At 44.3% G+C, this 495667-nt stretch overlaps 3 protein-coding genes, 1 long non-coding RNA gene, 1 other non-coding gene and 1 pseudogene across 12 annotated transcripts; 4 read left to right on the top strand and 2 right to left on the bottom strand.

Moving 5' to 3' along the window:
• The first annotated feature begins 40205 nt into the window (after nt 1-40205).
• DDIT4 (DNA damage inducible transcript 4) lies at nt 40206-42815 on the top strand. Its single transcript, XM_033208462.1, has 3 exons — nt 40206-40854; nt 40946-41213; nt 41487-42815. Exons 2-3 carry the CDS (start codon nt 41006-41008, stop codon nt 41978-41980), a joined length of 702 nt encoding a protein of 233 aa, XP_033064353.1. The 5' UTR covers nt 40206-40854; nt 40946-41005; the 3' UTR covers nt 41981-42815.
• Nucleotides 42816-101837: 59022 nt separating this feature from the next.
• DNAJB12 (DnaJ heat shock protein family (Hsp40) member B12) lies at nt 101838-124638 on the bottom strand. 3 transcript variants are annotated; one of them, XM_033208364.1, is made up of 9 exons: nt 124170-124638; nt 113437-113614; nt 111836-111981; nt 109452-109637; nt 109265-109344; nt 107186-107295; nt 105526-105698; nt 104840-104937; nt 101838-103620 (listed from the first exon to the last, which is right to left on the bottom strand). In XM_033208364.1, the coding sequence occupies exons 1-9, from the start codon at nt 124402-124404 to the stop codon at nt 103591-103593; spliced, it is 1236 nt and encodes a 411-aa protein (XP_033064255.1). In that variant the 5' UTR covers nt 124405-124638; the 3' UTR covers nt 101838-103590. The 3 variants fall into 3 exon arrangements, with proteins under 3 accessions (XP_033064255.1, XP_033064257.1, XP_033064256.1); XM_033208366.1 differs by having other exon boundaries at nt 101839-103620; nt 104792-104937; XM_033208365.1 differs by having other exon boundaries at nt 101843-103620; nt 104786-104937.
• Nucleotides 124639-139698: 15060 nt separating this feature from the next.
• On the bottom strand, nt 139699-405653 carry MICU1 (mitochondrial calcium uptake 1). Of its 5 annotated transcripts, XM_033209902.1 has the most exons (15): nt 405472-405604; nt 366553-366603; nt 345161-345322; nt 341931-342099; nt 331815-331977; nt 302386-302429; nt 293017-293028; nt 278304-278309; nt 277060-277174; nt 242240-242322; nt 240272-240469; nt 198278-198415; nt 182015-182123; nt 150614-150703; nt 139699-140723 (listed from the first exon to the last, which is right to left on the bottom strand). In XM_033209902.1, exons 3-15 carry the CDS (start codon nt 345319-345321, stop codon nt 140563-140565), a joined length of 1449 nt encoding a protein of 482 aa, XP_033065793.1. In that variant the 5' UTR covers nt 345322; nt 366553-366603; nt 405472-405604; the 3' UTR covers nt 139699-140562. The 5 variants fall into 5 exon arrangements, with proteins under 5 accessions (XP_033065793.1, XP_033065792.1, XP_033065796.1 ...); XM_033209901.1 differs by lacking the exon at nt 366553-366603 and having other exon boundaries at nt 405472-405653; XM_033209905.1 differs by lacking the exons at nt 293017-293028; nt 366553-366603 and having other exon boundaries at nt 405472-405653.
• LOC117082963 lies at nt 169221-169326 on the top strand. The gene has a single exon (XR_004436876.1). It is a non-coding gene; the product is annotated as a U6 spliceosomal RNA (small nuclear RNA).
• On the top strand, nt 384870-402737 carry LOC117082845. The gene is made up of 2 exons (XR_004436797.1): nt 384870-384922; nt 402638-402737. It is a non-coding gene; the product is annotated as an uncharacterized LOC117082845 (long non-coding RNA).
• Nucleotides 405654-437672: 32019 nt separating the features above from the next.
• LOC117082333 lies at nt 437673-438607 on the top strand (annotated as a pseudogene). Its single transcript, XR_004436553.1, has one exon. The product of XR_004436553.1 is annotated as a 40S ribosomal protein S2-like (transcript).
• Nucleotides 438608-495667: the final 57060 nt, after the last annotated feature.

Raw genomic sequence — 495667 nt, forward strand, 5'->3', positions numbered from 1 at the left:
AGAGAGGGTCTCAGAATTGTAGAACTGAAAGAGACCTTAGAGGTCATCTAGTTCACCCCTCATTTACATATAGGAAGTAGGGATGTTGTTTGTCTGGTTTACTGCTGCATCCTCAGTACCTAGGATACTACTTGGCACATAGTAGGTATATCATAGGTCTCTGCTGAGTGAATGACATAGGAATTTGTGTGTTACCTTTATTTTAGAAGCTACTAGCTATTTCTAAGCCAGGCGCTATGGCTTACACCTATAATCCCAGCACTTTGGGAGGGCGAGGCTGGAGGATCACCTGAGGTCAGGAGTTCAAGACCAGCCTGGCCAACATGGCAAAACCCCGTCTCTACTAAAAATACAAAAATTAGCCGGGTGTGGTGGTGGGTACCTGTAATCCCAGCCTCATGGGAGCCTGAGGCAGGAGATTGGTTTGAACCTGGGAGGGAGATTGCAGTGAGCCAAGATCACTCCACTGTACTCAAGCCTGGGTGACAGAGTGAGATTCCGTCTCAAAATAAATAAATAAATAAATAAAAGAAACTACTAGCTATTTCTAGGGCAAAATCTATAGTGGAGTAATCCCTGAGGTAATTCAGATAGTTAAAAGACTGTCACCCCGATCTCAGCCCAGAGCTCCTATAACGTCACCCTGACAGGTGAAGGCTGTGGAACAAATGGAAGCTGTTCGAAAGCATTCATATCTCATATGATCCCATCCACGCGATGAGCCAAGGCAGAGGGCACCGGTGGTTCCCTGCCGTCATGGGCTCTGGCCATGGGCCTGGTGGTAGGGTCATATGTCAGCATCTACGGCCTAGTCTCACCTCACAGGCACTCGAATTTCTCCTGTCTGTCAAGTTTCCCAAGGAGGAGTTTTCCCAAATCAGCCTGGTTCTTTTTATAATATAAGCTATTTAGAGGCCAGGCATGGTGGCTCACGCCTGTAATTCCAGCATTTTGGGAGGCCAAGGCGGGCAGATCACCTGAGGTCGGGAGTTCTAGGCCAGCCTGGCTAACATAGTGAAACCCCATCCCTAATAAAAATACAAAAATTAGGTGAGGCCAGGTACGGTGGCTCACACCTGTAATCCCAGCACTTTGGGAGGCTGAGATGGGCAGATGACCTGAGGTCAGGAGTTTGAGACCAGCCTGGTCAATGTGGCGAAATTCTGTTTCTACTAAAAGTACAAAAATTAGCTGGTGTGGTGGTGCACATCTGTAATCCCAACTACTCAGGAGGCTGAGGTGGGAGAATCTCTAGAACCCAGGAGCCAGAGGTTGCAGTGAGCCGAGATCATACCACTGCACTCCAGCCTGTGAGACAGTGAGACACTGTCTCAGAAAAAAAAAAAATAGCCATGTGTGGTGGCACATGCCTGAATCCCACTTACCCAGGAGGCTGAGGCAGGAGAATCTGTAGAACCTGGGAGGTGGAGGTTGCACTGAGCCAAGACCACACCACTACATTCCAGCCTGGGTGACAGTGAGACTCCGTCTCAAAAAAAAAAAACCCTGTTTAGAGCAGGTAATGAAACAACATACAATTTGTTACCTTTAGTCTGTCATTCTTTTCAGCAGACCCTTAGCACTGTGTGTCTAGTGTGTGCTAGATGCCAAGGATATGCTGTAAAACAAGACCCAGTCATCAACCTCAAGAAGTTTACAAATAAATATTAAGAGGGGCAGAAAGGTCATTTAAAGTGTAATAACTGCTCTAATAGGGAAAGCATGAGGTGCTGGACAATACCATAGCAGAGACAACTAATCCAGCTGAGCCAGGCATCAGAGAAGGCTTTAATGAAGGATGAGGTTTAGGCTGAGACCTGAAGAAAAAGTAAGTGGGGTGGGAAGGAAGGACTTTATACGTGGAGGGAATACAATTTTCAGAGGCCCAAGGGTGGGAAAGGGCATCCTACCTTTGTAGGGCTGCAGGTGGTTCATTATGATTGATTCATAGGTGATAAGGGCAAGAATAAGGCAGAGGGTAGGACTCGTGGGCTCTGCTAAGGAATCTGAAATTCAACCAGAGGACAGTGGGGAACCACTGAAGAACTTGAGGCAGGAGCATGACAAGATCTGGTTATACTTCAGATAATTTACTGGGAGGCAATGGTGGAGAATTGGTGGTGGCGAGAGCCAGATTCCTTAGGAAGCCTTTGAGGTCATCCAGGTAAGAGATGACTATAGGCCAAATTAAAGATGAGCGCAGGCCGGGCGCGGTGGCTCAAGCTTGTAATCCCAGCACTTTGGGAGGCCGAGACGGGCGGATCACGAGGTCAGGAGATCGAGACCATCCTGGCTAACACGGTGAAACCCCGTCTCTACTAAAAAAATACAAAAATCTAGCCGGGCGAGGTGGCGGGCGCCTGTAGTCCCAGCTACTTGGGAGGCTGAGGCAGGAGAATGGCGTAAACCCGGGAGGCGGAGCTTGCAGTGAGCTGAGATCTGGCCACTGCACTCCAGCCCAGGCTACAGAGCGAGACTCCGTCTCAAAAAAAAAAAAAAAAGATGAGCGCAGTGGCTCATGCCTGTAATCCCAGCACTTTGGGAGGCTGAGGCAGGCGGATCACTTGAGGTCAGAAATTCGAGACCAGCCTAGCCAACATAGTGAAACTCCATCTCTACAAAAATACAAAAATTAGCCGGGCATGATGATGGGTACCTGTAATTCCAGCTACCCAGGAGGCTGAGGCAGGAGAATCGCTTGAACCCAGGAGGCAGAGGTTGCAGTGAGCCAAGATCATGCCATTGCACTCCAGCCTGGACGACAGAGACTCCTTCTCAAAAAAAAAAGAGACAAAGGATGAATTTGATTTGAGAAGTGGCAGAGGGTAGTGGCTCACACCTGTAATCCCACACTTTGGGAGGCCCAAGTGGGAGGATCGCTTGAGGCCAGGAGTGAAGACCAGCCTGGCCAACGTAGCAAGACCCCCACCTCTACAAAAAAATGTACAAATTAGCCAGGCATGGTGGCACACACCTGTAGTTCTAGTTACTCCAGAGACCGAGGCAGGAGGAGTGCTTGAGCCCAGGAGGTCAAGGCTGGGGTAAGTTATGATGGTGCCATTGCCTGGGTGACAGAGCGAGACCGTGTCTCAAAAACAAAAAAATGCCGGCACAGTGGTTCATGCCTGTAATCCCAGCACTTTGGGAGATGGAGGCAGGCAGATCACATGAGGCCAGGAAGTTCGAGACCAGCCTGGCCAACATGGTGAAACCACATATCTACAAAGAAAAATTAGCCGGGCATGGTGGTGGGCACCTATACTCCCAGCTACTCAGGAGACTGAGGCAGGAAAATTGCTTGAACCTGGGAGTCAGAGGTTGCAGTGAGCCGAGATTGTGCCATTGCACTCCAGCCTGGGCCAGAGCGAGACTCAAAAAAAAAAGACATGTAATATACAGGATTTGGTGACTGTGGAACTTGGATAACTCAGAGGACGCCCAAGTTTTCTTGCGTCAGGAGCTGAGGGGCTAGTGGTACCATTCACTGAGACAGGGGTACAGAGAGGGCAGCAGGCTACAGAGATGTTCAAGAGGCAGGTGACTCCACGGGTCTATAGTCTGGAGAGTGAGCTGAGCTGGAGTTAGATTTGGGACTCACCAGCCTGGAGGTGTTTATTAAGACCATGGTGGAGAGTGGATAGATTGTCCAGGGAGAGAGCCCATGGAGTGAGGAGAGGATCACACCAGGGAGGGATCCTCAGGGCATGCTGACATGTAAGGAACAGGCAAAGCAGGAAGATCCCAGAGATAGGGAACAAGGAATACGGCCTCACAGAAACCCAGGGGAAAGCACATTTTGAGAAGAAGGCTGCAAATAGCAATATATGGTGCAGCCAAGCAATTGAGACAAGGGATTAACAAGGCCCACTGCAACCTCTGCCTCCCGGGTTCAAGCGATTCTCCTGCTTCAGCCTCCCAAATAGCTGAGACTACAGGTGCCTACCACCATGCCCAGCTAATTTTTGTGTTTTTAGTAGAGACACAGTTTCACCATGTTGGCCAGGCTAGTCTCTAACTCCTTACCTCAGGTGATCCACCCACCTCGGCTTCCAAAAGTGCTGGGATTACAGACATGAGCCACGACTCCCTGCCATTGGGATCTTACCACGGAGACTGTTGGTGACTTTTTTTTTTTTTTTGGAGACAGCATCTCACTCTGCCACCCAGGTTGGAGTGCAGTGGTGTGAGATCACAGCTCACTGTAACCTTGCCCTCCCAGGCTGAAGCAATCCTCCCATCTCAGTCTTCTGATTAGCTGAGACTACAGGTGCATGCCACCACGCCTGGCTAATTTTTGTATTTTCAGTAGAGATATGGTTTGCCATGTTACCCAGGCTGGTCTCAGACTCCTGAGCTCAAGCAGTCCTCCCGCCCCGGCCTCCCAAAGTGCTAGGATTGCAGGCCTTAGCCACCGTGCCTAGCTGGTGACCTTGTCTTAAGAGTAGCCATCTCTGCATAGCAGAGACAGAGCCAGAATGCTGTGGGGAAGAGTGGGGTGGGGGGGGAAGTGGGGCTAAATCTGGGCAACACTTTCCAGAAGTTCAACGGGAAGGGGAGGCAAAAATGAGGGACTGAGAGGGGGACAGCTAAAGGAGAATGCATAGTGAAGAGCTCATTTTTTTCTTTTATGATGGGAGAGGTCAAAAAAAAAAGGGGGGATAATTGGCCGAGCACAGTGGCTCACGCCTGTAATCCCAGCACTTTGAGAGGCCAAGGCAGGTGGATTACCTGAGATCAGGAGTTCCAGACCAGCCTGGGCAACATGGCAAAACCCCGTCTCTCTACTAAAAGTACAAAAATTATCCGGGCATGGTGGCAGGCTCCTGTAATCCCAGATACTCGGGAGGCTGAGACAGGAGAATCACTTGAACCCGGGAGGCGGAGGTTGCGGTGAGCCGAGTTGGCGCCATTGCACTCCAGCCTGGGCAACAAGAGTGAAACTCCGTCTCAAAAAAAGAAAAGAAAAGGGATAATTGATGGACGGATCCCTGAGAAAGTGGGAGGAGGTGGGAGCCAAAGCCTGGGTGGCATGAGGCAGGAGAACAGGATGATGCTGATGTGGGTAATTGTGTAGGAGAGGCAGCAGGAAGAGGGGGCATTTCCATCCAATGGCCTCTATTTTCTCAGTAAAGGAGAGGCAAGTTGGCCTACTGCCCGTGTCCTAAGGTCAGAAGGCTTGCCAAGCCCAATCAGGAGCCTGTTGCACTGAGAGGCCTTGCATTTGCAGTAGCACCACTCTTTGGGGAAGTCCACCAGCAGCTCCCAGCAGCCTAGCAGGAGGAATGGAAAAAATGAGCAGTTGGTGGCTAAAGTCTTGCATGGTAGGGGTAAGGGGCTAAGCAAATTTTTGGACTAGGGTGGAGAGGAAAGGATGTGAAAACAAAAAGAGGCCCCCAGAGAGAAACTAACAGGGTCAACCACTTATTGAGGGTCTACTATGGCACAGTCAATGTTTAAAGAAAGAGAAATAAAAAGGTAGGGCAGGCCCGGCACGGTGGCTCATGCCTATAATCCCAGCACTTAGGGAGGTCGAAGCGGGCGGATTACCTGAGGTCAGGAGTTCAAGACAAACCTGGCCAATATGGTGAAACCCCGTCTCTACTAAAAATACAAAAATTAGCCGGGCGTGGAGGCGGGCGCTTGTAGTCCCAGCTACTCAGGAGGCTGAGGCAGAAGAATTGCTTGAACCCGGGAGGCGGAGGTTGTAGTGAGCCAACATTGTGCTGTTGCACTCCAGCCTGGGCGAAACAGCGAGACTCAGTCTCAAAAAAAAAAAAAGGGCAATAGTTTCCAAACCTGGCATGCTTCAGAATTAAGCTGGAAAAAAAAAATGCAGACTCCTGGCTTCATTCCTGGGGCCTAGTAGGTCTAAGGGAAAGGGGGGTTGCACATGACAGTTATGTAGTCAGATCTGGAAGCCTCTTGGACCCATGGAAGAGGCAGAGGAGTAAACAGACGCATGCAGTATATACTATGGGATGAGGCCACAGCCGTGGTCTGTACAGGCTGCCATGGAAGCCAAGAGGACTTGGGAGTGGGAATGCCGAGGAGGTGACAAGGAGCCTTTCCTAGAGAAGGCGAGCCTGCTCTTGAACGTGATGATGAGAGACAGTGCACCACCCACAAAGGGGAAGATGCCAAGGAAGTGTTCCAAGCACAGAGAACAGCGTAATCAAAGTCAGGAACTCCGGGTGCCTTGGAACACGCATGTGGAACTGCAGCTCATTTGGTGTGGCTGGAGCACGGCACATAAACGGGGGTGTGGTGAGAAGTATCAGGAGAAGGAAGCAAGAACCAGATTGTCTGAGATTGTTCACCACGCTCCACTTTCCATCCAAAGCACATTTCTCTGAAAGAGCCAGGGACGCCTAAGAAAGAGGCCAAGAATCCCAACTTGCACAATAAATAACTTAGAAAGCAGGCTTGTCTGGGTCTGGAAGGGTTAGACCCATCGGCTGGTATAATGCAGCAAATGTGATCTTTGTAGACCATTAGGTGGTGAGCAGTATTTTTGATGTGACTGCAGACAGCATTCACAGATTTTTAGTTGTTTATTTACTTTAAGGGAGAGGCATATGTCCTAAACACACAAAGAATTATGGAAGGAGCCTTCTTTCTGGGCTCTGAGCCAAAACCAGGATAAGAGACAGCCCGAAGTGATCACATATAAAGTATATGGACATCACGGAAAGATGTTTTTCCCCGAAATGGCTTCTCCTCCCTTTTGCCCTGGGCCCTAAAAGCCTGAAGTAGACTCCCACACCCTTTCTCTCCCACTCTGTTCTCAGAAATCTCCAGACATATATTTGAAGATAAACCAACAAACACAGACATTTCATTTGTTTAGCAAACCGAAAGGTTACGTTTGGGGGGCTGATCAAGTCACACTCTACCCACTAAACTTTCTGCAGTCTCCAAAATAGAGTCACTCTGTAATATCTTACGAAGTCAGATTGACTTAGCTTTCCAAATAAAAACACAATGATCAGAGGACAACCTAGGACTTTGCCATCCCAGGCCAATGTCATTCCCCAGAAAGGACTCAGGGCTCAGTCTATAATCCTGCTCCAATGCTCAAGGCTGGAGAATGCTTTTTGCCTGCACTCCTGTTAATGAAAAGGAAAATCAGACTCTCAGGAACAGCCCAAGACCACAGCTGGAGTACAAGATACTATAGCCTCCAGAAACCTATAGATTCAGGAGCCAGGAAGAAGGCAGAACATTGTCCCCAAGGCATCTCTCAACACAGAGAGGTATCCATCCTGGGGGCTAGAAAAGATGCTGGAAGAGGAGGATCAAGGATCAAGGAGGAAGACAGCCTTACTGTCTGAAAGCACAGAGCCCTGACACCACAGTTAAGCCTTATCCAGTACCCTGCCAGCCAAGGAGTGTCCTCAGGCAAATAGGAAAACAGAGGCTGAGCCCCAAAGGTCTGCAGCTTCACTTGACCCTGGGGATCAACTCTTCCTCCAACTGCAAAGGGGGATTTCTTGCAGATAAGCAATCTCCCATTCTGAGTTATTGCAGTCTCTTTTTCTACCCTGCTGGCTCTGTGGCCACTGTGCACTTTCCACTTAAGAGTTAGGCCAGTCCATGTGTGTAATCCCAGCACTTTGGGAGGCTGAGGCAGGCAGATCACTTGAGGTCAGAAGTTCAAGACCAGCCTGGTCAACATGGTGAAACCCTGCCTCTGCCGGTGGCTCACACCTGTAATCCCAGCACTTTGGGAGACCGAGGCTGGTAGATCATGAGGTCAGAAGTTCAAGACCAACCTGGCCAAGATGGTGAAACCCCAGCCTGGGTGACAGAGCAAGACTCTGTCTCAAAAAAAGATAAAAAAAAAAAAAGCCTGCTTCTACTAAAAATACAAAAATTAGATGAGCATGGTGGCATGCGCCTATAGTCCCAGCTACTCACGAATCTAAGGCAGGAGAACCGCTTGAACCCAGAAAGCAGATGTTGCAATGAGCCAAGATAGCACCACTGCACTCCAGCCTGGGCAACAGTGAGACTCCGTCTCAAAAAAAAAAAGTTAGGCTCCTACAAGGAGCCTAACTGGAAGTTGCTGAGGGTGATGGAAAGTCTTCAATAACAAAGGTAGGAGTGATCAGGAGGGCCTGGGTTCGGAACTCACACCTCTCATTCTGTACCCTGTGTCTCAGGGTAGGTACAAGTAGCACCCAGGCACTGGGAACCCTGGGAACATTCATCATGGTTAACACATGGTGAGTGAGGGGTTACTATATGTGGGGCATTATGCCAAGCACTCCTCACGCACGATGTCATTTACAGAAAGACCATGTGGGATGGGAGGAAGCCACCAAGTTATGGCAGGGACGGCAGGAGAAAATCCTACAGCCTAAGACTGCAGGGTCCTTGGCTATTATATCCGTTTGCCAGGGCTGCCATAACAAAAAACCACAGACTGAGTGGCTTAAACAACAGAAGCTTATTGTCTTGCAGTTCTGGAAGCTAGAAGTCCAAGATCAAGGTGCCAGCAAGATTGTTTTCTTCTGAGGGCTGTGAGGGAAAAAGTCTGTTCCAGGCTTGTCTCCGTGGCCATCCTGTCCCAGTGTCTCTTTACTTAGTCTTTCCTCTATGCATGTCTCTGTCCAAATGTTCCTTTTTTTTTTTTTTTTTTTAAAGACAGAGTCTCGCCCTGTCACCCAGGCTCGAGTGCAGTGACGCAATCTCGGCTCACTGCAACCTCCGCCTCCCGAGGTCACACCATTCTGCTGCCTCAGCCTCCCGAGTAGGTGGGACTACAGGCGCCCGCCACCACGCCCAGCTAATTTTTTACATTTTTAGTAGAGACAGGATTTCACTGTGTTAGCCAGGATGGTCTTGATCTCCTGACCTCGTGATCCACCTGCCTCAGCCTCCCAAAGTGCTGGGATTACAGGCATGAGCCACCGTGCCTGGCCCAAATGTCCCCTTTTTATAAGGACACCAGTCCCACTGGATTAGGGCCTACCCTACTGATCTCATTTCAACTTGATGACCTCTTTCAAGACCCATCTCCAAATAAGGTCACTTTCTGAGATACTGGGGTTAGGATTTCAACATACAAATTGGGAGTGGGGACAACACAAATTCAACCCGCAACAACAGTCTCTAACCCAGACTTCTCTTTATTTTATTTATTTATTTACTTACTTTTATTTATTTTTTGAGATGGAGTCTCGCTTTTGTTGCCCAGGCTGAGTTCAATGGTGCAATCTTGGCTCACTGCAGCCTCCACCTCCTGGGTTCAAGTGATTCTCCTGCCTCAGCCTCCTGAGTAGCTGGGATTACAGGCATGCCCCACCATGCCCAGCTAATTTTGTATTTTAGTGGAGACGGGGTTTCACCACGTTGGCCAGGCTGGGCTTGAACTCCCAACCTCAGGTGATACTCCTGCCTAGGCCTCCCAAAGTGCTGGGATTACAGGTGTGAGCCACCGAGCCCAGCTATTTATTTTTTTGAGATGGAGTCTCACTGTCGCCCAGGCTGGAGTTCAGGGGCATGACCTCAGCCCTCTGCAACCTCCGCCTCCTGGGTTCAAGTAATTCTCCTGCCTCAGCCTCCCAAGTATCTGGGATCACAGGTGTGTGCCACTACGTCTGGCTAATTTTTGTATTTTTAGTAGAGATGGGGTTTCACCATGCTGGCCAGGCTGGTCTCGAACTCCTGACCTCAATTAATCCCCCTCCTCAACCTACCAAAGTGCTAGGATTACAGGTGTGAGCTGCTGTGCTCCGCCTCCAGTTGTTATTTTTATTGACAAAGTTATGAAAATCTTTGGGAAAGTGATTTGCACAGGCTCCATCAGGTTGACAAAACCAAGACTGGAACACAGGTCTTTTGGGGCCCCCAGCCTTCAGCAGACTTCCCCAGGAATAGCAGTATTGCCTGCTTTTGGAAACCTCTTCCCTAAGAAGGGAATCCCTGAGCTTGGGCCAGTCTGGGAAGCACCCAGTTGAATCTACAGGCCTAGGACACATGAAAACCCTCTTACCAACCAACATCTGGAAAGGGACTCTGCAATGCCAGGGTAGAAGGAGCCTTATTCATGGAGCTTCATAGAGTCACTGAGTCTTATCTTCTTTGAGATGGAGTTTTGCTCTTCTTGCCCAGGCTGGAGTGCAATGGTGTGATCTCGGCTCACCGCAACCTCCACCTCCTGGGTTCAAGAGATTCTCCTGCCTCAGCCTCCTGAGTAGCTGGGATTACAGGCATGCGCCACCATGCCCAGCTAATTTTTGTATTTTTTCAGTAGAGATGGGGTTTCTCTATGTTGGTCAGACTGTTCTCAAACTCCTGACCTCAGGTGCTCCACCTGCCTCGGCCTCCCAAAGTGCTGGGATTACAGATGTGAGCCACCCTGTCGGGCTTGGGTCTTTTCAATGGCCAGGCCTCTTATTAATGTGGCAGGAATGCAGCCTGTGCAGAGCTCTGCCCTTTACCTGCAGCCCCCAACAGTGCAGTTTGCCAGAAGTTGGCTGGGATTGTGCTGAGTTTCTCACAGCTTCCCCTCCTTGTTCACTCTCCTCAGACCCACCTTTGCCTGCAGCTGGCCAGAGGCTGATAGATCTCTATTTTGCTGTTGTGAGAACTCACCAAAAAGGCACTTCTCAAAGCCTCATGCAACTAGCAGGAGAAACATAGGTTTAAGAGCCTTGCTCTTGCAGCTTCAAAAACAAGGAGGCAAAAATTGAGATTGAATATAGCACAGAGTGTGGGTGACATCAAACCACAGACTGAGTTGATAGGCTGCAGGGAAGGAAGTGAAAAGTTCACCTTGTCCTTTCTTCTAACAGAGGACTGCTGGTTTTGCAGAGGTTTGCTTTTTTTTTTTTTTCATTCAATAAAAATAGCTCGGTGGGACAACATATTATAGCATTCGTGGAAATAAAAACTAGGAACCACATCATAGGATGTTCTGCTCCAAACTTGGCGCTGATCCCCCAGGCAGCTCCAAGTTCCCTCTGATTCAGCCAGCAGCGGCGGAGGCCCTCCCCTGTCCCAGGTGGGACCCGGCCTTCAGAGAGGAAGGGAGGTGGTGGTATGAGGCATCAGCTGTTTCCTTTGCCTCTGGGCCAAGACCCTTGCCATGGCAGAAATACAACTTTGTCCCCAGTGTCTGCCTTCTGCACTGTAAAAAGTTTCCATCTCAAAGGGTTGCGATTCAGGAAACCAAGGTTAGAGGCAAACGAGTCTTACTTGAAAATGGTAAAACCTGGCCAGGCCTTGGACTTCCTGCATTGATTGCTCTCCTGGGGCCTGGGACCAGCCCAGCAAGGGTGGGGTGGGGCAGCAATGCAGGTTACAGGATGTGAAAGTGGGGACTGAGGTTAGGAAAAAGAATAAAAGGCTGTGACCAGAACACACCCAGCAGAGGCCATGTGCAGTTCTCTTCTTCAGGGTTTCCTGTGGGTACGCTGAGAACATTGTGTTCTGGCTGAGAACTTATCCGGCAGAGCCTGCTGCCTACGTGGTCCCTGGGTCCTAGTGCTGCCTCTTACCTAGCCTCAGGCCTGGCTCCCCTGCCTGCACCTGTGTGCAGCCCACTGTATGACCCAGGGAGGTTGTCTCCATTGCGTTCTCCTGCTGGGTGAGGCCCCCAGCCACCAGACTCCCAGCACTTAAGATTCTGACCCACCCCGCATTTCCAAAGCATCTTCAGCATGCTGGGTGCCATCACACAGTCGCGTTTCATGTCCCTCATAACAAAACATCCTTCAGATGACAAAACTGAGGTTCAGAGAAACTGGGAGGAACAACTAACATCAGTATTTATTTTTATTTATTTATTTTAGAAAGGGGGGTTTCACTTCCACCCAGGTTGGAATGCAGTAGTGCGATCACAGCCCACTGCAGCTTCCAACTCCTGGGCTCAAGTGAACCTCAGCCTCCTGAGTTCTACTGGGACTACAGGTGTGCACCACCACTCCTGACTCATTTTTGTATATTTTGTAGAGACAGGGTCTCATTATGTTGCCCAGGCTGGTCTTGAACTCCTGACCTCAGGTGATCCACCTGCCTCGGCCTCCCAAAGTGCTGGGATGACAGGTGTGAGCCACCATGCCTGGCCACCACTATTTATTAAAGGTTCTTGGATGCAGGTCTCATGTCACTTCAGGATAACTGATTTTGAGGCATTATTTCAAACTCTTGCAATGAATGTGAGCATTTTCCTTCAAAGTTTCTCTCCAGATGATTTTTAGAATAGGTGCTTTCTCTTTTTTATTTTTTGTTTGTTTGCTTGAGACAGGCCTGGTCTCATTCTGTCGCCCAGGCTGGAGTGCAGTGGCGCGATCTTGGCTTATTGCAGCTTCAACCTCCCTGGATCAAGTGATCCTCCGGCCTCATCCTCCTAAGTAGCTGGGACTACAGGTTTGCGCCACCAAGCCCCACTAATTTTTTTTTTTTTTTTTTTTTTTTGAGATGGAGTCTGGCCGGGCGCGGTGGCTCAAGCCTGTAATCCCAGCACTTTGGGAGGCTGAGACGGGCGGATCGCGAGGTCAGGAGATCGAGACCATCCTGGCTAACACGGTGAAACCCCGTCTCTACTAAAAAATACAAAAAACTAGCCGGCGAGGTGGCGGGCGCCTGTAGTCCCAGCTACTCGGAGGCTGAGGCAGGAGAATGGCATAAACCCGGGAGGCGGAGCTTGCAGTGAGCTGAGAACCGGCCACTGCACTCCAGCCCGGGCGACAGAGCGAGACTCCGTCTCAAAAAAAAAAAAAAAAAAAGAGATGGAGTCTTTCTGTCACCCAGGCTGGAGTGCAGTGGTGCAATCTCGGCTCGCTGCAACCTTTGCCTCCTGGGTTCAAGCAATTCTTCTGCCTCAGCCTCCCGAGTAGGTGAGACTACAGGCATGTGCTACTATGTCTGGCTAATTTTTTTTTTTTTTTTGAGACGGAGTCTTGCTCTGTCGCTCAGGCTGGAGTGCAGTGGCACAATCTCGGCTCACTGCAAGCTCCACCTCCCGGGTTCACGCCATTCTCCTGCCTCAGCCTCCTGAGTAGCTGGGACTACAGGCACCCGCCACCACGCCCGGCTGATTTTTTTGTATTTTTAGTAGAGACGGGGTTTCACCATGTTAGCCAGGATGGTCTTGATCTCCTGACCTCGTGATCCACCCGCCTCGGCCTCCCAAAGTGCTGGGATTACAGGCGTGAGCCACCGTGCCCAGCTGATTTTTGTATTTTTAGTACAGACGGTGTTTCACCGTATTGGCCAGGCTAGTCTCAAACTCCTGACCTTGTGATCTGCCCGCCTCAGCCTCTCAAAGTGTTAGGATTACAGGCATGAGACACCGCATCCAGCCAATTTTATTTTATTTTATTTTTTTGTAGAGACAGGGTCTCACTGTGTTGCCCAGGCTGGTATTGAACTCCTGGGCTCAAGCCTTCCTCCCACCTCAGCCTCCCAAAGTGCTGGAATTACAAAGGTGTGAGTCACCACACCTGGTTGGTATTTTCTTAATGAATTCCCTAAAACAGATAAAAGCTCAGGCAGGTGGGCCCAGAGCTGTCCAGAGGAGCCTGAGCCTGAGTCCCGCCCTGCCCTGCTCAGAGCCAGGCGAGTCTGCCCTCTGCATGAACTCCCTCAACTGCTGATCTGCTGCCATAAGCCTCTATGCAGCAGCCACATCAGCCCCTGGATTCTTCTGTGCTGTGTAAGGTCCTGGAACTCAGAGGCATATGCTGGGTCCTATAGCCAAAGATCAGTGGGCCAGCAGAGAAGGAGAGGGGACTTAGGAGGGGATGGAGGCTCTCTGGTTAGAAGAGATCTTTGCAATTCTTTTTCTTTTTCTTTTTTGTTTGTTTTGTTTTGTTTTTAATAATAGAGACAAGGTCTCATTATGTTGCCCAGGCTAGTCTCAAACTCCTAAGCTCAAGTGATCCTCCCACCTCGGCCTCCCAAAGTGCTAGGATTACAGACGTGAGTCACTGTGCCTGGCTGTCTTTGATTTTTTTTTTTTTTTTTTTTTCAGATGGAGTCACTCTGTCGCCCAGGCTGGAGTGCAGTGGCGCAATCTTGGCTCACCACAACCTCTGCCTTCCAGGTTCAAGCAATTCTCCTGCCTCAGTTTCCCGAGTAGCTGGGATTACAGGTGAACGCCACCACACCCTGCTAATTTTTTTTGTATTTTTAGTGGAGATGGGGTTTTGCCATGTTGGCCAGGCTGATCTCAAACTCCTAACTTCAGGTGATCTGCCTACCTTGGCCTCCCAAAGTGCTGGGATTACAGGCATAAGCCACTGCTCCTGGCCCATCTTTGCAATTTTTGAACTGAGTTCTAGATTATACCCTGTCTACTAGACTGCAAATCTCTTTTTCCAAGTCATCTTTGTATCCTGTCCAGTCACACCCTTTGCCTTGTGTGTGTGGAGTCCTTGATCCACAGTCATTGAATGACAAATTAAAGCCACCTCACTAGAAGGCCTTTCCCCCAGCTACAGCTCATAGTCACTCAATAACTACACAATGAACACCTACTGTATACTAAGCACTGGCTCAGATAATGGGCACACAATTGCCAAAAACGAAAACACAGAGTGTCTGCCCCTCCTAGAGATCACAGTCCAGTGGAAACAAAGACATTTAGTAAGTAGGAGTGGTCCTGAGGGCTCATGATTATCTCAAGGGACCTTGTGATCTATCCGCCTCAGCCTCCCAAAGTGTTGGGATTATAGGTGTGAGCCACCGTGCCCAGACAATTTTCTCATTTTTTTGTAGAGACAGGGTCTCACTGTGTTGCCTAGGCTGGTATTGAACTCCTGGGTTCAAGGTGCCCAGTTTTAACACTTCCTAACACTTCCTAACGATGTGGTCATGGGCAAGGCACCAGCCTCAGTTTCTTGCTTTGTAAAAAAACAAAAAAAGGCCGGGCGCGGTGGCTCAAGCCTGTAATCCCAGCACTTTGGGAGGCTGAGACGGGCGGATCACGAGGTCAGGAGATCGAGACCATCCTGGCGAACACTGTGAAACCCCGTCTCTACTAAAAATACAAAAAACTAGCCGGGCGAGGTGGCGGGCGTCTGTAGTCCCAGCTACTCGGGAGGCTGAGGCAGGAGAATGGCGTGAACCCGGGAGGCGGAGCTTGCAGTGAGCTGAGATCCGGCCACTGCACTCCAGCCCCGGCGACAGAGCAAGACTCCGTCTCAAAAAAAAAAAAACAAAAAAAACGGCCGGGCGCGGTGGCTCAAGCCTGTAATCCCAGCACTTTGGGAGGCCGAGACGGGCGGATCACGAGGTCAGGAGATCGAGACCATCCTGGCTAACACAGTGAAACCCCATCTCTACTAAAAAAAATACAAAAAAAAACTAGCCGGGCGAGGTGGCGGGTGCCTGTAGTCCCAGCTATTTGGGAGGCTGAGGCAGGAGAATGGTGTAAACCCGGGAGGCGGAGCTCGCAGTGAGCTGAGATCCGGCCACTGCACTCCAGCCTGGGCGACAGAGCGAGACTCCGTCTCAAAAAAAAAAAAAAAAAAAAAAAAAAAGAAAACACAAAAAAAACAAAACAAAAAAAAAAACACCTCCTTTAGGCCAGGCATGGAGGCTCATGCCAGGCACCACAGGTGGCCGCAGGGCAGGGGGATCCAAGGCTGAGGGCCCTGGAACATTTCCTTGAAGAAGAGATAGATCTTTAAGCTGAGACCCAGAGGGGAGGGAGAGAAATCTGCCAGATGAAGGAGACTGGGAAAAGCGGTTTGGGCAGAACTAACAGTATTTATGAAGGCCCAGAATTTAGAGAGCACGTGGCTCATTGAAAGAACTGACAGGGCCGGGTGCGGCGGCTCACGCCTGTAATCCCAGCACTTTGGGAAGCCGAGGCGGGCAGATAACCTGAGGTCAGGAGTTTGAGACCAGCCTGACTAAGATGGTGAAATCCAGTATCTACTAAAAATACAAAAATTAGCTGGGCATAGTGGCGGGCGCCTGTAATCCCAGCTACTCAGGAGGCTGAGGCAGGAGACTCGCTTGAACCCAGGAGGCGAAGGTTGCAGTGAGCCAAGATCACGCCATTGCACTCCAGCCTGGGTGACAGACCGAGACTCCATCTCAAAAAAAAAAAAAAAAGAAAAGAAAAGAAAAAAAGAAAGAAAGAACTGACAGAAGTTTCCTAAGCCTTCTGAACTCCAGCCAACAGGAAGATCTTCCAACCCTCACTCCAGGGGAGACCCCAGGCATTGTTGTTACCAGAAAGAAAGGAATCTACTGCTTTTCTGTGGCCTTTCCCCAGGCCCCAAACCCCGGTCCTGGGAAACAGAAGGAATCTTCAAAAATGGCTGGGGCACACTGAGGCAAGAATGCCATGGTTGTGGTTGGGAAGGTAGCTTCTGGTCCAGGTGCTGGAATCCTGGATTAAGACCCTGGACAAATCACTACTCATCTCTCCCTAGATCTCAATGTTCATGATTTATGGATCCTCGGTATGTAGCACAACGTCCAATACTCCAGCTTTTTTGAATTAATGAACGACTGCAGTTCCCATTTGTAAAAAGATTCCCTGCAATGCTAAGATTCTGGATCTGAGTCCCACAGTCATCCCTGCCCAGGACTCTTTGAGCAACAGAAGCACCATGAAAGGAACCAGCACAGTGCCCAGCACACCCACAGCAAATGTTTGTTGAACGAATGAGTGAGTGTTTCCCCTGAAGTCACTATAAGAGCTGTGATTCTTCCTCCCTTTTCTCAACAGCTGCTGTGAGCTCCAGCACTCCTAACCCTGTGCAGTTATTGTCACTCACTCACTCCAAAGGCAGATGTCAGGTTTTGTTGAAGGTAAATCCTGGCTCATGCCTTTAGTGCTCTATCCTAGAGGAAAAAGATCTAAGATGACTCTGTATGGAGTTGAGAGGTAATACAAGAAAGAAAAAGACTGAGTTTCAATCTGAAAATTAACACATATCTCATTTTGTACTTTCTGTCTTATAAACACCAAAACTGCCAGATGTTCTATCCCACTCCTGTAAACAACTAAATGCACCAGGGTCTGCTGGCAGAGCTCTGAAATTCGCAAATGCTCCCTGATCCACCATACTGCCGGCTTGCCCTGAGCCAGGTGGCTATAGGAAGGGCAAGAGTTCCCAGCTGGGCAAACCCTCAACACATTTTCCCTCTCTCGTGGGTTTCCAGGCTAGCCCGTGGAAGCTTGATTCATCCACAACCATACTGAAACATAGAATTAATTCTGGCTATACCCTGGGTGAGCTAGGCCATTATGGCAGCCAAACCACCACTTACAGCATAATTTCTATGGGAAAATGTGTTCTGAGCTCCAAGCAACCAAATTATAAGCGGGAAATAGGCACACCCAGGTTCGAATCCCAGTTGTTTTTTGTTTGTTTGTTTTTTGTGTTTTGCTTTTTGTTTTTTTGAGACAGAGTTTCACTGTTATCACCCAGGTTGGAGTGCAGTGGTGCAAATTCGGCTCGCTGCAACTTCTGTCTCCTGGGTTCAAGCGATTTTCCTGCCTCAGCCTCTCAAGTAGCTGGGATTACAGGCGTGTGCCACCACGCCCAGCTAATTTTTGTATTTTTAGTAGTGACAGGGTTTCACCATGTTGGCCAGGCTGGTCTCGAACTCCTGACCTCAGTTGATTTGCCCGCTTTGGCCTCCCAAAGTGCTGCGATTACAGGTGTGAGCCACTGCACCCAGCTTCAAATCCCAGTATTATCACTTCCTAACAACGTGGTCAGGGGCAAGGCACCAGTCTCAGTTTCTTGCTTTGTTAACAACAACAACAACAACAAAAAACACCTCCTTTAGGCCAGGCATGGAGGCTTATGCCTATAATCCCAGCTCTTTGGGAGACCAAGGCAGGAGGAGTTCAAAACCAGCCTCGCCAACAAAGAGAGACCCCATCTCTACAAAAGAAAAATTTTTTAATTTAGCTAGGCATGATGGCATATGCCTGTAGTAATAGCTACTCAAGAGGCTAAGGCAAAGGATCACTTCAGCCCAGGAGTTTGAGGCTGCAGTGAGCTATGATCATGTCACTGCACTTCAGCCTGGGTGACAGAGCAAGACTGTCTCAAAAAATATATATATATTTCTTCTAGAAGATTCTAGTGTATAATAAATAGACACCGGTGAAAAGGCCTCAGCTGCTCCTGGTACACAGGAGCTTTTGCAGAGGCCCTGAAGACAAGACCCAGGCAGAGTCCCTCTGAGCCACTTATCCAGCTTTGCATAGGGGCAGCATTACCACTGGACTTGGGCTCAGAGCGAGTGTTTATGAGATAAATGAGTTGCCGTCTCAGAAATCACAGAGCACTCCTCTACCTTTGACCTTCTGCAGGCTTTCACTGGCTTCTATGAGCCAAGAACCTTCTCCGCCCCCACCCAGCTCTCTCTCCCCTGCAATCATTCCATGAACAGCATTGTTCTGGCTTCCTCTGCTCTGGGTCCTGGGAAGGGGCTTACCCTCCAGAAGGGGCCAGAAGCCCTGGCCTCTCACCCTGGGCCTGGACGTTAGCCTGGCCTGCTAGCGGGCAGCCCAAAAGAGCGAGCAGAGAACCAGGGCACGCTCCCAGGAACACCAGGGCTGGTAGGAAGCCGACCTCCTCCCACGGGGGCTGGGGTTTGGCCCCTCCTTCATCTGTTTGTTTCCCTGCTGCAGCCAGAACGGTCTGTACCCGAAGGATGGTGCTAATGGCCAAGGAGTCCGTAGGGTCCTAAAGTTCGACCTACTTCCTTTCCTTGCCCTTGTTCCCCAAATTCAGGGTTTCCTGGCCATGGGCTTGTTGTCCTTTGCCTAGGGTCACTGGCACTGTGGAGATCAATCACCTTGAGTGAGGTCCCCTACACAGCACTGTGCTTCCCCTCATTCCACATCCCATGTGCCATAGCTCTGCAGCCTCCTCCCTGGTTCCAGTCCTGTCCATCTGTTAACGGGCCTCCCTCCCTGGCACTGCTCACTGGGCCTCCGTTGTCCAGCCCCCACCCCCCACCTCCTTACCCATCATACCCAATCCTGCCATAGCAAAAAAATAATAATAATAATAAAATTCTTGTGAAAAGAATATAAGTTCATGGTAAAAATCTACCAGTGCAAAAGGTGTAGAAAGAAAAAGTAGGCTGGGCGCGGTGGCTCATACTCGTAATCCTAGCACTTGGGGAGGCTGAGGTGGGCAGATCACCTAAGGTAAGTGGTTTGAGACCAGCCTAGCCAACATGGCGAAACCTCATCTCTACTAAAAATACAAAAATTAGCCGGGTGTGGTGGCACAAGCCCGTAATTCTAGCTACTTGAGAGGCTGAGGCAGGTGAATTACTTGAACCCAGGAAGCGGAGGTTGCAGTAAGCCGAGATTGCAACACTGCACTCCAACCTGGGCAACAAAGTGAGACTCTCTCTGTCTCAAAAAAAAAAGAAAAAGAAAAAGAAAAAAAAGAAAGAAAAAGCCTTTTCATCCCTCTTCAACAGCATCTCCGGCATCCTTCTAGATGTTTTCTCAGCATGTTTAAGTGCGTGTATCTGCAGAGGAGTGTCTTCTTTTGTCTCCCCTCAGCCTGGGATTATAGTGTACAAATTGTTCTGCAACCTGTTCCTGTCACCTCACAGCAGATCTTGGACATCTTTCCAAAATCTACCTCCCTCTTTTTAACACCCACATAATTTCCCATGATTGGGATGTACTGTAATTTATTTAACTGTTTTCCTACCAGAGACACTTAGGTGGTTTTCAGTTTTTGCAATCATGACCTAATTGTTTCCCTGCCTTAGGTCTCCAACCTCCAATCTGCCCTCCACACCACTGCTAGATTCCAATCCCCAATCTGATTTGTCATCCCCAGCATAAACCTCTTCCTGGTGGTAGGGTTATTCACTAGGTGTCTATTGCCCCCATATACCTTAAGCTGCTCAAGACCAGGTGTTGCATTGGAGTTCCTGGCAAGGAACTCTCCAGACCCGTCAACTCAGCACTTTCTGAGCCAGTCTCAGCACTGCCCTGGGGAAATGTACGGAGGTTCTCAGGCCATATGGATACTCATTCTTTTTTTTTTTTTTGAGACACAGTCTCACTCGATCTTGGCTCACTGCAACCTCTGCCTCCTGGGTTCAAGCAATTCTCCTGCCTCAGCCTCCCAAGTAACTGGGATTACAGCCGTGCGCCACCACACCCAGATAATTTTTGTATTTTTTTAGTGGAGACAGGGTTTTGCCATGTTGGCCAGGATGGTCTTGAACTCCTGACCTCAGGTGATTCACCCACCTCTGTCTCCCAAAGTGCTGGGATTACAGGTGTCAGCCACCACACCTGGCCTCATTCTTTTTTTGTTTTGTTTTGTTTTTGTTTTTTCATATATTATTATTGGAAACTCTGTGGGCTGGGCTTTTTGTGCAGGGCACCAGGAGATCCAGGACAAAATAGATACAGACCCTGGCCTCCTAGAGCTTGCAGTTTAGTGGGAAAGTCAGGCATTGGACATCCACACAGGTAGATGAATGAATGATTACAAAGGGAATTAGTGCTTTGAAAGGAAACAGCACGGGAGAAGAAGGGATTGTGGGGAACCGGGGAAGCCCTCTCTGAAGAGGTAACAACCTGTAGTGGAGAGATACCAGCAGACTGTGGGATCTGGCTCCCACACTGGAACCAGATTCTGGACACTTCCCCTTTATTCTTCTCAAATATACAAGAAGGGGAATCCCCCTTTCAGTTTTAACTTTCTATGACAATAAGAAGTGCTGGCCGAGTTCAGAGGGAGCAGAGTTCCCCACTGCCTGGGAGGGGTCAGGGAGATTTCTTGCTGATTCCACATTGACCTTGAGTTACATGTGGGCTCCAGTTCCATTCAATTCTGGGTCAAACACTTGTTGAGCATATACTGTATATATCCCAACACTGGGACAGGGGTGTGTGTGGGTGTGTTGGAGCAATTGTAGTGGTGGTGGTAGAGGGTATTTAAAGATTTATATAAGACAAGACAGCCAGGTGTGGTGGCTCATGACTGTAATCCCAGCACTTTGGGAGGCTGAGGTAGTTGGATCATTAGGGACCAGGAGTTTGAGACCAACCTGGCCAACATGGTGAAACTCCTGTCTCTACTAAAAATACAAAAATTAGCTGGACATGGTGGCATGTGCCTGTAATTCCAGCTACTTGGGATGCTGAGACAGGAGAATCACTTGAACCCAGGAGGTGGAAGTTGCGGTGAGTCAAGATTGTGCCACTGCACTCAAGTCTGGGTGACAGAGTGAGACTCCATCTCAAAAAAAAAAAAAAAAAGATTTATAATACATATATTGGGAGGCCAAGGAAAGAGGATTGCTTAAGACCAGGAGTTCAAGACCAGCCTGGTCAGCATAGTGAGACCCTGTCTGTACCAAACATTTTAAAAATAAAAACAATTTTGTTTTGTTTTGTTTTAAGATTTAAAATATGTGCCAGGCGTGGTGGCTCACGCCTGTAATCCCAGCACTTTGGGAGGCTGAGGTAGGCAAATCACCTGAGGTCAGGAGTTCGAGACCAGCCTGGCCAATATGGTGAAACCCTGTCTCTACTAAAAATACAAAAAAAATTAGCTGGGTGTGGTGGTGCCTGCCTGTAATCCCAGCTACTCGGGAGGCTGAGGGAGAAGAATCGCTTGAACCCAGGAGGTGGAGTTTGCAGTGAGCCGAGATCCAGCGACTATACTTTAACTTTGGCATCAAGAGTGAAAACTCCGTCTAAAAAAAAAAAAAAAAAGATTTAAAATATGTGACCTCGGCCAGGCACAGTGGCTCAAGCCTGTAATCCCAGCACTTTGGGAGGCCAAGATGGGCGGATCACAAGGTCAGGAGATCGAGACCATCCTGGCTAACACGGTGAGACTCCGTCTCTACTAAAAAATACAAAAAAACTAGGCAGGTGAGGTGGCGGGCCTCTGTAGTCCCAGCTACTCAGGAGGCTGAGGCAGGAGAATGCCGTAAACCCAGGAGGCGGAGCTTGCAGTGAGCTGACATCCGGCCACTGCACTCCAGCCTGGGCAACAGAGCAAGACTCCGTCTCAAAAAAAATAAATAAATAAATAAAATAAAATAAAATATGTGACCTCTGAAAGAGTTTACAATCTGATAGAGCATCAGACCCAGGATAGGATCCTTTCAATATTAGCTATTGGGCTAGGCACCGTGGCTCACGCCTGTAATCCCAGCACTTTGGGAAGCCAAGGCAGGCAGATCACCTGAGGTCAGGAGTTCGAAACCAGCCTAGCCAACATGGTGAAACCCCATCTCTACTAAAAATACAAAAATTAGCTGGGCATGGGGGCAGGTGCCTGTAATCCCAGCTACTCAGGAGGTTGAGGCCCAAGAATCGCTTGAACCCAGGAGGCAGATGCTGCAGTAAGTCGAGATCGTACCACTGCACTCCAGCCGGGGCAACATAGCAAGATTCCATCTCAAAAAAAAAAAAAACTATTGAAGGAGAAGGGAGCAACTCATGCACAGCTATGTGACTGAGCATAGGCTTCCAAGGCAAGCAGGCCTGGGCTGGACTCCCTACCCTGAATTCTCCAGCAGGGGAACAAGGGGGTTCCCAAGCCTGTTCAAGAAGGGCTTCTCAAAGGACCTGGAGCTTAACACAAGCTGGGAGTGTGAGCTGCAGCTATAAGGTGAGAAGTGCATTGAAGAAGAGTAATTGGTGTGAAGGTACGAGCAAGCTGGAATGGAAGCCACTTGAGGCCCCACAGGAATGGCATCTTACCAGGCACAGGGAACCTGGGAAAGGTTAATTATGGCTGGGCACTGTGGCTCATGCCTGTAATCCCAGCACTTTGAGAGGCCGAGGCAGGCAGATCACTTGAGGACAGGAGTTTGAGACCAGCCTGGCCAACATGGTGAAACCCCATCTCTACTAAAAATACAAAAATTAGCTGGGCATGGGGGCAGGTGCCTGTAATCCCAGCTACTCAGGAGGTTGAGGCCCAAGAATCGCTTGAACCCAGGAGGCAGATGCTGCAGTAAGTCGAGATCGTACCACTGCACTCCAGCCGGGGCAACATAGCAAGATTCCATCTCAAAAAAAAAAAAAAAACTATTGAAGGAGAAGGGAGCAACTCATGCACAGCTATGTGACTGAGCATAGGCTTCCAAGGCAAGCAGGCCTGGGCTGGACTCCCTACCCTGAATTCTCCAGCAGGGGAACAAGGGGGTTCCCAAGCCTGTTCAAGAAGGGCTTCTCAAAGGACCTGGAGCTTAACACAAGCTGGGAGTGTGAGCTGCAGCTATAAGGTGAGAAGTGCATTGAAGAAGAGTAATTGGTGTGAAGGTACGAGCAAGCTGGAATGGAAGCCACTTGAGGCCCCACAGGAATGGCATCTTACCAGGCACAGGGAACCTGGGAAAGGTTAATTATGGCTGGGCACTGTGGCTCATGCCTGTAATCCCAGCACTTTGAGAGGCCGAGGCAGGCAGATCACTTGAGGACAGGAGTTTGAGACCAGCCTGGCCAACATGGTGAAACCCCATCTCTACTAAAAATACAAAAATTAGCTGGGTGGTTGGCACACATCTGTAATCCCAGCTACTTTGGAGGCTGGGGCAGGAGAATCACTTGAACCCAGGAGGTAGAGGTTGCAGTGAGCTGAGATCACACTACTGCATTCCAGCTTGGGGGACAGAGCAAGATCCTGTCTCAAAAAAATAAGTTAATTAAATTTTTTTTAAAAAAAGAGCATGTTAAGGAGTACAGGCATCCATTTTTCTCAGGGCCAAAGATTTTCTATCCCAGTGGGAGCACCAGATGAGAGAAGAGAAAAATCTGCTGTGACCTCTGCCAGTCTCACTTCCAGGTCTATGTGTCTGTCTTTAGCATGATTAAAATACTGTAAATTATATGCTTATCCTTTGTTGATGTTCTCTTTAGGATCCACCTTACGTGGCTGTATATATTTTGCATATCTACATACATATTACTATGTAAAGTTGTATACACAAAGCCATGCATACTGTACTTTATGGAAAATTTAAGAGCGTTTCAGATATAATTAGAACCATATGTGTTTTTCCCCTTCTGGGCTGTGGGTGGGAGATGAATCTAGAGCCTGCCCCCGAGGCTTGCGAGGCTGAACTAAGCAGCCAGACTGGCTCTAAAGGCAATGGGGAGCTATTAAAAGGTTTGGAAAGGGAGGCCCTAGTGAGGCTGAACAGAAGTTAAACAAACAGAAAGTTCCAGGCTCTCCTTCCTTATACTTAAGAAAAATCAGAGCAGTAAATCCCAAACCAGTTCTGCCCACAATTCATCTGCAGATGAGCATCCCTTGCTCCATCTGTGCAGAAAAGCCATCGTGTGGGGCCGTAGCACAATGGAGTCAGCCTCTGCAAGCAACAAGGCCCAGAGGCTGAGGGGCTTCAGGCCCCAGCAAAACCCAGTGACCCTGTTGTCAAATCTGAATGTCATCATCTGCCTCCAGGGCTGACCAGATCTGGATGGGGGTGTCAGGGTCAGGATCCTGTTCCATGTGGCAATGTGGCAAGAGCTTGAGGAAGCTGCTGCAGGCCTACTGATGACCTTCTTTCCTGGCCCAGACACTCTTAAAACTTCCTGGCGAGGGAGGCGACACACCTTATTGTGCAGCCCTCAACGAACGCATCAGCTGCACTAAGTGCTGAAGAAAAGCTCCCATAATAACCATGTGTGATAATAAAAAGATAAAGAGGCAAATAGGTATGTAGGTCACCTCAAAAATAGCCACCCATCCGCCTGGCCTGGGTAGCCACTTGTGCCAGGTGGGTTCAAAGGTTTTCCTTGCTTCCCTTCGCAAGCTGATGCCCCCTGCACTTTTCAAGATTGCCTTAAATACAACTCCTTCCTGCACTAACAGAGGTAGCCGGGGCAGTAGGGACTGCAGCCCCACAGGGGCAGCCCTGCGCCCTGTGCCCCGCGCCCCCTCCACCAAATCAATCCGGGGGTCAGAGGGCACAAAGGTTTGGCCTCTCTGACGTGAGTTCTCGGGCTAAGTCAGGGTTTAGGGTAGTGACTCACAGACATTCTTTCCCCCTATCCCTTAGGGTTTGCGCACACCCAGGAAGCCTTCCCCTCCCCAACAGAGACCGCTTTGTTAGCACGACCCACCCGGTTGGAGAAGAGTTACAGCCTCAGGGTTGTGAGGGCCTCCTCGGCCTCTCCCTCCCTCCCCCTCTCTCCTCTCTAGGGCTCTCACCAGAAAGGCGCCAACCCTGCGCCCTGCCCCCACCCAGCAGCCGGGGCCCCAAGTGCTGAGCTCAGCATCTCTTTGGCCTGGCCGCCCTCCTCCCGGGCAGTGGGAGGAGCCTCCTTCCTCCCGAGGGTGGGCGGGGCCAGGGCCAGCCCCGCCCTCCTCCCCGTTCCATCTCCCTCCATCACCCTCCCGTTCCTCAGTCGCACGTTCTCCAAGTCACGTCCCGGCTTCCCCCAGTAGGGGGTCGACGGGGATTGGACCCTCCCCCCAGTCAGCTGCTCTGCATCTGTCACCTCGGCGGCAGCGCTCTCTTGAGGTTGCACCTCAGCTGTGGAGGGAGGAGAGGGGGAGCTGAGGGGGGTCTTCCCTTCCCCCATCCCGCTGGCCCCAGACAAGCCACCGCAGACAGCGGAGAAATCAGTTAAGCTCTTGAGTGCACCAGTTCACAGAGCAGAGTCTGAAAGTTTTTGTGTTTCTGTGCGGCTGCTTTTAAGTACAAAAAGATTCAGCAGTGGCTCCTGGGTGCCTATGCCAGAGTCTGGCCCTTTGTGGATTACATACGGGACAACTGGGGTGGGGAAGGGCCCCTCTTCACAGCCACCAGTTCCCAGAGTGGCCTTCCTATGGGACCCCAGAGCTCCCAGGGGGAGGATCCCAGAGAGGGATGTGGTAACAGAATCACTGTCACTTCTGGGACTGAGGGTGTCAGCTAAAGGGAAACCCCTCGGGTGTCAGTCAGCCTTGCCATTTGAGTCAGCACTGCTAGGTGCTGCTGAATTCTGCAGGGGGAGGAAGAACCTGATCAGATAAAACAAGGGCTGACCTAGAGAAAGTCTCTTGGGTCAACATCTTCTTAGTGATAACAGAAGATCACTCCGACTGTTCTACACTCCACCCTACAACATCGACCCCCCGCTTTCCAGCATTAACAGTCACCTTTAGTTTACAACTAAGAGTGTGGGTTGCCTGGGATCAGGAAATGAGCCTAGATGTAGAGTTCTGGCTCCAGCCTTGCTGACGCTATGTGACTGTAGGCACGTCACTGCACCTATCTGAATCTCAGTTTTCTCACCTGTGCAGTGACATTGATGAGGTCTGTCCTGCCTACAAACTCTACACATGTATATTAGTTGTTGTTTTTTAATTTTTAGTAGAGATGGGGGTCTCACAACTTGCCCCAGGCTGGTTTGAACTCCTGGATTCAAGCAATCCTCCCATCTCCACCCACCAAATGCTGGGATTACAGGTGTGGGCCACCGTACCAGGCCATTATTTTTGTTTTGTTGGTTTTCGTTTTTGTTTGAGACAGCGTCTCACTCTGTCACCCAGGCTGGAGTGCAGTGGGACGATCTTGGCTCACTGCAACCTCTGCTTCCCGGGTTCAAGCAATTCTCCTACCTCAGCCTCCCAAGTAGCTGGGATTACAGGTGCACACCACCAAGTCTGGGTAATTTTTTTATTTTTAGTAGAGACAGGGTTCCACTACATTGGCCATGCTGGTCTCGAACTCCTGGCCTCAAGTGATCCACTCGCCTCAGTCTCCCAAATCATGTGCTGGAATTACAGGCGTGAGCCACTGCCCAGCCTAAGTCTTTTTTTTTTTTTTTTGGGACAGAATCTCGCTTTTGTGGCCCAGGCTGGAGTACAGTGGCGCAATCTCAGCTCACTGTAACATCAGCCTCCTGGGCTCAAGTGTTTTTCCCACCTCAGCCTCCTAAGAAGCTGGTACTGGCCGGGCGCGGTGGCTCAAGCCTGTAATCCCAGCACTTTGGGAGGCCGAGACGGGCGGATCACGAGGTCAGGAGATCGAGACCATCCTGGCTAACACAGTGAAACCCCCGTCTCTACTAAAAAATACAAAAAAACTAGCCGGGCGAGGTGGCTGGCGCCTGTTGTCCCAGCTACTTGGGAGGCTGAGGCAGGAGAATGGCGTAAACCCGGGAGGCGGAGCTTGCAGTGAGCTGAGATCTGGCCACTGCACTCCAGCTCGGGCGACAGAGCAAGACTCCGTCTCAAAAAAAAAAAAAAAAGAAGCTGGTACTACAGGTGCACTCCACCATGCCCAGCTAACTTTTTGTCTCTTTAGTAGAGATGGGGTTTCACCATGTTGGCCAGGCTGGTCTTGACCTCCTGGACTCAAGTGATCTGTCTACCTTGGCCTTCCAAAGTGCTGAGATTACAGGCATGAGCCACCATGCCCAGCCTCCAGTTGTTATTTTTATTGACAAAGTTATGAAAATCCTTTAGAACATGTGGAAAAAGACAAATAAAAAGTTATAAGGCCAGGTGTAGTGGCTCATGCCTGTAATCCCAGCACTTTGGGAGGCCGAGGCAGCCAGATCGCCTGAGGTCAGGAGTTCAAGACCAGCCTGGCCAACATGGTGAAACCCTGTCTCTATTAAAAATACAATTGTTAGCCAGGCATGGTGGTGGGCACCTGTAATCCCAGCTACTCAGGAGGCTGAGGCAGGAGAATCGCTTAAATCCAGGAGACAGAGGATGCAGTGAGCCGAGATCGTGTCCAGTCTGGGAAACACAAGACTCCATCTCAAAATTTTAAAAAAAAATTAAAAATTATGAAAGCCCTAAAAAATATGGAAGTATGTTTTTTTGTTTGTTTGGTTTGGTTTTTTGGAGATGGAATTTCGCACTGTCACCCAGGCTGGAGATCTAGGCTCACTGCAACCTCTACCTCCCAGGTTCAAGCGATGAGCCACCGTGCCCGGCCTATGCAATTATTTCTAGAATCCTAAAGAGCTCCATAAGGGTCAATGATCTTTGTGAGGAGGCTGGTGCGGTGGCTCACGCCTGTAGTCCCAGCACTTTGGGAGGCTAAAGGGGGCAGATCGCCTGAGGTCAAGAGTTTGAGACCAGCCTGGGCATCATAGTGAAACCCCATCTCTGCTAAAAATACAAAAGTAAACCGAGCGTGTTGGTGCATTCCTGTAATCTCAGCTACTCGGGGGGCTGAGGCAGGTGAATCCCTTGAAGCCGGGAGGCAGAGGTTGCAGTGAGCTGAGATTGCACCACTGTACTCCAGCCTGGCCAACAGAGTGAGACTCCACCTCAAAAAAAAAAAAAAAAAGATATTTGTGAAGAGATGGCAAATTGCCAGGTGGGCTGGCAGCTCCCATTTCCTGCCAGCCCAGGTGTTCCGGAGAAAGGCTCAACATGCAGACCTGGGCAGCTGCCTTTTGCCTTTTGCATATACCTGAGTTTCCCAAGCCTTTGACTATTAAGGCCACTGGAGATAAAAATGCACTTCCGAGTGAGGTTACAGGTGTGGCAGAAGGGTGAGGAAGGAGACCAAAGCCAGGGAGAAGAAAGTTCCGGAGGACTGAGTAGGGCCTAACTGCCAGGAGAGAGGGAGATCCTGGAACCTCCTAAGGCTCCCTGCCCTGCAGCTCAGTTCCTTGTCCATAAAGTGGGGAGGTTGGGGGCTGGAAGGAGTACTCTCTTAGGACCTGCTTATCTTAACATTAAAAGATTTTAGCTGGGCGTGGTGGCTCACGCCTGTAATCCCAGCACATTGGGAGGGTGAGGCGGGCGGATCACCTGAGGTTGGGAGTTCGAGACCAGCCTGACCAACATGGAGAAACCCCATCTCTACTAAAAATACAAAAAAGCTAGCCAGGTGTAGTGGCGCATGCCTGTAATCCCAGCTACTTGGGAGGCTGAGGCAGGAGAATCGCTTGAACCTGGGAGGCGGAGGTTGCGGTGAGCCGAGATTGCACCATTGCACTACAACCTAGGCAACAAGAGTGAAACTCCATCTCAAAAAAAAGAAAGAAAAGAAAAAAAAGGCCGGGCGCGGTGGCTCAAGCCTGTAATCCCAGCACTTTTGGGAGGCCGAGACGGGCGGATCACGAGGTCAGAAGATCAAGACCATCCTGGCTAACACGGCGAAACCCCGTCTCTACTAAAAAATACAAAAAACTAGCTGGGCAAGGTGGCGGGCGCCTGTAGTCCCAGCTACTCGGGAGGCTGAGGCAGGAGAATGGCGTGAACCTGGGAGGCGGAGCTTGCAGTGAGCTGAGATCCGGCCACTGCAATCCAGCCCGGGCGACAGAGCAAGACTCCGTCTCAGAAAAAAAAAAAGATTTTAAGGTTCATTCTACTGACAGAAGAATCCTGACTGTGAGAGGGCTCACCCTTCTCTCTACTGATCTAACACTACTCACCCCAGCCCTTTGGGAAACCCAGAGGCTAGACAGGTCCTCCTGGTCTCCTTTCTTCTCCGGAAGGAAAAACAACAACAACAAAGTGAGCTCATTTTGCTGTCCAGACAAGTGATGAGCCTGGGTTTGGGCTGTCCCAACTGCGGCAGGTCCTGATCATCTCCGTCATCCCCTGTCATAGATGCCCTAGGTTGGTGGAAAAACCCTCATCCCTGCTTCCCCCTTTGTTATATGGATATCATCAATATTTCCATATTGTAAACCAATTGGAAGCCCTCAAAAGGCAAAAACACTGAAATGGCTGAAATGCCTATTTCTACCTTCTCTGGCAGGCCTCCTGCAGACAGTCCTATGGGCTAGGCCTGGGGTTTGGGGGAAAGCAACTCCATGGAATTGATCATATCTTCCTCCTCTGCTATGATCCTTGTAGAGGCTGAAGAGGTCTTTGAGATTCTCTGGTTCCGTGTTTTCAAAACTGGGGTATGAAGGCCGGACTTGGTTGCTCACGGCCTACAATCCCAGCATTTTGGGAGGCCGAGGCAGGCAGATCACTTGAGGCCAGGAGTTAGAGACCAGCCTGGCCAACATGGCGAAACCCCGTCTCTACTAAAAATAGAAAAATTAGGCAGGGCGCAGTGGCTCAAGCCTGTAATCCCAGCACTTTGGGAGGCCGAGACGGGTGGATCACGAGGTCAGGAGATCGAGACCATCCTGGCTAACACGGTGAAACCCCGTCTCTACTAAAAAATACAAAAAACTAGCCGGGCGAGGTGGCAGGCACCTGTAGTCCCAGCTACTCGGGAGGCTGAGGCAGGAGAATGGCGTAAACCCGGGAGGCGGAGCTTGCAGTGAGCTGAGATCCGGCCACTGCACTCCAGCCCGGGCGACAGAGAGAGACTCTGTCTCAAAAAAAAAAAAAAAAAAGAAAAAAGAAAAATTAGCCACGCGTGGTGGCGCATGCCTGTAATGCCAGCTACTCGTGAGGCTGCGGCAGGAGAATTTCTTGAACCCAGGAGGCAGAGGTTGCAGAAAGAAAAAAACAAGTTTTTTTCTTTTTTTGGAGGGAGAAATTAAGTAATCTAACTAGTAAGAAATCTAAACATTTGCTACTGAAATTAACACAGATAAAATGTACAATAAAATGCAAAATTGCGGGGGTTTGTGTTTTTTTTTTTGAGACAGAGTCTCGCTCTATCACCCAGGCTGGAATGCAGTGGTGCGATCTCGGCTCACTGCAAACTCGGCCTCCTGGGTTCATGCCATTCTCCTGCCTCAGCCTCCTAAGTAGCTGGGACTACAGGCGCCCACCACTGCACCTGGCTAATTTTTTGTATTTTTAGTAGAGATGGGGTTTCCCTGTGTTAGTCGATCTCCCAACCTCATGATCCGCCTGCCTCGGCCTCCCAAAGTGTTGGGATTACAGGCGTGAGCCACCGCGCCCAGCCAAAATTGAGTTATTTGTAATAAAAATTCTGGGCTTCAAAGACATAGTATGCTTCCTGGGGGCCGCTTCTGGGCCACAGCCCAGACTTCGATCCATCCTTAGTGGCCAAACAGCCTGCAACTCAGGTCTGCTGACTCCTGTCCTCTCACCCCACAGGCCCTGGGCTAGCCGTGGCTTCAGAGACTCACTAGAGAGAGGGGGTTGCCTAGCCCTCCCTGTCCTTTATTGCTTTCTCTCCTCACAAGGGTTCAGAACCCAGGAATGGAGAGGAATCTTAGTAATGGCTGCCAGAAACCTGGCCCCTAAGTGGATGGGGTTCCTTCCTGATAGCCAGTGGGGCAGGTGAGGAGAAAAGAGACAGTGCTGGAGTCAGAAGGACGAGGTTCCAGGCCTGACTGGGTCCCCAGGACAACTCATTTGACCGCACGGGCTGGAGATGGGTGGGCCGCATGAAGTCTGGTAGGCCGTCTGTGCCTTTGCTACTGCTGGGATACAGAGGTCTGCCAGAATCCTCAGGCTACTCTCCCAGCTCTCAAAACCCTTATCCCTTGGCATGGGTGGTTTATCAACCTAACCGTTTGTGGGGTTTGCACTGCCCTGCCCTCTCCCCAGAGGAAATGACTTCTTGGGAAACCTAGGACCCCGGGCAGAACCAAGTAGAACTGGTTGTCTGTGAGCTCACCTTTGTCACGTGTGAGCCCTGTCTACACAGCTGCAAGCTCTCACCTGCCCCTAACCCACCCATGCCTATCTTTCTTTCCTAGAGGTCAATAAGCACCCCAACTAAAGATAAGCATCAGAATCGCCTGGAGAATTTTGCTCCTAAGAACCCCACCCAGACCTACCCAATCAGAATGGGGCTTGAGGAGATGAAAATCTTGGTTTTACAAGCTCCTCAGCTGATTCTTTTTTTTTTCTTTCCCCGAGAGAGTCTCACTCTGTTGCCCAGGTTGGAGTGCAATGGTGCGATCTCAGCTCACTGCAACATCCGCCTCCTGGGTTCAAGCGATTCTCCTGCCTCAGCCTCCTGAGTAGGTGGGACTACAGGCGCATGCCACCACACCTGGCTAATTTTTGTATTTTTAGTAGAGATCGGATTTCACTATGTTGGCCAGGCTGGTATTGAACTCCTGACCTCATGATCTGCCCGCCTTAGCCTCCCAAAGTGCTGGGATTATAGGCGTGAGCCACCATACCCAGCCTGATTCTAATTATTAATCAGACCTGAAATGAAAGCCACTGGTTCACGGAGAGATTATGGGACTCTCACTTTGAGCCTCAATGTCCACATCTGTAGAATGGCACTATATTTGTTCCTCAGGGCATACTTGGACGACAGATTTTTTTTTTTTTTGAGACGGAGTCTCCCTCTTGTTGCCCAGGCTGGAGTGCAATGGCATGATCTCGGCTCACTGCAACCTCTGCCTCCCAGGTTCAAGCAATTCTCCTGCCTCAGTCTCACTAGTAGTTGGGATTACAGGCAGGTGCCACCACGCCCGGCTAATTTTGTATTTTTACTACAGACGGGGTTTCTCCATGTTGGTCACACTGGTCTCGAACTCCCGACCTCAGATGATCCTCCCGCCTCGGCCTCCCAAAGTGCTGGGATTACAGGCATGAGCCACCGCGCCTGGTCTGGACAACAGATTTTTAAAAGCTACTTTGAAAGACTGCTCAATACAGGCCAGGCCCGGTGGCTCATGCCTGTAATCCCAGCACTTTGGGAGGCCGAGGTGGGTGGATCACTTGATGTCAGGAGTTCAAGACCAGCCTGGCCAACATGGTGAAACTCCATCTCTACTAAAAATACAAAAATTAGCCAGGCGTGGTGGCACGTGCCTGTAGTCCCAGCTACTTGGGAGGCTGAGGCAGGAGAATCACTTGAACCCAGGAGGTGGAGATTGCAGTGAGCCTGAGATTGTGCCACTGCATTCTAACCTGGGTGACAGAGTGAGACTCTGTCTCAAAAAAGAAAAAAAAAAAAAAAAAAAAGGCTGCACAATACATTGTATTGTTAGTATTTCCATTTCAAAAAGCAGCCTCATTTGCAAAAACACTCCCCACTGAGTTTTTAACTTTCCCTCCAGTGGGGTAGTCAAAATCCTCCTTGAAGCCCTCACTTCAGCTTTTCACAAGCCTCCTAAACCAGGTGCATTTATAATCATGCTATTTTGACCAAGCTGTTTGTTGTTTTTCAAGAAAGCCACAGAATCCTGGGAACACTTCTGCTGACTTCTCATCTCCACCTCCTCCCACCACTCCACCCTCTGCTTACTGCCCCCACCCATGGGCTTCTCCACCAGCCACTTCCACCAGCCAATTCCACCAGCCGCAATGAGAAATGTCCAAAGGGCTACAGAGGCGCCCCAAGCAGAGACATGTGAGCGAGCTGGCTGGCCTCCAGGGGTTTCCATCCTGGATTCTGGGGTTCTTGGAATCACACCCCCACCCCAAGATCTGGTTCAACTTCCTAAACCTGACTGGGGTGACTTGCCAGACTGAAGCCGTAGGAACTGGTACTTGGGACAGAACCGCCTGAATAAGGAAGGGCAGGTGGCCGGGAGTGAGTGCTCATTGACTTTAAATTGCAGGTTGCTGTGAGTCCCATGGGAATAGAGCGCAACCCTGGAAGAGACAGGGTTTCTGCATGGTCACGGCCCTGGCCACAGACACTGGGACATGGAGCCTGATCACCAACTCCAGAGGCCTGAGTCATCTGGGACATGACACCAGCCCATTCTTGCTGAGAGGTTGGGCAGTCTCCCCACCAGGGTTGTCTTGCGGCTGCCATGTTGCACGTTGTGTCTATGTGATGATTGCTCCCTGGAGCACTACTCTCCAGAAGACACATGTTCATGCAGACTCTAATGGTAGCAGCATCCTCTGGAGTTGTGCAAAGAGGCAGCCCTGCTTCTTCTTCTTCTTTTTTTTTAATTAAAAAAAAATAGAGATGGGGGTCTCATTATGTTGGCCAGGTTGGTCTTGAACTCTTGGCCTCAAGCAATCCTCCCACATTGTCCTCCCAAAGTGCTAGGATTATAGGCATGAGCCACCACACCCAGCCCTACTTCTGCCAACAAGGGAACAGTTGAACTTCAAAGCATTCTGAGGGGAATGACTGCTTGATAGGCAAAGGACCTCCATGGGAGTTAGGAAGGTGTTTTGGAACCAGATAGAGGTAGTGGTTGCACAATATTGTGAATGTACTAAATACCACTGAACCGTTCACTTTGAAATGGTTAATTTTCCTTCCTTCCTTTGCCTCCCTCCCTCCTTCCCCTCCCTCCCTCTCTCCTCTCTTTCTTTCTTTCTCTCTTTCTCTCTTTCTTTCTTTCTTTTTTGAGACAGGGACTCACTCTGTCGCCTAGGTTGTAAGGCAGTAGCGTGATCACGGCTCACTGCAGCCTCCACCTCCTGGGTTCAAGTGATCCTCCCGCCTCAGCCTCCTGAGTAGCTAAGACCACAGGTGTGGGCCACCACATCTGGATAATTTTTTTTTTTTTTTTTACTTTTTTGTTTTTTGTAGTGTTAATCCCAGCACTTTGGGAGGCCAAGGTGGGCAGATCACCTGAGGTCAGGAGTTTGAGACCAGCACGACCAACATGGTGAAACCCTGTCTCTACTAAAAATACAAAATGAGCCAAGCGTGGTGGCACACGCCTGTAATCCCAGCTACTCAGGAGGCTGAGACCTGGGCAACAAGAGCGAAAGTCTGTTTCTTTTTTTTTTTGAGACGGAGTCTCGCGCTGTCACCCAGGCTGGAGTGCTGTGGCCGGATCTCAGCTCACTGCAAGCTCCGCCTCCCGGGTTCACGCCATTCTCCTGCCTCAGCCTCCCGAGTAGCTGGGACTACAGGTGCCGCCACCTCGCCCGGCTAGTTTTTTGTAGTTTTTAGTAGAGACGGGGTTTCACCGTGTTAGTCAGGATGGTCTCGATCTCCTGACCTCGTGATCCGCCCGTCTCGGCCTCCCAAAGTGCTAGGATTACAGGCTTGAGCCACCGCGCCCGGCGAAAGTCTGTTTCAAAAAAAAAAAAAAAAGCCGGGTGCAGTGGTTCACGCCTGTAATCCCAATGCTTTGGGAGACCAAGGCAGGCAGATCACTGGAGGTCGGGAGTTCGAGACCAGGTTGACCAACATGGAGAAACCCTGTCTCTACTAAAAACACAAAATTAGCCAGGCATGGTGGTGCATGCCTGTAATCCCAGCTACTCGGGAGGTTGAGGCAGGAGAATCACTTGAACCCAGGAGGCGGAGGTTGCAGTGAGCCGAGATCGTGCCATTGCACTCCAGCCTGGGCAACAAGAGCGAAACAGCGAAACTCTGTCTCAAAAAAAAAAAAAAAAGAAAAAAAGATTCCCTACAACAGATCAGCCCTCTGCAAGGTGTCACCTCTCTCCCCAGTTTCCTGGAGTCAGTCGCTGACTATATTCCAGAGGAAGAACTGGATTGGCTTAGAAGCCCCATTCCCGGACCCCAGCTGAGGAGGAAGGGAAATGGCCAGGGCTATCCAAGGCTCTTGGCGGCACTTGCCGGAAAGAGGATGGAAAGGTCCTCTTGAAGGCACCCCATAGGCCCCACTAGATCCTGGGAATCTAGAGGCTGGTGTCTGCAATTCTGGGGAAAGCCATGTGCTTTTTGTTTTTGTCTCACTATGTCACCCAAGCTGTAGTGCAGTGGTACCATCATAGCACACTGTAACCCTGGCCAGGCTCCAGCGTTTCTCCTACCTCAGCCTCCTGAGTACCTGGGACTAAAGATGTGTGCTACCATGCCCAGTTAATTTTTATTTTTTATTTATTTATTTTTTTGAGGTGGAGTCTCGCTCTGTCACCCAGGTTCGAGTGCAGTGGCGAGATCACGGCTCACTGCAAACTCCACCTTCCAGGTTCAAGTGATTCTCCTGCCTCAGCCTCCCAAGTAGCTGGGACTACAGGCACATGCCACCACGCCCAGGTAATTTTTTTGTATTTTTAGTAGAGATGGAGTTTCACCATGTTGGCCAGGCTGGTCTTGAATTCCTGACCTCAGGTGATCCACCTGCCTTGGCCTCCCAAAGTGCTGAGATTACAGGCATGAGCCACCTCACCCGCCCAAGAATGGTTTTGTTTTGTTTTTTTTGAGGTGGAGTCTCACTCTGTCACCCAGGCTGGAGTTCAGTGGCGCAACATCAGCTCACTGCAACCTCCGCCCCACCCCCCCCACCCCCGCCCCGCACCACCACACTTGGCTAATTTTTGTATTTTTAGTAGAGACAGGGTTTTTCTTTTCCTTTTCTTCTTCAATTTTTTTTTTTTTTAGATGGAGTGTCACTCTGTAGCCGAAGCTTGAGTGCAGTGGTGCAATCTTGGCTCAGTGCAACCTCCCCCTCCTGGGTTCAAGCAATTTTCCTCCCTCAGCCTCCTGAGTAGCTGGGACTACAGGCACCCAACACCACACCCAGCTAATTTTTGTATTTTTAGTAGAAATGGGGTTTTCACCATGTTGGCCAGGATGGTCTCAATCTCTTGACCTTGTGATCTGCCTGCCTCGGTCTCCCAAAATGCTGGGATTACAGATGTGAACCACCGCGCCTGGCCAACTTTTTGTATTTTAGTAGAGACGGGGTTTCACCATGTTGCCCAGGGTGGTCTTAAACTCCTGAGCTCAGGTGATCCGCCCGCCTCAGCCTCCCACTGTGCTGGGGTTACAGGCTTGAGCCACGGTGCCCGGTAAGACAGGGTTTCACCATGTTGGCCAGGCTGGTCTCTAACTACTGACTTTGTGATCCGCCCGCCTTGGCCTCCCAAAGTGCTGGGATTGCAGACATAAGCCACTGCACCTGGCTAATTTTTAAATTTTTTGTAGATATGGGGTCTCACTGTGTTGTCTAGGCTGGTCCTAAACTCCTGGCTTCGAGTAATCCTCTCACCTCCAAAGTGCGTGGGTTAAAGGTGTGAGCCACCACAGCCAGAGAAGCCACATTCTTGCCTCATCTAGCCATTCATTCATCCATTCATTCATGTATTTATCCAAGGAACATTTGCTAAGCCTTTTCTATGTACTGGGCACAGTGCTGGCTACTTGAAGTTAGGATGAGTAGAACGCCATCCTCAAGTAGCTTACTGTCTAGCGGGAAGACCAAAGTGGAAAGAATTATTAATAACAAAGATACACACAGGCTGGAAGGATGCTCTGAGGAAGGCACCTAAGGGATGGAGTGTTGGGATGGGGGTGCTAGGGAAGGCTTCCTGGAGGAAGGGATGCCAGAGTTGGGTGGACAAGACTGCTGGTGGAAGCATGTCTAGCTAAGCCCACCTTGCCCTGAGGGGAGGAGGAGCGGGCGGGTGGACACCAAATGCAGGGTTTCTAGGTTCTGTGAGAGCTCCAATGAGGTCTGAGGCCAGGAGATGGAGCTTCCTCCTGCCCAGAAGGGCTCCATTTGCAGAGTTGTGGGGTGAGGGGGTGTTTGGTATAGGGAGGATGATTACAAAGTCTTTCCAGCTCCAGCCAGATGGAAGGGATTCTACCCTCCACCTCAGGACAGGATGGACCAAAGCCCTGCACTCTGGCTCCCCGGAGAGGCTAGCAGTTAAGAACTCCCCCTTTCCCCCCCATCTTTTAGATCCAAAGATTCTCCTGGCAGACAGGCCTTGTCTCTATCAGGGGTTTTAGCGGGTGTCACAGGGGAAGGGGAAGACAGTGACCACCCCCAACTCCCCCAGGCCTCTGCCAGGCCTCCTTGCCGGAGACTTTAACCTGGAATCCACTCCCTCCTACTTCAGGAAACACTTCCAACAACAGGACTGCCTTCCTTTATTTTATTTTATTTTTTATTTTTTATTTTTTTATTTTGAGACGGAGTCTCGCTCTGTCTCCCGGGCTGGAGTGCAGTGGCCGGATCTCAGCTCACTGCAAGCTCCGCCTCCCGGGTTTACGCCATTCTCCTGCCTCAGCCTCCCAAGTAGCTGGGACTACAGGCGCCGCCACCTCGCCCGGCTAGTTTTTTGTATTTTTTAGTAGAGACGGGGTTTCACCGTGTTAGCCAGGATGGTCTCGATCTCCTGACCTCGTGATCCGCCCGTCTCGGCCTCCCGAGATTACAGGCTTGTACTGGGATTACAGGCTTGAGCCACCGCGCCCGGCCTTTATTTTATTTTTTTAATTGCCTTTTAGAAACACAGTGAGAAAATAACACTAATAGATTTCTTTTTTTTTTTTTTTTTTTTTTTTTTTTTTTTTTTGAGACGGAGTCTCACGCTGTCACCCAGGCTGGAGTGCTGTGGCCAGATCTCAGCTCACTGCAAGCTCCGCCTCCCGGGTTCACGCCATTCTCCTGCCTCAGCCTCCCGAGTAGCTGGGACTACAGGCGCCGCCACCTCGCCCGGCTAGTTTTTTGTAGTTTTTAGTAGAGACGGGGTTTCACCGTGTTAGTCAGGATGGTCTCGATCTCCTGACCTCGTGATCCGCCCGTCTCGGCCTCCCAAAGTGCTAGGATTACAGGCTTGAGCCACCGCGCCCGGCCTAGATTTCTTTTGAAAAGAAACAAAATTATTCAGTGCGCATTAACCAGCCCTTCCCATTTGAGACAAGTTGTTTTATTAACAGAAGGAGACAGTGAATGAAAAAAAGGTGCTTAGAACACTGTTGGGCAGTCTTGATGGTGTTTGTTGAATGAATAAACGATTCCTAATAAACTGACCTTCCCAAACCAAACCCGGATTCTTTTCCTTATGAATATCTACTTAAAAAAAAAAAAAAAAAAAAAAGCCTGTACTTTCTTTAGGTCAGTGTTCCACATTTTCCTGAATTTTTTTTCCTGTCAAAAAAAAAAAAAAAAAAAGGCCAGGTGGCTCACGGCTGTAATCCCAGCACTTTGGGAGGCCAAGGCTGGTAGATCACCTGAGGTCAGAAGTTTGAGACCAGCCTGGCCAACATAGTGAAACGCTATCTCTACTAAAAATACAAAAAATTAGCTGGACATGGTGGTAGGAGCCTGTAGTTCCAGCTACTCGGGAGGCTGAGGCAGAACAATGGTGTGAACCTAGGCGGGGGAGTTTGGAGGCGGAGTTTGCAGTGAGCCAAGATCACGCCACTGCACTTCAGTGAGACCACCATCTCAAAAAGAAGAAGAAGAAGAAGAAACATCCTAACTATCTCCTGAGGGTGTTTAGGTGTCCTGCCCCGTCAGCCTGGAGGAAAGGTGAATGTTCCTGATGGATTAATTCAGATCTTCTCTCTGGCCAGCAGGAAGATGTACCCATGCAGGTCACCTCTGTAAAGAGTGATTTCAAGAGCATGTCATCTACTCCAGCCTTCCAAGAACTTCGTCTAGCCGCCTTGATCCAGTGTCTTTTTATTTATTATTTTTTATTTTTATATCCCCATTGTTAAGCAATCTGGTGTCTTTAAGGCTCCAACAAGTGACACAGCTTGAAGAATGGGAAGAGAAGGCCATGAAAGTCCCAGTGGCTCACAAACTATTCCATTCTGCAGCTGTCTTTAAGATGTCTCCTGGATCCCCTAATTTCTTTTTTTACCCATAAATTGGTCTCCATAAGTGGGTCTCCCACCTGTAAAATGAGAGTAGGGTGCAGGGCTTGGATTCTGGTTCTTTCAGGTTCTAAGTTTTGGCCCAAGTGTCAACTTTTTCTTTTTTCTTTTTAAGTTGGGGTGGGGATGGAGGCTGAGGAGGGCAGTGGCCTGACATCTGCAAGTGTCATTTGTCACGCGAAAGCAAGCCTGACCCGAGGCAAGGCCCGCCTATCTGGTTAGGTTCCTGGCTCGCCCCGGGGGCCCTGGGCGTCTGATGCAAGTTTGGCTCCCTCTTCCATCAGGGTCCCCGTGTCCCAGACTGATAAACCTTTAGAGCAATAAAGGTCGAGTCCGTCCCAACCTCCACCCACCTCGGCAACCACTGTTAGCCTCCGAGCACTGCTGCCAGGCCAGATTTCCTGCGGCCCCGCCTGAATGACGAAACAGGGGATGGCCATTGCACTCCCTGGCATTTCCATAGATCTCGGTCCTCGGTCCTGATGCAACCGTCTGGGTCTTTCACACAAAGCGCTATGCGAGGCTGGGCGCTAGGACCCGGGGGGCGCCCGGGCAGGGAGGCCCGGCCTCGCAGCCTGCAGTCCGCTGGGCGGGAGGATGGGTCTGTGAGTCCCACTGCTGTGGATCCTCGTTTCCATCCCTGCACTGGGCGCTATGAACCCAGGCCCATCCACACTCCTCTAACCACTCTCCTCAAGCCTTCTCCTTGGGAGCAGTTAGAAGGTGGAAGCGGATAGGGTTTGGGAGGCAGGGATCCCCATTAACCTATGTCCTGGGGCTGTAGAGTAACGCTAGGATGGGCAGGTGGGGCCTTAGGGAAGGGGCAGCATGGTGCCCGGAGCTGCCCAGTCTGTGGACCCCACCCCCATATCCCGACCCTTTGCATAGCAGGAATAGAGGGGGTAGGGGCGCGAGGGCAGGCCGGGCTAACGTCTGCTCCCGCGCCGCCGTTCCACGGGCATTCCCCCGGTGTGTTCCCAGTTGTGCCCGAAGCTTTAGAATACAAGACGCTGGGGGCAACCATTTTCCTTGCCCGCCGCCCCCTCACGCTTCCCTGCCTCTCTTCCTAGCCTGGTCACGGGCTGTCCCCTCCCCCAGCAATGCAACCCTATAATAAACAAGTCTTTCCTTGATCCTCCCCTGCCGCGAGCGCCCTCGGGGACCTTGGCAGCTGCAGCCGCCGCCGATCCTTTCCAGAAAGGGGGCGTGGCGGTGGGTCGGGGTTCGGCTGCGAGCGTTCTGGGGCTCAATGGAGGCGGGGCCCGGCCGCTGTCACCGGGCAGGAGAGAACGTTGCTTACGTGCGCCCGGAGTCCATTGGCCAAGGCGGGCCACACTCCCGGGTCTGGATTGGGTCGTGGCGCAGAGAAGGCGTGGCTTTGCCGCGCTAGTCCTTATAGGCTGCTCCGCGCTGGTGCTAGGGAGCAGCAGGCCAAGGGGGAGGTGCGAGTGTGGAGCAGGGACAGGTCTGGGCAGCTCTCGGTGGTTGGCACCAGTTCGCACACCCATTCAAGCGGCAGGACGCACTTGTCTTAGCAGTTCTCGCTGACCGCGCTAGCTGGTGAGTGTCCCTTCTGTGTGTGGGTCCTAGAGCTCGCGGTCTGGTCTGGTCCCCAGACTGACGCCCGGTCGGTGACCCTCTTGTCTTACAGCGGCTTCCACGCTCCGGCACTCTGTGCTCATCAGCAAACGCCCTGGCGTCTGTCCTCACCATGCCTAGCCTTTGGGACCGCTTCTCGTCGTCGTCGTCCACCTCCTCTTCGCCCTCGTCCTTGTCCGGAACTCCCACCCCAGATCGGCCGCCGCGCTCAGCCTGGGGGTCGGCGGCCCGAGAGGAGGGGTTTGACCGCTCTACGAGCCTGGAGAGCTCGGACTGCGAGTCCCTGGACAGCAGCAACAGTGGCTTCGGGCCGGAGGAAGGTGAGCGGTGGGCGGGTGCCGACGCGACTCGAGGGGCCGGGAAGGTGGGGAAGCCCTGGTGCTGGAAGGGGTCAGAACCACCTTGGCTTCCTATCCCATCAGGACCCAGATTGCTTGGGGGCAGGGGGAATTGGAGTATAAGGTGAATGAGGCGGAAACTGAGGCACGGAGTGGGACGGAGCGTTGGTTTCTTAAGGAAACAGCACCTCCCCCGCCTGTGCGTTTCCTTTTGAAGCCGCTCTAATACCCCTTCCTGTGTGCTCTCCTTTCCAGACTCGGCTTACCTAGATGGAGTGTCGTTGCCCGACTTCGAGCTGCTCAGTGACCCTGAGGATGAACACCTGTGTGCCAACCTGATGCAGCTGCTGCAGGAGAGCCTGGCCCAGGCGCGTCTGGGCTCGCGGCGCCCTGCGCGCCTGCTGATGCCTGGCCAGCTGGTGAGCCAGGTGGGCAAAGAACTACTACGCCTGGCCTACAGCGAGCCGTGCGGCCTGCGGGGGGCGCTGCTGGACGTCTGCGTGGAGCAGGGCAAGAGCTGCCACAGCGTGGGCCAGCTGGCACTCGACCCCAGCCTGGTGCCCACTTTCCAGCTGACCCTCGTGCTGCGCCTGGACTCACGACTCTGGCCCAAGATCCAGGGGCTGTTTAGCTCCGCCAACTCTCCCTTCCTCCCTGGCTTCAGCCAGTCCCTGACTCTGAGCACTGGCTTTCGAGTCATCAAGAAGAAGCTGTACAGCTCGGAACAGCTGCTCATTGAGGAGTGTTGAACTTCAACCTGCGGGGGCTGACAGTGCCCCCCAAGGCAGAGACAGCTGAACTTTTGGGGTGGAGACTAGAGGCAGGAGCTCTGAGGGACTGATTCCTGTGGTTGGAAAACTGAGGCAGCCACCTGAGGTGGGGGAACAGTGTTTCCTGGGAAGCTCATTGAGTTGTGTGCAGGTGGCTGTGCATTGGGGACACATACCCCTCAGTACTGTAGCATGAAACAAAGGCTTAGGGGCCAACAAGGCTGCCAGCTGGATGTGTGTGTAGCATGTACCTTATTATTTTTGTTACTGACAGTTAACAGTGGTGTGACAGCCAGAGAGCAGCTGGGCTGCTCAGGCCTCGGCCTGGCCCAGGGTGAAAGGGCACGTGCTCCTCAGAGCAGCCGGAGGGAGGGGGGAGGTCGTGGAGGTGGTTTGTGTATCTTACTGGTCTGAAGGGACCAATTGTGTTGTTTGTTTGTTTTGTATCTTTTGTCTTTCTGATCGGAGCATCACTACTGACCTGTTGTAGGCAGCTATCTTACAGACGCATGAATGTAAGAGTAGGAAGGGGTGGGTGTCAGGGATCACTTGGGATCTTTGACACTTGAAAAAATACACCTGGGAGCTGCGTTCAACCCTTCCCCCACCGTGTGCTGTGGAGTTGAGCTGGGAGGGAGGGGCCGAGAGGGTGGGGGCTGGAACCCCTCCCTGGGAGGAGTGCCATCTGGGTCTTCCATCTAGAACTGTTTACATGAAGATAAGATACTCACTGTTCATGAATACACTTGATGTTCAAGTATTAAGACCTATGCAATATTTTTTACTTTTCTAATAAACATGTTTGTTAAAACGGTTGAGTCTCTCATCAGTGCCATGAAATGAAAAGGAGGGAGATGGGTGCTAGTGAAAGGCAGGTCTCATCAGGCCCTGGGGTTCACCTGTGTGTTTCTCCGTCCCTTTCCGGGACTGCCTGCCAGCCTGGTGACAGAGGTATGTGTACCGTGAGCCATCTGTGCCAAGAACCCTTGGCTCTGTGCTGGCTGAAGCTACTAGGAGAACACTGGAAACTCCTGAAGGTAGGGGGTGAGTCAGACCTCCCACCATGCCAGAGTCTCTAGAGGGAGAACTCACCTGGCTGCCCAAGTTAGAAGGCCCAGACAGGAGGGCCCACTGAGCCCAAGGTCTTGAACAAACAGTGAAAGAACTAGAAAATACCTTTTTTCTTTCTGGGAAAAAAAATCACAGTTGTTCTGCCATCATGAAAATTACAAATCTTATCTCTGGATATGAAAAGGCTAAGAGGGGGAGTTTGAAAAAGGCTACTTAGATCATGCCTCTCACTGGACAAAGAACCAAGAGGGGTGTGAGCTGCCACTGGAAGGAAGTCTGGACCAGGCGGGTGCAGAACTCCCTGCACACACACAGGTGAGGGAAGGAGTGCTAATGGCTTAGAGAGCAAGGAGATAGCAGGCCTATTTTAACGATGCCTTGGGTCACCCAGATGCCCTCTATGCACCTGTTGTCCCAGTCACTTGGGATGCTGAAGCCAGAGGATTGCCTGAGTCCAGGAGTTCAAGGCTGCAGCCTGGGTGACAGCAAGACCCTGTCTCTAAAAACAAAACAAAAGATTCATTGTGCACTCTGGGTCCTAAGTTCCTTATCAGAGAAATTGGCAAATTGGCGTTGGGCCAGATGAAGTCCAAGGCCTTTCCCCCTTCTTCCCTGGGACTACATCCACCCACACCAACTGGCCTTTGGAGAGTTCTTATCTCCCTTGTTTCTCTTCCTGGTCCCAGACAGGCCTTGTTTGCTCAAGACTGTAAAACAGTGGTTCTTCCACTTGAGTGTGTGTAATCAGATCACATGGGCCCTCCTGGAGATTCTCCGTGCATCTGGGCCAGGGACCCAGAAATCTGCATTTACATCAGGGATTCCAATGGAGGATCCTAAACTTTACAATGACTTGGAAGACCCATCTCCCTTTGGTAGAACTGAATGACTTGGTCCCTGAAATGAATAAACTTGGATTGGAAGTGCATTTGGAAATGGATGGTGAGAACAGTGAAGAAGATGCCCAGAGCAGTGTTAGGAAAGCCCTCACATCTATTTTCTTAGCACATACTCCTAATAGCCACCCTGTGAGGGGTGGGTGGGGCGGCAGGGGTTTGTAATGTTTTACAAATTAGTAAATGGAGGCCCAAGCCCTGGAACGGTCACCTTCTTGGCTAAGGGCTGACTTTGTCCACTGCCAGCCTCTTGAGATTCAGGGCTGAGAGTGAAGCAAGCTTGACACCTGGGCTGAGTCTGAAGGGCACTTTCCCAGGAACTGAGATCTGTGCCAATGCTCATGACCCTGCCTCCCCAGTCTCAAAAGAGAAGTAAGGAAACAATTGTCTGTCTTCAGAGTAGACAGACCCTACTCTGAAGTGATGCGTTGGTCAGCATTAGCCCCTTTCCAAGCCAAGGATGCAGCTGAGCCCAGCACCGCACCTTTTCTTAGACAGTCAGACTGAGGCCAAATCAAAGCTTGGGTTCCCAAGCTAGCTCAGCTGAGATACCCTCTCCCAGAGCCAAACTGGTTTTCCTCATTCTCACAGGGCCTGAAAATCCACCTGCAGCAGGACAGAAGGGTCCACAAGTGGGAGCCCTGTAGCTTGAGTCTGGGTGAAAGGGAAGAGGCTTGCTGAGGCCCAAGACAGTTCTGGGTCCTGAGGTCTCCTAAGATGTGGCAGGGAGCTTTGCTCCAGGTACTGGACTCCCTAAGAGAAAATAGGGCAGGCTTATTTGTTGCTAAACCGGAAAGCTAAGAAAGCTTATAAAGACCTACACATAAAATCAACTTTGGCCGGGCGCGGTGGCTCACGCCTGTAATCCCAGCACTTTGGGAGGCCGAGGCGGGTGGATCACGAGGTCAGGAGATCAAGACTATCCAGGCTAACACGGTGAAACCCCATCTCTACAAAAAACACAAAAAATTAGCCGGGCGTGATGGTGGGTGCCAGTAGTCCCAGCTACTTGGGAGGCTAGCGCAAGAGAATGGCGTGAACCCAGGAGGCGGAGCTTGCAGTGGGCCAAAATTGTGCCACTGCACTCCAGCCTGGGCGACAGAGCAAGACTCCATCTCCAAAAAAAAAAAAAAAATCAACTTTGGTAAATGCTTTCAGAGATTGTCCTATTTAGTGAGACCCTATCTGATAAAGAAAGAAAGGAAGGAAAGACAAAAAAAAAAAAAAGAAAGGAAAGGGGAAAGGAAAAAGACTGCCCTATTTGGCCTGGAAAATGTGCACTGATCGTCTCCATTTATACAGGATTCCCTCTCTTATTCCTATTTTCCACCTCATCGGGTCAATGCTCTAGAACCTGCAATGGTTCCCTATTGCCAGATTCCACTGCTGGCCTTTTAGGACATTCGGTGGTTGGGCCCTATACTCCCTACTGAGGCTTACCTCCCACCATTCCCCTTAATTGGGGCAAGTCAGTCTGGACTGCCCTTTTCTCTAGCCCCAGACTCTGCTTATTCTAGTGCTTTCCACCAAGGATATGGTTCCTGTGTTTTGCTGGCAAGCCCTGTCCTTTCTTTAAAGCCTAGAGCAAGTTCCAGCCTTTTTATGGCTCTTTTCTGCCTCCCCTCCCCGCATCTTTCACAATTGCAGTGTGAAAACATGGCATACAATGATCTCATTGTATGCGCTTGTTTTGCATCCCCCTAGCTCTATAAAACACCCCTAGGTTCTCCTCAGGCCTGGCACACAGTGGTTAATTAAGCATTGGCTGTCTGAGCCTTGGGTCATGCCCTCTCTCTAAGCTCAGAGGACATAAGATTCCCTCACCAGCCTCAGACTCTGAGGCTACAAGGAGAGGAGGGCAGGGTTAGAAACAGTTGCTGTTGCTTTTTGTTTTTTGTTTTTTTTTTAATTGGCCTACCACCTAGTTTAGAGGAATATTAAAGGCTAAGGTCATGGAAGGGAGGTAGTGTCGTTAGTGGCTAAAGCCACTTGCATTAGTGAAATCTGGATTCAAATCCCAGTTCAGCCATTTCCTAGCCAATGACCTGGGGCAAGTCACTTTACCTCTCTAAGCTTCAGTTTCCTCATCTGTAAAGTGGGAATGACAGTGAGGAAATGATATATATAACAACATTACTAAGGCCCCTTATGGGTCTTAAGACTGGATAGATAAGACGTCCATGACTGGATAGAGATGGCAGCCTGAGCATGGCAGGGCTGGCTGCACAGCAAGTGCCTTTAATAGGGACCACTCTTTGATTCCTGTTCCCTCTGGTCTTACGTTCCTCTAACAGCTTTTCAAAGTTACCATCTTAACAGCCACAATGGCTGGGTGCTGGTGGCTCATGCCTGTAATCCCAGCACTTTGGAAGGCCAAGGTGGGGGGATCACTTGAGCCCTAGAGTTCAAGACCAGCCTGAGCAACACAGTGAGACCCCTCTAATTAAACAAACAAACAAATAAATAAATAAATCAATTTTTAACAGCCATGTCAACATACAACCTTAACGAATTCAAAAGAAAAACAAGGCTGGGCGTGGTGGTGGGCGCCTGTAATCCTAGCACTTTGGGAGACTGAGGCAGGAGAATCGCGTGAACCCGGGAGGCGGAGGTTGCAGTGAGCCCAGATCTCACTCCAGCCTGGGAGACAGAGTGAGACTCCGTCTCAAAAAAACCAAAAAAAACAAAAACCAAACAAAAAGGCTGGGCGCGGTGGCTCACGCCTGTAATCCCAGCACTTTAGGAGGCCGAGGCGGGTGGATCACTTGAGCTCAGGAATTCGAGACCAGCCTAGCCAACATGGTGAAATCCTGTCTCTACTAAAAATACAACAATTGACTGGGTGTGGTGGCACGTGCATGTGAACCCAGCTATTTGAGGGGCTGAGGCAGGAGAATCGCTTCATCTCAGAGGTGGAGGTTACAGTGAGCTGAGATCGCGCCACTGCACTCCAGCCCAGGAGACACAGCAAGACTCAGTCACAAAAAAAAAAAAGAAAAGAAAAGAAAGAAAAACAAACTCTCCACCGGGGGGGATGTGTTCAGACAGCTATACTTCTTTTTTTTTTTTTTTTGAGACGGAGTCTTGCTCTGCCACCCAGGCTGGAGTGCAGTGGCCGGATCTCAGCTCACTGCAAGCTCCGCCTCCCGGGTTTATGCCATTCTCCTGCCTCAGCCTCCCGAGTAGCTGGGACTACAGGCGCCCGCCTCGTCGCCCGGCTAGTTTTTTGTATTTTTAAGTAGAGACAGGGTTTCACCGTATTAGCCAGGATGGTCTCGATCTCCTGACCTCGTGATCCGCCTGTCTCGGCCTCCCAAAGTGCTGGGATTACAGGCTTGAGCCACCGCGCCCGGCCACCAGACAGCTATACTTCTAAGTTGCATTATTCTAATTCTGGTACATATTAAGCATTACATATAAGATTCCTTTAGGCCAGGCGTGGTGGCTCATGCCTGTAATCCCAGCACTTTGGGAGGCTGAGATAGGTGGATTACCTGAGGTCAGGAGTTTGAGACCAGCCTGACCAACATGGTGAAACCCTGTCTCTACTAAAACCAGAACAATTTGCCAGGCCATGATGGTGTGTGCCTGTAGTCCCAGGTACTCAGGAGGCTGAGGAAGGAGAATCATCTGAACCCAGGAGTCAGAGGTGGCAGTGAGCCAAGATTGCACCACTGGGCAAGAGCGAGACTCCATTAAAAAAAAAAAAAATTCCTTTAATTCCACTTCATGGATCAGGAGGAAATGCCAAGGGGCAGAGGAGCTCAGTGAGGGATCTGCAGGACTAAGATGAGCAGTGTGTGGTCTCCTACTTCTGGGGCCTTCCGTTCAACGCCCACAAGCCCTACCAGTTTCCCAGCTCAGGTGCAGCCTGGGTCAGCCACATCCTACTTCGGCTGCTGGAGGAAGCCAAGTACTGCTGGGGCACCCCAGAGGAAGCTGAGGAAACGTGGGCACAAAAACCAGGCCCAATTAATAGACCATTACAGGATTCTGTAATTATCCCGAAATGGAAGGGCTTTTTATGAAGAAATCACAAGTTAGAGAGAAAACTATTAACCCTATACGTGCCCATGCAGGGGCCCAGCTGAAGAGCCTCCATCTTGATCCCAGCCATGGGCAGCTTTATGGAAACTTCTGGGGCAGCATATACAGCCTGTGGCCACATGGAGCTGGTGGCTCTGAATGTAGAGGTTGGTGGGCTGCATTCACTCAGCCACTCATTTATTCATTCAACCTATATACTGTATAAATAGGTCCATGTGGGCTGCAAGAGAAAGCCAAAGTAAGTAGGAACCCTTAAGAAGCTGTTATCAGGCCGGGCGCGGTGGCTCAAGCCTGTAATCCCAGCACTTTGGGAGGCCGAGACGGGCGGATCACAAGGTCAGGAGATCGAGACCATCCTGGCTAATACAGTGAAACCCCGTCTCTACTAAAGAATACAAAAAACTAGCCGGGCGACGAGGCGGGCGCCTGTAGTCCCAGCTACTCGGGAGGCTGAGGCAGGAGAATGGCGTAAACCTGGGAGGCGGAGCTTGCAGTGAGCCGAGATAGTGCCACCGCACTCCAGTCTGGGCGACAGAGCCAGACTCCGTCTCAAAAAAAAAAAAAAAAAAAAAAAAAAAAAAAGAAGCTGTTATCAAAATGTTCTTTTGGCCGGGCGCGGTGGCTCAAGCCTGTAATCCCAGCACTTTGGGAGGCCGAGACGGGCGGATCACGAGGTCAGGAGATCGAGACCATCCTGGCTAACACTGTGAAACCCCGTCTCTACTAAAAACTACAAAAAACTAGCCGGGCGAGGTGGCGGGCCCCTGTCGTCCCAGCTACTCGGGAGGCTGAGGCAGGAGAATGGCGTGAACCCGGGAGGCGGAGCTTGCAGTGAGCTGAGATCCGGCCACTGCACTCCAGCCTGGGCGACAGAGCGAGACTCCGTCTCAAAAAAAAAAAAAAAAAAAATGTTCTTTTGGCCGGGCACAGAGGCTCACACCTGTGACCCCAGCACTTTGGGAGGCTGAGGCAGGCGGATCGTCTGAGGTCAGGAGTTTGAGACCAGCCTGGCCAACATGGTGAAACCCTGTCTCTATTAAAAATACAAAAAATTATCTGGGTGTGGTCGTGGGTACCTGTAATCCCAGCTACTCGGGAGACTGAGGCACGAGAATCGCTTGAACCCAGGAGGCAGAGGTTGCAGCCAGCCGAGATGGTGCCATTGCACTCTAGCCCAGATGACAAGAGTGAAACTCCATCTCAAAAAAAAAAAGTTATCACACACACACACACACACACACACACACACATAATCACACACACCTACATAATCACACATACTTTTAATAAGTAAAACATGGGGCATAAGGAGAAGAGAAAATGGGCTTACACTCAAATCTCCCTATCCCTAATTTCCCAGGAAAAACATTTTTTTTCCAGACAGAGTCTAGCCCTGTTGCCCAGGCTGGAGTACAGTGGTGCGATCTTGGCTTAGTGCAACCTCACCTCCTGAGTTTAAGCAATTCTCCTGCCTCAGCCTCCCGAGTAGCTGGGATTACAGGCGCCTGCCACCACGCCCAGCTAATTTTTGCATATTTTAGTAAAGACGGAGTTTCACTGTGTTGGCCAGTCTCGTTTCGAACTCCTGACTTCGTGATCCGCCCCCCTCAGCCTCCCAAAGTGCTACAAGCGTGAGCCAGGAAAAACCTTTAAAGTATATAAGATATGTAATTATATAAAATGAAACTAATTGAACTGTATACTTTAAATTGACTAATTTTACTGAATGGGCTAGGTATGGTCGCTCAGCACTTTGGGAGGCTGAGATGGGCAGAGGTGGCCAACATGGTGAAACCCTGTCTCTACAAAAAATACAAATATCAGCTGGGCGTGGTGGTATACACCTATACACACAGCTACTTGGGAGGCTGAGGTGGGAGGATTGCTTGAACCTAGGGAGGTTGAGGTTGTGTCACTGCACTCCAGCCTGAGTGACAGAGACCCTGTCTCAAGAAAAAAATAACTTTTGTGTTTTTTTTTGAGACAGAGTCTCACTCTGTTGCCCAAGCTGGAGTGCAGTGGCGCCATCTCGCCTCACTATAACCTTTGCCTCCCACGTTCAAGTGATTTCTCCTGTCTCAGTCTCTCTAGTAGGTGGGACTACAGGTGCCCCCCACCACACCAGGCTAATTTTTGTACTTTTAGTAGAGAAGAGGTTTCACCATGTTGGCCAGACTGGTCTCGAACTCCTGACCTCAAGTGATCTGCCCGCCTCAGCCTCCCAAAGTGCTGGGATTACAGGTGTAAGCCACTGTGCCCGGCCAAAAATGTATATATATGTTTTTCTTTTGGAGACAGAGTTTCACTCTTGTTGCTCAGGCTGGAGTGCAGTGGCGCAATCTTGGCTCACCACAAACTCTGCCTCCTGGGTTCAGTGATTCTCCTGCCTCAGTCTCCTGCGTAGCTGGGATTACAGTTATATACTGCCATGCCCGGCTAATTTTTGAGATTTCTTTTTCTTTTTTTTTTTTTTTTTTTGAGACAGTCTCATTCTGTCGCCCAGGCTGGGGTGCAGTGGGGCAATCTCGGCTCACTGCAACCTCCGCCTCCCAGGTTCAAGGAGTTCTCCTGCCTCAGTCTCCTGAGTAGCTGGGATTATAGGTGTGTGCCACCACGCTCGGCTAATTTTTGTATTTTTAGTAGAGACAAGGTTTCTCCATGTTGGTCAGGATGGTCTCGAACTCCTGACCTTGTGATTCACCCACCTCAGCCTCCCAACATGCTGGGATTACAGGTGTGAGTCACTGCGCCAGGCCAAAAATAAAATTTTTAAATGTAAATTATGCATCAATAAACCTGATTTTTTATATTTTTAAAATTTATTTATTTTTTTGAGATGGAGTCTTGCTCTGTCGCCCAGGCTGGAGTGCAGTGGCCGCATCTCAGCTCACTGCAAGCTCCGCCTCCCGGGTTTACGCCACTCTCCTGCTTCAGCCTCCCGAGTAGTGGGACTACAGGTGCCCGCCACCTCGCCTGGCTAGTTTTTTGTATTTTTTTTTGTAGAGACGGGGTTTCACCGGGTTAGCCAGGATGGTCTCCATCTCCTGACCTCGTGATCCGCCCGTCTTGGCCTCCCAAAGTGCTGGGATTACAGGCTTGAGCCACTGCGCCCAGCCAACCTGATTTTTTAAAAAGTATATATACATAGCTGGGTATACGGTATGTGCCTGTAGGCCTAGCTACTCAGGAGGCTGAGGCAGGAGGACTGCGTGAGCCCAGAAGTTCAAGGCCAGTCTGGGCAACATAGGGAGACCCAGTCCCTAAAAAATAAAAATAAAATAAAAATTATAACTATACACAAAAATTAACTCAAAGTGGAAAGTGAATCGTAAGTCTAAATGGAAGAGCTAAACTATAAAACTCTTAGAACACACCTAGGAATAAATCTTCATTTATCAGGGAATAATCAGAGGATAGCAGTGTTAGTGACGATGCAGGGAAACTGGAACCCTTATACATTGCTGGATCTCAGATTAGGCAATTATTTTTATTATTATTATTTTAGATGGAGTCTTGCTCTGTCACCAGGCTGGAGTGGAGTGGCACTATCTTGGCTCACTGCAACCTCCACCTTTCGGGTTCAAGCAATTCTCCTGCCTCAGACTCCTGGGTAGCTGGGATTATAGGCATGCACCACCACACCCAGCTAATTTTTATATTTTCAGTAGAAACAGGGTTTCACCATGTTAGCCAGGATGGTCTCAATCTCTTGACCTCATGATCCACCCACCTCGGGCTCCCAAAGTGCTGGGATTACAGGTGTGAGCCACTGCGCTGGCCCGGCAATTGTTTCTTAGATAAGATTCCAAAAGTACAGATGATAAGAAAGAAGACTGACAAATTGAATTTTATAAAAATTAAAAACAATTGGCCGGGCGCGGTGGCTCAAGCCTGTAATCCCAGCACTTTGGGAGGCCAAGACGGGCGGATCACGAGGTCAGGAGATCGAGACCATCCTGGCTAATAGGGTGAAACCCTGTCTCTACTTAAAAATACAAAAAACTAGCCGGGCGACGAGGCGGGCGCCTGTAGTCCCAGCTACTCGGGAGGCTGAGGCAGGAGAATGGCGTAAACCCGGGAGGCGGAGCTTGCAGTGAGCTGAGATCCGGCCACTGCACTCCAGCCTGGGTGGCAGAGCAAGACTCCGTCTCAAAAAAAAAAAAAAAAAAAAAAAAAAAATTAAAAACAATTGTACTTCAAAGGACACCATCAAGAACGTGAAAAGACTGAAATACCAACCACGGGGGGCCAAAAAAAAAAAATGAATGAAATTGAAAAGACAACCCACAGACTGGAAGAAAATATTTGCAAATCATTTGTTTGATAAGTGATTTGCATCTAGAATGCATAAGAAACTCTTACAGTTTAATTAAACAGTGAGCAAAGGATCTGAATATCTGAATAGACATTTTCCAAAGAACATATGGAAGTGCCCAACAACAGCCATTCGTGAAAAGATATTCAACACTACTGGTCATTAGGAAAATGAAGATCAACACTACACTGAGGTACCACAACACACCAGAATGGGAATAATCAGAGGATAGCAAGTGTTAGTGACGATGCAGGGAAACTGGAACCCTTATACATTGCTGGAGGGAATGTAAATTGGTGCAGCCACTTCGAACTTTTTTTTTTTTTTTTTTTTTTTGAGACTGTCTCCCAGGCTGGAGTGCAGTGGCGCAATCTCGGCTCACTGCAACCTCTGCCTCCCGAGTTCAAGCAGTTCTCCTGCCTCAGCCTCCCAAGTGGCTGGGACTACAGGTGTTAGCCACTATGTCTGGCTAATTTTCGTATTTTTAGTAGAGATGGGGTTTCACCGTGTTGGCCAGGTTGGTCTCAAACTCCCGACCTCAGATGATCTGCCCCCCTCGGCCTCCCAAAGTGCTGGGATTACAGGCGTGAGCCACTGCACCGGCCAGGTGCAGCCACTTTGAAAAACAGTTTGGCAGCCAGGCACGGTGGCTCATGCCTGTGATCCCAGCACTTTGGGAGGCCGAGGCAGGTAGATCGCCTGAGGTTGGGAGTTTGAGAACAGTCTGGCCAGCATGGTGCAACCCCATCTCTAATACGAATACAAAAATTAGCCAGGCATGGTGGCAGGCGCCTGTAATCCCAGCTACTTGGGAAGCTGAGGCAGGAGAATCACTTGAACCTGGTAGGTGGAAGTTGCAGGGAGCTGGAGGCTGCAGTTAGCTGGGATCTTGCCATTACACTCCAGCCTAGGTGACAGAGCGAGACTCTGTCTCAAAAAAAAAAAAAGTTTGGCAGTTCCTCAAAATGCTAACCATAGAGTTACCATAGAACCTAGCAATTTCACTTCTAGGTATACATTCAAGATAAATGAAAATGTATGTCTACACAAAAAAACTTGTACACAAATGTTCATAGCAGTATAATTCATAATAGCCAAAAAGTGTCCATCAATAGACAAAACAAAGCGTAGCATAGCCACACGATGGAACATTATTTGGCAGTTCTGATACATGCTACAACATGCATGAGCTTCCAAAACATTAGACTAGATGAAAGATGCATGTCACAAAAGATGACATATTGTATGATTCCATTTATATGAAATGTCCAGAATACGAAAATCCATAGAGACAAAGTAGGTTAGTGGTTGCCTAGGGCTGGGAGTTTGAGGAAAAGAGTGGGTGATGGCTCATGGGTCTCAAGTTACTTTTTGGGGGTGATGAAAATATTCTAAAACTGATTGTGGTGATGGATGCAGAAGTCTGAACATACTAAAATCCATTGAAATTTGTTATATGTAAATTATATCAATAGAGTTTTTTTAAATACACATGTCAAAATTCATGGAATTGTACATCTAAAAAAGGGTGCATTTTGCTACATGCAAATTATACCTCAATTAAAAAAAAATTTAACACTCCCAAAAAAGCATATAAAGTAAGCTCTGGGCCAGGCACAGTGGCTCATGCCTGTAATCCCAGCATTTTGGGAGGCCTAGGTGGGTGGATCACCTGAGTTTAGGAGTTTGAGACCAGCCTGACCAATATGATGAATCCCCACCTCTACCAAAAATACAGAAATTAACCGGGCATGGTGGCATGTGACTGTAATCACAGCTACTCGGGAGGCTGAGACAGGAGAATCGCTTGAATCCAGGAGGCAGGGGTTGCAGTGAGCCGAGATGGGGCCATTGCACTGCAGCCCTGGCAACAAGAGCGAAACTCTGTCTCAAAAAAAAAAAAAAAAGAAAAAAGAAAGCTCTGAAAGTTTAAAAAGTAAATTATGGCTTCATAATTATGGTTTCCTTTAGTGTAAATATGGTAAAATTTCACTAAGAAAAGGAAAGCAAAGAGAAGCTATGATTACTTTGGCTCAAATTTTATTTATTGTCTGTCTTGGCCAATAGAATGTCAGTTTTTGTGTGCCTAGCCTTGTGCCTGGCTTATAGAAAATGCTAAAAGAACACCTGTGGAAGGCAGGAAGGATGAAAAAGACCATGACAGCTCAAGTCCAACATCTCCTGGAGAGGCCCATTTGGACTACTTTCCAAGCACTTTATTGTTGTTGTTGTTATTATTATTATTATTATTATTTTTGAGACAGAGTTTCGCTCTTGTCTCCCAGGCTGGAATGCAGTGGCACGATCTCTACTCACTGCACCCTCTGCCTCCTGGGTTCAAGTGATTCTCCTGCCTCAGCCTCCCAAGTAGCTGGGATTACAGGCACCCACCACCACACCATGCTAGCCACCGTGCCCGACCCAAGCACTTTATTATTATTATTATTATTATTTTTGAGACAGAGTTTCGCTCTTGTCTCCCAGGCTGGAATGCAGTGGCACGATCTCTACTCACTGCACCCTCTGCCTCCTGGGTTCAAGTGATTCTCCTGCCTCAGCCTCCCAAGTAGCTGGGATTACAGGCACCCACCACCACACCATGCTAGCCACCGTGCCCGACCCAAGCACTTTATTATTATTATTATTATTATTATTGTGGTAAAATACACATAATAAAAATGTTGCCATCTGAACCATTTTGAGCATATGATTTAGTAGGTGTTAAGTATATTCACACCATTGTACAACCAATCTCCAGAACATTTTCCCTCTTCTACAATTGAAACTCTATACACATTAAACAACCTATTTCTTCCTCCCGTGGCAACCACCATTCTACTTTCTGTCTCTAGAAATCTGACTCCTCTAGGTACATCATATAAGTGGAACTATGTAGTATTTGTCTTTTTTATTTTATTTTATTTTTCATTTTTTGAGATGGAATTTCGTTCTTGTTGCCCAGGCTGGAATGCAATGGCGCAATCTCACCGCAACCTCTGCCTCCCGGGTTCAAGCAATTCTCCTGCCTCGACTTCCTGAATAGCTGGGATTACAGGCGCATGCCATCACACCCAGCTAATTTTTGTATTTTGTAGTAGAGAAGAGGATTCACCATGTTGGTCAGGCCAGTCTTGAATTCCTAACCTCAGGTGATCCACTAGCCTTGGCCTCCCAAAGTGCTGGGATTACAGGTGTGATCCACCACATCTGGCCATGTCCTTTTTTTTTTTTTTTTTTTTTTTTTGAGACGGTGTCTTGCTCTGTTGCCTAGACTGGAGTGCAGTGGTGTGATCTTGGCTCACCGCAACCTCTGCCTACCGGGTTCAAGCAAATTCTGCCTCAGCCTCCCAAGTAGCTGGGATTACAGGCACATGCCACCATGCCCAGCTAATTTTTGTATTTTTTAGTAGAGGTGGGATTTCACTATGTTGGCCAGGCTGGTCTCGAACTCCTGACCTTGTGATTCACCCACCTTGGCCTCCCAAAGTGCTGGGATTACAGGTGTGAGCCACCGTACCCGACCGCTAGGTAGTATTTGTCATTTTGTGACTGACCTATTTCACTTTGCATAATATCCTTATGGTTCATACATGTTATAGCATGTGACATCATTCTATTCCTTTTTCGGTCTGCATAGTACTCTGTTGTATGCACACACCACATTTTGCTTATCCATTCATCTGTCACAGACACCTGGGTTGCTCCCACCCTTTGGCTATTGTGAAGAGTGCTGCTATGAATGTGGGTATACAGTTATCTCATCAGATCCCTGCTGTCACTTCTTTAAGTGGAGACTCAGAAGTAGAATTGTGGGATCATATGGTAATTTGATTTTTCATCTTTTGAGAAACTGCCATACTATTTTCCATAGTGGTTGCACCATTTTACATTCCCACCACCAGTGCACAATACTTCCAAGCACTTTCATATCCTGCTACACCCCAGTTCCACTCCAAATACCTCAACAGGCAAGTCCTGCTGCACCCACTTCTACAAGGTGGTAAGTGGTGAGGGGCCAGATGAGAGCTCTGGATTTCTAGTATTCAAGGATGTTCTAGGAAGTCGGAGGAGAGGGTTGAGAGCTGCACATTGTACCACAGGGCTGCAAGAAAGTTCAGGCTCAGGACTGGAGAGGATAAATAGCCCATATTTATGGAATATTTCGCATCTTCAACTCACTTAACCTATCACCGACTACAAAATAGCTACTACTATTATTATTCCCATTTTGCAGATGAGGAAATCAAGCAAGAGGGGGCAACAGAGGGAGCTTGGACTGGGAACGGGGAGACTTGTGGTTTTGCCTGATTTTTCCACTGACCTTGTTTCTTCATCTTTGAACTGAGGGGATGGGACTGGATAACACCTAAGAGAGATTCTTTGAGGCAAAGCTCAGCTGCCAGCCGCCACTGCTGCTATTTTCCTCCAGCCCCGCCCAGTCGCCCTCCCTGGGTTCAAGCCTGGGGCGGGGCACAGGGCTCAGGGTGGGAAGAACAGAGCCTTCTTGCAGGTCACTGAGCAAATGCTTGACTGCTTTCTGGGGCATGTCCAAATCTGGAAGGAGAACGTTAAGAAATTTCCACGGCCCTTCCCCCATTGGGGGATTTTCCATTCTGCTGGGCAGACATGCTTCTAGGTTTCCCCAGAGCCGAGCTCTGGCAATCTGTAGGTATTATCGAATGGCTCAACTCAGTGGTAGGAGGAATGTTCTGGTTCTTGCCCTAGGAAAGGGGCAAGTTTGTTGAGGAGCCACAACTGATCTAGAAAGACAAAGTGGGGTTGGAGGCAGGATGGTACTGAATCAAGTATTCAGTCTACAAGAACCCCAGAGAGAGACCAGAGGAAATAGGAACCACCAGGGGCAACTTCCTAGAATAAGGGACCAGAGTTGGAGGGGCAAAGGAGGGTGGAGACTTGCTAGGCAGACAGGAGAGTGCATGACAGATGAGGGGCCGGGCACAGTGGCTCACGTTTGTAATCCCAGCACTTTGGGAGGCCAAGGCGGGTGGATCACCTGAGGTCAGGAGTTCAAGACCAGCCTGGCCAACACGGTGAAACCCTGTCTCTACTAAAAATACAAAAAATTAGCTGGGCGTGGTGGCACATGCCTGTAATCCCGGCTGCTTGGGAGGCTGAGGCAGGAGAATCACTTGAACCTGAGAGGCAGAGGTTGCAGTGAGCCCAGATAGCATCACTGCACTCCAGCCTAGGTAACAGAGCAAGACTCCATCTCAGGAAAAACAAAACAAAACAAAACAGATGAGGAAGAAAATAACGTGGACCAGCTTTAGAAAGGTTGTCATGCACGCAGGGACAGTGCAGTGGCCAGTAGAGAGTTGGATCCAAGAAATGGAAAGTATGGTGAAGCCGATTGTGGAATACAGAAGACAGCCAGCCATTGCAGGGGCTGGTGCTGTGGCCTCTGCACTGGCCGGTCCCACTGCAGGGAACGCTCTTCCCTCAGAGCATCCCCTGGCCAGCTACTAGAGGATCAGATTTAGCTCACTGTCCCCTGCTCCACAAGACAGCATGCCCTCGCCTCCCCTGCAAAAGCAGCCATCCTCTAGCACAGCTGCGCATTTCATTTTCTCCACAGCCCTCATCAGCACCAGAAGTTAGCCTGTGTCTTTGTTCAGTGGCCACCTCCCTTCTATAGGATGGGAGTTCCATGAGAGCAGATGTATTGCTGGGCTTGTTCTCCACCAAATCCCAAGGGCCTGGCACATAGCTAACTCAATCATTTTTGTTTGTTTTTATTTTTTCTTGCTCTGTCACCCAGGCTGTAGTGCAGTGGCACAAACACGGCTCACTGTGGCCTCAACCTCCCAGGCTCAAGTGATCCTCCCACCTCAGCCTCCTGAACAACTGGGACCACAGGCATGCACCACCACGCCTACCTAAATGTTTTATTGTTCTTACTGTTATTCGTAGAGATGGGAATCTCACTTTGTTGCCCAGGCTGGTCTCAAACTCTTGGGTTCAAGCAATCCTCTGATTTATTCCTCTGAGCAACTCTATGGGAGAGGTGCTACCTGTTTTATAGGTCAGGAAACTGAGGCCAAGAGAGGTTTGTGAAGTTGCTCAAGGACACACAGAGACAGAATTTGAACCTCCACATTTTTTTTTTAAGACGAAGTCTCGCCTTCTTGCCTAGGCTGGAGTGCAGTGGCCCGATCTTGGCTCACTGCAACCTCCACATCCCAGGTTCAAGCAATTCTCCTGCCTCAGCCTCCTGAGTAGCTGGGACTATGGGCGCACACCACCACATCCGGCTAATTTTTTTTTTGTATTTTTATTAGAGACGGGGTTTCACCATATTGGCCAGGCTGGTCTTGAACTCCTGACCTAAGGTGATCCGTCCACCTCGGCCTCCCAAAGTGCTAGCATTACAGGCATGAGCCACCACAGCCAGCAAACCTCCACATTTAACCTCTGGGCTAGCAGTGTCCAATAGAAATATAATATGAGGCTGGGTGCGGTGACTCATGCCTGTAATCCCAGCACTTTGGGAGGCCAGGGCGGGCAGATCGCTGAGGTCAGCAGTTCAAGACCAGCCTGGCCAACACGGTGAAACCCTGTCTCTACCAAAAATACAAAAATTAGCTCGGCGTGGTAGCAGGCACCTGTAATCCCAGCTACTCGGGAGGCTGAGGCATGAGAATCACTTGAATCCGGGAGGTGGAGGTTGCAGTGAGCTGAGATCACACCACTGCACTCCAGCATGGGGGATAGAGCGAGACTCTGTCTCAAAAAAAAAAATAAGGAACAATAATAAGAGCTATATAAGTAATTTAAAATTTTCCATTAGCCTTACTAAAATATAGAATCAAGTGAAATTAACTTTAATAACATATTTTATTTAATCTGACATAAAAGGCCAGGCCTGGTGGCTCATGCCTGTCATCCCAGCACTTTGGGAGGCCAAGGCAGCCAGATCATCTGAGGTCCGGAGTTCGAGACCAGCCTGACCAACATGGAGAAATCCCATCTCTACTAAAAATACAAAATTAGCCAGGCGTGGTGTTGCATGCCTGTAATCCCAGCTACTCAGGAAGGCTGAGGCAGGAGAATCGCTTGAACCCGGGAGGCAGAGGTTGCAGTGAGCCAAGATCGCACCATTGCACTCCAGCCAGGGCAACAAGAGCGAAACTCTGTCTCAAAAAAAAAAAAAAAAAGCTGACATAAAAATGGTGTCATTAACACGAATCAATATAAAAATATGAATTTGGTATTTTACATTTTCTTTAACTAAGTCTCCAAAATCTGGTACCTAGTTTATATTTACAGCATTTGCTAAATTTCCATCAGAAAAATGATCTGTATTTTTTTTTTTTTTTTTTTGAGACAGAGTCTCGCTCTGTCGCCCAGGCTGGAGTGCAGTGGCCGGATCTCAGCTCACTGCAAGCTCCGCCTCCCGGGTTTACACCATTCTCCTGCCTCAGCCTCCTGTGTAGCTGGGACTACAGGCGCCCGCCACCTCGCCCGGCTAGTTTTTCTTCGTTTTAGTAGAGACGGGGTTTCACCGCGTTAGCCAGGATGGTTTCGATCTCCTGACCTCGTGATCCGCCCGTCTCGGCCTCCCAAAGTGCTGGGATTACAGGCTTGAGCCACCGCGCCCGGCCTGATCTGTATTTAGATTTCATAAAATTTGCAGTTGATTAGTAGATTCATGTACCCAAGTTGTTCCAAACAAACATACTTAAACATTTTCCAATATCTGAAATGAGCATTACTTTTTTTTTTTTTTGAGATGGAGTCTCGCTCTGTCACCCTGGCTGGAGTGCAATGTGCAATCTTGGCTCACTGCAAACTCCGCCTCCCGAGTTCAAGCAATTCTCCTGCCTCAGCCTCCAGAGTAGCTGGGATTACAGGCACCTGCCACCACGCCCAGCTAATTTTTGTATTTTTAGTAGAGACGGGGTTTCACCATGTTGGCCAGGCTGGTCTTGAACTCCTAACCTCGTGATCTGCCCGCCTTGGCCTCCCAAAGTGCTAGGATTGCAGGCATGAGCCACCTTGTCTGGCTGAGTATCACTTTTTAAACTTAAATGTACATTAATTAAAATTAAACAAAATTTAAAGTGCAGCTCCTCAGTGGCACTAGGCACATGTCAAGGGCTCAACAGTCACACATGGCCAGTGGCCTCCATGTTGGAAGGGACAGCTCCAAGCTGTACAGCCTCATCTGGCATGAAGGTTGGATGGGTGGGAGAGGGAGGTTGGAGTCCAAGAGGCTGGTAGGAGGAATCCGTAGCAGACTAGGGACCAGCTGTGGGAGGAAAGAGTGAGTAAACGGAGACAGGCAGACCTGGGCCCACCTAAAAATGAAGCAGGATCCCCAGCCATGACTCCTACCAAGTTGCACAGGTCTGGCCCACTCGCTCACAAGGGGAGTGCCCGTGGTGAGCTCTTCCCACTAAGGAAGTGATGGCCCTCAGACTCTTGGGTAGAGCTCCTGTCCCCTCCTACACTACTGCAAAGGTACCTGGGAGGGTGCATGAGGCTGGATCTGAGCAGGCTCCAGCTCTGTGGGTGGAGTGATCTTCCTCTTATCTCTCCCATCTGTTGGCAGCTGGGATTGGGGTGATTAAGTACATGGCCCTGGTTAAACAACCGTGAAGTCAGATACACCTGGGTTCCAACCCCAGCTCAGCCAATTCCTTGCTGTGTGACCTTGGACAAGTCAAGTCTCCTCTCTAAGCCTCAGTTTCCTCATCTGGAAAATGAAAACAAATAATGAAATGTGGTAAGACTCTAATGATGTCTAGAGAGTGCCCAGCTCAATCAATCAAATGATCAATTAACAATTGCTGTTCTTCCCAGGTAATGTCCTTTTCCTGTTAAAAACAGGAAAGTAAGCCTGGCGTGATGGCCCACGCCTATAATCCCAGCTATTAAATTTGGGAGGCTGAGGCAGGAGGATCACTTGAGCCTAGGAGTTTGAATCCAGCCTGGACAATATAGCGAGACCCCATCTCTACAAAAACATTAAAAACTTAAAAATTATTTCAAAATAGGAAAGTAGATTGGAGAATGTTGGTGATTATTGGAAAGGAGATGGCAGAGATGAGCTGAAGAGGGAAGGAGTTAATTCCCATGGCTGAGAGTTCCCTTCTAGGGCTCCCCCACATCTGCTGGGGATCCTGCCTCATTTTTAGGTGGGCCCAGGCCTGCCTCTGTTTCCCCACCCTTCGCTCCCATAGACTTGGTTAATCAGCAGGGTTGGGGAGGGGGACCTGCTGCTCCCAGAGGCTGTAGGTGCTGGAGCATGAGGTAAGAATGGCCAAGAGTTGGCTGGGCGCAGTGTCTCACGCCTGTAATCCCAGCACTTTGGGAAGCCGAGGCGGGCAGATCACCCGAGGTTGGGAGTTCGAGACCAGCCTGACCAACATGGAGAAGCCCCATCTCTGCTAAAAATACAAAATTAGCCAGGCATTGTGGCACATGCCTGTAATCCCAGCTACTCGGGAGGCTGAGGCAGGAGAATCGCTTGAACCCGAGTGGTGGAGGTTGCGGTGAGCCAAGATCGTGCCATTGCGCTCCAGCCTGGACAACAAGAGCGAAACTTCGTCTCAAAAGAAAAAAAAAAAAGAATGACCAAGAGCCACCTTCCATAAATGAGAATGACTCAAACTGAATCAGGAGCAGGTGATGTCAACCTGGGTACCTGGAGTTACTCAGAGTAACACTGGTATAAGCCTGGCAGGAGTGATGGATGAGCTAGGCTCCAGGAAAGCAGGTGGGGCTGGAAACCACCCAAGACAAGGAAACTGTTGGGTTTGAAACTCCAGGTAAGCAGAGTATGGCCCGAGAGCAGCAGCAGAGGCTGAAAGCAGGCTTGGTCTAGGTATTTTTGAGCGTGCGGTAGCTCCAACTCTCTCCCTCTGAGTCATCACCCCACTTAAGCCAGAAATACTGAGATCTGTGACCTCAGCCTCCCCCACTGCAACTCCACAGTCCTGAAACCTTTGCTCCACTGGGTCCTCCCAAGTGTGGGAGCTGACACAGCCCTGAGCAGCCCACTGTCCTCTGCCCTGTCAAGTCTTCTAACTCTTGTCACTTTGTCCTACATCGTTTTCTTGTCTGGTATCCCTTCCTAGAGGTGGGAAAAACCTACCCTGCTGACTGCTCTATCTCCTAGGCTTAGCTCAGACTCTGGCATACGTGAGGGCTTAGTAGAAACTTGATGGGGTATTAAAGTTGAAACCCGGGTGGGTTCTCACATTAAATTTCTAACACTTCTTAGGTGGCTTGGGCCCACCCCTCTGAGCCTTGTTTCCACATCTGTAAAGCGGCAAACCATCCCCATGAAGAACAGGGAAGAACCAGGTCAGAAGGCAGAGAGGATGAAGCATCCAGCCGGTTCTAGGAAATTTCCGATGGCTAATCCTTCAGATGCAGCTTGTAAGCAGGTCAAATACAGAATAGGAAACTGAGGCGCAATTAAGTCATGCTTAGAAGACTGTACAGGGTGACCAGTCAAGGCCTCCCAAACACCCTGTAAGCCCTTCTAGAAGCTCTGGTTAAGTCACTCTCATTCAATCCCCCTGGGAGGTGCCATCCACAGGTCCTGAAGTGTGTGGCCTGTCCCTGCTGTGTAAGGTGGACCTCCCCATTCTGCTTCCTCTTTGAGGTGCCCTGGCTCCTGGTGGTAGGCAAGTGCTGGAAGACAGCTGAGATGGCTGCCTCTGGTGTTGGGAGCTGGAGTCAAAGAGCCAGAGGGTGTGTGTGTTCATTATTCATAAGTATCCACTTGGCCCGCTCTATACTCCAAGAGGGAGGCAGTCCAGCCTAGTGGTGAGATGCTCCCACTATGGAGTCAGGCTGGAGTTGGCTTTGGGGCAGTCCTTCCTTTTTTTTTTTTTTTTTTTGAGACGTAGTCTCACTCTGCAGCCCAGGCTGGAGTGCAGTGGCATGATCTCACCTCACTGCAACCTCCGCCTCTTGGGTCCGGTTCAAGCAATTCTCCTGCCTCAGCTTCCCAAGTAGCTTGGACTACAGGCACCCACCACCACGCCTGGCTAATTTTTGTATTTTTAGTAGAGACGGGGTTTCACCATGTTGGCCAGGCTGGTCTCGAACTCCTGACCTCAGGTGATCTGCCCTCCTTGGCCTCCCAAAGCGCTTCCTGAGCCACCGCGCCCGGCCTGGGGCAGTCCTTCCTAAGCCATCTCCTACCTAAAAAGATGGCTGTGAGGGTGTGGCATGCTCAGCACTCAGCACAGAGCCCCCCTCACCATCAACACTCAACAAACAGCAAGTATTGTTAGTTTTTGTTTTGTTTTGAGACAGAGTCTCACTCTGTAGCCCAGGCTAGAGTGCAGTGCTGCAGCCATGGCTCACTGCAGCCTTGACCTCTTGGGCTCAAGTGATCCTCCCACTTCAGCCTCCCAAAGTGCTGGGATTACAGGCATAAGCCACCTTGCCTGGCCAGGTTTTTAGCCTGTCAGCTCTTTGAGGGACACTTGTTATGGTCATTGGGTACCCATAGCTTTGACCCTTACTAGGTGCTCAGGTGGATGAATGAATGAGTAGAGAGAAGGAAGAGAAGGCAGGAGGGAGAAGAGGAAGAATGAAGGAAGGGTTGAGTTTGTCCTGGAAGCTCCCAGCTTCCATCCGAACCGCACTCTCCCTCTGTCCCCAGGACACCAGGGAACTGACTCAAGGCTCTCCTCTTACCAGGTGCTGCATGGGGTCCAGGGAGAAAAGCCCATTTGAAATGGGGCACTGGTCTAAACCCTGGACCTGCTGCTCACCATTGACTGAACTTGGCCACTTAAATAGTCTCCTCTATAAAATGGGAGTGATCGTAGCAACTACCTCACTGAATTGTATGGAGACCCAAAAAATGTATATGAATACATTTGTCAACTAAAGAGTGTTAGGGATTATCTCAATGGAGGGATAGGTAGTGCAGGCTGTGGAACCAGACTTCTTGCGTTCACATCCCTGCTCCACTGCTTGGAGACCTTTGGCAAGGTCCTTAACTCCTCTGGACCTCAGTTTTCTCATCTGTAAAATAGGGATTATACTAGTTCCTACCTCATAGAGTTGTTGTGAAGATTAAATGAGATAATGCGGCCGGGCGCGGTGGCTCAAGCCTGTAATCCCAGCGCTTTGGGAGGCCGAGACGGGCGGATCACGAGGTCAGGAGATCGAGACCATCCTGACTAACATGGTGAAACCCCGTCTCTACTAAAAAATACAAAAAAACTAGCCGGGCGAGGTGGCGGGCGCCTGTAGTCCCAGCTACTCGGGAGGCTGAGGCAGGAGAATGGCGTGAACCCGGGAGGCGGAGCTTACAGTGAGCTGAGATCCAGCTACTGCACTCCAGCCTGGGCGACAGAGCAAGACTCTGTCTCAAAAAAAAAAAAAAAAAAAAGAGATAATGCATGAGAAGCTTTTGAATCAGAGCAGGGCACACATTAGGCATGGTGTCCATGATCAAGTGCCTAATATGTGCCTGCTCTCAGGAAAGATGCTGTGAACTACTTCACACTAAAGTGTGAATGAATGATAAGATCTACTATGCTCCACTCACGCCTGTAATCCTAGCACTTTGGGAGGCCGAGGCAAGTGGATCACTTGAGGTCAGGAGTTCGAGACCAGCCTGGCCAATATGGCAAAACCCCGTCTCTACTAAAAATACAAAAATTAGCCAGGCGGGGTGGCACATGCCTATAATCCCAGCTACTCAGGAGGCTGAGGCAGGAGAATTGCCTGAACCCAGCGGGTGGAGGTTGCAGTGGGCCATGATCACGTTACTCCATTCTGGCCTGGGTGACAGGAGTGAAACTCCCTCTCAAAAAAAAAAAAAAGAAAAAAAAAAAAAGATGATCTACTATACTCTGTCTCAGAGGCATATGAATCTTAACAGGAATTAAAGGAGTGAAATCCCATCTAATTGTGGGATTTTAAAAAGTAAAAGAGGCATACAGGGGGGTAGGAAAGGCCCTTCCTAGTGTCCCTCAAAATCATACCTGCTGCCCACTGCACAAATCCTGCCTGGTCCCAGACAGGGACCATACACAGAAGAAGGGAGAACACAGTGCCAGTCCCCAAGGAAACTCCCCTCTGCTGGAGAAACCAGAGGCAATGGTCCCCCCAACACTGCATCACGCCAGCTAAACATGGAGGGCCTTCCAAGGCATGGCAGGCAGTCGCCCGGGCTACAGCCATCAGAAGGGCTTCAAGGACCCTCCAGGGAGCAACAGGAGCTGGGGGGGGGGGGGGTAGAGAGGGGGATGGGCACTGGATGTGGTGAGGACCAACTTGAGACCACTAACATGGGACCAGTGAGGAAGCGGTGGGCACTCTCCCAGGGCAACAGTCTCACTTCCCAATCTATTTCTCCCTGACTGGCACCTGTAGTAGAAGGTGCAGAGGAGGTCAGGAGGTGGGTTCTGCAGCCCTGGCATTGGGGTGTTAGCAATAGGCATCTATTCAATACCTCTTCAGTTCCTCCTTTGAGGAAACCTTCTTCCCTCCTTCCTTTTCAGCCCATTGGAGCAGGTGAAGCTGCAGGTGTGGGGCCTGTGAACAGACTTGTCACTCAACACAGAGTTATTCTTTCCTTGCCTCTGGTATCTGTATGGTCACATGACCCCAATTGTCCAGTTAGAGTGAAACCTGGGACATGTGTCACAATTCTCAAGGACAGAGCCTCTTTCTACCCAACTAGAACTTGGGATGATGTACTCCTGCAGCTGCAGCAGATGCTCATGGAGCCCAAACACTTCCCAAGACAGCAAAGGCAAAGTAAAAACAAGTGCAAAGACTCTGGGATATGAGTCTTCATGACGTTGTGGCATCACCAGATCAAGTCATGCCTAGAGTTCTCAGTTTCCTGAGCCAGTAGATTCCCTTTTTAGCATAAATCAGTTTGAGTCAGGTTTTCTGGCATTTGCATCATTAAGAGTCTGACATTCATATGGTGAACTTTCTTTTCTTGTTTTTTTGAGATGGAGTTTCGCTCGTTGCCCAGGCTGGAGTGCAATGGCGCAATCGTGGCTCACCGCAACCTCTGCCTCCCGGGTTCAAGTGATTCTCCTGCCGCAGCCTCCTGAGTAGCTGGGATTACAGGCATGCACCACCACGCCCAGCTAACTTTGTATTTTTAGTAGAGGCGGGGTTTCTCCATGTTGGTCAGGCTGGTCTCAAACTCCCGACCTCCGGTGATCCACCCACCTCAGCTTCCCAAAGTGCTGGGATTACAGGTGTGAGCCACTGCAACCCACCAGTGAACTTTTTTTACCTCTCTGAATTTCAGTTTTCTCATCTGCAAAATGGGAATGAGAATTTTTTTTTTTTTTTTTTTTTTTTTTAGGACAAAGGAAGGGTTGTTCTGGGATGATTAAAAGGGTCAGCCAAAGTCCAGCCATGGGGCCCAATGCACGGTAGGGCTCAAAAAACATCAGCTCTTAGGTGCTCCATAAGTGTTTGTTAATGACTAGGCAGGCAGCACTGGCCCTAGGAGGTGAACTGTGAGGGCATCTGGGAAAAAGCCTTTTCCTGACTCTGTGGAAATTCTGTTATGGGAGGGCACCCCTGCAGGGTGGCACCAAGAAAGGTTCTAGTGGTTGTCAGGATTATTTTTCATTACCCTCAGAATTTGATCAAACCCATTTTACAGATGAGGAACGTGAGGCTTAGAGATTAGGTCCAGTCTAATGCCATCTCCAGCCACTGTCCTGGTTCAGGCCCTCCCTTGCAGCACATCAATGCTGTCCCATGGGGATCACGCCTTGCCAGGCCTCAACCCCAACTAGGCTAAGCTAAATGGGGCTGTTCTTCTTCTTCTTCGAGACAGAGTTTCGCTCTTGTTGCCCAGGCTGGAGTGCAATGGTGCGATCTCGGTTCACCACAACCTCCGCCTCCTCCCGGGTTCAAGCGAGTCTTCTGCCTCAACCTCCCGAGTAGCTGGGATTATAGGCGTGTGCCACCATGACTGGCTACTTTTGTATTTTTAGTAGAGACGGGGTTTCTCCATGTTGGTCAGGGTGGTCTCAAACTCCCGACCTCAGGTGATCTGCCCGCCTGGGCCTCCTAAAGTGCTGGGATTACCGGCGTGAGCCACCGCGCCCGGCCATGGGTCTGTTCTTCTTAAATGGGGCTTCCAGAGGGAACCTCAGTCTGTTTTCAAACAACAAGGTTCCAGGCACGGTGGCTTACGCCTATAATCCCAGGACTTTGGGAGGATGAGGCGGGCGAATCACAAGGTCAGTAGAGACTAGCCTGACCAACATGGAGAAAACACATCTCTACTAAAAATACAAAATTAGCTGGGTGTGGTGGCGCATGCCTGTAATCCCGGCTACTCAGGAGGCTGAGGCAGGAGAATCTCTTGAACCCGGGAAGCGGAGGTTGTGGTGAGCCGAGATCGCGCCATTGCACTGCAGCCTGGGCAACAAGAGCGACACTCCGTCTCAAAAAAAAGACAGGACAAGGAGTTAGAAACACTTTCTCCCTTTCCTCCTTCCCCTGAGAGGCAGACTCCATCTTCTTTCTTTATTTTTTCTTTATTTTTAGAGAAGGGGTCTCCCTATCTTGCCCAGGCTGGTCTCAAGCGATCATCCCGCCTCGGTTTCCCACAGTGCTGGATTTAAGACGTGAGCCACCGCGCCCTGCCTCCATGTTCTTTAATCCGCTGACCCTGGCCCTGGGACCTCTGCAGATAAAGCTCGGTTTCCCCTTTCTGACGCTGTTACCAGTTTGCGGCGGTTAACCCCCGAGAGAGAGCCTGACGCAGATTTGCTACAGGAAACCACCCAGTCTCACGGGTTGGCACGAACTCTTCCTTCCGGGCCGGCCAGGATGCCTGCACGTAGGGGTGGGCGCGGCACCTCCTACTTCCCCGCCAGATAACCACCAACCCGGCCACATCATTCTCACGTCTGGGAACTGAGCTCACTCGGGGCTTTTCTCACGTAGCCTCCTTGAACTTGTTTCCTCATCTGTAAAATGGGGATAAGGATAGCATCCACCTATTTCAGGGTCGTTTTGAGGGAATCCTGGAGAGAATGGGTTTTCAGCACAAGGATCAGCACAAAGTAGACGTTCGCAGCTCCCCTCCCTCGTTCCCGCCCCACGGGCAGGAAGTCTCGCGTTCGCGAGGCCACACCGCAGGCAGATGCAGAGCGGGATTCGAACAGGGTTCCACACAACTCTGTGGCCGGAGTTGAGCCCAGCGGTCTTCAGCCAGTGGGGCCCTTCCACCCACTTCCTTAATATTTTCTTCCTCCGCCTCCTGCACGGCCTCCGCCTCCGCCTGACGGTCCTCGGAAACCTCCCAGCCACAGCCCCGCCCTCCCCGGCGGCCCGAGTGGCCTCCTCCCGCGGCGCCCCCCAGCTCCGCGCCTCCTCAACCCCGCCCGAGGCGCGCCCCGCGAGCGCGACCCCGACCCAGGGCCACGGCTGCACCCCACAGGAAGGCAGCGAGGAACGGGATCGCGGGCCCGTGGGACTCCCTGAGCGACTGGGGGAGACGCGTCACCCTCTAATCCCTCAACTCGGTCGCACCCGGCCTGCCTTGGTTGGTCCCTTCTGATGGTGGAGGCGGGACCTCGACTTGGTGGCCAATGAGGAGCTTCGCGGGGTGCTCCCGGCTGCCATGGCAACGGAGGGGCCGCCTGTTTCTCCGCGTGGCGGGGCCGGCTCTCCCAAGACCCGCCACATTGCAGTCACACGCTGTGGCCCCAATCCTAAATCAGCATGGCTTGGGGGTCGGAAGTTGAGGAACAACATGGACCTAAAGCCTTGACAATTGCCAAGAGTGTAGACAAGTCCCAGCATGCCCAAAATTTATATGAGAAGGCTGCCTGGAAGACGGACACGATGAGGAGGGTCTGCTGAAACGAACAAAGAAACGCAGTTTAGTGCAGTGGAGTGGACATGGCACGGGCAGGGCATGGAGTGGGGTCAGTGCTTAGTAAGCAGATTGGGGTTTCCAAGCCAAGACGCACCCAGGGCAGGGTGGGGAGCCAAGGTGAGCAGGTGCGCTGAACTGTGGGTCTCACACGTCCTTCAGTGTCCCGCAGGCAGAGAGAGCTAAGGATCACTAGGGTCATTCCCCTGCCTCAGGCAGCCTGCGCTCCACCTCAGGTACAGTCATGTCCGGTCTTGAGCATTCATTAACCTCGTATTCTTCCCAGGAAGAGGAAGGTGACCAGGTTCATTGTCCCCATTTCATAAATGAGAAAACTGATGCCTGCCTGCTAAAGTAGCTCACCCTTGGGCCCTGCGGCCTGGCATTGGGCCCAAGCAGGGCCCTTCCAGGGAAGCCTCAGGCTGCAGTTCTGACGCTGCCCACCCTTGTTGATGGTGCAAAGATGTCAGGGCCATCTGAGTCCATGTTTAACGAGGCAGGTGAGCTAGGGTCGGAACCCTGCCCCGGCCTCTGATTGCCCTGGGTGGGGATGTATCTAACTCCGTCCTCAGTCACTCTGGGAGGGAGTCCAGTGTTGCCCCATGCTCATGGCCTCCAGAAGCCCACAGTCTAATGGGGACCCTACAGGGTCCACATGATGTGAGAAATGCTGCAGGGGTGATGTGGACAAAGCACAGGGGAGCACAGGAGAAGGGGTGCCTGAGTCGGCCTAGGGAAGTCAGGGAAGGCCTGGCAGAGGAGGCAGCCCCAACACAAGATGCAGAGGCGCTTGCTAGGCAGCCAAGCAAGGGGATGGTCTCCCTCCCAGACAGAGGGAACAAAGGCCTAGAGGCCGCCACATGTCTGCAAAGCCTAGAGGCATGCCTCAGAGTGGTTCCTAGGAACAAGTCTAGGAGTGTGCACTGGAACTTTAGGCAAGGCCCAGGCTGCAAAGTGAATGTGAAAGACAGGGCTGTGTGCTCCACAGTTGGATGCTTTCAGCCCCCTTCTGAATCAGCAGGCACCCACGTACACTTTTCTCTAACTGGCAGATTCACAGAACCCCAAGAACCTTTCTCAGGACTCCACTTTGAGAAGTATTGGATTAGAAGTTAACACTGTCCAGCTGGGCGCGGTGGCTCACATCTGTAATCCCAGCACTTTGGGGGGCTGAGGTGGGCGGATCTCTTGAGGTCAGGAGTTCAAGACCAGCCTGGCCAACATGGTAAAACCCCATCTCTACTAAAAATCCAAAATTTAGCCGGGCATGGTGGTACAAGCCTGTAGTCCCAGCTACTTAGGAGGCCAAGGCATGAGAATCACTTCAACTGTTAGGCAGAGGTTGCAGCGAGCCAAGATCATGCCACTGCACTCCAGCCTGGGTGACAGAGTGAGACTCTGTCTCAAAAAAAAAAAAAAGAAAAAAAAAAGTCTGGGCACAGTGACTCACACCTGTAATCCCAGCACTTTGGGAGGCTGAGGTGGGTGGATCACCTGAGGTCAGGAGTTTGAGACCAGTGTGGCCAACATGACAAAACCCTGCCTCTACTAAAACTACAAAAAAAAAAAAAAAAAATTAGCTGGCCCTTTGGTGGTGTGCGCCTGTAATCCCAGCACTTGGGGAGGCTGAGGCAGGCGGATCACTTGAGATCAGGAGTTTGAGACCAGCCTGGCCAACATGGTGAAACTCCATCTCTACTAAAAATACAAAACTTAGTCGGGCGTGGTGGTGGGCGCCTGTAATCCCAGCTACTTGTGAGGCAGAGGCAGGAGAATCACTTGAACCCAGGAGGCAGAGGTTGCAGTGAGTTGAGATAGTGCCATTGCACTCCAGCCTGGGCAACACAGTGAGACTCTGTCTCCAAAAAAAAAAAAAAAAGTAAGTTAATACTGTCAAGTACACCTACATATAACCACATGGATGAATCCCACAGGTGTAACGTTGAGAGAATGAGGCCTGACACTGAGGGTCATTCCGGCCTAGTTATATGAAATTCAAAACTGGGCAAAACTGATCTATGGTCAGGGGAGTGGTTACCTTTCTGGAATGTGGTGACTGGAAGGTTGCCAGGAGGAGGGACTCCGGGGTGCAATAATGTCTGTTTCTTGAGCTGAGTATTGGTTTCGCAGGTGCATTCTTTTTTTTTTTTTTTTTTTTTTGAGACGGAGTCTCACTCTGTCACCCAGGCTGGAGTGCAGTGGCACAATCTCAGCTCACTGCAACCTCTGCCTCCCAGGTTCAAGCGATTCTCCTGCCTCAGCCTCCTGAGTAGCTGGGATTACAGGCACACACCACCACGCCTGGCTAATTTTTGTATTTTTAGTAGAGACGGGGTTTTACCTTGTTGGTCAGGCTGGTCTCAAACTCCTGACCTCATGTTCTGCCTGCCTCGGCCTCCCAAAGTGCTGGGATTACAGGTGTGAGCCACGGTGCCCGGCCAGCAGGTGCATTCTTTTCATTAAAATTCATCCAGCTGTTGCCGGGCATAGTGGTTCACACCTGTAATCCCAGTACTTTGGGAGGCTGAGGCAGGCAGATCACTTGAGGTCAGAAGTTCGAGACCAGTCTGGCCAACGTGGTGAAACCCCATCTCTACAAATACAAAATTAGCTGGTCGTGGTGGCAGGTGCCTATAATCCCAGCCACTTGGGAGGCTGAGACAGAAGAATCGCTTGAACTCAGGAGGCAGTGGTTGCAGTGAGTTGAGATGGCACCACTGCATTCCAGCCTGAGCAAGAGTGAGACTGAAACTCCATCTCCAAAAAAAAAGAAAATAAAAATAAAATTCATCCAGCTGTAACTTAAGATGCATGTGTTTTTCTGTATGTAGCTTCCACTTCAATTTTTAAAAAACAAGTTAACTATTTCTCATGAACATCTGCGCAAATGTAGACACTAAAATTCTGTGATCACATTATCAGTTATAAGCCAAGAATCCAGATGATGTGGAATACGTTTACATTAATTTTTTTTTTGAGACGGAGTTTTACTCTGTTGCCTAGTCTGGAGTGCAGTGGCATGACCTCAGCTCACTGCAACCTCCTGTCTCCTGGGTTCAAACAATTCTCCTGCCTCAGCCTCCCAAGTAGCTGGGATTACAGGGGTGTGCCACCACACCTGGCTAATTTTGCATTTTTGTAGAGATGGAGTTTCACCACATTGGCCATGCTGACCAATGTCTTGAACTCCTGACCTCAGGTGATCTGCCCGCCTCGGCCTCCCAAAGTGCTAAGATTACAGGCATGAGCCACCGCACCTGGCGTATATTAATTTTTTAAAAGACTATTCCAAAATGAAAACACAAACATTTAAAAATCTCATAGAGAGCTCTCAGACTTCAGAGAAGCCGTCGTCTTAGACCTCAGAGTTTGAGACACCCTGATTCGAGGGAGAACATTACAATGCTCAGTGCTGGGGCTGGGCTCTGGGGGGTAAATGAGGAGCCTGGAGCTTCTTCCTGGGGCACAAACCCCAATGGAAGTGCCTGATCCTGGGAGGCAGAGGTGACCATTTCCCCAGGCCCCGCTAAGTGTTAGACACAGCTCCATCACAGGCAGGGCTGCATGAGGGACTGGCCCGAGTCCCCGTGGGTCTCCCTGGCTCAGCTGTGAGCTGCTTAAGCAGGCACCCTCTTCACTCACCTGTATTCCTGGGGCCCAGCAAGGGTCCTGGCACACAGGGCGTCTCAGAGAACATTTTCTGCCAGGCTTCTTTGCCCAGTCCCTCACTGAGAGTGGAGAAGGGATACTGTTTGGGACGCCGTGAGTTTCCTGTCACTGGGTGAGCTGCTCAGCGTGGGCTGGCAGACGTGGCAGGGGGGATTCCAGGTGGGGTTAAAGTTGTCCAATCACCCCAGCATGGGAGAGCTGATGTAGCAGAGGCACTGAACCCTGGGGGCCGTGAATACGAACAGGAAGCCCAGCACTGCCTGCCCCCCGGCTTCGCTGGAGCTGGAAACAGCCCAGCTGTATGTGACACAGACTGTTCCAGAACCCAGAGAGGGCTGCGTCTGCTCAGCCACTCCACAGGCCTGCTCCACACTGCCCTGCTGTCTCCCCGCTTCCTCTGGGGTCCTTACCTCTCATCCCACCCCTTACTCAGCCTCTCTTGCCCACTCTTGGGAAGCAGCCTCCTGTTTTTTCGCTTTGCCATCCCCACTCTGCCTGTGTTTCTCAAGCCACCTTCATGATTCCTGTCCCAGCCTCAGAGCTACCTGGAGGGCTATGCACTCAATATTTTTTCTTTAAAATAATGTTAGGTTGCTTTTTTTGTGGGGGAGGGGGATGAAGTCTCACTCTGTTGCCCAGGCTGGAGTACAGTGGCGCAATCCAGGCTCACTGCAATTCCGCCTACCCCACCCCCAGGTTCAAGTGATTATCCTGCTTCAGCCTCCTCAGTAGCTGGGATTACAGGCACGTGTCACCACCACCCGCTAATGGTTTTGTTTTCCAGGTTCAAGTGATTATCCTGCTTCAGCCTCCTCAGTAGCTGGGATTACAGGCACGTGTCACCACCACCCGCTAATGGTTTTATTTTGTTTTTTTTTTAGTAGAGACAGTTTTACCATGTTAGGCAGGCTGGTCTCGAACTCCTGACCTCAAGTGATCTGCCCACCTTGGCCTCCCAAAGTGCTGGGATTACAGGCATGAGCCACTGTGCCTGGCCACATTAAATTTTAATTAGAAATATTTGCTCTTGTATCACCTAAAATTATCTTGCATAGCACCACATCAGAAACTGTCTTATGCGATGGTTCAGGGAGAGCGTGGTGCTTATTTATGAATAATAATGATGGCCTCCGGTTAGCAGCGAGCTTTACGCCTCATCCACACGTTCATGGTTTCATTGGATCCTCTCAATTCCCACACTACGAGCATCATTGGCCTCATTTGACAGACAAGGAAACTAAGACTAAAAGGGTAGTCGTGCCTTGCCTAGGATCACACATCAAGTTAAGATTTTAATCAACATTCAGGGCACCGATGGCTCCAGACCTAGGTGAAGGCAAGAAGCACGCAGTACTTTCCTGTCTCCTGCCAGAACCGCAAGAGCCACAGGGTGGCAACTCATAGCATCAGGAGTTTGAATGAGACCTGAAGAAGAACTTCCTGGCAAGAAATGTTTAGACATCAGAATGAGTGTCCGAGGAAGGGCTGGAGAGCCCAGCTTCCGAAGTGCTCAAAACAAGATAAAGACTTGCCCAGCTGGGATGATTCCAGTGCTGCTGGAGGCAAGGGAATGGACTGAATGACCTCCAGAGGTCTGCTCCAGCCCCAAAGATTGGTGCACCCTGCCATCAAGGTGGCCACCCTTGCCATTTCCCCAAAGCATCAATTTTTTTTTTTTTTTTGAGATGGAGTTTCGCTCTTGTTGCCCTGGTTGGAGTGTAGTGGCATGGTCTCGGCTCATCACAACCTCCATCTCCAGATTCAAGAGATTCTCCTGCCTCAGCCCCCCGAGTAGCTGGGATTACAGGCATGTGTCACCACGCCTGGCTAATTTTGTATTTTTAGGAGAGACCGGGTTTCTCCATGTTGGTTAAGCTGGTCTCGAATGCCCGACCTCAGGTGATTCACCTGCCTCGGCCTCCCAAAGTCCTGGGATTACAGGCATGAGCCGCCGCACCTGGCCTCCCCAAAGCATCTATTAAACAAGGAGGCTCCAACTTAAAGGCACTGGGACAAACCTTGTCTTGGCCCCTGGGCCTGAGAGGGAGTGGTTGACCACAGCCGCAGATGCAGGTGGCTGGTAAGGGGGGTGCAGAAGCAGTTTGGAGGGGCTAAAGCATTCCTTCCCCTCTCGTCTGGCAGCTCCGCCCCCAGGTTTCCAAGGCTGGGGTTCCAAGACCTACCTACCCTCACAATCACTTGAGGCTGCTCAGCCATCTGGGCCGAGAAACCTGCATTTCTTCAGTATTCCCCAGGGGACTCTTTTCAAAATGTTCTGAGCTAGGAAGATAGCTAGATGCTGACTTCAGTTGTTGCCTCTCTAGGGGCTGAATTGTTGTGGTTTTGTTTTGTTTTGTTTTGTTTTAAGTTTAAAAGTCAAAGCATTTATTTCTCAAAATAGAAAGGGAATTTTCCTTTCCTTTTTTATTTTTTATTTTTTTGAGACAGGGTCTCGTTCTGTCACCTAGGCTGGAGTGCAGTGACACCATCTCTGCTCACTGCAACCTCTGCCTCCTGGGTTTAAACAATTCTGCCTCAACCTCCTGAGTAGTTGGGATTACAGGTGCCCACCACCACACCCAGCTAATTTTTTTACTTTTAGTAGAGACGGAGTTTCACTATATTAGACAGGCTGGTCTTGAATTCCTGACCTCAAGTGATCCGCCAGCCTCGACCTCCCAAAGTGCTAGGATTACAGGTGCAAGCCACTGCGCCTGGCCTAATTTTTGTAGTTTTAGTAGCGGCAGGGTTTCGCCATGTTGGCCAGGCTGCTCTTGAACTCCTGACCTCAAATGATCCACCTGCCTCGGCCTCCCAAAATGCTGGGATTACAGGCGTGAGCCATCATGCCCGGCCTGGCATTTTCCTTTCTGATTATAACAAATAATATAGTCCCAGTTGTTTTAAAAAATTAAGTAATTTTTTTTTTTTTTTTTTTTGTGATGGAGTCTTGCTCTGTCGCCCAGGCTGGAGTGCAGTGGCCGGATCTCAGCTCACTGCAAGCTCTGCCTCCCGGGTTCACGCCATTCTCCTTCCTCCGCCTCCCGAGTAGCTGGGACTACAGGCGCCCGCCACCTCGCCCAGCTAGTTTTTTGTATTTTTAGTAGAGACGGGGTTTCACCGTGTTTGCCAGGATGGTCTCAATCTCCTGACCTCGTGATCCACCCGTCTCGGCCTCCCAAAGTGCTAGGATTACAGGCTTGAGCCACCGCGCCCGGCCAATATTTTTAAAATATAAAAATGAAAGTCAAATATAAAATACCCCAAATTCTATCATCTGGAAACACAGCATTGTTTCTGGGGCACATCCTTTCAAAAAAAAAAATTTTTTTTTTGAAAAAAAAAAGATCTCACCTTTCTTGCCCAGGCTGGAGTGCAGTGGCATGATCTTGGCTCACTGCAACCTCCACCTCCTGAGTTTATGTGATTCTCCTGCCTCAGCCTCCCAAGTAGCTGAGATTACAGGCGCCCGCCACAATGCCTGGCTAATTTTTGTATTTTTAGTAGAGATGGGATTTCACCATATTAGCCAGGCTGGTCTCGGACTCCCAACCTTGGGTGAGTTACCTGCCTCAGCCTCCCAAGGTGCTGGGATTACAGGTGTGAGCCACTGCATCTGGCCCCCCAAAAATGTTTTTGTGGTTAAAATATACATAGCATAAAATTGATCATTTTAACAATTTTTAAGTGTGTACAAATTCTATTTTTATAAATGCCTCCTGAAGTTAGGGCTACTAGTGCAACTTCAGACGCCTTGACGGACTGGTGGCTAAAATGTTTTGGGGTAAGGGCCTGTCTGATGTTGTTCAAATGAAAACACAGAGGTAGCCAGCCACTGTGTGAGGTAGTAAGGTTGGTCCTGTTAAAATAGAAAGGCTGGCCAGGCACAGTGGCTCAGCTTGTAATCCCAGCATTTTGGGAGGCCAAGGCAGGCAGATCAATTGAGGCCAGGAGTTTGAGACCAGCCTGGACAACATGGCGAAACCTCACCTCTACAAAAAATACAAAAATTAGCCAGGTGTGGTGGCATGTGCCTGTAGTTCCAGCTACTTGGAAGACTGAGGTGGGAGGATTGCTTGAGCCTGGGAGGTTAAGGCTGCAGAGCGTCGTGATCACGCCACTGCACTTCAACCTGGGTGACAGAATGAGACCCTGTCCCAGAAAATAAAAATAAAATATGAAGGCCAGGCTGTGTGTGGTAGCTCACACCTGTAATCCCAGCACTTTGGGAGGCCGAGGCAGGCAGATCACTTTATATATATATGTATGTATGTATATATGTATGTATGTATGAAGGCCAAGGATGAGGGAAGGCCAGTCTGTCTTCTGACAGGACCTCAAGAGGAGAAGCAAGGGGTATGGTTTTGCTAAACTTCTCCAAGAGATCTGTCTCTTAACTAAGGAAGATGAGAGAGAGCCCCCGGCCCTTCCCAGGGGAGGTGTCTGTGATTTTCCTGGCGGGATCCTCAGTCTAAGGTGTTTCTCTCTGGCCTTGGCCTTTGGGTTGAGCAGGAGCTGCAAACTCTGGTGGACAAAAAGGGCCAGGACATGGCAGCGGGCCAGGAGCGGATAACCAGCCTGGGGAGGAGCAGGCCCTTGACAGGAAGGCAGGAGCTGCTGCCAGCAGACAGGAAAGAGCGAGGCCAGCCTCCTCCATCAGCCTGGCTCAGGCAAGCTTTGCTTCCTCCAGCTGCACAGAGGGAAGGGAGGCCAAGGAGAGTCTCCTGGTCCCGAACAAAGATTTCAGAGGGTGGTCAGGAGACTCTGAGTCATGAACCATAGTCATCGGCTTAGCAGATACTGTGTGCTTTCTAGATTCCATATGGGCTTCAGAAGGACCTTGAACTCAAGGAGCTTAAACTAACTGGGTGGGGCATCCTTTCGCTCCTGTGTTAACTGGATCCCTCCTTCCAAACCAGGAGTGATCCCCTTCCTTGCTGACATCCCACCACATTGATGTAGCCCTCACTCATCCCTTAGTACACACTCATTTGTGTTTTTGCCCTCCATGGACCCCAACCAAGACCCCAAGTCTTTGAGAGCAGTTCCTGGGTCTCTAGGGGTCTTCATATCTCCCCGTTGTGTCCAATTCGGTGCACAGAGCAGATGTTTAGGCAACATCCACACAGTGAGGTTTTTGTGAGGGGTCCTGACAGCAAGAGCAGCCAGAGTTCTGAACAACACAGTTTTGAGGCTCTTCCAAGGTGGTCCGGAGGGCTTCCACGGGAGAAGGTGAGAAATAGAGAGAGTCTTGGAGGTAGCATAGAGTTCAGTTAATGGAGAGGAAGCAGCAGGAAGGGGCATTCTGGTGGGAAATTCTGCTGGGGGAATGAAGTTTGGGGACCGAGTCCCAGGAAATCTCACATGGGGTGACTTCCAGGTCCAGATGCCCTTGCAGGCTTGTACTGTGTCTACCAGGAGGCCAGTGCGAGACCCGGGGGCTCTGATTACAGTCTGGACCCGTGATGGGCTCCCAGCTGCCACCTTTTCCAAGAAGCTGACTTTTGAGGAATCCGCCTGGCCATGGGAATCATACCATGTTTGCACTGGCCTCAGCTGTTGATTATGCCCTCATCCACACCGCCAGCATCCAGGAAGAACACTTTCTTCCTCACAGGATGTCCCCTCTTCTGTTTTCATGTTTACGGCATCAGGTGGTTTGCAGGGTGCTCCACACCCAGACGTGTGTGCCCAGTGAGGTCAGCTGAGAAAACAAAGCCTGCCCACCACCCTGCTGCCCCCTCATTCTGGGGGCTCCAGGCTGGGGCCACAGTCACCCCTGGGCACACACCCCCACCCCCACCTTCAACGCCTCCAGTGCCTCCCGCTTCCCTTCTGCTTCCCTTTCATCCCTGCTCCAGCCTCTCTCTTGCCCAAACTGTTGTTTATCAACACAGACCAGAACATTCTGCTGCCAGCAGAAACACACATGGTGATGGCACCGCTACCCACACCCTGCCGTCAACAGACTCCCACGCGCTGTTTGCCGCTGTCAAAGCCCTGCTCACACACACATTCTCACCCTCTCCTGCCAGCACAGCTGTTCCCGGCTGCCAGGAACCAGGCCCTTCATCCCGCACGACACACATGTTCTCTGTGGGTTTTTCTCAATGTACATGTGTGCTCATGGTGGAGGCATACACTTGTGAACCAGGCCAGCGCACACTCTTCCCTCCTACCTGGGCTGGGGATCTACCACTTGCTACTGTGTGACCTTGGGCAATTGACTTCACCTCTCTGGGCATCAGAAGCCTCATTGTAGAATGGGGATAATGATGACCCATCGAAGATAATTATCCATAGCCTCTCTGAGGGCTTTCTAGATTCCGTATGGGCTTTTCCATAGGGTCTGTGGTTAGGACAGAGAGCAGGCACCCAGGAAGTGCTGAATCAGCAGGAGCCTTGCGAGTGGGGTAAGTACTGTTGGAGCCTTTCTGGAATCTGGCTCGTGGTTTTCCTCTCCCAGGCCAGCTGTCAGCCTCACCTCATGGTCACAGCATCCTGGCTGCTGGACCCTGATCCCGGGATGTCACCTGTCTGCTTCTCACGTCTCACCAGTGAAATGCGCAGAACGACGGGTCCCCTCCTGCTCTGCCCCTTGCTCACCCTCCCCCGTCCTCCCCGTGCCATCAGCAGCCCTTCTCTGTCTTGCCTCTTCAACTCAGTCTCTCCTTCTTGGCCAGCCAGCAAACCTGCCCCAGTCTTTTCTATCCTGGGAAACAGAGAGAGGGATGCAGAAGGGAAGGAACACAAATGTGATTTGAGGATTGAGAAAAGTCTAGGCTGAGCGGGAGAGCACCCTGGCTATCCCTGAGGAGCAGGTGCCCGTGTGGAGCGCCAAGTCAGGCCACGCTGGAGACCCAGTGCCTGGGGTGATATCGCCCTAAGCAGCAACACCTTACTTCCTGCTGTTGGTGGAAATCTGTGAGATGGCTGGCGGGCAGATCCTGGCCTGGTCTGTGCTGAGCAGCTGTGGCTTTCCCCTTCTCCTACATGCAGAGACTTTCAAGTTCTGCCCACTGCTGGGAGCCACTGGAGAGCTGCTGGCTCCGGAGCACCATGGTTAATGGGTTGCCCCCAATCGTTGGGATCCCAGGCAAGAGTACAAACAGAGAACCCACACCAAGTGTGTACATATTCAAAATTTGTACACCAAGCTTAATCAGCTGTCATATAAAATCAGTTTTATCTTCTGTCTCCCTTCTGAATTTCAGAAAAACCTGGAAAGCCAGGTTTGAATCTGGAATTCTTGGACTCTTCAGAGTTCCTCTCTGGAACTCTGGGGCAAGGTCCAGAGGGGCCTGGTCGTGCGACGTGTGCAGTGGGGCTTTAAGGCAGTTGGCTCATTGGGTGCAAACACAAACTGTTTCAATCTGATCAACACTTTATGCTTTTTACTTTGTCCTAGGCCCGTGTGGCCAAAAGACCCAGAAGGCAGTTGAGCAGCTTAATTAAGACCTGCAGTCAAGGCCGGGTGCAGTGGCTCACACCTGTAATCCCAGCACTTTGGGAGGCCGAGGCGGGTGGATCACGAGGTCAGGAGATCGAGACCATCCTGGCTAACACGGTGAAACCCTGTCTCTATTAAAAGTACAAAAAATTAGCCGAGTGTGATGGCCGGCGCCTGTAGTCCCAGCTACCCGGGAGGCTGAGCCAGGAGAACAGCGTGAACCCAGGAGGCGGAGCTTGCAGTGAGCCGAGATCGCGCCACTGCACTCCAGCCTGGGTGACAGAGCAAGACTCTGTCTCAAAAAAAAAAAAAAAAAAAAGACCTGCATTCAAATCCCTGCCAAAAGTGAGCAAATCAATTATAACCTCTTTGAGGCTCAATTTCCCCATCTGTAAAATGGGACTAGTAGTACCTCCCAGATAAAGTTACTGTGGTTACTCAAAGAGATAAGCCACGTAAAAGCCCTTAGCATGGTCCTGGAACACAAGAATCATTCGTTAAGTTGAGAGCTATGATTGCTATTACAAGTTCTCCACACATGGGCAGTGACTGCCTCGACGCAGGAAGTCGCCGCCCTGTCTCCTCTTTGCACACGTGAAACAGGTCGCTGGGCTCAGCAGAAGCAGATCTGGAACTAGGGCTTCCAAGCTTCCCAAAGTCCTGGATTTTGCTCCAGTGAAAAAGAAAAAGAAAAAAAAAAAAATGATGGCACAACAATGTGAATGCTACACTTCAAGAATGGTTAACATGTACATTTTATGTATATGTTATTATACCATTGTATTGATTTGATTTGCTAGGGCTGCTGTAACAAATTACTGCAAAGTAGGGGGCTTAACCAGAAGAAATGTATTGTCTTGCAGCTCTGGAGGCCAGAAGTCCAAGATCAAGGTGTCAGGAGGATTGGTTCCTTCTAAAGGCTGGGAGGGAGAAGGTGTTCCACGTCTTTGTTCTGGCTCTGGAGGTTTCCTGGCCATCATTGGCATGACTTGGCTGGTGGAAGCATCACCCAGCCTCTGCCTTTAGCTTCACAAGGCCCTCTCCTTGTGTGTGTGTCTGTCTCTCTGTCTAAAGTTCCTCCTTTTATTTATTATTATTATTATTCTTGAGATGGAGTCTCACTCTGTCACCCAGGATGGAATGCAGTGGCGTGATCTTGGCTCACTGCAACCTCTGCCTCCAGGTTCAAGCAATTCTCCTGTCTCAACCTCTTGAGTAGCTGGGATTGCAGGCATCTGCTACCGCGGTTGGCTAATTTTTGTATTTTTAGTAAAGATGGGGTTTTACCATCTTGGTCAGGCTGGTCTTGAACTCCTGACCTCATGATCCCCCGCCTCGGCCTCCCAAAGTGCTGGGATTATAGGCATGAGCCACCACGGCCAGCCCCCCAGTCCCCCCTCTTTTTTTTCAAGGACACTGGTTACACTGGGTTAGGGTCTACCCTACTGACTTCATTTTTTAACTTAATGACATCTATAATGACACTATCTAAATATTTCCAAATCAGGTCATGTTCTGAGGTACTGGAGATTAGGACTTCAACATAAGAGTTTTGAGGGAACACTATTCAACCTGTAGCAACCACAGTGAAAAAAAAAAAGTGTCTACCTTGTACTTGCTATCAGATTATAGACATGGGGAAAACACATTCTGTGGTTTCAGGGCTTTGCTCATAGTAGCTGTGCTCATAGTAGGTCTTCAGAATGTGTTTCTTAATTTGTGTTTAAATCTGATACCGCCGGGCACGGTGGCTCACGCCTGTAATCCCAGCACTTTGGAAGGCTGAGGCGGGTGGATCACGAGGTCAGGAGATCGAGACCATCCTGGCTGACATGGTGAAAACCCTTCTCTACTAAAAATATAAAAAATTAGCCGGGCGTGGTGGCAGGCGCCTGTAGTCCCAGCTACTCAGGAGGCTGAGGCAGGAGAATGGCGTGAACCTGGGAGGCAGAGCTTGCAGTGAGTGGAGATTGCGCCACTGCACTCCAGCCTGGGGGACGGAGCGAGACTCTGTCTCAAGAAAAAAAAAAAAAAATCTGCTACCAAGCAGTTAAAAGGGTAGAAATCTCCCAATTTCCAAGATGAGTCCTCTCCCGGCCATGAACTAAAGGATTTTTCAATGATCAGCATTATTTCCAGACAAATACTTAACAAACTTTGTAAAAATAGCCACACTCCATGTAATATATATATATATATATATATATATATTTTTTTTTTTTTTTTTTTTTTTTTTTTTTTTGAGATGGAGTTTCAATCTTGTTACCCAGGCTGGAGTGCAATGGCATGATCTCGGCTCACTGCAACCTCTGCCTCCCCATTCAAGCGATTCTTCTGCCTCAGCCTCCCAAGTAGCTGGGATTACAGGCATGCACCACCACATCCGGCTAATTTTGTATTTTTAGTAGAGATGAGGTTTCTCCATGTTGGTCAGGCTGGTCTCAAACTCCCAACCTCAGGTGATCTGCCTGCCTCGGCCTCCCAAAGTGTTGGGATTACAGGCATGAGCCACCGTGCACTGGCCTGGTTAAGTTTTTGCCACATTTGCTTGAGCTGTAAAATTTTCCTGGTGAGCCATTTGAGAAGTCACATACCTGGGCACGAATTTCCTGGGAATAGGCTGCTCTCCATAATCACATTGCCATCCTCACATGGGAGAAAACTAACAATGGTCCATAATATCATCTCATATTCAGTTTATACTGAAATTTGACCAGGCTGATTTTTTAAACATTCTGAATCTAATGAATTCCAAATCTGTAAAGCTTAAGGTTTTTTTTTTTTTTTTCCTGAGACGGAGTCTCACTCTGTTGCCCAGGCTGGAGTGCAGTGGCGCGATCTCGGCCTACTGCAACCTCCCCTTCCTGGGTTCAAGCGATTCTCCTGCCTGGAGCCTTCTGAGTAGCTAGGACTACAGGCGCCGCCACCATACCTGGCTAATTTTTTGTATTTTTGGTAGAGATGGAGTTTAACCATGTCACCAGGATGGTCTCCATCTCCTGACCTCATGATCCACCTGCCTCGGCCTCCCAAATTGCTGGGATTACAGGCCTGAGCCTCAACCTTGCTCAGCCTTAAGGTCTTGACAATATTACCTGTGCTATGGGAATTTTGGAGCTTCAAAAAATGCAATTTAGGGCCAGGCACAGTGGCTCACATCTATAATCCCAGCACTTTGGGAGGCCAAGGCAGGAGAATCACTTGAGCTCAGGAGTTTGAGACCACCCTGGGCAATACAGGGAGACCCCGTCTCTACAAAAGATTTAAAAATTAACTGAGCATGGTGGTGAGTGCCTGTAGTTCCATCTACTTGGGAGGCTGAAGTGGGAGGATCACTTGAGCCCAGGAAGAGGAAGTTGCAGTGAGTGAGACTGTGCCACTGCACTCCAGCCTGGGCAACAGACTAAGACCCTGTCTCAATCAATCAATCAATCAATCAATAAGCTGAGCATGGTGGCACATGCCTGTAGTCCCAGCTACTAGGGAGGCTGAGGCAGGAGGATCACTTAAGCTTGAGATATCAAGGCTGCAGTGAGCTCTGATCGCACCACTGTACTCCAGCCTGGTAACACAGTCAGACTCTGTCTCTAAGAAAAAAGGAAAAAAGAAAATGCCGTTTGACCGGGCGCAGTGGCCCACGCCTGTAATCCCAACATTTTAGGAGGCTGAAGCAGGTGGATCACCTGAGGTCAGGAGTTTGAGACCAGCCTGGCCCAACATGGTGAAACCTCATCTCTACCAAAAATACAAAAATTAGCCAGATGTGGTGGTGGGCACCTGTAATCCCAGCTACTTGGGAGGCTGAGGCAGGAGAATCGTTTGAACTTAGGAGGGGGAGGTTGCAGTGAGCACAGATCATCCCACTGCACTCCAACCTCGGCAACAAGAACGAAATTCCGAGAAAGAAAAGAAGGAAAGGAAAGGAAGGGAAGGGAAGGGAAGGAAGGGAAGGGAAGGGAAGGGAAGGGGAGGGAAGGGAGGGGAGGGGAGGGGAGGGAAGGGAAAGGAAGGAGGGAGGGAAAGAAAATGCAATTTAACATGTAAAAGTCTTTCTGGTCATGCCACATTGTTTCTTTGCCTTTATTTCCTTTCACTCAGGAGCTTGAGTTCTTTGGAATGCTCAAATGTGTGCTTGGGGTGAGGTTTCTCTGGAATTCCTTTTATTCTAAGACAATGGCCTTCCAGGAGTACCTGCACGAAGACCTGTTAAGACTGGCCTGGGACCTCCTAGACTTGCCTGGGACCTCCCTGCAGGAGTTGCCAAATGGAACCCGGAGGGAAGAGAGGTTTGCCCTTGCCCTTGGCCTTCGTTTGGGGTGGAGACACCCAGGCTGAGAACTTCTCCCCCCATAGCTGGCCAAGTTCCAATCTGGCATGGCTGTCCCTGCTGCCATTGTCATGGGCTCTTTCTGGGGAGTTCCGGACAGCACCACTGTGCAAAAGATTGTCCTGGCCTCCAGAAAGCTGGCTCCAAATGACACTGAGGGAAGAAAGGAAATCTCCGCAGTGTACTTCCCTGAGTTTTGGGGGAATGGTTCTCTTTCCCCTCTTTCCATCCCTTCTCTACAAATCCAGGGCTCACAATTAAGGCTAGGTTTGTAAAACCGCTTCATAACTAGGAATGACATTACTTAGTAATACTGTATAAATAAAAAGGGGGCCAACAAGGACGGAAGGCTTGGGGGAAGTATGTGGTTGGCCATCCCAGGCCACCTTCCTACTCCAGCTCCCAGGCTTGCTTCAGCTTTGCTGCAAGTTCCTGCAATGTGTTTCTGCTTGGGACAGGAGTCAAGGGTCAGATAAAGTGCCAATTGTATTTTGCAGCAGGTCTGACACTTTGCCCAGTGCTCTAGGCCTGTGACAGTGCCAGGATAGTATACTGGGAAAGCCAGTCCAGAAGGAGCTGGTTTAAATGTGTTTGAGGTAGCAGGCAGGTGACTAAGCAGACAGTTCAGCAACACAACACTCGGTAACACCATCAGACCAATGTGGCTCCCGGGGACACGGAAGGCCTGTGCTCCATTCCCAGGAAGCCCCCAGCAGCCACCGTGCTCATGCCCCAGCATTTCAGGGACCAAGATCTGTAGCCCCATTTTGTGATCTTTAGTAAGACAAGTAAACACTGAACACTAAGTGTGCTTACGCCAAGCACTTTACGTACATGATCTGATGGAATCCTCAGTACAGCTGATGAGGAAGTTTCGGCTATTTTCCTAGCCATAGTTAGTGGCTGACACTACAGGGAACAGACACACTTACTGTCTATGAGGATCTCTTCTAAACAATTTCCATGCATTAACTAATTTTCTGGGGAAACTGAGGCAGAGCAGGAGCAAAGCCAGTTATCCAGTGTCACACAACTGGTGGGTGTGGACCTGAAACCACTGGAAGCTGGGTGATTCCAGAATGGAGGGTTCACCCCTGCACTACCCCTCAATTTTCCAAGTGGGGTAACAGATTCAGAGACAGTCAGGGGAAGAAAAACCAGGGTGAGATGGGTTCGTTCAGATGAGGTCAAAGTTTGCACTCTCTTCTGCTTCCTGACAAGCATAATGAGAGGTGCCCATGGGAACAGAAGCTTGGACATCCGACCCTGAGCCCTCTGCCACTCTTCCTTCCTCTCCTCTGGCCCAGTTGGTCTCAACCCTGCTGTTCCCGGTCTCACAGGCGCTTCTGTGAGACACAGAATGGGCAAGAGCCCTTTTGTTCACACAAGGTTGTTCCTGGAGGGTCAGGTGCAGTGGCTCACCCCTATAATCCCAGCACTTTGGGAGGCCAAGGCAGGCAGATCACCTGTCAGGAGTTCGAAACCAATCTGGCTAACCTGGTGAAACCCTGTCTCTACTAAAAATAAAAAAATTAGCTGGGCATAGTGATGCGTGCCTGTAATCCCAGCTACTTGGGAGGCCGAGGTGGGAGAATTGCTTGAACCTGGAAGGTGAAGGCTGCAGTGAACCGAAATTGTGCCACTGTACTCTAGCCTGGGTGACAGAATGAGACTCCATCTCAAAAAAAAAAAAAAAAAAAAAAGAAAAGAAAAGAAAAGAAAAAAAGGTTGCCCCTGACCTAGGCACCCCAAGAGCAGTGAAAAGCTGCCTGGTGTGCCTCCCACAGCCTAGGCTCTGTCCTGAACCTGGAAGTGAGCCAGCTGGGCCCAGCCTTGCAGGAGGCTGGTCTTGCAGGAGGCCAGGCTTCCTGTCACATTGAAGCCCTGCTGATAGCCCAAGGCCACCTGCAGCAATGGCACCTGCTGGGTGGAGATGGGCAGCCTGGTGTCAGTCCCGCACTGTCATTGTCGTTACCAGCTCTGCTTTCACCTGCACCAGTGGACAAAGTCAGGCACGTGAGGGGCTGCTGCCATCTGTCCCTCTGCCTGGCCTCAGGCAGGATCATTAGGACTGGACTCAGGAGGGAGCATCAGGCCTGGCTTCAGGGTGCCTGGCAGCATGCTCAGATATAGCCCAGCACACAGGCAGGACCAGAGACCTGATCTTTAAGCAAGACTTGAATATACAATAAACTATCAGAAATCTTCATCTTACTCCTTGGGGGGAATTAGGTTGTAGTATACTGTCTTGACTTTTTCTTATGTTTACAGACATATCTATGTCTTTATTTACATACATGCATGCCCCCCCATCTTTTTAGAAAATGTTTCCATGTTTTTGCTAATCATTCATTCTTTCTTCCTTTCCATAATTTTTTATTATTATTATTATTATTATTTGAGACAGAGTCTTACTCTGTTGCCTGGGCTGGAGCGCAATGATGTGATCTTGGCTCGCAGCAACCTCTGCCTCCTGGGTTCAAGAGATTCTCCTGCCTCAGCCTCCTGAGTAGCTGGGAGGGACTGCAGGCACGCACCACCACACCTGGCTAATTTTTGTGTTTTTAGTAGAGATGGGATTTTTTTTTTTTTTTTTTTTTTTTGAGACGGAGTCTCGCTCTGTCACCCAGGCTGGAGTGCAGTGGCCAGATCTCAGCTCACTGCAAGCTCCGCCTCCCGGGTTCACGCCATTCTCCTGCCTCAGCCTCCCGAGTAGCTGGGACTACAGGCGCCCACCACCTCGCCCGGCTAGTTTTTTGTATTTTTTAGTAGAGATGGGGTTTCCCCATGTTAGCCAGGATGGTCTCGATCTCCTGACCTTGTGATCCGCCAAGATGGGATTTTATCATGTGGCCAGAATGGTCTCAATCTCCTGATCTCGTGATCCGCCCTCCTTGGCCTCCCAAAGTGCTGGGATTACAGGTGTGAGCCACTGTGCCCAGCCTTTATTATTATTTTTTGAGACGGAGTTTTGCTCGTCACCCAGGCTGGAGTGCAATGGCATGATCTCGGCTCGCCGCAACCTCCGCCTCCCGATTCAAGCTATTCTCCTGCCTCAGCCTCCCAAGCAGCTAGGAGTATAGGCACGTGTCACCACGACAGGCTAATTTTTGTATTTTTAGTAGAGACAGGGTTTCACTGTGTTAGCCAGGATGGTCTCCAACTCCTGACCTCAGGTGATCTGCCTGCCTCGACCTCCCTAAGTGCTCGGATTACAGGCCTGAGCCACCACGCCCGGCCCCTTTCCATATATATTTATTGATCTCTTAGTGTGTGCCAGGCACCTTGGTACGTGCTGGGCATGTGAAGATGAGGAAAACAGACATGATCTCTCCCTTATCGACCTTTCAGCCTGGCGGAGAAAGAAACTTCGACTTCTGAACTGCAGTAAGAGCTAAAGAGAGAAAACAGGAAGCTCTGAGAGTTAATAACAGGATCTCTACTCAAGTAACATTTATGTGGGGATCGAGATGAGAAAGAGCCAATCGTTTGAAGAGTGTAGGGGAAAGCATTCCCGGGAGAAGGAGCAGCATGAGTGAGGGCACAGAGAAGTCTGAACATTGTGTGGGGTGTGTGGGGAAGTCTGAGGCTCTTCCTAATTACAGTGTAGGGGTGTAGTTGGGGGTGAAGCCATACAGGCAGAGTAGAATCAACATGAGAAAACCCCAAATGCTAAGCCAAGAAATTCTGTAAGCAACAGGGGACTACTCATGTCACTTAGTTTAAAAACAGCAGTTCTAAGGCTCCAGCCTGGAAAAGCCCAGAATCTTAACGTTCGAGAGGAAATCTCTGCTTCAAATCAAAGGCTCTTTTTCCTGCTTGCTGGAAATGTAAAGCCTGCCCCGTGCCTCTGAGCCTTAGAGCCAGACAGGTTGCCGTATTACTGATTCCCCACAGAAACGCAGCCCAGAGAGGCCAAGAGATTTGCCCAAGTGAAACAGTAAACCAATGCCAAACGCAGAACTTCAAGCCCCAAATGCCAGCCTTCAGCTCCAGCCCTAAACCTGTCCCCTTTCACCTGGAGATTCTTTCTTGCAGGCACTCAAAGCAAGTAAGTGAGAAAATGCCTTTTTATTTTTTTGAGACCAGTCTAGCTATGTCACCCAGGCTGGAATGCAGGGGCAAGATCGTAGCTCACTGCAGCCTTGACCTCTTGGGCTAAAGGGGTCCTCCCGCCTCAGCCTACCGAGTAGCTGGGACTGAAGACTTGAAAATTAAATAAACTGCATTCTTGAAAATGCATGTTAACATGAATTTGTGGAGCACTTACTTACTAGTGCCAACTACGGTACCTGGCCTGGTAGGTGGACCTGCCCCGAGGGCGCTCCCAGTCCTGGAGTCCCCAAACTTCTTGAACTCCAGAAATTCCCCTAGGACTTCCCTCCCCTGCCCCCAACTCCCCAAGTTGCTGAAAATCATGAGTAACAAAGCGGCCAGGAGCTTCCTGTCTTGCTGAGCTGGCTTACTCAATTTCCCTCGTTTGTCCGCTCAGACCAGACGGGGCAAAGGGCAGCCATCAAAGGTGTCTGGGACGAGCCCGGCGGGGTAATGGGCCGCTAGGGACTCAGTCTGGCCCGGGTCTCAGCCGGGGGAGAAGGCAGCCGGGCGGGGCCGCAGGCGGGGGGGCCGGGGTCCCGGGACAAGCAGCTCCGCCCAGGCAGGCGAGCTGTGTGCGCAACGTGCAGGACTGCGAAAGCGGATGCGGCCTGATGGGGCAATCGCTGGCAACGCACAGCGGGCAGTCAGCGGGCGCCGGCGGGCCCTGCCTCCAGCATTAGCCCCGCCCCCAGTTCCCCCGTTGTGGCTGGGTTTTGGGGAGGGCGCCCGGGGTGGGGGCGCCCAGGGCTTGCGCACATGGGTGGGCCGGCGTGTCCAAACCCCATTGCAGCCCAGGCGCCCTGGCTCATTATCCGCCCCCCTGCCCCGGCCACTGGCGTTGGGTTCCGCTCCTGTCGCATCACCCCTGCACTGCTCTGACAGGAGCTGGTGCCAACCGGCAGACACACCTGGGCAGCCCCACGTGGGTACCGTACGCACGCGCAGGGGCACATCTGCCCTGCTGAGTTTGGAGAGCAGTTGCAAGTCAGCCCCTGGACTGTGGTCCCGTGCCAGTTGGAGCAAGAACTGAGTAACCTCTCTGAGCCTCAGATAGCTCATCTGTTAAATGGGGAGGATGATAGCATCACTGGGTTGTTGTCAGGATGAAATAAGATAGAGGCTATAGGGCGGGTGTGGTGGCTCACTCCTGCAATACCAGCACTTTGGGAGGCCGAGGTGGGAGGATCCCTTGAGCCCAGGAAGTCAAGGCTGCAGTGAGCCAAGATCATGCCACTGTATTCTGGCCTGGGCAACAGAGTGAGACCCAATCAAAAAAAAAAAAAAAAAATGGCTACAAAGCGTTATATCAGAGTCACTAGCACTCACCCAGTAAGTGATAGCCATGAAGGTTCTTACAGAGGAGGGAGCCAGCTGGGCTCAGAGGCTGCCACTGGGGCATGTCTGGGTTTCCAACTTTTTTTCCTTCCCTGTATCCTATTTATTTTTTCCTCAATATCATCCCTCATCTTTCACCCAGGGCCTGCAACATTCATTCATTCATTTGACACACATTGGTTGATATTTGTGCCTACTGTGAGGCATTAAAAACTGCTTATCTGGCTGTGTGGCACCCGGGAACGTTCCCCAGGCCACACCAGCTACACCTGTGGCCTCCTCAGCCTGGGTTGCTGCTAGGTCTGGCCCTGAGTCACTGGAGTAAGTCACTTCCTCTCTCAGTCCCTTCATCTGTGCAATAGGGATAAGAGACCTGGCCTCTCTCTAGTCTCCTGGGACTGTCAGGGGATGAGTCAGATAACGGCGGGGAAGGCCCAGAGAGGCAGAAAGCAGCTCTTACTAGAGCGGGGCCTGTCTGGCTGATGCAAGGCTTGCACTTTGCGTATAACCCCAGCTGGTACAAACGGGGATGGCTCCGGGAATCGTGAGGAGCAGGGGGAGCAGAGAAGTCCCCGCCCCACCCGACAGCTGGGGTGTGGGATCCAGACTGGCAGCTTAGGAGTCTGAGCAGCTGGGGCTCCGTCCAGGCTCTGCTTCCCCAGCTCTGCGAGCATGAGAGCAGGTTCCCGACCCCTCTGATCTGGCTGCCTTTTCTGTCACTCGGGGGTCGCGGTACCTCCCTCACGGAGCTGAAGTTGGAAGTGAAGGTGGTTACTTCCAGAGGGAGTGGAGCCCTTCCCTGTTTCTGGGAGGGGTCTGAGGGCTGGCAGGGGGGTCCGCGTGGGGGAGGTGGGACCAGACAGGAGGAAGGCAGTCCCAGCCAAAGGCTCGGCATATTCCATAGTCACCTCAGGCAGGGGATTCTAGGGGCTCCTCCTGAAAAGGTCAGAGACCTCTGCACCCTCAGCCAACCCCAGGCATGACAGACCCCGCCTCATCCCACAATGCACAGGGAGATCACACTCGGATCTGGGCCCCAATCTGGCTTCTGCCCCAGGCCAGCTGCATGACCTTGGGCAGGTGATTGAATGTCTCTTGGCCTCCATTTTTCCACATGTGAAATGGGGACAGCGATGCCTACTTTGTAAAGCTGTTGTGAGGCTGAGGGAAAATGAGAGTGATATCAAGTGTTCACAGTAGTGGCCAGCGCTGTTGTGAGCGGCAGCTCCTCTCCCCCACCTCGCCTCCCCCTTTCCCTATCACAGGTGGGGCCAGGTGGAATGTCACAGTAAGTCCATGGGATAGAAAGGTCTACCAACATCTTCAAAGTACCCCCGCCCCCGAGGTTTCTAGCCTGATACCATAAGCTTTGGTGGCAAGAGCTGTTTGCTTGGGGACTTTATATGCATGATTGTATCTGACATATGACAAGGGCTATACATGGCATCCATTATATAGATAGAAGTGGAGGCAGGAGAGGTCATATAGCTTGTCTGTGGTCACATGGCTAGAAAGGGTGAGTGTCGGAATTTGAAACCAGGTCTTCCGGACTCCAGCGCATCCACCACACACCCCCAGCCTGCCTCTTGCTTTTGACCTGGATATTCTCCTCTTTCCTGAGTGGCCTCTTATGATATGGAGTCCCCGAGGCCAGGGACGGTCATAAGCATGGCTTCCTTGTCTTCCAGGGTGTGGCTCAAGCACACAGTGGGTCCTCAGTCCACGCTGCTGACCAGGGAGATGAGTCCTGGCATGAGGGACATGACTCATGAAGCCGGGCTGGGCGAGGGAGCGTGCCTGTGTCTCTGTGTGCGTGCATCTCTGTGTGTGCACAGGGCGGGGAATGAACAAGTACTGTCTGCTGGAGGCCTCCTTCTCTCCAAGCTCCTATCCTATCCAGCGCTGCTCCTGAATCTCAGCCTTCAAAGGGAGTCTGAGCCTGGGAAGCGGGGGTGGGGGAGGTCTTCGCCATCTCTCTCCCTGGCCTAACGCAGGGCCTGGTGGGGGCCGTGGCCGATGTGGGTTCCATGGAAAGCCGGGTCCTCCCTGGTCCAAGGGGAAGCTCTTGGGGCATCTTCCACCAGTCTAGGCCCTGCTATTTTTAGATGTGCTGCCCCCTCTCCAACCCTCTCCTCCCTATCACATACCAGCTGAGGGAGGAAGTGACTCACCTCAAGCCCAGACAGGTAGAGGCAGCCTCAGTGGGCCCCCAGGCAGGCCTGGTTCCCGTGCTAGGGTTGCCTTCCTGGGATCACCTCAGAATGGCCTGTCCCAGCCTGGGGACAACTCAGGGCTGGGATGGAGCCCGGTGCCTTTCTTGGGTTCCTCCATTCTCCATCTCACAGGGCCTAAACAGGCCTGGGCCTCTGATGGGCTGTGGAGCCTCTGCTCAACTCCTCAGCAGGCCTCAGCAGGCCTCGGACCGCACTATGGGCCTGTGGCCAGCCTCAGTCCAGTCGGAGGGAGCCAGATGGGCGGAGGGGACTCCCTGTGGCCCCACCCTGTCTTTGTGAGAGACCAGGGTTATGGAAAGAAAAAATAGCTGGTTCAGTGGGGACAGGAAACGTGTGATGACCCTTGGGATGTGTGTCCCAGTGGAGTGACCAGTTGTCCCAGTATGCCCAGATCTGGGGGATTTCTGGGGACTCGGGACTTTCAGTGCTCACCAGGAGAGTCCTAGGCAAGTCAGGACGGTTGGCCACCCTGGTGCTGCATTGTAAGGTATATCCTAGTGAGAGGGCAGGTGTAGGGAGCTTGTTTCGGTTTCCTGACAGTCTCACCTAGTCAGGGCCGCAGGACCCAGCCCCTGGCTCGCTTTCTGAGGTCACCTTGTCCACCTCAACTGGAGAGAGACTGGGCGGGGCTGTGTGAGAATCCAGAGCCCCGGGCTGACTGGAAGACCTGGGAGCCACTTCGGCCAGGGAGGGTAGGGGCCTGTCAACATGGGTAGGGTGGACAGGTTAGCAGAGGCTGGGGCTGGGGGAGGAAAGGCACCTACCCATGCAGGGCAGGGCTGGGGACAGCGCCCGGGGACAGCAGGAAATAATGACAGGAGCCCAGGATGGGTCTCAGGTAAGCTTGGCCCCAGGTCTGCAGACTGTCGGGTACTTGCAAGGAGGAATGGGAGAGAGTGTAGCGATGGCTAACTGGCAGCCTGGCGGGGCTTGTTGGCTACTTGGAGAGGCCTCGCCAGGATGACAACCTGCAGAGCTCTCAGCTGCTCAGAGGAGTGGACAGGGGACTCCGCTGCCCTCCTGGATCAGGGTCTGGGGCTGCCTTCAGGGACAGCCTGGCTTCCGGCCCTGAGGCCTGCCCTAGGGGCTTAGGTCAGGGGAGCCATGGCTGAGGCCCAGACCTTGCTGGGGACAAACCCCGCCCCCGGCCCACCTTTCCCCTCCTCATCCGCGGTGTTGGCTATTTTTCCACAGCCCAGGGTTGGGGCAGGGGGATGGTCTGTGTCCCGGGCAGCAACTCCAACACCACTGAGCTGAGCAACCTTGTCCTTAGACCAAGGTACCTTAGACTGTGTAGCCCTTTTACAGTCATTTTACACTTCTCTTTTCCAGACCTTGATTTCCTCAGTGGTAAAATCATGGGGGTAGATTATGTGTCTGGTTTTTAAATATTTATTTTGGCCATGGAATCCCTTCTTCAGTCACAATCCCACCTGCACTAAACAGAAGAGATAACAGTGGGTGACTGAGACAGGTGGGCTAGAGCCCCAGGCGCCCTCCCACTCTCACCCCACACCCCTGGGGGCCCAGGGCTCTGGGGACACAGTTTGAGAACCATCTTCGCAGCCTCTAACACTCTCTGATTTATGCCTTCAGGACAAGGATGTTGTCCTTGTTGCCTTCTCCAGGCAGCCCAGTAATCAGACCCCAAGCCCATCATGTTCTGCTACTGTCCATTCAGTGCTGAGATCTTCAGATTCTTTTCCTTTCTTTCTTTCTCTTTCTTTCTTTCTTTCTTTTTCTTTCTTTCTTTCTTTTTCTTTCTTTCTTTTTTTTCTTCTTCTCCTTCCTTCCTTCTTCTCTCTCTTTTTCTTTCTTTTTTCTTTCCTTTTTCCCTTCCCTTCCCTTATTCTCTTCCCTTCCCTTTCCTTCTTCCCTCCCTCTTTTCTTTTCTTTTCTTTCATTATTTTTTGAGACAGAGTCTTGCTCTGTCACCCAGGCTGGAGTGCAGTGGCACAATCTTGGCTCACTGCAACCTCTGCCTCCTGGGTTCAAGCGATTCTTCTGCCTCAGCCTCCCGAGTAACTGAGATTACAGGCACCCGCCCACACACCTGACCTTTTTTTTTTTTTTTTTTTTGTATTTTTAGTAGAGGTGGGGTTTCGCCATGTTGGCCAGGCTGGTCTTAAACTCCTGACCTCAGGTGACCACCCGCCTCGGCCTCCCAAAGTGCTGGGATTACAGGCATGAGTCACCAAGCCCAGCCAAAATCCTCAAATTCTTAACCGCTGGTTTCTGCTGACAGTGAGGTCTGTTATGCAGAGTTCAGTGGGGCCACAGGTCCCTTGTCCCTTCTTAGGGAAGGGACAGGGCCAAAACCTTCTATGCAACAGCCAACCCCATGGGGCACTTCCAGGCGTGTGTAGGATGTCCACATAGCTTCTCTCAGTCCCCAACAGCATGCGGGAAGATGTGACTCCCAGTGGCCGACAAGGCAGGGGTTCAGGGGTCTTAGGAGGCTGGTTCCTGATACCCCTGTGAATGCAGGGCTGGGTGCCTGGCCAGGAGCCCAGGTCCTTTCCTGGAGCCACATTCTGGGGCCCTGGCCCAGGCCCAGGTTTTCCCTGGTTTACTCAGGGGGTGCTGGCACCTGCAGACACCAGCAACAGAAAGAGGCAGGAGTCGATGAGGGAGGTGGAGAGGAGGGGGACTTTCCTTCTCCTGTTGGGGGTCTGGAGCATCCTTTTCCAGGCTGAGGAGTAGGGCTACCCATTTCCCCATCACCTTCCAGCCAGGGGCAGTGGGAGGAGCAGGAGGCTGAGACTGCACAAACAGGTATGGGAGGAGGCCAGCAGTCAAGCAGCTGGCTGGGGTTGCCCAAAGGCCGTGAGAGTCCCCAGTGCCCGCATGGACATCAGTGGCGCCTGGAGGGACTCAGTCGGTCGTCTAACAGTCTTTTCTAGCTCTCACAACAGGCACTGGGGGGTGGGAGGAGCCAGAGGCCCCTGCTCCCCACTCCATGTGTCCCTCCCAGCTGCTGGGCTGGAAACTCGAGCCAAGTCAACAGTTCCTTGAATTGTGTTACAGCCCAGGCTGCCCCTCCAGAGCTAATAATATGGGCAGCTGTAGGACGTGAAACTCGATCCTCCAGGCTCCAATCCCACCCCACCGTGGCCAGGCTGGCAGGGAGTGGGCGGATGTTGGGCCCAGGGTCCTGAAAGCAGAGGCCTGGACTTGTGATCCTGGGGTGAGGCTGGGTCCGGAAGGGACCCCAGCCCCCATGAGGGACCCCAGCCCCCTGGTAGGGCATTTGTACAAAGTTGATATGGGTCAGGCTAGCAGGGCTGACACCTATAAACTCAGTGGCTGACAGAGGCTGACATCCTTAGTGACTGAACCGGTGACGTCTGTGGGATGATAATTATAATAAATTTTTTTTTTTTGAGATGGAGTCTCGATCTTGTTGCCCAGGCTTGGGTGCAATGGCATGGGCTCACTGCAACCTCCACCTCCCAGGTTCAAGTGATTCTCTTGCTTCAGCCTTCCGAGTAGCTGGGATTATAGGCATGCGCCACCATGCCCAGTAATTTTGTATTTTTAGTAGAGACAGGTTTCATTGTGTTGGTCAGGGTGGTCTTGAACTCTTGACCTTAGGTGATCCACCTGCCTCAGCCTCCCAAAGTGCTGGGATTATAGGCGTGAGCCACCACACCTGGCCTATAATAAGATTTTTTTTTTTTTTTTTGAGACAGCATCTCACTCTGTTGCCAGGCTGGAGTGCAGTGGCACAATCTCGGCTCACTGCAACCTCCGCCTCCTGGGTTCAAGCTATTCTCCTGCCTCAGCCTCCCGAGTAAGCTGGGACTACAGGCACGTGCCACCACACCTAGCTAATTTTTGTATTTTTAGTAGAGACAGGGTTTCACCATGTTGGCCAGGCTGGTCTCGATCTCTCGACCTCTTGATCCACCCGCCTCGGCCTTGCAAAGTGCTGGGACTACAGGCATGAGCCACTGCACCCAGACTGTAATAAGATTTCATATGTAAATAATACAGATGAGGCCGGGCGCGGTGGCTCAAGCCTGTAATCCCAGCACTTTGGGAGGCCGAGACGGGCGGATCACGAGGTCAGGAGATCGAGACCATCTTGGCTAACACGGTGAAACCCCGTCTCTACTAAAAATACAAAAACTAGCCGGGCGAGGTGGCGGGCGCCTGTAGCCCCAGCTACTCGGGAGGCTGAGGCAGGGGAATGGCGTAAACCCGGGAGGCGGAGCTTGCAGTGAGCTGAGATCCGGCCACTGCGCTCCAGTCCGGGCGACAGAGCAAGACTCCGCCTCAAAAACAAAAACAAAAACAAACAAACAAACAAAAAATACAGATGAAAAGTGCCTCCTGGCCTAGCATGTCCATGGCTGAGGCTGGAACTCCAATCTTTGGGCTTTGTGCTCAGTGCTTCCATGCCAAGGTGGGACCAGAGAGAGACTGAGGACTAAAGACATCCACAGAGAAGAAGCTCTGAGCACCTGCGGTGGCCTCACAAGGCCTGTCACTCACAGCCTGAACACCATGGACACACTTGCACCCGTGTGGCACCTGCAGTGGTGGTAGCTGGCTTGTTTGACGTGGCTGGAAGCAAAATTAGGGCCCATGATGCCACCTTCTGCATGCAGGCCATGGTCTGGCACCCAGCAGGTGGCAGAGCCTGCCAGAGATGATTCCAGGGCTTGTGGCGAGGGCAGCACTGGGGCGGCCAGGGACAGAATTGGGTCTGACTCCAGGAGTGACTGGTGCCATCTGGCACAGGCCTGAGTGCTGGAGAGAGCCTCCTCCTCTACCTCTTGGGGTGGTGACCTCTTCGTACAGCAGTCCATGCTCCCCTCGATAACCACTGTTTGTGATTCCCATTTTGGCCTCTGGCACATCTGTCCTCATGCCGGGAGAGGAGACGTGGGGCCTTTTCAGCAGGACTCTGCTTCCCCCAGGAGGTGGGAAAAGGAAAAAGCCCCCACCCAGTGCCCATCCCATGAGACACTGCTTTCTCCACCCGCCGTCCAGCTGGACGCAGACGGTGGCTGACGGCCCTGGGTCTGAGCCCTCTAAGATCTGGGAGAAGTGTCCCCCAGCCAGGGCACGGGTTTATGGCTGCAAAGTAGCCCCCTAGAGTGACCCTGGGCAGAGGAGCAGGCGAGGCTGGGAATGCTGCAGGGGGACTGCCTCAGTGCTGACAGGCCCTTCCTTCCCTCAGCCTCCCATGGAGACCCCAGAGTGTGGTGCCCAGGCCCTGGGGCTGCAGCCCTGAACCTCTTCTCCAGGGAAGTCTTTGCCTAAGAACTACACAAATACCTCCAGAAGAGGATGTGAGAGGCCCTAAAGGGCCAGGCCAGACCTCCCTGAGGAGGTGGCAGGAGGTTGGGCCCTGAGGGGTGAGAAGAGCCTCAGGCAGAAGGGAACCAGGGTAGCAGGGCTCCACAGTGGAGGGAGGGGGCTCCACAGGCTGCAGTCAGGGTGAGAGGGCCCTGCAGGGTACCTGGGGCCAGGAGGAGTGCAGGGGAGGTTTTGGGCTGTCAGTGTGATGTAATGAGGCCGGGCCTGGCCAAGCCCCACTCCCTCCCTCTGGCCCCAACTTCCCCATCTGAAGGAGCCCACTGTATCCTCCTGTGCTGCCAGGTACCTGTCTCTCGGGCCTCCACATCTGAGTCCATCTGAAAAATGAGAATAATCCAGTCTAGGTAGTGGGATTGCCAGCCGGGGACCCTGCGGCCCTGGCCTGATCCCTGCTCTATCACGGGCTCCAGTGGGGAGCTGCACCCTGTCTCCTCAAGGAAAAATCCAACCAGTCTGGGAGCAGCCCTGCCCTCCCTCCTAGGGACTTTGTTGTTTTTTTTTTTTTTTTTTGAGGCAGAGCCTCGCTCTGTCGCCCAGGCTGGAGTGCAGTGACGCAATCTCGGCTCACTGCAAGCTCCGCCTCCCGGGTTCACGCCATTCTCCTGCCTCAGCCTCCTGAGTAGCTGGGACTACAGGCGCCCGCCACCACGCCCGGCTAGTTTTTTGTATTTTTAATAGAGACGGGGTTTCACCGTGGTCTCAATCTCCTGACCTTGTGATTCGCCCGCCTCAGCCTCCCAAAGTGCTGGGATTACAGGCGTGAGCCACCGCGCCCGGCCGGGACTTTGTTTAGACCAAATTGGTAGGAGGGTGGGGAAAGTGGACAAGATGTGGCAGGCCCTGCCCTCCCCCTCCCCAAGCAAGGCCCCAACTCCTGGGCTCTGGGCAGACTGGCCGTGGGGTCCTAGAGAGCGCCTGCCCTCCTGCCCCTTGTCCTGCCTGAGACCTGGACCTTTATTTCATGCCCAAGTGGCTGTGAGAGTGACAGGAGGTCCAGGCCCTGTCCCTGGGGAAACATCTCCTTATAAGGGTCTGGGGCAGGAGTGACAGTCCTGTCTGCCCTGTTACCCCCTCCACTGCATGGCCTTCTCTCAGCTTATAGTTAGTTGCAGCCTCCCTGAGGGCAGGCAGGCCACCAAGAAAGGTGCAGAAGTACTTGCTGAGTGAATTGCTGAGTGGACAGGGTGCAGCGAGGAGTGGAGAAGCTCAGGGTCTCTCATTCATGCCTGGGAAAGTTCTCTGCCCAAGGCCACTCGGTGGGCCTGGCATGATGACAGGTATTGACTGAGGGCCTGGCCTGGGCCTTGCTCCCAAACATGCTCACTTCTGCACTCTGGTCTCCCTGCCTCTGCTCACGCCGGAGCACCCACTGCACCCCCACCCAGTGCTGCCTGCACTCACCTCCTTCACAAACACCAGTTCCTCTATCAAGAGTCCCTGGCTACAGCCCTCACAGCTGCTCTGCTCCCAGGGTTTCTACTCAAGGGCAGTCCTCGTCTCAGTCACCTTAGAGCTTTCACTGCTTGGAAGGGACCTGACACGCAGTCAGTGCTCAGCTAATCTTTGTCCACTAAGGACAAACAAGAAACACCCAAATGACACTCCCCTTGTACCAGGCACTGTTCTAAGTGCTTTACGTGTGGTAACTTGTTTACTCCTCACAACCTCCCTATGAAGTGGGTGTTTGTATCACTCCCATTTTGCAGATGAGACAGGGAGGCAAAGGGCGGTCAAATGACACAGGAGAGCAAAAACTGGCTCCCTCCACCCTTCTAGGGTCTTTGGCTGTGCTAGGAATTACATGGACAGATAAAGTGGTTAACAGGAGAAAAATCACATTTAATTATGTACGTAGGCATGGGAGCCCCAGGAAATACGAGATTCCAAGAAGGATCACATCTTGAGCTATAGAAAAGGAACTGGATGGGGGGGTGGGGTCCAGGATAACCTTTGTACCTTAAAAAAAAAAAAAAAACAGGGGCTGGGAGCTTCTGGTGGGTGATGGCAACGCAAGTTTGGGAGGGTGAGGGGAAGAACTCTATGGTGAGCAAAAGTTGTCTCATTATGCAGATAAAAAGTCAGTCTCAGCCGGGCGCCGTGGCTCATGCCTGCAATCCCAGCACTTTGGGAGGTCGAGGGAAGTGGATCACAAGGTCAGGAGATCAAGACCATCCTGGCTAACACAGTGAAACCCCTTCTCTACTAAAAATACAAAAAAATTAGCTGGGCAAGGTGGCGGGCGCCTGTAGTCCCAGCTACTTGGGAGGCTGAGGCAGGAGAATGGCGTGAACCTGGGAGGCGGAGCTTGCAGTGACTCCAGCCTGGGCGACAGAGCGAGACTCCGTCTCAAAAAAAAAAAAAAAAAAAAAAGCCAGTCTCTCAGTTCGTAACAGTTGTCTGAGCAGCCCCAAGAATAATAGGTAGTTGGTGTGAACGAGTCAATCTTCCCTGGTAGGTAAGATTTCCGGGAGGGGTTCAGGACAACTTAGGCAGATGAGGGAACTTCAGAGAAAGCCCTTCCTATACTTCCTGTTGCTCAGGCACCCCCAGTGTGAAGTCACCAGCACACAAAAATGGCAGATTTTGGGGTGGCATTTCCTGAACTCCTTCAGCGACACCCAAGGTCACCCAGTCAGTAAATGGCAAAGGTCCAGCCCCAGCCCCCGTGGGGACTGCGATGCTGCCTCCTGAGGATGACGTTTCCTGGTGCAGCCAGATGGATGCCTGTGTCACTGCCAGGAGACTCCTACTCGAATGGGCAGCTGCTCCCTAGGCCAAGCCCATCAGATGAAGTGCCACCATCCTCAGTGTGGCCTTTTCATCTTTTCCATCCTCCTGGACTCGGGTCTTCTGCCCATTCTACCTGACACCAGTGGGTTTGATTTCCCTGAGTGCAGCAAATTTGGGCTGAGCAACTGTTTGTAGAATGACCACTTTGCTACAGGGACCTGAGACAGGCACGGTTTCTTCAAGACCCTGGGCACCACTTTCCTCCCCCAAGCCTGTTTCCTGCTCTGGGAAGTGAGCTGACTTGCTCATGTCACGTGGCGTGATGTCTGGTAGGGATGCTGCGCTGCTTCTGAACCATGTCAACAGTCTATTTAACTTGATTCTTGGCACTGCTGTGTGCCTGCTCCAGACGCCAGGTGACTTTGTCTGAGCAATGTGGGGTGGGGATGAGGTTACAGGCAGGTCGGCTGTGTGCTCCTTGTCCCTGGAGCAGTTTTTTTTCTCTGGACCTGGGAGCAGCAAGGGACAAGGCAGGAAGCTGGCGGAGCCGGGGAGCTGGGATGGAGTAGTGGTGTGGCGTTCTGCCACCTGACAGTGGGTGGGGAACACTTGTCAAAGTCTTTTTTGCTGCAGTCAGAGCGTGCATCTCACCTTTTCTGGCCCACCTTGTTGGCTATGCAGGGAGAGCAGGGGGATGAGGTGGGTGAATGGGGGTGCTTGCAACGCCTCTGCCAACCGTAGCTAACAAGTGGCGGCTTGCACACAAGGGCAGGCTGTGGTGACCCCGGGTAGGGGCAGCCAATGAGCTCCGGGGCCGTGGTGGCACCACCAGGCAGCCCGCCTGTCTTTGGCTGGCTTAGCCGCGGGAGGGGCCTGGGTCCGCCAGTCAGGGCTGCCGGGCCCTGTCTCTGGGAGGCCTGGGCAGATCTGCTGCTCCATGCACAAGAGCCTGACCTGACTCGGGCTGCCACATTTTTAACTTTTTCAACCTCCTGGAGAGGAGGGCGGGCTGTGGGGGCGGTTGGGGGGGATGGTGGGAAGGACGATGGAAACAAACTCTTTTCCCAGGCTCTGGCTCGTGAGTGGGATCGAGCTCCAGGCTGGGGCCGGGAATTCTGAATGCTCTGCAGGCACATGGCAAATGAGGGTGTGGGGACGATGTGGGAGAGGGAAAAGCAGAGGGTGATGGTCATGGCCCAGATGCCCACCCAGGACTGGCGTTGGGGACCACAGGGACCCAGCCTGCTCAAGTCCTGCAGCCCCCCAGCCACCTGAGCACCCCTCTGCCTGGATGGAGTTAGTTCGGGAACAGCAGACCTAAGTGGCTGTTAGCCAGGGTCAGGGGTCAGGGGAAATTCAGGCTCATCATCTAGAACTCCTTGTGGCACAGGCTGGACAGTGTCAGCAGCAGCAGGGGCTTGTGCCCCCAGCCCCCTCCCTTAAGCCTCCCTGCTCAATGCAAACCCACCACGGCCAGTCACATAATAAACATATATTTACACATGTACAATTTGAGAATTCTAATTGAAGGAATACAGCTTCCGGGGGATCCTTTAGGATCTATGTTCTTATTGCACATGGCTCAGCCCGTCTACGGACATCTACCAAGACCAGATGGTCGGGGTGTGGGGGCAGAGCACCGGGGCCACTGTGGGGGGGCACTCTGGCCACATCAGTTCTTATAATCTCTCTGGGCTGAGGTGGCCGCTTCATTGTAGGGTGGGACCTTGTTTAAAAACCAGATTTGACATTTCCTTACCAAACTTCCTTTCCCAGCAAGAATCCTATTTGTTGGGGGACTTTTAAAAAAAGAGCCGAGAGAAACTCTGGGAGGGTGGTTATCACCTCCTGGCTGGCAGCTTGGGGAAGTAAGGCTTTGGAAGACGGTGGGCTCAACGACACACTCACCGCCACAGGAAAACACGGTCATTCCAGAAGGCCCAGTAGAAACTGTGGGAATAAAGAAAATCTCCCTCCTCCCCCCGGCAGCAAGTGCTGTTTTGAGCAAAATCCTCATTCGAAGGTGAGGGTAAGAAAACTATTCTGGTTCAGGTGCATCCCTTGTCCAAGGTACAAGAGGAAGCCTGGTGGTCACATCCATAGCGGGTGAAGAGAGGCACCCATGGGCACTGACTTTTCTTCAGGAGTTGGGGAGGCTGCCCTGGGGTCCCAGCACCACTGCCTGACTCGGAGGAAGAACCTTCTGAAATGCTTGGTGCAGGACTTAGGAAAAACCAGTGGCAATGATGGAGCTGTGCCCTGTGGCACCTATAAGGCAAAGCCCACTGAGGGGCTTAGGGATGGGGAAGTGGTTAGGCAGATCCTGGCCCCCTCTGCAGGCCTTCCCTTCTGTGGGCAGGGAGCGGGAGGGCTCCTGGGCACCAGGACAAAGAGCCCACTGGCGCTGCTCAGAGGGAAGGGGTGGTCTCACCCAAGCAGGTCCCTGTGGTGCCTCTACTGTGACTCAATACTGACCTGGCACCTGCTTCCACGGCCTGCTCCTCTTCAGGTTCACCATTATCCTGAGGCCTTCACGGGTTCACGCTATCATGATTACTGCTGCCATCAAAACCAGGCTGGGGTTTCGGGGGGCCGTGAAAAGCTCTGACGTGACTCTCCTTATGCTGTCAGCTATAGCTAATGTCTAGCAAAAACATCACCAGGGTGCCTTCCCCAAACAGGCCTCATTTTCTAAAACATGGAAGAAATCAGCTCAACAACTTAACCAAATCCCTGCAGAGTTTAAAAAGTAGACTATATATATATATCTTCATATATGTCTATTTACATATAAATAGATATATATACATATACGCGCATCTATAAATTACATTCTATGGAGAGTTCTTTCTTCCTCCTCTCTATCCTTGGCCAGCGCCTTTGGCTTCTCCTGAGAGGTGGCTGGTGGTGGCTCCTGTGAGGGAGGAAAGGCAGCTGGATGCCCCTCCCCCAGCCCTTCCCACTGATATCTGCTGGGAGTTTTACATTCTACTTTCGTTGCCATGGTTTCTGTATCCTAGGAGAGAGCCGATGCGGAGCCTCCGCCAGCCCTGGGAGGGAGGGAGGCAGCCCCCTGGCAGGTTTTGTGTGTGTCCTAAGAGCTTTCTGCATTTACTGGGTGAGAGAGGGCAGCTGCGCAGCGTTCGGCCTCCAATTCCATTTTAATTTTGTTTCTTTGTATGTCTTTCCTCAAATATACAGTCCATCACCTTGGCTCAGTGCATGTCACCAAAAATTCTCCAGGGATTTCATAGTCTGGGGAGGAGAGTGGCAACAGTTAGCTCGGCAGTCAGGCGGCACCAGCTCCTCTAGCTTATGCCACACAAGTAGCCCCCCTTGCCAGTGCGCCACTGCACCGTGCTGCCCGCTCGACCCCCACCAACCCCACCTGCGGTCTGCCCTCCTGCGGCGGCACAGAGGCAGACACAAATGGCCTCTAGGCAGAGTCAGCCGTAGATCCAGGCCGGGAGGACACAGGTAAAGGAGGGGGTGGACAGGGCACCCGCACAGAGAAGAACCTTCACTGCTTCTGCCCACACTTCTCTGGGCTTGGCCGAAGTGGCCACCTCTGGCAAACGCTGGGAACAGAGCCCAGCACCCCCATTCGCCAGGCTGCAGGAGGAGGGAGCCTGCTACGAGCAACTCTCATTTCCCCTCCATCCCTCCTGTGCTGAGCGGCTGCGTCTGACCCTGAACTCGTGACCTTCTGTTCCCTTCCTCAGACCGCAGGCGAGATGCCTGGGCAGGGCCGGATGCCTGTGGTTTCCAGGCTGCCAGGTGTGGTGGCATTAGAGAGAGTGCCTCAGATCCCACCAGAGGGGGGTGGTCAGGGCCCGCGGCCTCTCCTGCCGCCAAGCCTGCCAGCTCCCACCCACCTCGCGGCTGCCTGTTCATCTTGCTCCATTTCCTCCTTGCTGGAGGGATGGAGGAAGAGAAGGGCCCTTGGCCCACCTGTTCCCACATGGTTCTTCCTGGTATCAGGCAGGCAGTGTGCGTGTGGGGCTCTCTTGGGCCCCACAATATGTGATGGCCTGAATACCAGGGCACGGACAATAGTCTGCTGTGCTGGAGAAAGGGCCGTGCTGACCGATGGCTGGAGTGGACCAAGAAGCCCCAGGTGGCCCTCAGCAACAGTTTCGAGTTCGCACTCTGCCTGGCTCTGGGGTCCCCCACACCCCCGGAGGCAGGGAGCGAGAGTGCAGGAGTGGGGGTGGAGAGCGTCGCTAGAGGGCGGAAACCGACCCTGGTTTCCTAGCAGGCCCCACAGCTGCCCGGTCTCTGGAGGCTTGAGGTCAGGCTGGGGACAGGAGTCTTTGCCACAATCACCAGGCTTCCTCCCTTTCTCCCCCTCCCTCCTCTGCCTCATGACCAGGGCCAAAGCTGCCAGGAGTTGCAGGGTGGAGGCAGCCCTGGCTCATACTTGGACCTCGGTGGCGTGGCTGGCCCAGGACTATCCATGCAGGGAGGCCTGCACCTCTGACAGTCGGCTGCAGCTGGGGGTGCTCATCTTCTGTGCTTTGTGGTACATATCTGTGTCGCCAAAGTAGCGGGCCCGGTACAGCAAGCCTTCCTCTGCAAAGCAATGGGACAGGGTTAGCGCACACCCAGTACCTCCTGAAGCCTGCGAGGAAGCCTGCAAGGACTGGAGAAGGAGGAAGGCTGACACAGGCCCGGGGCTTGGGCAGGGCTGGCCTCCCATTACGAAGACCCTGGAGGAGCAGAGACTACAGTCCTTATGTGGGAGAGAGTGACAAAGGTGCCTTTCTCTAGAATGCAGTGAGGCCAGCCAAGGTGAGACCCTGTCATCCTGGTCAGGCCTCCCCAGGGTCCCACAGACAGATCCAGGAGCACAGTCAGGGCGGCCAGGGATCTATCCGCTCCAGTCTGTCTCTACACACTCACCTCCGGCAGCCAACACGCCAGGCTGATGGCAGTGATTTACGGGAACCTGAGGAAACCACCAGGTGGCCCCTGGCTTCCAGCCCCAGGGAAACACAGGAGTGGAGACCAGCTCTTGGCTGGGAGGTGGCTTGGTGCAGGGCAGTGCCAGGGGCCGGGCCCTCAGAGCACAGGGTGAGCAGGGCTCTCTCCTTCCCCTGCTTTCCAGCTTCATCCCCAGTCACCTCCCAAATACAGCCCCCAGGTTTCCCCCACACTCACTCTGCTGCTTCTCCTTCCAGCAGTTGTTCCGGAGGTTGGCGATATAATCATCCTCCACATTCCGCTCGACTGTTTTGAGGCTGGAGCCTGTGTACTCCTCGGAGAAAGTGTCTCCCACATAGTAGACGACACCCAGGTGGTCAGTGACTCGCCTGTGGATGTGGCCCACGGACCTGGCCAGAAATACCAGGTTCAAAGTGGGTGCGGGTTCCCATGCCCAGGACACTCTAGGGGTGATGGGCCCCATGACAGGAGGTGCCGCACTGAACACACGAGTAGTTGGTTCCTTCTCAGACCAGAGTAGGGACTCGCACACTCCCTGAAAGGAGGGTCTGAGGAAAAGGCAGAGTCCTCCCACACACGTGGCCCAGACTACAGGACGCCCTGCTTTTAGACTCCTTGCTTACCACACTGCTGACCTGGGGCCTTTGGGAAGAGGCCCACCCTGGGGAACTGGGGACCTGGGAGGGAATCTGGGCTCCACCTCTGTGCCTCCATTTCCCCATTCACCCCCTAAGCCAATTGTTACTGAAGGCTTGCCTGCCTATCTAGGAGTTTCCAGTGTCGAGTTAAGAGGCTTAGGGACAAAATGACAGGAAAAGCTCCAGGGAGCCGTATTCTCCCAGCTCCAATCACAGGCTCTGTCAGCTGTGGGAAGAGCCTTGACACCCAGACAGGACCAGTGCTCTGGGGACAGCAGTCCCTGCCCTAGTCCTCTGCTCCTCGCATGTCTCCAGTTGCAGAGAAAAGGGCTGGCATCTCGCCACAGGGAGCCTGAGCCAGCGGCCAGGGTCCAGTGGACCGACTCTGCCCCCTGCTGGTTGAGAAGGGTCATTCCAGCTCCCAGCCAGAGGTGGCCACCTTTGGGGAGAGGGGGATCCACCCACTGAAGCTGAGCACCCTGTGTAGCTGACCCTGGGCCAGATGCTGGACATCAATGAGGGGAGCTGACACCCTAACGGGTCACAAAACATCCTCAAGCTCACTCCTGGCAGTTGAGACCAAGCATTCATTAAACAAATATTGTTGAGCATTTCTAATGGACCAGACATATTATATGCATTATTCATTAATTTCCACAGCAGGTGGATGTTATAATTCCCATTTTATAGGTGAGGAAACCAAGGTGACGTAACTTGTTTAGAGTCACACAGCTTCTTAGTGGAGAAGCTGGGATTCTAAGCCATGCTTGCTGTGTCTGACTCTAGTGCCCTGTTCTTTCCATAGCCTCAGGAAGCCCAACCAGAACCGAGGAGCAGAGGTTCTTCGTCAGGGTTGGCAGGGGAGATGGGCAGGAAGGAGTCACAAAGCTGCTGAAATTATATGCAAAACTCTGTGTGGATGTGTGTGCGTGCATGTGTGCATGTATTGTGTGTGTATGTGTGCATGTGTATCACGTGTGTGTACATGTGTGTGCGCATGTGTGCATAGTTCTAGGGAAAAGTTCTGTAGCTCTCGCTGCATTTTCTTAGGGGACCATAATCCTAAAAAGCTTAAGAGTCCTAGTTGAATAGAGAAAGTATATTTTATTGATTCGAAGCCAGGTTTCTGCATTATGATCGTGCACTGGCTGGATCAGGATGCGAAAGAAGGCCCCTAACGGGGCTGAGAATCTAAAGCCCCTTGTCTGCCCATGGCCCAGCCTCACCCATGTACTCACGGTCTTGGGCTCAGACTGTAGGGTGGACTGGAGACCATGAGCTGGCTGAGAGCTGACACGAGGATCAGGATGAGGATAGGCATTAGCTGCACAAACACCCCTAGCCCGCCCTGGAGGGAAGAGCCAATGTCACTCTGCTGGACCTGGGTGGGGTGTGGCGTCAGCCATAATCACCACCAGCTCCCCTAGAACAGTGGACCCTGAGGAGACACGACACCACTCTGCCATTCCCTCCACGAGGCTCCAAAATACAGATGCTCCTTCACCTGACAGCTTTCCCAGATAAAAAGGAGGAAGAGGCAGGTGGATCACGAGCTCAGGAGTTCAAGACCAGCCTGGCCAATCTGGTGAAACCCTGTCTACTAAAAATATAAAAATTAGCCGGGCGTGGTGGTGGGTGCCTGTAGTCCCAGCTACTCAGGAGCCTGAGGCAGAAGAATCGCTTGAACCCAGGAGGCAGAGGTTGCAGTGAGCCAAGACTGTGCCACTGCACTCTGGCCTGGGCGACAGAGCGAGACTCTATCTCAAAAAATTAAAAAAAGAAAACTGAATAAATATTGTCAGAGCTAAAGGAAACCCCTTCTGCCTTGCTGGAATTTAAAATGTTCTGCAATTGTCCACAATATTTTAATTTTAGCCAGCTAGCTGTTCTTTGATCTGTGGCATACAAAATGTGTTTGGAGCATTGGCTAGTTATAATTTTTTTTTTTTTTGACGGAGTCTCGCTCTGTCGCCCAGGCTGGAGTGCAGTGGCTGGATCTCAGCTCACTGCAAGCTCTGCCTCCCGGGTTTACGCCATTCTCCTGCCTCAGCCTCCCGAGTAGCTGGAACTACAGGCGCCTGCCACCTCGCCTGGCTAGTTTTTTTTGTATTTTTTTAGTAGAGATGGGGTTTCACCATGTTAGCCAGGATGGTCTCGATCCCCTGACCTCGTGATCCGCCCGCCTCGGCCTCCCAAAGTGCTGGGATTATAGGCTTGAGCCACCGCGCCTGGCCTGGCTAGTCATAATTTTTATTTAAAAAAATTTTTTTTTTTTTTTTTAAGACAAGAGTCTTGCTCTCTTGCCCAGGCTGGAGTGCAGTGGCATGATCTCGGCTCACTGCAACCTCCGCCTCCCGGGTTCAAGCGATTCTCTTGCCTCAGCCTCCTGAGTAGGGATTAAAGGCACCTGCCACTACGTCCGGCTAATTTTTGTATTTTTAGTAGAGACAGGGTTTCACCATGTTGGCCAGGCTGGTCTCAAATTCCTAACCTCAGGTGATCTGCCCACCTCAGCTTCCCAAATTTTTGTAAATATGTTTTTTAAAGTATATGTTGTCATCCTTTAAAATTCTCTCACTGGCCGAGCGCAGTGGCTCACGCCTGTAATCCCAGCACTTTGGGAGGCCGAGGCGGGTGAATCACCAGAGGTCAGGCGTTCAAGACCAGCCTGGCCAACATGGTGAAACCACGTCTCTACTAAAGATACAAAATTAGCTGGGCGTGATGGCGGGCGCCTGTAATCCCAGTTAGTCCGGAGGCTGAGGCAGGAGAATCGCTTGAACCAGGCAGGCGGAGGTTGCAGTGAGCCGAGATCGCGCCGCTGCACTCCAGCCTGGGCAAGACAGCAAGACTTCGTTTCAATTACAAAAAAAAAAATTCTCTCAAAAACTTGAGAGAAAATAGCTGAGACCCACGGAAAAAAAAAAAAAAGAAAAAGAAAATAAAATTCTCTCACAGAGTGTAACTTTCCATTGCTTAGAGGATGTCACTTTGGCCTTACCAGCAAGCGGCCGGCATGGAAGCCTCACATCACCCTCAAGCCTGGCTGCGGGGGCGTTTTCTGCATTCCATTCCCCAGCCAGACCAGCAAAGCCGCGCTCCCGCTGGCAAAATGGAGCACGGCTCCCTCGTGTAGCGCCCTCTGCTGTCACTCAGCAGAATGCAAGGGAGGCCCAGAGGGCTCCTTGGCTGAGAGTTGTGGGGACTCTGCTGGTCCCAGAATGGACAGTGTGGTAGGGAACTCCCTCCTGCAGGCCCCCTCCCTGGGATGGATCTGGTGCCCTCCCCACGCTGTTCCCGGCGCCTTCCTCACTCACGTCACCCTGGTTGTCCCTGCGGTCCTGCCTTTGCTGGTAGGTATAGCGCATGCGGCCGTTGCTGTAGACGTGGACGTTACCTGGGGGTCAGAGGGGCTGAGTCAGGAGCCGGGGCTGTTGGGAAAGGGAGAGGCTGGCATGCCATCCCCACCATCACCCCCGGGATACCTGGCTGTAGGGAACTTACTAGAAGGGAAGCCGCCGCCAAAGAACATGTTGAAGAGGTCTTCAGGGGAGATGTCGGCCTCAAAGCCGCGGTGGAAATCCCCGTGCCCATGGCCGTGCCGGGCCGCCTGGCTCTTGTCATCGCCGAACTGGTCATACTGCTTCCTCTTCTCTGGGTTGCTGAGTACCGCATATGCTGTGCCAATGGCTGGAGGGGAGGAGGAAAGGTCAGGCCTGAGGATCCTGGGGTGCAGGGGAGGTTCCAATGGCAGCCGAGGGCTCACTTTTCTCAGGTACTCAAGCAGTGCTTTAGGAAGCAGACGTCCTTGGGGTGGGCAGGAAGCTTGGCCAGTGTGGGGAGGGGGCATGCAGGAAGACCCCTCAGTGGATCTGGGCAGCCTGGCTGGGTGGAGGGTAATACAGGATCCTTGCTCTCTTCACGACAATGGTCAAGCTTTGTCGATGTGTCACGCCCCCTAGGAGCGTGGCCTCATTTACTTCTTTTTCTGTTTATTTTATTTTTTGAGGCAGGGCCTCACTCTGTCACCCAAGCTGAGTGCAGTGGAGCAATCATGGCTCACTGCAGTCTCATCGTCCTTTGCTCAAGTGATCCTCCCACCTCAGCCTCCTGAGTAGCTGGGACTACAGGCGTGCACCACCACACCCAGCTAATTTTTTGTATTTTTTGTAGAGATGAGATCTTGCCAAGTTGCCCAGGCTGGTCTCAAACTCCTGGGCTCGAGGGATCCTCCCACCCTTGGCCTCCCAAAGTGCTGGGATTACAGACAGAAGCCACCACACCAGGTCAACTCATTTACCGCTAAGAACAACCCTATCTCCATTTCACCAAAGAGAAAACTGAGGCTCAGCGAAGTGACTGCCTAAGCTCACACAGCTTTAACACGTTACAGAGCTGGGAGTCAAACAAAAGCAGGTGTCTCTTGCTGCAAGTTCTCTCTCCGACTTGATGAAAACCACCAAAAACCTCTTTCCTCATTCTCTCTTGAGGTGCCCCACAGGATGGGCGTCCCTTTCTGGAGGTTCTGTAAATCTGAAGTCATAGTCTGACACGCAGGCCAGACACACAATATCCTTATTGCGAACTGAAAGGCAGCAGGAGCTGCGGGGAAGGGCCAAATCTCAGGGCGCTATGGAGACTCCTCCACTCCTGGTGATATGGCCAGGGTGAGTCCCCCACTCTTGGGGGTCCAGGCCCCAACCACTATTTCCTACCTGGGCCTGGAGCCTCTCACCAGGGCCCCCTGGCCAGGACGGCTGTGCCCTGAAGGATCCCAGCTCTGAGCTTCTCAGTCTCCCACTCTCTCTCCTCAAGCTGCCACTGTCTCCGAGGAGTGGTTCCAAGCCACATCTGATTCCCATCCTGAAACCCCTGGGAATAAGGAGGGCAAATCTTCTCCTCTATCAGTTCTGACCAGGCCTCAAGGCCAGAGCTGGCCTCTCAGTACAGTGGGAGCAGGTTGCAGGCAGAGGCTGGGGCTGGAGAAACATTCAACAGGGCTACCTTGCCTCCCTCCACTCCCACTCTCCTTCTCCTCTGGGGCTCCTGGGACACTGCACACCAGGTCTCGGAGTCTGCTCTGCCACAGGCTCTCCAGCTGGCTATGGTTGTGGGTGCAGCACAGCACGCACCCCGCCCAGGCCAGTGGGGGCTAGTCACCATGCTGTTTCCCAAGGAGGTGGATGAAGCGAGAATGAGAGAAGGAAGGAGGACATGGTGGGAATGAGAGAAGGCAGTGATGTTTGGGGCAATGAGAAATTGCAGTGCACAGAGTCAGTACACATGAACGCCTGACAGGTTAAAAGAAAATGTAATGAATAAAGGGCAGCTTACGATTTCAGCCAGAAATGAAGCACCCCTCCCTGAGCCAGTGGGCCCTGAAGCCAGAGACTGCCATGTCCCCACTGCAGGCCCCAGGTGTACAGGTATGGCGGGGGAGCTGGCTGTGGCTGCTGGTATTGAGGCGGCCATCAGGCCTGGGGCCCCTGACCTGGGGCTACCCTGCCCCTCAGCAGGGAAACAGTTACCCCAGTGGGCAGCTATGAGACTCCAAGACAGGGGAGTACACACGGTGAGTCGCTCAGTCACTGAGAATCCTTGGAGAAGCTACTAGAACTTTCTCGCCTCAGTTCTACTACTGTAACCCCAGGAAATGCAGAGGAAGCGGGGGCAGGAATGCTGCTATTTGAGCTCTGACAAACTCTACATAGCTGGAGGTGGCTACTAGAACCTTTTCCCCAGGAAGCAGCTCCCAAGCCTGGGCAACTTGGGCCTAAGGCCACTTCCTCCTGCACCCCACTTCCTGGGAAAGCTATCTTGGTCCCTTACTCCCTGCCACGGACAGGAGATGAACACACCAAAGTGCTAGGAAAGCAGGGCCGGCTTACCTTTGAAAGCTTCAGTGGCACCAGGCGCGTGGTTCTTGTCTGGGTGGAATTTGAGGGCCAGTTTGCGGTAGGCCTTCTTCAGGTCCTCATCCGAGGCCCCTCTGCTCACCCCCAGGATCTCATAGTAATCTTTACATTGCTTGACCCTGGGGAGGGAGGAGAGCGTGGTAGGGGGTGCTCTACATGGGTCTGTGTGAGGGGAGCGAGGAACAGGCCGTGTGGGGCGCACAGCTCTAGGCAGGCTGCGGGGGACCAACAGGGCAAGGCTGACAGCTCCTTGGGTCAGTTGTGTGACATCAGGGACAAGGGAGCCACAGTGAACGCCAAATGTGATGCAGAGCTGGGCAGGACCACGGGAAACAGAAGAACACTGTCTGGACTCTTGGATTTAGGAGGGCAGCTGTGGGGTTCGCCAGGCCAATATCTATCTCCCCCTGTTCTGCTGACAGTTTCCCCATGGGAGGAGCTCAGGAGGACTGTCGGTGTCCATCACCCAGGGTGGTGTCCCAAGCTCAGCCAACCGACTCTCCTTGCAATCTGTGTTTTTTTTTTAATTTTTAAAAGTTTTAAAAATTTTAAATATTTAAAGATAGAGACAGGGTCTTCTAATTGCCCAGGCTGGTCTCAAACTCCTGGGCTCAAGGGATCCTTGTGCCTCGGCCCCCAAAGTGCTAGGATGATAGGCATGAGCCACCATGCCCAGCCCAATCTGAGTCTTGAGTGGGTAACATGAAGGCCAGAGGTGGCAGGTGACTGTTCACCCCAAGCACAGGGCCTAAAGAGACCCTAGTTCTCTTTCACCAATTCTTCCTCTCCACGCCCCTGGAGACCTCCTGGTTCTTGGCCCGTTTCTAGGCCTTCCCAATCCCTCATACATCAGTTTCTATTGCCTACAACGGACCTTGCCGAGTCAGCGAAGTACAGATCTGGCCTACACTTTTATAACAGCAGTCATGCTCTGTCTCACACAGGCGGCCTCGGTCCTGAAGCTTGCCAGGAGCTGTGGGCATGACCCTGGGGGATTCCCAAGGCCAGCTGCTGGGAGACCTGGGGAGAAATGGGAGCTGGGAACGTCTAAGCCTGAGGAGCCTTGGCTGGGTGGTCTCTGACCTGGTAGCCAGCTGCTCTGCACGGGGCCTGCTCACAGTCATCGGGCAGTAACTCTGCCTCTGGTCTCCATTCTACCCCACACAGGCTCTGATCTAAAAGGGTTTTTGTTGGGTGCTGGGCTGTGGGTTGGGGTAGAACCTGGAGGGGGAGACAAGGCTCCATCTCTGTTGACAAACAGAGCTGTGTAAAGACGCCTGGGGCCTGCCTGGCCAGTGGCAGAGGAAGCCGGCAGAGTCAGCTTTTCTAGCCTCTGCTGTGGGTCATCTTGGTGGGAGGGGTGGTGAAGCCCCAGTTCCCACACTGTATTCCTGGGCCTTGAGGGAAAGAAGGAGAGGTCCTGGTGAACCTGGACACTTGGACCTTCTCCATCCACCAAGCCCCTCCCAGGGCCCTGTGCAGCCCACAGGCAGATGGGAGGTGGAGGGCATGCTCCAGGAAGCCTCTAGATGTCCCCAATCTCCCCAGGCTCTGGTCCCTGCCCACCCGTCTACCTTTTCACAGCTGCAACCTGTTCTGCAGTGTAGCCTTTGGTGCTCTCTCCTCCAGCTTCACCGTTGGCCGAGGGGGCACCGGTCCCACCTGCTTTCCTGTGGGTGGCATGGGTTGTGTCTGTGGGTGGGGGCTGGTCACCGGCAGTCTGTGGTTTCTGGTTGAGGGACTCGATCAGGGCTGTGCAAGGCAAGGAAACCATTCAGGGCTCCTGCTCCAGCAGGCTGCGTGCCTTGCCGAGCGGCCTGCTGCTTCCCACTTGCTTCCCCTCCCAGCAAAGCCACCAGCTCCTGCCCTGATTAGGCCTGTGGGTGCTGGGGGAGGCAGTCATCTACTCTCTTGAAAGCCACAGTCCTTAAGAGTAGGCAGGATAGGCTGGACGCAGTGGTTCATGCCTGTAATCCCAGCATTTTGGGAGGCTGAGGCGGGCAGATCACCTGAGGTCAGGAGTTTGAGACCAGCCTGGCCAATTTGGTGAAACCCCATCTGCATTAAAAATACAAAACTTAGGCCAGGCGCGGTGGCTCACGCCTGTAATCCCAGTACTTTGGGAGGCCGAGGCGGGTGGATCACGAGGTCAGGAGATCGAGACCATCCTTGCTAACACAGTGAAACCCTGTCTCTACTAAAAATACAAAAAATTAGCCGGGCGCCTGTAGTCCCAGCTACTTGGGAGGCTGGGGCAGGAGAATGGCGTGAACCCAGGAGGCGGAGCTTGCAGTGAGCGGAGATCACGCCACTGCACTCCAGCCTGGGCGACAGAGGGAGACTCCGTCTCAAAAAAAAAAAAAAAAATACAAAAATTAGCCAGATGTGGTGGTGGGTGCCTGTAATCCCAGCTACTAGGAAGGCAGAGGTTGCAGTGAGCCAAGATGGCGCCACTGCAGTCCAGCCTGGGTGACAGAGTGAGACTCTGTCTCAAAAAAAAAAAAAAAAAAAAAAAGGGCCGGGCGCGGTGGCTCAAGCCTGTAATCCCAGCACTTTGGGAGGCCGAGACGGGCGGATCACGAGGTCAGGAGATCGAGACCATCCTGGCTAACACGGTGAAACCCCGTCTCTACTAAAATATACAAAAAATTAGCCGGGAGAGATGGCGGGCGCCTGTAGTCCCAGCTACTCGGGAGGCTGAGGCGAGAGAATGGCGTAAACCCGGGAGGCCCGGGAGGCGGAGCTTGCAGTGAGCTGAGATCCGGCCACTGGACTCCAGCCTGGGCGACAGAGCGAGACTCCGTCTCAAAAAAAAAAAAAAAAAAAAAAAAAATCGGGGCGCAGTGGTTCACGCCTGTAATCCCAGCACTTTGGGAGGCTGAGGCAGGTGGATCACCTGAGGTCAGGAGACCAGCCTGGCCAACATGGTGAAATTCCATCTCTGCTAAAAATACAAAAAAAAAAAAACCCCCAAAAAACCAAAAAACATTTAGCTGAAGATAGTGGTGGGCGCCTGTAATCCCAGCTACTCAAGAGACTTGAGAGGCTGAGGCATGAGAATTGCTTGAACCTAGGAGGTGGAGGTTGTAGTTAGCAAGATTGTGCCACTGCACTCCAGTCTGGGCGACAGAGCAAGGCTCTGTCTCAAAAAAAAAAAAAGTAGGCAGGATAGAGGTCTTTTTCTTTTTACATGAACAAAATTATGTTAATAAAAATTGACAGAAAATCTACATAATTCATGGATAAATCTGTAGTAATTGCCTTATTTTTCAGATAGTATACTTATACATATATTTCTTTTCTTAATAAATTCAGGCAGAATTCTGATATTCTGATAGTCTTCCAAAAGCACACTTGGTTTTATTAATAAACCCTATAGTACTTTATTTAGAATTATTTTTTGTTTGTTTGCTTGTTTGAGATACAGTCTCACTCTGTTGCCCAGGCTGGAATGCAGTGGTGCAATCTCAGCTCACTGCAACCTCTGCCTCCCAGGTTTAAGCGATTCTCATGCCTCAGCCTCCTGAGTAGCTGGTACTATAGGCACGTGCCACCATGTCTGGCTAATTTTTTTTTTTTTGACACGGAGTCTTGCTTTGTTGCCCAGGCTGGAGTGCAGTGGCATGATCTTAGCTTACTGCAACCTCTGCCTCCTAGGCTCAAGCAATTCTCCTGCCTCGGCCTCCCTAGTAGCTGGGATTACAGGCTCCCAGTACCATGCCCAGCTAATTTTTGTATTTTAGTAGAGATGGGTTATCACCATGTTGGCCAGGCTAGTCTTGAACTCCTCACCTCAAGCAATCCACCCATCTCGGCCTCCCGAAGTGCTGGGATTACAGGCGTGAGCCACCGTACACGGCCTAATTTTTGTATTTTTAGTAGAGATGGGGTTTCACCATGTTGGCCAGGCTGGTCTCCAACTCCTGACCTCAAGTGATCTGCTCCCCCTCGGCTTCCCAAAGTGCTGGGATTACAGGCATGAGCCACCATGCCCTACTAGAGTTCATTTAATACTGCTTTAATTGCCATTTCTTTTAATGTATTTGGTTTTACTCTGCTTTTTGCTTTTATGAATCTAACTTATGAATCCATTTTTTTCTACTGAACTCATTCAAATCTGCAAATATGTTTGCATTGCATCACATTTTGAATAAGTAAAATATTCAGTCCACAGCACTATGCCCTATTTTTACCATTTTTTTTTTTTTTTTTTTTTGAGATGGAGTCTTACTCTGTTGCCCAGGCTTGAATGCAATGGCAAGATCTCGGCTCACTGCAACCTCTGCCTCCTCGGTTCAAGCGATTCTCCTGCCTCAGCCTCCCAAGTAGCTGGAATTACAGGTGCACACCACCACGCTGGCTAATTGCATTTTTAGTAGAGACAAGCTTTCACCATGTTGGCCAGGCTGGTTTCGAACTCCTGACCTCATGTGATCCACCCGCCTCGGCCTCCCAAAGTGCTGGGATTACAGGCGTGAGCCACTGCACCCGGTCAACCCTTCAGATTTTTAAGATCTCAAAGTAGTGAGTTTAACAGACTTGGCATGTTGAGTGCCAAGAAGGGCAAAGTACCCTGCAAAGGGGACCCCGCTTAGCAGGACCATCTGTTTCAGGTGGGATCAGTCAAGAAGGTTTCCTGGAGGCCTTTGCTTAGCTGTAAAGAGGAATGGGGGAAATGAGTTTGCCCAAGGGGGACAGGGATGGTATGAGACCAAAAGAAATATCTGCTGTGCTCACTACTTGCTATTTTTCACATTTTTCAAATGGTTGGGCATGTCAAATGGCCTCTTCAGTGTCTGGAGTCTATACAGGACATTGACTATCACCCTTGGCAGCATCATGGTTATTGAAAACCAAGCCCGGCCAGGTGCGGTGGCTCAGACCTGTAATCCCAGCCCTTTGGGAGGCCGAGGCAGGTGGATCACAAGGTCAGGAGTTCAAGACCAGCCTGGCCAACATGGTGAAACTCCATCTCTACTAAAATACAAAAATTAGCCGAGCATGGTAGTGGGCGCCTGTAATCCCAGCTACTTGGGAGGCTGAGGCAGGATCGCTTGAACCTGGGAGGCGGAGGTTGTAGTAAGCTGAAATCATGCCCTTGTACTCCAGCCTGGGCAACAGAACGAGACTCCATCTCAAAAAATCAAAAATAAAAACGAAAAAAACCAAGTCCACTGGTCGTGGTGGCTCACACCTATAATCCCAGCACTTTGGGAGGCTGAGGCTGGTGGATCACCTGAGGTCAAGAGTTTGAGACCAGCTTGGCCAGCATGGTGAAACCCCGTCTCTACTAAAAATACAAAAATTAGCCAGCGTGGTGGCAGGCGCCTGTAATCCCGGCTACTTGGGAGGCTGAGGCAGGAGAATTGCTTGAACCTGGGAGGCAGAGGTTGCAGTGAGCTGAGATCACGCCACTGCACTCCAGCCTGGGCAACAGAGTGAGACTCTGTCTCAAAAAAACAAAAACAAGCAAAAATAAGCCTGTGGTTCCTGCAGATTAAATAAGGAAGGGCCCAAGTCTCTGGCAGCAGGTCCCTATGTCCATTTATTCCAGGCACAAAACCAGCTCTCAGAAACCCGTCAGGCCTGGGCCCCAGTGCCCTGGGTAGTAAAATCCTAAAGCCTCTGACAAGCTGACCAGCTGGGAAAACAGGCATCTGGATCACTGCAGGGATCCAGCATCCCTCTGTGCTGAGGAGGGACAGCAGCACATCCCAGAACGGTCCTCTGCTTCCTTCAAACACACCAGGTGCCTGCTGGCCTGAAGGCGCCCGCTGGGTGCCACACCCACCAGTGCAATGCACTGAGGTCTGACCCAAGGGGCTGAGAGCCAGTCTCACTGGGAACAGAGCATGGGGCTCCAGTGGAGCACTGCTGCCCTGGGCTGCTGCTGCCACACTGCGAGCTTGTGTGATCTTGCTGAGTCTTCAATTGGGAAATCCAAACACTGGAGCTCACAGCCGGGGCTGCTCTGAATAAGGGTCCTGCAGCAAACCCTGACAGGGTGCTTGGGGAGGAGTAATAGCAACAATTATTTTTCTTACCCAGTGATGTGTGTCAGGTAGGTACCTTCACAGTGATCTGCATGTATTAGTTCATTTAACTGCCACAGCAGCCTCCACTGTAAGAAGAGGGCACTGTGGCAGACTGCTGCCATGACCACACAGCTGGTTAGGAGGCAGAGAGGGCTTTGAACCCCAGGACGTCCAGAGGGGCCTTTGAACCCCAGGATGTCCAGCTCCAGGATCCATGCTCTTAACTATGCTGCTATCCTGGGCCACACATGTCTGATGGGGTAGGGGTGGGGATCGGGGACAGAGATCCAAGCAAAAGCATAGAAGAGACATTAAATTCAGAAAGGCCCAGATTCAAATCTCAGCTCTGCCATTCCTAGCAGTGTGACCCTGGCTGATCTGTGAAATCTCTCTGAACCCGGTTTCCTCACCGTCGTGGTGGAGAATGAAATGAGATAATGTGTATAAGCACCTGGTGCAGACTCTGACAAAGAGTGAAGGTTCAAGGCTGATGAAGTGTCTGGCCACGGAAGTGGGCTGGCCAGGGAGCTGAGGCGACCTGTGGTGGGGGGTGGGGAGGAGGAGGGCTGGGTCGGGGGGGAGTTCTGAGGCTCAGGAAGGCAAAGGCTCAGTGCTCAGCAGGCTCTGGACCCAGAAGTAACCATGAGATTTCAGGCCATCCCAGATACCAGGTCCATGCCAGCTACCAAGGGAATGGCAAGAGAAACCAAAAGATGAAGAGATACTGGTCAGGACGCGGCAGGAGCAGGAGGCAATATGCTGTTTCCTAGAGCTTTTCAAGAAGCTCTTTATTTCAGTTCCTCTGGAAGCTCCAGTGGCCCAGGCTGAGCCTGGCAGATCCTAAGGGCAAAATAACCAGTTATTCAACTGCCAGAGATGAGCAGGAGCACTGGCCAGGAGATAGGACAGGCTCTCTCTCGTACCTCTCAGAGAAGATTCTGGAAGCTTTTCAGGGCAGTTACAGGGAATCAGCCACTCTAATTTCCCTACAGTACAGAGAGAGAGCCCAAAGGAGAATGGGGGTGCCCTGGGTCACATGGAAGTCTTCTGCTTGAGTTGGAAATTCAAGATTTCTGGTTGCTGGCAAGTAGGGTCTCTCTTCTGGCCTGGGGGATGTGACAGCTTCATGCTTACATCCCTCATGGCACAGAGGCTGACAAGCAATGTCACAAAAGGAGACAGAACAGCTTAATGTTACCTTGGTTCTGTCTCTTCTCAGTAAAGCTGGCAGAACTAGAAAAGGAAGGGAATTCGGTAGAAGAGAACAGAGCTGGGGTGGAGAGGCACCTGAGGTGGAGCTGAGAGGATTCCTATAGCCAAAGCCACTGAATCCAGACTAGAGAGTTGACTTGGCTGGGCGGTGGTTCACACCTGTCATCTCAGCACCTTGGGAGGCCAAGGCAGGAGGATGGATTGAGCCCAAGAGTCCAAGACCAGCCTGGGCAACACAGGAAGACCCTGTTTTTATAAAAATAAAACAATTAGCCAGGTGTGGTGGCACATGCCTGTGGTCCCAACTGTTTGGGAGGCTAAGGTGGGAGGATCACTTGGGTCCAGAAGGTTGAGGCTGCAGTGAGCTGTGATTGCATCACTGCATTCCAGCCTGGGCAACAGAGCGAGACCCTGTCTCAAAAAAAAAAAAAAAGTTAGACTCCCCGACAGGTTCAAACCTAGCTCTGCCACTTGCTAGAAGAGTCATCTTGGACAAGGTAACTTAGCTCATCTGTGCAAAACTCCATCTCCGTCATACAGGCTCAAAGAGGAAATGAGTGAATGCCAGCAAAAAACTCAGCCCAATGCCCAGCAAATATACAGTGTTGTCTCTGACTGTGACTTTGTTAGTAGGTGAGTAGCTGAGTTTCTGGGCTCTGTGTACCTATGGCGCTTACAGTGAGTCAGAAACGGGCCTGGGATTGGAGATGGACGGTTCTGGGTCTTTGCTGGCTAGCCACGGGGCCTGGCCAGGTTATCTGGTTCCTCAGTGGAGAGAAGACCCCTACTCTCATGGGAGTGCTCTGAGGGCTAAATAAGATTCTGTGAAATACAGTGAATGGAAGAGGGCTGAGTGCACGGTGGGGCTCATGAAGGTTGACTGACTTGAAGGGAACAACCCCACCCCGGACCTTACCAACACCAGAATCTCTCTCACTCCTGGACTCTGAATGCAGAATCCCTCAGCAGCCCATCTCCTTTTCCTGTGGGCTGGCTTTCCCAGCTTGGCCTTCCTGACTTAGCCCAGAGCCAGCCATTTCACAGAACGTCTGGTAGCCTGAGCTGCAAGGAACCTCAGGATCATTGCAGCCAATCCTCTCTTTGTATGCTGGGGAAACTGAGGCCTACAAATGCTCTCATGAGCTCCCTGGGAAACCTGGCACCTTCCACATTTGTTACAAAGCCTTAGTCAAAGCCAATGGCTACCAGGCTGCCAGCTGCTGGATAAAACTCCCAGAAAGGGACTGACTGACTGGCTCCACCATCTCTAGTCTGTGACCTCCCAGCTTAGGGCTACTGCTCTGCAGTTTAACTCAGTGCCTCCTCGTCCCACCTCCTGCAGCAGGAGTTTCAAGTCCCCTCACATCCTTTTTGTTGCAAAGGCCAACAGTGTGAGGTCTCTCACCCTTTCAAGGTTGCTCTGAGCCTCCCCTTTCTGCCCTTCCACCTCTCCAAGACCATCCTCTGCCCATGTTCTCGATCCTTCCCTTTTCATCTCTCAACTTGTCCTTTTCCCATGTGGTGCCTGCGGCATCACACAGAGCTGCTCGCCACCTGCTGCCACACCTCTCCACGGCTACCTGGCTGCTGCCCTCTCCAGGGACTGCCTCTTCTTGTTGCTCCATCTCACTCTGTGGCTTCCTCTGCCTTTGCCTGTGGGCTTGCCAGTGTGCCTGCAGCAACTTTCTCTCCATGGTCTATACTTTCCCACAGTGACCTCAGCCATGCACAACTCCAGTGAGCTCCAGGGAACAGACGATACCACACTTTCACCTGTAACCTGGAGTGCTCTCCTGAGTTCCAGGCTGGCAGCTCCTTTGGCCTGTCCCGCTGGCACTTCCCACTCTGCTCATCTCTTCCCATCCCAGTTCTTCAGCCTGGTTTCTTCCTGGTCACAGGGGCTTCAATTCTCATCCCCCGGCATCCCATCGGATTCTCTTCTGCAGCCCTCTCTCACACAGGCCTGGTGCCTCTTTTCCAGGGACCTTAGCCTTATCCATACTGCCTTGTCCCAGGCCCTCAGAATAGCCAACCTGCTCAAGGCAATTCTCTCTCATTGGCTTCCTACCTTGAGTCTCTCTTACCTCTCATTAACCCTTCATGCTGTTCTCTTTTAACAACAGCACCCTTACCTTATTCCTGCTATCAGAAACCTCAACGATTTCCCCACTAACTACAGAATAAGGTGAAAATATCTTGGTCTGGTAGAAAAAGATTTTTATGATCTGGTCCCATTTTATTTTCTAAGTTTAATCCTCTCTGTATACAAATTACCACCTCCACTGCCTTTAAATCTTGCTACACTTTGATCTCTTCCCCCGAATCTTACAACTTTCAGCTCCCCTGTCTTCTCCTAGGATGCCTTTCCTCAAGTCTCACACCTTCCTCCAAACCGCAGTTCAAATGCTAACTCCTGTCGTCCCCAAAGCATTCCCTTGCTGTGAGATAACATTATTTTTATGCACTTGCTACAGCATTCACTACACTGCTTATAATTTAATGTTCAGGAGATTATCGTCCACACCTCCTCCCCACCATCAGACTGTGAACCCATGGATGATGGGGGCTGATTTTTTCATGCCCGTCCTTAAGCCCTCAGCATCAAACCCTGGGCTTATTTTTTGTTTAATCACAGTTCTGCCTTGTACCATTTATTTCTGTAAGTTTGTCTCTGTCACTAGATTATAAGTTCTTTTGAGGTGAGGGATCACATTTTACCAATCTTGCCAGCACCAAGCAGAGGACTTTGCAAACAAAACAAAACATAAATGATCTTCAACAAAAGTCTGGTGCATTGAATGAGCATCTGGGATAAGCCTAAACCCAAAGCAATAGACTGCCACCTAATATATCTGTATTACTCCCTCTGGGGAGGCAGGGAGCCCAGTGGGTACCCCTGCCCTCTATTTTTGAAGTAAGATCTTTCCCTGTCCCAGACCTAAACTAATCCCAGGTCCTTGTCAGCTCAGTGGAGGGCTGCAGATGATCAAGTTTACACAGATGCATAAGGCGTCTAGTCTCATAGTCTTTGAAGAAAAGCACAAATATGACAAATATGCAGGCAGGTGATTCTTCTGTCTCAGCAAATTCCAGAGCCCGAGCCCCAGAGAGGACACTCCTTCGAGCTCCTGAACTGGTGCAGGGGGCCTGCTGACAGAAAGATCCCCACAGGCCCTGTGGCCCATTCTTTCTTGGCTGCCAGGTCCTGAGCCCGCAGCAGCATCTGTGTCAGGCAGAATTCTGACAGCTGGAGGGCCCACGCCCCACCACAGAATACGAATTAATTAATTGGAAAGCTCCTTGAGCAGGTTACCTCAGGTGTCCTGGCAAATACAGCCCGAAACCCTTTCCAAGGGTAGGCAAACAGGCCAAAGATCAACCTGCAAGAGTCTGGAGGGAGGAAAGTTCAGCAGTCCAGGCTACCTCTTCCACCAGCCTCCTGCTTTTTCAGTCTCATCAGGGGGCAGGGCCGGTTAGGAGGCTGACTGCTGTTCCTCAATTTCATTTCACTTCTTTCTTTCTTTCTTTGTTTTTGAGACAGAGTCTCGCTCTGTCACCCAGGCTGGAGTGCAGTGGCTGGATCTCAGTGAGCTGCAAGCTCCGCCTCCCAGGTTTACGCCATTCTCTCGCCTCAGCCTCCCGAGTAGCTGGGACTACAGGCGCCCGCCACCACGCCCAGCTAGTTTTTTGGATTTTTTTTTAGTAGAGATGGGGTTTTACCGTGTTAGCCAGGATGGTCTCGATCTCCTGACCTCGTGATCCGCCCGTCTTGGCCTCCCAAAGTGCTGGGATTACAGGCTTAAGCCACCACGCCCGGCCGAATCATTTCTTTTCTTTCATAAACATTTACAGAGTCACAGAACTTCCCACTTTCTAGCTGTGTCATCTTGGGTATCCCTTACCTCAGAGATTTTCCTCACCCATAGAATAAAGATAATGATCTTTGCTCTGCCTCCCTGACTGGCAGGCTCAAGTGAGAAGGCACAGGGGAAGGAGCTTCCTAAACTGCAAAGCCCTGTGGGTATTATTGCCAATCACATTATCTGCGCCAACCCTCTAATCTTCCCGAAGAGGAAACCCAAGCTCAGGAAGGTCACGTGGTAGCCGTCAGGATGAGATTTGGGCCTTCGGAGTACCTGTTATTCCCTGACGGTTTACTAAGTGGCGATCACAAGCACCACCCGGTGTCTTTCTCCCCTCTAGCTTGGATTAAGAAAAACTCCTTGGAAAACTTAGGTTAAAGAAAAAAGAAAGGGTTCCCGGGTGAAGCGAGGTGATGAGTTGTAAAGCCAGCCTCACTCTTCCCTCCCTGGCTCAGGAGCCTCCTGTCCAGGGTCACTCAGCAGCCTCGGCGTCCACATAGCCGGCTGCCGCTGGACTCTTCCGGGCGATGGAGGGCTGGGGGTGGCTGAGGTCAATACCTCCCACCAGGCCACACACTCCGAATTTCATCATCCGGAGGAGTGAGCCGCCCGGCCTCAGGACAGACCGTCGGAGGCGGCGGACTAGGGTGGGTGTAAAGGCCGGCTCGCATTTTGGGAGGGTGGTCCCTGACCCTCAGCCCGAGACGTGAAAGGCAGTGAAGATACGGAAGCGCCTTTCCCTGGCGCCCGAAGGACGGAAGTCTCTCCCTGTCTAGCGCCCATTCTCTCCCTCAAAGGAGTTATGTTTATTTTCCTGAACTATGATATTTCTCAGGCCGGCGACTGGCCTGGGCCACCGAACGGCCCCTTGGGAAAAGTAGTTCGAGTTCACTTCTAGGTAAGTTCCCTTCGTCCCGGCTGCCTGCGCGTTTCATTCTCGGAGACCTCAAATCCCAGCGGATTCCGCGAGCACCCCGAAAGCTGAAGTCCCAGGCGCCCGAGTCTCCAGATGGCTCGCCTCCTGCAGAGGAGCGCGAGGGAAAAACTACGCCTCCCAGCAGCCACCGCGCGCCTCAGTGCGCAGGCGTAGCCGCGCCTCGCCACCCCTCCCCCTCCTCCAACTGCTCCAGTCGGTCCGTTCCCGTGTTCCCCCCATCAGTTCTAATGTCCCCAGTCTCTCCGACACCTCACACTCACCGCGAACTCGCGGCGTCGGGTATAGCCGCTGTGCCTTCTCCAGGAAGCGGAGCGCCCGGTCGGGCTGGTTGCTCTGGATGGCCTTGAGGGCGATGCTGATACAGCGCTCAGCTTCATCCTTGTTGGATTCCATGGCGGAACCAGAGCGCGGAACCAGGGAGGGGGAGGCCGGGCGAGCGAAGGGCTGCGCCACCCGCCGGCGCGTCGCGGACAGGCGGGCGCGGAGTGATGACATTCACCCTCCGCCCCCTCCTTTCCCGAGACTTGAGCGAGGGTGGAAGCGCTACCGTATGTCTTCTAAGAAAGGGACGGCTGGCTTAGGTGTCAATAATGGCCGAGATTCCATGTTCCGGAGGTCTTAGAGTTGAGGATGCACCAAACCCTCTAATCTTCCCGAGGAGGAAACCCAAGCTCAGGAAGGTCACGTGGTAGCCGTCAGGCTGAGACTGGGGCCTTCGGAGTGCCTGTTATTCCCAGACGGTTTACTAAGTGGTGATCTATATACGTAACGTAACTATATAGGTTTCAGACGAAGGTTATTTATTTATTCACTGAACAGATATTGAGTGCCCACTGTTTGTCAGGCATGGTTTTACGGTTTTATGGGATACAGTGGTGAACAAAACAAAGCACCTGCTCTCATGGAGCTTACATTCCACTGTGTGTAGGGTTAGGGTAGCTCTGCAGATATATTCAGAAAGTGATAAAAGCTATGAAGAAAAATTATGGAAAACACAAGGATAGAGAGTGGGAGGTGCTATTTTAAATAGCGCGATTAAAGAAACCTCTCAGAAGCTGTCATTAACAGGTACCAGAATTCAGGAACGGTAACAGGTAGATGTGACTGTCTGGAGGAAGGGCAGTCAGGCCGAAGGAACAGCAAGTGCAAAGGCTCTGAAAAGGGAATTTTCTTGGTGAATTATAACAGGATCAAGAAGGCGAATACACTCTAGGGAGCATAAAGAGTCTACTACAGGCCGGGCGCGGTGGCTCACGCCTGTAATCCACACTTTGGGAGGCTGATGCGGGCGGATCACTTGAGGTCGGGAGTTCGAGACCAGCCTGACCAACATGGAGAAACCCCATCTCTACTAAAAATACAAAATTAGCCGGGCATGGTGGCACATGCCTGTAATCCCAGCTACTCGGGAGGCTGAGGCAGGAGAAACACTTGAACCCGGGAGGAGGAGGTTGTGGTTAGCCAAGATCGCGCCATTGCACTCCAGCCTGGGCAACAAGAGTGAAAGTCCATCTAAAAAAAAAAAAAAAGAAGAAGAAGAAGAAAGAAAACGATTCTACTACAGAATGTAATCCAGTTCTATCATTATCCCGTTCTTTGAGGGCTACCACTCCAGTGAAAGCAATCTTGTGAAGGTTGCCAGTTACTTCCACATTGCCAAATCCCCTAGTCATCTGTCCGCCCTTACATTGCTTGGCCTTTCGGGCAGGATTTGGTAAGAGGCTACTGCAGTAATCCGGATGAGAGTCAGGAAGCTACTATTATAATACAGGTGAAAATTAATGGTAACTTGGATAAGGGTGATGGCAGAGGTGGTGAGTAGTAGTAAAATTCTGGATACATTTTGAAGATAGAATGACGCAATGGATGTGGGCTGTGAGAGAAAGAGGATTCAAGGATGATTCCAATGTTTTTGGCTTGACAACTGGAAGAAGAGAATTTCTATTTACTAAATAAGGAAATGGAAAAGACTATAAAAGGAGCAGTTTGGTGGGGGAATATTAAGTGTTTGATTCAGTTTATGATGCTTTTTAGAATCAAGCAGAGATATAGACTAAGGTATTGTACATTTGTAGGGTTTATGCAAAAAGGAGCTGGAAATAAAATTTTGGGGCCAGGCACAGTGGCTCACTCCTGTAATCCCAACATTTTGGGAGGCCAGGGGTGGGAGGATCACTTGAGGCAAGGAGTTTGAGACCCACCTGGGCAACAGAGTGAGATCCCATCACTACAAAAAAATAAATAATTAGCTGGGTGTGGTAGTACATGCCTGTAGTCCCAGCTACTCAGGAGGCTGAGGTGGGAGGATTGTTTGAGCATGGGAGGTCAAGGCTACAGTGAGCTGTGAGATAGATATAGATATATATATATATATGTGCACCAAGGAAGTGAGTGTAGATGGAGAAGAGCAGAAGTCTGATTACTGAGCCTCACAAAATCCCAACATTTAAAGATCTGGAAGAGGAGGAAAATCCAGGAAAGGAGAATGTGAAGAAGCAGGTTATAAGGAAATGAGTAGGCCAGGTGTGGTGGCTCACGCCTGTAATCCCAGCACTTGGGGAGGCTGAGGTGGGAGGCTCGCTTTAGCCTAGGAGTTCAAGACCAGCCTGGTCAACATAATGAGACCACCGTCTCTACAAAAAGTTTTTTTAGGGAAAGAGGGAGGGAGGGGGGTCAAACTTGTCATTTCCTGTGGAGAGGCCAAGTAATGTGAGGACTGAGAAATGACCAATGGATCTGGCAGTGTGGAGGGCAGTGTTGACTTTGACAAAATTGCTTTTATCTATTTCATTTTATTTTTTGAGACAGGGTCTCACTCTGTTACCCAGACTGGAGTGCAGTGGCACAGTTATGGCTCACTGCAGCCTGGACTTTCTGGGCTGAAGCCATCCTTCCACCTCAGCCTCCTGAATAGCTGGGACTACAGGAGTGCTCCACCACACCTGGCTTTTTTTTTTTTTTAAAGTTTTTTTTTGTAAAGATGGGGTCTCACTATGTTGCCTAGGCTGGTCCCAAACTTCTGGGCTCAAGTGATCCTCTCACCTCAGCCTCCCAAAGTGCTGGGATTACAGGTGTGAGCCACTGTGCCTGGCCATAAAATTGCTTTTAGTGTGTGGTAGGGGTGAAAACCCAACAGGAGTGGATTCAAGAGAGTAAAGGTGACTGGGCGCGGTGGCTCATGCCTGTAATCTCAGCACTTTGGGAGGCTGAGGTGGGTGGTTCACCTGAGGTCAGGAATTCAAGACCAGCCTGGCCAACATGGTGAAACCCTGTCTCTACTGAAAAAATACAAAAATTAGCCAGGTGTGGTGGCGTGCGCCTGCAGTCCCAGCTACCCAGGAGGATTATGAGCCTGGGAGGTCGAGGCTGCAGGGAGCCATGGTTGCCCCACTGCACTCTAGCCTGGGCACAGAATCAGACGCTGTCTCAATAAATAAATACACACATAAGAAAGAAGCAAGGCTGCAGTCTCCTCAGCTATACATGCTCCTTGGAAAATTCTTTCACATCCAACCTTCCTTTCCATTCCCATTTTTCCCTTTCCAATGCAAACCCTTATGACTCCATGCTGGCCTGTTACAGACCCGCCTTGATAAAACAGGCCTACACTTGGAGAAATCGTTCTCTACAAATTGATAGGCCCCTAATGTGTTCATGGATAAATGCTGGGATCCTTTTCAAACAGCCTCTCTGAGGTTTGTTGACCTAGCACGACAATTTCCATCTTCCCGTCTCCTGCTAAGCATCATGAAGTCTCCTCTTCCATTTCCTATCATGAGGCCTGTCTTCTCCTGCTGACTACAAAATACAGTCATGTGTCACTTAATGACGGGGATATGTTCTGAGAAACGTATTGTTAGGTGATTTCATCACTGTGTGGACATCATAGAGTCCTTATACAAATCTAAGATGGCATAGCCTACTACACACCTAAGGTTTAAGGTATGGCCTATTGCTTCTAGGTTACAAACCTGTACAGAAAATTACTGTACCGAATATGACGGGAAGTAGTTGTGTATCTAAACATAGAAAAGGTAATGCATTGTGCTATGACCTTATGCTGGCTATAAATGTCACTAGGCAATAGGAATTTTTCAGCTCCATTATAAACTTATGGGACCGTTGTCATATATGCCATCTGTAGTTGACTAAAATGTTATGATGTGGTGCATGACTGTACTTCACTCTGTGAGGAAGGCACTCAAATGGAAAGGAAAGTCTATCATTTTCTTGTGTTAAGGAACTGGATCGTGATGGCCAACTACTGGCAGGTGAGCCCTCCTCTTTTCCTACAATTCATATAAAATGACAAAGTCCTATTTAAATTGTGGGTCAGTGCTTTGGCTTGATTGGCAGGGTCCAGATCAGTAAGGATGTGGAGAAGTGGGCTGCTTGTGGTAGGGGCCCTTTATGCCTTATTTTATTTTATTTTTTTTTTTGAGGCAGAGTCTCGCTCTGTCGCCCAGGCTGGAGTGCAGTGGCGCAATCTTGGCTCACTGCAAACTCCACCTCCCGGGTTCACGCCATTCTCCTGCCTCAGCCTCCTGAGTAGCTGGGACTACAGGCACCCACCACCATGCCCAGCTAATTTTTTTTTATATTTTTAGTAGAGACAGGGTTTCACCGTGTTAGCCAGGATGGTCTCGATCTCCTAACCTTGTGATCCACCCACCTCGGCCTCCCAAAGTGCTGGGATTACAGGCTTGAGCCACCGCGCCTGGCCTATGCCTTATTTTTGCATTCTTCTCCTTGCCCCCCTCTGCTGCTCAGCTTGGTCCCTAAGCTGTTTTTTTCTTTTTTTGAGACAAAGTCTTGCTCCATCGCCCAGGCTGGAGTGCAGTGGCGCAATCTTGGCTCACTGCAACCTCCGCCTCCCAGGTTCAAGCAATTCTCCTGTCTCAGCCTCCTGAGTAGCTGGGACTACAGGCGCGTGCCAACACGCCCGGCTAATTTTTGTATTTTTAGTAGAGATGGCGTTTCACCTTGTTGGTCAGGCTGGTCTGGAACTCCTGACCTCAGGTGATCCACCTGCCTCAGCCTCCCAAAGTGCTGGGATTACAAGCATAAGCCACCGTGGCCTGCTGTTTCCTTTTTTTTTTAAGATGGAATCTCACTCTGTTGCCCAGGTTGAAGTGCAGTGGCACGATCTCAGCTCACTGCAACCTCTGCCTCCCAGGTTCAAGCGATTCTCATGCCTCAGCCTCCTAAGTAGCTTGGATTACAGGTGTGCATCTCCATGCCTGGCTAATTTTTGTATTTTCACAAAATACAAAAAGTAGAGATAAACAAAATGCAAAAAGTGGGGGTTTCACCATGTTGGCCATGGTGAAACCCCCGAACTCCTAACTTCCAGTGATACGCCCACCTCAGCCTCCCAAAGTCCTGGGATTATAGGCGTGAGCCACCACACAGGGCCTCCCTAAACTGTTTCAGAAGGGATTATGAACTGACCTTGAAGGCTGGTCTAAGGAGCCCATGCCTGCCTTACAAATCTAAGTCATGCTGGGTGTCTTGTTTTTGGTCCTGAGGCTAATTTGACTTTTTGTCGGTCCCTCTCAGTCCAAAGGCCAGGAAAGAGAGACACACCCCCACTCAGTTCATGTCAAACATTATAATCCCTGGTCTTGGAGCTGGTATGCTAGGGATGACTTGAAATTACACTCTTTCCTTGCTGATCTTTGAAATCAAGATGTCATGATTTTGATCTAAGGGAAAAAACTGGAAACATCCATTCTAACTAGCTGGAATCATGGTATCTATGGGTGGATGAAGCTTAAAAGGAGAGACAAAGGCGGGGCGCCATGGCTCATGCCTGTAATCTTTGCACTTTGGGAGGCAAAGGTGGGCAAATCACTTGAGATCAGGAGTTCGAGACCAGCCTGGCCAACATGGTGAAACACTGTCTCTACTAAAAATACAAAAATTAGCTGGGTGTGGTGGCAGGCGCCTGTAATCCCAGCTACTTGGGAGACTGAGGCACGAGAATTACTTGAACCTGGGAGGTGGAGGTTGCTTTGAGCCGAGGTCGCACCACTGCATTCCAGCCTAAGCAACAGAGGGAGGAGACAGTTTCCAAAAAAAAAAAAGAAAAAAGAAAAAAACTCAAAAAATCAAACCAAAACCTTTCATTGCCACCTTCACAGATATCCAGAAATCACTGAAAAAAGGAATCTACCAGTGAATCTCAGCATCTCCTCATTTTGCTCCTAGACCTGAAACCACCTTTGTATTGGGTGATTACCAGCCTCTAGATTTCTCTCTTCTGGGGATACTAAGAATTCACAATCTGCCTTAAACAAGTTTTTATTTCCCATTGTACCTTCCCCATCTTTACTGAGCGAATGTCTCACCTCATTCCTATCTATATGCCTGTTTGCTTTAATTCTTTCCCATCTGTCCAAATCTAATTTATTCTCAGGGCTCAGCTTAAACCCTGTCTCCTCTGTGTGAGAGAGAATTTAATAGTCATATGTCTATACTGAAAGCCAGGTACTGTGCAGAGATTTAGGGATTCAGAGATGCACCATGAATAAGGACAGAACCTGCCATCAGGGAGTCTAGTAAGGGAGTCAGATTGAAAAGTCACAGTCTAGTAAGGGAGACAGATTGAAAAGAATGACAGGGTACTGTGGTAAGGACAGTGGGACTGTGTAAACTCCAGCGGCTCAGAAGACAGAGTTGTCAGTTACGTGTGTAGCACTGGGAAGGTCTCCTGTGGGAGATGGCATCTGAGCCAGGGTCTGAGGCTGAGAAAGGGGCTTCTCCAGGAACTCCCCCTGCTTTGAATTCCCATAGCACTTATTAAGCCCAGACCCTCCATGGACTCCCACTTTTACTGCCTTTGCTTGTGGGTTTATTTACATTCTGTCTCCAGCTAAAGCAAGATGGAGATCTTGCCCCCGTGTTGCCCATGGTCTGAGCACAGGACCTGATACCTAATAGAGGCTCATACATATTTGTTAAATAAATAGAGTAAGTGAATCCCAGAGGCAGGTTTTTCTCTCCTCACATATTTTATCCACAGCTTCCCTGAGCAAGTCAGGGGGCTAGATTCCTTCCTAAGGCTTCAGGAAGAATGGCCAAGTCAGTGGAATATGCCCCATTTCATGGCCTTTGCTCTTTTACTCACTGGCTGCCCAGTGTCTCCTTCTACCTCCAAATGTGACCCCGCAAGGCCTCTTTTTCAAAAAAAAAAACTCCAGGTTCCAAAATCTCTCCCTCAATAAACTACCCTCTTGACTAAGCTGTGGTATATAATGGAATACCATGCAGCTGTGGGGATGGCTGAGAATGAGACCTCAATGTAGACACCTTTTTTTTGAGACAGGTCTCACTCTGTTGTCCAGGCTGGAGTGCAGTAGCACAATCAAGGCTCACTAAAGCCTCAACCTCACCAGGTTCCAGCGATCCTCCCACCTCAGCCTCCCAAGTAGCTGGGATCACAGGCACAGGCTACCACGCCCAGTTATTTTTTCGTATTTTTAGTAGAGATGGGGTTTTTGTCATGTTGCCCAGGGTGGTCTTGAACTCATGAGCTGAAGCGATCCTCCTTCCTTGATCTCCCGAAGTGCTGGGATTGCAGACATGAGCCTCTGCACGCTGTGGATGATTCTGGAATCAAATACCAGTGGATTCCCAGCATTTGATTCTGGAACTATGTGGATGTTTACCTGTTTAAAAACTGTAAACAACCAACCAAGCTGAGCCTCACATTGAAGATGATGAAAAGAATTTATGCAAGACTGTGAATAACTGATAGGTAACTGGATTTTCACTTTGAGCTTCAATAAATTATTTGTTGAACGAACACGTGAATATTCCCCCACAGCACCTCTGGACCCCCACTTTAGCCCCTTGCTCTCTCCTCCTCCCAGGAGAAGAAGACTTCTATACCTAGGGAGAGCCAGAGGCTGGACACTGGAGTGATAAGGGCACAGGCCAACCACAGCCCTCTGTACCGAACCTGGTCTGTCTCCTGGATATCCCCCCAAGTACAGGCTTTTTGGTTAAAGTCCTTGCACTTTGATGATTTCTACTTCCAGTTTCCCTTAGGGGAAGAGATGGAGCTGGTATTAATATTTTCAGTTGGGAAAATGATCTGGAGATTTCATGTATTCATGGTCAGTTGACCTTGAAATTGCAGGAACCCAGGTTTTGGGGTTTCTTTTTGGGATGGAGTCTCGCTGTGTCACCCAGGCTGGAGTGCAGTGGTGCAATGTCAGCTCACTGCAACCTCTGCCTCCCGGGTTCAAGCGATTCTCCTGTCTCAGCCTCCTGAGTAGCTGGGACTACAGGCACCCGAAACCACCCAAGCTAATTTTTGTATTTTTAGTACAGACAGGGTTTCACTATGTTGGTCAGGCTGGCCTCGAACTCCTGATCTCAGGTGGTCCACCTACCTTGGCCTCTCAAAGTGCTGGGATTACAAGTGTGAGCCACCGTGCCCGGCCAAAACCCAGGTTTTATAGGAGATTCCCAAACCATATCTCCCCCCAGACCTCTTTCCTGGGCCCAGACCCTCCTGTCTGCCTACCAGATAATTCCACTGGATGTCTCTTGGCACCACAACAAGCCAAAAATGGCCTCATCATCTTCTACTGAAACTTGGCTCTCCTCCCAATTTCCCAGTCCACTGAAGAGCACCACCATACATGTAGTTACCCAAACAGAAACCCAGGTTTCATCCTAAATTATTCATTCTCCCTTCATCATCCTCCAATTTATTACCCTCATGCCCACCCCTCAGCCCAAATCACTCAGACCTAAACAACTCCTAAATCCTTTCCTCCAGCTCTGCAGGCACTCCCCTAATCAAGGCTTTCAGCATTTTAATATTTTATTTTTGAGATGGAGTCTTTCTCCATTACCCAGGCTGGAGTGCAGTGACACGATCTCAGCTTACTGCAACCTCTGTCTTCCGAGTTCAAGCGATTCTTCTGTCTCAGCCTCCCAAGTAGCTGGGATTACAGGCGCCTGCCACCATGCCTGGCTAAGTTTTGTATTTTTAGTAGAGACGGGGTTTTGCCATGTTGGCAGTCTGGTTTTGAACTCCTGACCTCAGGTGATCCACCTGCCTTGGCCTCCCAAAGTGCTGGGATTACAGACGTGAGCCACCAAACCTAGCCAGTTTCAGCATTTTAAAACTGATCTATAAATCTCCAGCCTGGATCACATTCCAACCTGGATGCAGGCAAAGCCATCATTTTAAAAATCAAAGCTCAGTCTGTAATCCCAGCACTTTGGGAGGCCGAGGTGGGCGGATCACGAGGTCAGGAGATTTAGACCATCCTGGCTAACACGGTGAAACCCTGTCTCTACAAAAAAATACAAAAAAATTAGCCAGGCATGGTGGCGGGCGCCTGTAGTCCCAGCTACCCCTGCTGAGGCAGGAGAATGGCGTGAACCCGGGAAGCGGAGCTTGCAGTGAGCCGAGATGGCGCCTCTACACTCCAGCCTGGGCGACAGAGCAAGACTCCATCCCCACCCCCCAAAAAAAAAAAAAAAAATCAAAGCTCATTATGTCATTTTCCTGCTTAAAGCCCTTCGGTGGCTTCTAATTATCATTAAGATAAAAGTCCAAACTCCTCATTGGGGATTACAGGGCCCTACAGAATCTGATTCAGTTTTTGTTTTTGTTTCCTCCCTCATATAAAGCCACCTGGATTTGGTACTTTTTGTTGTTAAGTAGATTTCTAACTACTGATTCAATTTATTATAGTCTGTTTAGATTTTGTTTCCTTGCGTTTTTCGGGTAAATTTATATATATAGACATATAGACATATATAGAGAGAGAGACATATATATATAGACATATATATAGAGACATATATATAGACACATATATAGAGACATATATATAGACATATAGACATATATAGAGACATATATATATATATATATATATTTTTTTTTCTTTGAGAAGGAGTCTCGCTCTGCTGCCTAGGCTGGAGTGCAGTGGCGCAATCTCGGCTCATTGCAAGCTCCGCCTCCCGGGTTCACGCCATTCTCCCGCCTCAGCCTCCCGAGTAGCTGGGACTACAGGCGCCGGCCACCATGCCTGGCTAATTTTTTGTATTTTTAGTAGAGACGGGGTTTCACCATGTTAGCCAGGACGGTCTTGATCTCCTGACCTCGTGATCCACCCGCCTCGGCCTGCCAAAGTGCTGGGATTACAGGCGTGAGCCACTGGGCCCGGCCTGGTAAATTATATTTTCTAGGAAATAATCCATTTCAAATTTATTGGTATAAAGTTCATAGTATTATTCCTTTTTTTTTTTTTTTTTTTTGAGATGGAGTCTCACTCTATCGCCAGGCTGGAGTGCAGTGGCACAATCTTGGCTCACTGCAACCTCTGCCTCCTGGGTTCAAGCAATTTTCCTGCCTCAGCCTCCTGAGTAGCTGGGACTACAGGCACACACCACCACGTCTGGCTAATTTTTATATTTTTAGTAGAGACAGGGTTTCACCATGTTGGCCAGGATGGTCTCAATCTCTTGACCTTGTGATCTGCCCACCTCAGCCTCCCAAAGTGCTGGGATTACAGGTGTGAGCCACCGCGCCCTGCTGTATTACTTTTTAAACTGATGCAGTATCTGTCACTCAGGCTGGAGTGCAGTGGCGTGATCTTGGCTCACTGCAACCTCCACCTCCTGAGTTCAAGTGATTCTCCTGCCTCAGCCTCCTGAGTAGCTGGGACTACAGGTGCATGAGCCACTACGACTGGCTAATTTTTGTAGTTTTAGTAGAGATGGGGTTTCACTATTTTGGTCAGGCTGGTCTCGAACGCCTGACCTCAGGTGATTTGTTCCATTCTTTTTCCAACTTCTCAAAGTAGATGCTTAGCTTATTGTCAGCTATTTTCTGTAAATAAGTGTGGAAGTTTGTTAAAAAGTTTTTAAGTTTCCCTTAGTTGTGTCCTACAAGTTTTAAAACGTTGTATTTTATCATATTTAGTTCTAAGCTTTTTTTTTTTTTTGAGACAGAGTCTCACTCTGTCGCCCTGGCTTGTGTGCAGTGGTGCGATCATGGCTCACTGCAAATCCCACCTCCTGGGTTCAAGCGATTCTTGTGCCTCAGCTACCTGAGTAGCTGGGATTACAGGTGTACACCACCACACCCAGCTAATTTTTATAATTTTAGTAGAGATGGGGTTTCACCATGTTGGCCTGGCTGGTCTCAAACTCCTGACCTCAGGTGATCTGTTTGCTTCGGCCTCCCAAAGTGCTGAGATTACAGGTGTGAGCCACAGTGCCCAGCCAGTTTTAAGTATTTTTAAAATTTCCATTATTATTTTTTGTTATTTATATATGTGTATGCCCAACTGGATTTTTAATGTGTTTTTGTCGATGACCACCATCTTAATTAATTCTTGGGTCACAAAATCACTTCTCAATGTATACTGAATACTCTCTGTTTCCCAGAATGAAACATGCTTTTCTGGCCTCTGGATCTTTGTACACTGGCCTCTGTCTGGATATTCCCCTGGCCCACTTTGTAACTCCTACGTCTCAGTGCTTTTTTAAATAAACAAACCAAGCCACTTCCTCTGCAAGCCTGCCTTGAACTCCCAAGTCTGCATTAGATGGCCTTTGAGACAGGGTCTTGCTCTGTCACCCTGGCTGGTGTGCAGTGGTATAATCTTGGCTCACTGCAGCCTCAACCTCCTTGGCTCAAGCAATCTTCCTGCCTTAGCCTCCTAAGTAGCTGGGACTACAGGCACCATGCCTGGCTAATTTTTTTTTTTTTTTTTTTTTAGAGACGGGGGTCTCACTGTGTTGCCCAGGCTGGTCTTGAACTTCTGACCTCAGGTGATCTGCCCGCCGTGGCCTTCCAAAGTGCTGGAGTTACAGGTGTGAGCCACTGTACCTGGCTCCTGCTCTTCTAAGTGCTCTTCTAGCAGCCTGTACTTAACTTTATGGCTGCTTTTCTGTTTTTCTCACTAGAATGCAAACTCCTCGAAAATCTTGCTTAGTGCTTGGGTCCGTGGTAGGTGATCAGTAGAGTTGCAGAATGAAGAAGAGAGGGAATTATACCTTCTTAATTCCTAGGAAGAATTCCCATCCTTAGGACACAGAGAACAAACAATACATGGGCATAAATAGCTTTTTTCCTCTGCACAATTACATTCAGATCCCTAGTGTCACTCTTTTTTTTTTAAGATGGAGTCTTGCTCTATCGCCAGGCTGGAGTGCGATGGCGCAATCTTGGTTCACTGCAACTTCCGCCTCCTGGGTTCAAGCGATTCTCCTGCTTCAGCCTCCCGAGTAGTTGGGATTACAGGCACATGCCACCACGCCCAGCAAATTTTTATTGTATTTTTAGTAGAGTTTAGTAGAGCCCGTGCTAGCCAGGACGGTCTCGATCTCCTGACCTTGTGATTCGCCTGCCTCGGCCTCCCAATAGTGTCACTCTTTATGGTTATGATCTGTCTGTGGCTGTTCATTTCACCCTACTCCATGCGACTCAGGTCCCTGGAGAGGCCTATTCTCTGGAGTAGGGCTGGGTCTAGGCTAGATTCGAACAGCCTCGCCTTGCCTGACTCTAGACCAATGAGTCCCTGCACTGAGCCTTCTTGCCAGCAGGTGGCACTTGAAGCCTGAAAGCTAAACCAGACTCTGTCTCCTCCTCCTTCCTGTTGTGTTCCTTGCGAGTGCACATAACCCTGCTTGGGCTGTGCTAAGGCTTGCAGTTGGATGCCCTTGCCAAGGGGCCTGCCTCCTGGCTCCCATGCTGCGGTGCCTGCTTCCTTGCCTGGGTGCAGTCATTGCCTGGACCTCTCCTTTGCCTTAGAGTCCAACAGGGTTAAAGAGCATATGCTCTAGCCGAAACTAAAACTAGGTGGGGCACTTAAAGATCATGTATGCACATTCTGTTTTTGAGACAGGGTCTCACTCTGTTGCCCACGCTGGAGTGCAGTCGTGTGATTTCGGCTCACTGCAACTTCTGCCTCCAGGCTCAAGTGATCCTCCCACTTCAGCTTCCAGATTAGCTGGGATTATAGGTGTGTGCCACCACACCCGGCTAATTTTTGTAATTTTTTGTAGAGGTGGGGTTTTGCTGTGTCGCCTCGAACTCCTGGGCTCAAACTCCTGGGCTCAAGCGATCCTCCCACCTTGGCCTCCTATAGTGCTGGGATTACGGATGTGAGCCACCATGCTGGATTAGCTGAGTCTTGGATGAGGGGAGGCTTATTCTATCTAGAAGAAACAATTTGAGGCCGGGCGCGGTGGCTCAAGCCTGTAATCCCAGCACTTTGGGAGGCCGAGACGGGCGGATCACGAGGTCAGGAGATCGAGACCATCCTGGCTAACACGGTGAAACCCCGTCTCTACTAAAATATACAAAAAACTAGCCGGGCGAGGTGGCAGGTGCCTGTAGTCCCAGCTACTTGGGAGGCTGAGGCAGGAGAATGGCGTAAACCCAGGAAGCGGAGCTTGCAGTGAGCTGAGATCCGGCCACTGCACTCCAGCCTGGGCGACAGAGCGAGACTCCGTCACAAAAAAAAAAAAAAAAAAAAAAAAAAGAAACAATTTGAATAAAAAGCAAAGCAGAAATCAACCCTGTGTGCTCCCATATGTTCCCCAGCTCATCAAAAACTCTGCCTACTAAAATCCTCTCCGGCTGCTCACATGTCACCTTGACTTTTTCCTTGGGGGACCTTGGTCTCTTCTGGGTGACTTAGCTTGTACCTCTCACCTGCACATTTAACCTATTGTGCCAAAGTGCGGCTGTCACGTCTTCTTGAGCACCTGGACCGCCCTCTGCTTCCTCAGGCACTCCTAGGAGCCGGTGGAGTTCATTTGGAATTCCATGTACCTGTGATATGTACCCTTGACCCTCGGTTTCAAGATGTTGCACGTGAGATCCTGACCCTCTCCTGCCATGCTCCTGCTTTCAGCATTAGTGAACCCAGGCCAATCAGTAGATCTCTTGTAGGGAAATGAATGTCCCACAAAGACTGGGAATGAGACTCCTCTTTCAGGCTGAAGAAAGAGGAGGGTCAAAGGAAAGAGTGATTTTAGGATTCTGGGACAACTTTAAGAAAAGCTCACGTTTTGCTTATGCCCTAGGCCTGGTGCAATGCGCAGAGCAAAGCCTTTGCTTTGATACGAGGGACACCCCAAGAGGGGAAAGGTGACAGACAGATGAGGTAGGAGAGTGGCCAGCTCCTTTGAGAGATAATCTAATATCCCAGAAAGGATGTTAAAAGTGAGGTTGTGGCCTGGCGTGGTGGCTCACACCTGCAATCCCAGCACTTTGGGAGTCCAAGGTGGGTGGAACACTTGAGGTCAGAAGTTTGAGACCAGCTTGGCCAACATGGTGAAACCCCATCTCTCCTAAAAATACAAAAGTTAGCTGGGTGTGGTGGCGCACAACTGTAATCCTAGCTACTCAGGAGGCTGTGGCAGGAGAATCACTTGAATTTAGGAGGCAGAGGTTGCAGTGAGTGAGCTGAGATCATGCCACTGCACTCTGGTCTTGATAACAGAGTGAGCAAGACTCTGTCTCAAAAAAGAAAAAAAAAAAAAAAAAAAGGAGGTTCTTAAACTGCTGTGTAAATTCTAGGGTTAGTACCTTCTCAGTGGAGCCACAGGTGCAGAGCCAGGCCTCTGTTCTTCTCTGGCTGACAAGCACTCCCTACTAACACATTCAGAGCAGCCACCTCACAGAAGTGCTGAGTTTTCAGTGTGGTGGTTCTATGATGTTGGCCATGCCAACGAGACATGCCAGGAAGCACTACCTGGAGGTTCTGGGGACTGCAGGCATTCTGGAGGAGAGCTGAAGCAGAGGCTCTGGGACCTAGACGAAACCTTAGGGCTCTTTAGCCCATCCCTAGCTGTCATTTTACAGATGCGGAAACAGGTGGGAAATGGCTTGCTCAAGAGCACACAGAGTTAGTGGCAAAACTGGGTCCACCACACTGGTTGTTACGGTTCTTTTTTTTTTTTTTTTTTTGAGACAGAGTCTTGCTCTGTCACCCAGACTGGAGTGCAACGGCGTGATCTCGGCTCACTGCAACCTCCTGCCTCCCAGGTCCAAGTGATCCTCCTGCCTCCGCCTCCTGAGTAGCTGGGACTACAGGCACCTGCCACCGTGCCCGGCTAATTTTTGTATTTTCAGTAGAGACAGGGTTTCACCATGTTGGTCAGGCTGGTCTCGAACTCCTGACTTCATGATCTGCCAGCCTCAGCCTCCCAAAGTGCTGGGATTACAGGTGTGAGCCACTGCGCCCGGCTGGTTGTTATGGTTCTTAAAACTTAGGTCCTCATGGTGAAAGGCTTAGGGCAACGTGGCGAAATTCTGTCTCTATAAAAAATACAAAAATTAGCCAGTTGTGGTGGCGTGCACCTATACTCCTAGCTACTCAGGAGGCCTAGGTGGGAGGATGGCTTGAGCCTGGGAGGCGGAGGTTATGGTGAGCTGGGATTGTGCCACTGCATTCCAGCTTGGGTTGCAGAACGAGACCCTGTCTCAAAACAAAAGCAAAAACAAAAAACCCCACAAAACTTAGGTCCACCATACTAGATGATTCCTCACATACTCCCCATCTTAGTTCCTTACTGTGGGGCATGAATAAGCAAGTACTGTGCAGCTTGGCCCAGTTAGAATGAAATGCTAACCATTAACCTCCAAAAGCCCTCACTTTTTGTCTGTGCCTAAAGTTGCTCTTCATCAGAAAGAACCAGACTCTGGTAGAAAGAAAACAGGTCTGCTTCCAGCAAAATCTTAAACCCAGTGGAGACATAAAATGAAAAGGGCCTAGAGGACCCTAAAATAAAGGAGACAGGGAACTTTGGGGATGCTTATTGCAAACGGTTATAATTAAAGTGGTATTTTACAAGTGTTTGTTTAAGACAGAGGGCAAACAGGCTCCCAGCCAGGCCTCAGCTTTAGAGGCCCATCCTGGAGGGGAAGCGGCACTTGCAGGGAACATGAGCTCAATCACTATTGCTCACTAAGTGCACAGAGTCACACTGGAGTCATCTTAGGGAGGCTGTGAGGAAGAAAAGGGAGTGCAGAGAGCCATGAAGCAACTACTTTAAATTCTGAATCTTGCTGTGTTCCCACTGAGCATGCTGCCTTCCTAGAGCAGACCTCGGAGCCACCCCAGGGACTAACACAGATCCTTCCTGGGGCGCAGGCTTCTCCTGCTAGCGTAGGGTGCCTAGGTCACCCTCATCCTCATTGATCATCACAGACTTCTTTCTGCCTGCCAGATATCTTCCTTACTTGTGGCTTTAAAATACCAGCAGGAGGGAAAGCAAGGAATGTTCTCGTTAATATAAATCCATAGCAAAAACGATCTGCGAACTGGATGCTTCCCAGGGTTGGCAGGTGTGTGGATGGTTCCCTGCGTTCTTTATCCACCGGGTGCTTGAATGGGTAGTGCTATTTAGGCTGCCAAATGTCTGAGCTTTTCAGACTTGTTCATGTTTTTGAGAACCTATGGGGATAATCATTGGGCAGAATCAGAGCCCAGCAGAACACGGGGACGGGGAAGGGTAAAGAGGGGAGACCGACAGAGTCCTGAGGTCATCCCCGGGAGGAAGGGTCACTACTTCCAGAAGTAGCAGCACAAAGGGCTCTGCCAAGACTCTGCGAAGGGGATCCAGGGTACTGGGGGTGGAGAGGTCCCCTCTTGCAGTGTGGGGTTACTGTTTGGGTAAAGCGAAGTCCCAAGCAGTTTCCTGTGCACATTTCCACATGGCCTGCATGAGGCGAGTGAAACCCATGTCTTTAGGCTTTTCCAGGCCTCTCATCAGCCGTTGCTTCATGATGGAAACAAATTCTTTATTGCTCAGCTCACCATTGCCTAGAGGAAGAGGCAAACACAACAGGGATAAGTGTTGGCCTAGGAACAATGCCACTGAGAAAATTCCATTGTCCACACAAGGTGGATTCCAAAGCCCAGACATTCTCACAAGCCAAACTCAATTCTCTTATCTTATAATTCATTAGTTTATTCCTTCCTTGATATTACCAACTGCAACTCAGCGACAGTTCAGTGTAGTGTGACAAAAGTTGAATGAAAATACAGTATATGCCAGGTCTTGTGCCAACTGTTTAAAATAAGGAGATAAATGAGCTTTGAGCTTTGTCCCTTGAAATACTCCCGGATTGTAGGAGAGACACATTATTACCACAGTGTGGGGTAAACAGAGGATGCTATGGGGGCACAGAGGAAGAATCTCCCACCCTGACTGAGGGTGATGCAAGGACAGACAGTAAAGCCTTCCTGGAAGCGACTCCTGAGTAGAATCTCACAGGATTAGCAGCAATTGGCCAAGTGAAGGGCAGATGGGGGAGGCATTCCAGGGAGAAGTAGCATAAGCAAGGGTACAGGCAGGACGCAGTGTGGTTGCTAGGTAATTACAAGTAGGCAGTTAGGTATTGCTGGACACTAAAGAGGCAGGTGTATGGGAAGTAAACTAAGGAGGAAGCCAGGGAGCCGAGTGTGGTGACTTGTGCTTGTTATCCTAGCTACTTGGGAGGCTGAGGCAGGAGGATCTCTTGAGGTCAAGAGTTTAAGACCAGCCTAGACAACATAGTGTGACCCTGTCTCTAAAAATTTTTTTTCAAATTAACTGGGCATAGTGGTGGACACTTGTAGTCCCAGCTACTTGGGAGGCTAAGGCAGGATGATTGCTTGATTACCACCCAGTGATTGCAGCAATCACCAGGAGCCAAGGCTGCAGTGTGCTATGATGACCGCTGCACTCCAGCCTGGGTGACACAGTGAGACCATGTCTCTAGGGGAAAAAAAAAAAGAGGTGGGCAGGAGACAGGTACCCCAGGGTGTGTATTGCTCCTAAAGGGCTGGCACTTTCTCTTCCAGGCAATGGAACATCAGAAAAAACTGGAAGCAGGGGAGTAAGAAGTAGGCAGATTTCCATTTTGGACAGATTTTTCTGGCTGGCTGTGTGAGGATGAATTGGAAGGCAGCACACCTGGAATATGGGGGTCAGTTAGGAGACTGCTGCAGTAGTATCTCTGCTGTAGTGGAGAGATGGTGAAGGGGTTTCATGGGGAAAACCAAAATCAAACTTTGGCTTTGGATCAAGCCTATTTTCTCATGGTTTCCCAATCCACCCTCTTCAGCGTCAGAATCTCAGGGCTGGAAGAAACTTTGGAGAGCATCTGTTTTGTTTGTTTGTTTGTTTGTTTTGAGATGGAGTCTTGCTCTGTTGCCCAGGCTAGAGTGCAGTGGTGCGATCTCAGCTCACTATAACCTCTGCCTCCCAGGTTCAAGAGATTCTCCTGCCTCAGCCTCCTGAGTAGCTGGGACTAGAGGCACGTGCCACCATACCCGGCTAATTTTTGTAATTTTTTTTCTTTTGAGATGGAGTCTTGCTGTGTCACCTAGACTGGAGTCTCTCTCTGTTGCCCAGGCTGGAGTGCAGTGGCAAGATCTTGGCTCACTGCAACCTCTGCCTCCCGGGTTCAAGAGGTTCTCCTGCCTCAGCCTCCTGAGTAGCTGGGACTACAGGTACATGTCACCACACCCAGCTAATTTTTGTATTTTTAATAGAGATGGGGTTCCACCATGTTGGCCAGGCTGGTCTCTAACTCCTGACCTCATGATCCGCCCATCTTGGCCCCCCAAAGTGCTGGGATTACAGGCATGAGCCACCGCGCCTGGCCCTAATGTTTGCATTTTTAGTAAAGATGGGGTTTCACTATGTTGGCCTGGCTGGTCTCAAACTCCTGACCTTATGATCCACCCACCTCGGCCTCCCAAAGTGCTGGGATTACAGGCATGAGCCACCGTGTCCGCCGTTGGAGAGTATGTGTATTTTTTTTTTTTTTTTTTGAGATAGAGTCTCGCTCTGTCACCCAGGTTGGAGTGCAGTGGCGCGATCTCGGCTCACTGCAAGCTCTGCCTCCCAGGTTCATGCCATTCTCCTGCCTCAGCCTCCTGAGTAGCTGAGACCACAGGTGTCTGCCATCATGACTGGCTAATTTTTTTGTATTTTTAGTAGAGACAGGTTTCATTGTGTTAGCCAGGATGCTATTGATCTCCTGACCTCGTGATCCGCCCGCCTCGGCCTCCCAAAGTGCTGGGATTACAGGCGTGAGCCACAGAGCCTGGCCGAGAGCATCTGTTTTAACTAGAAATCACCCAAGCCACGCGGAACAGTAACCACTGTGATAGCAGAGGTACAGTCACCCTTTGCAAGACACCCAGGAGCCTGTTGATTAAAAGAATGACACCCATTACTGGTGGTGGTAAGACAGCAGGAAACCCACAAACCTACCTCTACTCATGATTGGTCTGGGAAGAGTGTGGAAGGAAGGAATAAATGGTTTACTTCTGTAGAGTACCCAAAACCTAAACTGGTTCATGTTTTCTGGCTGAAGAGAATATGGGCATCCTCAGAGACAGGAAACCCCCACAGCAAGACAAAACCCAAAACCAAACCCAACAAAACAAAACCCAAAAACAAAACAAAAAAACCTTTGGCTTATTTACATAAAGTACAAAGGTAAAACTGTGTTACTAGAAGTCAGAAAAGTGGTGACTCTTGGGGAAGGAAGTGACTGGAGGTACCAAGTGGGGCTCTGTAGTCCTGGTAATGTGATGTTTCTAAATAATGCTGGTTATACAAGCGTGTTCAGCTTTTTAAAAATTCACCAAGCTGTACACTTAAGATATTTGTACTTTAGGCTGGGCACAGTGGGTCATGCTTGTAATCACAGCACTTTGGGAAGCCGAGGCGGGCAGATGGCTTAAGGCCAGGAGTTCAAGACCAGCCTGGTCAACATGGTAAAACCTCGTCTCTACTGAAAATACAAAAAATTAGCTGGGCATGGTGGTGGGTGCCTATAATCCCAGCTACTTGGGAGGTTGAGGCATGAGAATCATTTGAATTTGGGAGGTGGAGGTTGCAGTGAGCGGAGATGGCATCACTGTACTCCAGCCTGGGTGACAGAGTGAGACTCTGTCTCGAAAAAAAAAAAAAAAAAAAAAATTGTACTTTTCCATATGTGTATTATATTGCAATATAATAAAAAGTTAAAATATAGCCTTGCTTGGGCTGGGTGCGATGGCTCATGCCTATAATCCCAGCACTTTGGGAGGCCGAGATGGGTGGATCACGAGGTCAGGAGATCAAGACCATTCTGGCCGACATGGTGAAACCCCGTCTCTACTAAAAATACAAAAAAATTAGCTGGGCGTGGTGGCGGGTGCCTGTAGTCCCAGCTACTCAGGAGGCTGAGGCAGGAGAATGGCGTGAACCTGGGAGGCAGAGCTTGCTGGGAGCTGAGATCATGCCACTGCAGTCCAACCTTTTTTTTTTGACTCTTTGTCAAAAAAAAAAAAAAGCCTTCGGCCGGGCGCGGTGGCTCAAGCCTGTAATCCCAGCACTTTGGGAGGCCGAGACGGGCGGATCACGAGGTCAGGAGATCGAGACCATCCTGGCAAACACGGTGAAACCCCGTCTCTACTAAAAAATACAAAAAAATTAGCTGGGCGTGGTGGCGGGTGCCTGTAGTCCCAGCTACTCAGGAGGCTGAGGCAGGAGAATGGCGTGAACCTGGGAGGCAGAGCTTGCTGGGAGCTGAGATCATGCCACTGCAGTCCAACCTTTTTTTTTTGACTCTTTGTCAAAAAAAAAAAAAAGCCTTCGGCCGGGCGCGGTGGCTCAAGCCTGTAATCCCAGCACTTTGGGAGGCCGAGACGGGCGGATCACGAGGTCAGGAGATTGAGACCATCCTGGCAAACACGGTGAAACCCCGTCTCTACTAAAAAATACAAAAAACTAGCCGGGCGAGGTGGCGGGCGCCTGTAGTCCCAGCTACTCGGGAGGCTGAGGCAGGAGAATGGCGAGAACCCGGGAGGCGGAGCTTGCAGTGAGCTGAGATCCGGCCACTGCACTCCAGCCCGGGCGACAGAGCGAGACTCCGTCTCAAAAAAAAAAAAAAAAAAAAAAAAGCCTTGCTTGGCTGAAAAGTAATGAATAATTTGGCTTATCAAGAATGTAGGCCGAGCCCGGGCGTGGTGGCTCTAGCCTGTAATCCCAGCACTTTGGGAGGCCGAGACGGGCGGATCACGAGGTCAGGAGATCGAGACCATCCTGGCTAACATGGTAAAACCCCGTCTCTACTAAAAAATACAAAAAACTAGCTGGGCAAGGTAGCAGGTGCCTGTAGTCCCAGCTACTTGGCAGGCTGAGGCAGGAGAATGGCGTGAACCCAGGAGGCGGAGCTTGCAGTGAGCTGAGATCCGGCCACTGCACTCCAGCCTGGGCGACAGAGCAAGACTCCATCTCAAAAAAAAAAAAAAAAAAAAAAAAAAAGTAGGCCAAGGCCAGGCGCCGTGCCTCACGCCTGTAATCCCAGCACTTTGGGAGGCTGAGGCGGGTGGAGAACCTGAGGTCAGAAGTTCGAGACCAGCCTGGCCAACGTGGTGAAACCCTGTCTCTACTAAAAATACGAAAAATTAGCCGGGCATGGTGGCGGGCACCTGTAATCCCAGCTACTTGGGAGGCTGAAGCAGGAGAATTGCTTGACCCCAGGAAGCAGAGGTTGCAGTGAACCATGACTGTGCCATTGCACTCTAGCCTGGGCAACAAGAGTGAAACTCCATCTCAAAAAGAAAAAAAAAAAAAAAAATGTAGGCTGAGGCATGGTGGCTCACACCTGTAATCGCAGCACTTTGGGAGGTTGAGGTGGGAGGATCATTTGAGCTCAGGAGTTCAAGACCAGCATGAGCAATATAGTGAGACCTTGTCTCTACAAAAAGTTAAAAAATAAGCTGAGCATGGTGGTGCCTGCCTGTAGTCCCAGCTACTTGGGAGGCTGAAGTGGGAGAATTGCTTGAGTCTGAACGGAGGGGATTGTGGTGAGCCAACACTGTGCCTCCGCACTCCAGCCTGGGCAACAGAGCAAGATGCTGTCTCGAAAAAAAAAAAAAAAGAAAAGAAATGTAGGCCAGGTGTGGTGGCTCATGCCTGTAATCGCAGCAACTCAGGAGGCCAAAGCAAGAGGACAGCTTTAGGCCAGAAGTTTGAGACGAGCTTGGGCAACATAGCAAGACCTCTTCTCTACAAAAAATTAAAAAAAAAAATTAGCTGGCTGTGGTGGCATGTGCCTCCGAAGCTACTCAAGAGGCTGAGGTGAGGGGATCACTTAAACTTAGGAGTTTGAGGTTACAGTGAGGTATGATCTCATCACCACATTCCTGCCTGGTGACAGAGCAGGTGCAGTGGCTCATGCCTATAATCCCACCAATTTGGGAGGCCAAGAAGGGAGGACTACTTGAGTCAGGAGTTTGAGGCCAGCCTAGAAAACACAGTGAGACCTCTCTCTAAAAAAAACAAAAACAAATAAAAAAAATGTAATTAAGAGAACAGAGGCCGGGCGTGGTGGCTCAAGCCTGTAATCCCAGCACTTTGGGAGGCCAAGACGGGCGGATCACAAGGTCAGGAGATCGAGACCATCCTGGCTAACATGGTGAAACCCCGTCTCTACTAAAAAAATACAAAAAACTAGCCGGGCGAGGTGGTGGGCGCCTGTAGTCCCAGCTACTCGGGAGGCTGAGGCAGGAGAATGGCGTAAACCCGGGAGGCGGAGCTTGCAGTGAGCTGAGATCCGGCCACTGCACTCCAGCCCGGGCGACAGAGCAAGACTCCGTCTCAAAAAAAAAAAAAAAAAAAAAAAGAACAGAAAGTTCTCAACAGGATTCTTATACTTTGTATAAAAAGAAGCTTGAGGCTGGGTGTGGTGGCTCACGCCTGGAATCCCAGCACTTTTGGAGGCTGAGGCAGGTGGATCACCTGAGGTCAGGAGTTCAAGACAAGCCTGGCCAACAGGGTGAAACCCTGTCTCTACTAAAAATACAAAAAAAGTTAGCTGGGCATGGTGGTGGGTGCCTGTAATCCCAGCTACTTGGGAGGCCGAGGCAGGAGAATCGCTTGAACCTGGGAGGTGGAGGTTGCAGTGAGCCAAGATCGTGCCATTGCACTCCAGCTGGGCAACAAGAACTTGACCCCAGGAAGCAGAGGTTGCAGTGAACCAAGACTGTGCTGTTGCTGTTGCACTTCAGCCTGGGCAACAAGAGTGAGCCTCAAAAAAAAAAAAAAAAAAAAAAAAAAAAGCAGCAGCAGCTTGAAAATGAAAAAATATGAAGTCACTTCACTGAAACTACTATGGGTTTGCGTTCTGCTTCTGTAAGGACAGAGATGACCACATGACCACCATGAGTGGATTTTGTTACTGTGAACCAGGTCTATAACTGTACGTTACTGGCATGCATACGTGATTTGTGAGTTCAATTCTAAAATCTGTGATGAAGAAGTCTATTTGAAAATCGAATTCTCCATCCCCTGGCACTTTATTTTGTTTATTTATTTTATTTTTTTGAGATGAGGTCTTGCTCTGTTGCCCAAGCTGGAGTGCAGTGCTAGGATCATACCTCACTACAGTCACAAACTCCTGGGCTCAAGTGATCCTCCCACCTCAGCTTTCCAGTAGCTACAACTACAGGCACACACTCCCACACCCTGGCTAAACTTATTTTTTGTAGAGATAGGATCTCGCTATGTTGCCTAAGCTGGTCTTGAACTCCTGGCCTCAAGCGATCCTCCCATCTCAGCCTCCCAGGTTGCTGGGATGACGGTTGTGAGTCATTCTACAGGCTTTCCTTTGGCATTTTGACCTAAGATCTTGCAGTGGTAAAAGTAACAATGGCTTTTAATTAGTATACTTTTTTCTTTCTAGATTAATAAACCTCAGGGATGTTAAATAATTTTCCAAAAGTGATTTAAGTAGATATTGACAGAGCCTCTTTCTAAAAAGCTAGAAAATCAAACATTTCCCAGGACTTCTAGGGAAAAGGGCGGACTTGAGAAGTTAGTTGCATTTATTCTCATATTTACTTCACAGACCAGCTCTTGGATATCGGCTTCAAAAATTATAAAAATAATAAAAATATATTTTATTTGGAAAAATTTTAAACCACCTAGAAGTGATTGGAGTGAAAACAAAAATCTGGAGAAAGTGAATATATGTCTACAGCAGTGCTGTGCATTAGAACTCCCTGTGATGTGGGAAATGTTTTATATTTCAGTACAGTAGCCACTAGCTAGTTTAAATGTAAACATAGCCTTTGTAGGGACATGGATGCAGCTGGAAACCATCATTCTCAGCAAACTATTTCAAGAATAGAAAACCAAATACCGCATGTTCTCACTCATAGGTGGGAATTGAACAATAAGATCACTTGGACACAGGAAGGGGAACATCACACACCGGGTCCTACTGTGGGGAGCGGAGAGCGGGGAGGGGGGAGGATGGCATTGGGAGATATACCTAATGTAAATGACGAGTTAATGGGTGCAGCACACCAACATGGCACATGTATACATATGTAACAAACCTGCATGTTGTGCACACGTATCCTAGAACTTAAGGTATATAAAAAAAAAAAATTTACATGTAGCTGATAGCCACATGTGCCTTGGGAGTATCATACTGTGGGCAGGGCAGCTCTAGAGAATAAACCCACCCCTACGTGAGAGTGAGGCCGTCTCCTTAACCTAGCCCTAGGGCTTTCTTTGAGTTCAACCTTGGTTTTGTGGGTACAGGCTGGATATTTATTTTATTTATTTAATTGTAGTTTTTGAGACAAGGTCTCACTGTGTCACCCAGGCTGGAGTGCAGTGATGCGCTCATGGCTCACTGCGGCCTTGACCTCCCAGCCTCAAGTGATCCTCTCACTTCAACCTCCTGAGTAGCTGGGACTACAGGCACACATGTGCCACCATGCCTGGCTAATTTTTACAATTTTTTGTAGAGACGAGGTCTCACTATATTGCCCAGGCTGGTCTCAAACCCCTGGGCTCAAACAATCTTCCTGCCTTAGCCTCCTAAAGTGCTGAGATTGCAGGTATGAGCCACCATGCCAGGTCAAGGCTAGAGATTTAAATAACTCAAATTCAACTTAATAGCGTAAATAATTCAAGTTAATGAACACCTACTATGTGAGAAGTACTATCCAAGGTCTTATGTTTGGGGGAAGGTGAAAACGACTTGCAACTACCCTTAAAAAGCTCAGGGAACCAAGTCAAGGAATAAAAAAGCCCAGAAGTGATTCATTATGCTGGGACCGAAAGGGAAGCTCCATAGGCCAGAGCTTCTGAGGAGGCTCTTGAATTCCATTAGCCCAGCTTTCTGGAGGATGACGAACAACAAATACTGGCTGTGGAGTAAGAGAGGGTGGTAATACATTAAATAGAACACAGGGGGCAGTAGAGTTTTAGTTTAAATCCTGGTTTTGCCATCTACTATTTATTTTATTTATTTATTTATATTTTTATTTATTTATTTTTTGAGACGGAGTCTCACTCTGTTGCCCAGGCTGGAGTGCAGTGGCCAGATCTCAGCTCACTGCAAGCTCCGCCTCCCGGGTTTACGCCATTCTCCTGCCTCAGCCTCCCGAGTAGCTGGGACTACAGGCACCCACCACCTCGCCCGGCTAGTTTTTTGTATTTTTTAGTAGAGACAGGGTTTCACCGTGTTCGCCAGGGTGGTCTCGATCTCCTGACCTTGTGATCCGCCCGTCTCGGCCTCCCAAAGTGCTGGGATTACAGGCTTGAGCCACCACGCCCAGCCAATTTTTGTATTTTTAATAGAGACAGGGTTTCACCATGTTGGCCAGGCTGGTCTTGAACTTCTGACCTCAGGTGATCTGCCTGCCTCAGTCTCCCAAATACTATCATCTTTGTGACCTTAGGAAACTTACTTAATCTCTCTGAGTCTCAGCTTTCTCATCAGTAAAAAGTGGTCAATAACAATACCTAGGTCAGAAGATTAAATGAGCAGATTAACTTTCTGGCTCGGCCGGGTGCGGTGGCTCAAGCCTGTAATCCCAGCACTTTGGGAGGCCGAGACGGGCGGATCACGAGGTCAGGAGATCGAGACCATCCTGGCTAACAGGGTGAAACCCCGTCTCTACTAAAAATACAAAAAACTAGCCGGGCGAGGTGGCGGGCGCCTGTAATCCCAGCTACTCCGGAGGCTGAGGCAGGAGAATGGCGTAAAAACCCGGGAGGCGGAGCTTGCAGTGAGCTGAGATCCGGCCACTGCACTCCAGCCCGGGTGAAAGAGCAAGACTCCGTCTCAAAAAAAAAAAAAAAAAAAACTTTCTGGCTCATAGTAAGCATTAAAAAAATGTAAGCATCCACTGTTACTGTTGTTAGTAGTATATCACCTACCATACCTAAAAAATAATGCCAAGGTCAAACCAGAACCAGATCTCTTGAATGGGCTAAACGCCAGAGCACAGTGGCCACAGACACAACAGACCACTGTGTGGAGCTGGAATTCTATGGAGATGGAATGCGACTGGCTGGAATGTGCGCTGGGAGGTGGAGAGATCAGTGCTGTCTTCTTTCTAAAGACACTCAGATACTTGAGTGCTCCGTATCTACTAAGCAGAAAGTTGAGTCTGACATTTTTAAGATGCTTATGGTCATAAATTAATTTAGGCCTATAGGCATATTGGAATTATAAGAAGAAGAAATGGAAAACAGAAGCCAGGGCCAGGGGTTTGATTTCTCAAAATCATCGTGCCGCGGGCTGAGCTGTAGCTTGAAGAGGATGGGCTGGTACACTGATGCTGTCTGCAAGGCTCCATTATATACAGGGCCTCTAAGGGCAGCTAGGCTGTTTCCCCTCCCGACTCCAGAGGGCCCCACTCACCATCACAGTCAAAGAGCGCAAACACCACATCACACACGTGGTCTGAGAGCTCCACTTTAGCCACTGTCCTGGCCACCTGCTGCATGGTCACTGAAAAAAGAAAGAGGTGCATTAGCACAGCAGAGGGACTTTCATTTTGCTTTCTCTGATTCAGGGGATAAAACAACTCAGTCATAATACAAGTTTTCAACTGCATTTAAGTCACATTTCAGAAAATGGTAAATTAGGCCGGCCAGAGTGGCTCACGCCTGTAATTCCAGCACTTTGGGAGGCCGAGGAGGGTGGATCGCCTGAAGCCAGGAGCTCAAGACTAGCCTGGCCAAGATGGTGAAATCCTGTCTCTACTAAAAATACAAACAATTAGCCGGGCATGGTAGCAGGCGCCTGTAGTCCCAGCTACTTGGGAGCCTGAGGCAGAGAACTGCTTGAACCCGAGAGGTGGAGGCTACAGTGAGCCGAGATCACGCCACTGCTCTCCAGTCTGGGAGAGCGAGACTCCGTTTCAAAAAAAAAAAAAAAAAGAAAATGATAATTGAATTTTTATTCATAACCTCCATAACCTCCCTCCTTTTCACCTCAGGTTCTGTTCTTTTCTACTGCTGCTACACTTTAGGAGGTATATATAGTTAATTAAGAATGCCTAGGCTGGCCAGGCGCAGTGGCTCACACCTGTAATCCCAGCACTTTGGGAGGCTGAGGCAGGTGGATCACCTGAGATCAGGAGTTCGAGACCAGTCTGACCAACATGGTGAAACCCTGTCTCTACCAAAGATACAAAAAATTAGCTGGGTATGGTGGTGGGCGCCTGTAATCCCAACTACTCAGGAGGCCGAGGCAGGAGAATCACGTGAACACGGGAGGCAGAGGTTGCAGTGAGCTGAGATTGCACTATTGCACTCCAGCCTGGGCAACAAGAGGAAGACTCTGTCTCAAAAAAAAAAAAAAAAAAAAAAAAAAAGAATGCCTACAGCAGGCATTGTGACTCACCCTTATAATCCCAGCACTTTGGGAAGCCGGGGGGAGCAGATTGCTTGAGCTCACGAGTTCGAGACGAGCATGAGCAACATGGTGAAACCCTGTCTCTACAAAAAATGCAAAACATTAGCCCGGCATGGTGGCGCACACCAGCTACTTGGGACGCTGAGGTGAGAGGATAGCTTGAGCCCAAGAGGCAGACGTTTCAGTGACCTGAGATGGCGCCACTGTATTCCAGCCTGTGCAACAGAGTGAGACACTATCTCAAAAAATAAAAAGTGCCTGATATTCAATTTATAGACAGAAAGTAGATTAGAGATTATCATGGGCTGAGGGGAGTGAGGAGTTAGTGCTTTACGTATACAGAATTTCTGTCTGGGGTGATGGAAACATTTTGAAAATAGTGATGATGGTTGTACAACATTGTGAATGTAATTAACGTAATTCCACTGACTTGTATATTTAAAAATGGTTATAATGGCACATTTTATGCCATATATATTTTTATATATTATATATATATTTATAGAAATATATAAATGGGGGTGGGAACAAGGAGGCTTGTCTGTGGTGTGAGTACACTAAGGCTTCACGCCTCAGTGGCTGATTGACAGCTAAGTGCCTGCACAGTGAGTCCTCCTTGCCCAGCTCTGTCCCTCCTCCCTACTGGTTTTGCACCAGACTTCTTCCAACTGAGTCCACTGGGATATGCACTGGCCCTTGTCTTAATAGTTCAGGATGCATATCTTTCTTTTTGTTTTGAGACAGAGTCTTACTCCGTCCACTAGACTGGAGTGCAGTGGCGCGATCTCAGCTCACTGCAACTGCTGCCTTCCGGGTTCAAGCGATTCTCCTGCTTCAGCCTCCTGAGTAGCTGGGACTACTAGTGCCCACCACCATGCCTGGCTAATTTTTATATTTTTAGTAGAGACGGAGTTTCACCATGTTGGCCAAGGTGGTCTCGAACTCCTGACCTCAGGTGATCTGCCCACCTCGGCCTCTTAAAGTGCTGGGATTACAGGTGTGAGCCACCGCGCTCAGCGTGCCTGGCCAATAGTTCAGGATGCCTATCTTACTTTAAAAATATATATATTTTTAGACCTCAGCAAAAAATCACTTTTCTCTTGCCGTTTTCTCTTTCCTGACATTTACTGTCAAACACTAGCAATTATGTTAGAATTGGGTTCTCATGAAAGACAAGACAGGAAGGACCAGGCAATTTCCACTGCCTTCTCTCTCATTTATCCTCAAACCTGGTCTAGCTACACCTATAAATCACGTTATTGCATCTGGACACATTCTTTTTTTTTTTTTTTTTTTTTTTTGAGACGGAGTCTCGCTCTGTCGCCCAGGCTGGAGTGCAGTGGCCGGTTCTCAGCTCACTGCAAGCTCCGCCTCCCGGGTTCACGCCATTCTCCTGCCTCAGCCTCCGAGTAGCTGGGACTACAGGCGCCCGCCACCTCGCCCGGCTAGTTTTTTGTATTTTTTAGTAGAGACGGGGTTTCACCGTGTTAGCCAGGATGGTCTCGATCTCCCGACCTCGTGATCCGCCCGTCTCGGCCTCCCAAAGTGCTGGGATTACAGGCTTGAGCCACCGCGCCCGGCTCGGACACATTCTTAAGTGAGGTAAAATGAGGGAAAGAAAAGGATTAATTTCAATTTATGCTGGTAATGAAGGGCTCTCTATAATCATCCCATTAGATTAATCCAGAAGCCAAGTGAACTTAAACTAGAACCAGAATGCCTTGTTTATTGCATTCCTATAATTTCAGTTCCTGTTATCAGCCCATCTTGTCATTTTTTTTTTCACATTTGATCTTTCACTTTGCCTCTATAACCTCCATATATTCACCCGATACGGTTTAGATTTGTGTCCCCACCCAAATCTCATGTCAAATTGTAATTCCCAGGCCTGGCATGGTGGCTCACACCTGTAATCCCAGCACTTTGGGAGGCCGAGGCAGGTGGATCACCTGAGGTCAGGAGTTTGAGACCAGCCTGGCCAACATGGTGAAACCCTGCCTCCACTAAAATAAATACAAAAATTAGCTGGACGTGGTGGTGTGCCCCTATAGTCCGAGCTACTCAGGAGGCTGAAGCAGGAGAATTGCTTGAACCTGGGAAGCAGAGGTTGCAGCGAGCCAAGATTGTGCCACTGCTCTCCAGTCTCGGTTACAGAGCAAGACTCTGTCTCATAAAAACAAAACAAAAACAAAACAAAAAAACCCCTGAAAAACCAAAAACAAATGGTAATCCCCAGTGTTGGAGGAGGGGCCTGGTGGGAGGTGACTGGATCATGGGGGCAGATTTCCCCCTTGCTGTTCTCACGACAGTGAGCGAGTTCTCATGAGATCTGGTTGTTTAAGTGTGTGGCACCTCCCACCTGTCTCTCTTCCTCCTGCTCTGGCCATGTGAGACGTGCCTCCTTCCTCTTCACCTTCCACCAGGATTATGTTTCCTGAGGCCTCCTCAGCCATGCTTCCTGTACAGCCTGTGGAACTGTGAGCCAATTAAGCCCCTTCTTTATAAATTACCCAGTCTCAGGTAATTCTTTATAGCAATGCAAGAATTAATTAATATATCACCACAGTGCCCCCAACGTCAGCAGATGCAAATACCGGAGCAATGCAGAGGAGCAAGGTGACGCGGTAGAAAACAACGTTTGGAGTAACGGGACCTGGGCTCCAGTTCTGGCTCCACCACCAATGTGCTGTGTGACCCAGATGGAGTCATTTGATCTCTTTAGATTTAATTTTCTCATGTTCAAGTGGAGGGATGCACCAGACAACTGCTGAAGCAGCTTACTAGCACAAAGAAGAGTTTATTGCTGTCATCTAGAATCTGAGGGTGGGGATGGGGTGGAAATATACCATCTTTTCTCTGAGGATCTGAGTTAGGGTGAAGAAGAAACTAACATTCTTTGGTGCTAAAAGACTGAAGTATAAGATACTGTGGTGGATATTCATGAGACATGTGTTGGGAAATCTATAAGACTGTAGAGCTCTAGAGTTTAGAAATTTAGCCTCACAAATCTAGATACTTGATTTGGCTCAGGAAGAACTTATTCCTGCTAACTACACTGTCCACAGAAGGAACAGAAATCAGGCCAATTGCCGGGCGCGGTGGCTCAAGCCTGTAATCCCAGCACTTTGGGAGGCCGAGACGGGCGGATCACGAGGTCAGGAGATCGAGACCATCCTGGCTAACACGGTGAAACCCCGTCTCTACTAAAAAATACAAAAAACTAGCCGGGCGAGGTGGTGGGCGCCTGTAGTCCCAGCTACTCGGGAGGCTGAGGCAGGAGAATGGCGTAAACCTGGGAGGCGGAGCTTGCGGTGAGCTGAGATCCGGCCACTGCACTCCAGCCTGGGTGACAGAGCGAAACTCCGTCTCAAAAAAAAAAAAAAAGAAAAAGAAATCAGGCCAATTTGCAATGAGAATAGTAACTGTTAAGAGAACTACAATGATGACAGCTGGTCATTATACTTCTCAGTAGGAAAGCTACTAAGGAAACTCCATTCACCTCAGAAGATTAACCTCAAAAGATTACTCAGTGAAAACAGAACGAGATCAGAAGGAACTGGAAGCGCTCAAACTGTGATTGCCTACAGCTCTACTCTTCGCCACCACAGTAATGTGTCCTGAGAAGGGGATCAGAACCTGTTCTGTATTAGATAAACATGAACACTTTCTGTTAACCATTCCTTTTTCTGCATTTCATATCAACCTTAAGCTTCTAACTTCCTTTTCTCTTTTCCAGTTCTTCCATTCTCTCAGGGCACAGCCTTCGGCAATTGTCTTGATATTTCAAGTACTCATCTTCTCCCCATGAAGATGGTGCCCTTTCCTGTAAATAAACCATTAGTTAAATAATACTCAAGGATGTCAGTGAGAGCTCTTGACAATTTCTAGTGAGAGGCTCATTAAACTGGTATTAAGTGGTTGTAGAATAGGGACTTCTGGAGGCCTCCAGCAAGAATGCCTCATTACAGATGCCATCTCTTCACAGAAAGTTAGAGATTATGTTCCATCTCACATGGAGAGGGCGCTGGTGTCCTTCCTACGATAGGAAGAAGAACTAGGGCTGCTAAATTATTGTAGCCCAAACCACTGGGATGTTAGCCAGCAAATAGCCTAGCTGGGGTCTCCTTTCATGGTACAAGAGCCTCATTATAGGCCCCTGGGGTATGAATCAGAGTTGTGAAGGAAGCCAACATTTAACTAGCTGGTGAGCTGTCAAACTAGGAGCACCTGGGATGAGTGGGATGACAGCAGATTACAAGCCAAGTGCTTGACAGCTGGTCCTGAGAGTTGGTTCATTCATATTTGCTTCCAATATCTCTGAATCCAAAGCCATAAACCACAGCAAGCAGAACAAGTTTTCCTCCCAGGTCTTGACTTTCCTATGCAGACCTGATACTAGAATTCTGGCCTCCCTATTTGATGATGCTAATTGATTGATGGTTCCTGATCTGAAAGATGGCTACAGGGAGCATGAAGGCACCCCAGTGAAGGCCTAGCTTTCTAAATATTTTTGTACAAATCTGGCTCAGCTGCCTGAACAATGGATTTAAGCATGATTGGATGATTCCTATTAGAATGGGATGGGAGAGAATTTGTAGAAGTGGGCTCAACTGGTACTCAAAAATCTGGCACCATCTGGCTTTTTGCAAAGTTCAGGCAGAATCTGAGTTGTGTCAGGTCCCCAATTTACTCTCCGGCATGATTCATGACTGGCCATTTCAACAGTAAAAAGAAACTCTGAGTTTGTGTGACATAATATCAGAAACTACATACATAAATCTATTCACCACAATAGTTAAACAGAAGAGCTCTGGAGTGACGTGAGCTCAAATGTCCACTTGGAATCAGAGCATCTTAGAACTGGAAGATACCTCAGAGGAAATGTGAAGTGAAATAATTTGCCCAGGGTCACAATGCTAGATGGTAACAGAGCTGGGTCTCAACTTTTGGCTGGTGCTCTTTCCCTATACACACTGGGTCTACATGATCCCTTCCATATACGGACAATATCAATTCCTCCATGAATCTGTCACCCTAAGGAGAAAGGGTTTAGATTAAAGAAAAGTCACATGAGAAATACTCAAGTCCTTTTGGTGAGGGATGAATAATTGAGTAACTAGGAGTTGTGAGGTGCCAGCATTAATTATAGGTTGGCCGTGGATCTGACTACCCCCTACGGTGGAAGACACTGAGTATTGCCTAGGAACTCATACCGACAATTTTATGGACAACTTAAAAAGTGTATTCGACAGCAATCCAATGAAAAGCACATGTAACAAAGGTGGCCTTGGGAGTTTTTCTCCATAGCCGCCTCTGATGCACACATACAGCTTCAGGCAGCACGACCCAGTTAGGAGCTACCCGCCTCTTCCTAATGCAAAGGTATTTGGAAAGGTGGTAAGACAAGTTGGGCTGACAGTCTCTAAGCTGTGTGGCCGTGTACTATTCCTGCCTTACCGGACTGCAGTGGAGAAAATAAAAAACTGGCTGGTGATGGCCAAGGTTAAGTGAGGGGAGATGGTTCTGCTTCAGCCCTGGAAATGCTGACGCAGATGTCTTGTTTTCTTTTTTTTTTTTTTTGAGACGGAGTCTTGCTCTGTTGCCCAGGCTGGAGTACAGTGGCGCAATCTTGGCTCACTGCAAGCTCCGCCTCCCGGGTTCACGCCATTCTCTTGCCTCAGCCTCCCAAGTAGCTGGGACTACAGGCGCCCGCCACCTCGCCCGGCTAGTTTTTTGTATTTTTTAATAGAGACGGGGTTTCACCGTGTTAGCCAGGATGGTCTCAATCTCCTGACCTTGTGATCCGCCTGTCTCGGCCTCCCAAAGTGCTGGGATTACAGGCTTGAGCCACCGCACCCGGCCGTCTTGTTTTCTTAAGTCCATCCCTAGATGGCCTTGGGTGGAACAAGGGGGAGGATATTTCCTTGAAGAGCATGTGTCCTGTCTTTTGTATCTTCTTCCATGAGCTTTTGTTAATGCAAATGTACATTTTAACCTAGTTCTGGGGTGAGGGGAGGGGAAAGGACAACATTTAGGAGAACTAGCAATTTAAGGAGCCAAGAGCAATGCAGTCTACGAGTAACGGAAATTATAACAATTCCTTGTTCTGCACGGTGTTCTTAGGCCCTATCCCCTTTGACCCCCTTCGTACTCAGGCTGCCTGGCTGTCGTGATGCTGCTAGTCCTAGCTCCTAACTTCCAGGACACACCATGGAGAAGATCTGTTTTCTGAGCCTCAGAGTATCCTCCCAGATGATGGCTTCAATGGGCTTACACGCTTAATTTGGTACAAACTGACTTGGCAGTAACATTTATTGCCATTGTCTAGTATTGTGTCTGGGTTTATTAAAAATCCCCATCACATCTTGTCCACAAAGGGCTAGCATTTCTGCAAGCACCATTAGGTAGCCAATGATTTCAGTTAACACACCCATGGGACAATCACAGTTTAGTGGAGGAGACTGTGTATATATCCACCTATATATATATATACACACACACACACACACACATTAAGATGGAGAAACACGTAGAAGAGATATCAGATATACTAATACACACATATGGGACATAATGGAATAGTGTGTATTTAGTAGGAGTTACATTTTGGATCTGAATTTTTTTTTTTTTTTTTTTGAGACGGAGTCTTGCTCTGTCGCCCAGGCTGGAGTGCAGTGGTGCAATCTCAGCTCATTGCAACCTTGCCTCCCGGGTTTAAGTGATTCTCCTGCCTCAGTCTCCCTAGTAGCTGGGATTACAGGGGCCCGCCACCATGCCTGGCTAATTTTTTGTTTTTTTTAGTAGAGAGAGGGTTTCGTCATGTTGGCCAGGCTGGTCTCAAACTCCTGACCTCAGGTGATCTGCCTGCCTTGACCTCCCAAAGTGCTGGGATTACACGCGTGAGCCACTGTGCCCAGCCTGTATCTGAATTCTAAAGGAGAAAAGAGACCAACTGCACATGTATGGTAGTGGGTGATGTGGGGTGGGAGTTTCTGTTTGAATATAGTATTAAAAGCAGGAAAGAGTGCTAAGGCCTCATTAGAGAGTTAGAACAGAAGGTGCAGGGGGCAAGTACATTAGGAGAAATCTTACAGAGGACTAGTGAAGTCTCCTTGCAAGAAAGCCTTTAAAACAGGCCAAGCATGGTGGCTCATGCCTGTAATCCCAGCACTTTGGGAGGTCAAGGCAGGCAGATTACTTGAGCGCAGGAGTTCGAGATCAGACTGGCCAACATGGCGAAACCCCATCTCTACTAAAAATACAAAATTAGCCAGGCCTGGTGGCACACGCCTGTAATACCAGCTACTCAGGAGGCTGAGGCAAGAGAATCACTTGAACCCAGGAGGCAGAGGTTGCAGTGAGCTGAAATTGGCGCCACCACACTCCAGCCTGGGTGACAGAGCAAGACTCTGTCCAATATTAACTTGCTTTTCCCTTTCATACTGTTTAAATATTCATTCTCTTAGCTTTATTTTAAAAAAGTTGTTTTCACTTAGGACAGGTGCGGTGGCTCACGCTTATAATCCTAGTGGTTTGGGAGGCCAAGAATTTGAGACCAGCCTGGGCAATAGAGGAAGACCCCATCTCTACGAAAAATTTTAAAAAACATTAGTTGGGCATGGTGGTGTGCTCCCGCAGTCCTAGCTACTTGGGCAACTGAGGCGGAAGGATTACCTGAGCCCAGGAGTTCAAGTCTGCAGTGAGTTGTGACTGCACCACTGCACTCCAACCTAGGCAACAGATCAAGACCATGTCTCAAAAAACAAACAAACAAACAAAAGATATTTTTGATTAGCTAATATATTAATCTGCTTCAAAATCTGAATGGTACAAAAGGGGTGAAGTCTCTCCCCCAGCCTTATACCCCAGTCACCCAGTCGTTCAGAGACAATCAATATCACGTTTCCCCAGAAATATTCTGTCCATATAAAATCAAATATTTACTCTTCACTTCTTCCCTTTTCCCACAAAATGGTGGTGTACTAAATATTGTTTTGCTTTACTCAACAACATATCTTAGAAATAATTCCAGGTGGACATGAGCAGCTTCCTTCAACAGCTGCATAGTATTCCACTGAAAGGATGGATCATAATTTACTTATTTATTTAACCAGTTCCTTATTTACTCTTATCTCAGTCTTGAGAAGAAGGTACCTTTTCCCCTTCTCTTTAAAAAATTATTTCCTTGGTGGTCTATGAGGGTCAGCTACAACAGAGTCTGAGTCTCTGATGGCTAAACTGAGAGCAACTGATATATTTAAATTCGGTTTGTTAAAATTAAGGACTAAACAGTCACCTTTACCAGTGTCTTTTTTGTTTGTTTTTTTTGAGACAGGGTCTTGGTTCTGTTGCTCAGGCTAGAGTGCTGTGGCAAGATCATGGCTCACTGCAACTTCTGCCTCCTGGGCTCCTGGTCCTCCCACCTCAGCCTACCTGGTAACTGGGACTACAGGTGTGGATTATACCACACCTGGCTAGTTTTTGCATTTTTAAAAAATTTTATTAAAAATGTTTTTCATTTTAATTGAGACAGGGTCTTGGTCTGTTGCTCAGGCTGGGGTGCAGTAGTGAGGGCACGGCTCACTGCAGCCTCAACATCCTGGGCTCAAATGATCCTCTCTCCTCAGCCTCCAAAGTAGCTAGGACTACAGGCTTGCACCACCATGCCTGGCTAATTTTTGTGTTTTTTGTAGAGATGGGGTTTCACCATGTTGCCCAGGCTGGTCTTGAATGCCTGGGCTCAAGCAAACCACCCACCTTGGCCTCCCAAAGTGCTGGGATTACAGGCTATGAGCCAATGGGCCCGGCCACAGTGTCTTATTAAACCTTCCCAGGCTTCTCAAGGTAGTAAACCTCTTAAGGTAGTAAACCCCCAAAGAAGCAATGCTTATAACAAATATTCCTCTCTATACTTTCCCAATAGTAACCATTCTTTTTCTGATCTTTTTCTCAGTGGGATGTAATGTTGGCTGATTTTGTCTTTCCTTATCTATTTATGTGGATGCTTTAACAGTTTATCCTACCCCCATCTCTTCTCTTTGTGATGGTAATCATGAATCCCCAAAGCAGCTCTCCTCCTCCTTAGGGCACTTACCTAATTTTACTAAATCACAATATATTCAAAGTGATCATAAGCCAGAATCAGTCTTTAGAATTGCTAAGTGACGGCCGGGCGCGGTGGCTCAAGCCTGTAATCCCAGCACTTTGGGAGGCCGAGACGGGCGGATCACGAGGTCAGGAGATCGAGACCATCCTGGCTAACACAGTGAAACCCCGTCTCTACTAAAAATACAAAAACTAGCCGGGCGAGGTGGCGGGCGCCTGTAGTCCCAGCTACTCGGGAGGCTGAGGCAGGAGAATGGTGTAAACCCGGGAGGCGGAGCTTGCAATGAGCTGAGATCTGGCCACTGCACTCCAGTCCGGGCGACAGAGCGAGACTCCGCCTCAAAAAAAAAAAAAAAAAAAAAAATAGAATTGCTAAGTGACTTTAAATTTGGGAAAATAAACCAGGTCTCTGCAGAGAAAATGCCTCATAAAGCAAACATTTATTTCAGAATTTGAGCTTCCTTGCCTACATCATGAATAATTTTACTTTAAAAATTGATGACTCTGTCTTAAATGAATGGAATCCTGGCCAACACTCCTCTTCACATATAAATGTTTTTATCAAATGTAATGATGAAATGAAGTGCAAGAGCTTGCCTCCCACAAATTTTAAAAGAATTTATAAAATAGGAGCTTTTTTCCTGTTGTAATCTCTTCCTTACATGTCTTTGTGACACTCCTGCCTTCCTGCCATGTCTTGGCTGTCTGGGGGATGCTCTCCCCTACATTCTTGCTGTGAATTTGCCCAACTTTCTGCCATCACATAAAAGCATTGAGTCACTGATGTAATTCTCTAGGTCTTTCTAGCAGCCGTAGGTGCTAGGGTACTAATGAGAACCCTGGTGTGGAAGTTGCTGAACCTGAACTTTTGGTCTGTGATTTCAGCAAGTCATTTCCCTTCATGAATGTTAAAAACAATGAAGTAGGCTGGGCACGTCTGGGAGGCCAAGCTGGGCAGACCACCCGAAGTCAGGAGTTCAAGACCAGCCTGGCCAACACGGTAAAACCCTGTCTCCATTAAAAATATAAAAACTAGCTGGGCATGGTAGCACATGCCTGTAATCCCAGCTACCTGGGAGGCTGAGACAGGAGAATTGCTAGAACCCAGGAGGCGGAGGTTGTAGTGAGCTGAGATCACGCTACACACTCTAGCCTGGGCGACAGAGCAAGACTCTGTCTCAAAAAAACCAACCAAACAAACAAAAAACCAAAAAATAAAGTAAAGGTTTAAACAAAATGATTTCTAAGTTATCTTCCAGCCCTAAAATTTAAATCAGTTAAAATGTCCCTATCTTCAGAAGCTCTCGAATAAGAAAACCAAAGGTGTAGGTTTCTAAAATGATGGCTGGTGTGCTGAGCAGAATTCTGAGGTGCCCCCCGCCCAGTATTCCCACCTTCTGGTCCACATATCCTGTGTAATCCCCTCTCCTCAAGTGGGCAGAACCTGTGACTACGATAATCCGGTGATGAGGTTACTGTATATGAGAAAGGTGAAGGGCTAGTCAGTCCTATAACTACGTTATGTAAGAATCCATCTTAGCAGACTAAGGCGAGAGATTCTGTTGCTGGCTCTGAAGAAGTGAGTGAGCTGCCATGCTGTGAGGGGACTGGTGGCAAGGAGCTGTAGTCATCTGCTGAGAGTAATGACTGGCCAACAGCCAGCAACGAAAAGGAGTCCTTGGTCCTACAACTGAAAGGACTTGAATTCTGCCAACAGCAGGAAAGAACTTTGAAGAGGACCCTGAACTCCGGATGAAAATGAAGCCCCCACCAACAACACTGTGATTTCATCCTTGTTAAGATCCTAAGCAGAGAACCCAGCTATGCTACGTTCACACTCTGAATCACAGAAACTGGCCAGTGTGGAAGGCATTTATGATTTGGAATGTCTTTTTTTTTTTTTTTTTGGTGGGGGACAGAGTCTTGCTCTGTCGCCCAGGCTGGAGTACAGTGGCGTGATCTTGGCTCACTACAACCTCTGCCTCTGGGTTCAAGCAATTCTCCCACCTCAGCCTTCTGAGTAGCTGGGATTACAGGTGCCTGCCACCACACCAGGCTAATTTTTGTATATTTAGTAGAGACAGGGTTTCCCCATGTTGGCCAGGCTGGTCATGAACTCCTGACTTCAGATGATCTGCCTGCTTCAGCCTCCTAAAGTGCTAGGATTACAGGTGTGAGCCACTGTGCTCGGACAAGGGAATGTCTTTTTGAAGTTCCTCAACTGCTACTTTATATAGAGCTGCACTCATCCCTCATCCCCCACCACCTTTTTTTTTTTTTTTTTTTTTTTTGATACAGCTTCTCATTCTGTCACCCAGGCTGGAGTGCAGTGGCATGATCATAGCTCACTGTAGCCTCAACCTCCTGGACTCAAGTGATCCTCCTGCCTCAGCCTCTTGAGTAGTTGGGACTAGAGGTGTGTGCCACAATGCCTGGCTAATTTTAAAGTATTTTTTGTAGAGACAGATTGGTCTGGAACTCCTCAGCCTCCCAAAGTGCTGGGATTACAGGGTTGTGCCACTGCCTCCAGCCTGCACTCATTCATTTTTTTTCTTCTCTGAGATAGAGTCTCGCTCTGTCACCCAGGCTGGAGTGCAGTGGCACAGTCTCGGCTCACTGCAACCTCTGCCTCCTGGGTTCAAGCAATTCTCCTGTTTCAGCCTCCCAAGTAGCTGGGATTACAGGTGGGTGCCACCATGCCTGGCTAATTTTTGTATTTTTTTTTTTAGTAGAGACAGAGTTTCACCGTGTTGACCAGGCTGTTCTCAAACTCCTGACCTCCTGATCCACCCGCTTTGGCCTCCCAAAGTGCTGGGATTACAGGGTTGTGCCACTGTGCCCAGCCTGCACTCATTTTTTGACACAGTGCATTTTGCAGAACCATCATTCTGTTTTACCTACTATACCAAACTCCATAAATTATATCTTACAGGGAAACTAGCCAAGGTCTAATTAAGTTTTACATTTCCTAACAAGGAAATAAATTAAAACTGCCACACTTCTTTTGGGAATTCAAGTCTTGCTCTTACTTCAAATGTACCTGACAATTATAAGTCAGTTCACTTTCACAAAGATTTCTTTTTTTTTTTTTTTTGAGACGGAGTCTCGCTCTGTCGCCCGGGCTGGAGTGCAGTGGCCGGATCTCAGCTCACTGCAAGCTCCGCCTCCCGGGTTTAGGCCATTCTCCTGCCTCAGCCTCCTGAGTAGCTGGGACTACAGGCGCCCGCCACTTTGCCCGGCTAGTTTTTTGTATTTTTTAGTAGAGACGGGGTTTCACCGTGTTCGCCAGGATGGTCTCGATCTCCTGACCTCGTGATCCGCCCGTCTCGGCCTCCCAAAGTGCTGGGATTACAGGCTTGAGCCACCGCGCCCGGCCCACTTTCACAAAGATTTCACATAGACAAGTTGGGTTAACAGTCTCTGTGAGGCCATAGATTTGAATATAATTTTAGGCTATGACATGTCACTTAAAACATTACTTCATTCAGTAAAAAGCTGATTTAGTTATAATCACACAATTTCAAATCTTTATGAACCCTTAGAGATACTTCGAACTCCAACCTGAGGGTCAGAGAAGTGACCTGCTCAAGGAGTCAAAGGAAATTAATGACACGGGAAGGTGCTACAGTCCTAACACTCTACCCCTCACTCTATGCTCTTACTAGAGTATTTCATCATCCTTTGCAGGACCTGGAAAGGTACAGAATTAATTCATTTACATAACATAAACGAACATCTGTTTATATGAAGAATTGTTCTAGGCTCTGAATAGAACACAAAGATGTAGAAAACATGGTTCAAGTCTTTGGGAGTTTACAGTCTAATGAATTCTCCCTTCAATGCTGAAGATAGCAGACATATCAATAGGGGTTAGATATTCCTAGGAACAGAGAACTCACTTAATAAAGGCTTCTGAAGGCAGAGATACCAATAATTTTTAGATGAATGATGAAACTTAGGAGAAGTTAGAAGCTTCAATCCTCATTAATAAGTATAAACAACTTAGAACTTCTAAGCTAATAAAAATGTCAAAAGTGACTAAAAAAAGCAGTAGATTCCACTTTCTCAGAGAACAAAGAGTAAGCCTTATCTAGTGCTTTTTTTTTTTTTTTTTGGAGACAGAGTCTCGCTCTGTCGCCCAGGCTGGAGTGCAGTGCCTGGATCTCAGCTCACTGCAAGCTCCGCCTCCCGGGTTCACGCCATTCTCCTGCCTCAGCCTCCCGAGTAGCTGGGACTACAGGAGCCCGCCACCTCGCCCGGCTAGTTTTTTGTATTTTTTAGTAGAGATGAGGTTTCACCGTGTTAGCCACGATGGTCTCGATCTCCTGACCTCGTGATCCGCCTGTCTCGGCCTCCCAAAGTGCTGGGATTACAGGCTTCAGTCGCCATGCCCGGCTGGTGCTTTTTTTTTTTTAAGGGTGATTAAAAAAAAAAACAACCTTTTTACGATGTTGCCATGTTGGTATAGGTTGTTTCCAGCCCCGTAATAAGATAAACAGGCAGAAGAAAGCCAGCACCTATGGGCTGAAAACCAGAACAGGCAGTTTGGTATAATTTTAATGTCAACTTAGTATATTAATATAGTATTATCTTTTTATTTTCACGATAACCCTGAAACAAGTATTCTACTATCAGCATTCTACAGATCTGGAAACCAAGGCTTTGAGAACTTAAGGAATTTGTTCAAGGTCACAAAACTAGTGAATAGCAGGGACTCAAACTCAGGTTTGAACTTAAAACCAAAATGTATGTTCAGCACAATTTCTTGCATATAGTTAACTCTCAATAAATGCTAGATGTTAGAAGAGTATCTAAAAGTGCAACAGAGCACTGGTATACCAATGAGTGGAGGTGGTGAGGAACACCTTGGTCATTAGAAGGTGTATCTATATCCTGTATTTTGATGTTGAGAAAAGCGCAGCTTAGCATACCTGCCTTTTTCTGGTCTGTGGTATCCCTTAAAGGGAAATCAACTTTCCTGCTACATGACTTTCTTTAAGTGACTTTAGGCTTTTGTGTATTGGTTTCCTCAGTGAAAAGTAATATGGTTCCAAAGGTAAAGATCATGAATGTGTCTACTAAGGCGTTCCTATGACAACTGTGGGGGAAAAAAAGGTCACATTTCATATTCAAGAGAAGGGCACTATCTCCAGAACATCATAGTTTATCAAAAGGACTTTATTCTCACCCTAAGAATGGTCAACTCTTAGCCAAAAGCAACTGGGAAAAAATAGCCCAGAGGCTGTCTTCCGAGTGCTACTGCGAAGCATGGTTTGAAATGGTAAAGCCACAGTGCCCCCTGGATTGTGCTTCAGCAAAGATTTTCAGACTCTAACAGAATTGTGGAGTATCCTGAGAGGCAACATGATGGTGTGGAAAGAACACAGACATGGAATTAGAGAGATCTGAGGTTGAATCCTGGCTCTCCCACCTCTTAGCTGTAACCAAGATCAAGCGGCTTCATTTGATATTTTCCTCATCCATAAAATGAAGATGAATGAGGATAAGTCTGGTTTTAAAGATTAAAAGCGATAACATGTATAAAGCACTAAGCGTTGTGCCTGGCACAGAGAAATTGCTATGAAATGAGAGTTGCTATTAGTGCTCCAGATGTGTGATGGCCTCACAGTCCTCGATAGGACAGCGCTACCGGACTGTTAGAGTTCAGGAGAGGGTAGCAGCTTGGCTGTCAAAGACAGCTGTTCAGAATATAAGAATTTCTTGTGTGCTAGAAATTGCTGACTCCATCAGTAATTTCTGACTTCCCCAACAATCCAGTCAGAGCCTAAATGACAAAATACTTGAGGCTCTCTTACTCATTCCAATTATTAGACTCAAAGAATTTGAAAGCCACAAAGGTTCTCAGAGGTCATCTCTGCCATCCTTGTCCCTCCAGAGACAAAAGAAACCGAGACCACTTGATGATGTGACTAAAACTTCAGAAAAAATACTTGGGGTTGCAGAAGGCTCCTGTGGGAGTTATGCCATAGATTTTATTATTTATTCTCTTGACTTGTCAGATAATAAGGTAAACTGCACATATAGAATAACTACAAAGAATCAGGGCCAATTATGCCATAAACTATGATTTTCAGTCTAAGTAGAATTGTGCAGGGGCATGAATAGTAAAGAATAGGGACTGTATTTGTGTGATTATTTTCTGTATAGTTCAAAGTACACTGAGGACGTAACTGAACCCACAGGTTTACTGCATCTGTACTATCCTGAGGTGCTTTACAGTAGAGCTTTATTGTACCTAGAAACCTTTTATTCTCCTGGCAGAAATTGGAATATTCTGAGTTATACAGGCCGAAGCTCACTCTAGAGCTCCAGCTCAAATAATTTCTAACTTTTTCATCATAGGAAGCCACTGGGAAAGGAGTCATGTTCAATTTTCCATTACCTTCTTCAGCAGACCACTTAAATCAATCAGCCAGCCACTGAGAGGTCATAGATCTAATTTTATGCCCAGTGTGTGTACGAATGAGCTATAGAATCATTTCTTTTTAAGTGCTAAACAAAGAGAGGCCTGATAGTGGAGACACGCAGTATTTCATGGAGAAAGGTTCTTTCTTCAAACGGTCAGAACTCATTGAAAACACTTCATTATTTTCTGATGGTTGTTATTCTCACACAGGTCATGCAGAACTAAAGAAACAGTCTCAATTAAATTTGATTTTTTTTTCAAATGGTAGGAGGGGCAAACAAAAATGAAAAAAAAAAAGAAAAAAGAAAAAAAAGAAATATGACATTTTTTACTCTGGAGGAACTGGACTACATTCTAATATGGTAAATCTGCAGTGGCCACCTGCCTGGATCTTTCAAATTATTCCAAGGAACATTAACTCTGTAGATTATTAAAAGATAGTATGGGGTAAATCGAATTTGGGAACTATATCCCTCTTCTGGAGATTAATAATACACATTCACATATTAAAAAGTTGGCAGGAGGAGTGCTGCAGGAAGAAATTCTATATAACTCTGGCATTTTCCAAACTTATTTCAACCATGGAATACCTTTTTTTTTTTTTAATCCACAGAACCGTCATCATATTGCAGTATACAGTGTTCTTCACAGTGCTGTTTGGGAAATTCTCTGCTAAATTATGCCTAGAGGCTGGTTTGTAACCTCTAAAATAGCCAAGGAAGAGACAGTGCCAGGGCCTAGAAGGTTCCGATTTCTGAAGGTGTCTAACCTTTTGGGAAAAAATAAAGACAGCTGAGACTCACAGCAGAAGCCCGACAAAAAGTACTGCTGTCTCTACTCTGGCCTCACTCTTTCCCAACCACTGGATGAATTAGGGCCCCCACTTTTAAGCTCCTAGATCCTCTTATTCTAATTAGCACTTATCATACCCAACTGGAACTGCTTCTACACTTATCTTTCTTCCCTATTAGACTCTGAGCTTCTTGAGGGTGGAACTCTGTGCCCAGCACAGTACCTATTGCTTTTGGCTGAATAAATACTTCAGCCACACTAAATTTTGTTTAAATTATCAACTTCATAACAGAAGCAGCTGACATTGACTAATCGTTCACCACATGACAGCCACAAACGTAAGTGTTTTATGTAGATTTAATCTCACAACCCTATGAGGTGGGTCCAGTTGGTCCTTCATATGTGTAGGTTCCATACCCATGGATTCAACCAACTGCAGATCAAAAATATTTAAGAAAATGTTGGGTGCAGTGGCCACACCTGTAATCCCAGCACTTTGGGAGGCCAAGGTGGGTGGACCACCTGAGGTCAGGAGTTCAAGACCAGCCTGGCCAACATGGCAAAACCCTGTCTCTACTAAAAATACAAAAATTAGTTGGGCATGGTGGTGGGCACCTGTAATCTCAGCTACTCGGCAGGCTGAGGCAGGAGGATCGCTTGAGTCTGGGAGGCGGAGGTCGCAGTGAGTGGAGATCACGCCACTGTACTCCAGCCCAGCCTGGTCAACAGAGCGAAACTCCATCTCAAAAAAAAAAAAGAAAAAGAAAAAGAAAATAAAATTTAAGAAAAGAAAACCAGTAGAAAGTAACAATGCAGCAATAAACTATTACAAATTTAAAAATACAGCATAACAACTATTTACATAGCATTTACATAGTAATGGGCATTATACGTAATCTTGAGATAATTTAAAGTACAGTTGACCCTGGGACAACACAGGCTTGAACTGCATAGGTCCACTTACAAGCAGATTTTTTTTTCAATAAATTACATTGGAAAACTTTTTGGAGACTTATGACAATTTGGAAAACCTCATAGATGGACCACACAACATAGAAGTACCAAAAAAAAAAAAAAATTAGGAAAAAGGTATGTAGTGAATACATAAAAAATATATAGATGCTAGTTTATATGTTAACTGACTGTATGGTATCAGTAATGCTTTTGGTCAACAGTGGGCTATTAGTAGTTAAGTTTTTGGGGAGTCCCAAGTTATCCTAGGATTTTCAACTGTGTGGGGTGAAAACAGCTAATCCCGCACTGTTCAAGGGTCACCAGCATCTAGCGCTCATCTGGCTGCACATATACTCAAACTGGAATGATCTGGAGAAGATTAGCATGGCCCTTGTGCAAGGACGACACATAAATTCGTGAAGTGTTCCATATTTTGATGATGATTTAAAAATAAATAAAGTATATGGAAAGATATGTGTAGGTTATATACAAAAATACTATGCCACCATTTCATATATGGGACTTGAGCACCCAAAGATTTTGTAACTGTGTGTGTGTGGGGGGGAGGGGGGCGGTCCTGGAGCCAAACCCCTGAGGATACCAAGGGACAACTATTTTTATCTATATTTAAAAAAACATAGAGGGCCTGGCACGGTGGCTCACACCTGTAATTCCAGCACTTTGGGAAGCCGAGGTGGGTGATCATTTGAGGTCAGGAGTTCAAGACCAGCCTGGCCAACATAGTGAAACTCTGTCTCTATTAAAAATACAAAAATTAGCCAGGTGTGGTGGCATGTGCCTGTAATCCCAGCTACTCGGGAGGCTGAGGCAGGAGAATCTCTTGACCCTGGAAAGTGGAGGTTGCGGTGAGCCAAGATTATACCACTGCACTCCAGTCTGGGTGACAGAGTGAGACCCTGTCTCAAAAAAATAAAAAAAATATATAAAAATAAAATAAACACAGAAATTAAGTTCACAAACTGCTCAAAGCTACCCAGCTAGTAAATGATGGAGACATTCAAATCCAGGCAGTCTGACTTCAGAGCCTCTGCTCTAAACCATTATACATTTCTTCCTCTTTTCCAAGATTCATCTCAGCAGTAAAATTCCTTGGTTCTGTGGAGCAAGGAGGAGAGGCCTGTAATTCATGTAGGACTCAAACCAATGGAAAAAATCACTAGTCCAGGTCAGGAGAAAGCAGGTTTAAAAGCAAAGGCCTGGGTAGAGCCCAAGGAGAGCCTGTAAGAGACAGGGACATCTGGGAGCATGCAAGGACTTGGAAAGGCTAGCTGAGCGCATGCTAGTCTTCTGTGCGCACCTCAACACACGAACAGTTAAAATTACTACTATCATCACCTCTTTAACATGGAAGAAGGTGAAGCATATGTCAAGTCCAAGGATCGGGGTTACAGAACATGAGGCGTTTGTTCCCTGGGTTGCTGGGAAGGGTAGAAGGGTAGAGGTTTATGTCTTGTTCAGATATATCAATATGTTCATTCACTCATTCATTTGTTGATCATATAATTGAGTTCCTCCTCTATCCCAGGTGTTGTTCTAGGCACATGGAATACATCCATGAGCAAGACAAATAAGCGTTCTAGTAAGGTGCAACAGATAATAAGCAAACACATAAACCTGAGAAAATATCAGGGAGTGATAAATGCCATATAAAAAAAAGATAATATGGGCCGGGCGCAGTGGCTCAACCCTGTAATCCCAGCACTTTGGGAGGCTGAAATGGGCGGATCACGAGGTCAGGAGATCGAGACCATCCTGGCTAACATGGTGAAACCCTGTCTCTACTAAAAAATACAAAAAACTAGCCAGGCGAGGTGGCGGGTGCCTGTAGTCCCAGCTACTCAGGAGGCTGAGGCGGGAGAGTGGCGTCAACCCGGGAGGCAGAGCTTGCAGTGAGCTGAGATCCGGCCACTGCACTCCAGCCCGGGCGACAGAGGGAGACTTCGTCTCAAAAAAAAAAAAAAGATAATATGATATAGGATGATGGAACTACTTTAGAAGGAAAAGGTCTTCCGGAGGAAATGATTTGTATCAGACCTGAGTTACAAGGAGCTAAATAAATACATGGAGATCCCAGGCAAGAGCACTTGAGGTAGAAAGAACCACTACAAAGGCCTTAACTAACTCCAATAGCTAAGGCCTTAAGTGAGCTTAGTGTATTTGGAATGTAAAAAGATCAATGGGGAGTGGACTGAACTGGGAAGAAAATGATATTTTATGAACTCAGAGAGTATACAGGGCCCATGGCATAGGCAGCCCTGTGTAAGCCACAGCCAGTAAAGAGGCGAGGGCTGTGGTAGGAGAGAGAGAGGAAAGGATGTGGATGCAGAGTATGTTTTGGAGGTAAAGAAAAAATAAATGTGTGAGTGAGAGTAAGGAATCAAGGAAAGTATCTATTTTTTTGTTGTTTGTTTTGAGATGGAGTCTTGCTCTGTCACCAGGCTGGAGTGCAGCAGCACGATCTCGGCTTCACTGCAATCTCCGACTCCCTGGTTCAAGTGATTCTCCCGCCTCAGCCTCCCGAGTAGCTGGGACTACAGGCACTTGCCACCATGTCCAGATAATTTTTGTATTTTTAGTAGAGGCAGGGTTTCACCATGTTGGCCAGGATGGTCTCGATCTCCTGACTTCAAGATCTGCCCACCTTGGCCTCCCAAAGTGCTGGGATTACAGGTGTGAGCGAAAGTGCCCAGTTGATACTGCCTATTTTTTTGAGCTCCTGAATATCTGAAGAATAATTCAATTAATAAACATCTATTGGCTGGGCACGATGACTCACACCTGTAAACCCAGCACTTTGGGAGGCCAAGGCAGGTGGATCACCTGAGGTCAGAGTTTGAGACCAGCCTGGCTAACATGATGAAACCCCATCTCTACTAAAAATACAAAAATCAGCCAGGTGTGGTGGCGGGCACCTGTAATACCAGCTACTCAGTAGGCTGAGGTGGGAGAATCGCTTAAACCCAGGAAGTGGAGATGGCAGTGAGCTGAGATCACGCCCCTGCACTCCAGCCTGGGTGACACAACGAGACTCTGTCTCAAAAAAAAAAAAAAAAAAAAAATCCCAAAAAACATTCACTGAGGATGTCTCATCTATGTACCAAATGTTGTAGTCAGTAGTCTCTGCCCCATTTGACTAGCCGTATTTGTGGAAATTCAAGCTCATGTCCATTATGTGCAGTTAGGAACTGATCACAATAGTGAAATGCAGAAGGTTTTAGGTTAACTCCTTTTTTTTTTTTTTTAATTGTAAAAGTTGTAGACAGACATATGACTCAAAAAAAAAAAAAAGCTGTAGGCAATATAGTTGTTTATAATTTATACTGAGTAGTCAGGTAAGGCCTCTCTGAGGAAGTAACACTTGAATCTTCCCCTTGAAAGATCAACTGACGTTACTCAGGTAAAGATGATAGTTAGGTTTCTTTCTTTCTTTTTTATTTATTTTTTTTGAGATGCAGTCTTGCTCTGTCGCCCAGGCTAGAGTGCAGTGGCGCAATCTTGGCTCACTCCCGGGTTCACGCCATTCTCCTGCCTCAGCCTCCCAAGTAGCTGGGACTACAAGCACCTGCCACCACGCCCGGCTAATTTTTTGTATTTTTAGTAGACATGGGGTTTCACCAAATTAGCCAGGATGGTCTTGAACTCCTGACCTTGTGATTCGCCCGCCTCAGCCTCCCAAGGTGCTGGTGGACAGACATAAGCCACCACCCCCGGCCAGATTGTTAGGTTTCTAAAAGAAAAAAAATTAGGCTGTTAAACAGATAGATACATTTTCTTTTTCTTTTTTACATTTATTGTTTATTTTAAAAAACAGAGATGGGGTCTCACTGTTGACCACACTGGTCTTGAGCGCCTAGTCTCAGGGGATCCTCCTGCCTTGGCCTCCCAAAGTGCTAGGATTATAGTGGTTGGTACTGTCACAGTTAAATTCACATTTTTTGTTTGCTTTTATTTTTGTAGACTACATATGGGTGATTTTTTTTTTTTTGAGAAAGAGTCTTGCTCTGTCACCTAGACTGGAATGCAGTGGTGTGATCTCAGCTCACTGCAACCTCTGCCTCCTGAGTTCCAGTGATTCTCCTGCCCCAGCCTCCTGAGTAGCTGGGATTACAATATGTGCTATGACACCTGACTAAGTTTTGTATTTTTAGTAAAGACGGGGTTTCACCATGTTGGCCAAGCTGGTTTTGAACTCCTGACCTCAAGTGATCCGCCTGCCTTGGCCTCCTAAAGTGCTGGGATTACAGGGGCCCAGCCTCATATGGGTAATTTTTAATTCTTGGTTGCTGTAGTGGGTTAAGTGGTGGCCCCCAAAAAGATATGTCTACATCTTAGTCCTCAGAACCTATTAATGTGAACTTGTTGGAAACAGGGTCTTTGCAGATATAATTAAGGTCCTTGAGATGAGATCATCCTAGATTATCCAGCTGGGCTCTAAGTCCAATGACAGAAGAAAGAAGGACACAGTGAGAAGGAGGTGAAGGCCACATGAAGACAGAGGCACAGACTGGAGTCATGCAGCCACAAGCCAAGGAACACCTAGAGACACCAGACACTGGCAGAGGCAAGGAAGGCATCTTCTCTAGAGTCTGTGGAGGGTGGTGGCCCTGCCAACATCTTAATTTCTGATTTTGGGCCTTTAGAATTGCGAGAGAATATATTTCTGTTGATTGATTGATTGTTCGAGATGGAGTCTCACTCTGTTGCCCAGGCTGGAGTGCAATGGCGTGATCTCGGCTCACTGCAACCTCTGCCTCCTGGGTTCAAGGGATTCCCCTGCCTAGTCTCCCGAGTAGCTGGGATTACGGGTGTCCGCCACCACACCCAGCTAATTTTTGTATTTTTAATAGAGATGGGGTTTCACCATGTTGCCCAGGCTGGTTTCGAACTCTTGACCTCAGGTGATCCACCCACCTTGGCCTCCCAAAGTGCTGGGATTACAGGCATGAGCCACTCTGCCTGGCCATTTCTGATGTTTTAAATCACCAAGTTTATGGTAATTTGTAATGGCAGCCCTGGGAAACAAACACATGTAGCTTCTCCCTGTTACTTGGCATGATTTTTTTTTTTTTTTTTTGAGATGGAGTCTCAAAAAATTAAAAACAGAACTACCATACACCAGGCTGGAGTGCAGTGGCACAATCTTGGCTCACTGCAAGCTCTTCAATTATTGGTTGATTGATTGAGATGGAGTCTCACTCTGTTGCCCAGGCTGGATTGCACTGGTGCGATCTTGGCTCACTGTAAGCTCTGCCTCCTGGGTTCAAGCAATTCCCCTGCCTCAGCCTCCCGAGTATCTGGGATTATAGGCGCCTGCCACCACGCCTGGCTAATTTTTTGTGTTTTTAGTAGAGACAGGGTCTCACTGTTTTAGCCAGGATGGTCTCAATCTCCTGACCTTGTGATCCATCCGCCTTGGCCTCCCAAAGTGCTGGGATTACAGGCGTGAGCCACCACGCCCAGTTTACTTGGCAGGATTCTAAGCTAACTTCTCCTAGATATCTATTACTATACACTTGGGGAATCCAAAGTTATATAGATAAAAGAAACAAGTCAAGCAGCCGGGCGCAGTGCCTGTAATCCCAGCACTTTGGGAGGCTGAGGCGGGTGGATTGCCTGAGGTCAGGAGTTAGAGACCAGCCTGGCCAACATGGTGAAACCCCATCTCTACTAAAAATACAAAAATCAGCTGGGCATGGTGGTGGGCGCCTGTAATCCCAGCTACTCGGAAGGCTGAGGCAGGAGAATCGCTTGAACCTGGGAGGCGGAGGTTGCAATGAGCCGCGATCTGCCATTGCACTACAGTCTGGGCAACAAGAGCGAAACTCCATCTCAAAAATAAATAAATAAAGACTTCAAATCTTATATCTTTAGATTTGCAGATGCTGTCAAATCTTGTTTTGTGAAACAGCAGTAAAACCAAAGCTATTCTGGAGAAATGATCAGGCAGTGCTACACACACACACACACACACACACACAGACACACACACACACACACACACACACAGAGACACACACACACACACAGACACACACACACAGACACACAGACACAGACACACACACACACACACCCCCTACATGATATCATTAACTTGTTTTTCAAAAGATTCTTCAAAGATCAGTGGAAATGCTATTATTATTATTGTTAGAGATGAGGTCTTGCTAGGTTGCCCAGACTGGCCTTAAACCACTCCTGGGCTCAAGAGATCCTCCTGCCTCAGCCTCCCGAGTAGCTGGGACCACAGGTGTGTGCCACTGAGCCCAGCTTGGAAGTACTAATTTAAACAAACAGATGCTATTTTAAGAAGTTATGTGGATCAATAAAATGAAATAAAAGACATTCAGATGAGAAAGGAAGAAGTAAATCATCTCTATCTGCAGATGGAATGATCTTATATTTTTTCCTGGCTTTACTGAGGTATAATTGACAAATACAAATTGTATATATTTAAAGTATACAATGTGATGTGTTGACATATGTATATATTGTGAAATAATTACCACAATCAAGCTAACTAACACTTTCATCACTTCAGGCCAGGTGCGGTGGCTCACGCCTGTAATCCCAGCACTTTGGAAGGCTGAGTTGGGCAGATCACTTGGGGTCAGGAGTTTGAGACCAGCCTGGCCAACATGGTGAAACCCCATCCTACTAAAAATACAAACATTAGCCAGGTGTGGTGGTGTGCGACTGTAGTCCCAGCTACATGGGAGGCTGGGGCAGGAGAATCGTTTGAACCTGGAAGGTGAAGGTTGCAGTGAGCAGAGATTGCACCACTGCACTCCAGCCTGGGCTACAGAATGAGACCCTGTCTCAAAAAAACAAAAACAAAAACAAAACAATTCCATCACTTCACATAGTTACCTTTTTGTGTATGTATAAGAAACTCTTAAGATCTTAGCAAATTTCAAGTGTACAATAGGATTACTAATTATAGTCACCATAGTGTAAACTAACTCTCTAGAACTATTTCATCCTGCATAACTGAAGCTTTGCACCCTTTGAACAAAATAACTCCCCATTTCCCTGACTCCTGTAGCCCCTGGGGACTAGCATTCTACTTTCTGCTTATATGAGTTCAACTTTATTTAGATTCCATATATAAGTGAGAACCATGATCTTGTATTAGAAAATCTTAAGGAATCTGCTAAAAAAAGTTGAACAAGCAAGATTGTTCTATATCTTCCCCAGCCCCAAGCAGGACAGGACCATCTGGGAATGAGCCTTCCCAGTGCCAGGAATGAAGAATGTCTATCAGTCTCATCTAAGCTGAGATTGATCAATGCTTCCATGGGAAGATTTCTGATAAAAAAAAAAAAAAGTGGAGGAATGGGAAAAGAAACATACTCAGAACAGCCTGAGGTATGTGAGGTGTGCACAATTTATCAAGCCCAGAGACAGGAGTATGAGACTTCAGTCACAACCCTGTCCCCGATTCCATGGCCAGGTACAATTGTTTAAAGGCATTTTGCTCCTGACTAGCTGCCTTACCTGTTCGTTTCATGTTCCTGGAATCTGTGATGCAAAGAACAATGTATACACAATCAATAGCTTATGTTATTTTAATGTAAATTCTTGGTAAACAAATTAGAAACTATCTCTTCCTAAAAAACCCACTTGTAACTGCTGCTAATTGGAGTGTTTATTCAGGGCAACTTAAATCTATGCTACTGGATTGCAGTCTTCAAACTTGACCCAAATAAACTCTAGGTATACTAAAAAAAAAAAAAAGACTATTGATAAAATCTTAGTGCTTTGGAGAGACTGAAAAATCAAACATTGTGGTCATCAACAGTGAAATAAACGCATTTTTAGATAACCCAAAAACTAAAATAATTCATTGCTAGCAGATCTGCACTACAGGAAATGATAAAGGAAGTTCAGCTGGGCGTGGTGGCTCATGCCTGTAATCCTAGCCACTGTGGGAGGCTGACAGGTAGACTGCTTGAGCCCAGGAGTTCGAGACCAACCTGGACAACATGGTGAAACTATCTATAAAAAATTTAAAAAATGTTGCTAGGTGTGGTGGCATGTGCCTGTGGTCCCAGCTAACCAGGAGCTGATGTAGGAGGACTGCTTGAGCCTGGGATATGGAGGCTGCAGTGAGCCAAGATGGTACCATTTTGAGCCGAGGTGCCTGAGAAAGACAGAAAGACAGAAAGAAAGACAGAAAGAAAGAAAGAAAGAAAGAAAAGAAAGAAAGAAAAGATTTTTTTTAGATTGATGGTAAGTGATACTACATAAAAACCTGAGCTGGGGCCGGGAGTGGTGGCTCACACCTGTAATCCCAGCACTTTGGGAGGCCGTGGTGGGTGGATCATGAGGTCAGGAGTTCAAGACCACCCTGGCCAAGATGGTGAAATCTTGTCTCGACTAAAAATAAATTAGCCAGGTGTGATGGTGGGCGCCTGTAATCCCAGCTTTTGGGAGGTTGAGGCAGAGAACTGCTTGAATCCAGGAGGCGGAGGTTGCAGTGAGCCGAGAGCGCACCACTGCACTCTAGCCTGGGCGACAGAGTGAAACTCTATCTCAAAAGCAAACAAAAAGTTAATTTGAATTAATGTTTAATTTTTTTTAGCGACAAGGTCTTGCTATGTTGCCCAGGCTGGCTTTGAACTCCTGGCCTTAAGTGATCCTCCTGCTTTGACCTACCAAAGTGTTGGGATTATAGGTGTGAGCCACCACATGCAGCCAAACCCAAAATATTTGGAAGTTAAAAAACATACTTTTAAATAATCCATGAATTTACCTAATAAATCGAAAATATTTTGAACAGGATGATGTAAAAAATACTATATACCAAAACTGCGAAAAGTAGATAAAGCAGTGTGTGTGTTTTTTATTTTTTGGTTATGTGTTTTTTTTGGTTTTTTGGAGACAGAGCCTTCCTCTGTCTCCCAAGACGGAGTACAGTGGTGAGATTTCAGCTCACCGTCACCTCTGCCTCCTGGGTTCTAGCAATTCTCCTGCCTCAGCCTCCCCAGTAGCTGGGATTACAGGTGCGTGCCACCATGCCTGGCTAGTTTTTGTATTTTTAGTAGAGATGGAGTTTCACCCTGTTGGCCAGGCTGGTCTCGAACTCCTGGCCTCAAGTGATCCACCCACCTTACAAAGTGATGGAATTGCAGGTGTGAGCCACCACGCCCAGACTAAAGCAGTGTTTATAGGAAAATGTATAGCTTCACAAGCTTATCTTAGAAAAGGTAAGTAAGGTTCCGTCTTAAAAAGCTTAGAAAAAGAAAAATAAAATAACATATACTGAAAATAAGTAGAATGAATAAGTAAAAAAGGTATGAGCAGAAATCAACTCAGTAGACAACAAACCACAGAGAAAATTAACAAAGTCGAAAATTGGTTCTTTGAAAAGATTAACAAAATTGCTAAACCCCTAGGTAGACTGAGTAAGAAATAGTTTTTTAAAAAAGAAAGAGAAGTCATAATTTGCCAACAGTAGGAGTAAAAGGGGATTTCAGATTCTGCAGACATCAAAGGGATAATAATGGAATATTATGAAAAACTTCATGTCAATAAAATCAATAACGTAGATGACATGGGCAAATTCTTCAAAAATATAACTTAAAATTCATATAGCTGGGCGTAGTGGCTCACGCCTGTAATCCCAGCACTTTGGGAGGCCGAGGCAGGTAGATCACCTGAGGTCAGGAGTTCAAGACCAGCCTGACCAACATGGAGAAACCCCGTCTCTACTAAAAATACGAAATTAGCCAGGCATGGTGGCGCATGCCTGTAATCCCAGCTACTTGGGAGGCTGAGGCAGAAGAATCGCTTGAACCGGGAGGCAGAGGTTGTGGTGAGCCGAGATCGCACCATTGCACTTCAACCTGGGCCAAAAGAGCGAAACTCTGTCTCAAAAAAACAAACAAACAAAATTCACATAAAACACAAACTTTACACATTTACTTAAAAAATCAAATGATCAAAACCTTTTCAGAAAGAAATTGGCAGGTCCAGATAGTTTCACTGATGAATTCTATCAAATACAACTCAGAAAGAAACAACACTCATCTTACAGAAACTTCTGAAAATAGAGAAGGAAAAAGTCCCTAACTCATTTTATTTATTTACTTATTTAATTATTATTTTTGAGATGGAGTCTTGCTCTGTTGCTCAGTCTGGAGTGCAGTGGCATGATCTAAGCTCTCTGCAATCTCCATCTACCGGGTTCAAGTGATTCTCCTGCCTCAGCCTCCCGAGTAGCTGGGACTACAGGCGTGTGCCACCACGCCCGGCTACTTTTTCTATTTTTAGTTACAGATGGGGTTTCACCATGTTGGCCAGGGTGGTCTTGAACTCCTGACCTCAGGTGAGCTGCCCATCTTGGCCTCCTAAAGTGTTGATATTACAGGCATGAGCCACCATGCCTGGTCTATTTAATTAAATTAATTAATTTATTTAGAGATAGAGTTTCAACCTTGTCGCCCAGAATGGAGTGCAATGGCGCGACTTCAGCTCACTGCAACCTCCACCTCCCAGGTTCAAGTGATTCTCCTGCCTCAGCCTCCTGAGTAGCTGGGATTACAGGCACCTGCCACCATGCCCAGCTAATTTTTTGTATTTTTAGTAGAGACGGGGGTTTCACCATGTTGGCCAGCCTGGTCTTGAACTCCTGACCTCAGGCAATCCACCTGCCTCGGCCTCCCAAAGTGCTGGGATTACAGGCGTGAGCCATTGTGTCCAGTCCCTAACTCATTTTATGAGGATAGAATACTCTGATATAAAACCTGAAAAGACATTACAAAAAATAAAATAAAATTACAGACCAATATCTCTCAATATTTAACAAAATGTTAGCAAATCAAGTCTAGTAATACATTAAAAAACCTAACACATCATTACAAATTGGGTTTATTTCAGGATAAGGAATAGTCAATGTCATCTACCATATGAAAAGAATAAAGCAGAAAAGGCATATGATCATTTCAATATACATAAAGAAAGTATCTGACAAAATACAAGAGCCATTGATGACAAAAACCCTTTTCAAATGAGGAAGAGAATATTATTTTCTTAATCTGACAATGAGCAACTATGAAAAATCTAATCTAACATCCAATTTAATGGTACAATATTGAATACTTTTCTCCAAAGTTCAGAAAGAAGCCAAGGATGTCCACTCTCATCACTTCTATTCAGTATTGTACTGGTGGTGTAAGCAAATGCGATAAAGCAAGAAAAAAAAAGCCATAAATTTTTTTTAAAAAAGGAGATGAAACTATCTCTGTTTGAAGATGAAAGGATTATTTACACAGAAAAACCTGAGGAATCTACAAGACGACTAAGTGAATTTAGCAAAATTACAGAATATAAAATTAATAGATAAAAATCAGTTATATTTTAATATTAGCAGCAAACAATTAGAAAATAAAATAAATTCCATTTATAATGGGATCAAAAACCATAAAATACTTAAGCATAAATTTTGACAATATATGTGCAAGACCTGTATTAATAAAACTTTAAGACCACTGCTGAGAGAAAACGAGACCTTAAAAAATGGGGATATATATTATGCTCATGAATTATAAGATGCATTATTACTAAGGCGTTGATTCTTCCCAAATTGATCTACATACTCAGTGTTACTGTAATCACAATTCCACTTCTTTTTGCATAGAAAGTGACAAGCTGATTCTAAAATTTATATGGAAATACAAACAACCTAGAATATCCAAAGTAACCTTGAAAAAGAAGACCAAGCTGGCAGCATTTACAATAGCTGACATTTCAGGACTTTCATATATGCTCATATATTCCTTATTAAAAAAAAAAAAGAGAGAGAGAGAGACTATGTTGCCCAGGCTGGGCTCCAGCAATCCTGCACAATCTTGGTTCACTGCAACCTCTGCCTCCCAGATTCAAGCAATTCTCCTGCCTCAGCCTCCCGAGCAGCTGGGACTACAGGCGTACACCACCATGCCTGGCTAATTTTTGTATTTTCAGTAGAGATGGAGTTTCGCCATGTTGACCAGGCTGGTCTCGAACTTCTGACCTCAGGTGATCCACCTGCCTCGGTCTCCCAAAGTGCTGGGATTACAGGCATGAACCACCACGCCTGACTATATTCATACAGTGGGTTACTACTCATCATAAAAAAGGATTAAACTACTGACACACGACGGAGATGGATCTCAAAAACATTGAGTGAAACCTTAGAAGGAGTGTACATTTATATAATTCCATTGTATGAAGTGCTAGAAAACGCAAAACTAATCTACAGTGGAAAACTATACAGTACAAAGGTTGCCTCTTGGTGAGTGGGGGCAAAAACTGAAGGGGCCTGAAAGAACTTTAAATGAATCTTGAACTTTAGTTAATATTCATACTGAAGTAATTGGGAGTGAAGTATACTTACGTCTACAACTTACTTTGAACATGTCAAATAAGATCAATGATAACTTAGAGAGATGAAAATATGCACAGTCATCCGATCAAGCAAATATAGCAAAATGTCAATTGAGCTGAATATGTGGATGTTATTTAAATAATTATTTCAACTGTTCTGAATGTTTGAAAATTTTCGTAATGAAATGTTGGGGGAAAAACTGTGCTTTCAATTCCTCTGTGCTCTCACGTTGCCTGTACAAACTGTAACTGAATTTCTATGAAGTAAGCCAAAGGAGTGGGGGTGCTATTCTCAGAGTCATATTATCTTAAAAAAAGTCTTAATATAAGAAAGAAACTAAAGCATTCCTTCTCATCAAAGAAAAGGAATTCCTTCTCTCAAGTGAGAAGCATTCCTTCTCATACTTAAATTGTATAGTGACTTCAGCTTCACACTGTATATATAATGACTCTGGCTCAGATAGGGGAAGTTCTGCAGCTTCATGCCCTGTGCCTTAGCTTAGATGCTTATTTTCAAGGTTAGTCATTTAAAGATGGGCACCTGCCCAGACTACAGCCTTAGCACAAGAACTTGGCATCTCAGGGTGAAATGCAAGGCTCATACAATGTCAACAAATCAAAACACATTTCAAGGATGCCAAGAAAAACTTACCTTTTACTGTTCAGGAGGGGCAGTCACCTAAGAGATTACAGATTAGGTTCACACCTTCCAAAAAACACTTTTTGAGTTTCATTACCTTTATCAAGAGATGCTCCAGCCATATGGTAAAAACTCAGTGCAGTGTCCACATCATTAATGTTCTTTAGGAAAGTAAAGAAGTTCTCCACCTCCTGAAATGTCAGACCCTGAAAGAGGAAAGACAGCAAGGTAAGGCAGGACCTGTAACAAAAAGCAGCACAATATGCACAGGCGTGATTCACGTCTGCAAATCAGAAATTTATGCTCATGTCTGGAACAGAAACTGAATAAATTAGTCAAGAAATGTCAAACTCTTAAATAGCAGGAGAACAAAACTCTTGAATTCTACCCTGAGAAAGGCAAACTGGCTAGATGCTTCCCTCTCACACATAAAATCTGACAAAGCTGCTTACAGTGATGGCTGAGTATCTTAATGAAAATATTTCTTTTTTTCTTTTTTGAGACAGAGTTTTGCTTTGTCGCCCAGGCTGGAGGGCAGTGGCATGATCTCGGCTCACTGCAACCTCTGCCTCCCAGGTTGAAGCAATTCTTCTACCTCAGCCTCCCGAGTAGCTAGGATTACAAGTGCGCACCACCGTGCCCAGCTAATTTTTATATTTTTAGTAGAAACACGGTTTCATCATGTTGGCCAGACTGGCCTTGAACTCCTGACCTCAGGTGATTCACCTGCCTCAGCCTCCCAAAGTGCTGAGATTACAGGTCTGAGCCACTGCACCTGGCCTAATGAAACTATTTCTAACTGTGCTCTCCAATTAGACACACTATCAATTATGACACTTCCTAATTGGGCTATAGCTACTTGACCTGTTAGACATCTTAAGAAGTAAAATCAGAGTCAGGACTTCCAGTTTAATAGTCTGCTCACAGGCCAGCTGAGCTTTTTGAGGCTTAAGCTAATTAAAGAATCACCAAAGTCAGTGATATGCAGGGGAAGGGTGTCAGTATTTAGCAAAACCCAAGTAATGGGGAAGTTGTTCATTATCTCAATTTAAAAGCTACTCACAAAGTAATTTGCCACTTAACTTTAATGAAATTCTGTGAATGAAGACTTTTTTTCAAAAGCTGTTCAAAGACTTGCTGATCTCTAATTCTACTTTCTATGATGGATCGAGAAAAAGTAGTTATAGAAATAGGGGCTACTGGGAATTCCTTTATTGGGAGGAAGATTCATCCTATTTGCCTTTTCCCCGCTTCCCACACATCATGCTGTGATAGAAATAAATGCAGTTTCTAAGTAGGGAAAACACTGGGAAATGTCCTAGATGTCCCAGACACTGATGTTAATGCCTTTTAATGAAGCATCAGGTCCTTAAAGGGCTGCAGATGTAGACTGGCTTCTACTTAGTGCTGCTCCTCTTGCAATTTTCATTTTCCCAAACTGCAGAGCCCAGGAACTCACATCAGGAACTCAGTAATAAGCAAATCTTAATACAATCTACAGTTCTTTCCTGGTACTCTCCAAACTGGGTCAATTGTATGTTTCTCATCTCATCAAACTGAAAGCTAAAAGACTGTATGAGGCTGGGTGCATGATTCATGCCTGTAATTCCAGCACTTTGGGAGGCCAAGGCAGGAGAATGACTTGAGCTCAGTGACTAGCCTGGGCAACATGGTGAAACCTCATCTTTACAAAAAATACAAAAAAAGTTAGTGAGTGTGGTGTCGTGTGCCTGTAGGACCAGCTATTTGGGAGGCTGAGATGGGAGGATCGCTTGAGCCTGGGAGGCAGAGGTTGCAGGGAGCTGAGATCATGCCACAGCACCCCAGCCTGGGTGACAGGGCTAGATGCTGTCTCAAAAACAAAACACAATAAAAAAGACTGTATGATTATGTCACATGATCTTTTATGTTTTTCTTTTTTTTTTCCTTAGAATCATAGAACTTAAAAAACTTTATTGTGGAATATGATGACTATATAGAAAGGCACATAAAACATAAATGTACAACTTATCAAACTGAAGAAAGTGAACACCCATAGAACCTTCATTTAGGTCAAGGAACAGACTATTATCAGCATCTCAGAAGCCTCCTCTTTCCCCACAACATGCCCCTTCCTAATCATAAATTCCAGCCCCTGCCCAACCCCTACTGACAATAACCACTATTCTGACTTTTAGGGAATCCATTTCCTTGCTTTTTTAAAAATAGCATTTTTATAAGTAAACAGCATATTTACAAAAACTGTTGCTTAATTTTATCTATTGTGGAACAGTAGACATGGAATCATGGAGTAGGCATTCTGTTATATATGCTTCTCTCTTTAAGATTTGTTCATGTTTTTGTGTGTATCTGTAGTTCATTAATTTTTATTGCTATAAAGTATTTCATTGTGTGCATATACCATGATTTGTTTATTCATTCTATTTGGGCTGTTTCCAATTTTTGGCAATTATGAACAGTGGTTCATCTGTACTTAGCATTTATTCAAAGATTTATAGAGTACCGGCCGGGTGTGGTGGCTCACACCTGTAATCCCAGCACTTTGGGAGGCCGAGGTGGGCAGATCACCTGAGGTTGGGAGTTCAAGATCAGCCTGACTAACATGGAGAAATCCCATCTCTACTAAAAATACAAAAAAATTAGCTGGATGTGGTGGTACATGCCTGCAATCCCAGCTACTTGGGAGGCTGAGGCAGGAGAGGTGAGCCTGGGAGGTGGAGGCTGCAGTGAGCCAAGACCGCGCCATTGCACTCCACCCTGGGCAACAAGAGTGAAACTCCGTCTCAAAACAAAACAAAACAACGAAAAAACAAAAAACAAACATTTATAGAGTACCTACTATGTACCAAGTGCTGTAACTTTTGGTAGTGGATTAGAAGGCCTATATTATATGCTTTTACCCTAATTTGAGGTCACTCTCTTGGCTTTGCCTTAGAGCGCCCAGAGTTAGGTCTCATTATGGATGCCATAGTATGCTATTTAATGCAGGCACTAGGTAGAATCAAATTTAGAGGACAATTCCATAGGATTGAAGTACAGGTTGTACAATATCATTGCTTGTGGATGGACACATTAATAATCTTCCTTTCCCTTCCATCAAAAGACACATAAAGGTGGAAGCAACCCAACAGTCCACCGATGGATGAATGGATAAACAACGCGGCGCGCACGCACAATGGAATATTGTGTAGCCTTTAAAAGGAAGAAGATTCTGACACAAGCTACAGGATGATGGGCCTTGAAGACATTATGCCAAGGGAAATACACTAGCCACAAAGGACAAATGATAGTACTATATGACTGCACTTATACGAGGTACTGAGAGTAGCCAAAGATGGTGGTTGTAAGGAGCTGGGAGAGGGAGAATGAGGAGCTATCATTTAATTATTCAATGGTAAGGAGTTCTGGTTTGGGAAGATGAATGGGTTCCGGAAATAGATGTGTATTTTACCACACACAACACACATTCATACACAACATGCTAAAGCTCTTTTACTTTTCTTATTAAGGTATAAAATCCTGTAGGAGTTGGAGAGTTACGGGACTGTTATTGAAAGGGTATCTGAGGCTAAAAGGTTAACATAAAATTCCTAAAACAGGGCATGGTAGAAGAAATGTCTCCCACTCTGATGATCAACAACCTCTAATGTTTGTTAGCTTCTCTTTTTTTTGTTTTTTGAGACGGAGTCTCACTCAGCTGCCCAGGGTGGAGTGCAGTGGCATGACCTCCACTCACTGCAAGCTCCACCTCCTGGGTTCACGCCATTCTCCTGCCTCAGTCTCCCGAGTAGCTGGGAGTACAGGCGCCCGCCACCTCGGCCGGCTAGATTTTTGTATTTTTAGTAGAGACGGGGTTTCACCGTGTTAGCCAGGATGGTCTCGATCTCCTGACTTTGTGATCCGCCCGCCTCGGCCTCCCAAACTGCTGGGATTACAGGCGTGAGCCACCGCGCCCGGCCTGTTTGTTAGTTTCTAACAAACACTGTGAAACATCAAATACTACAGCTCAAGACCGGGGTGCTTATGCTGAGAATTATATGAGGACAGAGAGAGAGAGAACAATCTAAACTGAATGGCTATTCATTTAGTGTTTAGAAAAACAGTGGGCTGCAAATCACATTATATAACTATTAAATCTAAATATACAACACTATACTTTTGTCATAAAGATATAATAAAAAATTTTATTGCGCACTTACTAATCACTTAGCATTATGCCAAGAACAGTGAGGGAAATTGCATTGGACACAGGCCTTGATTTTTTGGAGCTTACTATTTAGATAGACCTCCTTAAAGAAAAGATGATGTCAGTCACAAAATTCTTACTTTTTTGGTAACTACTATAGTAAAAATCCAGAGGGCTATTAGAAAAAAACTACAGTAAGACTATAACACGAGCTTTATGGCTGGTAAGATGGAAAGTGAAAGGATATGCTTATTGTAAATTGAGTTGTTTGGACACGAAGGCTACAGCTTATGAAACAATCTATTGGCAGGTGACTAGAACTGCAGACATAATAGTCAAAAGGAACTATCTCTTAGAGGAGTTACTGTGACTAATTGTTCAACAAACTGGTTATCTATTTACCTTTGGAAAGATGGATTTATATAAAACCGGGCTCTAGGTGACTATAAAAAGAAGATAAGATTAATAATAGTTTGTAGACAATAGATATATTTCTTTAGGATGTTTAAAAATTAATTTAACATTAGGAAGTTGTTAAGCAAGTAAATAGAATTGTCTCTCAAAACTAAAAGCAGAGCCGGGTGTGGTGGCTCATGCCTGTACTCCCAACATTTTGGGAGGTCGAGGCAGGTGGATCACCTGAGGTCAGGAGTTCGCGACCAGCCTGGCCAAACAGGGTGAAACCCCATCTCTACTAAAAATACAAAATTATCTGGGCATGGTGGCGCATGCCTGTAATCCCAGCTACTCGGGAGGCTGAGGCAGGGGAACTGTTTGAACCTGGGAGGTGAAGGTAGGAGTGAGCCAAGATCGCGCCATTGTACTCCAGCCTGGGTGACAAGAGCAAAACTCTGTCTCCAAGATCGCGCCATTGTACTCCAGCCTGGGTGCCAAGAGCAAAACTCTGTCTCCAAAAAAAAAAAAAAAGCAGTGGATAAAACTTTTAGAAGAAAACACTGGAGAGGCTGAGCACAGTGGCTCAGCCCAAAGTGCTGGCCTGTAATCCCAGCACTTTGGGAGGCCAAGGTGGGCAGATCACTTGAGTCCAGAAGTTTGAGACCAGCCAGCCAACACGGCAAAACCCTGTCTCTATTAAAAACACAAAAATTAGCCAGCCATGGTGGTACGCGCCTGCAGTCCCAGCTACTCAGGAGGCTGAGGAATGAGAATTGCGTGAACCCAGGAGGTGGAGGTTGTAGCGAGCCAAGATCATGCCACTGCGTTCCAGCCTGGGCAATAGTGAAACTCTGTCTCAAAAACAAAAATAAAAACAAAAACAAAAAAACACATTGGAGAAAATCTTCATGACCCTGACTAAGGCAAGAGTTCTTAGATGACACCCAAAGCACAATCCATAAAGGGAAAAAAGCTGATTGGTTAGACTTCATCAAAATTTAAAAAATCTGGGCTTCAAAATAATGAGAAAATAGAAAAATCACAAGCTAGGAGAAAATACTTGAAAATCATATATTTGATAAAGGAGTTGAATCCAAGTCAGGCACGGTGGCTCACACCTGTAATCCCAGCACTTTGGGACACCAAAGCAGGTGGATCACCCGAGGTAGGGTGTTCGAGACCAGCCTAACCAATACGGTGAAATCCCATCTCTACTAAAAATACAAAAATTAGCCAGGCTGTGGTGGCAGGCGCCTATAATCCCAGTGACTCAGGAGGCTGAGGCAGGAGAACTGCTTGAACCTGGGAGGCAGAGGTTCAAGTGAGCTGAGATTGCGCCACTGCACTCTAGCCCGGGTGACAGAGGGAGACCCTGTCTCAAAAAAATTAAAAAAAAGGACTTGTATCCAGAATTATATAAACAACTATTATAACTCAATATATGGGAAGTCCAACAACCTGATTTAAAAAAGATGTGAATAGATAGTTTACCAAACAAGACAAGTGAATGGCTAATAAGTACATGAAACAATGCTTAGCATCATTAGGAAAATACAAATTAAAATCACAATGATATACCACCACACACCTATTAGAATGACTGTAAGAAAGAAGACAGACAATAACAGGTGTTGATGAGGGTGTGGAGAAACTGGAACTCTTGTACATTCACGTGGAAATGTGAAATGGTTCCGCCACTTTGGAAAATGGTTTAGCAGTTTCTCAAAAAATTAAATTTACCATACAACCCAGCTACTTCACTCCTAGGAATCTTCAACAAAAATGAAAACACAGGTCTGCAGGATGACTTCTATGCAATGTTCACAGCAGCATTATTCCTAATAGCCCAAAACTGGAAACAATCCAAATGTGAATGGATAAATAAAATTTATCCAAGCAATAATATGCCATTTACTCTTCTGCAATATAAAGTAATAAACTACTAATACAAGCATCTACATAAACTTTAAAAATATTGTGCTAAGAAGCCAGATACAAAAGACTATCTTATATTATTGTATTTATATGAAATGTCCAGTAAATGCAAGTCTATAGAGACTGAAAGCCGCTTTATAGGTGCCTGGGGCTAGGGTAGAAATGAGTAATTGCCTGGGGCTAGGTAGAAATGACTGAAAGCTAGCAAGAGGGATCTTTTTGGGGTGATGGAAATGTTCTAAAACTGAATGGCAGTGATAACTGCAAAACTGCAAATTTACTAAAAATCACTGAATTGTACAGTTAAAATGGATAACTTATGGTATATAAATTATACCTCGAAAAAAGTTGTTAAAAAATACAAAGCAGTCAGCATAGATGAGAAAAGGAAAATGTAGCTTCCTTTGGAGTCAGCTGTAAAGCGAGATATCTAGTGCTGACAGGCCATGAAGAGTGCAAACACACTGTAATGGATGATTCCCTCATCCTGCCTTTTAATCAGTCACAGCAAATCCATCTACCAGGAGCCAATCTAATTGCCCAAGTTCTGTCTGTGGCCCACTGAAAAAAACAGTCTCCTTCCTTCCTTATATCCCATGCCTCTCAACAATCTTGTCATGTATCCTCTGCTCAATCTCCTGCTTATTTATTTATTTATTTATTTATTTTTTGAGACAGAGTCTCACTCTGTCATCTAGGATGGAGTGCAATGGAGCAATCTTGGTTCACTGCAACCTTCGCCTCCCAGGTTCAAGCAATTCTCCTGCCTTAGCCTCCCAAGTAGCTGGGAATACAGGCACCTGGCACCATGGCTGGTTAATTTCTTGTATTTTTAGTAGAGATGTGCTTTCACCATGTTGGCCAGGCTGGTCTTGAACTCCTGACCTCAGATGATCCACCTACGTTGGCCTCCCAAAGTGCTGGGATTACAGGTGTGAGCCACTGCGCCCGGCCTCTCCTGCCTAGTTTTAAAACAATTTTAATTAATATTTTTATACCAGGTACAAAGCAATTCTTTCTGAACGCTGTCCTACATGTGGCCCATGTTACCTATTTCTTGGGTACCTTTCAGAGGTATTACTATGCCTGTCTTGCTCTAATAAAGCATCTTCCTATTGCAAACCCCAGACTTCTCTTCAACTGTTGCCTGGGAGCAGGGGAAATTATACCATTTCTGTTACTTATATTTCTACAAGTATCTAACCTTTCTGAAACATCACTTTCTTCATATCTTCATCTCTTCCACTCACAACATGCCCATGATTTCCTACTGTCAACTGGATAAACCCCCAAACTTCTTAGCCTGGGATTTACAGTCCTCCACCATCTGCTTCCATAACTTACCTTTCTAGCTATCTTCCTAGGAATCTTAGGCTGGAATCTGGCAACACTGGTTTTGTTTCCCTAAAAACTTGTGCTTATTTAAACCATGGAGAATAAGGAGTGGCAACAAACAGGATGATTAGTAAGAAGATTACGGACTCTGGAATAAGAATAAAGCTTTGAACCCTGGTGCCACCTTCCTAAGACAGTGTGTGATCTCAGGTTAATAACTAAGGCTCAGAGGACTATTTCTCACCTGAAAAATGATAATTCTATCTAATATCTACCAAGCAGGTAGATAGATAAGGTATGTAAAATGTCTAATACACAGAAAGTACTCTGTAAGTGGTAGATATGAGTGCTTAGTAATTTGGCAGGCTAATTACTACAGAACTAGTGATAATGCATTTATTCTACTAAGCTCTGAAGTAGGCTGTCTTCTCTGGAATGCTAGAATATGTAGGATCTTGAGGGATAGGGAATAGAGGAAAAGTTGATGTAAATGAAATTCATTGTCAGGAAAGTAATAGAGGGAAAACTCATAAACTAAATATCCTACAGTAATTCATAGCTTAGTACTCCTTTGGGGGAAGTGCAGGTTTCAAAGCTAATTAGTAAAAAAAAAAAAAAAAAAAAAAGTAGAGTTCCAGTCTTTTTAGTTTTATGGCCACATCTCACATGCTATACTACATAGTGACTGGCAGGCACCTAATATGTGGAGTTAATGAGTTTTCCAGGGGTATGCTAGCAATTTCTAGAATCTGATATTCTACAGATGACTAACGTGGATCAAATATCTGAGAATAAGTGAAAAAGGTGACCTCACATATATTAGCTATAGATGATATGAAAACTTAATCATCTAATAGTTTTATTAGAACTGTTTGATAAGTACTAACTGCTTAATGGCTAGTAGCAGAATTAATAAGCAATCATATACACAGAAGGCTGTTGGGGATAGGGTTATGACAGGAAACACTTAACAAAAGCAAATGTCTTTATAAGCTTCTGCTTGTCAAAATCCTACTCCACATTTAAGGCCAAGTTCGAATTGTACTTCCTCCAAGAAATCTTACTCGGTCTCTTTAGCTGGTTCTAATCTTCCTCCTTAGTGCTTCAAAAAGATCTCATACCTTTAATAGAGTACTCAACACATTTATCATTGCATTTGACAAGCACTTACCACCATACGGAGGACATGCAAAGATGAGTAAGGCACTGCTTTCAAGAAGCTCAAAGCTAAGTGAGTTGCCTTGCTTTACATTTGTTTAAAATCTGTTTCATTCCAGTAGGAATGCTAAGTTCTCTGAGGCAGACACTGGTGTGCTCACTACTGCATTCCCAGTATTTAGAAGAGTGTTTGGCACATAGTAGGTGCTCAACAAATATTGAATATAAATGTGAATATAGAATTATAGAGTTCTTTGCATACATATTTTTTCTCTTACTAGACTATTACAGACTTAAGAAATAGATATAGTTGTGCCATGTGCAGTGGCTCACACCTGTAATCCCAGCATTTTGGGAGGCCAAGGCGGGCGGATCACAAGGTCAGGAGATTGAGACCATCCTGGCTAACACAGTGAAACCCCGTCTCCACTAAAAATACAAAAAAATTAGCTGGGCGTGGTGGTGGGCACCTGTAGTCCCAGCTACTCGGGAGGTTGAGGCAGAAGAATGGCATGAACCCGGGAGGTGGAGCTTGCAGTGAGCCGAGATCAGGCCACTGCACTCCAGCCTGGGTAACAGAGCGAGACTCCATCTCAAAAAAAAAAAACAAAAAAAAAAAAGAAAAGAAATATACATAGTTGTAAGGATAACGGATGGTCTTTTTCATCACAGCACCTGGCTTAGTGTCTTACACACAGCAATATCTGCCATTGAACTGAGTTATAATTTTCAATTTCATCCTTAAGAAGTTATTAGTAGCTTCTGCACTCATAGAGGATCACCACTGTGAATTATATTTATGAAGTCTCAGAAAACTCTTTGTTAAATAAAAACATAGGAGTTGTTCAGAGCATCAACAGAGTAATTTTCATCAAGCATGGCAGGTTCCCCAGTTCTTCAAACTATTACTTAGGGATAAAACAGCTAGGGACACTGATGGAGCATTGCATCTCTAGGGCAGTGACTCACAAGCCTAGCTGCACACTAGATTTACCTGGGAACCCTTTGTATTAGTCCGTTCTTTGCTGTTCATAAAGACATACCTGAGACTGGGTAATTTATAAAGGAAAGGTTTAATTGACTCACAGTTTTGCAGGGCTAGGGATACCTCAGGAAACTTACAGTCATGGTAGAAGGGGAAGCAAACATATCCTTCTTCACATGGCAGCAGGAAGAAGCATGAGTACCTGGTGAAGCGGGAAGCCTTTTATAAAACCATCAGATCTCATGAGAACTAACTCACTGTCATGAGAACAGGCTGGGGGAAACTGCCCCATGATTCAATTATCTCCACCTGTTCCCTCCCAGGACATATGGGGATGATGGGAACTACAATTCAACATAAGATCTGGGTGGGGACACAGCCAAACCATATCACCCTTTAAGAAACACTTCTGGAATTTCTCATGCAGAGGGTTAAGAAAACCCCAAACCACTGATGCCCGGACTCACCTACTGAGCCTCTGATTTAATTGATTTGAAGAGGGTCCAAACAACCACACTCCTTAAAAATTCCTAAAGTGATCCCATTGTAGAGAAGCACTGCCTTAGAGGAACAGTATGATTAGGAGAAAAGCACTTTCTTACCGAAAAGACAAGATCTGGAATAGGAAGCCTTGTATTTTAGACCAGACTCTGAATGGGTTATTAACTTCTCTTTCTGTCTCTATATTCTCAAAAGCACAGTATCTAACAAGGCTGCTAGAAAGAAAGAGAAAAAAGGCTGTGAAACATTTCACGGTCATTAATTTATATGCAAATTTTTTTTTTTTTTTTTTTTGAGACGGAGTCTCGCTCTGTCACCCAGGCTGGAATGCAGTGGCCGGATCTCAGCTCACTGCAAGCTCCGCCTCCCAGGTTCATGCCATTCTCCTGCCTCAGCCTCCGGAGTGGACTGGGACTACAGGCGTCCGCCACCTTGCCCGGATAGTTTTTGGTATTTTTTAGTGGAGATGGGGTTTCACCATGTTAGCGAGGATGGTCTCGATCTCCTGACCTTGTGATCCACCCATCTCGGCCTCCCAAAGTGCTGGGATTACAGGCTTGAGCCACTGCGCCCGGCTATATGTAAAAATTTAATACCACCACTAGGACCTTCAATCTCTTAGGTCTTGTTTGATATCTTGATACAGAACCTCACACAGAAATTGATTAATGTCAGCCAAATGAAAACTTAGATTTTCATGTTAACAAATCCAAAGTGGAATAAAAGAAGCAATTAGAAAGCAGATGGCGATTCCCCTTTTACAGGAAATGGTCCTAGAGAGATGGACTCGTAACCTTAGGAGCAAAGGCCCTTCATTGACACTCACTTTAGTTAATTGCTATGGTCACAAACTATTTAATCAACATGAGAGGACAATCAATCTTAATCTCATTGCTAACACAGGCTAGAAATTCTGGGCCAAAAGTAATTGAACACTGCAAATTTTCATCATCTGACAAAATTTGTCCTTTCATTTTAGAGCTCTTTTGCAAGGTCTTCAGATACTAAATTAACTCCTGTCAATGCTCAAATACTCTGTTCCTTCAAGGGAGATGTCTCTAATGCCCAATTTATTGCTTTTAAGTATAAATTCATAATGAAATATGAATTCATCTATCATGATAGATAATTAAAGTAAAATCAATATCTGGACCAACCTTTAAAAATAAGCCTGGTCAAAATAAAGGAGCATGTCTGAATGCAAACACTATACTTCCAGCATAGGGGCTAAAAAATCCACCTATACATTCATAATCAGTTTTTTGAAATTACGATTTCCAACAGACATGAGCTAAGTACTGGGTAGTGTAGAAGTGCTCTATGGGAGATAAATGTTTTTTCTCTGTCACTTTCCATTAATGATGAGTTTTCTCCACAGCCAAGAGAACACCTGCTGTGGGAAAAGGCTGGACTGAGTTCACAGAAGCTGACACTTCCTCTCAGAGTCCAGCCTGCCCTCATTTGCAGCCCATAGCCTGGTTCAGAGGTCCTTTCAACTTTTCAACACCCAAGACAAGGAGGAAAAAGTCTGGCTGATAAGAAGGGCTTTCCACCAAGTTGGGGCAATGCTATGCATACAAGATTTCTTGCACAAAGACTAACTAGGAAAACTGGGACAAGCACTAGCAATCCTCTATCTTATTTTCAATTATTGAATCTTTAAAGCTAGAAGGGCCCTTACAGCAAGCATCTAGGATAAGCCTCTCAATTCATGAGGCCAATAAGGTTAAGTGATTTGTCTAATGACTCTGAGGCAGAAGTTGATCTCAAGTTTTCCATCTTCATGCCTACCATGCCATACTACCTTGGTCATATGGTTTGGTTGTGTCCCCACCCAAATCTTGAATTGTAGCTCCCATAATGCCCATGTGTTGTGGAAGGGACCTGGTGGAAGGTAACTGAATCATGAGGGTAGATCTTCCCTGTGCTGTTCTTGCGATAGTGAATAAGTCTCAGAAGATCTGATGGTTTCATAAAAAGGAGTTCCCCTGCACATGCTTTCTTTCTTGCCTGCCACAATGTAAGACGTGTCTTTTCATTTTTTTTCTTTTTTATTTTTTTTGAGACGGAGTTTTGCTCTTACTGCTGAAGCTGGAGTGCAATGGCACGAACTCGGCTCACCACAACCTCCACCTCCTGAGTAATTCTCCACCTCCTGAGTGATTCTCCTGCCTCAGCCTCCTGAGTAGCTGGGATTACAGGCATGCACCACCATGCCGGGCTAATTTTTTGGATTTTTAGTAGAGACGGGTTTCTCCATGTTGTTCAGGCTGGTCTCCAACTCCCGAACTTAGGTGATTCGCCCGCTTTGGCCTCCCAAAGTGCTGGGATTACAGGCGTGAGCCACCGCACCCAGCCATAAGACATGTCTTTTCTTCTCCTTTGCCTTCCACCATGATTGTGAGGCCTCCCCAGCCATGTGGAACTATGAAATCAAACCTCTTTTCTTTATACATTACCCAGTCTCGGCATGTCTTTATTAGCAGCAAGAGAATGGACTAATACACTTGGCAATCTCTCATGGAATATTTTTAGTGCCAGGTTAGATTCTTGGTCATGGTCAGATGGTAGCCATTGTCCAGTGGGAAGAGTACTGGGCTGGGAATGAGAAGATCTGGGTTCTAGCCTTAGCACTGCTTTGTGTGTTTGTGTGTGTGTGTTCTCTTAGAGGTCTCGATTTTTATTTATTTTTTTAAGGCAAGGTCTCATTCTGTCACCCAGGCTGGAGTGCAGTAGCATGATTATAGCTAATTGCAGCTTCAACCTCCCCAAGCTCAGGTGATCCTCCCACCTCAGTCTCCTGAGTAGGTGGGACTACAGGCACATGCCACCATGCCTGGCTAGTTTTTGTACTTTTTGTGGAGACAAGGTTTCGCCACTTTGCCCAAGCTGGTCTTGAACTTCTGGGCAGGAGAATCATTTGAACCCAGGAGGTAGAGGTTGCAATGAGCCGAGATCGCGCCATTGCATTCTAGCCTGGGCAACAACAGTGAAACTCTGTCTCAAAAAAAATAAATAAATGAAAAGAAAAAGGCCGGGCGCGGTGGCTCAAGCCTGTAATCCCAGCACTTTGGGAGGCCGAGACGGGTGGATCACGAGGTCAGGAGATCGAGACCATCCTGGCTAACACGGTGAAACCCCGTCTCTATTAAAAAATACAAAAAACTAGCCGGGCGAGGTGGCGGCGCCTGTAGTCCCAGCTACCCAGGAGGCTGAGGCAGGAGAATGGCGTGAACCTGGGAGGCGGAGCTTGCAGTGAGCTGAGATCCGGCCACAGCACTCCAGCCTGGGTGACAGAGCGAGACTCCATCTCAAAAAAAATAAAAGAAAAGAAAAAGAAAAAGAAAAAGAAAAGACACATCTTACATTGTGGCAAGTCTTGAACTTTGATTCTCCCGCCTTGGCCTCCCAAAGTGCTGGGATTACAGGCATGAGCCACCGTGCCCGATGAGGCCTGACCTTTTAACTGGTCTCTGCTTCTATTTGTTCATCTCACTCTCAGATGCTGACTCAGTCCTATCATCTTTTCTTTTTTTTTTCTTTTTCTTTTTTTTGAGATGGAGTTTCATTCTTTCTCCCACGCTGGAGTGAAGTGGTATGATCTTGGTTCACTGAAACCTCCACCCTTCCTCTGCAACCCCCCTTCCCCGGGTCCAAGCGATTTTCCTGCCTCAACCTCCCAAGTAGCTGGGATTATAGGTGCCCACCACCACGCCTGGCTAATTTTTGTACTTTTAGTAGAGACGGGGTTTTGCCATGTTGGCCAGGGTGGTCTTGAACTCCTGACCTCAGGTGATCTGCGTGTCTTGACCTCCCAAAGTGTTAGGATTACAGGCATGAGCCACTGTGCGCAGCCACCACCTTTTCTTTCCTTGTACCAAGTGCAGCTGGTGTTGAAGGGTACCAGAGAGCAGCATTGCTAGAGTGTTCCACAAACCCATGGTGTCCAACCTCAAGGCTGTTTAACAAACTCTAACTCATCTCCTGAATTCTAATAGCCTTATTATCAGTCTTTCTGTTTCTATGCTTGCTCTTCTCCAAACTATCTTCCATAAAACACCCAGAGTTGTCTCTTTAAACGTAGATATAACCAGGTCATTTCACTAGTCACAACTCTTTAATGGTGTTCCATTGCACTGTGAGTAAACTCCAAACTCCTTCCATTCTTATGAAGTCTTGCATGTTCTGTTCCTCATATCCCTCTCTGAGCTCAGCTCAGGCCATTCACCTTTTTGCTCAGAACCTTCTATACAAACTCGTCCCCTTTCAGTTCTTCACACATGCCAGGTTTGTTTTTCCTGCTTGTTATGGACTGACCCCACCCCTCACCTCATTCATATGTTGAAGCCCTCCCTAACCCCCAGTGTGCCCAATGTGGTTGTATTTGGAGATGGGGCCTTAGAGGAAATAACAAGGCTAAATGAGGTCACAAGGGTGGGGCCCTAATCTGCTAGGATTAGTGTTCTTATAAGAAAAAACACAAAGAGATTTCTCTCTCTCTTCATGCACACATACTGAGGAAAGGCCGTGTGAGGACACATTGAAAAGGCAGCTACCTGCAAGGCAGGAAAAGAGCTCTTATCAGAAACTAAATCAGCTGGCACCTTGATCACAGGCTTCTAGCCTCCAGGAATGTGAGAAAATAACTTTCTCTTGTTAAAGCCACCCAGTCTGTGGTATGCTGTTACAGTAGCCCAAGTAGGCTAATACAGTGCCTTGGAATTTGCCTGTGTGATGTCCCACTTTCCAGAGCCTCCTTTTCCACCTCTCTCCTTTCTCTGCTTCTGTAATTTTCACTGAATATGCCTTCTGACTAGACCACTCTAATGAAACAGCCCTCTCAAAGGTCACCAATTATTGCCATTTCACCAAAACCAATGGATGTTACCACCTTTACCTTACTGGATCCTCACTGTTATATGCGACATGGTAGACCCCTCAGTTCTTGAACCCTCTACTTCCTTGGCTTTGATTTCACTACTCTCTTTAGGTTCTTTAGGTATTCTCTTTTCTTTTTCTTTTTTTTTTGAGATGGAGTCTCACTCTGTTGCCCAGGCTGGAGTGCAATGGCACAATCTTGGCTCACTGCAACCTCTGTCACCCGGTTTCAAGTGATTCTTGCGCCTCAGCTTCCGAGTAGCTGGGATTATATACGCGTGCCACCATGTCCACCTAATTTTTGTATTTTTAGTAGAGATGGGGTTTCACCATGTTGGCCAGGCTGGTCTTGAACTCCTGACCTCAAGTGATCCACCTGCTTTGGCCTCCCACAGTGCTGGGATTACAGGTGTAAGCCACGGCACCCAGCTTCTTTAGGTATTCTCTAACCATTTCTTCTAGATTTGCTTCCTGAGCTGCTTGAATGTTTGTGTCCCATTGGCTTCCGTCCTTGGCCCATAGTTCTTTTCTGTAAAATACCCTCCTTGGGCAATCTCATCTGTTCCTATGGTTGTAATGCTAACATGTGTTGATGATTCCCAAACCTATCTCAGATCTCTAAGGTAACGTGAATATGCAGCCGCCTGCTGACCATCTCTGGTTGGATAGTCCACAGGCATCTTAAATTTAAGATGTCCATGACTGAACTCTTTATTTTCCCATCTAAACCAGTGTCTCTTTTAAAATTCTGAATTTCAGTTGGTGCCACCCTTTCCTAAACAAGAAACCTGGGGTGATTCTGGACGCTGTCCTCTTCCTCACCCACTGCTTATTTCTTTTCTCCCTTTGGACCTTAGGTACCAGAAATGAATTAGGTGTAATCATTGGTTCATGAAATACTCTCATCATTATGTTAGTACCTTCATATTAAATAATAAGCATACATTCCCACAGTTTCTTTTCTTCCTCTAGCCAAAGCTACCTACCTTTCCTTCTTTGAAGTGCTTCTTGAGCTGCCTCTGCATGGCGGTCAGCTTCTTGGACTGCACCCCACTGTAGGCAAGTAGCATGCCACCAAACTGCCTCTCAGTAATTCTCCCATCCACAGGGTCATGGCGTTCGAACTGGGAGGGAAACAGAAAGAGTGTTCCTGGGGTCAGTGGAAAGTATTTTGACATGGAACATGGAATGATCAGCTGTGTTTGATGGCAGAAAATAGCTGATGACTGGGATTATATTTTTGAGCTACAATTCTCAGTAAGATATGCAGAAACTAAGAAACAGAAGCTCTAGGTTCTTATCCCAGATCTGCCACTTACTATTGTCAGAGACAGTCAAACCAGAGCAACAGCATCTTGAGCATCTTGAGTAAGGGCTAGGAAAAATGAGGCTGGGACTTGCTGGGCTGCATTCCCAGGAAGTTAGGTATTCCTAGCCTCGGGATGTCTCTGGTTAATGGAACAGATTGATAACGTTTACTGAACAGACCCAGACTCAGCAATGTCCTGATATCCTGTATCTTGTGAACAGAAGCATTCCTAATTTTGTTTTAAAGATAATAATATTGATTACGCTTCTAAAAAATTCATAAAGGTCTGAGAGTATAATTTTAAAGAAGAGTAATATATTTTCAAGTTTCCCCAAAATACCAATAAAATGTCAGGACATTGATAGAGATAGGACTTACATATGAGACGCAAAATAAGAAAGTTAAGAGTGAATTTCTCTTTCAGCTCTCATTTCTTCAGTTAGCTCAGTAAGTTGATAGATACCTAAATTTGTTTCCTCAGTGGTGAGACTGTGTCAATGAGCAAGACATAGAACTGTATTTTAATACAATTACTTTTGTATAAATCTGTAACAGTGACCATTTCCCCCCCGCCCCCCCTTTTTTTTTAAGATGGAGTTTCACTCATCACCCAGATTGGAGTGCAATGGTGCAATCTTGGCTCACTGCAACCTCCACCTCCCAGGTTCAAGCGATTCTCCTGTCTCAGCCTCCCGAGTAGCTGGGATTTCAGGCATGCACCACCACGCCTGGTGCATGGTGAAAATTTTTTCTCTCCAAAAAATTTTTGTATTTTTAGGAGAGATAGGGTTTCACCACGTTGGCCAGGCTGGTCTTGAACTCCTGATCTCAGGTGATCCACTGGCCTCGGCTTCCCGAGGAAAGTGCTGGGATTACAGGCATGAACCAACACGCCTGGCCTAACAGCAACCATTTACTGAGTATGTACTATGGTCCAGGTATTTCACCCACATGTTCTTTTTTTAATGACTTTAAAAATTTTTTTTGTAAATAGAGATGGGGTTCTCGTTATGTTGCCAGACTAGTCTTGAACTTCTGGGCTCAAGCAGTCTGCCTGCCTTGGCCTCCTAAAGTGCTGGGATATAGGTGTGAGTCACTGTGCCTATAGTCACTATAACAGCCTCTGGAGCACCTATTGTTAGCTCCACTCTGCAGATGAGAAAACTGAGGTAACATGCAGCTACATGTGACAGAGCTAGGATTTGAATTCAGCCCTATTTGGGTCCAAAGACTATCTCTCAACACCACACCATTTCCTACTTCTGAGTACATTCGCTTCCTGTAGAATAGCACTGTGTTGTTTTGGATAAACTTATACAGCCATGGGGCTTAGTCACATTTAAATGAGACACAAAACTATGCCCAAAGAAATCAACATCATCAATTATTAGGTGAAAGCCTCTTTTTCAGCACTGCCACTGAATATTTGATGTTTGTCACACCATCATTCTATAGAGCTGATTAATTTTTGACAATACCAAAAGTTTTCAGGATTCAATTTAAGTGTGACTTACGACTCAGTTTACTATCCTGACACAAAGTGGAGGACTGACACAGTTTTCTAAATGGGCATACTTTCTGCAATGTTTAAATCAGATTTCAGTGAAACCTGGGTAAAAGTTCACCTATGGGCTTCTTCAACGCGTGTGAAACAAGGCTGTGCTCCCTGCTCTCCAGCGCAGACTTTAATGATTTCGAGTGTTCATTCTACCCTTATGTGGAAGGTTTCACAGCTGTGGGGCAATCCCATGTGTTGGAATTAGATGAATTTTCAGCTTTATCTCACCAGATAGACTCATGGTGGAAAAGTGTCTTGTTTGTGACACTGGCAGCAGCTGCAGCGTGCTCGAGGCTTACAAAAGGCCTTTGTTTTCTGTTCTCCACAGGGGCGCAAGGCCTCGTCTCGGTTTTGTTTCGGACAGTAAGGCCAATTTCCAGCAGAGACGCCCAAGCAACAATTCTAATGCTCAGATTACCATTTTTACTAATGTTCTTTGAAAACTCAGACTTGTCTTTTGGTAATGGGCTCTATTATGATTATTTTTAAGTGACTGGAATCTGAAAGGGCTTAAAAACAATCAACTTCCACTTGTCCAAGTCGTATGGCTGCTTCGAAGCTTACTACTTCAGCTCTGCAATTTGATTTTGGGCAGCACCTCTCCTTTTAGGTTTCTAGGCTCTTCTGAGGCAGGACCCCCCTTATTTCTGAGGTCTTAAACATGGCTGGAGGGAGCCATGGAGATCTGTTTTCCTTTACATGCAAAACTGCTAATGGAAACAGACTTGAACTAATGTCCTATTTGTTCAAAATTTATTAACTGAAAAACCTACTGCGCTAAGGCTGGGGAAGTCTGAAGGTAGTATCTCAAGGACCTTCATTAGGGTTAAATTTTCAAGGGCAATAGCTAGATGTCATGTGGCTGCAGGGGTCAAGTGTATGCAGGGTTAAACACTGCTAATCCAAAAACCCCAAATCTGAAATGCTTCAAAATCCAAAACTATTTTTGTTGTTGAGCGACAGAGTCTTGCTCTGCTGCCCAGGCTGGAGTGCAGTGGCATGATCTTGGCTCCCTACAACTTCTGCCTCCTGGGTTCAAGTGATTCTCCTGCCTCAGTTTCCCAAGTAGCTGGGACTACAGGCATGTGCCACCATGCCCAGATAATTTTTGTAGTTTTAGTAGAGACAAGGTTTCAGTATATGTTGGCCAGGCTGGTCTCAGACTCCTGACCTCAGGTGATCCTCCTGCCTTGGCCTCCCAAAGTGCTGAGATTACAGGCGTGAGCCACTGCACCTGGCCCCAAATCCAAAATTTCTTGAGCACCAACACGATGCTCAAAGATCATGCAAAAGAGAAATGTTTATTGGAGCATTCTGGATTTTTTTTTTTTTTTCCCCAGACAGGGTCTTGAACTGTCACCCAGGCTGGAGTGTAGTGGCACAATCATGGCTCACTGCAGCCTCGACCTCCTGGGCTCAAGTGATCTTCCCATCTTAGCCTTCTGAGTAGCTGGGACTATAGGCGTGCACTACTACGCCTGGCTAATTTTTGTATCTTTTGTAGAGATGGGGGTATCCTATGTTGCCTGGGCTGTTCTTGAACCCTTGAGCTCAAGCTATCTGCCCACCTAAGGCCTCCCACAGTGTTGCAATTACAGGCGTGAGCCACAGTACCCAGCCTGAATTTTGGATTTTTGGATTAGTGATGCTCAACCAGTAAGTGTAACGCAAATGTTCCAAAATCTGAAACACCGCTGGTGCCAAGCATTTTGGATAAGGGATACTCAACTGCTATCTTAAGCTGGGACAATCCTGTGGGTGCACTCCTGGAGTGCCATATGCGTGTAATCAATCCCCAAGGTCGTGGGAGGATCTTCTGAGGAAAGACACAGGTTATTACAAAATTATCATAATGTAGAAAAGTTCTAATTGCATATGTGGAAGCAATTCAAATTGCTGGCTTATATTTTACTTCACCCAACCTATTTTCCACTAATGTTGGAACCTCTGATGTTCTACTTCAATGAAAATGAAAAGCCTCCACTGTGTTTGATTCTGAGGCACAGCATGTGTGCACTCCAGCACACCACCCACCATCTGCATTGTTTTTCCGTGTCTAGGAAGAGAGCTTAATCGCCTCACATTTCCCCTTCGGCAGCCATTGCCACTTTCTCAAATGGATACAAGCTGTTGTTTCCCTGTTGTTCCCCAGGGGGCTGCAGGGTAGGCAAAGAGGAGCCAAAAAACTGCAAGGTTTTTCCTGGCTTTCTGTTCACACTGCGCCTCTTGTTCGCACTCCTGTCCCTTGTCGTTTTGGAAGGACAGATGGTCTACACATATCTAGATGAAATTACTTAAGAATAGGAAACCAGGAAAGGAAGAAAACATGTTTATGAACAAAGGCCAAAAGTAAGGTTAGAAGCATAGTAAAAGGAAAAAGAAATCAGTATCTGCAAGTGGGTCTTCATTTATTGAAGACTTTTGAGGTTAATGTATCCAACAAATGTAAACAGCCTTCTTCTCTTTCATACAGTTATCTTTCAAGGGACTCTGTCCATTCCCCAGAGTAAATCCTATCCTCATACAAGTTTTCAGAATGATAAATTTTGGGGACCAGGTATAGTGGCTCATGCCTGTAATCCCAGCACTTTTGGAGGCTGACATGGGTGGATCGCTTCAGCCCAAGAGTTCAAGACCAGCTTCAGCATCATAGACCCAATCTCTAAAAATCTATATACATAAATATATAAATATAAAATATATAAATATAAAATATATAATATATATATTTATATATTAAAAAGAATTATACATTTCTTGATAGGCTTCTGAACTGTGTAGTGCAAGATTGCATAGTGCTCTCAAGCTGCTGAGGTGAACACATCTGTGTTTTTGAATCTGATAGTATGTAGCTTTTGAGGTCCTAACCATGCCACTGCGACTACTATCAGGAGTCTCAGAATAACTGTGTTATGTCCACCTAAAGGAAAATGATTACAGGCAAAGTTCTTGACTGTAAACCTACCCAGTGAGCATGACATACACATTTCATAGTTTGAATGGAAATCTATGTTACTGCAATTGACAATGGACACTCAAGAGCCAAGGTCAGACTGCCAGGAGCCTGAACTTTCTTGATCTTTAAAGAGGCAGCTTTATTGCAAACACTAACAAGGTTGTGTTTTGACTAGCTGGCAAACTGAGGAAGAAGGTTCACAATCTAGAACAGAGGCAACACAGTTTAGTGCCCTCAGCAGGGGCCAAAACAAGTCATTAGAGTCTTGGCCCATAAGATTATAGATTACCAAACTCAACTGCTAGAGCTTTCTACTTCCAATCTAAACATTCCTTCCATTTTATTTTATTTTTGAAATGGAGTTTTGCTCTTGTTGCCCAGGACAGAGTGCAATGGCACGATCTACACTGCAGCCTTCGCCTCCTGGTTCAAGCAATTCCCCTGCCTAAGCCCCCTGAGTGTCTGGGATTACCGGCGCTCGCCACCACGCCTGGCTAATTTTTTGTATTTCTGGTAGAGATGGGGGTTTTACCAAGTTGGCCAGGCTCTTTGATGGAGTTACAGGAAAGCAAACTGACACTCAGGTGACAGAAAATAGCAGTTTGCTTTCCTACTACAATTAGTCCTTGGTTCTTAACTCCTAAAATTGGAGCTGTTATATTTTGTTCTAACAGACGTCTCTCTGTTTCCAAAACTCTTAAAATCTCATATGAAAAGAAGAATGTCCTTGAACTCTGAATAATGTTGGGCCTTCTAAATCTCAGAGAAGTATGTAACACAAGACTAGGGTTTTTTGATGTCATTGAAAGCAGAAATTGGATATAATAAGAACTTCTGCTTGCTGAAGAGTCATTTAAAAGGGAAAATGTCGTGAAATTTTTAGCAATTTCATATAGAAACATTAACTTCATAGATTGGTTAGAATATTAAATAGCAGTTAATTCTGCCAGAGTTTAAGTCTTGTTCATATTGATCAAGGTCTGAAGGAAAGATAACCAACAAGTTTTATGTAATTTAAAATGCTCTCTGAGTTGATGGAAAGCACTTCGTACAGGCTCTGGAACGTAATAAGTGATGTGTAAATGTTTGCCATTATAAATGATAGAATATGGATTGTTCTTTAACCATCTAGAGAATTTTTCTAAGTAAGGAAAATGGCCCGTTTAGGCCTTCTTTGCTTTGGAACTGAATTATTATTTCCCACTTTCTCCATCTCTCCATACCTAATGACATACATTTAAACTGGTTAAAAAAAAAAAGTAAATGGACTGGATTTACTCAAGATTATTCCCTCCACAAGGGGAATGTGGTTCATGCCTATAATCCCAGCACTTTGGGAGGCCAAGATGGGGAAATTTCTTGAACCCAGGAGTTAGAGCCCAGCCCTGGCAACATAGTGAGACCCTCATCTCTACAAAAAAATAAAAATTAGCCAGTCATGGTAGTGTGCACCTGTAGTTCCAGCTACTCTGGAGGCTGAGGTGGGAAGATTGCTTGAGCCTTGGAGGTCAAGGCTGCAGTGAGCCATGGTGGTGCCACTGCACTCCAGCCTGGGCAACAGAGTAAAACCCTGTCTCAAAAAAAAAAAAAACAAAAACAATTCTTTAAATTTTGCACCTTATTTAATTCCTTCCAATATTAGCAGCTTACACTCTTATATTAGTTCTTATTATATTAGTAACCACTAGGACCTCTTCTTCCTTCCTTCAAAACTCTCTTTACCTGCTAGTATATACTTTGATTGCAGCCAGTGGAAAGAGTACGTTACAGCCATTCTACATATTACTGTTAAATCTTTACATGGTTTCTAATTTAAGTTTCACACACTGAATATTTTTAAACCACAACCAGAAACTTAAATGAAAAAATGGAAAACTAACCTAGAAAAATGATTAACGGCCAAGCACAGTGGCTCACGCCTATAATCCCAGCACTTTGGGAGGCCACGGTTGGCAAATCACCTGAGGTCGGGAGTTTGAGACCAGCCTGACCAACATGGAGAAAACCTGTCTCTACTAAAAATACAAAATTAGTCAGGTGTGGTGGTGCATGCCTGTAATCCCAGCTACTCGGGAGGCTGAGACAGGAGAATCACTTTGAACCCGGGAGGCGGAGGTTACAGTGAGCCAAGATCGCACCATTGCACTCTAGCCCAGGCAACAAGAGTGAAACTGTCTCAAAAAAAAAAAAAAAAGAAAGAAAAAAAGAAAAGAAAAATGATTAACACGTATTTATATATTTGATATGGCTAAAGGTATGTTAGAATATCCCAGAGACTGGAATTATTTGTACTGGAGCTCTAGCACCATGTCATATTTGACTTCTAGTAGAACATGACCAAAACCAATAAATGGGGGGAAAGTGTTAAGAATTATATTTGGTAAAGAAGATAGAAATGATTCAAATTTAAGGAGTTTGAGAGAGGACTAAGGAAAAAAAGGACTATTCAAGTGAGGTTTAAGTGAGCTCTAAGCGATAAAAACAAGGTAACTAGCGTCTGGAGTAGACCTCCAGCCAACTCCAAGAGACCTCCTGTCTCAGCCTCCTGAGCAGCTGCGACTACAGGCATGAGCCATCATACTCGTTTAATTTTTGTATTTTTGGTAGAGATGGGGTTTTGTCATGTTGGCCAGGCTGGTCTCAAACTTCTGACCTTAGGTGATATGCCTGCCTCAGCCTCCCAAAGGGCTGGGATTACAGGCATGAGCCACAGCACCTGGCCTGTGAAGGAGAAGGAAGAGAGCTCCAGGGAAGTTCTGGGATCTATTGCTTAGATAAAAATATTAATATAACACATTCCCACACTCCTTTTGTCCTAGCATTGCTGACAGCTTATCAGTATTCATAAGAGAGTTGGAGATTTAGCTTGTTAATATACTCAACACCTAAAGACCCCTATACCAGGTTTGACATGCTGATTTTTCCTAAAGATGTGGCAAATTGTGAAAAGCAGTAATGAATGTGAAAAGCTGTTAGGAAGTAATGATAATAATTAACATATAGGATTTACTTCGGGCTTAGCAATCCATAGTTGATTATCTCCTCATCAATGTGAGTAACTGAATAAATAAAAATAAAAATGAAGAAATAAAGGCCAGGTATGGTGGCTCATGCCTGTGATTCCAGCACTTTTGGAGGGAAGGTGAGGGTACGGCTTGAGGCCAGGAGTTAGAGAACAGCCTGGGCAGCACAATGAGACCCTGACTCTACAAAAATTTAAAATTAGCTGGGCATGGTAGCACGTGCCTGTAGTCCCAGCTACTTGGGAGGCTGAAGTGAGAAGATCACTTGAGTCCAGAAGTTCAAGGCTGCAGTGAGCTATGATCACGCCACTGCACTCCAGCCTGGGCCAGAATGAGACCCTCTCTAAAAAAAAAAAAAAAAAAAAGAGAGAGAGAAAAGGAAAGGAGGGGGGCACGTTCCAAGATGGCTGAATAGGAACAGCTCTAGTCTGCAGCTACCAGCATGATAGATGCAGGAAACGAGTTATTTCTGCATTTCCAATTGAGGTATCTGGTTCTTCTCACTGGGACTGGTTGGACAGTGGGTGCAGCCCAAGGAGGGCAAGCTGAAGCAGGGCAGGGCTTTGCCTCACCTGGGAAGCGCAAGGGGTCAGGGGATTTCCCTTTCCTAGCCAAGGGACGCTGTGACAGAGTACCTGGAAAAATGGGACACTCCCACCCAAATACTGCGCTTTTCCCCAGGTCTCAGCAACTGGCAGACAAGGAGATTCTCTCCTGTGCCTGGCTCAGCGGGTCCTACGCCCACAGAGCCTTGCTCACTGCTGGCGCAGCAATCTGACATCAAACTGCAGGCGGCAGCCTGGTTAGGGGAGGGGCATCTGCCATTGCTGAGGCTTCAGTAGGTAAACAAAGTGGCTGGGAAGCTTGAACTGGGCGAAGCCCACCACAGCTCAACAAGGCCTACTGCCTCTAGATTCCACCTTTGTGGGCAGGGCATAGCTGAACAAAAGGCAGCAGACAACTTCTGCAGACTTAAATGTCCCTGTCTGACAGCTCTGAAGAGAGCAGTGGGTTCTCCAAGCACAGCATTTGAGCTCTGAGAATGGACAGACTGCCTCTTCAAGTGGGTCCCTGACCCCTGTGTACCCTAACTGGGAGACACCTCCCAGTAGGGGCCGACAGACACCTTACATACGTGGCTGCCCCTCTGGGGGCAGATGCTTCCAGAGGAAGGATCAGGCAGCAATATTTGCTGTTCTGCAGCTTCCGCTGGTGATTCCCAGGCAAACAGCGTCTGGAGTAGACCTCCAGCCAACTCCAAGAGACCTCCTGTCTCAGCCTCCTGAGCAGCTGCGACTACAGGCATGAGCTATCATACTCGTTTAATTTTTGTATTTTTGGTAGAGATGGGGTTTTGTCATGTTGGCCAGGCTGGTCTCAAACTTCTGACCTTAGGTGATATGCCTGCCTCAGCCTCCCAAAGGGCTGGGATTACAGGCATGAGCCACAGCACCTGGCCTGTCCTTTATTTTTTGAAAATAGTTTTCTCTTTCTCACCTTATAGACTACTATCTATGTGAGAGTCTTCGCTTTTTTTTTTTTTTTTTTTTTTTTGAGACAGGGTCTTGTTCTGTCCCCCAGGCTGGAGTGCAGTGGTGCAATCTCAGCTCACTGCAACCTCCACCTCCCAGGTTCAAGAGATTCTCCTGTCTCAGCCTCCCTAGTAGCAGGGATTACAGGCGTGGGCCACCACGCCTGGCTAATTTTTGTATTTTTAGTAGAGATGGGGTTTCGCCATGTTGGCCAGGCTGTGCTCCTGTGCTCAGGTGATCCACCTGCCTTGGCCTCCCAAAGTGTTGGGACTACAGGCGTGAGCCACTGTGCCCAGCAGCCTTGCATTGGTTACTGTGTCTGTGTCGCACACAGAGCTGGGCCACACTGCGTGTGCTCAATAAATAATTGTGGTTGACTGGTTAAATCTCTGCCTCGTTTAGAAAGTCACCTACCCATTCTGTATTAATCATCTAACAGGAGCACAAGACACACTTTCCAGTCAACACTCTTAAATACCTACGGAGAGACTGTGATACTTCATTAGAATTGATAATTATTCCCAGAGGAAAAAATCCTAAAGCTGCTCCTGAACTTTCAAGGATATGATAGGCTGTGGGCTCTGTTACAAAACTCCATTTGCTCCTTTGCCTGAGTCTACTTATATATAAATTCTTAATAATATTCAGGTCACATCTAAGAGACTGAAAAAACAAAACAAAACAAAAAAAAGCAGGTAAGTCAGTCAAGAAGCATGCAGGCAGGATAGGCAATGTCAGACTTTGTAGGCCAAAACAATTTGTATACAGGGTCTGAAACTATGCTGGAAGGATAAATGAGGTAAAAATGGCAGGTACATTTATTCATTCAAGTGAAAACCAAAAAATCTTATCAGTAAGGTTCCCCTTCTTCTGTCACTTGATTTTAGAAAACTCTACCGTATCTTAAATTTTCACAAAATTCATATCAGGGAAGACATCTGAAAATCACTCTAGTCACACTTTAGCCCATTATGAAAATGAGAATGTTGATCAAAACACAGAGGGATACACTCATCTAAATTAGAAATCTGAATTGAAGGATCCATACTCAGCTGATGATATTTGTAGGAGTCCTTTCATTTAGTCGTCACTCACTAAAATTCTAGCTTGGTAGCTTCTGGGAAATACTTTTTGCAGCACAATATATTCCCTGTTTTGGCTGTCTGGAAAGATTAGGGGATTCTTCTTGCATCCAGATCAAAGCTGTTCATTATTTGGGGAATATAAATGAAGCTAGTACAGTGGCAAAAATATAAGATTTGCAGTTAGGCAGACTTGGGTTGGTTTTTTTCCTTGGTTATGTACCAACTGTGTACTTCTGGGCAATTTTTAACCTTTCTAAGCATCGGTTCCCTCATCTATAAAATCGGTATAAAAGAAGTACCTCCCTCTTGGGATTACTTTGAGGGTAAAGTTAGATAATAGATGTGAAACCATATAAAAGCCCCAATTTTAGGAGATAAGAACCAAGGACTAATTGTAGTCTTAATTCATCTTTCTTAAGATGTATTTCCTTTTTTTTTTTCTTCCACATTTTAGTATCTCTGAAATCTGTATGCTTCTTAAAATCGCTATTGGCTATGGAGCAGTTGGCACTGCTTTCACTGACTGTACAAGTATGTCAGAGCTTGCAGAATGCGTGTCAGTAGCTTGGAAGAAAATCTCAGCTAAAAATGGATTATTCTTTTCAGAAATGCTGCACCACCAATGCTCTTGAAGGCTCGGAGAACAATATTGTATGGAAAAACATAGACTTTCATGATTCAGAGTCAAAGGAAATTCAGAGGAGTTGGATCCTGAGTATGAAGAAATTTTAGACCAATTTATTTATTTTGTTTATATGTACAAGAATGCCATAAAATAAAAATCTAAGCCTAATGGAGTATTTTTATTTTGTTTTGTTTTTTTGAGATGGAGTGTCACTCACTCTGTCACCCCGCAGGCTGGAGGGCAGTGGCGTGATCTCGGCTCATTGCAACCTCTGCCTCTTGGGTTCCAGTGATTCTCCTGCCTCAGCCCCCTGAGCAGCTGGGATTACAGGTGTCCGCTACCGTGCCTGGCTAATTTTTGTTTTTAGTAGAGACAGGGTTTCACCCTTTGGGCTAGGCTGGTCTTGAAATCCTGACCTCAAGCGATCCACCTGCCTTGACCTCCCAAAGTGGCAAGATTACAGGTGTGAACCACCATGCCCAGCCCTAAGGGAGTACTTTAACAGATATTAACTAAACATTTTTAGTGTAAAGCATTTTTGTCATGGTTTGCTCAACAGCATTTTTTTCTTTCTTAGTGATTAATAAAATAATAGTGTCTCAAACCAATGTTTCTTTAGATTCAATGAAATATGGCAGTAGAATGCCTGGCACTTACCAAGAGCTCAGTAAATGTTGGCTGCTATTAATAATGATAGTAAGAACAATGAACAAAAGTTACAAGTAATAAGTTGTGGTCACACTTGCTTCTGTTAACTTCAGCTCTATTTAAAAGAAATAAACGTTCTGTTTTCTACAAAGACAATAAAAAATAAGATTGAGAAAGGAAAGAAAAACTATAAGTAATTCTCTTAATCCTCTCCTTTCTTTTTTTTTTTTTTTTTTTTTTGAGGCAGAGTCTCGCTCATACACTGGAGTGCAGTGGCCAGATCTCAGCTCACTGCAAGCTCCGCCTCCCAGGTTTACGCCATTCTCCTGCCTCAGCCTCCCGAGTAGCTGGGACTACAGGCGCCCACCACCTTGCCCGGCTCGTTTTTGTATTTTTAGTAGAGATGGGGTTTCACCGTGTTAGCCAGGATGGTCTCGATCTCCTGACCTCGTGATCCGCCCATCTCGGCCTCCCAAAGTGCTGGGATTACAGGCTTGAGCCACCGCGCCCGGCCAATCCTCTCCTTTCTATGCTTCACTGCACATTTTGCATGTTTATAAGAAGAGAAAAGACAAGTGCAAGACTGGAACTATGCTTAGAGCATGGAAAGTTGAATTATAAACTCTTTCTCCCTGTAAAAACCAGATTTCTGCAAAGGTTTACGGAAACAGGAGCAGTAGGGATAAACTATAAGGCCTGAAGTTACTATGTATGGGACACAAATTAATAGGTTGAGGGATAATAATGTACAAACCGCTTCCGATTCACTCTCTTATTTGAGTCTCATAATAACCTTTGAAGTAGACATAATAGCTACTGCCTAGAGGGGCCTGGGATTTAAAGAGATAATAGGACAACACCAAGATCACAACATAGGCTACAGGGTTTTAAAATTACTCTATACAGATGTATATTATTGGCATTATTATAGTCATGACAAAATTGTATCTTACTGTTTCTGTGAATGACTTAACAAGTCCATGATTACAGACTGACTATAAGTATACATATATATTCCTAATAAAAAGAAGAAAAAGAAAACCTAGGTAGGCAATTATATGTTAAACTGCTAGTTTATAACCAGGAGGCAATATTGTTAAAAATAGTTACTACTTGAAGTTTTCTATAGGAACAATTTCACAGATGCAATATATGAAAAAATCATTGGTGTACAGGCAGAAAAGTTTAAAAAAAGATATGAAAAAATCAATTGTGCGTCAGTTAGAAAAATGGCCACGTTCAATGAATCCATCATGAAAAGTCTTGCTATGCTCCACAAAAGCTGGTGAGTTTAACTGAGAGGAACAGAGGTCTATTATATTAGAACGATAAAACAGTTAAGGTTATATCTGCCTTTACCTGGATGAACTGAGCTAAATTATAAAGTTGCATATTCTCAAATTTCTGCCTACACTAAAAACCTACATTTTGAGGACACAATCTGTTAAATTAGTAACACATTATTCTTCAGTCTCCAGAGCTCAAATCCCAGTTGATCTCACTTTTTGTGATGATCCACCCCTTCTTTGATTGGCTTAATCTTATCCATTTTAATTCTCATCATTCAGAAAGCCATGGCATAGGTGATAAGCTCATTCTCATTGGGTACCATGGAAAAAGTTTTTTTTTTTTTTTTTTTTTTTTTTTGAGACGGAGTCTCGCTCTGTCACCCAGGCTGGAGTGCAGTGGCCGGATCTCAGCTCACTGCAAGCTCCGCCTCCCGGGTTCACGCCATTCTCCTGCCTCAGCCTCCGGAGTAGCTGGGACTACAGGCGCCCGCCACCGCGCCCAGCTAGTTTTTTGTATTTTTTTAGTAGAGACGGGGTTTCACCGTATTAGCCAGGATGGTCTCAATCTCCTGACCTTGTGATCCGCCCGTCTCGGCCTCCCAAAGTGCTGGGATTACAGGCTTGAGCCACCGCGCCCGGCCAAAAAAGTTTATATATGTGTGTGTGTGTATATACATATACATATATATATATATTTTTTTTTTTTTTGAGACAAAGGCTTGCTCTGTTGCCCAGGCTCACTGCAACCTCCACCTCCTGGTTCAAGTGATTCTCCTGCCTCAGCCACCTGAGTAGCTAGGATTACAGGCACACACCACCAAGCCCAGCTAATTTCTGTATTTTTAGTAGAGACAGGGTTTCACCATGTTGCTCAGGCTATTCTGGAACTCCTGACTTCAAGTGATCCACCCACCTTGGCCTCCCAAAGTGCTGCAATTACAGGCGTGAGCCACCGCACCTGGCCAAGTTAATATTTTTTAATACACTAAACATTACATTGGAAAGTGCCCATTTTTTAGAAAAGGGAGAGCTAGAGATTGGAACACAATATACAGAAATTAGAATTCAGATTAAGTTGACTGACAAGCATTAGGAAAAATGCAAGAAAGATTGGGGGACTGAGGCTCAAAAACATGTAGCTTAAGGAAGCTTTAATACAAAAGGTGAGAACAGTCCAAACACAGGCAGGTGAGTGGCAAAGGATCTAATGGGCCACACTGTATCACTATCATTCTCCTTTCATAAAGGGAAAAAAAAGAAAATATTTTTCACCCTAACAACAGGAAAACCATGAAGTCCTTTTATGATAATAATTGTAAAAAAAAAGCCAGGAAGAAAATTTACAAGATTTCTTTTACAGTGCTGTAACCTATTGGTTAATTATTATAAGTTTAGCTGTCCCTTGCTAGACAATTAAACTTTGTTCGTTTCGTTTTGGTTGTTTGAGACAGGGTCTCACCCAGGCTGGAGTGCAGTGGTGCTATCATGGCTCACTGTAGCCTCAACCTCCTGGGCTCAGGTGATCTTCCTGCCTCAGCCTCCGGTGTAGCTGGGACTACAGGCCTTTGCCACCATGACCAGCTAATCAAAAAATTTTTTTAGTCTGGGCATGGTGACTCATGCCTGAAATCCCAGCACTTTGGGAGGCTGAGGCCAGCGGATCACATGAGGTCAGGAGTTTGAGACGCTGGTCTCAAACTCCTGACACACACACAAAAATACAAAAATAAATACAAAAAATATATAAAAAAAATAAAAAATACAAAAATACAAAAAAAAAAGAGAGAAAATAACTAACTAATGTTAATATCTTCAGCCAGGCACAGTGGCTCATGTCTGTAGTCCCAGCACTTTGAGAGGCCTAAGCAGGAGAAGCAGAAAAGAACCTGTTTGGCACTGATACCTTCAGTCACCTCTATTCCCACAATCACTGTCAGAAACATCATCTCATCTGAGCACTTCTCTCCGTCTCCACCACCATTCTCGTCTTTTGCTTCGACTACTTCACTTGCCGCCTAACTGCATGATTCATCTCAATCACTCTTAACTAAGAGCCTTTGCACCGCTATTGATTTTCCCTGGAGCTCTCTTCCTTCTCCTTCACCTAGTTACCTTGTTTTTATCCCTTGGAGCTCACTTAAACCTCACTCATATCAAACAAGCTTTTCCCGCTTCACCATCTCTCCACCCCTAATTAGATCACCCCTAATTAGATCACATTTTTGTTACACGTTTCCAAAGGACTCTACTTTTTTTTTTCAAATCACTTAATTACATAGTCATTTTACTGTTTGTTAAATACCTGTCTCTCTGCAAACAGTCCCTGAGAACTTTCACGAGAGAGTGTTGGGCCCGCCATTATTTCCTTAGCGCCTGGCAGAGACAGAGCACAAACCAGATTTTCAGGAAATAGTGTTGAATTAGTAAATATCAGATGTGGACGAAAGCCTGGTAAAGGTACACATATATGTTGATGCCCACTCCCTCTCCACCTCTCTGTGGCACCTTATGGTCTAGTATATTAGGCACATTTTGGGGTATCAACCCCGCTTTCAACAATTCCGTCTTCTCCAGGATTCTGCCCACTCCACTTCCCAAACATATGTGGGAACTCCTAAAAGCCATGTTTGTAAATTTGGGGTTCAATGTAGAGACAAACCAATATACTTAAGCATGAAACATTCCTCATTAGCTGTTTTAAAAATGAAAAAGTATCAGAAAATTGAGAAGTATCATTTATGTCTAAGTTGCTTTTTAAGAAACCTTAATTAACTTGATGATCAGAAAGAAAAAAATAAAAATAATAAAACGCTTTAGTGCTGCAGGATTTAAAACATAACCTGACTTAATGGTCTCTCTGTGGTACGCTAAGAAATGTAGCAGGTGCAGTGGCTCATGCCTTTAATCCCAACACTTTGGGAGGCCAAGGTGGGAGGATTGCTTCAGCCTAGGAGGTCAAGACCAGCCTGGGTGACATAGTGAGACTCTGTCTTTACAAAATTTTTTTTCTTTTTTTTTTTTTTTGAGACAGAGTCTTGCTCTGTCGCCCAGGCTGGAGTGCAGTGGTGCAATCTAGGCTCAGTGCAACCTCTGCCTCCTGGGTTCAAGCAACTGTTGTGCCTCAGCCTCCTGAGTGGCTGAGATTACAGGCACCTGCCACCATGCCTTGCTAATTTTTGTATTTTTAGTAGAGACAGGGTTTCGCCATGTTGGCCAGGCTGGTCTTGAACTCCTGACCTCAGGTGATCTGCCCACTTCGGCCTCCCAAAGTGCTGGGATTACCAGTATGAGCCACTGCGCCAGGCCAGTTACTTATTTTCAATTTCATCCCTTTACTACAATTCGAATTCTCACTTTTCCTCCTCTAGCTGTCAGGAAGCTGGGAGGCAATAACAAGCCTCAAATCATCTAGGGAGGATACATGCTATCTATGGCCTTGCCATACCAGAGAAGACTACCACATAAATATGAGGCCAAGATTATATATCACATTGTTTTCAGTTTGGAGGCAGAGAAGTTAAACAGTATATTAAATCAGAGCCACCTAACTGAATACACTAAAAATGATGCCACCATGGTAACGTAATGAGGAAATGGCACATTCTTCTGTCACATTCCAGCAGAGAGAGGCAGGTATTTCAAACACAGTCATGTGCCACATAACAATGTTTTTTGATCACCGAGACTGCACAGATGATGGTGTATATGTTTAGATACACAATTACCTACTGTTGTGTTGCAAATGCCCTGATGGTATTCAGCACAGTAACATACTTGACAAGTTTGTAGCCTCGGAGCAACAGGCGGTCTAGGTTTGTGTAAGTACACTCTATGATGTTTGCATAATGAAATCGCCTAATAATGCATTTCTCAAAATGTATCCCTATCGCTAGGCAATGCATACTATATTCGAAGCTATCTCATAAATAGGGTTTGACATATACTAATTATAGCCTGGCAGTATTCATTTACTAAAATCATGTAACTGTTACTCCCCTCTCAGGATCTGCCCCGTCGAGTCCTGACAGATGGACCTAGTGACTGTTGAAAATCTGAGTGGGAAGGTGAGTCTTTTTCGGATGACCTCTATACAGCAGATCTGGAGGAGACTGGAAGGGTGTGTGTCCCATTACGCCAGTCTGAAATTAATTATGTTTCACTAGGCAGAGGAGGCTCCTGGGCCCAGTTGACCAAGTGTGTGTAAAATGTGATTAGCTTTAGGGAATAAATGATTACATGTACAATAAATGGGCTTAGTATACTCACCACATCAAGCAACTCCACAATTTATTATTTTTCTTTGGCAGAAATTGAATGTAAAACCACATTAACCTCACATTTGAGGTTATACATATCCACAAGTGAGGAAAACCAAAGACATTGTTCCCCGAGCTATCCTAACCCTGTTGGATGATAGATATATATTAAAAGTGAACTATAAAACTTAATTCAAATCCACAGTTAGCACAAGAATATACCACAATATTCTTTATGACAAGCTGTGGAGCTATTACACTAGCAGAGTTTTAATTAACCTTCCCAGGTGGAGGAAAAAAGACTCACGGGCTCTTTGAAGCCAGTAAAAGACAAGATCAGTAAACCAAGCAGTACAATTTCCAGAGCATTGGAAAAATCCCAACATTACTTTATTTTACTTATTTATTTATTTTTGAGATGAAGTTTTGCTCTTGTTGCCCAGGCTGGAGTGCAATGGCACATTCTTGGCTCACTGCAACCCCCGCCTCCTGGGTTCAAGCGATTCTCCTGCCTCAGCCTCCCAAGTAGCTGGGATTACAGGCTTGCACCACTACGCTGAACTAATTTTTTGTATTTCTAGTAGACAGGGTTTCACCATGTTGGTCAGACTGGTCTCAAACTCACGACCTCAGGTGATCCACCCACCTTGGCCTCCCAAAGTGCTGGGTTTACAGGCATGAGCCACCGCGCCTGGCCTACTTTATTTTTATTCTTTTTTGAGATGGAGTTTCGTTCTTGTCACCCAGGCTGGAGTGCAGTGGCATTATCTCGGCTTACTGCAACCTCCACCTCCTTGGTTCAAGCAATTCTCCTGCCTCAGCCTCCTGAGTTGCTGGGATTGAAGGTGTGTGCTACCACGCCTGACATCAGGTGATCTGTTGCTGCTTCCCAAAATGCTTGGATTACAGGCATGAGCTACTGCACCCAGCCCCAACATTACTTTAGATTCAAATTTAAAAAGTAGTAGTGCTGGCCAGGTGTAGTGGTTCACGCCTGTAATCTCAGCACTTTGGGAGGCTGAGGTGGGTGGATCACCTGAGGTTGGGAGTTCGAGACCAGCCTGACCAACATGGAGAAACCCTGTCTCTACTAAAAATACAAAATTAGCCTGGTGTGGTGGCACATGCCTGTAATTCCAGCTACTCAAGAGGCTGAGGCAGGAGAATCGTTTGAACCAGGGAGGTGGAGGTTGTGGTGAGCTGAGATCGTGCCATTGCACTCCAGCCTGGGCAACAAGCACATTAAAAAAAAAAAAAAAAAGGTTGTCATGGGCTGGGCACAGTGGCTCATGCCTGTAGTCCCAGCACTTTGGGAGGCTGAGGTGGGTGGACCACCTGAGGTCAAGAGTTTGAGACCAGCCTGGCCAACATGGCAAAACCATGTCTCTATAAAAAATACAAAAATTAGCCAGGCGTGGTGGTGCACCCCTGTAGTCCCAGCTATCCAGGAGGGTGAGGCAGAAGAACTGCCTGAACCTGGGAGGCGAAGGTAGCAGTGAGCTGAGATCACACCACTGCACTCCAGCCTGGGTGACAGAGCAAGACTCCATCTCAAAATAAATAAATAATATAAAAAAAAAAAAGCTAATCACAGTCAAATTCAAGCTGACATACATCTACTGAGTGAGAAATGCTAGGAGTTTTGGGGAAAATGTAGTTCAGTATAAGCTGATAAGGGAATACCACCTAATAGATCTCAGAGTTTATTCCAATTACTTTGGTTAGTATCACAGATGAGTAAGATCAGAGTTTGCACCTAAGTGAATACTTGGAAATTACGTAAGAAGATAATGAAACAGTAGCGAGTTTCTGATTAAAAGATCAAAGTTTGGCCAGGCACAGTGACTCACGCCTGTAATCCCAGTACTTTGGGAGGCCGAGTTAGGCGGATCACCTGAGGTCAGGAGTTGGAGAACAGCCTGGCCAACACGGCAAAACTCCGTTTCTACTGAAAGTACAAAAATTAGCAGGAGTGGTGGTGGGCGCCTATAATCCCAGCTACTCAGGAGGCTGAGGCAGGAAAAGCTTGAACCTGGGAGGCAGAGGTTGCAGTGAGCTGAGATCGTGCCACTGCACTCCAGCCTGCGCAATAAAAGCAAGACTCTGTCTCAAAAAAAAAAAAAAAAAGATCAAAGTTCATTAGACCAAAGAAATAAAAAATTCAGACACCAACAGGGCTCTCATTAAGTGACACATTATTCAAGTGTTTTAATATATTATCATGTGTTCTATGTATCATGAAAATACAATCCTTGAATCTGGAGTAAAAAGTTATCTATTAAGTTTTTTAGACACTATCAATGTATCACAGTGGAAATTTCCCAAGTTTATTATAAAGTATCACAGAAAATAAGCTACAAGATACTGCCATGATGGATACTAAATTTCCAAGTGATATTAATAGACATTTGTCTCAAATTGAGGGAACAAATTAAAAGCTGGAAATGAAACATATCTTTCTGGCTGTAAAATGACATTTATTTAAAATGTCCGGCTGGGCGCGGTGGCTCAAGCCTGTAATCCCAGGACTTTGGGAGGCCGAGACGGGCGGATCACGAAGTCAGGAGATCGAGACCATCCTGGCTAACATGGTGAAACCCCGTCTCTACTAAAAATACAAAAAACTAGCCGGGCGATGTGGTGGGCGCCTGTAGTCCCAGCTACTCGGGAGGCTGAGGCAGGAGAATGGCGTGAACCCGGGAGGCGGAGCTTGCAGTGAGCTGAGATCCGGCCACTGCACTCCAGCCTGGGCGGCAGAGCAAGACTCCGTCTCAAAAAAAATAAAAAATAAAAAAATAAAATGTCCAATACTTCTGCTACTAATGGCAACAATAAACCATGGTGCATAGCATAATAGGGACTAAATAAACCTCTATACCCTGAAAAAAAAAAGGTCTGAAATAAAGTCACCACTGGGTAGCAAGATAAACTGCTGGCATGGTCTTTGCAATGAGTCTAACACTATGATGCTGGAACTGGTTTTAAAACAGCCCTCCTGAGGCCAATCCTATAATCTGGGGAAGGTGGTGAGTATGTATGCCACCGTGTTTGGCCAATTTTTTTTTTTTTTTGGTAGTAGAGATGGGTCTCACTATGTTGCCCAGGCTGGTCTCGAACTCCTAGACTCAAGTGATCCTCCCACCCTGGCCTCCTGATGAGCTTTCCTCATCAATTCAAAAGCTGCAGAGGAGGACACATTTCTCTGGAGACAGAAGGGGCTGGGACTGGAATACAGCAAGCATTGGATAGTCTGGATCATAAGGATATGTAGTTGGGTGCTAGTGACACAGGGGAAACTACTGATCTACAGTGCTGGAATACTACTAGGAAGCAATCTTCTGGGAAGGAAGGGCATGAGGCTGCAACTCTCTATTCACTAGACTCAAGGCTAATGAATCATGTGGGGGAGGATTGTGGTGACTTTGAATAGCACGAGAAAGGCAATGAGGTCTGAAATAAAATCACCACTCGGTAGCATGATAAACTGCTGGCATGGTCTTTGCAATGAGTCTAACATTCTGATGCTGGAACTGGTTTTGACACAGCCCTCCTGAGGCCAATCCTATAATCTGAGGAAGGCAGTGAGTATGTATAGGAGGTAACCTGTATATTAATATTCCCAATGTTCCCCTACTCCTTGTGTAATCCCCTTCCACAATGGACCAGAAGTGATCTGTAACCAAAAGGATAAGGCAGAAGTGATGGAATGCCACTTCTGACATTAGATTATACAAGACAGTGTGGCTTCCCTGTTGGCTGTGCTGTGGGAAGCCAGCTGCCAGGTCATGAGAGCCCTATGAAGAGGTTCATTAAGGGAGGAACTGGAGCCTACTGCCTACAGCCACGTGAGTGAGCTGAGAATAGGATCGCCCCGCCTAGTCAAGCTTTTAGAGGACTACAATCTCATGAGAGACAGTCAGAATTACCCAGCTAAGCCACTTCTAGGTTCTTATCCCTTAGAAACTATGTGATACAATAAATGTTAGCTGTTTTAAAATATCTTTTAGGGTAATTTCTTTCTTTTCCTTTTTTATTTTTATTTTATTTTATTTTTTTTTGAGACAGGGTCTTGCTCTGTCACTCAGGCTGGTATGCAGTGGCAAGATCACAACTCACTGCAGTTTCAACCTCCCAGGCTCAAGCAATCCTCCCACCCCAGCTTCCCAAGTAGCTAGCACTACAGGGACGCACCACCATGCCTGGCTCATTTTGTGTGTGTGTGTATTTTGTCTGTTTGTTTTTGGTAGAAATGAGATCTCACTATGTTGCCCAGACTGATCTCAAACTCCTGGGCCCAAGTGATCCTTCTGCCTTAGCCTCCCAAATTGATGGAATTATAGGCATGAGCCACTGAGCCCAGCCTAGGGTAATTTCTTATGCAATAATAGGTTATTAACACAGTTGTAGAGCTCTAATTTTAGAAGGAGTGGGTTAGAAACTGTCTTACTTCCTACTGTTTTTTTTGTTTTGTTTTTTAAGAGACAGGGACTTACTCTGTTACCCAGGATGGTGTGCAGGGTGCAATCGCAGCTCACTGCGGCCTCAACTTCCTGGGCTTAAGCAATCCTCCTGTCTCAGCCTCCAAGTAGATGGGACTACAGTTATGTGCCACTGTGCTTGGCCAATTTTTTTTTTTTTTTGGTAGTAGAGATGGTTCTCGTTATGTTGCCCAGGTTGGTCTTGAACTCCTAGACTCAAGTGATCCTCCCACCCTGGCCTCCCAAAGTGCTGGGAATACAGGCATGAGCCATCACACCAGGGCTTACTTCCACTTTTAAGAACCACTAGTGCCTGAGCAGGAGGAGCAACACCAACACCAAACTGGGGTCACAGAATGAGCCACATTATCTTGAACAAGTGTAACTGTTCAGTTAACCCTATTAGCTTTAATTCATCCCATATAGCATTTTACCAGAGAAAAAGGGGTGAGAGGGAGAGGGAAAGAGAGAAAGAGTGGGGAGAGAGACAGAGAGAGAGAGAGAGAAAGAGAGATAGTCACCACCACCACCACAACAAAAAAACACCAAATGGGTACAGTAATTCCACTACAGCAAATAAGCTGCTTCCAAAATTTCTGAGTTTGCTGTTTGCCCAACCTTAATAGCAAAAGAATTCCATGAAAAGTATTTCTAGGCCGGGCGTGGTGGCTCATGCTTGTAATCCCAGCACTTTGGGAAACCGAGACGGGTGGATCATCTGAGGTCAGGAGTTCAAGACCAACCTGGCCAACATGGTGAAACCCTGTCTCTACTAAAAACAGAAATTATCCAGGCGTTGTGGCATGTGCCTGTAATCCCAGCAACTCAGGAGACTGAGGCAGGAGAATCGCTTGAACCTGGGAGACAGAGGTTGCAGTGAGCCGAGATCATGCCACTGCACTCCAGCCTGGGCAACAAAAGTAAAACTCCATCTCAAAAAAAAAAAAGAAAGAAAAGAAAAGCATTTCTATATTGGAAAGAAAATAATAGATAATGGCCGGGCGCGGTGGTTCAAGCCTGTAATCCCAGCACTTTGGGAGGCCGAGATGGGTGGATCACGAGGTCAGGAGATCGAGACCGTCCTGGCTAACATGGTGAAACCCCGTCTCTACTAAAAAATATGAAAAACTAGCCAGGCGAGGTGGCGGGCGCCTGTAGTCCCAGCTACTCGGGAGGCTGAGGCAGGAGAATGGCGTAAACCCGGGAGGCGGAGCTTGCAGTGAGCCGAGATCACGCCACTGCACTCCAGCCTAGGCGACAGAGCGAGACTCCGTCTCAAAAAAAAAAAAAAAAAGAAAAAAGAAAAAATAGATAATAATATTAGTAACAGCATATTAACACTTAGCAATGATGACTGCAACACTTTGTATTAATGTTATATGATGTCCAATAAAGAGAACATGACCAATATCCTATATTCAAGGAAACTACTTTAGTTTCTTCCTTGATTTCTGACACTGTGCTCCATAATATATCTACATGGAAATTTGGAAAATATTATCAAAACATCTCACTGATCAATATAATCCAGCACAATGAATTTAATATATATACCTCATTTATTTTTTCAATTGGGTATACTGGAAATCAATGCTTTGGGATTAAACCTCTGATCAACATGATGATTGTGAAGTTGGCAATATTCTGGAAGGCTTTCAAACTTTAACGCGTAGAAAGCTGCAAAGAGTATTAAGACTGGACAGAGATGCCTGGAAGTATAGGTCAATGATTCTTCTAATAAGGCTCCCACGGTCACAGAAGAATTCAAATTTGGTTCCTTTTTTTTTTAAAATAAATATAGGATCTCACTCTGTTGCTCAGGCTGGAGTCCAGTGTTGTGATCATGGCTCACTGCAGCCTCAGACCTCTTGGGCTCAATTGATCCAACCACCTCAGCCTCCCAAGTAGCTGGGACCACAGGTGCATGCCACTACACCCAGCTACCATTGTTTTTATTTATTTTTTTAATTTTTTTAAATTTTTTATTTTTTTTGAGACGGAGTCTCGCTCTGTCACCCGGGCTGGAGTACAGTGGCCGGATCTCAGCTCACTGCAAGCTCTGCCTCCCGGGTTCTCGCCATTCTCCTGCCTCAGCCTCCGGAGTAGCTGGGACTACAGGCGCCCGCCACCTCGCCCGGCTAGTTTTTTGTATTTTTTAGTAGAGACGGGGTTTCACCGTGTTAGCCAGGATGGTCTCGATCTCCTGACCTCGTGATCCGCCCGTCTCGGCCTCCCAAAGTGCTGGGATTACAGGCTTGAGCCACTGCACCCGGCCTTGCTACCATTGTTTTGTATTTTTTTTGTAGAGACATTATCTTGCTGTGTTGCCCAGACTGGTCTTGAACTCCTGAGCTCAAGTGATTCGCCTGCCTTGGTCTCCCAAAGTTCTGGGATTACAGGCATGGGCCACTGAACCTAGTCTTCATTAAAAAAGGAACCCAGACTGGGTGTGGTGGCTCATGCCTGTAATCCCAACACTGTGCGAGGCAAAGGTGGGTGGATCTCCTGAGGTAAAGAGTTCGAGACCAGCCTGGCCAACATGGTGAAACCCCATCTCTACTAAAAATACAAAAATTAGCTGGGCGTGATGGCACACATCTATAGTCTTAACTACTTGGGAGGCTGAGGCAGGAGCATTGCTTGAACCCGGGAGGTGAAGGTTGCAGTGAGTGGAGATCACACCACTGCACTCCAGCCTGGGCCACAGAGCAAGACTCCATCTCAAAAACAAAAACAAAAAACCAAAAAACCAAATAACCTTATTGTATATTGATTAATTTATTGACAAATACTTATTGTGCACTTACTCCTGAAAGCATTTTTTACAGCTGTCTCTTTATAACCTTATCTCACCAATACCAGTAATTTCCTGTTTCTTTACCCTTGTGCATCACGTCCTTAGCTGGATATGAGAGTGATCTGGCTGAGACCCATCCTTCTGATCTCTGGCCCATCCTGGCCCATTTACTTTGTTCTGTACAACTTAAATGTAAGGATAGAACTCTGTCCCTCACTTTCTTTTTTGCTTCAAGTAAATTATACATTGTACTTGAGTGAGCTCATTCATTCCCAATATATCAACTGACTCCTATATGCTAATAATACCGTATCTCTAATTGGACCCACATCACTGATTGCCAAATACATATATCCAATTGCCTCTAGAGAAAGCTATTGAGGTGCCTCATGAATACTTCAAACTCAAAATGTCCAAGAGAGAACTCAACATTTCTTTTTTTTTTTTTTTTTTTTTTTTTTTTTGAGGCGGAGTCTCGCTCTGTCGCCCGACTGGAGTGCAGTGGCCAGATCTCAGCTCACTGCAAGCTCCGCCTCCTGGGTTTCCGCCATTCTCCTGCCTCAGCCTCCCAAGTAGCTGGGACTACAGGCGCCCGCCACCTCGCCCGGCTAGTTTTTGTATTTTTAGTAGAGACGGGGTTTCACCGTATTAGCCAGGATGGTCTCGATCTCCTGACCTCGTGATCCGCCCGTCTCGGCCTCCCAAAGTGCTGGGATTACAGGCTTGAGCCACCGCGCCCGGCCAACATTTCTTTAAGCAAAACTACTTCTCCTCCTATGTTCTCTATCTCAGTGAATGGGATTACCGGAATTCTACTCTTTCATGCCAATTGCCAAACTGCTAGTTGCCAAATTGACTCCCTTTTCTCTCTCCCCTTTCCTAAGACTACCTTATGATTTTCTCCTTAAACAACTGCAATAAATATCTATTTTCCCTCTTTGCTAATCCATACTTTACAGTGTTGTTAGAGTGATCTTTCTAAAAATCCAAATCTGTTCATACCACTTCTCACTTTATACCTTTCAATGGTTCCCTATAGCTTTTAGGATAAAGTGTCCAAATACCTACAGTGCACCATTCAAAATACTTCATGGCCTGGCTACTGCATGCTGTTTTTGTTTTCCAAAAGCACCATCTTTTTCCTTCCTTCTTTGCATTGGTGCTCTATTTCCCTAGAATGTACTTTTACTTCTTTAAAAAGATAGTTTGTAACCTAGAATGTACTTTTGTTTTTATTTTGCACAGCTCTTTCTCTCTCTCTCTCCCTCTCTCTCATGCTTAGAAATGACAGAACTAGTTTATATTTCATTAGTCATGTAGCTTTAATAAAAAAACACATTCATGTTAATGTGTAGCGGATTGATACAAAACAGATGAAGAGATTATGGGTGGGGAGGGAGAAAAGGCATCCAATAATAGGAAAAATAATGAGAAATAAAAGAGACTTGACAAATATTCATTTCTGTGCTGTTAAATGAATTCAGAGGATAATAACTTGATGTAATTTATGACCCTTTAAAGTGGTATTTGCTCAAAATATGAATTCAAAAGGCTGCATATGATGCATAATTCATTCACGAATGACTGCAGAGCTGGCTCTGGCTCCTAGGACATTGGCTAGGACTGGCTCCTAGGAGACTTCCTAGACTCCTCCAAGGCTGGGTAGCAAGCCAGAGGACAGATCTATTTTTTTTAAATCTCTTTTTCTTCTAAGAAAGAAAAAAAAAATTACATCTACTAGTTAACTGAGGCTAAGTTAGTTAAAAGAAGAAAAAAAAAGCAAGCTTCTTTCCACTCATTAGCGCAGTCATCATGAGCAATCATTCTTTATTTTAAAATGTCCCTGGCCGGGCGTGGTGGCTCAAGCCTGTAATCCCAGCACTTTGGGAGGCCAAGATGGGCGGATCACGAGGTCAGGAGATCGAGACCATCCTGGCTAACACAGTGAAACCCTGTCTCTACTAAAAAATACAAAAAACTAGCCGGGCGAGGTGGTAGGCGCCTGTAGTCCCAGCTACTCGGGAGGCTGAGGCAGGAGAATGGTGTAAATCCGGGAGGCGGAGCTTGCAGTGAGCTGAGATCCGGCCACTGCGTGCCAGCCTGGGTGACAGAGCGAGACTCTGTCTCAAAAAAAAAAAAAAAAAAGTCCCTAAGTTCCAAAGACCATAACTCTAAAAAGGCACCTGCAGCTAAAGATGGCTATAAGAGGTATAAAAATGAAAAGACCTACTCAGATACCCTGGACATCATTTTGTCCAAGCTGATCTAGAGGCCAAATTTGATCTGCCTATAGGCCCAGAGAGGTCTGGGAGAACCTAGAGAAACTTTCTCTTGTCTTGTCTTGCTCCCTAATTTTAATCTGATTCTTAATGATCTTTGCAGACGTGGCCCTAAGGCACAGAGTCTCTTTACTAGCATGAGAAAACCTAGACGATATATCAATTTAAGCCTGGCTTGGGACAAACTTGATAAGAAAGGTCATTTCTTTCTCACAGTCTCTTGGCTCCAGTCCCAGAGTTTACCGAGAGCTCTAATGCCTCTTCTTGGGTATTCCACAACTGTAACAAAGAGCAAATGAAAATCCACTACCTGATCTTTAGGCAGAATGAATTTCAGAGTTAGAATTGACTCAAATAATGCCACCTCTGAGAAAACTGAGCAGTCCCCTACTCTCTTACTTCACAGACTGATTCACATGTCCCAGTTTATGTTCTCATTGTACCATATACATATCCCTACAACTGTACTTTACCTATGCACTGTGCAAGTATTTCTTTCATTTATCCTACCTTTATAAGCTTCTTGGAAGCAGAACAACGTTTTTCTCATCCTTGTATCTTAAGCATTTAGCACAGTTCCTGGAAAACTAGTGTAAATTATTAGTAGTTAAGAAAAGAATCTGAGCCAGGCACAGTGGCTCACGCCTGTAATCCCAGCACTTTGGGAGGCCACGGCAGGAGGATCACCTGAGGTCAGGAGTTTGAGACCAGCCTGGCCAACATGCTGAAACCACGTCCCTACTAAAAATACACAAAATTAGCCGGGTGTGGTGGTGGGCACCTGTAGTCCAAGTTACTTGGGAGGCTGAGGCAGGAGAATCGCTTGAACCAGGGAGGCAGAGATTGTAGTGAGCTGAGATCTGCCATGCACTCCAGCCTGGGTAACATAAGTGAAATACTTCATCTCAAAAAAAAAAAGACTCTGGAGCCAGACTACCTGGAATCAAATCTTAGCTCCACCTTTATCATGTGTGAGATTTTGAGCAAGTTATTTAGCCTCTTTGTGCCTCAGTGTCCTCATTTGTTAAATAGCATTGTGAAGACCAAATGAAACAATGTACAGACAGCCCCCAACTTACAATGGTCCTACTTAACAATTTTTCAACTTTATGGTGGATTTATTGGGGTATTAAATGTATTTCTTTTCTTCTTTTTTTTTTTTGAGCCAGGGTCTCACTCTGTCACCCAGGCTGGAGTGCAGTGGGGCAATCACAGCTCACTGTAGCCTTGACCTCCTCGGACTCAGGTAATACTTCCACCTTAGCCTCCCAAGCAGCTGGTTAAGTGCATTTCTGACTTATGATGGATTTACTGAAACATCATCATAAGTCAAGGAGCATCTGTACATAAAACACGTAGAATACTGTCTGACTTATGGTAAGCTCTCAGAAAATGCTAGCTAATATTTTTATTATTTTAGTATGTAGTACGTACTGAAACTTTTGTTTGAATATATGCTACACATGTGCTTGAGACTGACAGAGGTCTGTAGCCATGGACTGTTGGGGCTAGAAGTGTATACACAGATGAAACACTGAACTATAAAGTTGTAATCACCTTCTTCTATACTGCTTTTCATTTTACTGTATTACCTTTCTGTGGTACCTTGAATATTCTGTTGTGAGACTAAAAATTTAACTATTCCTGCATTCTGAATTCCAAATAAATGACCTAAGAACTTTTTATACACTGGTAGAGAGCTTATTCATAAGTTGAGAGGCACCTAGGTTCTACTAAAAAGATGTTGCTAAGACTGTATGAAAAACTGATTGAGGAAAAGCTACCACTGGAGAAAAATCAAACCTTCATGACTTATTTATGAGCTCCTTTTATCTTGTGGCCAGTTTAAAATGAACTTAGAATGTAACATTGCAGATATCTGATAACAGGAAAATCCTGTGAATTGACAAATATTACAAAGGCATCCCTAATGTATCATTGACTTTGGAATTGCAAAGCTATCTGCAAATCAAAGGAAAATATCAATCTCTAGGAGTCTTCTGCACTTTTTTTTTTTTTTTTTGAGATGGGGTTTCGCTTTCGTTGCCCAGGCTGGAGTGCAATGGCATGAGCTGGGTTCACCGCAACCTCCGCCTTCTAGGTTCAAGTGACTCTCCTGCCTCAGCCTCCCGAGTAGCTGGGATATCAGGCATGCACCACCACGCCCGGCTAATTTTGTATTTTTAGTAAAGATGGGGTTTCTCCATGTTGGTTAGGCTGGTCTCGAACTCCCAACCTCAGGTGATCTGCCTGTCTCGGCCTCCCAAAGTGCTGGGATTACAGGCGTAAGCCACTGCGCGCAGCCGCACTTTTAATGATCCATCTGAAAGGTCAGATTCAGAAGTGATAATGCCTTTAAAAATTTTTGACCACGTGATATATTTAAGCTACAAAGTGTCATTCTTAAAACTTTTCCTCCATTCTCCAAAAAGCATGAAACAAAAAAGCACTTTCTGGCACACTTTTAAGGAATAATTATCAAGATATTATCAAGGTTGCATTTACAAAGGAGATTCACATAACCATGGAGATTCTACCATATACAGTCATGTGCTGCATAAGGACATTTCAGTCAATGACAGACTGCATATATAATGACGTTCCCATAAGATTGTCATGGAACTGAAAAATTCCTATCACCTACTGATGTTGTGAGGTTGTAATGCAGTTACTTTGTTTTATAAATTTAGTATACTCTTAAGTGTACAGCATATATAAAGTCTGCAGTAAGGTACAGCAATATCTTAGACCTTCATACGCATCATCATTCATTCACTGACCCAACCAAACCAATTTCCAAGTCCTGCAAGCCTCATTCATGGTAAGTGCCTTTACAGATGTACCATTTTTTAAAATGTTTTATACCATATTTTTACTCTGCTTTTCTATGCTTAGCTATGTTTACTTACACAAATACTTACCATTGTTTTACAATTGCCTTGTTTTGTAAAGAATTGTGGGCCGGGCACAGTGGCTCATGCCTGTTATCCCAGCACTTTGGGAGGCCAACGCGGGTGGACCATCTGAGGTCAGGAGTTCAAGACTAGCCTGGCCAACATAGTGAAACCTCGTCTCTACTGAAAATACACAAATTAGCCAGGTGTGGTGGCACATGCCTGTAATCCCAGCTACTCAGGAGGCTGAGGCAGGAGAATCACTTGAACCCAAGAGGCAGAGGTTGCAGTGAGCCGAGATTGCACCACTGCACTCTAGCAGGGGTGACAGAGCGAGACTCTGGCTCAAAAGAAAAAAAAAAAAAGAATTGTTATACACATGTGTGTGAGCACGTACACACACGTATACATACACACATATGTATACACATTAGGTTAAATAATGCTTGCTGTAGCATTTCCTCACCAGATTTTTACAAGGAAAAGGCAGTACATGTTGACTAAATGTTTTATGTTTTTCTACAAATACTGTACTAGCAAAATACAGTAATTATTTCAGTACAGTAACATGCTGTATAGGTTTGTAGCGTAGGAGCAATAGGCTATACCATATAGCCTACCTGTATAGTAGGCTATACCATCCAGCTTTGTGTAAATGCACACTATGATGTTTGCACAATGACGAGATCATCTAACAATGCATTTCTCAGAATTCATCATTAAGTGATACATAACTATATAGCATTTTCAGTTTGACTTTACAGCCAGAAAACCTATAAGCCACAAAAGAGAGCAAACTTGAGATGGAGAGAATAAAGGGAATTGCAAGAAATTAAATGAGAGTTTGGCTTTGGATTTTATACATTTTCTCGTTAAACTAGCTCACCCTGAGAGCTAACCTGGTCTCATCAGGGCAAGATACTGGACCTACCCCATGATGTGTATATATATATATATAGAGAGAGAAAACTGAATTAGTTTCAAAGAATGTTGACATCAGGACATGGGTGACTGACATAAAAACTCCTGAGGGGCCGGGCACGGTGGCTCACGCCTGTAATCTCAGCACTTTGGCAGGCCGAGACGGGCAGATCACGAGGTCAGGAGATCGAGACCATCCTGGCTAACACGGTGAAACCCCATCTCTACTAAAAAAATACAAAAAGCTAGCCTGGCGAGGTGGTGGGCACCTGTAGTCCCAGCTACTCGGGAGGCTGAGGCACAAGAATGGCGTAAACCCGGGAGGCGGAGCTTGCAGTGAGCTGAGATCTGGCCACTGTACTCCAGCCTGGGCGACAGAGTGAGACTCAGTCTCAAAAAAAAAAAAAAAAAACACAAAAAACTCCTGAGGAAAAAAAGTGCTTTTTGAGATGGAGTCTTGCTTTGTTACCCAGGCTGGAGTGCAGTGGTGTGATCTTGGCTCACTGCACCCTCCACCTCCTGGGTTCAAATGATTCTCAGGCCTCAGCCTCCCAAGTAGCTGGGATTACAGGCTTGCACCACTATGCCTGGCTAATTTTTTTGTATTTTTAGTAGAGACAAGGTTTTGCCATGTTGGCCAGGCTTGAACTCCTGGCCTCAAGTGATCCTCCTACCTTGGCCTCCAAAAGTGCTGGGATTATAGGCATGAGCCACCATGCCCAGCCCATAGTTTTTTTTTTTCTTTTTTTTTTTAAAAAAAACCTTTAAACATATACTTGGCTCACTGAAGTTATAAATATCCAAAAGAAACAAGTATGGCAGTCATTCTTTTTTTTTTTTTTTGAGATGGAGTCTTGCTCAGACGCCCAAGCTGGAGTGCAGTGGCGCGATCTGGCTCACTGCAAGCTCTGCCTCCCGGGTTCACGCCATTGTCCTGCCTCAGCCTCCCTAGTAGCTGGGACTACAGGCGCTCGCCACCTCGCCCAGCTAATTTTTTTGTATTTTTAGTAGAGACGGGTTTCACCGTGTTAGCCAGGATGGTCTTGATCTCCTGACCTCGTGATCCGCCCGTCTTGGCCTCCCAAAGTGCTGGGATTACAGGCGTGAGCCACCGTGCCTGGCCATATGGCAGTCATTCTTATCCCTGGGGGATGCACTCTGAGATACTCAGTGGATGCCTGTAACCAAGAATAGTACTGAACCTATTTGCCATCACATGGAACATGTTTCTATTCAGGTCTTTCTTTTTTTTTTGAAATGGAGTCTCACTCTGTCACCTAGGCTGGAGTGCAGTGGCACGATCTTGGATCACTGCAACCTCCGCCTCCTGGGTTCAAGTGATTCTCCTGCTTCAGCCTCCTTAGTAGCTGGGATTACAGGCACCCGCCACCACACCTGGCTAATTTTTGTATTCTTAGTAGAAACAGGGTTTCATCACGTTGGCCAGGCTGGTCTCAAACTCCTGACCCCAGGTGATCCTCCTGCTTCAGCCTCCTAAAGTACTGGGATTACAGACGTGAGCCACCACGCCTGGCCTTTGTTCAGGTCTTTCACTCACACATTTAAAGCCTATTCCATCTTAACTAAGCACTTATCACACACGGTGGCTATAACGAGATACATCAGCAATATTAGCATAATTTTTTTTCCTTCTTCATAATTTCCCAGCTAGGAGATTTGTTCTTACCATAGATCTTGGCAACCACAGCATACAATTTTTTCCTTTCCTTTATATTAAGTTGAGAACTTTCGACCTTTTAGGAAGTACTTTACAGCTTCTCTTTGGCACATCTACATTGCTGGCATCACTACTCTTGTGCTTTGGGGCCATTAGTAAATAAAATAAAGGTTACTTAAACACAAGCACTCCAGCAGTCAATCTGGTAATAGAGATGACTACTAAGTGACTACAGAGTGGGCAGTGCAGACAGCCTCTATATGCTGACAAAGAGATCATTCATATCCCCGTGGAGCAAGTGGGACCTCAGGAGATTTTATCACGCTACTCAGAAAGGCATGCAATCTGAAACTCATGAACTGTTTATTTCTGGAATTTCCCATTTAATATTTTTGAACTACAGTTGACTGCAGGTAACTGAAACCTCAGAAAGAGAAATTGCAGATAAGGGAGGACTACTGTACTCTTTACAAACTCTTCCAATTTTTGGAAAAGTCAAACTGAAAACCTCTAAGAAACTATTCACATTCTGCTGTGTAGAGGCAAAGTGGAAGTACAAAACTAAAGGAAAACATCTCATTTTGTTTCTTGGATTTAATTAAATCAAGAGTCAGGTCTCATCATTTAGTTTACACTTCCCCAGAAAACAAAATAAACAAAACTGGGCTATCAGTGCAAAAAGAAACCTACTTTGCCAACGAGTGGTCTAGTTCCAGCAAGTGTTTGAAAGCCTTCTTGCCTTCTGGTCTCCCTTTCTATAATATTTTGGCCAGGAAAGGAGCTGAGGCATGTCGCTTGATATGGTTCTTTGTTGCATCAGACAGATTTAATTCTACCTCAGCGCTTTAAAAAGATGGGTAGAAAGATGTCAACTTGATGATTTAAAGGGTGGGTGACTCTAGAATCTCTTTAGGTACTTTTAATTATTTAGTTTATTTTTTTTTTAAAACTCCTTGATATTTAACTTAATACCTTCTTTTTTTTTTTTTTGTCTCTAATATTTTTTATTTGTTTTGTTTTTTAGATGAAGTCTCACTCTGTCACCCAGGCTGGAGTGCAACAGTGTGATCGTGGCTCACTCCAACCTCCGCCTTCTGGGTTCAGGTGATTCTTGTGCCTCAGCCTCCCGAGTAGCTGGGATTATAGGTGTATGGCACCATGCCTGACTAATTTTCTGTTTTTTGTTTTGTTTTGCTTTTTGGTTTTTTTTTCAGACAGAGTTGCGCTCTGTTGCCGAGACTGGAGTGCAGTGGTGCGATCTTGGCTCACTGCAACCTCCACCTCCCGGGCTCAAGCAGTTCTCATACCTCAGCCTCCCAAGTAGCTGGGATTACAGGGACATGCCACCACATCTGGCTGATTTCTGTATTTTTAGTAGAGATGGGGTTTCACCATGTTGGCCAGGCTAGTCTTGTACTCCTGACAGCAGGTGATCCACCCACTTGGCCTCCCAAAGTGCTGGGATTACAGGCATGAGCCACCGTGCTCGGCCTAATTTTCTTTTTCTTTTTTTTTTTTTTTTTTGAGGTGGAGTCTCGCTCTGTCGCCCGGACTGGAGTGCAGTGGCCAGATCTCAGCTCACTGCAAGCTCCGCCTCCCGGGTTTACGCCATTCTCCTGCCTCAGCCTCCCGAGTAGCTGGGACTACAGGCGCCCGCCACCTCGCCCGGCTAGTTTTTGTATTTTTTTTTAGGAGAGACGGGGTTTCACCGTGTTAGCCAGGATGGTCTCAGCCTAATTTTCTGTATTTTTAGTAGAGATGGGGTTTCGCCATGTTGACCAGGCTGGTTTCGAACTCCTGACCTCAGATGATCCACCTGCCTCAGCCTCCCAAAGTGCTGAGATTACAGATGTGAGCCACTGCACCTGGCCTTGTCTCTATTCTTACTGACAGATGAGAATAATTATCATAGTTCTTTATATCTCCCTTTTTCTTTCTGATTGAACAAATCTAGTTAACCTCAATATTTTTTTCTTGAAGACTGAAATATAATCAGTGACTGAAATAGAAATCAGTTACTGTTATCCTCTGAATCATACCTAATTTACCTTTAGATAATTGACACTCAGGCTTCTTAAAATGTAACAATTCTTTTTTTTTTTTTTTGAGATGGAGTTTCGCTCTTGTTACCCTGGAGTGTAATAGCATGAGACTGGAGTGCAATGGCATGATCTCAGCTCACTGCAACCTCTGCCTCCTGGGTTCAAGCGATTCTCCTGCCTCAGCCTCCCCAGTAGCTGGAATTACAGGCATGTGCCTCCACGTCCGGCTAATTTTGTATTTTTAGCAGAGACAGGGTTTTGCCATGTTGACCAGGCTGGTCTCGAACTCCTGACCTCAGGTGATCTGCCTGCCTTGGCCTCTCAAAGTGGTGGGACTACAGGCGTGAGCCAGCGTGCCCAGCCAAAATGTAACAATTTTATTGGTTATTTGATAAGCACGTGAATCCCAACTTATAAAGAAGATCATGCTACAGACTGGAATTCTATTAGATGATAACTTTTCAGTGTCCTTGTCTTATATTCTGGAGTTGGCTGCTTCTTTCTTCTACAAATTAGTTTTTGCTTTTTTTGACATGACAGCTCCTTTCCCCCCTTATCCCTCTCAAATTAAAATTAACCATAATCTTTCAAATAATTTTCTAATACCTTTCAGTTTTGACTGACATCCTACCTGCTACAGTCATTAAGAAATCAATGAATATATTAACTGGAATTGGATTTGGCACCTATCTCCAAGGAACTCAATAGTTCTCAGTAGCCTTAGATGAAATTTTTAATAATCTTAAAAGAGAATTTTAAAAACCAACTCTATAATCTTGTCATTCTTTTAAGCCTGTTTTTTGAGTTCCCAAATAAAGAAAAAAGGGTAGAATGAGAAAAAGACCCAAATTAAAAAAGCATGAAAAGAGCTATAAAATCCAGCAGCTAATAATTCTTGTGATTAAATATAATTAAATGGCTAGTTTAGGCAGTATCTTGCAAGTACAAAAGAACAGTGTATTTCTTCACAGTCATAAGATTTGAGTGACAAAGAAACTGGCAAAAGATGATTCTGAAGAAGGTAGACTGTACATATTCCAGAAATGTGGTCTTTTTCTGTCTCTAAAATTCAGAAAATTTTATTTTTCTTTAGAGTCTCAAATAAATCAGGCACAGAAATGCCATTTCAGACTAAAAGTAATAACTTAATCAGACAAAGAACAGAAATAGTAGAAATAGTTCAGTCTGAAAGACAGTGTGAAGTAGCCCTGAGTTGGAATCCTAGTTCTCCCATATAATAGTCCTGTGACTTTTACCTCTTTGTGTTTCAGTTTCTACATCCAGAACATGGGTAAAATATCACTAAACCTGACAGGGTTGTTGAGAATTAAAATAAAGAAGGCATATAAAATGCCTGGCTCATAGTAGGTACTCAATAAATGATCATGAACTTATCCCTTTTCTCTGACCCCTCTGGAAATTAAGTTTGACAGATAAATAGCACTCTCTTCACTTTCAAAGCTACTGTGATGAGAAAAAGACAGAAATAACTAAATGGAACAATAAATCTCCTGGATCTGAAGTTTTAAAGTAGGTAAGTAATGAAATGAAACCAGTGAGAGATGGATAGAAAGAATGGTGGAATTATAAAACCCATACAAAAGTTACTAAGATACTATGACTCATTTCTGTTTTCCTCTTGGCTGTGATGATGAGATTATATTTCATACTCAATGAGTGGAGAAATTACCTAACCTTAGAAAAGTAAAATTAAAAGTGTTTCATAAAAACAAAAATTGCTACCATTTTCCAGATGTTTTATCAGAAAGCAATTTCAAAATGAAAGTAAGGCCTTTCCATCACCCACGTGAGATGACCTATTTAGATGCCCGCCACCGTGCTAGGTGGCGGTGGGTATCAATGGGAAGGTGAATACACTTATTAAAGGCACAGTGCATGCCAGGTGGTGTTAGGTATGAAATATTTTATTAGTTTGCTAAGGCTCCCATAGCAAAATACTACAGACTGGGACTTTTTCTCATAGGTTCTGGAGGCTATACGAGTGTAAGTTCAAGGGGCCAGCAGGGTTGGTTTCCTCTGAGGCTTCTCTCCTTAGCATACAGATGACTGCCCTCTGCCTGCCTCTTCACGTGATTGTCTCTTGGGTCTTTTTGTTGTGCCCAAATTTCTTCTTCTTATAAGGACACCAATCAGGTTGGATTAGGGCCCACTCGTACCCCTCATTTAATGCAATCACCTCTTTAAAGACCTTATCTCCAAGTAAAGTCATATTCTGAGATACTGGGAGTTGGGACATCAACATAGGAATTTTGGAATTTTGAGGGGATACAATTCAGCCCATTACAAACATCATCTCACTTAACCATTGCCCTGTTTTACAAATGAGGAGCCAGGCTCTGAAAGAATAAATAAACCCATCAAACGTCACATAGCCAGTAAGTGGTGGAACCACAATTTTAACCAAGGCCTCACACACTAAAGCCTATACTCTTGCTGCTAGTCACGCTTCCTCAAAGAAGTACAAATGTAGTTGGGAAGACACAGTACTGACTGATGAAATTTTACATAAGGAGGTCATCAATAAGAAGGTACTTATTCTACTGGACGTCTTGGTCCATTTTCTGCTGGTATAAAAGAATACCATAGATTGGATAATTGATAAAGAATAAGTTTATTTGGCTCTTGGTTTTGCAGGCTGAGAAGTCCAAGAGCATGGCACCAATATCTGGCAGGGGTCCTTTCATGGTGGAAGGGCAAGCAAGCATGTAAGACAGAGGGTAAATGGGGGCCAAACTTATCCTTTTACCAGGAGCCCACTACCACAGTAATAGCCACTTTCATGATAATGACATTAATGCATTTATGATAGCACAGCCCTCATGACCTAATCACCTCTTAAAGGCCCTGCCTCTTAACAGTGATATAACAGCAATTAAATTTCCAATACATGAACTTTGGTTGGGGGTGGTGTATAATGAAATCATAGCACTAGACTTATGCCATGATATGGAAAGAATGGATTCATATTACTAGCCACTTACAGAACACTTACTACATGTTAGGCAGCATCCTTTCACAAGAGTCTATTGGTCTCCTCACATGAGGAACTGCTGACTGGCAAACAGGAACAGTCTTGGCACATCTTGGCCCAAAGTCTACAAATAGTCCCACATCAATGTCAAACAAGAGAGAGCCTTCTAGAGTATCTTAGATACGACTGCCTTTTACATCTCTTTTCTTCTGCATTTGGGTGTAGGCCATGTGTAGGAACATATGTATGAAACCCCTAATCTGCTTTATAATATTTTCCCTCATGGACATTCTACGCAATACGGTTTTTTTTTGAGACGGAATCTCGCTCTGTCGTCAGGCTGGAGTGCAGTGGCACAATCTTGGTTTACTGCAACCTCCACCTCGTTGGTTCACGATTCCCCTGCCTCATCCTCCTGAGTAGCTGGGACTACAGGCAGGCGCCACCATGCCCGGCTAGTTTTTTGTATTATTAGTAGAGATGGGGTTTCACCATGTTGGCCAGGATGGTCTCAATCTCCTGACCTAGTGATCCACCCACCTCGGCCTCCCAAAGTGCTGGGATTACAGGCATGAGCCAGTCATGCCCGGCCTTCTACGCAATATGTTAGTGGGCTTTCAACTCTATAGCATCTCAGTATGCAAGACAAAAGTCCTATGCTCTGTTTCTCTAGGCTCTCAATTGTGTTTCTTTTTTTTTTTTTTTGAGATGGAGTCTTGCTCTGTCACCCAGGCTGGAGTGCAGTGGCCGGATCTCAGCTCACTGCAAGCTCCGCCTCCCGGGTTTATACCATTCTCCTGCCTCAGCCACCTCGCCCGGCTAGTTTTTTGTATTTTTTAGTAGAGACGGGGTTTCACCGTGTTAGCCAGGATGGTCTCGATCTCCTGACCTCGTGATCCACCCGTCTCGGCCTCCCAAAGTGCTGGGATTACAGGCTTGAGCCACCGTGCCTGGCCCTCATTTGTGTTTCTAGGAATAAGTGATGGTTTAGATTGTGGTCAGGCTGGCACCTGCTCAGCCCTCTGGTTGACCCTGTAATTGTTTTTGCTAAAAGCTTTTTTGTTTGTTTTTATTTATTTATTTTTTTTCTTTTTTTGTTTTTGTTTTTGCTAAAAGTATTACCCTAGCTTGTGCTTCTTTAACTACATTTTTTGGCCCTACACTCTGTTTAATTGTAATTATGTAATTAATAAGGTAAATCACTTACATTCCCAGATTATGTTACAAATACTCCCAATGAAGACCAGTCTGGGTATATATGCATACTAGGGAGGCAAGGCATATGACTTGAACCCTAGTATATACTAACCCTTATACAAACATTGTTAGATGAGGTCTACTTCTTTCTTCTATACTCTGAGGAGTATATTGGAGTATTCTCATAAGAATGCAAACTTCACAAAGGTAAGCACTATGCCTTTGCATGTGTGTGTGTGTATATATATATAGTAACATATCTAGTATATTTTATATATAAAAATACCCAATATAAATCAGTGAACAAAATAAAATTCACTGCCTCAGAAGTATCTGTTTTCCCTAGGGTAAAAACAGTAATATTACCATTTCCAAATAAAGCTCTGGAAGCATAACACTTAAATGCTATTGGACATACATTTTCTTCATTCTGTGAAGTTATGTTTTGAACTCCATGATCTGCTACAGTTTACTGTGGCAAGGTAGCTGGCAAAAAACAACAGTACTGTGGTTATTCTGAAGATAGAGCCCTCTATGTACAACTAGACAAAAGGAAAACTTCACTAACTAGAATATTTAGAAACTGAGGTATTACGATTAATTTATGACTAATTTTCTGGTTTACTGAGAGCTGACCAGATAATGTCTTTTGCTTCTATTATTGTTGAAATCTTTTCAAGTGATTTTCTAGGCTGATGTGTCACATTCCTCTGCATGCAATGAAGAAAAAACCCTTTGAAGTCTAAGCACTTAACCTTTCTTGATACTTACTTATTCTTGAGCTTTTCACTAGACAGAGAAAGCTATCTATCCAGCTGTGCGAAGGAAGTTAGAATAGGGAAGCTGTGTTTGGTTCATGTAAAGGTACTGAATAAAAGAAAATCCTATACAATATTTACTTAAGAAAAACAAAAAAGAAAAAAAAGAATAGGGAAGCTGCAAAGCTTTTCAACATGGCAAACATTTACTGACCTTTTACTATACTAAAGTCTTCATGAGGTTCTAGGAAACTGAGACTTTAAGTGAAACAATGCATAACAAAATCAATTTTACCACAGGCTAATTGATAAAGATGAGAGTTAATTTCCTATGGCATATTTCTGGTCACAAAAACATCACCACGGCTGGGAGTGGTGGCTCATACCTGTAATCCCAGCACTTTGGGAGGCCGAGGTGGGCAGATCATCTGAGGCTGAGAGTTCAAGACCAGCCTGGCCAACATGGTAAAGCCCCAACTGTACTAAAAATACAAAAATTAGCTGGGCATGGTGGGGCACGCCTGTGATCCCAGCTACTCAGGAGGCTGAGGCAGGAGAATCGCTTGAACCCGGGAGGTGGAGGCTGCAGTATGCAGAGACTGTGCCACTGCACTCCAGCTTGGGAGAGAGAGCAAGACTCCATCTCAAAACAAAAACAAAAGCATCACCAAAATTCTAAATAAAGACCCAAAACACTTCTAGTAGTAAACACTGAAATAAATGTGAGCTATATATAGATCTAAGAAAGATTGATAAAAACAAGTAAGATAGTCATTCACCCAGTTTTTAGTGAATTATTAGATGTCAGTGGTCATAGTGGTGGTGGGTTAAATCAAGAAATAAATGTTTGCAAAGTGAAAATTGTAATAAGTACTTCCTCCTACCATGAAGTTCAAACATAAACAATAACCAATATGGCAGGCTCACTGAGAGCTTTTGAACTGCGTTGTTTATCATCTACTTTATGAGTTTTTATTTCACAATAATTTGCATTCTTTCATTTTCTAACACGCTTATTCCAGTTCAGGATGGAGGATGATCAGAGACTATCCTGGCTGCTCTGAGTGCAAAGCAGGAACCCACCCCAGACAAGATACCGTTCCATCTAAGGGCACACACCCAGTCACTTAGACTGGGACCATTTAGACACGCCAGTGCACTGAACATGTACATCTTTGGGATATGAGAGGAAACTGGAGTACTCAGGGAAACTCAAGCAGACAGGGAACTCCGCACAGACAGAGGCTCTAGGGGGAAATCGATTTGTTCCCACTCATCGATGTTACAACAAAACGACATGGAACGAAACAACACAACTGAGACAAGTGGGTGGAAAAGCTGAAATCATATATAAGAACCTTGGGGAAACATTGGAAAGCAGATACAGAAGTAACATACATAGTTTAAAAGCAACATAGCACCTTTCTCCAATATTTTCACCTGTTTTAGTTACAGTATTTAATGTTTCGAAATTCCAAATAATATTAAGGTAGGGCGTGTGTTAAAAGAAAAAGAGAGGCTGGGTGTGGTGGCTCACACTTGTAATCCCAGCACTATGGGAGGCCAAGGCAGGAGGATCACATGAGGTCAGGAGTTCAAGACCAGTCTGGCCAACATGGTGAAACTGCATCTCTACTAAAAATACAAATTAGCCGGGTGTGGTGGCACATGCCTGTAATTCCAGCTACTTGGGAGGCTGAGGCAGGAGAATTGCTTGAACCTGGGATGTGGAGGTTGCAGTGAGCCAAGATCATATCATGCCACTTCACTCCACCCTGGCTGACAAAGCAAGACTGCCTCAAAAAAAAAAAAAAGAAAAGAAAAAAGAAAAAAGAAAGAAGAAGAAAAAGAGGTTGGGAAACACCAGTGTAAGGGAATTTTTTAAAATGTCAAGAAATTATAGACTAGATTTTTTGTCTCCAGACCAAAAAAATACATATAGAAGGCATTTGATGAATGTTTTGAATGGAATAAATATCCAGAATAGCAAGATGGTCTAAACTTTAAATGGAAAAGTAAACTTGTAAATCCCCAAACACAGTAAGATAGATACCTTTGCAACTCTCAGCAACATTGCCTTAAACAATTAAAGAGACAGGATCTCACTGTGTTGTCCAGGCTGCTCTCAAACTCCCAGGCTCAAGCGATTCTCCTACCTTAGCCTCCTAGGTAGTTGGGACTACAGGTTTGTGCCACTGTGCCTGGTTAAGCACATATATTTTATATTAAGCACACATATTTTTATTCTGACATTTTGTGTTTCCAGCTCTTACTACCTTTGCAATTATCCATCCTTCTTCATCTCCATCTTCTGGTGTCTTCCACGCGATAAACAAAAAAGCAGGAATATATGCTCAGATTGAGAACTGCTGTGACCCGAGTTTCTTTCTCCACAAACTGAGCATACAAAGACAGCTAAGATTTTCAATTTAGAGGTTTTTGGTTTCCGATTGAAAACCAAGTGTTTTGAAGAAACACTTCACTTCATGACATTTTCACAGAACATGTTGTTTCCTATCTGCTGTTGGTTTATAAATCACTGATAAGCTCCAAACCAATCAGTTCTCACAGCTGGAGGGAAATGGAAAGAATGTCTATAGCATAGGCCCTCCTGCCCATCAGCTCCACATGTGACGGATCTGCTAAGTCTAAGGAAGACCTACCTCGAGTTTCAGAACATCATGCTGAAGTTTACGCTGAAATTCGAGGAAGTTTTTGATTGTCAGCTTTCCCTTCAGATCAGCTCCAAAAAAGTAGGTTGTGAGGGCTGAACACAAGCCAGACTTGAGGGTGTTGCCAGTAGTCGGACGATCTCTGTGGCGCATACCCATACTGGTTTGGGAGCGAATGATGCTCTGAACCTAATACAGAATCAAACCCACATCCAGAAAAATATTAGGAAGTGAAAAAACATAAACATAGAAAAGTAAGAATCATACCTATTGTTTACTGTTTGCCTACTCTGTATTATAATTATCTCTTTTAATGCTTACAACAATTTTTTTTTTTTTTTTGAGACAGAGTCTCTGTCACCCAGGCTGGAGTGCAGTGGTATGAAATCAGCTCACTGCAACCTCTACCTCCCAGGTTCAAGCAATTCTCGTGTCTCAGCTTCCTGAGTAGCTGGGACTACAGGTGCACACCATCATGCTTGGCTAATTTTTTGTATTTTAATAGAGACGGGGTTTTATCATGTCGGCCAGGCTGGTCTTGAACTCCTGACCTCAAGTCATCCTCCCACCTTGGCCTCCCAAAGTCCTGGGATTGCAGGTGTGAGCCACTGCACCCAGCCTACAATAATCTTACAGGTCCTATTATTATCCTTGTTTTACAAATGAGATCGAAGCACATGTAATTAAATAACTTGCTCAAGGTCAAGTGGCTGGCAAGTAGCAGAATTAGGGTTCTAACACAGGCAGCCTGACAACTTTACAATTGGGATCCTCTTAGAAAATCTCTGTTCGGGAAAGGATGAACATTTGTTTTTGAGACTCAAAAACTCTCTCACGGCCAGGTGCAATGGCTCATGCCTACAATCCCAGCACTTTGGGAGGCAAAGGTGGGTGGATCACCTGAGGTCAGGAGTTTGAGACCAGCCTGGCCAACATGGTGAAACCCCATCTCTACTAAAACCACAAAAAGTAGCTGGGTGTGGTGGGAGTGCCTATGATCCCAGCTACTCAGGAGGCTGAGGCAGGAGAATCACTTGAACCTGGGAGGTGGAGATTGCAGTGAGCTGAGATTGCGCCACTGCACTCCAGCCTAGGTGACAGAGCAAGACTCCATTTCAAAAAAAAAAAAAAAAAAAAAAGGAGGGTCTTGCTCTGTCATACAGGCTGGGGTGCAATGGCACGATCATAGCTCACTGCAACTTCAAATTCCTGTGCTCAGGTGATCCTCCCACCACAGCCTCCAGAGTAGCTAGGACTACACGCACATACCACCAATCCCAGCTAATTTTTTTTTTCCCCTGTAGAGACAGGGTCTCACTATGTTGCCCAGGTTGGTTTCAAACTAGCCTCAAGTGGTCCCCCCACACCTCCACCTTCCAAAGTGCTGGGATTATAAGCACAAGTGATCATGCCCAGCCCAGTTTCTTACCTTACATAATGTACCTGATACTTCCTCCCACTTCCTGGAATATTTGCCCTTTTCCTCATTTTGAGAATACAAAAAATGCTTTTTCCTATACATACAGTTTTTCTGTTTTGAAATCACATCTGGCAATCATATATCTGGAGAAGTACCATGGCTCCCCAATGGCAGAAGTTCTATGGAAATGTAATCTATTCCTGGGAGTTAGAAGAAATTGTCACCTACTATAGTCAAAGGTATGGTACCATTTTTCCTTCTCTTATAGAAATCCTTTAAGAAAATATGTAGTCCTTGTATTCTGGAACTGCCTAGCACATAGCAGCTTTTTGGTAAATGTTGAATTGCCATAATTTAGCTTCCCAGCTAGAGGCATTATAACCTAATTTATGTTGGGGAATCAGAGAAATGACATTTTAGGTACTTCAAAAATTGGAATAGCCTCTGAGTATATTGACCAGGGCTAAGGTAACTCCAAGGCACATGAACATATATTTTAAGTATTAATATATTTAAAGGAACTCTCCAGGACAACTTGCCTGTTCAAACTCCTCCATATCTACTTCTCCATCTCCATTCAAATCAAACATCTTGAAGGCAATTTCAAAATTTCTCTGAGGAGCTGCAGAGGAGAGAAAAAAGATATTTAGAAGGCATTGACCAAAAATAAATCCCTTTTTAAAGAAAAACAAAAGGCTAAGCACTAAAATGTAGTATCAAAGTCACCGTAAAAGTGACTGAGTCAAAGTCTCAATAAATGGAAAATGACACTGCATTTATTGAGATCACCCTTTTAGGAATACTCCTTGAAACCAAAAAAGAGTAGTACTATGACCAGAAAGATGGCACTTGTCTATCTTTTTGTTTCAACGTTCTTTGTCTTAAATGGTTTAGCTTTGCTTTCAGAGACACCATCTTCTTAGCTGTATAATATTAATGTTGTTCTGTTGTTTGAATACGGTATTACTTACCTGGACAAGAAAGTGTGTCTAGGGTGAGACATATTGCTGCAAAGTAAGAAGTTGAAACACTACCTCTTAGTCTTGTCCTCACAACAAACCAGCTTTCTACTTTGTTCTTTCTGGTCTCTTTATTGTAATTACAGTCAGTAGTTCTGGGCATGTCACCCTGCCAACATGGATAATTTCAAGTTGGCTTCTTTTTATTCATTATCACTACAGCTCTATGGTAAGGCAGAAAAATGTGCCGTAAGGTACTCAGCCCCCTATTTCTTTTTTATTTTTTTGAGACACAGTTTCATTCTCTTGTCCAAGCTGGAGTGCAGTAGTGCCAACTTGGTTCACTGCAACCTCTGCCTCCAGGGTTCAAGTGATTCTCATGCCTCAGCCATGTGAGTAGCTAGGATTATAGGCGTGCACAACCAGGCCTGTCTAATTTTTGTATTTTTTTTTTTTTTTTTTGAGACGGAGTCTCGCTCTGTAGCCCAGGCTGGAGTGCAGTGGCTGGATCTCAGCTCACTGCAAGCTCCGCCTCCCGGTTTACGCCATTCTCCTGCCTCAGCCTCCCAAGTAGCTGGGACTACAGGCGCCCGCCAACTCGCCCGGCTAGTTTTTTGTATTTTTTAGTAGAGACGGGGTTTCGCCGTGTTAGCTAGGTTGGTCTCGATCTCCTGACCTCGCGATCCACCCGTCTCGGCCTCCCCAAAGTGCTGGGATTACAGGCTTGAGCCACCGCGCCCGGCCTAATTTTTGTATTTTTAACAGAGATGGGGTTTCACCATGTTGACCAGGCTGGTCTTGAACTCCTGACCTCAAGTGATCCACTCACCCTGGCCTCCCCAAAGTGCTGGGGTTACAGGTGTGAGCCACCATGTCTGGCCTCAGCCCCCTATTTCAATCATGTCAGCTGCACACACAAATTACTAAGTATACTTAAATGGTAAAATTAAGCTGAAGTTTAAATACCAAAATGAAAAAATGCAAAGCTTGACAAAGCTTTCCCTTAATGATGAAAGCTCTTCAAGGCTTCTTTAGTGTTCCTAGATAAGTCATAATATCTTTAATATACTCTGTGCATTGGAATAAAACATAAATTCAATAGCCCTCTTCCCTTCCCATACTAAATGTTCTGGTAAATAAAACTAAGTTGTTTACTTCTTTCCTTTGGTGCTTCAAATGTATAGAGCTCTCGAGAATAAACCAAAATAAAAATTCTACGTGTCCTTATACTGTTGAATTAAAATTTCAGTTACTATCATTTACATGAAAAAAGTAAAGATTTTATGCAGAGTAAAAAGTAAAATTAACTTTGTATATTATGCATAATTGTTAGAGAGGCCATATTCCCATCCTGCTCATGAATTTGTCAACAGCAACACTTTCTGGGTTCAAATTCCATTTTCAGAGAGCTAGGCAGCTAGGCTGGAAACTCCTGGTTTTTAGTTGCCTGGGTGAATCATGTGTGTGTCAGCTTCCAATTGTGTGCTCCACTTGACATTGACTTCCAATAGGTTTGCTTTCCTTTAGGCCACATACAGACAGGGTTTCACCATGTCAGCTAGGCTGGTCTTGAACTCCTGGCTGCAAGTGATCCTCCCACCTCGGCCTCTCAAAGTCCTGGGATTACAGGCGTGAGCCACCATGCCCAGCCTACAACTGCTGGGAAGGATGCAGCTGGGGGAATTAGTTTTGTATATTTATTATCACTTCTCAAATTTTTGCTACCTGAATGTTAAATTTTACTGAGGAGTTACTATGTGCCAGGCATTGAGCTAGATAATTGGAGATGTTTATTATTTGACTTCATACTCTCTATCTTAAAAATGTTCATTTCTTCATTTTTTAAACAAAGGAGGATATTTGGGCTCAAAGCAGTTAAATGGCTGGCTCAAAAATCACACAGCTCCTTTTTGGCAGAACTGGGAATTGAACCTAAGTCACCACTGACTCCAAAGCCTACAAACTTTATGTTCCACGGCCTCTAATTTGAACATAGAGGTACTTAGAATGAAAAACACAGACTCTTCATGCTGACATGATTTGACCTAAAAGCTAAGCAACAAAACAAGACTCACTGGTTGTGTCAGTCTCTGCAAAAGCTGAACATTCCAAGTTGATCATCTCAAGGAGATAACCAATATCACAGAAACACTGCCTGTGTTATGCTCAGGAGTTTAGGCTTGACTGTAGTAAACGGAAGATCCACAGGCAACACTAAACTCTCAGATAGGTTTGTCATGGGTTTTTGGTTTTTGGGACAGGGTCTTGTTCTGTTACCTAGGCTAGAATGCAGTGGCCCAGTCATAGCTCAATGCAACCTCAAACTTCTGGGCTCAAGCAATCCTGCCTCAGCCTCTGGAATAGCTAGGACTACAGGTGCATGCCACCAAGCCTGGATAATTTTTCTATGTTTTGTGGAGATGTGGTCTCACCATTGCCCAGGCTGGTCTTAAACTCCTGGCCTCAAATGATCCTCCTGTCTCAGCCCCCCAAAGTGCTACTAGGATTATAGGTGTGAGCCACAGCACCCAGCTGGTTTGTCATATGTTTTTTTAAAATTCTGATTATAAATCTCTTCAGCAGAAATGTCCTCTCTTATTCTCCTTATTGTGTCACACTTGACCCACTTCACTCATATATGTTATTTGCCTAATTCCTGTAGATACTTAAGAATGTAACAATGGCAGAAAATATGAAGCCACTGAAGGTTTTAAGCAGGAGAGTGACACAATCAAGCAATTATAAAGGACTTCTCCAGCTACTGTGTGAAGAATGAGTTGGAAAATAAATGCCAGCTTCAGAGAAGATCAGAAGCTCTTGTAAATGCTGAAAATGTGAACTGCGGTGATGGCAGTGGTAATGGAGAGCAGGGAACACATTTGAGATACCTGAAGAAGGCAGAAATTATAGAACTTAATGATTAGTTAGCTGTCATGAGTTGAGAGTGAAAAGGAATGACAGCATGACGGGCTTAGACTACTGTGTAGCTTGCATGGCATGAAGAAAGAGAGCAAATAGATGTAAAAGGTTTGAGAAATAAAATGAGTTTGGGTGGGATCTGCTAAATTCAAGGGGTCTCAGCTTATGCAGATGAAGATGTTCAGGAGATAGTTGGAAATATGGGTCTAAAGCTCAGCAGAGAGAGGTCTAAGCTGGGATTTATGGGCATACAAGTGGCTAGCTGCAAAGAACCTGAAATGAAGTTGCCCATGCAGAACTGAGGAGTGAGGAGAAGGTCAAGAAAAGGGTAGAGTGCAGGTGGAAGCCAATGTTTAAAGTGCAACGAAAAGGAAAGGAGGCAGTGACAGAGGCAGTGGCATCACAATATCAGGAGGAATACAGTCCAAATTAATAGAAATAGGAAAACATTTGGTAAGAGCCAAGTCAGTATGCTCCTATACACGTATTAAAGCAGTATCCCCATTCCCTCTCTCCACAATTACAGAGGTGACACAGACCTGCTTACAACTTCAACTTTATCAGGATCTTGTAGTCTTACTGTCCTGTGAGTTCCATGAAGGCATGTGCCCAGACCATTTAAATGACTGAATGCATTATTCTAGCAAATTATGGTTAATATCACCTCCTACAACTAAGGTGAAATACATTGTACCAAACAAAGTATACCCTGTAATGCTTGAGGTTTCTCTGTCTTTTTATCCTGGTATAGTTACTTTCAGAGTACTGGCTTTTTGTGGAGCGACTGAGAGTGCTTGTTAAAGTACATGCGCTGACACCACAGAGGCCATGCACTTGTGCTCGGGCCAATGCTGAGGCAAGCTGGGCTGCAGCCTTGGACATGCTCACTTTAGGCCTTACCAGACTCTCACGGCCCGTCTTCCTAGAAAGAGCTCTCAGCTTGTTCAATCTTCATCTGCTAATCATGTCAAAGCATACGGGACAAACTAGCCAAAAACAAGCTTGCTTTAAGTGAAACATGCTACACAGAATATGATGTCAAGCGATTCTCTTGTAAACTTATTTGTCTCCTCTCAAATGTAGGCTTCAGGGCAATTTTAAAAACTAGCTGTTCTGGAAAGCTTTATGGCATCCTGCGTTTATTCTAACTCATAACCTGTTTCCATAGAAAGGTTCTGAAAGATGAATTCTGCTTTTTGGGGTTTTTTTTTGAGACTGAGTCTCGTTCTATTGCCCAGGCTGGAGTGCAGTGGCACGATCTTGGCTTATTGCAGCCTTTGCCTCCTGGGTTTAAGTGATTCTCGTGCCTCAGTCTCCCAAGTAGCTGGGATTACAGGAGCACACCACCACCCCCGGCTAATTTTTGTATTTTTAGTAGAGACGGGGTTTCACCATGTTGGCCAGGCTGGTCTAGAACTCCTGACCTCAAGTGATCCACCTGCCTCGGCCTCCCAAAGTGCTGGGATTACAGGCGTGAGCCACTGTACCAGCCTGAAAGAGGAATTCTTTTGAATGCTAGGCTACTTAGAGTGAAGAGTGAGGCTTTGCCCCCTGCTGAAACAGCATAATTTACTTTCTACACAATTTCCAAAATGGTCTCAACAAGTGTTGGACCTGATTAGAACAATAAGACCCTACAGTAAAGTTTACTACTGTACACCTTTCGCTTAGGTTTCCATAACAATCTTTGCTACTAGGATACAGAGCTACATTAGGTCTGTTCTGGTTACAAGTCTGTTTCCATAATATTATTCCACCATTGACAATCATGACAGTAATAATAACAACTCTACACTGTTTCCTGAAGCACATTTTTTCTATTTTGTTTTAGTAAAGAGAAAAAAACATCTTTTTCTATGTGTAATGAGTCACATAATCAGATAAACACTAGCTGTCCTGAGACTTTCACTGGTTGATTTCATGGCTTTTTCTCTCACTGTTCTTTAATAGAAAACGCATAAGGAATGGTACAGGTAGGAATGGTTGAACTAAGGTTCTAATTCCGGCTTTTCCAATAACCTAATGAGTCATTTGCTGCCTTAAATTATTTTTTGGTAACACTGAAGGAATGATGAAAAATGAATAGGTTAGATTCTAAACAAGTTTCTTATTTTCTATTGGTTTGATTCTCCTATCAAAGAACTCCTATCTGTCCCATTCCTGTTTTAGAATGCTAGAGGATAAATGAGGTAACTGATATGCAATACCAGAGAAATCTGAGTTTTGAAAAAAACTTCAGGATATGTTCCTCTATTCAATGATGAACTTTCCACTGAATTTGTAAGGATGATCACACAGCCTCTGATTATTTCTGAGGGGGAGGTCACCACTTCTGAGGTGTAAACATTGTTGACCATATTAAATGAGCTGTTTTTTTTTTTTCCCTCATGCACAGTCCAAATCTACTCTGTGTAGCTCCTAAAAACTGTCCTAGTTTAATCTTCTTGAGAAATAAGAAATATATCTGCTTCCTCATTCATATGATGGCCCTCTGAATACATATCTTTGTAGAGACTTTATCACGTCTCTACAAAGAAAGGCTTCTTAGAACTTACTTCCAAAACTTCAACATCATAATAGCCCTCTTCTGGGGGGTACTTTAAATGGTCAATGACCCCCATAAATGCACTACCCTAAATACAGTTAATTTTGGACATGACATCTTTTCTAGAAATAGGAGGACAGGGCCGGGCGTGGTGGCTCACACCTGTAATTCCAGCACTTTGGGAGGCTGAGGCTGGCAGATCACCTGAGGTCAGGAGTTTGACAAGCCTGACCAACATGGTGAAACCCTGTCTCTACTAAAAATACAAAAATTAGCTGGGTGTGGTGGTGGGCACCTGCAATCCCAGCTACTTAGGAGGCTGAGGCAGCAGAATCGCTTGAACCTGGGAGGCAGAGGTTGCAGTGAGCTGAGATTGCGCCATTGTACTCCAGCCTGGAAAACAAGAGTGAAACTCTGTCTCTCTCTCACACACACACACACACACACACACACACAAAGCCGGGTGTAGTGGCACACGCCTGTAATCCCAGCACTTTGGGAGGCCGAGGTGGGCAGATCACGAGGTCAGGAGTTCGAGATCAGCCTGGCCAACATAGTGAAACCTTATCTCTACTAAAAATACAAAAATTAGCCGGGCATGGTGCCGTGTGCCTGTAGTCTCAGCTACTTGGGAGGCTGAGGCAGGAGAATTGCTTGAACCTGGGAGGTGGAGGTTGCAGTGAGCCGAGATCGAGCCACTGCACTCCATCTTGGGCAACAGAGTGAGACTTCATCTCAAAAAAAAAAAAAAAGAAAGAAAGAGGAAGACTGCTTCTTTGCAAACCAAGGGATTAGCATTATTATGAGGTTTTAGTGTCTTGCTTTCTATATAACATTAGGGTTGGAGAACGGAGAAGAAAACCTTGTAAGATTAGATTTCCCCCAACCCAAAAAAATGCCCCTCCCGCTATCCTTCTGAATACTTCAAGGTATGATGGCTAAGCACAGTCTGAAGGAAATCTTTCTGCCTCTCCCACAGAGTGGGAAAATGTTTCCATGGTATGATATGTTGCAGTTGTAGCATAGCATCTCCATAGGATGACTTAGTTTCAGAAAAGAAAAAAAAAACAAGATTATTTTATATTATTGATATGTTATTAGATTACTAAGAATATTGGCCAGGCGTGGTGGCTCACGCCTGTAATCCCAGCACTTTGGGAGGCCGAGGCGGGTGGATTCCGAGGTCAGGAGTTCAAGACCAGCCTGACCAACATGGCGATACCCTATTTCTACTAAAAGTACAAAAATTAGCTGTGCGTGGTGATGTGTGCCTGTAATCCCAGCTACTCAGGAGGTTGAGGCAGGAGAATCGCTTGAACCCATGAGGCGGAGGTTGCAATGAGCCGACATTGTGCCATTGCATTCCAGCCTGAGCGACAGAGCAAGACTACGTCTCAAAACAAAACAAAACAAAAAAAAAGGAATATTATATTATCATCTTAAACACACTTAAGCAACAGCAGACCAATTTTCTTTTTATAAACCTAATTGGCTTGTTGAAGTCTGATTTCATTTCTGGTAGTAACTATTTTACCAGTACTCTGAAAATCTGTTAGCCTTTTCTGCATTTTTAAAGTTTCATGGTAAGTGCCATGTTAACACAGCTAACAGAATGATGAAAGCTATGCGCAAAGTTGAGAATATTCCTTTTTATAATATAATGTACTTATATTAAGAGGTGGGTCTTTTTTTTTTTTTTTTTTGAGACAGAGTCTCGCTCTGTCACCCAGGCTGGAGTGCAGTGGCGCGATCTCAGCTCATTGCAAGCTCTGCCTCCTGGGTTCACGCCATTCTCCTGCCTCAGTACCCCGAGTAGCTGGGACCAAAGGCAGCCGCCATCACTCCCGGCTAATTTTTTGTTTTTAGTAGAGATGGGGTTTCACCCCGTTAGCCAGGATGGCCTCTATCTCCTGACCTTTTGATCTGCCCGCCTCGGCCTCCCAAAGTATTGGGATTACAGGTGTGAGCCAGTGCGCCTGGCCAAGAGGTGGGTTTTTATGATGCCCAGGCTGGAGTGCAGTAGCTATTCACAGGTGCATTTGTAGCACACTGCAGCCTTGAATTCCTGGCCTCAAATGATCCTCCTGCCTCACCTTCCCAAGTAGCTGGGTCTACATGTGTCTGCCACCATTGTGCCTGGCTAAAGTTAAATGTTTTACATTTAATTTTTACACACAGTTAACTGTGTAGTAAAGGCATATTTGGCCGGTCATGGTGGCTCATGCTTATAATCCTAGCACTTTGGGAGGCCAAGGTGGGAGGATTACTTGAGGCCTGGAGTTCAACACCAGCCTGGGCAACACACGGAGACCCTGTTTCTAATAAAATAAAAAAAATACACAAATATATACATATATACATCATACACACGCACGCACACACACGGACACACACAGAGGTATATTTATGTCAGACGGGGCATAATGGGACTAATACCTGCAGTTAATAAATTTAACTGTTACCCTTTCTGCTGCAACTCACAAGTACCAAAGTCAGGCTTGCCCTCATTTTTGCTTTGCATAATTATCTATTGGCTAAAACATCCACCATTAATCCTGAAACCTGAGGTCAATGGAGATGAAGAGAGTAACTATGGCATTTTGCCCTGGAATCAGGCAAATACCTTTTTTTTTTTTTTTTGAGACAAGATCTTGCTCTGTCACCCAGGCTGAAGTGCAGTGGCGCAACCATAGCTCACTGAAACCTTGAGCTCCTGGGCTCAAACAATTCTCCTGCCTAAATCTCTTAAGTAGCTAGGACGACAGGCATATGCCACCAGGTCCAGCCAATTTTTTAACTTTATTTTTTATAGAGATGGGATCTAGCTATGTTGCTCAGGCTGGTCTCGAACTCCTGGGCTCAAACAATCTTCCCACTTCGACCTCCCAAAGTACTGGGATTACAGCGATGGGCCACTGTGCCTAGCTTAGGCAAATACTCATTCCTGAAATGGCAGGATCTGGAATGACAAAAAAATAAAAAAATTCATATGGAGCCAGCTGGCTGCCCAGACAGAACCTGGGCTTCAGGGTGTAGTTGTCCAGGCAGCCAGAGACTGTGGTGGTTGTGGGCTGAGGCCAGCAAACAGGATACCAATCAGTCCATTTCAGACAGAGACTCAATCTGGGTGTGTGCCCCCTGCCCTGGTGGCATGTGACCCAATCCTGGCCAGCCCCAGCACCATCCTCCCTGAGCCTGAGACATGGTTCTTCATCTGAGGCATTATGAAGGCCACAGAGTCTTCCTCATGAGCAGCATCCCTCCTGGAAGCGGCCAGCTGGGGCTCTCTTGGTGGTAGAGATGGGGAGAAGCAGAGCTACTGCTGTCACTCTGCAGTGCCTGTGGGACTTTAAAGGCCGGTTGAAGTCTTTGGTTCCCTGAACAGCACCTTAGATTTCCTTGTATCCAGAACAGAGTTCATGCCCTTTACACTGTGTGTGTGTGTATATATATAATATAAATATATATATAACATATATTTTATATGTAATTTATATATATATATATTTTTTACAGAGTCTTGCTCTGTCGCACGGGTTGAAGTGCAGTGGCGTGATTTTGGCTCACTGCAACCTCCGCCTCCCGTGTTCAAGCGATTCTCCTGCCTCCGCCTCCCGAGTAGCTGGGATTATAGGCATGCGCCACCATGCCTGGCTAATTTTTGCATTTTTAGTAGAGAAGGGGTTTCACTATGTTGCCCAGGCTGGTCTCAAACTCCTGACCTCAAGCGATCCGCCCACCTTGGCCTCTCACAGTGCTGGGATTACAGGCATGAACCACCATGCCTGGCCCCTTTTCCCTAATTCTAAAGTAAAACAGAAAGAGGGCAGTTATCTCGGGGAACCACCGGGTCCTCTTAGCCATGAAGGCAATGAAACTGCCCCACTTCTAGGACACCCCAGCTGGGGCCAGCAATAGCCTCAATAACCATAATAGCCAGAAGCAGATGGCTGGAGGGGGTCTTGCTTGGCTGGCTCCTGGTCTTCCAGCTTCTGGTCAATGTGTGGCTTCTGTGCCTTCTGTCTGTGTTGTCAGTGGTGCTGGGAGGATGGCTGGGCTCCAGTGCCACTGTCTGGGGGCTGCAGGTCAACCGCACCTAGAATGCTTCATCCCAATGGCTGCTTGCTCTCCAAGCCCTGAGGCAGAAAAGCAGCTGCAACAGGAGATCAACCACATTATCCAGATGATGATTCGGGACGTTGGGTAATTCTGATATTGCTTAGTAAGCCAGCCACTGAGCAAGCATGGAGGAAGCATGGGGGCCATGAAGGGGCTGGTTCAGGAACTTAGGACGAGGATGGGCATGGTGGGACAGTCATGCGCTTGCCCAGAGGATTGTGATTCTGTGGTTGTCACCCGCAGAGCTATATTCAGGCAAAGAAGGCCACTGCAGCGAAGTGGAGTGATACAGTAGAACCCTGGGAGGCTTACTGCTGGGCTACTGCTGGGCTTCTGCCCCACATCCTGCTGTGCACAGCCCCAGTACTGAGATCACCTATTGTGGATTTGTTGCTTCAGAAAAACAACAAAAAACAAAAAACCCACAGACTATAATTGGTTACAAAGGACACTGTTATTCAATAAAATTAAAATCAAGGTTCTTTCTTCTGGTTGTGCTAGAATTCTAATTTAAAACGCTGTTAACAATGTTTTGATTATACCATAAGTTTTAGTTTCAAACCACTTAGTGATTTAACATGCTCAGACAAGAGTAAATTAGACTATTTCCTAAATACGTTTTCTGTGGTTGTGCAGCTGTATGCTCCCATTAAACTGCACTACCGGGGGACCAGAATACATAATGTACAACAGCATTCTGCCGTTTGATAAAATGGTAAGAAGTTTCCATGGCTAACTTTCGGAATACAATATCCAGAAATTTCCTTAGTGGGAGAACAAGACAATAAGACAATCTGAAGTAGCTAAAATTAATGATACGTAAATGCATTAATCTAGTTCTTCTTAGCCCTGCTCCTTTAACATAGAAATGAAAAAAATTCTCCTGGTGAAATGATGAATGCCAAGGACAAAAAACAACAATAATAATAATCTTCAGTCATCCAGGAGGAAAAGAAATTAGTTATCAGGAAGAAGAAAGTATTAGGTTGTATCATAATTCTCCACAACACTTGAAAACTACAGAGCAAGTTCCAAAGAGTCTTGAGGGACAACAACTGTAATCTAAGAATTCCATAAAAGAGAAGTCAGGCTATGTGCAGTGGCTCATGCCTGCAATCCTAGCACTTTGGGAGGCTGAGGTAAGCAGATTGCTTGAGCTCAGGAGGTCAGAGGATCACCTGAACCTGGGGAGGTTGAGGCTGCAGTGAGCTATGATCATGTCACTGTGCTCCGGCCTGGGCAACAGAGTGAGACCCTGTCTACCTCCCCTCTTCTAGTCCCCTCCTCAAAAGTGAAGTCATCATTTACCTACATTAGCAACAGAAGATATTCTCAGACATGCAAGGACTTTGAAATTGTATGATCCACATAACCTTCCTAATAAAAATTCCACAAGAAACAGTAACAAAAGTCTGGGACAAGGGTTGGTAAACTATGTTGGTAACCTGCTGGCTAGCTATTTGTTTATGTATTGTCTATAGCTGCCTTTGAGTTACAAGGGCAGAATCGAGTAGTTGTGATAGAGACATTATCACCCACAAGCCTAAAGTATTTGCTACCTGGCCCTTTAAGAAAAAGTCTGCCAATCCTACTGAGAAAATTCTTCAGCGAACAAGAAGAAAAATTAATCAAAATAAAGAAATAAAGACAGTAAAATGAGGTAAATTAAGATGTGAGCAATAAATTAGGTAACAAAATAAAATCAGTAAAACAGTCTTAAATTTAAATAATCACTTTGTTTTGTTTTATTTTAAACAGGGTCTTGCTATGTTGCCCAGGCTGGTCTTGATTTTCTGGGCTCAAGTGATCCTCCCTCCTTGACCACCCAAAGTGCTGGGATTGCAGGTGTGAGCCATCTTGCCTGGCCAAATAATCATTATTAATACAATAATAATGGTACCTGAAATTTATGACATGCTTATTATAAATCAGGATTATATAATTAACCTGTTATATATAACCAGGATTATATATATAACCCTTAATCCTCCCAACCAATCTGTGACATTGGTACTATTAATATCCGTCTCCAGTTTAAAAAAAAAAGAGAAGACTAAAGTAGAGATTATGTCCAGGGTCACAGAGCTGGAATTCAAATCCAAATAGTCCACTAGAGCAGGCACTCTTAGCTGTTACACCAAAATGGTTATAAAATAATAAAGTATGAAAAATACTTCTTAAAAGTGAACATATATAACAGAAAATTATTTAAAAATAAAGAGGCCAGGCACGGTGGCTCACGCCTGTAATCCCAGCACTTTGGGAGGCCGAGGTGGGCAGATCATGAGGTCAGGAGATTGAGACCATCTTGGCTAACATGGTGAAACCCCATCTCTACTAAAAATACAAAAAAAATTAGCCAGGCGTGGTGGTGGGCGCCTGTAGTCCCAGCTACTCGGGACGCTGAGGCAGGAGAGTGGTGTGAACCCGGAAAGCGGAGCTTGCAGTGAGCCGAGATCGCGCCACTGTACTCCAGCCTGGGCAACAGAGCGAGACTCCATCTCAAAAAAAAAAAAAATATATATATATATATATAAAATAATAATAATAAAGAGAACTTGGAACAAAAAATGCCAGATTGTTACACTGTAAAAACTGGGGAGAAGAAAGTGAAAGGAAGTTAAAATTTTCAACTTCCAATAGGAGACATCCAAAGATATGGATGGCTTCATCCGAGGTAAAAAGGTCAGTCACACATACACACATACACATATACACACACACACACACACATCCATGTGTGAATTTAATTTAAAGGTCACCATTAATAGAGTGTTGAAATTACCAGGGAGAAAAATTCAGTAAATAAATTATGCAAAGACCTAAAAAAACAAAGTGACAAGAAAGCATAAAAAACACAAAATAAGGTAAAAGAAGACCAAATAAATCTCCCCAAATTTAAGTAAACTAAGTTCCTCAAATTATGTTATTTATAATAGACATATCAAAAATAAAATGCAAGAAGATAATAATAAGGGAAATACAAGAAAATAGGAACATGCCAATAGGAACATGGCAATAGGACAAATATGTATCTTTAGGACCAGGAGAATTGATACATCAATATATGCAACAAAACATTACTTAGATATAAAGGACAAACTGACTAACATTACTAGCTCAGTTTTTGACATATTTTGTAGAATTTTTTTTTTTTTTTGAGACGGAGTCTCACACTTTCACCCAGGCTAGAGTCCAGTGGCGCGATCTCAGCTCACTGCAAGCTCCGCCTCCCGGGTTCATGCCATTATCCTGCCTCAGCCTCCTGAGTAACTGGGACTACAGGTGACCACTACCACGCCTGGCTAATTTTTTGCATTTGTAGTAGAGATGGGGGTTCACCATGTTAGCCAGGATGGTCTCGATCTCCTGACCTCGTGATCTGCCCACCTCGGCCTCCCAAAGTGCTAGGATTACATGTGTGAGCCACGGCGCCTGGCCATTTTGTAGAAAATTTAATGAGACCATGGAGAGTTTATAAATACTGACCACAGTTAAATTTGTTTTTTTGTTTTATTTTGTTTTGTTTTGAGACAGAGTCTCATTCTGTCTCCCAGGCTGGAGTGTAGTGGCGCAATCTTGGCTCAGTGAAACCTCTGCCTCCTGGGTTCAAGAGATTCTCCTAAGTCAGTCTCTCAAGTAGCCAAGATTGCGGGCGTGAGTCACCACATCTGGCTAATTTTTGTATTTTTAATAGAGATGGGGTTTTGCCATATTGGCCCGGCTGGTCTCAAACTCTTGATCTCAGTGATCTGCCTGCCTCGGCCTCCCAAAGTGCTGGGATTACAGGCATGAGCCACTGAACACGGCCTAATTTTTAATATACATATACACATGTGCACAAAGGGTCTTCAAAAAGTTTGTGGAAAATGCATATTATGAAAAACCTATGCACGGATTTAAAAAACAAATTTGCACCAAAATAAACTCATATTAACTTATGACATGTCTGAACAGGATCTAATTTGAAGCACTAAGAAGGGTAAGACATCAGAAGGGTAAGATGGATCACATGAGGTCAGGAGTTCGAGACCAGCCTGACCAACAGGGAGAAAACCCGTCTGTACTAAAAATACAAAATTAGCCAGGCGTGGTGGCACATGCCTGTAATCCCAGGAAAAAAGCCCCTATCAGAGCAACATAAATTCTGCTAAAATTGAAGCAAGAACAAACATCAAATTTATGGTGAAGCTTGGGTGAAATCACTGATGCTTTAGGAAAAGTTTATGGGGACAATGCCCCAAGAAAATCAGTAGTTTACAAAGGGAAAACTTGTTTTAAGAAGGGACGAGACAATGTTGAAGATGAAGCCCACAGTGTCAGACCATCCATATCAATTTGCAAGGAAAAAATTCATCTTGTTTATGCCCTGATTGAAGAGGAATGATGATTAACAGTACAAACAACAGCCAACACCACAGACATCTCAATTGGTTACCATATACAATTCTGACAGAAAAATTAAAGTTGACCAACTTTCCATTTGATGGGTGCCAAACCATTGCAACCAGATCAGCTACAGACAAGAGCAGGGTTTCAATGGAAATGTTAAACAAGCAGGATCAAGTTCCTAAAGCATTTCTTCAAATAACTGTAACTGCAGATGAAACATGGCTTTACCAGTGTGTCCTGATGACAATGCACAAAGCAATGGTTACCAAGAGGTGGAAGTGGTCAAGCCCAAGACCAGCGGGTCAGTCAAGAGCAAAGGTCGTGGCAGGAGTTTCTGCGATGCTCAAGGCATTTTGCTTGCTGACTTTCTGAAGGGCCAAGGAGATGTTACCTCTTCTGAAGGAGAACAATAACATCTCCTTATGCGAATGTTTTGAGAAAGCCAAAGCTTTAGCAGAAAAATACCCTTTAAAAATACCCTTAAAGAAGCTTCACCAGAGTTCTTCTTTACCACAACAATGTCCTGCTTATTCCTCAACAAACAAAGGCAACTTTGTGAGAGTTTCAATGTGAAGTCATTAGACATCCACCGTACAGTCCTGATCTACTCCTTCTGACTTCTTTTTGCTTCTTAATCTTAAAAAAAAATCTGTAAGGGGCATCCATTTTTCTTCAGTTAATAATGTAAAAAAGGCTGGATGTGGTGGCTCACACCTGTAATCCCAGCACTTTGGGAGACCAAGGCAGGCGGATCACATGAGGTCAGGAGTTTGAGACCAGCCTGACCAACATGGAGAAACCCCGTCTATACTAAAAATACAAAATTAGCCAGGCATGGTGGCACAAGCCTGTAATCCCAGCTACTCAGGAGGCTGAGGCAGGAGAATTGCTTGAAACCAGGAGGCAGAGGTTGCGGTGAGCTGAGATTGCGCCATTGCACTCCAGCCTGGGCAACAAGAGCAAAACTCCATCTCAAAAAAAAAAAGAAAAAAGAAAAAAAATTGAATATATTTAAGTTCCTACTTGTATATCTTTTTATTAAAAAGTTTAAGAGCACTTTTTAAAAAAGTACTTCTGTAATACGGCAAAGAATATTTATCTGAAACTAAGATTTACCATATGCTTAATTGAAAAATGCCAGACACATTTATTTTAACACAATGCACAAAGTCAGTATGGTCATTGCTACTGCTATTATATTGAAAGTTCTAGCCAAAGCAACATATAATGAAGTACACATGTTAGAAAAGAAAAAAATATTATATTACCCTTATTTGCAGATACTGTAAATGTTTTCCTAAAAAATCCAAGAAAATGAACCAAAGCTTTCAGAACTATTACTAGCAGTAACAGGTTGTTATAAAACGTGTATGTAACAGATTTCCCCTGCCCCCCACTGCTCCAGTCAAGGGAGATATAACAGATTTTAAACTGGGAAACTAAAATACTCAACAAGCTGCACCAGCATCTTCCTAATTACTCCTCTTCCCTATTGGCCTATAGTTTCTACTGATAAAATGAAATGTTTGTTGAGGCAAGATCAAGGTAAGTCTGAAGTTATTGAGAATGTATAGAGGAATTAGGATTTGAAATGGGTTCAAGTCTATACCAAGTCTATACCAGATAAAAAAATCTATTCTCGGGCCGGGCAAGGTGGCTCAAGCCTGTAATCCCAGCACTTTGGGAGGCCAAGATGGGCGGATCACGAGGTCAGGAGATCGAGACCATCCTGGCTAACACGGTGAAACCCCGTCTCTACTAAAAAATACAAAAAACTAGCCAGGCGAGGTGGCGGGTGCCTGTAGTCCCAGCTACTCGGGAGGCTGAGGCAGGAGAATGGCGTAAACCCGGGAGGCAGAGCTTGCAGTGAGCCGAGATAGTGCCACTGCACTCCAGCCTGAGTGACAGAGCGAGACTCCGTCTCAAAAAAAAAAATCTGTTCTCCTCATGCAATAATCATTTAGGGTTCGTAGAAATATTACATTACTTTAAAAATAATAACTAACAATTACTTAGGGCTCATGATATGGGTCAGGCACTGTTACTTAGATGTAACTTATAAGGCTGGGTACTGTGGCTTATGCCTGTAATCCCAGCACTTTGGGAGGCTGAGGCGGGTGGATCACTTGAGGTCAGGAGTTGAAGACCAGCCTGGCCAACATAGCAAAACCCCAACCCCATCTCTACTAAAAAATACAAAAATTAGCCGGGCGTGGTGGCACATGCCTGTAATCCCAGCTAGTTGGGAGCTGAGGCATGAGAATCGCTTGAACCTAGGAGGCAGAGGTTGTAGTAACCTGAGATGGTGCCACTGCACCACTCTAGCCTAGGTGATGGAGCGAGACTCTGTCATAAAAAAAAAAGAGAGAGAGAGAAAGGAAGTAACTTATATATCTTAATCCATTTAATCCGCATAACAACTCTGTAAGGTAGACAGCTGTAGTAATATTACAGATGAGGAAACTGAGTTTTATATATGTGGCTAATAAATGGTAGAGCTGGGATATGAACCCTGGTGGTATGGATCCAGAGCCCTGATGAGTGGCTCTCAGGATGAAACACATACATAGCAGGCTGAATTAACTAGAAAGGGATATTCTTTGCCACAAAAGGGCACAATAAGGCTAGAGAGTTTACAACTTTGCAAACTTAAGTCTCTTGAATATAAAACTCATTTTTATATTTAAGACCCATCAGTCCATCCCTCATTTCTAGTTTTGCTTTCAGATACATTTTTCATTTGGTGTCCACCCTGTATGTTTTTCTAATAATCAGAATTAAATATGAATCCTCAACAACAGAAAAAAGCCAGGACGTATTAAATTAAATGATTACTGCCATGGCCACAATCTACACAAAAGATATACTTAAATGATTAGTCTGAAGAATAGGAAGATAAATCACTGAGAAATTGAAACCACATCTGGGAGATCTGGAGTATATAAATACAACTGGGAAGTCATCTTTCCGAAATTTCTTGGAAACAAAAAACACCACATGAAACCAATGATTGGTTCAGACAGTTTTGGAAGTTGAAGAATGTTGGTATTTTTTAGTATGTAAAGCTGCCTTTAGTCCTTGCCTAAATGCCTTGTGTTTGCAGGGAGGGACCAAATAGTGGGAAAGGAAGAAACTACTTTGAGGAGGACAATACTCATTTACACACAAGACTTAAGATGCACTTTTAAAATATATCAATCATTATTTTATATGCCTCCTCCCCTCCGTTAGACTGCAGCTGCTCTACATATATACATGTATATGTATGTATGTATATATATGTATGCATATATTACTTGCTGAACAAGATGTAGGTGAAAGAACCAAGAGAAAAACAAATCAGTTTATTCCAAAACTTTCCCTTTAGACACATTATTTTGATGTCAAGTAGGGCATAATGCTAGGAAAAATATTAGGAAGGAACAGTGAGAAGAGAGAAATACAGATGTATCTTTGGTACCTCAGCAAAAAAGTTTGCGCTGTAGATGTGAATTAGCTCAATGGAAGAAGAGGCTGATACCACCGGTGGAGCTTTGGAGGGTTCCCCTTTCTAACAAGACCACACTGTCACCCACAACATTGTTCCATAGACTCCTGGATATTTCCTGCCTCCTGTCCTTGTAATTAGAGTTATGGGGGTCCTTTCCAGGATGCATTCTAGCTTGTCTGACCCAACTAAGCACACTTTTCTGCTCAATGGCAAGAGGATGGGGGTTGGACAATTTTGCTGCTTTTCTGCCTGTGAGTTCCCCTCTAGACCTTATTTTAGTTATGTTTACACTGCATAGTACCAATGGTATGTGTGTCCATGTGCCCTTTGCACAACAAAGGGGAAAAAGTAATTTTGTTGGATGAAGAATTGCCTAGGAGGCAGCAAGTTTAATCTCCTTTGACATTTCACCAAGGACCCGTTTTTTCCCCTCAATTTGTCTTGGTCGAGATCTGAGGGCTTCCTCCTATTAGTGGGAAGAGCCCAAAGGAAGCCTGTGTTTTCCACTGACGTTCCACCACTGGAAACCCTAAGGAGCCAAGCACCAAACAGAATTATGAACCGGGACAGTCCCATAAAAGGCCACAGAATTTCCTGGTCCATTTACCATAGAACAAGAAGACTGATGACCCTGTCTGTGAGACCAGTGTGGTCAAGACAAAACAATGCTCAATGCCTTAAACAGTTCCATCTCTGGGTGCTGAGACAAGTTGGATGATTCACCTCTTGTGCAATAAGCCCCAACAGATAATTTGTTATTCTCCTAAGTCTGTAAACCAATTTCTTTTCATTAGAATCAAATACAGTTAAATATTACTTTACACATAGCCTAGAGTTGAAAAGAAACTATTTAAGAAAACATTGCAGTGATTCCTTCTGTGGAAAAATAATTACCTTTTAATTTACCTGCTTCATATATCTGGATTTGGGGCCATTGTTTTTCTTAAAAGGAGGTACTCAAAATCCTCTCTGGCATGGATTCATATTCACCCAGCTTAAAAGCAACTCTGTGACAGACAAGTGAGCACAGAAAGACTAACACTAATTATGTAATTGTCTAGGGGCCTTAGAGAGTTAATGTAATTTGAGTCAGGTGTGGTCACTCACACCTGTAATTTCAGCACGTTGGGAGGTTGACACAGGTGGATCACTTGAGGCCAGGAGTTCGAGAGTTAATGTAACTAATCTGGTCCTATATAACAGATGAGACATCCAAAGTATTTGGCCCATGGAGGTACTCTACGTACATACATGCATTCAAGTGTAACTCTACATCGCTACGTTTCTTCATTATAAGAATCCAGTATTCTTTCCTTTCTTTTTTTAAATTTCTGCATACTGAGATACTAGTAAAATGAACTTTTGGAATTCTACAGTACCATAAACACAGGCATGACTAAAAGATAGGCTTTGCAAACACTAAAAAATAATTAACTTTATGAGGCGTTAAAAAAAGATAAAGTTTAAAAAACCATTAGAGAAGCTTAATAAACTATGCTTACCCCACCCCCAAACATCCTTAACTAGTATTGTGAATGAGCAGTAATTAGAGTAGTTATTCTTTTCACTGTGCTTAAGTGAAAAAAGAAAACAGCATAGTAAATTCCAGTGCCCGCCAGCATATGATTTTTCTTAAAAGGAATGGTGGTAAGACTAGCAGATGGGTCCTTGTAGGCCACTGTCAATAAAGACTTTGGCTTTACTCTGAGACAGACTGGAGGTCTTTAGGGGATTTTTGGGCAGTGGAATAATCTTATTTAAATGTAACAAGATCATTCTAGGTGCTGTATTGCAAGTAAACTAGAAAAGCAAGGGGGGAAAAGTGGTAACCAATCAGGAGGGTACTGAAATAATTCAAGAGAGATATGAGAATGTCTTGGACATGGTAGTAGTAGTGAGTGTAGTGAAAAATTGTGGGGATTACTTCATGGAAGAATTGACAATTTTGCTGACAGATTCGAAATACAATTATTAAGATTATTTTAAAAATGTACACGGGCTGGGCACCGTGGCTCACGCCTGTAATCCCAGCACTTTGGGAGGCTGAGGCAGATGGATCACCTGAGGTCAGGAGTTTGAGACCAGCCTGACCACCATGGTGAAACCCTGTCTCTAACAAAAATACAAAAATTAGCTGGGTGTGGTGGTGTATCCTTGTAATCCCACCTACTCAGGAGGCTGAGGCCGGGAGGCGGAGGCTACAGAGAGCAGATCACACCACTGCACTCCAGCCTGGGTGACAGGGCAAGACTCTGTCTCAAAATAAATAAAATAAAATAAAATAGAATAAAATAAAATGAAATAAAATGTATATGGGCCAGGCGTGGTAGCTCATGCCTGTAATCCCAACACTTTGGGAGGCTGAGGAGGGCATATCACTTGAGGTCAGGAGTTTGAGACCAGTCTGGCCAACATGGTGAAACCCCATCTCTACTAAAAATACAAAAATTAGCGAGCATGGGGGTGCATGACTGTAATCCCAGCTACTTGGGAGGCTGAGGCAGGAGAATCATTTGAACCCAGGAGGCAGAGGTTGCAGTGAGCCAAAATTGTGCCATTGCACTCCAGCCTGCTTACCCCAACCCCAAACATCCTTAACTAGTATTGTGAAATAGCAGTAATTAGCAAAACTCCATTTCAAAAAATAGTAAGATGTATATCCATGTACATGTGTTTACACACACACACACACACACACTTTTTCCTCCACTTTCCAAAACAGAATAATAGGTATGTTTTGAGTCATCAATATATTATGAATGTTTTTCTATGCTAATAAATCTCTGCATTACATACATTAAGAACTATATAAAATGTCATTGTATAGATTTATTATAACTGGTTTAGCCATTGTTTGATATTAGAGTTCTTTCTAGTTTAGTTTTATGTGTGTATTTTTAAAAATTATTTTACTTTATGTTATTATAATTTTATTGAGACAAGGTATCACTCTGTCACCAGGCTGGAGTGCAGTGGCACAATCACAGCTTATTAAAGCCTTGACCTCCTGGGCTCAGGTGATTCTCCCACCTCAGCCTCCTGAGTAGCTAGGGCTACAGTTGCCCACCACCACGCCCGACTAATTTGTGTATTTTTTTGTAGAAACAAGGTTTCGCCGTGTTGCCCAGGCTGGTCTTGAACTACTGAGTTCAAGCGTTCTGCGTGCCTTGGTCTCCTGAAGTGCTAGGATTACAGGTGTGAGTCACCATGCCTGGCCTGAGTTCTTTCTAGTTTATTTTTTGACCATCAGCATCATTATACATGTGATTATTTTATTAGCTTAAACATGTAGAAAAGGAATTGCTGGACCAAAATTTGAAAGTGTCTGGTAAACACTGTCAAGACTCTGAAAAGGTTTTGCAAATAATTTATGCTCTCACCAATACTACATAGTCAATTAAATTTAAGGGTCAATTCTAATAGTTAATCCTGGCATACAAATGGTTTTGGGAACACTATGAATTTGGTAGTGACATGAGAGGAGGAAAACTGCCTCTTCAAAGAGGTAATCAACCCTAATCTTTACTTCAGTTTCTTGGAGTTCTTTAGACCTCTGGGAGTGGTCTAAGCTTAGGAAAGACTTTACCTCATACAGTTTTGGGGAATGTGCACAACTCTAGGACAATTTAACCTTAGGGCCAACCTGGGGGTAAAGTTGCCTAAGACATAAGATAGAGCCAGAATGCTGGCACTTCACACAGCTCTTAGAAAAGCCCATGCCCTGGGATCTTCTGGTCTATAGTAAAAGGGTAGCCAGGCTCCACTAAAATAGGAGGGAGGCAGTTAAACTGCCATTTGTGGCAGACTTCCACAGACAATCTAGTAAGGCGACCCATGTTTCTACTTGAGTAAATTCTGAACATAAAGAAAAAACACTTAGGAATGTATACTCTCCAAACAGACTTAAAATTCATATTGAACTGTCTTGGCTGGTGTTTGAAAATCCTAAGACAATGAAATTACACGGGATGGTTACTATGAGTTTATTATCATTACATATTATCTCTGCAATGGCTAAAAAGAGCCCTTTATTCATTATCAGTGTGATCTGTTTATTTAATGGCAATCGGCAGGTTTTCCTAAATAATATGAAATACTACATGCTAAGAACCCAAAAATAAAATAATAAAAAAAAGAACAACAACAACAAAAGGGTTTTAAACTTTCATAAGAAGATTGTGAGACTTCTTGAATTCCTCCAGCAAGGCTCCAGCTGTACAGGCATTTATTCCTTCCAACAACTGTTTTTCTTTCATTTACATTTTTTCCAAAAACTACACTTCAGCCCTGATTCTAAAAAAAAAAAAAAAAAAAAAAAAACCATGTATAATTTCACATCTAAAGAAAATAGCTGATGTTTCTAGTTCACAGTATATAGCCTATCTTTGAGCTTTATCTCAGCCTCAATTATCAGATGACTTTCAGAGAACTGCCAGAAATAGTCTTTTATTTAAACTGGTTTTCCTTACACTGTTATTTGACAATTGTGTTACAGAAAGATTATTCAATACCAGCAATGTCAAAAAGCTTGGATTTCCCAAGAGTTCCTGGGTGAGAGATTCTAGAAGGCAAGCCAGTGCTTTTCTACTTTAGGAATATGCTTTCTTCAAATTCATGTTACTATTTTATGCCCAAATTACATATGTCTGCATAATAGACCCCTATCCCTAACTTCAGAGATCTTAAAAAAAAAAAAATCATCTGCTTGAATTTCATTTCATTTTATGTGGTTTTTTATTCCATACCATGTGCTCAATAACAGCCAAAGTGACGGCTTATGCCAACATGCAATTTATTGCATAGAAGCTTAGAACTAGCTACTTTAGGCTGGGTGCAGTGGTTCACACCTATAATCCCAGGACTTTGAGAGCACAAGGCAGGTGGATCACCTGAAGACAGGAGTTCGAGACTAGCATGGCCAACATGCTGAAACCCGGTCTCTACTAAAAGTACAAAAATTAGCTGAGCATGGTGGCAGGCACCTGTAATTTCAGCTACTTGGAAGCTGAGGCAGGAGAATCACTTGAACCTGGGAGGCGGAGGTTATTGCACCATTGTACTCCAGCCTGGGCAACAAGAGTGAAACGGTCTCAAAAAAAAAAAAAAAAAAAAAAAAAGACAACTAGCTACTGTAATAAAGAAATTAGATTTTTTTTACTTAACCTATGCTAATTTGAAGGACACTCTTAACATGAGAGTAAGTTTGGCATTCACCCAAAAAACTGTTTTTCAATTCAGTGTTCAAACAGAAAAATTTAGATAGTCTAATTTTCTAGCTTTTATCACGTATACATACATAGAGAATAACTAGTCCCTTAAGACATTTAAAAATACTAAGCAGGATGCTGAGAATGCCTGGAGCAACATAAAATTATGGTAAATTATGGTATTCACACTAAGTCATCATTTGGAATTTTTTTTTTTTTTTAGACAAGGCCCTGCTCTGTCACCCAGGTTACAGTGCAGTGGTGTGATCTCAGCTCACTGCAACCTCTGTCTCCTGGGCTCAAGCGATCCTCCCACCTCAGCCTCACAATTAGCTGGAACCACAGGCACATGCTACCACAGCAGGCTTATTTATTTATTTATTATTATTATTTTTTGAGTTGGAGTTTTGCTCTGTCACCTAGGCTGGAGTGCAGTGGCATGATCTTGGTTCACTGCAACTGCCGCCTCCAGGGTTCAAGCAATTCTTCTGCCTCAGCCTCCTGAGCAGCTGGGATTATACAGGCACGTGCCACCACGCCTGGCTAATTCCTTTTTTTTTCCTTTTTGTTTTTCGAGACAGAGTCTCGTTCTGACACCAAGACTGGAGTGCAATGGCACGATCTTGGCTCACTGCAACCTCTGCCTCCCGGGTTCAAGTGATTCTCCTGCCTCAGCCTCCAGAGTAGCTGGGATTACAGGCATGCACCACCACAATCGGCTAATTTTTGTATGTTTAGTAGAGACAGGGTTTCATTATGTTGGCCAGGCTGGTCTTGAACTCCTGACCTCAAGTGATCAGCCTGCCTTGGCCTCCCAAAGTGCTGGGATTACAGACGTGGGCCACCATGCCTGACCATCCAGCTAAATTTTATATTTTTTGGTAGAGACTGGGTTTCACCATGTTAGCCAGGCTGGCCTCAAACTCTTGACCTCAGGTGATCCACCCACCCTGGCCTCCCAAAGTGCTGGGATTACAGGTGTGAGCCATTGTGCCTGGCCTAAGTTTTGTATTTTTAAAAGAGACAGAGTTTTACTATGTTGCCAAGCCTGGTCTCGATCTCTTGGGTTCAAGTGATCTACCTGCTTTGGCCTCTCAAAGTGCTGGGATTAAAGGAGTGAGCCACTGTGCCTGGCCAGAAAAATTCTCAGATATTTATTTAGCCAACAAATATATATGGAATTCTTATTATATGCCAGACAATGTGATTTATCAATACCTTCTCCAAAATAGCCAGTAATCAGGCAAACCATTCAATGACAACCACTATTTCCTGCCTTGATTCCCTTTGTGTACCCTTTAAATTTCCAACAAAACAAATAAGGGTTTGTTTTTTTATTTCTTGAGATGGAGTCTCACTCTGTTGCCCAGGTTGGAGCGCAGCAGTGCCATCTCAGCTCACGGCTACCTCCACCTCCTGGGTTCAAGGAATTCTCCTGCCTCAGCCTCCTGAGTAGCTGGGATTACAGGCATATGCCACTGTGCCCGGCTAATTTTTGTATATTTAGTAGAGACGGTGTTTCACCATGTTGGCCAGGCTGGTCTTGAACTCCTGACCTCGTGATCCACCCACCTCGGCCTCCCAAAGTGCTGGCATCACAGGCGTGAGCTACCATGCCCAGCCCAAATAAGCATCTTTATAAGTTGTTCCAGGAACAGGTAAGCAACACCATGATAAGACGTAAGCATAATCAAACACTGTTAAGCTGAGGGTTAAATGAAAGGTCCAGCTATACAGATGGATGAATACATTTGATTCCAGTCTCGCTTCTAAGAGGCAGACAATGTGAAAAAGGGGGGCTCACAGACCAGAAGCAAACATCATCTTTAAACATCATCAATTATTGAAGGCTAAATTTCTTCAGAGCCATCCCAACCATCAGTAGAAGAGAAACAGGACAGAGCAGAGGCTGAGGAAGATACGATAAGTGAGAAGCGTTCTAAGGAACTGGGATGAGGGCAAGTCTCCACAGTTTGCTCTAGGGTAATGAAGGGGAGACTATAGCAGAAAGGCCCACTGAGGTCCACTTGACACTGTAATCAATGGTATAGTGATAGATGGGTGCATGGGTCTCCTTTCTATCTAGAAGGAACTCAGAGAAGCCACATCTTAAATATGCTTTCATTCAAATATTTTTAGAATTACTACTAGCTAAACACAATATCAGGTACTCTGGAAATACAAAGCCATATGACATAGTTCCCACTTCAAGATACTATTTAGTGATATCCTATCCACTGCCTAAGTTTTCTTCTTACTTAGAGATTCTTTTGAATTAACAAGGACTTTCATGTAAATATTTCTGTAGCTGTTATGGGACACCATCATTCATTCATGATTTAATGTGAACACTGCTTTTAAATTATGACAAAAAATAAAATCCTAGTTGAGATATCCTAGGAGAAGGATAATTTTGATTGGACAAATCAGATGAGGAGAAGGAATACGTTTACATGTTAGGTCAGTTTCTAGAAGGCAGAGGATTCAGCCTGTTTTGAAGTTTTACTACCATCTACTTTCTCCCACTGATAAATGAGGCCTGAGAAAGAAGGAAGCCTGGGCCGGGCACGGTGGCTCACACCTGTAATCCCAGCACTTTGGGAGGCCGAGGTGGGCGGATCACCTGAGGTCAGGAGTTCAAGACCAGCCTGGCCAACATGGTGAAACCCCATCTCTACTAAAAGTACACAAATTAGCTGGGCGTGGTGACGTGCGCCTGTAGTCCCAGCTACTCGGGAGGCTGAGGCAGGAGAATGGCTTGAACCTGGGAGGCAGAGCGTGCAGTGAGCTGAGATAGTGCCATTGCACTCCAGCCTGGGTGACAGAACAAGACTCTATCAAAAAAAAAAAGAAAGAAAGAAGGAAGCCTTCGGATTTACTCCCTGCTTTCCCATTAGGCTTTCCTGTCTGAGAGCCTAAGGAGCATAGAAGGAGAACTAAGGGCAAACCTCCTCTCTTCTATATCTCCCATCTGATCCTCAGATACCACAAGGAATTGATTCCATGGAAAAGCCACAGAAAGCTTTACAGGGCGACATATGCTATTCAAGAGAGGACAAAATTTATGTGACATAATTCTGGTGGCAGTATCAGCCCATATAGCATACTCCTGACTACCTCGTTCCATACTCCTTTCTTTTTAGAGCATAGCCCCATCTTGACTATTTGTATTAAAAGGTAGGGCTCCAGAGATCACGCGTCCCTAACCATATTTCCATAACATTTTAAATGAATATTAGAATTTTATTACATTATGAGAATATTATTTTCAAAACAATGAGGCTGACTGATTCAAATAAAACACAAGTATGAAAGGTTAATAAGGAGAACCTCAAGGGTAAAAAATTATAAAATCTCCCTCAAGATACAGTCAAAATACATTTAGATCTTATTTTTGTTATAAGTCACAATTTGCTTCTTTGCCCTCTCTGTTCTCTGCTTAGCCTTGAACAAATCACAGGCAATTATTCCCAAGGGATAAATTTCCTTTTTCAGATTAAAAAATATTTAAATATTCTAGTATAGTCACAAGCAGATAAGAGAGATTAAACACAATTGCCACTTCTTTCTTGCTTGAATGAATTCAACATCATCTATAAATGATATATTTCAAAGCATTATTTTAACGTTTTGACAGAAGCTGCATTATTATAACACCAATGAATTAACCACAAAAACAGGTTATGCCAGAGAAGGAAGTTATTGGTAAATAACACACTGTGATACTTTTGGCCTTACAACATGCAAATGAGCATTTCAGAAATTCTAAGCACCTCCATAGGCTAAAATAACACTGAAAAAGATTAGCCTTTCACCTTCTTAATCTTATTCTTCATAACATCAATTTAGCAATGGCAGATAATTTCCAGACATAGAAATTATGAAGATAATAGCTAAACCAAATTTTCTGTGTAACTTCCCCAACTCTGTTGTCCCAGTAAGAAGGATTTATAACTGCTTTATACCTGTTGATACATCTCAGCTGTTAGGCCTTGCCCATATTTTTCAATATATCACTTGACCTGAAAAACTTATTTTCCATCTAAAACTTTTACAACATTTTCATTAGATAGAATGGCACTGATCAACACCACACTTTCCAAGTCACATATACTTTGTGATCTGCTCTTGACTTCAGTATGGCAAGAGAAATAAGATAATATACAACCTCACTTGAATGCTTTGCAGTATCTCAAAAGGCTTGTATATTTGTTAGAAAGATGCATCATAATGAGGATGTGGCTTAATTTTCAGTAAATCAAATCTGGCTATTGTGAAAACACTTAATTCAATTTCTCCACTGACTCTCTGAAATCTAAAGAGATAACCCAAATGATAATACAATGAATTATGCCAGATTTTCATTAGGTCTGCCTCCAAACTTTAAAGCCCTGGGTACCAAACATTTTTGCTTTGATTTTTCTGGTAGGTTTTCAAAGATTAATAGTAAAGTAAACAGTAAGGAAGTTGCTTAATGATAAACTACTGTATACATATATGTGTATGTATATATGTGTGTATATATATATATATATTTTTTTTTTTTTTTTTTGAGACGGACTCTTGCTTTGTTGCCCAGGCTGGGGTGCAGTGTCTTGATCTCAGCTCACTGCCGGATCACTAACCTCAGCCTCCCAGGTTCAAGTGATTCTTGTTCCTCAGCTCCCAAATAGCTGGGATTACAGGCACTCACCACCATACCCAGGTAATGTTTGTATTTTTAGTAGAGACAAGGTTTCACCATGTTGGCCAGGCTGGTCTCCAATTCCTGACCTCAAGTGACCTTCCCACCTAGGCCTCCCAAAGTGCTGGGATTACAAGCATGAGCCACTGTGCCCAATTATAAATGTTTTATTATTGCCTCCCCATCAAGCTATCTAGAATTGTTTTCATTTTATTAGCCCACAGGGTTAATAACTTTAGATCGAACGTATATGAAGACAAAGAACACACAAAGATATTTCATAATTGTCAATGGCCAAGGACCAAATTCTAAGTTATATTACCATTACCTAGTGAATCTTAGCATTAGTAAGAATGATCCAAGTCAATAAATAATATTTAGCATTCCAAAGAAATTCTGATAACCCTTCTCCATATCTAGTTATGCAGAAAAATCTCTGACTTCTGCGTAGAAAATTCAAGACCATCAGCTAATGTTCTAGTTGGTTAGTGCAGAGAAGTAAGTTACTAATAATCATGCTTGTTTATTCCCACTCAATTCTTATTAACCTATCTTAAGGATCAGCAGTCCTTGGAAATTATTTAATAATAATTATTAACAGTCTCTTCATCTTGCCTAGAATGAATCTGAATTCATTTTATTAATGAGTAGTTATCTAGTAAATACTTAACATTCTATTTAATATGGATGCTATGGCTCATGCTGAAAATTCAAGTTAATCCATCAAAGCTGATCAGAGAGCTAGGGTTTAAAGCAATAGAATGTATGAGTTAGGAGTAAAGAGGCGATACAAATATACGAATTCTGAATTATCATAAGAAACCAAGCTTGTTGGGGAATAGATTAATTAAAATACACATTTTCCTCATTTCACTGGTACTGGCTACAGACTGAAGACATCAATAGCTATAAGGACTATTCTAAATTTAGGATATCAACAGCAAAGTACAGTCTTAAGTTTGCTAAAGTTTTTTTAAAAAAAATAAAATGAAAAAAACAACATATGTTATATTCTTGCTCTGTTACCTTGCCACCATGCTTAATATAGACATGTCTGTAGTGAATATCATTACAAATTTATAATCAGTCTTGCAGCTTATATTCTAAATTGGAAAATGGACAATAACAGTATAAAAAAATAAATTATATGGAATGTTAAATAGTGATATGTGCCAAGGAGAAAAAATAAAGAAAGAGGTTTAAGAGATGTGTGTTGTATGAGTGAAATGGGATAAAAGGTGTTTAAACATGTAGGTTGGCCAAGGAAGGCCCATTACCCGAATCACATACAGAGAAAGTAAGAAATTCATGCCACTGCTTATTGTAAGTACAAGATATTTCCGCCAGATTGATTGTTATTCTATGTGTCCTAGAAACTCTTATTTAGAAAAACCAAACTTCCGAAAAGTTTAAATAAGAAGAATTAACTCTAATGGAAGAAATTATATTGCATAACACGCTTTCTTTAGAAAATCAGCTTTCTTAATTTTATTTTTAGTCAAGAAAAAAACCCAGATGATTTCCTATATGTAGTTGTTGACTTTTATTTTAGACAACATAGTAGTTTATAAGCTACTTTGAGGATTTAAGTTTTAATCCATTAGGGCACAGTGTTCATATTCCTCAAAATGATGGCGATTTCTTGAACACCTGTGAGTCCATTAACTTTATTTTGTTGTTGTTGTTGAGTCAGTCTTGCTCTATCCCCCAAGTTGGAGTGCAGTGGCACAATCTCAGCTCACTGCAACCTCCGCCTCCCAGGTTTAAGCAATTTTCCTGCCTCAGCCTCCCGAGTAGCTGGGACTACAGGTATGTACCACCATGCTCAGCTAATTTTTGTATTTTTTAGTGGAGATGGGGTTTCGCCATGCAGGCCAGGCTGGTCTCAAACTCCTGACCTCAGGTGATCCACCCACCTCAGCCTCCCAAAGTGCTGAGATTACACGCATGAGCCACCGCGCCCAGCCTGAGTCCATTAACTTTGAATGAAAACAGCTCCTCAGAAATATGGTGGTCCCACAGCAACTGGCTGATGCCCTTTGCACTGTTCTAGCTGGTTTTCTGTGGCCCTGCTATCCACCAGAGTAACAGATGAATGCATATGCTAATGTACTTTCCCTATTCCCAAGCCACTGCCTGGCAAAGCTTTTCCTTAGGGCACTGGGTGCCCTCTCACAAATGACTTAGGAACCATTTAGTGTATTTAGATTGTAATGATCCCTTGTTACCCACAAGAAAGGAGATTCACTGAGTGCCTCATTTCCTGTCATCCTAGCGGCAATCTGAACATGGGAAATAACTGATCTCAGGGTCATTTCCCGTATTTCTCCCCGTCTTGTTATAATAGATAAAGTAGACAATACAGTGTGCAAAACTCAGATTGCAAGAATGCTTGAACTGCCCACTATCTACAGGAGAGTTTATGACCAGCCTTTCTGTAGTCCAGCCTTAGAGAAAGAAGCAGCACTAAAGTTATAGCTTAACACTGCTGAATATGTGACCACAGCAGTAATGTCAAGTGACAGGAGCCCAGATGCTGGGGTTGGCCTGGGTTCAAATCCTAAACTGTCTCCTTACTCACTGTGGGTCTAGGGACAGGTTCTTTAACTCTCTGTATGCCTCAATTTCCTCATTTGTAAAATGAAAGTAACAATAGTATAAACATTACAGGGTTGATGTGAGGAAAATATGTTACTGGAGTCTCAGAGGGAGAGGAAGGGAGATCATAGAAAAAGTATTTGAAGAAACGTATAAAGGCACAGGTATAAAAAGCTCAAACAAAGACAAGAAACATGAAGAAAACTGCATCAAGGCACATCATAATTAAAAAGAACATGTGCCAAAAATAAACGAGTGGTTCTCACACAGGGATGATTCTTCCCCAACCCCAGCACATAGGCGACATTTAGCAATATCTGGAGACAGTTTTGCTTGTCATAGCTGGGGCAGGGTGTAGGCTGTGCTACTGGCATCCAGCAAGTAGAGGTCAGGAATGTTGCTAAATATCCTAAAGTGAACTGGACAGCCCTCACAATAATGAATTATCCTGTCCAAAACATCAACAGTGCTAACAGTGAGAAATCCTAAAGGCATGTTATAATCAAATGTTTAAAACCAGTGGTAAAATCAGGCAAGAGAAAAAAATAAAAGGCATCCAAATAGGAAAATAAGAAGTCACATTATCTCTTTGCTGACAATATGATTCTATACCTAGAAAACCCAAAATACTCTGCCAAAAGGCTCTTAGACCTGAAAAATGACTTTACTAAAGTTTCAGGATACAAAATCAATGTACAAAAATCAGGTTGAAACCCCATCTCTACTAAAAAATACAAAAATTAGCCAAGCACGGTGGTACATACCTGTAGTCCCAGCTACTTGGGGGGCTGAGGCAGGAAAATTGCTTAAACCTGGGAGGCGGAGGTTGTAGTGAGCTGAGATTGTGCCACTGCACTCCAGCCTGGGGGATAGAGCTATGATTCTAGACATCAGCTTTGGGGCAAAATTTATGAGTTACTCCCCAAAAGCAATTTCAACAAAGGCAAAAATTGACAAGTGAGACCTAATTAAACTAAAGAGTCTCTGCATAGCAAAAGAAACCATCGACAAAGTAAACAAACTACAGAATGGGGGGAAATATTCACAAACTATGCATCTGACAATGGTCTAATATCCAGAATCTATAAGGAGCTTAAGTAACTCAACAAGCAAAAAAACTAATAACCCTATTAAAAGTGGGCAAAGGACATACATGAATAGATCCTTCTCAAAAGAAGACACATAAGCAGCCAACAAACATGAAAAAATGCTCAATATGCAAATCAAAACTATAATGAGATGTCATCTCACACCAGTCAGAATGGCTATTATTATTATTATTATTGAGATGGAGTCTTGCACTGTCTCCCAGGCTGGAGTACAGTGGAGTGTAATCTTGGCTCACTGCAACCTCCACCTCCCGGGTTCAAGCGACTCTCCTGCCCTAGCCTCCTGAGTAGCTGGGATTACAGGCACCCGCCACCACACCTGGCTAGTTTTTGTATTTTTTTTTTTCAGTAGAGATGGGGTTTCACCATTTTGGCCAGGCTGGTCTTGAACTCCCGACCTCAAGTGATCTGCCCACATTGGCCTCCCAAAGTGCTGGGATTACAGGCGTGAGCTACCATGCCCGGCCCAGAATGGTTATTATTAAAAACACAAAAGATAAGAGATGCTGATGAGGTTCCAGAGAAAAGGGAATCCTTATATACTGTTGGTGGGAATGTAAATTAGTTCAGCCACTGTGGAAACCAGTTTGGCAATTTCTCGAAGAAATAAAAACAGAACTACCATTCGACTGAGCAATCCCATTACTGGATATATATCTAAAGGAAAATAAATCGTTCTACCAAAAAGACACATGCACTCGTACGTTCATCACAGATTTATTCATAATAGCAAAGACCTGTTATAGGTCTCAACCTATAATAGGAATCAACCTAAGTGCCCATCAGTGGTGGACTGGATAGAGAAAATGTGGTACACAACACTATGGAATACTACATAGTCATGAACCAGAATGAAATAATGTCCTTTGCAGCTACATGGATGTAGCCAGAGGCCATTATCCTAAGTGAATTAACACAGAAACAGAAAACCAAATACTGCACACTCTCATTTATAAGTGAGAGCTAAACATTGGGTACACGTGGACAGAAAGATGGGAACAACTGACACTAGGGACTACTACAGAGGGTAGAGTGGGAGGGGACAAGGGCTGAAAACCTACCTATTGGGTACTATGCTCACTATCTGGGAGATGAGATCATTCATACCCAAACCTCAGCATCACCCAGTATCATGTAACAAGCTTGCACATGTACTCTCTGAATCTAAAATAAAAGTTGAAATTATAAAAACAAAAAAGCAAAAAAAAAAAAAAAAAAAAAAAATCAGTGATAAAGAGAGTCTTAAAATCATACCCTGATTCTATTTTCTTCATTCCTGACAAATACAGAAAGTAACTTACCCAGTAAGTACTTTATTGTAAATCACTCACCACATTCAAACTAGGAGTTGAGCACCATGAAGTAAATGTCCTGGGAATGGCAGAGCTACTTGGAGGAGTTTCTAGAACCCAAGGGTCATTGTGACTTTTTAAAAACATGCTTTTAAGCGGTTAAGGGAGCTACACGATGTACCAGGTACTCTGAAGGTTTTGTTCTGTGTTCCTTCTGACATTTGGAAAGATATGAAGGTAACAGGACTAAGCAGTGGATACAAGTTCAAAGCTTATTTCAGTTCAACAAATATTTGCTAGAACTACTTACAAGTACACATTACATACCAATACAGGTCTCTTCATTTAATGCTGTAGTCTTTCTGCTACATCATGCCTATTTGCTGTATAATAAATTCTGTTCAAAGTCACAAAAATGTTTTAAAGATTCCCACCAATTTATTTTTTTTAAAAAGAGAAGGTTTATGGATCTTTAAAAATCAGACACAAAGTAACATGTTTTGACAGAATAAAAAAATAAAAACCAAGACAGATTTCCACTAAATACTAGGCACTAAACTATTAATAGCTACTTTATATTCATGATGTCATCACTCTCAAATAATTTGGGTTTGATATTATTATCCTCTTCATTTTACAGACAAAACAGAAGAACAAATCAATTGTCTTCCCCTGAATCACAAGCTAAGAAATGGTGGGGCGAGGATCTGAACTAGAGATGCTTTTGAAAGCACATTATGATCTTAAGTTGTATGTTGCTGGAGTCATTTTGGATTTTCATAACAAATCAGTGTGTGTTTTCATTGCCAGGTTACTGCTCCACCATATGAATTTATTCAGACATTTTGGTGTCCCCAAGTCAGCTGTGGCAAGGCATATATATATATATATATATTTCCTTGTCAATCCTTGCACAGAGGAGTAAGAATGAAAGTGGTCACAGTCATGGCAGGGCATGTATATGTCACTTATTAAAAACTATCTTCTAGTAGCTTTATGTTTACAAATGGCTGGCTTGGAGAAGGTGAAAAAGAGATGGTTATTTTTGTTTGGTATGTCCCGGACTAAAAAAAAAAAAAAAATTGAAAATCACTTCTTTCAAACATACAAATCTGAACTCTGGTTCACCTTAGGTAGATTTTAATAGACTACACATGGAGAGCTATGAACACAACATTTTGTTTAGTTTTTCCGAATGGTTAAAAAAAGTCACACCAAAAAGAAATAAAATAAAAAATCAGAGTAGCATACTAATCAACAAAGCTATTGATAGTTTTAAAAAACCAGGAACTCCTCAGTCCTCTAAGTGAGTCAAAATTGAGTTTTGTGTCTTCAGAAGTATTCCTCCAAGGTTAAAAAACGAATATTCAACTCAATTAGGTCAACCAAGCCAATTTCTTTTTTAGTAGAGGAAATGATAGATCAAAATATGTTTTATTGGAGAAGCAGTAAGTTAAGGAAGGATATAGTAGTAGGCAATACATGACTCACCTTGACAGAATACAGAGTTACACACAATTAAAGGTAGATGTCACTTCTTAGTTTTTTTGCTGCTGTTGTTTTTGAGACAGGGTCTCACTCTGTCGCCCAGGCTGGAGTGTGGTGGCATGATCTCAGCTCACTGCAACCTCTGCCTCCCAGGCTCAGGTTATCCTCCCACCTCAGCTTCCTGAGTAGCTAGGACTACAGGTATGCTTTTGTAGAGATGGGGTTTCACCATGTTGCCCAGGCTGGTCTTGAACTCCTGAGTTCAAGTGATCTGCCCACCTTGACCTCCCAAAGTTCTGGAATTACAAGTGTGAGCCACTGTGCCCAGTCATTTTGTTTTGTTTTTAACTTTACTTTGATACTTTAGTTTTTTCTTTTTTCTGACTCTCTCAGGTGGTTCTATACACAAGTTATAGTAAATTAAAAACAAATGAAATTTTATGTAACTTATAATTCATTAACTCTACCAATATGTCTTGTTTTATAAACATATAAACAATTATGTTTATAGTCCTGTATCCGCTCTACAAATGGAAAAAGAAAACATTTATACTTACTGGAAAGAACAGTTGTAAGGAAAATGTAGTCTGAAAAGGATATGAGCCCACATTCTCCAAGGGTGTAAAATATACTGCCTTCATCAGCAAATTTTTCTCGTTCCTGGGAAATTTTCTATAAAATGTATGGGTTCCAACAAAAGACAAAAATATATAAGTGAATTAGAATATAAATAGTAAGAGATGAATCACCATTTATCTGACAGTTTTATGCTATTTACCATAAGCATTTCTCTGATGGCCATTCAAAATCAATGGATCCTTTACAGTTTTCAAGATGATGAAAATTTCAAGACAAAAATTATGTTTTCATTTTAACACTGGTTCAATATGAACATTAGAAAATAATTTCAACGTTAGAAGCCTCTGCCATTGCACATATACAGGCCCACTTCAGAACAGGTTTTGTTTCTTAGTTTGAAAAACAATCCACCTTCTTCTACAGAGGTATAAGTGGAATAAACAAATAAACAAACAAACACATGAAAAAACTAAAAGGAAATCAGTTTTGTCCAAGAAAAACTAGACTGATAGTGATAAGAAAGAAGTGAGCAACTATTTCTGAGGCCTATACAAATGCTCAGAAAACCAATTTCTGAAGTATGAATTTTACTTTATAACCCCAAGAATCTTAGCTTCAGAATACACAACAGTATGCAGAGTGAACAGCGTCTCTGAAATACAATGCCAAATCAGTTGTGCACACTTTCGGCACGATTTAATCATACCTACTGTTACTTTAATGGAGGCTCCTAAATTTCAGCTATTTGATGAAACTGTCTCCTACAACTTGGTTTTTACTCTAAATATATATTTCTTTTCTTTAATCTATAAATCTCACAAAGAAAGTTAGTTCTCAGCTGTGGTAACTGTCCGCCTGGCAAGTGGTCTCTTCCTGGGTGTTTAAACAAACTTACTCTGTTTTCTGAATTCTTAGCCAAAGCATAAACTTACTTGTGACATTGAATATATTTTCAAAAACTGAAAAGGATCCACCAAAAAGTTAGACTTGAAACTAATTTCCACAAGTTCTAGACCACCAAAAATATTTAAGGAATTATTCTGAGTATAAAAAGTAGATTTAAAAAACCCAAACCAATAAAGCACAATCAAAGTAATAATGTCATGCAAGCATAAAGTAAGAGGCAGCATTGCAGGCATAACTTCAAGAGGAGTATCATGAAAACTAAACCAACAAGCACCATCACACCAGCATCCAGTTACACAACTATCCAATGGGTTACCTCTGTCTAGTGGAGATCCCATCATAAACCACAAAGGAAAGAAAACTGGTTAACCAACTGAAAATGCAAGTACCACACGAATCATCATGAAGTCAGTTTGCATGATCTTCTCAATAAACTCATTCAAAATAGCCTCTACTAGATTTACTTGTTCATAAGAGACAGTAGCTATGGACAGGGTAAAGTCCATAGATGTACACCAATAACACAGTACTAGGTTTTGATGGCACTTCTACTTAGGAGAACTTTGCTGACTTCTTTTGCGGCTGACAGAAGGCATAGTCCTGTTTGATAGCATTTAGAGATTACTTATTTCAGTTGACAACAAAAATGAGCATAGTCCAGTATGTTCTTATTAAGGTCAGATCTCATACCACACTTGATGTTCTACCAAGAGACTGAACAGAAATTTCAGACAAAAAAAAGCTACTGGATGAGAACTAGAACAGCAAAGTCTTCCACCAGGAAGTTAGTATTTAAATTTCTCAAAATAAAAGAAAAAAATAGTTGCACTTTTTACGTTACCCAAGGTACTGCAAAGGCAAAATATGTGAACAGGAAAAAATACACAAAATGAGAATAGGTCCCCAAAGGCTGACCATTACCAGCCATAACAATATATGTGTATAGAAGCTAATACTTAATAATAATGATGTAATAAGCTTATGGGGAAATTGCTATAATTAAAATAAATAACATAGTGGAAGCCACAGGTTGAGAAACAGACAAAAGTCTAAGGATAGAGTGAAATGAGGAAGCTAAGCCAAAGAAGCATACCTAACATTACTTTTCTAACAATCATTGGGCCATGCTGATGCTGAGAAGGTAACACAAGGACAAATCTAATTTTGTTGGTACCAAAATTTAAGTTTGATATAACTTCAAACTCACAGAAAGGTTGAAAGATTAGTATGAAGTACTATTATATGTTTTTTACCAATTCACCAACAGTTTACATATTACACAATTTGCCTTGTATTTTTTCAGTGTGCCACTTTGAAAGTAAATTGAAGACATCATGTCCCTTTATACTTAAGTACTTCAGCATAGATTTCCCAGGAACAAAGACATTCTCTCATGTTCACAATCCCAAATGTTGAAATCCCCAAAGATCAAAATTTCTAAAGCCTAAAATCCCCAAAATGTAATTCTGATACACAATTTATAGCACAGTATATATATATATATATATATATTTTTTTTTTTTTTTTTTTGAGACCGAGTCTCGCTCTGTCGCCCAAGCTGGAGTGCAGTGGCCGGATCTCAGCTCACTGCAAGCTCCACCTCCCGGGTTCACGCCATTCTCCTGCCTCAGCCTCCCGAGTAGCTGGGACTACAGGCGCCCGCCACCTCGCCCGGCTAGTTTTTTGTACTTTTTTTAGTAGAGACGGGGTTTCACTGTGTTAGCCAGGATGGTCTCGATCTCCTGACCTTGTGATCCGCCCGCCTCGGCCTCCCAAAGTGCTGGGATTACAGGTTTGAGCCACCACGCCCGGCCTATAGCACAGTATATATTTAATAAAACCAGGAAATTTAGTATTGATACACATACTATTATCTAATTCAGTCTTTTTTTTTTTTGATGGAGTCACGCTCTGTCACCCAGGCTGGAGTGCAGTGGTGCGATCTCAGCTCACTGCAACCACTGCCTCCTGGGTTCAAGCCTCAGCCTCCCGAGTAGCTGGGATTACAGACACACACTACCACACCCGTCTAATTTCTCTATTTTTAGTAGAGACGGGTTTTGCCATGTTGGCCAGGCCGGTCACGAACTCCTGGCCTCAGGTAATCCACCCACCTTGGCCTCCCAAAGTACTGGGATTACAGATGTAAGCCACTGTGCCCGGCCAAATCCAGTCCATTTTCAAATTTAGCAAACTGTCCCAATAATTTCCTTTATAGCTACTTTCACCCTGATCAAGGATGTAATCCACAATCATAAACTGCATTTAGTTATCATGTTTTTTCATCTCCATTAATAGGGAACAGCCTTTCTTTGTCCTTCATTTTTTCCTGTAGAGGTTTATTGGTTTTGATTGTGATAAATTCACCATTTTAACCATTTAACCACACAGCACGTGGGCCTTTTAGGTTTGGCTTCTTTCACTGAACATAATGATTTTTAGGTTCACCATGTTGTAGCATGAATCAACATTTAATTCATTTTCACTGCCAAATAACATTCCACTATATGGGGTGCTGATCATAATCGCCCCAAAATACACACTGAACACCATAATCCCAAATGTTGAAATCTCCAAAGATCAAAATCCCTAAAGTCTAAAATCCTAATTTTGGAAAAAATAAAAATTCTTTAAAAATATTTGCTTACATTTTTAAAGGAGATTTGAGAAACATAAAAATGTGACAGAAGACTTTGAGCAGAAGAACCATGTTCATAAAGAAATGGCTCAAAGGGGAAATGTATAAATGCCTATCACTATAGTTAGTAATTGTATGTGCCCCAGCTTTATAACTGCAGTCATCTGAAATACCCTGAGAACAAACCTAAGTCTTTTGATGAGATCAATTAAAAACCACAATGGGTCATCATTGCATACACAGTTGCCCAAAGCGCTGAGATCTTGAGAAATTTTATCTTTCACAAATGCAGAGGTACAAAAAGGGTCATTTCTTCATTTACTGAGGAAGTTTCAACGTTTTTACATAAACGCACAATGCTTACACACAATCAATGCTGTGATAATACACTTTCCTGAAGTCGAATTTCTGATATCCAAAGCAGCAGGAGGAAAGTCTGCCCCAGCTCTCACAGAGACCTATTTGTTGTCTCCAGACCCCAGCTGATTGGATGGTGCCCACCAACATTGAGGGTAGATTGTCCCCATCTAAATCCAATCAGAGTCACACAGTAATCTCCTCACCCTAACAGAAACACCCAAAATAATGCTTTACCAGGTTTCTAGGTATTCCTTAATCTAGTCAAGTTGACATTTCAAATTACTGATACCTAAAATTAAGTCCACAAGTTCACCCCTTGTCAATCTGACATCCATACACAGCTCTTTTTTTTTTTTTTTTTTGAGACAGAGTCTTGTTCTGTCACCAGGCTGGAGCGCAGTGGCACAATCTCTGCTCACTGCAATCTCTGCCTCCTGGGTTCAAGCGATTCCCCTGCCTCAGCCTCCCAAGTAGCTGGGATTACAGGTGCCTGCCACCACGTCCGGCTGATTTTTTGTATTTTAGTAGAGATGGGGTTTCACCATATTGGCCAGGATGGTCTCGATCTCCTGAACTCGTGATCTGCCCACCGTGGCCTCCCAAAGTGCTGGGATTACAGGCGTGAGCCACCACACCCAGCCCCCATACACAGATCCTTAAGCCATACTTAACTCCCAAATAAAGATAACAAGGTAACAAGGAATTTTGATCTTTTGAGATTGTGTCTTTTGAGATTATGATCCAAATCCCATTGTATGTATACACCACAGTTTGTTTATCTATTCATATGCTCAAAGACATTTAGGTTATTTCCACCTTTTGGTTATTCATGTACGAGTATCTGAGTACCTGTTGTCAATTCTTTTGGTATGTACTAAGGACAGGAATTGCTGGGTCATATGGCCACTCTATATTTTTGGTGTTCGTTTTGTTTTGTTTTGAGACAGTGTCTCACTCTGACACCCAGGCTGGAGTGCAGTGATATGATCCTGGATCACTGCAGCCTCGCCCTTTGGGGCTCAGCACAGGTGATCCTTCCATCTCAGCCTCCCCAGTAGCTAGGACTACAAGTACATGTCACCATACTCGGTCAATTTTTGTTATTTTTTGTAGAGATGGGGTTTTGTCATGTTGCCCAGGCTCATCTTGAACTCCTGAAGTTAAGCGATATGTGTGCCTCAGTCTCCCAGAGTGCTGGGGTTACAGGCATAAGCCAACATGCTCAGCTGAGTGTTTTTTGTTTAAGACAGGAGGAGGTTGCTCTGTCGCACAGGATGAGATGTAGTGGCACAATCACGGATCAGGGCTGCATCCTTGACCTACTGGGCTCTAAGCAATCCTTCCACCTCAGCCTTCCAAAGTACTGGGCCTACAGCACCATTTACATTCCCATAAGCAATGTAAGAGGATTCCACATTCTCCATATCCTCACCAGTACTTCCTTTCTTCTTTTATTAAAAATTATAGCCATCCTCATGGATATGACATGGTATCTCATTGTGATTTTTATTTATGTTCGCCTAATACCTAATGATGTCCAGCATCTTTTCATGTGCTTGTCGACCATTTGTATATCTTCTTTGGAGAAATGTCTATCCAAATCCTTTGCTCATTTTTGAATTTATTTCTCATTTGGTTGTTGAGTTATAATCCAAGTTCTTTACATATTCTGGATACTAGATCCTTATCATATATTTGCAAATATTTTCTCCTATTCTGTGTGTTGCCTCTTCACTCTTGATAATGTCCTATGATGCAGAAAAGTTTTAAATATTGGTGAAGTCCAGTTTATCTATTTTATTATTTGTGCTTTTGATGTTATATTTAATATTTCATTACCAATCCAAGGTCACGAAGATTTACCCCTAGTTTTCTACTGAGGGTTTTACAGCATTTGCTTTTTTTTTTTTTTTTTAGGTTATTGATCCATTTTGAGTTAAATTTTGTATATAATGTGAAGTAGGGGGTTCACCTTCATTCTTTTGTATGTGAGTATCTAGTGGACCTCATACCATTTATTGAAATGGTATGACCTTTTACCACTGTCTTGACATGCTTGTTGAAAATCAATTAACCACAGATGTGTGGGTTTATTTCTGGACTCTCAATTTTCTTCCATTGTCTGTGTTTATGCCAGTACCAAATCGTTTACATTTTTGTAATTTTTAAAAAATTGCAGTAAAATGCATACAACAAAATTTGCCACTATAAACAATTTAAAGCATAAGTATCTTCAGCTCTGCGCATTTTTTTCATTCTTTTTCCTCTCTGCCTCAGACTAGATAATATCAATTGACCTATATCTTCAAGTTCACTAATTCTTTCTTCAGCCTGCTCAAGTTAGACGGTTGAATCCCTCTAGTCAATTTTTCGACTCAGCTCCTGTACTTTTCAGTTCCATAACTTCTATTTGGTACCTTTTAAATAATTTATATGTATCTATTGACATTTTCTGTTAGTTCATACATCATCCTCCTCTTAGCTACTTAACTATACTTTAGGCAGTTGATCTAAAGTCTTTGAGTAGTACGTATAATGTCTGTGCCTCCTCAAGGATACTTCCTATTTTTTTTTTTCTGTGATTGGGCTGTAATTTATTGTTTCTATGTATACATAATTTCTTGTTGAAACTGGACATTTTGTATATTATAATGTGATAACTCTTGAAATCGCATTCTTCCCCTTCCTCAGGGTTTGCTGTTGCTACTTACTGGGGGTTATATTTGTTTGTTTAGTGACTTTATTAAACTCTTCTTGTAAAGATTATATTCTTTGTCACATGTTGTCACTCAAGTCTGTTCACCTTAGTGAGCAACTAGTGATTTGACAGGTTTCCTTAAATGCCTGGAGCCAAGGGGGGAAAAATACTCTCTGGATCTTTTCAGGTTGGCTCTGCATTGGGCATTTCTTCAATGCTTACTTCGCAAGACCATTTACAACTCTCTCTTAACCTTAAGATTCCTGCTTGCATGGGGCTTAAATGTCAGCCAGACATGAAAGCTCAGGATCTTCTAAGGTTTTTCCTGAGCATTCATTCATCCCTAAACCTTTTAGACTTCCCTGTATATGGTGAAGCATTTCAAATCACTTGTTCTCCCATGTATCTCCTCACAAAGACTCTTCCTTCCCAGGCTAATTGGTTTGTCTCCTGCTTATCCCACTCTCTCCTGCTACAGTGAGTATTATTTACCTTTAAATTTTTTTGACAATTGCTGCCCCAATCCCCTAAAAGCTCTGAAGCAGGTGAAACAAGGGCAAGCAAGCCTCAAAGCTGATTCCTTAGGGAGCCACCAGACAGGTTGATGCCCATATCCAGAGTCATCCAAGAACATGATCCACATTGCTCGTTCTGACACCAGCAAGTTCTGTCAGGAACATAGGCCGCCATCCTTATGGCTGCCACTGCACTGGGGAGTTGGGGTGGTCACCAGGTAAGCTAAAATACAATGTTTTCTGAACAAATTTTAGCAGCTTCTTTCTTTTAAAGCATTCTCCTGGTTGTTTTAAGTCTTTGATTAGATTCTACAGATCTGAACAAGTTAACCAACAGTTTTTGGCAGCTTAATTTTTGGTTTAATGGAGGGATGTAGTTTTGGAGTTCCCTGCTCTGTCATTTTTTTTTATCTCTTTGTACTTCTTAACCTTGACAGTGTTAAAGGGCACAGGTGAGTTATACTGTAGAATATCCCTCATTCTGAATTAGGCTGATGTTTCTTCGTGATTAGATTCATATCTATCTATCACAAACTATGAATTCATGTTGATAACTATAACTCCTTTCTGGGATACAATTTAGTCTTATCCCTCATGCACTTGTTACTACACTCTCCAAAAATGAGAAACCTGGTTCCCATTATCATAAATATATTTACTCAAGCTTAGAATACACAAAAAGTAGTTTCACAACTGCTAATCCCATCTCTGCAGAAAACAAACATATCCATATCATCTAGAGTTCAAGATTTGTTACTTTTTTTAAAGGAAAATCTACATATGTTGAAATGCAAAAATCTAATGTATAATACATGTTTTTATCAAGATATAGAACATTTCCATCACTTCTGAAAGTTCTTTTATGCCCCTTCATAATAAATTTCTACCATATTTTCACCATAGATGAGTTTTGCCTGTTCTAGAACTTGATATAAATGGTATCACTAGTATATAGTTTGGTGTCCTGCTCCTTTGGCTCAGCATAATGTGGGGAAGATTCATCAACGCTGTAATCATCAGTAGTTCATTTTTATTGCTTAGTATTTTATTCTGATCATTACAAAATTAAAATATATAATAAATGTAAAAGCATTCCTGTTTCTCTACATCCTCTCCAGCATCTGTTGTTTCCTAACGTTTTAATGATCGCCATTCTAACTGGCATGAGATGGTATCTCATTGTGATTTTGATTTGCATTTCTCTAATGACCAGTGATTATGAGGTTTTTTCATGTTTCTTGGCCGCAGAAATGTCTTCTTTTGAGAAGTGCCTGTTCATATCCTTCACCCACTTTTTGATGGGGTTGTTTTTTTCTTGTAAATTTATTGAAGTTCCTTCTAGATTCTGGATATTAGCCCTTTGTCAGATGGGTAGATTGCAAACATTTTCTCCCATTCTGTAGGTTGCCTGTTCACTCTGATGATAGTTTCTTTTGCTGTGCAGAAGCTCTTTAGTTTAATTGGATCTTATTTGTCAATTTTGGCTTTTGTTGCCATTGCTTCTGGTGTTTTAGTCATGAAGTCTTTGCCCATGCCTATGTCCTAAATGGTATTGCCTAGGTTTCCTTCTAGGGTTTTTATGTTTTTAGGTCTTATATTTAAGTCTTTAATCCATCTCGAGTTAATTTTTGTATAAGGTGTAAGGAAGGGGTCCAATTTCAGTTTTCTCCATATGGCTAGCCAGTTTTCCCAACACTTATTAGTTAGGGAATCCTTTCTCCATTGCTTGTTGCTGTCAGGTTTTGCAAAGATCAGATGGTTGTAGATGTGTGGTGTTATTTCTGAGGTCTCTGTTCTGTCCACTGGTCTATATGTCATTTTGTGATGTGCAGTTTCTAATTCTTTAGTAAAAAATTCTACACTGTTCTTCCATGCTTTTGCAGCTGGGGTGGTAAAGAAGTAGAGAGGGAGAGAAGTTACTTGTATGTTTTCAGAGGCATGCTGTTGTTAAAGAGTGGTTCAGATACATTTAGGATTATGTATCTATTTACTAACTCTTAAGAATTTATAAGTGAATTTATAGAGTATCCAAAACTGAGGAAGATTCTTACAAAATTCATGACAGTAATTACAGACACAAAAATTATCATAAAACCATCAAATCTTATCTCTCAAGTTATTCAAAGCTAGGAAGAACATAAAATAAATATGTCAAAATTTAGGAGGAAATGGGAGTTACTAAAAAACAAACTTTTAGATTATTCTGTGCCTATGGCTGCTTCTTAGCTGGTGTTTAATCAAAGACCTGATTCTACCATTTGATCCAGCAATCCCACTACTGGGTATCTACTCAAAGGAAAATAAGTCATTATACAAAAAAGGTACTTGCATACGCATGTTTATAGCAGCACAATTCACAAATGCAAATATGTGAAACCAGCCCAAATGCCCATTAGTAAACAAGTTGATAAAGAAACTGTGGAATATGTACACAATGAAATACTACTCAGCCATAAAAAGGAATGAATTAATAGCATTCGCAACAACCTGAATAGGACTGGAGACTATTATTCTAAATGAAGTAACTCAAGAATGGAAAACTAAACATCGTACGCTCTCATTCATAAGTGGGAGCTAAGCTATGAGGATGCAGACCCATAAGAATGATACAATGGACTTTGGGGACTCGGGGGTTGGGGGAAGGGTGAGGGGGGTGAGGGATAAAAGTCTACAAATTGGGTACAGTGTACACTGCTTGGGTGATAGGTGCACCAAAATCTCACAAATCACTACTAAAGAACTTACTCACGTAACCAAATACCACCTGTTCCCCTAAAACCTATGGAAATAATTTTTTTTTTTTAAAGAAAGAAAATGTCAAGTAAAATGATCCTTCATTTAATATTTTGGATGGTGTTTAATCCTTTACTAAATTTTAAGTCATTTTTTTCCCCTAAGCAAACACCATTTATACACTTCAGGGGTGATAAGGGGCATATTCCAAGAAGAACATAATCTTATCAGACTGGTAATAATGTTTATTTCCTCTCACTGCCCCAGAGGTAGTTCTATTCAATTTACTGACCAATGTTACTCCTTTTAGAGAACAAAATTATGCAAAATGTTTTAAAGCAATGTGCTCACTAACTTAAATGAACAAAATATAACTGTTTTACTATTCACTGATATGACCTAGTCTTAGATCTTATTTATTTCAAAATTTAAAATGTAGTTGTAGGTACAGTATCACCAACACATTCAAATTACTGATCTCAGGTAAAGGCAAGTGGACATTATTACAGGTTTCTGATATTGATCTCAACTGTACCATATCCTCAATATCTTCATTTTTTAGATAAGCAGAAAGACTTGAAAGTAAACTTATATAGCAAATTATACACTACACATGTGTAAATGGTACGCTTCACAGTGAGTCAAAAACCTAGATTGTTGTACCAGATGACTTTATGCTGAAGCACCCACACTTTGGTTTCTGACCAATCACATAAACTCATAAAATACATGGTTAAAGTTGCCAGTGCCATGAGGGGCACTGGGACTGGGATTTCCAGACTCATGAGTGCTAAGTGTGCTCAAACAGTAAATCCTAACTAGTTACAGGCTTGATCAAAATAGGGTTAATAATTTTGCCTTCTGGGACTCAAGTATATGAAACCAAAGAGAGAAATCACATCTAGAAACTTATTCTCATTTCTTCTAGTTAAGATCTAATTTTCAAGTTATAAAGTTAAAAAAAACTTTTTCTAGTTAATAGAATTTGATGGACTATGTCTGCAAAATCAATGTTTACATATCATCTAGAATTCAAAACATCTTTGGCATATAGAAAATCTGATGAAGAACACAGCTTTACTATTTAAATTAAAGTGTCATCCTTTATGGGACTGAAATCTTTGGATTATTTTAGTATTAATATTTCTCCACATTGCTGAAATACATTTCATAGTCTATCTAAATCCCTTGAGTAACAGTTGAGGTTGTACATCAAAAACAAATTAATGATAATATGCTTCTTCTGGAAAATACAATTTTGGCATATCATTTCCAAATGATAAATAGTATTTCTACCTAAGGTTGGGGTCAAGGTATGTGGTGGGGTGCTAGAAAGAGAAAATTCAGCAATTTTCCCATGCAATTAATGCTCACACTTCATTATCTAGTTGGTGCATGGATTGATGCCAAAGCCTTGGTAAAACATCAATCTTAAACAATCACACTATTTCCAATCAAATTAAAAATGTTGCACAGCTAAAATATGTTACTCGTATTCCCTACCCCATCTCTGAACTTGCAGAAAGGTAGAATTTGGGGATATGTCAGATAACAATGAAATCAAAATGCTTCTAATTTGAAGTAGTTTATGATTCCTCTTTCTGAGTCAATTTTTTTTCTAAGTTTTTCAAAGGTAATATTGCATTTGAGACAAACACACATAAATTACTGTGCAACAAACTGGAAGGTGAATGCTTAAGATACTGTAAACTTCACTATGGCAGAAAGCAATTCTCTTTTCAGTCCCAATTCTAACCACCTCAGCTGTGAGAACAATTCCAAATACCTGGAATGCAAAGGTTTTCTCATCTCATTAACTAGATGGCTTCGGAGAAGATGATACAAATGAAGATGTTTTTAAAAAACAGTGGCAGATGGTTTGATTAAAAAGCAATAATAAAACATTTTAAAAGTCTACTGGAATGGCATTAACTTTAAAGAAATGATACAACTTTACTGAAAAGGATTGTTTTAATACTCAGCATCTGAATGAGGTATTATCAAAACTCTGGAAGGAGAAAATCTTCAACTCTACTATTTTCTACCATGTCATTTCTGCATACTAGCTTCAAACAGCTTTGAGCAGGGGAATCTATGTTCTATGACTTGATTATCTGCTACCTAAATCTAATAATTTAATTTTGAACTTTGGCCACTCAAATGGATCAGTGCTAAAAAGAACAGTCCTGAGACGAGCAGCAGTGTTGGTTTTAGTCACTTGGGTTATAAAAGGTTTCTCTACCCCTTAATGTAAAAACAATCTCAAGTAAAAATCTTGAAAACTAAGTCAATATAATGATTTCACCTTCTTTCACTTGGAAAAAATTTGTGTAAGAAAAAAATGTATCATAAGAACAAAACTTAAAGTTTCACTCTGAGGATCACCATTCACAACCTTGATCTAAACTGTTTTAGTAACTATCACCTCCCAGGAAACCATTTTGATGAAGGATTTTAAAATCAATTTTGAAAACAAACATTTATAAGTATCCCTTAAGGACCACTGACCATTAAAGACACTATTAAAGACCATGAAGAACTTAAGCATTATACTTCGCATATTCTGGAAGTATATGAACTGGAAGTGGCTGACCTCAGTTACAGGTGTTAGCATCTCATTTGATTTACTCTCTTTAGTAAATGCCAGGCACTGTGCTAGGTACTTTATATTTGCATTATCTCTTTAAGTCCTCACTGCATACTATTATCTGCACTTTACAGATAAGAACACTCAGGTTTAGAGAAGTTATATAAGTAGCCAAAGGTGACAATACTATTAAGTGGCAGGAGACTCCAGAGCCCATGTTATGAATCATTTTATGTTACATTGTATCAACTGCACAGGAACACACTGATATCTATATTGTTCCCAATTTCTGGAAAACGTTAATCAGGACTGAATATTTTTGAAGTACTTCACTACCATAAAATATTGACCTTGGGGCTTAGTTTGTATCTGCTAACTTAACTTGAAGTTGAAGAGGAAAGAAAGTCCAAGCGCACATTTTTTTTTAAGGTTTTCACTTACTCAAATGCATATTTCAATCATTTTGAAATGTGCATCACTTCAAGAGTGTAATGTTCTTTATAATTTTTAATTAATAAATGTTAGATTAATCTGTAATTGGTGAAGTTTTTCATTCAAGTTTAGAATTTTAAAAAATACATCATGCCAAAAACAAATATGCAAATAAAGGACTATCCTCACACATTCTCTACAACCAAAGATCATAAATAGATGTTCAGGCTAAGTTGAGAACTCGTTTTACCAGAATAGAAGGAGAAATAACTTGTTTAGTATACCTCTTATAGAACTTTAATTGTGTGACCTTAAAACATGCTAGAATGTGCTAAAATATAAGAAAAAAGAAGTTAGCCTGGAACTAAAGAAAACTGTCTGATAGCAAAGTGAATTTTGAATCTTGTTTTATGATGAAAAAGCTAAAGATGAAGGTGTAAGAAATGCAATGGTGAGTCATGTTTATGTTTTCAAACCAACAATGATAAATCAAATGGGTTCATTGATCCCAAATTCAAACACAACATAATCTAAAATAAAAATGGATTTAAAGATATTTTAATAGGAGTCTGAATATTTGAGACAACTAAGTAAACTACACCCTCCTTTGGCACACTTAATGATTATATTATTATTTATTTTCTCAACTTAAATAATCAAACACATGGGTTAGATTAACAAACTTTAGTAGCGGTGGAACTCAGAGACTGGAAAGAGACATTATGGATACTCCTCACAGCAGTCTAAGTATTTGACAGCATTAATAAACTGCATCTGAAGAACAGCACTCTATGGTACCAGGAAAACAAAATGATCCCAGACTTTCCACAGGCAATAGAAACTTAGCATGCAAAGAACAAGTCACTGCAAGGAAGCAAGCAAGAAATGCCTCTTCTACAAAGTAACTGTTCATTGACCTTTGGAAGCTTAAAGGATTCATACTAGTGCCACCAAAATGAGTGATATTCATAGAACCCAATATAGCTAAACAATTCTCCCACTACCTAAGAAAAAGTTTTATTATTCTTTAATATAAAAAGTTTATTCATAAGATAGCCTTAAGAATACAGAAAAGCTTGATTTTGAATCCCTGATCAACCAAGGACATTACCTTAAATAGTGAGAGTTTAAAGAAGACTGGTGCTCTTTTGTCACCTAATGTTGACTACTTAATGCTGCAGATTCCAGAGACTTTTAAGCACTTCCCAACTGCAGCCTCTTGAATCTATTCCTAATTAGTAAGGACACCTATCCAAGTCCAGCCATTTTAAATCTTCCAGCCGTAAGCCATACAATTATTAAAGGAGAGGAAGAGTTCTTAGCTACCCTCTAAAAACTGTCCTACCATAATTAGAGAACGGAAGTGGCTGGCCTCAATCACAGGTGTTAGTGTCTCACCTGATCTACTCGGTACTCTAAAATAGAATTCCCAGGATTAGAAACATTGATAATGGGATCATCCATGCATTACTCTGACATAATTTTTAATGTATTTGTCGGTTTGGTTCAGAATGCAGTTAAAGGCAAAGGTATTTAGGAAGATAATCTATTGTACCAATAATAGGATACTTAATTTGAGGGTTTGGTAAGGGAACTACCAAAAATACACTCCAGGCCGGGTGTGGTGGCTCATGCCTGTAATCCCAGCACTTTGGGAGGCCGAGGAGGGCGGATCATGAGGTCAGGAGATCGAGACCATCCTGGCTAACACGGTGAAACCCTGTCTCTACTAAAAAAGACAAAAAAATTAGCCGGGTGTGGTGGCGGGCGCCTGTAGTCCCAGCTACTCGGGAGAATGGCATGAAACCGGGAGGCGGAGCTTGCAGTGAGCCGAGATTGCGCCACTGCACTCCAGCCTAGGCAACAGAGCGAGACTCTGTTTCAAAAAAAAAAAAACAACACTCAATTTTTGAAACAAAGGAGTACAGAAAAAGTGTACTATACAAATAAAGGGCACCCTGTGGTCTTCGTTAGCTATATCATTAGCTATTTTAAACCAAACGATGTTTATAATTCAGCTTAATTTATATTTTTAAGACTCCCAACCACCAGAAATGTGAGAGTAACCTTTTAATGAATAAATTTTAATAATTTATAAATTACCATTAAAGAGCCCAAGCCTTCAAAGATCAATTTAAAAAGTACTTTTAGCAGTGTCCTTGAAGATCTCCTTTGCCAGCCTATAAGTACATATTCTTTTCATGGTTTTCTCCAAATATTTAGTTGCTTTTCCAAGTTAAAGTCATTGATTAGCTCAGAAAAGCAAAATAACAGTCTTTCTAGGTGTCCCATTTATCTCCCCTTAAGTTATTTTATTGCGCAAAGTGCAACCAAGCAACTGCTTATTTGTATTTATTATGTAGGAAATTCCAAAAGAAAAAAAAGAATAATTTTTAACTTGAAGTTACTGTTGTCTCATCAGTTACAGTTCAAGTAGGAACATAATATCCCAAATAAGACTTTTGTTTTTGTTTTAGAGACAGGGTCTCATTCTGTCACCCAGGCTGGAGTAGTGTCACAATCATAGCTCACTATAACCTCCAACTCCTGGGTCAAGCGATCTTCCCACATCAGCCTCCTGAGTAGCTAGGACTACTACTATTTTAAAATGTTTTCATAGAGATGAGGTCTTGCTATGTTGCTCAGGCTGGTCATGAACTCCTGGGCTCAAGCGATCCTCCTGCCCCTGCCTCTCAAAGTGCTGGGATTACAGGCATGAGCCACCAGACCTGGCTTCCAAGTAAGACCATTTAAGTGACTCAATTAATAAGTACCTCTTATACTTAATAAGAGTGATTAAAACAACGTTTCTTAACCTTTTGTGTAACATATAATGTTAAAACTTCCTTTTCAATCATGCTGGGTATTAAATTCTCAAGGACTTGTGCAGTGCTTGGATTGTTATATTAAAGATAAAGTATGTTAATTTAAAGTGACAGGAACGAAATCATTCTGAAGGGAGCAGGGCAGGGACATACGCATCATGCACTGAACTTTTGTTCCTGAAGCATTACTATGGATTTTGGAGCATTAAGTAATTTAAAGCACATGCTGCTGAATCAGTACCTGCCAGAAATCCTAATCAGAAGATGAGAAAAAGAAAAAAATTGACATTGTTTGATTATATGAACAAACCAATCAAATATACATATCACAAAACAAAATACACAAAGAAACAGTTAAAACCTGTAATAATATCACTGAACACCTGGAAGTAGCAAATGAGGAATACATAGAAATGTTTTAGATATTATCTACTAGGCACAATAAAACAAAACAACGATGTCTCATTACCGTTTCATTTATATAATTTTTTTAACTTTATGGCAAAATAGTCGCTTTGCCACTCATATTAATATAGGCAATCAAATATGGATGAGTTCAAATAATTAGTAACTATTCTAAGAAAGAGTACAGAATGGTTCCTTAGAAAAAGGTCTCCTCCGGCCGGGCGCGGTGGCTCAAGCCTGTAATCCCAGCACTTTGGGAGGCCGAGACGGGCAGATCACGAGGTCAGGAGATCGAGACCATCCTGGCTAATACGCTGAAACCCCGTCACTACTAAAAATACAAAAACTAGCCGGGCAAGGTGGCGGGCGCCTGTAGTCCCAGCTACTCGGGAGGCTGAGGCAGGAGAATGGCGTAAACCCGGGAGGCGGAGCTTGCAGTGAGCTGAGATCTGGCCACTGCACTCCAGTCCGGGCGACAGAGCGAGACTCCGCCTCAAAAAAAAAAAAAAAAAAGAAAAAGGTCTCCTCCAAAATTACGTTGCATTAAATAAAGTGATATCCACATTAGTATTAAATAAATAAATAGTCATCCTGACCATGAAATAAAATTTGACCTATATTTACCATCCTATTCTAACCACACTGAGTAGCACTGTAAAATTTCTTGACTGAAAAATATATGCTATTAATAATTTACAAGCCTACAGCTGGAACTTAAGTGACAGAGCCCAAGGGATTTTACAGCACAGGAATGAGATGAATCACTGTGAACACAGGACAACTCAGATATGTGAAATCAAACTACAGGCCTTTCTTTAGTTAATGGACTCGGTATTTAAACTGGGCTAGTTGCTCATCACAGAGATAGCACAGGAGACTTTTATAGCTAATTGAACTGGGAAGGAAAGGGCTGTGGAGAGAACAATTACACAGAGGGTATACTAGTCTGCAGCTTTTCACGCAAAGAAAGAAAGAAGATCATATATATGACAGCAGAGAACTCCTTTCATAAACTGAGTAAAGGGCTCAAAGTCATGCAAAACAGCTATAATTTATAGAGCTAGATACTTTACCTATTGTCCCAATATTACTGAGAATGTGACAGAGAGGTTAAATGGTCTCTTGCTCAAGGTTACTCATCAACTATGTGGGAAAGTCTACATTTAAATACATGACTATCTATATCCAAAGTCCACTGTCTTCATATCACTCTATTACACATAAAGAAGTTCAGCAATCCACAAGACTATGTTTTTCATACCAATTCAACACACTTTATAATATCTACTAACCATTTACACACAGCTGCCAAACAGAGTACTGAGATACTCAAAATGGAAATGCCTTGGAAAATATTTCAGATACCAAAGCCAGATTTTTTTTTTTTTAGGGTTGTGGTATGTAAAAAAGAACTAAAGTTGCTAATCTGTAAGAGGAGAGACAACTGAGGAAATGTTTTTAAAATAATTTAAAGAACTTTGGATGTGAAAAAAGGAAGATGGCAAAATCTGTAACTAAAAATAAAAATAAATTCCAGCAGGTGTGAAAGGATATGAAATATTGAATTTGTTCCTCAGTCCACTTTTGTAAATTAATTACATTCTCTTTTTTTGAGACAGAGTCTCACTCTGTTGACCAGGCTAGAGTGCAGTGGCGCAATCTTGGCTTCAAAAATAAAAAATAAAAAAGACAGCACTTCTCAAGATGCCAAGTGGTGCTCATGGTATATGAAAAAATAATGGGGCCAATAACAGTAAAATTGATATTCTGATTTTTAAATTCAGATATTAAAATGTATATATCCCATATTTTCTTTCTTTAAAATGAAGCGTTATGTGGTTTCTGAGGTTAGTATGAATTTCTAGCTGTACTTTATCAAAGTAAAAAGATTAACTTTAACTCTTACCAAAAAGAAAGTGAAACATCAAGGTTTTTTGAGCAAACAGTATTAAGGCAGTAAACTTTTAAAAAAAGGTCTGGCCGGGCGTGGTGGCTCAAGCCTGTAATCCCAGCACTTTGGGAGGCCGAGATGGGCGGATCATGAGGTCAGGAGATCGAGACCATCCTGGCTAACACGGTGAAACCCCGTCTCTACTAAAAAATACAAAAAAAATCTAGCCGGGCGAGGTGGCGGGCGCCTGTAGTCCCAGCTACTCGGGAGGCTGAGGCAGGAGAATGGCATAAACCCGGGAGGCGGAGCTTGCAGTGAGCTGAGATCCGGCCACTGCACTCCAGCCCGGGCGACAGAGCCAGACTCTGTCTCAAAAAAAAATAAAAAAATAAAAAAAATAAAAAAAGGTCATATAGACAACTGGATTAGACATTCAGAAGGTGGTATCACACAGTGTTCAAGAGAATTTGGAATCCTAGCTATATGATTTCAGGCTGGTTTCTTATCATTTCTGTACTTTCTTTTATTTTCTTTTGTTTTTTTTGTTGTTGTTGTTTTTTTGAGACAGGGTCTCCCTCTGTCGCCCAGGCTGAAGTGCAGTAGCACAATCTGCAGCCTCTACCTGCTGGGCTCAAGAGTCCCTCCACCTTATCCTCCTGAGTAACTGAAACTAGAGGCATGCGTCACCATACCTGGCTACTTTTTGTGTTTTTTGTCGAGAAGGGTGGTCTGGAACCCCTGAGCTCAAGCGGTCTCCTAAAGCACTGGGATTACAGGTGTGAGCCACTATGCCTAGCCCCTATTTTCTCAATCCATAAAATGATGATAAAAATAGACAGCTAAGATAGTGGTTGTGTGCACTAAATGAGTAATTATGTGTAAGCCTGGAACATAATAAGCACTCAGAAAGCTTCTTATTATTGGCGATAATTCCCACACGACAAATATAGTCAAGCATTTTTCATTTAGAAATTTCACTTTTCTTTTTTTTCTTTCTTGAGACAGAGTCTTTCTCTGTTGCCCGGCTGGAGTGCAGTGGTGCCAACTCAGCTTACTGCAACCTCTGCCTCCCAGGTTCAAGCGATTCTGTCTCAGCCTCACAAGTAGCTGGGATTACAGGTGTGCACTACCATGCCCAGCTCTTTTAGATTTTTAGTGAAGATAGGATTTTACCATGTTGGCCAGGCTGGTCTCAAATTCCGGACCTCAAGTGATCTGCCTGCCTCAGCCTCCCAAAGTGCTAGGATTACAGGCCTGAGTCTCCGGGACCAGCCTAGAAATTTCACTTTAAACCAAAAAAATAAACCACTGACAACCAATGAGTGAAAATGAGGTTTTAAAAAAGAGCCCAGTCATCATGCCCAAAGTAACATGTGACTTTGAAATATCTGTGAGGAACTTCTGGCTTCAAGGAAATACTTTTATTCTCTTGGCATCTGTTACAGTGTTTTTAAAGCAAGAATTTCCCTATATAAAGAAAAAGAATACAGAAATAAATGATATACCCTACTTTAAAAACGGGATTGATAGGGCAAATGAAAACACAGATAATAAGAAAGACTAATAAAATTATATTTACATATTCACATTTAGTCAAAAACCTGAATAAATATATTAATTAACCAAGAATTTCCACTTGACTGGTTTCAGGTCTCTGGAAGCCGAGAGAGAGGGAAAGAAAGATGTGGCTAATTAACAATGCAGAATTACATGTCACATTATAACCTGTTATCTAAATTTCACTCGAGTAGTTCAAATAAATGTGGATATTCATCAAACCCTGTCCCATGAGACTTTTAGTACCCTATGCTCTAATTTACATTTCCTCAATCTTCAATACATTTAACTCTTAAAAGACAGAAAATTCCTTAACAACTTACTATATATGTCAAGGAGTAAAACTACACTTGACCTTATTCTAGGAATAAAGTAAATAATTACAACTTGAATAAAGCACCAAGAAGTATTTCATTATAGGAAAAAAATGTGTTCATATTCTCTTTAGAAGAACCAACAATTTCCCCCAAAAGGAATGGTATTTTAAAGTTAATTTGTTAATATTTTCAAAAAGACCTTTCACCTAGTAAAAGAGAATGTAGTAATATCAAAGCTTTGATTTTCAACTATGACTTCCATCTGTTCCTCTACTAATCATATTATCTGTTATAAACACTATAATCAATACTTCCCTTTCTTGGTTTTGACTATACTTTCATCTCTTTAGAGATAAATGTGGATAATATTTCATTTTTTATTTGATGAAAATGTTTTGTTCCATGTAAACAAATATTCTTGTAGATAACATAAAGGAGGTGGAAATATAATACGTATCATTCTTTTCTTCCAAGTTTGAGAGATTGTCAAGGTTCTGAGGGGACTGTAGTTTCAAGTAATGGAAAAAACTCAATTCAGAGGCAGTATTTCTGAAATGTTCAGGGAGAGGTTGGGGGAAAGGGGAATCAATAGGTAGGAAAGAATAACAAACCTATTCTCTAAAAAAGAAATACATGGTGGTATGATGATAATGAACAATTAGTTTCAATAGACTATTTTATTGCTTGAAAATAGGGTATAAGCTTTATAGTTTTTAGAAGAGATAAGGGGATTGCATCAACATTGTGGAAATTGGTATTCCTTGCTTAAGAAACAATTTTATCTATACCATGTAATTTTATTCTGTGACTTTATAAGAAAACATGGTGACGTTTGATGTGAAGAAAGTTGTCTATTACATGCAATAGAAACAGGAAATACAAAATATAATTTCTATATTTGGTTTGCTGAGGGGAAAAAAGGGGTAAGAGAAAATGGGAAAATAAAAAAGGCTACAAACCACTTGAAATAAATCATGCAAATAAAAGAGAGCAACTAAATGATTACATGAAAGAAATATTTAACATTAATGTAAAATAAAGGCTCTACTTAGAAATAATTGTTTTATAGGCCAACTAGATGGTAAAATCAGAAAAGACAATAAACAAAACAAAGAAAAAAATATAGTTTTCATTAAATAAATAATCCAAAATTCATGAAATCACTGTATTGACAAATTGTTAGCAGAAACAGGGATACTAGGGGAAGGGTTTTTTTTTTTTTTTTTTCCCCACAAGAAGGATTCAACACAGGAAGGTGCATTTAGAATCTATGACATATTACATTAAAACAAAAGCCGGCCGGGCGCGGTAGCTCAAGCCTGTAATCCCAGCACTTTGGGAGGTCAAGACAGGCGGATCACGAGGTCAGGAGATCGAGACCATCGTGGCTAACACGGTGAAACCCCGTCTCTACTAAAAAAATATACAAAAAAACTAGCCGGGCGAGGTGACGGGTGCCTGTAGTCCCAGCTACTCGGGAGGCTGAGGCAGGAGAATGGCGTAAACCCGGGAGGCAGAGCTTGCAGTGAGCTGAGATCCGGCCACTGCACTCCAGCCTGGGCGACAGAGCTAGACTCCGTCTCAAAAACAACAACAACAACAAAAAAAAAACAAAAGCCGGCCAGCCATGGTGGCTCATACCTGTAATCCCAACACTTCGGGAGGGCGAGGTGGATGGATTACCTGAGGCCAGGAGTTCAAGACCAGCCTGGCCAACATGGTAAAACCCCGTCTCTACTAAAAATACAAAAAAAATTAGCCGGGCGTGGGGGTGGACGCCTGCAATCCCAGCTACTCGGAAGGCTGAGGCGGGAGAATCGCTTGAGAACCCGGGAGGCAGAGGTTGCAGTGGGCCGAGATCATGCCATTGCACTCCAGCCTGGGCAACAAGAGTGAAACTCAGTCTCTTTTCTTTTTTTTTTTCTTTTTTTTTTTTTTTTTTGAGACGGAGTCTGGCTCTGCCGCCCAGGCTGGAGTGCAGTGGCCGGCTCTCAGCTCACTGCAAGCTCCGCCTCCCGGGTTCACGCCATTCTCCTGTCTCAGCCTCCCGAGTAGCTGGGACTACAGGCGCCCGCCTCATTGCCTGGCTAGTTTTTTGTATTTTTTTAGTAGAGACGGGGTTTCACCGTATTAGCCAGGATGGTCTCGATTTCCTGACCTCGTGATCCGCCCGTCTCGGCCTCCCAAAGTGCTGGGATTACAGGCTTGAGCCACAGCGCCCGGCCTACAAAACATATTCTTAAAACCAATGGTAACCATAGCTGTTACCATTCTTTATACAAGGCCTATGATAGTAGATGCAAGTGACAATAATAATGTGTTTCATAACTTTTCTACAAGGGAAATTGCTAGTATTCTAAAAGTATTAGTATCCATTAACATAAAGTAATAATGGGCTCTGGAAAAAGATTCACCTACAAATTCAAAAGCGGCTTAATTAAATTCAGTTCTCACTGACTATCAGTTGAAATAGTAATGTCTCATTTACTTCTTACAGGGAACCTTCTAGTTAATTAAATGGATCAGGAGAAAAAGATTTTAGCAAAACAAGAATTAACTACTCAATTATTTGTCAATATCAATTGGGCCACTCTTTCCTATTTTGCATCTGGAAGTTCCATTATTCAGGTACAAATTTAAAACATCCCAGGAAAATATTTTTACATTTGTTCTTACTTTCAATGACAAAAAGCCTGAAGTTTAATTCAATTAGAAGGCAATAAAATAAGCTAGTGTTTGTTACTGGTCAAATTTTGGACTTTGTTAAATGGTGTGCTAAAAGTTAAGATAATGGGGGCTGAGACAATAGGAGTAAATAATTCTTTCTCTAAGCATTTAATAGCTAGTTTATCTTACAAATTAAAAAAAAAAAAAAACCAGAGGAAGAGGGAAAAAATTATCCATTTAAAAATCAAAGCAAGTCTAAAAAGAAATTCCTCTTAGGTGTTTAGCTTTCTAACTACATTTCTGGCCATAATGCACAAAATTACTACAATATCATTATCACACAAATTGCTTTTTTAAACAGAAAATTGTCTTAGAATTCATATATTCTAGAAGCAGCTACTTAAGAATTAAGATTTTCTGAATGAGAGAACAAAAGAGTCATGAAGGTCTGAAGAAAAATGATGGTGGCTCACACCTGTAATCCCAGCATTCTGGGAGGCTGAGGCAGGCAGATGATGAGGTCAGGAAATTGAGACCATCCTGGCCAACATGGTGAAACCCCATCTCTACTAAAAACACAAAAATTAGCTGGGCGTGGTGGTGCGTGACTGTAATCCCAGCTACTTAGGAGGCTGAGGCAGAAGAATCGCTTGAACCAGGGAGTCAGAGGTTGCAGTGAGCTGAGATGGCGCCACTGCACTCCAGCCTGGCGACATAGCGAGACTCCATCTCAAAAAAGAATAATAATAAAAAAATAAAGAAAAATGAAAAGACTGACAATTGAGAAAGTACTGACAGTTACAATTATCAGGCGAAAGACTTCATACATAACAAAAAAACATGGAAAACTTTTAAACTGATCAAACACTAAATGAATCTGGCACTCTTCATTACATAAAGTTTTTTTTTTTTCTTTTAGTCTTTTCTCTCTTTTTTTTTTTTTGAGACAGAGTCTCGCTCTGTTGCCCAGGCTGGAGCAGAATGGCACGATCTTGGCTCACTGCAACCTCTGCCTCCGGGGTTCAAGTGATTCTCCAAATAACCAAAATAAGTTATTTATTGCCGGGCACAGCGGCTCACGCCTGTAATCCCAGTACTTTGGGAGGCAGAGGCGGGTGGATCACGAGGTCAGGAGATTGGAAACCACCCTGGCTAACACAGTGAAACCCCGTCTTTACTAAAAATACAAAAAAAATTGCCAGGCATGGTGGCGGGCACCTGTAGTCCCAGCTACTCGGGAGGCTGAGGTAGGTGAATGGCATGAACCCAGGAGGTGGAGCTTGCAGTGAGCCAAGATCGCTCCACTGCACTCCAGCCTGGGCGACAGAGCGAGACTCCGTCTCAAAAAAAAAAAAATTATTTATTAAAATTAATTTGCTGTAAGTTATTACTGACTTTATGAGTCAGACCTCCACCTCCACCAAGGAATATGTGATTGACTACTGTAGTTGATTTTTTGCAAGTCATTAAACATTTATTGTTTGCCTCCTGTCGGCCAGGCCCACGCTGGACTCTGAGTGACACAAGAACAGGTAAGATAGGGACCTGACCCTCCAAAGACTCTGAAATCAGAAGTGTTGCAGTAAGTCCTCACATTGGATATGGTACTTTACTACAGATAAAGCAGAGATACCAACGATCAGAGAAAAGATGAAACTGTCCCAAAGCAGAGTTAGGATCTTGAGCCTAGGTCTCCTAACATCTAGTTCAGTGCCCTTCCTTTCTGATCATTCTTTTAGAATATGTGACTTTAAAATGATGATATTCACAGACAGAGGCATTTTAGGCACTGTGCCACCCTAATAGGAAAGGTAATTTTTAGGCAGGTAGCCTTAGCTGAGATCTCTCAAATCTTAAGGCAGCTACTCAGTATTTTCACTTGTATAAAAGAGCTCAACACTTATCTCTCCACCTTACCAGGATATGGAGTTTTATGTAATAATGCAGGAATTGGCATATTTCTGCAAACGTCATCAGTTTCTACTAACCCTGACCTCTTCCCATCTAGACCCTTTTTTGTGATCCTGCCTTTTCCAGCCACTCCATGATTTTCCTTCTGACTTCCTGTTCACTGTGCTCTGCAGAGCCATGCCTGGCTCTTTCTTCTTTCTGAAGGGCTTTCTTCCTCCTCTGTAAAATTGACCCTTTACCTTTCTTTCTGACCCTGTGTAATATTTTCTTTTTGGAGAATCTGGCCTGAAAGGAAAAAACATGTTTGACTGCTTTATGAGATAATAAAACTGAAAGTCTCATTTTCTATACCTAAAAATAATTTGTTATATTATTTATTCAGGTATAAATAACTAAAAATAAGTATAGTGCAAACTTATAGGCAAATCTGGAATAGTCTTCATAATTATTACAAAAAGCACTACAAGGACCTTTGTAATTTTCTAGTTAAGATTATTGCTAGACACTATCACAAAGTCTGAGAAAGGTCAAATCAGGGAAGCGTTTTATCAGAAATGCCAATACAATATTGGGGGGCTTATTAATCTTTATGATGACTATTGAGTTAACATTCAAAAGTCAACAAACACTGAATTAGCCCTTAATATAAATAGCAGGCAATACACAAGAGTTACCTTACATGGAAAAATATAGAACCTTCTGCCTCTTTCTGTAGAGGCACATGGAGGCACGTAACCTAAGCATGCTCTTTTGATAAGATAAACAGGTATTCAGTCATTTCTCACACATAACTATAGAGGAACTTAAAAATCTTCTCAGTAAATAATAGGATATATGTATAGAAGAGTCATAGTTTGCTCACCTTTCCATCAAAGCGTTTTATTATATATTGATCCAGACCCAAGTCTATAAAAGAAAAGGAAAAAACATTTAGCTACTGATTATAACTCAAGTGAAACATAAAATGACGGCCGGGCGCGGTGGCTCAAGTCTGTAATCCCAGCACTTTGGGAGGCCGAGACGGGCGGATCACGAGGTCAGGAGATCGAGACCATCCTGGCTAACACGGTGAAACCCCGTCTCTACTAAAAACTACAAAAAACTAGCCGGGCGAGGTGGCGGCGCCTGTAGTCCCAGCTACTCGGGAGGCTGAGGCAGGAGAATGGCGTGAACCCGGGAGGCGGAGCTTGCAGTGAGCTGAGATCCGGCCACAGCACTCCAGCCTGGGTGACAGCGCGAGACTCCGTCTCAAAAAAAAAAAAAAAAAGAAACATAAAATGACAGCTCTTGGTTTTGTTTCCAGTCATTCAATTAAAAGTACAAAACATTTATTCAAAGGCCACAGGAATGAATATTTTGCTCCACTTTCAGATTCAAAGTGTGAGTGCTAACAGATACCAACCCTTTTATTTTACATATCAGAAAAGTAAGGCTCTAAGAAGGTAAAAATGTGCAAACCTATTCAACAGTAGAGTCCAATTAGAACTCTGGACTCCTCCCAAAGTGGTCCTCTTTTCACTATATCAAGGTGCTATATTACTTTTAATTAAGGTAAGGAATATTAGTTTAATCTGAACGCATAATAATTTTTTGTATCAAGTCCAAATAAAATAATTAAATACCAAAAAAAAAAAAAAAAACCAAAACTATTGCAATACAACTAAACAGTCACAAACAGACCATCTTAATATTAAATTTTTAAATTGGCTTAAATGTTAACTATTTACTTGGGAATGCCTAGCTTTGGATTCCGTGCACTGTGAAAAATTAAGTGAATATATTCGGTGGCACTGAGGGCAGGGATAGTTTTGTCTTTGCACACAGCTTTATCCCCAGCATTTCGAACAGTGCTTGATCAATAAATATCTGCAAAAGAATGAATGAATAAGATACAGTCCTTGCCTTGAAAAGTCACAATTTAGTTAGAAAGACATATGGATATAATAATTAACATTACAAGGGAGCATACAGTCACTTCAGTAAAAGGGTGCTGTGGGAGTTTTGAGAATGGAGAAATCAGTACTCAGTTACACTTATTTTCTTGCATAATTATTCAGCTCTTTTCTTTCAGTTGCCACTAGTTCAGACCTTTACCTCACTATGCCCACATTATTACAATCATCAGATTATCATTGCTCCCAGAAAAACATTTTTGCATTTCTAATTTAAACATTTGGTTACACATTCTTCTTATCTGCAATGTGCCTCATCTTCCAGAAGCCAGCCCTAAACAAACTGACCCATTGACTATAAAAGAAACAGATAATTCATGACACAGAAAGAAATGTTAGAAACAATTTTAATTTGCAATCTGACAGATATTTAGGAGAGTGTAAGTCATAAAGGCTGATATTTATCAGAACATGCTTCTGATAAAAGAACAGAGAAAAAGAAAGAGTTCTAGACAATTAAAACTTTGATTGCCTATCTCCCCCTTTTTTATTTTATTTTATTTATTTTTTTGAAACACAGTCTTGCTCTGTCACCCAAGCTGGAGTGCAATGGCATGATCTTGGCTCACTGCAACCTCCACCTCCTAGGTTCAAGTGATTCTCCTACCTCAGCCTCCCAAGTAGCTGGGATTACAGGTGTGTGCCATGATACTGTCGGATTTTTGTATTTTTAGTAAAGATGGGGTTTCACCAGGTTGGCCAGGCTTCTAGGTCAGGTCTAGAACTCCTAACCTCAGGTGATCCACCCGCCTCGGCCTCCCAAAGTGCTGGGATTACAGGCATGAGCCACCGCATCCAGCCCTATTTTTAAATATACTCTCAAAAGATGAGGATAAGGTAACCTCCCAAACCGCTGCCAAAGGACAGCAGGATAGAAAATAGAAAATATAAGACAGAATTACAGAAAACAGAGACTCAATCCAAGAGTTTTAGTATCCAATTAGATATAGGACCTTTCTCCTTCAGAAATAGGGAGAAAATAATCCAAAAAAATACTAGCAGAAACTTTCTCAGAACTATAGGGAGACAAACTAAAAGACCTTACCTTACCAAGTGTTCTAAGCATATTGAACAAACCAGTACCCACACTTCAGTGTATGCTTGTGAAATTTGAGAATACCAAGGATAAAAAAATCCTAAAGATTTTCAGGCAAAAATCTTCCTGGTTCCTTACAAAGGCATGAGAATCAGAATAGAATCAGATATCTCACAGGTAAAACATGGTACATCAACTAGGGAGATATATGCTTACTAACTGCATCAGCATTGTCCAGTAGAAATATAGTGTGAATAACAAACGCAAATCACATGTGTAATTTAAAATTTTCTAACAACCATCTTTAAAAAGGTAGAAAGGAAGAAATCCTGTCATTTGAGGCAACATGGATAGAACTGGTTGACATTATGTTAAATGAAATAAGCCAGGAACAGAAAGTTAAACACCGCATGATCTCATTCCTATTTGGAAGCCAGAAAAAGTTGATCTCATAGAAGTAGAAAGTAGAACAGGGTATACCAGAGGCTGAGAAGGATAGGGGAAATGGGAGGGACTAGAAAAGATTTGTTAAAGGATACAAAATTACACACACCTAGATAGGAAGAATAAGTTCTAGTGTTCTATAGCATTGTAGAGTTAGACAATATATTACACAGTTTCAAATATCTAGAAGGAAGGTACTGACACAAAGAAATGATGTTTGATGGTGATATGCTAATTATCTTTATCTAATCACTATATACATTATATGTATCAAAACAGTGCTATGTACCCCATAAATATGTACAATTATTATGTCAATTTAAAAATAAGGTTAATTAATTTTTTTTCTTTTTGAGAAGGAGTCTCGCTCTGTCACCCAGGTTAGAGCACTGTGGCATGATCGCGGTTCACTGCAACCTCCACCTCCTGGGTTCAAGCGATTCTCCTGCCTTCGCCTCCCGAGTAGCTGGGACTACAGGCACGTGCCACCATGCCCAGCTAATTTTTTTGCGTGTGTGTATTTTTAGTAGAGACAGGGTTTCACCGTGTTAGCCAGGATGGTCTTGATGTCCTGACCTCATGATCTGCCCGCCTCAGCCTCCCAAAGTGCTGGGATAACAGGCATGAGCCACTGTGCCCGGCCAAAAATAATGTTAAATTTTTAAAAAGATAAAAAGAAACAAGTGAAATTAATAATTAATTTCAATACTTTATTTAACTGAATATATCCAAATGGTATCATTTTAAGTAGTAATCAAAATATTAACGAGATGTTTTACGTTTTTTAATACTACATTTTCAAAATCAGGGGTGTATCTTGTAATTATAATACATCTCAACTCAGACTTGCCCCATTTCAAATGCTCGGTAGCCAAATATGGCTACTGGCTACTGTATTAGATAGCACAGATTTTAGGTTATCAGGGCAATACCCAGAATAACTCAAAATGAAACTTAACATTTTAAAGGTGGTTACTTCTGTGACATGAACTGTGGAGATGGGGAAGATGGAACAGATTTATGTTTTGTATTTTATGCTCTTTATTACATTTAAAAAAAAGGTGAGGGGGAAGGGGCATGGGAGGACAGCCTGGCACTCACTGAGAATTATTGTCATTTTATAAGCAAATACTGACATGAAGTAGGCCAAAAGTTTCATGATTTCAAGTTGAAAGAAATGATTATTTCACCTTGTTATGTTTTGATTTATTTACCTGCCAAATGAAGGAGATGGTTGGATTAGATCAGTTCTTAAAATGGTTGGAAGTGGAGTGTGGAGAATGTGGATGGATGAAGTAATTCAAGTTGTTGTCTCTAACTACTCCTCTAGAAAATCTAATAGGCCCAATTATTGGGGGCGGGGAGAGCACGGAGAATGAAAGGTGAAAAAATAGCGTGTGTAGTTTAAAAATAATACTTAGGTGACTTCCATATGACAGGATTTCCCTTTCAGTTTGCTACCCAAACCTTTTGGTCCCAGCTTAGAAACACCAGACTATAGCTATGTTGTTTTCACTGAGGCGTTTCCTATGGTTTTTAAACTTTAACTTTCAGTCATTTAATTTAATGCTCACAGTGTGATATAAACACTACCTTTGCCTTTTTATTGATATATAGCCAAGGCTCCGAAGGTTAAAGGGCTGTTTTTTTTATTTTAACTCTAATAATCTTCTAATTATGGCAGTTGCCTCTTTTCTTGAGTCCACACCCAAATAATATAAATGTGTGTAAAAGTAAAGTATGTGTAAATGTATACACATACTGTTAAGAATAGTCTCAGTTTAAGCCTCAGAGTGAGCATTTAAAAGACTTGTTTTAAAGACAATGGCAACTGACTTTGTCAAACTCATTTTGTCAAAAGACACAAGGGCAACTTGAATCAAATATGTCATTTCAAGATCTATAAATTAGAATTTAGGTAAATGGAAACTGAATAATTTTAGTTAAGAAGTCCCAGCAATCTCTCAAAATTTAGAGATTCTTTTTTTGTTAACACTAATTTTTTTTCAATATCTTTTGTAGTACAAGTCGGTTACACTGATGAATTCTATGGTGGTGAATTCTGAGATTTTAGCACACCCATTATCCGAGCAGTGTACACTGTACCCAATATGTACTCTTTAATCCCTCATCGCGCTCCAACCCTAACTCCAAGTCCCCAAAGTCCATTATCTCACTCTGTGTGTCTTTACAACCTCATAGCTTGGCTCCCACTTATAAGTGACAACATATGATATTTGGTTTTCAACAACTGAGTTAACTTCACTTAGAATTATGGCTTTTAGGGGCTGGGCGCGGTGGCTCACGCCTGTAATCCCAGCACTTTGGGAGGCCAAGGCAGGTGGATCACGAGGTCAGGAGATTGAGACCACGGTGAAACTCCGTCTCTACTAAAAAAATACAAAAAAATTAGCCGGGCGTGGTGGCAGGCGCCTGTAGTCCCGGCTACTCGGGAGGCTGAGGCAGGAGAATGGCGTGAACCCGGGAGGCGGAGCTTGCAGTGAGCTGAGATCACGCCACTGCACTCCAGACTGGGTGGCAGAATGAGACTCCATCTCAAAAAAAAAAAAAAAGAATTATGGCCTTGAGCTCCATCCAAGTTGCTGCACAAGATATTATTTTGTTCCTTTTGATGGCTGACTAGTATTCCATGGTGTATATATACCACATTTTCTTTATTCACTCATTGGTCAATGGGCACTTATGTTGGTTCTATATCATTGTGGTTTGTTTGTTTGTTTGAGACAGAGTCTTGCTCTGTTGCCCAGGCTGGAGTGTAGTGGTGCAACTTTGGCTCAATGCAACCTCTGCCTCCTGGCCTCAAGCGATACTCCTGCCTCTGCCTCCTTAGTATCTGGGATTACAGGTGTGTGCCATCATGCCTGGCTAATTTTTGTATTTTTAGGAAAGACGGGGTTCCACCATGTTGGCCAGGCTGGTCTGTAATTAATGACCTCAAGTGATCCACCTGCCTCGGCCTCCCAAAGTGTGGAATTACAGGCATGAGTCACCATGCCCGGCCCATATATTTGCAATTGTGAATTGTGCTGCTATAAACATGCATGTGCGTGAGTCTTTTTCATATAATGACTTCTTTTTATTTGGGCAGATACCCAGTAGTGAGACTGCTGGATCAAATGGTAGATCTGCTACTTTTAGTTTTTTGTTTTTTTTTTGAGACAGAGTCTCACTCTGTTGCCCAGGCTAGAGTGCAGTGGCACAATCTTGGCTCACTGCAACCACCATCTCCTGGGTTCAAGTGATTCTCCTGCTTCAGCCCTGAGTAGCTGGACTACAGGCATGTGCCACCATGACCAGCTAATTTTTGTATTTTTAGTAAAGAAGGAGTTTCACTATGCTGGCCAGGCTGGTCTCGAACTCCTGACTTCATGACCTGCCCACCTCAGCCTCCCAAAATGCTAGGATTACAGGTGTGAACCACTGTACCCAGCCTACTTTAATTCTTTAAGGAATATCCATACTGATTTCCGTAGAGGTTGTACCAATTTACATTCCCACCAGCAGTATAAAAGCGTTCCCTTTTCACCACATCCACGCCAGTATCTATTGCTTTTTGACTTTTAATTACTGGCAGGAGTAATGTGGTATCTTTTTGTGATTTTAATTTGCATTTCTCTGATGATTAGTGATGCTGAGCATTTTTTCATAATTTTGTTGGCCATTTGTATATCTTCTTTTGGGAAATGTCTATTCATATCCTTTTCTACCTTTTGATGGGATTATTTGCTTTTTTCTTGCTGGTTTATTTGAGTTCCTTACAGATTCTCAATACTAGTCCTTTGTCAGATGCATAGTTTGCAAATATTTTCTCCCATTCTATGGGCTGTCTGTTTACTCCGATTATTTCTTTTACTGTGCAGAAGCTCTTTAGTTTAATTAGGTCCCATTTCTTTATTTTTGTTGCATTTGCTTTTGGAGTCTCAGTCATGAATTCTTTGCCTAGGCCAATGTCCAGAAGAGTTTTTCCAAGGTTATCCTATAGAATTTTGATGATCTCACATCTTATATTTAAGTCTTTGATTCATCTTGAGTTGATTTTTGTATGAGAGATGGAAGATCCAGTTTCATTATTCTACATGTGTTTAGCACTAAAATTTATCCTAAAAATGTATTAAAATGTTTATATTTTTCAGCAATGCAAGGTAATATAAGCTAGCAAAAGAAAGTATAGTTTCAGCGTATCAGATATGAGACATTAAAGCTACTTGGTTTTATCATCTGTGTTAATAATCATTGTAATGAGTTATTTATTGAGCATTTTTGTAGGCCTTGTAATAGGTGCTTTATGCATCTTCATTATAGTTAAAAAAAAAGAAACAAAAAAAGTCAGGGCAAGGGGCATGGCATGAGAGGACAGCCTGGAACTTACTGAGAATTCTTGTCACTTTATAAGCAAATACTGACATGAAGCAGGCCATGAAGAAGTAGGTACATAATATATATGTTAATTTTCATAACCATACAAGTTAGTTGCTATTATCTGTTTTACAAATGAGAAAATTAGATTTAGAGACGTTAAAAAATTTGCCTAAGATCATATATCTGTATTTCCAATTTCTCATAATCATCTCCATATAATCTTGTCTGCTTCTTCTTAAACTCCTTTGATGATTATTCTGCCTATCCCTTAAATATTTACACTTCTTAGAATTTCATTCTTGGATCCCATCTCTCCTCACTTATGCTGTTTGCCTCAGCAATTTCATTTAAAAAACCTTTTAATATATTTTTTTTTTTTTTTTGAGGCGGAGTCTCGCTCTGTCGCCCGGACTGGAGTGCAGTGGCCAGATCTCAGCTCACTGCAAGCTCCGCCTCCCGGATTTACGCCATTCTCCTGCCTCAGCCTCCCGAGTAGCTGGGACTACAGGCGCCCGCCACCTCGCCCGGCTAGTTTTTGTATTTTTAGTAGAGACGGGGTTTCACTGTGTTAGCCAGGATGGTCTCGATCTCCTGACCTCGTGATCCGCCCGTCTCGGCCTCCCAAAGTGCTGGGATTACAGGCTTGAGCCACCGCGCCTGGCCCCTTTTAATATTTTTTTAAAAGATAATTAAAAATCTTTGAAGTAGCCAGTTTAAACTGCTGAAAGAAAAGAATTTCAGCCCAGAATTATTTATCTAAGTGAAAATAGCTTTCATGAATGAAGACAAAATAAAAAATTCTAACATGAAGGAAAACAAGAGAATTTGTAACCCAGAGACCTGCTTCAAAAGACATTTTATTCTTCAGGGGGGAAAGAAAATGATACCAAAGGAACTTAAAAAAATTTAAAAAGAGCAACAGACATAGTTACTATCTGGACATATATAATATTTTCTCCTTGCAAGTTCTTTATGTATGATAGTTACTAAAAAAAACAAGACAATGTCTAATAGAATTTTTTATGTATATAGATATAACACGTAGGACATGACAACATAAAGTTAGGAGAGACCTACATGGTGAAAAGATATCTATCTATATTTCACTGAAAGTGGTAAAATATAAATTCTTAATAGACTGTAAAAAGTTAAGTATGTATATTACAATACCTATAGACACAAGTAGAATAAAGATATACAAAGAAATATTAACCCAAAAGATTAATTCAAACTATACTAAAAAATTTTCAATAATCCAAAAACAAGGCAGGCAAGTGGATAAAAAGAACATTAAAAGATGGAGAAATAAGAAAAAAACAAATAAAATGGTGGGCCTAAATCCAAGCATATCAATAAATGTAGTAATTAAAAGATAGAGGCTATCATACTGTATAAAAAACAAGATCTAGCTACATGCTGTCCACAAGAACCCTATTTTATTTTTTATTATTTGAATTTATCCTCAAGTTCTAAGGAACTCCATTTAAAATATAATGATGTAAGAAGGTTAAAAGTAACAGGATAGAAAAAGAGTCATAAAAAAGTAATCAGAAGAAAACTGGAGTGGCTATATAAATATCAGGCTATGCAGACTTCAGAGCAAAAAAAAAAAAATCACATGGATAAAGAGAATCAATTATGTAATGATAAGAGGGTCAATTCACCAAACAATATTAATAATCCTAAAAATGTGTGTACCTAATAAGAGAGTTTCAAAATATGTGAAGCAAAAACTAGAGCCAAGCACAGGGTCATGTGCTTGTAGTCCCAGCTACTTGGGAGGCTGAGACTAGGAGGATCACTTGAGGCCAGGAGCCAGGAGTTTGAGTGGGCAGTATACTATGATCATGTCTATTTACAGCCACTGCACTCCAGCCAAGCAACATAGTGAGGCCCCCCGATCTCTAAAATGAACAAACAAACAAAAAACCAAACTGATAGAACTGAAAGTATGAACAGACAAATCCAAAACTAAAATCAGAAATCAACACCCTTCTCTCAATAATTGATAGAGAAAGTAGACTGAAAATCAGGATATGGAAAACAGACAGCAGATTAGTGGTTGCCTGGGACTTTGAGGGCAGGAAAAAGAGGTAAAGAAATACTACAAATGGGAATGAAGAAACTCATGAGGTGATAAACGTGTCATTATATTAATTGTGTTGATGCTTTCACTAGAATATACATATGACTAGTATGTCAAAACTCATCAAACACATAAATATGTACTATTTATTTTGTTAACTATATCTTAATAAAGCAGTTAAAAATAACAGTACAAACTATCAAAGAGATGACTGAAACATTTGAAAATATCAATATTGACAACTTCTGTGCTTTAAAAATCACCACAAACAGGCCGGGCACAGTGGCTCATGCCTGTAATCCCAGCACTTTGGGAGGCCGAGACGGGCAGATCACAAGGTCAGGAGATCGAGACCATCCTGGCTAACACGGTGAAACCCCATCTCTACCAAAAATACAAAAAATTAGCTGGGCGTGGTGGCGGGAGCCTGTAGTCCCAGCTATTTGGGAGGCTGAGGCAGGAGAATGGCGTGAACCCGGGAGGCGGAGCTTGCAGTGAGCCGAGATCGTGCCACCACACTCCAGCCTGGGCGACTGAGCAAGACTCCATCTCAAAAAAAGAAAAAAAAAGAAAAAAAAAATCACTACGAACAAAATAAAAAGGCCCCAGACTAGGAGAAGAGATCTGCAATGTATGTAACAGATTTCAATGAGAATATATAAACTATTTTTACTAAAAAAGAAAATCAAATGGAAAAATGAGCAGAGACTCTAAACAGGGAATTCATAGAAAAGGCAATGTAAGTAATCAATAATATGCAGAGATGATAAGTCTCACTTGTCATTAGTGAAATGCAAAATAAAACCAGAAAACTATTTAAAACACTTTGATGTGTAGAGTTTTTGTGTGCCTGTGATCAAAGTTAAGCTGTTATCAGCTTGAAATAATCTGTCATAATTATGTTTTTTGTAAGCCTCACGGTAGCCACAAAGAAAAATCCTGTAATAGACACACTAAAAATAAAAGGCAAGGAATTAAAATACACTACCAGAGAAAATAACCACAAAGGAAGACAAAGAAGACAGCAACAAAGGAAAAAAAGGAAGAGAGCGGTTACAAAACAACCAGAAGATGAGTAACAAAATGGCTGTAATAAAGTCCTTACATATCAAAAATAACAGAGACTATAAATGGTCTAAATTCTCCAACTAAAAAACAGAATGGCTGAACAAATTTTTTAAAAGACCCAACTATATGATGCCTATAAGAGACTCATTTCACCAGTAAGGACACAAACAGAGTGAAAGTAAGTAAAGGGAAAAAGATATTTGGAAATAGAAACCAAAAGAGAGCAGGAGTACCTATACCTAGATAAAATACAGTATAAGTCAAAAACTGTAAAAAGAGACAAGGAAGGTATTATTTAGTAATAAAGGAGTCAATTCATTAAGAAGATATGACAATTGTAAATATAGATGAACCCAATTTCAGTGTACCTAAATATAAAGCAAATGTTAATAGATCTAGAAAGAGAGAGAGATCACAATACAATAATAGCAGGGGGCTTCCACATCCCGCTCACAGTAATGGGCAGATCATCCAGAAAGAAAATCAATAAAGAAACATCAGATTTAAACTGTACTCTGGACAAAATGCACTTAAGAGAGATACACAGAACATTTCATCCAACTGCTACAGAATACACATTCTTCTCACCTGTACATGAACACTTCTTCAGGACAGATCATATGTTAGGCCACAAAACAAGTCTTAACAAATTTAAGAAGACTGAAACTGTATCAAGTATCTTTTCTGACCACAAAGATATAAAACCAGAAATAAGTAACAGGAGGAACCTTGGACACTTTACAAAGATGTGGAAATCAAACAATATGCTCCTGAATAATGGGTCAATGAAGAAATTAAAAGGAAAATTTAAAAAATTTCTTGAGACAAACAAAAATGGAAACACAACATGTTTTTGCTATGGAATATACCAAAAACAATTCTAAGAGGGAAGTTGATAACAATAAACACTACACTGAAAAAGAAGAAAGCCCTGAAATAAATAACCTAATATTGCACCTTAGGGAGCTAGAAAAACAAGAACAAACTCAACCAAATATTAGTAGGCAGAAGGAAATAATAAAGATCAAAGTAGAAATAAAGAAAATAGAGAGTAGAAAAAGCACAAAGAGACAATACTTTACTGTCATAAGTTTGTTAAAATTTAAATCTGATAATACCAAGTGTTGGCAGGAATGCAGAGGAAGAAACTCATATATTCTTGGAGAGAAGGTAAATTATTGTATCTACTCTGGAAATCAACTTGGCAATGTCTAGTAAATGTGAAGAGGAATGAGGAATGTATTCTATGGGCCAGCAAGTCCAGTTCCAGGTATATGCTGAAAATAACTTCTTGGCCAGGTGTGGTGGCTCACGCCTGTAATCCCAGCACTTTAAGATTCACCTAATCCCATTCACTTTAGGTGAATCACCTGAGGTCAGGAGTTCAAGACCAACCTGACCAACAGGGTGAAACCTAGGCAACAGAGCAAGACCCTTTTTCTACTAAAAATACAAAATTAGTCAGGCATGGTAGTGCATGCCTATAATCCCAGCTACTTGGGAAGCTGAGACAGGAGAATCACTTGAATCCAGGAGATGGAGGTTGCAGTGAGCCAAGATTGTGCCATTGCACTCTAGCCTGGGTAACCAGAGTGAAACTCCATCTCAAAATAAAATAAAATATAATAAAAAAGAAAGAAAATAACTTATTGCAAATATGCACCAGGGCACATATAGGAGAACATTCACTGCAGTATGGTTTGAAATGATTTAAAAAATTGGCATGGAGCCAGATGTGGTATCTCACACTTTTTTTTTTTTTTTTTTGAGACGGACTCTGTCTCTGTCGCCCAGGCTGGAGTGCAGTGACACCATCTCAGCTCACTGCAAGCTCCGCCTCCTGGGTTCAAGCCAATCTCCTGCCTCAGCCTCCGAGTAGCTGGGACTACAGGCATGTACCACCACGCCCGGCTAATTTTTTGTATTGTTAGTAGAGACGGGGTTTCACCATGTTAGCCAGGATGGTCTCGATCTCCTGACCTCGTGATCCGCCTGCCTCAGCCTCCCAAAGTGGTATCTCACACTTATAATCCCAGCACTTTGGAAGTCTGAGCTGGGAAAATCACTTGAGGCCAAGAGTTTGAGAGCAGCCTGGGCAACACAGTGAGACACTTGTCTCTGCAAAAAATTTTTTAATTAGCTGGGTGTGATGGTACACACCTGTAGTCCTAGCTACTCAGGAAGCGAAAGTAGGGGATAACTTGAGCCCAGAAGTTCAAGGTTACATAACCTATGAATGTGCCACTGCATTCCAGCCTGGGCAACAGAGCAAGACCCTGTTTCTAAAACAAAACAACACAAAAAACTGGCATGGTAGATTAGACTACTGATCTCAAATATTTACTTCCTTCCCCCTTGACCTCTATGGAAAAGTCCTTGACTTTGGGCTTTGTTATGTAAGTTGTTTTAGCCAATGGGATATTAGCAGATGGGACATAAGCATCCTTAAAATGGACTTCTGAGGTTGGCTTTCTTTCTTAGATCTTGGCCATCTATAAGAAAAATATATCCTGGATGGGCCAGTGATCTAAAAAGTGATAAACACACAAAGCAGGCTGACAAATCTGCTGACAAACTTTCAGAGCTACCCTAGCTTAATTAGACAACCTCTAGCCTATCTACAGAGCTCAACAGAGAGCAGCAGAGTGCACCTCATGGGATCTGCAGATGAAAGCGCCTTTGCCAAGATTATGACAGCAAGAGAAGTCTAGCATGGCTGACTCCACCTTGCTTCTAGCCTTATAGGCTAGCTGTCCTTACTCACTCCTGGGCAAAAGCCTGGGAATCCGAGGAATTTAGACTATAGTTTAACTTGAAAACAAGAATGGTAATAGTCCCTCCCTAAAACTCCTTGCTCAGGGACCAAAGCAATATTTGTAAAACTAGTAAAAGGCCACAAGATTAGGATTATGATAGAGGTCTGAATTCCATTAAAATGTAGGCATAGTTTGTCTAACCCCTTACAACTCAGGTGTCATGTGCCCAGAGGTCACAAGACTTGTGACTTCCCCAACTGCTTCTATAAATAGCATCACTATTGTAGAATCTAAGATTCATCTTTTGATATATTTTTCAGACTTTTGCATTCTGGCAACTGAATAACCCCACCCAGACCCATGACTCATGACCGAACCCGTCCTGTGGCCCAAACATAGAGGCAGCCTCAGTGCATGAGGACTGTTTTCCACACCCCCGTGATTTCATCCTTAATCAATCTGCAGCACCTATTCCCCAGCCTCCTGCCCACCAAACTATCCATAAAAACCCTGGCCTCTGAGTCCTTAGGGAGGCTGACTTCATGAATAATAAACTCCTGTCCTTCTACTTGGCTGGCCTTCCATTAATTAAACTCTCTTTACTGCAATACTGCCGTCTCAGTGAATCAGCTCTATCTGTGCAGTGGGCAACAAGAACTTGTCAGGCAATTACACAGAGTCATGAGCCAAATAAATGCTAGGTATGCCACTGACATTTTCTGGTTGTTACATAGCAATAACTAACTAATAAATCATATACTGGCATATTTGTATAAATTTATACAAATAATATCCACAACTTATAGCAGTGAAAATAAAAAACAGCTACGTGTTCTTTACATAAAAGTAAGGGAAACTTATAAAACGTATATAAAAGTAAGGGAGATGTAGTAATCATGCGGCAGTAATAAATATAATCATCCCCTAGGGAAGGACAATGAATATACACGATGTTATAGTCTTCAACAAAAACGATAAACACCAAATTAATAACAGTGGTTCTCTCTAATAAGAATGGGAGTGAAATGAGATTGCAAATAACTCTTTTCATGGACACAGACATTTTAATTTCATGTCACTTTCAAGTTTCACAAAGCTGCTTCTTGTGATTTTTTTCTCACCCATTTAAAAAATGTAAAAACCATTCTCTGCTCATGGGCCACACAGAAATAGGCAGTTAGCTGTAGATGGCCAATCCTTGCTCTGTACTAAGCAGCACTGCAGAGGATTAAAAACAAAAGGAGTGAAGCAGGGTATTTCCTTTCACAGGACTCACAGGGGTGCCTCCTTTGCTTAGCCTGCCCCTGTCTACCCATTGCGGGAGGGAGTGTGCAAGCCAACAAGTGCAGGAACCAGAACAAGCAAGTGCAGGAACCAGCCAACTGCTTTTGGGTGCCGGCAGGAACAAACACCATACGGGCCATGCAGCAGCATCTGGATGGGGGTGCCTGCAATTCCTGAAGCCCCAGAGGGTGGTTACAGTGCTCCTTTAGCTCTGCCATCTACAGATGGCTTAAGTGTTAACAGCTCAGTGGGCCCTCTGCCTCATCATGTGGGACAGCTGCCCTCTGCCATCAAGGGGAAAGGGCCAGTGTGACAGCCTTTTTTTGGTATCTGCACTTGTTGGCTCCCAAGCTCCTGTCTGGCATCCAGGAAAATTGAGGTTGCACAAACAAATTGAAGGACGGTGAATGCAGAGGATTTTACTGAACGATGAAAGTGGCTCTCAGCAGGAAGGGGAGCTGGAAAGGGGATGGGATGGGCAGGTAATCTTCCTCTCAAGTCCAGCTGTATAGGCTGGACTCTTCACCAAAAAGTCAAGCCATCAAGCTGTCCCTTGAAGTCAAGTCACTTCTCTTCAATGTTCAGCCGCTTCTCTGACTGAGTCTGGGGTCTTTATAGACACAGGATGGGGGTGGGCCATGGGTAGTTTAGGAAAGGCAACATTTGAGCAGGCCACAGGAATAGAAGTTCTCACTTTAGGCCACAGGTTTCAGGCTTGTTGGCTTGAAGGTGGGGTTTTGTCAGGGACCTGCCCCTGTCTGCCTAGAATTTCTCTGCCTCTTGTTGCTATCGGTAGAACACGAGGACCTTTTACTGAAAGAACTTATCTTGTTTGGAAAAAAAACATTAGTGCAAAAACGTTTTTAAAATACATTGCATATATATAACCATGTGAAAAATTATTAACCAAATTAGAAGTGTTCTAAGGGGCCAGGCATGGCTCACACCTATAACAGGCTATAGGGCCTACAGGCTCACACCTATAATCCCGGCACTTTGGGAGGCCCAGAAAGGAGGATCATGTGAGCCCAGGAGTTCCAGATCAGCCTGGACAACATAGCGAGACCCCGTCTCAACCAACCAATCAATCATTCAATCCATCCATCCATCAATCAATAAAGTACTGTACGTAAGATTATTATTAAGGATACTTAGTGCCAGGAGCGGTGGCTCATGCCTGTAATCCCAGCACTCTGGGAGGCTGAGGTGGGCAGACTACGAGGTCAAGAGATTGAGACCATCCTGGCTAACACAGTGAAACCCCGTCTCTACTAAAAATACAAAAAATTGGCTGGGCGTGGTGGCGGGCGCCTGTAGTCCTAGCTACTCGGGAGGCTGAGGCAGGAAAACGGCATGAACCCAGGAGGAGGAGCTTGCAGTAAGCCGAGATCGCACCACAGCACTCCAGCCTGGGAGACAGAGTAAGACTCCGTCTCAATAAAAAAAAAGAATACTTAGGGTAAGGGAGGAGACCACTCCTCATATTGTCTTATGCGGATGCAGACCACCCCTCATATTGTCTTATACCTAATTTCTGCCTCCAAAGAAAGAAGAAGGAAAAACTAAAAGGCAGAAATGAAATCCACAGGCAGACAGCCCGGTGCCACACCCTGGGCCTGGTAGTTAAAGACTGACCCTTAACCTAACCAGTTATGTCATCTATAGATTCCAGACATTGTATGGAAAAGCACTATGAAAATCCCTGTCCTGTTCTGTTCCGTTCTGATTATCAGTGCATGCAGCCCCCAGTCATGTACCCCCGCTTGCTCAATCGATCACGAACCTCTCATACAGACCCCCTTAGAGTTGTAAGCCCTTAAAAGGGACAGGAATTGCTCACTCGGGGAGCTCAGTTTTTGAAGACGTGAGTCTTGCCAAAGCTCCCAGCCCAATACAGCCCTTCCTTCTTTAACTCGGTGTCTGAGGGGTTTTGTCTGCAGCTTGTCCTGCTACAAGGGGTCATCGTAGAGATAATATGGAGTCCAGGAGAAGTAAATCACAATATGATCTGTGACTCCCTCTTTTACACCCTTTTCATCTCCAATGAAGATGAAATCACATCAAGATAATAAGGTCAACCAGTTGGATATGGTGGAAAGAAAATAGGGATCCTCTTTGCAACAGGCTATGCTTTGCTCTAAAGAAAGCTCAAGTTTTCCTACATAGAATTTTAAAAATTCTCCCCATGCCACTGTTTCCTCAAATAATTGGCCAGCTATGCAGAGCTGGTTACTACAATAGGAAGCACCACTCAAAGCTCAGAGCCTGAAGCAACTATCTATCTCATTATATCTAGGGATGGCAATGACATTCAGACTTCACAGAGAGGGAGATGGGACATATTCAAATCACACAGAATATTTTTTTCCTTTTAATGTCTGTCCTACTCAACTATGATTACTCCAAACTTTCTTGACATTCGGTACAGAAGAATTTTTATTTATCTTGCACTCTAAAATTCATCTGCTCCCTATCCATTTTAAAACTGCTTAATGTAGTCTCTGCTTCATGATTATTTTTGAACTGTTCTAAAAGTAAAACTTACAAATTTAGATTCTGTTGGGTATCCTGGGATACAGTATGTGTGAAAAATACAACAAAATAAAGTTGAAATATGAGCTACTGGCTAGAGTCCAGCCATTTCTGATAGAAATTCAAACCACAAAAAATCTACAGCCTCACTTTTTTCCTTTTCTCAACCCATATAGGAATAATATATCTTTTACTTCTGCCACATCAACATTTCTGGAAATTCCTGTTCATGAGCGAATGAAAACGGAAGCCAAGTTTCCCAATGAATCTCATTTCAATATACCAGAATTTCCTCATGATTACTGTTGATGAAAAAAAAAAATACTCTATAAAATATTTGAAGAGATCATTCTGAGCCAAATGTGAGGACCATAACAAGTGACATGGCCTCAGCAGGTCCAGAGAATACGCATCAAATGTGGTTCGGTTACAACTTGTTTTTTACATATTTTAGGAAGACATAAGACATCAGTTAACACAGTAAGGTATACACTGGTTTGGTCCAGAAAGGCAGGACAATCTGAAGCAGGGGAAGGGCTTACAGGCAGATTCAAAGATTTTCTGACTAGCAATTGGTTAAAAGAGTTAAATTATTATGTAAGATCTGGAGTCAACAGAAAGGAGTGGGCTAAGATAGGGGTTGTGGAGACCAAGGTTCTTATTATGTAAATAAAGTCTCATAAGTGGCTGCTCTTAGGGACAAAAGATGGCAAATATTTCCTACTCAAGCCTTTAAAAGGTGCTAGGCTCTCAGCTAATCTCTTCAGGATCAAAGACCAGAAAAGGGGAAGGTGATTCTCTGCAGAATGTAAATTTCCCCCAGAAGAGACAGCTTTGCAGGGCCATTTCAAAATGTGTCAAAGAAACATAGTTTGCAGTAAAATACTTTGATTTCTTTCAGGGCCTGCTATCTGTCATGTGATGCTATACTAGTCAGGCTGGAATGTGGTATCTTATTGCTACAAAGAGTCTGTTCTGTCAGTCTTAAATACCTGTTTTAATGTTAGTGCTAGTCAGTTAAGCCTGAGTTCCAACAACCCCTTCCCATCATGGCCTGAACCAGTTTCTCATTTATCTCTGGAATCCCTTTGGCTAAGCGGAGGGGTCCATTCAGTCAGCCACCTAGGCCTCCCGAAGTGCTGGTGCACTCTTCTTGTCTTAACTGAACTTTACTTATACCATTTTTTCCTTTGTCTAAGCAAATAATGATACTATATTTAGGACTAAAGTCTTAGCTCTGTGCTTCTGAAATATAAATTTTCTTATTTCATTTAAGAGTTATCCCTTTAGACATGCTAATTTAGAGCTGCCTAGCTAACAATTGCTTAGGGCAATGAAACAGGTAATTGGAAGAGTGATAGTCTGAATGGGGAAAAGAAAAACTATTTAAAAGCCAGCAAATGAGAAAACTTTATGAACACTGTAAGATCAGTCTGTCTCTAGGTCTATATGTGTTGTGTGTATACAATAATGTTTGGTAAATAAAGCTGGTTTTTAAATTATTGGTAAAATAGAAATGGGTTCAAAATTGTCAGTTAAATACAATTCAACACTTACTTGGTTTGACTGTGAGCTTATGTTTCTGGTTTTGAGCCTATGGATTTGGAGGGTCCTGATAAGTGGCTGTGGTGAGATCTGGAGATACGTCCTCAGTGCCTAGGCCAGCAGCTACAAATTAGAGGCAAGCCCAATGTGTTCCCTCCTTTCTTGCCCCAGCTTTGTCTCCTGGCTATTCTGGGAGGGGCTGGATCCTCCTGGCATCATCTTCACAGCTCAGTCTTCTGACCTGAGCTCTACAGCTGGTATGCGAATTCAGGACTCAAAACAGGTCCTGTCCCCTTCACAGCCATCATGGATACCGGGTGGCTACTTGAGACCCAAGATGACTGGGGAAGACATTAGGGAGGGTACCTCAGTCACAGTTTCACAATTCTTTCAGTAATTAAAAGTCTTAAAGTTATGCTATGTTAAATTAAATAATAGCCAAAAAATCTGAGTTATTTGTAAGTTAAAATACCAAAACATTCATTATTAAACAGAAGTTTAAATGTATATACCTCGGTACGTTATATGGTATAAAAAAGCTAAATATATTTATATGTATTAACTAATAATAACTTGAGAAAACATTTTTCCAAAAAGTGATAAAATGGTTTTCCTGTACAAATACTAATATAAAACAGTTCAAAATTACTTCCTAGGGATTTCATTAGAAATTAGAGTTGCTAAGAGTTAATGTAGTTACTATATGTAATTAAAACTACTAAATTTAAGAAAATTCTGGCCGGGCGCGGTGGCTCAAGCCTGTAATCCCAGCACTTTGGGAGGCCGAGACGGGCGGATCACGAGGTCAGGAGATCGAGACCATCCTGGCTAACATGGTGAAACCCCGTCTCTACTAAAAAACATAAAAAACTAGCCGGGCGAGGTGGCGGGCGCCTGTAGTCCCAGCTACTCTGGAGGCTGAGGCAGGAGAATGGTGTAAACCCGGGAGGCGGAGCTTGCAGTGAGCTGAGATCCGGCCACTGCATTCCAGCCTGGGCTACACAGCGAGACTCCGTCTCAAAAAAAAAAAAAAAAGAAAATTCTGTATTGAGTGTATAAACAAAAGCAAGATATGCTTTTGATGAGGAAGTTATAAAGGCATGAAAATGTGTATTTGTTAAAAAAAATTGTCTAGTTTGAAGTTACGTAAAAATTGTTTCAAACTGAAGGAATTAAGAAGATGTAAATAAAACTAAAATACAGAAAGCTGAAAAAAAAGAATAAGAATACATAAGAAATTTTAAAAGGTTTGTAGAAACATGGTGGTCAAAACTGACTAAAATTAGGTTAGTTCATAAGGCTTTATTAAAGTTAGCTTAAATATTGATATTACACTAATACAAAAGTATTATTTGGTTTTTCTCTTTTGAACAAAAAATCCTAGTACTAATAAGTGTTACTTAAATATTTCTGTTCCTTTTTCAGTAAATTGCAAAAAAACAAAAAAGAGTGAAGGAGAGACAGATTCTGTCTTCTGCTGTCTTTCTCAGGTATTTTGATTGTTCAGAAACCAGAGTCTCCTCTCTACCAAAGAGTAAAGGTTTTTGCAATTTTATTTTACTTTACTTTATTTTATTTTTCCTCTAACCTTTACTTTACTTTATTTTATTTTATCTTATTTTATTTTTCCTCTAACCTCATCTTGGAAGTGAGGTTTTTGCTTTTAAAAACATTTTTGTTGGCCAGGCACAGTGGCTCATGCCTGTAATCCAGCACTTTAGGAGGCCAAGGTGGGCAGATCTTCTGAGGTCAGGAGTTCAAGACCAACCTGATCAACATGGAGAAACCCTGTCTCTACTAAAAATACAAAAAAATTAGCCAGGTGTGGTGGCGCATGCCTGTAATCCCAGCTACTTGGGAGGCTGAGGTAGGAGAATCACTTGAACCTGGTAGGTGGAGGTTGGGGTGAGCCAAGATCATGCCATTACACTCCAGCCTGCGCAACAAGAGCACAACTCCATCTCAAAAACAAACAAAAAAAATTATCATTTTGGCAAAGTGAATGATTATTATTTTAGAGTGACCTGTGATCCTGTTTTGGTAAAGTGTTTTAAACCTTTGACATATTTGACAGGCTTCCTAAAATCAAATTTCAACTTCAAAATTAAGTCTTTTTTGTTGACCTCTCACTTTGGGATGCAACAAAGGGCCCCTGAAGCATCCAAAAAAAAGATAAACAGGGTTATTTGATATGTTAAAGTACATGAGAAGCGCTGTCAAATAAGAAATGAGGTTTAACCCTCTTCTATTTCTGTTTTTATAAATGTTATTAATGTATGTTCCAAAACTGTATAGGGTTCCCAAAATTCTCATATGTCTGGATATATACCATCAGTTATAATTATGAGTATTATGTTAAATTATTGTAGGCCACAGAAATAACCAAATTTCCTTGTCAACTACGTTTTAAACTAGGACCATTTTAAGTTGTTTCTTCATGCTGATGTAGTTTCTGAAAAATTCATAAGCAAGCAAAATCCTGGAGCATTGTTATCTTCAAGGAGGTTCACCAAAAGGATGGCATGACATGCACCCTTAAATACAGGTTTTCTGATAACTTTAGGATAATATTATTTGAACCGGGTAAGAACTCCCAGAACTCTAATAAAGAGATTAACTGGTTTATAAAACTGCTAACAAAAGCAGGACAAAAATAATTGAATATCAAGAAAATACTTTGCCAGATTTTCATGCTAATCAGCTGTTACTGAAACTGTTTAGATAGGCAATGTGAATGAACCCCATGCCCCAAGTAAAATTACCTATGATAACTCATCTTAAAACAAAACTTAAATACCAGTTTTGTTTCTCTAATTTAGGTGCATAGGTATTTAAGAGAACCTAAGTCCAACGTTAAGTGTGGACTCATGGAGAACCTGAATGGCTGCCTGGTCCTTCCTGAGTCCTTAAAGCTTTCATTATTAAAAGCTCTGCATTTTCATAACTCATCATGGAAGAGATAAAATGATCCAAATTAAAAATATATGTTGGTGTGGTGACTGTTCTACATTGCTAAATGGTTTATGCTAATGTTTGGTTTGTCACACCCATAATCCTGGGAAGACAATCAAAACTTCATATTCATTTATGCTACCTGATGGGCCATTTAAACATTTATAAAGGAATTTCATTCAATTGTCATTTTCAATGCATGTTTTCTTTCTTTTTTCTGGAACACATTAAGATGAGATCCATGCATGTTTTCTGATTGCCTAAAAGCTTTTCCATGTAAGAGGGCTGATGTTGTAACAACAGCTAAAAGGTGATTAGGAAATGTGTTATCCTCATGGGATATTCCTATAAAAGTCTCTAATGATAGAGGCACTTATTTCACTGGACAAGTTGTAAAACTGTTGAATAAGGTTATCACAGATAAAATAGCATTGATATGGTTTGGCTCTGTGTCCCTATCCAAATCTCACGTTGAATTCTAATCCTCATAATCTCCATGTGTCAAGGGTGGGACCAGGTGGAGGTAACTGAATCATGAGGGTGATTCATGCTGTTCTTGTGATAATGAGTGAGTCTCATGAGATCTGATGGTCTTTTTTTTTTTTTTTTTTTTTTGAGATAGAGTCTCGCTGTGTCACCAGGATGGAGTACAATGGCGTGATCTTGGCTCACTGCAAACCTCCGCCTCCTTGGTTCAAGCGATTGTCCTGTCTCAGCCTCCTGAGTAGCTGGGATTACAGGCGCACACCACCACACCTGGCTAATTTTTTGTATCTTAATAGAGACGGGGTTTCACCATGTTGCCCAGGCTGGTCTCAAACTCCTGAGCTCAGGCAATCCAACTGCCTCGGCCTCCCAAAGTGCTGGGAATACAGGTGTGAGCCACCACACCCGGCTGAGATCTGATGCTTTTATAAGTTTCTGGGATTTCCCCTGTTTGCACTCATTCTGTCTCCTGCCACCCTGTGAAGAGGTGCCTTCAGCCATCATTATAAGTTTTCTGAGGCCTCCCCAGCCATGCAGAACTGTGAGCCAATGAAACCTCTTTTCTTTTTTTCTTTTCTGAAATAGAGTCTCACTCTGTCACCCAGGCTGGAGTGCAGTGGTGTGATCTTGGCTCACTGCAACACCCATCTCCCAGGTTCAAGTGTTTCTCCTTCCTCAGCCTCCCAAGTACCTAGGGTTACAGGCGTCTGCCACCTCGTCCAGCTAATAAACCTCTTTTCTTTATAAATTACCCAGTCTCGGGTATTTTTTCATAGCAGTGTGAGAACAGACTAATACAAGCATTAAAAGGTAAATGGCCAATGTGGGCAAAAAACATCTGTTGCTTCATAATTGGTCAGAAACAGAACACTGGTCAACTTATCTTAATCTATATCTTAGGTTAAAGAGAACATTACCAGCATAGGCAAAAGAGAATATTGCCAGGAGGCCTTCACTCTTCTGGATGGGTTTGATTTCTCAGGTCTCTTTTTCCATGGTTTGGAGGAAAAGAGGCAATTATTAGAAATTTATCCCTCAAAATACGCTCTATAGCAGATTCTACTGCAAAGGCTGAAGTTATGCAACAGACTTGAAATTCTCTTGCTAAAGTTGTGCTAAAAAATAAAATTGCTATAGATTACTTACCAGCTAAACAGAGAAATATCTGTGCAGTTGCTGACACTTCTGGTTGCATATGGAAGAATGTATCAGGTATTATATTCAGTTGTAGGGGATTAATAAACAGGCTGCTTGGCTGAAACAAGTAGATTCTTTATCTAGCTCATTCTTTGATCTATTTTATTTTAGTTGATTTGATAATGGGGACCAAACTCTTGGTATTATCCTCCTGAGAGTCATAATAGCAGTCTCCCTGGCTGTATTAGTCCATTCTCACATTGCTATAAAGAACTACCCGAGACTGGGTAATTTATGAAGAGGTTTAATTGACACACAGTTCTACAGGCTTAACAGAAAGCATGACTGGGAGGCCTCAGTAAACTTACAATCACGGCAGAAGGTGAAGGGGAAGCAAGGACCTTCTTCACATGGTGACAGAAGATAAAGACAGCAAAGGGGGAAGGTGCCACACACTTTAAAATCATCAGCTTTCATGAGAATTCACTCACTATCATGAGAACAGCAAGTGGGAAGTCCGCCCCCATGATTCAATCACCTCCCACCATGCCCCTCCCGCAACATGTTGGGATTACAATTCAGGATGAGATTTGGGTCGGGACACAGAGCCAAACCATATCACTGGTACACTGTACTCTCTCAAACACTTAAAGGTATGCATCCAGCCACCTCTAGAATGTCAAATGGTCTCTCTTTGACTGGAATGACAAACACTCAAAGAAATGTGTGACCATGAGGATGTCGTAAAACTATGAATTACATGCTGAGACTAGAAACCCAAAATGATGGTAACAGAGTGGCTCTGAGGCTCTAAGTTTTGGACACACTTTCACTTAAGTGAGAACTTGACTAAAAAGGGGGAATTTTAAAACAAAATTATGGGAGGCCATGGTCGTGGACTGAGCTTGTGCACTAGGCTCTAGCAGACTGGATCAAACCAAAACGGAGTCTCTTACACTAAATATGACAAACTTTAAGGAAGCAGATGGGTCCTAAAACAGACCAGTTTTTGTCTTACTCCTGAAAACCGGAGATTCCAGCATAAGAAGGTCCCCTCTACTCTAACACTTACAAAAAATAACCTGAAGTCCCTGTTCCCAACTTACAGATTCCATGTCGTGCTATCTCCCAGTGAGATTTGAGACCAAATAAGTACACTTACAATGATGACAGAGTGACATTAATGACTAAAGTTTCGGTCAATCTCTCCACTGAGATGACCAAAAGAGGAAGATTATTAAATGAAGTTTAGACTAAAGCTGCCTCTTTATATATTTTAAGTTCAGCCTAAAGCTTCCTCTGTACATAGTGAACTGTAACCTCACCGCATATGTGTAACATACTCTTGTGACAATCATCAAGTTGCAGCCAATCATTCAAACCACGTTCAAATAAGGGACACTCCAAGCTGTAACTAATCTGGCCACTTCTGTATCTTACTTCCACTTTCTGTCCGTCACTTTCCTTTTTCTGTCCATAAATCTTCCACCATGCGGCTACACTGGAGGCTCTCTGAACCTATTCTGGTTTGGGGGCTGCCTGATTTGCCGATTGTTCTTTGCTCAATTAAACTCAGTTAAATTTTATCTAAAGTTTTTCTCAACACAAATAAGATTTTATCTACATGAAAGCTTTCTTTTTTGTATTTTTAGCGGAGACGGGGATTCACCATGTCAGCCAGGACAGTCTTGATCTCCTGACCTGTGATCTGCCCGTCTCGGCCTCCCAAAGAGCTGGGATTACAGGCATGAGCCACCGCGCCCGGCCCATGCAAGCTTTCTTTACTTTCTTCCTTCGGTATCACAAAACAAGGTGCTGAAACTAATTTAAAGGAATCTAAATTTATTATTATTATTATTATTATTGAGACAGGGTCTCACACTGTCCCCCAGGCTGGAGTACAGTGGCATGATCATAGCCCACTGTAACTTCAAACTCCTGGGTTCAAGTGATCCCTCCACCTCAGCCTCCCAAGTAGCTAAGACTATAGGCACAAGCCACCACGCTCGGCTAATTTTTTTACTTTTATTTGTATAGAGACAGGGTCTTGCTGTGTTGCTCAAGCTGGTCTTGAACTCCTGGTCTCAAGTGGTCCTCCTGCCATAGCCTCCCAAAGTGCTAGGATTGCAGGCTTGAGCCAAAGTGCCCAGCCAATGCTCTAAATTAAAAGCTCAATGCAATTAATGAGAAGTTTTATATACCTTTAATTTCTTTCTAATTATAAAAGATTATTTATGAGGGCAGGACTTTTTGTCCATTTTATTAATTACTGTATTTCTTGCACCTAGAATGTTCTCTAACTCATCACTATCAATCAATACATGTTGAATGAATATATACACACACGTATATATATATAAGTCTATTAGAAAATAAAGAAAGGTACAAAGAAGAATAAAATAATTTCTGATAATTTCAACATTCACAGAGTTAACACTTTGGTATATTCATTCTTCAGTTACTTTCTATGTATTTTATATATGGGTGAAACACAAAGGATAGAGAAATATGTTAAACAACACCGTATGGATGCAATCAGTAAAATCCAGAATGTGGGAAATTCTGTAATACAAATGACCTACATTCTTCCACAAATAAATGGTGTCTAGTTTGGTTTCCTTAAAAGCAAGGTATCAGTGTGGAAGGACTAAGAAAAGTGAAACAGGTCAGCAGAAAAAGCCAATTCAAAAGTATGTTATTAAGTTGACTACCACTGTAGACAACCAGAGCTCAACACCCCTTGCCCCATCTGAGAAACCATGTAGTGTGTATATCAGAATTGATCATCCAAGACAATGGAGAAGAGGGTATCCACCAATTCTCAGCAGTAAGTGTTAATGCTTTTGTATCTCCAAATGTGTGCATGTGCCAACATGGTTGAGTGTGCTCCTACAGGTGTCCCATGCTATAGCAGCAGAGATGCCCTATAGGAGAAAGCAACAGATACACAACATAGCTGAGGTTTCATCCTGTCAGGCTGCAACACTGTACAACTAACTGCTGCAGCAGCAACCTGAGCAAAAAGGTGGGCTGAGAAATGTGAGACGAGGCATAAAATATGTCTCACATAAATGGCAATAAAAAAACATGGAAGCGAAAAAAAAACGGTAGATAAAAGACTGAAGAGACATATCAATCAAATGCAGTGTAGAGGTTGAACAAACCAACTCTGACAGTTATTTTTTAGATAGGAAAATGTGAACAGTGCCTGGACATTTGCTATTAAGGAATAACTGCTGCCGGTTTTTTTTTTTTTGCTTTTTTTTTTTGAGACGGAGTCTCGCTCTGTCGCCCAGGCTGGAGTGCAGTGGCCGGATCTTGGCTCACTGCAAGCTCCGCCTCCCAGGTTTACGCCATTCTCCTACCTCAGCCTCCCGAGTACCTGGGACTACACCTTGCCCGGCTAGTTTTTTTTGTATTTTTTTAGTAGAGACGGGGTTTCACCAGGTTAGCCAGGATGGTCTCGATCTCCTGACCTCACGATCCACCCGTCTCGGCCTCCTAAAGTGCTGGGATTACAGGCTTGAGCCACCGCGCCTGGCCTCTGCTGCCTGTTTTTAAAGGCAATATTTAAAAAGTATTATTGTTTTTAAAGTTCTTGTACTTTAGAGACACATGTAAAAGTATTTACAGGTTGTCTACATGTCTTGAATTGGCTTTAAAACAATCTGGGGGCCGGGCGCGGTGGCTCAAGCCTGTAATCCCAGCACTTTGGGAGGCCGAGACGGGCGGATCACGAGCTCAGGAGATCGAGACCATCCTGGCTAACACTGTGAAACCCCGTCTCTACTAAAAAAATAGAAAAAAATAGCCGGGCGAGGTGGCGGGCGCCTGTAGTCCCAGCTACTCGGGAGGCTGAGGCAGGAGAATGGCGGTAAACCCGGGAGGCGGAGCTTGCAGTGAGCTGAGATCCGCCACTGCACTTCAGGCCGGGCGACAGAGCGAGACTCCGTCTCAAAAAAAAAAAAAAAAAAAAAAAAACAATCTGGGGTGAGGAAAGGAAGTAAGAGAGGTTATAGATGAAACACGATTGGCCATGTGTTCTAATTGTTGAAGCTAAGTGATGTGTACACATGGGTTGATTACATTTTCTACTTTTCAGGTTTGAAAATTTCCACAACCAAAAATTTTATCTTTATTTCTCTCTCTTTCTATCTCCCTCTTTCTCTCTCTCTGTCTCTCCTGCTGAGACAGAGTCTCACTCTGTCACCCGGGCTAGAGTGCAGTGGCATAGTCTTGGCTCACTACAACCTCCACCTCCTGGGTTCAAGCAATTCTCCTGCCTCAGCCTCCCAAGTAGCTGGGATTACAGGTGCGCACCACCATACCCAGCTAATTTTTATATTTTTATTAGAGACAGCGTTGTGCCATGTTGGCCAGGCTGGTCTCTAATGCCTAATCTCAAGAGATCTGCCTGCCTCAGCCTCCCAAAGTGCTGAGATTACAGACATGAGCTACTGCACCCCGCCAACAACCAAAAATTTTAAAAAGCAAATTTCATACATTTTGGAGGGGTGATGGTTCTACATAGTTTTTATTTGACCTAGAGATATGTGAATATTAATAATGTGGGCAAAATATTATGAATTTTCTGGTTAGAAAATGACATAAATGTTTTTGGTTCCCTAAGCTCACTTTGCTATTTCATGTGTCTGTTTTTTTTTTTTTTTGGAGACAGGGTCTGGCTCTATTGCCCAGGCTTGGGTGCAGTGGTGTCATCTCGGCATACTGCAACATCCACCTCCCAGGCTCAAGCCATCGTCCCACCTCTGCCTCCCAAGTAGCTGGGACTACAGGCACGCACCACCGTGCCTGGCTAATTTTTTTATTTTTCATAGAGATGGAGTTTCGCCATGTTGCCCAGGCTGGTCCTCAACTCCTGAGCTCAAATAATCCATCTGCGTCAGCCTCCCAAAGTGTTAGGATTACAGGCATGAGCCACAGCACCTAGCCCATCTGTCTGTATTTTTGACCACACAATTTACTCACTCTGAATGATGTCTTTTCTTTCTCCTATATATAATGAGCTATTATTCATTTTTCAAAACCCAACTCCAATAGTACTCCATTTAGGATCTCTTCCTATATACTGTCTAAAGAATTAGATTCTTAGCCGGGTGCAGTGGCTCACGCCTGTCATCGCATCACTTTGGGAGGCTGAGGCAGGTGGATCACCTGAGGTCAGGGGTTTGAGATCAGCCTGGCCAACACGGCCAGACCCCATCTCTACTAAAAAATACAAAATTAGTTGGGCATGGTGGCACATGCCTGTAATCTCAGCTACTCAGGAATCAAGGCTGGAGAATCACTTGAACCCAGGAGGCGGAGATTGCAGTGAGCTGAGATTGCGCCATTGTATTCCAGCCTGGGTGACAAGAGTGAAACTCCATTTCAAAAAAAAAAAAGAATTAGTTTCTTTATATCCTACTCCTATACCATATACAGTCATGTGCTGCTTAATGATGTTTGGTCAACAAAGGACTAACATACAGTGGTGGTCCCATAAAATTATAATTGAGCTAAAAAATTCCTATTGCCTAGTGACTTTGTACCAATAATAACATCATAGTACAACTATTTTAAAAATAAATTTAGTGTAGTCTAAGTGTACAACGTTTATAAAGTCTACAGGTGCACTATTTTCCATCTTTTATACCATATTTTTGCTATATCTTTTCTATGTTTAGATATGTTTGGATATACAATTACTTACCATTGTGTTACAATTGCCTACTGTATTCAGTACTGTAACATGCCATACAGGTTTATAGCCTAGGAACAAGAGGCTATACCATATAGTCTAGATGTGTAGTAGGTTATACCATCTAGATTTATATTAAGTACTTCATGATGTTTGCACAGTAACGAAATACCTAAGGACACATTACTCAGAACATATCCTCATCATTAAGTGGCCCATGACTGTACAATCAATTCTTGCTATTTGTAGTTATGTTCTGTACGGTCACTGTGGACAATGAATTAGTGAATATCAACCTATTGCTCTTGGGGAAATTCAGGGTTAAGCTCCTTTGAGCCTATGATCACAACATTTTCACAACCAATCAATATATAACCTTGTTTTATGTATGTGAAAGTTAGAATATTGATTAGATCATTCTTCTTTTTAAATGTAGGTGTTTATAACTATAAATTTCCCTCTGAGCACTGCTTTTGTAGTACTGCATAAGTTTTTGGAGGTTCTGTATTCCTTTTCATTCAACTGAAAGCATTTTCTAACTTCCTTTGTGATTATGTATTTGATCCACTGGTTGTTTAAAAGTGTGTTAATCTCATACTCCATATGTTTTCTAGTTTTCCTCACTAAAGAGTGACTTGATAGCAGTTATACGTGTAATGCATTGCCTTCAGGAACAATCTAATTACAGGCAGTGAATCTCAACCAGAGGGGCACAATCTCCTCCACCTCTTACCCTGGTTGCAGATTGCCACATTAGACTGCAGGCTTCTCTTTTGTACTCCTAAAGCCTAGCACAATGCCTGATATTGAATAACCACACTGTTCATAACATTATAACAAGGACCTGTAAGATTTCAGTACTATGTAGAAAGAGACAAAGTAGCTTATAAAAAATAAATATCACAATCTTATATTTCACTTTAGCAACTTACGTTCTGGTTGTTTTTCATTGGGTGTTATGGATCGCACAAAATCTTCTGGCGTCATAAACACTTCTGCTTCACCAGGCTCATTGATAACTTTCAAGGTGGCAAAATATCGGAAGATTTTGTCTGGTGTGGAGTAGGCTCGAATCCTATTCTCATATTCCATCACCTCAAGTTAGAAATTTAGAAAGTGTTACTATATTAAGCAATGCCCATAGGCTCATACATTCTTACCGTCACTGCTCATCAATTCTCATATATTTTCCATCTTATTTTGGGAAGAAATGTTATCTTTTTTTCTAGACTTAGTTTTTTAAATTACAAATGAACATCAAAAATATTTAATATTCTTGGAAGTTTTTATTTCTTGCAATATACCATTCATATTCCAGTTGAGGCAATGCTCGTGTAACTTTTGTTTAAAACTTTTTTTGAAGAATTCTCTAATGTCTTAAATCATCACTGAAGGCTAGCAAAAGTTTTAAATGTCGTAAGAAATTTCAGATTTCAGTAATAGGGTACAATGCCATATATATGCCAACCTATAGGTTCTTAAATACCAAGTCTTTTTTTCTTTTTACAATCCTTTTCCCAGAAGAATTTTTTTAACACTCTCTTTTTAAAAAATTGTCTTTATTTTTATAGAGAGAAGGTCTCGCCACATTGTCCAGGCTGGCCTCAAACTTCTGGGCTCAAGTGATCCTTCCGTCATGGCCTCCCAAAGCACTGGGATTACAGGCAGTAGCCATTGTGCCTGGCCTAAATACCAAGTTTTTACAAAGGGATTGATTTTACAGTTTCTACTTCTATGCAATTTCCTAATTCCTGAAACAAAACAGACTTTAGATTTCATAGGTTTCAAAAGCTAGTAGGTCTTCAAAGACAAAATACATTAAATGAAGGCATAGAAAAATAAAATTACATATGATGGAAACTGAATTATCAACAGGTCTGAAGCAACAGACTTTGGATTATAAAATTAAGCAAATTGCCAGAGATCCTTTACATATGCCATATTTAGAAAGCAGCAAAGTTGGGAATCACACAAGCAAATGTTGGCATAGCAACAAAATCAAGTATGGCATATATTTAACTAAAAGGCTGTCAAATTAATATGAAAGTTAATTCCCTTATCTGGTATACAAGCCCCCATTCTGTACATGGAACATACAAAATACTATACCAGCCACATAATATTTAAGTGAAAAAAATGTATCTCATACCTGAATTTCACATGTTGAAATAGCCAACAATAAATAATATCTTATAAATAACTGGCTAGAAAATATGTCAAGGCAATAAAACCTATAATCTCCTCAGTTCCATGTCATGAAGTAATTTACCAATGTTAAGAAAAACTTTATTGATGTTTTATTTTATTTTATTTTATTATTTATTTTTTTTGAGATGGAGTCTTGCTCTGTCGCCCAGGCTGGAGTGCAGTGGCCGGATCTCGGCTCACTGCAAGCTCCGCCTCCCGGGTTCCCGCCATTCTCCTGCCTCAGCCTCCCGAGTAGCTGGGACTACAGGCGCCGCCACCTCGCCTGGCTAGGTTTTTTTTGTATTTTTCTTAGTAGAGACGGGGTTTCACCGTGTTAGCCAGGATGGTCTCCATCTCCTGACCTCGTGATCCGCCCATCTCGGCCTCCCAAAGTGCTGGGATTACAGGCTTGAGCCACTGCGCCCGGCCTATTTTATTATTATTTTTTTGAGATGGAGTTTTGTTCTTGTTGCCCAGGCTGGAGTGCAATGGTTTGATCTCGGCTCACTGCAACCTTCACCTCTGGGTTCAATCAATTCTGCTGCCTCAGCCTCTCAAGTAGCTTGGATTACAGGCGCCAGCCACCACACCTGGCTAATTTTTTGTATTTTTACTAGAGATGGCTTCACCATGTTAGCCAGGCTGGTCTCGAACTCCTGACTTCAAATGATCCAGCTGCCTCAGCCTCCCAAAGTGCTGGGGATTCAAGAGTGAGCCACCGCACCAGGCCTTTATTGATGTTTTAAATTTGCACATTAACATAGCAATTACTGTAACTGTCAGTCCTGGCTAGATGTCACTTTGAGGTCACTGCAGCAGCTGTTTAACAAGGCTCTTAATTCCACTACCACACGTGCTTTTAGCAACTGAAAAAAGACTGCAGATTTGTAACCACATATGACAGGAATTTTTTCAATGCTAACTTGTAATACAATCTGAATAGATTTCACAGGAGACTTTATCAAAAGATTGAGCATATGGCAAACACACTAAAGAGTTTTGCAACCTCTCAGCAGCCTTGAGACATAGCTACAAGTTTTAAAGGCATTTTATATTACACAACAACTGTCCGCTGGGAAATAATGGCTACAGAAATACTTTTTTTTTTTTTTTTGAGACGGAGTCTCGCTCTGTCACCCAGGCTGGAGTGCACAATCTCGGCTCACTGCAAGCTCTGCCTCCCGGGTTCACGCCATTCTCCTGCCTCAGCCTCCCGAGTAGCTGGGACTACAGGCACCCACCACCATGCCTGGCTAATTTTTTGTGTTTTTAGTAGAGGTGGGGTTTCACTGTGTGAGCCAGGATGGTCTTGATCTCCAGACCTCATGATCCGCTCGCCTCGGCCTCCCAAAGTGCTGGGATTACAAGCATGAGCCACCGCGCCCAGCCAGAAATACCTTTCTTTAGGCCATCTGTATTCTTGTTATTCCTCTGAATAACAACAACAAAAAAGAAATCATTTGGAATATTTGGGGCATATGAGTAGCAATTACTACCAGTGAGGACTTCGTGAACTAAAAAGTTAAGTCAATCATATACACAAAGGCAGAAAAATAAGAACTTAAAAATCAAGAGTTTAAGACAAAATCAGATTCGTTTTTGAAATAAGTCAAGGAAAGTAACAGACTTAGTATACTCCCACATTGGTAGAATTTAGTATAGACCTATTGTATGGTATACATTTTGCTTTTTTTCACTTAGCATTGTATCTTAGCCTGGTTAAAAGTAAGAACAAACTATCATATAAATAGTTCGGAATATAGCATCCAAGATAACAAAGGCTTGGAAGCAGAGATATATAGAAAACTGTTGAAGGATTTTGAGATGTTTAGCCTGAGAAAAGATATACTAAGAGAATTATGATCGTTCATTCAGTCATTTACCTTATAAGACTTTCTTGAGCATTATTAAGACACTTGTCTTCAATAACACTGCTAGACTTAATTGGATCAAAATTTGGGCATTATTTTTCCTATATGAACTGCATCAAGGAGTAGCCAAAGAGAATTTATAATCAAATAGTAGATGAGGGATAGTGTCTGTTTATAAAATATTCCAATTAATAAATGAAAAAGATTTGATAAAATTAGAATATCATTTTGCAACTTCAATGAATTAACAGATATAGGCAATGAACATCAATAGCTGTTAATACTGCAAAAAGAAAAGCAACTAGACATTAGGTGTCTTATGGTAAAATAACATAATACCACCACTAGGCTGCAAGGATCAAAACTGAGTCTGACCAAGCCTCAGAATTCAGATGCCAATATTTAGGTAATACAGAGAAAAGAGGAACATGTTGAATTGCACTGAGAGTAAGCATCAGTAAAACCTAGGCCCAGGAAACTTCATAGGCCACTGCACTCCAGCCTGGGTGACAGAGCAAGACTCCATCTAAAAAAAAAAAGAAAGACAGAAAAATCTCTATGGCCTTGATTCTTGGCCTTTCTTTTAAAACAAGCATATTAGTTAGGGTAGGTTAAAATGCTACTACAAATACACCTCAAAATACAATATCTCCAATAAAATGAAATTGTCTTTCTCCCTAAGATACAACCCACAGTGCACATTCCTGGTTGGCAGGAATTGATAAGTTCCTTCATGTACTCAAGCTCAAGGCAGCCAACATATGGCTTCCAAGGTCAGTTCAGCTCATCACCATTCTAGCTCTCAGGAAAAGGGAAAAGTGCATTGAAAAACCCTGTGGGGGCTTTAGGAGTCAGGCCTAGACGTGGTTCAAATTACTCCCATTCAGTGGACAACCAGCAATCTCCACCACAGTGGATACAGTGAAAAATCAAGGCTCAAGATCACATTTAGAAATCCTAAGATCACTGAAATGCCATGACAATAACTGACCAAGGTTAAACCATGAACAAAGTCTTGTGACCAGAAGACATAATGTTAAAAGAATACAGCATAAGGAGCAAGAGTTTTGATGTCAGACAGACATAAATTTTATAATTTTATGCCTGCCTCTATGAGTAACCAGTTGTATCATTTTAGACAAGCTACTAAATTCCTCCACACAATAAACTATATATGTATATAAGTGTATGTCTACATATATACTCACACAAATATATATACATATATATATAGATGCATGCATATAAATATATACTATGGCACACAGAAAATGCTCAATAATTTCCTTCCATTTTTCTATTCATTCTGTTGTTTGTAAACTGAGTCGGATGTCCAGCAGCAGCCTACTTTCTTTAGCATTTTGTTTGGCATGTATAGCACATTTTACATCTTTTAATATTCATATTTTCCTATCAATTTAAAATTACAACAAATTGAACTAAATAATTTGGCCTTTTAAAATGAAGATGCCACTAAACATAGTCTCAAATAGCTCAGAAAAAACAATGCAGGCAAAGCTATCAGAAATATAAAAATAACAAACCAGATCTTTTTTTTTTTTTGAGACGGAGTCTCACTCTGTCGCCCAGGCTGGAGTGCAATGGCCGGATCTCAGCTCACTGCAAGCTCCGCCTCCCAGGTTCACGCCATTCTCCTGCCTCAGCCTCCCGAGTAGCTGGGACTACAGGTGCCCGCCACCTCGCCCGGCTAGTTTTTTGTATTTTTTAGTAGAGACGGGGTTTCACCATGTTAGCCAGGATGGTCTCGATCTCCTGACCTCGTGATCCACCCGTCTCGGCCTCCCAAAGTGCTGGGATTACAGGCTTGAGCCACCACGCCCGGCCTGACAAACCAGATCTTTACTGAGCAAGAGTCTAAAAAGCAGCAATACTTTCTGTAAACAGATCTCACAATTCAAAGAACAGTTTTATACATGAAAAGTACAGAAACGACAGTGGGATTTCAATACACTTAGAATTTTCTGGTTTTTGAGCCTGTGCTCTAAAAATATAAAAATCATTAGTAAATTTAAAGATGAGAAAAATTTAAAAGGCATAACCTTTTATGTCTTGTCAAAACAAGACACCATCTCTGTGGATCAGAGACTACATAGAAACATACTATGGTAGGAAGAAATGAAGTTGTAGGCTTCCGGGCTTCAGGCTGAAAACAGGCAAAGCAATTAGCAGCTCATAGTATATGGGATGACGGGCAGTAAGTGTGCAGAAAAGGAGGCATGAACCTAGAGCTAAACTCATTGAATAAAACCAGAAGAAGCTATGGCAGGGCTTCTCTTGACCATGAAAGGAGGGTGAAGTTTTAGTAAGCTGCTACCTAGAGAAAATGCTCATTTAGAGCATTTTCCACAGCTTTGCCCCAGAACCTTTGCCAAACGGTTGTTGGGCTCAGTGTCTGGATCTTCAATACAATGAAGCACAGGCTATGAATATAAGGTCTACTTCTGAACAAAAAAACCTAGCAGGTCAGAGAAAGCAGCCACTGAAGCACTAAATAGGAAAAAGTAAGCAAAACAAACAAATGAAAACAAAAAGGGGCAGCAGCGGGATGATCTCTTAAAGCCAGGATTTTGAGACTAGCCTGGGCGAGTCCCCATTCTATAAAAAAATTTTTTAAAAAATTAGCTGCTTATGGAGATGCATGCCTGTAGTTCTGGCTAATAGGGCTGAGGCAGGATAATAACCTGAGCCCGGAAGTTCAAGGCTGCAGTGAGCTTTTATCGTGCCATTGCATTCCAGCCTGGGTGACAGAGCAAGACTCTGACTCTACAAATTTTATTTTTTCAAATGAGCTGGGCATGGTGGCACACACCTCTAGTCCTCTCTATTGCAGAGGCTGAGGCAGCAGTATTACTTAAACCCATGAGTGCGAGGCTGCAGTGAGCTATGATTGTACCACTGCACTCCAGCCTATGTGACAGAGCAAGACCCTCTCTCCAAAAATAAAATAAAAAACCCACAAAAAACAAAAAAGCTAATTTAGGATACCAATTTACCTCTGAAGAAGATGGAAGATGATGGGGGAGGAAAGGGACTGAAGGGGAGTATAAAAGCAATGTATTTTTAAATATTCATTTATTTTTTAAAAAACAATCTGAGGGCTGGGCGCGGTGGCTCACGCCTGTAGTTCCAGCACTTTGGGAGGCTGAGATGGGTGGATCACCTGAGGTCGGGAGTTCGACACCAACCTGACCAACATGGTGAAACCCCGTCTCTACTAAAAATATAAAAATTAGTCAGGCGTCGTGGCCAGTGCCTGTAATCCCAGCTACTCAGGAGGCTGAGGCAGGAGAATCGCTTGAACCTGGGAGGTAGAAGTTGCAGTGAGCTGGGAGATCACACCATTGCACTCCAGCCTGGGTGACAGCATGTGAAAAACAAAAACAAAACAAAACAAAACAAATCTGAAGTAAATACAATATTAAAACTTGACAAAAGTGAGTGTTGGTTGTTTATAAAATTATAAAACTTACGTAATTTTATAGACTATAATTTGATAAAATATTAAAAACATTATTCTCTTTTTTCTCTGAATATTTGAAATATTACATAAAAATTAAGAGAACATAAAAGAACAAAAGTATAAATGAAAAATGAGAGGGCTGGGCACAGTGGCTCATGCCTGTAGTCCTAGCACTTTGGGAGGCCAAGGTGGGAGGATCACTTGAGCTCAGAAATTTGAAACCAGCATGGGCAACATGGTGAGACCTCATCTCCACAATGAATAAATTTTTTTTTAAATAAATGTTTTAAAAAGAAAAAAGTTAAAAGAAAAAGAAAAGTGAGAATGTGAAGGACAACATATAGAACAGGGGTTCCCAGCCCCGGGCCGAGGACTGGTACTGGTCCGAGGCTTGTTAGGAACCAGGCTGTATAGCAGGAGGTGAGCAGCAGTGGAACATGACTGACTGAGCTCTGTCTCCTGTCAGATCAGCGGCAACATTAGATTCTCACAGGAGCATGAACCCGACTGTGAACTGCACATGCAAGGGATCTAGGTTGTGTGCGTTATGAGAATCTAATGCCTGATGATCTGCAGTGGAACAGTTTCTCCTCAAACCATCCCCTCCCACTCTGGTCTGCAGGAAAACTGTCTTCCACAAAACCAGTCCCTGGTGCCAAAAAGGTTGGGGACCGCTGATGTAGACACCACAGGACCAGACCAGAGGGAAAAAAATGAATGGGAAAGTAGCAAGAGAAAAATACATGATCAAAATGGAGAAGAAAAAGGGGATTAAAAAATGCAATTTAAGGAGGACTTGGTGTGGTGCTGTCATCTCTCTTGCCCTCAGTCTATGCACCTCTCACTGAACTTCCAATAGCACCACGCTGGAACAGGGCATCCAGAGGTTCACAACCTCTGCGGTCCACAGCAGGCACGAGGCGGTATCAAGAGGGCTCAGGGAAGAACATGCTATGTTCAGTAGAAAATAAGTGGTGGTTACTAATTATAATGACTTTGTACTCTGGATCTGGATTTTATGCACATTTATTTATAGCAAGACACCAACTGCTTAAGAAACAAGGATGTTTTAATTCATCCATGAAACAAATATGAAGAGCATTTTAAGAGGTGCAATCTCTGAAAAATAAAACAAATCCTTGAATTTACATAGGATAATAGATATGTTTTTAATAAACTTAGGACATAAGCCAGGCACCGTGGCTCATGCCTATAATCCCAGCACTTTGGGAGGCCAAGGTGGGCAGATCACCTGAGCTCAGGAGTTCGAGACCAGCCTGGCTAACGTGGTGAAACCCCGTTTCTACTGAAAATGCAAAAGTTAGCCAGACATGGTGGCGGGCACCTGTAACCCCAGCTACTCAGGAGGCTGAGGCATCAGAATCATTTGAATCTGGGAGGCAGAGGTTGCAATGAGCCTAGATCACACCACTACACTCCAGCCTGGGCAACAGACTGAGACTCCGTCTCAAAACAAACAAACAAACAAAAAACAAAACTTATGGCATAAAAATGTGGTTTATTATTTCTTAAATTATAAATAGAGAAATTCTTAACATGTCTATATAGATCATGTAAAGGAATGAATATTCAAAGAATGACTGAAAAAACAGAATGAAGACAGAATAAGTGATGAAATAGATTATTAGAGATACAGAAAGACATTAAAACAATTATCCTTGAACAGGGAAAAGACAGCTCTTCCTCTGAAATGTTAGTGAAATAAATAAAAATTACTTCAAATACAGATAAGATAGGTTTTGTAACTATAAGCGTTGGAATTTGAGTAAATCACACTGATAGCTTTAATTTTTTCTATGAAGTATGAGACATGCTCATCTGCTGAGCAGAGAGTAGGAGTAGAAAATGGAAGTAGGTTCAAAATAAATGTTTATTTGGGACATTTTAGCTGTATTTTGCAAAATGGAAAGTGTGACTGGTCTGTAGATGAAACTACTGGCATAGAGTAAAGTTGTGCTTTCTTTGAATTCACTCAGGGCAAAAGAGTAAATAAATGTATCCTGCCAGAAAAACAAGGATCATTGATAAAACTTGATAATTGACTTGTGATGCATAACTTTTGTTCAAATTCACCTCAATCAGACATGAATTTGGGTATAGAGAAAACACATTTAATACTTTCATCTAGGCTGGGCATGGTGGCTCATGCCTATAAACCCAGCACTTTGGGAGGCCAAGGCAGGTGGATCACCTGAAGTCAGGAGTTCAAGGCCAGCCTAGCCAACATGGTGAAACTCCATTTCTACTAAAAATACAAAAATTAGCTGGGCATGGTGGTACATGCCTGTAATCCCAGCTATTGGGAGGCTGAGGCAGGAGAATTGCTTGAACCCAGGAGGCAGAGGTTACAGTGAGCCAATATCGTGCCACTGCACTCTAGTCTCGGCAACAGAGGGAGACTCTGTCTCCAAAAATAAAAAAAAACTTCCTCTAACAGATGAAACCAGACAGAAGATCCAGATTTTACAAAGAAGAACTCTTCTTGCAAATACACAAATCACATACACACAAAATACAGAAATAACTCAAATTATCTTGTTGCATTATTAGCTATAGTATAGCAATGGAAGGCAATTCCCTGAATTTTAACCTTGACATGCAAAGTGTCTAAGAAATCTATCCTTTTCATTGTTCATCACTCATGTTAGATGAAATCAAATACCTGATATCATAGGAACTGCTGTAGTGGAATTGAAACTTCACTGAGGCAAAGCTATATAACAGCAGGTTGTGTTCATTACATAAAATCTTTTTTTTTTTTTTTTTTTTTTGGTGACTGAGTCTTGCTTTGCCACCCAGGCTGAAGTGCAGTGGCACAATCTCAGCTCACTGCAACCTCCACCTCCCAGGTTCAAGCAATTCTCCTGCCTCAGCCTCCTGAGTAGCTAGGACTACAGGTGCCACCATGCCAGGCTACTTTTTGTATTTTCAGTAGAGACAGGATTTCATCACATTGGCCAGGTTGGTCTTGAACTTCTGATCTCAGGTGATCTGCCTGCCTCTGCCTCCCAGAGTGCTGGGATTATAGGCATGAGCCACCGCGCAGGGTCTAATTACATAAAATCTTGATAGTCATTTGAAGTTTGTGCTGTCCTCAAAGTTACTTGGTCTTCTAGAAGTTATGTTTCCAAAGAGATTTTATTTTCTCTCTACAACGTGGTATCAGAAATACCACAAAGACTCAACTTAACGTATATAACACTTAGCATCAGGAAGATCCAGAAACAAAGAATCACCTTAGGCAGCTGTACTGAAAGAACTAAGAAAAAATATGCTAATTGCGGTTATTGGTCCTAGATCCTTTTAACTACCTCCTTTAACTTCACATTCCAAGAGTACTTTTGGCTTAGAACATGATGGAAAATAGCAAAGAAGTGTTAACTTGAAAGTGAAAATTAACCATCTGAAACATATGATTAAAAAGATTGAACTGCATTATTCTACTTTAGGATATACTTCTGATCAACTTGTAAGACTATGCTTCATACTTTTCTGTCTCTGAATCCAGAACGTTTCTTCTTTTTCTCTTCTGGATGAGGCGCAAGATCTGCAGTCTTTTTTTCATGGTTACAAACGTCCCCTTCATCTTTATTCTTCCCTTTATCACCAATGTCACTTTTTAGGTTGTCTACACATGGTGGAGATTCTGCATGGGCCCTGGATATGCAAAAAAGAAATCTGGATTAATCCTGAACGTCCATCATATTAGCCAAATAAGCAAACAGATACAGCTTAGCAGAACAACAGCAACGAGACTTGTCAAATATTCTACACGAAGAAGTTCCTCAAAAAATATTAAATAGAACTTCCACATGATCTCTGGGTATATATCCCAAAGAAATGAAAGGGTCTCAAAGAAATATCTGCACATCCATGTTCACAGCAGCACTATGCACAATAGTTGAGAGGTGGAAACAACTCGTAAGTCCGTTGGCAGATGAATAAACAAAATGTGGTATATACATATAATGGAATATTTTTCAGCCTTCAAAGGGAAGGAAATCCTGTCACAAGCTACAACATGGATGAATCTTGAGGGCATTATGCTAAGTGAAATAAACCAGTCACAAAACCACAAATATTGTATGACTTCACTTACATGAGTTACCTGGAATATTTAAATTTACAGAAACAGAAAGTAGAATGGGGGTTACCATGGGCTGAGGGAAGGGGAAGCAAGGAAGTTGCTCTTGAATGAGTAGAGTTTCAGTTTTGCAAGATGAAAACGTTCTGGAGATCTGTTTCACAATGATGTGAATACACTTTAAACTACTGAACTGCATATTTTAAAATGGTGAAGACATGTGACAGAAGCCCTCATCCATACATCTTCTCACTGAAACCAGAGACAATGAGCCCTTCCAGCACAACAACTAAATGGACTAGACTTCCAGCTATAGAGCCCCTCCTCGTTCTTCATCTCACTCCAACTCTTCCCATTCTCATCCTCCCCTTGTCCCAACTGTAACTGAAAGGGTGGAATATCAAGGTCTTTAGAAAAAAAAAGGTTAAAAAAAATGTATCTTTCACTACAATAAAAAGGAACATAAATAAAGAAGAAATAGGGGCTCAAAATAATATAATACAAGTATTTCTTTTTTAAAAAAATACAAGTATTTCTGGTAGCTGAAGCCACTGCTGTAATGATATAATACTAAAATTAATTAAATATTACAGAACTGATGAAATACAATGATGTACAAAAAGAAGACTTCTGCTTACAGCCATAATGGAGCAAACTGTAATAGATTTGACTTTCCACCAGGGCAAAAATACAGAAAATTGAACAAAATATATCAAATGATTGCTTTCAGACACTGCACAGTATGCAACTCTCTAAGAAAATGGAGGCCTGGCCGGGAGCAGTGGCTCACACCTGTAATCCCAGCACTTTGGGAGGCCGAGGTGCGTGGATCACTTGAGGTCAGGAGTTCGAGAGCTGCCTGGCCAACATGGTAAAACCCCATCTCTACTAAAAATACAAAAGTTAACCAGGTGTGGTGGTGCTTGCCTCGTCCCAGCTAGTCGAGAAGCTGGGGCAAGAGACTCTCTTGAACCTGGGAGGCAGAGGTTGCAGTGAGCCGAGATTGCACCAATGGACTCCAGCCTGGGTGACAGAGTGAAACTCCATCTCAAAAAAAAAAAAAAAGGAAAGAAAAAGAAAAAGAAAAAGAAAAATGGAGGCCTGTAATTGCCCAGAATTTCTGTCTGGAAACATTTTCTAGACCACAAAGAAGATCCCAAGCCAAATATAGTGATCTTGCTAAATTAAGGTGACAGAGATCAAAGTTTAGAAAACCTGAGGTGCCTGGAATTGGTGAGGCAGAGGACTCAAGAGGAAAAAGTCACACAGAGAAAGAGCTCCAAAAATGTATATGGAACACTCTTGAGTACTGAGTCAACACTAAGCAGTGCATTCTTCAGGATGAAACTACACAAAATAATTGCCAAGGAGCCACAGGCCAGTCAATTTCCAGAGTTCACAAGAGAAAACAATCAAGCTCTACCAAGTCAGACTACACGAACCTCACAGAACACCTAAGGCATTTAATAACATCCCAGAAAGATCATCCTATATTAATAGGGCTAAATTAGCCCTAGAGGCTGGGCATGGTGGCTCACGCCTATAATCCCAACACTTTAGGAGGCTGAGGTAGTCATGTCACTTGACCCCAGGAGTTCGAGATCAGCCTGACCAACATGGTGAAACCCCATCTCTACTAAAAATACAAAACTACAAAAATACAAAAAAAAAAAAAAAATTAGCCAGGCATGGTGGTACACACCTGTAATCCCAGCTACTTGGGAGGCTGAGAATTGCTTGAACCCAGAGGCAGAGGTTGCAGTAAGCTGAGATTGTGCCACTACACTCCAGCCTGGGCGACAGAGCAAGACTCCATCTCAAAAAACAAACAAACAAAAATAAAAACAGAGTGACAGAGTCAGAAAAACAGTACGTATGTATTTTAAGAAAGAGAAGACTGGCTCACTACATTTTCTCTTCTCTCCAAGGAAGTTTCCATAACTAGTGAAAAAAATTATCAGGGACACTAAAGTACCAAGGTTCCTTAGTTAATTTCACAGGGTCACCAAGTTGTGAAGTCTCAGAAAGCATTCGTTTTCTTTTTTTTTTTTTTCCTTTTTTTCCAAGACAGTTTTGCTCTGTCTCCCAGGTTGGAGTGCAGTGGCGCAATCTTGGCTTACTGCAACCTCCACCTGACTCCCAGGTTCAAACAATTCTCCTGCCTCAGCCTCCCAAGTAGCTGGGACTATAGGCTCACGTCACTGTGTCTGGCTATTTTTTGTATTTTTGTAGAGATGGGTTTTTGCCATGTTGGCCAAGCTGGTCTCGAACTCCTGACCTCAAGTGATCCGACCACCTTGGGCTCCCAAAGTGCTGGGATTACAGGCATTAGTCAATGTGCCTGGCCAGAAACCATTCATTTTCTAAAGCTGCTATTGCTATCCCTACCCCGTTATTTAAAATGTTCAGCAGAGGAGACAGGCAGACCTTGAAGCACAGTGTTTCCTATGTATTGCCTTGGCATGTTGAATTCTTTGAAACATCTTATTTCATAGATGAATATTCATAATACCAAATGATCTGGGCAAGAAATTTTGATACAGAGTTAAGCCAGAAATCAACTCCTTTCTGACAACAGAGATGACTGGAAGAATAAAAGTATATGCAAGAACAAGATGGTTGGATAACACTCACCTCTTCCACAAAAGACCAGTACTTGCAGTTACTGCAGATGCTCCCAGGAAAGCCACCATCATTAGTCTTCGCCGGATCTGGATGGGCTGTGATCCTCCATGGTACCATCGAGAACCCACAGCCAGTTCTGCCAAAGCAGAAAGTGAGTTCAGACGAAACATCCTGGGGACAATAAGTAGAAATGATGATGATGATCCTACCAATATTTCTAATAAACACTAAAGTAATTGCTCTATGACAGGCACTATTCTAAATAAATTGCTTATATTATCCCATTTAATCCTCATATGAGAAAGTACTGCCTATAAACCTGATATATTAGTCAAAGTACAATTAGAAGACAGAAACCACATGATAAATTGAATAAGAAACTTTTAATATAAAACATTATTAAAGTCAGGTATGTGGCTCTTTGCCTGTAATCTTAGCACTTTGGGAGGCCAAGGAGAGAGGATTGTTTGAGCCCAGAAGTTGAAGAACGGCCTAGACAACATAGTAGGACCCCATCTCTACCAAAAAAAATCAGCCAAGCGTGGTGACATGCGCCTGTAGTCCCAGCTATTCAGGGGGCTGAGGTGAGAGGACTACTTAAGCCCAGGATATTGAGGCGACAGTGAGCTATGATCAACAGAGCAAGACACTGTCTCAAAAAATAAATTAAATAAATAAATAAATATTAGTTACAACAGGAAATTTACCACTCAGAAGTTAAAGAAATAGCAGATATAAGGAGCAGTTACTATTCGAGATCTGACACAGAGCACCAAGAAATGACCAGTCTATAAAAGGTCTACTCTCACTGACAGGGCAGAGATCAGACTGTGTGGAGAGGGCACAGCTATGTATGTCAGAGAAACGTACTAAGGTGCCACGCCAGCAAAATGCACTAGAAAGTCACTCTCTGTGATGCCAGAACAAGTCATCTACTGGACAACTCATGCCAGTGGAATTTGTTGGGAAGCTGAACTTTGCGATGCCAGGGGAAGTCACCCATGGAGAGGCAGTTTCACTAGGAAACTGCGTATGAGAGTTGCTGCTAAAACTCCTTAAGAGTTGGGTGCCATTGAATATCCCACTAGTTCCAGCATGCTATAGAAGCAAGCCACAAAGGGCACACTAGAATCAGCAAGAAACACCCCTCCTCCAGGGTCCTTCTAGTCTCTCTACTGACAAAGTTTAACAGTAACTGGCAAAGGAAAAACTTCCAGTATCACAAACGGGACAATGAAAGATGCATTTAGAGCTGAAATGAAAAAAGATAACTGGTACCCACATTTTACAGATCTAAAATATAATTTGCTCAAGAGTACACAGGTTGCCAGGCGCGGTGGCTCAAGCCTGTAATCCCAGCACTTTGGGAGGCCGAGACGGGCGGATCACGAGGTCAGGAGATCGAGACCATCCTGGCTAACACGGTGAAACCCCGTCTCTACTAAAAAATACAAAAAACTAGCCGGGCGAGGTGGCGGGCGCCTGTAGTCCCAGCTACTCGGGAGGCTGAGGCAGGAGAATGGCGTAAACCCGGGAGGCGGAGCTTGCAGTGAGCTGAGATCCGGCCACTGCACTCCAGCCCGGGCTAGAGCGAGACTCCGTCTCAAAGAAAAAAAAAAAAAAAAGAGTACACAGGTAGGAAGTGATGGATCTAGAATTTGAACCTAGGGAGGACTAACTCCATACTTCAATGTCCAGGAGTTAGGTGGGGAGACTTCAACCTAGGAGGGAAGACTTTGCTGCCCCCTGCCTCATAATGCTGATACTGCTTTGAAGTTTTTATTAAATCTTTCTCACAACCAGGTCCTTGGAGGCCCTCCTCTCTACCAGATTCTCTATACTTAAAATTTCACTTAAAAAAAAATTTTAATATTTTGTTTTAAATCTGAAACATCTGTATTAGTGCATATTACTGTTCAATAAATACTTGCTCTCCCATCCCCTATCCCTTAGGCAAAATTACTTTCCTACTTTTTTCTTCCCCTTCTGCATAGTAATGCCAGGTCATAAATTTCCTACTCTTTAAGTTTTTGGTGTATGTCTTGCCATATGTCTTGCTCTAACCAATGGAATGTGGACCAGTTCCATGAAGTGCTTTTAAGAGGTTTTGCTGTTAGTCTTCTTGTGTTCCTGCACTCCATCGAGAGAAGACCATGTCCCAAAGAGACACTGATCCTTCAAACTGGCATCCATAATGAACAAACTTCAGCCTGGAATAAACCACTGGCAAGCCCAGCTGAGCCAGCTGAGCACAGCTGACCTGCAGAATGCTGGTGAGAAATAAATGTGTGTTACTGTAAGCTACAAAGATTCGGGTGTCGTTTGTTGCCCCATCAAAAGCCAACTAATTCAGCATTCAAGAGAATTACTGGGAAGTTCTTATTCTTTTTCCTTTTTTTGAGACTGAGTCTTGCTCTGTCACCCAGGCTGGAGTGCAGTGATGCAATCGAAGCTCACTGCAACCTCCACCTCCCAGGTTCAAGCAATTCCCCTGTCTCAGCCTCCCGGGTAGCTGAGATTACAGGCACGTGACACCACACCTAGCTAATTTTTGTTTTTTTAGTAGAGACAGGGTTTCACCATGTTGGCCAGGCTGGTCTCGAACTCTTGACCTCAAGCGATCCGCCCGCCTTGGCCTCCCAAAGTGCCGGGATTACAGGCATGAGCCACTGCACCCGGCTAGGAAGTTCTTATTCAATAAAAATTTATTAAATTCTTATTGTATGTACAGCCCTATGTGAGACCCAGAAAGCCAAAAACTATCTACATTCTAATTAACCAAGATAAATGTAAAACACTTTTAAAACAATACATTTCTAAAATCATACATATTTTTTTTTGAGATGGAGTCTCGCTCTATTGCCAAACTGCAGTGTGGTGGCATGATCTCAGCTCACTGCAACCTCTGCCTCCCAGATTCAAGCAATTCTGTCTCAGCCTCTTGGGTAGCTGGGACTACAGGCGCACTCTATGATGCCTGGCTAATTTTTGTATTTTTAATAGAGATGGGGTTTCACCATGTTGGTCAGGCTGGTTCCAGACTCCTGACCTCAGGTGATCCACCTGCCTCGGTCTCCCAAAGTGCTGAGATTACAAGCGTGAGCCAACACACCCGGCCTAAAATTATATCTTGAAGCATAAAAATATTATGATAGATATGACAGAAAACTAAAAATAAAAAAGATTAAGTTGAGACTGGGTTAGTCAGCAAAAGCTTTTGTTTAGTCTTAAGCCTCAGAATGGTGTAAAATTTTGATTAAGTCAGAGAAATGTTAAGGGATACCCCCAAAACCATAGGATCATTTCAGGCACCTCCATCCAGAGAATTAATGTAAATGATTTTTTCCCTCTAGATTACTACCTTCAGGGCTCAGTATAGTACCTCACTGTTTTAATACACCAGATGGGCTGATGGAGGAAGAGGCATTTCTTTATGGTTACACTTTTTTATAGGGGTAATTCATTCAAATTATACAAAGTATCCATGCCCCCTTTGATTTTTCTCAAAGCACAGTTCACTAATTCCTAACTTTTTGTGTGTGTATTTTGAGATGGAGTCTTGCTCTGTCACCAAGGTTGGAGTGCAGTGGCATGATCTCGGCTCACTGCAACCTACACCTCCCGGGTTCAACCAATTCTCCTGCCTCAGCCTCCCAAGTTGCTGGGATTACAGACATGTGCTACCATGCCCAGCTAATTTTGTATTTTTAGTAAAGATGGGGTTTTACCATATTGGCCAGGCTGGTCTCAAACTCCTGACCTCAAGTGATCTGCCCGCCTTGGCTTCCCAAAGTGCTGGGATTACAGGTGTGAGCCACCATGTCCAGCCCACTGATTCCTAATTTAAACTACCTTGCACTTTGTACATATCTTCCTATAGCATAAATTTTTCTCCCTTTGCCCTAAGGCCCAAATTATTATTTTTTTTCACGTTGTAAACACATAGTCTAGCACAGGACTTGTTACATTATTAGTGCTTAAATACCTAACCATTTTACTTTCACATGTCTGTGTACAAACTATACAGGTACTTGCTCCTAACATTTAAGTATACTCTAAGTTCCTAATTTACTTAGAAAACTGTCTTCTATTATTTGGATTCAAGACAGGTTAGACTACCCAGGCATCTCCTAAAATCAATGCGCTGGTTACTATTAACTCTTCCCTGGGACCTATACCTATAGTCTCTGAAGTCAACTTTGCTCCTAGCTCCCTTTATCCAATCTAGGTCTAATTTCAAAACTGGACCTAAATCCTGCCCTCATATAGACAAAATGGAAAAACTGTTCATCTTTTCTCCTACTTTCCATGACCTAAGCTTTAGTAATACAATTCTTATGTCCTTCCCCAATCCCAGAAATCATCTCATTTTATTGCACATACTCTAGCAAAATCCAGCACCCAGGAAGCTGTCCATTATATTTTCTTCCTATCTGGCAACTTCTGATTTTTTTTTTGTTGTTGTTCATTTCAAAATTAACATTTCTCAAATCCACATGTACATTCACATAAATAGCACTGCTCTTCGCTACAGCAAAAATGAGCACTAAACTAAAACATGCATATCTGGAGGAAACATTATTCATCACTGACAACAGAAAGAACAGACACTTGGAAGTTTTCAATGTTTAAAATAAATAACATAGTCAATTCAAAAGTTGGAACAGGATGGGTGCGGTGGCTCACACCTGTAATCCCAGCACTTTGGGAGGCCAAGGTGGGCAAATCACTTGAGGTCAGGAGTTCGAGACCAGCCTGGCCAACATGGTGAAACCCTGTCTCTACTAAAAATACAAAAATTAGCTGGGCATGGTGGCAGGCACCTGTAATTCCGGCTACTCAGGAGGCTGAGGCAAGAGAATCACTTGAACCCAGGAGATGGAGGTTGCAGTGAGCCGAGATTGCGACTGCACTCCAGCTTAGGTGACGGAGTAAGACCCTACCTCAAAAAAACCAAAAGTTCTAACAGCCAAGGGGTATATAAGCCTGGAAGATAAATTTACAACATCTGATCAGATGTAGAGGCCAGCTAGACATATGATCAAGTAAGTAAGCCACAATCACTTGAGAAGAACCTTTGAAATTTAGAGCATATGTAAAATAGGAAGCCACTCAAGTTTTTTAATAGGAAGAGGTCATGGTAAAAACATGGGTTAAAGCATATCAATCTATTTATCAGCAATGCATTGAATAAACTGCAAAGAAGCAAAGGCAGACAGAGCTGACAGGAAAGTGATCAGTACAGCCAGAAGGCATTAATAACCTAGGTATTGGGTGCTGAGTGCCTAGATTATGGTAAGTGTAGAAATAAAAAACAGAATCAAACAAAAACTTCCCAAAGAAAAACAAAATGTAGTTGGGCATGGTGGCACACGCCTGTAGCTGGGCATGGTGGCACATGTCAGCTACTTAAGAGGCTGAGGTGGGAGGACAGCTTGAGCCCAGGAGTTTAAGTCCAGCATGGGCAACATGGTAAAACCCCGCCTCTTAAAAAAAAAGATAAAGACATCGGTATCAAACATGTATTAATATCTAACTGCACAGGAGATATGGAAGATAAAAAGGAGAAAGAAATTAAAACAATAACAACACCACTAAGTAGTGTATGGTAAAAAAAAACAAAACAGAAAAACACTAAGTAGTATGGTAGAAATCCAATGATCCAAGATTGGTCTCAACTGTACTACTCAACAGCTAGCTGTGTATAATAAAGAAGCTCATCCCTCCTCCTTGGGAAAAAAGTTCACCCACTGGTAAAATGAAAGAATTGCCTAGGTGAGCTTAGGGTTCCTTTTATCTCTTTAGCACTCTCACATCTTTGGTAGAAAACACTGTAACAAAATTTAATTAATTTCATTTGGGGAAAAGACTAAGATCATATTAAGTATTCAAGATTTATTAATTTGGGCAATCTATTTCTACATACTGTGGCTCTAGGGGATTTCAAACTTTGAAAGTTCCAAGTTTTACCAACTCAGACCCAGACAAATTATGTGGTTTCCTCATAGCTAATTAGTACAAAAACTTGTAACAGATCCTTGCATTTTTGACTCCCAAATAAATAATCTTAATGAGAAAAACCTGTTTAATAACTGTTCTCAGCAGAAAAAATATAACAGCCACACTCAAAAAGTATATCAAATGCCCAACTACAGAAAAAAAAAATGCTATAATAACATAATGGAATGGAATGTAAATATTAAAAATGATAATCATAAAATATTATTGAAATATTACTTCACAAACCAACAGAAAGTTGAGTAAAGATATAAAAAGACAGTTGGAAAAGAAATAAAAATGGCTCTGAAAACTGTGAAAAGATAATCTCACTCATAATAAGATAACGCAAATTAAACTTAAATACTTCTTTTCACCCATCAAACGGACAAAAATCAAAAAGTTTGAAAACACATTTGTTGACAATGTTGCAGAAGGGCACTACTGATGAACATGCAAATCTGTACAATTTATGGGGGGCAATTTGGTAATTTGCATTAAAATCTGCATATACTGGCCTAGAAATTCCACTTCTTAATTTTTTTTTTTTTTTTTTGAGATGGAGTCTCGCTATGTTGCCCAGGCTGGAGTGCAGTGGCACCATCTCGGCTCACTACAAGCTCCGCCTCCCGGGTTCACGCCATTCTCCTGCCTCAGCCTCCCCAGTAGCTGGGACTACAGGCGCCCGCCACCACGCCCGGCTAATTTTTTTTTTTGTATTTTTTTTTTTCAGTAGAGACGGGGTTTCACTGTGTTAGCCAGGATGGTCTTGATCTCCTGACCTCCTGATCCGCCCGCCTCGGCCTCCAAAGTGCTGGGATTACAGGCGTGAGCCACCGCACCTGGCCGAAATTCCACTTCTAATAATATAACCTACTGATGTACTTGCACACTTGTGAAATTATGCACATGTATATGGTGCAGAATTATTACATCATAGTTTATAATAGCAAAATACTAAGAGCTACCCCAATGTTCACCAAGAGAAATTGGTTAAAGTATGATAAATCTATATAAAGCAATACCACGTAGCAATAAAGAGAACAGTAAAAACATGAAGAGTTCATAGTGTTATCTTTTTAAAAGCAATAGGCCAGCCACAGTAGCTCATGCCTATAATCCCAGCAGTTTGGAAGGCCAATATGGGAGGGTCATTTGAGCCCAGCGGTTTGAGACCAGCCTGGGAAACACAATGAGAACCCCATTACTACAAAAAAAAAAAAAAAATCTAAGGCAACATGCGGAATACCATATACAGTATGCCACCTTTCATGTAAAAAGAGGAGAAAATAAGAATGCATACGTACTTATTAAGTAACAACACGCTCACAAAAAGTAATAGTAGTGGTGCTGGTGGGAGTGGAAAATAAGTAAGATAACGTACCAGAGATTTTTATGATATGCTATCTCATTTGAAACATTTATGTATTTATCCATGCAAACAAATGTATAGTATTTCGTATAAGCATTTTTATTTAAGTTTAAAGGAAGACTATAAGGTAATATGCACATGCCAACTTTGTAAAATATATAATCACATGGTTAATTTTTAAGTAAAATTTAAATTAGGCAAATAAAATTTAATGCTCCCCTAGGGATTCTACTGAAACTTTTTCATTTAAGTAAAAATAAAAGCAGGCCCAGAAGGCAGTTGTTGCATTCCCCTCAGCCAAGAACTGTCACTTACAGCCCCACCACTGAGCTCAGGCCCAATAACATCTCAACAATCAAGGCGCACTATGGCAAGCTTCCCTAGTGAGATAAACCTTATGCAAACCAAGCTCATATCCTTTTGAGTATTGGCACATTCTTACACAAATTAGCAAACGATTACAATTCCAGACCATATCCTTATCCTGACTTAAAATTTCTGCTTGCCTTTTTTATATTTGATTTACCCCCTTGTATTTCTGACCCCTGACAACTGCACATTTAGAGAAGGACTGCTTGGCTCTTCCAATCCTTGTACTGGCCTAAATAAACCTCTCCTGTACTATTAACTATTACCTGACACTATCGTTGAAAGCAGCACCTGCTAACTCTGTGGCCAAGAAACATATCTGAGATCTACCCAAATCTGGCCACCAACGAAAGTGAGAACTCAGTTAAATAAAGTGTCAGCCGGGTGTGGTGGCTCACACCTGTAAGCTCAGTACTTTGGGAGGTTGAGGTGGGTGGATCACCTGAGGTCAAGAGTTCAAGACCAGCATGACCAACACGTGAAACTCTATCTCTACTAAAAATACAAACATGGTAGCACATGCCTGTAATCCCAGCTACTCGGGAGGCTGAGGCAGGAGAATCGCTTGAACCCAGGAGGTGGAGGCTGCAGTAAGCTGAGATTGCACCATTGCACTCCAGCCTGGGCAAAGAGAGCAAAGCTCCGTCTCAAAATAATAAAATAAAAAATAAAGATGGGAAATAATGAGATAATAATGATAATAATGATTTGTTGGACATTATATAGGTTTTTGTGTGGCACAAGCAAGAGTATGTGAGTCTAAAAAAAGACACTAAGGAAAATTATCCCCAAATATGTTGAGTTTATTCGGGAATAAGAAATGAGAATTATAATCTGGAATGCATGGGATGGCAAGTCACCAGTGTATCCAGTGAGGAAAGGATAAAGGGAAGCTTTATTAGGAAAAAGGCAGAGATTCACTTAAGCTGCTTAGAAACAGAGTTCACTCATTCCAGAGGCCCAAAGCCATTGTTGTCAGTTCACTGGTGGAAATGCCATTACTGGGCAAGTGTTCTTTTGAGAGCACTAGGCAAGTACGCTCAAAAAACGGACTAGGTTTATTACTAGCTGTAAAGAATGTCTAGTAATAAACCTTGTCAAAATAGGAGATGCCCAGATGACATCAAAGAGTTTCTTGTGGGGTTTTAGAAAGTTCCTGAAAATGGTTCTTTCTTTTCTCTCTCAATCTTTATGGAGATGAGGTCTTCAAGTGACCATCCTGCCTCAGCATTCCAAGTCCATGGGATTACAGGTGTGAGCCACCATGCCCGACTTTTTGGAAACACTCATCTCACACACGTAAGCAGGAGCCTCCTCTGTCTGTGACCTTCCTGGCCCTATTTTGTTTGGATCTGACAAAAGTGATTCATCCTAATATCTGTAACTTTCACAAGTATTTGTATGTTTTTACATTTTTAATAGCTTTAATTGTACAAATAATATAAAAATAAATTTTCATTGTCGAAAATGTTATACAGAAGCACATAAAAAGAGTAAATCTTTTTCATATAAAGGCATACCTCATTCTACTGTGCTTCCCTTTATTACACACTTCATGGATATTGCATTTTTCACAAATTGAAGGTATGTGGCAACCCTGTTTCAAACAAGTCCATTGGCCCATTTTCCTAACAGCATACACATACTTCGTGCGTCTGTGTCACATCTTGGTAATTCCTGCAGTATTTCCAACTTTTTCATTATTACTGTATTTGCTATCGTGATATAGGATCAGTGACCTTTGGTGTTACTATTTTAATTGTTTTGAGGCACCACAAACCATGCCCAAAGACGGCAAACGTAATTGGTAAACTGTGTGTGTGTTCTGCTTTACCTACCTGTCCTTTCCCTGTCTCTCTCCCCTTCCTCAAGCCTTCCTATTCCCTGAGACACAGTAATATTAAAATTAGGCCAGTAAACAACCAATCTTACAAGGGCATCTAAATGAACATTCAAGTGAAAGGATAAATTGCACATATCTCACTTTCAATCAAAAGCTAGAAGTGGGCTGGGCATAGTGACTCACGCCTGAAATCCCAGCACTTTGGGAGGCCAAGGCGGGCGGATCACCTAAGGTCAGGAGTTCGAGATCAGCTTGACCAACATGGCAAAACCCCATCTCTATTAAAAATACAAAAATTAGCTGGGCGTGGTGGTGGGAGCCTGTAATCCCAGCTATTCGGGAGGCTGAAACAGGAGAATCTCTTGAACCCATGAGGCGGAGGATGCCGTGAGCTGAGATCGTGCCATTGCACTCCAGCCTGGGCAACAAGAGTGAAACTCTGTCTCAAGAAAACATCAAAAAAAAAAAAAAAAAAATGCTAGGAATGATTAAGCTTGTAAGGCAGGCATGTCAAAAGCCAAAAGCCAACACAGGCCAAAAGTTAGGCCTCTTACAGCAGTTAGCCAAACTGCATATGCAGAGGAAAAGTTCTTGAAAAAAATTAAAAGTGCTACTCCAATGAACACAAGAATAAAAGAGTGAATCAGGCTTGCTGCTGATGTGAGGCAGGTTTTGGTAGTTTGGACAGAAGATCAAACCAGTCACAACATTCCCTTAAACCAAGGCGTAATCCAGAAAAAGATTAACTCTCTTCAATTACATGAAAACTAAGCAGTGAGGAAGCTGCAGAAGGAAAGTGTGAAGCTAGCACAGGTTTATGAGGTTTAAGGAAAGAGTTGTCCTCATAACACAAAAGGTGCAAGGTGAAGCAGCAAGTTATCCAGATCTAGCTAAGATCATTTGATGAAGGTGCCTACACTAAAGAGATTTTCGCTGTAGACAAAACAGCTTTACGTAGGAAGAAGATGCCATCTAGGACTTTCACATCTAGAGAGAAGTCAATGCCTGACTTCCAAGCTTCAAAGGACAGGCTGACTCTCTTGTGAACGGCTAATGTACCCAGTGACTTTAAGTTGAAGGCAATGCTCATTCATCATTCTGAAAATCCTTAGGGCCCATAAGAATTATGCTATATCTCACAATTTGCAATTGTAAAAAATATGGAACCAACCTAAATGCCCATCAACCAGCAAGTGGATAAAGAAAATGTGGTGTATATACACCACAGAATATTACTTAGCCATATACCAGAATGAAATAATGGCTTTTGCAGCAACTTGGATGGAGCTGGAGGCCATTATTCTAAGTGAAGTATCTCTGGAATGGAAAACCAAAGATTGTATGTTCTCATTTATAAGTGGGAGCTAAGGTATGAGGGCACAAAAGCATAATAATGATATAATGGACTTTGGGGACTCTGGGTGGACAGGTGGGAGGGGAGTGAGGGATAAAAGACTACATATTGAAGCCTAGGCATGGTGGCTCATGCTTGTAATCTCAGCACTTTGGGAGGCAGAGGCAGACAGATCACCTGAGGTCGGAAGATTGAGACCAGCCTGACCAACATGAGGAAACTCCGTCTCTACTAAATATACAAAATTAGCTGGGCATGGTGGCGCATGCCTGTAATCCCAGCTATGCAGGAGGCTGAGGCAGGAGAATCGCTTCAACCCGGGAGGCAGAGGTTGCAGTGAGCCGAGATTGTGTCACTGCACTCCAGCCTGGGCAACAAGAGTGAAACTCCAGCTCAAAAAAAAGACTATATATTGGGTTCAGTGTACAGTGTTCAGGTGACAGGTGCACCAAAATCTCAGAAATCACTACTAAAGAATTTATCCGGCCAGGCATGGTGGCTCACGCCTGTAATCCCAGCACTTTGGAAGGCTGAGGTGGGCGGATCACAAGGTCAGGAGTTCGAGACCAGCCTGGCCAATATGGTGAAGGCTTGTCTCTACTAAAAATACAAAAATTAGCTGGGCGTGGTGGTGCATGCCTGTAGCCCCAGCTACTTGGGAGGCTGAGACAGGAAAATCACTTGAACGCAGGAGGCAGAGGTTGCAGTGAGCCAAAATAGTGTCGCTGCACTCCAGCCTGGGCGACAGGGCGAGACTCCATCTCAAAAACAAACAAACAAAAAAGAATTCATCCATGTAACTGAAAACCACCTATACCCCAAAATCTATTGAAATAAAATAAATAAAAGAGATTAAACTCATAATAAAATTTTTAAAAGCAATTATGCTATATCTACTCTGCCTATGCTCTATAAATGAAACAACAAAGCCTGGATGACAACACATCTGTTTACAGTATGGCATACTGAGTATTCTAAGCCCACTGTTGAGACCTACTGCTCAGAGAAAAAAAAAAAAAGATTCCTTTCAAAATATCACTGTTCAATGACAATGCACTTGGTAACCCAAGAGCTCTGAGAGAGATGTACAAGGAGATTAACACTGTTCATGCCTGCCAATATAACATCCATTCTGCAGCCCATGGACTAAGGATTAATTTCAAGTCTTATTATTAAGGATATAAATTTCATAAGCCTTTAACTGCTATACATAGTGATTCCTCTGACGGATCTTGATAAACTAAGCTGAAAACCTTCTGCAAAGGATTCATCATTCTAGATGCCATTAAGAACATTTGTGATTCATGGGAGGAGGTCAAAATATCAACATTAACAAGAGTTTGGAAAAAGCTGACTCCAACCCCCATGGACGACTCTGAGGGTTTCAATATTTCAGTGGAAGGCCAGGTGCCATGGCTCACACTTGTAATCCCAGCACTTCGTGAGGCCAAGGTGGGTGGATCACCTGAGGTCGGGAGTTTGAGAGCCTGACCAACATGGAAAAACCCCATCTCTACTAAAAATACCAAATGAGCCAGGTGTGGTGGCGCATGCCTGTAATCCCAGCTACTCAGGAGGCTGAGGCAGGAGAATCGCTTGAGCCCGGGAGGCAGAGGTTGCAGTGAGCTGAGAGTGCGCCATTGCACTCCAGCCTGGGCAACAGAGTGAAATTCCGTCTCGGGGAAAAAAAAGTCTACGGCCATACCACCCTGAATGCACCCAATCTCGTCTGATCAGTGGAAGAAGTTATTGCGTATGTGGAGGAAACAGGAAGAGAACTAGAATTAGAAGTGGAGCCTGAATAGCACGCTGGAATTCTAATTCAAAAGTTGCAAGTTTGAGTCCTGCTAGAGTCAAAAAAAGAAAAATTATTTTTGTAAATTTCAATTTTTTTTTAAAGTAGAGCCTGAAGATGTGACTGGATTGCTGTGATCTCATGGCAAAACTTGAATGGATGAAGAGTTCATCCATGTTCATCCAGCAGCCATCAACATGGATGAACTCTGCTCTGGATGAACAAACTTAAGTGGTTTCTTGAGATGAAACCTACTCCTAGTGAAGATGCTGTGAACATTGCTGAAATGACAATAAGGGATTTACAATATTCCATAAACTTTGTTGATAAGGCAGCAGCAGGAGTTGGGAGAAGTGACTCAAGTTTTGAAAAAATTTTCAAAGAAATTACTTGTGTAAAACACTATCAATCAGCATCCTACGCTACAGAGAAATCTTTTGTGAAAGAAAAAGTCTATTGATGCTGCAAACGTCACTGTTGTCTTATTTTAAGAAATTGCCACAGCCACCCCAGTCTTCAGCAACCACTACCCGATTAGGCAGCAGCCATCAACATGGAGGGAAGACCCTCTATCAGCAAAAGGACTGTCACTTGCTAAAGGCTCAGATGATTGTTACCATTTTTTAGCAATAAAGATTTTTATTTTTGACATGGAGTCTCACTCCAGCACTCAAGTTGGAATGCAGTGGTGTGATCTTGGCTCACTGCAACCTCAGCCTCTGAGGTTCAAACAATTCTCCTGCCTCAGTCTCCAAGTAGCGGGGATTACAGGCATGCACCACCATGCCTGGCCTTTTTTTTTTTTTTTTTTTGTAGTTTTAGTAGAGACAGCGTTTCACCATGTTGGCCAAGCTGGTCTCAAACTCCTGACCTCAGGTGATCTGCCTGCCTCGGCTTCCCAAAGTGCTGAGATTACAGGTGTGAGCCACCATTCCTGGCCCAATAAAGCATTTTTAATTAAGGCATGTACACATTTTTTTGCTGTTGTTGTTGTTGTTTTGAGACGGAGTCTCGCTTTGTCACCCAGGCTGGAGTACAGTGGTGCAATCTTGGCTCACTACAACCTCCACCTCCCGGGTTCAAGTGATTCTCCTGCCTCAGTCTCCTAAGTAGCTGGGACTACAGGCACCCACCACCACACATGGCTAATTTTTGTATTTTTAGTGGAGACGGGGTTTCACCATATTGGCCAGGCTGGTCTCGAACTTCTGACCTTGTGATCCGCCCGCCTTGGTCTCCCAAAGTGCTGGGATTACAGGTGTGAGCCACTGTGCCCGGCCTGTGTTTTAGATACAATGTTACTTACTGCACACTTCATAGACTACACTATAGTATAAACATAACATTTATATGCACTGGGAAACCAAAAAATTAATATGACTTGCTGTTTTGCAACATTAGCTTTATGGCAATGGTCTGGAACCAAACCTGTGATGAGGCACACCTATACCTAAAATACCATCACTCTCCCTAGAAGTAACGTCAGAAAGCAGTTTAATATGCATCTTTCCTGAAATTTTTCTATGTATTTACATATAAATAATATTGTACATTGTCTTAGTCTGTTGTGGCTGCTGTAACAATATACCTTATACTGGGTAATTCATAAACAACAAAAAATTATTGCTTATAGTTCTGGAGGCCGGGGAGTCCAAGATGAAGGCACCAGCAGATTCTGTGTCTAGTAAGGGCCTGTTCCCCATAGACACGGGCTTCTCATGGCTTCCTCACTTGGTGGGAGAGGCAAAGTAGCACCCTTCAACCTCTTTTATATGAGCACTAATCCCTTTCAATACATACATTCCAATTTACACTTTCCAGCAGTGTATGAGTGAACTCCTGTTCCTGTATTACATACAAGTTAAGCAACCCTAATCCACAAATCTGAAATGCCCTAAAATCCAAAACTTTTTGAGTGTGGCCACGATGTTACAAGTAGAAAATTTCATACCTGACACATTTTTCTCATTGCATTAATGGTATGTCTTTTTTTTCACCATCCAGTACGTATGTGTGAATAAGCATAAGATGATTGCTAATTGGTAGCATATAAATTCAGAGTCGCCGGGCGCGGTGGCTCAAGCCTGTAATCCCAGCACTTTGGGAGGCCGAGACGGGCGGATCATGAGGTCAGGAGATTGAGACCATCCTGGCTAACACCGTGAAGCCCCGTCTCTACTAAACAATACAAAAAACTAGCCGGGCGAGGTGGCGGGTGCCTGTAGTCCCAACTACTCGAGAGGCTGAGGCAGGAGAATGGTGTAAACCCGGCAGGCGGAGCTTGCAGTGAGCTGAGATCAGCCACTGCACTCCAGCCTGGGTGACAGAGAGAGACTCCGTCTCAAAATAAATAAAATAAAATAAAATAAATTCAGAGTCAGCAACAATGGTTATGCCAAATAAACACAGAATGTCCACATGGGTGGATGCAATCTCATGATAACAAGGTGACACCTATGCTTCTGATGGCTCAGTGTATATAAACTTTGTCTCATACAAAAGAATTATTTAAAATATGGTATAAAATTACCTGCAGGCTATATATATAAGGTGCATATGAAACATAAATGAATTTTGTGTTTAGACTTGGGTCCCATCCCCAAGACATCTCATTATGTATATTCAAATATTCAAAAATCAAAAAAAAAAAAAAAATCTAAAAGCTTCTGGTCCCAAGCATTTCAAGTAAAAGATAATCAACCTGTGTCATCAATCTTTTCCATTTATATGATAGATTTTTAAAATGACATCTAAATTAATTTGTATATTCTTTTTAGTAAGAGAACTTTATAATCTTTATTTTTCAAGAGTTTATCACTGTTGCTGTGAGAGCTGGAATATTAAGTTATATTTATTTTACTTAGTTCCAGTCTATTCCCAGCCCTGAGGCATCATCTTCTCTTCATTGTAAAAAGTGGGACATTGTTTTCTTTTTTTTTTTTTTTTTTTTTTTTTTTTTGAGACGGAGTCTCGCTCTGTCACCCAGGCTGGAGTGTAGTGGCCGGATCTCAGCTCACTGCAAGCTCCGCCTGCCGGGTTTACGCCATTCTCCTGCCTCAGCCTCCTGAGTAGCTGGGACTACAGGCGCCGCCACCTCGCCCGGCTAGTTTTTTGTATTTTTAGTAGAGACGGGGTTTCACCGTGTTAGCCAGGATGGTCTCGATCTCCTGACCTCGTGATCCGCCCGTCTCGGCCTCCCAAAGTGCTGGGATTACAGGCTTGAGCCACCGCGCCCGGCCCGGGACATTGTTTTCAATGTAAAGTAATATGTCTATTCCATCCAGTGTTATTTTTTAGTGGAATGTTATTTTAATTAAACAACCCCACCCCACGCTACTCACCCAAAAAAGGTTAAAACATTCTCAACTTAAACCATTTCAATACTTTTCCAATTCAATCTGAGTTCTACTACCACTGACTGGAAAGATTTTCATCCAACCTTTTGCTTTTTTTTTTTTTTTTTTGAGACGGAGTCTCACTCTGTCACCCAGGCTGGAGTGCAATGGCACAATCTCAACTCACCGCAACCACCACCTCCTGGGTTCAAGTGATTCTCCCGTCTCAGCCTCCCAAGTAGGTGGGACTACAGGCGTGCACACCACACCTGGCTAACTTTTGTATTTTTTGTAGAGATGGGGTTTCATCATGTTGGCCAGGCTGGTCTTGAACTTCTGACCTCAGGTGATCCACTCACCTCGGCCTCCCAAAGTGCTGAGATTACAGGCATGAGCCACTGTGCCCGGCCAAGCTTTTGCTTTTTAATGGCTGATTATACTTTCAAAATACTTGAATAAATTATCCATTCATTTCACTCATTATGCAAAACAATGATTTAATCTAAACAGCAACAAGGTTCTCAAAAATATTCCAGAAGTTTCATCTTCATAAATTACTGGAAAACATAATTATTATTCTGCCACATTTACCTCTGAAAACAGAAAAAAAAAAAAAAAAGATGACTGAAAATCTGAATGAATAGTAATGGCGAACAAGATGCCAAACTCCATACTAAAAATTACAGTATGCCCAATTCAATTGAGGAATAGTGATATCATTACCTTAGTGCTCCACAACAAAGATGGATGCACTTTTTCTTAATCTATTTTATTAAAACTGCAACCTAGAACAACTTACTAAATATACACTAAGCAACAGTGTAAACATAAACAAATTCATTTATTTCACTGATATGTGCAATGCTGCTTCTTTGCAAAGGGTGTATGTTATCGCAAAACATTTGCCATCTATGAGAACAGCTTCCATGAACCTAGGAGAAAAGTGAAAAAAGTTAGCATCTGTTATGCCTGTATTTAAGACTTAATGAGGCCAGGTGCAGTTGCTCACACCTGTAATCCCAGCACTTTGGGAGGCCAAGGAGGGCGGATCACTTGAGGTCAGGAGTTTGAGACCAGCCTGGCCAACACGGTGAAACCCCATATCTACCAAAATACAAAAATTAGCTGGGCATGGTGGTGCATGCTGGTAATCCCAGCTACTCGGGAGGCTGAGGCAGAAGAATCGCTTGAACTTGGAAGGCAGAGGTTGCAGTGAGCCGAGATCACACCACTGCACTCCAGCCTGGGCAACAGAGCAAGACTCCATCTCAAAAAGAAAAAAAAAAAAGACTTAATGGAATTTGTAAGAGCAGATTTAAGGAGTTTCAAATTAACCAGCCAAGATTCCATGTGCAACCTATAAGAATCCTTGTAATTGCCGGGCGTGGTGGCTCAAGCCTGTAATCCCAGGACTTTGGGAGGCCGAGGAGGGTGGATCACCTGAGGTCAAGAGTTCAAGAAGAGCCTGGCCAACATGTGAAACCCCATCTCCCTAAAAATACAAAAATTAGCCGGGCATGATGGCAGGTGCCTGTAATCCCAGCTACTTGGGTGGCTGAGGCAGGAGAATCGCTGGAACCCAGGAGGCGGAGGTTGCAGTGAACCGAGATTGCACCATTGCACTCCAGCCTGGGTGACAGAGCGAGACTCCATCTCATAAATAAATAAATAAATAAATAAAAATGAAGGCCGGGTGCAGTGGCTCAAGCCTGTAATCCCAGCTCTTTGGGAGGCCGAGACGGGCGGATCACAAGGTCAGGAGATCGAGACCATCCTGGCTAACACGGTGAAACCCCATCTCTACTAAAAAATACAAAAAACTAGCCGGGCGAGGTGGCAGGCGCCTATAGTTCCAGCTACTCGGGAGGCTGAGGCAGGAGAATGGTGTGAACCCTAAAGGCGGAGCTTGCAGTGAGCTGAGATCCGGCCACTGCACTCCAGTTTGGGCGACAGAGCGAGGCTCCGTCTCAAAAAAAAAAAATAAATAAATAAATAAAAATGAATAATTGTAATTGACATATTTTCATAACTGATTTCATACCCAAGAGTTTATATATCTATAGAACTCACTGAACTAGGCTTAAGTATCTGATGAGAGCCGAAGCATGAGTACTATAAAAGGTAAAAAGCCTAATAGAATACTTTAGGCATTAAAGGTATTCAAATGTTTTCTGACTTAAATAGAAATACAGGCTGGGTGCATTGGTTTATGCTTGTAATCCCGCCATTTTGAGAGGCTGAGGTGGGAAGACTGTTTGAGGCCAGGAATTCAAGACAGTTCAGGCAACAGAGTAAGACTCCATCTCTACACACACATAAAATTTTTCTTAAATAAAAATAAAAAATAAGTAGAAATATACTAAGTTTAATAGTGTTAACTAATTTTAAATATAAGTATATTATAAATAGATTATAGGACTGGGACTGAGGATTGAAAATCATGTTTCTGGCTTCGTTTTATCACTGCTTCCAGGTGCATGCCTTAGACACGTAACGACAAACACTATTCTTTTTCTATACTATTCCTAGAACCAGTTCTTCTTAAGATTTAATTGATATCTCACCTCATCCTCAAAAAACATAAAGTCATTACCACTGTTGATTTCTTCCCCTGAATTTCTGTAGAACATTTTGTACCACTATTATGGTACCTTGCTTATTAAGCCATTTTTATAAATACCTGCCAACTTGCCAAAGGAGACTGCACACCTCCAGATATAAAGTTCACTTTAGGTTTCTTAGCATTCCCAGTGCCAATTAATGCATTTGAATTTACTACCAACTGAAATAACAAGTGTCACTGTTCAATTACACTAGAGTAGATATAAAAAAAACTTAGGTTCTATTCTAGTTCTGCTGCCAGCCAGCCCTGTGACCAGTAAAAGCCTTCACTGAGACTATATTCGGGAAGATGCAGGGCACTGGTGCATCTTTTTTGTTTTGTCTTAGAAAAAGACTTTCTAAGTCCTTTTCCGGTGTTAAGAGTTCATTTCAGAAAAATAAAATATAAAGGTACTTTGTACATTCTGGAGAAACAAGGCCATCCTGAGTGTTTTTGTTTTTTGTTTTTCAAACGGAGTTTCACTCTTGTTGCCCAGGCTGGAGAGCAATGGTGCGATCTCAGCTCACTGCAACCTCTGCCTCCCAGGTTCTCCTGCCTCAGCCTTCCTAGTAACTGGGATTACAGGCACGTGCCACCACGCCTGGTTAATTTCATATTTTTAGTAGAGATGGGATTTCACCATGTTGGTCTGGCTGGTCTCGAACTACTGACCTCAGGTGACCTGCCTGCCTCAGCCTCCCAAAGTGCTGGGATTACAGGTGTGAGCCACCATGCCCAGCCCTGAGTGGTTTTTAATGAGACAGCATCCTATATTAGTCTCATCCATTTCAGCAAATCATAATCTAAAATGTCCATTTATCATTATTTCATTCAGATCATTATTTATTGAGCAAAGTTTTGCAAGGACACAGCCAGAGGCACAAAGATGAACAAGACATAGTCTTTGCCCACCAACACCTTATAATTTAGTAGTGAAGATAAAACTATTCAAATAACCATAAAGCAGCTGGGAGCAATGGCTCATGCCTGTAATCCCAGCACTTTGGGAGGCAAAGGTGGGTGGATTGCTTGAGCTCAAGAGTTCAAAACCAACCTGGACAACATGGCAAAACCTTGTCTCTACAAAAAAATTAGTTTTTTAAAATTAAATTTTAAAAAAATTACTTGGGCATGGTGGCACAAGCCTGTAGTCCCCATCAGTCAGGAGTCTGAGGTGGGAAGATCACTTGTGCCCAGGAGGTCAAGGCTACAGTGAGCCATGATCATGCCACTGTGCTCCAGCCTGGGTGACACAGCAAGACCTTGTCTCAAAAAAAAGAACCACTAGGCACTGTGGCATGTGCCTGTAGTCCCAGCTACTCAGGAAGCTGAGGCAGGAAGATCATTTGAGCCCAGGAGTTCTGGGCTATAGTGTGCTACATGCCCATCAGGTGTCCGCAATAAGTTCAGCATCAATATGGTAACATCAACAGGTTGCCTAAGGAGGGGTGAATCAGGCCAGGTCAGAAACAGAGCAGGCCAAAACTCCCATGCTGATCAGTAGTGGGACTGGGCCTGTGAACAGCACTGCAGTCCAGGCTGGGCAATGCAGTGAGACCCTGTCTGTTAACAAAAAAGAAAAAACAAAAACAGCCATAATACAAGGCAGAAAAAAAAAAGCAAGGGTTACAAGAACACATTAACAGGATTCAATTACATTAGGTTGGGAAGTGGAAAGGGCTCAACATAGGCTTCAAGGAAGATTATTTGGGGTAGGAAACAGCTAACTATTCTTCACAAAATAGTTTGGCTGAATGGATTATCTTTTTTTTTTTTTTGAGACACAGTCTTCCTCTATTGCCCAGGTTGGAGTGCAGTAGTGCCATCTTACCTCACTGCAACTTCCACCTCCCAGGTTCAAGTGATTCTCCTGCCTCAGTATCCCAAGTAGCTGGGACTACAAGTGTGTGCCACCATACCTGGCTAATTTTTGTATTTTTAGTAGAGATGGGGTTTCACCATGTTGGCCAGGCTGGTCTTGAACTCCTGACCTCAGGTGATCCGTCTGCCTTGGCCTCCCAAGGCATGATTACAGGCATGAGCCACCTCACCTGGCCTGAATGCATTATCTTACAGTCCTCTAACATTTTGTTGCTAGATGATAATACATAGATGAAACTATTCGAGGAATGGGATAAGCTACTAGAAATACACTGTATACTGTACAACTATAATACTGCTCAAAACATGACACTATATTAGATTTTAATTATGCCAAATCATTTTTAAAACATCTCTATAGATTTTTTTAGATGAAATGAATATTGCCAGTTCTTCATTGAAGACACCGGAATGACTGTCAAAATACAGTAGAGATTAACATTCATGTCCAGAAAAGATACATTTCATAGCTTAAAGTGACAGTGACAGAATAAATGAGAAAAGCTCACACTTCAGCTAAGGTTATTCTGAGAAGTATCTTCCAATAGCAGAGAAAGCTATTTTAAATGATCTGGATGAGAATGTAAAGTTAATTTAAGTTACACAATCTCTACAGTATAAAATGATAATTACAGAAACAAGAATCATCTCATAGAAATGTTAGGTTTGAGACAGAAGCTTTGCACAAGTTCTTGTTAAAGAAAGATGCTATCAAAAAGCAGGTCAACATTCCACAGTACTTCACCTTCTGATACTCTCTGAAACAGTCCTTTGTGCACCAAGAACCTCCATGGTTCACCTTCTTAAAATACCATAGAGCCTTTTTACTGCAACAATAAAACCTGAAACTTACGTCTGGTGAAGGAAGAAGTAGTAAAGGGTGAAAATCTGCTCTTCCAAATAACTGCACAGAAAAACAAAATGTGGAAAAGAAAAAGAAAAAATAAATCAACCAAAGAAACACTTATTTAAAGCAAAAACCAACCATTCAGGTAATTACAGAAACAATGACGTCTAAAACCTCTATAATGTGTTAATGTGTTCAGATCATACATAAGGTTTCAATATGTAAAATTTCCATAAAATATCATCTCCAACTTAATTTTCAATCCAAGTCTTGGAAATTAAGTAGCTATAGAGCTTTAATAGTTAATACATACTTTTTTTTTTTTTTTTGGAGATAGGGTCTCACTCTGTTGCCCAGACTGGAGTGCAGTGGTGCAATGATGGCTCACTGCAGCCTCCACCACCTGGGCTCAAGCAACGCTCCCACTTCAGCCTCTGAGTAGCTAGGACCACAGGCACATGCCACACAGCTGGCCGTTTTTTGTAGCGATGGGGTCTCACTATGTTGTCCAGGCTGGTCTTGAGCTGCTGAACTCAAGTGATCTGCCTACATCAGCCTCCCAAAGTGCTGGGATTATAGGTGTGAGTCACCACACTGGGCCTAATAAATACTTTTTAATGTACCTAAGAGCCATTAAAAAACTACAGGATGAAAAAAAATGAGCCATCAATAAGGAAAGTTTAACTTGCACAAGGAAAAGATCAGGGTGCATAGAAGCAAAAGGACAGAGGAATAGTCTGGAAGAAAGCATTTGTGGAAAACCATGTTTTACTCTCCACCTCTCTCAAACACCTTTGGTTTTAGGTTCTTTTTTTTTTTTGAGACAGTTTCCTTGTGTCCCCCAGGCTAGAGTGCAGTGGTGCAATCTTCACTCACTGCAACCTCCACCTCCCGGTTCAAGCGATTCTCACACCTCAGCCTCCTGAGCAGCTGGGACTACAGGTGCCTGCCACCATGCGCAGCTAATTTTTGTATTTTTAGTAAGTTCATTTTTTATCAAAAGCTAAGACACACTTCAACTTTAAACCTTGTTTTAGAGTTCAAACATTTTATCCTCACTTTGTATACCTTGTAGCAACACCAGCAATGACAGAATTTTAGCATGTAACCTAAAATTTCATTTTAGGCCAGGTCTGATGGCTCACACCTGTAATCCCAGCACTCTGGGAGGCCAAGGCAGGTGGATCACCTGAGGCCAGGAGTTCGAGACTAGCCTAGCCAACATGGTGAAATGCTGTCTCTACTAAAAACACAAAAATTAGCCAGGCACGGTGGCATGTGCCTGTAATCCCATCTACTCGGGAGGCTGAGGCAGGAGAATCACTTGAACCACTGCACTCCAGCCTGGGCGACAGAGCAAGACTCTGTCTCAAAAAAAAAAAAAAAAAAAATTATTTTAAATGTTTCTGTTTAAACAATGCTTACTATCGGGTTAATCCAATAAGGTGCTGTTAACCAGTTAATCAGTACAGTCATCCCTCAGTATCTGCAAGGGATAGGTTCCAGGACACTCACAGACACCAAAATCCCAGATGCTCAAGTATCTTATGTAAAATGGTATAATATTTGCATTCAAACTATGCACATCCTGTCATATACTCTAAACCATCCCTAGATAACTTATAATATGTAATACAGTGCAAATGCTATGTAAATAGTTGTTATACATTGTATTTTTAATTTGTATTACTTTTCACTGCTGTATTGTTTTTTAATTATTTTTTTTCAATTTTTTTTTTTTTTTTTGAGACAGGGTATCGCTCTGTTGCCTGGGCTGGAGTGCAGTGGCATAGTCATAGCTCACTGCAGCCTCTCTCTTCCAGGGTCAAGCAGTCCTCTTGCCTCTGCCTCTGAGTAGCTTGGACTACAGATACACACCACCACACCCAGCTAATTTTTATTTTTATTTTTAGTAGAGATGAGGTCTTGCTATGTTGCCCAAGCTGGTCTCGAACTCCTGAGCTCAAGTCACACTCCCACTTCAGCCTCCCAAAGTTCTGGAATTACAGTTGTGAGCCACCATGCCCAGCATCAAATATTTTTAATCCATGGTTGGTTGAATCCATGAAGAAGGAACCCATGGATAAAGGCCAGGCACTGTGGCTCACACCTGTAATCCCAGCACTTTGGGAGGCCAAGGCAGGTGGATTACCTGAGGTCAGGAGTTCAAGACTACCCTGACCAACATGGTGAAACCCCATCTCTACTAAAAATACAAAAATTAGCTGGGCATGGTGGTGCCCGCCTGTAATCCCAGCTAGCTACTCATGAGGCTGAGGCAGGAGAATCGCTTGAACTCAGGAGATGGAGGTTGCAGGGAGCCAAGATTGTGCCACTGCACTCCAGCCTGGGCAACAGAGCGAGACTCTATCTCAAAAAAAAAAGAATCCATAGATATGAATAGCTGACTGTATTTGATTATTCACTTGGGATTTTCTAAACCTAAAGGCTCCTGGAATATTAATTTAAACCTTAATCATCAAAGCAAAATATGAAATCAGTTTGTTTGGTTGAGGTTTTTCTATGAAATGTGTGTGTTTTAAAGACAACAGGTGTAGTTGAAGACTATGGCACATGCCTGTCTCTCTCTTCCATTATTTTCTCCAAAAACAATGCAAAAACAATAAGGGGAAAATAACACTGTGTGAAAACCACAACCCCAGCATGTTTTGAAGACAGGACGCCTAAACTTCAAAATAATACTAAGCAGTAAGAGAAAAAGCACCAAATCTCAGGGCATGACCTCTCATGCTCCTCCCCTACATCTTTCACCTCAAGGCTCTTTGAGCAAAGGCAGACTGAGAAAAATGCCATGAATAATAAAGAAGAGAACTAGCAATAGAGCCTAAGGTTAACAGAAAAGTATCACAAGTAAAAGTAAGTCTACATTAACTTGGAAAATACTTTTTGTCAAAAGTGTCTGTAATCCCAGTGCCTTGGGAGGCTGAGGTAAGAGGGATGCTTGAGTCCAGGAGTATAAGACTAGCCAATACAGCAAGACCCCAGTCTACAAAAAATAAAACATTAGCCAGGCATGGTGGTGTGTGCCTGTAGTCCTAGCTACTCAGGAGGCTAAGGTGAGAGGATATCTTGAGCCCAGGAGTTCCAGGTTACAGTGAGGAATCATGCCGCTACACTCCAGCCTAGACAACAGAGTGGCAGCCTGTCTAAAAAAACAAAAACAAAAAACAAAAAAAAGGCCAGGCGCAGTGGCTCACACCTGTAATCACAGCACTTTGGAAGGCCACGGCACACAGATCACTTGAAGCCAGGGATTCGAGATTAGCCTGGGCAACACGGTGAAATGCCGTCTCTACTTAAAAAAAAAAAAAAAAATTAGCTGGGAATGGTGGTGCACGTCTGTAATCCCAGTTACTTGGGTGGCTGAGGCACGAGAATGGCTTGAGCCTGGGAGATGGAGGTTGCAGTGAGCTGAGATCGCACCACTGCACTCCAGCCTGGGCTACAGAGTGAGACTCTATCATTCATAAATAAATAAATAAATTTTAATTTTAATTTTAATTTTAAAAAATACTATTTAAGCAAAGTCCCTAAGCCACTTCTTTGAGAGAAAAATACTTTTAAACTGAGGTTTCTCCTGTGTGATAGGTACAGCATGGGTCAATAAACTTGTCTTTTTCTTGTTAATCTGATTTTTGTTTTGGAGAGTGACATAGTTTGGATTTATGTCCCCACCCAAATCTCACGTTGAATTGTAATTGCCAGTGTTGGAGGAGGTGCCTCATGGGAGGTGACTGGATTATGGGGGGCAGATTTTTTCCTTGCTGTTCTGTGGCAGTGAGTGAGTTCTCATGAGATCTGGCTGTTTAAAAGTGTGTAGTACTTCCCCCGCTTCTCTCTCTCCTGCTCCGGCCATGTGAAGATGAGCCTGCTTCCCCTTTAACTTCTGCCATAATTGAAAGTTTCCCGAGAACCCCCCAGCCATGCTACCTGTACAGCCTGCAGAACTGTGGGTCAATTAAACCTCTTTCTTCATAAATTACCCAGTCTGAGGTGTTTTTTTTTTTTTTTTTTAATAGCAGTGCAAGAATGAACTAATAGAAGAGAGTCTCAACTAAGAATCTATGAGAGAAACAAAAAAAAAAACTTACATTTTCTCCCCAATTACACACACTTTAGCTCTAAAGCCAGTATCTTCTTTAATGAAGAAATACCAAAGGCATTTCCACTAAGAATAGGAACAATGCAAGTATGGCCACTATTTCCACCACTGTTCAATATAGTATAATAGGAATTCGTTAGTGTAGTTAGACAAGAAAACTCAATTAGACATAAGAATTGGTGGGGCCGGGCGCGGTGGCTCAAGCCTGTAATCCCAGCACTTTGGGAGGCCGAGACGGGCGGATCACGAGGTCAGGAGATCGATACCATCCTGGCTAATACGGTGAAACCCCGTCTCTACTAAAAAATACAAAAAACTAGCGGGCGACAAGGCGGGCGCCTGTAGTCCCAGCTACTCGGGAGGCTGAGACAGGAGAATGGCGTGAACCCGGAGGCAGAGCTTGCAGTGAGCTGAGAGCCGGCCACTGCACTCCAGCCTGGGCAGCAGAGCAAGACTCCGTCTCAAAAAAAAAAAAAAAAAAAAGAATTGGCAAGAGGAACTAAAACTATTTCTATTCGAAATGATATGATAGTAAACCTGGAAAACACAGTTTCCCAAAGCATGGCACTATTGTCTTTTTGAAGAGATAATTCTTGGCTGTGGGGGGGCTGTCCTATGCATTGTAGGATGTTTAGCACCACCTCTGGCTTTCAAATGCTAGATGCCAGCAGCACCATCTCCACCCAGTTATAACAACTAAAAATGACTTTAGACATTAACAAGTTGCCCTTGGAGGAAAAATCAGACCAGGTTGAGCCAATGCCTTAAAGAATTCATTGTAAAACTAACTCAAACAACAAAAAATTCCACTAAGGTGGCAAGTTATGAAATTAATGTACAGAAATCAATAGCCTTCATGTATAAAAACAATAATCTGTTACAGGACATAATGGGCTGGGCGCAGCGACTCACGCCTGTAATCTCAGCACTTTGGGAGGTCGAGGAGGGCAGATCACCCGAGGTCAGGAGTTCAAGACCATCCTGGCCAACATGGTAAAACCCTGTCTCTACTAAAAATATGAAAAATTAGCTGGGCGTAGTGGCAGGCGCCTGTAATCCCAGCTACTCGGGAGGCCGAGGCAGAAGAATTGCTTGAACCCGGGAGGTGGAGGTTGCAATGGGCCGAGATTGTGTCGCTGCACTCTAGCCTGAGCGACTAAGTGAAACTCCGTCTTAGGAAAAAAAAAAAAAAATGGGCATAATGGTAGTGGAAATCTCAGTTACAACAGCAACAGAGAAGAAGACCAAATAGGAATAAACAACTCTAAATGAGGAAATGCTTCTTCTGAAGACTCAAATGGAGTCTACATTTTACTTAAAGAAGGTAACTCAATATCATAAACTCTTTTTGCTAAGCAAATGTATAGATTTAATGTACTCTCAATAAAAGTACCAATATGCTTTATTTGTTATGGAGTTAAACAAGTTTATATGGAAAAACAAACATGGAAAAATAGCCAGAAAAATACTGAAGGAAAAAAAAAACCCAGGCACAGTGGCTCACACTTATAATCCCCAACACTTTGGAAGGCCGAGGTGGGTGGACCAACTTGAGGTCAGGAGTTTGAGACCAGCCTGGCCAACATGGTGAAACCCTGTCTCTACTAAAAATACAAAAATTAGCCAGGCATGGTGGCAGGTGCCTGTAATCCCAGCTACTCGGGAGGCTGAGGCAGGAGAATTGCTTGAACCCAGGAGGCAGAGGTTGCAATGACCCAAGATGGCACCACTGCACTCCAGCCTGGGTGACAGAGCAAGACTCTGTCTCAAAAAGGAAAAAAAAAAAAAAAAAAAACCAACACAAAGAACAAACAACACAAAGAGTAAACCCCGATGTAAACTATGGACTTTAGTTAATAATAATATTTCAATATTGGCTCATCAATTTTAATAAATGTATCACACTAATGCAAGATAAAAATAGGGAAAATTGCGGGGCACGATGAAGGGGTATGTACTTTTAGCTCAGTTTTTTCTGTAAACCTAGAACTGCTCCCCCAAAAGTCTATTAAAAACATTTTATTTCACACTGTATGGCATTTTCCATTTATAAACATCATTTACCCAGATTCTATCACAATGAATATACATATTTCATATTTCTTGAGGAATACTCAATTACATCTATAATTGCTATTCTCCAAAACAGTACAAAATAGGTAAAAATTCCCATAATCCTTCCTACTTGATATCTTTCATCCGTTTCAGTCTGTGTCATCCCTATGTAGCTATGGTGGAGAGTCAACCGCAAAGCATGGCTACCGACATCTTGTAGCCTTTCTCAACAGGGGTTCCATGAGAGACTTAAGGCATTCTTGGGCTTATGCATCTAGAATAGTAATACAGGCTGAGTATCCCTCATCTGAAATGCTTGAGACCGTAAGTGTCTTGGACTTTTAGATTTTTTTGCATTTTGGAATATTTGCAAATACATCCAATGAGATATCTTAGGGATAGAACATGAAATATATATCATTAAATTTATTGTGTTAATCATTTTTAAGTGTGTGGTTCAGAAGTATACAGTCAGATAAAATTTCATGTCTAAACATGAAATTCATTTATCCTTCATATATACCTTATACATATAGCCTGAAGGTTATTTTATACAACATTTTTTGTAATTTTTGCATGAAACAAAGTTTGCATACATTGTGCACAAACGATATATTGCAGCCAAAGGAGGCTGGATGGTCTCTTTTCCCTTGGAGCCACTGAATAAACTGTGTGTTGTGCGCCTGCGCCGTGACTGCAGCTCGTCACAAGAGGTTAGGTGTGGCATTTTCTACTTGTAGCATCATGTCAGCGGTCAAAAAGTTTCAGATTTGGGAGCATTTCAGATTTCAAATTTTTGGATTAAGGATGCTCAATCTGCAGTTATGTACCAATGCAAGGAGAACTGTGAAAATAACCACCGAAATCATTGTCTGCATTCTGTGGTTCAGACATGAAACCCCAGTTGAGAATTACTGTTAGAGATATGAAAAACTAACCAGAACTAAAAGCATTAAAATTACCTAACACTATTAGTCAGCACATCCCTATTTTGTGTACAGAATAGAGGAATTAACAAAACAAAAATAAAATATCTACCACTGGGATAAGAGAGGTGGAGGAGCGGCCGGGCGCCATGGCTTACGCCTGTAATCCCAGCACTTTGGGAGGCCGAGGCGGGCGAATCACCAGGTCAGGAGATCGAGACCATCCTGGCAAACACAGTGAAACCCCGTCTCTACTAAAAATACAAAAAAATTAGCCGAGCATGGTGGCGGGCGCCTGTAGTCCCACCTACTCCGGAGGCTGATGCAGGAGAATGGCTTGAACCCAGGAGGCGGAGCTTGCAGTGAGTGGAGATGGCGTCACCGCACTCCAGCCTGGACAACAGAGTGAGACTCCAGCTCAAAAAAAAAAAGAAAAAGAGGTAGAGGAGCTACTTAAACTTCATCTTTCAATATATATATATGTTGTGTATATATATATATATATACAGCAAATATATATATTATATATTTTTAGATGGGACCCTTGCTCTGTGGCCCAGGTTGGAATGCAGTGGCATGATCTTGGCTCACTGCAACCTCTGCCTCTCAGATTCAAGCAATTCCCTTGCCTCAGCCTCCCAAGTAGCTGGGACTACAGGCGCCTGCCACCACGCCCGGCTAATTTTTGTATTTTTAGTAGAAACAGGGTTTCACCATGTTGGCCAGGCTGGTCTTGAACTCCTGACCTCAAGTAATCCATCCACCTCAGCCTCCCAAAGTGCTAGGTTTACAGGTGTCAGCCACCATGCTGGACCTCAAAATATATTCTTAATCTGTCTCCACTAACCCCTACAGATTAGCTTAATCAAATATATCCATAAAAAGAATAACCATTAATGTTTTTCTGAGATGCATATAATCACTTACAAGAGGAAATCCTGATAATGGTTATGGGAAAAGGTCAGGATTATTTTTACTAGATCCTAAACCAGGAATAGCCCCCAAAATGAAATATTAAAATAGTTATTACCTTAAAATTTATTACTAAATATTAGGGTCTGGAAAAAACTATTTCAGGGCATTCTACCAGCCCCATGAAATATAACCCTAATCCCTCCTTTTCTTTTCTCCTTACTCCTTTTCTTCCCTTTTTCTTTTTTTCCTATTCATATCTTAAACCTGCAAAGTCATTCCAAGGCACTTTCAGCCTCATTGATATGTCTCAAGACTAAAGAGAGCTATTAATACACCCTTAAATGTGAGTTTCCTGTTCCATCGTCCATGGTCAGATTTCTAAGTCAGGACACAAAGGAAATACCAAATGCCTTATATTTATCCTCATCTTTATCCCCAGGCAGAGCTTCTGTTTGGCAAGCCAATGTAGGTGGTAATCTAAATGCCTTGGTTCATCTTTCTCTTTCTTGCAGCTCTCACCCTGGCCTTCATGTTAACAAAAAGCATTCCTGGCCGGGCGCGGTGGCTCAAGCCTGTAATCCCAGCACTTTGGGAGGCCGAGACGGGCGGATCACGAGGTCAGGAGATCGAGACCATCCTGGCTAACACCGTGAAACCCCGTCTCTACTAAAAAATACAAAAAACTAGTCGGGCGACGTGGCGGCGCCTGTAGTCCCAGCTACCCGGGAGGCTGAGGCAGGAGAATGGCGTGAACCCGGGAGGCGGAGCTTGCAGTGAGCTGAGATCCGGCCACAGCACTCCAGCCTGGGTGACAGAGCAAGACTCCGTCTCAAAAAAAAAAAAACAAAAACAAAAACAAAAAGCATTCCTAAACACCAAAAGAGAGAAGAGAGCAATAATGTGTGTAACAATGAAGCACATTGGACTTACAAGTCTTAAATTCAAATTATTAAATGTAAAATTTAAAAAGTATTAAATGCAAATACTTAAATTTTAATATTTAAAATATTAAATGTGAATTCCTAGAAATAAACAATTTTTAAGTTTTAAATCAGGCACTATTCTAAGTAGCAAGATGAAACCCTGCACCATGCAGCTCCATCCCACCTGGAATATGAATCATCCCTTTATCCAGCATATCCACGCTCTACACACCATACGCCTCTTAGAGTCACTTAGGAGCCCTCTGGGTTATCAGATCAACTGTCCAGCATCACAGTTGTTATATTATTTTACTTAACAAAGGTCCTAAAGTCCAAGAGTAGTGATGCTAGCAATTCGGATTTCTCAAAGAGAAACAGTAAAGCTAGCATTACCCAAAACCCACCTCCATCCTTCCCTCCCTTCTTCCTTCCTTCCGTCCTTCCTTCCTTCCTCTCTTTCTTTCTTATTTACATTGGCAACTTCTATTATGTACCATAATACTAATGTATGAAATTCATTCTCCAAGTTTATCGCCCGCCTATGCACACAAACACACACTCTCAAACAAAGTGATAATGCCCTGGTAGGCTTCACTAGACTTTATTAAAGTGCTTCTTTTAAGTGGAAAGATAAAAGTTTTTGACTTCATAAGAAAAGAATCATATGCTGAGGCTGCTAAGATCTACAATAAAATGAATATTCTCTCTGTGGAATTGTGAGGAAAGAAAAAGAAATTCATGGCCAGGCACGGTGGCTCAAGCCTGTAATCCCAGCACTTTGGGAGGTTGAGGCCAGCGGATCACCTGAGGTCAGGAGTTCGACACCAGTCTGGTCAACATGGTGAAACCCTGTCTCTACCAAAAAATACAAAAATTTGTGGGGCATGGTGGCGGGCGCCTATAGTCCCAGCTACTCTGGAGGCTGAGGCAGGAGAATTGCTTGAATCTGGGATGGGGAAGTTGCAGTGGGCCAACATTGTGCCATTGCACTCCAGCCTGGGTGACAAGAGTGAAACTGTCTTAAAAAAAAAAAAAAAAAAAAAAAAATCTACAATAAAATGAATCTTTTTTCTGTGGAATTGTAAGGAAAGAAAAAGAAATTTATGGCCGGGCACAGTGCCTCACACCTGTAACCCCAGCACTTTGGGAGGCCGAGGTGGGTGGATCACTTGAGGCTGGGAGTTCGAGACCAGTCTGGCCAACATGGTGAAACCCCATCTCTACTAAAAACACAAAAATTAGCTGGGCGTGGTGATGCGCATCTGTAATCCCAGCTACTTGGGAGGCTGAGGCAGAAGAATTGCTTGAACCCAGGAGGCAGAAGTTGCAAGTGAGCCAAAATCATGCCATTGCATTCCAGCCGGGGGACAGAGGGAGACTGTGTCTCAAAAAAAAAAAAAAGAAAAAGAAATTCATGCTAGTTTTCTTATAACACCTTAAACTGCAAATGTTATAGCCACAATGCATGATAAGTGCTTAGTTGAAATATGAAAAGCATTAAATTTGTGAGTAGAAGACATAAACAGAAACATGTTTCCATTGACAGCAATCACATTCAGTACTACCTGATGTTTAAGGCATCCACTGAGGGTCTTGGAACATATCCCTCTGTGGATAAGGGGGAGCTACTGTAAACAGTATAATTTCATCTATTCAAGTTCAAAAACACACAAAACTAAATTATGTTTGGGGCCTTGATAACAGATAATGATTATTACCAAAAGTCAGGATGGGAACTTATCTGCTCAGGCAAAGAAAAAGGCTGTGATCAGGAAAGAGTACACAGGTGACTTCCAGTGTGAAGGAAATGCTCTTTTTGGACCTGGATGATGGGTATCTATAAAGTTCACTTTTATGATTATTCCTTAAATGTACATACAGGCTGAGTGCAGTGGCTCAGGCCTGTAATCCCAACATTTTGAGAGGCCAGGGTGGTTACATTGCTTGAGCCCAGGGTTCAAGACCAGCCTGGGCAAAATAAGGAGACCCTGTATCTACAAAAACTAAAAATAAATTAGCCAAGTGCAGTGGTGTGCACTTGTGGTCTCAGCTACTCAAGAGGCTGAGGTGGGAGGATCACTTGAGTCCAGGAGGTCAAGGCTTCAGGGAACCATGTTCGTACCACTACTCTCCAGCCTGGGAGTCAGAGCAAATGAGACCCTGTCAGAAAAGGAAAGGAAAGGAAAAGGAAAGAAAAGAAAGAAAAGAAAGAATGAATGAAAAAAGAAAGAAAAAAGTGTACATATATGTTTCATGTAGTCTTCCCTATGTATGTGTAGGAAAAGAAATTTATCTTTTCCCCATCTATCCCAGGTTCACAGCTGAGGCCCCTGCAACAAAAGACAGATTAACAACAAAAGAGCATAAAAATTTATTTAATGTAATTTTTCTGTGACACAGGAGTCCTCATAAGGAAATGAGGAACTGAAGAAACAAGAAAGCTTGTGTATTAATATGCTCAGATTTGATGAAGAGTAGACAGTTGTGGAGGAATATAATTGTATGCAATATATAAAATATTTTAAATTTCTTTTTCTTTTTTTTTTTGAAACAGAGTTTCGCTCTGTCGCCTAGGATGGAGTGCAGTGGCATGATCTCACCTCACTGCAGCCTCCACCTCCCAGGCTCAAGTGATTCTTCTGCCTCAGCCTCCAGTGTAGATGGGACTACAGTAGACTGCCACCACACCCGGCTAATTTTTGTATTTTCGGTAGAGATGGGGTTTCACCATATTGGCCAGGCTGGTCTCGAACTCCTGACCTCGTGATCTGCCCACCGTGGCCTCCCAAAGGGCTGGGATTACAGGCGTGAGCCGCCACACCTGGCATAATACTTTAAATTTCTTTAATGACACACCACCATGCAAAAGCTGTTATTAGGATGAGTTAATCATACAACAAGCCAGGCACCGTTGCTCTTTCCCAAATTCCAGCAATTTGGGAAGCTGAGGTGGGTGGATCACTTCAGGTCAGGAGTTTAAGACCAGCCTGGCCAATATAGTGAAACCCCATCTCTACTAAAAATACAAAAATTAGCCAAGTGTGGTGGCGCACGCTTGTAATCCCAGCTACTCTGGAAGCTGAGGCAGAAGAATTGCTTGAACCCAGGATGGGGACGTTGCAGTGAGCCAACATCACACCACTGTACTCCAGCCTGGGCAATAAAGTGAGATTCTGTCTCAAAAAAAAAAAAAAAACTTATACAACCGCATAAACCTAAATTGCCTATGTAAATATCTTCATTTGTGATTTGCTAATTATGTCTGTTTGGGATACAATATGCTTTGTCTGTAAAGCTTTAACCTAGGAATGTACAGCAAAAACAGTTACGACTAAGCCAAGCTCTTCAAAGACTGAGATTGACTCTAAGAAGAGTAAATCTTTAAAAAATAAGGTAAATATAAAATAGTGATCAACAATAATACATTATAAATACCACTGAACGTGCAGAATACCTTATGGACTTCATCTTTAAAATAAGAGCTCTAAATCCTACTGTAATTTAGAAATAAAAATATGAAGACAGAATGAAAGAATCAATACTTAAGAATGCCACTTTGCAGCCAGGCATGGTGGCTGACACCTGTAATCTCAACACTTTGAGAGGCCGAGGCGGGTGGATCACGAGGTCAGGAGATGGAGACCATCCTGGCTAACACGGTGAAACCCCGTCTCTACTAAAAATACAAAAACAAAATTAGCTGGCGTGGTGGCGGGTGCCTGTAGTCCCAGCTACTCGGGAGGCTGAGCTTACAGTGAGCTGAGATCACGCCACTGACTCCAGCCTGGGCGACAGAGCGAGACTCCGCCTCAAAAAAAGAAAAAAGAAAAAAGAATGCCACTTTGCATTTGAAGCGAACTCTATATGTTATAGGTGCTGCAATGAATACCTTCTCTTTGTACTTGTGAACCCAAAAGTATCTAAGCAGGTCTCAATCAATTTGGAAAGTTTGCTCTGCAAGCCAGGAACAGTGGCTCACGCCTGTAATCCCAGCACTTTGGGAGGCTGAGGCGGGTGATCACCTGAGGTCAGGAGTTCGAGACCAGCCTGGTCAACATGGCGAAACCCCGGCTCTACTAAAAACACAAAAATTAGCCAGGCATGGTGTTGCACACCTGTAATCCCAGCTACTTGGGAGGCTGAGACATGAGAATTGCCTGAACCTGGGAGATGGAGGTTGCAGTGAGCCGAGATCACACCACTGCAATCCAGCCTGGGCAACAGAGCAAGACTCTGTCTCAAATAAATAAATAAATCAACAAACAAACAAACAAATAAGTAAGTAAGTAAGTTTATTTTGCCAAAGTTAAGGATGCAGCCTGGACGATATGTGCCCAAGGTAATCAGGGTACAGCTCGCTTTTATACTTTTTAGGGAGACATAATACATCAATCAATACTTGTAAGTTGGCCAGGCATGGTAGCTCACACCTATAATCCCAGTACTTTGGGAGGCCAAGGTGGATGGATCACCTGAGGTTGGGAGTTTGAGATCAGCCTGACCAACATGGAGAAACACCATCTCTACTAAAAACACAAAATTAGCTGGGTGTGGTGGTGCATGCCTGTAATCCCAGCTACTCAGGTGGCTGAGGCAGGAGAACCACTTGAACCTGGGAGGTGGAGGTTGTAGGGAGCTGAGATCGTGCCACTGCACGATTGTCTGGGCAATAAGAGTGAAACTCTGTCTCAAAAACAAAACAAAACCAACCAAACAAACAAAACACCTGTAAGGTGTACACTGGTTTGATCTGGAAAGGCAGGACAACTCAAAGCAGGGGCTTCCAGGTTACAGGTAGATTTAAATTTTTTCTGATTGGCAGTTGGTTGAAAGAGTTAAGTTATTATCTAAAGACATGGAAATTGGCCGACTGCAGTAGCTCAGCCCAGCACTTTGAGGGGCTGAGGTAGGCAGATCACTTGAGGTCAGGAGTTTGAGACCAGCCTAGCCAACATGATGAAATCCCGTCCCTACTAAAAATACAAAAAACAATTAGCCAGGTGTGTTGGCACACACCTGTAGTCCCAGCTACTTGGGAGGCTGAGGCAGGAGAATCGCTTGAACCCGGGAGGCAGAGGTTGCAGTGAACCAAGATCACACCACTGCACTCCAGCCTGGGCGACAGAGCGAGACTCCCTCTCAAAAAAAAAAAAAAAAAAAATAGACCTGGAAATCAGTAGAAAGGAATGTCTGGGTTAGGAAGAAGACCAAAGTTTTATTATGCAGATGAAGCCTCCAGGTAGCAAGCTTCAGAGAGAAAGATTGTAAATGTTTCTTAACAGACCTAAGGTGAGTCTTGATGTTAAGGCTGGTTGGCTTTTCCTGAATTCTAAAAGGGAGGAGGGTATAACAAGGCATGTCCAACCCCTGCTTCCCAAAATGGCTTGAACTGTTTTTTCAGGTTAACTTCGGAATGCCCTTGGCCAAGAGGAGAGGACCATTCAGATGGTTGGGGGGTGCTTAGAATTTTATTTTTGGTTTACACACTATACTCAATTTCCAATGAAGGAAAATGGGACACCTGTATTAAAGTGTAATAACAATTCTGTGGCAGAAATTCAACACTCTGAGTTGATGACATGTTCTAGTCTCATTTAACAGCAAATAACTAATTAGTAGTATGGGTCAATCTGTAAGGATTTTATACACACACACATATACACACATACATCTGCTAAAGAAAATCTCTTCCTATATACATAAAAATTCCACAGAACTTTTTTAGCATTCAAAGCAACAAACAATCCCAGCACTTTGGGAGGCCGAGACGGGCGGATCACGAGGTCAGGAGACCGAGACCATCCTGGCTAACACGGTGAAACCCCGTCTCTACTAAAAATACAAAAAAAAAACTAGCTGGGCGAGGTGGCGGGCGCCTGTAGTCCCAGCTACTCGGGAGGCTGAGGCAGGAGAATGGCGTAAACCCGGGAAGCGGAGCTTGCAGTGACCTGAGATCTGGCCACTGCACTCCAGTCCAGGCGACAGAGCGAGACTCTGCCTCAAAAAAAAAAAAAAAAAAAAAAAAAAAAAAACAAAGCAACAAACATCTTTATAGATAATATTTTATAACAGTCTCTCTATATTTATATTCTCTCTAGAAATAAACCTAGGTTCATGGCTTGACAACAATATTTCACAGGATATTTTCCTGCCTTGTTTTGTTTTGTTTTGTTTTCTGAGATGGAGTTTTGCTCTTATTGTCCAGGCTGGAGTGCAATGGTGCGATCTCAGCTCACTGCAACCTCCACCTCCTGGGTTCAAGCAATTCTCCTGCCTCAGCCTCCCAAGTAGCTGGGATTACAGGTACGCACCATCATGCCTGGCTAATTTTGTATTTTTAGTAGAGATAAGGTTTTTCCATGTTGGCCAGGCTGGTCTCGAACTCCTGACCTCAGGTGATCCGCCCTCCTTGGCCTCCTAAAGTGCTGGGATTACAGGCATGAGCCACCGCACCCGGTCTTCTGCCTTTTTTTTTTTTTTTAAATCTTTACTTCAATTTCTAATTGCTCAAGTACTTTTTAAGAAGAATCTCCCTTGCTTACTTGAAGATGTTGTCTTAAACTTTGGGACTTAAAGCAAAATTAGAAGATCACAAATGAAAGTGTTACTGAACATATAGGTAAATATGTGCTGCTGTTGTTAGATTTTGTTTTGTTCTGTTTCAATAAGCTGAGGCTCAGAAAGTTAAGTATCTTACTCTAGGTAATACAGCTAATCATTTCTAGATACCAGATCATAACCAACTTGACCTCTTATTGGCCATCAATTTTGCAGTCAATCAGAAGTATGTTTTATTCCTGACGTGGCAACTCTGTGCTTCCATAAAGTAGATGATTACACTATCGCAAATGACCATAATGAGAATTAAATGCAATAATACTTGTAAAATGCTGAGTACAATGCCTAACATGCAGCAAATTATGAATAAATATTTGTTTTGAGAAGTTTGGCAGGACTGGTTTCACAAGATACAGATCACAAAGACCCCGCTAATCAAACAGGATGCAGTAAAGAACCAGCCAAACCCCACCAAAACCAAGATGACGATGAAAACAAGCTACCATCATCCTCACTGCTCATTACATGCCAATTATAACACATTAGCATGCTAAAAGGAACTCCCACCAGCACCACGACAGTTTAAGACTGCCACAGCAATGTCTGGAAGTTACCCTATATGGTCAGAAAGGGGGAAGAACTCTCAATTCCAGGAATTTCCCACCCAGTTCCCTAGAAAACTCATAAATAATCCACCCCATATTTAGCATATAATCAAGAAATAATCATGAATAAAACCAGCCAGCAGCCCATGAGGGCTGCTCTGCCTATGAAGTAGTCACTCATGTATCCCTTTACTTTCTTAATAAACTTGCTCACTTTACTCTACGCTTGCTTTTGAATTCTTTCTTGGGCAAAGCCAAGAATCCACATGGCCTCCTGGGCTGAATCCCAACTGTGGGGTTTGCTCTGTGATAGTTTGAAAGGTAATATAAGAGAATGCTGCTGATGGTGATAATAATTTAAATTATTTACCTAACAGTTACACTGTAATAGATATGAGTAGTTTAGAGATGATTTAAAGTATACAGGAGGATGTGCACAGGTTATATGCAAATACTACACAATTTTATCTAAATGACTTGAGCGTCTGTGGATTTTGGTATCCAAGGGGGTCCTGGAACCAATCCTCACAGATATCATGGAACTACTGTATTATTTTAAGTAATATAATTTTCACTGGTCGGGCATGGTGACTCATGCCTGTAATCCCAGAACTTTAGGAGGTCAAGGTGGGTGGATCACGTGAGGTCAGGCGTTCAAGACCAGCCTGGTCAACATGGTGAAACCCTGTCTCTACTAAAAATTAAAAAATTAGCTAGGCGTGGTGGCGCATGCCTGTAGTCCCAACTACTCAAGAGGCTGAGGCAGGAGAATTGCTTGAACCTGGGAGGTGGAGGTTGCAGTGAGCCAAGATTGTGCCACCTCACTCCAACCTAGACAACAGAGTGAGACTCCATTTCAAAAAAAAAAAAAAGAAAGAAAGAAATTTCACTAAAATGTTACATAACTATGTAAACCTAAATATCTTCCCTTTAATGCAAATATTTAATTAAAACTAAAAAGTAAGGCCGGGCACAGTGGCTCATGCCTGTAATCCCAGCACTCTGGGAGGCCAAGGTGGGTGGATCACCTGAGGTCAGGAGTTCAAGACTAGCCTGGCCAAAACAGTGAAACCCCATCTCTATTGAAAATACAAAAAAAATTAGCTGGGCGTGGTGGTGGACGTCTGCAATTCCAGCTACTTGGTAAGCTGAGGCAGGAGAATCTCTTGAACCTGGGAGGCAGAGGTTGCAGTGAGCTGAGATTGCGCTACTGCACTCCAGTCTGGGCAACAAGAGTGAAACGACATCTCAAAAACAAATTTTTTTAAGTAAGACTTAATCATGAACTTATCTATCCTTGCTATTTGTAATACTGTGATTTATAATAAGAAATATATATATATATATATGTTGGTCTTCATTCCATTTCCTGGCAGCACCTAAAACCTTTGAAACCTCTGAAGTGATGTGTCTTTTTCTATCCTAATGAGATGACTGATGGTGGGGATGGGGGCTTCAAAAATAGTCCCAGGATGAGGGCTGATTTCCTGTGCAACCAACCATGTGATTAGAAAGTTGGTACTTTCAGTCTGGGTGGGATTTTAGTCCTGGCCTCCAGGGAAAGGAGAGAGACTGAAGACTGAGCACATTATCCTGGCCAACGACTTAATCAATCATGCCTACATGATGAAGTCTCCATAAAAACCTAAAAGGACCATTCCAACAGCTTCCAGGCTGGGGAACTCATGAAGGTATAAGGAGCCTGGCATATATAACCTTCCCCTATACCTTGCTCTATGCAACTCTTACATCTGGCTGTTTCTTAGTTTTATCCTTTTAAGATATGCAAGTTATAGGCCAGTCACGGTGGCTCACGCCTATAATCCCAGTAATTTGGGAGGTCAACGTGGGCGGATCACAGGAGGTCAGGAGTTCGAGACCAGCCTGGCCAACGTGGTGAAACCCTATCTCTTCTAAAAATACAAAAATTAGCTGGGCGCGGTGGCTCAAGCCTGTAATCCCAGGACTTTGGGAGGCCGAGACGGGCGGATCACGAGGTCAGGAGATCGAGACCATCCTGGCTAACACGCTGAAACCCCGTCTCTACTAAAAATACAAAAAACTAGCCGGGCGAGGTGGCGGCGCCTGTAGTCCCAGCTACTCGGGAGGCTGAGGCAGGAGAATGGTGTGAACCCGGGAGGCAGAGCTTGCAGTGAGCTGAGATCTGGCCACTGCACTCCAGCCTGGGTGACAGAGCGAGACTCCGTCTCAAAAAAAAAAAAAATTAGCTGGGCATCATGGCACAAGCCTATAATCCCAGCTACTCGTGAGGTTGAAGCATGAAAATAGCTTGAACCCGGTAGGCGGACGTTGGAGTGAGCCAAAATCACGCCATTACACTCCAGCCTGGGCAACAAGAGTGCAACTCTGTTTCAAAAAGAAAAAAAAAAAAAAAGGAGCTGGGCGCGGTGGCTCACACCTGTAATCCCACCACTTCAGGGGGCTGAGGCGGGTGGATCACGAGGTCAGGAGATCGAGACCATCCTGGCCAACATGGTGAAACCCCGTCTCTACTAAAATACAAAAAATTATCTGGGTGTGGTGGTGCACCTGTAGTCTCAGCTACTCGGGAGGCTGAGGCAGGGGAATCGCTTGACCCTGGGAGGCAGAGGTTGCGGTGAGCCAAGATCGCACCACTGCACTCCAGCCTGGGCAACAAGAGCGAAACTCCATCTCAAAAAAAATAAGCAAGTTATAGTAAGTAAAGTGCTTTCTTGAGTCCTGTGAGCTGCTGTAGCAAATGACCAAACCCAAGAAGGAGGTTGTGGGAACTTCCAGTTCATAGTGAGGTTGGACAGAAGTGGGTAACTTGGCAGCCTACTGCATGTGATTAGCATCTAAGGGGGAACAGTTTAGTGAGACCCAACCCTTAACCTGTGGGGGGTCTACACTAACTCTAGTTAGTACCAGAATTGAACTGAACTGTAGGACATTCAACTAGTATCAGATATTGGTTAGTGCGGGAAATAATCCACACATCTCATGTAGGCAGTGAAGTGCTGAGTGACTGTATGTTGTGAGTGAGAGTAAAGAGAGGAGAAAATTTTGTTTTTCTTATACAGATTGTTTTTTCCTTTATACTGCTCTAATCAAAGAAAAGGCTTTTTTTTTCTTTTTTTGAAACAGGGTGTCTCACCCTGTCACCCAAGCTGGAGTGCAGTGGTGCAATCTCAGCTCACTGCAACCTCCACCTCCTGGATTCAAGCGATTCTCCTGCTTCAGCCTCCCGAGTAGCTGGGATTACAGGCATGTGACACCACATCCAGCTAATTTTTGTATTTTTTTTAGTGGAGACAAAGTTTTGCCATGTTGGCCAGCTGGTCTCAAACTCTTAGCCTCAAGTGATCCACCCATCTCGGCAGCCCGAAGTGCTGGGATTACAGGCGTTAGCCACCTCTCCTGGCCAAAATACTTCTTTTTGTCTAACCTAAATACCATTTGAATCCTTTTCAAAAAATGAGGAAAGGACTTGAATAGACATTTCTCCAAAGATGTACAAATGGTCAGTAAACACATGAAAAGATGCTCAACATCATCAATCATTAGGCAAAAGCGGCCGGGCGCGGTGGCTCAAGCCTGTAATCCCAGCACTTTGGGAGGCCGAGACGGGCGGATCACAAGGTCAGGAGATCGAGACCCTCCTGGCTAACACGGTGAAACCCCGTCTCTACTAAAAAAATACAAAAAAAAACTAGCCGGGCGAGGTGGCGGGCGCCTGTAGTCCCAGCTACTCCGGAGGCTGAGGCAGGAGAATAGCGTGAACCCGGGAGCGGAGCTTGCAGTGAGCTGAGATCCGGCCACTGCACTCCAGCCTGGGCGACAGAGCAAGACTCCGTCTCAAAAAAAAAAAAAAAAAAAAAAAAAAAAATCATTAGGCAAAAGCAAATTAAAACCATAATGAGGTATTATTCACACCCAGAACAGAGTATCTATTATCAAAAAACTAGAATATTTTCCAGAGAAAATGTGGAGAAATTGGGACCTTTGTGCATTGTAGGTGGGAATGTAAAATAATGCAGCTATTGTTAGTCGAATTAAGTTTGGCCTAAAGCTACCTTCGTACATATTTTAAGGTTGGCCTAAATGTTTCTCCATACTTAGCTGTAACCTAACGATGTATAAATAGACCTACTCTTGTAGCAAGTACCCAAGTCTCAGCCAATCACAGGCACCCAACTGTTCAAACCAAGTTCAAATAAGGCAAACTCTAGCTGTAACCAATCCAGCCATTTCTGGACCTCACTTCTGTTTTCTGTCTATGAATGTTATCTGACCATGAAGCAGCCCTAGAGTTGGTCTGAATCCATTCTGGTTCTGAGGGCTGGCCAATTCACAAATCATTCTTTGCTCAAATAAGCTGTTAAATTTAATTTGTGTAAAGTGTTTTAACAGTATGTATACACAATGGAATATTATTCAGCCATTAAAAAGGAAGGAAATTCTGGCATATGGTACAATATGGATAGATTCAAAAGAACAAATACCTTATGATTCCACTTATATGAGGTACCTAAAATAGTAAAAATTCAGAGACAGAAGGTAGATTAATGGTTACCAAGAGCTTGGAAGAGGGAAAATGGGAAGTTATTGTTTAATGGGTTCAGAGTTTCTGTTTAGAGATGATGACAAAGTTCTGAAAATGGAAAGTGGCAGTGGTTGCATGACATGTTGAATGTATTTAATGACAATGAAGTATACATTAAAAAGTGGTCACACCAGGCATGATGGCTCACATCTATAATCCCCATGCTTTGGGAGGCCAACGTGGGGAGGATCACTTGAGGCCAGGAGTTTAAGACCAGCTTAGGCAACACAGTGAGACCCCATCCCTACAAAAATTTTTAAAACTGGTTTGGCATGGTGGTACACACCTATAATAGTCCAGCTACTCAGGAAGCAGAGGCAGAGGGATCACTTGAGTCTAGGAGATTGAGACCACAGTGAGTTATGATCACACCACTGTACTCCAGCATAAGTAACACAGTGACATACTCTCTCAAAAAAAAAAAAAAAAAGCCGGGCGCGGTGGCTCAAGCCTGTAATCCCAGCACTTTGGGAGGCCGAGACGGGCGGATCACGAGGTCAGGAAACCGAGACCATCCTGGCTAACACGGTGAAACCCCATCTCTACTAAAAACACAAAAACTAGCCGGGCGAGGTGGCGGCCGCCTGTAGTCCCAGCTACTCCGGAGGCTGAGGCAGGAGAATGGCGTAAACTCGGGAGGCGGAGCTTGCAGTGAGCTGAGATCCGGCCACTGCACTCCAGCCCGGGCGAAAGAGCAAGACTCCGTCTCAAAAAAAAAAAAAAAAAAAAAACCAGTAGTTAAAAAAGTAAATTTATGTTCTATATATTTTATGACACTTTTTTAAAGAAAAATGTATCTAGTCCAAATTATGTGGAATATGGCAACAGACTCATCACTTATCTGAGATTTAAAATTTTAAGAGAACAAAAACTGCCAAGGATGGTGTAATTAGAGAGTATTTACTAAAAAGACTGTTTGCAAAGACACAAGCAGAGTTAACAAAAACCAACAAGAGGGCCGGGCGCGGTGGCTCAAGCCTGTAATCCCAGCACTTTGGGAGGCCGAGACGGGCGGATCACGAGGTCAGGAGATCGAGACCATCCTGGCTAATACGGTGAAACCCTGTCTCTACTTAAAAAATACCAAAAACTAGCCGGGCGACGAGGCGGGCGCCTGTAGTCCCAGCTACTCGGGAGGCTGAGGCAGGAGAATGGCGTAAATCCGGGAGGCGGAGCTTGCAGTGAGCTGAGATCCGGCCACTGCACTCCAGCCTGGGTGGCAGAGCAAGACTCCGTCTCAAAAAAAAAAAAAAAAAAAAAAAAAAACCAACAGATAGTAAAGCACTCTGAACATAAAGAGTGGGAAGACAGTGGGCCTTACTGGGCCAGGGAAGGTAATACTGGAATTACCAGAACTCAGTCAACTGTAGTTACAGCTTTGGGAAACAGCTGACAGAAGCTGTGTGGCCTTCAGCAGAGGAATACAACTATTACCACTGACAAGGAGGGAGCTAGGGAAATACACACCCAGACATCACTGTCCTCCCAACTTCTGTCTTCGCCAAACCCTACTGGATTACAAAAGAAAAAGAGCTTATGGAGCGGGCGCGGTGGCTCAAGCCTGTAATCCCAGCACTTTGGGAGGCCGAGACGGGCGGATCATGAGGTCAGGAGATCGAGACCATCCTGGCGAACACGGTGAAACCCCGTCTCTACTAAAAAAATACAAAAAACTAGCCAGGCCAGGTGGCGGGCACCTGTAGTCCCAGCTACTCGGGAGGCTGAGGCAGGAGAATGGCGTAAACCCGGGAGGCGGAGCTTGCAGTGAGCCGAGATCGCGCCACTGCACTCCACCCTGGGCGACAAAGTGAGACTCTGTCTCATAAAAAAAAAAAAAAAAAAAAAGGCCGGGCGCGGTGGCTCAAGCCTGTAATCCCAGCACTTTGGGAGGCCGAGACGGGCGGATCACGAGGTCAGGAGATCGAGACCATCCTGGCTAATACGGTGAAACCCCGTCTCTACTAAAAAATACAAAAAACTAGCCGGGCGACGAGGCGGGCGCCTGTAGTCCCAGCTACTCGGGAGGCTGAGACAGGAGAATGGTGTGAACCCGGGAGGCGGAGCTTGCAGTGAGCTGAGAGCCGGCCACTGCACTCCAGCCTGGGTGGCAGAGCAAGACTCCGTCTCAAAAAAAAAAAAAAGAGTTTATGGATGTAGCTTATAAAAGGCAACCTCTTGGAGCATAAAGCTTAGTGGAGAAGGTTAGAGGGTGAATACAGAGGGGCAAATGGAGACTATGTAGTACAACATGATACATTACTTTACCTCATATTTCTATTTTACTAGCCAAAGGAAAAACTGTAATAAATATGCTTATCAGTACAAAGAAAAACTTCCTGCTGCCACAAAAAAGTAGGCAAGTAACTGGATTAAAATCTAAGATTTTTGTTGTTTAAAAAAAAACAGGCCAGGTGTGGTTGCTCACACCTGTAATCCCAGCACTTTGGGAGGTCGAGGTGGGCAGATCACCTGAGATCAGGAGTTCGAGACCACCCTGACAAACATGGTGAAACCCCGTCTCCACCAAAAATCCAAAAATCAGCTGGGTGTGATGGTGCGTGCCTGTAATCCCAGCTACTCGGGAGGCTGAGGCAGGAGAATTGCTTGAATGAACCTGGGCAGCAGAGATTGCAGTGACTTCATCTCAAAAAAAAAAAAAAAAACTAAAAAGAGAGCCCTGCGTTAAGAAATAAGATAAAAGTGAAAAGAAAGAAAGAAAAAAACCCAGTTTTGATGAGATATATGGTCTACCCCAATACTCTCAAACACTGAAAATAACAGACTAAAGGAGTGATATACTAGAATACTAGAGCTGAAAGAGTCCTTAACATTTTTCAAAATTTCAGTATGAGAGGGAACAGTCCAGGGAGGTGATAAGCAACTCCATCACTGTCATAAAGCTCTCTGGGCACTGCAGTGTGTTCCTATAGTCTCGGCTGCTTGGGAAAATGAGGCAGATGGATCGCTTGAGGCCAGGAGTTTGAAGCTACAGTGCTACATAGTGACTGTGAATAGCCACTGCACTCCTGCCTGGGCAACACAATGAAACCTTATCTCTTAAAAACCAACCAACCAAAAAACAAACAAACAAAAAATCACAAAGCTAGATAACAGCGAAATTGGAAACTGAAACCAGATTTGGTAACTCCTTTCCTTATCGTCTTCCTATCAAACTATACTACAGAAAGAAATCTGTGTATGTGTTTAATATTGGGAAAATCAGCTAGTAAACAGGCTTAAAGAAATAAATAAAATCCCAGACTCATAAGGCTAAAATGTTTAATTTCTTATAGAACTCCAGATTTCCCACAATAACACTAGAGTCTGCCATCTATTTTCTTAACCAAAAAAAAAAAAAATGACACTTCGTGAATCTTAACACAGTACACAAAGTATTTCAGGAGCTGACCAGACTTTAATCTGAGCCTAAAGAAAACATACAGTTGAAAAGGAAATTATTAATGAGTTAGGAGCCATTTTCCTATAGAGCATGAAATTAAAACCTCTAGGCTAAAAGAGTAATGGGAGTTATGCCAAGGCTTTGACAGTCGAATTACTCTTTCAAAAGGGTGGAATATAGCTAGGTTTAGTGGCTTATGCCTATAATCCCAGAGCTTTGGTGGCTGAGGCAGAAGAATCACTTGAGGCCAGAAGTTCCTAACCACCCTGGGCAAGATAGCAAGACCCTGTCTCACAAAAAACAATTTAAAAAAACAATTAGCCAGGCAAGGTGGCACATGCATGTAGCCATAACTACTCGGAGGCTGAGGCAGGAGGACTCTTTGAGCCTAGGAGTTTGAAGCTGCAGTGAATTATGATTGCACCATTGTACTTTAGCCTGGGTGACAGAGTGAGACTCTGTCTCAAAAAAAAAAGTTGGGATATATATGAAGAATGCATACTCCACTGGTGAAGACGACGCAAAATTCACTTCCTAAAATGCATACGAATTACATACAAAGAATAAAAAAGAGAGAGAGAAAAGATGCAGTATCTATAAGACAAAATCTATAATATAAAGAAAAACTAGAAATATTAAAGATTAAAAGTAATTATAAAAATAAAAGCAAGTTGTTTAAATGACCTCTTTTTCAGAAAAAAATATTAACATCAAACTTTTTTTTTTTTTTTTTTTTTGAGACGGAGTCTCGCTCTGTCGCCCGACTGGAGTGCAGTGGCCAGATCTCAGCTCACTGCAAGCTCTGCCTCCTGGGTTTACGCCATTCTCCTGCCTCAGCCTCCCGAGTAGCTGGGACTACAGGCGCCAGCCACCTCGCCCGGCTAGTTTTTGTATTTTTAGTAGAGACGGGGTTTCAGCGTATTAGCCAGGATGGTCTCGATCTCCTGACCTCGTGATCCGCCCGTCTCGGCCTCCCAAAGTGCTGGGATTACAGGCTTGAGCCACCGCGCCCGGCCCACATCAAACTTTTATAGCTTATTTTAAAACTTTCAAACACGCAGGAAATTTCAAAGACTACTATTATGAACACCATATGTGCATTACTTAAATTCAGCAATTAACATTTCGATATACTTGCTTCATCCATTTATCTATATAGCTATTCAACAAACTATTTTCTATGTTGAGTCATTTCAAAGTAAATTACAGACATCATTAGGAGAAACATTTTACCTCTAATTTTTTTTTTTTTTTTTTTTAAGAGACAGGTTTTGCTCTGTCACCCAGGCTGTAGTGCAGTGGCATGCTCATAGCACACTGCAGCCTCAAAAGCCTAGGTTTAAGTAGTCCTTCTGCCTTAGCCTCCCAAGTGGCTAGGAACTACAGGGATGTGACAACACGGCTGGCTAATTTTTTTTTTATTTTTTGTAGAGCCGAGGTCCCACTATGTCGTCCAGGCTGGTCTCCAACTCCCGGCCTCAACTGATCCTCCCACCTCAGCTTCCTAAAGCTCTGGGATTATGAGTGTGAGCCACCACACCTGGCTGTACCCTATATTCTCCTACACAACTACAATATTTTCTCCTACATAACTACATTATCAAATTTATTCAAATTAATAATTACCTAGTATCTTCCAATACTAGAACACATAGAAACTTCCCCAAAATTTACAGCTGATTTTTCAAACAAGGATCCATACAAACATGACACATTATCTTGGTTTTCTCTAGACAGTCTCTCTTAATCTGGAAGAGTTCTTCACACACAACCTTTTTCTCCCCTTACAACTTTAGTTTTTGCTGTGTTAAAATACACCTAATAGGCTGGGCGCAGTGGTTCACGCCTGTAATCCCAGCACTTTGGGAGGCTGAGGCGGGGGGATCACCTGAGGTCAGGTGTTCAAGACCAGCCAGGCCAACATGGCAAAACCCCTTCTCAACTAAAAATACAAAAAAAGTAGCTAGGCGTGGTGGCGGGCGCCTGTCCCGGCTATTTGGGAGGCTGAGGCAGGAGAATCGCTTGAACCAGGAGGTAGAGGTTGCAGTGACCCGAGATTGTGCCATTGCACTCCAGCCTGGGCAACAAGAGCAACACTCTGTCCCCCCCAAAAACAACAACAACAACAACAACAACAAAAAACACATAATATAAAATGTACCCATACTCATTCAAATGGCTATTAATTAAATTAAAAAAAAAAACAGAAAACAAGTGTTGACAAGGATGTGTAGAAACTGAAACCCTTGTACACTGCTGATAGGAATATAAAATAGTGCAGGCACGGCCGGGCGCGGTGGCTCAAGCCTGTAATCCCAGCAGTTTGGGAGGCCAAGACGGGCAGATCACGAGGTCAGGAGATCGAGACCACCCTAGTTAACGTGGTGAAACCCCGTCTCTACTAAAAAAATACAAAAAAACCAACCGGGCGTGGCGGCGGGTGCCTGTAGTCCCAGCTACTCAGGAGGCTGAGGCAGGAGAATGGCGTGAACCCAGGAGGCGGAGCTTGCAGTGAGCTGAGATCCGGCCACTGCACTCCAGCCTGGGCGACAGAGCGAGACCCCGTCTCAAAAAAAAAAATAGTGCAGGCACTACAGAAAAAGTATGGCAGCTCCTCAAAAAATTAAACATAGAATTACCATATGATCCAGCAATTCCACTTCTTGGTATATTTCCAAAGGAATTGAAAGGAGGGACCTGAATAGATATTTGTACAGCCATGCTCAAAGCAGCACTGTGCACAACAGCCAAATGGCGGAAGCAACCCAAGTGTCCACTGATGGATGAATGGATAAGTAAAATGTGACACATACATACAAGGAATATTATTCAGCCTTTTTTTTCTTAATTATGGCAAGATTTCATCATGTCATTTCACCTTCAAAAGGAAGGAAATTCTAGCATATGCTACAACATAGATGAACCTGAAGGATACTATGCTAAGAGAAACAAACCAATCAAAAAAAAGACAAATACTTTGTGATTTCACTTATATGAAGCACCTAGCATAGTCAAATCATAGAGACAGAAACTACAATGATGGATGCCAGAGGTTTCAGGGAGAGGGAAATGAGGAATGAGCCTTTAATGAGTATGGAGTTTCAGTTTGGGAAGTAGTTTTGGAAATGAATGCTAGTGATGGTTGCATAACAATGTGAATGTACTTAATGCCACTGTACACTTAAAAATTATTAAAATGGCAAATCTTTAAGCTGTGCTAAAATATACATAACAGAAAACTGACCACTTTTAAGCATACAATTCAGTGGCATATACACTCACCATGTTGTACAACCATAGCACAACCCTAATTTCTGAAGAGAAAAGGGCAAATATATTGCAGCATTTTTCACATTGTGGATTTGTCTGATGGCTTCCTTGTGGTGTGGTTTTGTTTCTTTGTGTTTTTTTGAGACGGAGTCTCACTCTGTTGCCCAGGCTAGAGTGCAGTGGCATGATCTTGGCTCATTGCAACCTCTGCCTCCTGGGCTCAAGTGATACTTGTGTCTCAGCTTCCCCAGTAATTGGGATTACAGTCACGTGCCACCAAGCCCAGCTAATTTTTGTGTTTTTAGTAGAGACAGGGTTTCACCACTTTGGCCAGGCTGGTCTTGAACTCCTAAACTCAAGCAATCTTCACTCCTTGGCCTCCCAAAGTGCTGGGATTACAGGTGTGAACAACAGCACCACAGCACACTTGTGGTGTGGTATTAAATCTTTCTCTATTCCTCTTTTTTTCCTGTAAACGGAAAGTTACATCTAAAAGTTGGATCACTAAGTATTTTTGGCAAGAATTCTACATAGATTATTTTGTATATTTCATGAGTCTTGACTTAGGCTTTTTTCTCTGATGTCTAATCTGTCATTAATCCCATTAAATGTATTTTGCATCTCAGACATTATAGTTTCCATCTCCGAAAGTTCCGTTTGAGTCTTTTCATACCTTTCATGTCTCTATTTAACATGTTCAATCTTGGCTGGGCGTGGTGGCTCACATCTGTAATCCCAGCACTTTGGGAGGATGAGGCGGGCGGATCACAAGGTCAGGAGATCAAGACCATCCTGGTTAACACAGTGAAACCCCGTCTCTACTAAAACTACAAAAAATCAGCTGGGTGTGGCAGCATGCACCTGTAGTCCCAGCTACTTGGGAAGATGAGGCAGGAGAATGGCATGAACCCAGAAGGCAGAGCTTGCAGTGAGCCGAGACTGCGCTACTGCACTCCAGCCTGGGCAAGAGAGCAAGACTCCGTCAAAAAAAAAAAAAAAAAGTTCAATCTTTATTCTAGTTTCCTGAGCATATGGAATATGCTAACTGTTTTAAATCCCTCTTTACTAATTCTATCATCTGTGTCACTTCTGTTTTGGTTTCTAATTTTTTTTCTCATCAGTATGAGTCACATTTTCCTACTTCTTTGCATGCCTAGTAATTTCTGACTGGATGCCAGACATTGTGAATTTTACCTTGTGTGCTTTCTCGTATCCCTATAACTATTTTTGAGCTTTATTCTGGACCATGATTAAATTAGTAGGGAACAGTTTGGGCCCTTTCAGGTCTTGCTTTTAAGCTTTGTCAGGCTGGGCTGGAGAAGTATTTAGTTCAAGGCTAATTTACCCACTATTAGGGCAAAACCCTTAATAGACTCTACATAGAAACCCCATCTCTACTAAAAATACAAAATTAGCCGAGTGTGGTGGTGCGCGCCTGTAATCCCAGCTACTTGGGAGGCTGATGCAGGAGAATCGCTTGAACCTGGGAGGCAGAGGTTGTGGTGAGCCAAGATTGCGCTATTGCACTCCAGCCTAGGCAACAAGAGCGAAACTCCATCTCAAAAAAAAAAAAAAAGAGAGAGAGTCTACACAATGACCTGTAAGATGGTTTCCACTCTGGTTGGTGGGAAAAAAAAAAAAAACACCACTATTCCTAATTCAGCAAGTATTGTTTTACCTGATCTTTTCAAGTGATTACCTTCCTGGCCTCAGAAAGTTTTCTCACATATATATCCACTGATCAGTTCTCAGCAGAATACTTGAGAGGGATCCTCTGCAGTTCTCTGAAGTTCTCCCTCTCTGCAGCTATCTCCAGTTTTCTGCCCTGAGAACTCCAGATGCTTTGGCCTCCCCAGACTCCCTCAATTAAGGGAAACTATTGTGCTCTGCCTGGGTTCCCTGTCCCTGTTGTGCGGCTGGAAAACTGTCTAGGCAGCAAGCCAGAGCAATCATAGACCTCATCTCATTTCTTTCCTATCTTTCAGGGATTACTCTCCTTGGCTGCACAATGCTCAAAATCTAGACAACCACTGTTTTACACATTTTTGTCTGCTTTTTTAGCTGTTTCAGGCAGGAAGGTAAGCCTAGTCCCTGTTACTACTACTTCACCAGAAACAGAAGACCAATTTTTTTTGTCCCTTTTATTCATCTCTCTCTGAATTATTTTAAGGTAACTCAAATATTGTATCATTCCACTGCTATACATTTTGTTATGTCTCTCCAAAAATATGGATTTTTGACATAATGATGTCAGTTATACTCAACCAATTTAACCATTCCTAAGTATGATCTAACACCAGTCCATACTCTAATTTCCTCAATTAAAAAAAAATTGAACAACTGATAGTTTAAACTCTTTTTAATGCTAACATTTAACAGACACTACTCTGTGAGGGGTACTATGCTAAGTACCTGATATCCATTACCTTATTTAGTCCTCAGTAACCCTTTGGGGTAATTATTATTATTACTCCCATTTCACTGATAAGAACACCAAAGCTTGCTGGGCATGGGGGCTGACACCTGTAATCCCAGAACCTTGGGAGGCTGAGGCGGCAGGGTCACTTAAGGCCAGGAGTTTGAAACCAGCCTGTGCAACATATTAAGACCGAGTCTCTACAAAAAAGTTAACAATTAGTCAAGTGTGGTGGCACAAACCTATAGTCCTAGCTACTCAGGAGGCTGAGGTGTAAGGACTGCTTGAGCCCAGGAGTTTGAAGATGCAGTAAACGGTGGTCACACCACTACACTCCAGCCTGGGTGACAGTGCGAGACCCCAACTCAAAACAACAAAAAACCAGCAAAGCTCGAAGCTGTTAAAAAGTTTGCCTAGGCTGGCCGCAGTGGCTCACACCCGTAATCCTAGCACTTTGAGAGGCTGGGGCAGGCAGAGCACTTGAGGTCAGGAGTTAAGAGACCGGCCTGGCCAACACGGTAAAACCCCGTCTCTACTAAAAATACAAAAATTAGCCAGGAGTGGTGGCGCATGTCTGTAATCCCAGCTACTAGGGAGGCTGACGCAGGAGAATGGCTTAAGTCCAGGAGACAGAGGCTGCAGTGAGCTGAGATCACACCACTTGCACTCCAGCCTGGTCAGCAGAGCCAGACTCCATCTCCAAAATAAAAAACACAACTACCAGTTTGCCTTAGGTTATAGCATGGCAGAGGCAGGTTTCTCTGATCACAAACACTCTATTTTCTAAAAATAATTGTGTATCTTTATTATTTTTTTGAAAAGAAGTCTCATTATGTGGCCCAGGCTGGTCTTGAATTCCTGGGGTCAAGCAATCCTCCCACCTCAGCCTCCAAAATAGCTGACATTACAGGTGTGTGCCACTGCCCTGGCTCCCAAGGGAATTGCACTTAACCATTATGCTTCAGTACCATCTCAGGACTTATTAGCATAGAATGTCAGACAATATCAATGCTTACATTGAAAATCAAATTCTAAGATTGCTTAATTTAAATGCTATTGCAGGTCAAAGACCTGAAAAAAATTATAATGCTACTTTATTTGAAATATATTACAATAAAATCTGCTTAAAATTTAAAAAAATCCAACTTTCAAATCTAAAAGTGAATTTTAATTGAAAAAGCACAACTTGGTTGAAATGAAATTAACTATCATCTCTAACTAGAGAATGCAGATTCGTTTAATTATAATGTGCTACCACAGCTCTTGTCAAGTAGAACAGGTTGCGATGCCAGAAATATTTTGTATCTGTGCTGTTCAATACAATAGCCACTAGCCATATGTGAGTACTGGGCATCTGAAATATGTCTAGTAAAACTAAGAGAAACTGAATTTTTTATTTTCTTTATTTTTAATGAGCTTAAATTTAAATTGTAATTATCTGTTCATCTGTCCGTTTTCCCCACTAGGCTGTAAGGTCCTTGAAGAACAGAACATATTTTCATCTCTCCTTTCAATGTCTTGATACATATTAGAAACCTGTTTGTTGATATGTTGTAGAATATGTGGATGGAATTTTCTAGATGTGTCCAGGTAAATTCTCTAAATATATCAGACTGATAAAGGTTACAAAGTACAGACTTACTTTGTTGGATTATATCCTTTGTCTATTCTGACTTTTAAAAAAGATGAAATATCAGCCATGCCCGGTGGCTCATGCCTATAATCCCAGCTCTTTGGGAGGCTGAGGCAGGCAGATCACAAGGTCAGGAGATCGAGATCATCCTGGCTAACATGGTGAAACCCCGTCTCTACTAAAAATACAAAAAAATTAGCTGGGCGTGGTCGCACGCACCTGTAGTCCCAGCTACTCAGGAAGCTGAGGCAGGAGAATGGTGTGAACCCGGGAGGCGGAGTTTGCAGTGAGCTGAGATTGCGCCACTGCACTCCAGCCTGGGCAACAGAGCAAGACTCCGTCTCGAAACAATAAATAAATAAAACAGATGATATATCTTATTTACTCATTTATTCACCAAACATGCTCTGAGCTTATACATTTGACAAAGACTCTGTTGTGTACTCGGTATACGATGATGAATAAGACCCAGTTTCTGGCATCAAGAATCACTCAATGTAATAGACAATACATACAATTGCTCCACAAAGTAAGAAGACTACTTTAAACAGATAAAGTAAATTATGAGAACCAACAAGGAAAATAACCACCCAAGGGTAGAGGGAGGTTCTACATACTGAACAACAATTCATTAATCTAGTTGAACGATGAACAGCAGCTCATCAATTGGGAGATGGCAAAATGGTGGAGAGGCATTCCAAGTACAACAAATAGCCTATGTAAAGGCATAAAGACACAAAAAGACATGGCAAACAGGGGGAGCAAAAAGTGTCTCATTCTGACTAGAACATGGGAAAACGAGTAAAAAGGGGAGGAGGATAAATTAGAGCTAGATTCTAATACTCTTTTGTGCCATATTACAGTGCTGACCCAATCTTATTAGGATGGTAGGCAAAGTATTCATGTTTACTTTTTTTAAAAAAAGGAAAAAAACAGCTTGCTAATTCCCATACTCAAAGAACAAACTTTAAAAAGCAAAATATAAATTATAATTTTTGCTTATAACAGACACCAAATCCAAATTAACTGTCCAAGCAAGGTTATTAGAATAGGCACTTTAAGATTTTGTTGCTTTTGAGATGGAGTCTCACTCTGTCGCCCAGGCTGGTATACAGTGGTGCCATCTTGGTTCACCGCAACCTCTGCCTCCTGGGTTCAGGCAATTCTCATGCCTCAGCCTCCCAAGTAGCTGGGATTACAGGAGTGTGCCACCACGTCTGGCTAATTTTTTGTATTTTTAGTAGAGACAAGGTTTCACCATGTTGCTCAGGCTGGATTCGAACTCCTGACCTCAAGTTATTCTCCTGCCTCAGCCTCCCAAAGTACTGGGATTACAGGCATGAGCCACTGCACCTGGCCAAGCACTTCAAGTTTTAAATAAGCAACATTAGATCACTTTGAAGAGAAATGCAAGCACTATTTGTATACTTAACTGATGGGATATCTTTCTCAAATACTATACTAAAGTTTCAATTTTCTCATAGTAAAACCCATCTTGAACTTAGTATTAGTCTAGGAACATTCATGATCTGCAAAAAATTGATCACCCTGTTAGTTTGGGGAAAAAAAGATGAGTCTACTTCTAGCCATTTCTTGCCTCATAAACAGAACTAAAACACCTCTCCCACGATGTGGCAATATTTAACTTTTCAATGCCAGGTTATTAATTATATTTAATGTCAATCACTTCTCATGGTTGTACAATTCCACAGCTACCTTTTTTTTTTATTTTTTCAACTAACATTCTGTTATCTGTTTTACCCACAGGTATCTTATTTACAGGTATCCACTCTATCGTGCTCTTAAAGCAAGACTGGCCAGGCATGGTGGCTCATGTCTGTAAGCCCCATATTTTGGGAGGCCAAGGCAGGCGGAATGCTTGAGCCCAGGAGATTGAGACCAGCCTAGGCAACATAGTGAGACCCCGTTTCTACCGGAAAAAATTGTTTTAACGATGAACCATCAGAATAAGGCATAAAGATACAAAACTAGTGTTAACTGTAGTTTTAAAGTTAACACCCAGTAACAGCAATTAGTTATAATTATGGTAATTTATTTTACATACCATGTTCAAAATAAAGTGGTTTTGGATGGGTGCAGTGGCTCACACCTGTAATCCCAGCACTTTGGCTGGCAGATCACCTGAGGTCAGGAATTTCAGACCAGCCTGGCCAATATGGTGAAACCCCATCTCTACTTAAAATACAAAAAAAAAAAATAGCCGCTGTGGTGGCAGGCACCTGTAATCCCAGCTACTCGGGAGGCTGAGGCAGGAGAACTGCTTGAACCCAAGAGGCAAAGGTCACAGTGAGCCAAGAGCGCAACATTGCACTCCAGCCTGGGCGACAAGTGTAAAACTCCATCTCAAAAAATAATAATAATTAAAAAAAATTAAGTGGTTTCTATACTAACAGTTTAAACATAAAATAATGAAAAGAACCAAGCATTTAATCATATCCACAACATGTATTTAAATATTCAAAACATTTTTATTATGTATTAACTGCAGTTACTAATCAAGTTCACCCACGGTAATAAAAATATCAAGAATTTATTTTAACAAGCTGGCCAATACATAATATATTTAAAGTTATAAAACCTGAATATTCCAGACCAAAGGTACTAAACATGTAATAACAGTACAGATACACACACTGGAAGAGTTTAAATTTTTTCAAATTCTTTAAGTTATTATAATAATAAGCATTAAAAACAGAAAAAAATCAACATGTAAACTGTAAATACAATTTTTTATATTGCAAAAGGAAGCCAACTTCTCTTTTTTATTTATTTATTTATTTTTTGAGCCAGAGTCTTGCTCTGTCGCCCAGGCTGGAGTGCAGTGGCATGATCTCTGCTCACTGCAAGCTCCGCCTCCTGGGTTCAGGGCATTCTCCTGCCTCAGCCTCCCCGGAGTAGCTGGGACTACAGGCGCTCGCCATGATGCCCAGCTAATTTTTTGTATTTTTTTTTTTTTTTCTTTTTAGTAGAGATGGGGTTTCACCATGTTAGTCAGGATGGTCTCAATCTTCTGACCTCATGATCTGCCCACCTCGGCCTCCCAAAGTGCTGGGATTACAGGCATGAGCCACCGCGCCCGGCCCCAAGCTCTCTTAATTAAAAAAAAAAACTCCGGCCGGGCGCGGTGGCTCAAGCCTGTAATCCCAGCACTTTGGGAGGCCGAGACGGGCGGATCACGAGGTCAGGGGATCGAGACCATCCTGGCTAACACGGTGAAACTCCGTCTCTACTAAAAATACAAAAAAAAATTAGCCGGGCGAGGTGGCGGGCGCCTGTAGTCCCAGCTACTTGGGAGGCTGAGGCAGGAGAATGGCGTGAACCCGGGAGGCGGAGCTTGCAGTGAGCTGAGATCCGGCCACTGCACTCCAGCCTGGGCGGCAGAGCCAGACTCCGTCTCAAAAAAAAAAAAAAAAAAACTCCACGAAAATTATTTTAGTGAATATCTGTTGTTTTTGCCTGTCTAGCAACCAATCTCTCTTCTCCAGAAAGTATCACCTCAATTTTTCTTTAGGAACTGTCACCCACCCTTAATTCAAATGGTTTCAAACTATATCCCTCTCCTTCCCACTCCAGGATGGGGACAAACTCCAAGCCTAGCCACACAAAACATTCCATCACTCTGGCCACAGGGACTGCCTCTCTAAGATGGGCAAAGACCCAAGTCAGGTCAATGAAACTACCATACGGTGGTGTGCTGGAACTGCGGAGAAAGGGAAGTTCTCTTTCTTCTTGGGTTTCTGAGGTTGAAGGAAGTAAGCCTAGTGCTGGTATTACAATCTTTCCCAGGGAATCAGACTCCAGAGCCTTAATTACTTTTCCACACTGAATCCCAAATATGCAAAGGGAACTAGGGGTTACCTGGTAGTAAGAGAAAAGATAAATTAGGACTTTGACTTTCAATATTGTATTTTTCATAATGTTTCCATTTTTCAAAAATAAGCATATTACTTTTGTAATAGGAAATTTAAAACATTTAAAAATATTGCCCATGTTTTCTTCTCAAATATGCTCACATATTCATATTTCAATATCTTAAAAGTATTAACAATTTTCTCATAATTTACCAAAGCACATAGAATATCCATCTAAAAACAATCACCTGCCGGGCGCGGTGGCTCAAGCCTGTAATCCCAGCACTTTGGAGGCCGAGACGGGCGGATCATGAGGTCAGGAGATCGAGACCATCCTGGCTAACACAGTGAAACCCCGTCTCTACTAAAAATACAAAAACTAGCCGGGCGAGGTGGCGGGCGCCTGTAGTCCCAGCTCCTCGGAGGCTGAGGCAGGAGAATGGCGTAAACCCGGGAGGCGGAGCTTGCAGTGAGCTGAGATCCGGCCACTGCACTCCAGTCCGGGCAACAGAGCGAGACTCCGCCTCAAAAAAAAAAAATAAAATAAAAAAAAAATAAAAACAATCACCTTCTTCTTCTGGCACAAAATAAAGCTATTACAATATTTTCATTTTTAAATTATGAGTGGGAGGCCAGGTACAATGGCTCACACCTCTAACCCCAGCACTTGGGGAGGCTGAGGCAGGCGGATCACTTGAGTTCATGGGTTCGAGACCAGCCTAGCTAACATAGTAAAATCCCATCTCTATTAAAAATACAAAACTGAACCAGGCATCGTGGCCTACTCTTGTAATCCCAGCTACTCGGAAGGCTGAGGCAGGAGAATCGCTTGAACCCAGGAGACAGAGGTTGCAGTGAGCCGAAATCACAACATTGCATTGTAGCCTGGGGACCAAGAGTGAAACTTTGTTAAAAAGACAAGAAAGACAGAGCGAGACTCCATTTCCAAAAAAAAAAAAAAAGACAAGAAAAGAAAAGGGAAGGGGAGAGGAGGGAGAAAGGGAGAAAAGAGAAAAGAAAGAAAAGAAAAGAAAAGGAAAATATGAGTGGAAAAAACAGTTTGAGTAAACCTTTTTTAAAAAAACTGGTTCTTGTGGCTAGGCATGGTGGCTTGTACGTATAATCCCAGCACTTTGCAAGGCCAAGGCGGGAGGATCACTTGAGTCTGGGAGTTCAAGACTAGCCTGGGCAGGCCGGGTGTGGTGGCTCAGGCCTGTAATCCCAGCACTTTGGGAGGCCAAGGCAGGTGGATCACCTGAGGTCAGGAGTTCGAGACTAGCCTGGCCATCATGTAAAATCCCATCTCTACTAAAAATACAAAAAATTAGCCAGATGTGGTGCCTCGCCTGCAGTCCCAGCTACTTGGGAGGCTGAGGCAGAAGAATTGCTTGAACCCAGGAGGCGAAGGTTGCAGTGAGCCGAGATCACACCACTGCATTCCAGCCTGGGCAACAGTGTGAGACTCCTTTCCCACTCCCCAACAAAAGGACAAGCCTTGGCAAAATGGCTGAACCCATCTCTATTTAATTAATTAGTGAATTAATTAAAAACTGGTTCTCATTTTTAAAGGGATAAACAATTGTATACGGAAAAAATGGTTAATGTTCAGCACGTGCTGCAGCCATTGTAAAAATGGCTCAAGAGATAAAGCTAACTTTAAAGATTGAAAGTGGCAAAATTGGGTTTAAAAAAGCTTTATCAATTATATTAGTCCTATAACTCTGAATAGCATAAGATCTGAAGGAGTTGGTCAGTTAAATATTTCAATTATAATTATTTTGCATAATACTGCATTATGGAAAAATTTCATATCGTTTTATTCTTTTGTTGTTGCTGTTTTAAGAGACAGGGTATCGCTCTGTTGCCCAAGCTGGAGTAAAATGGTATGATCACTGCTCACTGCACCCTCAACCTCGAGGGCTCAAGCCATCCTCCTGTCTCAGCCTCCCAAGTAGCCAGGACTACAGGCATGCACCTAGCTAATTTTTGTGTTTTGTAGAGATGGTCTTGCCATGTTGCCCAGGCTGGTCTCAAACTCCTGGATTCAAGGGATCCACCTGGCCTCCCAAAGCGCTGGGATTATGGGCCTGAGACACCACACCCAGCCTGTTTTATTCTTAAATACAGGAAAGTTAGTCTCGAGATTCACTTCTTAGGAATGTAAACAATCTACCGAATATAGTAAATATAAAGGAAGACAGCAATAAACACTTTTGTTCTCTTCCATTTACTAGCTTTTATTAGTTTCTATCATTCTTTCCCTTTCTCCCCAGGCACACAAGCCACTCCAGAATATTCACTTTTTGTTAATATTATGTTTTACGACTCTCAGTAAGGGCACTTAGAAGATGTCAGGGACACTTGCTTGATACATTAGGTAGCCAGAGTGATGCTCTTACGTGGAAGAGACAATCAGAGACATACCAACGGTGGGGACAAAGAGTAGCTGGAGGCAAAAGCTACCTTCTTACAGAAAAGTGGCAATGAGTACTAAAGTTTTTAGGATAAGGCAACATTCAAAAAGCTCGTTACCTTGTCCACACCAGAAACACAGTAGGTGGGTCATTCTGGCCAACACCTTTGTCTCAAGATGCTGACGTTTATTATTGTCATATGGTCCAATGAAACCTAAACTCTCCTACAGCTATCAACACCGAACTTGTTTCACCTAATGAAATGCAAACTCCTTTCTTAATACTGCTAGATCACTTCCCCACGTGCCCAAAAGGGATGTTTTAATATAAACAAAGGCACATCAAAAAAGCCAGCCAAATAAGTGCGATAGAAACATTTACTGGTAAATAGGAAGAAAACTGGCGTTTCTAAGGTACCACAGGGAGAATAAAATATTTTACTCTAGTCCCTTAGCTATAAGATATGTATTATACTTATATTTACTAATGGCCACTGTATTTTTTAAGGCATGGTAAAGGGAAGGTAAATAAACCATCAACCATACGATCACAGAGAAGGCAACTTAAAGAACAGTTTGTTTTCAACTCTTCCCCCAACATTCACACAGAGTCAATAAAATCTAGCTCTTTCTCAAAACAGTCTATGGTCGGCCAGAATGGGACGGTGAAAAGAAAACAGGGAGAACGTAATGAAAATGGGAAGGCGCTGGAAAAGATTAAAAACTGAACAGTCCGAGTAACCTGCACTTTGCATTGCTCCTTTGAGTCCTCACAGATTTTCCACTTACTTCGATTCAGTGGTTAATATTTCTCCGTATTAGAAATCCATCTGTGAACTCCCGCACCCACTTCCAACCACATCCACAAATTCCAAGAGAGCTGGTCAAGGCTACTGGAGTGTCCCACTCGCCCGTGAGGAGGGGGGCGTCGGCGCCAAGTTGGGAAGCCGGCACTGGGAGAAGTTCTCCCGGGACGGGAAAAGGGACGGGTTGGGGTGAAGAAAAGTGGAGGACGGGAGGCAAGCAGGACTACGGACTCCTCTCAGCACCAAAAGCTGAGCGCATCAGGGAGACACAGGTATCCCGCCAGACCCGAGAAGTAGCCGGATGCCCGGGACGGACAAACGGCCAGCCTCGGAGCCCAGTTCCCTAAGGCTGTCTCGCCTACCCCCTTCCCCTTCGCCTTCCCTAAATTGCTGTCTCCTCATACCCTCCAGAGTCCGACACTCACGCGTCCAAGCACGAGCTCCAGCAGCTCCTCGGTCAAAGTCGCCCACCTCTGACAGCCATAGAGATGAAACAGCGGAGACAAACCTCCACCTCCTCCGCCCACCCTCACGTGACTCTCCTAGCCGCTGGGCCTGTCGGGATCTTGGCGACAGGCGTGTGGGAGGGGCACAGAGGAAAAGGAACGGAGAGGGGCGGGGAAATCAACGCGCCACGCCCCAGCCTCGGACCCCGCCCTAGCCCGGTCACTCCCCCTTACCCGGCTCGCGTTTAGGCGGGAAAGCTGGAGAGCGCCCAGTAGCTGTCAGGCATTTCTTCTGTTTTTTTTCCCCTCCACAAGGGTCATAGGAATCTGTTGAGAAATTTATTGTGGCTCATGACACCTCCTCGGTACCCGTTTTCGTGTTGGCTAAGCAAAAAGGAGTTCGTGAAAAGAAAACTGGACCACCGTGAATTGGAAATTGTTTCTTTCCAACTCTGTTTCGTTTTATCAGAGATAAAATTTTATCAGAGTTAAATGTTCCTGTTTCATAACCTTGAGCCTTTTTTGGATTTAGAAACTCTCACCACTTCCTCTACTGGATGGGTTTTTCAGTTGTTTTATTTGCAGACTAATATTATTGCAGAGTTTATAGTCTCTAAGCCACTAAAAAAAGTTTTCCCTTGAAGAAGATTTTTTGTTTTTGTTTTTGTTTTTGAGATAGAGTTTCACTTTTGATGCCCAGGCTGGAGGGCAATGGAGCGATCTCAGTTCACTGCAACCTCCGCCTCCCAGGTTCAAGTGATTCTCCTGCCTCAGCCTCCTGAGTAGCTGGGATTACAGGCATGCGCCACCACACCCAGCTAATTTGTATTTTTAGTAGAGACTGGGTTTCTCCATGTTGGTCAGGGTGGTCTCGAACGCCCGACCTCCGGTGATCCGCCCACCTCGGCCTCCCAAAGTGCGAGGATTACAGGCGTGAGCCACTGCGCCCGGCTGAAGAAGGTGTTTTTATCAGAAAAATGGGATGGGAAAGGATCCTCACCCCTGCTGTGGAAATAGAATGGAAATAGGACTATAATACCAGAGAGTGTGTTTGGTTTTTTTTGGGTGGGGGTAGGGGGTGGGTTGGTTGGTTGTCGTTTGTTTAGAGACGGAGTCTCACACTGTGGCCCAGGCTGGAGTGCAGTGATGCGATCTCAGCTCACTGCAACCTCCTCCTCCCAGGTTCAAGTGATTCTTCTGCCTCAGCCTCCCGAGTAGCTGGGATTACAGGCGCACCCCGCCACGCCCGGCTAATTTTTGTATTTTTAGTAGAGACGGGGTTTCACCATGTTGGCCAGGCTGGTCTTGAACTCCTGACCTCAGGCGATCCTTGCGTCTCGGCTTCCCAAAGTGCTGGGATTACAAGTGCGAGCCACCGCGCCAGTCCCAGAGAACTTTCAAACAATATTTGTTTTTCAAGAATTAACGTAGCAGAGCTATGGAAAAGGGAACAACTATAGAAACAAAGCCAACAAAACCATCTCTGAGGTAAATTGTGAAGTAAGCAGTATCAACTCTGTATTCTCCATTTCTTCTCAGACCCAACTAACCAAAGTACAATAAATGATAGTGTTCATGGCGCTGTGCTGGAGCTTTACATACAACTCAGTGTTTGTCTACACCACTCTAGGATGGATACTGTTTTATTCATTTGCAGGTAGGGAAGCCAGCTGACACTCCTAGGTAATGCAGTACGTGCAGTAGTAGGACATAGACCTGACCTGAGGGCCTCTGAGGCTTCCACTCTTAAATGATGTAATTCAGGCCCGGCGCCGGGGCTCTCGCCTGTAATCCCAGCACTTGGAAGGCGGAGGCGGATGGATCACGAGGTCACGAGATCTAGACCATCCTGGCTGACACAGTGAAACCCTGTCTCTACTAAAAATACAAAAAATAAGTCGGGTGTGGTGGCGGGCGCCTGCAGTCCTAGCTACTCAGGAGACTGAGGCAGGAGACTCGCTTGAACCCGGGAGACGGAGGTTGCAGTGAGACAAGATCGTGCCACTGCACTCCAGCCTGGGTGACAGAGCAAGATTCTGTCTCAAAAAAAAAAAAATGTACTTTAGTCCGTTGTCCTCTGACCTGCCTTGCCACAGGAGTTAGGAATCATTGCTAATTTGCTTGCCAAGCTATCAAAATGTACCTTTTCTGTCGTGTCTCTTCCCATTTAGACACTGTTCTCTGTTAAGTGAGAAATCTGATAAAGAAATTATTCCCCCCGCCCCTGGTTTTTTGTTTTATGTTTTTTGTTTTATTTTTTTTTTTTTTTTTTTTTTTTTTTTTTGAGACGGAGTCTCGCTCTGTCACCCAAGCTGGAGTGCAGTGGCCAGATCTCAGCTCACTGCAAGCTCCGCCTCCCGGGTTCACGCCATTCTCCTCCCTCAGCCTCCCGAGTAGCTGGGACTACAGGCGCCCACCACCTCGCCCGGCTAGTTTTTTGTAGTTTTTAGTAGAGACGGGGTTTCACCGTGTTAGCCAGGATGGTCTCGATCTCCTGACCTTGTGATCCGCCCGCCTCGGCCTCCCAAAGTGCTGGGATTACAGGCTTGAGCCACCGCGCCCGGCCTGTTTTTTGTTTTATTGAGACGAGGTCCCTGTCACCCGGGCTGGAGTGCAGGTGGAGTGATGTCAGCTCATTGCAGCCTCTGCCTCCTGGGTTCAAGCGATTCTCCCACCTCAGCCTCCTGGTACTACAGGTGGGCACTAACATGCCTGGCTAATTTTTAAATTTTTGTAGAGATGGGGTCTTGCTATATTGCCCAGGTTGTTCGCAATTTTCCCGCCTTAGGCTCCCAAAGTGCTGAGATTACAGGTGTGAGCCACTGTGCCCAGTCTTCCTTAAATATTAATAGAAACTTAACTTGATATCCTTCTCAAGCAGCATATCCATTATCTCTGATGATGAGAATTTCAAGTTGTGTCATAAACTACTATGGAATACTTTGGAGGTTCATAGAGCTTCAATAGTAGCTAAGTCAACTGTTTCTCAGAACAAGGAAAAAGGAAAGTTAAATCATCCATACACATTAAACAAAAATCAATTTTTAAGAATTGCTGGTGGAGCACAGTGGCTCATGCCTGTAATCCCAGCACTTTCGGAGGCTGAGGCAGGCAGATCACCTGAGGTCGGGAGTTCAAGACCAGCCTGACCCACATGGGGAAACCCCATCTCTACTAAAAATACAAAATTAACCAGGCATGGTGGCGCATGCCTGTAATTCCAGCTACTCGGGAGGCTGAGACAGGAGAATCGCTTGAACCCAGGAGGCAGAGGTTGCGGTGAGCTGAAATCATGCCATTGCACTCCAGCCTGGGCAACAAGAGCGAAACTCCGTATCAAAAAAAAAAAAAAAAAAAATTGCTGAAATTCAGGCCAGGTGCTGTGGCTCACACCTATAATCGCAGCACTTTGGGAGGCCAAGGCAGGTGAATCACGTGAGGTCAGGAGTTCAAGACCAGCCTGGCCAACATGGTGAAACCCCATATCTACTAAAAATACAAAAATTAGCCAGGCATGGTGGCACGTCCCTGTAATCCCAGCTACTAGGTGGACTGAGGCAGCAGGATCGCTTTGCTTGAAACTAGGAGGCAGAGGTTGCAGTGAGCCAAGATTGTGCCACTGCATTCCAGCTTGGGCAAACAGAGCGAGACTCCATCTCAAAAAAAAAAAAGGGCTGGGCGTGGTGGCTCATGCCTGTAATCCCAGCACTTTGGGAGGCCGAGGCAGGCAGATCACGAGGTCAGGAGATGGAGACCGTCCTGGCTAATGTGGTGAAACCCTGTCTCTACTAAAGAAAATACAAAAAATTAGCCAGGCGTGGTGGTGGGCGCCTGTAGTCCGAGCTACTCGGGAGACTGAGGCAGGAGAATGGTGTGAACCCAGGAGGCGGAGCTTGCAGTGAGCTGAGATCCGGCCACTGCACTCCAGCCTGGGCGACAGAGCGAGACCCCATCTCAAAAAAAAAAAAAGATTTGCTGAAATTCAATTCTAATTTTAGGCAACATTTGTTTATATAAAACTAATCAGTCAAACTATTAAATAACATTTAAAAACATAAATCAATATTTCTCAAACTTTTTGGTCTTAGAACCCCTATACACTTAAAAATTATTGAGGACTCAAAAGAACTTTTATTTATGTGTATTATACCTATCGATATTTACCATATTCAGCCAGGCAGAGGCTAATACCTATAATCTCAGCTCTTTGAGAGGCTGAGGTGGGAGGATCACATGAGGCCAGGACTTTGAGGCTACAGTGAGCTATGATCATGCCACTGCACTCCAGCCTGCACAACAGAGCAAGAACCTGTCTCTATAAACTTTTTTAAATTTAGCATATGAGGAATTAAAATTGAGGCCGGGCACAGTGGCTCACGCCTGTAATCCCAGCACTTTGGGAGGGTGAGGCGGGTGGATCACCTGAGGTCATGAGTTCAAGACCATCTTGGCCAATATGGTGAAACCCTGTCTCTACTAAAAATACAAAAATTAGCTGGGCATGGTGGCACAAGCCTGTAATCCCAGCTACTCAGTAGGCTGAGGCAGAAGAATCGCCTGAATCCGGGAGACAGAGGTTACAGTGAACCAGGATCACACCACTGCAGTCCAGCCTGGGCCTAAGTGACAGAGCAAGACTCGGTCTCAAAAAAAAAAAAAAAGAAAAGAAAAGAAAGAAAATTAAAATTGAAATTATTTTAATTAATATGTACTTAGTTATTTAAAAATAATAGATCCATTATATGTTGACATAAATATATTCTTAAGAAAAACAACTTCTGGCCGGGCGCGGTGGCTCAAGCCTGTAATCCCAGCACTTTGGGAGGCCGAGACGGGTGGATCACGAAGTCAGGAGATCGAGACTATCCTGGCTAACACGGTGAAACCCCGTCTCTACTAAAAAATACAAAAAAAAAAAAAAAACTAGCTGGGCGTGGTGGCGGGCGCCTGTAGTCCCAGCTACTTGGGAGGCTGAGGCAGGAGAATGGCGTAAACCCAGGAGGCGGAGCTTGCAGTGAGCTGAAGTGAGCTGAGATCCTGCCACTGCACTCCAGCCCGGGCGGCAGAGCGAGACTCCATCTCAAAAAAAAAAAAAAAAAAAGAAAAACAACTTCAAAAAAACAGAATAACATGGTTTTACATTATTGCAAATTTCCCTTTTTTTTTTTTTTGAGACAGAGTCTCACTTTGTCGCCCAGGCTGGAGTGCAGTGGCACGATCTCAGCTCACTGCAACCTCTGCTTCCCGGGTTCAAGCAATTCTCCTGCCTCAGCCTCCTGAGTAGCTGGGATTACAGGCGCGTGCCACCACGCTCGGCTAATTTTTTTGTATTTTTAGTAGAAACGGGGTTTCACCATATTGATCAGGCTGGTCTCGAATCCCTGACCTCGTGATCTGTCCATCTCTGCCTCCCAAAGTGCTGGGATTACAGGCATGAGCCACTGTGCCTGGCTGCAAATTGCTTTAATGTCTGGCTTAACAGAAGACAGATTCTTGTATCTTTTCTGCATTAAATGTTTGCACTCTTACACATCATGTCGCCTCTGGCAAACACTACTATATCTCAACAAAGAATTAGAGTGATAAGGCAAATAACAGTGTGTGAGAAAACAGTCTTGACCTTACAGATTACTAGAAAGGGTTTCAGGAAACCCCCAGTAGTCTTCGACCACACTTTGAGAACCACTGTTTTAAACCATATAAATGTTTCCTGATTTCGGGGCTGTGTGGTAGGTTCCAGGCCAAGCCCCAGGTATCACTCCAGCCAGCCCCCTCTAGAAGGGAGGAGGCCTTTCCCTTCCTCACCATCTGGTCCAACAAAGCTATAGAAAGTGAGAGAGGGAGGCCGGGCGCGGTGGCTCAAGCCTGTAATCCCAGCACTTTGGGAGGCCGAGACGGGTGGATCACGAGGTCAGGAGATCGAGACCATCCTGGCTAACACGGTGAAACCCCGTCTCTACTAAAAATAGAAAAAACTAGCCGGGCGAGGTGGCGGGCGCCTGTAGTCCCAGCTACTCCGGAGGCTGAGGCAGGAGAATGGCATGAACCGGAGGCGGAGCTTGCAGTGAGCTGAGATCCGGCCACTGCACTCCAGCCCGGGCGACAGAGCAAGACTCCATCTCAAAAAAAAAAAAAAAAAAAAAAAAGAAAAAAAAAAAGAAAGTGAGAGAGGGACAAGCTGGAGGCCAAAGGGATGTCACATGGGCAAGGAAGACAGAAAGTGGGGACCTCACGGCCAGCCCTCCCAGCCCAGCTGATATGGGGGGGATCCTGGTAGGCCTGCCTGTTCCCCAAGGACAAACCTTTTGTGGCACAAGCCTCAACTCACTTGTCCTGGCTGGGATTCATACCCTTATGCACGAGTCTCTGCCCTTAGTTCGAATCTTACTGTAAGGATTGAGGTAGTTAATCCATTTATACTCGTAGCATCCATCACCTGCGGTTAATCAAAACACATGCTCCTGAGGAGCTTCCTGCTATTTCATTCAAGAAAAAAATTTTTTTCTTTTGTCCATCCGAAGTCAACCATACTAAGGCGCTAGCAAAGGCGTCATCAGACTGTGCCCCAAAGCGGTGTACGGGACCAAGGTCAGAGTTGGGGCTCTCACCCCTAAATCCCCCTTCAGACATGAGGCCTCCTCCCTGTCCCGGACCCGGATAGAGAAGCCTTATGTATCCAAAGGAAAGAAACTAAAGTTTTCAGCTGGTGTTACTCTGAATCTGAATACAGAGAAATGTTCTGCATCTAAATTATCGAGTATTTGGAAGGGAAATGGCTTTTATGTCCCCTGGCATTGATGAGGATTTTTCTTCAATTTTTCTGCAATTACTGTGACAGGCTGTGCTGTTTCCCTTCTACTGGTTTTCAAGAAACAGGCAAACAGTCGAGTGGTTTGAATGGCAAAGCCACTAGGATCTCCCCATAAACACTTCAGGGAAAAGAAAGGAGAACTCCCACCCCTGATGAGAGGTGGGAGGAAGGGGTTGGTAGAGGCATCAACTTCTCCTGTGGAGCAAGAAGGCTCAAACATGCCCTCTGGGGCTCTGTGAGGTAGTTACTAGCACTGCTGGTTCCCAGTTTGGCAGATGGTATGTCTGGGGTGGGAGGAGGGGAAAGCACCCTTGAGAGCTAACTGAGGCCCCTCCTCACTGCCCGTCTGCCAGGCCTGAAGGGAACTCGGCGGTGCTATCTCTGCAGTAGGGGTAGGGGACCGAGAGCAGTCCCACAACAGGGAGCTACCTGGAGGCCCAAACTTCCACTCGTTCCCCAAAGTGCAACCAGGAGCTAGTCGACCAATTTCTCAGTCCCCTACCCCTTGGCTTGGCAGACATCACACCCTAGTCCCCCAGGAGCCTCTGAAGGGAAGGGCCTTGCCCTTAGCTCCCAGTGTCCAGGAGGCCTTCCTCCTCAGACAGCCAGGTATGTGTCCAAAGCTGGCTATTGCTTTGATTCAGGAACAGCTTCTCTCAGCCTGTCTGTCTTTGGCACAGAGGAAAATGGACACAGAACCAACTAGAGCATCCCCCTCCAGTGTTCTCTGGGTTTTAAATGGGGTCTTTTCTGCCAATAGTGAGGCATAAACAAGAATAGCTCCCAACTGCCTTCAGAAGGAGGGGGTGAGGAAAAGGAGTCTTGCTCTGTCACCCAGGCTAGCGTACAGTGGCACAATCTCAGCTGACTGCAACCCCCACCTCCCAGGTTCAAGTGATTCTCCTGCTTCAGCCTCCTGAGTAGCTGGGATTACAGGTGCCCGCCACCACTCCCGGCTAAGTTTTGTATTTTTTTTTAAAGACAAGGTTTCACCATTTTGGCCATGCTGGTCTCGAACTCCTGACCTCGTGATCCACCCGCCTTGGCCTCCCATAGTGTTTAGATTACAGGCGTGAGCCACCACATCTAGATCTTAGTTCATTTCCAAGAGTATAGAGTAAGTTAGCAGAATTCAAGGTCATCACAAACACAGCTATATTCTACATTAGAAATCGGTCCATCAATTCAATATGGTTTTTCAGGATGCTATGCAACGTGTTCCTAGTCACATAAATGTATGATATCACTAATGAAGGTTTATATCTCCTGTACAAACTAATAATAAGACTCCTCTGGTGACCAATCAAATTTGAAGTCAAAATTCTTTCACAGACATATATTGAATGTCCACTATTAATATATGTAATGCTCATAACTAGTGCTGGGCTTGTAAAAATTTATAAGCTCAATTCCTGCCCTTGGGCAACTGGTATCTATAATGAGACTTGCACCACTGTAAAAATGTATCTTTTAAGAAGTTCGGTAGTTCCCAAACCAGTCTGGTGATCAAATGCCTGGGAATTATTTGAGGAGATTTTTAAAATACAGATTCTTGGATCATGAGACACACTGTTTCAGTGAACCCGGGTGATGCTCTGGAATCTGGATTTTTTAAAAGTTCCAGGTGATTCCCCTGCAATGTAGGATTGGGAATGAATACTAAGTCCTGTATACTTGACAAATAAATAGATTTGATCTTTGCCCCCAGTACTATCATACTATCACATGTATAATATAATGTTTATTCATTTCATCTTCAGTATTTCAAAAGTGTGCTGTGTTGAAAGATCTGTGTTACCAAGGGACAGTATTTAATTTCATTCACTAAAAATAGAAATTGGTGTCCTTATGACAAACATTTTATAGTTCATCTACTTTTATGACATTAAAATAATATGTGTTACCACAGCAGTCTCCAACATATCACACCACTGTAAAAAAACAAAACATCTTTTGCAACAAATATCAGACTACAAAAAGTTTGTTTTCTAAAGCTTTGATTCAGTTTCTTTAAAATTAATTCAATGAGATGGTCTTTGTTTTATTACACTTATCTTCAGGGTTCCATAGATTATGATATCTGAAAACCTATGCAGTCTTCCATCACAAACTCCTTTTGAGATGTGTATCAGAGACAGAGACAGAGAAACAAAGAGACAGAGAGTTTTGGAGACTTACTCTGTCACCCAGGCTGGAATGCAGTGCACCATCTCAGCTCACTGCAGCCTCAACCTCCCAGGCTCAAGTGATCTTCCCACCTCAGCCTCCTGAGTAGCTGAGACTACAGGTGCGAACCACCATGCCTGGCTAATTTTTTTTACTTTTTGTAGAGACAGCATGTCACTATGTTGCCCAGGCTGGTCTCCAACTCCTTGGCTCAAGCGATCCACCCGTCTCGGCCTCCCAGAGTGCTGAGATTACAGGTGTGAGCCACCACGCCCAGCCTTTTTGAAGTTATATTGTACTTGAGTAGCTATCTAGAAACTTATGACCCACAGTTGTTCTTGCAGTGAGTATTCTTCTCTAATAATTACAGCCAGAATTAATTATGTTCTAGTAAATATGAAAAAATTTTTTTAAAAGGCTTAAATGTTTCCTGGCTTTTTACCACAAAGAACTGGGAGGATGGCATAAATATGATGATTTATAAAAATGGAAACATATTCTCCTTGATTTTATGATTGAAACTAACTTCAAAATTAAAGAATCTCTGCCCAGATCTTGATTTCTGAAATACCTTTCTCCACAAAAAGGAACCAAGTCTTCTGAAAACAGGGCTGGTTTCTGGGCCATAGCAGGAAGGTACAAGATGACCTGGAACATCTTGTTGTGTCCGAAAGTAAGGAAGCACTCAGAAAATAAAATGAGGGCATGTCAAAGGGAGCCAGCTTGAAGGCCCCTCACTGGCCAAATCTGGGATAATTGGAGTACCAACATAAGAACAGTAACAAGTGACTGGGCAGGATGGCTCACGCCTCTAATCCCAGCACTTGGGGAGGCCGAGGTGGGCAGATCACAAGGTTAAGAGATCGAGACCATCCTGGCCAACATGGTGAAACCCCGCCTCTACTAAAAAAATACAAAAATTAGCTGAGCGTGGTGGTGCGCAGCTGTCGTCCCAGCTACTCGGGAGGCTGAGGCAGGAGAACTGCTTGAACCCAGGAGGCAGAGGTTGCAGTGAGCCGAGATAGCACCACTAAACTCCAGCCTGGCAACAGAGCAAGACTGTCTCAAAAGAAAAGAAAGAACAGTAATAAGTTATAGCCACTGAATAAAGTAAGAATCCAAGAATCTATATTAATGAGAGAAAGAGAAATGGGGAAATGGGACAGTGGCTTTCCTTAAAGTAGACTTCTTGCTGATAAATCCAAAGAAGGTGGTGGAGTTGGGAAAACCACCATTTTGCAACTATCATAGTAAAGATCGGTTTGGGCAAATATTATCAATTAAATCACGCAGGGGTTGGGCAGGGAGTTTTATGAGAATCAGGGTATTTTTAAATTTCAAAGCATTTCCCCACAGATTGTATATTTTTTACAAAAGGAAATGGTAACTATATAATAAAGAAACTATGCAACACTTTGATCCCTATGATATAATACTCTGAGAAGGACACAATATTGCTTGAATCTAATCATGAGGAAATACCAACCAAACCCATATTGAGAAGCGTTCTATGAAATAACCATCATGAAAGGAAAAAAAAGGCAGAGGAACTATTCCATATTAAAAGAGACTAAGGAGACTTGACTAAAAAAAGTCAATACATGAACCAAAATTGGAACTTATACCAGAGGGGGCAAATGCCATAAAAAATCTGTTGGAACAATTGACAAAATTGGAATGTGGACCACAGATTAGATAAAAGTAGTTCCTACATTTGACAACTGTGGTGATTATTAAAAAGAATATATTTTTTCTTAGTAAGTGTACACTAAAGTACGAAGAGGAAAGGGGCATGATGTAAGCAAGCTATTCTCAAATGAGTCAGAAAAAATCAAAATATCTGGAAGGAGAAAATGATTAAGCAAATGGAAGAAAATGTTTAAAATTGGTAAATGTAAAGAAATGATATTCAGGAGTTCTCTACTATTGCACTTTTTTCTATAAATTTAAATAGTTTTTGTAAAGAAAAAAAGGCCAGGCACGGTGGCTCACACCTGTAATCCCAGCACTTCAGCAGGCCTAGGTAGGCAGATCACCTGAGGTTGGGAGTTTGAGACCAGCCTGACCAACATGGAGAAAACCTATCTCTAATAAAAATGAAAAATTAGCCCGGCATGGTGGTGCATGCCTGTAATCACAGCTATTTGGGAGGCTGAGGCAGGAGAATCACTTGAACCTGGGAGATGGAGGTTGCAGTGAGCTGAGATTGCGCCATTGCACTCCAGCCTGGGCAACAAAAGCAAAACTCCATCTCAGAAAAAAAAAAAAAAGTTAACGTCTCCCCAGCTTCTTGTAAGCATCATGTAAACTTTCCTCTAAAATAATTGCTCTCTTAGACATCATTCCAGAGTAGGACAGAACATTCATCATCAACTCTTTAATTGACTTTAGTTATTTTATTTCCACTTTTATTAGTAGAGTCATGTGGTAGTTATCTTTTATGATTTTAGTTGATTATATACTGCCAAGAAGAAGAAAACCTGGGCCTGGTGCGGTGGCTCACGCCTGTAATCCCAGCACTTTGGGAGGCCGTGATGGGCAGATCATGAGGTCAGGAGATTGAGACCATCCTGGCTAACACAGTGAAACCCCGTCTCTACTAAAAATACAAAAACAAAAAAATTATTGTATAGAATTTTTGTATAGGCATGTATACCATGCCTAACCCTCATTCTATACAAAATACAGGGCTCACGCCTGTAATCCTGGCACTTTGGGAGGCTGAGGTGGGCAGAACACTTCAGGTCAGGAGTTCGAGACCAGCCTGGCTAACATGGTGAAACCCCATCTCTACTAAAAAAAAAAAATACAAAAAATTAGCTGGGCAAGGTGGGGAGCACCTGTAATCCTAGCTACTCTGGAGGCTGAGATGGGAGAATCGCTGGGAACCCTGGAGGCAGAGGTTGCAGTGAGCTGAGATCGTGCCACTGCACTCCAGCCTGGGAAACAGAGTGAGACTCCCGTCTCAAAACAAAAAAAAATTAGCCCAGCTTGGTGGCGGGCGCCTGTAGTCCCAGCTACTCTGGAAGCTGAGGCAGGAGAATGGCGTGAACCCGAGAGGCGGAGCTTGCAGTGAGCCGAGATGGTGCCACTGCACTCCAGCCTGGGTGACAGAGCGAGACTCCGTCTCAAAAAAAAAAAAAAGAAAACCTGCTGAATTTACAAAAGACGAAAACATTTCCCAATCCCTCTTACGGGAACTTTTCTTATTTGCAACTAAAATTTAATTCTAGATGTTTTAAGAAATTTGATTAGTTGAGCCAATTACCCAGAATAATTAAGATTAAACAAGGGAGAAAAAGCAAAGTTAGTACACTTGTTCCAGTTTTCTTATTTTAGGCAATTAGTTTTCAGCTTCCTGTAAACATCGTCTAAAATTTCCTCTAAAATAATTGCTAAGTTGATTTTTTCCCTATTTTTAAATTTTGTCTCTTATAAATTTAAACTTTTTTTATTACAAAGGTATGCAGATGCTTAAATTCAAACAAATTAACGAGCATTATAAATAAAAACTAAGCCCTCCTCTCCACTCTAATGTTACCCACAGAGATAACTACTATTAAGTTTTTGTATCCTTCTAAACTCTTTGTGCTTATATCAATGTATGTATTTGTCTATTTACACAGTTTATTTTTAATGGGAATACTTCTGTACAATAGGTTCTTTTTCATTATTTTTATTTTTATTTTAGAGATAGAGTCTCACTCTGCTGCCCAGGCTAGAGAGTGCAGTGGTGAGATTATAGCTCACTTCAGCCTTGAACTCCTGGGCTCAAACGATTCTCCTGCCAAGTAGCACATGCCACAACACCTGGCTGGCTAATTTTTTTTAATATACAGATATGGTCTCACTACATTACTAGTCTCAAATTCCCGGCCTCAAGCAATCCTCCCACCTCTGCCTCCCAAAGTGTGAGATTATAGGTGGGAGCTACCATGCCTGACCCTCATTCTATACAATATGTTCTTTTTTTTTTTTTTTTGAGATGGAGTCTCGCTGTTGTTGCCCAGGCTGGAGTGCAATGGCTCGATATTGCCTCACTGCAACCTCCACCTTCCAGGTTCAAGCGATTCTCCTGCCTCAGCCTCCTGAGTAGCTGGGATTAGAGGCACCTACCACCATGCCTGGCTAATTTTTGTATTTTTAGTAGAGAGAGAGTTTCACCATGTTGACCAGGCTGGTCTTGAACTCCTGATCTCAGGTGATCTGCCAGCCTCTGCCTCCCAAAGTACTGGGATTACAGGTGTGAGCCACCATACCTGGTCTACAATATATTCTTTTGTTTAATTTTTAACAGATAAGTCTTTGTTTACTTTATTTATATTTTATCAAAGCTGTGCATATATAGTTTTTATATGTAGTCTTAAAAGTCAGATAATTCAAGCAAAAATTTTTTCTAATGATTATGTAACACATTCAGAAAAAAACTGCAAATATGTATACTATGAAAAGTCTCAGCCGGGCACGGGGGCTCATGCCTGTAATCCTAGCACTTTGGGTGGCCGAGGCGGACAGATCACCTGAGGCCAGGAGTTCGAGACCAGCCTGGCCAACATGGCGAAAACCCGTCTCTACTAAAAATACAAAAATTAGTTGGGCATGGTGGCAGGCGCCTATAATCCCAGCTGCTTAGGAGGCTGAGGCAGGGAGAATCGCTTGAACCTGGGAGGCAGAGGTTGCAGTGAGCGGAGATCACACCATTGCACTCCAGCCTGGGCAACAGAGCAAGACTTCAAGAAAAAAGGAAAGAGAAGGAAGGAGGGCGGGTGGGCGGGCAGGCAGGCAGGCTTCCTTCCACCTTTGTTCCTGAGACACCCAAATCTACTCATAGGCAACCAATTATGGTTTTAATGCATCCTTCATTCATACACACACACACACAATTTTTTTCTTTTAAGAGATGGGGTCGGCCGAGCGCGGTGGCTCACCCTTGTAATCCCAGCACTTTGGGAGGCCCAGGCGGGCGGATCACGAGGTCAGGAGATCGAGACCATTCTGGTTAACACGGTGAAACCCCGTCTCTACTAAAACTACAAAAAATCAGCGGGGCGTGGTGGCTCAAGCCTGTAATCCCAGCTACTCGGGAGGCTGAGGCTGGGGAATGGCGTGAACCCGGGGGGCGGAGCTTGCAGTGAGCCGAGATTGCGCCACTGCACTCCAGCCTGGGAGACAGAGCAAGACTCCACCTCAAAAAAAAGAAAAAAGAGGTGGGGTCTCTCACCCTGTTGCCCAGGCTGAATGAAGTATAGTTTGAGGGTCACTGCACCCTCAAACTCCTGGGCTCAGGCAATCCTCTTCTCTCAGCCTTCTGAGTAGCTGGGAGTACAGGCATGTGCCACCACACAGACACACACAGTTTATATATATGTTTTTTTTTTTCTTTTTTCTTTTTGTAGAAACAGGGTTTTACCATGTTGCCCTAGCTGGTCTTGAACTCCAGGGCTCAAGCGATTCTCCCACCTCAGCCTCCCAAAGTGTTGGGATTATAGGCTTGAGCCACCGCACCTGGCCTTAAAAATAGTATTTCAAACTGTATAGCCACCAGAAGCACACAGTTATAAAAAAATGTAGGCCATGCCGGGCGCGGTGGCTCATACCTGTAATCCCAGCACTTTGGGAGGCTGAGGCGGGTGGATCACGAGGTCAGGAGATTGAGACCATCCTGGCTAACATGGTGAAACCCCGTCTCTACTAAAAAAATACAAAAAAAAATTAGCTGGGCATGGTGGCGGGTGCCTGTAGTCGTGGCTACTCGGGAGGCTGAGGCAGGAGAATGGCATGAACCCGGGAGGCGGAGGTTGCAGTGAGCCAAGATCACACCACTGCACCCCAGACTGGGCGACAGAGTGAGACTATGTCTTAAAAAAAAAAAAAATGCAGACACTTCACTTGGCATCTCCAGTGCCTTCAGCTTTCTGTGCCTGGTCTGTTTGGGCATCTCCATTTTCTTCAGGGTTATTCCTCTCCTTGCCAGCATCAGCCTTTCCCTTTTTTCCTTTGGGTACCTTCTCTCCCTTCTTTACAGGGCATTTTTAGGCTTGGGCTCTGGCTTTGGAGTAGCAGGTTTAGCAGACAACCTTCCAGATCTTCTCTGAGGTTTGTCCTTCACCTTGGCTTTATCTCCTTTAACATCTCCTTCAACCCTTCTCTTGGGCTTGGTGACCATGGTGGCATGACATCGGCACTGGTTGCAGGGATGCAGAGCGCATGGGCTTTGGTCAACTGGGGGTCATTCTCGCCTCTTCTTCACACTGCTCCACTTTGAAGATGTTTTCCTATCATCATATAAACAGCTATCTGCTTTTTTATATTGTGACATGATATTTCATTGTATACATATGCCTTTATTGAATCAGTCACCTTACTTATGTAATCAAACATTTATTTCCAATTTTTGCTGTTACAAATAATCTGCGATAAGTCATGTGTATGGCTCACACCTGTAATCTCAGCACTTTGGGAGGCTGAGGCAGGAGGATTGCTTGAGGCCAGGAGTTCAAGACCAGCCTGGGCAATAGAGACACCCCATTTCTACAAAAAATAAAAATAAATTAGTCAAGCATAGTGGCACACACCTTTGGTCCCAGCTACTTGGGATGCTGAGGTGGGAGGATCACTGGAGTCAAAAATTGGAGGCTGCAGTGAGTTATGATCATGCTGCCGTACTCTGCCTGGGCTACAGAATAAGATCCTATGTCAAACAAATTTTTTTGCAGCCAATAACCTTAAATACACACCATTTTTGTCTATGTGTGACTCTATGTAAACTCCTGGAAATGAATTTGTGGAGCCATGAGTTTCACAGACTGATTTCTCTTAGAAGCAGACTTTGGGACAGAAATTTAGAGTTCCAGACATTTATTAGGAGGTATCCCTGGGTTCAACAGCTATGAAAGGGAAAAGGAGGAAGGAACTTGGCAGAAGCAGAAGCTGACCTGTGATGCAGTCATGCAGCCTAAGATAACCCCATAGGAAAGCTGTGGAGCTGAAATGACTCAGCAGAGTTATCCTGCACTGGGGGGAAGTGGCAAGGCCTTTATATCAGTCATTGGATGTGGGCTGCCACAGAAAAGCATATCTTTGGGTGAGACAGCTCTTTGCTGCTGAGGCAAAAATTGAAGGGGCTGACAAATGAAGACTGACTGCTGACAGAATTCCTAGCAGCTGGGGCAACAAGATCTTTCTGGAAAGGGGTATCTACATTTTGTAATTTTTATGATTTTACCAAATCGACATGACAAGTTATTATTTATTTTTGTTTATTTATTTATTTATTTTGAGACGGAGTCTTGCTCTGTCACCCAGGCTGGAGTACAGTGGCGCCATCTCGGCTCACTGCAACCTCTGCCTCCCGGGTTCAAACAATTCTCCTGCCTCAGCCTCCAGAGTAGCTAGCACTACAGGTGCCCACCACCACGCTCAGCTAATTTTAATTTTTTTTTTAGTAGAGATGAGGTTTCACCGTATTGGCCAGTCTGGTCTCAAACTCCTAACCTTGTGATCCTCCTGCCTCGGCCTCCCAAAGTGCTGGGATTACAGGCGTGAGCCACTGCGCCCAGTCAAGGACATGACAAGTTATACTCCACAAGCAATGTATGAGAATGTCTGTTTACCCATTATCCTCCCCAACATAATGTATTATAAAAATTCTGTATATTTGCCAATCTGGTTAGGTAAAAATGTGACATCTCCATGAGGTATTAATTTTCCTTTTTTTATTTTTTTGAGATGGAGTTTCACTCTTGTTGCCCAGGTTGGAGTGCAATGATGCGGTCTCAGCTCACTGCAACCTCTGCCTCCCGGGTTCAAGGGATTCTCCTGCCTCAGCCTCCTGAGTCGCTGGGACTACAAGTGGGTGCCACCACGCTTGGATAATTTTTATATTTTTAGTAGAGACGGGGTTTCACCATGTTGGTCAGGATGGCCTTGAACCCCTGAGCTCAGGTGATCCACCCACCTCGGTCTCCCAAAGCGCTGGAATTACAGGCATGAGCCACCACTCCCCGCCTTGTCAAGGGTTTTCTCACAACATGGTGGAGACAGTTAAAGGGGAAGTAGATGCATGTGAAGAGGGGGAAACCTGAGGGCATCCTGGCTTTATAACAACCCATTCTCTCAGGAATTAATCCATTCTTGAGAGAATTAATACAGTTTCTCAAGAGCAAAAATTCACTGCCTGACCGAATAGCACCAAGTCATTCATGAAGGATCTGCTCCCACAATGTAAATGCCTCCCACTAGGCTCTACCACCCAGCACTGTCAAGTTGGGGATTAAATTTCCACATGAGTTTTCTAGGGACAAACAAAACATATCCAAACCATAGCACTCGGTAAATGTTATTCACAACTGATTCATGTGGACTGCTCTGATTACCTTTCTTTATGCCACTTCCTGGTTTCTCTACAGTTAATAATTGATTCCTTTCTTTACTTTGCTTAGTTTTCTCTGTGTCTATCGCTAATTATTCCTTCAACTCTTTAACAGATGTATCACTGCAGTCTGTGCTACCAACATCTTTTGCCTGAATTATTGGGATAATTGCTTCCTTATTAGGCAATCCAGTTGCTTCTTTTTTATCTCTGTTTCCATCCTTGTCTGCCAATAGTCCATTCTCAAATGGAAGCAAGAGTGAACCTTGTAAAAATGTATGCTAATTGTTTCACTTCTATTACAGCTCTCCATTTGCCTCAGAAGCAAAGCAAGTTATTACAGTCATCTATAAGGCCCACAGGATCTGACATATCCCCCCTATCCTGTACCTCTCTGACCTCATTTCTCTTGCTCCTGCATCTCTACCTCTTACACTTCTTCACCCTTACTGGCAGTTCCCTATTCCTAGAAAGTTCTGCCACATATCCACATGACTAAATGCCTAACTTCCCTCAGGTCTTGGCTTAAATATTACTTCACAATGAGGTCTACCTTGACCATCCTATTTAATTTTTGTATTTTTTTAGTAGAGACAGGGTTTCACCATATTGGCCAGCCTGGTCTCAAACTCCTGACCTTGTGATCCACCCACCTCGGCCTCCCAAAGCACTGGGATTACAGGCATGAGCCACGGCGCCCGGCTGACTTTTTAAATACTAGTCAAGTAATTAACTTGGGATCATTTGTACATAAAGTAACCTCCCACTAAAAAAAATTTTTATGAGCTTTGAAATCTAGTTATACACATGAGCTCTGGATTTCATCCTTTTGTTAGAGTACTCTTTCTTCAACTGGGAGTCTCTGAACTAGAAAAATCACTTATCAATATTGCTAACTCTCAAAAAGAGTTTTAATGATGTCTTAATTTACTTTCAAGTGATAGAATCTGTGAGTAGTTTAGCTTCAGCTGCACTCTAGAATAGGAGTCTATGATACCCTAACTGCTCAAGGAGGAGCTTGTGCTCTTATCGGAGAAAAAAAAAATGTTGTTTCTCCATGAATAAGTCAGGAATTATAGCCCAAAATCTTGGAGATCTTGATTTTTTAGATCAGACCCAAATATTACACCATTTTGGAGAGGCACAATCAGTTGATGTATTTAATTGGTTAAATCTTGGCTCTTGGGGAGTTTGGCTTTGGGGTATTTTTCAAAACTCAAGTAGGAGGTATTATCCTCCTATTAGTCATATTCATAATATTCCTTGAACTTATATTCTCCCAAGAGTCTTAAATGCTTGAGCCACTGACTCAACAGACGATCTTCATGAAGACTGAACCTCAAAAACTACATGAACAAGAATCATCAGAGGAATCATTCTAATTTGCAACCTACACATGTCTATAGAAGGAAAAACAACATGGGGTGACCAAGAGTAATCCTAAATAGCTGGCCTCACTCTGAATCCAACTGAAAGAATGACCAAAAGGGGAGAATTACTAAAGAAAATTCAAATGGAGGCTACAGTTTGGATATACCCCTAAGCCCATAGCCACATGACAGAAATTCAATTTCCCTCGAAATGCCAGCTCTAAACATAAAGGAAATTTAAGCCATTCTTTCTTGTCAGCATGATTTAATAAAATAGAACCAATCAGCTACAGGCAAACAAGTTTATACGGCTTTTCTTGCCATAAAAAGAATGGAAGTTTATAATAATGTCTGAAAAATTACCTGAACACATGCTGAAGATGGTAAGACAGACTTTATTCAAGGAGAGCCATGGTGATAGGTATAGGGACCACTGCAGTGGAGTCTCACAGTGGGGGAAGAGAGATTGGACTCAACTCCAACTCCAACAATGACAAGTGGAGATTTAAAACTGTGGAGCTGGCTGGGCACAGTGGCCCATGCCTGTAATACCAGCACTCTGGGAGGCTGAGATGGGAGGAGGATCACTTGAGCACAGCCTGAGCAACATAAAGAGAACCTGTCTCTACTAAATCAATATGTAAATAAATAAATAAATAAAATAAAGGAGCAGGGTGGGAACCAGTGGATGGAAAATTATTCAGAGAAAACATCAAGGATAAGGGATTTCTGGCTAACCTGACTTGATAGGATTGTTGCTGAAGGCAGGCCAGGGTGATAAGATATCAAGGGTAGTCAGATACCAAGCATGGGGAATTTTCCCTAAACTGACTTAGCAGGATTTTTGCTCAAACTGGATACTACAAGGACAGAGAGGTAAACTCAAGATCTGGCCAAATTAAGCACAGGACTCACAGAAACCTGACTAAAGTTTTGGTCAAAGGAGAGAGTCTTTCTCAATAATCATTCACAATAAAGATCAACACACTCCCTCATTTATGCTTTATAAGCTGTACTGTAATTGCTGTGAGCCAAGCTTCTTACCACTTTTGGTTTGAAGTTCATAAACTGTCTTTTTACACACAGTAAACCTAAATTTTTAATTTGATCTGATTTTATTTTTGATAAAATATGCCCAAAAATATGATATTGTTCCTTTTTTCCCAAATCCCACTTTCTTTGTTCAAAACACAGTGAAAATGACTCCTTTTTCCCTTTAGAAAATCAAAACAGGACAGGCATGGTGGCTAACGACTATAATCCCAGCACTTTGGGAGGCTGAGGCGGGTGGATCATGAGGTCAGAAGTTCAAGACCAGCCTGGCCAAGATGGTGAAACCCCGTCTCTACTAAAAATACAAAAATTAGCTGGGTGTGGTGGCACGTGCCTGTAATCCCAGCTACTCGGGAGGCTGAGGCAGAGAATTACTTAAACCCGGGAGGTGGGGGTTGCAGTGAGCCAAGATCACACCACTGCACTCCAGCCTGGGCGACAGAGCGAGAACCCGCCTCAGAAAAAAAAAAGAAGAAAAGAAAATCAAAACAAAACCACTCAAGGAATCCAGAGCCTTCTCATCTTGGTATAGAATGATATTTGAATTAGGTCTAGTTATCAGTTGGCTTCGGCAGGACCCAAGGTTTGATGTTTCCATTTATCTTTGCTTTGCACCAGAAAGAAAGCACACTAACGTTGTAGTATTACTGCTCATAAGAAGAAAAATACTAATAAACCAGAAACTATTGTCAATAAGCTATGCTCCCAGTAGCGGGTTATCCTAAAAGGGGATGTGAGTGGAAGGCACCTCGATGGCTTCCACAGTCCACCTCTTCTTTCTGCACTTATCAATGTCCCCACATATGTTCTGGAAGCAGATTTTTTCATGGCTTCTGTGGGCTCTTTTTCCTAAGGGGAAACTTGGAGAAGAGTGGGATGAACTATAGCTTTCCAATATTGTAGTTTGTCTCAGGCAATAACCGGTACTCACCATTTCCCTCCTTCACTATGCATTCCAAGTTTCCCTCACCCTCAGCTATTACCTCTGCCAGTCATTATCATGGATCAGATAAGTCTAGCATATTCAACTGAGTATATGCCCCCATATTAGGGACATGCTTTCTAATAATATGTCCATGAGGAAGACAATGTGAAATATTCCTTCCAGGACTAGGACTAGCCAAGGACCTTATCTTACATGTCTATTTAAAAATTTTAGATCATGCTCTCTTAATTTCTAAACAATTGTGGTTTTAATATTTTTGAGCAAAATGACTATAGTGAATCTGGGAATATTTTGTTGACTAGATCCTAAGAGACCACTGTATTGGAAAGAATTTTTGACTGATTACTAGATATTTACTTTTTTCTATGGTTCTAATAAATTTTTTCACTATTAGAAAATTAAGCTGCTCGCTGGGCGCGGTAACTCATGTCTGTAATCCCAGTACTTTGGGAGGCCGAGTTGGGCAGATACCCCGAGGTCAGGAGTTCCAGACTGGCCAACATGGTGAAACCCCGACTCTACTAAAAGTACAAAAATTAGCTGGGCGTGGTGATGCGCGCCTGTAATCCCAGCTACTAGGGAGGCTGAGGCAGGAGAATCACTTGAACCTGGGAGGTGGAGGTTGCAGTGAGCCGAGAGCAAGCTGTTGCACTCCAGCCTGGACAACAGGGCGAGATGCTGTCTCAAAAAATAAAAAATAAAATAAAATTTATTTTTTATTTTTTATTTTTATTTTATTTTATTTTTTTTTTTTTTGAGACGGAGTCTCGCTGTCTCACCCAGGCTGGAGTGCAGTGGCCGGACCTCAGCTCACTGCAAGCTCCGCCTCCCGGGTTTACGCCATTCTCCTGCCTCAGCCTCCCGAGTAGCTGGGACTACAGGTGCCCGCCACCTCGCCCGGCTAGTTTTTTTTTTTTTTGTATTTTTTAGTAGAGATGGGGTTTCACTGTGTTAGCCAGGATGGTCTCGATCTCCTGACCTCGTGATCCACCCGTCTCGGCCTCCCAAAGTGCTGGGATTACAGGCTTGAGCCACCGCGCCCGGCCAAAATAAAATAAAATTAAAAAAGAGGGCTAGGCACGGTGGCTCACGCCTGTAATCTCAGCACTTTGGGAGGCCAAGGCGGGCAGATCACGAGGTCAGATCGAGACCATCCTGGCGAACACGGTGAAACCCCGTCTCTACTAAAAATACAAAAAAAAATTAGCCGGGCGTGGTAGCGGGTGCCTGTAGTCCCAGCTTCTTGGGAGGCTGAGGCAGGAGAATGGCGTGAACCCGGGAGGCGACGGAGCTTGCAGTGAGCAGAGATCGTGCCACTGCACTCCAGCCTGGGTGACAGAGTGAGACTCCGTCTGAAAAAAAAAAAAAAAAAGTTTAAAAAAGAGGAAATTAAGCTGCTTTACACAAGTAGATTGTATTCAGAAGGGAAACAACTGACTTGCCATACTTTTGTAAAAGGGATTCTTATATTCTTATTACTAATTTTGTTTAATAGGCCTGTGTATTTAAATTACTGAGTTCCCTCAGGCCACTTACTTCAACTTCTGGATCTCAGTTCCTTAATTACACAATTACAAACTATTATGTCATAAATTAAACAGAAATATTATTTATTGTGACTAAGTTTTTAAAATCTATGAGGACAGATTTTTTTTTGTTTATTTGTTTGTTTGTTTAATTTATAGAGACAAGGTCTCTCGCCATGTTGTCCAGGCTGGTTTCAAACTCCTGGACCGAAGTGATCTGCCCACCTGGTTCTCTCAAAGTGCTGGGATTTATAGGCATGAGCCACCGTGCCCAGAAGGGACTGTTAATGTCAGTTGAGTGCTTGGAATTTTTTGATTCACACAAACATGGTGTAATATCTTCCTTTTTTGTTTTTCTGTTTTCTATAGGCACATGCCACTGCATCTGGACAGGCTTTTTTTGGTAAAGAATGTAACAGTTAAGGCTGAGTGCAGTGGCCTTAATTTTCTTTACGCTATTGTGAAAATAATTTCAAAACCTAAGAGTAATTAGAATTTCACACAGACACTACATAAGTATAATCATTAACAATTAGAATCATTAAAACATATGCAAGATAATTGTACAATATATAAAAGTAACCAAATAGCTGAAAATGGGAAGTTCTTCTTTGTAGAATAATTCTAGCTAATAGTCACTGAATAAATAATGGAATTTTTAAAATCATGATTTTGCAACTCCTAATGAAATAATAGATCTCGACAGTGATTATCAATAAATGCTAAAAACATTAAGAGAAAGTTTGACTGGATTTTTATTTTTATTTATTTATTTATTTTTTAGAGACAGGGGTCTCATTATGTTGTCCAGGCTGGCCTTGGACTCCTAGACTCAAGCAATCCTTCTAGCTCAGCCTCCCAGGTAGCTGTGATTATAGGCACATCCACTGTGCCCCTGAATGGGGAACTTTATAATGGACCCATCCACCTGAACCCACTACTGAAAACTAACATCATTAGAAATAAGATAGCCTTGGTATCCCAGTTAAGACCCTGGAACAGTAAAAGGATATTGGGTAAAATTGAAGGAAATCTGAATAAACTATGGACTTTAATTAATTATAATGTATCACTGTTGGTTCATTAATTATAACAATTGTGCCACACTAATGCAAAATGTCAATAATCGAGTAGGGGTGGAGGGTAATACAGGAATTCTGTATTATCCACTCAGTTTTCCTGTAAATCTAAAATTATTCTAAAAATTAAATATTAATTTAAAAAAGTTAGAAAACTAGACATTATGTTCCTAATGAAATAGGAAGCACATAGAGTCACATAGAAAGTATTCCTGTCAAAAAGATTGACCCTTCATCTAATCTAGCATCTAGATCAAATGACTAGTTTAAAAGAAATGTGGGCAGGGTGCAGTGGCTCACGCCTGTAATCCCAGCACTTTGGGAGGCCGAGGAGGGTGGATCACTTGAGGTCAGGACTTCGAGACCAGCCTGACCAACATGGAGAAACCCTGTCTCTACTAAAAGTACAGTAATTTGGGTATGGTGGCAGGCACCTGTAATCCCAGCTGCTCGAGAGGCCAAGTCAGGAGAATCCCTTGAACCCAGGAGGCAGAGGTTGCAGTGAGCCGAGATCAAGTCATTGCACTCCAGCCTGGGCGACAAGAGTGAAACTCAGCCTCAAAATAAATAAAATAAATAAATAAATAAATAAAGGAAATGTGGATAGATGACTATGTTCAACAATACCTCAAGAATGCAATTAAGCAAATCCAGAATGCAGGATTTTTACAAATGACCCGGTCTCCTAAATAAATAAATGGCATGAAAAAATTAGGAGGAGAGGAGCTGTAAGAGCTTAAGAGATATATCAACCTAATGCAATGTGTTAATCTTGCCTGAATCCTGATTTAAAGAGATCAACCAGGGCTGAGTGCAGTGGTTCATGCCTGTAATCCAAGCACTTTGGGAGGCCAAGGAGGAGGATCACTTGAGCCCAGGAGTTCAAGACGAGCCTGGACAACATAGCAAGACCTGATCTCTATGAAATAAATAGTTTTTAAAGAAGAAAGAAATAAACTGCAAAAAGATACCTGGGAAAGTTTGAACGCACACAAGGGATTAAATAATATAAAAGAATTGAGCCAGGCCGGGCGCGGTGGCTCAAGCCTGTAATCCCAGCACTTTGGGAGGCCGAGACCGGCGGATCACGAGGTCAGGAGATCGAGACCACCCTGGCTAACACGTTGAAACCCCGTCTCTACTAAAAAAATACAAAAAACTAGCCGGGCAAGGTGGCGGGCGCCTGTAGTCCCAGCTACTTGGGAGGCTGAGGCAGGAGAATGGCGTAAACCCAGGAGGCGGAGCTTGCAGTGAGCTGAGATCCGGCCACTGCACTCCAGCCCGGGCGACAGAGCGAGACTCCGTCTCAAAAAAAAAAAAAGAATTGAGCCAGGCATGGTGGTTCATACCTGTAATTCCAATGCTTTGGGAGGCTGAGGCAGGAGGATCACTTGAGACCAGGATTGCAAACTCATAGTGAGCTATGATTATGCCACTGCAGTTTAGCCTGGACAACAGAGTGACACCCTGTCTCTAAAAACAATAATAATATTAATTAATGTTAATTTTTAGGTGTGATAATGCCATTGTGGGTTTTGTTTTATTTTGATTTGTTTTCTTTTGTTTGAGACAGAGTCTCACTCTGTCGCTCAGCCTGGAGTGCAGTAGCGTGATCTTGGCTCACTGCAACCTCTGCCTCCCAGGTTCAACTGATTCTCCTGCCTTAGCCTCCTGAGTAGCTGGGATTACAGGTGCACACCACCACGCCCAGCCAATTTTTGTATTTTTAGTAGAGACAGGGTTTCACCATGTTGGCCAGGCTGGTCTCAAACTCCTGACCTCAGGTAATCCACCTGCTTCGGCCTCCCAAAGTGTTGGTATTACAGGCGTGAGCCAGTGCGCCCAGCCATTGTTATGGTTTTTAAAAAGACTTTATTGGTTAGACATATATCTGAAGTATTGAAAGTAGAAAAGAAATTGTTCATATTTTTCCATACATAAAAAGAGAAAATTAGATCCCTGTCTCATAGTATACACAACAATAAATCCTACCTATGTTAAAGACATAAATAAAAACTTCTACCCTGAAGAAATTATTATAAACTACATAAATGAGCCGGGCACAGTGACTCACACCTGTAATCCCAGCACTTTGGAAGGCCGAGGCAGGTAGATCTTTTGAGGTCAGGAGTTCGAGATTACCCTGGCCAACATGGTGAAACCCTGCCTCTATTAAAAATTTAAAAAAGAATTAGCCAGACGGTGTGGTGTACACCTGTAATCCCAGCTACTTGGGAGGCTGAGTCAGGAGAATCGCTTGAACCCGGGAGGTAGAGGCTGCAGTGAGCCAAGATTGTGCCATTGCATCCCAGCCTGGGTGACAGAGTGAGACTCCATCTCAAAAAAATAAAAGAATAACAGAATAAAATAAAATAAACTACATGAATGGACAAACCATTTCTATGTAGACACTTGCTATGGTTTGAATGTGTCTCCTACAAAGCATATGTTGGAAATTTAATCCTGATGCCACAGTGTTGGGCGATTAGGCCTAATGGGAAGAGTTTATGTCATAAGGGCTCCATCCTCACAGATGGATTAATGCCGATAATAGATGGGCCCGAGGCTTTGAATTTGATCTCTTGCTCTCTCTCTCGTGGGTATGCTGTCTTGTCCTTCTGCCTTCCACCATGGAATAGCTCAGTGAGAAGGTCCTCACCAGATACAGGCACCTTGTTATTGGACTTCCCAATCTCCAGAACTGTGAAAAATAAATTTCTTTATAAATTACCCAATCTGTCATATTGTTATAGCAACATGAAATGGACTAGAAAATTGGTACTGAGAGTGGAGTTGTGGCTGTAACAAATACCTGAAAATATAGAAGTGACTTTGTAACTACATAATGGGTAGAAGCTGGAAGAAGGTGGAGGACCAGAATAGAAAAAGCCTGGATTGCTGTGAATGGAGTGTTAAGGGCAATTCTAGTGAGAACTCACAAGAAAATAATGTGGCAGGCCAGGTCTCACTAATGCGGGCCTCCATAACACTTTCCTTAGCTAAAAAAAAAAAAAAAGCTAGTGCCCTTATACAAAGGCTGGAATGTAACAAAAACCCACCAAGAGTTTTGCCTAGGCTTTTCTGGGAGTCTGAAGAAACTCCCTAGGCCTCCACAAACAAGTTTTTTGTTTGTGGGTTTTTTTTTTGAGACGGAGTCTCACTCTGTTGCCCAGGCTGGAGTACAGTGGCACGATCTCGGGCTCACTGCAACCTCTGCCTCCTGGGTCCAAGTAACTCTCCTGCCTCAAACTCCTGAGTAGCTGGGGTTACAGGCATGCGCTACCACGCCCGGCTAACTTTCTGTGATTTTACTGGAGACGGGGTTTCACCATGTTAGCCAGGATGGTCTCAAACTCCTGGCCTCAACTGATCTGCCTGCCTCGGCCTCCCAAAGCATTGGGATTACAGGCGTGAGCCACCGTGCCCGGCCACAAACAAGTTTATTGGAGGTCTGATGGAACTCCCCAAACTTTCATAATTTAGCAGAAGACAAGATAAGGGTAATCACCCCAGCACCTAGACTCATTTAGATTAAGTAAATTTAGTGAGGCTCCAGAAGGTCTTCAGGATTCAGATATTAGTTACAGAGTAAAGGAAGTTGTTAGGCTAGGCACGGTGGCTTACATCTGTAATCCCAGAACTTTGGGAGGCCGAGGCCGGTGAATCACCTGAGGTCAGGAATTTTGAAAGCAGCCTGACCAACATGGCGAAACCCCATCTGTATTAAAAATACAAAAATAGCTGGGTGTGGTAGCATGCGCCTGTAATCCCAGCTGCTTGGGAGGCTGAGGCAGGAGAATCAGTTGAACCTGGGAGGCAGAGGTTGCAGTGAGCCAAAGTTGTGCCATTGCACTCCAGTCTGGACAACAAGAGTGAAACTCTGCCTCAAAAAAGAAAAAGAAAGAAATTACTTATCTTTTTAGATGAATGCACACTTATGCATAGAAATATAGCTTAGAAGCTATGTAAGCTCTACAAAACTTTGTAATTTTGGCCAGGCGTGGTTTCTCATGCTTGTAATCCTAGCACTTTGGGAGGCTGAGGCGGGCGGATCACTTGAGGCCAGGAGTTCGAGACCAACCTGGCCAACATGGCGAAACCCCATCTCTACTAAAAATACAAAAAAATTGGCCGGGCATGGTGGCGGGCGCCTGTAATCCTAGCTACTTAGGAGGCTGAGGCAGGAGAATCACTTGAACCCGGGAGGTGGAGGTTGCAGTGAGCCGAGATCACGCCGTTGCACTCCAGCCTGTGTGACAAGAGTGAAACTCTGTCTCAAAAAAAAAAAAAAAAAAAGTTTGTAATTTTGAGTTGGTCTGGTGATCATTTCCAGGTCTGCTCCCTGTACTCAGTTACAGAAATAAAAACTCTCTTCCTCCCAGTTCATTTGCATCTTGTTATTGGGCCACAAAAATAGCAGCCCAACCCTTAGTTTGGTCTGGGAACAATAAGAAATGTAGAGAAAGTGTGAAACTTCTTAGAGATTACTTATGTGATCACGATCAAAATATTTGTAGAAATATGGACAATAAAGACCATGTTGATGATATCTCAGATAGAAATCAAGAAAAAAGTATTGAAAACTGGAATAAAGGTCATTTTTGATATACAATTGCAAAGAATTTAGCAGAATGGTGTCCATGTCCTGGGACTTCGTGGAAAGCAGAACTTACGAGCAATGAACTAGGACATCTGGCAGAAGACATATCTAAGCAGCAAAGAGGTCAAAGTGCCACATAGCTTCTTTTGGCTGCTTCTAGTAAAATGAGAGAAGAGAAAAATGATTTAAAGATGGAACCTGGCCAGGCGCAATGGCTCATGCCTGTAATCCTAGCACTTTGGGAGGCTGAGGTGGGCGGATCATGAGGTCAGGAGATCGAGACCATCCTGGCTAACATGGTGAAACCTGTCTCTACTAAAAATACAAAAATTAGCCGGGAGTGGTGGTGGGCGCCTGTAGTCCCAGCTACTCGGGAGGCTGAGACAGGAGAATGGCATGAACCCAAGAAGGGGAGCTTGTAGTGAGCCGAGATGGCGCCACTGCACTCCAGCCTGGGCAACAGAGCGAGACTCTGTCTCAAAAAAAAAAAAAAAAAGATGGAATCTATAATTAAAAGGGGAATAAATAGTTAAAAATTTGAAAGATTTCATCCTGGCATGGAAAAGTGTGTTAGGGAGAGAATGCTAAGGGTGTGACCTTTTGCTAAAGAGATTAATATGGATAGAAGGAAACAAACTTCCATTCATCAAGACAATGGGAGAATGATCCCAAAGGTATTTTGCAGACCTCAGAGGCATCCTAGGACCTTGAGGGCAAGGTTTCTAGAGAGAAGCTTGTGGAACCTCGGCATTCACTCAGTGAAAAGGCCCTGGCCAGATGCAGGCACCTTTATATTGAACTTTCCAGCCTCCAGAACTGTGAGAAATTTTTTTTTTTTTTTTAAATAAATTGACAGGCTGAGGCAGGCAGATCACTTGAAGCCAAGAGTTTGAGAGCAGCCTGGCCAACATGGTGAAACCCCTTCTCTACTAAAAATACAAAAAATTGGCTGGGCGTGGTGGTGCACGCCTGTAGTCCTAGCTACTCAGGAGGTTGAGGCACAAGAATCTCCTGAGCTCGCGAGGCGGAAGTTGCAGTGAGCCTAAATGGCACCACTGCACTTCAGCCTGGGTGACAGTGAGACTTTGTCTTAAAAAAAAAAAAAATTGCCTAGCCTGTGATATTTTTTGTTATTCAACACAAAATGGATTAAAACAATACCCTCGAGAAAATTTAGCATATGTGCATTGCAGCACTTTTTATAATATCAAAAATTGGAGGCCAGACATGATGACTCATGCCTGTAATCCCAGTGCTTTGGGAAGCTGAGTCAGGAGGACCGCTTGAGGCCAGGAGTTTGAAGCTAGCCTGGGCAACAATCAAGGCCCCTTCTCTACAAAAAAATTTTAAAATTCACTGAGCATGATGGTGTGTACCTGAACTTGGGAGGCTGAGGTAGGAGGATTGCCTGAGCCCAGGAAGTTGAGATTATAGTGATCATACCACTGCACTGTAGCCTGGGTGACAGAGTAAGATCTTGTCTCAAAAAAAAAAAAATTGGGAACAACTGATGCACCAGTAGAATACAGCGACTGTGATTTATTCATACAACAGAAATCTATAAAGCACTAAATATAACAACATAGAGAAGTCTCTACTAAAATACGTGTTTTAAAAAGTAAATTTCCAAATGTATATTATGCCAGTTAAATAAACTTTAAAAACAAAAAAAGTACTATTTTATTAATGGATACACAAAAAGTAGAAGTAGAAAAACAAATGTGGAAAGAATACATACCACCTTGAAGTTAGAAATTATCATGAGAAAGAGAAAGAGGAAAAAGGATGAAGGGACAATGCTTTCATTTATCTAGAACTTTTTATTTATTAAAAAATACCAAAGCAAATAAAATCTGCATGGTGAATATCTAGATGTCAGTTATATTACTTTCTGTATACTTGATATATTTTACCATGCAAAAAATAATAGTAGTAAGGAATGCCCAAAGCAAAAGTGAAAAAAGAACACACACACAAATATTTTCCCATAAATCTGCTTGCCATGGTAGGATGACCCTGAAAGGTGATCCAGGATCATAAATGGTCTAGTATAGTAATAGGTATCAAATATAGGATGGTAAACTGAATGGTTATGCATCTCACTCAACAAACTTGGATGAACAAGAAATGATACATTAGTTTTTAAAATAAAATTAAAATAATAAAGAATGAGATTCAGTATGAAAAAAAAATTACAGTCGGCCCCGTTCTGAAAGCTGCTAGGAAATTTAGTCCTGTTGTCTGTTGGTGCCCCTTCCATATTACCTCAGAAGCTGCGTTGATGATGCCTCCTTTATTAACTACCTTCTTTTCCCTGTCTTACTTTCTCCATTTCCTTAACCTCCCAGTTAACCTACTTGCACTCTAATCTTTGTCTCCAGGTTTGCTTATAGGGGAACCCAAATGATGGCAATTAAGTAGTAGGGCATCCTCACCTCAACTCAACCCCTTTATTCATAAGTATGAGATGTTTAATCATGATGGGCTCCTCCGATTTACATATAAGAACACATACCAACAAGATGTTACAGTAATAACTCTAGGATCAAAGGTGGACATGGTATTATGATACAGCTTATGGATCTGTCATAATTCACTAGTCTTGAGTCTTGAGTTCCCTTTCAGACGTTTGGGAAATGTCTTTACAGGATAGCCGGGATGCTAGTCAGACCATATCAGAATGAAGTTTTATTAAAAATAAAAGAAATTGGGCCGGGGTGGACGGTGGGTGAGATGGAGGCAACCTTGGAGCAGCACTTGGAAGACACAATGAAGAATCCCTCCATTGTTGGAGTCCTGTGCACAGATTCATAAGGACTTAATCTGGGTTGCCATGGACCCTGTCAGATGAGCATACTGGAGTGATATCTGTTCTACCCCAGCAAGCAGCTAAGCTAACCTCTGACCCCACTGATATGCCTGTGGTATGCCTAGAATCAGATAATGGGAACACTATGATCCAGAAACATGATGGCATAGTGGCAGTGCACAAAATGGACTCTTGACATCTCGTATCTGTTCTTCAGCAGCCTATCACAGGAACTCAATCCTACCTATGTTAATTACCTTATACAAATACTAAAGTTCCAGTAGTTAGGCCATTTATTTAATGTGCATTGGGCACTTTTCTATTTATTTAAATTGCTTTTTAACACTCTATGGACCGACTATCAAGATACTAGTAAGAAAGGATCATGTTTTGAAGCAGCAGGTCCAGGTCACTTTGTATATAGAATTTTGCTCTATTCAATACATCTGTTTGGAGGAAAAAAATAATAAAATAAATAAATAAAAGAAATAACAAGCATTAGGTGCTAGTTTTGTAGCTTCTCCTCTGCTCCTTCTATTTTCGGGCTTCTCAATTCACATGATTTTGGATTCATTGGGTTAGTATCAGTATCATTGTGTATCATTATGCATTCCTCTCAATTTAATAGAAAATTACTAAGTGCTCATTATGTGCAAAATATTTTACTGGGCTCTAGCCTCTTCAAAACTTGGTTTATTTCTATACTAAAGGATTTAGTTATGATACTAACTACATACACATAGAGATTCCAACCCTCGCATGCCCTATTTCTTCACAAGAGCATTAAATATTTATTTTCCAATAGAATAGGACTACTTGACCAGGGGCTGGCAAATCACCTCCATTTGTTCCTCTGCTTACCAGCATAAGACATGATGAGTCCACTTGCTCTAGTTTCCCAGTGAGGAGTAATGAATATAACTCCACAGCGTGGATAATGCTTTATTCTCAGTAGCAATTAAAGTACAGCCGTCTCCCCTGGGAAGCTGCCTTCCTGCCTCCTGAATCAGTTAAAGGATGGAGAATTGGAGCTCAAAACACTTGCTCCAGCTAAGTCTCATTTAAAAACAATAAGGCAGGCCGGGCGCGGTGGCTCAAGCCTGTAATCCTAGCACCTTGGGAGGCCGAGACGGGCGGATCACGAGGTCAGGAGATCGAGACCATCCTGGCTAATACGGTGAAACCCCGTCTCTACTAAAGAATACAAAAAACTAGCCGGGCGACGAGGCGGGCGCCTGTAGTCCCAGCTACTTGGGAGGCGGAGGCAGGAGAATGGCGTGAACCCGGGAGGCAGAGCTTGCAGTGAGCTGAGATCCGGCCACCGCACTCCAGCCTGGGCGACAGAGCCAGACTCCGTCTCAAAAAAAAAAAAAAAAAAAAAAAAAAAAAAAAAAAACAACAACAACAACAAAAAACAATAAGGCTGCTTCTTCTCCGAGAAAACACCAAATGGCGGATGACGCCGGTGCAGGGGGGGAGGGGGGCCCCGGAGGCCCTGGTGGCCCTGGGATGGGGAACCGCGGTGGCTTCCGCGGAGGTTTCGGCAGTGGCATCCGGGGCCGGGGTCGCGGCCGTGGATGGGGTCGGGGCTGAGGCCGCGGAGCTCGCGGAGGCAAGGCCGAGGATAAGGAGTGGATGCCCGTCACCAAGCTGGGCCGCTTGGTCAAGGACATGAAGATCAAGTCCCTGGAGGAGATCTACCTCTTCTCTCTGCCCATTAAGGAATCTGAGATCATTGACTTTTTCTTGGGGGCCTCTCTCAAAGACGAGGTTTTGAAGATTATGGCGGTGCAGAAGCAGACCCGTGCTGGCCAGCGCACCAGGTTCAAGGCGTTTGTTGCTATCGGGGACTACAATGGCCACGTCGGCCTGGGTGTTAAGTGCTCCAAGGAGGTGGGCACCGCCATCCGTGGGGCCATCATCCTGGCCAAACTCTCCATTGTCCCAGTGCGCAGAGGCTACTGGGGGAACAAGATCGGCAAGCCCCACACCGTCCCTTGCAAGGTGACAGGCCGCTGCGGCTCTGTGCTGGTGCGCCTCATCCCTGCACCCAGGGGCACTGGCATTGTCTCAGCGCCTGTGCCCAAGAAGCTGCTCATGATGGCTGGTATTGATGACTGCTACACCTCAGCCCGGGGCTGCACTGCCACCCTGGGCAACTTCGACAAGGCCACCTTTGATGCCATCTCTAAGACCTACAGCTACCTGATCCCTGACCTCTGGAAGGAGACTGTGTTTACCAAGTCTCCCTATCAGGAATTCACTGACCACCTTGTCAAGACCCACACCAGAGTCTCTGTGCAGCGGACCCAGGCTCCAGCTGTGGCTACAACATAAGCTTTTTATACAAGAAAAATAAAGTGAATTAAGCCTGTTAAAAAAAATAATAATAAATAAGGCTAAGATGTTATAGTACTATGATATGTTTTAATTTTTTAAGTTTTAATATAAAAATAATATATGCATATGGCTAACATTTTAAAATAATATTACAAGGTATAAAATAAAGTATATCTATTTCTTAATTTATCAACTTTCAACAATATTGATAGCTACGTGTAAAAGATATGACACTTGGCACTCTTAAATTACTTCTCACTTTTCCTTATCACCTCTTCCCTTCAGTTTTTCTCGTTTTGTTATTCTAGTGGTCACCTTTGTTTTAAATTTATACTTAGCCTGTTTCTACAAAAAATAAAAATAGGGCCAGGCACAGTGGCTCATGCCTGTAATCCCAGCACTTTGGGAGGCCAAGGCGGGAGGATCACCTAAGGTCAGGAGTTCAAGACCAGCCTGGCCAACATGGTGAAACCAGTTCTCTACTAAAAATACAAAAATTAGCCTGGCATGATGGCGGGCCCGTGTAATCCCAGCTACTAGGAGGACTGAGGCAGTAATCCCAGATACTTGGGAGGCCAAGGTCAGGAGAATCACTTGAACCTGGAAGGTGGAGGTTGCAGTGAGCCGAGATAGTGCCATTGCACTCCAGCCTGGGCAAAAAGAGCAAAACTGTGTCTCAAAATAAATAAATAAATAAAATAAACTAGCCCGTGTGGTGATGTTCGCCTGTGGTCCAAGCTACTTGGGAGGCTGAGGTGAGATCACTTGGGCCTGAGAGGTTAAGGCTGTAGTGAGCCATGGTCATGCTGCTGCACTATGGCTTGGGCAACAGAGCAAGACCCCATCTCAAATTAATTAATTAATTAGATTAATTATATACTTGGGTCTCTCTTAAACTACCAATTATAGTTTGATACATTTTAAATGTCACCAGGCTACACTATTGCAGGAATGTTATCAATCTGTAGAACAAGACAGGTGCACTATTTAGTGCATTTAAAATACTACCAGTAATTCTAATTCTATGGAGTTGAATACTATTCGCATTCTTTTTTTTTTTTTTTTTTTTTTAGACAGAGTCTTGTTCTGTTGCCCAAGCTGGAGTGCAGTAGCAGGATCTCGGCTCACTGCAACTTCCACCTCCCAGGTTCAAGCGATCCTCCTGCCTCAGCCCCTCTAGTAGCTGGGATTACAGGCACACGCCACCATGCCTGGCTAATTTTTGTATTTTTATTAGAAACAGGATTTAGCCATGTTGGCCAGGCTGATCTTGAACTCCGACCTCAGTTGATCCACCTGCCTCAGCCTCCCAAAGTGCTGGGATTACAAGCGTGAGCCACTGCACCTGGTCTAGCAATCTTTAATTAATGAAATATTTAGTACTGAAGTACTCAAAAATTAACATTTAGGTCTATAACATTTCTAGATTTTCAGAAAAAACTAAAATATTACAAATCTTGTTACAAAGTCCCATTTCGTGAGACTCCATGAAATATGAAATCTCATTTATATGAAAATAAATAGAAAAATAACAAAATCTTTATGGCCTTCTAATGATTTCTTTAACAATTCATTTTTATCAGAGAAGGAGTTGGAATTATTATAATGCAGATAGATTAAGTTCCTCTTTACAAATAAATAGCTCTTATATTTTCAAAATCAGAACTTGTAATCATAATATCCAAAGCTTTAATTATGAAGAGTACACAGTGCAGCTTATCCCATATCCAGGAGCATTTGCTAAGCCCTTTGTCATGCGCTAGCCATAAAAAGTACCAATTTAGATCCTATGAGATAACATCTAATTTAAGACCAAGCAATTGTAATAAGAGTGATTATCCTAGAAGAGTCACCAGCTATTTCTTATTCTTTTATCTACAGAAAAAAAGTCTTCTCTTCCAGCAGGGAGCAAAGGAAGGGAAGATTACCCCAAAAGAAAATGAAAACAAAAAAAAACCAAAAAAAACCCCAGAGCTTTCTACACCAATAAAAATGCAAAATAGGTATACTATGTACTGTTTATCATTACATATTTACAGTAGGTCCAAAAACTGTTCTAAGTAAGATTAGAAAAAGAGAAAAGTGGGAAATAATTAATCCACTGGTGATATTTAGTGTGCTGATTAAATCAGAAACAATATGTAATAAAGAAATTATTTGTAACTAGTATAGAGTATTTGTAGTACATTTAATTTTTTTTCCTCAGAATTGCATTTTGGAGGAAGGAAAGTAAAAGTTGTATCTATTTCTTTTTTTCTTTTTTTTGTTTGAGGAGTCTCACTCTGTCGCCCAGGCTGGAGTGCAATGGCGCAGTCTTGGCTCACTGCAGCCTCTGCCTCCAAGGTTCAAGCAATTCTCCTGCCTCAGCCTCCTGAGTAGTTGGGATTACAGGCATATGCCATCACAGCCGGCTAATTTTTGAATTTTAGTAGAGACGGGGTTTCACTATGTTGGCCAGGCTGGTCTTGAACTCCTGACCTCATGATCTGCCCACCTTCGTCTCCCAAAGTGCTGGGATTACAGGCGTAAGCCACCACGCCTGGCATCTATTTCATTTTTGCAAATAATTACTGTCCTAATACTATATCCTGAAAAATTCAGATTTCTTGTGGTTTTCTGTAAAAGCATATATTGGCCCGGCATGGCAGTTCATACTTGTAGTCCCAGCACTCTGGGAGGTCGAGGCAAGAGGATCACTCGAGGACTGGAGTGTCAGGCTGCAGTAAGCTATGATTAAGTCACTGTATTCCAGCCTGGGCAACAGAACAAGACCCTGTCTCAAAAAAAAAAAAAAAAAGTAATTAAAAATAAAAGCATATATTGCAGTGTAAGTATCAAAGTGCCACAAACTGTTAGTTTTCTAAGAATAAAATTTGGTCTTTTATCCTACAAAGATGCTATATGTTAGTATTAACTGGAGGCTAAAGCATTCACCTGAATCCCGTCAAGAATAATGATAGGCAGGGTGCGAAAGTAGAAGACTGAGCTGGCATTTGAAGAGCTGGGTTATTCTCTCAGTTTTTAACCTCTGCGAGCCTTAGTTTCCCCCATGTGATAATGAGGCTAATATTATCAGCTATCTCTAGTTCCTTGGGGAACTTTGTGGATCAGAATGAGATAAGGTATCTGAAAATACATTGTAACCTATAGAGTACTATACAAGTACTTATTACTACCTTAATAAATATTCATAGGGTTCCCGATATAAGAATAACATATTAAACAATGCGAAAGGAGAGAAAAAGAAATGGAGATTGCCCTCAAAATAAAGAGACATTGACTAACATATTTTTATCTTTTTGTTCATAGCCATGATATGTGACAATGTCTTTTGGGCCTCATTATAGAGGCCCATAAGGCGACCTAGACAAATTAAAAGAGTTCAGCTATGGATTGGATCCTTCCCCCCACCCACCATCCATATGTTGAAACCCTAACCCCCAATGAGATGGTATTTGGAGGTGAGGCTTTTGGGAGGTAATGAGATTTAGGTGAGGCCTTGAGGGTGGGGCCCTCATGATGGGGTTTGTGCCCTTAAAAGAAGAGACACTGGAGCTGGGCACAGTGGCTCACGCCTGTAATCCCAGCACTTTGGGAGGCTGAGGTGGGCAGATCATGAGGTCAGGAGTTCAAGACCAGCCTGGCCAATGTGGTGAAACCCCATCTTTACTAAAAATACAAAATTAGCAAGGCATTGTGGCACATTCCTGTAGTCCCAGCTACTCGGGAGACTGAGGCACGAGAATCACTTGAACCCATGAGGCAGAGATTGTAGTGAGCTGAGATCACACCACTGCGCTCACGGCCACTGCACTCCCGCCCGGGCGCCAGAGGGAGACTCCGTCTCAAAAAAAAAAAAATTAAAATTAGAACAGACACCAGGCCCGGTATGGCGGCTTATGCCAGTAATCCCAGCATTCTGGGAGACCAAGGCAAGATGATTGCTTGAGTTCGGGAGTCTGAGACCAGCCTGGGCAACATGGTGAGACCCTGTCTCTATAAAAAATACAAAACTTAGCCAGCATGGTGGTACATTCCTGTAGTCCCAGCTACCTGGGAGGCTGAAGCAGGATTGCTTGAGCCCAAGAGGTCAAGGTTGCAGTGAGCTGTGATGGCACCACTGCATTCCATCCTTGGTTACAGAGTGAGACCCTGTCTCAAAAAAAGAAAAAGAAGAAGGGCCGGGCGCGGTGGTGCACACCTGTAATCCCAGCACTTTGGGAGGCCAAGGCTGGTGAATCGCCTAAGGTCAGGAGTTCAAGACCAGCCTGGCCAACATGGTGAAATCCTGTCTCAAGTAAAAATACAAAAATTAGCTGGGCATGGTGGTGCACACCTGTAATTCCAGCTACTCGGGAGGCTGAAGCAGGAGAATTGCTTGAACCGGGGAGGCAGAGGTTGCAGTGAGCCAAGATCCTGCCACTGCACTCCAGGCTGAGCAAGAGTTAGACTCCATCTCAACAAAAATAAATAAATAAAATAAAATAAGAAGGAGGAGAAAGAGGAGGATGGCAGGAGAATCGGGGGAGGGAAGGGAGGGAGGAGGAGGAGGAGGAGGAGGAGAAGGAAAAGAAACACCAGAAAGCAAGGTTGCAAATCCCTCTTCCTGCCATGTGAGGATACAGTGAGAAGGCATCCATCTGCAAACCAGGAAGACAGCCCTCACTAAAACCTGACCATGTTTGTACTCTGTTCTTGAACTTGCCTCCAAAGCTGTGAGAAATACTTTTCTGTTGTTTAAGTCACCCAGTCAACGGTATTTTGTTATCGCGGCCCAAGTTGCCTAAGACAGGCTCTTTCCTAACTTCCCTATTCTATCCCCTCTACTTCTATAGTGGTAATAGCTAACATTTGAATAAAAGGTTAAATGTATGAATTGTCTTATTTAATCATCTCAACAATTTTAGGAGGCAAGTATTATTAATCTTCTTGATTAATAATACTGATTATTATTGATCTTCTTGATCAATAATACTTGATTAATAATACTCAGATGAGGAGTCTAGGCTCAACAAGTTTACAGTTTTTGGCCCCAGTCCCACAGCAAGTAAATGACACCAATGCAGATCCTCCAAGTCCAGCTGTGGTACTTTGAATTTCTATGTACTGAAGCAACTCCTAACATCTTTTGGCCATCCAGAAAAATATTTTTCCTACCTTAAAATTGACAGTTGAGTAATAGCCAAAACTAGAAACAACCCAAAAGTCTATTAAATATGAATGAACAAACAAATTGAGATAATTCATTCAAGAAATAGTACTCAACAATAAAAAAGAGAACAATGTATATACACAACATCATAGATTAATCTCAGAAAAATTATGCTGAGTGAAAAACAGGCAAAAAAGAATATACACTTTGACTAGGTGCGGTGGCTCACGCCTGTAATCCCAGTGCTTTGGGAGGCCAAGGCGGGCAGATGACCTTAGGTCAGAGGTTCAAGACCAGCCTGGCCAACATGTAGAAACCCTGTCTCTACGAAAAATACAAAAATTAGCCAGGTGTGGTGGTGGACATCTGTAATCCCAGCTACCTGGGAGGTTGAGGCAAGAGAATTGCTTGAACCCAGAAGGCGGAAGTTGTGGTGAGCCCAGATCATGCCACTGCACTCCAGCTTGGGTGACAGAGCAAGACTCCATCTAAAAAAATAAAATAAAACAAAATAAAAAAGAATATATACTGTTTGATCCATTTATATAAAATTCTAGAAAATTTAAACTAATCTATAGTGATAAAAGTGGATTAGTGGTTGCCTGGGGATGCGAGTAGACAGAGGCAGGGATTACAAAGGTAAGGATAAACTTTTATAGCAGATGGAAATGTTATTTTGATTGTGGTGATGGATGCATATGTCAAAACTGATCAAAATGTACACATACATTAAATATGTATGTCAATAAATCAACAAAGCTGGGGGGTGGGAGGAGAAGGCAATTAAAGAAAAGAAATGCACTGTCGTCTTAATTTCCTGTAGGATAGTCTGTGATTTCTTCAAAGAGTGACCTGTGTTTTCCATAATCCAAGAGAGCCCATTTAATTAGGTCAGTTTTATAATTTTGGAATTTTGGCAGTACGTGGTTTTCATGACACTGGCACCTTTATTTTTAAATTTGGACACTTTACAAAAAGCTATGGAGAGTGTTATAATTCTTTCTCAGTAAGAGGCTTACCTGTCTCAAATGTCTTTGTTTGCAGAATTTTTTTTTTTTTTTTTTTTTAAGATAGAGATGAGGTTTCACCATGTTGGCCAGGCTGCTTTCGTACTCCTGACCTAAGGTGATCCACCTGTCTTGGCCTCCCAAAGTGCTGGGGCTACAGGTGTCAGCCACTGCACCCAGCCTTGTTTGCAGGATTTTTAAGAGGAATAAATTATTCTCATTGTACCCAGCATTTTATTAGGCTTTTAGAGTTGCAAGAAACAGAATTACTCAGAGACTATTTTAAAAGCAGAGGGTCTATTGTAAAGGTACACTGAGACTATAACTGGAACAGGATCTCAGACTGGAAAGTCATCAGGATCTGAGGCAACTCTAGAAATGAGCTACTCTTTCAATCTCTGTTGTAGGCAGCATGTTCTCTTTCTCTTGCAAAGCATCTTTTTCCTCTCCACATGTCTACTCTATTGTCCTTCTACTCATTGTTTTATTTCTTTTTATTTTGCCATGCCCAGAATATCTTCAGTCTACCCCTACAGATCCACTCTTTGCCCTTTTCTACAGTGCTTGCTTTCCTGGAAGCCTGGTCTGTATGAATTATATCAACGGAATGAGGTCAGTATATTTATTCCCCTGGCTCACTCCCTGGAAGGTCATGTTAAGCAGCTGTATCCTTCAACCGAAGGCCATTGCTCCTCTCAAGATAACTCACTCTACATAGCGTTCCCCTTCCAACCTCTCCCTTGCCTCCTCCCTACAAGTCTAGGAATGCCTAGACCACCTTCCTCCACTATCTTTGTGGTTTTCCTACACCCTGCCCACACATTTGTAATTAGTTCCTTTGTAGATAAACCCTCCTCAATTTATCCTAGTTTGCATATGCCATTTGTTTCTTGTTAGGACTCTGAGTTATATCCTTTTTTTTTTTTTTTTTTTTTAACTAGTCAAGGGCAGTAGTGAGAAGAGAGGAAAGGGCAGAACAAGGAGTTTGATCTGTAACTGATGTGAACAATCAGTTGAGATAACTCACTCTCTTTGGACCATCCCCCTTTTTTTTGAGATGGAGTTTTGCTCTTGTTGCTTAGGCGAGAGAGCAATGGCGCGATCTAGACTCACTGCAACCTCTGCCTCCTGGATTCAAACGATTCTCCTGCCTTAGCCTCCTGAGTAGCTGGGATTACAGGCACCCGCCACCACACCCAGCTAATTTTTGTATTTTTACTAGAGACAGTGTTTCTACATGTTGGCCAGGCTGGTCTCGAACTCCTGACCTCACGTGATCCACCCACCTTGGCCTCCCAAAGTGCTGGGATTACAGACGTGAGCCAGCCTCACATGCCCAGCCTCATCCCCCCTTTTTTAAGAGACAAGATCTCACTGTGTTGCTGAGGCTGGAGTACCAGCTCAGGCTATTCCCAGGCATGGTCACAGTGCACCACAGCCTTGAACTCATAGGGCTCAAGATCCTCCCGCCTCAGCCACCTGAATAGCTGGGACTGCGGGTGTGTGACACCGTGCCCAGCTATATGTTTTTAATCTTTTTTTTTTTTTTTTTAATCTCACAGCTTGCTAGGCATGGTGGCTCATACCTATAATCCCAGCATTTTGGAGGCCTAGGCAGGTGGATTGCTTGAGCCCTGGAGTTCAACACCTGGGCAACATGATGAAACCCTGTCTCTAGCAAAACTAAAAACAAAAACAAACAAACAAAAAAGCAAAACTTAACCCCTGGGTGGTGGTGTGTGCCTGTAGTCCCAGCTTGAGGCTGAGGCAGGAGAATCGCTTGAACCTGGGAAGCAGAGGTTGCAGTGAGCTGAGATCGCACCATTGTACTCCAGCCTGGTGACAGAGCAAGACTCCATCTCAAAAAAAAAAAAAAAAGCAAAAACAAACAAACAAAAAACAATGTTTCAGGCCAGGCACTGTGGCTCACGCCTGTAATCCCAGTAAGGCAGTAAGGTAGTATTGCTTAAGGTTGTTTGTTGTCATCATATATGAGGACTCTGAAGAATCCAAAACTTGAGTTTGGATGAAATCATGATCTCAACAGGATAGCATAGGCAGTTAATGTTTCAGAAATAATATAGATTTCAGTGGTTCACACCTGTAGTCCTAGCACTTTGGGAGGCCGAGGTGGGCAGATCACTTGAGGTCAGGAGTTTGAGACCAGCCTGGCCAACATGGCAAAACTCCGTCTCTATGAAAAATACAAAAACTAGGCCTGATGCAGTGGCTCACGCCTGTAATCCCAGCACTTTGGGAGGCCGAGGCAGGTGGATCACAAGGTCAGGAGTTCAAGACCAGCCTGACCAACATGGTGAAATCCCCTCTCTACTAAAAATACAAAAGTTAGCTGGGCGTGGTGGTGCATGCCCATAATCCCAGTTTACTCAGGAGGCTGAGGCAGGAGAACTGCTTGAATCCAGGAGGCAGAGATTGCAGTGAGCCGAGATCCTGCCATAGCACTCCAGCCTGGGCAACAGAGTGAGACGCTGTCTCAAGAAAAAAAAAAAAAAAATTAGCTGGGCATGGTGGCATGCGCCTGTAGTCCCAGCTACTTGGGAGGCTGAGGCAGGAGAATCGCTTGAACCCAGAAGGCAGAGGTTGCAGTGAGCCCAGATCGCACCACTGCACTCCAGCCTGGGTGACAGAGTGAGACTCGGTCTCAAAAAAAAAAAAAAGAAAAAGAAAAAAAAGAAATAATACAGCTTTTAGAGTCAAATAAGCTTGGCTTGAACCCCTAGAGCTACAACTTACTTGCTTTATTATTCTAAACTTCTATTTCCTCATCTGTAAAGTATAATTATAACTACCTTATGGAGATACTATGTAGATTAGTGAGAACAAACCTAAAGTATAATACTTAGTAGATACTGAGTAAATGTAGTTCTTATGATCGTGTATGATTATCTTAGTTAAGTATGCACAGCAAAACCTTTTGGCTTAATTTAGAAAGTCAAAATAAACGGGAGAAAAAAGAAAGAAAAGCAGCTTATGACTCCTTTTCCTGTCTTGCTCTGCTTAGCTGCAGGTACGTAAGATCTGACTTGTGAATTCAGTCCCCAAATTTCTAAGGCAATCCACACCATGTCTAATAGTATATTAGAAACATCATTTCCATCAGCATGTGCCTGAAGTCAGTCTTGCTCTGTTAAACATATCCAATATGCCTCCTATATGCCTTTCCTTTAATTCTCTTTTTTTTTTACCAGAATTTTTACTGGTAAATTACTGTAGAATTTACTGGTAAATTCTGTAGAATTTTTACTTTGATTGCTAATTTGCATTTTTATTTTCTTTCTTGGACCCAGAATTCTAACTTGAACCCTAGCCTGGCTGTTTGGGTCTAAAACAATCCACTCGATTAGCACTTGGCAGTTCCTTCTCCATGGGACCTGACCCAAACTTTGTATCCCCAGCTGATCCTAGGGGCCTACTACAAACTGGAAGGATCCTAGTAACCCTATTAGTATCCTTATTTGATTAGAACCAGTTTGGCAAATAGATTTTATACCAGGTAACAGTAGTTTACTTGTAGTCACTGGTTGAAGCACTGTTTTGAGAAGTATTGTAAGGACTTTTCTGGGTGAACTAGGAAAGAGGACCCTATCCAATTTTTATTTTTTAAGTCTGCCTTGGGGAGGTGGAGCGTGGTGGCTCACATCTGTGATCCCAGAACTTTGGGAGGCCAAGGCAGGTATATTACTTGAGTTGAAGAGTTCAAGACCAGCCTGGGCTGTATTAACATCTGCTCAGCCGTACCATCAGCTGATTAGTAAAAAAGACATGATTCCTATGCCTAGTGAGACCCCATCTCTACAAGAAAATTAAAAATTAGCCAGGCATGGTGGTGCACACCTTTAGTCCCAGCTACTCAGGAGGCTGAGGCAGGAGAATTGCTTGAGCCCAGGAGTTCAAGTCTGCAGTGAGCCATGACTATGACACTGCACTCCATCCTGGGGAGCAGAGCAAGACCCTGTCTCAAAAAAAAAAAAAAAATCTGCCTTGGAGGCAAAGTTGGGGAATGTGGAAGGGAAAAATGGAGGCATGTATGCTACACATTTGCCAGCCTTTGCTCGGAGACTGCTGCTGCTTGATCCCCACGCTAGACTAGATTCCTTACACGTTAAAGTCAGTCATTTAAGCCTGAATTTTCCTATATCTTTTTGAACATTGTAATTCGAACTGAGGTTACCCTCATGGGAGTGTCTATCCTGGCAGTCAAGTGTCTGACTGATGGTCATTGTTCTTCTCAAGGCAGGGCAGCCCACTCTACATAACCTCTCCCTTTAGACCTTGGGTGGTGGTAACAGCTTTTTACTATTACAAGTCCCAGGTTACTTTGCTATAATTTGTGGTACCTCTCCACCCCACCTATACCTTTCTAAATGGTCTCTCCTCAAATTATCCTAGTTTGAGTGTGTCATCTGTCTCCTGTTGGTACCCTGACTAATGCAAGCACTTACTATGTACCAGGTACTGAGGATACAATAGTAAACAAAGACAGGCCGGGCACGGTAACTCATGCCTGTAATCCCAGCACTTTGGGAGGCCAAGGCGGGTGGATCACCTGAGGTTGGGAGTTTGAGACCAGCCTGACCAACATGGAGAAACCCCATCTCAACTAAAAGTACAAAATTAGCTGGGTGTGGGGGCGCATGCCTGTAATCCCAGCTACTCGGGAGACTAAGGCAGGAAGAATCGCTTGAACCCGGGAAGTGGAGATTGCAGTGAGCCGAGATCATGCCATTGCACTCCAGCCTGGGCAACAAAAAGGAAACTCCATCTTAAAAACAAACAAACAAACAAACAAACAAACAAAACCCAAAGACTTAAAAGTTCCCACTTTCTGGTGACTACATTGTAACCAGTTTCAGAATGCCTTGTAGACAGGTCTGGGTAGTTATATCCTTGCCTGTCTGAAGTTTGTATGCCTTTCTTGTCATTAAACACAATAAAGGAGATGCACACCCGTGCTTGCAAGAATGTTTTATATAAACCCCTATAATTAGGATTTCAGGAAATTCTAAGGGTAGGAACCCTTAGACTTTCTCAAATCTCTCATGTGTTGCCTTCATTTATTCAACAAATATTTATTAAGTGCCTGAGTGCTCAATAGATGTTAGCTGCCTGTTACTGCGTTCCAGGTATCCTACTATATACTGAGGGGTAAGAGGTGGGTAGAGAAAGGGTGGGTTCAATGATGAGTAGAACAAGTTCTGTGAGAAATAAACTCTTAAACAATCACTGCACAAATATAAAATGTTTATGATAGATGTTTGTGAGAAGGCTATGGGGAGTACAGAGAAGGGAATGACTAACTCATTTTGGGAACTGGGAAGGGTTTATTGCAGGTAATGTTTGATCTGAGCTTGGACAGATGAAAAATACTTTGCCAGAAAGTGGAAAAGGGAAGGACATTTAGGAAGAGGAAAGGAGTTACAAAATATCCAAAAAGTATGTGGGAAAATGACAAGTGGTTTAATTTTCTTTGTAGCTAGAGTACCACATTGCAGATGGTAGCAAGGAATGAGACTGGAAAGGGCAGGCAGCATTCAGATTTTGAAGGGGGGGGTCACGTATGAAGAGTTTGGAATTTATTCTAGTAAATGGTAAGAAACCCTGCAAAGAATTTTAAGCATAAGTGGAAAAAAATTAACACTGTGTTTTAGAAAGAAAATTTTGGGAGATGGAGGGGGTAAAGCAGTGGAAATGGATAAAGATTTAAAACAGGAAAGTAGTAGATTTTTGTTGCAAACTTGTAGGGGAGAAATGATAAGAGCCTAAACTAAAGAAATGACAATGGGAATGATGGGGCAGGGGGAGTGAATTTTTTTTTTTTTTTTTTTTTGGAGACAGAGTCTCCCTTTGTTGCCAGGCTGGAGTGCAGTGGAGCGATCTCGGCCCACTGCAACCTCCACCTCCTGGGTTCAAGCAATTCTCCTGCCTCAGCCTCCTGAGTAGCTGGGATTACAGGCACGTGCCACCATGCCCAGCTAAGTTTTGTATTTTTAGTAGAGATGGGGTTTCACCATATTGGCCGTGGTGGTCTCAAACTCCTTATCTCAGGTGATCCGCCTGCCTCGGCCTCCCAAAATACTGGGATAACAGGTGTGAGCCAGCACGCTCGGCCTTTTTTTTTTTTTTTTTTTTAAGGTGGAGTCTCACCTTTGTCACCCAGGTTGGAGTGCAATGGCATGATCTCGGCTCACTGTAACCTCCAGTTCCCAGGTTCAAGCAATTCTCCTGCCTCAGTCTGTCTAGTAGCTGGGATTACAGACACACGCCACCATGCGCGGCTAATGTTTGTATTCTTAGTAGAGACAGGGTTTCACCATGTTGGCCAATCTGGTCTCAAACTCGGGTGATTCGCCCGCCTCGGCCTCCCAAAGTGCTGGGATTACAGGCGTGAGCCACTGCGCCTGGCCAAGGGGGAGTGAATTTCATTGATATTTAGGAGGTGGAATAAAAAAGGTTCTGATACTCTATTAGATATGGATAAAGATGGAAAGGGAGGAGACAAAGTTGATGCAAATAGATGGATGGAAGGGTAGTCAACTTGGTGAAACAGAGAGAGAGCAACTGAAATCTGTCTTGCCAAAGAAGCAGCACAAGAAGCAAGATGATAATGCTGCAGAAGCCAAAATGTTTTGGTAACTGGAGATATTAGGTGCATCTGAAGCTGTGGAGTGAGCTGAAAACAGGTGAGTACGTTAATAGTTGATATGTACAAAAAGTGTGAGAACCACAGATCCCTTCTACTCTGCTGGCTAATTCTCTCCGAATCAAGCTAGGCAAGGCAGAGGGCAATGATAAGGCTTAAAACGTCAAAAGGGCATTAACTGAAAGTTTCCTCAATCCTGAAACTAACCCTTGCTATAGGATTGGATTTTTCCCCTGAATTTCATGTTGAAATTTGATCCAAATGTCAGAGACGGGGACTAATGGGAGGTGTCTGGGTCATGGGGCAGATCCCTCATGAATGGCTTGGTGCTGTTCTTGCAGCAATGAGCGAGTTCTTGCTCTTTTGGTTCTCATGAGAGTTTGTTGTTGTTATTGTTGTTTTGTTTTGCTTTCTGAGACAGAGCTTTACTCTGTCGCCCAGACTGGGGTGCAGTGGTGTGATCTTGGCTCGCTGCAACCTCTGCCTCCCGAGTTTCCTCACAAGAGATTCTTGTGCCTCAGCCTCCCCAGTTAACTGGGACTACAGGCACGCACCACCATGCCTGGCTAATTTTTTGATTTTTAGTAGAGACAGGGTTTCACTATGTTGGCCAGGCTAGTCTTGAACTCTTGGCCTCAAGCAATATGCCCACCTTGGCCTCCCAAAGTGATGGGATTACAGGCGTGAGCCACCCGACACGGCTGTTCCCATGAAAGTTGATAGTTAAAAATAGCCTGGCATCCCCGAACTCCCGACCCCCACCCCTGCCATTTCCTCTCTCACCATGTGATCTCTGCACACACTGGCTCCTCTTTGCCTTCTTCCATGAGTGTGAGCAGCTTGAGGCCCTCATCAGAAGCAAATGTTGGTGCCATGCTCCTTGTACAGCCTACAGAACCATGAGCCAAAGATACCTCTTTTCTTTACAAATTACCCAGCCTCAGGTATTCCTTTATAGCAACATAAGAGAGGTAAGACACCCTCATTGATGGTTTTTTATTTAGCTCCTAGAATGTTGGCAGCCAATCAAATGGGCCCCAAGTAGAAGCCTGTCACCAGCTTCTCCCTTTATCAGAATTCCCACCAGGCAACAAGCCTCACCCATACACAATTAACTTGCATTAAGTTTTTTTAGCCCTTACTTGTAACTATGAAAGGACAATAAAGAATCACCAGAAAAGGCCGGGCACCATGTCTCATGCCTGTAATCCCAGCACTTTGGGAGGCCAAAGTGGGTGGGTCACCTGAGGTCAGGAGTTTGAGACCAGTCAGACCAACATGTTGAAATTCTGTCTCTAGCCGGGCGCGGTGGCTCACGCCTGTAATCCCAGCACTTTGGGAAGCCGAGGCGGGTGGATCACAAGGTCAGGAGATCGAGACCACCGTGAAACCCCGTCTCTACTAAAAATACAAAAAATTAGTCGGGCGTGGTGGCAGGTGCCTGTAGTCCCAGCTACTTGGGAGGCTGAGGCAGGAGAATGAGATCGCGCCACGGCACTCCAGTCGGGGGACAGAGCGAGACTCCGTCTCAAAATAAATAAATAAATAAATAAATAAATAAATAAATGAAAAAGAAAAGAAATTCTGTCTCTATTAAGTACAAAAAATTAGCCAGCCGTGGTGGCGCATGCCTGTAATCCCAGCTACTTGGGAGGCTGAGGCAGGAGAATTGCTTGAACCTGGGAGGTGGAGGTTGCAGTGAACTGAGATCATGCCATTGCACTCCAACCTGGGTAACAAGAGTGAAACTCTGTTTAAAAAAAAAGAAAAAAATTTTTTTATAGACAAGGTCTTGCTCTCTCACCTAGGCTATGGTGTAGTGGCATGATGGTAGCTCACTGTAGCCTTGAACTTCTGGGTTCAAGCAATCCTCCTGCCTCAGCTGTCCAAGTAGCTAGGACTATTTGTACATGTAGTCTTTTCTCTAAAGACACCAATGTTTAAATGGTGTGAAGCTGGGCATGGTAGCTACATGTGCAAGCTACATTGCAGGTGCAAGCCACGATGCCCAGCTTCACATCCTTTAAACATTGGTGTCTTTAGAGAAAAGAAGATATTTCATTCATGAACTAGAAATAAGATCTTTTTTTAAAAGAACATATAAAGAATAATAACTGATAAATCAAACATATGATAAAATTAAATATTTAAGGGAATTTCCTAAAAGGTAACATAGATAAGATAAAAAAATTAAAGTACCAATACAGGAGGCCTAACATATGACTGTGAGAGAACAGAAAAAATGGAGTGGAAGAAATTATCGAATAAGACAACAAAATCATCAAAACTATCAATCAAATGTAACAGAATAATGTCATTTCAGACTACAAGGACTCAAAAAATTTATCTCCTAAATACCCTTTCTCAGATGTCTACTGAGGATATATTCCACCCAAATGAAAAACTAAACCAAAAAAGAAGAAAAGAGATCCAGGAAATAGGAAATCTAATGCAGAAGGGAGGTAAAGAAAATCTTAAAGAAAATTGTGAAGGCAAATCTCAGAATGACAGTTAGCAGGGCTGGAGAGAAAGTCACATCCAAATTGGAGCAGTGCAAAGGGCTCTAGAAGAAATGCCTCCAGGAGGGAAACTTTTTAAAAAACAGATACAGTGACCATATAGAAAGGCGATGAAAATAGCACTTTACCTCCATGGTCTTCCCCCAAAAAACACATAACCCCAATCTATCATCAGAAGAATATTAGGCAAATCGCAATTGAGGGATATTCTACAAAATACCCAACTCACACTCTTCAAAATATCAACGTATATGGAAGTCTGAGGAAGTCTGACAGCAAAGAGGAAACTAAGAAGACATGGCTACTAAATAGAATGTGGATGAGGATACTGGAATAAAAAAAAGAAGAGTAGGGCCAGGCGAGGTGGTTCATGCCTGTAATCCAGCACTTTGAGAGGCTGAGGCGAGTGGATCACCTGAGGGCAGGAGTTTGATACCAGTCCGTCCAACATGGTGAAACCCCATTTCTACTAAAAATACAAAAATTAGCCATGCTTGGTGGCGGCTCCTGTGTCCCAGCTACTCAGGAGGCTGAAGCAGGAGAATTGCTTGAACCTGGAAGTCAGAGGTTGCAGTGAGCTGAGATCATGACACTGCACTCCAGCCTAGGTGCTGGGCGACAGAGCAAGATTTCATCTCAAAAAAAAAAAAAAAAAGAAAGAAAAGAAAAGAAAAGAAAAGAAAAAAAGAAGAGTAGGTAAAAACTAAGGAAATCTGAATAAAGTATGAACTTTTGTGAAAAATAACATACCAATATTGGTTCATTAATTACAACAAATATATCATACCAGTGCAAGATGTTAATAATAGAAGAAACTGGGCATGACGTATATGAGAACTCTCTGTACTATTTTCACAATTTTTCTGTGAATCTAAAACTGTTTCAAGTTTTTTTTTTTTGGTGTGTGTGTGTGTGTGTGTGCGTGTGTGTCTGTGTGTGTGTTTTAAAAAGAGCTGGCTGGGCATGGTGGCTCATGCCTGTATTCCCAGCATTTTGGGAGGCCAAGGTGGGTGGATCACCTGAGGTCAGGAGTTCGAGACCAGCCTGGCCAACATGGTGAAACCCCGTCTCTACTAAAAATACAAAAATTAGCTGGACTTGGTGGCACATGCCTGTAATCCCAGTTACTTGGGAGGCTGAGGCAGGAGAATCGCTTGAATCCAGAAGGCAGAGGTTGCAGTGAGCTGAGATTGCGCCACTGCACTCCAGCCTGGGTGACAGAGTGAGACTCCGTCTCAAAAAAAAAAGAGCTAACTGGGGGTTGGGGTGGGGGAAGGCAATCATAAACTCCAGGAAAGCCAATAAATTATACAAAAAAGGGAATCCTTTCATAGTATACCTTATGGCTAAGCAATGAATAATGTTTATATAATCCTAATGCTGTAAGCACTAATTATTGACCTAATAAAATGCTGTGCTACAATTAAATTGGCAGTTTAGAAGGACAAGTAAATGTATGGATGAAAACAACAGGATTTCTAATTCTTTATTTTCCGTAGAAGGAAGTCAGTAAATAATGTCTAAAATGGAAAACTAAAGAAATAACAGCATAAAGATATTCTTTAGAAACACAGATAGAGGTAAGCACCAATAGAAACAGTTTTTAAATACTGAAAATGGCTGCCTCTGGGTAGCTGGTTGCAGGGATAGGTTTGGGAGAGGAGGAGCAGCATTGCATATTTTTTATTATAATGTTTTAGCATTGGCCGGGCATGGTGACTCACGCCTGTAATCCCAGCACTTTGGGAGGCTGAGATGGGCAGATCACTAGGTCAGGAATTCGAGACTATCCTGACCAACATGGTGAAACTCCATCTCTACTAAAAATACAAAAATTAGCCAGGCATGGTGGCATGCGCCTGTAATCCCAGCTACTCAGGAGGCTGAAGCAGGAGAATCACTTGAACCTGAGAGCCGGAGGTTGCAGTGAGCCGAGATTGTGCCACTGCACTCCAGCTTGGGCAACAGGGTGAGACTCCATCTCAAAAAAAAAAAAAAAATCTATTTAATGTATATCTTTAATAGAAATTACATTTTTTAAAAAATGGAAAATATTTAGACTGAAATAGGGAGGTAATTATATTTCCTTAACCCTAATAACCCATAGTTAAGTAGTTCATACCATAAAAGGGGGCAAATAAGATGTTCTTTAAAAAAGATAATAATTGGCTGGGTGTGGTGACTCACTCCTGTAATCCCAACACTTTGGGAGGCCAAGGTGGGCGGATCACCTGAGGTCAGGAGTTTGAGACCAGCCTGGCTAACATGGCGAAACCCCGTCTCTAACTGAAAATACAAAAATTAGCCAGGCGTGATGGCGGGTGCCTGTAATCCCACCTACTCGGGAGGCTGAGGCAGGAGAATCGCTTGAACCTGGGAGGCGGAGGTTGCAGTGAGCTGAGACCACATCATTGCCCTACAACCTGGGTGACAGAGTGAGACTCCATCTCAAAAAAAAAGAAAAAAAAGAAAAGAAAATTGCCAGCCAGGTGCGGTGGCTCATGCCTATAATTCCAGCACTTTGGGAGGCCATACCGGGTAGATCGCCTGAGCCTACGAGTTTGAGACCAGCCTGGGCAACATAGGGAGACCCTGTCTCTACAAAAATAATTAAAAATTAAGCTGGGCATTGTGGTGTGTGCCTGTGGTCCTAACTACTCAGGAGGCTGAGGCTGGAGGATCATTTGAGCCCTATGTGATCGAGGCTGCAGTGTGCAGTGAGCAGTGATGGTGCCACTGCACTCCAGCCTGGGTGACAGAGTGAGATCATCTCAAAAATAAAAATAAATAAATTGCATGTACCCTAGAACTTAAAGTATAATAAAATAAATAAATAAATAATAAAAATAAATAAATAAATTGCCCTCTGAGAGACCACACAGGTAGCACATAATTAGAGATATGCAAAAACTCAAAATCCTTTTTTTTCATTTGTTTTTGCTTTGAGACAGAGTCTCACTCTCACTGCACACTGTAGCCTCCACCTCCTGGGCTCGAGTGATCCTCCAACTTCAGCTTCCTAGTAGCTGGGACTACAGGTACTGCCACCATGCTCAGCTAATTTTTTTATTTTTTGTAGAGACAGGTAGGGGAGTGGGGTGGGGTCTCCCTATTTTTGCCTAGGCTGGCCTCAAACACCTGGAGTCCAACAATCTTCCCACTTCAGCCTCCTACAGTGCTGAGATTACAGGCATGAGTCACCTCCCCTGGCCGAAAATCCTTAATGCACTGACATGTACTCATATGGTTAAAGAAAGATTCAATCAGAATGTGGATCACTCAGCTGCAGAAGTCTAGAAAATATGCTCTCAGAGACAGACACTGTTGGAGCCTATCTAAAGGGAAAATGTACCCTTTAGCAGGTAAATTCACTACTATGGAGATGATACATAAACCTTTGAAATATTAAACAAACGTCTCTTTCCCTGATTCTATGCTCATCCAGCAACCTTGTCATTTAATTTGCCTTTCCATGTCAAACCTCCTACAAGAAGAGGAAGGACACAAATGTAAGGACGCAAGTGTCAGTCCTCTTGGCAGTTACATTTCTCATTGTAAAGTAAACAATCCAGCATTCATATTTATAGATTAATGTCTGTGAGCTAGGTTAGTGTCAGTCAGCCCTCTGAGAGACTTGGCACCATTCTGTGGGTGACATATCAAGCCTCCAAGCCTGCAAGACTGAGGGCCAGATCTTAGCGTGTGAATTCACCCAAGTAGCACCCACCTGCAAGGTCAGTCAGCCAACTTTGATTTGGCAATACCCTGACCTCTCTATCTTCTTTGACCTTTCTCACCTACATATGAAGGAATATTTTAATAATGTGACATAAGACACACATATTATTGTGCTAGAACCACATGATCCTAGAGTTTTATTTTTTTTCCATTCTGGTATTTCACCAAGAGTGAGTAAGGCAGCCCTACTCTGGGTTTGAATTAGGTAGATGATAAAGACAAAAATGTTTTGGGCTCTCATGAATGCACTAATCTGACATGATCTGCTGAGAATCACCATCTACTTACACCCATGTAGATTGAGAGTTAGAATTGCATAAATAGCAGCCATGATCTTTTTTCATTTTTATTTATTAATTTATTTTTTGAGACGGGGTCTGGCTTTGTCATCCAGGTTAGAGTGCATGGCATGATCTCAGCACACTGCAACATTTTTTTTTTTTTTTTTGAGACGGAGTCTTGCTCTGTCACCCAGGCTGGAGTACAGTGGCGCGATCTTGGCTCACTGCAAGCTCTGCCTCCCAGGTTCACGCCATTCTCCTGCCTCAGCCTCCCAAGTAGCTGGGACTATAGGCGCCCACCACCAGGCCCGGCTAATTTTTTGTATTTTTAGTAGAGACGGGGTTTCACCGTGTTAGCCAGGATGGTCTTGATCTCCTGACCTCGTGATTCGCCCGCCTCGGCCTCCCAAAGTGCTGGGATTACAGGCGTGAACCACTGCGCCCGGCCACACTGCAACCTTTGCCTCCTGGGCTCAAGCCATTAGCATTTGAAGTAGCTGGGACTACAGGCACAAACCACCATACCCGGCTAATTTTTGTATTTTTTGTAGAGACGGGGTTTCACCATGTTGGCCAGGCTGGTCTTGAACTCCTGAACTCAAGCAATCTGTCCCCTTAAGCCTCCCAAAGTGCTGGGATTACAGGTATGAGCCGCCTTGCCAGGCTGTGGCAATGATCTTAAAGAACAGCTCATGGTCTACTACATCTGGGCAGAATAATGCCACTAGTCTAGTTGCAGTTTCTTCTAAAGCTCACTATCACAAAGGGAGGTAGTTTCATGATAGAGAGAGACATCAAATTTGCTGCCACCTCTTTGCATTCTTTATGGTCCAGGCCTTGCTATTAATATTAGAAGTGTAATATATGTACTACATGGCATTAGTAACACTTGGAAGCTCTTTAGAAATGCAGAATGTCAAGCCCCACCCCAGTCTTACTGAATTAGAATTTGTATTATAACAAGATTTCCAGGTCATTCAAATTTGTTGGAAAATTTGAGAAGCACTGATCCAGGGTGTGTTTTTCAAGTCGCAGTTGCAACCCATTAGTGGGTCATGAAATCAATTGAGTGGTTCTGCCACCAGCATTGTTTAAATGAAATAGATCAGAAAACAACAGAGGACATTGCATGCATAAGAGTAACAATTGTTTTGTGAAACTCTTGTTTTAATTATAAATATGTTTATATTTTGTGAGTCTTGATGTAAAATGTTGGTCCTGGTCAAAAAAGTTTGAAGGCCTCTGGTTTTGGGTAGTGTTTCTCAAAATGTTGCCTACATTGGAATTCCCAAAAGTATTTAAAAGTTTGACCTATGGTGAGGAAGGAACAGAAATTTGTATTTTAAACTAATTATCGGCTGGTACAGTGGCTCATGCCTATAATCCCAGCACTTTGGGAGGCCAAGGCGGGCAGATCACTTGAGGTCAGGAGATTGAGACCAGCCTGGCCAACATGGCCAAACCCCGTCTCTCCTAATAATACAAAAATTAGCTGGGTACGGTGGTGCACACCTGTAATCCCAGCTGCTCGGGAAGCTGAGGCAAAAGAATTGCTTGGACCCGGGAGGCGGAGGTTGCAGTGAGCCAAGATCACACCACTGCACTCCAGCCGGGGCAACAGAGTGAAACTATCTCAAAACACAAAACTAAACTAAACTAATTCTCCCAGGTAATTCTGATTTTGATGCATACTAAATTTGAGAACCACAAGTCTGGCAGTGATCTCAAACATTATCATGCATTATAATCACCTGGAAGGCATGTTAAAACACAGGTTGCTGGGCTTCACCCCCATAATTTCTAATTCAGTTGGTCTGGGATAGGGCCCAAGGATTTCAGTTCTAACACGTTGCTAGGTGATGCTGATGCTGCTGGTCTAGCAACCACTGGTCTAGAGACATCAAATTACTACTGTGAAGGACTTATGATATTTGCTTCAAGCTGAATTATTTCTCTAATTTCTGTAAACCCATTCATCAAACACTCCCATTAATTTCTGTATACATTATCCCAGCATCGTAATAGAATGAATGAGACTTAGTTGTTTCAAAGAGGAACTCTATTGAACATTTATCGATTTTCACTATTGTAAGGATCATGGGTCTGTCTAGCCACAGGATATGTACCTTTTGCCAGTTTCTATTTTCTCCAGAGTTTATCTTTTGCAACCATCAGATGGGCTCAGATAAGAATGTGATAAAAGTTCAGAATTTGTGATCCTTTAAATTTACAAATACTTTTAGATCAGTGCTACTCCAAGTGTGGTTTAGCTGGGCATGGTGGCTCACGCCTGTAATCCCAGCACTTTGGGAGGCCGAGGCAGGCGGATCACAAGGTCAGGAGTTCGAGACCAGCCTCACCAATATGGTGAAACCTTGTCTCTACTAAAAATACAAAAATTAGCTGGGTGTGGTGGCACGTGCCTGTAATCCCAGCTATTTAGGAAGGTGAGGCAGGAGAGCTGCTTGAACCCAGGAGGCGAAGGTTCCAGTGAGCTGAGATGGCACCACTGTACTCCGCTTGGGTGACAGAGTAAGACTCTCTCTAAAAAAAGAAAACCAAAAACCAAAAAACAAAAACAAAGTGTGCTGGGGCTGGGCACAGTGGCTCACACCTGTAATCCTAGCACTTTGGGAGGCCAAGGTGGGTAGATCACCTGAGGTCAGGAGTTCGAGACCAGCCTGGCCACCATGGCGAAACCCCATTTCTACCAAAAATACAAAAATTAGCCAGGCATGGTGGCAGGCACCTATAGTCCCAGCTACTCGAGAGGCTGAGGCAGGAGAATCACTTGAACCCAGGGGGCGGAGGTTGCAGTGAGATGAGATTGCACCACTTTACTCCAGCCTGAGTGAAAGAGGGAAGCTCAGTCTTAAAAAAAAAAAAAAAAGAAGCCAGGCGCAGTGGTTCAAGCCTGTAATCCCAGCACTTTGGGAGGCCGAGGCAGGCAGATCACGAGGTCAGGAGTTTGAGACCATCCTGACCAACATGGTGAAACCCCGTCTCTACTAAAAATACAAAAATTAGCCAGGCATGGTGGCACATGCCTGTAATCCCAGCTACTTGGGAGGCTGGGCCAGGAGAATTACTTGAGCCCAGGAGGCAGAAGTTGCAGTGAGCCAAGATCGTGCCACTGCACTCCAGCCTAGCCGACAGAGCTCTGTCTTGAAAAAAATAAAAATAAAAAAGGCCGGGCACGGTGGCTCACGCATGTAATCCCAGCACTTTGGGAGGTCGAGGCGGGTGGATCACAAGGTCAGCAGTTCAAGACCAGCCTGACCAACATGGTGAAACCCCGTCTCTACTAAAAATACAAAAAAAAGTTAGCTGGGCTTAGTGGCGGGAGCCTGTAATCCCAATGACTTGGGAGACTGAGGCAAGAGAATCGCTTGAAACCGGAAGGCAGAGATTGCAGTGAGCTGAGATTGCGCCACTGCACTCCAGCCTGGGCAGTAAGAGCAAAACTCCGTCTCAAAAAAAAAAAAAGTGTCTTGGCATGATCGTGGCTCACTATAGCCTCAAGTTCCTAAGCTCAAGTGATCCTCTCACCTCGGCCTCCCAAGTAGCTAGGACTACAAACATGTACCATCATGCCCAGCTAATTTGTATTCTTAGTACAGATGGAGGGAGTCTCACTATGTTGTCCAGACTGGTCTCAAGCAATCCACCCTCCTCAGCCTCCCAAAGTGCTAGGATTGCAGGGATGAGCCACCACACCAAAGCCATCTTATGCACACTTTGTGGTGTACATAAGTTGGTTCTTGCGCACCACAAAGTGTGAGAAACTCTGCACCAGATCACTTGCTGTTGCTAGAGGCCTCTGTTAAGCTGTAATATCGCTGCATCACCACGCTGCAACTACAACTGGGAAACCAGGCAGCAATATCGACTTTGGGGATATGACCATGGATTTTCTGACATCATGGCCACTACAGGGTATGCAGCCCATAACTATGAGTAAAAAATTTGTCTATATTTGTTAGAAATGCCTGTGTATATACACTTCTGGAGGTTACCAGAGCAAATTACATATCTGCATGTTTGTATCTCCTGAAGCTTATTATCAAAAATTCTTTTCCTCCTTCTGATTCAGTGATTTTTTTAACCTTTCAATATATGCATGGAAATTAAATATCATTGAAATATGTTCGACCCAAGGTTATGGGTGGTGAATTTTTTTTTTTGAGAAGGAGTTTCTCACTCATTGCCCAGGCTGGAGTGCAATGGTACAATCTCGGCTCACCAAAACCTCTGCCTTGCAGGTTCAAGCAATTCTCCTGCCTCAGCCTCCCAAGTATCTTGGATTACAGGCATGTGCCACCACGCCAAGCTAATTTTGTATTTTTAGTAGAGATGAGGTTTCTCCGTGTTGGTCAGGCTGGTCTTGAACTCCCAACCTCAGGTGATCCACCTGCCTCGGCCTCCCAAACTGCTGGGATTACAGGTGTGAACCACCTTACCCGGCCTCCCAGGACTCTTACAAGGGTACTAATCCCATTCATGAGGGCTCTATCCTCATAACTTCATCTACCTTAATTACCTCCCAAATACACCACCTCCTAATACCATCACAATGGGAAGATATAGTGGTAACGTAAGAATTTGGTGAGGACACAAACATTCAGACCATAAGCATCCCTAGACCTAGAATTAGAGTAAGTCCTTACTTATCATCAACAGGTTCTTGAAAACTTCAACATACTATGAAACCAATTTTACCATAAGCTAATTGATGTCACAACAATATCAACCAAACTTATAAAGATTAAAACACTTCCAATGTTAAACATTGAAATAAATGTGAGCTACACATACATTTAAGAAAGATTGATAAAAACAACTAAGTTTTGTGGGTTTTCTTTTTTTTTTTTTTTTTTTGAGACAAGGTCTTGCTCTGTTGCCCAGCCTGGAATGCAGTGGTATTATGTCAGCTCACTGAAGCCTCAACCTCCCAGGCCCAAGTGATCCTCCTGTCTCAACCTCCCAAGTAGCTGGGACCACAGGTGCCTGCCACCACACTCGGCCAAGTAAGATAATTATGTACCCAGTTATAGTGGCCAGAATCTATCTGGGCAGCTCTGGTGCAAGGCAGGAACTAGCCCTGGACAAAATGCCATTCCATCAGGGTGCACTCACATATACACCAACAATCAGACTGAGCCGATGTGGACACACCACTGAACCTAACGTGCACATCTTTGGGACATGGGAAGAAACTGAAATACCTGGAAAAAACCCATGCAGACACGCGGAGAATGTGCAAACTCCACACAGTCGGTGGCCCTGGCTGGGAATCAAATTTTTTCTCTCCTCATTCTAAGGAAACAACACTGAACAAAATGACATTATTTGAGAACCTGCTATACTTTATTCTCTTCATGTTGATTCTCCTTCGAATGTATTTTTCTTTTTGTAAGCAAACTCACTCTTCATTACAAACACAATTATGTGGTGATAGCAACATAAAAATTATTGGTTGCAAGGAGCTTTATGCCATGGAAATGGCTTGCCCTCTTGGAACCCGTTAGCTTTGAATCTGTTCTTAACAGAAAGATTATTCTCTCTTCCTACCCTCCTGCTGTTTTCCTTCTGTTGTTGATTTTACTTCAAAATATTTCTTTTTTGTCCTCTGGTTTTAGGTGGATACACTACTGCATAAAAATGACTGTGGTGCTTCTGTGGGTGAGGTGAGCCTGTGTTTGTTCTTAGCTTTAAATTTGTCAATAACGGCCGGGCGCCTGTAATCCCAGCATTTTGGGAGGTCAAGATGGGGGGATCATGAGGTCAGGAGATCAAGACCATCCTGACTAACACAGTGAAACCCTGTCTCTACTAAAAATACAAAAATTAGCTGGGCCTGGTGGCAGGCGCCTGTAGTCCCAGCTACTTGGGAGGCTGAGACAGGAGAATAGCTTGAACCCGGGAAGCGGAGGTTGCAGTGAGCCGAGATTGCACCACTACACTCCAGCCTCGGTGACAGAGAGAGACTCCATCTAAAAAAAAAAAAAATTATCAATAACTACTTTTATGCTATGATAATGCCCAACTCCCCAGGAGGATTTAACAGCCATAGTCTTGGAGTTGGTCGTTGAAGTAGGTTTTTGACCAGCTGCTAAGCTGCAACCTGAAGCGTAAAAAGGGGAGAAAACAGCATGAACGTGTGTTGGCCAGGCATGGTGGCTCAGCACTTTGGGAGACCAAGGTGGGAGGATCGCTTGAGCCCAGGAATTTGAAAACAGCCTGGGCAATATAGCAAAACTCCATCTATACCAAAAAAGAAAAAAAAAAAAAAATCCTAGCTGCTCAGGAAGTTGAGGTGGGACCAGGAGGTCAAGGCTGCAGCGAGTCATGATCACGCCAATGCACTCCATTTCCTGAGTAACAGAGCGAGACCCAGTCTCATTTAAAAAAAAAAAAAAAAAGAGTAAAGTGTCTGCTTACTTTCAAGCCATCTTCTGTTCTGCCTTTACCTACACAGTAACCTGATTTGGGAAATTTATAGTAGCTAAAGATCAAACTATACTGCTCGCCTCCCTGGGCGAGATTCAGTATATTGGAAGTAACAGAACTTGACAAAATACTCAAAGACGTCTAAATTTTGATAGCTCCTAATTAAAGTTGGTAGTGTCTTTGAATCTCTTCTTATGTGAGACCTAATGAATTATAGGTGTTTACATTCTTGCATTCAATATATGAGAAATTAAAAATTACTGTGATGGATACTTACTATGTGACTCATTAACAGCACAATAGGTCAGGAACTTTGATGTTTGCTTAATACGACAACTCAAACTTAAACACAATTTTTTACAGAAAGAGGGAAAATTGGTGTATATTTTTTGTAGCTATCTTTTTAAAAATTGAACTTTACTCGAAAATCTCCAGATGACTAATTTATATGTGCTACCTTATTAATGCTGTAATACTTGAATGAATGTATGAATTCTATGTCTGTATCCTTATTACTTAGGATAGTACTTGCCCTCATTAAATGCTTGTTTAATGAATGAGTGATTGAATGAATGGATAAGAAAGAAAAGAGGGAGAAAGAAAAAGAATGAAAGGAGAGAAGATGAATGAATGAATATATAATTATTTACCTTTCTTTTAAAAGTAGGCGGCCAGGCGTGATGGCTCACACCTGTAATCCCAGCACTTTGGGAGGCTGAGGTGGGCGGATCACCAGGTTAGGAGATTGAGACCATTCTGGCTAATGTGGCGAAACCCCGTCTCTAACTGAAAATACAAAAATTAGCCGGGTGTGGTGGCGGGCGCCTGCAGTCTCAGCTACTCAGGAGGCTGAGGCGGGAGAATCACTTGAACCTGGGAGGCAGAGGTTGCAGTGAGCTGAGATCATGCCACTGCACTCCAGCCTGGGCAACAGAGGGAGACTCTGTCTCAAAATAAATAAATAAATAATAAAATAAAAGTATATACACAGTAAGAGTTAAAGTGATCTACTGATGACAATCAGGCCAGCAATGGAATGATTATCCCAAGTATAATCTGGGGTGGGCAGTAATCAAAAAGCAGATTCGGTGCAGGGGCTCACACCTGTAATCCCAGCACTTTGGGAGGCCAAGGTGGGGGGATCCCTTGAGGCCAGGAGTTCAAGACCAGACTGGCCAACATGGAGATACCCTGTCTTTACTAAAAATACAAAAGTTAGCTTGGCATGATGGTGACAGGCGCCTGTAGTCCCAGTTACTAGGGAGGCTGAGGCTTGAGAATCACTTGAACCGGGGAGGCAGAGATTGCAGTCAGCCGAGATTGTGCCACTGCACTCCAGCCTGGGCAACAGGGCAAGACTCTGCCTCAAAAAAAAAAAAAAGCAAACATGCAAAATATCCCTGTCCTCATGGCTCATACATATTCAGACATCAGAAACAACTCAAAAAGTGAGTCTGGAATTGTTCTCTAGCTAGAAATTTTATTGCAGTAGCGGAGATGAAAGAAAAGGCACTTTTGGCCTTCATGTAATTATTTTTCCACTGTCTTTTAAGACCCTGTTCTTTAAAGAAACCAAGGTGTGTCTAGACTCAAAATGTCCACCATTTTTCTCTCCTCTATTGAGTCTGTCTTATTCTTTTTTTTTTTTTTTTGAGATGGAGTCTCGCTCTGTCGCCCAGGCTGGAGTGCAGTGGCGCGATCTCAGCTCACTGCAAGGTCCACCTCCCGGGTTTATCCCATTCTCCTGCCTCAGCCTCCCGAGTAGCTGGGACTACAGGTGCCTGCCACCTCCCCCGGCTATTTTTTTTTGTATTTTTTTTTAGTAGAGACGGGGTTTCACCATGTTAGCCAGGATGGTCTCGATCTCCTGACCTCGTGATCCGCCCATCTTGGCCTCCCAAAGTGCTGGGATTACAGGCTTGAGCCACCGCACCCAGCCTGGGTCTGTCTTATTCTTTAGGCAGTTCTCAACTGTAGCTGCGTATTAAAATCATCTACACTGCTCCTTTTTTTTTTGAGATGGAGTCTCACTCTGTTGTCCCGGCTGGAGTGTAATGGCACAATCTCGGCTCACTGTAACCTCCACCTCCTAGGTTCAAGCAATTCTCCTGCCTCAGCCTCCTGAGTATTTGGGATTACAGGCGTGCACCACCACCCCCATCTAATTTTTTGTATTTTTAGTAGAGACGGGGTTTCACCATTTTGGTTAGGCTGGTCTTGAACTCCTAACCTCTGCCCACCTTGGCTTTCCAAAGTGCTGGGATTACAGGCATAAGTCACCGTGCCCAGCCTACACTGCTCTTTTTAAAGGATATCAATGTCTAATCCCCACCCTTCAACCCCATCCCAGTAGTTTAATTAATTATTTATTTATTTGTTTGTTTTGAGACAGAATATCGCTCTGTTGCGCAGACTGGAGTGCAGTGGCGGGATCTTGGCTTACTGCAGCCTCCGCCTCCCAGGTTCAAGTAATTCTCCTGTCTCAGTCTCCAGAGTAGCTGAGATTACAGGCGTGCACCACCACATCCAGCTAATTTTTTGCATTTTTAGTAGAGTCGGGGTTTCTCCATGTTGGCCAGGCTGGTCTCGAACTCCTGACCTCAAGTGATTCACCCACCTCCCCTTCCCAAAGTGTTGGGATTACAGGTGTGAGCCGTGGCACCCAGCCCCACCCCCATTCCAGTAGTTTTTAAAAGGTGATTCTTATGTGTAGCTGAAGTTGAGAGTCACTATGGTAGGGAATTACAATTGCTATGTTCTTAACAGGTTTTTTTTTTTTTTTTTTTGAGATGGCGTCTTGCTCTGTCGCCAGGCTGTAGTGTAATGGCGCGATCTCAGCTCACTGCAACCTCCACCTCCCTGGTTCAAGCGATTCCCCTGCCTCAGCCTCCCAAGTCTACTAGCTGGGATTACAGGCACATGCCACCATGCTCAGCTAATTATTTGTATTTTAGTAGAGACAGGGTTTCACCATGTTGGCCAAGATGGTCTCAATCTCCTGACCTCGTGATCTACCTGCCTCGGCCTCCCAAAGTGCTGGGATTACAGGCATGTGCCACTGTGCCCAGCTGTTCTTAACACTTTTTTTTTTTTAAAGCATGAAAATATGTTAGCTAAAACTTGCTTTCGATTCTCCTTCCAAAGCTTTTTGAATTCAGTGTTAGGTGTTCGCTATGCCAAGAACAAACACTAACAAGAAACAAGATGAATATCTTGTTCTGATCCATGTACCTTAACCTACTGGCCTGTAAAAATAATTTTGTTCTTTGCTGAGTCAACTGTAAAAGAATTTTTGCTTGAAATTAAATATGCAACCCAAGATTGGTTTGCCCAGTGTCACTGTAAGGGCAGGTTAAGTAACAAAGTTTAAAACTCAAGAATGCTGCAGAACACCTTGGGGTGTGTCTAGATAATGCAATTTTCCATTAATATCAAGGTACAAAAGCCAGTACTCCTCTCACTTGCCTGTAAATCTCATGACTTAGCTTAGTTTCTTTTAAGAATAGAATCTTATTATGGTGTTCACAGACAAGTGAAAAAATAATTACATGAAAGTCAAAGTGCATTTTCTTTCATCTCAACTACTGCAATAAAATTTCCAGCCAAAGGACAATTCCAGACTCATTTTTCAGAGTTGTTGCTGATGTCTGAACATGTATGATCCATGAGAGTAGGGATATTTTGCTTGTTTGCTTTTTGCTTACTTCCCATCCCAGTAGCATATAGGCTACTGGGCACATAGTAGATACTTGATGAATATTTATTGAATGAATAAATATTGTGGTTTTGATATTGAATGGTGCCTTCCACTTCTCAAACACTGAAAAACCCAGTGTGAAATTCCTTTTAAAATTTATTATTAATATGAGTGTCTAGAATAAATATCGTAATATGTATCTATTCTTTCAGTCTTTTCAGCAACCCTTCCTCTTTCCTTCAGGATGATAAAACTAGTCTGTCCTACTGGGAAGGAACTCAGCGTGGACTCACTCCCTGTCCTCCCTGGCTATAGGAGATACCTTGTGACCAAGACTTGTCCCATCAGAAAATTACATTCCCTAGCTACCCCTGCTCACTTCCCACCACATTGTTGGTTCCTGATGCAAATCAAGATAGTCTGCCTTGTGATTTTTCTGCTAGAGCTAATAAAGAAAATCATCTCTATCTGCTGCAGTTAATTGTGGGTATACTTTTGGAGTCTGGAGCTGGGGGCAGCCATCTTTCCCACCTTGGCGTTGGAACCTGTGTGTAGTAGCAAGCCAATCAGAAGCAAGAAGAATTGAAAGGTAGAGAGGGAAGGAGGGAGAGAGAGAGAGAGAGACACTGTTTTCTCATCACCAAACAACTCATATTTATTCTTTTTTAAAAATAGGAATATACTTTTTGTTTTGACTATGAAAATAAAAAATGCTAATTGTTAAAATACCAAATTTTTAAAAATGAAGAAAACTAAAGTTATTTTGAGTTCAACACCAAGACACTAGCTTTCTTTTCTTATTTTATTTTATATTTTTATTTTATTATTATGTTTTTGAGACAGAGTCTCGCTCTATCACCCAGGCTGGAATGCAGTAACACAATCTCGGCTCACCGCAACCTCCACCTCCCCAGTTCAAGCCATTCTCCTGCCTCAGCCACCCAAATAGCTGGGATTACAGGCACCCACCACCACGCCCAGCTAAGTTTTGTATTTTGAATAGAGATGGGATTTCACCATGTTGGCCAGGCTGGTCTTGAGCTCCTGACCTTGTGATCCACCTACCTCGGCCTCCCAGACTGCTGGGATTACAGATGTGAGCCACTGCACCCAGGCTTTTTTTTTCTTATGTTAAACAAAAAATGTTTTTATAACCTCCTTTTATCAGTTTATGTATCATAAATGTCTTTTCACATCAGTGAAGATAGATTTATGTCTTTTTTTTTTTTTCTTCTGTGATGGAATCTTATTCTGTTGCCCAGGCTGGAGTGCAGGGGCGCAATCTCAGTTTACTGCAACCTCCGCCTCCTGGGTTCAAGAGATTCTCTGGTCTCAGCCTCCCGAGTAGCTGAGATTACAGGCAGGTGCCACCACGCCCAGCTAATTTTTGTATTTTTTGTAGAGACGGGGTTTCACCGTATTGGCCAGGCTGGTCTCAAACTCCTAACTTCAGGTAATACACTCGCCTCAGCCTCCCAAATCCCATGCCTGGCGTTACAGGCATGAGCCACTGCACTCACTCTATGTCATTATTTTTAAAAATGATATAGTATTCTAGAAAATATATAAAACAAAAACTATATAGTATTCCACTGGGTATATTCACTATAGTTTACTTAACCATCCCTGCTGTTGCAGATGGCTCTTAAAAGCTCTTGACTGTTTTCTGAAAAACAATAAATCTTTCCCCTGAGAATCCCCTCATTCTAAATTTTCCTTGCATAATTCGAATATTTGAAGGTTATTAGTTGGGTAGGGGAGGAGGAGGAAGACTTTTGTGAGCTGGTAAAAACAGAAAATAGTACATTTGTAACTATGAGGACTTTCTTACTAAATAATAAGTGTATTAATCTCATAGAGATGAAAAGTAGACATCGTGATTGGTAAATTTCTTGGCTATTTTTTCAGTTTTTTTTTTTTTTTTTTTGAGACGGAGTCTCACTCTGTCACCCAGGCTAGAGTACAGCGGCACAATCTCGGCTCACTGCAACCTCCGCCTCCCAGGTTTAAGCGATTCATCTGCCTCTGCCTCCTGAGTAGTTGGGACTACAGGTGTGTGCCACAATGCCTGCCTAATTTTTTGTATTTTTCGTAGAGATGGGGTTTCACCATGTTGGCCAGGCTGGTCTCGAACTCCTAACCTTGTGATCCACCCGCCTTGGCCTCCTAAAGTAGATTTATTTTAAAAAGTGTTTATATATATGCCTGTGGCACAATATTTTGATGCTGACTGTACTACTCTTTGAATGACTAGTAAATCTCTAATTAGGAGGGTGTGGTTAACAGTCATAAGAGTAAACCCAGTTCCACTGGAGGTATTATTTATGCTTTATTAAAATAACAAAGCAAGGCTCAGCAACAGGAAATGAAGTAATAACAGACATCTAGAAAATGTATAAATGGCTGGGTGTGGTAGCTCACACCTTTAATCCCAGCACTTTGTGAGGTCGAGGGAGGCAGATCATTTGAGGTCAGGAGTTTAGACCAGCCTGGCCAACATGGTGAAACCCCATCTGCACTAAAAACACAGAGATTAGCTGGGCATGGTGGTGGGCACCTGTAATTCCAGTTACTCAGGAGGTTGAGGCATGAGAATAGCTTGAACCCAGGAGGTGGAGGTTATAGTGAGCCCAGATCACACCACTGCAAAAAAAAAAAGAAAAAGAAAAAAAGAAAGAAAATGTAGAAAGAAACATAATCAAAAGCAGAAGATAGACATTTTATCTGTAAGAGGGCGGTTGTCCATTTTCTGTTGCTTATAAGAGAATACCTGAAATTGGGTATTTTATAAAGTAAAGGAATTTACTTCTTGTAGTTATAGAGGCTGAGAAGTCCAAAGTCAAGGGGTTACATCTGGTGAGAGCCTTCCTGCTGGTGGGGACTCTCTAACAGAGTCCATAGGCAGTGCAAGCATAAATTGGCAAGGGGTTGAGAATGCTAGCTCAGGTTTCCCCTCCTCTTCTTTAAAGCCACCAGTTGCATCCCCTGAAAACCCACTAATCCATTAACTCATTAGTTTATCAATATATGAATGTATTAATCCATTAATGAGGGCAGAATTTTCATGGCCCACTCACCTCTTAAAGACTCCACCTCTCAATATTGCCACATTGAAGATTAAATTCCTTTTTTTTTTTTTTTTTTTGAGACAGAGTTTCTCTCTTGTCGCCCAGGCTGGAGTACAGTGGTTCAATCCCGGCTCACTGCAAACTGCCTCCTGGGTTCAAGCGATTCTCCTGCCTCAGCCTCCCGAGTAGCTGGGATTACAGGCACCTGCCACCACGCCCAGCTAATTTTTTGTATTTTTAGTAGAGACAGGGGTTTCACCATGTTGGCCAGGCTGGTCTCGAACTCAGGTGATCCACCCGCCTTGACCTCCTAAAGTTCTGGGATTACAGGCATGAGCCACCACACCTGGCCCAAAAGTTAAATTTCAATAGGATTTTTAAAGGGGAAAAATATTCAAACTACAGTACAGGTTATAAAAGCAAGATGGTAAAATAAAATCATATCTTGAAAGACGTTATAAATTACAAACAAGAACATATAAATGAATAACTTTTGGATACTCTTGACATTCTTTTCCAACGTGGTAGGCTTCTTTTGAAATGGGAGCCAATTGCCTGGCACGGTGGCTCATGCCTGTAATCCAAAAAAAAGAAATGGGAGCCAATTATAATAGAAACCATGACATTACTATAATGAAATATCTTTGACAGAATCATTTTCAAAAAGAGATGTAGGGAGCATGAAGCTGCTCTCTGTGAGTTGCCACTCACCCTTTATACTTCCCATTTATAAGCAACAGCTCTGTTTTCATTGTCCTGTTTCCTGGTTAGTTTTGGAGAGCTAAACTTTGTCCCATAATAAGGAAACTTGTTAGGAGTAAAGACATTGTTAGGAACAACTGTAGATGAGACTCTAAATCATTGCCATAGAATTACAGGAAACTACTTCAAATTGAAGTATAGAAATTTGAAGTATAGGCATGAGAATTTCTGTTGACCTTTTATCTGAGTTATCAAAGAGAAAATGGCAATGAGGCCCTGTAGAGCCCCATCTAAAAATGTGAAAGCTTAGTAATTTTTTTCCTTTTTTTTTTTTTTTTTTTTTGAGATGGAATTTTGTTGTATCACCCAGGCTGGAGTCCAATGGCACGGTCTCAGGTCACCACAACGTCTGCCTCCCAGGTTCAAGCTATTCTCCTGCCTCAGCCTCTGGAGTAGCTGGTATTACAGGCATCCGCCACCACAACCAGATAATTTTTGTATTTTTAGTAGAGATGAGGTTTCACCATGTTGGCCATGGCTCGTCTCAAACTCCTGACCTCAGGTGATCCACCCACCTCGGCCTCCCAAAGTGCTGGGATTACAGGTGTAAGCCACCGAGCCTGGCCAAAATTTAGTAATTTGTGCTGTGACAATGGAATTTAATTTCTTCCTTCTCCTCCTCCTCCTCTTTCTTCCTTTATCTCTCCTTCTTCTTAGTTGTCTCTTCTTCCTCTTCTCCTCCTCCTTCTTCTTCTCCTTCCTCTTACTTTTTTGAAATAGGGTCTTGCTCTGACACCTAGGCTGGAGTGCAGTAGCATGATCATAGCTCTCTGTAACCTCAAACTTCTGGGCTCAAATGATCATCTCACCTCAGCCTCCTGTGTAGCTAGGACTGTAAGTGTACACCACCATATCCAGCTAATTTTTTTGTTGTTAGAGATGGGATCTGGCTATGTTACCCGGGTTGGTCTCAAATTCCTGACCTCAAGCAATCCTCACCTTGGCCTCCCAAAGCACTGGGATGACAGATGTGAGCCACTGTGCCTAGTCTATTTTCACTTTTTTAAGTTTAAGAAATATTTGCCATAGACTATAGAAGCTCTCAATTTCTATATGTTCTCTAAGAATTTGATCATTTTTGAAGAAAAAATAAATTTGAGAAAGAAAACTTTTTTTTTTTTTTAAATCTTTAAGAGGCTCTAGGCCTGGTACAGTAGCTTACACCTGTAATCCCAGCACTTTTGGAGGCCGAAGTGGGCAGATCATCTGAGGTCAGGAGTTCAAAACCAGCCTGGCCAACATGGTGAAATTCCATCTCTACAAAAACACAAAAATTAGCCAGGTATCATGGCTGGTGCCTATAATCCCAGCTACTCAGGAGGCTGAGGTGGGAGAATAGCTTGAACCTGGGAAGCAGAAGTTGCAGTGGGCCGAGATTGTGCCACTGCACTCCAGCCTAGTCGACAGAGCGAGAATCCATCTCAAAAAAAAAAGAAAAAAGATCAGGTGCAGTGGCTCACGCCTGTAATCCTAGCAGTCTGAGAGGCCGAGGTGGATGGATCACCTGAGGTCAGGAGTTTGAGACCAGCCTGGCCAACATGGGGAAGCCCCGTCTCTAGTAAAAATACAAAACATTAGCCAGGCATAGTGGCATGCCTGTAATCCCAGCTACTTGGGAGACTGAGGCAGGAGAATCGCTTGAGGGGGGAGGGGAGGAGGAGGGGGAGGGGAGGGTTAAGAAAAGAGGAAGGGGGAGGAGGAGAAGCAAAAAAATAGTAAGTAAAAAAATCAACAGAAAATATGAACAGAGTTTTAAAAATTAGCCAAAATGAATAGGCAACAATAGAAAGGGAAAATATCTGCAAAGCTACTAAGCGTAAAGAGCTAAAATCTTTCTTATATAAAGAGTTCATATGGGCCGGGCACGGTGGCTAACGCCTGTAATCCCAGCACTTTGGGAGGCTGAGGCGGGCGGATCACGAGGTCAGGAGATCGAGACCATCCTGGCTAACATGGTGAAACCCCGTCTCTACTAAAAATACAAAAAATTAGCCAGGCATAGTGGTGGGCGCCTGTCGTCCCAGTTACTCGGGAGATGAGGCAGGAGAATGGCGTGAGCCTGGGAGGCGGAGCTTGCAGTGAGCCGAGATCACGAGTTCATAAGAATTGATAAAATTACACTAGGCCTCAAGGAAATGAATAAGCAAATGACATAATATTAGTGTAAAAACATATAGGAAAAATGTTCTGTTTCATTAGAAACCAAGGAAATGCAAACTAAATAATAATATATCAGTTTTCACTTAAGAACTTAGTAAATATTTTAAATTATCATATCGAACAAGCGAGGGTATTATAAACAGGTTCTATCATGCATTGCTTGAGTCTTGATAAACCTCTGCCCATTGACCTGGTAATTCCACATCCCCGTATCCATAAATATGTCTGGGGAAATAAAACTAATGCTCAAACCAAGTGATTCTGCTAAATATGAGGTTTTAGGAATTATAGAAAACAACTGTGAAAAAATTGTGCGTAAGAAACATTAAAGCTTTGAAACAGAAAGTCAGTGAGGGAGGATGGGAGATGGAGAATGAATACAACTAAGGAAAAGGAAAACAGTGCAATTTTGGAAACACTCAGAGTCAGTTACATGGAGACATTTGAGGAAAACTGGGAACTAAAGATGTATTTTTTTTCATAGCGTTGTAACCACCCAAGGGGTTCACCTTGCCTGCTGCCTAGACAGAGCCGATTCATCAAGACAGGGGAATTGTAAATTGTTTATAGTTGTTTAAACTATCAACTATCAACTAAGTTTCTCCCAAAGCTAGTTCAGCCTACGCCCAGGAATGAACAAGGACAGATTGAAGGTTAGAAGCAAGATAGAGTCAGTTAAGTTAGATCTCTTTCACTGTCTCAGTCATAATTTTGCAAATGTGGTTTCAGTGTCCTTTATCATTTTCAACTTTTAATTTTTGTTGCCATGTTTGTAATTAATATACATATTTTCAACCCTGCTTCCCTTGACAAAAAAATCACTGAATTGCTGTCCTTTTTTACTGTTGTCCATCTTATAATGACCAGGATCTTTCTCCCCACCAATTCTTTTTTTTTTTTTTTTTTTTTTTGAGGAGGAGGAGTCTCGCTCTGTCGCCCGGACTGGAGTGCAGTGGCCGGATCTCAGCTCACTGCAAGCTCCGCCTCCTGGGTTTACGCCATTCTCCTGCCTCAGCCTCCCTAGTAGCTGGGACTACAGGCGCCTGCCACCTCGCCCGGCTAGTTTTTTTTTGTATTTTTAGTAGAGACGGGGTTTCACCATGTTAGCCAGGATGGTCTCGATCTCCTGACCTCGTGATCCGCCCGTCTCGGCCTCCCAAAGTGCTGGGATTACAGGCTTGAGCCACCGCGCCCGGCCTCTCCCCACCAATTCTACCATTGACTCATTCATTCTGTTTTCCTCAACAACTCATTCGTATTTCTTGGATTCCAGCTTCCTTCTTTGTAAGATAAAAACAATAAAACTAAATTGTACTGTTTTTCTAACTAACTATCTCACAGGAATAATTTGACAGTGTCTTTAATATCTTTGATGTTTCTTTTTTAAATAGGCCTAGCGGGAAAGTCTCACAAATATGCAGTCACTGTTCATGATATTGACTAGTCCTTGTTTTCTCCTCATCCCCTACAATGTCAAATATACACATAAGCAGTCCAAAGCTGCTAATCTCCCTTGTTAACAGCTTGTAATTTGGTATAGGTTTAATTCTATTAAGTCATTGATTGAGCCGGGCGCGGTGGCTCAAGCCTGTAATCCCAGCACTTTGGGAGGCCGAGATGGGCGGATCACGAGGTCAGGAGATCGAGACCATCCTGGCTAACACTGTGAAACCCCGTCTCTACTAAAAATACCAAAACTAGCCGGGCGAGGTGGCGGGCGCCTGTAGTTCCAGCTACTCGGGAGGCTGAGGCAGGAGAATGGCGTAAACCCGGGAGGTGGAGCTTGCAGTGAGCTGAGATCCGGCCACTGCACTCCAGTCCGGGCGACAGAGCGAGACTCCGCCTCAAAAAAAAAAAAAAAAAAAAGTCATTGATTGAACGTAGATACTCATCTCTCTTAGCAATCTCTAGGTTTGTCAATATTTAAGACTGCTCTTCTACTGCATGGAATTCCTTGTATGTCTCTCTCCTACTATTACTTTTTTCTTTTTTTCTTTTTGAAACAGCAACTCACTCTGTTGCCAAGGCTAGAGTGCAGTGGTACAGTCTCCTGGGCTCAAATGATCCTCCCACCACACACTCCCGAGTAGCTAGGACCACCACGCCTGGCCACTTTTGTTATTGTTTGTTTTCAGATGGAATTTTGCTCTTCTTGCCCAGGCTGGAGTGCAATGGCATGATCTCAGCTCAATGCAACCTCTACCTCCGAGTTCAAGCAATTCTCCTGCCTCAGCCTCCCCAGTACTTGGGATTACAGGCATGCAGTACCACCCGGCTAATTTTGTGTTTTTAGTAGAGACAGGGATTCATTATGTTGGTCAGGCTGGTCTCAAACTTCTGACCTCAGGTGATCCACCTGCCTTGGCCTCCCAAAGTGCTGGGATTACAGGCATGAGCCACCGTGCCCGGCCATTTTTTTAGAGATGGGGTCTCACCACATTGTCCAGGCTGAGCTCAAGTGATCCTTCCCCTTTGGCCTCCCAAAGTATTGGAATTACAGGCGTGAGCCACGGTGCCTGGCCTCTGTCTTATTATTTCCTCAGCTCCCAACCCTCCCTCACCTGAACAGGGAAGACCTCCTCTATAACCATACTATCATACTCTGTGTGCAGTGCTTGTACAAATGTATGTTTACAAAATACGTAACAGTTTGCTCCTCACCTATCATAGCCTTCAAATCAGAGACGACTAAATTTCCATTTACAAGCTTAACCGGCATAGGGAGCCCTCATTAGCAACATTTGCCAACATTTGCCAATTTCTATATTGTAAATACTCACACCATGGCCAATTTAAAGCTACTGATACATCAGTGAACACAGAGTTGAGACGAGAGGCATGGTAGCACATCATTGTATAGCATTTCTACCATACCATACAATATACATGGGTATCTCAAAAACCTAGACAATAGTAAAATGTAGTGAAATTATTAGGAAGTAAGGTGTTTTAGGTATTTTTATCTTTGTTTTTATAATGTATCAGCTGTAAACCTATATAATTTAGTTTTTGTTTTGTTTTGTTTTGAGACAGAGTCTCGCTCTATTGTCCAGGCTGGAGTGCAGTGGCGTGATCTTGGCTCACTGCAACCTCCCCATCCTGGGTTCAAGCGATTCTCCTGCCTCAGTCCCCCGAGTAGCTGGGATTACAGGCGTGTGCCACCATGCCCAGCTGACTGTTTTATTTTTAGTAGAGACAGGGTTTCACTATGTTGGCCAGGCTGGTCTCGAACTCCTGACCTCGTGATCTGCCAGCCTCGGCCTCCCAAAGTGCTGGGATTACAGGTGTGAGCCACTGCGACTGGCCTTATAATTTAGTTTGAAGTAAAGGTTGTATTTAATACTTGGCTTGCAACATCCTGAAAATTTAGCAGTTTGGCTCTTGCATGAGTCAGCTCCAGCATACCCCTGGTTTTAACCTTGTCTCAGAATCTAGAACCAAATCCTAGTTTAGTAACTCCAACAAGTCAATCTTGTATCTAGAGCAACTCTGATCTCACATATACGGAAACTAGATTCAGATGAGATTATCAGTATTCACTGAACATTCCAATGTGTCTGGCATTGTGCTAGCCTATGAGGATGCAAATTAGGATTCCTTCCACAGTCTTCCCCATGTCAGTAGACAGCATCTCCATTTTTTCCAGGTTTTCAAGCCAAAAGTCTTAGTGTCATCTTGACTCCTCTTTTTCTCTCATATACTGTTTCAAGTCTATTAGCTCATCCTGATGGCTCTACCTTCAAAATATTTCCAGATTCCAGCCACTGCTCACTTTCTCTCTTTCTTTCTTCTTTCTTTTTCTTCCTTTCCTTTCTTTTCTTTTCTTTCTTTCTTTCTTTCTTTTTCTCTCTCTCTCCCTTCCTTCCTTCCTTCCTTCCTTCCTTCCTTCCTTCCTTCCTCCTTCCTTCCTTCCTTCCTCTCTCTCTCTCTCTCTTCAGAAGAATCTCTCTCTGTTGCCCAGGCTGAAGTGTAGTGGCATAATCTTGGTTCACTGCAAACTCTGCCTTCTGGGTTCAAGTAGTTCTCATGCCTCAGCCTCCCAAGTAGCTGGCATTTCAGGGTGAGCCACCACGCCCTGCTAATTTTTGTATGTTTAGTAGAGATGAAGTTTCGCCATGTTGGCCAGGCTGGTCTTGAATTTGTGGGCTCAAGTGATCTGTCCGTCTCAGCCTCCCAATGTGCTGGGATTACAAATGTGAGCCATTGAGCTGGCCCCAGCCCCTTCTGACTCTTCCACCGCTACCAGTCTGTGTGTTACCATTCTTACATACGTGGGTTATTGGAATACTATCCTAAATGGCCTAGTCTCAAACCAAAAATCAGACTGATCCTTTTAAGCTGTAAGTCATATTTTGCTTTTCCTCTATTCAATACTCTCTGATAGTTTCTCTTCTCACTGAAAAGTAATAGCCAGAGTCCTTAAAATGGTCTATAGGGCCCAAAATTATTGGCGTGTCTGCTCACTTCTCTGACATCATCTATTACTCTTCCACTTTCCGCACCGTGCCCCAAATATCTGGCTTTCTTACTGTTTTTCAGACATGCTGAGCAAGATCTTGCCTCAAAGTCTTTGCATCTGATGTGTTCTCTGCCTAGAACACTCTTCCCCAGATATCTTCATGACTGTCTCCCTCCTCCTTGTCTCATTCAAGTCTTTGCTTCTCAGATAAGCCTTCCCTAACCACCTTGTTTAAAATTGCAACCCCAGGCCAGGTGTAGTGGCTCATGCCTGTAATCCCGGTACTTTGGGAGGCTGAGGCGGGTGGATCACCTGACGTCAGGAGCTTGAGACCAGCCTGGCCAACACAGTGAAACTCTGACTCTACTGAAAATACAAAAAATTAGCTGAGTGTGGTGGCGGGCACCTGTTATCCCAGCTACTCCAGAGGCTGAGGCAGGAGAATTGCTTTAACCCGGGAGGCAGAGGTTGCAGTGAGCCCAGATTGCGCCATGGCACTCCAGCCTGGGCAACACGAGTGAAACTCCTTCTGCAAAACATAAAATAAAATAAAATAAAATAAAATTGCACTGAGCATGATGGCTCACGCCTGTAATCCCAGCACTTTGGGAGGCCAAGGCATGTGGATTACCTGAGGTCAGGAGTTCAAGACCAGCCTGGCGAACATGGCGAAACCCCATCTCTACTGAAAATAACAAAAATTAGCTGGGTGTGGTGGTGCGCACCTGTAATCCCAGCTACTTGGGAGACTGAGGCAGAAGAATCTTGAACCCAGGAGGCAGAGGTTGTAGTGAGGTGAGATCATGTCACTGTACTCCAGCCTGGGCAACAAAGCAAGACTCTGTCTCAATAAATAAATAAATAAATAAATAAATAAAATTGCAACCCCATTTTTCACCCCCAGCATTCCCCACTTAAGTTTTCTCCATAGACTTATTCCTGACATACTATACCTTTTACTTATTTATTCGTTTATTGTCTGTCCCTCCAACTTGAATATAAATGGTGCAAATTGGTGACCTTTATTTGCTTTGATTCCTCCCACAATCTTCCCCGTGTCGATGCTGACCACAGCTGATTCCCCAGGGTCTAAAATATTGTCTGGCATATAGAGGTGTTTAACATATCTTCATTAAGTGAATGAATGAAGAGCCATCCTCAAGCAGTTTATAGGTTTTCTTTTTTTTTAATGTTATTTATTTATTTATGTTTTGAGACAGAGTCTTGCTCTATCACCCAGGCTGGAGTGCAGTGGCATGATCTCGGCTCACTGCCACCTCCGCCTCTTGGGTCCAAGTGATTCTCCTGCCTCAGCCTCCCGAGTAGCTTGAATTACAGATGTGCGCCACCATGCCCAGCTAATTTTTGTATTTTTAGTAGAGACAGGGTTTCACCATGTTGGCCAGGCTGGTCTCAAACTCCTGGCCTCAGGTGATCCACCCGCCTTGACCTCCCGAAGCACTGGGGTTACAGGCATGAGCCACAGCACCAGGCCAGTTTATAGGTTTTCTTTGGGTATCTTTTGTAACCAAAGTTACTAGATTGTCTACCTTTTAACTCTAGTTTCCTAGTGACTAATTTCCAATACTAGTTGCCAGGCATCTACCCTTCTGATCTGCCTACAAAGAGCTCTGTCAGTTACAAGCCTAATCCTATATCTTGGGTCTTATTTGGTTGGGATTTTTTGGTACTTATATTCCTCTATTCCTTTTACCCCATAAATTGATCTTTCTGTTTCAGACTCATCTTTTAATTAATAGTGCTTCATATCTTGATCCAAGAATATCTCCCTTCACCATTTGAGCTTTGCATTTAGTAGTACTCATTAATGTGACCACGTGATTGTATAACAAAATACATAATCATCACAATCTTCAAAAATTAAAATGGATATTGTAAGGATAATAATCCTTTTACTGATAGGATATTACTTATTATCTTCCACCCTTCTGATATTTACATGAGACCAGTGAATACCCCTTTATGTTTCCTAGGTTTAACACACACACACAAAACTAAACAGATTTTAAGCTCTCTGTTAACCATTGTTAGATTCTAAGATCCCTCACTACCAACACACCTTTCTTTTTCTTTTTTTCTTTTTTTTTTTTTTGAGACGGAGTCTCACTCTGTTGCCCAGGCTGGAGTGCAGTGGCCAGATCTCAGCTCACTGCAAGCTCTGCCTCCCGGGTTCACGCCATTCTCCTGCCTCAGCCTCCCGAGTAGCTGGGACTATAGACGCCCGCCACCATGCCTGGCTAGTTTTTTTGTATTTTTTTAGTAGAGACGGGGTTTCACCGTGTTAGCCAGGATGGTCTCGATCTCCTGACCTCGTGATCCGCCCATCTCGGCCTCCCAAAGTGCTGGGATTACAGGCTTAAGCCCTATAATCCGCGCCCGGCCCCAACACACCTTTCTGAAGCACTTTGCAAAAATCCTAGAATAGCTAGGATCAACTGAGTAGTATCCTCATTTGATAGCTGGTATTTGTTACCTAGACAACATGGCTATAGACAGCTCTGAATTAATAAGCTGCTTCTTGGTTAGGGATAATAATGTGAATCAGAAAAAAATTTAATTGCCAACAATCTTGTGGAATAATTTTGTTTTCTTACAGCCTGTTCTCTGTAACCTATTCTATTTCTGCAAATGTTCTGCAAAGCAGGACAGTATAAATAGTAATCTTTTCCAAATAGAATTGATCTGGCTCAAACTCAGAGAGTACTAAGTACCTAAAAATACCAGTGGAAATAATTGAAAGGACACTCCTCTTTATATAGAAATGTTCTAGAGAGATCCAAGATCTTTTATAGCATTGATACCAATTCCTGGTCATTACTACATTTGTGTGGGGGAGGTGGAAGGAAGATGAGCAAATGCTTTATCATTTTTTTTCATAGATAAAGAAACTGGGGTACCAAATTGGCCAAATTCTTGTCTGAGACCATAATGGTACATCAACTGAAGAAATAAGATTGCAGCATCCTCTTATTTGTTAGCTTACAGAGTGTTTTTTCCGAATTTCATTGCTAATATAATTGAGATTCCCAGTAATAATAGGAGATGGTCGGGGCAGAGTGGTGGTAATGAGCCAGAGAGAGAACTGAAAATAGAGTCCAAGCCTTCTAACTCCATGCTCATTGATCCTGCCATTAAGCTGCAAGACTAAATTACTGAATTTCATCAAAAAGTGTTACCCTAACGCTATGAAGGGCTAACCAGCATTAATACTTTTAATTTTAGATGAGCAGAATAATTCATTTTTTAGCTTACCTAAGGGAAAAAAATCTAAAATGGAAATTCTTTTTGGACGTTGTTGTTTTTTCTATTTCAGTATTTACTTGTGTGATACAAAAGGATCTCGGTTGACTGAAGCTTGTTAGGAGTCAGGAAATAATAAAGACATTATGAGTTAAAAACAATCATCTCTTTGCTTAAAGAAGGTGTGAATCAGCAAGCTGGAGAGCTCAGTTTTTCAGTGCATTGGCTAGTCTATTGTGTCAGTTTGAAAGGTAATGTGGTCCATTTCAAGCTCTGAGAATAGACCAGGGAAGAAGAGGAGAAAATAGAAGAGAAGGAGGGGGGCCATCTTTTGTCCTACATTTAAAACATCTGTTGCTTAACCTTACACATATGGATAAATGCCACCAGTCAGAAATCATGAGGCTTTTTACCTAACTTGAAAAAGATTCTAAGAGAATCAGTGAGATGAGTTTTTTTTTTAAACTAAAAAAATTTTTTTTGGTAGAGATGGGGTCTTGCTTTGTTGCCCAGGCCAGTCTCGAACTCCTGGCTATGAGCAATACCTCTCACATTGGCCTTCCAAAGTGCTGGAATTACAGGAAGAAGCCACCATGCCTGGCCAGTGAGATGAGTTCTCATTATATAAGCTGACACTTGGTCCCCTCCTCAGACATACACGTATTTCCAAGGGTACAGGCATTTGCACTGCTTAAAGAGATATAAAGCTCATATAGACTTCCTCAGCAGTGAAACTTTTCATATAAATCAGAATTCCAGAAAGGTAGGAGCCAAATGAACAAAGATGTCATTTCTTCATAATTCTTTCTTAGTTTTTTTTTTTTTTACAATAAATTAGAAGATGCAGAACATCTTTAGTGTAACATTCCTGGTTTTAATTAAACTGACATTTGTTAGGCTGTCACGTAGCTTTATGTATGTTATCTTTTTCTTTTCTCTCTTTTACATCTTTACAACAACCTAGAGAATTGAGTATTCTCATTTACAGGTTGGGAAGCAGAAGTTGAGGAGCAGTTTGCCCAAAGGTCACACAGATTGCGTGGTAGTAGATCTAGATCAGAATTTAGGTCTCCAAAACCACTTTCAATATTCTTTCTACTATCTTTTCCTAGAAGGCTTTGGCAATATTTTGATTTTTACCTTTGAGGCAATTTATTTTCCTTTTTTTTTTTTTTTTTAGATATGGTCTTGCTCTGTCATCCAGGCTGGAGTACAGTATCACGATCATGGTTCATGGCAACTTCGAACTCCTGAGCCCAAGTGATCCTCCCATCTCAGCCTCCTGAGTAGCTGGGACCACAGGAGAAAGAATGCCACCATGCCCAGCTAATTTTTGTACTTTTTGGAGAGACAGGGTTTCGCCATGTTGCCCAAGTTGGTTTCCAACTTCTGGGCTTAAGACATCCTCCTGCCTCAGCCTCTGAAAGTGTTGTGATTAAAGGCATGAGACACTGCACTCTGCTTGAGGCAATTTCTAGATAAACTTTAAGCTACTCAATAGTTTTTTGAGAAATGGATGCAAGAATATTTATTTTGCATCTTTTTTTCTTTTCTTTCTTTTTTTTTTTTGTTGAGACAGAGTCTCGCTCTGTCACCCAGGCTGGAGTGCAGTGGCTCGATCTCGGCTCACTGCAAGCTCTACCTCCCAGGTTCCCACCTCAGCCTCCCAAGTAGCTGGGACTACAGGCACCCGCCACCACGCCCAGCTAATTTTTTTTTTTTTTTGTATTTTTAGTAGAGATGGGGTTTCACTGTGTTAGCCAGGATGGTCTCGATCTCCTGACCTCGTGATCCGCCCATCTCGGCCTCCCAAAGCGTTGGGATTACAGGTGTGAGCCACCGCGCCCGGCTGCATCTTTTTTTCATTGTATATTTCTTTAGCAATGTATAGATATTAGACCAATAGACACCAGATTGTGAGTCTTTTTTTTTTTTTTTTGCAATAAGGTAGAAATGCATTTCTTTAAATGTGTCTGGGTACTATATGCCTATTTGTTTGGGATTCACCAAGGGTACTATAAGTTGAACATGATAGTTGCAGGTAGAATCCTAAAGTTTCTGTGAGTTGACTTGCTATAAACGATTTCCTATGCTTTCTAAACAAGCTGGAGAAGGACACTAGTGAATTAACTGAGTTACAAACCATTTTTTTTTTTTTTTTTGAGACAGGGTCTTGTTCTGTTGCCTACACTGGAGTGCAGTGTTGTGATTCTCAGCTCACTGCAGCTTCAACCTCTTGTGCTCAAGCAATCCTTCCACCTCAGCCTCCCAAGTAGCTGGGACTAGAGGGGAGCTACCACCACACCTGACTAATTTTTTTGAAAATAATGTTTTGTAAAAACGAAGTCTTACCATGTTACCTAGGCTGGCCTCAAATTCCTGTGCTCAAGAGATCTTTAGCAAGTTACTTCTCAATGTCATATTTTTCATTGGAAAAATGGAGGTTAGTGTAGTATTTTCCTCATGGGGATATTGTGAGGATTAAACAAGAAGTTATAATGTAATATCTATACAGCACCCAGCACAACACCTCACTAACAGCTGGTACTCAACATCAAACAGTATTTCTTTCTTTCAGATTTTAGAAAAATAGTTTAAAATCTAGAGTCAATTAACCTTCTTATGACCTTGTTAAAGGGTCTGCTTCCATATGCTGCTTGCCAGATGGCCCACTTACAAATGAGAAGTCAACAGCTCACCTGTGATAAATCAGCCCATTGAAGGTCAATGCAGTGGAGTAAATGAGGTTCACATAACTGAGAATGTGCAACTGCACAAACTCAAGGAAGCAGTTTTCGGTGACAGGGCGTGGTAGAATGAGACAAGAAAAGCATGAGTCAGAAGACCTCAATTTGACTCAGCTCAGCACATAATACTTAACCTCTTTGAATGATTTCTTAGTTATGTGCCTGAGGGAAACTACTTAAGCTCTTTGGACCATTATTTTTCTCATCTGTAAAACTGGGATGAGAATATACAATTCACAGAGTTTTTTGTGATCACAGTAATTGCACAGAGTAGGGGCTCAGTAGATTCAGTGAGGGCTGCAACTAGGCACTGTGAATATTCGTTCCCTTCTCATTTTCTAGGGCTATCTTGGGAAAAGAGTAACAACAGCGGGAGTGCAGGCAGAGCAGGCCCTAAGCAACATTATGATATATGTGCTTGATACAAGTCGGTCGCAAATTGTTCAGTGCACAGTAAGTTTTCACTTAATGCTGTTGATAGATTCTTGGAAACCATGACTTTAGGTGAACTGACTATAAAATCAATTTTATCACAGGCTAATTGTTATAAACAACAGTTAAGTTCCCATGGCATATTCCTGGTCACAAAAACATCATCAAACTTGTTAATAAAGACTCAGGCTGGGCGTAGTAGCTTAAGCCTGTAATTCCAGCACTTTGGGAGGCCAAGGTGGGCAGGTCACCTGAGGTCAGGAGTTCAAGATCAGCCTGACCAACATAGTGAAACCCTGTCTCTACTAAAAACACAAAAATTAGCTGGGCTTGGTGGTATGTGCCTGTAATCCCAGCTGCTCTGGAGGCTGAGGCAGAGGCAGGAGAATCACTTGAACCCAGGAGGTGGAGGTTGTGGTGAGCTGAGATCACGCCACTGCAGATGCCAGCCTGGGCACCAGAGCAAGATGCAGTCTCAAAAAAAAAAAAAAAAAAAAGACTCAAAACATTTCCAATATTAAATATTGAAATAAATGTGAGCTATATATGCATTTAAGAAAGATTAGGCTAGGCGAAGTAGTTCACGCCTATAATCCCAGCATATTGGGAGGCCAAGGTGTGCAGATACACCAAAAAAATACAAAAATTAGCTGGGCATGGTGGTGTGCACCTGTGGTCCCAGCTACTTAGGAGGCTGAGGTGGAAGGATCACTTGAACCAGGGAGGTGGAGGTTGCAGTGAGCTGAGATTATGCCACTGAGTTCTAGCCTGGGAGACAGACCAAGGCCTCCCTCAAAAAAAAAAAAAAAAAAAAGAAAGAAAAAGAAAAAAAGACAAGAAAAGAAATTAATAAAAACAAGTGAGATAACAAGTAAGATAATTATTTACCTATTTTTGGTGAATCAGTGAGTAACAGTGGTCATACTGGTGGTGGGTGAAACCAAGGAATAAATGTGTGCAGAGTGAAAATTTTAAGGAGCAACTCCCCTCACCACACAGTGTAAATGAGGCAGGCTCCCCGAGTGCTTTCGTACCTCATTGTTTATTGTGTGGTGAGGGTTGATTATCATCTACTTTATGAATTTTTATTTTACAATAATTTATATTCATTCATTCATTTTCTGACTTGTTTATTCCAGTTCAGGGTCCTGAGTGGACAGAGCCTATCCTGACAGCTTAGGGAACAAGGTGGGAACCAGCCCTGGATAGGACACTATCCCATCACAGGACACACATATGCACGCGTGCACACACATGCACATACACTCACTCAGACTAAGACAATGTAGACACGCCAATGAACCTAATGTACACATCTTTGGGATGCGGGAGGAAACCAGACTACCTAGAGAAAGCCCACGCAGACATGGGACAGGAGGAATGTGCAAATTCTGCCCAGACAGTGGCCCCAGCCAGGAATTGATTCCTTTTTTACCCCCCTCATCAACATTGTAACAAAACAACATTGGGTGAAACAATGTTATTCTAGAATCTACAAGGGGACCACTGTGGGTGGAAATCCAGTCCGTGTTCCAAGATGTGCAAAAGGGGTCTCTTTTTTTTTTTTTTTTTTGAGACAGAGTTGCTCTGTCACCCAGGTTGGAGTGCAGTGACGTGATCTTGGCTCACTGCAACCTCCACCTCCCAGGTTCAAGCGATTCTCCTGCCTCAGCCTCTCGAGTAGCTGGGATTACAGGCGCGCACCACCACGCCTGGCTAATTTTTGTATTTTTCAGTAGAGATGAGGTTTCACCATGTTGGCCAGGCTGGTCTTGAACTCTTGACCTCAGGTGATTCACCCACCTTGGCCTCCCAAAGTGCTGGGATTACAGGCATGAGCCACGGCGCCTGGCCAGGGCCTCTTTTTCTAATTTGTACAAAAGTGCTCCATTCTCTATGCTTGTTTCTGCCTCACTGTCCTTCCCACTTTCCCCAGGAGCTCAATGACTTTATATGCCATGACCCCTCACTGCAGCTCCCACTCTAACCTACTTCATACATATTAGGCCATCCTGTACCATTTGATTCTGCACGAAAATCCTAATCTTTCCAGAGTCCTACTCCTTCAGGACTCTTCCAAGAGGCAAGTGCTAATTGCATAAATAAATTTCAGCTAAGGTGTTGACAAGATCTTTCTTTAGTTATACTGTCCATTGGCATTTTCACAGAGGTGTCCAGTGCTCTAACCCAAAGGAGCAAATAATGTGAGGGTTTGAGGTATCAAGGCAAAGCTAATGTAGCAAAGCAGTTTGAAAGCACAATCTTTTGGCTGGGCACCGTGGCTCACGCCTGTAATCCCAGCACTTTGGGAGGCCAAGGGGAGCGGATCACGGATCACGAGGTCAGGAGTTCAAGACCAACATGGCCAATATGGTGAAACCCCCGTCTCTACTAAAAACACAAAAATTAGCTGGGCATAGTGGTGCGCACCTGTAGTCCTAGCTACTCCGGAGGCTGAGACTGAAGAATTGCTTGAACCGGGAGGCGGAGGTTGCAGTGAACCAGGATCACGCCACTGCACTCCAGCCTGGTGACAGAGCAATTCTCTGATTCAAAAACAACAACAAAAAAGAAAACAAGATTTTTTTTCTCATAGCACATCCTACCTGCCCATTCTGCTAATGTGTAGAATTGAAGGTGGCATTGCATATAGACCAGGAAGTAGAAGCTGCAAAGGTGTAATGGCCATTCTTCCTAACTGTCAGCCAGTCCATTCAGAGTCAACAAGAACTTTGGATCCTATACTAATACCTATCCCCAAAGGAAGAGAATGTAGGAGGGGCAGATTTTGTGGTATAGTGAAAAGAGAATTGCTTTGAGAGTTTGGAAACTTGGATTATAGTCTTGCCTTTACCACTAAATAGCTTTGTAGTCTTGGGAAACTCAGTTAGGTGCTTAGACCTCAGTGGCTCCATTGTGGACTAAGAGACTGAATTAGGGACTCTTTCAAGTCTTTTTCAGCTCTAACCTTCTATACTGCTTTTTTTCCATTGCAAACTGAATGGCCTGGGAGATATAAAAGCAATGCTGAATTATAGCTTTAAGAGAACTATATTGGACTGCACATCAAGAGTGCTGGTTACTGGAGAGGCAGATTACATTAATAGTTAAGAGTATAGGTGCTAGAGTCCCTCATTCCTGAATTTGGGAACTGAATTTAAGCTGATTCTCATTCCTGAATTTGGGAACCGAATTTAAGCGGTTTCTTTTTTTTTTTTGAGACGAGCTCTGGCTCTGTCACCCAGGCTAGACTGCAGAGTACAGTGGCACAATCTCAGCACACTGCAACCTCTGTCTCCTGGGTTCAAGCAATTCTTCCGCCTTGGCCTCCCAAGCATCTGGGACTACAGGAGCCCACCACATCACCTGGCTAATTTTTGTATTAAAAAAATTAAAAAAATTTTTTTATTATTGTTTTGAGACAGAGTGTTGTTCTTGTTGCCCAGGCTGGAGTGCAATGGCACAATTGTGGCTCATCTCAACCTTGGCCTCCCAGGTTCAAGTGATTCTCCTGCCTCAGCCTCCCAAGTAGCTGGGATTACAGGCGCCTGCCACCATGCCCAGCTAATTTTTGTAATTTTAGTAGAGACAGGATTTTACTATCTTGGTCAGGCTGATCTTGAGTTCCTGACCTCATGATCTACCCGCCTTAGCCTCCCAAAGTGCTGGAATTACAGGTGTGAGTCACCAGGCCTGGCAATAAAAATTCTTAATACAAATTCCTTAATCTCTTTCATGAGATACTTTGCCACCTGCTCTTATTGCCTCTCTGATGTCAAATGTCGCTACTCTCCCTCTGGCATTTACTCCTACTGATCTTTCAGACCTCACCCAATATTGCTTCCCTAGAAGTGCCTTCTCAGATCCTCAGATCTGGGTGAATGACCTCCTACAATCCTCCCCTGCTTACCTTATTTTTATTATATGGTAAGCTTTGTTAGGCCAGAGCCTTCATTTTGTTGGCTGTGGTAACTTAACCAAGTATTATTTGTTGAAATCAAGAGTTAATTTCTTGGACCTCAAGGATAGCCATTACTGCAGTTGCAGAATTTGTTTTATTAAATTTAAGAAGTATTTCAGATCCTTTTAACTGGGAGATGTCTGGACACGGTGTAGTTACAGCTAACACATTTGGAAGAGTACAAAGCCAAAGTTCATCTTATTTATTCAGATGCTTTTAGGAACTATTGTTTGTGATGAGCATGTATTAAAAGTGTATCTGTCAAGATGAAACAAAAATTGAGAATTCCATCCTAAAGGATGCATTCTAGAAATGATTAGGGTTTTAATTCTCAAAATTGGCCTGCTTCGTATTAGCTTATACATAAAATTTAATTCAAAAAGATTCATTTGTGTCCCAGGACTTTTTTTTTTTTCTTTTTTTTTTTCGAGACAGTGTCTTGCTCAGTCGACCAGGCTGGAGTGCAGTGGCGTAATCTCAGCTCACTGCAACCTCCACCACCCAGGTTCAAGCGATTCTCCTGTCTCAGCCTCTAGAGTAGCTGGGACTACAGGTGCATGTCACCATGCCTGGCTAATTTTTTGTATTTTTTAGTAGAGGCGGGGAACCACCACACCTGGCAAGGACTTCTTTTGTTTTTTGAGAGATGGGGTCTTGCTCTGTTGCCAAGGCTGGAGTGCAGGCATGTGATCTCAGCTCACTGCAGCCTCATCCTTCCGGGCTCAAGCGCTCTTATCACCTTAGCCTACTGAGTAGCTGGGACCACAAGCATGTGCCACCATGCCTGGCTAATTTTATTTATTTTTGTTGTTTTAGTAGAGACGGGGTTTTATCATCTTGGCCAGGCTGGTCTCGTTGTGTTGTCCAGGATGGTCTCAAACTCCTGAGCTCAAGCAGTCTTCCCGCTTCAACCTCCCAAAGTGCTGGTTTACAGGCATGAGCCACCGCGCTCAGCCTGTCCCAGGACTATTTCTGGGAGAAGGACCTGGTTGGCAAACAAGAAGTTATTTGTCGCTTCATATTTTTTCACCTTCCAAAAGGCAAAATTGGTAAGAAAGCAGCAAAGCAGCGAAGACTGATTTTAAAAGAACCATTAAATCTTTATAATCTTTATTGAATCCTTTTTGATATCAAATCTATATTGTGGGAGATAATAATAAAGATATTTCCAAATTAACTCAGAATTCTGAGTAAGGATCTTTCACGTGCTGTCTTGGGTTAATCATCTAGTGGTATTATGTGAAAATTTTCTCTTCTTGGCAATAAACAAAATGTTTTGATCAAACAGATAATAGGCATAATTGCTTCAGGGCCTTAAAGTAGTAGCATTTATAGGTGCAGAAAACACAGCTTAAATTTTAACAAGCTTGTTAGTTTAGTTATTTCCCCTGATAGTGAGTAACCCAAAGGGCCCTGCTTCAGCCTAATATCTGTATCTTAGCAAAGCAAGGCATGAAGAAAGTAATACCATGTTGTCTTATAATTCTCTGAGACTGAAATTTAGTTTATACCCTAGGCAATGAAGTAGTTTAAAACTATTTAAATAGAATTGTACTCCACTACACATTGACAGGAAAAAAATTACAATCTCTTAGTGTCTTTTTTTTTTTTTTTTTTTTTAATGGAGGCAGGGCCTCACTATGATGCCCAGGCTAGTCTTGAACTTCTGGGCTCCAGTGATCCTCCTGCCTCAGCTTCAGCTTCCCCAGTGGCTGGGATTATAGGAGTGCCACTGCACATGGCTATTCCTCATGTCTTCTTTTTTTTTTTTCCGGAGTCTCCCTCTGTCACCCAGGCTGGAGTGCAATGGCGGGATCTCGGCTCACTGTAACCTCTGCCTCCTCGGTTCAAACAATTCTCCTGTCTCAGCCTCCTGAGTAGCTGGGACTACAGGGGCATGCCATCACACCTGGCTAATTTTTGTATTTTTAGTAGAGGTGGGGTTTTGCCATATTGGTCAGACTGGTCTAGAACTCCTGACCTCAGATGATCCACCCACCTTGGCCTCCCAAAGTGCTGGCATTACAGGTGTGAGCCACTATGCCCAGCCTTTTCATGTTTTCTTAATAAAGTCATTGAGTGGGGTAATTGTTACATTGGTGGTATGTTTTAAATTCATGTTATGTTAATGCTCTGAGATTACTCAAGGGATCTTTCATTCTTTGGAGTGATATGTAAATGTTTGACTACAAAGTTATGGGAAGGATTTATTCCATTTCAAGGTCAGGGTTATGGTGGTTAGATGAATATTTCAGAAAAAGAAATACACAATATAGGGAATGCAGATTTTGGAAAATTTCTCCTCACATATATTGCCTCGCACCTACTATTCAATATATTTTTCTTGACTGACTGACAATGAATGAATTAGTAAATTATATTAATCCAGGTCTTGTCCCCTACTCTGAATTAATAATAATTATTTTCTGAGCTTCAACCAATGCTTTTAGATGCTTTTGCTCCCAAGTTTTGGCAGCTGGAATGGCTTTTAAAGTGCCTAATTAAGAACAATTTGTTAATAATTATCTTTGAATAATTTCCTAATAATTTCCTTCTCCCATTTTTTTTTTTTTAGAAAGAGTTTCGCTCCTGTTGCCCAAGCTAGAGTGCAATGGTGTGATCTCGGCTCACTGCAACCTCCACCTCCCAGGTTCAAGCGATTCTCCTGCCTCAGTCTCCAGAGTAGCTGGGATTATAGGTGTGCACCACCATGCCCACTAATTTTTTGTATTTTTAGTAGAAAGGGGTTTCTCCATGTTGGCCAGACTGGTCTCAAACTCCTGACCTCAGGTGATCCACTCGCCTCAGCCTCCCAAACTGCTGGGATTACAGGCATGAGCCACCACGCCCGGCCTCCCTCTTCTATTTTTTTAAGCTGTCTTTATACCCTCTAAGTCTTTTACTATTTTTCATTCCTTAGGTTAGTTTTTATTAAATAAAAGAGAACAAAACTTTTTTCTCTCTGCCTTTTAATAAATGTGACCCTTTCTGTCATCCTTTCCTTGATCCTTTCCAAATCAGTAGCAGTTGCCATAAGTGACGGCTGAGAGACAAGATGCCAAGTGCAATGGCTAAATTTAAAGAGCAGTGTTTGCACCTGTTGTTAACCGGCAATGACCAGTCTCACGCCTACAGTTTCCTCCACGCCCTGCCTCCCACCAAGTACAACCCATAGCCTAGATTCTATGTGTTCATGTGTAAATAAGTACTGATGAAGATTATATACATTATATCAAAATTGAGAACGAATATAGCTTTTTTCTTTTTCTTTTTTTTTTTGAGACGGAGTCTCGCTCTGTGGCCGGGGCTGGAGTGCAGTGGCCGGATCTCAGCTCACTGCAAGCTCCGCCTCCCGGGTTTACGCCATTCTCCTGCCTCAGCCTCCCGAGTAGCTGGGACTACAGGCGCCCGCCACCTCGCCCGGCTAGATTTTTGTATTTTTTAGTAGAGACGGGGTTTCACCGTGTTCGCCAGGATGGTCTCGATCTCCTGACCTCGTGATCCGCCCACCTACGGCCTCCCAAAGTGCTGGGATTACAGGCTTGAGCCACCGCGCCCGGCCTTCTTTTCTTTTTCTTTTGTTTTTCAGGGATGGAGTCTTCCTGTGTTGCCCAGGCTGGAATGCGATGGTATGATCATGGCTCACTGCAGCCTCAGCCTCCTGGATTCAAGTGATTCTCCCACTTCAGCCTCCCAAGCAGCTGGGACTACAGACATGTGCCACCACACCAGGCTAATTAAAAAATTTTTTTGTAGAGATAGGGTCTCACTATGTTGCTCCCAGGCTGGTCTCAAACTCCTGGGCTCAAGTGATCCTCCCAGCTCAGCCTCCCAATATGCTAGGATTACAGGTGTGATCCACTGCATCCAGCCCCAAATATAGCATTTTGGCAATATATTAGTTTAGTTTAAGAGGAGCTGAAATTTGGGCAAAACCCAGCATGATAGAAAGATGTATCTGACCTTGAAGAAGGCAGACTAATATGGCTCAGTATTTGATGAATTTTTGAAGACTTTTAAGGGATCAAAATAATTTTTTTAGACTTGCCACACTTTGTGAAATTCTTTTAGATATCAGCATTGAAAGCTCCTCCTATAAATATAAGTGTTGTATAAAAGAGGCAATCTAAGGAGTAACTGATATCATCTAAAGTTAGCTTCAATTAATTTGCCAGATTGGCACCTCTAACCTGGAAGAGTTCTGTAGGAGAAAGATAGTAACATAAACAATTTTAATATGAAATATACATAGAATGGTGGGAGAAGGGAACTGTGGCCCAACCAACCAAAATAGCCTAATTAAATAGATGTGATAATCAAGGCCTATGACAAACCTCCCAGTCAGATCAGCTCAGATCCAGGACCAAGATACTGAGATAGAAAGTCAAACAACAAATTATAAGAAGATGCAAGAGGGAGAGTTTAATTTTACTGGGACATTTACCCTCAGATGAGACCAAGCTGGTATTCAAAAGAACAGCAGGACAAATGGCTACAGGGAGAGTAGGAGCAAAGAGTGGAGGTTGGAAGTGTCAGGGCATATTCAGGGTATGGAGAGTAGATATCTGGGCAGGAGGCTGGGCGCGGTGGCTCATGCCTGTAATCCCAGCACTTTGGGAGGCTGAGGCGGGTGGATCAACTGAGGTCAGGAGTTTGAGACCAGCTTGGCCAACGTGGAGAAACCCTGTGTCTACTAAAAATACAAAATTAGCCGGGCGTGGTGGCACATGCCTGTATTACCAGCTACTTGGGAGGCTGAGGCAGGAGAATCACTTGAACCCGGGAGGTGGAGTTTGCAGTGAGCCAGGATCACGCCACTGTACTCCAGCCTGGACTACAGAGTGACTCCATCTCAAAAAAAAAAAAAAAAAAAAAACGGTATCTGGGCAGGGGATTGCTGAGAGAGGAGCCGCTTTACTAATTTGGGATTTTTTTTTGTAGTTGAACCCTATTAGAGAAAGTTATGATCTTTTGGCACTTTTGAATGCTCTGGAATGGATGGTGTTGGGTTCTGTAAGAATGTGAGCCGAATTCTTATGCACTTAGGAGGTGTGGTTTATTTAAGTGTAAAATTAGTGTCTCACTCTTTGAATCACTTCCGATAGAGACAAAAGACTTCCTATATCAAGAAGTCTAGTAAGCAGAAGATTACAGGAGGCCACATGTCAATGGAACACAAAAAGGACAGCTTTAAACTTTGCTGCCAATCTCTCAGTTTCCGAGAAACATGAACAAAGATAATCCTATTTGAACAAGCCCTGCCCTTCTCAACTCAGTGTTTTCCTGGAGTTCTGCTCTCGACAGAAAAACTTGTAGATTGGATGTTCCTGACCTAAAAGAATGTTAGATTATAAGGCCACTAAGTTATAAAATGAACATGGAGTCTGTCATCCTTTGGAGACCAGGACATGAGCCTCCTTCCACACAAAACATTTTAAAGGGATTATATAAATCTATCTCTGACTTATTATTTTTATTTATTCATTTTTTTGAGACAGAGTCTTACTCTGTCATCCAGGCTGGAGTGCAGTAGCCCTATCATAGCTTACTGAAGCCTCCAACTCCTGGGTTTAAGGGATCCTCTCACCTCAGCCTCCTCAGTAGCTGAGAATACTGACACACATCACCACACCGGGCTAATTTTTTTGTAGAGCTAGGGTCTTGCCATGTTGCCCAGGCTGGTATCTCTGATTTAGAGTAGGGTCGAAATCTATATTGGAGTATGGGAAATGAGAGTGTTGGAGGAAGAAAAAAGAGAAACAAAAATGAGGAAGGAAAAATGTGTGTGTGTGTGCGTGTGTGTGTGAAGTGAGGATAGATATAGATATAGACAGGAAAAGATACGTCCTGCCGTTTAAGAGTAGAACCCTTCTCAACTACGCTGACTAGAAATATTTATGATCCAGAGGAGCTGACAGAAAAGACAAATCATCACAGAAACTAGGAAATCATGGGAACAGGCGTGGTAGTGATGAAGAGTTGACTACAGGTGGTTATACGAGGAGAAATGGGAATAAAAACATCTGGAAAAACAGTAAAGCATAGCCAGCAAACAGGTTTAGGCTGTGGTTCGTAATAAATATTGGAAGGCGAAACCCTTTCCTTTTGGCTTTCTTCTTCGTATACCTTTTCCTGTTAAATACTGCTGATTTCACTTGAATAATAATTCATATTATCAGTAAGCAATGAAATGCAGCCCCTAGATCTCTGGGCAGATTCCTTTTATGCTTTCTTGATCATGTCAATGAACCGTGTGCATCACCTACCCTAGCTATTCTGGAATGCTTAGGCAAATACTCCACTGAGTTGAGTCATACTTGAGAGCTGACGTCAGTGTACATTTTAGTAGAGAACCTAGTTAAGTTTCATGCTCCAGAAAGCCTGTTCTGATTAGTTTTAGCTTTAAAAAAAAAAACCTGTGCTTAAGAGTTTCTTGTTGGCACAGAAAACAATTCCGCAGCCATGTTGGTTTTAGTGACCATGTTTTTATAATAACACAGTAATATGCAGGTGAGAACAATTTACTTTTCATATATATATATATAAATTGTAAGATGTGTATGTATATACATCTTAAATTCAAGCAGATAAGAATATTTTAAACCGTTCAGAGGAATAACTACCCCTTAAAACTTTCCAGAGGTAACATGTTTTCTTCTGGAAACTACTATCTATCTAAGTTATACATATATATAAATTACTTAAAAAAGGATCATCTATGCTCTGTCATCTATATTATTTAAACGTAT

The sequence above is a fragment of the Trachypithecus francoisi genome, unplaced genomic scaffold (genome assembly GCF_009764315.1).
Source record: "Trachypithecus francoisi isolate TF-2019V2 unplaced genomic scaffold, Tfra_2.0 Lachesis_group9, whole genome shotgun sequence".
NCBI classification, from domain to species: domain Eukaryota; kingdom Metazoa; phylum Chordata; class Mammalia; order Primates; family Cercopithecidae; genus Trachypithecus; species Trachypithecus francoisi.

Excerpts from the sequence above, each read along its gene's own strand:
- DDIT4 (XM_033208462.1), top strand. The coding sequence starts at position 41,006 with ATGCCTAGCCTTTGGGACCGCTTCTCGTCGTCGTCGTCCACCTCCTCT. Across the intron at positions 41,214-41,486 it reads TGGCTTCGGGCCGGAGGAAG|ACTCGGCTTACCTAGATGGA; the intron begins GTGAGCGGTGGG and ends TCTCCTTTCCAG.
- MICU1 (XM_033209901.1), bottom strand. The coding sequence starts at position 345,321 with ATGTTTCGTCTGAACTCACTTTCTGCTTTGGCAGAACTGGCTGTGGGT. Across the intron at positions 302,430-331,814 it reads CAATGAAAAACAACCAGAAC|ACTTGGGTCTGGATCAATAT; the intron begins GTAAGTTGCTAA and ends TTTCTTTTATAG. Across the intron at positions 140,724-150,613 it reads TGCGCTCTTTGACTGTGATG|GCAATGGTGAGCTGAGCAAT; the intron begins GTGAGTGGGGCC and ends CTCTTCCTCTAG.
- DNAJB12 (XM_033208364.1), bottom strand. The coding sequence starts at position 124,404 with ATGTCATCACTCCGCGCCCGCCTGTCCGCGACGCGCCGGCGGGTGGCG. Across the intron at positions 109,638-111,835 it reads TGCCACTGAAGCTTTCAAAG|CCATTGGCACAGCATATGCG; the intron begins GTAAGCCGGCCC and ends CCTCCCCTCCAG. Across the intron at positions 105,699-107,185 it reads TACAGTCTGAGCCCAAGACC|GTCCGTGGGCCACATCCACA; the intron begins GTGAGTACATGG and ends ATTTCTGGCCAG.